Below are 552,412 nucleotides of genomic sequence, written 5' to 3'. Positions count from 1 at the left end.
GCAATATGTGAAACTAGCCCCACTTCCAGTGAAGGAACTTCAGGGTCATTTTACGGGGCAGGGGCCGTTGGTGCATGTCTCCATAGCAGGAACCATCCCCTGAAGGACAATCTCCCAGAACTTTTACAGGGGCTAACCGAGTCCCTGCCTTGGGGTACTCCGTTCGGCCCTGAAAAACCCCAGGGTGGGGCTTTACTCGGTGCTGATTGGGTATACTCAAAGCGGGATGTGGCATCAACAGTAAGCACTAAAAAACCAGCAGAAGACTAACAGTAGTAGAAAGCGTCTACCCCGCTGGAAAATAAGTCCATAGTGTCCACCACCATGTACACGAACACACAAACCAGAAACACGGCAACCACCTCAGCTCCTTCCATGTTCACCTCCTCCATGTTTATCTCCTCATCATTTTCTTTATTTTTTTGGCGAGTCGCTTCTGTGATGTCATGGTGGGTTTTATCTGGGTCCTACTTTGCTATGGAGACACAACAGCTGAGAGGACAGAGTGAGAGGACGTTCCTGTAAAGGTCCCGCCTCCTAAATTTTACCAGGAACTTCCTTAGTGGAAAGGCTACTGTTACTGGGGAGGATATTACCAGTAGTGAGGATTCTGAGAGCCAGGAGGGATCAAAAAGGGCATAAAAACATAAAAAATATGAAAAAACTTTATATGTATGGTTAGGTCTGAAGTTGTTGAAAAGATTTGATGTGGTGAAAGTGAAAAAAAAAGTTCATATATTACATTTTTATCACACTTTTTTGAGAGGGACCGTTTTGGGTCCCTAGGTGAAACAGTGGATGTTTTTTTAAGGGTGCCTCAAGGGTTAAACAGCCTACCTTATTGAACTGTGGATGTTTCATGATTTTGTGGTCAAAGACACAGTAGAAGCTAAGAGCACCAAAGCCCAGGTAAATAAGCTCTGCTCCAAGGCTGGTCACCAGCCACAAGCTGATGATCTGATGCAGAGTCCCATCTTCAGGCCATGAGGCGGGGAGGAACTCTCACTTTCAGTCTGCTTCAGTTTTAAAATATTAGTGTCACATATATATGTGATATGGGAGCAGATCCAGAGGGCGAAGGGAGAGGGAGGTGACTTGCATGTTGTGTGGCTGGACCTTGCCAACGTGTATGGGTCCGTCCCCCACCAACTCATTGAGTTTGTCTTGGACTTCTTCCACGTCCCAGTCTGCATCAGAGCCCTGGTAGACAAGTACTTCAAAGACCGCTAGATGTGCTGCACCCATCAGGACCTCACCACAGGCTGGCAACAGCTGGAAGTGGGTATTGCCATGGGATGCTCGATCTCTCCCATCCTGTTCGTTGCAGCCTTCAAGATCATCCTCATTGGGGCAAGGGAGATGGTCGGAGGAGTGAAACTGCCATCAGGTCAAAGGCTACCACCAGTGAGAGGCTACATGGACGACATCACCACCATTCTCCAGACAGCAGCATGCACATCAAGACTGCTGAAGAGGATTGACGAGCTTGTGGGTTGTGCAAGGATGAAGATCAAACCCTCCAAATCATGTAGTCTGTCCCTCAGGAAAGGGATCAGAAGCGACCACACCATCTTTGTCGCAGTTGGCGAGTCAACCCATCTGTACCCTGGGCCGGACCTATACAGCAGAGCTCTCTGACAGGCAGGTGGGGAAGCAGATCGCAGATGGCCTGGCTAAGATCAACCAGAGCCAGCTCCCCGGCAAGTATAAAGTATGGAGTTACCAGTTCATACTGTACCGAAGGGTGATGTGGCCTCTGAAGATGAGCGACCTCCCCTCCCCAGTGGCAAGCAAGATGGACGGGCTGGCAAACTCGTTCATCAGGAAGTGGCTGGGGCTGCCGAGATGCCTCTCAGATGTAGGCCTTTTCGGCAGGACCATGCTGCAATTGCCACTGCAATCCATCAGCTTGGGATACAAGCAGGAGAAGGCTCGGATGGTGCTGGAGCTGAGGGAATCCTCTGACCAGCTGGTGAGAGCAGCGGGCACCCAGGTAAGAACGGGAAGGAAGTGAAAAGCCCAGGAAGAGGTCGACTGGGCAATCGGCAGGCTGAAGCACCTAGAGGTAGTCGGCAGAGTCCAGGAGGGTCGAGCAGGAATTGGGAGGGGCGAGACATCCTTGTTCTGGTCGAAGGCCTCCGAGGAAGAGCGGAAAGCCATGGTGGTGGCAGAAGTGGCAAAGACTGAGCAGGAACGCATCAACATCAAGGCGGTGTCTGAGAGCCGGCAGGGAGGTTGGACGTCATGGGAAGGACTCACAGACAGGCTTATGTCCTGGTCTGACCTGTGGAAAATCAACCCCCCCCCCCCCCCCCCCCCCCCCGGCAGAGATATACAGAAAAACTCCTCTCACCCGGCAGTGAGTGGACCATGAGGGTCGACCTGGGGAAACAGTTTCCAGTTCCCCATGGAGACTGTTGAAACATCGCTCCGGCCGGACCTAGTTATGTGGTCAGAGGCTCGCAGGACGGTCCTGCTGGTGGAGCTCACTGTCCCGTTGGAGGAGGGTATAGAGGCTGCCAATGAGCGGAAGCGGTCCAAGTATGCTGACCTGGCGGCGGAGTGCAGGGAGGCGGGCTGGGAGGCCATCATGTCTCCTGTCGAAGTGGGGTTTGTCGGCTCCTCAACTGCTCGCCTACTCTGTGACATGGGATGCATAGGAGGGGAACATTGGAAAGCCGTCAAAGAACTGGCAGAGGAGGCAGAGAGAGGCAGCTTCTGGCTGTGGCTAAGGAGGAAGCATAGGAGTTGGGGGCCGAACAACACCTAGGGCGTCAGCAGGGGGTGGCAGGGAGAGATCCCTGCCATTGCTCCGCCACCAGGAGATGTACTGGGGTTAAAGGAGCGAAACATCCATGACTGGTGGTCCCCAGCTGATGACCCGCTTAGGCCCTCAGAGGTGTTCTTAGGAGCACACATGCAGAAAAGGCACCGGAGGAGGTGCATCAGGCAGCAATGCCCAGCAGGTAGACCATCAACCTGTATCATGATGAGTTTATTCAACTAGAGACACTGAATTTATTAACTATAGATGAATGCCCAATTAAAGGACAGGTTCACAATTTTTCAGGTGTGTTTTTTTCTTTTTATCTCACAGCCCCCATAATTCACTAGATGATTAATAAACCCATTTTAGGAAAACTCATGAACTGAAAGATGTAGGAGTTTTAATTTACCAGAGTTACGCCAGGGGGGTAAACATGACCCCTTGGCGGTTCTAGTGTTAAAACAACAGTTTCTCGCTGTAATAATTTCTCCTGTTACTGACTATTAAAAGATCCTCTTTAAATGTGCTTTCAATGTAAAGTGACTAAATCCACAGTGTGTCCACACAGTGATTTAAAAGTAGATGATCAGCTTCTATTCAGCTTCAGCAGTCTGAGTTAGTCATATCAAGTGATATCTGACACATTTACAGTCTTTTTACCATCAAATTTAGTTCTTAGTGTTTCCCTGTTGAGCTGATGAGATGGTTTTATACTCTTTTGCTAATTAACTTTAATCAGACAACATAATACCAACAAACATTTGCTTGTCTCATCAAAAATGTAGAGTCAGACAAAGGTCAGTGTGGTTTGGAGAGATGCTATGTGTTGCTGACTCTAGAAGTTCATCAAGTTTAAGATCTCTTGTTCAACTCAAGAATATAGAAGTGAAAACCATGTATTCTATTCCAAGCTAAGCACTAAAGGCCACATGCTGCTGATGATATAGAGGAAGGAGGAAAACAATGCGAGCCAGCAGCTAGACAATTTACCCATCTCCTTCGCACCTCTTTAGGATTTATGGTTCCTGTGGGGTGATGAAAGGAGAAGCTGAAACTGAACACATGCTCTAAAACTGATAACTGCCAGTCATCAATTGATAAAAAAAATGTCACGTACACATACTGTATGGAAAGTCCCACATGTAAATCAATAGCAACAAGTGTGAATCAATGAGATAGTGGCACATAGCATCACCCCAAACTATAAGGTAAAAAGGAAATTAATATTGCGTATGGCTTCTTCTGCAGATCTCTCGAGTGAAGTAGATCAAGTCCGCAGCTGCGTATAATCCTTTGTTTTGTTAAATAAACACATTGTCTTTTGTAACACTGTAACGTTGAAAGATATCTACTTGATTTGACTCATTTGCACGCTTTTAAATCCATGTTTACACAGAAGGAGGACTGTGGATTTAGTCCTCCATCACTTCTATTGTAAGTGTATTATGAAGGGATCTTCTAATGGTCAGTGTGAACAGGAGGAATCATTACAGCAAGAAAAACAGCTTTTACTGAAAGAGAAAAGATATATCTTAATTGGTCCAGTCTACGTCTGGCTAGACTCATGTGATAGACTGAAGTCAGATGTAACTGGCTATGTTGTATTTGAGTGTGTATCTAAAGTGATGATGGGACTATATTTTAACCTATTTTATTTGTGTCTTTTGTCACCAAAATGATATGAACAGAAAAAAAGAGGAGAATTTGCAAAGCCTAGCCCAACTGAGCGAGAAGGAAAGGCGGATCATCCGGAGCGAAAGACAAAAGACAAAGCTCTGGAGGCTCAGTCGAGGTCAGAGTCACTTCAGCTGATCATTCTCATTTTAAGCAATTGTTGTTTATTAAAGCTTGTTTCAGATCTGCCTTAAACTGAAAGAATACAGGATGTTGTTCTATATTCATGTGCGTGCCAAAAAGTCACAAACAGAGAGCAAAGAACAATAATAAAAAAAAAGGAAAGGAAAGGAAGGCAATGAAGGAGGCAGAGGGGGAAATGAGAGGAAGGAGGTGAGCTTGAGGTGAGAAAGGAGACGAGGGGAGAGATACAAAAAAGGACAAAGGAGAGAAACAAATGAAATGTAGGGAAAGACGAGGAGGAAGTAGAAGAAAAGAAAAACGAAGCCTTTCACATTGTAAATAACTAACAATGCAAAAAAGTTTAAGTTTAGTCTTATCTGCATGTTTCTGTTTACTGCTCATAAGTGGATAGGTTTAACTCTTAAACCCTAATCCATCAGTGAAAAGCTTAATGGTTGATCCATATCATTTTTATAGTGTCTCTTATCTCTGCCTTTAAGACACACAGCACCCGGCTCTAATTTTCACTCGGTCCATTATATGGTTTGCATTGGTCACTTAATGACTCAGCTCATTACACACTGACATTATTGTCAATGAGGTGTAGAAACGCTGCGTGGCGAGTGCAAAAAAAAGGAGTGTTGCCTTCAAGCTCCTTCCACAACAGCTGACTCCCAAGTATCACAATATCCTCATAAAGTTGTCAATACATGTCAAAATATGTGGAAATATGTGCAGGCTAAATATATAAAACGACAATATGAACACTCACTTATTCAAGCGTGCTTTGTCGACATGAGCTAAAAGTTTTGACTATGTCCACAGAATTGCGAACAACAGTAAAACAGGCTGTCCTACAACCGTTAATGTCCTAATTTCAGTGTAAACTCTGAGTAATGCTTTAGGTTGTTTAATAAGGCGTACTGTACGCTGCCCTGAATCATCGTCCAAAAACATGAAGGCTTTTCGGTCGTGTGCACCCGACTCGTCGTGAATTGGGGTTTTTCCGACAGCACACGGCACAAGAAGATATCACTATTACAATAGGCTGTTTAGTTTTGCTCTCGAGCGCGAGTGATGAAAAAAGGAGAGAAAAACATGTGACGAGTCAATTAATAATGCCTAGAGCTGATTACACGTCTGCATCTATATTGTAGACCTCAAACTCATCATGACACTGACATTTCTTGTATCTAGTCAAGCAAACCATTAATTAATATTTATTTAATAAGCTTTTAAATTAATAATAGAAGGAATACATAATTCTGTTTTTAAAGTGATGTAATGCAGTATTTAATTAAGGGTAGATGGTATTAAAAAGCTATAATGTGAATCTACTGTGATATCCTGCAACTGGTTAATTGTGAGTGCATGAATTACATATGACAATGCCTATAGGCCTAGACTTTTTTATTTATTTATAGAATTGTATGAATTGATTTGTATTATTTTGCTCCCATATAACCACACAGGGCTCCATATAAGATCAATAGCAACCACACAAATTAAAGAGGATGTTTGATAGAAGACACTTCCACTTTAAAAACACATTTTTATTGAGGGTTTCATATTGTCTTTAAACATGAATATACAGATAGTTTCAAATGAATCACAATTTTGAGTTTCTAAAAAGTCTATGTAAGGATTCCACAAATGACTAAAGTCCTTTTCTTTCTTTCTTTCTTTCTTTCTTTCTTTTCTTTTCTTTTTAGTTGATCCTTTCCAATAGCCTATCATCTCTCCAGAGCTAGACAGGCCAACAGCTGACAGCTCCTTAAACACATTTCCATTTACTTAAAAATTAACATATATTTTTATTATTATCATTAGGCTATTATTATTATGAACCTTAAAATACCTCGAAAGACCATCGAAGAGGAATCTTCATTTACAATATTGTAGAGAAACAACAGCAACTATGTGTTCTACTCTGTAACCCACTTTATTATTAATAATAATGATGATGTTGTTGTTTTCCTACATGTAAACATAGGTTATAAATGATTCCGGGGTGTACGGGCCCCACATTCAGGGAGCACACGGGGTAAAGTGTTCTTAGGTAATTGTCAGAGCACGCGCCACCTCGTCGCTTGGGAATCTGCAGAGTAGTTAAGGTCGTGTGCACAAACCTCTTTGTAATGATGAACTACGTGCCTGCGTACAGCGTGATATGACAGATTTGCACCCGGTCTTGTTGTCACCGGGACGGTATAAAAGCGCCGCTTCCTCTTCTCTCAGTCACAACACCACTTCCAACGAGAAGAGACATCACTGCTCCACACTCTGAACAAGAGAACTACAACTACTGAGAAAAATGGACCCTTGTGAATGCAACAAGAGTAAGTTAAATAGAAAGATGTCGTTGGTTTTAATGTTTGGTTTGGTGTTTTGAGACCAGCTGTGGTAGGTTATATATTCCTAAAGCTTGACCTGTTCTCTTATTTTTAGCTGGAACCTGCAGCTGTGCTGGATCCTGCTCCTGCACAAACTGCTCCTGCACCACCTGCAAGAAGAGTAAGTCAAATTACGTCTATACTCAGACCACGTTTATACGTACCCGGTTATCTTTAAGAACGGAGTCATTACCATTGTTTGCACCCTCAGTTTAGACGCAAACTGAGTTTTCTCCCCTGAAAACGATGCTTTTTAAAAACTCCGGCCAGAGTGGAGATTTTGGAAAACTCTGTTTGCATGTAAACAGAGAAACGGAGATTTGGGGAGCCGGAAACTGCTCCTGGGTTAAATGCGACATTGTTTACAATTTACAATCTGTTTATGATCTATGGTGATCATGGATGCATGCAGAATAGCAGTCACATGTATGCTGGTACAATCCCTTTTGTATTAGTTTGCATTTGCAAATACAAGTGTTTTTATGTGGAGGAATGAAGTGACGTTGTTGCTATGCGGGATTCTGACTGGCTAACGTGGGTTTGAGCTGCTCTTGACGGCATACACGGGTTAGTGTAAACGGAAACTTGTAGATGTAGAAAACCAGGTGGCTGTAATTGGCTACATCAGGGGGTCTTGTCTAATAAACCTCACCACTAGTTGTGTATTATCATCCTGGACTTAAAGGGTTGCTTCAACTGCTGCTTGTTTTGGTAACAGATTAGTTATCATAGGATTTTCTAACTTTTTCCTGTTGCAGGCTGCTGCCCATGCTGCCCATCTGACTGCAGCAAGTGCGCCTCTGGCTGCGCGTGCAAAGGAAAGAGCTGTGATACCAGCTGCTGTCAGTGAAGAGCCTGCATCAGCAGCAGTCCATGTTCATGTGATGGAACCTGTGTGAACACTGAATCTGATTTGTTGCAACAACTGAAAATTGTCATCACTGTTTTTGATTTTGTAATTATTTCAATAAAAAGTCTTTAACATGGATATGTATGTTGTACTCATTTTGCTTAAAGTGGGTTAATGAGGTCATGAAACTATGGTCACAATATGTAGGCAGTGTATAAAGCTGAAGCAGTAAGTCAAGGCCTTTTTGAAAGACCTGACTAGCTTTTTAGTTCCTTTAAACATTGACTTCAGCTCAAGTGCATTACAGTGAACCAGCATGCATAATACACCAGGGGGTATTCCAGAAAGTGGGTTATATGGAAGACTCAGAGTATGTTAACCCTGAGATGAGGAAACTCTGTTATCCGTTCCAGAAAGAGAGGTAACTGAAACTCTGAGTCAGTCACCATGGTAACTGACTCTGTGAACATAACCTGCTCGCTGGCAAGTTTTCTTTAAGAAACTGAGTTTCTACCCGTCTCCTCCTAACTGAAGCAAGCTGCCAGACATGGATGGTCTGTTTCTTCACAATCTGATATTGAGGCAGAATTAATTCTCAATGCCTTATGTCTGGAGATGCAGTATCACTGTTCATTACACTCAGTCATTTCTTAACATTCTCCGGCCATATCTGCCGTACTTTATTGTACATCGTCACATTTTAGTCTTAAAATCAATGACTCCAATATGTATAATAAGTAAAATAGTGTAAAATGTGAATCTACTAAGCAGGATATTAGATGAGAGGACATATGTGTTAAATAGCTTTCTGTTGGGGGTTTAAATTACTACATGTTGAAATAGCCACTGTATAAACTATTACTTTGTTTAATAGCCTACGTCAACTATGAATACAATCAAAGCGAGGTACAATCATAGCCCAGCAAAAAGTGCCTTACTTTTCTGAATTATTTGCTAGTATAAATTCTATTTTATACATAAGACAGCTGGGTCTTTGACAGTGTCATCTGTCATATAGGTATGACATCTACATCTGCTCAGTAGTAGCATTGAAAAGCCACCCCAGTGGCTATTCTATTTTATATCTTAAGATAGTGTAGATATCTGGGTCTTTTTTCTTTTTCTTACAGTTCAATTACAGGTTTCATCCTGGGCAACAAAGTGTGCTTTGTAAACATATGAAACTGTATTTTATTTGTTTTTATTGATGAAATGGTCAAACATACCCTGCAAAAATGCAGCTAAATCCCTACTCTTATAGTGATGTGCTTAATATATTTACATAAAAGCAAAATAATACATTTCACATTGTATATGATTGGTATTTTGTACCCTTTGAACAGTGCTATATACTCAAAGCTTAATTCATAGTGACTTCTAAAGCCAGTTTATCAGTAGGGGTGGGAATCATAACATGATATATTGCAATTCATTACATTTTTTCAACTGCAAATTATGTCCCCAAAGGAAAACTACATCCTGCATGCTGACTGTCACCTCTGCTGGCCTCACCAGAAAACAAACTATAGCCATCTAGTGGACTGAAAAAGCAGTTGATTTTATTATTCTAGTACCAAAAACTTACATTTTCATTTGCAATTCATATAATAAAAGATCAATACTTGGCGTCATTGTATCGATACAATATTGTTATGACAATGCCTATAGGCCTAGACTTTTTTATTTATTTATAGAATTGTATGAATTGATTTGTATTATTTTGCTCCCATATAACCACACAGGGCTCCATATAAGATCAATAGCAACCACACAAATTAAAGAGGATGTTTGATAGAAGACACTTCCACTTTAAAAACACATTTTTATTGAGGGTTTCATATTGTCTTTAAACATGAAGATTTTAACAAATGAAGTGAATAAATTATCCCCCAATCTGGCAGAAACAAACAGATAGTTTCAAATTAATCACAATCTTGAGTTTCTAAAAAGTCTATGTAAGGATTCCACAAATGACCAAAGTCCTTTTCTTTCTTTCTTTCTTTCTTTCTTTCTTTCTTTCTTTCTTTCTTTCTTTTCTTTTCTTTTTAGTTGATCCATTCCAATAGCCTATCATCTCTCCAGAGCTAGACATGCCAACAGCCGACAGCTCCTTAGACACATTTCCATTTACTTAAAAATGAACATATATTCCGGGGTGTACGGGCCCCACATTCAGGGAGCACACGGGGTACAGTGTTCTTAGGTAATTGTCAGAGCACGCGCCACCTCGTCGCTTGGGAATCTGCAGAGTAGTTAAGGTCGTGTGCACAAACCTCTTTGTAATGATGAACTACGTGCCTGCGTACAGCGTGACATGCCAGATTTGCACCCGGTCTTGTTTTCACCGGGACGGTATAAAAGCGCCGCTTCCTCTTCTCCCAGTCACAACACCACTTCCAACGAGAAGAGACGTCACTGCTCCACACTCTGAACAAGAGAACTACAACTACTGAGAAAAATGGACCCTTGTGAATGCAACAAGAGTAAGTTAAATAGAAAGATGTCGTTGGTTTTAATGTTTGGTTTGGTGTTTTGAGACCAGCTGTGGTAGGTTATATATTCCTAAAGTTTGACCTGTTCTCTTATTTTCAGCTGGAACCTGCAGCTGTGCTGGATCCTGCACCTGCACAAACTGCTCCTGCACCACCTGCAAGAAGAGTAAGTCAAATTACATCTATACTCAGACATCTAACTGTCAGCTGGTGATTGAATCTAGTCAAGGTGACTCTTCATGCAATTTTAGTTTTTTTTTTTTTTTTTTTTTCTTTTAAGACTGAGTCATCCAAATGTATAGTTGGCCATGCTTTTAATGCTGCCTCTCTGCTAAGGATGTAGAAACCAGGTGGCTGTAATTGGCTACATCAGGGGGTCTTGTCTAATAAACCTCACCACTAGTTGTGTATTATCCTCATCCTGGACTTAAAGGGTTGCTTCAACTGCTGCTTGTTTTGGCAACAGATTATTGATCATAGATTTTTTAACTGTTTTTCCTGTTGCAGGCTGCTGCTCATGCTGCCCATCTGACTGCAGCAAGTGTGCCTCTGGCTGCGTGTGCAAAGGGAAGTCCTGTGATACCAGCTGCTGTCAGTGAAGAGCCTGCATCAGCAGCAGTCCATGTCCATGTGATGGAGCCTGTGTGAACACTGACTCTGATTTGTTGCAACAACTGAAAATTGTCATCACTTTGTTTTTGATTTTGTAATTTTCTTTCAATAATGAAAAATCTTTAACATGGATATGTATGTTGTAGTCACTTTGCTTAAAGTGGGTTAATGAGGTCATGAAACTAAGGTCACAATATGTAGGCAGTAAGTCAAGGCCTTTTTGAAAGACCTGACTAGCTTTTTAGTTCCTTAAACATAAATTGCTTTCAGCTCAGTGCATTACAGTACAGTGAACCAGCATGCATAATACACCAGGGGGGTATTCCAGAAAGCGGGTTATATGGAAAACTCAGTAAGTTTTCCCTGAGATGAGGAAACTCTTATCTGTTCCAGAAAGAGAGGTAACTGAAACTGAGTCAGTCACCATGGTAACTGACTCTGTGAACATTTTCTTGAAGAAACTGAGTTTCTACCTGAAGTAAGCTACCAGACATCGATGGTCTGTTTCTTCACAATCTGATATCGAGGCAGAATTAATTCTCAATGCCTTATGTCTGGAGATGCAGTATCACTGTTCATTACATTCTCTGGCCATATCTGCCTTCTTGTTAATCTTATTTTTAATAAGTATTTTATTGTACACCGTCACATTTTAGTCTTAAAATCAATGACTCCAATATGTATAATAAGTAAAATAGTGTCAAATGTGAATCTACTAAGCAGGATATTAGATGAGAGGACATATGTGTTAAACAGCTTTCTGTTGGGGGTTTAAATTACTACATGTTGAAATAGCCACTGAATTAATATTTACTTTAATAGCCTACATCAACTATGAAAATAATCAAAGCGAGGTACAATCATAGCCCAGCAAAAAGTGCCTTACTTTTCTGATTTATTTGCTAGTATAAATTCTACTTTATACATAAGACAGCTGGGTCTTTGACAGTGTGTCATCTGTCATATAGGTATGACATCTACATCTGCTCAGTAGTAGCATTGAGAAGCCGCCCCACTCTTCTTTCCAAGCACTATTTTATATCTTAAGATAGTGTAGATATCTGGGTCTTTTTTCTTCTTGCAGTTCAATTACAGGTTTCATCCTGGGCAACAAAGTGTGCTTTGTAAACATATGAAACTGTGTATTTTATTTGTTTTTATTGATGAAATGGTCAAACATATCCTGCATAAATGCAGGTAAATCCCTACTCTTATAGTGATGTGCTTAATATATTTACATAAAATCAAAATGTTATATTTCACATTGTATATGATTGGTATTTTGTACCCTTTGAACAGTCTATATACTCAAAGCTTAATTCATAGTGACTTCTAAAGCCAGTTTATCAGTAGGGGTGGGAATCACAATACTTGTGTCACAATACGATAATATTGTGATTTTAAATATATTGTGATATGCTGCGATTATATATTGCAATTCATTACATTTTTTCAACTGCAAATTATGTCTGCAAAGGAAAACTACATCCTGCATGCTGACTGTCACCTCTGCTGGCCTCACCAGAAAACAAACTATAGCCATCTAGTGGACTGAAAAAGCAGTTGATTTTATTATTCTAGTACCAAAATATTGCAATACTATGCTGTATCAATTAGACACATTTCCATTTACTTAAAAATGAACATATATTTTTATTATTATCATTATCATTATTATGAACCTTTATTATACCTCGAAAGACCATTGAAGAGGAATCTTCATTTACAATATTGTAGAGAAACAACAGCAACTATGTGTTCTACTCTGTAACCCACTTTATTATTAATAATAATAATATTAATGTTGTTTTCCTACATGTAAACATAGGTTATACATGATTCCGGGGTGTACGGGCCCCACATTCAGGGAGCACACGGGGTACAGTGTTTTTAGGTAATTGTCAGAGCACGCGCCACCTCGTCGCTTGGGAATCTGCAGAGTAGTTAAGGTCGTGTGCACAAACCTCTTTGTAATGATGAACTACGTGCCTGCGTACAGCGTGACATGACAGTTTTGCACCCGGTCTTGTTGTCACCGGGACGGTATAAAAGCGCCGCTTCCTCTTCTCCCAGTCACAACACCACTTCCAACGAGAAGAGACGTCACTGCTCCACACTCTGAACAAGAGAACTACAACTACTGAGAAAAATGGACCCTTGTGAATGCAACAAGAGTAAGTTAAATAGAAAGATGTCGTTGGTTTGGTGTTTTGAGACCAGCTGTGGTAGGTTATATATTCCTAAAGTTTGACCTGTTCTCTTATTTTCAGCTGGAACCTGCAGCTGTGCTGGATCCTGCACCTGCACAAACTGCTCCTGCACCACCTGCAAGAAGAGTAAGTCAAATTACATCTATACTCAGACCACGTTTATACGTACCCGGTTATCTTTAAAAATGGAGACTTTAACCATCGTTTGCACTCTCAGTTTAGACGCAAACGGAGAATTCTCCCCTGAAAACGATGCTTTTTAAAAACTCCGGCCAGAGTGGAGATTTTGGAAAACTTTTTGTTTTTTGTAAACAGAGGATGAAATGTCCGTTTATGAAAATAGCCGGGCACATGTAAACGTAGTCTTAGACATCGGTCAGCTGGTGATTGAATCTAGTCAAGGTGACTCTTCATGCATTTTCTTTTTTTTTTTTTTTTTTTTTTTTTTTTCTTCTTTAAGACTGAGTCATCTAAATGTATAGTTGGCCATGCTTTTAATGCTGCCTCTCTGCTAAAGATGTAGAAACCAGGTGGCTGTAATTGGCTTAATTGGCTACATCAGGGGGTCTTGTCCAATCCACCTCACCACTAGTTGTGTATTATCCTCACCCTGGACTTACAGGGTAGCTTCAACTGCTTATTTTTTTCAGGAACAGATTGATTTTAGGATTTTCTAACTGTTTTTCCTGTTGCAGGCTGCTGCTCATGCTGCCCATCTGACTGCAGCAAGTGTGCCTCTGGCTGTGTGTGCAAAGGGAAGACCTGTGATACCAGCTGCTGTCAGTGAAGAGCCTGCATCAGCAGCAGTCCATGTTCATGTGATGGAGCCTGTGTGAACACTGAATCTGAATTGTCATCACTTTGTTTTTGATTTTGTAATTTTCTTTCAATAATGAAAAATCTTTAATATGGTTGTTTGTACTCATTTTGCTTAAAGTGGGCTAACGAGGTCATGAAACTATGCTCACAATATGTAAGCAGTGTATAAAGCTGAAGCAGTAAGTCAAGGCCTTTTTGAAAGACCTGACTAGCTTTTTAGTTAAACATAAATTGCTTTCAGCTCAAGTGCATCACAGTACAGTGAACCAGCATGCATAATACACCAAGGGGTATTCCAGAAAGTGGGTTATATGGAAAACTCTAAGTTAACCCTGAGATGAGGAAACTGAAACTGAGTCAGTCACCATAGTAACTGACTCTATGAACATTTTCTTTAAGAAACCCTGAGTTTCTACCGGAAGCAAACTACCAGACATGGATGCTCTGTTTCTCTGCAATCTGATAGATATTGAGGCAGAATTAATTCTCAATGCTTTGTCTGGAGATGCAGTATCACTGTTCATTACTCAATCATTTAACATTCTCTGGCCATATCTGCCTTAATCTTATTTTTAGGAAGTATTTTATTATACAGTCACATTTTAGTCTTAATCAATGACTCCAATATGTATAATAAAATAGTGTCAAATGTGAATCTACGAAGTAAGATATTAGATGAGAGGACGTGTTAAACTGCTTTCTGTTGGAGGTTTAAATTACATGTTGAAATAACCACTGTATAAACTATTTAATAGCCTATGTCAACTATGAATACAATCATAGCCCAGCAAAATGTGCCTTACTTTTCTGAATTATTTGCTAGTATAAATTCTACTTTATACATAAGACAGCTGGGTCTTTGACAGAGTGTCATCTGTCATATAGGTATGACATCTACATCTGCTCAGTAGTAGCATTGAGAAGCCGCCCCACTCTTCTTTACCAGCACTATTTTATATCTTAAGATAGTGTAGATATCTGGGTCTTTTTTCTTCTTCTTACAGTTCAATTACAGGTTTCATCCTGGGCAACAAAGTGTGCTTTGTAAACATATGAAACTGTATTTTATTTGTTTTTATTGATGAAATGGTCAAACATACCCTGCATAAATGCAGGTAAATCCCTACTCTTATAGTGATGTGCTTAATATATTTACATAAAATCAAAATAATATATTTCACATTGTATATGATTGGTATTTTGTACCCTTTGAACAGTCTATATACTCAAAGCTTAATTCATAGTGACTTCTAAAGCCAGTTTATCAGTAGGGGTGGGAATCACAACATGATATATTGCAATTCATTACGTTTTTTCAACTGCAAATTATGTCCCCAAAGGAAAACTACATCCTGCATGCTGACTGTCACCTCTGCTGGCCTCACCAGAAGACAAACTATAGCCATCTAGTGGACTAAAAAGCAGTTTAATTTTATTATTCTAGTACCAAAATATTGCAATACTATGCTGTATCGATCCCCCCCCCCCCCCCCCCCCACCCCTATTGATCAGTGCCATTGTAGGCATAATTAAAGAATCCTTCAGCTGATAAGTGCACTTCACATAATAAATATATCCAGTTATACAGCTGTTGGAATTCACATTATTGGCAAACTTTAAACCGTGTTACCTGTTACCAAGACTGTGATGTCTTCACAATTTTACATTATATGATTTCACATTTAATTAAGTCTCTCCAACTTTATAAAAACAGTTATTGTTTTCTTCAAAGGCTCCTCCTGAGGCAGCGTGTCTTCAAACTCTAATCCACATAATGCACTTCTGCTTGGAGCTCCTTAGTGATATACCCAAGTAGAGCGGCTGTAAGTTGCTGCTTCAGTGCGGCATTGCCCATCACTAGAGCTGTTAGCTGGGCCACATCTGTCCACTGAATGTCTCCCAGGATGGCCAAGAGGTCACTGTAAAGCTTCTCCTGCTGCTGAGGGCTGAGCTCCATGATGATCTGAGGCAGCGGTTTAAACTGTCCACTGGTCAGCCAGCAGCCAAGAAGGCCTCCTACAGCACCACCTACATGGGGGGAAGGTTTAGAACTTTTGAAATGAAGTAACTGTATTGATCCGTCCTACACACAAACAGATGTTAACAATAAATCATTTGCTTTTATACATTTTGAACAGAATACATACATTTAAATATCATTATACCAGCAGTCACAAATGAGATGACTATTCTTAAACAAGATATACAAATAATTGTTGCCATTTTTCCACTCACCCACTGCAATACCTAGAGGACCTCCAACCAACCCTCCAGCGAAGGCCAGACCACCAGCTGCTGCTGCTCCCTTCCCTGAGCCCTTCACTGTGGTCTGGATTTGCTGATTGGCAGATAACTCACAACACAGCTTCATAACATCATCGATCCGATGACACATACTGTGAATCATATTTACAATGTTCATGAGATGTGACAGAAAATAGCCTAAGTGTCAGCTATGTAACAATCCAGCACAAACAATAAGGATAGAATAAGAAATCAGGAAAATATTGTTACAATGCTGGTTAATAGTAAGCTTAATTTCAATTAACTAACTGAGCTCAATTAACTAACTGTTATTGAACACAGTGGCACATTTTCTTATATTTGGCAATTCAATGATCTACACACGACACTATTTAATGGTGTTATAGCCCTGATTGCATCAGAAAGCAGTACAGGACATGGGCTACAGTGTCATCTTTAGCCCCTTTATACAAATGACTATAGGAGGCTAGTCCTGCTGTGATAAGACACATCAATGTAAACATACCTTGCTGTTATGAAATCCACATCAATATTAGCTGAGCTGATTTTACACTGTTATTTTAAACTGTGCTCTATCCCGTCGGCTACTCTTGATTTCTGAGGTTGACTATTATAGTCAATAGACTAACCGCAAAGCGTGATGGGAGCATAGGAGCGACAGCAATGATACGTTCAGGGACCATCGACAACCCCGAATTCTACCATTGTTACTTAGTGTTACAGGAATTTCATTGACAATATTGATATTGATATATGTTGATAACTTTATTCTAATAGTAAACAACAGCAAATGTGTAAATTGTGGAGACGTTCACATACCCCTGTAACTTTTTCATTTTTTTTTTTTTTTTTAAAGTGTGTCTTTCTGGTGCACATATGAACACTGAAAGAGGGTTTCCTGTTTATAATTGTTGTTAAAAAAAAATCCCGTTCAGTGTAAATGAGGGGATGTGTCCACACCGTCATTTTGTACAAAAAATATATTTAACAGTTGATATGAAAGCTTGTATGAGGCTTCAGCAGTCTGAGTCATATAAAGTGGATTCTGCCACATTTAGTCTTTTTAGCATCAAATTCCCTCTTTGTGTTTCCTCAGACTGTGTTCCCCTGTTGAGCTGCATTGGAAGTAGGCCTATGGTCACAAAAAGAGGAACGTTGCACTAAAAAAGACTCTAACTTTGAATTATATCTATTTGATTTGACTCATTTCGATGTTTTAGTTTCAGATAGACATTTAAATACATTTCTGCACAGAAGGAGGTATGTGGAAGAAAACATATTTTAATGTTTTTTGGGCACCTTTTGTTTTAAGAGAGACTTGAAAATGGTGTACTCGTCCTTTAATTTGTTAAGTAAGCGCTTTTCAGCTTGTTCCAAAATCTTCTATCTTCTGTGTGTTTTAAGGAGCAAATTAAGGGTCGTTTGATGTTTTTAGGGGACTCTTGATTCTTGGGCCTCTTTTCTATTGCGTTAATTTATTTCTGACATTTCCGACAACCCTTAAAAGCAACAACATCAGCCAATGAGCGTCATGCTAGAAGGGGGCTGGAAGCATTAGAGATTATTTATATTCTGAATCCATACTTGTTCTTCAGTTCACAGCAACACTGTCTGATCTCATTAATCCCTACAGATAGCTGCATGCTCTATTATGTGCATGTGTGTGTGTGTGTGTGAATAAAGGTTGGAACTATGATATTTGTGCAAAAGGACAAACCCACCGAGTCCCATGGGGAGGAAACCCAGTGGTAGTTTTCAAATAGACTGATATCTGAAGATGACTCTGTTTGTCACTGTGTTACTGCGTCTGTGCAGCTGCAGCAGTATTTTAACTGCTTTAAGTGTGTCAATTGTTTACATTTCTGCAATCGTCCACATTTACCCAGAGTACATCGGGAGACAGTTGCGTCAAGACCGTTTGTTATGGCTACAAAACGGAAGTTGTAATATTTCGTCTTCAAAATAAGAGTGGGAGAGATAGCGTGTGTAATATTATATGTGTTTTCTGAACTGCTTTGGAAATATAGGTTTCTGATCTATATTCTGGGAGGAATGCGAGTTAATAGGGACCCAACCATACTTTTTGTTCCCCACTCCAGACATGTATTAAGACAGTATTCTAGTTGGAACAATATTGTGTGTCTTAGTTTTTCCTTTGGTCAGCTTTCAGTGTTTGTGCACTGGCTCTTTCCACTTCACACTTGTGTAAATTGAATGGACCAAGATATGCCCCTAACTAGTTGTGTCACATATGTCACATATTCTGTAGCAGATTCATATGAAAGCCTCATAAAGTTCTGTAGCCCAGGGGCCTCCAGTGATGTTAATGCGCCCCTGTGCACACATAGCCTATCATCCTACACAGCTAAACTCCAACATCCGTGTGTACAAAGTGTACAAACAAGCAAATGAAGCATATTTTTGAGTGGAGGGAGACAAATACAAATTTGAATGTGTTACACCCTGAAAAAGGGGAAATATCAAGAAACTACTTGGACGTAAGGCTTCCTCTCTGGCAGCTTCATCAGGAGTGAAGCAGAGTGGCCTCGGCAGGCAAAACTAATCAACCTTGATTAAGAGTTCAACATATTCATAACCGTAACCTAGTTTTTAACCATTTTAACCTCTTTCTCATAACATAACATAAGTATTTTAACCCTTTATGAAACATGAAAAGTATATTTACATTTATAGCATATCTATTTATAAATGGATTCTCTTTTAACTTTTTCTGATGACTGATTTTATTAGGCTACTATTTTTAATGACTGTTTTCACTGCCTTATGAATATGGTACAAACACTTAACACTTTTTATAAAATCAACAGCAACACAAATGCAGACTTTTTTTTACTTAGGATCATTTTGTTTTGTTATTGTATTGTGATTCTGGTACTGGCTTACAACACACCCCTTATATGCTATTTGTTTTATGGTTTATGTTAATATTTTACTAATTGCCGGACAGGCTGGACAAATGAGTGAAGACCACGCATGAGCTGTTACTAAAAAAATACGTTTATTTTACATAACCAAAAGGGAAATGAAAGTAACCTCACACATAGCCTACTGACTACAGACCTGCCACTGAGCTGTTTTATGTCGAATAACCCGACCGGATGTAATGCAGTCATTTCCAGAAGCTTGATGTGGGGGTCTGGTGTGCATGGCGCAGCGAGAGTGACGAGGAATATTTGCCTTGGGATTATTAAAACCGTGGATATTTTTGGAAATAATGCAGAAATCCTGAAATGAGAGTGTGAGATGCTATCACTTCCGAAAGTGTGGATATCAACCACTGCCACACTGATGAATAACACCGGAACGGGTCTCAGGAATAGCTGCTGCTGCATTCATAAACATTTCTTTAGGACTCACAACAAATCCTGAGCTCTTGTTTTGGGGTTTAAAAAAAAAAAAGAGACAACACATATTCCTGCTGTGCAAGTGGGTTGACAATGGCTGAAAAAAGTACAATGGATTTAGAGCATCTCGGTGGAGTTGTCAGGCTTCGAGAGGAGCACGAAAAGGTAATTTAACCAGATGATACTGAACACTTTGCTGGCTATCAACCAACGTCTCGTTTAGCCCAGCCACGCGGTCTTTGAGCCACGAGTGGGTCTGCCCAACTGCTTTTTACACCAACTGTAAACACTCCTGCACTAATTGTATCATGTAGCAAATATATAAGTTGTGACCTTTTCGTTTGACTGCTCATTTTTTTCTAGAAGCTTCCTCCCAGTCCCTTGCAGCCACTTAACCCAGTGGTTTTCAAAGTAGGGTGCGGGGGCCCACAGAGAGTCCTTGAGGTGCTTTCAGAGGGTCCCACAGACAAAAGGGAATCATTTATACTTTAATTTCATCCATAAACAACAGAATGTGTGGCTGTGTTGTTTTTGGGTTTCATACACTTCCTGTCATAAAACATTTTAAAAGCAACAGTCTTATCAGATGGGAGTCCATGGTCTAAGTTGTGTCAGTTTAGGCTTGACCTACATTACATATTCAAGTTCCTGTTTAATAAATGTTGCATAAAGTTAGTTATGTTGACTTTCATTTGACTTCTATACTCCAAACATTACTATTAGTTTGACTTGTAGGTTTGTTGGCCTCCATGCTTTCACTTAACACTACCAGGAAATCACACAAATCTGACTTAAAAGGTTTTACTTTTGGTTAAGAATTCAGTGTTGACTATAGAGAGAGTGGAAATCTTTCATACAGTCATACAGTACACTCTTACAGTGCAGTATTTAAATAATATGAGTAGGTATGTGTGGGGGTGCCTGTGCTGCCCTCCTAAATATTTGAATGTAGTTTTTACAGCTGTGGCATTTGTCATGACATCCTGCTTCCTTGTTTTGCTTTGGTGTGTTGTATGTTTCTCAGTGCATGACTTTTAACCTTGAAATTATACTCTCAATATGTGTGTTTGTAGTTTTCGGTCCAATAATGGTACTAACCAAAAGATTTTTATGATAAGAGAATCTGCTTGCGGTGATTATCACTGTTGTCCTCTAACTTTTTTTAGGCTATTAAATATTCAATGTTTAAATTATTTGTCCTAAAAACAGGTGGTGAAAGACTGCGAAAGTCGGATACAGCACTGGTAAGCATGGCTTTTTCAGCAGTTGCACAGTGTCGGTTTTATCTTGCTTGCATTTGACTGCACTGTTTAAAATCTCGAATTTACATCTAAAAGCAGAATGGTCGATAAGTTCTGACATTTCTTTGTGCAAAGAAATTCACTCAAAAGCTCAATATTATTTTACCAATTCCTGCCATGTAAAGTAATGTGTGTTTGGGAAGTCAGAGTCAAGATTTTTCAATTTTTTTTGTCAGGAAAAGCAACCTCATGTACTCGTCTTTCTTCCATTTCTATGAATACAACCAATTGTAAAATGAAATCAGATAATGCGCTTCTGTCATTATCAACTGTTCTTTCTGTCAGTTAGGTTGTACATTAGGTTAAAACACTGTTGGTGTAGCTCCATGTTTCAACTGCACAATCTGTTTTATTATAATAATTGTGAGTTTTGCCTCCACGATTCTGTGGAGTATTGATGCTTTGCATTGAGAGTGCAGGCTCTGGTCAAAATCAACAAATGAACCACTCCCCGACTAATCAGAAGCATTTGTTGTGAACAGGCTTTGATTAGGTGGTTCATCCCTGCTTCCCAAATACAGTTGTTGTGGCGAGAAGGAGAATTTCAGTATACAGCAGCAACCTCAGGAGCCACGGTGGGAGTTGGGAGACATCATTAACTTTTTGTTTGGTCTATTTTCATGTTTGACTAAAAACTACTTGAATATAACGTTATGTTATACCATTTTCCACAAGTTAACACAGTTCCCTGTAGTTTTAATCAAATGTATCTGATATACTTTGGTTAAAATACCACAAAGATCAAGCACCACAGCAGCCTTCTCATCCCAAATACATACACATAAGCATTGAAACATAATAATAGCCCCTTTTTAAATTTGCAGCCAGTGAGGAAAACTGATGAAATGAAGTCTTTAATAAGGGGCTTTTGGGAAGAACAGTACATTCTTCTGTCACTAGTATACTTGTGAATGTTGGAAAACTCATTGAAAGTTATGAATAATTGCAGCATTTCATTTATGTTACATCAAATCTACTGTCTCCCCTGACGGGGGAAACTGGAACTTCCCCATCACCCCCCTTGCTGTGGGTTGCTCTCCATTGTTCTAAAATAAGTCAAACAACTGTAACTAGATAACAATGGCTTCAGACACAGATGTGACCACAAATGAAAAAAACAGTTTATTTGAGTTGTTCGCCTTACGTCATTCTGAATCCCTGATTTTTCAGGAAAAAGGTGTCGGGTGATTATGAAGCCCTGAAGGACCGCCTTACAACACTTCCAGATCAACTGTCCTATGACATCATGGTGAGCGCTAAATTTATTTACAACACACAGGAGAGGAAACACACATATTGTTACACAACATGTTTATAATGGATTGGTTTTAGGTTAAATTCCAGTGTCATGAGCTGGACTGTTATTCTTAACTTTGCAGAAGCAGATGCTAAATATATATTCTTCACTACTGTCACACATTGTTCATGTCTTTTCTCACTTATATGTCCACATTCTGCTTTGTTTCAATGGGTTTTTCTGTCTGCTCTTTTTCCATCCGCTGTGCTATAAACAGGTGCCATTTGGCCCTTTGGCCTTCATGCCTGGGAAGCTGGTGCACACAAACGAGGTCACGGTGTTGCTCGGTGACAACTGGTTCTCCAAGTGCTCGGCCAAGCAGGCTCAGAAGATAGTCGATCACAGGATGAACTGTGAGTCTGTTTGGAAGAGATTGTTACCTGCTCTCTATGAAAACAAGACACCGTCATTTTATTTTTAAATATAGTAGCTCGACACTGCTCTCCTTTATCCAGCAGAGGGTGCTGTTGCATTAATTGAGGTAGCTTGTTTGAACACTTGTCTGACAGAGTTTGCATGATTCACCACTTAAGAAGAAACTTTTTTTAATATCTGCGCCATGCAAAATTATCCCTTCACTGAACTGTAATGCTGCTTGTAATAACTGTAGCGACGTGTTGGAGCATGTGTGATTTTTGACACTTTTGCAGCACTGGTTTCACCATTGTCTTGTGTTGTAAATCCTGTTGTGATAGTAGTTCATAGCCTTTGTCTTCCATGTGGTCAGATCAGATCCTGCTTTAGGTAACATTATTGTTCATATAAGTGCAAGAACGTATACAGGAAATGATGTGTTTATTATAATACAGGCTATGTGTCGCTATACTGCCCTGTATGTTTTCCTTCCTGCTCGTTCCAGGTCTGAAATATCTTGTATGAAGTCAAATAGGCCCAAGTAATGATCTCTGATGTGAACATTATTAGAGTGTTTAGTGAAGCAGAAATGTGCTGCCACAGCCTATCCACAGCCGTCTGCCCCCCCCCACCCCCCCATCACCACCAGCGCCACCTCCTCCCCACTCCACCCCACCAATCTTCTGACCCTGCCCACCCCGCCATTATAGAGCTAAATGCTGTAATACCAACATAGCTAGCTGAAATGTGTCAGACAGTGGCTGAGTTGTCAGGCCTTCTGTGTTTAACCTTTCCTCACTTCCAGTTGATGCACTGACTGGAGGGGCTCCCAATCGCCATGGAAACAAGGGCCCTCTGCTGCTATTAGTAAAAGGGCTTAATTGTTGTGAAGATTTAATGATCCAGAGTAGTATTCAGGGCAGAAGATATTATGAACTGTTTGTGTCATCATTTTTCAATTTTTTACCCCCCCAACTTGTTTAGGATTTTAACTCTTTAGCTGCACATTGTCAGTGTTATGTCGAATGTTTTATTGGAATCTATGTTGATCTGCAGCCTGTTTTTTTTCTCTGCTAGTTTTGTCAGTCTGTCTCCCCCTCCCAGAATGCACAACATGATGATCTTTCACCTTTTTCTGCAGATGTAACGAGTGAAATTGATGATCTGTCCAAGACGATGAAAAACTTTGAAGCCAGAGTTGGGCTGGCAAAGGATTTGGAAACCATGTCAACTGTATGTAGCATTCTGTCAAAGTCAAATAAGATGCTCAGAAGAAATAAATGTGTGAATAGTGAATGAAACAAATGTATTGACTTTGCTTCTGCTTTAGACTAAAGGGGAGTATGTTGAAATCAGAGAAGACACCGGAAACAATGACACTTCTGCCACCAAAGGTAGGTGACAGCTTTTAATGGATTCTACATCAAACTCAAGACAATATGTAAAAAGTTCTGTCTCATGGTTTATTTGCTTCAACAGGAAAGCAAAGAGTAGCCCACAAACCAAATTCTAAGCCTAAATTGGATGCCGTGTTGGATCTTGAAGAGGAGGATGAGGAGAATGAAGAAAACACAAATGGAGGGAGCAGAAAAGGCATCATGAGCAAGGAGGAGTTGTGGGCTCGACTGGATGAACTGGAGAAACTGGAGGAGCTCCAGGATGAGCGGGACAGGTACATGAACATGCTCTGTGAAACTGTTCAAAGTTACACCTGAACGTTCAAATTTGGTGAGTAATTCACATGTATGTATTTGTTTTTTATCTTCAGGTTATCTGATAACGCAGACATAAATGGTGAGGACACGTCATCCTCTTCCTCAGAGGAGGAGAAAGAGGGAGATGCTGCTCCTCCTGTAAATGGACTGAGTCTGAAGCCAAGTTGGTCCTCCGTACCCCACAGTAAAGCGTCACCCAGCGGAGACATGAAAGAAGATGACGAAGAAGAGGAAGGCAGCTGTTTGCCCACCATTTATTTCTCTCACACAGTTGAACCCAAGAAGGTCAGTGACAAATATCTTCATCATTTTACAGATTTAATGTTAAAGATATTGTATCTTTCCCCCTCTCTTCTCTCCTTTTACGTTTTGTTTCGTCAACTTTCTCATTATCCTTTTCCTGCTTTCCTTGTTTCACTTCAAACCTGTCTTTGTCATTTGTTTAAGGTGAGGATAAACACGGGAAAAAACACCACATTGAAGTTCAGTGAAAGGAAAGAACAGAAAGAACATTCAAAGAGGAAAAAGAAAAACGGCCACAACGGACACTCGCATCACGAACTTCACAAAATCACAACACCAGCAGACATTTATAGGTAACAGCAATATGTTAGAGCAGTACACCAAAGTTAATGAATTACTGACATTCACATGGAATAAATTCAGTCGTATCATACTTTGTCAAAACAGAAACTGGTCTTTGTTTAGTGACACCGGCCGGTTGTTGTTGTTTCTGTCAGGTTGTTTGTGGATGTGAAAAACGGGGAGCCCATCCCCAGGAAGTCCATCCTAAAGTCACGTAGCCGAGAGAACAGCGTGTGCAGTGACACGAGCGAGAGCAGCGCGGCAGACTTTGAAGAACGCCGGATGGTCGGTCGCAGCTTCAGCCATGATGAGGCAACGCACAGCGACACCAGTGACGGCATCACGGAAGAGGACAGTCCAACAACAGTGCCGCTACACCCTGCCAGCCGGTTTGAGGTAGAGGACACATGCTTTGTCTTTTAGCTTTTGTTGTCTTGTCATGTCTCTACAGTGCAGTTACAGTATGAGAGACTCTGCATTTTATGAAGCAGTTAAATAAAATGACACTTTTGAATCTCAGGCCCCTTAATGAGTACATCAAAATAGTTAAAATTGGAGAATAATGTGTCTGAACAACTATTAAATGATAGTCAGAAGAGGCGTAATGAACAAAATAACCAGCATGACAACAGTTCAACACTTTTGTGGATGTCCTTATCTGGCATGGACCATCAGGTCTAACACGATAACTATGTTCAAGTGCACCACCAAGGTCATCATAGGACTGACATCCAGAGCAACCAATTGTCACCTCGGGGGAGGTGGAGGATTTAATGCTTTCTCTAGCCTGATAATCAATGACCCTACACTTTTGCCATCTCTGTGAGGTGAAGGTTATTAGTCATCAAAGTTAACATCAGTGTTGTTTCTTTCTTCTGCAGGCCTTTTCAGGCACAGTGGTAGAAAAGGACCCAATGCCTTCGACTGTCCCCCATCTGACCATTGCACCACCAGCTCTGCCAACCATACTGGAGAGGAAACAGGAGGAGGTGACGTCCGACGCCCCGCCTCAGCAGCCTGCGAAAAGAGTGTCGAAGTTCAAAGCTGCCAGGTTGCAGCAGAAGTGACTGTCGGCGAGCAAATATTCATGGTTCACAATAACTTCTTACTACTTTTTTTTCTACAACTGGACAAACCTTTCTCTCCACTCCTTTCTTTCACTCGTCTTTGATTGATCACCATTCAGTCTTTCCGGCTTGTGTTAGCTGATTGCTATCTGCCATGTTTTTTTAAGAAGTCCTGTTAACCTGTCAACTGCTTTTCTGTTGATCCATGCTATTGCCAGTTTAGGTAAGACTGTAGGCTTTCCCACTTAGGATGAGTTGCCTTTTTTTTGTTTCTTTTCAAGTATTGATAATTAAACAGAATCAGGTGTCAGTTAGATATCATTTTACCTTGTCCTGACCTGCCTAATGAATGTATGTATTCCTTTGTGACAAGCTTTATGTAAAGAAAAAAAAAGACTATTGATGGAAACTAAAAGGAAAATAAATGATTTTGGCTACAATCCTTGTTTCATCTTCCTTTCTTGAAAGAAAATATCTTGTTCTGTACCTGAAAGGATGGATCCTGAATATTTAAGTCAGAAAGTGTTTTGAAAGGTTTTTCTCAAGTTGTCATTACACTGCATAGCAATAGCGTGTAATAGTCAAACATTTTAGCTTTTGATACCTAGTGTAAATTGTGTTGGTCCTTAAACAGCTATTAAATGACACTGACTGAGCTAATATGGTCTTTAAGGAATCACTGTTACCCCATTTGTAGATTAGAATTTGAAGAGCTAAGTAAAGCACCACTCTTGAATCAAATTTCAGCCAAACATTTAGGGGAGCAATAAAATCTCATCAATGCTGTAACATCAACTGAACACAAAAATACTCACTCCAGTTAGTAAAAGTGCAGTCATAGTTCAGCCTTAATGGGAGAGAAGACATTTCCAAGCCAACCTCTCTGGCAACAAGTCAACTGGACCCAAAAACATCCAAATTAAATTGCTGAGGATGTGAAGAAGAAATCATTTAAAGGTGAAAGTCAAAAGTTAATGGCTGTAGTCAGTGAGTGAGGAGAATCCCCACTGAAACACATTAAACTTCTGCCCTGCTCTATGAAAGGATATGTGAATGATGGGGAAATCCCCTCCATGACATCACTGATCGAGATGAAAAACACTTCAAATTTGAGTCCATAGACAGCAGCGTAGAAAAGAATTTGTTTCCCAGCATGATGTAATGTGGATAGCCTTGCCTTGAACTGCAACAGTGGGAAAGAAAAAAACAAGACAATGTGGTGGTTTGATGACATGGACAAAAATACCACTTTAAGTTGGAATAAAAAGTGACAGGTCATCCAGTCTGTGTTTAAGTTATGTTGAAGATATTTGTATAACTATTTATGCACTTAAATATGCACTGAAACTTTGCTAATGCAGGAAAAGGAAATGCAAAAAGTGTTGACTTGCATGGCTATACACACTATACATATCACTGTAACATCACAGGACACAGTGGGATGCCCTAACATGATTCTGATTAAGTATATATTCTTTATTCAGATACAATAATGTAAAAAGACAACAAGCCAACATACTTACATTTAACTCCGCATCATATCACTTTATGACTTGGAAGAATATATTTCCTTCTTCTTCTTCTTCTTCTTCTTCTTCTCATTATCATCATCATTATTATTATTATTATTATTATTATTATTATTATAGTTATCATTATTATTATTATTATCATCATTATTATCATTATTATTATTAGAATTACTATTATTATTATCATTATTATTATTATTATTAGGGTTATAATGATGATAATTTTGCTGATTCTAAGCAGATGTACCACTTTAAGAAGATCTTCAAAGTTGACTTGGGTTCATTTAAGTGTGATTAATTATTCATTTTACAGCTCATTGACAGTTTGGAATTGTCTCTGACTCTTTGCTTACAACAATCCTTTTAAACCAGATGAATATGCTTTGAGTCCTTTTGGGACTTTTGGGTTTGCTTTTATAGTGAACTGAAAAAGATCACTTTGTGGACTGAACTGTCTTGTTTTGGACATGATTTTGATTTTGAGTCGGGGGCCACTGATAGACACCACTGTACTTTGTCCCCCCCGCCCCTAGCTGCTTTAATTAAAGTTGCGTCTTGTGAGCTGAAAGGCTATCACTCCCCTTTTAGTTAAATGGTGGGAGTGCAGGTCTCTGATAAGAAGCTTTTAAACAGGTCCTGAGGTGACTCTGCCCCCTCGCCCCCCCCCCTTCATCAGGATTATTACTCCAATATGAAAATCCAGGTAGCATGAGACAGATTAGGCAATGCTTAACATGCTAGCGTTGTGTTGCTAAGACACAGATCAGTGGACTTAATGTGGGTTAAGCTGTGAAGGTATATGCCAGAACATAGCAGAACTACATTTCAAAGAAATCTAACATGCAAACTATGTAATGGGCTGGAACAAGCACACACTCGAGATCTACATTTCAGGGATTAAGAGGGATTTTAAGAGTTGTATGATGAAGGTTTCAAGTAGGTATTGTTGTCCAGACAGGTGCTCAGGCCTGAGAGAGAGCGAGGTGGGGGGAGGGGAGGGGGGGATTAAACAGCAGACAGTATACCTGCTTAACTGCTGTTTTAACATATGATGTGAAAGATCCAGCTGCAAGGTATCTACATCATTTACACTCACGGCCTATAAGAGGAAATGTTTCTTTGTTCCTCCGCTAATGAAACTCAGGTGGGAATCACAAGTGTTCAGGTGATCCATGGTGATATCTCAAGTCTGATTATTACACTGCTGCTTCTGTCCTCAAGCTCTATACACATTTCTGCCACTGTTAAAATATGTTTTCTTGCTGTTTGTTATGTTTATTGTGTGTTTGGCTGGATTAAAAACTCAATATTCATCAATCAAAAAGTATTTTCATTTGCTTTAACTTTTACCTCATGTTGTCATTTTTAATTGCAAAGCAAGAGCACAGAATTTAAAAAACCCAACATTTTCTCTTTAAACCAACATTAAATATACACCCCAAAACCAAGGACCTGTTGCTGTGTCGATGTCCTCCATATTTATTTGCTCTAAAAAAAAAGAATTAGCCAATGTGTAAGAATTTCTCAGAGAAACATTTTTACAATACATTCACATTTTTGTAGTAAGATAACTCCTCACTTACTTGGAGGGTGAACAGTGAAGGTCATATAAGTGGCAGAAATGTGATAGATGTTACAAGCATCCAATTCAACTTCCATTCCATTCCATTAATAGAGCCATTTACAACTAAAACGCTGAATCGCGGAGGGAGTCATCCTTTATTCCCTTGTTTACCAACAAACAGTTTTGGATACAGCTGTTGCCTTTTTCAATACACGACAACATATTACACACAGCCAGCATGTGTAAAATGATTTTTTTCTATATAGAGAACACATTTAAAGACCATAAATCCATCGTGCTTAAAGGGGAAGTTTTCAAAGAACATAAAAGTGCTCTTGCAGGTAATCACCTTATCTAATTTGACATGCATAATACCACGTAAGACGTTCAAATGCATTGGGCTCAGAGGAAGGATTGACAATGTCTGCGTCTTGTGTCTCAGTGCACATTTACGCACGGTGCCAGGCTGTTACACTTACACACCAGCGGCCAGATGAGGGAGACATACGGCTTCCGGACATATCGAAGTATCCCGAGTAATTTTATAAGATTTCATTACCTCTTTCTTCAACTGGAAATACAACACAGCAAAGCGCACTGCTGCCTTCGTCTGGTGAAAGCGTAACAAGGTTTCAGAGGAAGCGGCAGTTCAAGAGGAAATCTGGGTCTGACTGTGAGCTGGGCGGTTATGATAAAGCGTGTGAAGCGTTCAGTCCGTCAGTCAGCAGTCAGTCATCCAGTTGAACATCACTCTCCTCTGAACTCCAGCTGTCACCTCGTGTCCTCCGCGACTCGAGCCGGCCAGGTAAGACATCTCACTGCTGCTTTTTTTTTTTTTTTTTTTTTTTTTTAAGATTTACTCAAGTTATTTGTGAAAAGTGAGTGAGTTTTAGTTTCTGACGGGTTGGATTTGTGATAAACATGCGTTTGCCAAAGCTGTTATAGACGGCTTTTTTTTAATCGTAAAAGTAAGTAATGGCGAGAGCTTAAAGGTGACTGTAGAATTCAATTATTGTAAAAATGAAGCGAGATATATTTATGTGTTGAGTGTAGAAGACAGCAAGTGTGTGTTTCCGGGGTGTTTATTTGTGCGTATGTTTTATATACAGTAGACCATGCACATATCCCACAGTGTTTATACGACCTTCCATCGCAGCACAGCACATTAGTTGTTGGGTTTTTTTTAATTCAGTGCATATTAACGTCTCGTTGCAAAAGATAAAAATGACAAAATGACACATGCCATTCAAACCAGGATAAAGAAGTTATGTGGTTGTAATCATAAGAATCATGATGTAAGATTTCTGCACATTTAAATGCGCCCATGCTTATCAAAAAATGAGTTGCCTAAAATCAGTGACACCATTTACAGGTTTTTAAAGTTGCAGCCCGCTTAAACAGTTTTTGAGAGGCTGTGCTTTAGATATTGAAAAATCTTTTTTTTTTTTTTTAATGTCACCTGTACAGAGTGGCACAGCCACTTTCAAAGCCTCCATCACCCTCTGCCCCCCTTCCTCCTGTTTCCAAATGCTCTCCTTTGAAGCGATGATGCCCCATCTGTCATATGTGAGCAAAGAGAGACCATGCTCTGCTCTTCTCAATTACTGAATTCTCCTCATGCCAGCTCCGGTGGGACAGGAGGAGGAGCAGGTGGGTGGCAGTCAGTACAATCAATCAACATGAAATATTCAGCTTTGAATATACACATCATTTACAACTACTGCCGCTGTCCTTGTTAGAAACACCCCAAAAAGAGTTGGGGTGTTTGTCTGAGATGTTTTGCAAGTGGGACCATGTGCTTGCTGTGACACAGTTCCTGATTTATATAAGGAAAAAAAAGGTGATGGTGGGGGGTCGGGGGCTGTATTCAGGTGACACCATCTTTTTAAATGTAAAACTATAGCCTGTATGAAGACCGGAGGGGAAATTATCATCATAATTGAGAGGAAATTAGGCAGAGGGAGGGTGAGTAGATGAAACTGTATTAAATGTATCGCCACAGCCGTTTTCAGCCGCTGCAATATATTCATACAGCTTACATGACAAAGCTCAGCTTGGCAACTTTCTCCCCTGATAGAGGCACTTGTTTGAACACGAGGCACATGATTTGAATATCTTTAATCCACACTGAAATCAACAGGCCAGATGAACTTTTTGGCACCCTCCTACCACCACATTGAGTAGGATTTTCTTTCCCCCTAAAATGCCTAAGCTATTTAGACTTAGGCTTAAAATCACTTGAAAGAAAAAAAAGTGAGGCAAAAGTTATTTGATTTGTCTTTCCCACGCGGGCTGCAGAAATCCTGGATCTTTGAGATCATATTGGAGAAAATCTGAACCTTTCCAATCATTCAAACTCTTCAGGAAACTTTGAATCTCCTAAGTGTCTGCCTTGTGATAATAATATCTCTGTGATGTTGCCTCATGAAATTTGCCCGAGTACCATGGCCCTAAGTATTTGAGCTATGAGGCAATACAGTGAAAAGCATAGCCCCCTCGTATGAGAACACAACAGTGAATAATTAATAACCTTGCTCCCAATTCCAGGAAAACAATAGCATATTGTAGGAACACTGCACTAATTTAACTAGAGGAAAGGAAAAAAAAAAACACTCAACAACTTCGACAAAATGTGGAATGTATTGCCATTGTTATAGAGCATGTCTGCATGAGTTTTGATCTAGTTTTTATAGCAGCAATCTTTTCTTGCTGCTGTGTTATAGGCTATGTGTATGTACAGTACTTTACTTTAGTATTGCATGCTGTATAATATTGTAGTGTAATGCCATTTGCGTTTGAGATTAATCAGAACCCATTAAATACCCCTCTCTCACCTGCTGGCAGTATGTGAGGTGGAAGTGCACATGCAGGAAGCTATTTTCCACAGGCCTCCTCTCTTGGCTGTCAACTCCCATTAAGGGGGAAGGTGTCATATCTGTAACACAGCTGAGTGCAGATGGCAGAGTGGAGGGGATGGCTCACCGATTTAAACAATGATTAATGAACAGAGATGGAAAACAAATTACATTGGACTATTGGAAGCAGGGAATTGTTTTTATGAAAATGTTAATTGTGTCTGCCAGGCTGATACCAAGAATGGGGGAAGGGTGGAGTGAGGGCAAGGCAGCGAGGCAACCAAGGGGCTACTGATAGGACGTCTACTACTCCCCTGGCTCAGATTATCAGCGTGTCTCAGCATGCAATGTTTAATACCGTACCTTGGCTTTAAGACCTCAAATGTGCCATAACTTTCAAGGTTTGGCTTTTTATGATGAACCCCATGAAGAATTGTCGCCCACCACTGCACCAATTAGCGTTATCTCTAATAATAAGTGGTTGTAAGTGACGAGAGAAGGCGCCCTGTTCTAGTTGTAATTATTGCGGGCGGGTGCAGCTGCACTACTTAGGGAGATGATGATAATTATTTTTCTTTTTTTTTTTCATTGCGGGTTGATTATTTAAGAGCATCATACACTCATCAGAGTAATCAGGAGAGAGTGATTAGTGAAAATCCACGAGGCTAACAGCTGCCACATTAAACACTTGCCTCTGTTGCCAACACACAGAGGCAGAGCCCTTCCACAGGACAGAGACGAACGAAAGCACTTCACCTTCAACTCCAGGACCACATGTGTTTGTTAGAAAGTCAGGGCTCAGGGCACACAGAGAATTAGAGTAAACAGAGCTCCCAATGAAAAGGCATGTTGTCGTGCACCCAAGGTCAATCTTCAATGCTTCAATTCAGGAGCAAGCTGAAAGGGAGTAAAAGTATGCTGTGGCGTTTTTTGGAAGTGTGGGAAATAGAGATAGTTAGTGTGCACTGACCTTGTCCTCCTCCTGAATTCTCTCCTGTTGTACTGAAATGTGTCAATTTCTACTGCACCGGTTTAACGAGGGCCGTTTGATAAAACGCCCAATCTGATACACAACCCGAAAGCAGTCTCAATTAGGAATGTGTCTGTGTGTGTGTGTATAGGTGTGTGTGTTAGGTGTTCATGCTGCACTGCTTGCTACTGTGTAAAGGCCTATGGATGTATTATGGTAAGGCCCGCTAAACTAAGGGCTAATTCTCTTAGCCCAGATGTTGCCTGAGCACAGTCCTGGGATCCCACTGGGTTGATGAGCTCAATCAGTGAAATGATGAAAAGATGATTTTGTCCCTGTAATTACAGTGTGTAAACTACTTAGCTAGGATTGCAAAGGAAGTCATTTTCTAATTACGCTGGTACCCCGTTGTCTAATGGTGGATGTTTTGTTGTTTTAGAGAGCGCGGGAGAGAGAGAGATTGAGAGAGAGAGAGGGATTGAGAGAAAGATTGTATGTGTGTGTGTGAGCAAGAAAGAGAGAGAGAGAGAGTGAGAAAGAGAGAGAGAGAGAGAGAGAGAGAGAGCTGGGGGCGAGAGAGAGACAGGAACTTCATGAGGGGTCTGTGCTGCGCTGCTGTGGCTCAAAAAAGACCATCACAAGGGCAAGATGGCTGCCAAATGAGAGTTCATTGAATTATCAGCCCAGTTAATGTGCCTTGGATTATGCTCTTTGTTTGTCAGTTTTTTTCTTTTTTTTGCTGTAGATGTCATAGCTTAATGAGATACTGTAAGTGGCATTACCAGGCTCCTGCTGTGATTTTGTGATGACTCGTTTAATGACTTTTGTTTTAGTGCCTCCAAGTGCTTTAGCAATTGAAAGTAGTTTCTTCTCTGTTTTTGCCATCTCTTTGCAGCTCTGCAAATATTGAGGATTGTTACAGACGAATGTAAAAAGAAAATCATCCAGACTCGGGCAGAAATGCTGTTTAGTTGAGTTATATAGTGACAAGAGTCTACATTGGCAATCCCGCCTTTCTTCCCCACCAGGCGAAGTTGTACTTCTAGAGAAAGCAAAACATGTCAGTATGTTGCGGACTGAAGAAGCTCCATTCTTTGAGATCTGTGTGAGTTCTGTTGGAGCTGGCTGCTGTCCTGCAGGGCCCAACCATCTGATGCAGCCTACACCATGTGGATAGGTTTCTCTTGTGCAAGGCATCCCCTACGCACCCCACACTGTTAACACACCCCATTGCACGCCAAAGCTTTGTTTGTGTCCAGAAAGAACAGGTGGTCTGTGCAAACAAGAGCAACTGTTTACACATTAGTGATTTAAAATACATTCTATATGCACGTGCCTGTGTGTGTATGTGTGCGCTTGTGCATGGGTGTGTGTATTTTGAGGGGCGCAGCATGTGAGAACGGGTGTCTGTGCATGTGTATGATGAGGAGAGAGTGTGTGTATTTACTTGGTCTTCAGGCACAGTGTGTGAGCGCTATTGAAAGCATCAGAGGAGCCTTATTAATGCAATGTTTCTATATGAAAAACAAGCATGCACACTCTGTAATATGGTTATGATACTGCAACTTTACTTTTCACACTTTAGTTTTTGCACAAATGTGTAATTTAAGAGTGAATTAGAAGTATTGACATTTAAAAAGTTTTTTTTAAAAGGTTTGAAGAAAATGAAGAGAAAGGTATACACAGCTGGACACCACTGAGCAATCCTGCTGTTTTCAGTCTGTCTTGCAAACATTACACGTTGTAGCTTTTAGGACAGTATGTTGCCAGAGGAACTTATTTTTCCTCCTGTTGTATTCAAGGCCACTAATCTGTATTACTGAGTGAGACAAACAAAATTAATCGAAAGCCTCCTTTCACTTAACATGTGGACTAGCTGACTCCCAAATAACCGCACATCACCACTGCACCACATGCATGCCAGATTTATTTTTACAGGGACCAAGCCAGATTTCTGATAGTTGTGAAAGGAGTGGCATAGATTTACTGCAGCCGCAACAAATGTGTATGTATTCCTTTATGAGTTCTTTAGCTATTACTCACAAGGAGCTAGTTTGTCAGTGCTGTGTATGCTCTTTCTGTGCTCTGTACTCCTGCAGTAATGAATGGTGCTGGTTAGACTATTCTGTCTCCGTCAGGCTTTTGGGGGGGCCTACAGAGAAGCTCCTATAGGGTTTCATTAATCTGCCTGTCAGAAAGTATATGGGTGCTATCTTTTGTACGGGTCATGGTGGGCAGCTGTGTAACCACTGCCCTCTTCCTTGTATAGATTCGTCCTTTGACAGGGCAGTCCACAGGATAGTTGGCTGCCTGATTTGGTGGGTGGGTGAAGTGAGGCTCAGGGAGGGTGCATGGCACTTGGCAACTTGCTCTGTAATAATGAGTAAGTTGTAAAATGCACACTGGACAGTCAGGGAATTCCAGGAATTTGGAAAGTCATGCTCTTGTATCATCTCAGGTGATTTTGAAGTATTTACATATATTCCTGTAGTATATAGGTTGCATCAGAGGGATAACTATGGTGCATTCATAGCATTTTTCTACTCTACCAACCAAACAGATTATTAATGCTTTGCCACTGCTGTTAAAAAGAAATATGCACTTCTGGTCTATAAATTTGATTCATGTCTTTCATTCCAGTGTCACCTCACTATAGATTTACAATATTGTCCATCCATCCTAGCTGACAATACGCAGCAGCTACAAAGTAAAAAGATTACATCTCCACCCTCTTGGAGATTAAATACTTTACAGAATCCATAACCTGATGGCGGTAAAAATAAATTTGACAATGTTTGATATTGTCAGATGTGAAATCATTCAGAATGCACAGCTCTAATGGCTGGTTTAAATGTGTATGTGTTAATTTTTTCCCCCTTTTATTGCCTGTGCTACATCACACCTGCTCCTTCGTTGTCTACGTGCGGCCACACCAAAGAGGCGCTACTGTGACACGATGCTTAATAACACTCAAGCACTCTCTCAGTCTGCACCAAAATAGCCTAATCCACTCTGACAGAGAAAACACCTGATGGCCCTGTACACTGCTCCCATCTCCACCAGTTCCTACATAACCAGAGTCCACACACACGAGCAATAAAGGTTTTATGCCTTTTTGCTATGCTTAGTTAATCAGAGCAATACCAGTATAATAAGTATGAAATGGATCAAGTGTATGTTAATATCATTCACTCACTTTCTTCCTGTCAGATATGATTAGGTCAGGTCTGTATCCTTATATTCATCTCAGCTCAGAGCAGACATGCTGTTCACACCAGCAATAGTTGCAGACATGCCATCCTCTTTATCTCTGTGGTTTTGTGTACAGCATTTTCATGACCTATAGACCAGCAGCAACAACAGCAGCAGCAGCAGCAGCAGGTGGCTGAGACTCACTGTCAGACATTTTGTTTGGGAGCTCTACACTTAAATTAAGCAGTGTGCTGAGTGTCTTTTATGAGATTTTAAAATAACATTTTGTTTTGGTTACTCTCTTCACAGCTGGAAGTGACAAGCAGGTAGAAAAGAGAGCCTGTGAATTGCTCACAGTTAAGCAGTAGTCAGTTATTTCATGAGAAGCTGCAGACACAAAGCCAGTTGAACTTGAGTTTGATCAATCATTATTGATTGGATGCAGCCTTCAGACTGAATACAGTGTACCACATTACACAGCCAAGGCTACAGCAGTACAGTAATGACATTAATAGAGGCAAATGCAATAATAGTTCAAATTACCGTAATCCTTGAAAGTGGGTGGGAGGTGGGCTGAACAACCCGGCCCCCCCCCCCCAATGTTCTGGCATGACCACAAAGGAATACCAACTTAAGAAATATGAAGTGGATCTGGTGCATTTTCATATAATTTACTCCCTTTTGTTTCTTGTCAGATATGATTAGGTCAGGTCCATATGGTTACATTGATTTTGAGAGCAGACATGCTGCTCACACCAACCACTGCTCCTGGCCTGCCAGCTCTTTATCTGTGTGGTTTTGTGTACATCATTTTCATGACTGACTGAGGCTGCAGTCCAGGATGATGTAAGCCTGTGTTAATTCAGTGTGGACAGTGCCGGCTTTGTTCTGTGCCCTTTGGTGCTGCTCTAGAGCTGTGCAGGGCTCGCTTATGTGACCTCTATCATTGTAGCACAATGTGAATTTGAAGCTTTGTTTTGCTGCTACAGTTGAATTAAAAAAAGAAGGCAGGGGAAAAGTGAAGCATATTTTAGCTTTCCATTTGGATATTTTCCTTTAACTTTAGTTTGCATTTTTGCATCATTAAGTTGTTTATTTTCCTTAGTACTCCTGTGACATAATTATTCTGGTAAAGGTTTTATTCAAATATGCAATAGACCTGCTGAAAAAGCTTAACTCTCATACTTTAATCTTTTTTTTTTAAGCGTTTCAGAGATTTGCGAAATGCAAAAGAAGGGCAAGTAGAAGCAGACAGTCTTTGATGTTTGTGCTGCCTTAGTATTGTGTCAGTACAAAATGAGATCAAGAAAAAGATTTTCACCTTACCCTTTAGTAAAGATGAGATATTTGTTGAGGAAGCCTTTGTGGTTAGACTTAATCAGCGTTTTCACAGTCTCCAACAATAATCTAAAACCACAGGTATACTTAAGACAGGATGAAGAGTCAGAACCTACTTTGCACTATTTCCTGACCTATTTGTGGTGCATCACTGGCATTATACAACAGTTGCAAAAGTACAGATTTACACTTTTAATTGACAGCACATAACCATTCTGACATTTTACTCACCTATTCTAGAGATTTTCTAACTAACTAGATATTAATGTATTTGAATACTTTCTTTGTTTTGGGAGAATTTGAATGCATTTAATGTTCTCTTTGTTCTTTCTCTAGGTCTGAGCTACAACAAACAGACATTTCATCAGAACAGCGTGAATCTACATCCTGTTTCAACTGAATAAGTGTAAACAGTCAGCATACAGTTCACTGCTAACCTCCGGACTGTCCCGGATAGACACCCCTGACCACCATACTGTAACAACAGCCAGTCCCTGAAAGGACAGCTTCATTACCCCATCCACCCACCCAATTAGGAGCCAGATGGCGCTTCTGGCCAATCAAATCATGGATCCAAGGATTCTCAGCAGTATGAATGGGAGAGTAGAGTTATCCCAGTTCTTGAGGGTTACCAATCAAAGCATCGTATCCCAGGTAAATTCTTCCCAGGATGACAACCGCAAGAACAGGAAGTATCCTTGTCCATTGTGTGGAAAGCGTTTCCGCTTCAATAGCATTCTTTCCCTTCACATGCGCACACACACTGGCGAGAAGCCCTTCAAGTGCCCATACTGCGACCACAGGGCTGCACAGAAAGGTAACCTGAAGATACACCTCCGTACTCACAAGCAAGGCATTCTGGGCAAAGGCCGTGGGCGGATCAGGGAAGAGAACAGGTTGCTTCATGAGCTTGAGGAGAGGGCAATTCTAAGGGACAGGCACATGCGTGCCGGTCACGTTGGCCTTCAGCAAACATCTAATATCACCCAGCTTCAAAAGCCGCAACTGCCCCAGACACACAAGCAGTTCTTAGACAACTCTGTTGCTGCAGAGAGCCAGCCACAAACATCCTTATCCCCTGAAGTGACTACCATCCATGATGAGCCCATCCAGCCCCAACCCACAGGTTTCAGGTGTTCATTCTGTAAGGGGAAGTTCAGGAAGCAGCAGGAGCTTGAGCGCCACATCCGAATTCTGCACAAACCTTACAAGTGCACCTTGTGTGAGTTTGCCGCTTCACAAGAAGAAGAGCTCATTGGCCATGTTGAAATGTCACATATAACTGCTGATTCAGGCCCAGGGCAGAAGCCTATGTTGGGAGCCAGTGACAAGGGGAAGCCTGCCGGTGAATTCCCCTGTGAGGTGTGTGGACAGACCTTTAGCCAGGCCTGGTTCCTCAAGGGCCACATGAGAAAACACAAGGACTCTTTTGAGCACTGCTGTCAAATCTGTGGCCGTCGTTTTAAAGAGCCGTGGTTTCTCAAGAACCACATGAAGGTCCACCTCAACAAGCTGGCTTCTAAGAGTAATCTCCCCGCTGAGCACAACACCTCTGTTAACATGAGTAATCTAACACAAGATCATCAGAACAATCTCTACTCGCAGTACATTTCCCGCATTCACAACCGGTTTCTATCGGCTGAGAGAGCTGACCAGACAGATTATCACCAGATACTCGCCTCAGCAGGTGTCGACATGAAGGTTAGGGAGATGTTAGGGAGGATGATTACCTCAGGTTCGGGCCATCTGAATGATGCGGAGAGCTCATCTTTGTTGGGCTTAAATCATCTCCACCCTCCGCTGAGTTCCACTAGTCTGGAATACCTGCAGAAAATCATTTCATCATCTAACAGAGATACATTAAACAGCAGCAGCTACCCAGGCTGGCAGATCATGACACCAGGACTGCATGTTGAACAGCCAATGTTCAATCCTAAAGACCAGCAGCAGCTGTGCCCCTCCTTCCTGCCTGAGAGGTGCATCCCTGTAGACGACGGGAAAGTGCGTCTTGGTGACCCGGACACCAACACCATCAGCAGACCCAGCAGCCCAGGGAGCTTGAGTCATCCTGGGACAGAGATCATCACAGAGACAGGGAGCTCCCAGTCTGGCAGTGCACTGGAACGTCAACCACAGTCCTCTTCCCCAGCTACAGGTAACTCAGTCAAGGAAAGCTAATTTTCTAAAGGCTATTGTAAGATTTTGTACTACTCGGCCAGTTGAAAACAGCTTTATAATGCCTTTTGTGGCTCCGGAGAGATGCTTTGAAAGGTCTAATGAATGACACCATTCAGTTGGGGGGGTTGTTTTGGGTTTTGGAGCTTAAGCCTATTCAAGAGTCAGAACATTTTGGCCTCTGCAGCTTTGATTTTGACCATTCTTTTTAAAAACATTTTTTGGGCAGACCAGGGATGTTGCAGTTTCCGTGGCAAGTGTCTTATCTGTGATGCTCTTACCATTCTTTATCTAACATCTTGGGCAAGTCTCTTTACTTTATAGAACTGAGTAGTGAATAGCTGGAGTACCCCTTTAATATTTTGTCTGTTTAATCAGCAGAATTGCATGTTTCTAGTATGATAATATATGTGAGTTCAGGCTATTGCAGAACCACAAACAGAAGTAATTGCAGCCCATTAAAAAGCTTCACATATCACATGTTGATGTAACAAAGGATCAAATGAATGCATCTCATAATCTTTTATATATGTTTTCTTTTTTCAAAATATAATAGCTACAGTAAGTGACAGCTGTGGCTTCATCTTTCTTCCCACTTAGTGTAGGTGGACATATAGAGCGGGGTCAGCAACACCACCACAGATATTACTGTCATCCACAAGGACTTTGTCTTCCTTTTAAAGATAATGGCATCATGTTGAATTGTAGGGATAATTAGTACCCTCTATTTTATATCCGTCACATCCCCACCCCTTGCCTACGGGGGCACAAGATGTTAATGCATGCCATCTGGTGTTTTTAATGATTTGATATATACCACCCAGTGATTTTTATGATTTGATCTACCACCTGGTATTTTTATTGATAGTCTTCTGTTCCACCTGGTGATTTGGATGATTTGGCTCTCTGGGTAAATGCCTCTCTTGTCATGGCATCCTGCTAACATGTTATCATGAGCCTAAATTACTGCTATAACAGCAATGTTAAGAGAACAGAGGAAAAATAAATCCAAACTTTGTCCTCCTTCCTCCTAGCTTGTGACTATGGTTATTTTCCTCGAGCGCTGCTGTTATGTACATCTTAGTCTGATGCGCTCTTGCGGGATTTGATCCAGTATCCTCTTAAATGATGGCCGTATAGCAGAGATAAATGGATCAGGTCTAATCTCATTAGATGTTTTGTTTCCATATTGTACACACATACTGGTATCTGCATATTTACATGTAAATGCTTGCGTTTTATGGCCAAATCCCTCTCTGGTTGCTCTTTAAGAAACATATTCAAGCTCTGTTGTTTTTACTTTCCCTCTTCTCCCCTATCTCCAAGACCATACGGTGTCACTTCCAGAAACATTTATGATAGCTGGCTAGCTTAGGATTTGAGTGCACACAGTTCTGGGATGGCACATTCAGTATCAGACTCTAATTTCAGTCAATATTAAGCATGGAAACTAATTCATTGTAAAGGTCAGGCGTCATTGCTTTAGTCAATGATGGATCCGGCAGGCTCTCTCTCCCCCTCTCCTCCTCTCTTCTCTGTTCTTAGTCCTGTGTAATGGTAGACTCACTCTGGGGGCTTAGCACCGCATTGTTTAGCTCTGACAATATATCCCAGAGACCTCTGCAGCTGCTCCCTGCGCTCACAATGACAGATTAATTAACACAATCACACACTGCTGGCCCTGGCTCAACACACAGGTCTGCTACGGGACAGATAGGTAAATCCTACACATATGGAGAACACGCACCACTTGATGAGGGTTTAATAACAGGGATAAGTTTTTTCGGAGGTTGGGGGTTGTAACTGATCAAGTCTGTCTGTCTCAATGGTTGGACGTGGAAGGATAGAGAGAGGGAGAGGGGGAGAGTGTTTTCTAATTCAGGAGAGCGGAGATGCTGAGGAAGAATTACCACTGCCAGATGTTCAGCTTGAGGAACATTGATTAGTCCAGAATTACTGGCTGCATTATTCATAGTCAGCCTATGGTGGTCATGAAGTTATTGATGTTCTCAATATGGATAGCAAATATAGTACAGTCATGGCTGTCAGAGTGAGAGACGGCTCCTTTGCTTGATACATTCAGATACAGTGCCGGATTTAGATTTTTAACTACAAAGACCCAGCATCTTAAATTAGAGATCACGCTCTGGTTTTAAATGGGAGGCGTGTGTTACGAATTACTTCTCTCAATATCTAATCAGGACAGATTTGAAAATGCACTTTGACTTTAATTATAATCTGAGATTAAGAATAACGACTCCTCTTAAAATGATAAACTAATGAAGGGTGCATGCTTCAGGCCTCTGACCTACATAGGACCAGTTACATTCCAGCTCTGAATAAATACATGCCTAACAAACATAAAATGCCCTGACAGTTATTAATTAGGCCCATTCAATACTCTTAACCTCAAGGTCAATGAGCAGACACCATGTAATGATGTTGTCCCCATATGCGTTATGTATCTTTTGCATTACTTTTACTGTAACAGCCAAGAGAGCCTGTCTGTGTTTGAGCAGTGGTTTACCCAGAAACACAGATAAAACAGACTGATGTACAGAATATTACTGTCATTCGGCTGTTCTTGTTACATCAGTCTATTCTTTGTGATTGCTGACAGTAAAAGTATCTTTTAACTACATGGATCCTTATCTAACTCGTTGCTATGTCGAAAAAAAAAACAGATTTTAGCTCTTATTCAGAGATTAGAGTTGGTCTGACTGGTTTGTCTAAACTGATTACCTGTTGGCTTTCCTGTCTCACTCACACTTCTGTCTTTTAATCCTCTTTTTAATTATTATTGCAGATATGAGGCTCAAATTAAGCTCAAAATGCTTGTTTTCCTAGCATGCAGATAAAAAGATTTACCCAGGGAGTTCTGAACACCTGCCTTGAAATATTGTTCCACTGTCTCCTGAATGCCATTTGGCTTAATTGACTTGGAAACGTCCCAAATGCGTCATTGACTATGTGGTCTAATTAATATTAATAATATATGCTATTATAAACATCAAAGAACATCTGGTGCCCCTGTTTTTCTCACCAGTCTTGTGTGTGACTCTCGCTCTCACTCTGTTTCATCTTAAACCAAACCAGCCACCATGTATCACTGTTTTGCATTTCAGGTGCTTGATTGCATATATAGAAAGAGCCAAAGCTCCACTGTATATAGACTTTGATATCTACAATACAACTGCCAAATGCCTGTGTAAGCATATAGTATGTGAGTCCGTGATTGCATTGACGGTGATGTATGGTTGTAAATCTTAAAGCCTATTTCCATATGAAATGAATCACTTGTCCAAGCCCAGCTGCATGCTTTTCCCATAGACACGGCTCACTTGAGGCATTTATTTATTTATTTACCTTTTTCCTCCGCCTTGCACATAGAGTAAGGGCGGATAACTCATACGCATCACTTCATTAGATGCTCTGTGTTAGGTGAGAGAGGCTGGGGTTTGTAATGATGCAGTAATTGGAGTTTTGGTTGATAAATCTAAGCTCTAAAATTACTCCCCTCACATAATGTGAGCCTCGGCACTGTAAGTAAATCTTAAACTGATTAAGTTAGCATGAACCAGGCAATCACAAAGATGGCACCCGTCCAAAGGAAGAGAAAAAGGCAGAGTCTTCAGTCTTTGTGTTGTTTTACCGCTCTCATGTAGGCTTACAAATGGGTTTAGGAAGGTCCATGCTGAAAGATGAGGTCAGATATATGTGTTTTCTGCATTTGGAGCTGACCGGTAATGTCATCGTAATTTAAGCCACAGAATTATTGAGATATATAGTGTGTCTGAAAGAGTTCCATTAAGCTGTTTAGATTTTTTTTTTTTGTCCGTTACTGGAGACAAGGGTGTGGCACTGTTGAAATCTCTTTCCCGTTCTTGCACACCCACGCACATCGCTGCGCACATGTAATGTACGCCGACATTAAATCAAACATACTGTACACACTGTATCCACACACACACACACGCACACACGCACGCACGCACGCACGCACGCACGCACGCACGCACAAACACACACACACACGCACACACACACACACACACAAATAATATATACATAGTACAAACAGGGATGATTGTCTTCAAGGACACAAATTTGTCATTTCCGCTGTGATTTTCCAATTTCATTAGGTTCAATTCTATCTAAATAATACGTGGGTGTTATTTTATGGTTTTGTACATTTGAAATATTAATAAACAGCCATCTTTTTACTACCATTCAGTGCACAATTGTGGATTTTTCTATTAAAGTTGGAAACAAAGTAAAGTATCAACTACAGATCATTACATTTGGATTTACCTTCGAGAATTACCTCAGGGTCAGATCTTGAGGTGTATGAAATTGATATTTCTCTGGCGGGGATAAATCACTGTTGTAACTCAGATATTAGTCCATTAAAGAAGAACAATAAGGCATCAATATGCATAGAATTAAATTAATGGTGGTGGGTTTATCTCCCTATCCCAGACGCATCCCTAAAAGACACAGTATAATGTATGACCTGACCTTCAAATGCCAGGAGAGTGTTGGGCAATAAACTGCCAATATTTGTGGCTTAATGGCGTCGGATGACTTTTACTGTAATTGGAATGGCAGCGAAACAGCTGGGCTGTTTAAAGACAGTGCAAGGCTGAGGTCTCAGACAATCACTAACTCAAAATGGTCACAGGGAGTGTGTTTAACCCTGGAGGGTGTTTCTGTGATAGCTATAAGGATTAAACTGTAGGTAAACAGAGGGAAGAAGACATTATATATTACCTGCAATTAAAAGTGATGGTGAGCAGGATCAAGTCTTGTATCCAGATGGATTTTTTTGCACTGGCTAAAAGGAGAAAAATTATCCTTTGTCATTCTCCACAATAATACACTTTGTACTTTTTGAATTATGTTCCCGGCATGCCATTTTTCAAGTATGAAGCAAAAATAAACTCAGCTACAGTACATGGTGCGGTTAATCAGAACTGCTCACATGTTGGACCTTGTTATTTTTGACTGGGAAACCCACTTAGTAGTTTTGATGGAATGAGGTTCTTGTCTGCGACATCTGCCTTGTTCTAGTTGCTTTACAATTTCACTGTTTATTATTTCTGGAAGAATCTTGTTTGGTGTTAACATCTTTGGGTGTATTTATTGCACATGGTGGTGGCGTCCATACTGTAAAATGATGGATCACTGGAGCTGAAAGCTGATTACAAGCTTGATTTACTGCAGGGCAGCGCTTAAATCATTCAACTCAGCCTGGTGTGGGATTGCAACATTTTTCATGTGTAAACAACGGTTGTTGGTACATATTTTCCTCAGAACAAAATGCTCAGTATGCCTCATATACGCATAGTTTCCTAATTTCATTTGGATTGTATTATGTTTTTCTTTTTGTTATTGTCTGTATTAGGTGAGAAGGTCTACAGGTGTCCACTCTCCAGTGACTACACTGCTGCACAGACTGCCTCCCTTAGTTTCCATCTGGATCGCTACCACTTCCCCCACTGGCAGAGCAGCAGGGATCTCTCCTCTCCACTGCAGCCCACCAGCAGCAGCAGCTCCAGCCCCAACGCCAAGCTTAGACCCAGGTCCAGGGAAGACTGGAGCCCAGTTACAGGTCATTATATTGCTCTGGAGAACCACAATGATAATGCCCTGCTCAGCAACAAGCAGTCCGACCTCACTGACAAAGATCCAGCTGTGGACAGCTCTTTATCTGGTCAAACCAGGAAGTCCCAGTATGAGCCTCTAGATTTGTCTGTCAGGCCAGAGTCTGTCACGTCTCACTCAGCCATGTCTCCTGCTGTACTGGTGCAAATGTCTGGCACTTTCACTAATGGACTCTCCTCTTCCATCACCCGCCAGCTACAAAGTTACTCCAGTGCTGCAGCTGAACTCAGTGTGAAACCTGCATATCAGTGTGACCTTTTGGCAAAGGAAACAGCAGAAGAAGAGATGAATAGACCGAATGCAGGCTCCACAGGTCACAATGATGAAGGTGAATTTGAGAAGTCCGAGCAAGGGAGGGAGGACGCAAATGATGATGCGGCCAAGTGGAAGAGGCTGAAAAACAGTGTCCTCGAGCCAGAGGAGGCTGGACAGGCCAACGCTGATTTCCAGGGTCCTGACGAGAAGCACGACAAGGTGGGACAGTGGGGCAGAGCTGTGGCAGATTCTCCTATCTCCTCTCTGGAGAACTTGACTCCAGGACAGGCCAATCCCCTCCAGCACCAGGGCGGCCTGCTCTCCTTCCTCAGATCCCAGGGGAGCCTGAGTAGCATACCTACAGATGCACAAAAAGCTGCCCTGAATGGAAACTTGGAGAAAGATGGTTCATCAGGTAATCATGAGCTTACATACCATATATGTTAAATGGTGCCATCACTATTATCAATATGTAGTGTCAGTGCTGTCTTTAGTTTTGAAAGTAAATATTGCCACCTAGTGGACAAAGAGTGTCTGTTCTTCATCTTGTTACCTTCTTTCAGATGCTTTGTACTGTTCCATAGCATCTTAATATGATCACTGCAAACGATTTGATGGGGAATATAACAATATTACAGCTGGTTAACTTAATGCTTTATATAGGTGGCTGACTGAATGTTTTGTTTTGTGTGACATTGTCAGCCACAAGGATGCTGTTATAGAAATCCAAAAAAAGTTTTTGGCAGTATCTCAGCCCTCATCACCTGACAACGGAAGTGTGAGAAGTGAGTGTGAGTGTGCGAATGAATCATGCCAATTATGAACAACACACTTCCCTTATACTTATAGCACTTAAGTTTTTTTCCCTTGCCAGATCTTATCACTGATTTCAAATAAGGACTAAAGAAGACACAGGTGTGTGGCACTGATTACCCCTACACTTTAAAGGATGATATAATCTCCTTGTATGATAGGTTACAAATCGCCCAAACCAATGGAGCCCAGTGATGGAGAGGCTTAAGCTCTTGTGCTGGTGTGATATGCTTGCTGAGTGCAGATTTAATAATGCTGTCTCTCAGGAGAGGGAATCCAACAGCTGGGGTCTTTGATATGCATGTATTATGAGTGCAACATGATACACCTTCCCTCTGATCCCCCTCTTATTCAGAAACTCAATATGTTCATGTGAAAGACAGGAAAGTGCCTGTCAACTCCATTAGGGATTAACATCTGTTCCCTTTCTTTATGATTCTAACAGCAAGATGTAGTTTTCTATTTGATTGTACAGATGGTTATTATAATATGCCGAAAAGCACCCCTCCCCTTCAACTCCTGTCGTAGCTGTCACACTGTTAATTTTTCTTTTTCGCTTTTATTGCATTTAATGCCATTTGGATTTAAAAAATGGATAGGATAGGATTTAGAAAATCTGGCAGCTTTGATTTGTCTTTGAGCAAACCTCATGTTACAAATTCCTTCAAAAATATTAGAACAATGGCAGCAATCCATTGACTATTTCTTTCCAAAAACAACTTATCATAGCCATAGCTTTTTTTTTTGGTTTGGTCATCAATGCTCCATTTGCTGCAATGAGTTATTTCAAGCATCTCCTGTCTTCTGTTTGCCGCAGATTGATAGTCCATACTGGGTTTTTTTCTATCCCAGAGGAAGTAGATGTCAAAGACACAATAAACACCTGTCAGTCAAACGTGACACTGAGACGGGTTGCTGACATTGAGAGTACGTTGAGTGTCCTCTAAAACTGAGCTAAGCAGGTGGCCCAGCAGCCTGTCCTGTCTGCAGTGCTGACCAGGTGGCTTTGTCATGGGGCTGTCTCCAGTTGCCCCCATCCTCTCCATACTGTATGGCACGTCGAGTGGCATGGTGACATATTGCCGGGCAGTTTGGACATGGAGTGATGTGTTTGTGATGACAGTTCAGGTCGGCTCCAATGTGCCAGCAGTGGTAATTGGCCAGATGGTGACCTCTGGTTGAACCTGTCTGCATGCTCATTAGTCTCACTGAGCCCTCCCTTGTGTTTTAAACAGAATCTTCCATCGCTGCACTGCTTAGATGAAACCACAAGATGGCAACATTTACCACTCTAAGATGCCATGACTCTTCTTAATGTTTGCACCAGGTATTATGGCATGCATTCGTATTTCACAGGCACAAGTAGGACAACTGTTTGGTAACAGTCATGTAACACCATGAAGTTTAGAGTATTATTTAACTTTAAATCAGTTTACTAGTTAACCAAACTATTATGATTTGACATGAGATTAGGCCTTTCAGACGTATGAGAACAAGTGAATATGAGAAGATCCATAAAGAAAGGATTATGAATGAAAGAACACGGATGACAGAGAGAAAGAAAAGGCACTGATTTGAAAGGTTGAAAAGGGTGAGTCATTATCTCATTGTCTGACCTCTGTATACCCTCCGCGGAGAGGGTGACAGAGAGCGAGAGAAAAAGGAGAGAAAAGGAGAGAGAGAAAGATCACCATAGATGGAGATGGATGGAGCGACAGCGAGGTGAAAGAGGAGCGGTAGTGCGGATGTCTCCATGAGCAGATGTCGTTTGAGGGCAGCGAGAGGGCAGCGCGGCCTGCCTTTGTGCCGTGCTTCTCCCCATAGAGATAATGAAGGGTGGAGCACTGGGAAAGATGTGCAGTCATCACTCACTGTCTGTGTGCCATCAGAGCTCAGCCCTGTGTCATCCGTCACCATTCAGCTCCTCTGGCCCCCGTCGGCCCTGCCACTGTCATCATGGTCATTATCTCACACAACACACTCTCTCCATACACACACACAAACACACATGAATTCAGGCATGCAGGTGCAAACATACACAAATATTCACTTATTGCTTTTTTATACTTCTATACTACTATAATACTTGAGTGTCAATACCAATAACAGGAGAAAACAAAAATACAAACAAAAGAAGCCAGAGTTCTCGGTTTTAACTGTTGACGCAAACTGTGCAGGAAAAAGACACAAAAGCACAAAATTGTCAAAATCGTGATTTAAATAAGTAAATCACTTACTAAAGTAACATAACTTCTACTACAAATATATGTCTAATGTTAACATATACTGAGGTTTACACCCTAGAAAGGAATAAAATGTTTGGAAATCTGCTTATGCTATTTTCTGTATTTGCCCTTAAATATTAAGCTACAGCCAGCTTCTATAAAGCCCACTTAACACATGACATTTTGTTTCGTACAAAAAGAACAGTATAAAAGAGGAAAAATGATTTTAAAGGGAGTTAACGTGTATACGTCTTAGGAGGTAAACACACATTTTAAATGATCATTCAGGTTTTAAACAAACCCTCAGATTAGCTCAACTTTTTTGAAAGACAAGTTTTCCTGTGCAATGACTGTCTGTTTCACACTCAAATAAAGTGGTTTAGATGATCTTGATAAAGTGTTGCTTGTTTATAATGTGTTGTATCATATGACCGCACATCGTTCTTGCCCTGTTAGTTAATGTTGACATTTTCACAGAATTCATTAATTATTTGGTGATAATTGTTATAAGAACAACCATAATGATGGCTACAACTGTAGAAAGAAGACCTAAGTTTTTATAAATTGAAGTTCACCTTTAATACATTCCAATGTTAGTATTCAACAGAGTCAGAGTCAGTAATCACTCACTCTGTTTTTATTTTACTATTGGCATGCCATTTCTGTGTCTCTCAACACCACACAATCCCTCCCCTCTCATTTCCTGTCCAGCCTATTTGTGTATCTGTGCATGTGTACGTGTACAGGAGTGTATGTACCATGTGTGTATTTGTGCGAGTGTGGGGCTGGTCTGAATCTGTGGCTAGAGCAGCCTATGAATGGGGGATCATGTGGTGAAGAGATGGATGGCTCTGAGCCCACTGCTGTCTCCTCTAATTGTAAAATATTAGTTACATTAGACTCTGGCCTGTGATTAATGGAACTTATTTGGAGGTTGCCCTCTCTTGGACCTCCCCTCTCCTCTGGTGGGAGGGAAGAAAGAACGGCAGACCCAGGAAAACGAGGAGGGAGAGAAAGAAAGGCGATAGAGGCAGTGAAGGGAAGACAAGCAGGGCAACAACTGCCTGATGTAGACGAGAGACCTTTTGGCTTATTATTAACTCACTTTATGAAAGTATAATAAGCTACAGGGTTGTTCACATCATCTCACTGCATTTGCAAGATTTTAACAAGATTGAAGGAAATCTGTTCCGTCACTCAAGTCACAGTGGATATGTGAAATATGTTGAAGTGGGATGACATTTTTACAGTTCTGTACAAGCAAGATTTCCACTTTAAAAACTTTGATTTTAAAAGAAAGCAGAAGCAGCATTAAAGTTTCAACAAGTGACTTTAAGATGTTTTATTGTTGTTTTTGTCTTTTGCCGTCTACCCCCATTTCCTGTTTTTCCACTTCCATTGATTGAGGCTTGGATAAGTTGAAGTGAGTCAGGTGGAGTTGAATACACACCACAAACTGCTCTGTACCTGGATTTTGACAAAGCTTTTCTTTTACTATTGTTCCTTCCAGACAGCTTCCCCCTCCTCCTCTTCATGCACATACACACAAAACCCTCTGTGCCATTCTGATGATATTCAGATGTGTCAGGCCTTATCCTCTCGCTGACTAGTGTGTGAGTGTGTGTGTGTGTGTGTGTCTGTGTGTGCGTGTGTGTGTGTGTGTGTGTGTGTGTGTGTGTGTCCTTTACGGCCATCAGGTTATTATACACCAACAGATGGAGCATTACCTTTTATTGCTCACACCTTCTGTGAGTTTTCCCACTTTCCCCCCCAAAAAACACCTTTTTTATGTAGATGTGAAAGTGAGTGTTCAGCTCTGTGCAGCTGTCTCGGCTCTGATGAGGAGCATGATAGAGAGGAAGAGGCGAGGGCGGGGTGAAAAGGCTGAGACAGCCCTCAGTTTTTGGGAAGTGATGTCAAATGACATCAGCACATAATGGTTTACTGTAACTATGAATCACAGAAAAACACATTGAAGTGTTAGACAGAGGGGAAAAGAGAAAGTCATTATATGAGGTAACATCTCAAAAATAGCACAGCAGTGAACAAGGTCACATGGCTGTCTAGGTAGAAAGGTAAATGAGTCACCCAGCACAGTTTTTGTTTTGATCTTAGCAACACCTTAAGGCTTTGGTGTCATACTGATTTTTTTATTGAGGTCAGATAAACTTCTGGAAGCTATTAACTCTATGCTTTGTTGTTTGTATCTTAAAGGTACACTGTGTGCTGTGTCATGTAGGTTCACAGCATTTGTTGTGGAGTTATGTAGCGGCCGCTACATAAGAGGGGGACAGACAGGAAGTTTTGGCATGCCTCGCCTCCCAGCTGCAGACGTCTGTCATTCCTCAACTCAACACTTGTGCATGTGTTTATTTGTCTGTGTGTGTGTGTGTGTGCGTGTGTTTGTGTTGTGAGCAGGAAATGTGTTACAATGATTTAGAACTTGCTGCCCTTTTTTGTAAAAAAGCGGTCAGCCCATGAGGTGTCACAGGGTTTTGGTAAAGTTGAGGAGTTAAAAAGTGCTAATTATTATTGTCAGGCTAAATCAAACTCACAATTTAGACTGTTATTTTATTTTTTTACATTTTTCTGTAAATCCACAGTGACACGGCATGTTATTACTAATTGCAAACTTGTTTGAACCCTGTTTAAACTCTAAATGTATGTGTGATTTGATTTCACCCTCTGGCATGTCAGAGGCTCAGTGTCAAAACTGTATCTTCTCACCTGCCAACATCTGGTCCAAAATACTAGAGAAATGACCTGCCAAGAATTATATTTAGTGTCCAGAAGTATAAACATACATTTTTCACAGAAATCAATCACATCATTTTCACAAACCTTATTTCATAAACAAGAACCCGTGCTGTGTGAAATATTCAGAGAAGTTTTGTCTAGAGCCAGATCCCCTCGTTTGCTTTGATATGATTGGCTCACAAAGTAGACTTGGGACTAGTTTGAGTGCAGGCAAGCAGTATAAACTATCAAATATTATAATCTCATAAGCCATCCAATGGAAGCTGATGCTCATTGATTTACTTTAGAATTCAATTGCCAAATTTGACATTCACCGATTGGTCATTCCATATCCTACAGAGGTTAAGTTACAAACTGTATCAGCATTCATGTTAAGTTTGGCTTCTCAATCTGGATTTTTGTTTTTCTTTTCATTTCCAGCTCGAAAACCATTCCAGTGCAGATACTGCCCCTACAGCGCCTCCCAGAAGGGCAACCTGAAGACCCATGTTCTCTGTGTCCACCGTAAGCCCTTTGACAACAGCCTTTACCCAGACCGCCGTCTCCGGCGCTCACACACGCCCCAGAGGCCCTCGAGATTGCCCCCGAGCATCACGGGAGACAATCGTGCACCAGTGAGAGACCAGATTGGCATGGCATCACTGTGTGGGACTTGATGTTGTCATGGCAACAGCAGATACAGACAGTTATGATTATTGTTTTAGCTTCACCTCGGAGGGGTTAGGATGATTGAGATTGTTTAAAAAAAAAGTTAACAACAAACCTTGATGTACATTCCAGTGTTTACTTGAAGAGCCACAGTATGTATTTATCTGTAGCAATGAAGCTGCCTATAATAATAAAGTCCATTGTGATGTGAAAGTGTAGCAAGGGTATTTTAGAGCCATTCATTTTGTCAAAAGTGTCCAAACAGTTTACTTGTGTTTACATGCATCTATCAGTTCAACACTTGTCTGATAGGGAGAATGTACCGTGCCTGCCCGAAGCTCTTGTTCTTTCATCCAGTAAATACCCTGTGTTACATTTTTGTAAATATCGCTCGATTTCCCTTCCAGTCCAGAAGTCTTGTCTATCTGTCAGGATATGGTGCCAGATGTTCGGGCTTTAATCGCGGCAGATGTAATGAAGTAGAATGTTGCACATCGGAGCTTCCATTTGTTCTGGATTCCACTCCAGGGAGAAAGACTCTCTCACATATAATTATTGCCCATTAACTCCTATGCTTCATGCTCTTGTGCTGGAACAATGCTCAATTAAGGGGAACCAAGGAAATGGAAAAAAACTGCACAGATTCATTGATAGTACATTCAAATCCGTTTTTTTCTCCTACATTTTTGAAATTTAGTGGAACCACTCGTGTGTATGAACCAGATTTGTCCACTAGTGTAAAATAGGCCCAATCAACACTGCTATTGTGTGCTGATACTGCCATACGTGGTAATTTTAGCATGATCCGGGCTGCCTCAGCCTCCCGTGCCAACAGTCTGCCTGTACACCCAGAGATCACCTTGGGCAGCTGTGTGCCTGTTCAGCCGGGGCCTTGTAGCCACAGCGATGTGACTTTGACTGACAGTCAACCTGACAACTCCATTCATGCGCCACCTGCTAGCTGTCAATCAGGGCGGCCATCCTGGGGCTATTGACGGAGCTGTCAGCCTGTGTGAGATGTGTCTGTCAAAGCCCACCCACTCTGCCACTCTGTCTCCCTGCCTGGGCAGTCTGACATTCGTTTACTGTCCTCCTTCCGCCCTTCCCTTCCCTTCCATCTCTTTCTTTTTCTTCCGCTCTCTGTCCGTCTGTCTCCTGCCTGTTTCCCTTCAGAGACACGGCAGCCCCTTAATCCCCGATCCAATCACAGATTCTTTAGGTACACATTTGTCATCCTCAAACCCTCTGGTTTTTGCGAAAGGAGTGCTTCACAAACACTTCTGCAGGTGACTCGGGCCTGATATGCATGTAGTTTTTATCGCACCTTCTTGTATTTGTGCGTACCCCGTCAGCACCGAACACCACTGTCACCAATCTACCAACCTCGTCTTGTTTCCCCTCAAGTTTCTCTCTCCTCCCTCCTCCACTTCCTCTGCTCAGTCACCCTTCATCTCTCTACCTGACAGGTGACAAGGTCTGGGCCTCCAGCTGACTGGCTAATCGTAAGCCTGTCATACCTGTCAATACTTTTCCAGAGCCATGTCAAGCCAGATCAGACCAGACCAGACCAAGTTCTGAGTTGACCAAGGGCACACAGAGTTTTGTGGGGAGATGAGGAAATGCTCCAAAAACTCAAAGCTTTGGAGAATTTCTGTCATTTGTACCCCTCCTACAACCCTCTGGATATGGATCATCCCTAAGGCCTCATCCTGTCAAACCTCCTAATTAAGCACAGTTTCCCTTAAAGCAGGGCCCTTTAATTAATGCTGGGGAAGTTTGTTAATTACTCCTAATGGTGATGAATGTTTTAGTTAACGTCTCACAACCATAGTCAATGTCATACTCAGGCTTTTTGCTGGTTTGTAAGGGCTCATCTTTTCAGTGTGCATCCCTGTTCTTTCATATCTGTTCATTCTTGCAGTGTTTTTTATTTGATCAAGGACCTCTTGTGCCATCATATACAGCTTTATCTACAGAGGCAGTTCACATGCTATCAAGTTCTGCCTACGCAATCTGATTGGCTTGACAGACAATTGAAATACAGAGATGCCAAATTCCTGTATTTTGTCCGCCTGAGCTTTGGCTCACCTTGACCTTTTGAGTAGAATGACATCCTGTTTACCTGCAGTAAATCAATCCTCATTCTCTGACACCTATAAATAACCCTTCTCTGGAGAAAAGGCAGACATGTTATCTCACAGACTGTTTATGTGGGGTTTATCTATGACCTAAGATCAGAATTTTGTCATCTTTAATTGGTATTACATGAAATTTTGATGTGAATGTAAACCTTTAAAACACGCTAATTGGCTACAAACACAGTTCAAGTCCAACAAGTCTTTGTATCTTTTCTTTTTCTTTATTTCCATCATAAAAAAAGATCACCTGCTTCTTCATTTACCTTTCCTTCACTCTCATCCCCTCATCTTCATCCCCTCGTCATTATCACTATTTACAGTTGCTTATCTGCAGACCGTGTTTGAGGTCTCTTTCTCAGCCTCATTGAGAGAGGCGGGCCATGTTCAGCTAATCAGCCTGAATAAGTAAAGGAAACAGTTTGACAGGCCAGGTAATGAGAAGTAATGAATCACTAATCACAGTCTCTTACAACCCTTGGAGCACAGATGAAAAATTAAAGGTAATTAGCTTGCACAGTTGTGAAAACAATATTTAAGACTGTTGGCATCACATGGCACAGACTTAACAGATTTTCTTCGCAGACAACATACATCAACACTGCGCTGAAGTCCTAATATCAAGCTGTTATTGGAAAAGCTTTCTTGATGTAATTTTAGTGACTGATCTGATCAGGGTACACAAGTCCCCCTTTTTTCTCTCACAGGCAATCTTGCCAAAACGCAAGCATGAAAAATGTTTAGCTTATTTTTTTTCCCCCTTAGGATTTTCGCTGCTGAGGAAATGAAGGAACATGCCAGCAACATGCATCCGAGACTCAGCTTGGGTAAAAGTAATACACACTCACACAGATATACAGAAAGTAAGGCAATTAAGAAACATGTGGTCAGAGCGGTGAAACCTCTGCAGCTCTCCATGGCTCCTGTTCTTGACAGCAGAGTGAGGGATGCTTTGACAGATCCCATGTTTGACAAGTCTGCGTGAGACTCAAAGTACAGGATCCAGACATGGGCTGTCAGTCAAAGCCGGCACATCTCCCAGCTGAGACGTGCCAGTTTAGTCACAGTTACAAAGGAACTAATATGCGTTAACTGGAGCAAGGCACACATATGGGCCTGGTAGAGCCCTGTGTCCCGAGGCTGGGATTGAACGGATGCCAAAGAACATAAGCCCAAGATATAAAAAGAATTACAAGGGGACAAATAAAACATGGGGATTATGTCAGTGTGAGAAATGGAGGTGTTGTAATTCTGCATGTGTGCCTGCTCGCCTCTCCTGTTTCAGCATCCAGGGCCTGTGGGCTGTAGCCCTGCAGTCCTGCACCTGTGCTCGAAAGATCCAGGAGCTTTAGAGGCAGAATGGAGAGGAGACTGATATACTGTATGTGTCAGAGAGGGAGAAAAACAGAGAGGGAGAGTTGGAGGAGAAAACTGGGACAGGACAGACTGGGGCAGCAATCAGGGTCCAGAATGTTGTATCTGCCAAATCAGCTGCCATGTTTGAGTTTTAGGCGTACATGCGGGAGAGTAGCCCTCCCCTCATATTGTACAATACACATGTTCAGTTAAATACCAGCGACAGGAAGTGACTAGATTTAAGCCCACAGCTACTCCTCTGCTCAGCCGCTTGTGTCGTGTTATCGCCCAAAGTTCATTTGAGTTTTGAGCCTCCTCTTTTCTCTCTCTCTCTCTCTCCCTCTCTCTCTCTTTCTGCTGAAAAGACCTGTCTCACATAACAAACAATTGCACCAAACTCCATTAAAATCACTTCATGGGGATGTGATAGTGCCTCAAGTTAAAGGCTATAATTGAAAAGCATTTGACAAACCACGCACCGCAAAGCGACAATAGACAAGCTGTGATTCTCACTTGAGTTATTCAGTGGAAATGATTATCATCATTTCATTCTGTGCCCTACACAACTTGGTTGAATAGTACGTCTCTAAAACAGTGATTCTCTGATTTGTTCATGCTAACGATCTTCAGATGGATACATGCTCAGATAATGATTTTCTTTTTCACTACATTGCTCAGCATATAATAGCCACTGGAACCTATACAAAGTTTTCTACTTAAATAAAACTAAAATGAGCTACTTTGATTTCTTTTTAATCTGATGACACCTAAGCAAGGCTCACTGACTGCTACTTTGACAACTTACTGTTCTCCAACCTGCACTGAAGCGCAGTGTAACCAGTCAAACCCCGAGAAGTGGAAAGTCTCCCCGGGAAGATGCTCCCGTCCATTGATTTGAAGTGACAGCCACATCCTTGACAAACACACCTGTCATTGTTCAAGTCACATCACATTTTCAGTTTCATAGACAGGAGACAGTAGAGGTGTGCAGGTGTGTGTGTGTTTGTATGTGTGTTCATGCACATGTGAGCATTAGTACCCATGAGAAAGTTTTTCCATCCTTTTTTTAAAACGTTTTTTTTTGTTTTTTATGTTTTCGTGGACAGATATGTCCACTCTGCTCCAGCTGTTGTACAGGAACACAGCCAGATTCTTTCATTGGCTTCTTCAGCCGATGTTTATGAAACAAGACATCTGGGGTATTTATTTTCAAACACGCATCAGAAATGGATTTAATGTGCCAGAACCTGCTGACCATCACTCTGTGTGGGTAAGTTAGTGTTGCTGGGCTGGTCAGTGAATCCTTTTCTCTGTGTCTGTGTCTGTGTCTGCGTGTGTGTTTGTGTGTGTGTGTCCCTGCAGTGGTGTGGCAAGTTTTGGTGGGGGGATGGGGCTGGTTATGGGGACTGAGGGAGGGGGAGGGTGATGAGCTGCTGCAATAATAAGCAGATTTTAATGATTTACTATAAATCAGCAGCCGAGGCCTCTGCTTGGGGAGACTGAGGGGGATGACAGCTCCTGACTCACACACCTCGCAAATGCCTTGCTGATGATGTGTGCGCGCTTCAGATCATCAATCACTGAGCGCATACACACTCTCTCACACACACACGCCCACATACCACACTTTTACAAAAACATGCTTTCAACACACGTACGCAGGTGCACAGACACACACACACACACACATGTGCAGCAACACACATGTTTCTTGTCTCTAATGTCTCCTCTGCTGTGGCAGGGGACAAATCAATCATGGGGTACAGAAGTTCAAGGGGGTAAGAGATTGTCTGGTCCGTTTTTCCCTATGCTATTGATCCCATTTTACTGGCATCATCGCCAAGCTGTCTCACAAACCCCGGGACGGGGATGGATTGAAAGTGGATGATTGAGAGAGGAGGTAGGGTGACATTCACTGTAATCTCAGCCCCCACCCACACCTCCACAGCACCCCGCCCTCCTTCTAACACACAGACAAATCCAATGACATTGAAAGTTAGCTATGTACCAGGAGTTTTTAGAGCATAGAATCGGGCCCATCAGCTTAAATCTGCGCTATCTGACTCAGAAGGAAACGCACTTGGCAGCGATTAACAGTACTTTTTTTGTTTTCCTGTCTTTTTGCATTCCTTCTCCAGCTGTCATACTGTACGTCGGACTGTCTGAAGGTGTTGTGCCATCTCCTGCTTCCTGAATTTGATGAAAAAGACAATGGAGAGTACACCTCCTGACAGCACATCCCAGAGTGTGTGGGAGATGCACAAGAGTGACACAGAACATTTCTCTGAAATTTCAAAATGAGGCTCATGTGGAAAATATTGATACATGCTCAATTTCCTCATAAGTACTTGCAGTATTTCCTTATCTCTTGTGTATAAACAAATGAGGGGAATTTTCCCAGTAAATGATGGAGAGCCGTCTGGTTTGTGAGTATGCACGGAGTACTGAAAGAAACACTGTTCAAGGCGTCAGAGGGATCACAAGATAAACATATTGCAGACAGATTTTCCAAGAGGCAACTGTTTGTGCTGAATCCTAGGACAGTTTTATGACGCTGTCTCCCAGTGAAGTATTGATTCATACTGGTCAGATGATGAGATGACGATCTATTCTTTAACAGGAATAAACAATATGGACCAGACATTTCAACATCTCAAATTTTAAATCTCTGCTAATGTCCTTCCAAATAATTAAGAGTGTATTTACAGTAAAGATAAATGTATCTATCCTATTTATAGGAGCTATTTCCTTGGGCTTCATCAGTGAGTTCATTTTGTAATGATAATTAAAATCATCCACCCTACACCACTAAATTATACCAAAGTGAAGATATACAGTGGTTCATATAATTCAGTACACACTTTTACAATATAAACCCATAATGACAATATAGCTCAAATTATTTACCTTCAGCATCACAATGCAAACTTCAAGCAATGATGAAGCTCAAATCATTCACCGCACTATTAGTATCAGTATATCACCGTCAGGCTGTTTATCACATTATATCTACATTATGATGATGCACAAGTTTAATTACAGATAGATGGATGCTTCATTCATCTTTCCTGTTGCTGACGTCTTGATTAAAATGTTTAAAGGATTATCTATGAGACTCCTATTTGTGTCCTTGTGTTTGTCTTTTCAACTTTCATCCACTCGCCTGATTTATTCCCCTTGTCTATAAATAAGTAGACAGGGTCCATGTGATGGATTAGTCTGTTGACATTGTACCAACTGCAGGTAAACAATTACTATTCATGCTTCATCGTCACAGAATCTATACCAGGATACTGCCACTTAGCAAGGGACAAAAGGTTAGATTGCATGCTATTGTTCTGCAGTTGGTCAAAATGTCATTTGTTTCTGCAATAACAGAAAATTTGGAGTTTCAGGAGATGTAAAAGATTGAAATGAGACTGTCCAGATTTTTTTTTATGGAATTTGTTACGTTTTCTAATCCAAGGCAGACCTGCTTTTTACATCAGTGACCAGTGTGGACTATGAGTATCCCTTTATGTTGTTAAACCCACACTAGTTTACGACCACATCCAGACACTCCACATACGTCATTCATTGTTTATTCAAAATCCAGTGTTGCTCCAACCCCTTAGACCCCGTGGGCTGGATCAGTCTGCGGTCATTATGTTGATATGAACAGTGAGTCACTGAGAAAAGAAGAAAGAGGGGGTTAAATCTACGTGTGTGTATGCATGTGTGTGTGTGTGTGTGTGTGTGTGTGTGTGTATGTAGGTTTGTGTGTGTGTGTGTGTGTGTGTGTGTGTGTGTGTGTGTGTGTGTGTGTGTGTGTGTGTGTGTGTGTGTGTGTGTGTGTGTGTGTGTGTGTGTGTTTGTGTGTGTGTTATTATATATAGTATGCCTACATCTGTCAGAGTATGATTACAGTGTTAGGAGTTTATGAAACAGCCTTTGTATCCACAATTATTCATGTCCCTTAGGCCACAAGAGTGAAAGGCCTTTTTCAGACAAGACTGTGGAAAAGAGGATTAGGGAGAATACTATGAAGATGTGTGGCAGAGGAAAACATGTCATACAATACCAGCTTTCAAGCATTATTCAACCAGTCTTTTCTCTAAAAGATGATTTTTTTTTTTGGCTTAATCAGATTTGACTAGTTTGCTATTGTTTTCTTTTGTTATAACTGTGAAAATCAAAGGAAAACATTATTGTTCATAGTATCACTCACCAAAGTTATTGCTGAGATCTGGGAACATGGCTCCATTAAACATAAAATAAATCAACAACACAAAACTTTCAAATTAAAAGTTAGGGTAACCATGTTTTTTAGTTGTTTTTTTTTGGTTGACTCATCTGATTCTCAGGTCACAGCTATTAACTTAGTTTGTACAATATTATTGTTAAGTATCTGAGCTATAAAAATAATGTCTAAATTATATTACACTGGATTTACCAACCTGTTTCATCATTTGACAAAAAATTAAAATTATTCCACAACATGATTTGTCAAATTTAAAATTACACTCGAAACAGTGTTGGATGGTCTCATTAACACTGATGAGTAAAACATCCAAAATCAGAAACTAAAGTGAGCAGAAACAATACAACAACGATAACAGTTCACATGAAAGAGATGCATTGATGTGGTTAAGGCAGGTGTTTATGTGGAGACACATTAACAGACTGTGACAGCAGCAGGCTGCTGTTTGGACTCAGCGGTGATGGAGGGACAAAGCTGCGGCCCGTGGTTCATCGGCTGAGACATTACTGGGCCATTTCTGTCTGAGGCAGCGTGATGCCTTGTCACCTGACACTGGGCTGCTTTGACAAGCTGTAGCACCTTGCTGAAGTGTTCTGAAGACCTCGTGTACACACACCATCAGTTTCTTTTACTGATGTTTTCTCGATTACTTGCCTCATGTAGAGTGTGTCACTGAGATTGTGTGTGTATCATGGAAAATTACACTTTGTAAAGTGAAGTAATTGAGCCAGCGATGGGTAGTGGAAGCAGGGGAGCATCGTAACTGTAAATATCAATTATTTCAATATTAGAATGTGACATATCAACTGTAAAAAACATTTAATGGGAAGACATTTTGATATGTCACAGTAGGAATCACATGGTTGTAAATAATAAAAATAATGAAGGCAGATTTCCATTTAGCAGGTTCAGTTTCCTGCATTGTTGACAGTGGCTCACTGTCACACTGGTGTGACTTTCTTAAACACTAAAATAAAACAGAACCATCATTATTGTCATCAGTAACTCCTGTGCTTTTCTTTCTAAGTCAAAATACCTGCAGTAAAAATGATCAATGATCATGTATGGTCTAATTTTATTAAGAGAAATAAGAGTGATTAAGATTCTTTTCAGGTTGCCAACTCATAACGATTTACAAGGGGTACACAAAATAAAAATGAACACCTGACAATATTATAGCCTGAATATAAACACTCGCACTCTGAATATTATGTTCATAGAGCTCCTGCTTCAACATTATTGCTGCCTCTGTGAGGCTTTATTGAGAATCAATCAGCATTATGGAAATGGTAACTGGGATGATTTTCAAGATGAAGCTTAATTGTATTATTTGAATTTGTATGTAGTTATTTGATCTTTTACCATCTAGTTAATATTATGTACTGTGGAACTTATACAGACTTCTTTTACCATGAAAACGTACATGAATTGAGTTAAGTCTTTCTGTCTTGCCAAGAGGACATGAGAAGATACAGCTATCAAATCTATTAAATATAGAGCTACTACAACAACAGACTATTAGCCTAGCATAGCATATAGACTGGAAACTAGCTAGCCTGGATCTGACCAAACTTAAAAATCCCCCTACCAGCACCCCTACAGCTCACTAATGAACACACTATAACCCATCATTTAATCTGCAACAAACAGAAGCTTTAAAACAACAACTTGTGATTTTTCAGGGAAGTTCTGTGCTATTTCCCTGTCCAGGAAGACACTGTCCTGCCAAGAGAAAGTCCACTACTTAACCCCCACCCCCTTCATAAAAAAAACAACTTGTCGTTAGAACACAAAGATACAACGAGTTTATTAATGAGTGTCAGAGATGTTGGCTGATTTTTTCACCTATGGATAAAACCACAACAGCTGTTTCCCCCTCTTTCCTGTTGCTATGCTGACGTAAGCCGACTGTCTCCTGTAGCTTCATAATTAACTAAGATATGAGAGTGATATTGATTTTGCCATTAACTCTCAACATGAAAGCATTTTCCCTCCAAAAAAGGTTGTAATATTCCTTCAATGGGTTAAAACAACATTAATTACATGTAAAACACTATATATGACTTGTCACCCAAAACCAGTCAACTACTGTTAATGTTGTCCCATCTTCATTGTGTACAACATACTTGCTTGTAAATTGACTGACAGGGTAACATGAAAACAGGATTTGGGAGACAGCTGCTCATGTTGTAGGCCTAAATATTGATTGAACTGTAGTGGACCATAGGGAAAACATGCAAATTGTCAAAGTGAGCTGTAAAATGCTTTAGTGGTGTGTTTGCTTTAAACATTAACTTGTAACCGCCCGCTGAATGCATAGTTTGTTGCTTCCAGGTATTGTACACCTGCTTCCTTTCTTTATTATTAATGAATTACATTTACTGTATATCTATTGTTACATTTTATGAGCTTATGAATTCTCTGTGTGTTTTTGTGTGCCACAGTGCAGTATGAAATGTGTGTGTATGTATCGACATGTGTCTATAAACACAACACATTGTCCAGTAAAGTCTCAGAGGGGATCAGTCTCATACTCCTCCCCTTCCTTGTCCTCTAACCCTCAGGAATGGAAGATATTTCTTGTAAGAACAGACCTTTAATTGTCTGGCCTGTCGACATGTAAAGGAAGTGATGCGTTATATTATATCATCACTCTCCCTGACGTCCCCCGAATGACCCCAGAATCAACGATTCAGCTAAATGGACCTATTGTTGAACACATTTTAATCTTAACCTTTCAGTCATCAGATGAAGTATGTGTTTGACTTTAAAGAAAACAGTCAGTTTAAATCACTTCCTGTGTCTATTTAACTGACATCACAGATATCTGATCGGGATTGACGCCGGCCTCGGCTCCTAAGGGCCATGGTCGATGGAAAACATCCACCATACTGGTCAAGCCTTAAACTGTTACTGCTCTGTCTCTTTTGTTCTTCCCTCTTTGCAGCAGCACCAGAGGGGAGAGCTTAAAAGGGACTGCAGCTGAGTGACAACAGTGACTGAATTACCCTTCACCCCGTGAGGGTGCAAGTTTGGGTCAGTTACTATCGACAAGCCTCTGCCAAGCTATGGAGTAGCTGGAGGGAAGAAGGGAGGTATTGTTGTCTTTTCTGTGCTGCTATTATTGGAGTAAATGTTACTGCAGTTAGACAAAACACACAAAACTCCAACTCAAAGCCAAGGGAAGTAAAGTGAGCATACAAATTTCCCCAAACACAATGTCTGCATTAGCCTGTTCTCTGGCAGTGGGGGGGGGGGGGGGGGGGGGGGGGGGGCACACATTCTTTCCAGTGACTGACAACTAAATCAGCTGTGGAATTACGATGCTATTGCTCCCTTTGTACATGTTTCCTTACACAAGCTGGGCCCATATTGGATAACTAATTAGGCAAAGAAAGTAAAGTGCGAAATCCTGTAACGTTGAAAGGTTTGAGAGTGGGAAAACGGCAATGCATTTTCAGACAAGAGACTGTTTGGTGGACCTTATTGATTCGGAGGCAGAGGCAGAGATCAATGAAAAGAAACAGACTGAGACAAAGAGTGGCATTTAAGGGTGGAAAAAGCTGACATTTTCTCCATCACTGTCACAGCCGCGGCCATAAAGCAGCAGCAAATATTAAAACATTCCTCATCTGCGCGGGAGTATTGGCAGCAGAAATTGTTTTCTCCGTGGTGTGATACTCAGGCTGAACTCCCAGTAGGATCCCCGGGGACTGCAGATTGGTGCCTGTGACATATCGGCACCAGCATTTACACACACCTGCCACTCATTCCCAAACAGCCCAGGAGCAGGGCTGTAGAGGGCAGATAGCAGCCGAGGAGGCTGACGGTTGGACTGCTGTCAAGGTGGGTAGGTGTTGTGGAATTCATCACTGATAACACGCTTATGTTTGCAGGCCGCATAGAGTGCTTCTATTAGTCAGCAATGCCCTCACAACTGTATGCTGGTTATGCATGTGTAATGAGCATGTGTGTATATGTGTGAATGGCGTTTCTTATCTGTGTCTATGTGCGCTTGTGTTCATGCAGTACCATTAGTGCAGAACACAGGCATGTGCGTACAATGTAATGTATGCTTATGCGTGTGCACTAACCACATTGTGTGTAATTATCAGTGTGTGTCCTGTTCTTCGAGTGCACTCCCTCAGTCTTGAACTCTGAGTGACACGGGTACTGTAGGGTCATATGTCTATTTGTGGGATAAATGATATTATGCTACACTAAGAGAATTACATAGAGGATGTCCCTTGGAGTCACCAGGCTTAGCAATCATTCATAGTTACTTTGTGTGTCTCTTTTAAGCCCCCCTATCTGTGCTCATCCACTGGTCTGGAACGGGTGTTAAATGGATCCTAGACCACATCCCGTCATTATGAGCTTATGATTTGAGTCTTATGACTGAGAGAGAAAGAGGAGGAGAACAACACAGAGTAGAAATTAAGAAAAAAGTGATTACTGAAAGAATACAGCATGTTTTTTTTGCTCTATTCCTTCTGCACCTTCTTCTTTTGTGTCACCTTCATCCCTTTTTCCTAACTCATCATCTCTTCTTCTCATCTCCCTCTAATCATCTTTTCTTTACCCATCTAGATCTTGTTCTATATCTTGCTCTTTCTTTCAACAAGCTGTTCTCCCTTACCTAGCTTGCAACTTTTCCTTTCCATCCCTCTCTCTCTCCCTCCCCACCACACCTTCCCTTGCTCCTCCTCGCTCTCCCTTGGTGGTATTTGATAGCAGTAAAACAGGAAGCAGGAGAGCAAACAGCAGGTGAACCCACTCTAATACTCAGCTGTGCCATCTGCTGCGGTCACATGACTGTGCTGCACGCCCGCTCTAACGCCATGATGCCCCATCATACCTGACACATCAATCAATCATGACCAATGAGCAGAAGAGAGAGAGAGGGAAAGAGAGAGTGAGACATCAAGAAAACAGTAAACACTATCAATATGAACAGATACATCTCTTTGTTTTGTAATTTCAGTTTTTTCCTTGGAATAGCAGTTAAAACATCATTTCATAGACAACACTGTTTTGTATGGTTTTCTATAAATTTTGTCAAAATCTTATTTATGGAAAGAGCTGCAAACAAAACATGGGAAATTAACGAAATAAATTAGCATCCTTGATTAATTTGTGTTATTTTATGTCCTATAATCCAAATATCCATCAAAATCTTATCTCTAAAGTCTGATTACTGCATGCCCACGTGACAAATGATGACAACAACAATAAAAATTAAACCGTAAGGCCTATTATTTCTCTCTCTTTCTCTCTCTCTCTCTCTTTCTCTCTCTCTCTCTCTCTCTCACACACACACACACACACACACACACCCCAAATGAAAACCAACAAAACCTCTGCTTCAACCCAAAGTTCTTGATTGGGTGTGAAGAACACATTCAATTACAGCAACAGTGGCTACAGGAAATGATTTCAGTCAAAACTGTCCCTACCACAATTAAGCTGTGTTAATTATGTATTTCATTAAGTAAGTGGATTAGAAGCAGTGCTGATGAAATCATAGCAGGGTTTGCCGGAGGCCAGGCTGCAGAGAACAGACAGGAAACGACTGATATCTCTCTCTCTTACTTATACTTCTCCGTTATACCCTGAAATAACCCTATAAATACTTAACACCTTTACAGGCCTATCTAGGTTGTCTTCATTCGCACACAATCACCTGGCCTCTCTATCTGCATACCGGTTTTGTGTAGGATCATATAGTGTAACTGTGCCATAGATACTGTTGACATCCACATGCTGTTTGCGAGTCCTCTGGAAACGATCAAGTCTCTCCATTTCATCTAAGCCAGTTCATTACCATTCAGGTGCAAAAAGGAGATAAAGCAAAATGCAGATTGCTCTTTCTGTCTCCCTCCTCTTTCACACCCATACTCTCTCACTCACTCACATGCACTCTTTCACTCTATCTCTCTCTCCCGTTCTCTGTGTTCTCTGATGTTTTATTTGATATCCCACAATAAAGCCTCTCTTTGAACTGCCATCAATTGTGTATGGATTTTTCCTCTGAGGAGAAACAGAGAGCTGTCTGAAAGGGCTCCAGTCCCGCAGGCTGCCTTCATATTGATGCAGAGGAGTATTGCCATCTTCATTGCTGGATCAATCACTCACGTCACTGTTGTTTTATGGCTGGGGCCACTTCACAGAAAGAAGCCTGACAACATCACCGCAGAGGTTTGCAAAACGATACAGCTCTGATAGTTGAGGAGGGTGGAAGGGGCGGTGGAGGGCTGCAGGAGGCTTTCAGAGGCAAGAGGGGATGAATTTAGATTCTGTAACTGTCACACACACATGCGCCCGCAGATATCTCTCTTCTCTACAGCTGCGGAAGCCTCTGGTTTATCACTTGGTGTGGTTAAACCTGAAAACACTGAGAAGACCACCGGATTGTGTCAAAGCTTGATCTGATCTGGGTCACCTTGTGGATGCAAAATCTCTGCAGTGTTCCTCCACTTCCGCTTTTTGTCCAGGTGTCCACTTTCAGCAGCCTACATTTTGTGCGTGGTACAGAACATCCTGATTCATTCTCTTGTAGCAATAAAGCCTTCACTTGTAAAAAATTTGGTAAAAATGCTTACTAAAAAGAGTGTGGTTTAAAGGGAAATTCTAGGATTATTCAACATAGGTGTAACATTTTATCATCTCACCATGTTGTAAAGATTTTGGGAAATGCAGATTCAAATTACAGTAATAGCAATCCTCTCAAACTGTTTGAATCGAACTAGAAAGTAGTCCCCTGAAAATGATTGTAGCAGACTGCTTGGCATAGCTCCCGCACTAGATCTCCCATCTCTAGGAACAGCTGTAGATTTCAAGTTGGGGTGTTTTTGAGCTGGTGTGGTAGTCATCCCTTTTAAACATTTTGCTGCAAACATAGTACACCACCATACTCGTATCCGGGTCAGTTTGAAGAGCAATTAGTCACAACTGTGGCCACTGAAGATAAAAATTACATGGCACATACTTGCCTTGTCTTTGAATTCTTCAAAAAGAATGTTCTTGTGTTCACTACTACTAGTAGTATGTACACAAGCAAAATAGAAAGTAAGTCACAGCTAGCTTCACACTAATGTAAACAAACCTGCATGTGACCATGAATATGAATAGACACATGTACATGAATAGAGATTCATTCTTTATTGTCCACTATAGAGAAGAAATGCAGGATATGAACAAACAAAAGCATCACAGGTCTGTTACAGAGTGCCCAGGCCTTTATGGCAGTGATTGCAGAGGGCACAAAACTCCTCTGAATGAATGTTTTTTTAGTTTTTTAGTTTTTTTGCAGAGTAGTTGTCTGTATCTGTGTCAGCTATCTCATTCATGCGCAATACCATATGCCATCTTTTCGGCTACCAGCTGAGTGGTAACGTCCAATCACAATCACATGAGTGTACCAGGCATAGATTATAACCTGTCAGTTCTCATTACTACTGTAGAGGTGCAAATTACAAATCACTTTGCTGATTCGGATCACTTTGTGATTTGTTGTCACTATTCATATGCTCTTCATTATGTATGTCATTAAGTGAGTACCTCACTATTCAAATATACTTTAGTACATAAATAGTAAATAAATGTATCATTGTTCACGTGGCCTGATGTTCAGTGTTGATTCTGTCTTCAGTTCAGCAGTGCATTCAGTCTGTTACTTGCCCAGGCTGTCACATTCATTCCAGTTCAAAACTAGCCTATACAAGCACTGCACATACATTTGGTACCTCAGCTGTCATGGCCCCATGGTTTTGGAACTCTGTGTTTTGTTCTTTTGGTTTCGCTATGTTACTCTGGTGTTGCCTAGGGTTTTGGATCATTTGGATCATGTTTTTCTTGTTTTTTGTTATTTTTTTTTGATTATTATTGTTCCTGTAGCTTTTGCAGTCCTGTTTTACCTAGGAAGTAAGTACTTTGAATCACAGCTGTGTTGACTCATTGATTACTGACAATGATGATTCAGTGAGGCCACTTAACTTGTAAGTTTAATAAATAAAAATGTGTTGGTACATGTACTGATCACTTCAATATCCCTTTGCTAATGTCCTTGTGGAACGTTGCTCGCTTTGGTTACTCCCTCCGAAACCCCAAACTCCTCCACCAAAGATGTCATGTTCAGCAACTATTTCTGACTGTGTCGAGGAGTTATGTTTTCTCAGCAGAATCTTTTCTGCTTCCCACATTCTTTGAGAACAAAGCAATTTTTTTTTGCTAAATCTAGCTGTGTAATTGCCCGTAAATAGTCAACGCCTTGAGAAAAAGTGAATTAGCTATGCTATTCTGTTCACGACAACAGGTGCAGGAGTTACTAGGGGAACTGTTTTTTTGAAAACAGTATGAACCTTGCTCTATTTTCCTCAATCAGCAAGTGTGTATTCCTGTTATAATAAAATGTTCTATGATTCATATGAGCCATTTCTTGAGAAATTTAATTTACCTAACTGTCATCTCTTTGGCTGAAAATAACAACAGGTGAAAGCTATCTGGCTGTTGACACCCAGTGTTTTCCACAAGTTCATCTTTGGTCAACTTTTTACATCTGACAAGCTAACTGATGGCTATAATATCATTTTTCACTTTAATGCCTCAGCAGAGAAAGAAGAGCTGTTGATGCAGTTAACGGCAGTCTGAATGCACTACGCCTTAAGTTCAGCCCTGCTTGTTCTTGGTCTGGTCCCAGCTCAGCCTGGCCTGCTCACAACCAGTGAAGCCTGGTCTTTGAGAGGTGCAGCAGTAGACACCAGAGTCCCTCTAAAGCCATCAGTCATCGCTTCACTCTGAACTCTATATGACCTTCCCCTCTGCTCTGGAAGACTAGTTGGCTGTGTTCACTCTGGCATCTCCATATTCACCTTAAAGAGACAGGACCAGCGTTTTTCTGAATTACCCTAAATGGTCAGCTTCCTGTTTCAGCACCTATTAGTTATGGGAACTGATCTAAAAGGAGTAAAAGTGCGTAAGAAGGAATGCAGAGGGCCTGGTCAGAAAAGAAGTGGAAGTCCTCACGTCTGGTGAATGGCCCTTTAATTCCCTCTCCTGACAGAAGGCAATGGCAGCCTGGAGGAGGGTCAGGACACCAGTTGGCATGAATAGACACATTTTTGTCTCGTCTCCAACTTTCTCTGCTCTGTGCCTCCGTGGACTGTAACATCTCATTTTTTTCCCCCAAGCTGGAAGTCTCAACAGCCATTCTCTTGTCATTGGAAGGCGGGCAGGCAGCTCTCTGTCTCCTCACTCACAGATGAATAGAAAACATTGTGCCAAAAGCTTCGGAATCGCCAAGCTGTTTTCGATTGCATATAAAACACAGAATTTGAGAACATGTTTGAAAATGACAGCCTGATTGGCTGTGGTCATTTCAGGCTGTGTGGGCCTCATTTTTTCCTGCGTTTCATCAGTGGGTGCATTCATCCATTCAGGATAGATTGAAGCAGTAGCCTTTAATAAAGTCACTAGGCTTGAAAATATATGAATAAAATGACATCCACTGCCTTGGATGGATCAAATTGACTTATCCTGGTAATAGCCCAAGGATAATGTGTGCATGTGTGTGAGTGAGTGTGTGTGTGTGTGTGTGTGTGTGTGTCAGTGTGGAGAGAAACACAGAAGAAGAAAAAAAAGAGCAGTAACAGAGATGGATATAGTGGTAAGACAAAGGCAGGAAAGACAGGAATATCAGTGAAATAAAACAAACTTGACCTAAGGGGACAGAATTCAATGAAAACCTGGAGCTGGACACATGACTTTGAATCTTATTTGTATTGGTGAAAGTGACCCATCTCTGGCGCGTTGTGTTATTAGGGATGCTGGAAAGGAGAAAAACAAAGCCATTAAAGGAGAGAGCAGAGGAGGAAGAGTGACAAACTTGATCCTAACAAAGTTAAAGGGTTATTCAACACAAAACATCAAAATTATGAGTCCAATTTCTTCAATTCTACAGCAATTTGATCGCGCCTAGCCACCAAGGACTCCCAAATCCAATGATACACCAGAGGAGGCATAAAGACTTGGAACAAAGGCAACAGTGATGACAAAGAAAGTTTCATATTTCAGTCAATTACAAGGAAAAAAACACAGAAACTCATATCTTGACCCATCGTGCTGCTTTCCTCCCTTTTTCCTTATTTTCCTGTCCTTGTTTGGCAGATGGATGTTGGAGTGTGATGTTGACGGAGTGGTCGTGAACCACAATAATGACAGTCAGAAGCGATGGCTGTACAAGGAGACACATGTCTGTTCTCTGCTCTTCAAATGTCCAACTTAAACTCCTGCTATGTGTGAATAAAGGGGACAGGAAGTGGCAGTTTGGCAGCTCCAACCAGGAGTGTCACTCTCAATTGCGTCCCCTGCCAGCTCCAGACACATTGCACGGCCAAAGAGGTCACGGGTCTGACTCCTCTTTTTCTCTCTGCCTCTCTCTCTCCCCTTTTGTCTGTTTTACAGGACATTCCATTTCAATGCCACCTACGCAATTCATAACAGTCAAGGAGAAGACAGAATGATGTACAGAAGACACGAGCTAGAGCGACGGCGGCACATTTTTTGAACATTCCCATAAAACATGAGGCCTGTCTTGTCAGATTACCCTGACACCCTGTGTCAAAATCCCTGCCATGTCTCCGTAAAGCAGAGAAGCAGATGTCCTGAGTTTGCCTTCCTCCTCTGGACAGACCTGTCAAGATTTTCTCGTGAAGGACACTGAAGACAGTGCAGATGGAAAGAATGAGAAGTCTGAGGTTTAGCTTGTTTCTCTGTCAGGAATAAGTTTTACGATCAGAAACACTGAGCACTGTGTTGAAATTGGTGTTGGATGTTCTGTTACAGAGTTTATCCAGTTTAACAAATCACACAGCAGTCACATGGCTGACATTAAAAATATTTATATAAAGAAATCTGCCAAAGAGAACTTTTTTGTATTAGGTATCACTTTCTTAATGAAGTCAAATATCTGCCTTACTCTATGTTCATTGAAAATGTGTTGCAAATGATGTACAGGCAGTAGCGTGAATGACACTATTCGCTCAAGTTCAGTGTGATTGTATTCTATAGTATTCTAATTTCAGGTTACTTTATAGATATTTCTCCACTACATTTATGTCACAGCTATAGTTACTTTTTTTCAAACTGAGAATTTACATTTAAACCACATGATCAGCTTACAAAATATAAACTATAACTTAGCTCCTCATTAACAACATTTTTCTGACACTTCTGTTCTTTAACTAAAGAAAGATTTGAATGCAGAACTTTTACTTGTCATTGAGTATTTTACACTGAGGTTCTGCTACATTTACTTAGGTGAACTATTTCAGTGTTTCTCCCACCATTACTTAAAGGACATTAAAGATGTTTGAGTTGCAGGTCTGTGTAATCCCTCACAGGAAGTCATACTACTTTTTCTTTGCTTCAAATGTCAGTTTCTACACTAGCTGCTGATAAAACAAAGCTCCACTGTTATAGCATTATATGTATTAAATTCAGGAATCTAGATTAAAAAGCACTCATAAATGTCATTTGTATCTGATAAGAAATGGTTCTTGATGATAATAAGCCCTTGCCAAACAGAAGGGAAGTCAAATGGATTTTGATTCCACTCCAAATCATTCAGTAGCTTCCCGCTAATGTAACTTGATCAGGGCACTCTCAAACTCGAGCTCTGTGCAATGACAGTTGAGATTAATTTTGTCAGCCTTGTAATCGCGCCTTATTGATGTGTTTCCTGTGAAACGGCACATCGGAAAGAGCAGCTTCAGCCACGGGGCAACTGTGTTTCATATAGTAGTCATGGATGGACATTTGATGTTGACCTCCCTGTCGCACACCTTCATACTGTCGGGCAGGCAGGCACGCACATACACTCAGGTAATGTTCTGTTATGCTGATTTATTGAAGGTTAATTTAATCACTCTTGTAATACCTGACCAGAGGGTGTTTTTACCCGTGAAAAACCCAAGTAGCAGGCAAAAAAAGGGAGAAAAACATGACAACAAATCAAAAAGTGATTTCATGAAGGTGGCACCAGAGACAGGCCAATCCATCAGAAGGGCGGCAGAGTGTGGACGTGTTGCCACGCGTGGTGCCAGGCGAGGTGCCAGGCGGTCCAAGGCACATCCTCCATGCCAGCGCCCTGAGGCTGTGTGTCCTCGTCACAAGGACAGAGAGGTCGTTAGGACCAACTGCACTAAATCACATACCTCCTCCCACCCACTGTCATGGCCGACAAAGCAGGTTGATGCAGAAATACTGGGAGAAGCAGAGCGGTTACTGGTCAAATCTACTGGTTTGTTAAAAGTAACATACACCACATCCTCTTATTCCAATTGATACTGTGATATACGATGTTGTTATGACACTTCCTCTGCTTTTGAGTGCACCCCAATGTCAACAAGGCTTTACACGGAGTGACTGATTCCTCCTAAATGCATTTTAGAGTTTTGCACAAATACATTTTCAGAGCTAAGTAAACAAAGCAGGCCATTATCTAGATGTATTGTTTATGCATTTTGTGCTCCGTGGCTGGGATGAGCAAGTGAGCGAGAGATCAGGCAGAGAGAGGGAGAAAGACAAAGAAGGAGGAGAGGAGAGAGAGAGAGAGAGAGAGAGAGAGAGAGAGAGAGAGAGAGAGAGAGAGAGAGAGAGAGAGAGAGAGAGAGATACAGTCTCCTTCTCCAAAAGACATCAGCTCTGTGAACAGCACAGGCAGATTTTCCATTCTGTCAGCATTTTTCTTTAGGTGCCGAACAGATAGCTAAAGGTAGCTACCACTTAATGTGATGGGAGACAGGATCTAATGGATTGATACACAGGTTTTGACATGCTATTTGAGCATGGAGCTCGCTATAATTGGTCATGTCATTGTGCATTAAACTAACGATATATAGAGCAGTGCCCTGAGACGAGTGTCTTTAGCAAATCTGTCAGATATCACACCAAAATACCTCTGACAGCTATCTCAGGCAGCAGCAGCAGCACACTGCAACACAGCAACATGAAAACCTGCACCCACTAGTGAAGGCACATTTGGAAATCAGACTACCTTCAAGTCTTAAACCTCTCTGTCCCTTTTCTCTTCAGGTCTCTGTGTTCATCTCTTTCCCATTTGGCTTGCTCTCCCACAAATCATTGTGTCTTGTTAACTGAAAGGATAGGTTGTATCTTAATACAGTAGTCACATGCTCACAGCTACATCAAAACGATGTTGGTAGTTTTTTTTCTGCTCCTCCTCACCATACTAACCAAGAAAGCACTTTTAATATAAAGGGGAACCAAATTTACAGCTTTGCACAAAAAAAGTCTAATGTTTAGTTGAAGCCAATATGAGGCTTCAGTGGTATAAATTAAACAAATCAAATAGGTATCTGACAAAGTCTTTTTAGTTAAACATTCTCTTTGGTTGTGTTTTGAATTTTTCTTCACTGAGCTGCAGTGAAGGGGTTAGTAATTGCATTTTGCTGGTTAATTTGTCTTAGTGTCTTTGTCTTCTATCATTTACACTAGAATTGATTTGTTGATGGACGCTATAAACAAAAGGAATGATTATATAACCAATAACTGCCTCAATGTACATATGGGTATATGAGCTGGAAAAAATGTGAACTTATCCTTTAAACTTTTGTTAAATTTTGGTAAATTATATTATGGTCGATTTCTTTAGTGCTGTGGAAACCAAAGGCAATATTTCCTTTCTGGCAGAAATGGTAACTGGCCAATGGCCTTCATATTGGTTTGACAAGATGCGTGTGGCCCCTCCCATGCAATATACTGTAGAGACATGGGTCAGAGGTCCAAGGTGAAGCTAACTTAGCTCTACCCATGACTCCTTCTCTGCTGTCAGAAGACATCATGTCACCTTTGGTATGGAGGCTGCGTGAACGGACAACATGAATTGTCTTCCATCTTGGCACGCAAGGATTTAGGGAGACTTGAATGCTATTTGTAGGTAGCAACATGGTTGTTTATCAATTTATGATGTGATGCTCCTTTTTAATAGCAGTTACCCCATTTTATCCTCCTTACCTGTTGATATTTTTAAGACTTTCTCTGATTAACGTTAGGTATTAAAACACAAGAGAGAGCGAGCGTCTATAAATCTTACTGAAATGGCAATTTATAGATTTTCAGAACCTCGTATGCGTGCGTCACACAACAGCCTGTATCAGTTAACAAAAGATGGGGCTAAGACAGGAGCAATATATTTCAATGTGCTCTAAAGACATCCACCACTATTTTGGCAGCCATTTTGTTTTCCTAAATACATAGCCTCTCCTCCTCAGCTGTCTGTCTGTCGTTGCTGTCAGCCACTCTTGTGTGATTGGTCTGATGGGCTTGATGCTCATCACTCTGTCAGGCTAGACTCGCCTTTCATTAGTCTGGGCCCCTCCATCCGCCACACTCACACAAATCACATTGACATCCAAACTCCTCAGATCCACAGAGCAATTTAACTGATATTCATTAGAGGGATGACAAGAGCTGATGGGAGATCTGTGGAGTGGAGGAGTGGGGGGACTCATTCTCCTCCTATCCTATCCCTGTCCTGTCCGCCTCCTGTCTTCCCCCTTCACTGCTGACTTTGTTTTAGGAGCATTGAGGCGCATCGGCGTCTATAACTACCCAGCCCTCAAGGATAGTCAAGACAAAAGAACAATGGATAACACATCTAATCTCCTCTTTATTATCACAAAAAAATACAATTGAGAGGAGTTTTGTGTTTTTCATGCTAAATAATTGGCTACAGCAGATCCACAGCTTCTACAATGCTCTCTCCTCTTGCAGCTACTATAATGTTCATCCAAGCAGAAGTCCAATCATTTAGCCCTCTCCCTCCAGCCCCTCATTAACCCCCAAAGTGTCAACTATCTCATTAACGCCCCCAACCATCTTCACCTCGACTCCATCGCTTAGCCTAAAGCATTCATCAACACATACAGTGTTGAAATAAAAAACATTGATCATGTCTGAGAGATAATTTTGTACCTGCAAAGACTCTGTAAGCTTAGAAAACTCACAAGATATTCAACAAGGCAGCTCAGTCTTTTTCATTTGCATTATCAATGGCTACCGGTCTGAATCCCATCTTTCAATTATCATCCTTTGTTAAGGGCTTTATTCTGCTTGTCAGATGTGAGTCATCACTGGGTTCTCCCACAACGTTAGACCAATGTATCCTAAACGTCGGAGGGCCGGGAGCAAGTCTGAGGCGGTAATGAGTTTGTGTGAGAAGACGGGGTCAGGACACAGTGTGTGTGTGTTAATTAATCTGTTCCCGGGTGGGAGGAACTGAAGCGAGATGATGAGATTTAAGAGAGTAAATGGGTGTGCTGCACTCGAGCTGTCCTCTGTTGAGTGAGCGAGCAGGGCCAGAGGCTGGGCAAATGGCCGTCACCATAGTAACCAGATAACTTCCCTGGCCCAAGTCACTCAGTCAGTCAGTCATGACAAGCAAAGCCTGGGAACATCAAACAGAAAGAACATGGTGTCCCCAGGCATCTTCAAATGAGACAAAGGTAGATGATAGAGAATCTGAGGAGTAAATGTGTGTGCACGTGGTTTTTTTTCCTTCATTGTGCATACTGAAAGACATTAAAAAAAACAAAAAACTTTCTCATTACATGGCACTGAGCCTGAATTGTGACTACTCTGATAGCATCAACACCTGCCAGTAATATTGTTAGATCCAAAAGCCTGCTTTGAGGGAATAGCACCTGTCTGTGCATTCTGCACCACTGTCAGCTTGTCTCAACGCGCGTATATAGGATGTGCTTTATTTTTTCCAAGGGACAGTCTTGGAGTCCAGGTGTGAATCAGATCTGCTGTCTGTGCCCAGGGCTCCTGATGGCATCCAAGCCCCCGTGGTAATCAGCCCACTCTGCCTGCTGTTGCAGCCCGCCTGCCTCCTCCTCCTCCAGTGGCTCGTTTCAGAAACATCTGGTGGTTTACATGCAGCACACACCACCTGCCAGACGCCTTGCAGGCAGTGGCACCACTCGCACCTCTTGAGTCCGCCCCACAACAATGCAGCGACACAGAAATCACCAGGAATATCTAGTCAAACTGTGGCTGGGAGGACAACTGCACAGAAAAACGCTGGCCATTTTTAAACTGTGTTTGGTGTTTCTGCAGATGTAGTCTTACAAGCAATCTGTCAGCTGATTTGCAAATGCTTAGTCACTGTGTAACAACAATTGTGTTTTTTTATCAGATGCATGATTTTCCAGTAAGCCAGATGAAAACGTTGCCTATCATCAGTCAAGTGTGTCAATTATCTCTCTTATTTAAATATTGCTTTTTAAATCATAAATTCATATTCACCTTGATCCACACATTTCTCTAATTGGTAAATATGAAAGGAAACAAAGGTTTTATGCAGCAGTTAATTCAATTTAATCATAGAAGCACAAGGCATTAACATATTTGTATTTTTTTTTATCAAATAACATTTATAAAACTATTGTGCAAAACAATGTCCTTTTAATCTTCTTCAAAGGCTCTGCACCAGTGGATAGTCATAGTCCTCTTAAATTAGGAAATATAACAAGTATGCATAATTTAAACAGCAAGTTGTAAGCTTATACACTATATTTACATTTTTACACAGACCTGGATTTCACATGCCCCTCACTCAATGATAAAGAACAAGGCAGCTTTTACAATCAGCAAGAAACTCAATAGGCTGTACAGAGAAAACTATAAAAACAAGCAATGAAGTTTTGCTGTTTGGCAGATTCTTTTAAAAAGGAGCTTACCCAGGCATTTGGCTGTTTTAAGGTGTTAAAAAATTACCAGCTCGAAAGGGCAATTTCCAATCTGGACAGGACAGGACAGGACTGTACAAATGTAACAGTGAAACTTGTTGAACATGCAGTCTACCAGCAAAGCAAAACCAAACTCACAAAAATACAAAATAAATACAATAAAGTTAATACATTTCAAGTTATCAGATGACCTTCTTGTCAAGAGATTCACCATGATTATGAAATAATCTGTTCTCTGTTGTCTGTCCTCATCAAAATGTGTACATACTGTATAGTGAGGGAGACAACAAATTGGGCTGAATATCTTTGACCTACAGTATATTTTGACATGTGAAATAAATGTCTTTTGAAATAGAGAGAAATCAGAAATGTGTATCGGCCGAATAGATGTAAACACTTTGTGCTGACATTTTTAACAGTAGTTCGTGGCATCTTTGTGCATTACCACACTTTTCAAATATTCAGTTTTACATTTTTTTGTTTTTAACAGTCATTCTATATAAATGTATATAGATGTCTTCCAGTTTTTCTACTGCTGAGAGTACTCTAGTGTTTCTCGAGTTCACACACATATAGCAGATGGTCCTCTGGAGACTTCCCATGGCTCTTGCTGAGGTGAAGCTTGATGGCGTGCTTAGTGGCAAATTTACGGACACAGAGCTGGCAGCGGTACACTACCCCATTACTACTGCAGTCATCTTGTGATTGTGGGGAAAGGAAGGACTCCAGGGGTACAAGTTTCTCATTGAGAGTGTGGGAGTCCCTGACAGTCTGTTTTGGGGACAGCTTGGCCACGTCCCTGATTCTGAACCCCAGGTGGGCTTCCAGGTGGCATACATACGCTGCTGGGGTTCGGATCTGTGAGGCACAGTCACTACAGAAGAATATAGGCTGACCAGAGTCCAAGTTCTTGAGGAACTTGGTTCTGCCGGTTCTCCTTAGCTGGTACTTGACGTTAGCCAGCCAGTGGCTGATGGTGGTCATAGAGAGACCTGTGAAACGAGACACGTGCATTCTGTCCTGTGGGCTGAGGTCATTGATGATGTACTTCCCCTCTGATGTCTGCCTCAGAGTTGATGCAAACTGGGCCTGAAGAAGGAGGAGGTGCTGGGGGTTCCAGTTGGAGTGACGACCCTTGCGTTTGTGGCCATGCAGGGACGCGTCGTCATCATCTTGCGTAGACACCACAACCTCTGCTTTGTCTGTAACCCGGGACCGTGAGGGAGGCTTTGGGACATGGTGGGACTGTGTTAGGTTCCTCAGCATGTCTGAGATATCCGACAAGGCGTTTTCATGTAGAGGGCTGCTGGATGTGTAGGGAGAGACCACAGCTAGCTTTGCAGGAGTAACAAGGGAGGAGGGGGAGATGGATGAGGCTGTGGATGATGGTGTTAAGGGGGCTGAACCTATAGAGCCTCCTCTTTCACTTTTCCCTTTTGTGAGATCCATAGGCTGATCATCACTGGGCTGGCAAAAGCTATTATCAACTACACTTTCTGGCTTTTTGGTCTGTGAGGGAGGAGCAGCCACAGCAGCCCTCTCAGCCATGCTCTGGCTGAGCCTAGAGAGCAGACTCAGGGGATCTTGGTTTGGCAAGGAGGGTTTGGCTGCTTTCCCCAAATGAATGTTCATTACTGACTGAAGAGCACTTAGAGGATTGACAAAGGGCTGCTCTGGAGGAGTATGGCCAGTGATAATGGCAGTGCTGCATCTCAATGTAGAGGCGAGTGGGGATTTGACTGCTGCCTCTCTCTTGGGTTCTGTTGCCGGGGATGCTCGGTCGCTATGGCTTCCCCTGTCACTATTGGCTGGGGTGACTGCCCTCCATTCCCGAGGTGAGTCAACTTCTCCTGCCTTGTGTGATTCTCCAGCTTCACTACTACAAGGAGAGAGACGGTTCTCCCTCTTAGGAGACAACTGCTTCACCCTTTGCTCTACTTTTGCTACTTTCTCAGTCACTTTTTTCACTAAATCCTCCATTGCCTGGAAGTTGTTGCTGGGGAAGGGGGAGGACTGGGTAAGTGGTGGGGAAATAAGGGGCTGGTTCTTGGCCAGGGAGGACAGCGCTCCATCCCCTCCGTTGTACAAGAACTTCATGGGGGAATTCTTTTCCATGCTACCCTGCTGGAGCTTGAGGGCACTGGGGAATTGATAGGCTGCATGAATGCTAGGGTAGCCCCCCCAGCTTGGATTTCCACTCTGGGCCTTGTTGATGGCCGATGTCACAGTGTTTTCCAGTGATTTGAGAATATCAAAGCCTCCTTTAGGGCTCTCCTTTAGGTCCTCTTCAGTAAGATAGTTATACTTTGAGATGTCATATTTTTCCTCCTTCTCTGCATCCTCCTCCTTCCCAACTAAATCTGCAACTTGTTGCTCGTCTTCAGCTGCCTCTTGCTTAGTGCACTCCTCCTCAACCTCCTCCTTTTTAATCTCTTTGAGAGGAGGGGAGGCAGCAGGGGGAGTCGTGGTAGTTTGAAGAGGTGGAGGAGAGAAGGTGGAGGGTGCGAGCGGGACAGACTGGACCCTCTGTTCAGTAGGTGTGGTTACCCGCACTGGGTTGGGGGAGGTGGCCTCAGGAAGTGTTTTGATTCTCTTTCCCACAGAGCTCGTCACCCTCAGGAAGTGTCCTGTCACCATCATGTGGGTTCTCAGCTCTTGCAGTGTATTATGGGAACTCCCACACTCCATACACTTAAGGATTTGAAATTTGTTGGATTCAAACTGCCAAGCATAGCTAGCACCGTTCTGGTGGCCATAGCGGTTGTTTGGGGTAGTGTAGGGGCTGGAGGAAGTTTTCTGTGAGGATTCACTCAAGTCTGCATGTAGGTGCTTAGCTTTGGGGGTTCCTTCTCTAGAACGTGGTGAGGCAGTGAGGTCCAACCCCACAAGCCCCCTTTTTTTAGAGGACATGATTTTGGCTGCCACAGGGGCCATGGGCTCCTTGAGAGGCACTTTCTGGTAGTGTTTGGTCTTGATCATATGGACACTGAGGTCCTGGAGGGATTCAAAGGAGTGGCCACAATACATGCACTTTAAAACTTTCTGGGCATCCTCCTTCCCCTCCATTTCCAACAGGGACCTCTTTCGTGGTTTGGACCAGCGCTTTGAACCACTGCCTGCCCTGTCCTGGTTGTCATCACGGTAGTGGCCTGTATCATTCATATGAACTGTCAGCTCCACCAGGGTGTCATAAGCAGCACTGCAGCCCTTACAACGGAATTTACTGGCCCCAGTGAAGATTGAGCCAAACAGCTTTGGGTTTTGCCTGTGGAGCTGGACTGTACTAAAGAGGCTGGACTCAGAATGAGTAGGGTGACGACTCTGGGGAGGATGCTGTTGAAGTGTCTTTGCCACTGCAGACTGGTGCCAGTCATAGCTACTGCTGCTGCAGCTACTACTGCTGCTAGTGCTGTTGCTGCGAGTCGGCTTCTCTGTAGAGGCAGAGGACTGTGCCTGTGGTGGTGTGGAATTAAAGTTCAGTGGTGACCAGAGGGGACTGGTCAGGAAGCTAGAGTAGACAGCCTTCATATGTTCCAAGGTGTCCATACCTATGGGGGGTGTCTTAGTGCCACCATTCGGAGGTGCTGTGACCAAGCTGCCCTCAGTTTTTCTAGAGGGGCTCTCAAAGTCTGAGAGACGATCACTGGTCTCACTCACATGCGACTCACTGTCCATCTCTTGTCCAGAAAGCTCTGCGCCCCCTGCTGATTCCTGGTCATATGCCTGATCATTGGAAGGCCCCACAATTTGCTCCACATCTTTCATGGGAAGGTCATCCTGAGGGGCTGGTGGTAGGTCATCTGCTTCCACCTCCTCATCCCCCACAGTTTGCTCTGCCAGCTCCTCAGGAGTATAGGCTACAAGGAAAATGGAGACAAAGAGAGAAAGAAAGAGATGAGTTAAATTGCAGGGAGTGAACACACTATGTTAGAATAACTGGAGAAAAAGTTTCCCTGCTATGTGTGCCTGAGGACTCCCAGGGATAAATGAGCCATCTGTGTGGGAGCCTTTAAAGCTGAGCTGAGAAATTACAGTCATCCCATTTCACCTCATCAACCGTTGAGGTGTTATTTTCCTCTAGGCGAGCCTGTATTTATATACTACCCCAGCCACACGGAACTTATGCCTCCCCTCTTTTCACTCTTTCTATTGGAGGAAAACAAAAAAGAAATATCTTGGCAAAAACATAATGCGCCATTTTATTTATCTCAGGGCGCAACAGCTTGAAATGAAAACTAAATCTGAAATTAATGAAGCCCAATCTCACTGTGGCATTCTCCTCTGGGGTAATAAATGAGTTGGATCAACCTCCATCTGTCAGTTAATATGTCTGACGCCTCTTCATCTGCCTCTTCTCTGATTACACACACATACATACAGACACACACACATGCACACAGACAAAGCATATCTTGAAGAGTTTCAAGAAAGGGATGTCAGAATTTTGTCGATGAAATTTCAACATGTTAGATAGACATCCCACAGTGTCATCTTGATTGAAGTGAGTTCATTAGTGTCTTAATATGTTGAAAACAGTCAATACTCTGGGTTCATGCTGCAAATCTCAACAATCCAAACAGGTGTTAAATGTCATGCAAATGTAATACAGAGACATTTCACACATCATAAGACAGAAAGAGACAGACAAAATAAAGGTAGGAATAGAGTGAAACGGAGGGAAGAGAGGGATTTAGAGGATGAGGTGAGAGTGAGGATTGTTAACATGATGGCGATGCATAAGCGACCTGTCACTATGCATGTAGGCGCCCACTGCTCATACGGAGAGAAATGGTAAGTGTGTGTGTACATGTGTGATTCGTAAGAGAAAGATATGAGTACTGCAGGGCTACACACACACACACAGACACAGACACACACACACACAATTTCCCATGTCCTCTGTGGCTGTGAGCCTACTCACCCAGCGCCAACTCACACACCACTCACCCCGTCTTCTGCAGTGTCACCATGCCCCCCTCCCTCATTTCCTGTCCACCTCACTCACTAAACCGCTCAACTTAAGGAAAAACAAATAATCTCTGGACAGGTCTGAGGCCATTTGGACAATATTGTAAACTAAGACAAATGCTACAGAAGGAAGCTGTAGGTATGGCCTTTAATGGTTCGGGCACTCATACAGTCAAACTTGTGCATGTGGACACAAACAAACACACACACGCACGCGCGCACACACACACACACACAAACACACGCGCTGTGACTAAATCCTTCATTCCCCCCACCGCCCAACACACACACACACACACACACACACACACGTCCAGTCTAAACAAAAATGTCATAGCTGAAATAACTCTCATTTCCAGTGCTAACAGCCAATCTCTAGGCAGCCATGCGGCTGGCGCTGGTCTGATTTGGGCCCTGGGGGCACAGTCAGCAGGCAGCCCCACTGAGAGGCCAGCCTAATGGAGACCTGGCAGGTGCGGCCCACTCTCCGTCCTCCCAGAGATTTGGTTTGTCACTAGATATCCATTACCTGCCATTCTCCGCTGATAGGCCCCGACAGCCCTGATCAAAAGATGTCGTCGGGCCCCAGTCCGCTTGGCAGTCAGTGGCATGTCGTTTGTAAAAAGGGCCAAGCAGGGTGTAAATAAAATGACATGATCACTTCCCTGGCCCCTCATGTTCTGGACACAATTATGATAATGTGGAGGTGGAGGGGAGGGAGGGGTCTGGGAGGATGGAGGAAGGGGGCGAGGAGGTAAATCGCTTACGCTCGGGCAAACCTGCGAGGGAGATATCTCACTGCTACCAATGCTCAAGCAACTGCCCGTACCCCCTCTCCCTTTTCGCTGTACTTTCTCTTTTGCCTCTCCTCGGAAAGGTATTAATGTCAGATTCCTATTTGAAAGAGGAAATACAGCCAGGATGAGGTAGTTAATGTGTTTGTCTCCTGACTAGCCGGTCACACTTGTCAGCTTACATCAGGCGAGTCTGGCACGCCGCTTGACCAAGTTGTCAGGTCACCTTTCTCTCCCACAACAAGGAAACATTCCACGTATTTCTCCACATTGTCTGGTTATTTCAATTGCAATTGCTATATCCAAATTCACGTCATGCTATCCCATTCATATGCCTTCCCGGGCCTCTCTGTGTGCTTTAACTTAGTTGTAAATGTTTTACATTTCATACTAATAGAGCTGCAGCCCTTTAGGTTATTGTTCATTTGTCATTAAGCCGAGATAGCACACAGAGGGGGAGAGAAGTCCAAAAGGACCAGCTATAAAAACCTACAGAGTCTAGCCGTGCTCCCAGGCAATTTAAAATGCAAAACAAAAACCATTATGTCTGAGCACTATCTGTTAATTTAATCCCCAATGACTGATAATCCATCACACAGGGTGACAACCACATCCAATTATTCTCCCTGGCTTGACTGACAACAGAGGTTATTTATCAAGCTAATAAAAGGTGATGGGAGTATAGAGGCTCCCTTAGAATAAAAAAAAAAGAAGAGGATTATAAATGCAACAATACTCTTGGATGCAGTCTTAACTAATATCAAAACATATGGTGTAGGGCCAGTGTGTGAGTTTTCTTAATGTTTGTTTGAGAGAGAAAAAGGGGAAAGAGTGTGCGTGCGTTCTTGTAATGATAAAGTGAGCTGATGCCATGTGGGGAAAAGACAAGAATCATTAGGTTCCTTGAATGATTCCTTTGGGGTGGGTGGGGGGGTGGGGGGTGAATAAGAAGGGTAGGAGGTACACTTTCACACAATCAACATCTCAGTCAGGGCTCACACAAAAATAGCAATAACACGTTCACACAAACACACGAGCTGCAGAAAATATAAAGTCTCACATGCGGAAACACACATTTCACCTTAAGATAATACACAGCCTCAAATATACCCTGTGTAATTATAAATAAAGCAAGTCAGTCAGTTATGACACCAGCAACACCCCCCCCCCCACCCACCACCACCACCTCTCCTTCACACACAAACACACTCGTACACGCACGTAGATGCAAGAGATGAGGAAAGACAGTGACATCTTGGCATGCAGGAGGCATTCCTGTGGAGTATCATTTTCATAAACATAAGGGCCGCAGACGAGGAGGGAGAGATCATCTGATAGAAATACTGCAGTGCTGCTCTGACGATCAGGAACAACAGACAGGGCAGGGACAGGGGGTGATTAAGCAGGAAGGTGCTGTGGCTGCCTGTAAAGCAGAGCCTTTCAGTGTCTCTCACTGCCTCCTTCTCTCTGTCCCATGGGTTATTTCTCCTTCAGTGCTGCTCAAAGTACTGCCTGTTTTTAATGCTGTGTTTTAAACAGGAGAGATTATATACATACCTCAAACAAACAACAACAATAAAATCAATCCTGGGTTTCTCAAGTAGTAACCATTGCACTGCTATATTTAAAAATCGACGCTTGAGTTAAATCTTTTAATACATATGAGTTTGTGAATACGTCTATATCAAGCTACAATGAAATCCTGTGCTTTTTTTTTTTTTTTTTTTTTTTAATCAGTCCCTTGATGACTAGAGAGCATGTTCCTGGTCTGGCCTCCACAGCTGGGGAAACAGTTTGGGAGCCAGATCACACCCAACAGCAGCACAGTAAACAGGATGTATCATTAAAACCCTCTACCTGTGTCTGACCCTCAAACTCTGATGACTGTTTGGTCTCTGAAAAAAAAAAAAGAAAGTACAACCTTGCCACAGGCGTTGTGATATAAAAAAAGGTGAGTCTTTTGTGTGGCCATTATGAGTACAATATTTCATCTGTGCTTTTTTTACACTAAAAAGGTGATGCATAGATAGAAGACGTCTGTATATTGTAGAAAACATTTACAACGCCTCGGTTTCTTTTTCTGAAATCTCTATACTTTGTAAATAGATATGATGTATGATGTAAATTCAGTGTTTTCATTATAGTATATTATGCAGATAGGAGAGAAGAAGAAGAATGCTTGGTGAACATCCTCAGGGGATTTTTAAAGGAACTAAAAAACTGAAATACATGCTATTGTAAAAGTAATGCTTATATGGGTGTCATAGCTCGATTACATCTTTATTTATCACTCTATCACTGTACGCAACCAGAACTATACTGTGCACAATGAGATGCAGCTGGGGTCCAGGGAGGGGAGAGGAAGTTGTCTACATGGGTGGTCTCGTATAGTTTACTGTGAAGATTACCAAAAAATCGTTTATGAATCTGTATAATGACAAAAAAAAAAAAAAAAAGCACAGATTGCTGTCTATTGCTACTAGTTTAATACATTCTACAACTATGTATAATTATAGGATTTTGCCTTGCTGACATTAAAGAAGTGAAACACATTGAGCTGCATTTCTTGCATAAATATGCTATCTAAATAAAGTCTATCATGTTTTATTATTATCCAGTTGAACAATAGAGGAAAAAGGAGGTTAGACATAGTTGTTAAGACCTTTGATCACAAGTCAAGATGGTGACTAGAAAGCTGGAGAGTTAAACTGTGTCACAACATGAGTCTTTCTTGACATGTGTACAGTATTTTAACTGGACCTTGACGCCCTTAAACCAACACGGCCCCTCAGCGGGGGGCTCTTACCGACAGGAAACAGCTCCAGAACACTACAGGACAGGAAGTCACCTCAGTCACAATCAAAAAAAAAAAAAAAAAAAAAAAAAAAGCAACCCACCAACCACCGACATCCACATCACTGTCTCAAGTTTCCCAGCCGCCCTAAAACTCTTTAAATAGATTAGAATAATTTAGTCCAAAACAGCCCCATTCTGTCAAAATAGCAGAGCAGATCAGTAACATACCTAAAATGCCTTTCTGTTGTACACATTTGTCAAAGTAACGCACTCAATCTAACTTAGTTCTCTCTCTGGTCCCTTTGATCCTCACAGTCTGGCTCAAAGTCCCACGAGAAAATATGTAACAGGTGATCAGTAGCCATTTGAAAAATTAACAAGTCCTGACATAAGTCCTTTTTTTCATGACCAGATCAGGCTATCTAACGCTGCACACATTCAGGGTTTTTTTTTTTTTTTAACACATATCTCTGTCACTACGTATGCTCATACAAGCTATCATGTTGCAAGCGATCAGGGATGTCTTTGTCAGATTTTATTTGTGTGTGTGTTCTCTACCCCCTGATGGCATTGTGAATACATTGTGTCCGCCGATTGTAGTGCAGGATGTGTGATATGGGAGATGGGAAAAACAGAGAGATCATTCTGGCCCCAGGCAAAGCTTAGGGCTGAACCTTGTCAATGCACATAGTAAGAAGAGAGTGGGAGGGAGAGATAAAGAGAGAGTGCAGCTGAGAGAGACAGAGAAAATGAAAGAAAAACAGGGAAAGAGACTGACACAGAGTAGATTCAACCGTCGGCTTCTCCTCGTGTTATGACTGGACCTCAGAGCTGCCAGCTGCACATACAGACCTTCAAGACCTGAACATTAACCTTGTTTGTCTGACATGAAGCGAGCTGCGAACACATAAATGCCTCCAGTTAGAAACGCCAATATAGAAGAGAAAACGAGGTGACCAAACCCTGAAATCAAGGTTTTTTTTTTTTACAATTTGAAACTCGGCTGCAATAAGTGATGAAACACAAAAAGGTTAATCAGGTGCAGAACCGAGGGAGGTAATACCGATGGGAGATTTCACGGGAAGACGATGTTCCGCTCCGACATGCACGTGGAGCCTTGTCCCACAACGATCCTGCATCTGTGCCTCCATCCTTCCATCACCTGTTCTCTACGCCTCACTCAAGAAGTTCAGACGCAGAGCTCAATGAAGAAGAACTGCTGTTTATGTCACCATTCCTTCAATTGTTTAGGTCTCATATAACAATGTTGTTAAAGGTCATCAGGCTGTGTGAAAGGAGCTAGACAGTGAGGGAAGAGATAAGCTGAAAGTTGGCTTAGGATTCTCACAGTCACACTGCGTAATGATGAGTTTAGTTAATATCATTTTAAGGTTCATATTTCTTTTCACTTCCAGTAGAGTGTTTTCATAACTGGATTAAACAGGACCTGTTTAAAACCTGTCTGGTCTGCTCGTGTTGTCTTTGTCCATTAACTTTATTGTAAAACTGTCTCAGTTCTATCATGCCTGTGTCAGGGCAGGGTGTACAGATGTCAGACCTGCCCTTTGAAGGCTTTTATGTGCATTATTGTAGCTAAATCGGTGAGTCTAACTTGGGTATCTGTCAGGGCTGAAGGTATGGCGGTGGAGTAAAATACAACAGCAGGGGCTCAAACTGAAATGGAAGTTGAACCAAAAGGATGGGTTCAAGACTAAAACTGGGATTAAGTTTGCAGTTTGTGGATAAGGCTACAACTGGGACTCTGTTGAAAGTTGAATCTCAGGGTAAGTGTGTGTGTGTGTGTGTGTTGGGGTGTGGGGGTGTGTGGGGGGGTGAAGCTGGGAACAAAGTCTGGGCTGGGAGTGGGATGACCAAACCCTTCTTACAACGCACAGCTGCTGCCATGATCGCCTAGCAACGAGGAGGTGATGGACGCAGCCTGAAGATGGATGGCTACCATAAATCACAGTAGTGTGTAGGAGGAGGAGGAGGTAGGAGACAGAGAGAGGGAGCAAGCACAGGACAAAAAAAAGAAAAAAGAAAAAAGAGAAACAACAAAAAAACACAACAACAGTTTTTGTGCAGCAGCAGAGCTGGCCTTGCCTCGACCTCTCACTGTACTCTTTTATTCATGATTGTTGGGGAATGACGTGGGGCTGGGGACTCTTCTGGGCAAAGCTAAATGGAAACTTCTAGTAGTCATTACAGTCGGTTCGATTGGATCCAATGGATCATTTTAATGTATAATTGCAATAAACTCCTTTGAGGCTTCTGCAGAATTTTTTTCATGATTCTGCTAACGAAAGATGATAATAATGACAGACTATACCTTTCATAAAGCAACTCTCCAGGCAAGGCAATCTGGGTAGTGAAGTTGCGGGATAAACATCCCTGGGCTATCTGATTATGGCCTACTGCTGCGGCACTGGTGTCTAGTAACACTCAGAGAGAGCGCTCAGCCATCCATCACACAGTGAGTGTCTGTCTAAGCCTTTCCACCCTGCTTCTTCTCGTCCTGGCTCTCCAGTTACAGCAATACACGGCCGGCCTAAATAATATTCTTCATGATAAATGGCACTATAAGCCTGGTATCCATCATTAATCTGATTTTTAAAGAAGCATCCATCTTGGAGAGAGCCTGTTAGGGCCACGGGAGAGCAGAGCAGCTCGGGTTCATTTAAAGGCCAGGCTGCTGCATGAGTGATACCTGTCAGCCCAGCTCATCAGGGAGCAGCACACACACACACACACACACACACTCGTAAGGCATTAAACATTGACGCCATATGGTCACACGTGCGTGCACACACACACACGTACCTCTACAGTACCTCGACGTGTACTCAGCTTGCATATATTATGAGTACACGACAACAATCACACACTTGACGGACTTGTATACTCACAAAGCATATTTCTCCCCTTCATACAGACATCCAGAGACGTGTCATGGAAGAACATTCTGTCACTCATCAAAACACTACTCAGTGTAACTCAATCCTCCCTGTCATCTCGAAAAAATCTCCCCTCCCAAACGCTTCTCCTCAAGGGTTTCAGGAAAACTCACTCTTCCCTGGAAAAAGTCTCTCACACACAAACGACAGTCTCTTTTCTCTCTTTTTCTGTCTCTCTCCACTGACTCTGCACCTCATTCCCCATTCCTCTCTTTCTCCTTCTCTTTGTTTCTCTCAGTCCACTCTCTGTCTTGTTTTATCCTCTTTCACTCTCTCTTTCTCTTCCTCTCTGCCCCCTATCCACCTCCCTCCTCTGTGTGTCTGGTAAAGCCTGTTTGATAAATGACACACGTCACCGTGTCAGAAGCGAAGGGTGGGTCAGTGATAAATGACTCTGTTGAAAAGGAAATCGGCTCTCTGGCATGGCTGGGCTATTCTCCTCCTGGATTGGGTTTCAGGACCCCTGAAGACCGGAGCGGCTCAGTTTCCCCGAAAAGAGCACACATCCCATCAGGCTCTAACACTCTTTACCTCTGGGAGGGGTGGAAGACTGAGAGAGGGTGGGTGGGTGTTTAGTGGGGTTGGAGGGATCCAGTCTGTCCCAATTGTCGCCACAGTGCAGCTGCATCTATCACAACAGCGGTGGGACTATTTTTACAAAGCCTCAGACTCAGTGCCCAGACAGCAGTCCCGGCTGAAAACCTCGGCTGAAAGCACACTGAAAGCTGAAAGGAAAGACTGGATGGCTAACGGTTTTTCTATTTGTGACACTACTACAGCACTTACACTTCTCTTTCTCTCCTGGAGCCCAACCCTATGGCCTGACATCTGCCAAGTGTGTGTTAAAAAGGAGAGGAGGCCCATTTCACCGCCCCCGCTCCTCTTCTTCTCATCATCCCTACCACCAGCACCTCCTCCTCTTCTTCCTCCCCCTCTGCCCTCTTTCTCTCTTCTCTTACACTCCCTCTTTCACTCACTTGCTGGCAGGGTGGCACTGTTATCATTACACAGACAGGATTTATGGAGTCAGGGCCTATGGCAAAAACAAAAAGGCATCTGTCAATACCTGTGGGAAACACTCTGTCAGCCCTCCTCCTCCTCTATCCACTGGTGTTCACAGCCTCATTAGGTATGCACTTATCAGACACATAGATCACAGACGTGACTCAACCTCACCGGAATCCAGCAACAGGACTTTCATTAGCAACGGGGCCTGCAAGGCCAAAACATTCGTCGCGCTCACACCTGCAAACAACGCCAGCGGAGGCGTATTGTTGTTAAAGCTCCCTAACACTGTCAGTCCGTATGTTGGCCGAACAATTAAAGTCCCAACTCGAGCTCCCCTGCTGCTTCCGTAAAGGCATGCTTTTCACACATAAACAACAGGAAAGGAGACATTTAGAAACAACGTACTTCATTTCACTTGCTGCTTTTACAACCCAGCCACAACATGTGTGCATGTGTCTGCAATGTGTGCTATAAAAGCTTGTGTCTTTACCAGCGTCAACACTGCATGTCTGTGTACTACGTCTTGTGTTTCTAAGTTGGCATATAGGCTGCAAGGATGGGAAAATATAGAAGAGAAGAAACCGGGTGACGTATAAGGCCTACAGGGTTCAGAGAATTATGGCCAGAACCCAGCAGGTAGTGTACAGTTACAATTCCTTTCATCACCATCATAAGCCAAACCACACACACACACACACACACATACACACACACACTATCAAACCTAACAAATCAGAAAGTGGATGCCCACTGATTTGAGCGTGCACACAGACACACTCACAGACAGACATGAGTGATGGCTGCCAGTCTGGCAGCTATAATCCTGACCCTGCAGAAAGAAGAGACTGTTGCTGTAGAGCTTGGCCCAAACCAGCCCAGCTCCCCCACCCCTCTCCTTCTGTCTAAGACTCTCTCACATACACAGTCATACACAAATGACCAGAGCACAGGTAATGGCGTGAAAAAGGGAAGGCGGCTTTCTCTACGGTGGCCTGACAGTGCAGTGACACATGCAACACTCTGGATATTGTAAATACATTGACACCATCCTGTAGACATACTGTACAGGTTCGACATTCCACTCAAATAGCCGCAACTTTGCCCACATGTTGTAAATCTGATGTTGACTTCCCGTTAAGTTGATGGAGCATTTCAACTTTCTGCAGCCGTTTGAACAGCTTCAGGCCCCGGGGATTGCGGCAAAGCTAATCACCAGCCACAAAGGAAGGAGGTCTGTATAACCACAGCTGGGAGAGTCTCTTTCTCATGTTTGCTAGGCTGTTTACGTGGCCAGATGCCCTCGGTTGTTAAGAGCACTCAGACCTGACCCAGGTACGCAGGCCCATTTGTCACCTGCAGCAGAAAATTGAGTTACAGCACAACCAAAGGCGAGCGGCTCTGTGTAATATCAAGTTGATTACATCAAAGTGGTGGCAAACCTCATTGGGCTGGGCACCCCGAGCTTGTCATCTCCAATCACAGAGCCTGTCAGGACTCCATCAGCCTCACGGCTAATTGGACCAACGCTAATGAAGCAGGCAAAACAAGTTTTCTACTATGGAGAGAGAAAGCCTCTCAGACAGAGGAAGGAAAAAGAGAGAGAGAGAGAAGCAGAAGCTGAGAGAGTGTGTGTTTGAGAGACAATGAGAGAGTAAAGCAGAGAGTGTGTGTGTGTGTGTATGTGTGTGTATATGGGGGGAGGGAGGGAGGTAGATTTTTCATGCAAGTCTCAAGGTTGCAGTGGGCTGACTCTCCCCCTAAGTCCCTAATCAGGGCCCATCATCTGTCATCCTTTTCTTTGCTCTCTCTATCACCATGCTCTGTGCTGCAATCAATTCATCATCACCCTTTGTGTGCCACTGAACAGTTGACAACTTTATAACTTGCAGCTGCACGGGCTGACTGACAGGGGTGGAAGGGGAGCATGAAAAAATGAAGAAATGAATAGATGAATGAATGAACAAAGAAGCATGGTTTCAGGGAGAAAAAGTTGTTTTCTAAAAACACAAAACGATCTATATTACAGCCTTTTATTCCCTTTCGTCAACAGAGAAACAGCAGTGTGTAGCAGGGAGGAGAGAGTAGAGAGGAGGAGAGGAGGAGATGAAAAAAAAAAGCATCCTTCTCACTGATCTGAAATCAGAAAGCTTTCAGTCATTCTTTATGTGCTCCCCGCGGCCACTCTGAGCCAGTGAGCATGTACATTAGGCTGGGGCATTTTGATGAAATAAAAGCCCAGGCCAGCTTATGGCTAAACAGAATGGGAGCACTCACTCAGCCTGTCTCTGATTGACCATTAAAGCCATTGATGAATGGGCCTGTCAGGGGAGAGACAATTATATCAAACATGAAACAAAGCCGTTGTGACGGCCGGTCTGACAGAGCAAACCCATTCCTCCCCTCCATTACATAGCACACGGCTCCTTTTACAACCCCTAACCCACTCCTCCCGCCTCCTCTACCCACTGTGTGTGTGTGTGTAACTGTGTGTGACTGTGTGTGTTCAAAGTGAACAAGTGAGCATGTGCACATGAGTGTGATGTTCTCTGCTGGAAGTGTGTGTTTATGTGTATGTGTATGTGTGTGTGTGTGTGTGTGTGTGTGTGTGTGTGTGTGTGATGTCTCACTGTGAAACCACTTTGTCCCCCCTTCTTTCACTTTTTCGTGAGTCACTTGACCATCAGAGTGAGAGAGTGAGAAAGAGTGTGTGTGTGTGTGTGTGTGTGACTGTGTGAGAGAGAGGCTAAAAAGTACACAGGGCCTTTCAAAGTGGTTTAAACGTGACGTCAGGGGCCTGCAGCACATGGTGGGAAGTGATTTTCTGATGCAAATCGGGAAGGATCAGATCAAAGCCGCATGACAGCCAATCAATCAACCGTCAAATCAGACATGGCAACTGTCGATTATGGCTCCTTCCAGCCCACGAAACCCCATTGTCTACTCTCAAATTGTTTATCTTATCCCAAGAAAAGAGAAAAAAAAAAGCTCAGAGGTAGGGCTTTTTCTTTCTCGCTTGTGCAAAGAAGTTATGCGCTCGGATCAAATGCGCACAAAGCCCTTATGTCCACTTTATGGCACGCCTCGGGCAATCGCCTTCACCGGGAAAACACTGTTTATTTCCAGAGTTACTATTACTGATCACATTTAGGTGGCAGTTGAGATCGGGAAACTATCAGTGATTCAAGTTGGGAACAATGGGAAGCGAAAGTTTACAGCAGCCAACTCACCCGATGGGACTACAGTAGCTGCTCAGCGTGGAGAGCGAAAACGCAGAATCACATATAATTCAAAGTGTATATCCGCTTTATTAAAGGGTAACAGTTTCTATGAGGTCTCGCAAGAGTAGCCAAGAGTGACAAAGCGCATCGTTAGTGAGCCAAAAAAACACAAAGTGGAAACGGAAATGCAGTGACTGTAAAGTGAGCTTTACAAAACAAAGGTGACATCCACAGCTTTATCATCCTAAACCTTTTTTTCCCCGCACATTATAGTTGGATCTACGTACCTGCTGCGCGCTTGGGCGCTTCTTGTTTCCTCCGTGGCATTTTTTATTTGCGGGGATTTCCGTGAAACTCCTCTTTTTTTTCTTATTCAATATACCCCCTCGCTGTATCCGGGAAGATCCACCTCTACTCAAAAAAGATTCACGCCTTCGTGTAGTAGACTGCACAACATCGGGGAGTCCGATGGAAAGCAAAACTAAAAATCATCGTTACGGAATAGCAGCCTGCGGGGTAAATAAATAAACGAAGCGGGGTTCAAATAAAAATGTTGGTGTGGCCGCGTTGAGAATGTCAGCGGTGATAAGCCAGCGTCCACCTCGGCTGCCTGGTCTGGCAACAGGCGAAGTTGAGGGATAAGAGAGATGATCGCGTCACTCACAGCAGGAGAATGGGCAAACCCACCGCTCCGTTAACTCTTTACATCTCAGAGAGGGGCGGACACCACACACACCACCAGTGTCCTCCTACCTCTGCTTTCCATATGAATCACAGCTCACGAGATGTTAGTTTATTATTACACGTCTCAGACTGATCATCACCAACCACAAAACCACACGTTTCTCAAGAACACCCTGAACGGACATGTGTCAGGTATAGGTTACTAATCATGAGAGTATTAAATATAACATCATAACATTTGAGTTTGCCATGGAGATTTTTTTTCATGGAAATGTATGAATTTGCTGCATTCATATCTAATTATTATTATTATTATTATTATTATTATTATTATTATGATTACTGACACCTTTTCAAAGCTTTTTATTTATTTTTGTGCCATTTAAACTGTATATTACAATGTATAACAGTAGTTATTACCATTTTTTAAAAACATAATATAATGTCATAAATGAAAAAAGTAATAATCAAAATAACTTGTTTACAATATAATTAGCACACAGTAAGATCAGGTATAATGGAATGTAGTTAAGCATCTAACCAACTATACAAGCAGTAGCAATAGTACACAAACAGATGTGTTTGTAAAGATAAACTAATGTCTAGAATGAGCACGAGATAAGCAAGGTGGTGATAGTGGAATAGATGAATCTGGGATTAATAGAAAACGAGAAAAAACAATATACAAAATGTACAATACCATGCTAGGATGTACTGACAGGAACCAATAAAGCGTTACCAATACCATATATTACATTGTGTTACATACTGTATAAACAGTAAGCAGTGTGTATATAATATGTACAACATGAAAGAGGAAAATATGCAGTTGATAACAGGAAGGGTAAATGGAGAAGGAAATGAGGCCTAGCAGATGTGGTTTTTATATGTTGCTTAATCTATTTTTGTAATGGTGTTTACTGTAAAACAAATAAACAAAGTAAAAACTCACATTTATAGACTATATCTTATAAATGCAAAAAAAAAACAAAAAAAAACACTGCCTCCCTCACTTCCCCAAAATGCAAACATGCCTGATGCCTTTTCCTCGCTAATTTAATGTGAACCGTTAAATGTTAGCTTTCATCACAGTAAAAGCATCAGTTCTCCCATATATCCGCGTTAGGTAGAGATCAAAGCCAGTTCAAGGAAGCAGCGTTAAGTCTTAGTGCCAAGGTAATGAGTTTTTTTCACCGCTCGTCGCTCTTTTTTCTCGAGCCAGCAGTATCTCTGCAGAATGGGATGGTCCTAGATCTCCCTCTGTGCCTCTGATGTGAGCTGACCCCTGCCAGCAAAAAGACACATACAAATACCAAAACATGCTGCGTGTGGGTGCTCAATGCAGCCGCACATATTATACACACACACACACACACACACACACACGCATTAAGTAGAGAGTGCTCAGACTCGAGAATCTGCTCATGTTCTTACAGTAGATAAAAATCTCACAATACAAATGTTAACACACACACACACACACACACACACACACACACACACACACACAACCTGTTTATGTGGCTCTCACTGTCTCATGCACACATACTTGCGCACACACAGGAATCCTCACTCAGGGAACAAGAATTACAGGCCTTCCTGATCAGGACTTGCCCCTGCCTCCCCGTCTCTAAGAGCACAGAGGCTGGGTCCCTGTCACTTTAACAACATAAAATTACAACCCAAATGGGATGTCAGGGGTTAGCAGTGTCTCTAAGAGAACTATGTGAATATATTTCCTCCTATGGACTTGCCCCCATCATGACCTCCCCCAGGAACAAGAAGTAACCCGGTGATTGGCGTTTTTACAGCCAAATTAAAGTGTCTCGGAGCCAGCTGAAGGCAGGAGGAGAAAGCAGCCTATCCAAAATTAGTGAGCCATCATCATGACAGAAAGTAGCAGGGACATGGTGTCATCCAGCTACTGTATCGATTAACCCATAAATAGTATATGGCCTCTACACTGTGGCTCTCCAGGCTTACACTGTAAATGGAAGTTATCTCAGCTGTGCATCTGTCTTGCTTTGCACTGTGTGTTAAAACGCTGATATCTTCACTGCAGCCTGGTTTAGTGGTTTAGTGTATATAGCACATTATGAAAAAAGGACATTATGCATTCAATTAATAAAACACAAACAGTGTCTTGGATGCTTTTAGTGCTTTAAGATTGTTTTTCTGATGAAAGTGTAAAAACAAAACGTGTAGAATTAAATTTTCGTAAATTTAACTACACAATTTATAAAGGTGAGGATTACTCCACAGTTTTAAGACATGCAGTGTGATACAGTGTGTATATCACATTTTTCCAGTGTGTGAGCACCTTTCTAAGAATATTCAGATTTTTTTCCCTCTACACAGCACTGTGTGTGATTCGCTCTTGTGTCAGGTAGCCCAGCTGCATTATTCTCCTCTTCTTGCTCTTGACACCAGGATTATCATAAAAGAAGAACGTCTGTCAAGCCGGCATTGATTTGCACACAAGTTCACCCAATCAATCTCAAAGTTGCGATTAAAAAGCACGAGCTGCTTCTATTTTTCTATTGAAATCTTTTGGCAAAAAAGGGAGAAGGCTTTCAATTTCATAGCCTCCAGAACACTCAAGTATTCATTGCGCTCTACTTTTCGCTTTCAACCTCTCTGCGGGAGGCAGGACTCATGACATCTCTGTATGCTGCTCCTATTCATGATGCTATTCAGCCTTCAGATGTGTGCTGCAAGTGATCCCTCAATACCATCAGATCGCTCTTATTGGCATACACCCAATTATGGGCCTGTCCAGAAAGGAAGCATGGCGCAGTGTCAGAGTGCAAACTGACAGCTCTGTTCACATAAGGAGTCCTATTCAACACAGATTTGTCCAAGCTAAGGACCAATCATTTCTCCATAATGGGCCAAAGTTTTGCTACAATTCTTTAAAATGATTCTTATAAAACTTTAAAGGTCACAAAATGATACTGAATGTGGTTTTCATGCATTTCCTGCCACATGTCCTGATACATGTGCTTTGTGGGCTTATCTGTGTATTCATGTGGGTATGTTCATGTGTGGGTGTGGGTACGTAATGCATAGCCCTGTTGAGAAGAGTGATTGCTTTATTCCTGCCTTGTAGGTGCTATGGGGGCCAGGGCCGTGTCTTTGGGCAGCTGTATGGATGGCTTGAGGAGGTCTCCATCATTCATAAAGCACACTCCTACATGTAGAATTGATCTTGCAAAGAAACAGGGTGGCAATAGCAGTTCATCAGTCTTCCCCAACCACAAATCACTCGGAGGTGTCCCCCCAGGGAAGAGGTGACACCATTGTCAGTGCAGCGGTCCCCTCGGACAACAGAAGGGGCAGGGCAGGAACTCTCACTCATACGGTGGCCCCAAAGTGTCCGGTGAAATATGAACAGCATTTTGGTTCACGTATTGGCGCCTGTGCAAATAATAACATGGTAAAAGTTCATAAAATAAATACATTATAATATAACAACATGAAGCAATGCAGCTACACTCTTTCTATTATTTGTTTGAACACTTTCTAACTCTCATTTTTCTGATTCATTTTGAAAATGCACCTACACGCCAGGTGCTGAAGTCAGACAGGTTTTATACAGGATGCATAATTAAAGCTACCTTTACTCATAGTGTTTAATATATGCATCTCTGCCTATTAATAACCCCAGTCATTAATTTGTGTAAATCAACTATGTATGGCACCGAGTAATTTCCACTCCTGTAAAGAGAATTGGTGAGATGAAGCTCTTGCCTTTGGCCTGGGGTTGCACATTACACTCGTCTTACATTAGGGCACATGCTTCTCCTGTTCCTGTTCCTCCTCCTCCTCCTCCTCCTCCTCCTCCTCCTCCTCCTCCTCCCCTTGCTGCTGCTCCTCCTCATACCGTTTGGACTTTGTCATTGATCTTCATTCTAAAATAATCTCTTATCATTTCTCATTGTAAGCCTGCAGAGAAACCTTTTCCAGATCCCAATTCATTAGCTTCACACTGAAAATAGAAAAGCTCAGGGAAAAAGGTGGACATGCGATGAAGGCTCAGAGTAAGCACCTTTAAAATATGTCCACCTATCCACCTTAAATACTCATGATCTTTCTTTAAGCTTTTGACATGCTGCATATTTCTCTTCTGGGACCACTTGTGACCCCCAAGCATGAACTACTCACTATAAAGAATTGCTCTTCACCCATGATGTTGTCACTCTCTGGTTTTTCCCCTGTTATCAAGCTGTATAGTTCAGTTTTCAGTTCATGTCTTCATTAAAAACATTAACATTCACAAACTGAGTGGGTCAGGCATTGAAAAGGTCTCCTTAACATTTCTCAGTGCTTCTCCCCAGAGCGCCGACACGCAACTCTTTCTCAATCATCGTCCAGACAGGAGAGGAGAGGAGAAGAGAGGCATATGTGAGACGAAAGTAGATTTTATTATTTTGTGGTGAATTATTATAAAAAAGTCTGCTAAGTTTCATCCTTTAGGGATGGTAGATGACTCCACACCATTTCAATTAGCGCACCTCTGATTGTAGAGGCAGAACTCAGACAATTGATCAAATCTCTCTCTCTTCTTTTCGTTCCCTGCCTCATTGCCCAAAAGACCCTTTTAAAATATTCAGGTAGATTATGAATGGTTACACCCCCTATCTATTTATATCTCCTTTATTGACAGTATTACATTTATATGGAGTCAAGGTGAGGGATTTAATTTAAGACTCTCACAGAACTGCTCAGAATATTTTAGAAAAAGACTGATTAAGGAACAATGATTTATATGATTAACACTTTTTCAGAGAGAAAGTTTAACATCAGTTGTGACTCTAAAATGGATTTGCTGGTTTGGACAATTCTGAGCAAAGTCGGGAATATTTCCATAAGTTTTTTTGAGCTATGGTTTCACTGAGTGACTAATAATTGTGGTGTTACCTTGTTATGGAAATTTGAAGCTACGTCTGGCACATTGCTCCTCTGATGTCACGTCAGTCTGCTTAGTGCTGTCAGCTTGTGTTTGAGAGAGGGCTGATTTCTCTCTTTCCCCTTCCTTCTCAGGCGGGGAACATAAAAGGGAGGATGTTTATGATGGACAGGCAGCTTTTTAAAGAGAGGCATCACAGGGTGTTGGATGGGAGGGATCCGAATCAGGACGGCTGTGATGTGACGAGACAGACAGGAACATCCTTCTCCTCGTGTCGAGATGTCAAGCAGGGGGAGTCTTAGCGGAGTAGACAGTATCATCACTCTCCCGAGTGAAGCAAGAATTCGCAGGGGAGGAGAGAAGTGGAGGGACAGTGGTGCAGAGCGGGCGTCGTCTCAGCCATGTTGGCCTGACTTTTGTGCCAGGTTGTGCTTTTTTTTTCTTTGTTATCTTACTCTCTGTCTCAATTCCACATGTATTCTTCACTATTTATGTCCAACAGTAATGCAGTAAGTAAAACAGGTGCTGGTGCATATGTGTTATCTTAAGGATATACTTTAATAACAGGTGATTTCATATGATACAGCAATTTTCCCTTGTTATACTCATTCCCAACATGTGATAAACCAAAAGCAAACGCTAAAGCAGGCATGCTGTTAAACTTTGAATGGACGTGTCTATGGACGCACTTTATGAGGTGCCTCTTCCTCTACAATTACAGCTGAAAGACATTCCAGTCTCAGAAATAATCTGCATAAATTTACACCTTTTAAAAATGTGAATGCTCTGTCTTTCTCCTCCTATGCCTCTTATCCTGTTTGGTAATTAGCCTTTGACCCCCCTGGGCTCATGCAGGCGTGAAGATTGAAGGACGGAGATAGTTTAAGAGATGGATTTGTCATAGAAATTTCTCATCAGTCTGAAATCTTGAGGGCAGAGCTCCCAATTTATTACATTATAGAGCACATCTTGTAGCACTATCACTTAGGGAGGAAGTGTCAAACGGAATCTGGCTTTGACTGTCGTGCCAACTCCATTTGCCTGGGTTTTACAGCATGCCCCTTGACTTTACCATGTGTGGAGAATCACTAGACGCTGGTGATGGGCAGTAATTCCCTTGCCTATATGAGTGAGTGATCAGAATTCATATTAGCATCTTTACACGCTGATGGCAGCCTGTCACTCCAGGTGCCAAGTGGTCTCCTTGGACTGCAGTCAGTCACTCACAGGGAGGGAGCAGCGTCCCATTTTTATCCTGCTGGAGAGAACAACATGGTGAGTTCCATTAGTTCCATCTGGAGCACAGAAAATGATATTCAGTGGAGTCATATCAGATTCTAACACAGAAAAAAAGAGTCTTCTCCTGTGATATAAAAATCACTATTTTATGGAAATGTGTCTCAGATCATATGATGTATATGCTGGCAGCTTGTGAATGTACATTTTCACAGAATATCCACAGAGCAAAAAGTGTGTCTTTCTATGTACATTTTCTGTTACCAGCCTGAGATTCTGTTGTATTGGTTTCTCTGTCTGTAATTTCATGAGATTAATGACACTGTCACACACTTGTGAAGCGTCCTTAACTAAGATTCAGCAGCATAATGTCCACTCCATCTTTGTTTCATTTTTTCCCATTCAAAAGGCATTCCAATCAGCATTAGGCCATCTTGAATCCCTCCTCGTTCTGGCTACTGCGCAGCGATCGTGCCAGTGTTGGAGGGAGAATGTTTTTGCCAAACAGATGGAAAAGCGTCACTGTGTTGAACACACATACAGACACACATATTTCCCTCTTGGTGATTTCACGGCCTGCATTGACATTCAGTCATTCATTACAAAGTGAATTAATGTGCCAGAGTTGCAGTTTCCCCTTAAAAACAGATGTCGCCGGAACATCTAATTAAGCAACACACCAAATCATTGCCTCTCGGTCATCTTCAGCCATTTTTGCTTCTGCACTGCATAAGAAAGTCTCACTTGGAAATGTACAGTAAAGCTGTATCTCATCTGAATCAGGCTAGGTGTTGTGCCTGTGACCTCAGTGCCCAATAACCTAAATCACCATTTAAATTATTCACACAATAACGACATCGGAGCACTCCATTATGAACATTATTGCTGAGAAATGGGCTCGGCTGAAGTGAAGGATGAGTCTTATCTTTCGCTGTCAGTCGGGGCATTAGTCATGGTAACGGGTCCCTCAGACCTGTGTTCGGGGTTTTCATTGAGCTTTACATAGCAGATTTATCACAGATCACTAGCTGATGTCAGCATCCTAACAACGAGATGAGATGACCGTCTAAAGCTGTTTGCCTTCAGTATTGTAATTTAAGGTCTGGGTGATGCAGTATGTGGATGTAGGCATGTGATCTGTGAGATGGTGTCAGTTTAGTGTACGTGATAAGGTGTAAAAGTTGGTGTCAAAATTACACGTTGGGAGTCTTACAGATAGCAATCTCCCACAGCACTGCTTTGACATTAACATCTACATTTACTGTGGCTCAGGAGTAAATGAAACTTCACAGACATAAAAACTTTCTATTTCAACCAAACAAGACAGAAGAACGAAAGTGTTTTCTCTGTCATTGCTCTTTTTTCCCCCGTCAAGAAGCCAAACTCAATTTATGTCAAACAAGGTTTAAAGGACCTTGGGATTAAAGCCATAAACTGGCTGCTGTCAGACCTGAAGCCCTGCTAACAATTTAGTGCCAAACCGGCGTTGTTCAATATCATTTCATATTATATCATGTCACGACACAGTGACAGCTACACATCAGCCCAGTCACAGCTGGTTTGCCCTGAAGAACTCCTCCGATGTCGGCTCCAATCGAAGCTGACTCCACTTTGCTCTGATCTAAATTGGGAAATCTATCTGAAGTACTCTGCGGGGAGCAGGTCCAGCTTTTGGTAACGAATGCTAACAGGTCGATCAGGTAATGAGAAGAGATATTTGGGTGTGTGGGTGTGGAGTGGGGTGGACTGGTGCTGTAATGGGCCTGCCAAAAGCCTTCACTGGCTCCATTATAACAACTAGAGACAGCGCTAATGGAGTACTCACCTATACAGAGAAACAAAATAACTACAGTAGTAATCTGGAATGTTCCTTTTTGCTGCAAATATGTTTGCAATGCTAATTAAGCTTAGTCCTTTTTAAAGGTGTCAAAGGCCACGGCCACACTAATGTGGATACATTTGAAAACACTGTTGATGTGTCAAAAGTTTTCTGTTCTTGCATTTTCAAAATTGCTATCTAGAATTCTATCAAAATGCAGACACATCAGACAAATGATTGAATCTCTTCTGTTGGACACTCACAAGCTGCTTGAGTGAGACGCTTTAGGCAATTAATGATGCAAACAATTTCCCACTTTTTACAAAAAGTGTTTTGTAATGAGAATGAGGAAAAAAGTGTGCCAACAAGATTGTCAAAAACAGATCACATGGCAATCAAATCTCTGAGATCATATGACAACCATGCCTAAACCTTTTAAAATCTGTTTTTCTGATCCCCACTGCAGTACAGGACTGGGTTTCTCAGTTTATCCATAGTTTTAAAATGTTTTTTCATTTCAAAATCATTATTACAAAATATCTCAAAATGTGTGTTCACATATTCTTAAAGACATACATACTGTATGTCAACATGAGGGCATGCATATGGTGATTGTGTGACCTTACATAGTTTTACAGGCACCACTGAGATCGAGGCCTGTAAGTTTTACAATTTTATATGTTTTTTTAAATAGAATTGAATGGCTTAATACAAGAGTTTTACAATCATATCATGTGTATCTCTTTCATGTCTTGTGTCCTTTTTCCCTTTAAAAGAATTTGGCTCAGGAAATTGAATTGATTGGTTCTACACACAATAAACAGTGACCTGATTCAGTTATGATTAAATAAAAGCACTTTTGTTGTTGGTGTTGTCCTACAAACATTTTTTAAGACAACAACAAAACACCATTATTATTAGACTGCCTCTTACTTGAGTTTGAGATCAAATATTGGATTATCAATAGATGCAGGAATGTAACATTGTAATGTTTTTTAATGATCAGTCACTCTTGTGACAATTTTCTTGATAAATACATTTTCTGCCTATAAAATGTCACAAGTCCTGAAAAACTGTAACAATTGCTCATTGTTGTATCCCACAAACTCAAGGTGACGTCTTCAATTCCAATGTCTTATTTTCTCCAAGATGTTAAATTTACAACAATAAAAAAAGAGAAGCAGCAAATCCTCACCCTGAAGATGCTGGAACCAGAGGATGGTTGGAGTTTTCACTTGAAAAATGACAAATGATTAATCAATAATGAAAAGATAGTTGCAGATGAATTTTCTGGCAATCGACCAATCAATGAATTGTTTAGGCTCTAATTTAATGAAACAAGGTCACATTTACTGGGATTTACATAAACCTTGTATTCACACTGTTATATTATATCTTCATAAAATAAGATATACAATAAAACCTAAAACATAAGCTTTTATTTTTGTTGGAGGCTCAGATTTGGCCCACTGGCTATAACTTGCCAATGATTGGTGTGCACAGTATGTCACTGCATATATAAATATGTATGCATATTGTTATATCTGGTTATTTTGTTATTATGTGCATATATTATGAGTCATATTATGAGTCATATGCACAGTTTAGCTGTCATATATATTGCATACATACATAAATGTGGAAATGTTCCTGCACATTTAATATGTACTTGACTGATATGCTATATGTCAACATATGTGTGCCCAAAATCAAAGAACAAATAATAAATGCTCAGATTTCCTTACATGTCTGTACATAAACAATATATGTTCATACAAGGAATTACTTTTATATTATTTCTATACATGTGGTCTTACATGCAACCCATATACAGAGTTATTATTACACATATCAAAATATAGAGTAGCGTATGTTTTAGGATGCTATTATGCAGCCTGAGAGTGATGTAACAGCAGTGTTTGAATGTGATCATTTCTGTGTGGAGTTTATTCACCTGAGTTTCATCACATAGTTTAAAAACATGAGTTGGACTTTATGTGTGAATGTACTTGTCTGTCATGGTAAATATGTTGACTTATTGAATGAACACAATGAACTGTATGCCTTTCGCTTCATATCTCCTCCCTTTTTTACAGGCCTCGCAGTAGACACATCCTAGGTGTTAATTGGTGAGTAAACCATACAAATGAAAGGGATCTGTGTCTTGCACTTCATGTGTATCTATTGCTATCTGTGAGTCTCTTAAAGTAAAATCTCTTGAGCAGAGAGTGAGAGAAGAGAGGGGAACTGCAGGAACAGAAGGACAATGGGACAATTTGTGCAATCGGAGAAGCAGGCATAGAAGGAGAGTGACAGAGGGAGGGTGAAACCTCCACGTGTCTGATGGTGATTGGAGACATCACTTACACAAACAATGAGGCGGAGGATGACAACATCTTCTGCATGACGAGTGTGTTTGTGAAGGCTGTCCTCACACAACGAAATGGCACTTTGAATCATCCTCACGTCCCAGACCTACGATGACACGCACAAACGCATCTAAACACACATGCACGCACAAAGACATTTCACTTCACATTTTCCAGCCTGATGTCCAAGTATGCAGCTACTAGCGAGGTGGGGAGGAGACATGGGGTCACTTTGTAAGACTGGAATGGACATGCCTTGTTTGTCAATCAATGTGCAAGTGCAAAAAAGGGGGAAATGGACACACATGCTGGGAACATGGAGACATCTGTAGCACAGAAAAAACACCACATTGTTTGAAAGAAACTCACCCTGCTGCTCTCCCTCCTCTCTCTGTCTTCGCTTACCCTTTCTGTCTTTCTTGCCCAAACGTAAATGGCTTTGACAACTCACTGGTCTATGGCCATTCCACAGCACTATCCTTTCATTCGCCTTCCCTTTAGGGTAATGTGATTTTACACAGTGGAAGTGGAGGCTCTCACACATGCAGGACACGGGGATCAGTGAGCTGTGCAGACAGGCCAGCATGCTCCAACAGTGGGGTCCAACTATGCAATGCAAGAAATGAAACACAATGTAGTGACTCCTGTTCTCACTGAGGTCCTCAAACAGGAGTCAATGGGCCATGCTCAAGTGCAATCTAGCCAAAGATGAAGTTCAGGGGCTCTTAAGTAAAAAACAATTCTTCTTTTTCCTCTTTTTTGGACAGTTTCTCACAAATCTTTACTGTTTTCTTGTTTTCTTTACACCCATTTCTTTATTTTCTCTTTTAGGGGGCAGCTCATGTGTTATATCAAACCTTTCAACTAACTGTTTGTTATTGGGTTTTTTTTACAGCCAAAAAATACTTAGAAACATTACCACTTATTCAGTGTAAGCTCTGTTTTAGTCTCCACCAACTCCAGAGGGTTAAGCTAAATGCTCCACTGCAATCAGTTAGTCTCCTCTGTCTGTCGAGTGGTGCTGCTGGGCAAGTAAGGTACAGCAGGTTTATCAGAGCTATTTCACAGAAAAGCAAAGAAATTGAGCTGATGAGACCGATGAAACTAACCCAAACAGAAAGGTGTGAGCCAAAAAAATCGACAGAGATGGAACTAAAACAAAGATCTAAAAGGTGCTATAAATAACCTCTGAAGAGCTGAGGGGGGCTGCAGAGACTTTCCCCATCACATTCACATCAGTCATACACATAATATTAATATGAACGTTTTGATTAGTGAAGCTTGCTTGGGTAAAATCCTAACAAAACAGTCACAACTTTACCAGAACAAAATTTTCAGTAATTTGGATAAAAATAACCCTGAATGCATCCTGATATCTCTGCTGTCTAGTATGTAGGAAACAATTTTAGATACATATGATGATGGCTATCTATATGGTTTATTTGAATTTATTTGAATGTTTTAATGCTATAAGTACATACTGTCTGTTGCTTAATGGCTTCTAATACAAGTTTTTAAGTGGCAAGAAAATTATATTGTAATAATATAGTAAGAAATACATCAATACATTGAAATGTCTAGTTAGTCTTTTCAAATGTTAGTTCAAAATAGAAATGTGTCAGCTCATGTTGTCTTTTCCCCCCAACATTTTTACCTAAAATCATTTAAAAAAATGTATTTGTATTTTTGTTTTCATTATTTGTGCTCATTTTTCTCTGTTTTCCACACATGGCAGAATAGCTTTGAAATTGATGTGGCCACTGGAGAAAAAGGCCCTGTTTTTTGTTGCCCTTTCCACTGGGAGGTCAAAGTGCAGAGTCACACACGCAAGAGCACCATTGGAGGTGATCATTTTTCAGTGCTCAGTGAAGCAGATGATGCAAACATGGAGCTTGAACAAAGCCCTTCATGTCAGACTATAATGCATCATGATGTCTAGCAATATAGATTTTCCTGTAGATCTGAAATGATGTGTTATTCTCATTTAACAAATATCATATGCAGTGTGTTTGTGCCGTAAATTTCACACTTTTAGTTGTTAATACACAAGCCAGTTTTATCACACACACAAGCTGTCCCCCTACAACACATATCCTCCTCAGGTGTGGTCCTCCCAGATACAGACCATCAGCTGTGCAATCCACCATATTCTGCTGCCAGGCTAATAAATGGCTTGTGTCAGAGGCAGTGTCAGTCTATTGGTTGCTCATTTTGAGTTTGTCTAGGGGTTGGAGAAGAGCTTTGCATTCTCCGCCACTCTGCTCAGTGACTGGCAAAGTCCTGACTTTATTGATTTCTTTCTTCAGTGCTCTTTGTCAAAATATCCAACTGCAGACCTTAAAGACCTCCGCCATTGCTCGACATCTGCAGCCACACACGACTCCTCTTATAATGTTCGACTTCAGCACTTTGTTTTTGAAGGGGGAGGAAGGGATGATAGGCTGTGTGAGTGGAAGATGATTGGAGAACACAATCTAAACCCTCAGCAGCTCGTTCTCCCTCTCTCTGTTTTTTCTCCGTATCTCACTCTCTCTCTTTCCAGTCTGACACAGAGAAAATATTGTACACTGACTGGCTCCCATTGAATCCACGTTGTGATTCATCGCCCAATTTCAAACTGCCAAGCAGCTAAATTGCACCAGGTCTGCCAAAATTCATCCCAGGAACACGCAGGAGATGTGAAAAATTAAATGTCATCGTGGCACAGTGGAAAACTTTCACCTCTCATCGAGCAGAATATGCTTGCTTCATTCTGTACTGATGGATGATGGCCCGGGGCTATACTTAACCTACTTAGTAATGTCATGTACCGCAGAATGTGTTTACTTTTGAAAAATAGTGAGAAAACATAAACTCTATCAGAGCTTGACATCTACGCATTCTTCCTCCAAATAAAGTGGCTTTTTATGTTGATGCAGGAATGAATTTTCCCCCTCATCAGACTTGTTTGCTGTATATCATGTACTAACGCTAGAGGTGTAAAATAATGCAGGCGAGATGAAAGGACAGATACTGTTGCTAAATATTAATAGATATCTGTTAGACATCACTGCTTAAATATCTGGATAAGCTGGGAGTGATTTTATTTTATTTTTTCACATGGCTACACTTTTGGTGCCAATTTGAAGTTTTATGAAGGAGAGCTACGAACAGACATCTGAAGAGATAAAGGTACATTATTGAGCGTGAATGAGAGAGAGGGTGAGAGACAATGGGCTGAAAAGCAGAGAAAGGATGAGGCTGGGCGGCAGGGAGAGGGTAGGAGGGCTGAGCGATGACTGGCTACTTTAGCAATTAAAATGTGGGGCAAAGACACAGAGGCTTGGTTTGACCGAGAGACTGCACCATTCATCATCCCAGCTGCCATAAAGCAGCAGTAGATGGAATCTTTGATTTGAGCTTCACAGGAACATAAATCAAAATCCAAACCATGGCCTGTCAGGGCCATCGCCAGAATAACCCATTTGAGAGCGAGAGAAAGAGGAAGAGAGGGGAGGTAAGGTTGGAGAGAGTAAAGGTAGTTACTTTTCTGGTTTTGCACTCCATCCCACATGCACACACACACACACACACACACACACACACACATAGACAGATACAGTTTACAGACATACACCTTCATCCCTCCATATGTATTTGAAGTTCAGACGCAGCTGCCTCACACCCCGGCGCAATATCGAATCCAGGGATCATTGATCAAGTGGCTGGGTCCTGTCAGTGGCCAGTGGTTTGCCTGACCCGCCCCTCCCTGCCAACATCTCCCCGTCCACCCCCCTCCTCTCCTCATACCCTCGAATACAAGGCAGAGAACAAGGAAGTGAGGTCATGCCGCGTGTACACCCATCCATCTAAATAGCATGACAACGACAGCTAATAAATCATTCATTCATTGTTTAATCTATTGTCTGCCCGGGCAAAAGTCATGTGGCTGATATGAAGACAGATTTACCCCATGCAGGTGGGGCCCGTTGGAGAGAGATTTTTACTGGTTTCCTTATCAATTAGTAATGTGTTCATTATACCTTGGAGCAATTAAAAGCTCTAATGATTGAAATAACATGGAGGGTCTTTTATCAAGTCAGTGCCAAAGTAATTTAAGCCAATTTAGTCGTACATTTTATTTTTGCTGGAGGCCTCAGGGTTTCAAACATTGTGATTTACTGGTGTGTGGTTGACTGAAAGATGAATGGTTGCTCATCTACAAGGTATTTCAACATTACATTCACCTGCACAGGAACGACTCTTGTAATATATTCATTTGGGAAGGAGAGGAGGGGTCAGGGGGATGTTGGTGAGGTTCTCGACTCACTAGCAAGGTCACATCAGGTTCACTTTAAATGCAACGTACAATCCCAGAAGGATGAATATTTAGGTTCATCATCTCCACTGTGAGCCATGTTTAATTTATTATAATTACAGAAAGTCTGAGTGAAGGCAGCGTGTTATGAGCAGAGGTAACAACCCTAACATAACCCTATTATGGAGGGGATTACGTTTCCCTAGTGCGGAATCAATGTAAAACATGTGACCTGAAACAGCTCAGGACAGGTTAATGAGGCTACATTTGGGATATGCATCTCATTACAGCAGCCAGAGGGAAGGTCACTAAACACCACTGTTTACCTTAGCTCAGCTCACCTTAGACTCATCCTTGAAAACCAGGGCAAAATGTACCAAAACACCAGCAAATCATCACGTTGTTATGGTATGACTTGTATACAAAGCTCACATTCCATTTGGGAGGGATCTTGTATGCGTGTCCCACGTTGAACACAACAGCCATGTTTGACCTGTTGTAAAAGCAACAATAGTAATTGTTTTACGCCAGATGAGTCTGATACACAATATGATTTAGAAGCCATAAAAAGCGATGAGGTAGTGTTGATCTCTCAGACAGCTATCATCGCTGATGAATGATTGAGCTTGGGACAGGCTCGAAGCCGGCGATGGGAGGCCATGAGAAGGCGTGTGTTCATTTATGTGGCGGCGTACAGCAGCCAAAAAGCGGTGTGTGGCACTCCTGTCTGTGCCCGCATGCGGAGCGTGGCATTAGTCAGAGTGTGTAAAGCCCTACCAGTCAGACGGGAGATGGGTTGAGGGAGATGAATGGGAGGCAGGTTCACTTTATTACTGTCACTCTGCTCTCTCCCAGTCTGCCTCAACCTCCCGACTACCACCCATCCATTAATCACATGTTACTGCCTCCTCCCTCCCTCTCTCACTGTCTATTTCTCCTCCCTCCACCTTGCTACTCCTCCTCCATCGCTCCAACTATCCATCTATCCCTCTATCATCCACAATTGCATCACTTTTACCAAACTCTCACTTACTTTCCCTTCCTCACACCCCCTTTTCTATTATACTATCAAATCCTGCCTGTCTCTCCATCCCTAATCTTGAGGGCCACACACACACAGCTTATGATCAAATTGTGTCCATTATGTAAGAAAAATGAACCTCGGATGTGATATAAATCAGCATGAATGCAAGAATCCTCTTCTGTTGTTCCATAAACATGCAGACTGTTATAGTTGAGACACTAGAGATCAGTTTGGAGCAGCAGCATTACCCCTGCAGTGATGCCACCATCTTCTCCCTCTGTCCCAGCAGCTATCAGCCTCTCTGCAGCTCCCATGGGCCACACGTCAGACAGTAGTGCTGTGTTGATGCTTTTGCTACATACTGTATATATATATATATAGCCAGCTAGCTCTGCCTCTCTGGGGTACCTGGATGAGCTGTGTGCTACGTGGATACCAAGGTGGAAGGGGAGGAGGAGGGAGGGAGCGAAGAGAGGCCCCAATAGGCTGGCCATGCCGCTGCTCCCCGGTTCCTATCGGCTAATGGGTCGGCAGGGATTTGGGGAGGGGGGTGGAGGTGGACAGAGACGGATGGCTCCTGACAAACTCACACTGACAGCCAGTGAATACAGGGCAGCCTAGCAGAAAGGTCAGAGCAGGGATGGATAAAGGACCGCTTGACTTTCAAAGTTTCACCCTGCTTGGTGCCACCACACTGTCAGCGCAGAGAGAAAAGTGTTTACAGCTCGTCAGTTGGTTCTCTGTCAAGTTAGCTGTGCGTCTTTGCTAACTGCCAGACCCAAAGTTTTAGATTCCTCCAAACATTTACATCCTATGCAGAACACAAACAGATTTATACAAACAGGCAAACAAAATGACAACAATTTCTAAAAATGACTGTGCCTGTTAAATGTCCAATTCCAACTGTGATGCATATATGCAACAACACTGGCATTCTCATTAAGCCCCCAGTAAGCTGTGTACCTTCAAGGAGAAAGAATCAAACCTTCTCTAAATGAACTAATCTGGTGTTCACCCTAGAGGCTTAGTTACTGTGTGTGTGCGTATGTGTTTGTGCGTAGGTGATGTGTTTATTGACTCCAGTAGAGGAGTGGATAAGAGGAGAGCCTCTGACTGAACAACACTGATCCAGTCAGATGTCACAGGCCCTCAGAACTGCCTCTAATGGGGCCCCAGGGATGCTCTATCTCTCTTTCACCCTCTTCTTCTTCCTCTGTCTGCTTCACTAGCTCTCTATAGCCTATCTCTTTGTGTCTACATTATCTGGCCGCAGGCATTCTGCTCCTCTTGCACTTTCTGAAACTACTATTAGGCTACATGTGTACATTTCAAAACTGGTAAATCTACATGGAATGCAAAGACCACCATCAAAGGTGGGACTGAGACAACACTAGTACCTGGGAGTAAACCTTTCCATTGGTGTATATCTGTGTAAAGTCAGATTTATATAATTTAAAAGAATTTGACATTTTGAGATGTATACCGTTTTCTTGCTGAAAGTAAGATGAGATTGATACAACTCTCCTTGCTGTATGCAAAACATGGACTCACCACCACACGTCAGTTAGCTTAGCACAAGGAGACGCAGGTGGCCTGACTACAATTTGATGTTACTTTACCATTCTTGTACAGATTAAAATACAGTAAATAGAAATATAAAATGCTCATATATGAGCTTTAGGGTGCTTTTACTGGTTTATTACTATTATTATTATTACTATTCCTATATCCTATATCGACTTTAGTAAAAAAACAAAACAAAACTTTATGTTAAAAAGTTTCATGGAAGTTTATAAAATAGTCATGCAATTGAATCTATAGATATGTGTACATTTTCACATTTTTTCTTTTTTTTTGACACAATTTTTCTTTTTTTTGGAAGTCATGCTGGGTGTCACATGTACATGAATCTATAGATTAAACGTTGTGTACGGTGGCCGAGACCCGCCATAGCTGCAAATAAAAGTAACAAACGCCGCTGCAAATAAAAGAAACACCGCAGCAAACAAAAAAAAACACCGCAGCATATAATAAAACGATGCAAATAAAAAAAGACACAACAGAAGTGGATTACCGGGGACTGTTTTTGCCGAAACACCGGAAGAAGAAACAACAACAACAGGACTACGAATTGGAAAACGAACTAGAAAGTAAGTGAAAATGGTCGTGTTTGAGGGTGACTTGTCTGTTTCAGCCAACATGGGGATGAGGATCGGAACTGCAGACACTTACACGCTGTTCCGCCTACGGGACGGGTCGTAGGTTGGGAGGTAGCCACAAGTCCTTCTGAATGTTTTAAACACCAACCCTTAAACATATTTATTCATGCCGTACATTGTTAGAAAGCATAGGTTGCCCTGATTCATTCAAGACCACTCACGAATTATATTGGTTGCTCACAGCCGTAATAGTATTCAGCCACTCAGCTAAAGTAAAAACAGCTATAATCTCTACAGACCCTTTCCAAAAAATTAGAATATCATGGAAAAGTTGTTTAATTTCCATAATTCCATTCAAAAAGTTAAACTTTCATAGATTATAGATTCAGGGCCCACAATTTAAACAATTTCAAGTATTTATTTGTTTATTTTTACATAATTTGGGCTTCCAGCTCATAAAACCCACGAAAACAGGAATTCAAAAAATTAGAATACTGTGAAGAAATCAGCCCAAATTTTGCAGGGCATGAATGTTTTAAACTGAGTGTCACACACTAATCATCTACTAAACTCAAAGCACCTGCACAGGTTTCCCCAGGTGTCAATAAATTGCTTCAGTTTGGTTCAGTTGTCTCAGTTCGGTTCAATATGGGTAAGACTGCAGACATGACAACTGGCCAGAAGACCATCATTGATACCATCCATAGGCTGGGTAAGCCACAAAAGTTCATAGCTAAGGAGGCTGGCTGTTCGCAGAGTGCTGTGTCCAAACATATCAATGGAAAGTCTAGTGGAAGGGCAAAATGTGGCAGGAGAAGATGCACCAGCAAAAGAGATGACCGTGGGCTTCAGCAGATTATCAAACAGGGAAGATTCAAGAATCTGGCAGAGATCCAGAAAGAGTGGAATGAGGCTGGAGTCACAGCTTCAAAAACCACCACATTCAGACGCATCCGGGAGATGGGCTACAACTGTCGGGTTCCTCGGGTCAAGCCACTTCTGAACCTGAGGCAACGTAGGAAGCGTCTCAACTGGGCCAAGGAGAAGAAGGACTGGACTGTTGGCCAGTGGTCCAAGGTCCTCTTTTCTGATGAAAGTAAAGTGTGCCTTTCATTCGGGAATCAAGGTCCAAGGGTTTGGAGGACGACTGGTGAGGAACAGAACCCAAGCTGCTTGAAGTCCAGTGTGAAATATCCACAGTCAGTCATGATTTGGGGTGCAATGTCCAGTGCAGGTGTTGGTAAACTCTGCTTTCTTAAATGCAAGGTCACCGCAACAGTCTACCAGCATGTTTTAGAGGACTTCATGATTCCTTCTGCTGAGGATCTGTATGGAGATGCAGATTTCATCTTCCAGCAGGACCTGGCCCCTGCCCATACTGCCAGAAGCACCAAAACCTGGTTTGATGCCCATGCCATCACAGTGCTTGACTGGCCAGCCAACTCGCCAGACCTAAACCCCATTGAGAATCTATGGGGTATTCTCAAGAGGAAAATGAGGAGCACCAGACCCAACAACAAAGAAGAGCTGACAGCAAGCATCAAGGAAATCTGGGCTTCCATAACTCCCAGGCAATGCCACAGGCTGATTGCCTCAATGCCACGTCGCATCGAGGCAGTGATTAAGGCAAAGGGATTCCCAACCAAGTATTGAAGATTGACATATCGTTTTGAAAGTACCATATTTTGATTGATTTGATGTGATCCTAATTTCTTTCTTTTTTTTTCTACAAAAAACTGATAAGTAAATAGTGATTTGTTCACAGTATTCTAATTTTTTGAATTCCTGTTTTCGTGGGTTTTATGAGCTGGAAGGCCAAATCATGTAAAAATGAACAAATAAATACTTGAAATTGTTTAAATTGTGGGCCCTGAATCTATAATCTATGAAAGTTTAACTTTTTGAATGGAATTATGGAAATTAAACAACTTTTCCATGATATTCTAATTTTTTGGAAAGGGTCTGTACATACCTTCAAAGTCTTCCCTTTATCCACAACGATCATCTTATGACTCAGGACTTTCTGTACAGCTCGCCAAGTATCCATTCTTGTGAAATATGAAATCCGTTTCCATAACATCGAAATACTTTCCTCGATATGTCCATGTATTTAGTCCAACACGTAACGTAATAACACAAATAACAAACCATATACCAGGGTGTATACAGGTATAAACAAGTTAAATTTAAGACTTTTTAAGACCTTTTAATACCACTTCTAAATGAAATTTAAGACCAAACGTACGATGGAAATACAGTAATATTTCCAAGTAAACACACTGACAGTATGGTAAAATGACAAATGACGGTTGAGTTTAAGAACATCGGCTATGTGTGTCATGCAAAAAGATCACAAAAATGTCATCACTGTCCTAAATTAAATTACTGCGGCTGTACTAAGTGGTGGTGGTGTGACTCCTCATGTATGTTAATGGAGTGGACAAAATATTAGGAACACCTTTCAATATAATGCACCCTAATCTCTCAATAATGAACATAAAGCTGAATTTTCACCTTCTTGTCAAAAAATGTATAAACTTCATAAATGTAGAATTTATAGCAGAGCTGCTGTATTGGATTAAATTAGATTGGAAGCCAGTGAGTCTATTTTATGTAGTTAACTTATTCTCTGAACTATATTTTATAGTAATTAGCCTACTTATCTAGTATTATACAGTTAAGTAGTTATATTCAGCTTCAGTAGCGTCATGTTTTTTGTTGAATGCCTCACTCTCTCTCTTAAGGTCTGTTGAATGAGAAACCTCTGAGTGACTTAAAATTGATGTTGTGTAACATCAGCTGATAAAACGCGCAGCACCACAGCATAGTGTATAGTAACGTCACAGTTACCTGTCTGAGGATTAACGTTGTTAATGGTGACATCACATGGAGCTGTTTTCATTAGTTTTGCGGGCTCCGCTGTTTTTTTCTGAGCAGGTTCTTCCTCAGATGATGTAGATTTATGTTTTAACCAGCGGTCGGTGTTTGTTCCTTAAACTTAATATCACTGTTAGCTTGTCTGTGTTATGCTAGCGGGAGGTGCAGAGAGCTACAGGTGTGTTCAGGGTCGCAGTCAGACAGTCGGACACAGCGGTTCCGGCCCGCTGCAGACGTTGGTTGAACATTAATACATCGCTGTAAATGTGTGCGGGAATTTCCCGCATTATAAGTGTTGGATTTGCGGGAATCAATTAAATTGTGCGCAATACCCGCAATCCCGCGCTGAAATTCAGGCCCTGAATACACACTGCCAGGCACCGATCGTAACCAAGAGTATTCATTCCTGTCTAGCCATTTGTGATTGAACTTGCATTTCCCCATGTTTAAGTCGAGTGGCTATCAGTGCTGAATTAGGCCCACCTGTAGATGCTTTACCCTACGCCATCAAGAGCTGCGCAATACGAGCTGCGCAGTAGACTACGCTCTGACCTAACCATAGACAACGCAGCACCGGAGAAAAAATATTCGACCTAACAAAACAGATTGCCCGCATTTTCGCGGCGACGAGACTCAAATATTTAAGACCCAAGCAATCTGAATTTAAGACAATTTAATACTTTTTAAGGCCTTATTTTCATGAAAATTGATTTACGACTTTTTAAGACTTTTTAAGGACCCGCGGCCACCCTGATATACGGTCCCTTTTACGTCTTTTCCTGACCTACACGTACAAGCAACGACAACAACGACAGTAATAAGCTGTCGGAACTATGTAGCCGTCAGTTGTTTCCACTCTCATTAGTGGTCTCCCCGTGTTAGCCGAAGCTAACAATACACCGGCATTCTCCAGTTCAACTTCAAACCTGGGGCTACATCGCCTGACCAAATAACACATTGAAAAGTACATGTAGCGACATTAAACACTGCCATTTTCACTTACTTTCTAGTTCGTTTTCCAATTCGTAGTCCTGTTGTTGTTGTTTCTTCTTCCGGTGTTTCGGCAAAAACAGTCCCCGGTAATCCACTTCCGTTGTGTCTTTTTTTTATTTGCATCGTTTTTTTTATTATATGCTGCGGTGTTTTTTTTTGTTTGCTGCTGTGTTTCTTTTATTTGCAGCGGCGTTTGTTTTTATTTGCAGCGTTTTTTTTGTTTGCTGCGGTGTGTCTTTTTATTTGCAGCGTTTCTTTTATATGCAGCAGCGTTTGTTTTTATTTGCAGCAGCGTTTGTTTTTGTTTGCAGCGTTACTTTTATTTGCAGCTATGGCGGGTCTCGGCCACCGTAGTTGTGACTATATCATGAACTCCTGCAAGACTGGGTTGGTATGTTTAACAATAGCTTTTCATATATTTTCATTTCATATTTGTCTCCCTCTGCTTCCTTTACTTTAACCAGCTAGATGTCTCACTAAGATTAAAATCTGACCAACATAAAATGGTGTAACAACATTAAATAAACATAAACAAGCAAAGAAAGCAGCACAATCAATACATTTTACATTTGAATTTTCAAAAATCATCATTTGCTAGCTAAACCAAAAGGCTTCTTCAGTGTCATGTACATGGCAATACATGTGACTTAATCCTACACATCATCTAATATTTTAGATAAATACACACAGTTAAACAGTGTTTAAGCAGTGATTCTTAAAGTTAGCAACAATACGAATATCTTAAAGGAAAAAAAACTTTTGCAAGCACTGACAACAGTCATGCCTGCTCTGATTACATGTGAAAGTGACCGCACTTAACCACATTTGATTTGCCTACTTAGCGTGAGCCTCATCATGTGAGATCAGCGAGGACACTACTCGTCAGTGGGCCGGAGGAACCAGAAGGGACAGTTCCCGGCAGGATATCCACTCCTCCCACCGCTCCCAGAAGGCCATGCTTCAGCCATGTGTCCATCAACGCCGTCGGGAGGCGTCCATTTTTGAGTCCTCATGTCCTCCATCTGAGGCACCCCTGTCTCTTTGACGAGTCGTGTGACCTTTTCCCCACGTCAGGTGTCGTGCTTGGTTACGTCAGGACGGCGGCTGAGTGTCAAAATGTGGTCCTGTTTGTGTCTGTTGACTCTGTTAATGGTTTTATCCAAAGAGCACTGCTTTGGAGTGAAACAGGATCTGATATGAGATGACGGGGTGACACAGACGGGGCTGGCCTGGCTGTGTTCAACGAGGTGGCCCCGGCTCGGTGGGGAACATCCTATTAAGACGGGACACACACTGTTCATTATCAACATGGTGGAGAACAAATTCCTGGATGAATGCAAAAGAAAAAGTGTTGTTTTACATGTGTGGATGTTTGTGTGTGTGCTTGTGACATCCAAGAATAAAGAAGGGTGCTGAGAAGGTAACAAGGTCATCTTTGCATACAGAGTCCTTTGGCTCGCTCTCTTATGAACTTGAATGACCCGAATGACACCTTTGATTAATATGTAAATAAATCTGATTGGCAGTTTCAAACATAATAATATAAAATGAGCTAATTTTCCATGTGCTATAGCCTGCCGTTCCTTTCATCTGATTTCATCAAGATGTTAACAAAACAAATTCAGAAAGTATGCCACCCCATGGCCCTGCCCCCACACTCAACACACATCCCGTTTCCTTTCTCATCACTTCCCTTTAGCAGGTTCATTATGATGTTTTATTAGTCTCAAAACCCGAATGCATAAAAAAACAGGTGCATACATGTGATATGAGTGCACAGAACAGTACCCACAAGCAGAAAACCATCCTCGTGAGGGAGTATTTCTACTCTGCAGAAGAACAGAACAGTACAGTATATGAGTGGAAAATGCCTTTTTTGTGTTTTCATAAATAGGATATAGGTTTCATAAATTGTTAGAAATGAAACTGTGTTTTAATGACTCTCTGAAGTCTCCTTGGTAATATTGTCCAGATTTGAAGAAGTCTAAGTATAGTGGGTTTCTATTTAGATCTGGTTTAATGTTGTCAGTGAAATGGTCATTTTTATGTTTTCATTAGAAAAATAAAGGTTTCACAATTCTGAGAGTTGGTTTAAACAGACTTTTGCTACAATGCCTTTCACTTACACACTTCTATATATAAGTGTACATGTTAACAAGAATCAGCCACTATATATCATTCTTCCGTTTGTTCTCTCGGGCAAAAGTCAGTATTCAAAGTGACTGATCAAAGGAATGGTCTTTTTTATCCCCACCTCCAAAGTATCAAAAATCAACTTCATGAGTGAGCGAGTGTTGAACAGTTGCAAGTGCGTAGGGAGGGTTGAGTTTGCACTTGTCACAGCAGAAGTGAGCAGATATGCTTTCTTGCAAGGATACTTTTCCACTAGAGGATACTGTTCTGTCTGCTTGTAATACATACATGTGCCTGGTTTTTATGTGTGCAGGTTTTGAGACTAATTAAACACCATAGCATGCTACCTACAGAAGGTGAGCAAGCCTAAATGGTGGCTAATTTTCAAACAGAACACAACAAATACCACCAAACACACAAGCTGTTTCATGTGCGACTTGACTATCTGAATTGCAAGCTACCAGTACGGTAGCAGACACCGTGACTGACATTGAAAGTAGCAATGGCCAGGGAAATAGCCATGGCACACTTATCACATTGCTGGTGATGACTATCAGGAATCCCCTACATGGCCCTCCTCCCCTGGTCTGTCAGCAGGCAGGGGGGTGATTTTAGCTATGCCACATTGGTTCCACTGCTAGTATGACGAGCATAAAGTGTCTTCAAATTGTGATAAGTATTTCCCAATTAGAGAGCACATTATTAACGTTAATGTTTGATAATGATAAAATTTAAAGCTTGCATAAGGAATGTCATTCATTTTTGATTTTTATAAAATCAGACAGTGGATAAGTAGGCCTACATGATGTGTTGTTGAAGTTAATTCAAATGCAACACAGCCCAGAGTAGCTGCAGCAGCAGATATCCTGTCCACAAAGAAAGCAATTACAGAGCTCACGGTACAAATACATTTACAGTTATTTTCAATGAGGTGGGTCATTTTTCCACAATGCTACAGCGGAGGGTTCCCCCACTTGCCAAATCTCACTTTAACCCCTGTGCATGCATGTTCATGTGAGCGTTTCTAAAGGCACAATGGTGTACACGTTGACCTTACACCCCCCAAGAGGTTTAATATAATGCCAGACAGACAGTGTATGTCTCTCCACTGTGTCATAACCCCTTTTCTTCTCCCTCATTACTTTTCTTAGGGTGGACAAAACACATCGTGCTCACACACCATTGCCTGATCATGTTAGAGTTGACTGGGACACCAGAGCCAGCATCCACTGGCCTCCCCTGAGGCTTCTTTACCCCCTGCTGCTTCTGTACAATCACTGGAACAAGGGTCAGTCCAACAAACCCTCTGACTTTGCCTAACACACCAGATTTTCCTTTACATTAACAATGGAAATGTTACAATGCTACAAACTGGAGTGCTCTGTATCGTTATCAATATGTCATGGTTACCTGGGAAGTGCATTTAAAAAGGGTGTAACACATCAGTGTTTGTTTCAGTGCATAGCCAATCTGCAGTTTATTTGGACAGATATTTGCTCCAGTAAAACAAGTCTTAAGTGATGGTTCTGTTCCAGCATTCTGTACCTTGAAAGACCTGTTTGAAGCCTCGAACATTTGGTGTTAATAGGGCAGAACGGCAGGGTGTATTTGATAACCACAGCAGCTACAGTATGACATCCACAGCCAAACGATGGCTACCAGCTCTGCAAACAACCACCACACCCTCGATCCATTTTTATTGTATTTGAGCAGCAGTGTTATATTTCCTGGCCTCCCCTTAGCACCACACACACAGGGCACTCCAAACAAAAAATCCATAGTATCGACCCGCCAGTGTCACCACAATTACTCTTCCCAAACAGCCATTGAGGACAAATTACATCTGCACTGCCTTTTCACCCGGTCACTATGGCTGAGCAGTAGCCCCCTCACACCTCCTCCTCCTCCTCATCCTCCTCCTCCTCCTCCTCCTACTCTTCAGCCTCCCGTCTCCGTCCCTCCATTTGCCCCCTAACTGAAGTCTGTATGGAGATATTGAGAGAAGGGTCACAATGGGGGACAGGACAGCAAAGCAAAAGAGCCAGCAGCTTAGACTAAGCACAACAGAGACACTTGATGAAACATGGCTTTAACTTATCATTGATCAAACCATCTGAAGCCTTCGAGGCAGCTGCCACTAAATGTGCAACAGTTATTCTGCATGAACACTCAGTTATCAAAGCAGAGATTTTTGTTTCCCCCTACACTGACATGTAGCGTGGGCAACCAGAAAAAATTGCCTGATATTTGCATATGTCGTATTGAAATAGGTGATGTTCAAATATCATCTTCCTGCCGTCGGTGGCAGACTCAAGCTGAGAGACGCATCTTCCTCTGCACACGGGCAGGCCTCCAGTGGTGAGAGGTAATCTTGCTCTGAGGTGTGAAGAAAACCACTTCCCATGTTTACATGAATACAGAAGCCCAACGCCACAGAAAACCCTCTGGTATTGATTTTCCTGTCTGTATACACTGCCAAAATCATTTATTCACTATTGGCAGCGGCACTAGCAACAACCAGCATTTAATGCTCTTAGCTATTAGTTTCTTTGCAAGTAATCTCAGTGAACGTTGTCCCCCCTCCAACAGCAGACAGGGTGATTGAATTTTCCTGATGTTACGATGGCCCAGGAGAACATTTAAATGACTTCTGGTGCAGGTGGTGTAGACCTATACCTGGGTGTCTAAGTTTGATTCTGTTTCAGACGGTGTGTAGGTCCCTTTACTGAATCAGGATCATCAGTCACCACCCACACGCACGCACACTGCCTTTCACCTTCATCTTAAACAATGAAAAGGTCTACACTGTTTTAGCTGTCATAGCTCCAATGCCATCTACTCAGTATTTCTCCTCACAGGAGCATTTGTGTAGAACTCTTACCTCTGAGGCACATCGGTAGCTTCAGTGATATTTTCAAGTGCTGAATGACTGACTTACACACCAGATTTAAGAAATGATATTCACAAACAACCCCCCCCCCCCCCCCCCCCCCCCAAAAAAAAAGATATTTTATTTCTCCATTGGGAATAGGAATATGAAAGACATTAAAGAGCTAATAAAAAAAAGAAAGAAATACATCCTTGTTTTGGTTGGAAAACTTGGAAGCATCAAGTCATACATCAACAAAACCTCATATTCTTGAACTTGAATGATTCAAACGACAGACAATATTTTTACTATCTTAATTTTTAGAAATGGCTCATGTACATCATATTACTGGGAGACTCATATATCAAAAGGTGAATTTCAAAATTGCGTTTGCACTCCTGCTGCGTTTCAGGGGTTTTAATAAAAAAAAGAGATGACAGAAGCAAAGCGGACATTTTAAACTATTTCACAACAAAATTGTATCCAAATAAATCCAACCGCCTCCAATTCATATGACAAGCTATTATGCTCCTTCTCTAGGCCCTGCATTAATGCACAAATCTGCATTATAACACTAAAGCTCCAGCCATCAAGACTGTGTGTGTGTGTGTGTGTGTGTGTGTGTGTGTGTGTGTGTGTGTGTGTGTGTGTGTGTGTGTGTGTGTGTGTGTGTGTGTGTGTGTGAATCATTCATGCATCTGTAAGTGTGTACTTGTATGATATATGGTGATCAGTCACAGGAGGGGTTTTTACTGCGTGATTATTTCTGCTGTGACACTAACGAGCTTCGGCTGCAGATCCACTGCAGACCAATTACACTGGAGAAGAGGCTGCTTGCTTATTACAGTCAGATAATCAGCAGGTTTTACCCTCCATGTTACAGCTCCTGCTACACACATGAACATTTGATTTTTGCAGGATGTGCATGGCTGAGGGTTTGCTGCATTTATACATGTATGTGTGTAAGTCTGAGTGTATATTACAACCCTGCTATTCAGATGGACAGTGGGCTATTGTCTGTGATGCTGTGCTGTCTATATTGGGGGGCTCTAGCTTGTTGATTTATCACTCCTGCATTGTGTTGCCAGAGCTCTCCACTCGATTGTATCATTGGTGCACCAATATGCCACCTCTGCATGTGTCAAATTGCGGCCGGGCTCTGTATGAGGGATTTGTGACTGCAGGGGAACCTTGCAAACAGGAGACCTATGAGGAAGGAGAAGATGAGGGAAGAAAGAGGGATCAAAATCTCTCTGTATTCAGTGATTGGGTTATTCTAGACAGCACTGTCAGCACTTTCCACAAAGAGTTGCAGAAAACCAGGGAGGGCGGTAGGGGAGATCTTTTGATGTATACTGTACGTGTGTCTGTGAGTGTGTGTGTGTGTGTGTGTATGTGTCTGTTTGTATGTGTGTGTGTGTGCACGCAACGCACTCTAATCACCTTAATTATTTCCTCTAATTACCTGCAAACAGCTAATGAATTCCTCAGGAATCCTATCATGTTGTGTATGTGCTCACATCATCATCCGTTTTGCACGGCTGCCATTAATTTGCTCATAAACAAATACAATTAGCATAAAATGTTTCATTACAGGCTCATATATCTGGTTTAGTCTCTGGTAAGGATATGAAACAGCTGAACAACACAGAGCAAAAAAAAGGCATCATTTTGTGGCGTTCCGTGTCTCGCTTTATAAATGGTGATGAAACGAACATGGTTTAGAAAAATATTTCATGGTGTGTATGTTTGTTGTCCTTGGAGATGTTTATGTGTGCACTAGTATGCATGTTTGTGCACGTCTGTGTTTGTATTTGTATGTGGTTGTTATTTTCTTTTCGCTTTATAAATTTTCCATCCAAGGTCGAACGCAGAAGAGGGACAATGGACTTGGTCCTGGGTGGACTGATGATGAATGTGTACATTTCATGACAACAAAAGCATAATGACCTTATTCTATAATGAATGGATTCATCATTAAAAATCTCTGGCCTGCGGCAAAGTCTTTTTTGCATATTCTGATGTCACCTCCTCTCTGAGCATCACATGCATTTGTAGTCTATGCCTCTGGTGTACTCTGTGTGTGTGTGTGTGTGTCTGTGTGTGCATGTCCAAGTGTTTTTTGTATTGTTTGCGCAGTTCTGCCTGTGTGTATCCACATATGTCTGTGTGTGTGTGTGTGTGTGTGTGTGTGTGCTCTGTGCCTCTGTGGTGCACCACCAGTCCAGACATAGCAAACTACACTGCCCATTAACACAGTCAGACATGCTAGCTCCATAGACCCTGCGCCACAAGGGGTATTAAGTGGGCTGAGCCCCCTGAGTTGTATTTGTTGACCCTTCTTTTAAAGCTTTATGTATCTATAGAAAAATAACAGATACATGTGACTATTGCTTTGCTGATGTTTCAGAACCATGGACAGCGCTGTTTAATGTGTGTATTGAGTGCGTGTGCTTCACGCAACATTATAAAAAAAGTAGTGGAGACCAAAGCTAACTTGTTTACACGTTCATTACTTGGCTTGTCTGCTTAGCTGCATCTCAGGAAAGAGGATTGATAGCAGAAAGTGGTTTTGCAAGAAAAAATAAAACAGTGAAGGCCAGTAGCCCCAACAGCAGAAATGATAGCCGAGACTGAGCTACTCCAGTAGCAATGTGAATTAATATATATATATCCTCATGCTTTTGTTATTTAGGCTTTCTGAGGTTTTTGCCTGGTGAAATCAATTCATTTTATTTAATTTTTTCAAAATGTTTTAACAGCCCTCTTAGTCCTGGCACAAGGCCTGTAGCTCCGACGGACTGGTGTTCAGGCTTGTCACAGACATGTTTTAGAAATTAGTTTGTTTATGTAATTAATTACATTATGATTACAGAGTGTTTATATAGCCTCTTTTCGTCAGATAATTCGAGATGAAATCTTCTGAATGACTACACAATGTCACCAAAGCCAGTTGTGAGAAACCATGTTATTATCAAATGATATGTAACTGTATTGTGTAAGTTCATTAAAAGTCTGATTTTATGAATAACTTCTTTGTTTTGTCTGAATTCTTATATCAGCTGTGCTAATGATATTTCATGGCAGCTCTTTCACAGCTCTTGTCTGGACAGTGATATTTCTTTGATGGCCACAAAAGGCCAAAGTCTGCTGTAGCCTATTTTAAAACTCAATTGTATCAGATTTAAACAATTTAAATGGTGAGAGATATGTATTACACAAGAAAGCCATTTATTATCCAACAACAATTCACTCCCACTCCATCTTTGACCCTCTACTTTGACTTCTCACAAAGATATGTTTAATGACTCCACAAACGCAGTGATTGATTGACAGTGGTCAATTATCAGTGCCTCTCTGTGCTGTATTGATCCACAGACGAGATCAGTATCTTTCTCTAGCTCGCTGTCCTGCAGGTCATGTAACATGCTCTGACCCTGCCATGGATACAAATGGCACATACATCTCCTGAACCACTCCAAATGTCACCTGTCAGACTGGAACAGAGGGAACAGGGGGGCAGAGAATGGTTTGGGGTAAACACGCACTTAAGTATACACTACCGTCAGGGTAAAAGATCACAAAGCTGAAGAGTTATCTCTTGTTATAAAATGGCGATTATGTCATTTGACAGGATTGCTGTTTGCATCTTGCTCCTCTTGTTGGGGGAACTGACTTGTCCGCTCCACTAGGTCTACCCTGCAGGCATAAAAGCACTTGACCTGAATAACCCTGTCACAAAGTAAAAAACTAAATTAGAATATTTAACACTTAGCATCACTATTAGTGAGCCAGCCACTGCATTCGGTATTTCACAGATAAAGAAGCCCTCTGAATTTAGAAGCCACAACAAGCACTGTACAGCAATGAGCGAGGAAGCAGTGGAGTCCAGGTGCCAAGATGAGAATTCAGAGCTTCCCCTCTGTCTATAGTCAGGTGGGATGACAGGGGCGAGTGCTGGTTGGTGGCTCTCCGGCAGCTCTGACAGCCTGTCACAGGGAGATCACTGCCACATGCCTGTCTGTCCACAACGCTGACGGCTGACCCGTCCAACACGGCCCGGCCCGCTGGTCATGCCATCCCTGTCTGCTGTTGGACGTCTCTGACAGCTGACAAGACACCTGGGACTCAGCAGGCAGGGGCCAGAGCACTGCTACCTGTATAGACATCAGGATTTACTGCTGCCAAAGAAAAGAGTGTGGAGGAGGAGGAGGCGGAGGACAGGAGAGCATGCATACATTTTCAAAAGGATCACATACTGTAGTTGCTAAAGTCTATTATCATTAAAACAATAGGGACTTATCTCCAATTAGTAAGTCTTTGTCGTCAGTTGTTGTGTAAACATAGATGCACAGCACTGTTAATACAGGATATCCTGTCTTTTGACAAAAAGCTGGTGTGCGTGTGTGTATGTGTCTAAATGTGCTTTGTTTGTGTGTGCGCGCGTTACATTTCTCACAGCACAACTCCCTTTAGATGTGGAGACAAAGGAGGCTGGCGGCTAGAGTCTCGGCTGCTGAAACATATGGGCCATGTCATTTATCACGTCTGCTGGTGAAGGAATGAGAGCCCATCAGTGGCCTGGCATTGATCCCTGTACGGGCCAGCCATTGTTTCCAGCAGCACCTGGTGGAGTTCTGTCTGCAGTAATGGGGAGAGGAAAAGGAGACACACAACAAGAGGAGAGGATTAGTTTGGAAAGAGAGGCGTTAATATTTTTTGCTACTACTTTTTTTAGAAGCAGTATTTGAAACAATCAATGCTGATGTGAGTCTGTTTTTGGAGTTATGGCTTCTCTGTTTTTTTCCTGTGTGGTTATGTTTTGGTAAAGTGAATGAAATAAGTGGTTCCATTTCAATATGAAAAGTTGAAGATACATGCTGAACTCTCTTCCTCTTCTCCTTCTATGACATGCATGGGTGCTAGAACTGTGAAATCCATGACTTATACAGAAAAGATTATGTAATGCCATTAAATAATCTTTTTCTGCATAAGTCATTGTGTGCACACTTTCCAGTTTGTTTTTTGTTCCCATTAAAAGACCTCAGAGTACATCTTTTTGATACCACTTTGTGTCAAATCCTTTTGACTTATACATCAGCTTTCAAGCAAAAAGATGTGTAAAAAGAAAAAGAAATACAATAATTAAAAAAACACATTTAAAGGTTTAGTTTTGTGCAGTGCAATAAGGAATAGTTATTAAATCAAGAGTAAATAATGAAGTAGCACATTCAAAAAAGAAAGAAAAATATATGATATAAGAATTAAAATGCTTTGCTAGGCTGTTTGCCCTCCTGTACCAAAAAAAATATGAAGCCCACATGAATAGAAGTTATATACTAATGTCTGGAGCTCTAAAGAGAAGCTGTTATATTTTCACCTGGCTTTGTTAAAAACACATTTGCTTACTCAGCATTGTTTGTCTGCAGTAATTCATCACACAGGCTTTGAGCTATTGATGGAGCCAGCATCCGTTAGCAGGCCCCTGTCAATGATTCACTCACTAAGCCCATCTGTCAGGCGCTCTCTGCTTTCCTCTCTTCCTCGCCACTGCTGCTGTTCACAGCTCAACCATCCTCTTCCTCAATGATGGATGGATGGAGTCCTTGACATCCTCAAATGGCCACATTCAACACAAGAACGCCTCACAGATTCACTTGCTGTTATGTAATCCCCACAAATATTCCATCAATTATAGTCTCAAAGTCACCTGTAGCGCAGAAAGGAAAACCCATTTACAACTTTTGAAAAGAAAGGCTGAGTGGGAAGGTGATTTTTGGAGGTGATTGGTAACTATTTGAGTATTCACAGCTTAGCAGTGGGCAGTGATCAATAAATCAACTGCTCACAGTATCCATCACCATTGTGCCTTTAAATGCTCCCAATACAGTCAATGATAAAGTGTGGCCAGCACATTTCTGGGAGGTTGTGTGGTGCATCCTTGCACAGTGTAGAGCACTGAGGCACACAGGGAGGGGATGAAGTATCTAACTGTCTGCAGTCTAAAAGGAAACCTGAGGATCTTGATGTGAGCACAGTTCAACAGCGTGAGTCAGTGCTCAGGTGTGGCAAAGAGTGCCATCTGTGGGTGGATGGGAAGAACTGCATGATGGGATTGTGTGAAACAAAACAGACTACCATAGTTCTGATATGCAAAAAACTAAATCACCCTACATCTTACCATAAAGTATATTTACTAACATTTAATAACATAGAGCTTTCGATTATATTACATGATCTTCATCAACAAAAGGAGTTTTTCCATTTGTTGTGGAACGGTACATGTTCAAATTTCACAGTTGTCTTGAACACTTAAATAATAGTAATACATTTAATTTGTACCACAATTTAAATTCAAAGCAAATCTTTGTGTCCATGTTGGCTTGAAAATCTTTCAAAGTTAGGGTTAGGGTTAGGGTTAGTTTATTTTTGACCCTTGGAAACAACATTTCAGAAAACAATCTCCCCACAAGGTCCATTTATTTGTTGACTTATTTGCCATCTATCACCTCACAGGTATCCAGCTTGAGGGGAAAATGTTTGCTTTTTTATATCTGATTTAAAATGTGTGTGATTTCAGCTGTTTATCTCCCGCACAAATCCTTAAAAATAAGTTTGTTTAACCCCTTTTTTAATGTCTCTCCTTACATTCTTCTGTCTTTTACCTGTTAGTTCTAGAATACTCTATCCTAAAATAATAACCATACACAAAAGCTTCTGCTTCCTGTTGCAGAGACAACATCCTGAGAAGGGTATCCATGTTGGAATTGATTTTTCATTTGCCCCATCCCTCCATCTACCATCTGTCACCTGCCCTTGTGAGAATCTGTGAAAGTGTGAATTCCCATTACATGAAAAGAACAGGGGTCCTCTTCCAGTTTTGTGCAGTAAACCACACAGACTTGCTCTGTAAAGCAATCCCACATTCAGCACAATGTTAAATACAGTAAAGGCAGGTAGGGGCAGCCAATCCTCTCAGTGGTGGTCTTATTTTGTTAACAGTGTCCCAGAACCAGTGGGATAATGATTTATTGATGTTAACATGCTCCACGTGACACATTTAAGAACCATGTCAGACTGTCTTGAACAAAAACAGGTTTCTCTTACATCCATTTAGGAACAAAAGGCTGTAAGTGAGGTGTAGCATAGTCGCTGCATCTCCAGCTGTGTAGAAATCACGGCAGCTTTCAGTCACCCTCCGAGAGGCCGGGCCCTCAGTGGTGACCCCCTCACATCAAAGTTGACTGCTCATGTCCTGTCTGCACGCCAAGTTGTCGGGCGAGCTGTGTCGCTCTGTCACAAGACATGTCCCACATTTGCAGCGGCCATCGTTGGCCAGCAGGATGAGAGCGTCTGTCAGGAGAGCTGACACGCATGCCACTTTACTGGGCGACTGACAGAGGGCTACGCCACACTGTCACTTCTCCCAGATCTATGGCCTCAGGATAAACACACACAGAGTCACGCACACACATACACATACACACATACATACACACACACACGTTAATAACACAAGAGTAAACAGAGCTGGAATCTGTGACTGACTGACTGACAGTCTGACTGGATGACCGGCCAGAGCTGAGGAAGCTGGAGCTCTGTGTCAGCCCTCATTCTTACAATCTCCAGCTGTCACATCAAACACTCTGCTCCTGTGTTGCTCCGCCTCTAGATTCAGCCCCACCACCACCACCACCACCACCAACAACAACTCTCCCCCCACAATCCCGCCATCTTCACTGAGACCTTATCAGAAATGTATCCTGTGGTTGAAAAGGACACACAGACACACTGTATCATCCATTCTGGTAGTGCCTGAATAAATAATGCTGCTGCCACTCTGTTGAAGGTGTACTTTAGTAATTTGTTATTAAGTGATCACAAACTTGATGTCATACTTTATTTAGACCCTTTTTTTACAGTGTAGGGTGTTTGTGGGGACATTTATGCAATCTAACATGACTAACTGAAGATGCCTGAGGAACAACATCTAGTGTCTTTGAGTTCAGACACTTATTCCCCATGTGGTGTTTTTTGCAGTGGTGGAAGTAAGACTATATTTCTTTATACTTCTGTTTGACTACACGTCAGAGAGAAACTGTATATTTGTCTCTGTTATATTCATCTGAGAGCTGTAATTAATAGTTATTTTTCAGTTTAAGATTTAACATTAAAAACAACACAGAGGAGTCTTTAAAATAGTCTCTTGTTGGGGCCCCTTGTGATGTTTGTGAAGTCTATGAGTTATTATCAATACTACCATAAAGAATGATCTCCCCTTTAAACCTCTCAGAAAAATGAATACTATTTTGTGTAGCAGGAATTTTTTTTCTTATTTCCTACCACATTAATCATCTCACGATCCCCCCACCATTTATTTTGTTGTAATCCTTTGGAGGGAGTTCGACCCCTAGATTAGGAACAACAAAAAGAAACCTAACTGTCTATAAAGTATTTATAACTAGCTCTGCCTCAAATACAACAGTAAAATGTTACACATTCATCAATGCATACATAGTAACAATCTAATATTGTAATATATATTAATGTTAGTCACAAAGATCATTTTTCTGAATTATTTACTTTTACTTTTCATATTTTAAGTACATTCTGATGACAATACATCTATACTACTTTTTGAATACATGACATTTATTTGTAATGGGATATCTTTACTGTGTTGCACTGGTGCTTTTAATAAAAGTCTCCCTCCACTCAAAAGTGTGTTTTCTTCTTGCTCTGCCAGTTGGGGTGTTTGAGCTTCACTGTGCAGAATGATGTATGTGCAGAGTTTGACACTATAGAGCTGTTTGCATTCATCTGCTGAAAGTGGAAAGTTTCTTTGTTTATTGAAAATCTTATTTTAAGGAGCAGCCCCATGAATATGATATGTGAGAGCACAATATTTTGCCAATCCAGGTCCAATATTCATCTTACACAAGTGTGATGTGGAAACTTAAAGCCTCCAGTGTACGAACACTAAGAATGGACTTATAGAATGGACAGTGAAGTAGGGGATATCTTTTGTCCAACTGTTAAACATTTAAAATGAAAAATATCATTATATTGATAGATTCTGAAATTTATAATTTTAAGGATTTTAATATGTTAATATATTTTTTTTATGGAAAAATCTTATCATACACACATCATTGTTCCCAACGGAGTATTTTTATATGTCTTAATACATCCCCTACATGTCTGAAGGGGATTTTGATGTAAAAGATCCAGACACTTGTATTTTGATGATAATAGACACATTGGTCCAACTGAGTTGAGATATGATGACTATAAAGCTCAAAGTACATGATGAACATCTTTTTTTATTCAGTAGTGTTTGTTTCACTCATTAATTCAGATTTTGTCTATCTCACCTCTTCTCTTTATCCTGAACACCTCTCTTTCTGTACTACTCAGAGTCATCTGCAGAAGTTTTCAGATGGCTCTGCAGTTGTGGGGTATGTCAGTGGTGGACAGGAGGCAAAGTACAGAGCCATGTGGCATGGTGTGGGAATAACCACCTGATCCTGAATGTGGCCAAGAGCAAGGAGATGATTGTGGATTGTAAGAGGACCAGGTCAAGGATAAACACCATCATTAAAATTCTTGGAGGGGAAGTGGAGGTGGTCGAGAGATAGACATCCTGAAGTCCACCTTGAATGCACTGGAAGTGCAACACAGAGGCTGTCTGCATGAATGGAAAGAGCAGAGTCTACTTATTGAGGAAGCCTAAAGTTCTTTAATGTGTGTAGTAAGATGCTGTAAATCTTCTACTTGTCTGTTGCAAGTGCCTTATTCTTTGATGCTATCTGCTGGGGCAGCAGTATCAGAGAGAAGGACCCAACAAACCGAACAAACTAAGGAGGAAGGCTGGCTCTGTGCTGGGGACTCCTCTGGGTTCACTGGAGCTGGTTGTGGAGAGGAAGAGGCTGCATCAATGCTTATACATCATGGAGAACATCACACATTTCCTCCATGACCTGCTGATCAAACTGCAGTCATTCCTGCCAGCTGCCGTCAGACTGTACAATGCCTCTGACTGCTCACCTGGACTTCTGTTTTGTTGCATTATCCATCACATCTGTCATATTCACAATATTTTTATATTTTCTATTTGAGTCCTTTTCTTAGCCTTTTTTGCCTCTTTGTTTTTGTATTTTGATGTGATTTATGCTGGGTGGCTGTGATGGCACTTTGATTTTCCTTTGTGATAAATAAAGTACTTATCTGTCTTATTTATCCATCTGTCAATCCTGTGAAAATGCCCCTCCGGTACTTTTGCAGTTTGCTGTTGTCTACCATGCGGCTGCATATAGACTTACAGTGTCCTCCAGAGGCTGAAACGTGAATTACATCCACTGAAAAAGATCAATAATGGCAGGATGTTTCAAGGTAATTTTGCTGAGAGCAATGTTAACATGCTCTCATATAGAAGGAAGCTGTAAAATGTGTTGGCCGGCTACACTTGGAGTCTAAGACCTTGCTCGGAGCTGCTGATAATGAGGGAAAGGTGAGAATGTTTCACTTTTCCCATTCAGATTTATCCTGGTGTTTCCTGGAATTCTGTCTTGGAATTTAAAATAAAATTGTATTTATCTAAAGCTAACAGCTATGCACTCATACAGTGTAGATGGTACCTAACTATGTGTTCTATGTAGGTAGAAAATTCTGCAGTGAGTGAAATGTGTGATCAAGTAGCTCAGGCATTTTAATTTATACTAATCATGCCTACAGTAGGTGTGCTACTTTTAATAACTGGAATGATTTTTAGAACTAAACTGTAATTTATACCATGCGATAGCCATGAACTCGTTCAAGGATCCTTAGATCCCGTTGTGGGAAATCCCACTTGTGCACTGCAGAGATAAACTGTACATCTTAAGTAATGAACAATTGTTGGCATCAAATGTGGTGCCAGAAGCTTGCCAATAGGTGGCAGTATGCATTCATGCAACACATATTGAGCATGAGCCTGAATCAAAGGCAGATAATTTAGTAATAATATTAATAACCACATAGAGAAGCAGATGTACTTTGGCATGAATATAGTGATGATCTTTGTGCTAACACAGAGAAAGCTGCTATTTCTTATGTATACTACACCAAGATTCATGAATACCAAATGGCTAAATGTGAAGGTTCTTAAAAATCTACAGAGAGTTGAAACCATCCTCTTAGCCGCCCATGTCTCTTTGTATGATACATTATGTAGGTGTGTAGAAAGACTAGATGCAGACATCAAGAACATCAGCTGCGTGCAGCAGCTCTGTCTGCTTCCCCAGCGGCTGGCTCCAGTGTCACAGCTGTTTAACTCCAGTAATACTGGCCAATTAAGTATGGTGTAGGGCAGCCTGTTGGGACCCCCCATGCTTTTGAGTTCACGCTGGAGACTCCCAGAAGCTCAGGTCAGAAGGCTACAGGCTCTGGACATAAATGATTAATCCTGAAATTGACTTTGTTCTTCCCATCAGAGCCTCTTGTTGCTGGTAATACTTGACTGAACAAGACACGAACAGCTGTTTCAGTTTATTTCTGTCATGAATTCTGTCCTTCTAATCACTGCCAGAATGAAGGTAGACACATAAAGTGGAAAAACACAGTATTATCCATATGTAGATAATACAAAAGACATCTTGCTTTGCTTTGTGTCTGCTGAGAATTTTGACTGAAAAAAGAACAACAAAACCCCAGCCTGACCGACATTTGATGATGAAAGTTGGCTTGAACTTCAAAAACGGGAGATTTGATGATTACTAATGTGAACTTGTGTTTGAACAAGATCAAGCTCGAACTATTATCAAAGATATTCATTTATTTTAAAAGGAAATAGATAATACAAATGAAACAAAATCATTTTGTCACATAAACGATCTGATGAATCATTAAAAGCAAAAAGAATCCCGGCCCGTTCTCTCATAGGAAATTCATTTGCCTTCTTACTTGCAGACATTACTCTTATGAGTTTTATGACATGAATAGTTTTGACACAGGGAGCTTTCAAAAGTGCTTTCTGTGGAGTAAATACTGTACAGTGCAATGCCAAGTAAACAATACATCACATCTGTTCATTCATTTTATATCAAAGAACTTAAATGTTCAAAGTTTCATCAATACAGTACATTTATAGCAGACTTCACATAGACCCTGGGCAGCCTCCCAGTCTCAAAGTATTTCACATTTAATTATCTCCCTTTGGAATTCCACCACCACCCTCTGATTAGTGTTGCTTTTTCGCAACCTTCAGTTCTGTTTCTCCGAGTGCCTCACCCACTCTTCTCACAGTTCAGCTGCCCTCTGCTCTCCTTCAGTTTGTCTCTCTGGCCCTCCGGGGTCTTGGAGTCTCCTCTCAAATCGCTAAGCACAGCTCGGAGGGTTTTGAACCTGTCCAGTCGGCTGCTCTGGCCCCCCTGAAGCCTGACCTCTGAACCCTGAGATGCACTGAGGGAGCTTAGGGAGCGCACCGCTGCCAGGCCACGTTCCTTTCCAGAGGGACGACGTGGTGTGGTCATGGTACCGAGATCCCCTGGGTGCTCCATGTCCCTGATGACCTCACACAGGTAGCGGGCCAAGTCCTGGCTGGAGAAGGACAGGGTTTTCTGGGAGCGGCGGAAGGTCAGAGGGGATGGCAGGGTTTCGGTCTCTGAGGGTGGGATGGCCAGACGCAGGGCGATAGCTGCACTGCCGTTCCCATTAGACATCCCCTTCTTGTTGTTGTCCTGGGGAAGCTTAGTCTGCGGGTAGGAGATGATGCTTTGTGGATAGCTGTATCGAAGTGACTGTGCCGGGCTAGGCTGGAGGGAGCGCTGCAGCTCCACCATATTAAAGGCATTCTGAGAAAAAGGCCAACACAGAGAAAGGCAAGGAATGAAATGGGGAGGGAGGACAGTAAAGACGAAAAGAGAACATTTTTTCTACCTCCCATGTTATCTTATCTTTTTTGGAATTTAAGAGATAATTAGAAAACAACATTGCCTCATGACACCAATCTGTGCCTAGAGCAGTGTAGCTCAGCTAATGCGTCTGCTAGCAAATGGAAAAATTTCCTCAGACGAAGATCCAACATGTAGGAAGAGATGTTGGCAACAACAGCACCATTGATTAGCCAAGTAATTAATTATCTGATTGCAAAAGGAGGCAAACTGCTATTACCAGCCCTATTAAAATAGAGGCATTAATGGCTATTGCTGTCTACTTGCTTAATTTCAGTTAATTGACTAACATTCCCACATCTCCAGGGAACTACAATGGTGTTTGTTTGTGCCTTGAAATGAAAACCAAATAGGCCAATCAAATGCTACTCCTTATTGTCCTTTCTTAGGTTTATTATTTTACCTACATCTTGTTTTATAGGTCCTGTTTATAGTATGTATACTGTATAATATTTAAAATACATAACCATGTGTTTAGAGCTCCATTTACTTTCCCTGCCTGTCTAAATATGAGCATGTGTGTTTTGTCCTCTGATGTCATACCTGGTCCTGCTCCCCTCCACCCTCCTCGTCGTAGTTGAGCACATTTTCTCGGATGTCCTCCCACTCGCCATGGTGCGCAGACACATGGTACACACCCTCCTTTAGGCCCTTGTGTCTCCGCCAGCAGGAGTATAGGAACAGGCCCAGCATCAACACTGAGGGGTGCCAGAGAGCAGGTTAACACAGCAGGAGCCCTCTCACATAATTAAACTGAGACTCTGAGCAGAAAACATATCTTGGGGTGTAAATGTAATTGACATTGTGAGCGGAAAGTAATGATAGAAACACTGGAATACCAGTAAATACTACACTGGTTATGTGAATACATGTATTTTTCATAAAACACCCAGCATCCTTCTACATAAGCAGGTAAAGAAGACAAATCATATTTGACTATCAGTTGATTTTGAATTTCATTGATTTATGCTGTAAAGTCTATGAATTCCAGTGAATGTACAGTGAAGACATACTAATAGAACATACATGAAAGTGGAGGCACCACCTTTCCAAATATTCTCTTTGATGTTGCCTCTCTGTTTCCTGTCTTATCAAAGACCGCAGTTCCTTGGAAACCTATTAACTGAATTTGTACTCCTCCCAGCTTAAACTCAAAGCCTCAGTGGTTCGTCTGAATGTGGAGAGAGGAATGCTGCTGGAGCCAAAAGCAAAGGTCCTAAAGCATACACATCAATCACAGCTATTGTGCGCTGAATTATACAACATGCTGGACTGACCTTTAAAGTCCATTAATCTCAACCAATATTTTTCTCCCATCTGCCATCCCTCTTTCTCTTTTCCCCATCTTTGCTATCTGTTTTTACTAGTTCACACTTTGACTCTCTTTCTTTTTTATCTCTATTATTCTTTTTTTTTTTTTTGTCTTTCCTCATTGGAGCTTCCCTTTGTCTCCCCTCCCTCGTTAAGTCTCTCAGTGTTCCTATTTTTCAGTCCCTCTCTGGCCTCTGTCTGGCCTCAGCTTTTATCTCACACACTAGATGGAATCCATTTCAACTGGAATAGTTTATATGGTGCGTGCTAAGTATCAGTTTAATTGGAAATCTTCTGAGAAATGCGGCATAATCACATTAGTCTGAATTTTTAAAGTAATTGCTTCGAAAGAGAATAATGCACCAACAGCTCTTTGGGGTCACACTAACAGGCAGGTATTCTTAAACAAAGACAGAACAACAACTCCCCAAGAGCTAATCTTCACCAAAACAAAGTGTTATCTCAATTAAAAATCATCATCATCTCTATTTATTCACTACCTGGAATATCATCTTTATATTCTGCTCTCATATCAGATAGAAAAAAAGGGATTGGAAGCTTCCCCCCTAAATCTGTAGCCGGCCACCCCTCAGTATGGACTGGAGAAAGAGAGAGCTGTATTGATCGACTGACCCAACTCCTTCACTGCTGTGCTGGAGAATCTCACTGAAAACACCAGAATCTTGATGAGGCCTGGCGCCAATGAGATGCCAGCCCTCCCTCTCACCTCCAGAATTACCTGCAGGCCTACACTCACCTCAACCCTCAACATGACCTGAGCTAATATTAAATACATCTCTGTGGGGTGGCAGTTCAATACACACAGTGCAGAGGGGCCAAAGCACAACTCCTTGACCACAAATGCACACAATTAGACACAGGTTCATACACAACATATACACACAGGTTGCCTGTGCCTTGCACCAACTCAAGCTGTTAGTGGCTGCAGGGGTGTGTGTATGTGTGTGTGTGTGTGTGTGCGTGGGTGTGCAGTGGAGTGAAGCTACACTCCGGTGAGATCAATATCACTCAGGGTAGAGAACAAACATCACAGTCATTCATCAATCCATAATGCTGCTGCCTCTTTGGCCTCTAAGCGTTACTATGAACAGGGTATTATGATGTTAGCCTGGGCTGAACTGTGCATTATGAATGAGTGTTGAGTAAACAGCTAGGTAAAACACAGCTTGATCAAAACACTTAACTCTTTTGCTGTGGTTCCAGTTTGAGGTTAATGAGGAGAAATGAACAGTGAGACAGAATGAATTAGCAATGGAAAGTTGGGGAAGAGAAAACTGACCAATGAGAAGAAGGGAATGAGACAGGTGAGAGATGGTGAAGAGTTGGAAAAAAATGATTTATTTATAAATCCGTCAGGGAATAAAAAATACAGGCACTTTACATGATCACTTGGCATCCAAATCCCACATGAGAAGCTATTTTCTTCTGTTGTTGAAAAAAAATGTCAGATTTGATGCTGGACTAATGAGGCTTGGTTTGACATCAGCTCATCTGGCACTGTCAATATAGCACACACTGAACTCACATTCTGATTGGTCTGTGGTGGCTTATGTAAAGCTTAATAATGGATGATCATTTTAAGTTTTAATGATGCTCTGCCTCAACAATAATAGATTGAGGCAGAGCAGGAGTCCCCCTTTAATTTAACACTCAGCTAGCAGTCTTTCCTAGTGCAGAGTGTGAGTTTGTATTTATGGTAGTGGTTCCTGTGGTGATGAGGGTCATCATTAAACAAGTATACTGTATAACCAGCTGTTCATTAAATTCGGCCACTGGATTCATTTTATGTTTAGATCTATCCAGGAGGACTGATCATAAGGTAAGACCAGTTCTTCATTAGTTCAAGACAATATTTTGAATTTTTTTTAAACTTTATTACATTTTATTCCTTAAGATGTGACCTCTATTCTAAATTATATTAACAAACAGTATATGATTCTTGTAGAGGTGAAAAGTTTGAGCCTTGGATATACATGCCTCATCAGCAACAGTGGGCAAGCTACTTCAAACTGCATCTTTATTTTGCATGTGAGCAACACATTAATTTTTATGATTGATTCCAAGGCCACACTTTGCCATCTTTGAATTCATTATCAAATATTGAAGACCCGCTTTATACATTTCACTCTCAAGTGTCAGAATAACTGATGTGCCAATACAAGCCACATACCCTGGAGGGAATGTTGAGTCAGTTATAGAGGTAGGGACAGTGTATTGAATTGCCCAAGCGTTTTATAAGCCTTTCTCTGACAGAAAGACTCATAAACAGCAATGTGGCCCTACAGAGGGTAGTGAGTAACAACATGCAAGCCATTCATGCACTCACACACATACACATCTGTCTCTCTGTCTTTGTGAGGAACAGAAAAAAACACATTTCCTTAGCTACAATCTCTAAAATTAACTTGAATTAAAGGGATAGTTGGTTATTCTTTTCTTGTTTTGACACAAGTGTGGTGTGTTGTGTAGAGAAACCAGTGCATACATATTTAAAAAGCCCCTGCTGGGAGCAGATGTGGTTAGTTATTGAATCTTGAACCTACTAGAATTTAACGAGCTTATGACACCATCAACCATGCATTTTTATTAGACTGTTTACATGAATGGGTTGGTGTTATTTGACTGGTTTAGGTCTAGAGCTGAAACACTTCAATTAATCGATTTGCTGGTCAGAAGAAAATGAATCTGCAACTATTTAAGCCGTATAACAGATGAATCATTTCAGCCATTTTTCAAGCAAACGCTTATCAAATGTAAGTATTTGCAGCTGTTTAAAAAAACATTACACTGTTAATTGAATAGTTTTATATTTGGACAGCTATTAGATTGAGAACATAACTGGAACAGATAAAATAGTAATTAGTTGACGCTCTATTCAATTCTTATCTTTAAAACATACGTTGTTCAGTTGGTCCTGACAATTTACTTCTTAACCTAGAAATATTGCATGTGGTGTTCCTCGAGGTTCAACTATTGACCTTTTTGGCCCAGTTTGCAACTTTTTAGACCCCTGAACTCTCCCAATATGTCAAATCATCTTGGCATTTTGACTCTGAATCAAAATTTAATTTATTTCTTGTTTTTATAAAAAGGAAAGGTTCAGGTGTGCTTTTTTCAACTAAGAAATATATCCAAAATATTTTCCAAGTACTGCATACCTGGTAAATATCATAATTCAACAGCTCAGCTCTCATCAGGTAATAGAAAAGACCACATAACCCTTATCTTATACTTATTGATTTTTAGATTCTTCTCCTCACCTAAAAAGCAGTCAGTGGTTGGGCTCCGGTATACTTTTCTAAACTTCTGACCCTTTATGTGTCAGAAGACAGCCTTAGATCATCTGGTAAGTTAAATTCTTCAAAGGGAGACCAAGCTTTCAGCAAAAACCCTCAAACTTTGCAACAGTTTCCAACACCCAGGGCATGCCAGTTCAGTCACAACTTTTAAGTATTTTTCTCTGAAAATCTTTGTCTACACTAAACAAGCAAGTAAACATCAATCATATAATTGTATGAACTAACCCTTAATCTGGTGTTCTAATTAATAATTTATAGTCTGAATTGTTAAATGACAGCCTTACAACCTATAACAGAATAAAAACACGATAAACCCATAACAGTTTGAGCCTGACACAATGAATAAAGTATGAGTGAATTAATTAATTTGCTGTTCAAATTTGACCTGATTTGATAAACACTTGAACAATTAGATTAAAAAACAAGATATTTTGATTAACATATCTACTATTCATCACATCTCTGTGGCCCACTTGTAATTTCATATTTTCTCCAGTGTCAGGATTTATCATTTGTAAAGTGCCAATGTGCAGGCTACACCCACATCACCTCCTGCTGACTCTTTAATCTGCTGACTGCATGTTTTCCAAATCTGAACTGTGACAGAGTGAGACTGTAGTTAACTTTAAATTTAGACACTATATAAATAATTAATGATTGTTAATTTATTCTTCAAGTATCTCAACAAAAAAAATGATTTAATAGAGGATCCTGAGTGAGTTTGAAAGAAAAGAACTATATGCATAACAATAAAGGGTAGGCAAGAGGCTCTTCAATGATAGACTAAAATGCTATCACAATATGGACTGACGATTTAGTGAGCTTGCTGGATATGTATTATATTATGAGATTTGTTCACATTTAATTTGATTACATTAACCCCTTTCAGAAGGAGAAGAAGAAGAAGTTTTCTTTAGTTAACCAATTTGATGAATTTTGAAGTTATCTAACAAACTGAACCTACCTTAAAACAAAGTTGTTCCATGTGACATGATAATAATAAAAACAAGTTGATGATAAACAAGTTTAAATGTGTAATTTAGGTTGTGAATATAGACCATTATAAAGGAGTATTTTATAATAAGCATTATGAATGAATGAAAGCATGCCAACTGGAGAACAACATTATTCTTCAGCTGGCATGCTTTCACACCTTTAAATTTATACTAGTGGTGTCCAACAAACACAATATTGTTAAGTTTTGAGAGCATGCACATAAAAGACTGTTTGCTGTTGTGAGTGGTCATAATGGTTTTGCATGCTGTATTGTGGCAAAAAATGTTTTTGTGACTCACCAACCTTGTTTTTTTTTCTTTCATGCTGCTAGCTACCAGATCTCTGAACATTGGAATGTTGGCCCATATATTTCCATTTATGAATATTACTATCAAAGAGTAACTCACAACACGTGCCAAATCCAAACTATACCCAAAGTCTAAGATGGGTCTGATTCTGATGACTAACCATAATACAGGAACTAACCGTAACGCTCTAAATGAGTCAGCACTCATCCCAGAATGAACCTTTATTGAACTAGGAAAGTAAAGGAGAACAAAACAGTTTTAACTTGGGAGTGTTTTCCTGGTGTGTGTGATTACTGATTAAGGCTTCAAACACTGTACACCACACTTGTGCACAATATGGGCACATTTAGGTTGGCTTGGGGAAAAAGAAATGTACAAAGAAATGTAGAAGGAATGAAAAAAATACACCGGGGGAGTAAAATGAGTGGATGGTGGGATATAAAATAAGTTGGGCAGATAAAAAGTAAGGCTGAGAGTGAAATTGACTTTGGAAGTCAGAGCGTAACATTGGAATAGACAGGGGAGACAGAAGTGATGAGAAATATAGAAAAACCCATAAAGTTTCCAGAATCTCTAGGGACTTTTACAGCTTCCATGTGAATCACAAATTAAGACATACAATGTTTCCCTTCCATTGCAGATATTTGTTTCATGTTTCTTCCAACCTTCCATGGAGGAATCACATCCTGGCATAACTCAAGAGATCAATACAGCTACAAGATATGTGTATGAATAGATTTCACAGAACCAAACAGGGATGGCAAACAAATAAAACAGAGGATGTTACAGATAACACCAAACATAATGCAATAATTACACCATGAAGATGAGAACAGAGACACAAACAGATACACAGCAAGATGAAAAGCAATGCATCCAACATAAAAAAGAATGAAACTGGCAAACAAAAACATACAACAGACATTATGAGACATCAGAGGAGAGGATGATGTTGTGTTACCACAAATAATAAATCACATATTCCATATAGCTACCTAGAAAGGCCATGACACAGATGCTGATGGCAAACATGGAGCTGAGGCTGAGGCTGTTGCTGTCCTGGAACATGGCGAGTGACACCTCGCAGTGCCGTCCCCGGTAGCCCTCGCTGCAGTGGCACGAGTACCGGGAAGGAGAGTGAGCCACACATGTGCCATGGCGGCACGGCCGGCTTGCACACAGTGTGTAGACACACACTTTGCCCAAGGAGCTCTCTTTGGTCATGTGGCCTGGAGGGCACCTGAGCAGAGAAAAGACAGGTGACTATAGTGTGAAGCACAGACAAGAAACACTTGGGAACCTGTCAGATAAAAAGAACACGGAATTCTGTAGAGGCATGAGACTTAAGCTGACAGTGTAAAAATAAATCCTTCTGGAGTTGCACCCCTTATATCAGATACGAAAATATGCTCCTTGACGGTTACACAGTGTCGACTGTACTATAACTGCAAAAAAAAAAAAAAAGACAGACAAAGGATCCAAGAAGCTAAGACTGGCTTTGCAATAGTAGTCCCTTAGTATATTTGTACAAAATATCCCTTCTATATCGTATCAATCAACCCTGCTCCTTGCTTTTCTCAATGCTTTGTATCCTCAGGCATGCTGCAATCACAGAATATGGATATCCAACAGCAGTGAAAAGTCCCACACTGTTTCTGAGTCTTAAAATCACAGCCAGAAGACATAGTGGTCCTGCAGAGTTTAAAGGGGCAGCAGATCCTCTGACAGTCACTGCTGTTATGCACTGTTCTCTCAGGTTGACATACTATTAGACATACTGTGTAACAGGGCTTAACTCAGCCTAGCTGCCATCTGGTGGACACTTTCATTCCAAGTGTGTTACAGGAAGCTCTGACACTATATTTGCTATGCAGATAGTATGATATCTGTTATGATAGCAGGGTCTTCATGTGCATCTATTTTAGACATGATGAGGGCAAACTTTTTTTAAAGGGTTTATACATCGTGACTAATCACTACATTCGTCAATAAACTGTCCTTTATAGACTAGTTAGAGGTGTTGAAGAATCATTAATGAAGATCCATGGGTTTCTTGATGAGCTAAAAACCAAGGTGGAGGATAAAATACTGACCACATGGCCTTTTCAGAACTTGGCAACCCAGAAGTTGTTCACATTAATGGCTTATAACCAATCTAAAAAGCATTACACTGTATTAACCATTAATAAAGCCATTATTTACAGCTTATAATAAACCCTTTATAATGTGTCTTTTTAGGAACTAGAAAAATTACTGACTTTAAAATGTAATCATTGCAAACACTGCAATGGTGGACCAAAGAATGTTTTCTCTCCTGTGTTAAAGACTTAAGAACAGATGAAATTATTTTTTTCAAACAGGAGAAAAAAACAAACATTTTAACAAGATCATTTTTTGAAGTTTCTTTTTTCACTGTCATGTCTGTTATTTGGCTAGAAATGTATTTTAATTGGCACTATTTTGCCATTAGTGTTAGCTGCAGTGACGTTAACTATTAGCTGGCTAGCTAGAAGCTAATTAACCAACAGCTACAACTAAGGTTAAGTTGACTGCATAGTTAACGTTAGTTTACTGTAATGTTAGCTATGGTAACAGGGACACCTCACACCTAAGAGTTGGATGTTACCAATAAAGATAAAAAACCACAATGAGTGGGACATTTGGACATTTGTTAAAGGAATGGATAATTTTGTCCATTTAATGATAGCTATACACAATATTATATGCTCTTTGGACACATTTTAATTTTGGAAATTTAAATTAGAATAGTTATTATTCATATTCAGACATTGAATTGGTGCTGTATTATTGAATGTTGTAATTTATTGCTTTTAAAAATATATATCCTTCAGTTGACATTTGGTACTTAGTCAATTGGTTCTAAAACTTTTTCATGTTAAAGACATTAAATTGAACCAAATTTATAACAAGTTGTGGACCCCCATTTGTTAAGATTTTTATACCAAGGACCCCCATCTGAGAAGAAAGTTGTTAGACAGGATTTAGCAGAGAATTTCATCACTCTCTATATGTACATGGGAAGATAACCATGGTGAGTCATTCTTAGTGCTAACTTCTAGTAAATAGAATATTAGTCAAATTGAACCACTCCTCATTTTTATGGGGAGCCCTTGGAAACCCCCCAAGGACCCCTGGGGGTGCCCAAACACTACTTCAAGAACCAATGACTAAGACTAATCTAAATCACCCTTGAGGCCAGTCAGCTCCTTTTTGTCAATATTCCAGAGGGAAGTTCAACATCTCACTTTTCCATCCTTAAGATGTATGTTACGTTATCAGTGAAGGAGGAGGGCATGCTAGGTTAATAAGCATTGTTTATTTATTTAAAAAACAGCAACTATGACTCTGTATGATGCTGTCTTGTTTCATAGGGGACAGAATAAGACCTCAACACTGTAGGGGAGAAATCAGACCTCCACACTGTATGGGACAAATTAGACCCTGATCAGCTGTGTGTAAGTTATTATATAATATGGCCCAAGCTATCCAAGCATATTAGAGCAGTGAGCGAAACTTGATATTGTTGGTGGGTGAAAGTGCTCAGAGAGAAAATAAGAATGTATTGTTCTTATTATATTGCCTCATGAATAATTTCATGCAAAATACTGTAATGATTCGACGATGTGCAGTGCATTAAAAAGACCCAATTTCAGCTCACTTTTTCAATACATTATAATTATGAGTCTCCCTTTAAGTAGTGGACCCCCCTGCCTCATGTTTTACTTTTAGACCCTTCCCTTTGTTTGCCATGATATACGATATAAGATTATTGTAGATTGGAGTAGTCATTTCATTTGAATAAATTATTCTTTCTCTTTAAAATATCTATAGGAAAAATACAGAGTGCACAATTCGAGGGCCAAAGCACACATGAAGGTTCCATTGTTGGCTGAATACCTGAACTTGATAAGATGAGGACGTGACAAGTTTCCACCTATTCAATATTGTGTCAGAGTTGTACCATTATTTTGATATAATCAGGCAATTACACATCCTGACTAATTTCACTGTCTGCAATCTCCTGTAGATAAGATATTACACAATTTATGCCACTCCATGACTTAACACAGGGATGTCTTCAGTATACAAGAGTTTATCTGAAATGTCTGTTGCTCAACAAAGGTTTCTCATGGTCAAATACTTTGCAGCATATACTATCACCATTGTCTTATGCTACCAATAAAGACGCTATTGTCTGCTTTCAGACTGAGACACTGACATTTTTACTGTTTTACTTTTAATTAATAATAATCAAATATACAGTCCTTAAAGACTTAGTATAATGAATTCAGTTAATTATTAATTGATAATTCAGAGGAAAAGCTTATATTGGATTGCTAATGTCAGGGCTGTCACATTTTTCATCATTTAATTTGTTAACTGTTTTTCACATTTCACATTTTCACAACAACAGTTCTAAAATTGTTTGCTATTTTACATCGACATAGTTTCTGTTAAACACATGCAATGAGACTGAAAAACACTATTTTCATTGTACTGATTTTTTACACTAACTTGTTAGCAGCCTCCTCCTTCACTGACAATGCTCATACCTCTAGGATGGAAAAGCCAAATGTTGGACTTCCCTCTGGAATATTAAACAAAAAAATGAGCTGACTGGCCTAAAGGGTCTTGGGACCCTAGGGGTCCTTGAGGGAGTTCAAATGGGTCCCCATAAAAAGAGTAATAGTAAAATTACGTATTCCATGGTTAACTCCCCACCGAAAATTCAGTGATGGAATTCTCTACTCAATCAACTATTTCCTCAGACAAAGTTCCTTAGGACAAAAATCTTATCAAACAGGGGTCCATGGCTTACTTGGTACATATACATTTTGTGGATCTTAATATGAAAAGGTTTGAGAACCAATTGTATAAGTAATTATCAATGGCTCAACTGTCAACTAAAGGACTCATTAAAAATAAGCATCATCATTCTCCTTACTTTCAAAGCTCTTAATGGTCAGGCTCCATCATATCTTAAAGAACTGATAGTACCTTATGTACTTACTAGAACACTGCGCTCCCAGCATGCAGGTCTACTTGTGGTTCCTAGTATCTCTAAAAGTAGAACAGGAGGCAGAGCCTTCAGTTATCAGACTCCTCTCCTGTGGAACTATCTTCCAGGTTTGGTCTGGGGGGCAGACACACTCTCTACGTTTAAAACTAGGCTTAAAACTTTCCTTTTTGATAAAGCTTATAGTTAGGGCTGACCAGGCTTGTCCTGGACCAGCTCCTAGTTTATACTGCTATAGGCTTAGACTGCCGCGGGACTCCCGTAATGCACTGACTCTCCTCCTCCTTCTCTCTCTCTATCCATCCATCTATATCCATTAACATTCATGTACTATTAATGCATTCAATAACCTCAACTTCTTCCCCGGAGTTGCCTGTGCTTTCTCTTTTCACAGGTAATCTGGGATGACAGATTAACAGTCCCGGACCTTCTAACTTCATTGTTGATTTTCATTATGCTTCTCTCTCCTATCCCTTCTCTCTCTCCACTCTATCCCAACCAGTCGAGGCAGATGGCCGCCCACTTTGAGCCTGGTTCTGCCTGAGGTTTCTTCGCGTAACCTGAGTATAAATATCTCGGGATTGTGCTTGATAATAAACTCAAGTGGGACATGTGGACTGATCAAATTTGCACCAAGTCTCAACAGAGAATGTTCCACCATAAGAAACTGTTGACCTTTCATGTCAGTAGCAGTGTGCAGCGTTGTTTGATGTATTGTTATTTATGTTGTTTAATGTTTGTGGGAATGTTGGGTCTCTTTAAAATTAAACCTGAAGAGTATGGTTTAGACCTGCTCTATGTGTAAAGTGCCTTGAGATGACTTTGTTGTGATTTGGTGCTATACAAATAAAGATTGATTGAGATTGATTGACCATAATGGCAATAGTCAATAACCAACATCAAATGATATATTATAAATATGAATTATGATCACACTAATGTAAATGGTCAAAATCTAAATATATCCAAAGTGCCAAATCTTATTCTGTTGTATGTACTTATCAATGTATTAAATGTACAAAAAACGATCCTATTCCTTTAGCAAATGTCTAAATGTCCCACTCATAAGGGGATGAGACAAAATAACTTAAAAAAATAATACTATACATTTTTTCCACAATTTAAAAAAAAGGTTTTAAAGTCATTAAGACATGAGAGAAAATGGATCACAATAATAGTTTTTTCTTGTTCTGTAAAAAACTCAGAAGCCCACAGCGGTTTAAATCATAGTATACTTCACATTTATATTATTTTATCCATCTGCTGTAGTAAATCCATACCAGGTGGTTGTGTGGGTCCTGACATCACCTGTCAATTTGCGAGTTGAGCTCTGGTGTTACTAATTTTACTATGAACAAGGCTGTGGTATGCACCGCTTATCCCTGAATGTATCCAAGTAAATATGTACAGAACGTGTCTGCATACTGTAAGGCCTTAATAACATCATGGGGTATTTATTCTTCATATTTACTGCACCTGCACTCGTGGTGTCTCCAGACGTCTACGCAGACCAGAGGAGGGGAGCAGTGATGTTTCTTGCAGGCCTCTGAAGAGCAGCCGACGGAGACGCCCTGGGAGGAGACCACCTGAAGCCCCTCTGATGACTGCTCCCAATCCAGGGGAATGGTGCGGCCATAAAACCTCAGATCTCGCAAACAGCCTGTAGAGAGAAAGAGAGGAGAAAAGAAAAACAGAGACTTTACAATGCTAAAAGACACACAAAGACAACAGTCCTAGGGCAAAATCTTTTGTGGACACACATTTTACACTGCGGTAGAGGTGTAAACTCAAATGAACACCTGCAGACCAACGTACAATCGCACAAACACACAAACAGCCTCAGGCTAAGCTGTCAGCATGGACTTCTTTTTTTGCAGAATATTTTCTCTGCTGGTTAGTTGGCTCACTCTGTGTGAAGCAAGAGGTTTAACACATCATTTAAATACAGATCAGTCCCACTGACTCACTTTCACACATCTGCTTGAAACTAGTGGTTAAAAACACTTTGGGCCATGTTGTGAAATAAGTACCAATAAGTGTCAAAGATCATTACTGAATCCTGCATGTGTCCACTCATTTGAAAATGTATACAAGTTAACTGTGATGTTCACTCTTGTAAGAACTATATGTTTGCATATGGCCAAATGTTGTTCAAATATTAGTCATCCATTGATTTGACAGATTTTTCAACACAGTCTCATTCCTCTAAAAATAGGTAAACACCTACCAGTGAAGCTCCGGTTGTGTCCTGAGGGAAAAGAGTTTCCAAGCATCACCACAGAAGGGTCAATAATAATCTCCTGACTCTGCCCAGGTGATGCCGTAATTTCCCGTCGTCCTCCACCTCCGTCCAGTCGCAGGGTGAACTCTTTGCCGTAGCGATCCACCTCCACCTCGTGCCACTCTCCATCATCCAGGCGTTGGAACGGCAGCGTCAGGTTGTACTCTCCATCTCCAAGGTTGTAGAAAACAGCCAGCAGACCCTGAATAACCTGAGATATACAACAGAGCTTTGCCAAATTGAAATACACACATCAAAACAGACAATTTATTTTTATGGAATAAATAAATAAATAAAGATGTCTTCTTTTTTTAGTTGTTTTGTTTGGATGGGCTTTACATTTGAGGCATCAAGACTGTTCCTCTGGACTGCATTCAGAAGACTTTTGTATAGCTCCAACAGAATCAGCTGGTAACACTATTTCTTTTAGAGTGGATTTCATGGCTTGGAACGGCTGTATGAAATTGTAAAATGGGGTGACACAAATTCTAAGCTGACAGAGCTGGACCCCTGCCATATTATGCTGTGTTGATGGGCAAAAACAGATCTTGAGCATAACAACATTATGAGAAGTAGGCCAGCTCCCATGGTGAAGTAAAGGAAGCAAAGGTTGGACCAGGCAAGGGTTGAGAAATTTAAGTACCCAGGAAAGGCTCTCTGTGGTGAACCTGCCAGAAAAATGGCATGAAAATTTCAGTAGTAAAAATTAATTTGGCAATTTTGCAGCCATGATGCCTTGCAAAGCTGCCGCACACATCACTGCATGGCAGAAACCGGAGTCATCCCGAAGGGAAGGTATACAAGAAACAACAATTATCTTCAGCAGTTATGGATGAGCGAATACAATGAACTCAACCAATGAGGGGCTCCAATAACTGGAGCTTGTACATGTCCAAAGCTTAATTGGAAACAGTGGGGCACGATAATTCACATTCAGCCCAGCCTGCATTAACTATCGCTCCCTCAGCATGGGCATCTCAAATGCATCTCCCCACTAGACACACACATTTACACACACAGTAAAAGCTGACTCTCACCACTGTCTCATCCTGCCCTCAAGTCCACAACAAAAAATGAGCAAAGGACAAAGGACTCAATCAATAGGAAAAAATCTGATTATACAAACTTGGGGGCTGCAGTGCCCCCAGAGATCTTTGCAATCACCATTAGGCACAAAATGTCCAAGCGAATTTTAAGTCTGAATTTCTATTTTTACTTTTCAAAGTGAAATCACATTGAAATGCAAAAAAGACAAGCTATGATTTTCGAGTTTTACACTTCTTAAAGGTTTCTGGTCTTTGAGAAAGACGTGCATGGCAGTTGCTCCTAAAAAACTGCTTCACAGCTTGTGTTAGATAAATGTTTTCTTCACAGAGACACCATGCTCCTTGGAGAGACACACGCTGTTTATACCCAGCTAGCCCCTTGTAACCTTTGTGTGTAAGTGTGATTATTTATTCAGTGTGCACTCTATCCCATATCTACTCTTAAGAAAAAAAGGCTAGAGAGACAACCCTTTAAATTAGGGCTTGTTGTTGGCAACTAAACCAGGCTTGTGCTCAAGTGCTTCTAAGAGCTTAGAGACAACCAGGCTGAAAATGCTTCAGTGTGTTGCTGCAGACAGACATCAGATGTTTTATACAGCTCACCAATTCAGTTTCAGAAAGGGTTTCACAGAGATCTCTCATCCAACATACAGTAAGGGCTACAGCCTTTTCCTTTTCCTGTTACTGTGGGACTGCTGCATGGAGAAAGGAACACTGTTTTTCCTCATGTAGTGTAAATATCCACAGAAGAACAAGAGATAAGGCAGATGCTTTAAACTGTGCTGTCTAACAAAAAAGAAACACAAACGCAAAGACAGGATGTTTTCAAAGACAGACCAGTGATGTTGAATATACCATAAGACAGGTTCAGTGCAAAAAGCTGACCTGTGAGTTAGCCAAAGTCCTAACTGAGCCATTCACATCCAGCTGCTGCTCACACTCGACATGTCAGTCAATGAGATGAAAGGCTTTGACAGGAAACACGGGCTTCACATTCACTCAGTGATGTGTCAGGCAGGAGAGGAGTGCTAGCATAGAGGTTTGGCAAAGTGAAGTAGACTAGTCTCATGGAGAAGTATATAAGTAAGTGAAGGTCATTTAATATAGCACCTTTCACTTAGCTTAAGGTCATAAAGTGCTTCATAAGAGTAAAATATAAAGAAACGCCCCGTGAAGTTGCTCTGAGAAATACTCTGTGTGAGCACCACTCCAGCCCTGGTTGTGGCAAAGAGAACAGCATGCATGCAGACATGACTTTGAGCTCACCACTTGAAGCAAGCTGTGTCAAAATCCTCCAGCACAGAGCAGGGAATCTTACCATCACTTAAGAGCACTCTGCCCTCAAATTACAGTGCACATAGTTGCTTTCTTGCCATAGTGAATTGGGCTAAAACATTAACCAGACGCAGAAATAACCTTGAATAAAGGAGGGCTAAATTTTTAAAGCAGTCTCTCAATAGCAGCATTCAGCAGACTTACTGAAAGACCTTCTGGAGAACATACATATGTCAATCCCCAGCCCCCTCAGTATCCACCCATATGTCTCCAACCCTGATATTACTCACTCTCAGCCTGACAGGCATTTGTGGCAATCACTGTTCGGGTCCTACTCATAATTTTAGAGGCTTACAAACAAGACAATCAGAGCTGTGAAGGTTTAGGGGAGTGACGAGTTGTGACTCACCTCTAAGCGTAAATATTCATTCTGCTCCTGGGAAAGCAGGCTGAGGATCACACCGGTGACAGCACGTGTTCGTAGTCCAACCTGGACTCTTGTCTGCCGTGCTGGAAGGGACCATAAGAGCTGGAACTGAATGTGGCTCCGTCCATCAAAGGAGAACTCTGGAGCAACTTGTCGATCAAAAACACATAAAGCATGTCCAATTAATTCAGCTGTCAACTGGGAAATATGCGAGCATATCACGGTGATGGCACGCTGTTCTGCTAAAAATCACTTTATGTAAGGTGGGGTTATCTTCCTATAGCAGCAAAGTGACGCTTTAGAGCACAGAATTTCCCACATCTCCCATTTGGATTGTATACTTTGTGAGGCTTAAAATCCGTAATTCCTTTGAGAACTAAAACACACTATACTTTCCCAGAAAGGCTTACGGATAATTAAAAGCAATTTAATATATTTACCTTGGTCACACTGTGGCCCTGTAAACCCCGGTTCACACAAGCAGTTGAAAGAATCCCATTCACCATGACAGTGCCCCCTCTTGCCACAGGGACGAAGTTGCTCCACGTTGGTGCAGTGGTCATCAATAAGAGAACAGCCTGGCACAGTGTTGGAGGATTCAGCTGGGGAACCAAGGTCATATAGCTGAATGGAAGAAGAACAGCAAAAAGATGAAAAAAAAAAAATATGAGAACTCAGTGAACTCAGTGAAGGAAGAAAATGAAAGGGTGGATGTCCTTGTAATCATAGTAGATGAGTAAAAGGAAATGTGATTACAGAGAGAAAGAGAGAAATGAAGGTTACAATATTGTAACCCTATTTTCATTAGCACAGGGGGAGCTCTCCACTGGACTTCATGGGTGATACTCCACTCCAATCACTCACTGAACTTTATATTAATGTAACTGACCAATAGGGAGGTGCCTACCAGAATATGTATGGAGCCAACAGTATATAATGCAGTGTGCCCACCATCCAACATTCCCGAACCTCTTCAGTGAGTGGTGTAAAGTGGAGGATTCCACCTGTGCTAATAGAACGAGGGTTCCAATATTGTAGCCTTCATTCAATCTCACACCTGCTGCTCCCTCCACTGGACTCTATGGATATGGTGGGTGGAACCCGATGAATGAATGTTTTGCCACAATGTATTATCCGACCCAGCCCCACTGATCCTGGCTGGAAGCTAGAGGTTAGCCACAGCGGCCCATCTAACGTTTATAGCCTAGGCTGCCACAGCAAAGTAGGGGGGCCCAGCCAACCCAGATAATACACCGCTGAACTGGATGAGGCTATGGCCTAACCTTGCAGGGGTCTACTACCAAGCAACAGACCTTCTGCACACCTCATTCCCTGGGTCATCAAGGAACATAGGAAAAATGCAGGTGTATCATGCCCAGATGGGGGTTAGGTGAAACAGGTGACACACACATGCCCTTTTATTCAGTCTTAGGTCAATCCAGCAAGCATGAAACCATGAAAGGGAGCCTGACATATCCAAGAGATAGAACCATATGAAAGGCTGGCAAAAGCCATACCATCCCTGTAGCAATGAACAGTGCATCTGACAGGGGCCATGCATTCAACAAAACATGCCAACACAGGAACTGGGAAAAGCCAATGCAGTTTTCACCTCCCTATCACACACATGGGGTGGAGGGCAAGAAGCATTCAGCTGAACAACCCTTGACCTGAAAGAACGCTGTATGTTTTTGGGAACAAAGGAAGAATTTGATCTGAAAAGCAATGGGCAAACTCGATATTTGCTTAAGAGAAAAGGATTGAATAACAGGCATGCTTCCTTTTATACTGTGACTCTGAACATATTGTGGTAGGCATGCACTGATTGACTTTATGCAGAGTTCAGAGAGCAAATACATGTGTGTGACTGAAGAATAGTAGCCATGGAGTCCAGTGGAGTATGTAAGGTAGAACTGTCTTATTAAATATGAGACATTACAAATTGTTGTCTGATTGCTGATTGTTTAATGATATATTGTTGCTTGATTAATCTATTCTTGAAAATATATATATATACATGCACAGGAAAATGTAAGTGTCACTGCCGCAAAAAGAAGTACAAAAGCAATCCACAACAAAATCTCTATTTCTCTGTATTATATAATCATATAATATTGACAGGAGCTTTAGATACTTAAGCATATTATGGTGATCATACTGAACTGTTTAATACTGCAATGCTATATTTTTACTTAAATGTGATTCTGAATGCAGGACTTCCACCTGTAATACATTATGGTTTTACTGTCCACTATTGTTCTTTTTGATAAACAACTGCACTCAAGTATACTTATTGCTTGTCTGCTTTCAAGGTATTGAAACAGCAGGAATAGAATAATTCCACTCTGCAAACTCTCTATAGCTGCATACTGACTAGACAGACAGACAGACACAGTGAGGGGGAATTTGACCAGAGGAGAAAGTGATGACTGAGCGACATTAGCATTCATCAGGTTTTCCAGCGTAGCCTTGAGACCACATTTGCATTCCTATTGAAGTTGACTCCTTCAGCACCTTTACTGCTGGTTATCCAAACTTAAAGAATAAAAGGGAACAATATACCAATCTATTCATCTGTCTGTGTATATTGTAATAATCCCAGCTTGTTCCATACCATACCTTGCTGTCCACAAGCAGGTTCCTTATACATCCAGTATAATGTTTGTGCTGCAGCTGTGGGTATTCGTATGATGTGTTCTCATTGACCCCCCCGAGCTGCAACACAAGACTTCTGTTCAGATACCTGGGAAAGAAAAAGCAAATCTCAACATACAAGTAAACGTTGAAGAAGATTGTGAACAGAAGAAAAGGAAACAGGCACTGTGTAAGTTCTCAAGGTTACAATTCAAAACTCTTAAATGTAAAGAATCACACAACACAAGCAGATAGACATACAACATAAGCTGTCAAGGTTAAAATTCATGGTTTCATTCTTTTCTGGCTCAGGCTGTCATCACTGTTTCTACTTTCTGACAAAAAATGTGACATCTTATTATTGTGGGTTTTTTTTTGGTAAATAAATGCATGATGGGTAAATTACCTTGGCTGGAAACCATCAAAACACAAACTGATTTTGCACAGCAAGATAGATGGATACTTTATTGATCCTTAAAAGGAAATTACTTTGTTGCTGCTATAAATTCACAGTCAAGAAAACAACAGAAGACATCTAATACTGAACATCAGACATCCAAAACTAAGCACACATATACTAAAATAAATGACCATGATACCAGATTGTACTAATAAAGCAATACAAATATATTTTACATATAATCACATACACAGTGTGCAATATGCAATGTGTTTGTTATCTAAAAATATATTAAAAAAACCCTCTTTGGTATTCTCAAAACTGGCTACACAAAAGAGATAAAACACATACAGGATGTTCTTCGATGCTAATTTAAGCATGTTAATTAGAGTATACCCTGTTTGATGACAATTTCTGTTACCCAATCAGTTAAAACTCAAACTTAACATTTTTTAAAAGTAATCAAAATCAATAGCAAGTACATTGCTCAATATTCTAATTACACAACAAAACAATGAGTACAGTAGCAGGCCAACCTCACGATGGCAGAAAACAAACTCAGCTTTGGCAAAGCAACATTTGTATATCAGTCAGATAAGATTTGTTGGCATTTTAAGGATTATATTTGAGGATTTTATCAAGTTGTCTTTCCTCCAGAGAGAATGGCTAAGTACATGGATAAACTGAACATGGTGAGCTAAAAACAGTCTGGGTCACAAAGTGAAGTTTGTTTATGAACACCATTTTAGATGTTCTGTTAATCAACTATCCACAGAAAAGTAATCTTTAACAAATGTTTGTAATATACATTACATACACACAAACACACTCACACACACACACACATACGCACTCACACACACACACACACACACACACACACACACACACACACTCACACACACACACACACACATACGCACTCACACACACACACACACACACACACACACACACACACACACACACACACACACACACACTCACACTCACACTATCTCTCTCTCTGTCTGTCTGTCTGTCTGTCTGTCTGTGTAGACATTTAGACTGAGCAACTGAAATTAACTGCCAACACTTTGATGAGTCAAACAGGAGAGGAACTTATTTCCAGTGAAACCTGTAGATATGTTACGTCATGTTCTTGTAATTCGTTGATGATCTAAACTTTGACAGCAATATCAGTGAAATAGTTGACAGACTGCACAGATATCTAAAAACATAATAATACAGTCAATAAACTAGAACTACAAACACAAAACAGAGACACCTTTTCCTCATCAGTTTTCTCCACTGGGTGGTACACTAAGACCACAAATGAATCTGGATGACTGCAGAGCACAAATGAGCCAGCTGCACACACACACACACACACACACACACACACACACACACACACACACACACAGTCATGGTAGTTAATGAGGGGGCAGCATGAGGACAGAGCATGTACAGACAGCGTGGAGATTTAGGGTTGAATGAGAGAGGAACAAGGTGCACATGTGGGTCGGCAGATCAAAAAGAATAAAACATAGCCAGACCAAATTACACACATCTATAGATGAGACTTGTGGCTACATTTTGACGTTTGAATGCAGTCTGTAGCTGAAAGTATGCAGGAATAATGTATGTATTTTGGAAAGCCTGAAAAATAGTCAAAAATCACACATTTAAGGGCAAAATGTGCACTTCCTGTTGGATTTAGGTCAGGGGTGTGAGTGCGTGATTTGTAGGTCTTGATAAGACAAACAATTGAGTTTTAGTTTGATCTTTCTACGACATTCCTATCAGATGTAGTGGCCATTTTAGTGTTTCTAGGTGGCGCTAGAGAGTACATTTTGGCACTTTTGGGGTTAATTTTTCCATTTTATCAAATTAATGGCCAGCCCTGATGTGCTTGGTGAATTCAGTCCGTCCTGGAGCATGTTTAGATGGTCAAATTTAGGGTCAAAGTGGCATTAGACTCTCCTCCCATTCATTGTCTCATTGACCTTTGAGGGCTTCTAAAATCCAAAACGGACGAGTAATTAAAAAATTGTTCAGAACTTTTGTGCAGCAGGGTGTGCTAAGTCAGCTATTAAAGTTTGAAGCCGTCACGATGAACGCCCTCAGACAAGATAACGTTTGTAGGAGGCCAAAATTCCCACAAATTGTACATTTCCTGTTGGATTTAGGTCAGGGGTGTCAGCGCGCGATTTGTAGGTCTTGATAAGACAAAAAATTGAGTTTTGGTTTGATCTTTCTACGACATTCCTATTCCCTCTTCCTATTCCCTCCCTCTTGCCTTTCGGCTCGGTCCCTAATAATCAAGTAACAGGAGCATTAAAGTGACAACAGGTAGTCTATGCTTGGAAACAATGGTCCATGAGGGCTGAAATACTATACATGCAATAATATTCCTTATTGACAGTATTTAAATATAATATAAACCTAGGTATTGCATGTCTGTACCTAGAAAATCGTATTCCTTTTTCTATATTTTCCAACCTTGCAAACTGCTGCTACTTTGACTGCTGATGTTCTGCTGTATGATGTATTGTTTACCTCTGTGAGGCCATGGGGCATTTAGACATGGTAAAAACAAACAGAATACAGGCATTCACAGATCAATAGTCTTCTAGTTATTGTGGCCAAAAAGGAATGTGTTTAGAAAAAGGTGAGGTCCAAACGCCAGTCGACAAAGAGAATACATAATTACATAATAGGATCCATCTGTGAATGGACCCCCTCAGACACAGCTTCTCCTAATGGAGGAGGGCTCTCACTGTGTGGAAACAATAGTCAGAGGAATAATGACTACTGTTACAAGCTGAAAGATAATGACTATATAAGTGAATGCCCTATACTGGAAACATATGGCAAGAGAATATATAAGAGCCATATTATCCAGTTCAATTAATAAAGATGTGTGTACTGTATGTCAAAACATTATAGAGAAATTTCCATACATTGATACTGTATGTGTCATTGATTGAGTAAAATTAACAATGCCATAATCAAAATGCACTAATAACTGCTATATGTAAATGGAGGGCTCAAACTACTCAGTTAATAGAAAAATAAATATCCAAAACAGGAGTTGTCTATAACAGGGATGAAATTAATGAAGAGCTATATTAAACCCTCTTAAATAGTGTGAAGTTTTTCAAAATAGCATGGCAAAATGTAAGTCAAGAATAAATATATTTACACAATCTAAATGTAGAATCTAAATATAGTAAAGAACCTAAATGATTATAAGAAGCAACCAAACATCAAGGAAAAGGAAAAGGAGAGGAAAAGGATGTAGAGCTTCTATACCCTGAAATTTAAGGGAACATACATGATCTAAGTGTCAAAGAAATTTTTCATCTTTATTCTTTAAACCCCCTTTATGTTTAGAAATCCTCGTTTTTCAACTCACATTTAGTTTTACTCACATTTCAAGAGATAGACCGCATATTTGTATTTTTTAACTGATCTTGAAGTGATACTTTTTTCCATATGGGGATTTAGAAAAACTATCTCCTCTAATCCTATAACTATAGCACAGCTCAAAATGGGGAATTATTACCTAGTAGGTTAGGCAAAAAATGTTGAGGATTACATACCTGTGTGGTAGCCAATACAATTTTTCGAGAAGTTAAAGGTCTAATAACTGTGTCACTTTATCCTAACTATAACACAATCATTCTAGCATCTACTTCTAAAATGACACATATTACACACATGATTACACATATCAATAGCTTGTTCTTAAAACACGCTGTCCATATATAACAGAATTTAGGTGTATACTGTCTCAAATTCATCAACAGTGCCAGAGAATATGTGAAATATGTAATCTATAAAACAAAACCAATAGAAAAAAGGGTTATTATACACATATCCATCCTCAAACTTTCCCATGAATAAATTGGGGGAACATGAACTGCCCGTACTGCTTCCCTGCAGTTAGAAATAATCTTCAAATGTAAAACATGGGTTAGAGTTTCTTCTGTGAGGAACATTTGTGTAGAGGCTTACAATGTTCATAGTGAAATGTCTCTCTTTAAGATCCTGAACAGAAAACATTTTAGGAAGTCAGGGGTGTCTTTCAGATGAGAAGGAAGCTGATACACTAATTGTTTCATATACAGATCTGCACATTGTGATATGGGTTCCAAGAGACACTGGTTGCCCCAAACTATAGTGCAACCAAGGGACTGATTCAATATATGAGTTGTGAATTTTGGGAAGTGTATAGAAAGCGGATTATCTTTAGCTTTACTAAGAAATGTTTAATCTGGTGTGCAGATTGATGAATGGGGTAACAATCTAGTCTGTAAAACTAATATTTATATTCTATAAGCTTCCTTATTGTGAACTACTGAATCTCCTTTGTCAGAACTTGTTATAGCAAAAGGATCATTGGACAAGCTATCATGTTCTGTACGCTCTATGAAGGATAAATTGGAGAAGGAGCCTTTATTCTAGTCAGTTTTGAACAAAAATGAAATCTCCTGGTCTACTATTCTATAGAAAATGGTTACAGAGGGATTGCTGACTCGGGAAATAAAGTTACTTTTATGGTTTGACACATTGTTGTTCCTCAGACGAGGACCTGCTACTACCCTAGAGCTTTAGAGTCCAATATTGATGCCAGGATTCCTAATCTTCTACAGAAATATTCTTCTGCTGAAGCAGCCTTTTTCCATTTCAGAGTGAATGATCTTAAACTTCAAAGCTCCGAGAAGCTCAAACAGGATTTTAAAATACTCATAAACAATTTACTGGACTCTAGCTACAAGCATTGTTTTACATCTGCAAACAGAGAAATAAGGGTTTCATTTCTGTACCTAAAGGTACTTTAGGTACTTTAGGTACACCTAATTGGTCTGTGTGGCCTAGGGATCATTTCCATTTCTAATGTGTGTGTGCATTTTTGTTCATTTAGCTTTATATTGCATTGTTATTATGCAAATGCTAATTGGATAGTTTTAAAAAATAATGTTATAGGATCATGATATGTTTTTTCTATTTAAATGCCAAGAGGCTATCACCCCCATGTCATTATTTCAAAACAACAGCAATGGTCAGTGTTCTGAGTTCATCCTCCACTGTGTTGCTGGGCATGAAGTTGTCCTGCTTTGTTAAACTTGTCCATGCATTAACTAATAATTTTTTAAAAAGCTGGAAATACATATTAACAAAGAAGCAAGGAAATTCAGGTGTAAGTACTGAACCTTAACATCTCTGTTCATGCTACTGTTACCTAACTAGCTAGAATGATTTTGATCTTTTAATTAAGTAACTTTGTACTTTGTGACAGGATACTTTTTATTTCAAAGTGACTTTGTTCATTGTATCAATTAACTGTGAGTGCAGCAAAGTGAAATGCTTCTACTTGCCATCACTTGATTTTATTTTATTCTAATCTCACTTTTTCAATTATGAGTTTACTGCCACTTATTTTAACTTTAGACAGCATGTGTGTAGACAAACACATAACGGTGGTAATACATTGGACCTTGTGTTTACCCTGGGTGTAAAAATATCCTCTGTAGAATTACTGGATATGAATATTACTGGATTACATCATCTGATCATAAATCAACACCTTTTAACAGCAAATCATCAGTTATTAACACTCTGTCACCCTGTTCCTTGTGTTCTTGAATAAGCAAAGTGTCCCAAAGTTCTGCACATCAAACCACTTTAGTACACTATGGGGATATACAGTCTTGTCATGCTGCCTCATCAACACTTCATACCACACCTCATATTCTGTATCACACGACAGGATGGACTTCCAGACACACAAGAAGAAATAACCATGTGTTTTATTAATCTATTAAGCTCTATTTTTGTGAAGCTACTATACCTCACATCTCTTCTCTCATTTAAATATAGTTCTTCAAACTTTCCTTGTTTACTGTATAGTTATGTTGTGTCTGTTGGCTGATTGCGTTCTTGACTTGATTTATTCTTGTTGACAGGTCGCTCATGGAAAAGAGACCTCAATGAAACTACCTAATTAAATAAATAAAATAAATAAATCTGCTTGTATTCATTAAATGTCATTGAACCTCTTAAGGTTGGGTCTGCAACCTCAGAAAGAAAGCAGCCTTGGATAAACAACAGTATTCACAGCCGTAAAAGGGAATGAAAGAAAGGACTTCTAATTTGAATTATGACCAAAGATATTGTCCATACTGTTGGGTCCTGTTTGCCTTCGGGTTTTAACGGTTCCTTGTATAATGGTTGTGTCCCTGCTTGTGTGAAACCACTGTTGAAAAAAATTGTGCTTTCCCCCTCTCAAATACTCTATATACTTACTTCCAAGTTGCCTTTTATATCAATTTTTTTTAGAAAAAAAGTGTCCATGCAATTTCTCTTTTTCGTTTTGAAGTTTCAATCTGGTAGTCTTGAAGTATCACAGCACTCAGACTGCCCTAATGGCTGCTGATGATGGCATGTGCTCTGTCCTGGTACTCCTGGACCTTAGTGCAGCCTTTGACACAATTGATTACGGCATCCTGTGAGAGAGACTAAGGCACTGGGTAGGGATATTTGGTACAGCTTTACAGTGGTTTTCATCTTACCTGTCAAATAGAAAGTTCTGTTTCTCTGTGATCAACAACTTCTCTTGATTTTCTTCAGTTCAACTATGGTGTGCCTCAGGGGTCGATTTTGGCACCAATCTTATTTTCTTTATACATGCTTTCCCTTGGGCACATTATTCATGGACATTGTGTCTCTTTCCATTGTTATGCTGATGTTATGCACACAGACCCTGTAATACTGGGTGCACGACTTCCTTTGTAATGTCAAAAACTGGATGTGAAGACATTTTCCTGGTCATTGTATCCCAGCACATGGAAAAACACACCCAGCCATCTGCTAGTACCACCGTTGAACACATTAAGCCTGTTGCAAAGAATCTTGGCATCTAGTTTGATAGTAATTTAAGTTTTGAGCAGTGCAACACTAAGCTCTTTGAAATATTTAAAAAATAGTCTTAAAGACACAGAAACTATTTTAGATGATTTCGTCTCATCACGCCTGGAATATTGCATCAGCTTGTTTACTTGCCTGAACCAAAAATATATTGATCGACTCCAAACTTTACAGAACTCAGCTGCCAGACATTTAACCAGAGCCAAGAGAGCTGATCGCATCACAGCAGTTTTACAGTCTCATTCTGGCTCACAGTATGTTTTAGAATTGATTTTAAGATCTTACTGATTACTTTTAAGGCTCTTCATGGCCTCTCTCCCTGGTATATTTCTAATCTCTTATTACCAGTACATACTTTGAGATCCTCAGGCAGAGGTCTTTTTTTATCTGTTCCAGAGCTGCAGATGAAAACTAAAGGGGACAGAGCCTTTTACAGTCAGGCCACAAGGCTCTAGAATGAGCTGCCTAGCTGAGTCAGTGATCTCTTTTAAGTCCCTTCTTAAAACATACTCAAAATGTTTTAATCAGTAATCAAGGCATTTTCGGGGGGGGAGTTTTGCATGACGGGTTAATGCAGTTCGTCCCAGTAAAATGAAAACAGAGAATAGTTGATAATGCATCTCAGTGTTTACAGATAAGTGTCGATATGATTGTTGTTTGCAGGAGGACTGAACCGTCATGATAGCAGGTATGCTGAGCTTCAGCAACATCACCACGTTGGCTCCTATTGTCAGGGTGGGGACCAGTCAGTGCCTGGCTGTTTGGTCAAGCTTGCACGAATAAGGCAAGGAAAAAATGACTTTGTATGTAAAAAAGATGTGGCCTGAATCCAGCAGATGAGCCCTTGTTTCCTGAGCCCTCCATCGACAGATGAATGAAAATAAAGAAAGTTCTTGTCTGTATATACACCAGTGTGTGCCTGACAGCCATGTGAAGGCACTGTTTTTGTTGTCCAGAGTATCTCTCAGAGTATCTCTCCTTCGTTTCATTTCAGAAAATTTCTTTCTCCTATGCAGAGATCATCCATCATCCATCCTTCAATGTCATGGAGTTGTTTGGTGCTAAATTATGTTTATTTATTTCTTTATATCAATGATTTCAGATTACATTTTGGATAGCTTATCTGTGGTGAAATGAATGACCAGCAGTGTTAAGCCCAAAGAACACTTCTTTGTATTTAGACATTGTCCATATGGGCCATGTATGTTTTAGATTAAAAATGAACAGAAGAAAACCTTGGCAGATTAGTTTCCAACCACAGGACAATCCAAGAGGGATTTCTGGAGAATTGATCAACTCTACTATGGTACCATATGGGGGTTTATTAAATCCTGTGCCAGACTATTTATTCATCTATTTACATATGTCCATTTGCTGGTTCAAAATGTAATAAAAACTATTTATAACTGATGATTTAGTGCTGGCAGCCTGAGGTGCTTATTGGCTCCCTTTAGAATTCAGAGGAAGTGCTTGTTTTGAAATTGTGCAGTGTTGGTTGTTTTGTTGAGCTGTTGATCTTACTTGTCCCTGTTGGGTGTGACCCCTCGGATTTCACAGGATGAACGGTCCTCTGTCATTGCCCATGAGTCCACGCCTTCTGTCTCCATGACAATTGCACTGGAACATCGATCGAGAGTGAAGCGCACCTCCTTTAAATTGGGGAAGAGTGAAGAGAGGTCAACACTGCTGCATGTGTGGATGTGAGAGTATGCTGTAACTAGACATGCTCTACAAATTACAGCATCAATTTTAATGGGATGTATTGTCCCTATCTGGAGAGAAAGAAAGAATACGATGCAATAAGGCTTGCATGAATATAATTCCCTTACTTTACTGTTGCTCCTGACATCAAGTCGATGCCAGCGTCTGTCTGCGACCCCAGCGTTATTTGTTAACTGGAGGACCAGGGTCCCAGAACCATGGTTAATTTTCAGACTGGGAGTCCCACCAATCAGCTCTAAGAGAAAAGAAAGAGTTCAGAATTTAACACTAACTACTCTAAAGTAAATGAAGCATCTGGACCACATATGAGAACTACATATTCTTAAAATAAAAAGAAAACAGACAAAATGTAGACACAGGATCAATGATAGCATTAAGAGCATTGCAAAAAAAACAACAACAAAAAAAAAACAAAAAACAGGCAAGATGCAAATATCTAGTTTGTGCAGACACAGGAAAAAAACAAAAGACTTATGAAAGCATCTTACCTCAAAACAAAAACACAGTGTGAACAAAAAAAAAGGCTGACAATATAATACAGCTAGATTACACAAAGGAATCTGAATGGCACCAGAAGCAAGGTGATGGTGATGGCTACAGTTGGTGTGTTGTGAAACAGGAAAAGAAACGTGTAAGAGTATGTCCATCCAAACTAATGAGGGTGAGCTCTTAGTGTGATCCTAAGTAAAGATGACATACGAGGTAAGGATGAGTAAGGATGATGTTTCTGGGATGTGATGTTGCTGCACATATATTTTTTTTAATCTTATTTTTAAATCATGTTGGACCCACAAATGAAATTGAAGTAACCTCTGATGTGTGGGGTGAACGGATATATTTAAGAGACTAAAAAACAGCAAGGAAAACAACAACAACAACAACAACAACAACAACTGTATTGTTCGATACAATCAATTGAATGTAGATTAACAAACCTGTAGTCACAAAATACAGTAACTAACAGAATGATATTTGTAAACTGTTTCTATATATGTATGAATGTGTGTGTCTGTGTGTGTGTGTGTGTGTGTGTGTGTGTGTGTGTGAGAGAGAGAGTGAGCAACTAACTAAGCAAGACAATTAGGCCACAGCACAAGCCAAATCTCAACTATCTTCAGCTATTAATAACCAGTGTTTTACAGCACTGTATTGTGTCCTTTTTCAGCTATGACGCTCTTTCCAAGTTTGGTTTGCGATTGGTTTTTGCATTTGGTAATATTATGCTTATGACATTGCAACCTTATATATAAACATATGGTAAGCATTAAGCCTTACATCCAGCCATTACTTATACCCAATCACCTATTCCATTTTATTTTTACTACTGTCCTTCCCCTGGAGGATTCAGGTTGGAGCCTTTTTGTCAGCAGGAATAAACCCCGCTGACGTGTCCTTGAGTAAGACACTGAATGTCTACCAGGCTCTGAGTCAGAACTACTGCTCTGACGGTGAGGCAAAGGGGATAAGAAAAAACAGAATTTCTCATAGCACATGGCAAATAATTACATTCACATTAAACAGTAAAACTGGCTTGCCCGTGCAGCAACACATTAAGTACTTACAGTATAACTCTGTAGAATGAGTGCTCATATCCCTCAGCAGTACTCTAACGAACAAAATTTGCCTCATATATCTGATTAGCTGCCACCCAGTAATTAAACACACAAAATTAAGCCCCAAGTTTTATTGCAATAATGGCCCAAAGGCCCCTTGGCACACATCTAATCATCCAGACTCACTCTTTACCTATGGCCATGTAGTCCTCAGCGTCCCCAGGCAGCAGAGTGGCCAATGGGCCAGTGTACAGTAGCAGTCCGTCGTCTTCCTCTGTCATAAACTCCAGTGAAAGATGGTTATCAAAGCATGGCCTTATGGGAGGAAACCAGGCATAGCCGTTGCCAAGGAAACTAATTCTCGTCTGCTGACAGTCTGGCCCCTCAAACTGTGGGGGGCAGTGGCACCTGTAGCACCGTGGAGGAAGAAAAAACAGGAAAATCAAGGCAGGATAGAAACAATCACTGTCCCTGTTCTCTGCTCTGTTAAATCTTTACACTGTGCAATCTCTGGATCTGAGCATGGTGACTTTCCTTCAGTGAACGTGACAGTCCCGTTGATTCATACAGGCAGGGGTTTTGACTTTGCTCCAACACGCACAGCTAAGAAAACGCTTCTATCAATCAATTGTTTGCATAGGCCACAAAGCCCTGAATATTCAACCAGACATTAAATCAATTATCTATGAATGTAACATTATTCCGGTCTGTTCTTTATCTATCACAGCTGCTCAAGCTGAACCCTCTGGAGATTGTTCCTGCATGGCACGTCATGTCTCCTTTGTTAGGAGATAATTAATTCTATTTCTCTCACTTTTATATGCACCGTACCACCACTGATTTCCTGGACTTTTTTCTCGCTTATCCCCCCCCCCCCCTCCTTCTCATTTTTAAGGTATTACACACGTTGCATCTTCTTGTGCTTGTCTACTTTGATTAGCGTGTAAGTGTTAAGGATCACCGCTCTTGCAGGAACATTAACTAGAAATGAATGTTTCCCTGCCTGTCTTGAATGTGTTGGTGTGTAAGAGCGTAATGGTAAATATTAATAATCATGCACAAACATAAACATTACTTAAGAGATACATGCAGTGATGGAAAGAGAGCCCATTCAATCACTGGATGGAAGAGACCGGTTGATCTCATCCTGTCCCCTCCACTGCAAGCATGTGAGACAAGCTGGCTTTGCTGATAATGTCAAAGCCATCTATTTTCATGCAGTGTCTGAGGAAGGCTGTGTGTACTGAGGCTGTTAGGGGCTGTTTCTCCCCATCGCTGTTTATTCTGCAGAGGGGCAACACATGTCAGGAATACTGATCTATACGCAGCAAAAGGGACGGCTTAGGAAGAGTGTAGCCTTATGCATACATATTGCACATGCCAAAGCACAGCACCTCACTCTTTTCACTGCACTTTCATGTGACTCAAGAGAGCAATGCCAATCCAAATCAAGAAGTGTAGGGCATGTTTTTCTCACTTCTGACTGACAATATCTGATCAGTTGCTGTCTGAGGTTGCCTGTTAAGCTCCTTCGACAAAGGATAGAACTAAAAATTGGATTCTTTATGGTTGTACTACATTCACATGAGGGCACATATAGCACATACGGGGAGATATTCCTCTCAAAGAACAAGGGCTTCTCGCAGCAGTGTGCGGATCAACTGCAGCAGAGATAATTTAAAAGATAAAAGTGAGAAAAAAGGGTTCTGTACATTTTCCCTCTTTAGACTTATCCTTTGACAAACTTACATGTTCATGTAAATGGCATTAAATGAGCTTTTGAGAAGTTGCGAGCATAGAGGGGGGCCAGTTGTACTAATCCTCTTGCCCTATATTTATTTAATCTGGGCATTAGTGTGTGCATGAAATGAACCGCGTGCTGTTTCTTCTGACTCCCACAGAGACCCACACAGTTGAAGGTGAAGACCTCCATATTGATATCTGGCATTTTGTCAATATTTAAGGTGAATGAGGTTAGGGTTACTGGCTAATGACTTTGATACAAAAGCTATATTTGTTATTATTATTATTTATTACGCAAAACGCAGTGCAGAAGATCTTTTAAAACTCAATATTAAGCTACAAATACAGACATCTCATTATCAGAATGACATGCACATACAGTACATGTACATTACCTCAGTGGCAAAGAGACCAAAGCCCTTTATGAAATCCTGCTACTCTATATTCAGCCGACGACACTGCAAAGCAGCTCCAAGTTAGGTCAAGTTACAGGTGAAGGAGAGTTTTCTCACAAGGCGCTGTTAGTAATTCTGGGCTCATTTTCCAGGATGTCACTCATACAGTAAGCCTAACAGGACTAGAGAGGAGACTGCAGCGCATTAGAAAATGTTATTCCTTGTTTTCTATCTTTTAAAGAGCTTCTTCAAACTGTAGTCCTCCAGAACCACTGCGGACCTGCCTCTCACCTGTATCCATTCTGGGTGTCGACACAGGTTCCTCCATTAAGGCATGGGTTACTGGGGTATGAGAAGCAGGGTTGGTGGGTCATTTCACGGGCAGCGCAGCCACACACAGCCGTGGAGATCACCTTTACTGAGACCAGGGACAAAGCACCTGCATCCACCAGGGTGGGCGAGTCACTGATGCTTAACTGTGTAGAGCAGCCGCCAGATGCCTTACAGTCTATGCCCACACACTCATCTACCTGCACTTGGCTCACATTCACACGCAGCAGTGACTGAAGCTGCAAAGGGTGAGAGAGGAGGGGAGACAAATAGGAGACAAATATGGGAATTACAATAACTGTCAATAAAGATACAAGATGTGAATTTTCAGTGTTTTATGTTGACACAGTAATCAAATGTGGAATGATAAAATGATTTCACAAGCGATGCAAAATAAGAATGAAAAGCACACAACACTAATCTACATAAATGCTTTCCAATATTCATATAAACAGTGGTTGCAAAAGCAGCAAGGCATGTAGTTAGACATGCCAGAGGAAATAAAATGACGCAGAATCAAAACACGGATGAAAAGATGTGCAACAAAAGGAAAGGAGACATAGACAAGAAATGAATGGGAGAGACAAAGAGACATGACAGAGCCAGGCAGTAAACAGACAGAAAGTTGGCGTAATATAAAAGGGCAGATAAAAACCTGTTATCTTTCCCCACAAGCTCCCAAGTATATCACTTGATATATGAGCACTGATCTCTATCTATCAGACAAGACAGTATATGTACCTTCTTTTTATGTGCCGCGAGGACACCATGTAATTTCTCTGAGTGCAGGTAGCCAGTATCGGTTAGCACATAGAAGTAGATGTCCACAGTTTTTTCATCTCTGTCTGTTATGCTGAAAATGTTGATACTCCCCAGTCTGACGGACAGGGTTTCAGACAGGAAGTCCCAGAACATCTCCAGCCGACTCATCCCCTCGACGTGAGAGTCGATAAAATCTTTCGCTGTAATGCCTTTAGGAGACAAAGAGAGTGGGGGTTCATGCAATAAGAACTACTGACTTGTCAATGACAACTACAGAGTTGATCAAAGCCTGGTGAGTTCCTGATTCCATTAGCACAAGAGCTAGCGTAACATCTCTGTCTATTGATCAATTTCCTCACTGAATCATCCGGAAGGTGAAGGAGGCGTGATGCAATCGAGTAAAATTCTTTATTTCTTTACTGAAAATAAACAGGGTTCTCAGGAACTGCCTTGTACAAAATATTTGAATGTCCAGAAAAATCAATCACATTTGTGCTGCCACCTTTCAATAATATCTGGAGAATGTGGGCAGTCATCTTTAATCTCTAAAAAATGATAATGACTTGGAGTCAGAGGCATCCATAATAGCCTTCGACTCTGTTTGCCGAATGGCTTTTTAAATGTCAAGGACTTTACCTGACACTTTCAAATTGACCTTTATAACTCCGATTTGCTCTGAGAGACTGACAGAAAAATGAACACTCTAACATAAACTTCAGAGTTTTCAAATAGTAAGAAGAATAAGGAAACTATTACCAACAGGCAATGTGAATGGTTGCTTTACAATGCTTAGAAATGTTAAATAATGCAGTATAAAAACTCCTGACAGCCTATTATTTCAGTGTTAACTGGATTGACAACCTGATAATCATTCAATGGAAAGTACCAATTTATTCATGCCTGTGGCAGATGCTGTCTCTTTCAACATCAGCTTCAAAAAGGAATTTAACAACAATGGCGGCAACAAAGAGCAAGCTTTCTACTTTGAGGCAAGTGACGGATATGGTGGAATCCAACTGAAAAACTGTTACACTCAATATTTTCTTGACTCTGTTCTCGGGGTCATGTAAAGACATGACAGGTAAACTGATGCCTGTTGCTGTGTGTTGAATCACATCCACATACACAGCCGAGCTGCAGGAACCCCATGGGTAAAAATTAACACAGTGTTTATGCCATCAGATGAGTCAGCTAACATTACCAGTCAAGCGCAGTGAGGCAGATGACAGGACGGCCTTTTCCTCCAGATCTCTGACATGAACTCTGACCCCAGACATCACATCGGGCCACACCCCATCAGACACCCCGATTCTCAACCAATAGCTCCCTGCTGGAGGGCTCTGTCGAATGGTCAGCACTCCTGAGCTCTGATTCAGGCTGAAGTATCTGAGAACAGAAGAGGATCTATTAAGTAGGGGAGAACAGTTTCAGTGGGAGATAAGAGAAAAAGAAAAAAAAGGCAAGTGGCTTCTTTTGTTTCTGAGCTCTTGTACAGAAGAAAATACCTGACAGATGGAAGACAGACAAGTAGAGAATTGATCAGCAGTACTTGGGTTTACTCCAGCAGGAAGTGAATGGAAATTCATTTTCAAAAAACACAAAGAGACAGTGAGAGAAAAACCGCCAAGAAGAATAAAAACAAAACAGAAATTCCTTGGCTCCAAAAGCTCGTAAAAGAGCTTGATAGTTGTCATGGTAACTGTCAGAATTTGTTATATGAATAAAACAAATGTGCAATTGGTATTTCTAATCTGATCTTGAGGGTATGAATACTGAATAGCTGCACAAGGTCCCTGATGGAGTCAGACTGTGCTTATATGGCTGTTTCATCTCAGAACATCATACAGGTGCACCAAGATTGCTTAGTTTGTTTGAATCTGATTGCGTTTTCCATGGCATGGCAATCATTGTTGACGGTTATGATTAAAGCTCCTTTGGAGGATGTTCCTTATATTAGAGACTTGGGAATTGGATCTAAGATTAGGAGGAGTACCGGTTGGGTATGTTTCAAGTCAAGCAATATCACTGAAAGGCATTATGAGAGAAATACAACCTGAACGCTAGTCTACATCCTCTTTATTTTTTCAAATTCTTCACAACAGGCAGTTCCTCTGGTATTGTATTGCTTTAGCACTTGTACTTGTGCTGCACATTTGGAGATTGGGATGTTTTTGGAAAAATGATATGCATTTAACAGAGAGTTCCTACTTGGCTGCACTTGTCTCCAGAGTGTAGGTCTTGTTGTCCCACTCATCAGGATCTGGGGCATATACCTTTCCCATTGCCGCATTTGCCATCCTTCCTGTACAAGGTAAACACACACACACACACACACACACACACACACACACACACACACACACACACACACACACACATATACACACACACACACACACACACATTGATTCAGTTTGGACAGAATCTGCTGATGCCAACACTTATCTTTTCGTCCCCCTCTTCTCCTTATCTTGCATTCTTGTGTTCTGTTCTACTTATTATGCTCATAACTGTGGAGCCCCACTGCTGGAATGAATAGGCTCTCAGTGCTCCACTTCAGAGAGCGTGGAGCTTAAGGAAGCGGGGCTATCTCGGTATGGATTATGTTATTATCGACCTGCAGTGCCAGAGTACTGCAGCTGGGTAAACAACGGCAGTCTGGATGAGTCACGGCGCTCCTGTTTTTCACAATTACCAAAACTGACATGTAGCTGAGTGTGCAATCAAATCACTAACAAGCCGACATACTTTACCAACGTACCTGGAGGGTAACAAAAAAAACACACAAAAAAAGAAAAGATTCATGATCTTTATCATAAGGTGATGTTCAGATGAGCTTTAAGCGAAGAGTTTGCAAGGATAGAATGTGCTGAGGGCTCAAGAAAGGATTTGATGCTGATATTACCATAACAAAACACTGTTGGAATGTAAAAGGAAGAGCACAATTATGAATTCCAGACTACACCGAGCAGGTATGGGTATAAAAACTTTTCCCTTCAGCTGTAGTCTCAGTTCCCCCTCTTCACTCAAGCTCTGCCTGCAGTGCAACACTCTGTAGTGAAAACAAGGTGCAAGGAGAAAGAATTGAGCACTCACCCTTGCGGCTTTGCACATAGACATCTTTCTCTCCTTCCTGATGGGCATTATCATTCTGGTCACCAATGGTGATGGTGAGTGTGCTTGTGGCCGTCATTGGCGGATTGCCGCTGTCAATCATAATCACTGGTAAATAGAACTGTCTTTGTCTTTCTCTGTCGAATCTCCGGAGGGCTGTGAGTGTGGCAGAGCCGTTCCCATGATCCTGTAGGTTGAAGTCGATGGAGTAGAGTGAGGGCAGGGAGAGAAAGAAAGGAGGCCCATGCTCTGGGGAGTCTCTGTCTACAACATGAAGCAGAGTTGAGCTCCTGTTAAGCCAGACCACCTGAGGTGCTGGACTGTTCTCCCATAGCACAGGAGTGTAGACTGTCTCCAGCTCTGGCCCGTTGTCATTCATGTCCAGCAGCGGCAAGTGGACCGTGACACTGCCAGTCCGTGCTGGGGTACCCTGGTCTGTCGCCATGACGACCAACTCATAACCTGCCACTGTCTCCCTATCCAGTGGTTTGGCGACTGTGATCGTACCGCCTCGGCTAACTATAAAATGTCCATATGGATCAGACTGAGGAAGAATGCTGTATAAAATGTCTCCATTCAACCCCGAGTCAGAGTCAGTGGCCACGACCTGAATGACACTGCTTCCTACGGTTACGTCCTCAGGCAAAGGGGAGAGAAAGTGGGAGCTCGGGACAAACACAGGGCCATTATCATTCTCATCCTCCACTAAAATCAGACAGTGAATAAGGCTGGAGAAGTCAGAGTCTTCCACCCTTACAGTAAGGTTAAACCGCTGCTCCCCTGGCTTTTCAAAGTCCAGCTTTTTCTTCAGTCTCAGAGTGCCCGTCTGCTCTAGTCTGTGGCTTACCATGTAGAATCTCTGCTCCGGGTCTCCTGCCACCACACTGAAGGCCAACTGTCCATACGTGCCAGCGTCAGGATCCACAGCGCTCAACTCCAAAATGGAGGCATCTACATCAATGCTCTCAGGCACACGAGCACCACACCAGTCCTCTCTAAACTTTGGCAAGTGGTCGTTGATGTCTGTTACAACTATAGTGGCAGTCGCTGTACCTGTCATACCACCACCATCCCGGGCCTCAACTACCAGCCGGTGGCTGTCAGTAATCTCCCGGTCCAGACCCTCTGCTGCCACAGAAATGGTTCCAGTGCTGGAATCAATAGTAAAAAGTTCTGCGTTGTTTGTATTGTGTGCATTTTCAGTAATCCGGTAAGTGAGGATTGCATTCTGACCTACTGCTGCATCATCAAGGTCCACTGCTGTCATTTCCACTACAAACGTTCCAGGAGGTGAGTTTTCCGCCACGCTACTGTGACAATTATCAGGCGCACACGAGAAGGTGGGTGCATTGTCATTGATGTCCCACACGTTGATAATAACATCAGTGAAGCCAGTAAGTCCCTCGCCCTCCTCATCTGTTGCCATAACAACAAAGCGCCAGACAGCACGTTCTTCTCGGTCCATAGTGCGCTGGGCATACATCTCCCCCGTGATGTCGTTGATCATGAAGTGAGACTCTGCTCCTTGGCCATGAATGGAATACCGTATGGCACCCTGGTCTGCATCTTTGTCTGGGTCAGTGGCGGTCACCTGCAGAGATAAAAACAACTTAAGAAAATGGATACTCATTCATACAGCCAAACCCAAATTACATGTTCCTTTTATCTCTTTTCAGACTTCACCCAAAAGCAAAGAAGACTTTCTTTACTTTTGGATTTTTTAGACAGCCCATTTAAGTGTTTGCACTTCTTCCTGGCCACCTAAATTAAAGCAATGAGCTCTGATCTGACATGTTTCTCACATCTGGCCCCAGTGTGGGTTTGACAGCCTGACTGCTGAATTTTTCCACATAAAATCCATCTATACTGTAACTCTAATTTAATGGAATAATAATTCTACAAGATTTCAAGCCACGGGAGAGTATAAACACTGAAAAAGTCACAGTAACTACACTGGAATAATATGTTGCATTCTAAAATTGCCATTCTGAAATATTGAGAGGCTGTTGATTTAAAAAGAGAGCACTCTAAACATAATTACAGATGTAAGGATTGCAGTTATTATGGAAAAACCACAAGGTAAAATCTCTTAGCATGATTATCTTAGACTCTCACCTGCAGTACAAACACAGGTGACCCGTCAAGCTCCTCTGTGACGGATCCATAGTATTCATTCATGGAGAACACAGGTGTCTCATCATTCTTATTAACTACAGTAACCACCACGGCTGCATAGTCTTCCCATTTCCCATCAGAGGCGAGGACCAGTAGCTTGTACCTCTTCTGCTGCTCATAGTCCAGTGGCTGTGCAATAAAGATTGTCCCCACCTCTGGCTCTATGTCAAAAACACCACCCTTGTTGCCAGATGTTATCTGGTACCGTAGCTTGGCATTGGCCCCTGTGAGAGAAATCACAAAATGCATGATTAACCAGGGATTATTACTGAAATCTAAAGGTTAGTGTGCATCAACATATTAGAGGATAGAATTTACAGCAGGCTACTGCAGCCATCACTATTCCTTTATTTTCTGCATGATGTATACGTCAGCCTTTTTCTTACTTTTAGTGGAATCACAAGAGCAACAACACAAGGGTGTAACCACAAGGGTATTACACCTCATTCCCTCAGAGACCTCAGCATTAGTAGGTTTTCTTTCTTGTTTTGATTACTTAATTAAATGGAAAGTTTAGTCTACTCGGCTTTAATCGTATTCAGATTTTTAAAAAAGAGTGCTGAAAAAGTGAAAAGGAGCATGAGAGTGAAAAGTAGCGTAATGCGGTCTGATAGTAGCCTCTGGGGAATGATTTTGGGGCCCAAGAGAGGATGAGGGGATGTAGTAAAGAGGAAGTCAATATCTGAACTTATCTTCTGTGTCTCCATGGAGAGTATCCTATCTAGTGGTTTAACATTGAAATAGATAAGATAATCTCCTGAAATGTCTTCACTTTCAATCATCCTGTTGGGTTAAAGTAGCTACAATCCCATGTAAATACACTAATCTGCACTATTAACACAACCCTGGCTGACAAAGTGCTCCCTGCCTCCCACTGGGATCCGGCAGGCTTATTGCAGTCAAGCCCAGGGTGGAGTTTTTAAACAAGACAGATTGAGCATAGCCTCTCAGAGACAAGTGCAACAGTATTGTAACTTTAATGTTGGGGGTTGGTGTTATTCCACAGTTATTAATCATTAGTGCTGCAGCCCGGCCTAAGCTGCACCCCCGCTCACCATAAATACTTGATTAACGGACCTAAACATGCCTGATAAAGGGATCTTAGTCTACTGCTGTACGGAGGATGAGCAACTGCTTTATTGCTTAAATCTCGCCCACCTACTGTGTGGGAGCGTGTCACTCTTTTTGGAACATATGTGCCATAGTGCATTACCAAGCACTTAAATGACTAAATCTAGCACATCGCATGATTCCAGCTCAGTCCAGATTGCTCATTGGGTCATTCTATGCATGTTTCAAACACAAATAGAGTTCACTGCCAATAATATTTGTATTTCAAGAAAGAGAGTCTGGTGAAATTGAAAAACATGAACTCAGAAAACTTGTGTAAAGTTTCAAAGAGGCACATAAACACTTTTATATTGATTCCGGTTGGCTAGCTTCTTTAACCTTTATTTTTAAGAAATGGCATCAGTAAAATCTCTGTGGGACCTCTCCAGTCTTCTGCCTCATCAAGCATACCTTCATCCTCGTCATTAGCACTAACTGTGACAACAGCCAGGCCCACATCTGCATTCTCGTCGACACCAACTTCATACAGTCGCTGAGCAAAGACTGGTTTGTTGTCGTTGACGTCGCTGATGAAAACCCGCACATATGCTGTGTCTGCATGAATGACAGAATGGCAGCAGATTAAACGACAGCACACAAACTCACACACACAGTTCAACAAACACTGTGCACATTCTCCCTCCATCTGTTTATTGATTCTACAAATGTTTAGTGGGAAAGTGGCACTTAACCCGACGCAATATGCCTCATTGACATGGAAATCAGACAAAACATTATTCACAAAGATTTGAAGTAAATTACATAAATAATTCATTTTGTTATGAGTTTATTGTTTTAACAGAGGTAACTGTTTTCAACAGAAAAAGACAACAGTATTAAGGCTAAACCTTTTTTGCAGTGAGTTGATAATAAAATGTCTCTACTGGGAAGGTTAAATATTTATAAGATGACAAGTGCTTGTGTCTTATCGGTGCTCTACTCATTACACTGTTTATTTCTTTAGTTAGAAAGAGTAAATTATCTGCTCACAAAACACATGGCTGACATGTTAATGTGGAGATGTAGCGGTAAGAGATGATAGTGGTGGAGTGTGGCTCTATTTTCTCTGCTTGTTTTTACATTTCCCTCCTCCTCTTGGTGTATCCCAGGGGTGACGCAGAGAGACAGGTAATGTTTGCAGAGGAGATGAGCCCTTCTGGGTGTGGGAGATACATAGCACAAGACAGAGCTAAGGCTCATTGCAAATGCTAAGCAGCCCTGGCAACCCTGGAGAAAGAGCTTTGCTGCTCCAAAACATCACCCTTTGCCCCTAATACCTCTCTCGCAAACATTTGCAAAGACCCACTTCTGAATACAAACGTCATATTACGTCAGTCTAGATACAGACAGAGGTTTTATGACTGCCAAAATGTCACAAAGAGAACATGGTAAACAAACAGAGGTTGTACTTGTTAAATATTGAGCGTCGAAAATTAAAAAAAAGGTTCATAACAAAGAGACATCGCAGGAAACCTCTGAGCTATTTTCACATGGAAGAGAGTGAAGCTGTCTGGTCATGGTAGAGGAATGAATCAAATTAAGATTCACTTTTCAAAGTCAATCCCTAGGTATAAATGAATGTAATGTAATACCAAACACAGTGCAGCACAGAGGAAGAACTCAACTCATAAGTTTTCAGTAATGCCCTGCAGGCTTATTGGGAAAGAACAATGCTGCTTTTTATGAATAGGACATTGCACCAGAGCAGAGGTCGGTCCAAAGTTAACTCCTAAAGTTTCTTAGAATTTAATAATGATGAAACAAATTGTATGACTAAAAAGACAGAGGATATGGGGATATGATAACTGAACAGTGATGAGCCTAACTTGGGGTACGAATTATCTGAATTAAATGAAGCAAAATATACATTCATAGAGAGTTTCATGCTCTGATGTCATTATTAAAATTGTCAGTTTCTAACCTGTGTTGGGCTGTTTGTTCTTGCCAGGCCGAGCTGATTCCTGGCCATCTTCTGACTGCACCTCCAGCAAATAGGAGCTGCGAGCCTCACGATCAAACACAGCTTCTGTGTAGATGATTCCAAGTTTTGGATCTATTCTGAACAGATGGTGGTCACCACTGCTATCACTCAGCAGAGAGTAAGTGATCTGTGGAGTACAGGGACATTTTGGGAATCCTAACAGATTCTTCAAAAACTGCAGAAATTAGAGGCTTTCTGGCTGAAAATGAAATGTCAAGAGGTTTCTATCATATTCCCAGAGTTTGTCTTTCCATTGCAGGCAAAACCAGATCAATACTCCTCCCCACTGATATTTTCAATCTCAGTCACCCAGTTGCAATGGCATAGTTCCCAACACCACCACCACAACACTTTGACAACTCTGGAACAAAAGCCTCTGCACTGGAGGGATTGAGGTGTGATGTTACAGAATGCTCTTTGTAGCGTAACACTGGTGGCTTAACAAGGGAAATGTAGTCTGTGGATGTTTTTTTTTTGTACTGGCATATGAACACAAAATAGATAACCACAAACCTCTCCGTTAAGACCCAGATCTTTGTCATGAGCAGACACTTGGAGAACCGAGGTCCCTATCTGGGCTCCTTCTGTTACAGAGGTCTCGTAGATGGAAGAAGTGAAAAACGGCACGTTGTCATTGACGTCTTAGGAAAGAGGAGAGATTAAGTTGCAAATTGATAATGTGTTAATTTCCACATAGAATTAAGCAATGAATTAACCAGTGTCCAAAGCCGTAGCTTTTGTAACTGCATACATTAAAGATTTAGAGGTCTAATTTTTTGAGAAAAGCTAAAGCATGAGCACAACACTGTCCAGCTGCTAATTTAAATATTCTGGGTGCTGGACTTGCACATGAACTCAATACCTAAAGGCTAAAAATGTCAGCTGAACCTTTAGCTGAGGACAGTTGCTTTGTCATATCTCAGTCAAATCAATTAGTTTTATGTTTAGCATATCGTATCAATTGATACTGTTAATTTTATTCCATTCATAAATGTAATAAAAACTTAAAATTGTAAAATATATATATATATGAACAGACAGTTCAGATATATACATAAAATAAAACTAATAAAGCTAATTCACTGATTAAGTCTGACAATCCCAACTTCATATAAAAGAGAAATGACAGTTAAAGTGAGAAAATACAAGTCATACCTGTAATATTGACATAAACAGTGGTGAAAGCTGCAAGAGGCACTGCAGCCACATTCTGTGCTCGCACCCTGAGAGAGAAAAAGGGGGTGGTCTCGTAGTCCAGCGGCTCAGACACCAGGATGGACGCAGAGCCATCTTCCCGGTTGGGGGAGAGGTAGAAACGAACTGGCATGTTGGTTTCGGGGACCATCCCATCCTCTAGGTTGTAGGTCACCCTTGGGTCTCCCAGGTGAGAAGTTGCCCTGATTGTCTGAATAGAATGAAAAGTAGAGTATTTTCTTTGCATAATGTCTGAATTTCAGAAAATTAGGGTAGACTGATACAATTAGTCTCTCTTGCTGAGAGTGAGATGAAAAGGTTATTATTACTCTCATGTCTGTCAAGTAAGTGTGGAGTAAGCTGGAGCCAGGGGATGATTAACTTAGCTTAGCATAAGGACTGAAAAACACTACCCAGACTCTCTACATCACACTGCTTCCACTTCTTCATGCTAGATATGCTAACCTGGCTCTAACATCATAAAAGGAACTTTTTACTAACCCCCAAAAAAGGAAATTACTACTCTGAGTTTAAAGGAACTTTTTGGGAAATGCTCTTACTCGTTTTCTTGCTGAGAGTTAGATGAGAAGATCGCTCCTGTTTGTACCTCTAGAGGTATATAATACGTATATAGGCATATGATATAGGTATATGGTATGTATATATGTATGTATATGTATGTAAATGTGTGTACCTAATCTCACATGTATAAACCTACATAGTAATATACATTTACACTAGTATACACATTCATATGTGGATATAAATGTACATCCACCATGTGTAATGCCAGATATAACCTACATATCAACAAAAGTAATCCCACAGAAAAACTTTTTTGTTAAACTCATCTGATCTTTTACAAGAAAGACAGAAAGCAAATATGTGTATTTCCCAAATTGTCAAACTATATCTTTAACAAAGATTCTCTTTGACATTGGTCAGACAGCGTGTTAACATGTGACAGGGGTTACATTAGAAGTGGACCAGTCTGCTCTGCATTAATTCCATGTAGTCTAAAAGTCAAAATATTGATTACAATTATTGTGATGATTGATTATGTGAATAAGAAATAGAGTAGGAAAAGAGTCAAGCTTGTCTGGGCTCTGAAACAACCTTTTATCTCTAAGTGGATCCCCTTGTGAGGACCTTGGAGAAAAAAAGGGATTTTTGTGATGTCCAGATTGACAGACATTTTTCACATCAAAGACATTTCACATCAGATACATTTTGAATGGATTTAATTAGCCTGGAGCCATGAAACTTGCTTGGCACATGCAATCCAATGTCAGCTTTAACCCATGGCGTCAAACTAAAACACATTTACAGTTTTTTTCAGCATACTGACAAGCTTTCAAAGGTGTATTTTGAGCACAAATAGAACACTGTGTTTCAGTAACGTACAGATTGTACACTAATCCAGGGGAGTAAGCAAACAAACATTCAGCTGATTCAATTATAGAAACCCAAAATGGAAAGACTTGAAGAAACCAGCTTAACAACATGTCCTAATATAAATAATATGCCTGCAATCAAAGTTACACACACACACCCACACACACACACAGTACCACTATAGGTGTGTCCCTGGCAGTGTTCTCAGGGATGACCACACTGTAGCTGTCCTCTTCCCACTGTGGAGGCTGGTTTTTCACATCGGTGATGGTGACTGCCAGCTCCACAGAAGTGCTCCGGTTCCCTCCATCGGTTGCTATGATGTCCCTTGTAATATAGCTCCTCTGTGGACACAACAGTTCAGTCAGAAAATTATCATGATGGTATTTAGACCTGAAATGATTATTTAATTCATTAGTTAGTTGGTGACTATTTTGATGATCAAATAATCATTTAAAATGAGTTTCAAAGCAAAAAAGGCAAACATTTCATGGTTCCAGCTTCTTAAATAGGATGTTACTTTTGCTTGCCTTACCTAAATTATATGAAATTGTTGTATTGTAATGTATTGTATTGTATAGGACGAAATATTTTTGCATTTAGGACATCTGGTCAGACAAAAAAAGACTCAGGAATTTGCCATTTTCACTATTTTCCAATGTTTTATAGACCAAAAGATTAAACTACAACTCTCAACTACTCATCAACTACTCAAAAAAATATTGAAAATCATCACTATTGCAGCCCTATAATTAGGATGGTTTGATGAACATCAATACTTTTTGATTACTGGCCAATTTGTGTCTATCAAGCTTTGGTTACTTAGTATTTGATCAGATACGTCCTGACCTAAATATTAAATTTTGTTATTTATTTAGAATTTTGAGTATTTGTTTAGAGATACTTGTACAGTTTTGTGAGTTAAGACATCATTAAACAGTGATACACTTAGAAGTTTGGAGCATTTTGCTGCTGGAAAAAAAGTTTTGTAGAAAAACACATGTTTTAATTTGAATTGGCACTGGTATAAAAAATGTCAAATGTACTGATCACTAATTACACTACAAAAAAGTAAAGTAGCTTTCCTGCCAAAACACACAATCATCTCATACAATAACACCCAGGAAGTGTAAAAGATACTGTATAGTAAAATGCCTGATGTACCATAGAAATACTAACAAAATTAACTAATAGCCCATAAATCATCTCAGCATAATTAGAGTATAATTTGAGCCGTTTTCAGCTTACACTGTGGCAGTGGGCTGTTGGAAACCAGCCAGTGAAAAGCAGAAAGCAGCAGCAGTCACTGTTGTAGATGTATGGAGCCGGGTTTTAAATAGACCTCTGTGTTATTAGAACAGGTGTGTATTTGACGCTTGCATTTGAGTGATCAGCTCATGATCAGATAATTGTAGTAATGACTTTATGTTTCTGTCTGCACCTTAAACCTTTATGAACTCCACTGAGGAAATCATTTAATTAGATTAAGAACAACAGAGGCTGCAATATGAGCTTTACAAAAATGTATTAAGCTATAACTCAAGACTGCACAAAAGCTCCTCTACCTTTGTTATTGTGCTATAATTGAACCGCTCAGAAATAAGGGGGTAAATTTGACTGGGAAAGTGCATTTAATTAAAGTGGACACTAAAAGGGAAAGCTGGAAATTTCCATAAGAGGTCATTAGTGTGTTTGATTCTTTTTATCTAAATTAGACGTTGTGTAACATCAACATTGCACTCACACCAGAGTGAGGAATACAATCCTCTAAAAAAACCCACTAAAAGGCCCTTCTTTGCCCACACAGGGTTACTTTATTTTATTCTATCTGCTCACAGTCAAAACACAGATAATACAATTCATAGTTGCGCCACTTTGTTAATGAAAAATTGCTCAGAATTCAATTGTTAAGATGTAACATGTTCACCCATCAGCTGCATTATTCTATCTGTATAAATCACTGCCTAGCAACTCTATTATTGTGCTGCAGCACTAGCCAGATAAAAAGAAATCTCGCTTAACTTCAAAATTACATTTCCTATTCTGGGACAATCCAATTAGTATTTGTGAACAAGTACAACTCTTTTCCAAAGCTTGAAACCAGAGAACAGAGATTGCAATCAGCGATGTCCAGTGTGGACCCAGCAGCTGCTGCTTTAACAATGACTGAATGACTGACTTCTGACTCTCTGCTAACAACTGAGGTTTGAAATGAAATTTGCAGTAAAAGTGTCAGATCTGACCCAGAAAATATCCATAAAATATTCTGGATATGGTCACAGCAACCTTTTTTTAAATCTTTTTTTATCTTCACTTAATTCTGTGTGAGATGTGTGATCTCTACTGTACCGTGTGTTGACATTGCATGAATTTGGCTCTAGCTGTACTGTCTTAGGGCAAAAGAACAAGCACTGTCATTTATTTTCTACTAAAATGCTGCAAGTGAAACAGGAAATGTGAAGTGTGGTGTGAAAATGTGGCCTTAAAACTTGTGCATTGCAATCAGAAACTGTGATGGAAAAAGCAAAATGGAACCATGTCTCAGACCATACCTGAGATGTTTAACATTTAATGAAGTGCATTTATAACGTTAGTTAAAGCATAAAGCTTGTTGGATTGACTCACATTGTTTCCTTAAACCTTTCTGAAATATGCAACAGCTTTGTTCAGTGAGGTTTTGGGCTTAACAATGTCATGATTGCATGAAGTCAGTGGCAAAATTGCCTGAGATTTCTAACACCAGTGGGCTAAAAAGTACAGCATGTTAAATAAAACACAGCTCAATAGTGCTGCTGAACAGCTCTTACAATGAATAAATGAAAGAGGAAAGCAAGAATTACAGAGATGATAGACCACTGTCAACAAGAAAGTTGCACACACCTATGAAAAATGTAATGAAACTGTACATCACCAGCACTGACACAGTAATGCACTTAGTTGACATACGTCAACCACTGAAAGACAGCATGCTGATCCTCCTTTTATATAACTAAAATAATTCATATTTTAAAAAGAAATGTTTAATTTATTTTAACCCTCCTGTTATCCTCTAGTCAAGGATGGAAGGGAAGAACAAGGAAGGAAAGGAGGAAGGGAGGGAGGAAGAAGGAAAGAAGGAGGGAGGAAGGAAGGGAGGAAGAAGGAACGATGGAAGGGAGGAAGAAAGAAGGAAGGGAGGAAGAAGGAAGGAAGGAAGGAAGGAAAGGAGGAAGGAAGGAAGGAAGGAAGGAAATGAGGGAGGGAGGAAGGAAGAAGGACCGAAGGAGTGAAGGAAGGGAGGAAGGGAATGAAGGAAGGAAGAAGGACCGAAGGAGTGAAGGAAGGGAGGAAGGGAATGAAGGAAGGATGAAGGAAAGAAGGCAGGAAGGAAGGTAGGAGGGAGGGAAGAAAGAAGGAAGGAGAGAGGGAGGGAGAAAGGAAAAGAGGAAGGGAGGAAGGAATGAAAGAAGGACAGAGGAAAGAAGGAAGGGAGGAAGGTAGGGGGTGGAAAGAAAGAGAGAAGGAGGGAGGGAGGAAAGAAGGAAGGGAGGAAGGAAAGCAAGGAAAGGAAGGAAGGAAGGAAGGAAGGAAGGAAGGAAGGAAGGAAGGAAGGATAGGTGGAAGTAAGGAAGGGAGGAAAGAAGGAACAGTCAAAACAGACGGGGTCAATTTGACCTGGGAGGACGACACAAAGGTTAACTCTGCTTCACCTTTCCCATGCACATGGCTTAGCATTTAGTTTTTGAGAGGCCGTTAGCATTGAGGTTACTGTGCTTTGCAAGTCAAATCACGTGCATAATATTCCAGCTTCCAAATTGTTACAGTTAATAGCCTCAAAATACACAATTCGTCTTAAGCCGCGGCATGCCGTCGGTCTCCTTATCAAACTCCCAGATTATAAATTAAAATTAAAAAGTCCTGAATCCAATATATCAAAGCCAGTACATTTAAAAAGAACACAGAGAGTTTTAGTTTTTGATAATTAGCTTCTTAAAAAAAACCTTGTGCCACACACTGAAAAGGAGCAGGTCTCTTTTAATGAGCGCCATCACTAGGTTAGGATATTTCTGCATATTTAAATGATTTTTTGCATCAAACTAAACTGTATTCATCAAATATAACAACAGTAATCACATACTTTTAAGATCTATTTTTAATCATTTGTTGAGCCTGAATTAGTCTGCCTCTTCTTTCTGTGTGGTCTTTGCACATGCAGCACCTCTGGGACTATGTACCCAAGTAGCAGACACAGGCACTTTGAGGTAGCTCATTCATTAACTTTGTTGACATGGATCCACAGGCCGCCATGTGATGCAGGCTGTGTGTGTGTGTGTGTGTGTGTGTGTGTGTGTGTGTGTGTGTGTGTGTGTGTGTGTGTGTGTGTGTGTGTGTGTGTGTGTGTGCGTGTGTGTGTTTGTGTTAGTGTGTGTGTGTGTGTGTGCCTGTGTGTCTGTGTGTGTGTATGCCTGTGTGTCTGTGTGTGTGTGTTTACTGGCTGCTGACAAAGAGCCTGCTGCTAACTGCTGACTGACCTGCGATATGGGCTGGTTAACATAGACCCATCCAGTGACAGGGTTCACCCTCAGGTACTCAGGCTGCTCCACGGACATAGAGTAAGTGATAGCTGCATTCGTGCCAAAGTCGTCATCGTGAGCTGCCACACGCAGGAAACTGGTGCCGACCAAAGTGTCTTCTCTCAGGAAGTCTACAGGGGAAACAAATAATGTATGTTCACTGTTAATCCAAGAGTAGAAATATATGAAGTTTCAGACACACGCTGGTAAAGGTAAAGCTTTTGGAATGTTATGGACATTGGATGGATGTGATTAGGCAAAACTAATTAAGGTTATTACCATGAGGGACTGAAGGTATTTTTTCATAACCATTTTCCATTTTTCATACAGAGATGCATTTTTTTCAGAGGAGGATTAGTAGTAATATTTTCTCAATATAGAATCCAATCTAGATGCCAATTCACAGCATTCACAGTCTTAAAACAGCAGTGCCCAATCTGGACGTTGGGACCACTGTGAGTCACAAATTGAAGCTCATGTCTCTTATTGATCCTCAAAAATCCAATTTTTTTTTTTTTTTTCATTTTGAGACAATTTTTAATAATCTTGAGATATGTTAAAATGAGATATTATGACATACAATAATGCTCAAGTATGGGTTAGTAGTGTGGAAAATGTATAAGGAGTATATCTTAATTAGGACTTAATAATTCTGTTTTAATCAAGTTGTAATTGTGAGAAAAACACTAATTTTGCTTATTTTATAACAGAAATAGTTAATGGTTGTTTTCTTCATGCGGCAGTAATGAATGGGTTTCTAAATTAACAGGAAAGCAAAGTGAAATATTTCTGCTGTGCAAAATGATGTCCTTTTTAGACTTGGCTGCACTGTTTGCTTTCTTTCCTTGTGAATTACTGAATTACTGAATAAATGTATGTGTTTAAGATTCTAAAAATGATTCATATTAAAAGGAAGAACATTTCTCTGGTAGACCTATGACCTGTGACAAGCGGTCCTTTGTTTTAACGGGTTACAAGCTAAAAATGTTGGGAACCACCACTCTGAAAGAAGCTCAGTTAAATTCACTACTAAATTAAAGTACAGGCCTACAGGACACACTCATGCATATAGCATGTATTATCCGACACTTACACTCATAGCGTAAATTCTCAAACTTGGGGCTATTATCATTCTGGTCCAGTATTTGAATGGTGAGCTGGCAGATGCCGATGAGGGGCTCCTCCGCCCAATCAGTGGCCGTTACTGTAATTGAATACTCTCTCTGCCGCTCCCTGTCGAACCGCCGGGCTGTCACAATCGCTCCTGTAAATACAGAACAATAATCAGCCCATTACCCAACTCCACCAAACATACACACATGAATACATATATATCCCTCCATCCATTCAGCAATTCACCCATGTACACATCTATGCATACACTCAACCAACCATCCATCAACCTATCCACTCATCTGTCTATCTATCCATCTAATGTCTAGTCATCCACCCTTACATCAAAAAAATACGTAAACAGAAATGTATTCTGAGTAAATGGAGCATTCCTTTCAAGTGGAGTGACTTTGTTATTAAATCTGGAGATGAAGAAGACAGAACACAGGCGTGAAAGAAAATGACTGACAGAAAAACATGTGGAATCCACGTGTTAGGACTTCAGCACAGTCTCTTTATTTGCCTTTCCCTCATTATATGTATATACAATCATTTTTATATACTGCACTGAGTCACACTGAGCTTGTCCAGATTAAAAGAAATGACAGTCAGTAGATAGGTTTTGGAATTTGACTCACATTCTTGAGAGCAGCAATTTAAATGATGGGAAAATTTCTTGTCAGTCTGCATGCCTCCTCTCTGATCACACACAACTGCATGACCCTTAGAGATGTCAATTACCATTAAAATGATGCCCTGTCTGTCTGCAGTAAACTCTATGCACTTTGTCTAATTGAGACCTATTTAGCCCAGACAAACTGAGACCACTGTACCTGTGTCTGGATGAATTCTGAACGCAGGCATCGCACTGTCTCTGTGCATTAAGCCATATTTGACTTTTCCATTTGCTCCCTCATCTGCATCCACAGCATGCACTTGCAACACAAAAGTCCCCGTTGGCTGGTTCTCCAGCACTGAAGCCTGCTCACGATATTGCTGGCACTGCGAGGGAGAGAAAAGAAGGTGAGTAGAGCAGTGGCGAGACAAAGAAGGAGAGAAACGCAAATACAAGAAAAAATTCTCATTTATGAAAATAATTGGTCAGAATGTGCTACATTAATGAGAATAAAAGGATCAAAGAAGATAAACTCATTACGTCGAAGGTCAATACACACACACATACACACATACACACACACACACAGGGTGGTACTGTACATGAAACACAATATAAAAGTTATAGCTACAATAGCCTGCATCTATGGAATTGAAAACACTTGAGCTGATTTCTTTTGAAGAGCCAGCAATGAACTGCTCTGTCTTAGCCAGGAATTCAATCCATTCCCCCTAATGAACATATGCCCCAGATAAAGAGCTGCTCTCTGGAGTCTTTCTTTTGTGTAATCAGATATAAATGCTAGCAACTCTTTCAACAGAATGGCCGTGAAAAAAAGGAAAAACACTAGGCAAGGAGGAGCAGATGAGTATGAACGTGAAACAGAGGGTGGGAGAGATGAATCAAAGGATGTGAGAGCGATAGAAAGAAGAATAATGTTAGGGTTCATGGGATGTGACGGCACAGACAGTGCAGCCTTTAGTTAGTTGTTCATAAAAATCACATAATATCAAGCATAAGGTTGTGCTAGCACAGATGGTTCTGAGGCGTCACTTGATATTTAAACACATCAAGTTGCCAAGACTTTCAGCCCACCCGGAAGACCTCAGAAGCTGCAGCTCTGTGTGAGTATGTCTTTTGCTGAAGTTCAAGTCATTCCTAATTAAGGAGAGAGTTAATTAAACAGGTATAGTATATTGTGATGATATTGCAATTTTTTTTCATCATAAATTAATTGAAATCCCAATGGAGCGCCTAAAGATAGAGTGGGTGTGCAGGCTAATCAGAACTCATGGGAAAACAGAGCAGAGAGAGACGGAGGCCAGGGAAATGAGAAAGTCAGGGCAAAAAATAAGAAAGAGCTAGAGAGTGGGATGAAGAGATTGAGGAAAGAGTGATAGACAGAGGAGTAACTGAAGTGAACTGAGAGGATGAAGCAGATGAGAGTGAGATTTAACAATATTGTAAAACCAAAATAAATGACTTGAGAAGGTTTGTTAAGCAAATAGCAAATAATAAAATGATTTTAGATTTACTGAGCATTCATTAGAGATGTCTTTAAACTGGGTCTAATTCTCATATTTTTGGTTTCTCTGACACACTAACTTTGCACTTGGAGCAGCCACTGTAGATTTTTGAAAAATGTGAATTCAGAAAAACAACATATATTGGGGCAACCAGGCAAAGCTTTCCAAATTGAAATTCCACATGAATGATTTCAAACACTGACTTGAAATGAAAGTAAACACAGCAAGTAGTCCTCAGGATTAGCCAACTGCATAGGGATCTTCTTCCAGGGCAATTTGCCAACTAGCCAAACACTAGCCTGAATTTCAGAGGCAGGGTGTTTGCATGCAAAGTTGAAGGAAAGGTGTGAGTAGGAGCGATTAGGTGCAAAATCACCTAGGGTGGTGCAAACTCAAGTAAAGATGCGTCTATGTGAGTTGAAAATATTCCAATTTATGAGTTCTAAGATCAGTCTGAGCAGCCTGTCTATACAGTCATTGGATGTTAGGGGCGAATCAACACAAACAACACAAATGATCCTGCAGTCAAATTCGAGAGAATGATGCAAGGCGAAAATTCACTTTGCTTTCTGCCTGAACACATCTTGGGCCTGTGGGTTGCTATCAATTTAACATGTGTGTGTACAGAAGTAGTAGCAAACAACAGAGGATTTGAGCTTTTGTTTTGATTCAGAGACAAAATGTTTGAAATGATTTATGTCAAATTTCAGGTTTTGTGTTCAGGCTTGCACTGCTTGCCCTGACATAAGCTGTTTCACTGCAGTCACATTTCTATAGTCTATAAAGCAGATGTGGCTCCTGCAAAATTAGCAAGACCTATAGTCAGAATGGACACAATTATAAAATATGTTAAATAAGAGTTTTTCTTTAAAATAAAATTAAAGAAATTAAAAAACCTCACCTCTTCAAATACAGGTTTGTTGTTGTTGACATCATCAACCCCAACTATGACGCAGGCAGTGGAGGAGAGGGGGTGTGGCCCGCCTGATGCATTGTCATCTGTGGCCGTTACATTCAAGACGTACTCCAGGCCTTGAAGCTTGGGCAGGGGAGTGGAGCGGAGACGAATCAACCCTACAAAGACCACAGACCCATTAAACTACACATAATAAAACATGGTCCCACCTAACACAGCAGGTAACCATTCCATTAGTCATTAAGCAGGACATTATGGCTACTGTGGCCTTCCATGGTGAAGGATGCACTATCAATAAAAACACAGCGGAAAGTGCTTTCTGCATGTTGTTGTCCTAACATTTGGGAATGAGGTAGAGTGGCGGAAATTCACCTCTGAAGTCCACACAAAGGTAAAAATCTGATATGCAGACTAAATCCAAAAACCAATTTCACAGTGGTGACTTTGTCACATTTCTAATCTAATAACTGCACGCCCTCCTCTAAAGATGCCCATCCAGCTCAGCCATTTGAGCAAAAACATAAAGTAGTAAGTGACTCGGGTTAGAAGTTAACCAGGCTCAGCAGATGCCTATTAGCTATTCCTCTCCCCCCCTTTGTCTACTCTCATGTAACAGTCAAGATAAAAGGTGGGATAAAAGGATGCAGCATCTGAGTCAACATCTTTCTCGTTAACAGTAATACAAAAACATCAGAGGTTGCAGGACGAGCAGGCAGCCTGTGATGTGGGGGAAACTCATTTAAGTGAGAGCATGGGGAGTTTTTTTATTCTCTTGTTGTGTTTCTATTCATCTCTTTCACTGTTCTTGATTAAAGACAACACAGCATGCTGATACACACAGATGCAAGTGCCTGACTTTCCTCTCTCCCAATTTACTTCCGACTCCGGCTGCCCACAGAACAGAGCGGGGTCGTGGATCCTAATGACAATGTGTGACGTTGAAAGCACTGCAGCACAACATTAAAATAAGTGAACTGTGGGATGTACACAGTAATTCTACCAGCTTAAATGTCATCCTTGTTTACAAATGCAACATGAGCTGTAGCAGCTATTCAATGAGCCAGCACTCTCCGTATATACAGTACAGTAAGTGGGAAGCTGTATAGTGGTTTTCCCTGCACCCAAAGGATATCAGCCTTAGCATTTTCTTGCTCTGAGGATACACAGAAAGGGTGGAAAGGAATATAAAAAGATGACACAAAGGAAAGGGGAGCTGGTGGAGCGCAGCCTGAAGATTGTGAGCTATGATAGAGCAGTTGTTGTGAAATTGAATTGAAAGGGTTGGGTGACAAATGTCACAGCGATTGCCACTGGTTTCGGATCAAAGGGTAAATAAAAAAGATAAACTGTACTGTCACTAATGCTAGAAAGCTCAGAAACACAGGAAACATTCCTCTCAGCACCTGCAAAAAGAAAAACCATCTGTGGAAATTTCCTAAATAATGTCATTGTCTTTATTTATGACCCCAATAATAGAAAGAGCGGCACTCATATTGAAATTACGGCTTCTAATATCAACTTTCAATATCTTTCCACATTGACTTTGAAAGTAGAGGGCGTTCATTGCATACTACTGTAGCGGGAATGTATTAGAGAAAATTGAATGTGTGACTTGATAGAAAGCCTGTCAATTAGAGTGAGGGCAGCAAATGTGAAGCCTGGCCGGAAAATTAAGAAGTATCACCTTTCTGGCTGTCAATGACGAAGTTTCCCTCCTCATTGCCGGCTGTTATCGAGTAGATTATGCTATCACCATCTGGGTCTTTGGCCAGGACTGTGGCAACGAGGGTGTTGGGGCCCGCATCCTCTGAAACAAACGTTCGATATCTGTAAAGAAGAAGTTTAACAAGTGCAAAGAAAGTGAGAATACACACACACACACACACACACACACACATAGAAGTCACAAGCCAATGATGGAAACACACATAGACAGGAGATACGAATCATTTACACAGACCAAGGCATCAGCAGGCTGATTAGACTTATAGTTGTGGCTTTTCCTTGTCACTGTGATTTAACCTGTCCTCTTAGCTGGCCAGACCGGAGACAAATGATAATGTCTGCTGGGATGTTGAAGTCATCGAACAAATGGTGCCTCCACATACCCAGCCCACAGTGGGCCATTTGATCCAGTGCTTTTTAAAATGTCAACAGTGATTTGCTTGCTCTGTGGTGCTGGGCAGTGAGATGCCCAGAGAGACACAAGAGACTGATATACCACTGTGGTGCAAAGCACAATGGGGAGGGGATGAACTACGTGACTTGGAGGATGCAAAGATGAAGAGAAATGGAAAACAGAGCAAAGGCAAAATGGAGAGAAGAGCAGTTGACAAAAAAGAAGGCTGGCACTGACATGACAGGTAAAGTGATATGTGGGAGTGAGAGAGACGAGAGGAGCGGGAGGAGAGAGGGAGGCTGATAGACAGTGAGGAGCAGGATATAAGAGGGGGCGGTGTTCTCGCAGACTTTGAGTTGATTTGTCAGCAGAACTCATCCCCTGTGAGATTTTGTGCAGTATCCTGTTCTAATATGTGTGTGTAAGTATGTGTGGATGGTGGCGGTGGGTGTGGTGGTGGAGGGAGTGGGTGGGGAGGGTGGGTTTGTCGGTGTCTGTGGTGAGAAGTCAGAGGTGATTGATGGTTTACAGAAGAACGCTGATGGGTGATTCATCTCCGCCAGCCGTGGCAGTCTCCGTGGCAACATGAGTGACCTGTAATCTGTCACCCGGCTCAGAGGCCACCTCTCCGCAGCACTGTGAGGATGAGACATATACACTCCCTCTGCTTTTCTTCCTGAAGCATCCCCCTACATCTCACTGGACTGTGAAGTTGTACTCAGTATGCCTATCTATCTGCCAGCCTGCATGTCTGACTATACTCAGTTCCCTTTTTTTTCTCTGACTGTCCATCCCTTACTTCAATCACTTGTTGCCACTCTACAGCTCATTTAGATGTGAACTGAGAGGACATGCCAGGAAAATTTGCCTGATCAATTGCTTGTCAAAGTATCTTAATTAGTCTCAGTCAAAGATTCATTTTATAAATCCCATAGCACACAGCTGTCTTACTCTACGTGTCTTTGTGCTTTTTTGGCCACTCTGTCCTCTTTACGCACAAAGCACTTATCTACACCTCTGTATGCCACAGTATGACGAAGTGCTCAACATGCCCTACCTGGCAAAATGCCTGCATTTCTAAATATCTGTCTGCTGGTCTGGCATCTGTATTTTTCTCACTGCCAAACAGGCTTCTCTGTTTATCTGCATATCTGACTGGCTGTCTCCTGTCTACTCTCTGTGTATGTTTTGGTATTCCCTGCTCGCTTGCCCTGCAACCATGTTTCAGTGTTTTTCTCCTTTCTTTTATGTTTGTCTGTCTATATATCCACCTTTCTGCCCACCTGTTTGTTTGCCTCTGTGTGTTGCCAACCACAGAGACTGACATCTGACAATGCAACAAAAGCATGTAACAGAGGTCCACAACAGTCTTTATGTGAAGGTCATTGAAACATGACTGACAGGACAAGCAGCTTACTCGTATGGGGGAATAAATGTAGTGACAGTTGCTGCCCATCCCCTTACACTACTTTTGCCAAAAAAAAGGTAGTCTACGACACACCGGATTGCTGCATACCTTTGGAGAATTCCAAAAAATAAACCCAAGAGATTGATGTGTTAATTCTCAGTTTTACTGCAGTATTCAACAAAAGACCTACTTTAGTGAATCCCTGAAATCTAAGAAAGTAGCAATGTCAAACTGTGTTGGTGGTTACAGATAGTTTTGATGCCAGATGGCTGTGATTAACACCCCAAATAAACTCTAATGAGTTTGTCTTTGTGGTAGTGGTTTTACTACAGCAGCATTGATGCAAGTTGGCCAATATTCATGGCAGGACTCCCAGCATCAAATATTATAGTGATGAATAGCCTGAAGGAAGGCAGGTCTGCTGTGTGATGTAACGACCCATAAATATGTGATGCAACTACTTTGTCTGCTCAAAGAGCAAAGCTGCACTGCAATGAAAAGAGATCAGCTGGTGGATCAGAGATGCACCAGTGCCAGCAGTAGGTATTTGAACTTGTCATCTTGGTGACTAACTTTGATCTTTGCAGCTGAACTCTGTCCATGGTTAAGACTTAAATTTTAGCTTTTATGTGTTGAGCCACAGTAACAGAATCTAGATTTATGTGTGAAAGGTGCTTTACAAATACATGTTTTTGTGTTATTTAAAGCAGCAATCACAGTGACACACACAGACACACACTGAATACTTTTTGTAATAGCTTATTGATCTACTCATAGCTCCTCTGTGTCTTGGGCTCTCTCTTTATATTCCAATATATTATTTTTCAGAAGCTACGATTTGAGTCCTCGATAAGTAGATATCATCATCAATAAGTACGTTAATATCAACTTTCTCTTAAAGGTCACATCTTGGCTACTATTTTATGTTAAGAAAGCAATATTTATAAAGTACATGTGGTGGTAAACCAATGGTGTCTGGTGTGAGATAAATGGGAGAAAGATTTAGGATGAAGTGCAAATAAGAAGGGCTAAAATAAAATAAATAAATCAAGGAATGGGGATTTAGAGGAAAGATGGGGAGGCATTTGGTTGGAAGATTTTTGTTTGCTCACACAGGCTGGGAGAACTCTGGGGCTTCATCGTTGACATTTGCCATCCTTACACGGACCGTGGCAGTGCCAGAGTGCGGCTCATCTCCGCTGTCCACTGCCATCACCACAAATTCATACAGATGGTTAGGTCTCTCATAGTCCAGTCGGCCTGCAGGGAATATGGTCCCATGGGGTGAAATGCTGAAGTCTGGGCTCAGGGTGTAATAGGTGAGCTCAGCATTTAACCCGGAGTCACAGTCCGTGGCCAGCACTGACAGGAGGGAAGACATCACACAAGGACCATCAATTAGCAGTTAATCGAAACAAGCTGATGGGATTGCATTGGTTGATGAATACGCTGACATCTGTGTAGATCATTATCTCTTCATGGCCTTCCTAAACATGTAATAGATCATAAGCCCTGACAGCTACAATTACTAGCACATAAACTGCACTATTCCCTGAAGACTTACTGTATCACAATCATTTGGAAAAATGAGCTTAAAAAGCAGCAAAAAGAAACTGTGAAGTGAACTGGTGTTTTCTGAGAGTTTTTTTTAAATCAGTTTATTCCGAGGTAATTACACAGAAAAACAATAGATTTGTTTCTAATGGGAGATGAGATTTTTTCATAAGACTACAGTCAAAAATATTGACACCCTTGGTTGCAAAGCTAATTTAAGTTGGGTGAATTTCACTTAAACTCAATGTTTCATGCACAGCCCCTCCAGCTCATAATACTTGCATATTGCATATTCTTTTGATGTGTTTATTTCCTCTGTGTCAAGTATCAGCATGAGCAGCCTGTGCATCTCAATTCTTCATTCTCCTTCTCCTTCCATCTCAATGTCTTGTGATATAGTTCAAGGCCGACAATTACTTGTCTTTGTATAGTCTGCATAATGTGACTGACTCATTAAATGTTCAAGAATTTAAGGAGTGAATTTTAACTTCACTGTCACTCAGTGGGTAAAGGTGAAATGATAGCCTCTTTGTGAAGTGTTCAATTTGTGTCTATAGAAGAAGTGGGTGATGGGGTAATGGGGATTTCACCCCCTCTGTACCTCAAAACTTTGACATTGCATTAGTTAAATGTGCAGTCCACCAGATTAAGAAATGAACTCCTTTTTCCAGAGTTATCGTTATATTTGAATCGTTGGGGCATTCTGGGCTTTTGTCAGGAGGAAATGTATTTAACTATAAAGTTTCTTTGCATTGTGTATCAGCTACAGTCTATTTGTAGCATAAAGATCTATCTTCCCCATGGGCAAGTCTTTCAGAGGACTCCCTATTCTCACTCCCTCTACCTTTGATCCATCCACTGCTGAGTTCTTCCTACAGTACCATACTGGTTGTTTTATTTTTTGTGGAAGCATTGGATTGTATTGGTCTCCATTTTCTCCTTCCGCTCACTCTGCAGTGCCAACAGTTTCCACCACTCCAGGCTATGTTATACGAATGTTTTCAAATTAAATTTGCTCCATTTTTCTTACCCAGAATGCACTAGAAACAATTGCACAGTCAGATATTCTCACGTATCAGCTATGGTGGCCCATGGGGGACCGACGTCCTACAGGCTTAGGAGCATTTGACAAGAACTAGACAGTGAACAAGGTGAAAAGAATACTTCTGAAGTAAGGGGCATTTTTTTGCATTAAATGTGCATTTTCTTAACTGTCAAGATTTTTTGGGCCCTTTTCATTATTGAGTAAAATTGTGGCACTGTGGAACATTCTCAAATCTTGTTGATGTAGTTTTCTAAGGCGATCCTTTGGAACATAGGTTATTATATTATAACATAGGTTGTGCATTATGCAATAAGCGATTACATCTAATTTAAAGGTGTACTGTATTTCTACACTTTTGGTTTATATTTGTACATTTAAACTCAAGTTTAGCAATTGCAATGGCAATACATACACCTTCAGCCTCATAATTAACAATTATAAGGTGGATTCATGTAGTAATAGACAAATTGGCATGCCATTATTCATACAGCACATAATAAATCAGAATAATATGGTGTCTTTGTCGTAGTTAGTTTAGTAGATTATAATTGAGATTGTGATCACAGATCTGAAAGATCTAATTGTTTCTTTCATTATGCAAAAATGGAAGCCTTATGGTCCTTTAAGTTGAAACAATGATTCAAGATTCAAGGTGTGAATTGCAGGTTTGGTTTTCTCACAAAGTACATCTTCTGTTTTCCTGTAGAAAAAGTGACTTTTTGCATAGTTTTTTTCTCCACTTCAAAAAGAAACAGATGGATTTGAAATATGGGGTGAGAAGAGTCTCACCCTGCAGCAGGGATGTTGCCGTGGTTACAGTCTCAGGGACTCCATCCACACTGTAGATGGATTGGAGAAACTCCGGGACACAATCATTCTCATCCGTTATCAACACCTGAACCTGATTAGTGCCAGAATGAGGGGATAAGAGGAGGAGGAGAGGAGAGAAGAGGAGAGGAAGAAGGAGAGGAGACAAAATTAGAGTAGAAGAACACAAAATTAGCCTCCCTTTAATAACCCTCAAATCCAGGAGACAACCATAGGAAATTCTCTGAACAGGACTCTGACCCACAACGTAATCTAAATTGCATTTTATAGTTTCTCAAGTTGCCAGTTCAACACATCCTTTATCTTCCACTGCATGATTTTCCTGAGTCAAAAATAGAAATGTTCTGAGAAAGAACATGTTCTCACTGTGTGTGTTTTTTCGACAAAGGCCCTTAGCTGCCCTCCGCCCTACAAGCTCCCTGTCACCACTGTGTGTAAAGTGTGAAGTGACAGCTGAGTAATAGTCCTGAAATAGCTGGGATAGGTTTTCCCATTCCCATACTCCTTCTCCACAACATGCAGTTGAGCAGATGGGGATTTTCCTGCTACATCTTTGGTATGTAAGTGCCTGACATGATAATTGGGTGGCGAAACCTTTGAATTCATTATTTAAAAGATACCGAATCCATGAATAGTTTATCTAGAAATATTCATTTGTGAATGAAGTTTTAGGGTTTTGAGTTCTCATGCCAAGTGCCTCAGAGTGTGTTCTATATTTTACACAGTTCATTCCCAGATCACACACTTGACAAAAAGCACTTACTGAGAGACAGAAACAAAAGAGTGAAACAAATCACAAAAAAAAAAAAAAATCACTTGGGCCTCTCGTCTACCTACTAACATTTCAAAACCATTCAGCCATGCTATTCATGTAGACAGCCACAAACTCAGCCACTTCTCCTTTGTGGTTATCACCTTGTGTTGTGGTCAATAGGTCAGGGCTGAGATCAGATCATTGCTGTTAATGCAGACTTGTCAGCCAATATGAGCCACATAACATTTAGGTGTAAACTGGACAGTCTGAGAGCTTTGCAGAATCCCAGTGGGAGCCCATAGCGCGGCAAATCTCGGCAACAAAGCAAATTTTCCTTTTAGTTTATTTCAGCACAGTAAGTGTAAATGCTTGTGTGACAAATGCAATAATAAAACATTGCAGCAGATCTTGGCTTTGGACTCGGTTGACCTGAGTGTATGAACTCTTATGTGACTCATGTTTGCTGTCTGCATTACTCCATAATGAAACTAACCTCTGTGGCAGTGCTCAGGCTGCCGGGCTCCTCGCTGGCTCGCACCATCAGCAGGTAGCGCCGCTGGTCACTCTCATAATCTAGCGTCCGGGTCAGACTGATCTCCCCTGTCTCCTGCTGTATGCTGAAAAGGCTACTGGGATTGATCAGTAGACTGTAGCTGATTGGCTGCTTTTGGAAGGAAATGGCAAACACCACCAAGAAGCTACAGAACAAAGAAAAAGCGATCAAAAGAGGAAGGAAACACCAACTTTAATATTCGATTTCAGTGGCACACATGTTGAATTAAAATCGAAATCCTCTTCAACTGCATCAGCACTGCGCTATAATGAAATCAATGACTGTATGGCCCATTGAGTACGTGCTATAAACACGCTCAATCAGTACTTGTCAGTTCTGTGTAATAATGTAATTCTATTATGCAGATATCAATGTTTGTTTTTACGGTTAAGCAAGTTTGTGTTCCCCTAATGGTGTGCGATGATGATATGTCAATTTATGCCTGAGTACGCTAGTGTGACCAAATGAATATTCATCAGCACAAGTCTTAACAGGTAGCGTTTAGAAATCGACACTTCAAATGAGTGTGTCTTTGTGCAGGTCTGCACAGGCTTGTTTTTGGAGAGATACACACTGTTGTGTGCCTTGTGGTTTTAATTGTTACAAATGTAGGTTATTAGACAGTGCTGTGTGTAATACTGAATCAGTGACTAACAGTATGCTTTCATGGCCATTTACAGATATGAGGCATTCTCCTTTCATAATCCTGCTGCAGTATTATTGCATTTTAATACTGTCTTTCATTATATTATACTTTTATGCAGCAATTAGACAGTTATAAATATTGAGCCAGTACTAAAGAATCTGACAAAGAGTGTCTGGTGTAACCACATGAGAATAGACTACATTTGAATAAAAGCTGTGGGAAGGTTATTACATTGTTTTCCTGCATCAACCCTAATTCATCCCTGCTTATGAATGCATGTAAGAGTGGATGTTAACACGTGGTACTCACGGCTGTCCTTCAGGTGTGTTCTCTGGTATGGAGATGGCAAAGCTCGTATTGGTGAACTGTGGTGCTCTGGCTCCTGCCACCACAGACAGCATGGCAGGAGCACTGCGGGTGCCCAGGCCGTCTAGGGCTACCACACTTAACAGGTACTCTCTGTCCCGCTGGAGCACCAGCCCCGTGGTCATCACCTGGCCTGTCTTCTTGTCCACTGCAAAGCAGCCATCACCGCCTTCAGAGAAATATAATGACATTATTTTTTAGCACCAGATCCAAACCAATCCAACACCCCTGGCATGAATACTAACTCAGAAATATAACTCAAACGGCATTTAGAAATTCTGTTTTTAGGTCTGCTCAGTTACTATACATACAGAATTCATGCTCAACTTAACATTTAAATACAATTTGAAGACATTATCAAAGGGTTTAAATAATCTTACTCAAAGACACACTTGGTAAGTTTAATTTAAATGTTCTGTTTTGTACCACAAGGAAAAGGCATTGACTTGGACAACACTCCAACATTTTATGTTAAACCCTCTTGACAGCTTCAAGTTTCAAAGTTCACCATATCATCGCTCTAACAGTGAAATCAACCACGATATAACACCCAGTGGATTAAAAGATTCAAAGCAGCTTTATTACAATTGCTGTTTAATACCTTTTTTGTATTCAAGCAGTATGTTATATATTCAACTGCAACTTTCAGCCTTGGTCTGGAGTAGCTTGCTTGTTTCAAAGGCAAACAATGACTAACCAGTGAAACTTTGAAAATCATTTTTACCTGTTGGACAAATATTCTAAGTTACAAAGACACAATTTCATTTTCAAACTGACAGAACATATTTTCTATAGAGTGTGGGTAAGAAAGTGACTCTGGCTGCTGATGTTTTATTAATTTTACAATGCATGCTCTTAGGTTCATAAACTATAATACATTTTATTCACTATACAAAGCCTGCAGGGAAAATGTAGGTTTTCTGAGGTCAAATGCAAAAGGATTATACTTTAACCAACCAATCATAAACTCTCAGACGAGACAGAAATGGTTGAATTGTGCCTGTGAATGGCTCTGACCTCTGACACAGTCACTTCTGTTACAGTTATCTTTCTGTATCTATATTATACACTGGTACAAATTTGTAAAATATACAAAATGTGAACAGAATGAGGTTAACTGTTAGACACCTGCTCTACCTTTGAACTAGAGAACAGTTGCTGCGCACTAAATCCCTGTCACTGTTTGCACCTGTGACACATGGCAACATGGATGATTTATTCAACTTGCTACCGTTCTGCCAGTTTGCATCAGGTGACAGGTACATGAAACGGTGGCAAATAGACTTTGATCATGATCGGCCTACTGCTAGGTTACTGTAACTCCAGTTCAGGTTGAGATTGAATACATTTGTACCTTTTGTTATCAGAGGCTACATTTCACTTTTATTGCAGATTAAAAAGGTACACATCTGGGTTGCCCTGTTGGCCTAGTGGTTTAAGGTGCCAACTGGGAGTAACAATGTCTCTGGGTTGAATCCAGCCTTTATTGCATTTCATCTTCCATATCTGCCCCCTCATTCCTTGTCATCTGTCTACTGTTAGGTCTCCAATAAAAGCAGAAAAACACCTTACATAGTTATTGAATGACTTATTTCACTTTATCTATTTCCTGTAGTAGGCCTACAGTCATGTGCCCAAATGAACAATGAAATCATTCCTTCTATTCATACTGACCATTAGAAGATCCAATCCAAATGCTCTTAGTATGTAAATGATGAGGGAAAAAATCCACAGTGCTTGTTTAAGAGAAAATGTTTTTAAAGGTTTAAGATAATGTGAGGCGTCAGCTGTGTGAGTTAATCAAATAAAGTGGGTATCTTTCACAGTTATAGTCTTTTTAGTAATAAACTCCCCTACAGAAAGTGTTTTCCTGTTAAGCTGCAGTGGAAAGATAGTAACAAAAAGAGGGAATTTGGCACTAAAAATGCAGTAACTTTGAAAGATATTGAGTTTAATTTAGTAATTTGGATGGCTGAAGCCTCATATTAGCTTCAAATAAACTTCTAAATACATTTTAGTATGTAAGGAGGACTGTGGATTTGATGGAAAACAAAACATTTCAATGTGAGTTTGGGCACCTGACTGTTGTTTTAGGACAGACTTGAAAAATTGAAAATTGTAAAGCTATCCTTAAAAAATGTTTTAATTTTTTACATAAATCATCAATCTCACTAAAAGGTCTATTTTGTAGCCTTTCTGCAGCTTTCAATTATATCAGCAGATGGAGATCCCAAATGTCAAGGAATGCCAATTGTCCAAATGAACACAAATGATCATTTTAACATCCACTACTAAACAACTACACTTCCATGACTCCATCTGCTGATGAACATTCTATGATGTGAGCAGAAACACCAGTATAAATACTAAGGGTGAGATTATTTTCTCATTCTGTCAACCTTTTTAAATTGTATTACTCCTACTTGAACTTAAGTAAATGATCTCAATACTTTCTGCCACTCATAAAACTGATAATGGGGTCAGACTGACTGACCTCGCTTATCAAAAGGCCAGCTATTCTCATTCTCTTGAGGTCTTCATGGTTAAGCACAGAATAAGAGGGTTAAATGTGAAATCATCATATTATAGTTTAGATAACTTTGAAGAGAAACTTGTAGTAATAGCTGTACAAGGTAAACCTTACTGCTTACAGCAGGGGTTCTTTGCATGGTCATATGGACCACGGCTATCTTGTAGTAATTGTGGTTTAACTCGCATCAGGGAGCTGTGCAATGGAATAATGCAAGTCAGAAGGAAGTCAGTAGTGTTTTGTAAAGCCACACTGGCAAGATTAGCACATCCCCCCATCTCTGACATGCCAACAAACTCTATCCCCTCAACCACCAGGGGGTCTACCACTCTGGCAGACTTCCAACAGCCCACTGTGGTAGTCTGTGAGTGTGCTTGCATGATGCTGTGTGTGTGTGTGTATGAAACAGAGAGAAGCAGACAGATAGACAAGAGTGCATGGTAAGTGCATAAACAAATGTGTGAAGGCCTCTGGCTGTGTGTGCCATTATGTGTGTGTGTGTGTGTGAGAGAGAGAGAGAGACAGAGAGAGAGAGAGAGAGAGAGAGAGAGAGAGAGAAATAGAGAGAGAGACAGGTAGAGAGAGAGAAAGAGGGAGAGAGAGAAAGGGAGAGAGGGAGAGAAGGAGAGAGAAAGAGGGAGAGAGAGAGAGAGAGAGAGAGAGAGAGAGAGAGAGAGAGAGAGAGAGAGAGAGAGAGAGAGAGAGAGAGAGAGAAAGAAAGATATAGAGGTAGAGAGAGACAGGATGACAGAGACAGACAACTAATGGACACCTAAAGAGAGTATGAACGCATGAATGAATGTGTGAATGCCTGTGGCTATCTGTCTGAGTGACTGTGCTAGTGTCTGACTAGTTGTATTTATTTCTGAGGCTCTATAGCCTGTCAACCTATTTTAACAACAGCACAATCTACTTTAATTTTTTTTTTGTGTGTGTAAGTGTGTGCGAAACAGCAAAAAACTTACCATCCGACAAAAAGTACTCCACCTCTCCGCTTTTGTCCTCATCCCCATCGTGAGCCTGGAGCTGGTAGACAAACGTTCCAGCGGGTGCCTCAGGGGACACTACGGCGAGGTAAGGATACGGCTTCATATTCCACTCAGGGACGTTGTCATTGACATCAGTGATCTTCAGCTTCACCTTGTTCAGGTACCAGTCTGGGCCTGGGGGATAGTGCAGAGATAGTGACGGAGCTATAGTTACTGAAAGTGACAGCTGTCATGTAACTGTGTGTGTAGAGGGGAGACAAGCAGCCAGGGGAATCCAAAGAACAGACAAGCAGCAAGTCAACTGAGGGCACAGGTATATGAGATATGAATCCTCTTCAGAAGATGGCAAAACATTAAGCTTCAGGATTAGAATAATTCTCAATGATTCCTAAGTCTGCAGTATTGACAGGTTCTCGTTTCAGCTCAGCATTTTGGTGAAAGACAATTACCACAATATCTTTTCACGTGGCAATTTGCCAGCTATCTATCCATATCCCTTTGCTTCTCCATAGCTGCCGGGCTTGGGAGATTATTGGAAGTGTATATCAGGAGGGCTGCATGGGCCTATGGTGGACATTGGTGGACGTGACATCAGCCATCCATTATCCTTCAGGACTTCCATCCAGGCATCCTGACACCCAGGTTCCCATGGGAGAGAGCCTCAGCCACAGTCTCATCTACCAAGTCTGTGTAAAGCTACCTTGATCTTCCCACAGGGGCCTAGGCATGATGCCTCATGGCTGCAGGCATTTTGTCGCCTGCACACTGCCTCACTGGAGTGAATAAGAAGATTCCAGGAATCCAATTACCAACTCGCTCACCCTGAGCCAGGGAAAACAGTAAGAGTGCACAGTAGCGCCCAAGGAGAAGTGGTGTAAAACTGCACTGCAATCTCTATTACAGGAGTGTAGCATGCCTTTTGCTGAAAATGATATGTCGGTGATCGTTATCCACATTAAATACAATGACACAATCTGGAGACAATGTGCATAAAATACTCCTGACACTGTCACGGACATGATCTAGGGCACATTTTGTGTAGATTCTATTCCTGCAAAGTGGAGCCAGTCACAGCATTGTGAGCTAAGACACTATTTCAGCAAATATTGGCTATGATCGTGTGTCAACATGGCAGGAAGGAATGCCAGAAGAGCTGCTAACCAGTTCAGCAGGCTGCAATCCACAGAGGCCATCTGCCTCACCTCAGAGATGAAGAACCCCCTGCAAGGACAAACACACAAACACACAGATACCAATACAAGCACAAAGACTTGACATACGGGCAAGTTGTGCCGTCACACCCAGACACACATTTGCACACTTGACATAGATGACATTAGCATGTCTTTTTCTGTCTTCCTGTCTCTCTCTCTCACACACATACACACCACTACACACTTAAGCACAGAGGTGAGTTACCTAAGGGCTAAAAGTAACTATGGATTTCAAATCCCATTATGTAAAAGGTCTCCTGCGTGTGACCAGAGGCTATAAATGTACTTTTTAATCCAAGACAAAAGCAGCAGGAGTTTGTAATGCATCCTTTCACTACCTGAGGGTTGACTCAACAGATGTGCTGTCGCTGTACAAAACAGTTCTACTTTGCTGGTTTCTCTAACATTGTGTAATGTAATGTCCCCCCAAAGTCGATTATAGCCGATAATAGAAAACTATACGTTGGTAATGAGCAGTACATGCATGCAGCAAATGATATAGAGTCTTCAAACTGTATGAATTGCTATAATAAATCTTTTACAGCACCTGGTGTTCGCTCAAATGAGTTGGAAAACAGAAAACAGATGCTGAGATCACAATTTCTATTTCTTTTTTAACGGGCTTACAGTTAAGATGCATTTTGATGGGAAATACAATGTCTTGCACTCCGGACTAGCCTGGGAGTGTTCACAACTGAAACACAATAACTATAAAGTGTGTGACAGCTCCTAAAAGGATTGTTAAAGGGATAATAACAGAGGAAGGAAGGAGCAAGAGGAGAGAATTAATCTAGCTTTCTGCTCAGGCTTTAAAGTTGCTCTGTGGAGAGAAAAGTTCTGACTCGGATCTGACGATAGTTCGTTTTGGATAAATAGCCACCATATCGTGGGGGCAGAGAAACTAATCAATGTTCAGATGCTATCTCCTAAAATGTCGACAGCGGCAGCTTGTGCACTTAAAGCCAGATCATCCTGCTCCGTAGGACCGAACAATCCTTTCGTGATGAATAATGAGAAAGGATAAAGATTCTATTGCAAAGTAGAAGGGTTTAAAAGGCACTTAATCAAAAAGAAATCAGAGCTCTGGCACTTAACATTTAGTTGACTATCAAATCTTTGCGGGGAGTAGTGCAAGGCACATTCTTTGCCTCCTGCTTGTTGGTATCTTTCCCAGCCATGTCTCTGTGGTAATGGTGGTGATGATTTTACAAGGCTCCATCTAATTAGCTTGTTACAGAGAGACTAATCAGAGCCAAGGCAGATAATTAGAGCCTATCAGCTCTGGAATGATAATGAAGAATGTACTTGTGTGAGCGTACATGTGCGTATGTGTTTGTATGCGTGTTTATGAAGTGAGCGACCATTTGCGTGCACTGTAAGAGTAACACTACTTTTAGAACTTTAATCTCGCACTCGTTGATAGGGCGCCACCCTTCTTTAAGGGAAATAAGTTAATCAAATTTAATCAGTCTCATTACCAAGAACTGGAGTTCTAACCAATACATTGACCTCTGTCCTCAGCCTCCAAAGAACACAGACGAGTTCTTGCTGATAAATGAAGCCATTTATTTATAGCTAAATGCCTACTAATAACTGAATAAAAGACGCATTAATAAGTATGATATGTGTATGAGATATAGTAAGTATGTGATAAAGGAAGCAATTAAACAAATGAATGACATAAATTCTGCTATAGGGGGAAAAAACGCTCTGGCTTGTTAATATATCTTGAAACCAATCGTTGTTGTCTTGGCTGGTCCTAAGCCTAGGATACAACAATGCTGTCCTTGCCAAATAGTGTTGAAGAACTTGTTTAAGCTCTGGCATTAAAATGGCTAAATCCCCACAAAAGAAATCCCCATCTAAAACATTAAGAGATCTATCTTTGAAATATAAAAAAGACAAATATAACTTTTCATTCTCAATGTGTAGTTTGCTAGCTTGGAGGTAGTTGTTATTTCACGTAGTGACTGGGATTTTGAAAATGGTAACATGCAGATATCAGAAGGGGAGGTGAATGTCGACTGAAATAGTTGGCCTAAGGCAGGATTAAAACCCACAGTCTACATCTGGTGAGTCAGACTATGTAGTATGTGACTCGAGAGTTATAAAGGAATGGGAGGACATTTAGGAAAGTTCTTTGAAGGAATTAATTTATTTCTTATTCAACATCAACTCTTAATCACAGAGAGCCATGACTTATCCATATGTTGTTGGAGCATTGTGGTAGAGATGAGACCATTTCAGATGAATCTGGAGTTGCTGCAGTGTTAAGTTACCAGAAAGTTACAGGACAGTCTGCCTGGAAGGCTACACTGTGAAGGAGCCTTCGCTGCTAGTTATACTCCCAATCGACTCTGGATGCACTTTGCTTCAGGACCAACAGTATAGGTCCTGGATGACACATGATTTCTAAAAATGAATCGTGCTAAACTTCTTCTTTAACTAGACTCTTTGGGTAGTAGTGGTCAAGTTGACTGGTTGACAAAAAACTGCCAAAAGGAAATAGTACAAAAACCTCAATGCTTAACGTTACAAAAATATATAAACAAGTCTTCAGTCAATACTGTGGCACTCCGAGGCTTGCTCAGAAAAGGGTTAAATTGTGCATGTACTTTAGGTGAGGAACAAAAGAAAAGCTTTGGGCATGGATAAGGCGCTTCCTGCTGAAATCTCTAATGCATATTTAATTCCTTTGTGCTCAATTTTCCTACATTTTCCCCAACATTCCTCACTATTTTAACCACTAAAATAATTTCCACTTTAACTAGCAAAATAATTCATACGGCTGCTAGTAGATGTCAAAAGGTTAAAGCAGCAATTAGTGGTTCACACAATATGAAAAAAGACAGAATACAGTCTTACATTTTTTGTTCAAAGACTTTCCATAGTATCCATAGTCAATAGACGACATTGTTGCCATGTGGTAAAGAACGTAAGATAGATAGATAGATGGACGGACGGACGGACGGACGGACGGACGGACGGACGGACAGACAGACAGACAGACAGACAGACAGACAGACAGACAGACAGACAGACAGACAGACAGACAGACAGACAGATAGACAGACAGACAGATAGACAGATAGATAGATAGATAGAAGGTCCATGGTCTCTCAGGAGAGCACCAGTGCTTGATCTGGCCAGCCCCACTGAGAAAGGTGAAAGGCCAGCTTTGCAGATTCTGGGAAGTCCCTGAGACAGTCTATTCAACCCACTGTTATCTCCTTGGTGAAATTCAAAAGAGAGAGAGTTATCCTCCCTGCAGCACAGGCAAGTGGGATAGCAGCATGTTCTGAGGCTGTGAATGTATGCAATTTCTTTCTAAACTGGTGAGTTAAGTGCGAAGCAGCTGTGAGCAATACACCGTGAGCGCCAAACTGACACAACCTGCCTCACCTGGCCGAGACAAAAGATGCAATCAAATAAGCGGGTGTGGGAGAGGTTTGCAGGCGTCACTGGATTTTTCAAAGTCAAATATGCTTTCCACGCGCTCTGTGTGATGAAAAGCTGGTCCATACTGTACATTACAATCCCATAAGGATAAGAGCATCTGCTGGATGACTAACATAATAATGTATCATAAAAAGGTGGATGACAGGGTGCAGTGTGTGGTTGGCCATGGCTCAGTGAGTACAATGAGTGTGGTGTGTTTGCATGTGTGTGTGTGTGTGCATGTGAGAGTGTGTGTTCTATATCACTGGAAGCCATTCTGTAGATGTTTCCTGCTGTTAATCCTCTCCTTGGGTAGTTGCTATATAAAGCTGCTAAGTGGCCTGCCGCTATGAAAAAAAAAAGTTGTCTCAAGTGCTTCTGTGCACATATACACTGCCCACAGTACAAGGACAGTGAGTGTGTGTGGGAAGAGGATGAGAGGGAAATAGAGTGAAGGAGAGAGGCACAGATACAGAAACACAAATATCTACACAGGAAAAGAAAGAGACAGAGAGGAGGAAGAGGCAGGCAGCGGGGAGGAAGGAGTATTGTGTGATGCTTAGCAGAGAACGTAAAATAACATTACAGAGACAAGAGCACACCAAACACTGGAGTACAACAATTAATGCTGGGAGCATCCATGTTTGGAAAGAAAACATTAGAGACAGTAGAGCACAGACCACAAGAGGAGAAAATGAAGACAGAACATAGAGTGTAATTAATATCACAGGGTTTTTCTTATGGATCCCTTGTTCCTCCTCTGTCCAGTGAGGGAGGAAATTAAGACACAAATATTTGTGAGTGGAATTAAACAAATTGCGTCTGCAAGCATAAATATCAATGGCCTGTGCAAGACGTGGAATTTCAGAGGTGCTTTTTTGGAAGCGAGTGAGTGGAAAGTGAAAGTCAGCTCAATGGGGGAGTAATAAGGTACATTAACTAAATGTTTGCGGTGTTAAGGAAGCTCTATTCTAAGCCGCCCAACACCCCCACCCCCCACCCCCCCCCCACACTCAACTTAGCTCTTCTTAAAGCAGAGTGTGAAGCCGTCAGCAGGAGATCAACACACTAAAAGCACTGGAGACAGAAATCTATTAACTCGGCACCACACACCCTGGACTCTATGGCTCAGAATGGCTGACACACTAACCATGTAAACACACATGCAGGCATTTTCATCCCAGAATTACAAATGGTGGACGTGTTCAAGTTCTGCACATTCTTTCCACTCCAAATCTGCATCTGTGCAGTAAAATTACATGAAAGTGTTTGATATAGGCAGGAAAAATGTATCGTTTAGCAACCACATCTTGCAACAATATCGACAAGGCTATGGAACAGCTTACAGTTGCATGAAAAGTTTTTTTTTATTTTTTATAGAGATCACATATGCATCATTTACAACATATGATCCTAGTATATTTGCCATGGGCATAGATAACTGTGGGGATATTTAGAGTTTACCACCCGCTACACTCTTGACAGGCCTCCACCAGTTCTGATATCTCTTGAAATCTTGCAGAAGAACAAGAATTTTCTAAATCACTAATTGACTCGTGTTTGGAGAGAGAATTTCTGTTTTATTTCAGCATAACTGGAAGCAATATACCGTGGTCTGGAGAATGAATCACACATTCAGACATGGTAGATGCTGCTTGATTCATGAGAGATGAGTGATGACAGCTCAATCAGAAATATCTGTTAAATTAACACATCACAATAAGCGGTCAAGATGGTGTCAATGGCTACTTGCTGCAAGCTACTCTCCCTTGTTTATGTGTGTATTGTGACGTCCCTCGTAACAATTTGCATATACATAGGCAAAAGTGTGTCTGCAGCTGTTCTGTGTACATACAGTATGTGTTGATATGTTTCTGTATATTTCTTGTTTTTAATTACACATCTATTGTGACTTGTGGGAGGTAAACAGAACAATTATGTCATTGCACTGAAATGCACTTCCGCTGATGCATATGCCAGTGGCAATACGCTTACACAATATTTGAGTGCACCATTTTCATATGCAGTACTATTTATGATAGGTCTGTATCCACGAAGGAGCATGAGGAGCTATTGCCTCCTCAGATACCTCAGATATCGTGTTTGCAATTCAACCTGACAAAAGGTATCTTGGTGTAGGTAAATGCTTTCTGCATAAGGAGGTTTAGAATGTATTTTTTCCAGTCTTCATATACAGATTTAAAACACACCAAAAGAGACAGATATTTAAATAGAGCAGCTCAAAACAGATAACAATAACACAATAACCCAACTTCAATGTTTTTTTTGGTTGTTTGTTTGTTTGTTTTTCTGCAGTGCGAAAAAAATAAATGATAATGCTACCGTTTTAGCACATTTTACCTTGTTTACACTTGAAAGGTAACTTCAACTGACAAAAACACAACAAGCAAAAACATCACAAAGCAATGAAAACTAACAAAAACTAAACAATCAGCAATAAGCAATTTCTTAACCTCTTATCCACACAGGACCCTTCAGTGTATATTGAGACCCACAACCCTCACAAGTGACTCACCAACTATTATACTTTTACAGCAGAAGGGGGAGAAGAAATGGAGGTAAATCCATTTACATGCTTGACTTACTTATCTATTGACTGCAAAAACTACAATTATCAAAAAATTGACATATTCTCACAGCAGTAACTATCATCATTATTATATACGTTTCTTTTATGAGAGATATTCAGTTTCTCCTCCTAATCCATAATGCTGACTGTGGTCAGGTCCAACCTGCACCACCATGAACAGGATAAGAGGGTTTGGATGGATGAATGGATGGATAGATGGATGGATGGATGGATTGATGGATGCATGGATGGATGGATGGATTGATGGATGCATGGATGGATGAATGGATAGATGAATGGATGGATGGATGGATGGATGGATGGATGGATGGATGCATGGATGGATGGATGAATGGATGATGGATGGATGAATGGATGGATGCATGGATGGATGGATGAATGGATGGATGGATGGATGGATGGATGTATGGATGGATGGATGGATGCATGGATAGATGCATGGATGGATGGATGGATGGATGGATGGATGGATGCATGGATGGATGGATGGATGGATGGATGGATGGATGGATGAATGGATGGATGGATGGATGGATGGATGGATGGATGGATGGATGGATGAATGGATGGATGCATGGATGGATGAATGGATGAATGGATGGATGGATGGATGGATGGATGAATGGATGGATGGATGGATGGATGGATCTCTCTCATTAGACCCAGACAGCTCTTTACTGATGGGCTCATATGATTTGTAGTTCAGCCAAAAGAATCACAAAACTCATTCAATTCCTTTTGTTTTGTTGCTTTGAGCAGAGAAAAATGTGCCATATTCACGTCTATTCACTCGCATAACAAAGGAGGATTTAGAGAGCAGCAAGTGTTGAACAGAGATATACTGGTGCTGTATATTATATGCCCTTCAGAGAAAGGGCATATAATATAATTTTGTTGAAATATTTTAAATTCTATTTAAAACAACTATGCCTTAAACTATAGTTGAAATAATAACACAACAATATTTACTACACTGAAATATTCAAAATTGCTTGGAAACATTTTCATTTCTGCAGACCATTTTCATCTCACTACATTTTTTTAACCCACACAGTAGTGCTCATTAAATAATTGATGCACCGACTTTGGTCTCTGGTGAATCATGAGTCTTAACCTATGTTAATCAATTAGTGAAAATAAAAAAAAACAAACATGTTATTTATTGACTGAAAAATGAAAGCAGACCAATGGTTAATAACTGATTTAGTGTCCATTTGAACAGGAGAGGTAGATATAGTACCACACTACCTCCACCTCCACTCATATTTCCTCTGTCATACTAGAGTTGTGTATGTGACTCTGACGAGTCGCACACAAGGCCGCATAAGTCACTGCACATACTGTATGCTTCTCCCTCCACTCTGAAGGATCCTCCATAACTCCAGAGCCCAAGGCCTCAATCCCACTAAGAGTGTGCACTGCAGGAACAGCCCGAATGTATGCGTAACCTCAAAAATGAGAAAACTCTCAGGAAGAAGGATTTCATCCAATAGTAAGCGGTTAGCATTGAATAGAATGCTTGAGCACCCCTGTGGTGTAGGGTGCATACTGTGTAATCGCAACATAGCCAATTCAATTCCAACCTTCACTGCATGTCATCCCCTTCACTCTCTCCATGTTCCTGTCTATATGGTCAACAACCAAATAGAGATGAAATGTCTATCTTATGACTAACCCTGACCCCTGTAGATTTGTAGATGGTAAATGGATCCACTGTACTTATATAGCGCTTTTCTAGTCATTATGACCACTCAAAGCGCTTTTACACTACATCTCATTCACCCATTCACACACATTCATACACTGATGGCAGGAGATACCACGCAGGGTACCAACCTGCTCATCAGAGGGAAACTAGCCATTCATACACATTCTAACCCTAACCCTAACCCATCTCTACAGTTTCATCAGTTTGGTTAAAGAATATTTTAGTTTATATTTTTAATAATGTTCCCTTTAATTATGTAAGTTTAGCTATGACATTTCTCACTCATGCACAGCATAAGCAAATGTAGTCAAGTGTGATGTAAATGTAAACAGCTACCCGTGCTAGCAAAAAAAAAGAAAAAAAAGAAAGCTCTAATATGCTTCCTCCATATAAATATAAGCTTGTAACATGCTGAAGCAACAACACCAGACATTATTTAAACGTGAACCGACAGAGGAGAAGCAAAAATACATCCATGACAGGAACGTTAGTCACTTTCAAAATGACTCATCAGACCCCTTCTAGCCATAAAGATGAGGATACAAATTTCCCCATCTTAGATGATCAAAATGTCAAATCTGGACTGAAAAAGAGGTCTTCTTACATTGTGAGGGAACTTTTCAGGTTTTAAGTCAATAAACCCCCTCAGCAGGATTTTGTGATCTGCGCACAGATACCATATAAAGGCAAAGAGAACTGCCAAGGAGTAAACCCTCCACCATACTATTAAGGATGGAAACAAAGAAGCATGGATTTGACATTCAGAAGCCAACTGTATGACATGTGAGGATTGTAATGGATTAATATTAGATTATATAATATGAAACTGTTATTTTTCTCTGACTGAATACTGACTACATTTTATCTGAAATTCTTTTATATATATGAAAAAAGTTCATCATATTTTTTAGTTTGCTTGGTGTAAAGTCTGAATGTGTTTATTTTTTGACTGAATCAGTTCAGTGACTCTTAAAAATACACTGTATATTTTGCAAGTATCAAATTAATAAAGATGGAAACAAATAAAACCAAAACATGGGTATAATATCAGATGATCCTTATGATCCCTTGAAACTTTGCTCAAAGCATTAGAATCACAGTTTGTTTGCATACAGTAATTATAATCCTACTGCCGCACTCCCACACACACATCCTATGCTTGTTCTAAATAACAGATTGGTGTAAGACTATTTATAGTTGTTTGCAGTTCAGAGAAAAACTAGATAACCTGTTTTGTTATAAAAGGTTAATATCTAAGTAAATAGTTCAATTACAATATATATTTTTGTAATTTATTTTTTATTATCATCATTATTATTATTATTATTATTATCATTATTATTATTATTATTGTTTTATTACCTATTGCCTGCTCTGTAAAATAATAAAGATAATACAGCTCCTGTATTTTTAATGTTGTCAGTCGAGGACTCTTAATCTATAATTATTGAGTCCTGTCCTTGAGCAGTTGGCAGGCAGGTCTGTTGACAAGTAAAGGCAGAAAGTGAATTCTGACAGCTTGAGACTTTTGGAAGTAATAACTGGTAAACATTAAGATTGATCAGAAATCCTACTGACCCCCTTTAGATAAGGGTATTTTGTGCTGTGAGGCACCTTTGTACCTTTGAGATAAAAATTTCACACCATCTCCATGTTTTTGAAGTACAGTCTTCAAATAGATTATTAAAGGTAGAATATGTAGAATGAGCAGAACAACGCCATCTAATGTCTCGAGATCGTAGTCGCAACAACCAAAAAGTAATTCCAGCAGTCGGGTTGCCAGGTCCGGTGCCGGATTTTATTTTAGCTCTAACTCTGTAAATATACCACTTTATCCACATGTCTAACCTTTTTAGGCGAGAAAGTAGCCCTTTAGATCCACAATGTGACGCTAATTTGTCCAAATAACATCTGCTTAAAGTTTTGTTCCTGCAAATTCGGAGCAACTCAAGTTAGCCGTAGCGAGTAACGCACTTCCGGTCATTTTCACAAAATAAAACACCCGTTGCCTTTTATTATTAAGAAAACCATAACGATAGAGTTGGTGCTTTTATTTTGAAAACAGGAAGCGAACATACCCTCGCTGTAACTGACTTGAAACCACCGAGGTACATTACATTGTAACGCCAGTGGGAGTAGCAGCAATGTCTCTGCATGTACTGCCTAATCCTAAGCACCGATTGGCTTGTGTGTGGTGTCGTCAGAAGCAGGAGAGGCTCACGGTCGTAAACATCTAGTCACATGTACTCTGAGATGGACGCGCAGGTCAGGAAATGACGTAAACGGACCGTATATGGTTTGTTATTTGTGTTATTACATTACGTGTTGGACTAAATACATGGACATATTAAGGAAAATATTCCGGTTTTATGGAAACGGATTTCATATTTCACAAGAATGGATACTTGGTGAGCTGTACAGAAAGTCCTGAGTCATAAGATGATCGTTGTGGATAAAGGGAAGACTTTGAAGGTATGTAGGCATTATAGCTTTTCTCACTTAGCTGAGTGGCTAGCCGAGCTAATCGCTAATACTATTACGGCTGTGAGCAACCATATAAGTCGTGAGTGGTCTTGAATGAATCAGAACAATCTAAGCTTTCCAACAATGTACGGCATGAGTATATATGTTTAAGGGTTGGTGTTTAAAACATTCAGAAGAACGTGTGGCTACCTCCTAACATCCGTCCTGTCCCGTGAACGGAACAGCGTGCGTTAAGAGGTTAATGATCAAATATCAAAATCCGAATAGCGTCAGAAAGTCAACCCACTCTCCACATTTCCATTGCTACCGTTTTGATACTTCATGGTACACAAACAAATAGCATCTCATATGAAAGCTAAGACCCTGGCGAGTTCAACAGTACCACTGTTATTGAGCTAAAAACTCAGTGAACCAGCAGCCAAACCATACAAAGGTCAATAACCACTTATCTACAGCTACTAACAGATATTCTGTCTTACCTTCGAAGTTTTGTGATGAAAAGTTGTACTTGAGAGCAAAAAACGCTGGGAAGTCCAACACGGCTCTGCTTGTTTACAACTCCATTTCACCCAGTGCCAGCCTACAGTCAGTGTTGCAAACTCCTCAGTAAGGAAAGTAGCTATTGGCTGTCCTAAAAGTCGCTAGTCGCTAAATGACGTCATCGTCTAATTTGCATAATTATCATGTGCATGTTATTGTAATGGACGATGTAGGAGAGAGGAATAACGTCTTGGGAGAGACAAAAAGTGAGTTAAAAAACCCTAAATATGTTAAAAACTACAAATGAGCTTTCTTATTTTGATTCTTGGTTTGTTTGTTTTTTAAAATGTAAATACATTTTGATATTTATTGTTAAATGTTAGAATATCAAATTGAATCAAAAGACTGTTATGCAGGATGGATGTGGAGTGGTGTGGGTCTCCTCTCTGCTCTGACTGCAGCTGTGTGAGGCTACAGTGAACCTGACCGCCTGTGAGTGCTTTGGGACAGGGGAGGGTCTCAGGGCAGCACCCACTACTCGTTGAGGACAGTAACGATACGTGCTTTCACTTCAAAGTCTCCAATAGGCTAACACCAGAAAAAGTCGCTAGATTTGTCGCTAGTCGCTTTTGAGGAAAAAAGTCGCTATGAGGGTTTGGAAAGTCGCCAGATTTAGCGAGAAAGTCGCCAAGTTGGCAACACTGCCTACAGTAGCTGCACCGGAACAACAGACAACCCTGGCAACCCGCAATTCCGGCCGCTAACTGGCTGGTACAATGTACACAGAACGTGTCAGAACGTCATTGTCGAACCCGTCAAAAAATTTTAAAAATATAAATTCAGACTAAATTTTTTTTTTTATGGAAAAGCAATACTTTCATTCTGTACCCCTCAAAACGCCCCGTGGCTGTATTATTTAAAAAAAATATATAGCTTTTAATAAATATTCTAGGGGGGAATTATTTTAAAGTCAACAGCTGTCAATGGAACCAGTTCCAATTTCCATCCCACTCAAATATTTGGATTACTGTTAAAAGGAATGTGAGTCACACTGCTGTCATGTTATGTTTGTATTACGGCAAAATTAAAGACACAATGGACCTTGGTGTCATGAAAAGATACATGTTTACGTTTGTTGTTATGGTTGGTTATTTGTTGACAGAATTCAGATAGTGTCTTATCTATATAATATTGTTTTGTTCTTGATGTCACTCACCATGTTGAGAAATATTGCTTCAGCAAATAACATCAACTGTTTTCACACATCAACTGAGAAAACATTCTGTATTTTTGCTCAACCAAGAAACAGTTTCTTTCATTCCATCCTCATGTCCTTGATAGACAAAGGACACTATATTGATCCTTGACTTTGACCTTAAATAATCAATATGAAGCAGAATAGAATGCATGATTTTGTGAGATTTAAAGCCAACAATGGCAATAACAGTTTTTCCACAAACACTTATGTACTGTGTTGAGCTGCCAAACAAAGGTCTGTTGATCATGCTCACAGCGTGTTTGCTCTCCTACAAGTGATCACACTTTTGTAAAAACACTAAGCTTAATATACACTAGGTCATTTAACTCTCTTGACATTTGTCTTTTAGATACTTTGTACACCTCTTCCCACAGCATGTTGAAATGATTAATCACACAGTTTGAGCCTCTTCCACCATGCACATTCAATACTGTCATTTTTATTCATGGATCAACAAAAGAAATGAACAGAAATAAAACAGTCCTTTATGTTACCCATGACAAAATTCCTTGACACCAAATGTGTCCATGGGGGACTGAGATACATATTTCTACTATCTTTGAGCAAGATCAATCTAAAAGCATAGCTGCTATTAACCAAAATGTCTTTGCAGAGGGTGAGACTTAGCAATTATTGGCCATAATTGATCAACCATTTGTCCTATCATCATAAATCTTGGTACTTAACTTCAGTCTATGGTTGGGAAGAGGTCTTCCAAAGCATTTTGAGCCAAAAAATGTCACAAATGCACATCTAAAAACCTGTTGGACAGAATTTCACCAAAATTGGCACGCATGCTCTGGGGACAAGTATTAACCAAAATCTGAGGTATCATATTGATTGATGCAAGTGAGCGTGGCCTGGCTGTCACATATTTGCTCATAACTCAAGATGCCTTTGACAAATCCTGATTAAACTCACAGCAGATACCTTGTGCTATCTCCTGAACATATACACCAACTTGTTCAAATTTGATGAAAGGGGAATGAATGGCAGAACTTTGAGTGCACAATTACTGAAATGCTGTAGGGTTTCTGCTTTTCAAACCTGAATTTTTAGACCTTAATTACAGCGCCCCCATCTAGCCGATTGGGTACATATTTCTTGAGAAGTACATGCACATTATTCCCAGTCATTGGGTCAAGTTTCATGGTGTTCACTCGTTCCAGCTCATGGCAATTGGATCCACAGGACAAATATTAATAAACCAACACAGACACAGGGTTAGACCCCTTCTTATTATCTTATTTAGATGTTGAATCTTTTTAGCACGCAAGCTAGCCACCAATATCTCCAAGACCAATCTTATTTTTGTTTGTGCAGACATTTAAATTAATATTGATATTTCCGTCTGACCCTGGGTAGACAACAATGCACACTGGTAATTCTCCAAGTGCAGCAGTGCTCATTTCACTGTAATAAGTTTCAAAATTAAACTTAACAAAAACAACAACAAAACAAAAACAAAACTGACTGAACAAACTATCAATAGTGCTTGAATACTTTTGAAGCCCACACCTTTCAATTAAGACCCTGAGAATACCACCAACACACACATTAACAACTTTGCAAATGCTAAATACACCATCAAAGCCAGCAGGACCCAGTGCTCCCAAAAAATCAATATTAGTCCTGCAGCATAATGAGGGTAGTAACAGGTTTACTGTTGAATGCAAGATAATTAGCTTTTCAGTTGTGTCTTAAAGAATATACAATGTTGTTGTTAGCATTTCTTGAGGGAAGTGTTTTCAAAGTTTAAAGGTCCTGATTGAAAATACTTATCCACACTTTGAAACAGTCTGAACAAAAGAGCTTTCTGTATAGATATTTTGTAAGATTGGGAGTTAAAAGCTCCCTAACAGAGGCTGTAGACACCCAATTTGTTTTGTAAGCATAAGATCTTAAGGCCTAAAATTGATCAGAAGGCAGCACAATAAGCTAAAACTGGCATGCAGCAGCTCCTCTTTTATTTCTGCTTTCTTGGAGCTTTTGATTGGCAGGAGGAGAAAAATAAACAAATGGATGTAAATTTTAAAATTAAAGTGAACACAAATGATTGACAGTGTAGGAGTCATTTCTTCATCTCAAATAAACTCGGGAGAAATAACTATTATTCCAGATATGAGGTTGAATCTACATAAGCACTACATTAGCAGTCAAGTATCTTCACAACTATGTGTGATATCATGCATAATTAGATCTGGTTGTGAAGTGCGTTTTCTCTTCTCAAATTTGTGATAGAAAAATGTTGCTGCTATACTAATAGACACTTGTGTGTAGAAATAATATGCACTCAAGCATTTACACAGTACTGTGCACGGTGCTCTAACCTACCTTTCCACCCACCAACCCACTACACTACAGATGACATGGATGCACAACAGCACATGTGCACGCCCTGTTGCACAGTTCACAGGAGATACCAGTCATTTGGAAAGGTGGCGAGAAGATTTTATCTAAATGACACTGCAAGATGGAATATTCCCATCCTAACTCTCAAGAGGATGTAAGGTATACCAATATAAATTGTTATTTGGCTTCTCCCTGCACTGCTTTGCATCTCGCTCTATGCTTTCATTTTCCTGCCTAAAGCTGGGAACATGTGATGTCTGTGTTTTCCCTACTTGCATATACCATGTGTGTGCATGTGTGTGCAAGCATTTGTTTGGTATTGAAGTTTTATTGAATTGTGTCTTGCTTGTGCATCCAAGTGCACTTGTTGGCTTTCATGTGTGATGTCAGTGCGGCATACTTTTGTTTTACGTGTGTGTGTGTGTGTGTGTGTGTGTGCTTCCAAAGCAGATGAGTGAGATGAGTGAGACGCACCCTTCAGCTCACACTTGCCTGGGGTTAAGAAGAAAGTGCAGCTCGAAGAAACCTAATGCAGCTCCAGAAAAAGAAAAAAGTAAAAAAATCCTTGAGGAATAGTGAGCAGAGTAAGGTTTGATGTTCATGAAGGTAGAGAAGAGTAAAGGAAATAGCAGTTGATACCATGCTGCTCTCTTCCATTCCAGCCAGGAAGGTGCACTGCTCATACAGAGGCTTTCATTTGGTCATTAGTCTCTATCAGCACCCGTCTGTTACTGTTAGTGTGTGTCAGAGAACTATCTTTCTCTCTCCTCCCTGGTTTGATGATGGAGAGGTAATTTCAGCTTTATGACGGTGTGACTCTAATGATTAGGATGGGAGAGCTGAGAGCATGTGAAGGCAGAAAACAGTGAAAAATACTTTGTGTGTTTCTGTGCGTGGAAAGGCATGTGTGTGTGTGTGTGTGTGTGTGTGTGTGTGTGTGTGTGTTTGTTTGTGTGTGTGTGTGTGTGGTAGAGCACAATCATGTGTGTGCTTGGACACAAGCGGGATAGGGTCCAACTCCTACTGCTGTTCCCATCACTGAATGGGCTGTTAATGGAGAGTAATGAGGGAGTACTTTCATGGCAGATGTGCCCTCTCTACAACTCTGTTTTACCCCGAGACTGTAAAACTGACCCAAGCGAGACATCAGCAGGCAAGCAGCCGCTCCCTGCTCTGATTAATCTTTGTACGTGTTGCGGGAATGTGAATGGTTTGTTCGCTAACTTTGCCTCACGCTGCTGTACCCCAGGAAGTAAGAGTAAGTATCATTTCGACATAGCACCTAGAGTCACATTAAATGACAAAAGCCCTGGCAGTGTCAGCCAGGCCCAAAATCTGTTAGGGGTCCATCTTCTTCACTGGAGTGTGAAATTATTTTAGCTCTCTGCTCATTATAGGATTTTAAAATGCATTATAGTTAGGGCTTTTATGGTGTGCCGCGGCATTAATTCAATTTGCCCCATTCACACTTTCTTATTATCAAGCTCAGTTCAAGCTACAGGGGGAGGAAGCTGCTGAGCAGTGCTCCCCGGCCTTATCTCTAAAGGATATAAACTACACTACCCAGCTCAATCAGAGCCAGCCCGGACTGCTCCATCCATTCATCCACTATTCCTCTGTCTCTCCCTCTTCTCTTTTCTCCAGATGCTGCTTCCTGTGGCGAACTCTATCTCTCTTTCCATCCTCCATCCCTCTCTCCATTTCCTTCTGAGTTGGTGATTGATGGCAGTTGTCCTCACAGCCCTTTCGATATCTTCTCTATAGAAGCGCGTTTATAGGCAAACAAACATAAACACACAGCCCATACACATTCAGAGATGCGCGCGCAAACAAACACATACACACACACACACACACACACACACACACACACACACACCAAGACCAGGGCCAGGCAGAAGCAACAGAGGGAGCCGCACAGGTTTAATGGGAAAACAAGCCACAGTGTATGGGTGAGACAGCATTAATCTATCACTGAAACCAGAACCTGGGTCTTTGTTTGTTTAGTATACCAGAGAGGGAGGCATTCTGGGAACACCCCATCATTGTCTATTATTGTGCAAAAGTACAATAATATGTTGAACATTATAAATGTTTTGCTGTGGAAGTACAGGAAGATTAGGATGGAACAGCATTGTGAGCGACTCCAGCTCTGACAGTGTCCCTTCCATGTAAATGCCACATGCTTGCATGAATGCACACTGACTAACCACACATGGACATGGTTTGTCCATTGTCAGCATCACATGTACACATACACAAAGCATGCCACACACTGCACTAGTCACATGCATAATGGTGTAAATCAGCATGTGACTGTGGTTTGGCTTATTGGTAATGGGGAAGAGGAAGAGAGGATGAGGATAAAGTCCTCATTTAGATGTCTAATCCAGTGAGCAGTCTGTCCTGTGTGGACCATCATCTCCCGTCATTAGCAGCAGGCCAGCAAGATTAAACAAGATCAATGTTTATCACCCACTGTGTGTGAAAGAAAGCAAGCTCCCCTACCTCATCATGATTTATCACAATATCTGGTATCAGAGCTGCCTTAACAATGAATCGATGATTATATATACCATATGTAGGTAAGAACGACTGTAATCGACTGTAATGCCGTCCGATGGGAATGTATAATATGTATGTAATATGTATGAATATGATCATGAACAAGTAATCTCAATCCGTAAGATTTAGTATAAATATATGGTGATCTCAAACTCAGTCTAAATATTAGGACATGCTGAGTGACTCATTTGTAACTTTGAATGCATGATTATTCATAGGCTAACTGAATATTTAGGGACAGATCTTCAATTTCGTGTTTGAAAGACGCAGTCATTTCTCAGCCAGAGATATCCATCAAATCAAGTTAACGCACATTCACACAATTAATTATTGAAATTACTCGATTAAATAGCAGCTGCAGCGTTGTGGCAGAAAGGGCAGCAGTAATTATGAGTCGATAACTTGTGAAAAATGGCATGCAAAACTGGGGTCTAAACAGAAACAGATATACAGTCCACACTGTGTAGAAGACACAAACATTCTCACTGTCCCTGCATCATTTTTCTTTTATTTCCTTTGTTTCAGTTTGAGTAAAAAGAGCTAATGAGGGCTGCAGCAAACTCTGTGCTCACAGTTCCAGGTCTTGATCCTTAATGTGTGGCAGTAGTGCGTATCTATGTGTTTCCACGGCAAGGCTGGCACTGTTAACGACACAGTAGCATCCCCATCCTACCCTTCGCAGCACATCATAAGACTGTAGAGACCATATGGTCTGATTAGTCCACGGAATTAAGCCCTACACTGTTGAGGCAGAGTGAAAGATAGAAAGAAAGCCATGCACATTCACTGGTTCCACTGAGAACAGACACAAATTGGTAGCTGGAACGTGGTTAAAGCAAGAAACGCTCACACACGTGCTCCATATGCACACACAGATATCAGCCAAGTTTGGAACACGCATAACAGAAATGTCCAAATACAGATGGGAAGAACATAACAAAAGCATACGATCAAGAGTCCAAAGCCAGCTCACAAAACAAACAAAAATGGTCTTTTGTACATCGTCCTTTGTGGAGATTAGATCCTCTGTTTGCATATCTGTCTCTTCATCAGCCGCTCTCCCACACACACATTGAAAGTAACATTTGGAAATATCCATACAATAGCCCATGTAGCCCATGGTCTCTCATAGATGCTGCTCATCAGGCCTAAGAGGCACTACATTTTCTCTGCATCAAAGACACCTGCTACTGTAATCAGCCCTCCTCTGGTAGTGATGGAGTGGTAGACTTTCTATCTGTTTCCTGCAAGTGATTGAATAACTGAACTAAGAGATGGACATCATCTTCAAACACATTTTCTGATCTGAGCTACAATTCCCTTGCCTTCTACATAGTCCTTTTGATCGCCAGTCAGACTAAAATTTAGCAAAAGTCCTTTTCTTTATTCTACCATCTCTTTTTGCAATGGCAGTTATTTTCATCTTTTCAACAAAAGCCACACCCTCTCTGTGCAAATTGGTGTCATGCAATTACTACAATTTCTACAAATTGTGCACTTTATTCAGAAGCAAAGTTCGTGACATGTCAAAACATCTAACTAGGCAACTTCGACAATCATGTGATCTATTTCCCTGCATTAAAAATCTCCTTGTTCACAGTTCACCCGGCAAAGATTTCAAAGTTGTCTGTGTCCTGGGTGTTTATCAGTGCCTCCTTGGGCCACCGACAGCAGAGCTGCAACCATTGTTATGCTCAGTTAATTGGACCTTTGGGTGCACAAAGGTTGGGAAATTCAAGCACAAATAGACAAATAAGGACAAGCACTGAATTCCCACAGCACATCCCGGTGTAGGCTCCAATCTTCCCTTACTCATTCCAGCCTATAGGCAGGCTTGTCTGAAAGCCTGATTCATTAGAGTGCTTCAGGACAGTTCTATCAGCCCCTCAACTCAATCACACACCTACCTCTCCGTGAGTTTGTAAACTATCAGCAATAGTCTGTCACAGCCTATTCTGCGACATATAAATTGTTGTTTAAAGTGATGTTTTGTGACTAGGAGCAAAACAGCTCCTGGTTAATCAATAGCACAAAATCAATTCAGCTCTCTGGGGAAATGCCACAGAGAGGCTGTCCAGCATGCAAAGGTGGAGCAAAAACAAAAGTTTTAGATGAACAGGGTAAATGGCAGGAGTGAAGGGGACATTCATCCAATGAAATAAACTCTGCCACTGTGTTCATTACAAAGCATTCCAAATTGAAGCAATCACAGCACAAACACTGGCAGAAAACGAAATTCATATCAACAAAACATTCAAACTCAAAACATTTGTCTCCCACTGTGCTGGTGGCAGCGCATCATGGATTAGATTTAATAAAACAGAACCTCAGTTGGTGATAAGCTCCTCGTACAATGTGCAAGTGCAAGCTCATTTATCACACAGATAGATACCAGGTTGCACGGTGGCATTCTGGGAATCTGTGCCGTTTGAGGTCAGCAAGACATTTACCTGACAGCAACTGCCTCTGTGCAATGTCTGGAGTTGACAATGTCTGTGGTAATGGGCATCAATAATGCAGACCCTTGGCCAGATAAAAACTCCCTGTCCTCCCTGTCCTCTCAGCAATGTGTTATGTGCAGCACTCAAAGCTCTCCCTACACCTCATACACAAAGTTGCAAAATTGTTTATGTGAATCTGATGTTGAAGATTCTGCAGTAATGAGATCACTGCTCATGCAAACAGAGCAGCATATATGTACTCTCTCATTCCACGTCTACAGTTCTATAATTATGTTTTTTGACACTGAACTCAACTTATTGTGCTCTAACATAAGCACGCACACACACGCACACACACGCACACACATGCACACAAATACTTTCTCTTCCTTCGTCTTCTCTAGTTATTCTGAAAGTATACCGATCGGATCCACCAAGTGGTATCAGGTCAATACTGACCTAATTAAGCGGACGTGAACATTAAGTGCAATTTATGTCATTGTCATAATACAATCTAGTGTTTCTTCTTTTGTCATTAATGACACTCAGACACAAGACTCAGTTTTCAGCCAGCTGCCACACCTGGACACAAAAAAACAGACATAATGATGTTTTCAAGCCACAAATTCCATGCAGGTAAGTAGTCATGGTGAATGAACAGGTCAATAAAATGTCAGACTCTGACACTGAAGACTGCTGTTTGCTCTTTGATTCCTACCAACAAGAGTCACCATTGGTTTTTGTGCCTTGACTGTTTTATGGTGATTTTTTTTATGTTTTGAAGGCAAAGACAAGTGAGTGGGCGTCAAACCAGAAGAAGCACATGTGCATTATTGTGAAGGTCAATTGTTATTTTGTCGTTCAATTTGGAGGACTAGTTTGAGAGTGTCTGGCCTGATTAGTACCTCACATAAAAAATGAAGAAAAGATCCAAGTAAGCTCAGCCAGCGAGCCATATTGACTTCAAATTTGGGAAAAAGAGAGCAGAGCAACACATAATATTCTGCCTCTGTATCTCTCTATCTGTTGTTTCTCTCTTCACGCCATTCCAAAGGGCAGGTCACACTTTTCTTCACGTCTTCCCTCCATTTGCCCCCGAACAATTTTCAGACAAATACAAGCACACACTGCCCTTTTTGATGCAGTACAGTACTATATTTTTTCCCATCCCCTGTGCCCTGTAGCCAACCACTCTTCACTACAGGCTAGAGTACATGCACACCTCATTCCACTCCTGCCACCCCAACAGTTTCTCACTTCAGCCCTCTAACCATCTGACAATTATGTTTTGCCAAGCTGACCTCTCATCAGCAGTATACAACTGCCTCCCTCTGATCTGGCTGCCCTTTCCTTATCTTCAGCAAAGCTTATAGGCACGCAGAAAAATACAATCATGCGCAAACATGCTTTTCCACACCCCTTCCAACTCTTTCTCCCTCTATTCCTCCTTCCTCCTCAGATTTCCCACCTTTGCCTCACTTCTTCACCTTTTTGATCTTAAAGTCACGTTCTGTGACTATGCCTTCAGCAGTACAGCTAATCCTGACCTTTTTGTGCCCCTAATAGTAGTGAGTTGCATCCACTTCAAATATCTCTCCTACATGTACAAGAGCTTTCCTTTTTCCTCCCTGCCCGTGTAGTCTGCTTAATCTCAAGTTTAAAAAAATAACACTGTGACACGAACACCTCCCTTCCCTCCTGCATGGCGTCAAATACATGCTATGACTGTAGAGAAGAGAGGACTGCAGGGATGTTGCTTAGACACATCAATTGATATCTGAGAGACCACAGAGTAGAAATCAAATGCTGCAGGCATGTTAGAGCTTCACAGCATGTCGTCAGAAGCAACAAATCTGAGAATCTTTGCTGCAGGGGAATCTGGATACTGAAAGGACAATCATAACATTTGCCACACACACAGACTGGTGTACAAATTTGCACAATTAGACGTGGATAAAAGAACATAACATCATGTATATGCACTTGCAAGTGCACGCGTGCTCACAATCACACAGAAAATATTATATTATACTGGTAGCATTATTACCACAGGCATTTTTTTTTTACTTAATTGAATAAATGCAGACAGCTTTTTGTGAAATTGTTTTCTACTTAAACAAACAGCCCCACAGTCACAAATTACAAACAAAAATGAGATCCGGTCTCTTTCTCAATTCATTTCACATCACAAGGGGAATATGCAAATATAGTGGGGAGAAAAAAAAATGAGTAGGAAAGGAGAAATTGGATTAAAGACAGCATGAGGCGAGATGCTGACTATGAGACAGAAAAGGGAAGAAGGAGAGGGACAGAGAGAGAGAGAGCTGAAGAAGGTTCTGACAAAACAGGCAGAGTCGAGGTGATTACCACGAGCTGAATGCCATCCTGCCCACAGATACCTAAAGGAGAGGGAGAAACCACTCCAATAACCCCCACTCCAACTCACAAAGGAATGCAGCACTTGTTCAATACTCCTCCAACCCGTCAAATACCATTAACAGATTCCTACTCAGGTGCAAAGAAAAGGATTCTTCGGGTGGGACAACAAAAAGCAAAAATTCCCCACCAATACAAATCTAAACTGACGTCCTCTGTGGGCCAGTAACATCCTTTACAGGAAGAAATGTAGAGGTCCCTCACTCCCTCTCCTCAAAACACCACATAACCAGTTTCTGTGAGTCATGAGTCATGGCCTACTTCTATTGCTTTTACCTTTTTTTTCTTATGCTGCTGGTTTTATACACAAAGAGGCTATGTCAGAAAAATATAACTTCTTTGTTTTCTCCAGGGATTTTTGGTGTACTGAATATATTTCAGAACTTAAATATTTCCCCAACGTTAGCAGGGGATCGAGATAAGGAGAACTGAGGAATGCTTTCATGGGGCCTTGAGCAAGAACAGGCTCTTTAGACAAACAAGCTACAGTAATGCTGTACTAAATCTGATGCATCACAGTAGGAGGACTAGTGTCACAGCTTGTCAGGGGATCCAGAAATCCTGCCACTGAAACAATTATGCTTATGCAGTGAAGTGCTCATCAGATCTTAACCCCTCAAAAATGTATCATGATCTCTAAATAAGTACAATTCTTTAAAAATACCCTGATCCTGAGTTATACAACCTAATGTTCTTATTAAGTTAAAGTTTCGAACAAAGTATAATTACGAAGAAGAGGAATAAAGTAGTTTGTTATTGCAAAAAACAAAATAATTCCTTATTTTGAACGTGTAATTAAAAAGTAAGCAGACTAATGAATCAGAGCACCGTGATAATAATATGTAATATAAGAATATTACTTCAGAAATGAGCAAGAGTATGCCATTATTCTCTCCAGGAATTCTTGTGCTGGTTAAACACTGTAATCGCTCCCACTGAGCAGTCATGTATGTTGCATGTGTGCGTTAACGGAAACATTTCAACAGAAAATGCCAATCACAAGGATGACTAATTGAATCAGATCTGGAAATCAGGAGGAGCAGCAGCAGCAGAAATGAGAGTCATGGTGAATTATTTTAATCATATTCTGAGAGCAACCATATTTTGGTTTATGTGTTTTTATGGATGGATGACAAACATTTAGTGGTTCAAATCTGTCCCATTTCATGTTGGTAAAACATTTTAATGTAGTGCAACACTGAAATAGAACCTTGTAACATTTTTTTGATTAATGCAACAGAATACAACGGCAGCTCAGTGTTCAAACATGTCACGTCTCAGAGCCATGGGGAGGACGGAGGATGAGTTTCTGGTAAGTACATTTGCTCCCAGGTAAGTATGTCAATGAGGATGGGCCCCATGCTGAGAGTAATCCAGAGCTGCTGTTCCATCTCCCCCTTATCTGCAGTGTGCCACAATAATTTATCTTACATATCTAAGTGTCAAACTAGACTTTTTAATCTTCATTTGAACAGAACAAATAACAGCTCTTCTGATGGCTCTAATCATAATACTGAACCCACAGAAAACGTATTAACATAAGAAAGCCATGCACCACTATGAATAGCATTTCATGCCCACATTAACCAGTTAATGAACATATTCGCCACGTGTTCGGAAAATCTGTATTCACCAGTTAATAACCCCATATACTTTTGTCAACACAGACACTGTGGCAGATGTGTCTGCATTCCTGGAATCATCCAGGAGAGCAAACATCAAGCAGCGATGCCCGTTAACAGAAAAACAATCACAAATGCACACATTTACGTGCAGGCTAGAAGAGCTGGCATTAGGCTAATGATAGTAATAGAGGTAGCAGAATTAACAATGTAGTTTAAGTAACATCTCTTCAGTAATGGTACATCTGTGTTAGAATGAAAATTAAAGGCTTGCTATGTGTAATGTGGACAAAATAAAAGGAAAACTAAATGAATAGAACCTGTACCTGTACCTTTTATAAATGTTTACAAAGGTTAATTCTGTACCTTTATTACATTCGTAGAGGCTTCACGTCAGCTCTGGCACAGCTTTTTGAGGTCATGGCTTTTTCATACTGCTGCACTGGATTGTGTTCGAGTGTACCTGTTATTTTGTCCACCCCTTTTATGTGAGTAATGTTGTAAATATTTGTAAGGTTGTTATGTATGAAATGTTGCTGACAGGAACATTCTTTGAGCTGTTGAAAAACTGGTGCCTGGCAATGATTTCTGTTTAACATTCAGCAGATGATTGTCAGCACCACGGACAGCTCTACTGAGAGTTCAGTGGTAAAATAAGTTGAGATGAAGCAACACATGGGGCCTTATTAAAACAGTTGTTATTATACCTGGAGTCAGTTTGAGCATGACTGCATACTCACACAAACAAACAAACAAACACCTACAAAGATAAATGCAAGTGCACAAAGCACATGTCTGTGAGTTCCCTCCTCCTTCATCTATAAGACAGACCAAGCTAAAATGCAACGATAGGGAGAGAATTCACGTGGGGGATTAGGTTAAATCTCTAAAAATAAAAAATATATTTTTTTAAACTGCTAAAATGGACTCCTTCGCTCAGAGAGCTGTATATGCAAGGATTGGGAATGAGACAGGCAGAAGAAAGGCCTTTCCTCCTAGACTCCTGTCAGGATTCTGTCTGGAAAGCTGTAGTCACAGGATAAAGGACATGCCATGGCTTTGATCAGTAGAGGAGAGTTTCACAGGTGAGAGAGGTAAAATGGATGAAGGTATCTGAATATCTGTCAGGCTAGAGCGGCTTATTTCTGTTACACATCTGTGAAGACAAAAAGTCAGGAATCTGATTATTTTTGCTCTGTCTCTGAAAAACTTAAAGACACCCCTTTTATAAGCATGTGTCCCAATCAGGCATGCGATTACAATCTAGATCATGCTGTGCTATGAAACAGCATGGCTATTCAAATGAAAGCACCACACACTGTGTAGCTCTATGATAAATCATTTTGATTCCTTGTTTTTGTTTTATTGTTTTATTTTTTTTAATTCTTGTTTTTCAGCTTAAGATCCAACTCTTCCAGCATCAAAACAAAACTTGAATAACGGCTACATATGAGTTTCACCTTTCCTGCAAGAATTCGAGAGGTTGCCTGACTGTGGCAGCGGTACCTCAAATCCCTGGGACTAGAGAGTGAATGAGAGGAGGATTAGAGGGGTAATGCCAGCAGATGAGAGGGAGAGGGTCGCAGTGGTTTGCCACTCTGCAAGGATTAGCTCTGAAAACAACTTCACAGTCACAAACTATGTCAATCAAGGACATAATTCATCCAGTTCACAAAGACTCATACATAAATACTCCAACATATAGTGAAAAACCCATCCTCTACCTGCTACAGATGAATGCGTAGCATCCATAATTGAAACAAATCACACACATCATTAATACACCGGACAAATATCAGAGTACATGGAAATAATTCCACTGGGTGTTGCATTGTAAAAGCTCATATGTCAGGTATGTGGATGGATGGTATGAAGCACACCTGTGGAATGAGTCTATGCTGCAGCTATATTGACAGCCCTGTATGGCTGTGATGGATATGACAGGCCTGTCAGGCCAGCTCCACTGATGAAGGGTGAGGTGTCCAGATGGTGGCACAGTTTTACCATGTGCATGTAATGTGCAGCACTCCATTAAAATAGGGCATTAACATCACAATGCAAATAATTCCCAGGGAAAGGATGGTGAGGGGGAAGTGGAGGGGGTGGAGGAAGGGGGGTGGGCATGACCTAACTTAAGTGTGGAATAATAGTGGAATACTGAACACACCTCGTTTATCCTGAATCTTAACAGTGAGCTCCAGGAAAGGCTCTGTCTCCCTATCCAGCCTCCTGGTTATCGTGATATCTCCACTGTCGCGCCCCACGGTGACTGGAGAGCTTTCTGACTCCGGGTAAATCAACTCGTAGGCGGCCGACTGAAACCTAGTGGGACTCAGGCTCGTTATGACCGAGCCAATGCTGGCATCTTCAGACACGTTGAGGGAGACCGGGGTGCCAGGGTCAAGGAGTGACCTCGGCGACCGACCTGCCCTTCCTGACCCCGCTGATTCAGCAGGACGCGTTGCCCACCGCTGTGGAGCAATAGTAACCACTACACCTTTACTGGTAAGAGGGGGCCACCCGTGGTCTCTAGCAAAAATACAGAATGTGACTTCAGACGGGAGCCCCAGGATAGAGTCAACCAGCAAAACTTCGCCTGTTTTCGGGACAACATAGAAACTGCCATTTTTGGGGAGCGAAATGTATGTCAACTCTGCGTTCTTGCCGCTATCTGCGTCAACAGCCTCCAGCCTGTAAACCACACTACGGAGAGCTGTGGTGTCATCTAAAGTTATGTGGACGGTGTCTGCACTGCGAAAAGTGGGTTCGTGATCGTTGGTGTCCAAAACGTCCACTTTTACAAACGCAACCTCGAAAACGACGGACTCCGACAGGAGGGGCTGGCAACACAGACCGACGCTCAGCAGGTATTCTGAGCGAGCTTCTCTGTCTAAAACCCTGGAAGTTTTTAGCAATATATTCCCCCGCTTGTGGTGGAAGCAAACGTGGAAATCTTCGCTGGCGTTTCCGTACAGTTTGAAGCGCATCCCAGAGACTGGGCACCATTTTTGCGCGTTGATGCGCCTCACCGGAATGCTCAGTCCGTTTACTTTGGAAGCCGTCGGCGAGTTCTCAAAAACATGCCCGTGAAAAAAAGGCAATCGCTCCTGTGTTTGATATCCAGCAGCCGGTTTGAGAAGGCAGCATAACAAAACACCCCAAATCATGTTGGTGGCAAGTTATGTACCTCCAAGCGACTCAGGGGGTTTGATAGAAAATCATTAAAAAAGAAAAGAGAAACACTTGAGAAACATTTCCCTCATAGTTATCCACGATATGATCCTTCTAGGAGACACCTCTGAACTTTAAGCTTTTTCATCCTGTGAGATCCGTCTCTTGGCTCCATGCAGCACGGCTGCGTGCAGGCAGTCCACAGCGCTGCAGGCAGTTGGATGTATTCGTACCCAGCGTTCAGCACCACAGCACCGGACAGCGCCAAGCGTGGGGGCGTGGCGGCGCACGGGGACAAAGCTCCTCGGTGAACCCCACCCTGTGTGATGGTCAGGAAGGGTCCCCGCCTCAAACCTCTCCACGCCAGCTGAGCCTGTGCAAACGCAGCAAGAGCCTTTCCAGCTGTATGACACCGTCTGCAACAAATCCGCTCTCAGCATTAAGAAGTGTTGGTGGAAAGAAAATCACTCATCCCTTCTGTCTAGAGAAAGTCGAGTGAGCACATATGTTCCTTTTTCCCCCAGCGCCGCTCTGTTTGAAAACCAACCAACCTAGTATCCTAATACTGGCTCAAGCAGTTATAGGCTCAAGAATACAGTATAGTTGAGGGGGGCGTTACAAATTCACTCTGTCCACTCACTATCTCCCAGCCTGAACTGAACCTCGACCTTCTGTTCACAAAAACTTTGGGTTACAGTTCCTATAATGACCCTTTTTTGCAATGACGTTCAAACAATCACAGGTTTAATCTAAAGCTAAAAAACTCAAAACAAATATATATAAATATATATATATATATGTAAATGCATCAATATAAGTCCTATGAGCTGGGCTGTTAAGCTGTGTAAAGAGGATAGTTTGAGACAGCCTCCACTGAGTAGTTCCATATGTCTGTGCAGCTAGTGTTACATGCATATGCACACCGGAGTTTAGAATTAACATCGTCACCCTGATTGCTCTTCCTCTCCCTTCCCACTCTGCAGGCGTGCCAAGCAACCAGAGCACTCTAAACTTAATCTGTAGGTGGCTACTGCTAATTCCCACGGACTGCACACTTTCAATTCCCCTCACCTATTCCTATGTGACAAGTCAGGAGACTGAATATTACATGGACTGGAGGGCTCTGAACTGTCAAAAAGATAAGGAAATAATGGGATAAGATAGCAAGGCTATAGGCTCTATTGAGCTTGTCTCCCTTATCATGTCAACCTTTACTTTAGACTAGCACGGATCAATATTCATATGCCCTGGGGGTGTGATGTTATGCTGGATATGTGCTCTAATTCAATGCCACGATAGCCCTCTGCTCATATAGGCTACATCTGTATTCAGTTTGAAAATTCATCAAAGCTCCAGCTGAAAGATCCTTATCAATTTTAAGCCACAATCCATCACTGCAATTTTAGTCGAATCCACTCTCTGCAGTAAACTGTTCTTTTAAGGCAATAACTCTGGTAACTGTTACTGAGCCCCCAGACAATTTTGAATCGCAGCCTGCAGCTGGAGCACAAAGCTCATATTGGTTGCTCACTGTATTCTTTTACGTGGCACAAGCTGTGGGCTGTGTCACCAGAGCCATCCCACACTCACTGGTGTTCTTACATCTCTGACCTGAGGCGGGAAAGATATTTAAAAAATATGTGAACTAGAATAACCTTGGAACAAATTATGACAGGGTGCCTACAGATGGGAAATGACCTCGTGTAGCATCACTGGTGTTGTCATTTGGGTTGAAATTGTGACATAAAAAAAGGACACTGTCTGAACCATCTCTGTTCTCTGTTCCGCTCTGCAACATCTCTTTGAACTACCTAAGTGCTTCATGAATGCAACTCAAATCCTGTCTTTTATCATGTTGTCTCACATGGTGAAAATCGCCATGACTGCCAGCATGGGAGATAGCTGTAGCAAAGGCTAATTCAATCGCTGGGGCCATGCCAGAGTATGAGGGATAGTTTACTTGAGGGTGGCAGAAGTTATCTCCTGAGATGAAAACACCAGCATTCTCTAAAAATAACAAAGATGTGATGCATTAAAAAAATAAATAATCTAATCATGAGACAGTTTCATCATCCCTCTTCTCCAATAGATAACCGAGAGCTGCGGGGCATTGAGAAAAAAAAAATCTCACTGTAGACAGTAACATTAGAAAGCTTCATGTTTACTTAATGAATAATTGAGCAAATCCATTCCCTTCACTCAAACACAAGCGGACGTAGCTTCTAAAGTCAAAGGTTGTTGCCTTCTAGTGCTTTAAATGCTTATCCTTTGCTTCAGTGCTCTCAGTGACAAGGGATCATGAGATTGAGGAGGTCAAGGTCCCACAATGTTACTTGTATGTTCTGATGTTGCATGAGTTGCATGTTGACCATTATTTTTACAGGCAAAGCAGGTTTAAAAAATAGGAAATGTGCGTTAATGGAAGAGTTTTAAGAGGATTTAGCACTACCACAGAGTAAGTAGAGTCTTTAAAATAGACTGTTCAGCACAAGTCAATGAAATAATTGTCTGAAGCAGGCAGGTTTATTAAAGAATGACAGGACAATTAAAATGGATGACTAAGCATCCCGCTCTGTGGTTACTATTCATCTGTGAACATTTAAAGTGAACATTTATGGCAACCCTACCCCACATGTTCCCCTGGAAGATCTGCAAAGAGCCATTTCTGGAAGCTACGTGACATCGACTGAAGTAGCAGCTCTGTAGTGTCATTTATTGTAGTGTTCCTGTGCATACGGGCCCCTCGGGACATTTCCCCTCATCAAAACCCGAAGGCAAAAAGCAGTTAGAGGAGCTGGATAAATATAAAGACATTTCCCTCATGTATTAGGTACGGCTAATTAGATTTGATCTGTGATCCCCTTAAGGCTCCTACCACCTACTGTAGTATTTAAGCTGAGCTGTAGCAACCATAACAGTATATTAATAGAGATATTAATTATGGAGCAACGTGTGCAACCAGGTTCAAAATTTACCTTCACCAGTAATCATGTGGTGGAGCTTGTAAGTGGTTTTTAAAATGTCCATTTTGCACAGAACAGCAACAAAACAAAACCATCTCATTACAGAGTGTCTCTTTAGCCTTCTTACTTGGGTTGTCACATCTAATAAAGCTAAGCTTTGTTCATGGAAAGACTCACTAACTATATAAAATGAGAACAACAGCAACCACTTTGAAGGAAAAAGCCAAAAATAATTTCATGATTAATGCATGGCCTGTTGTTTTGATAGAAACAAAATGTGCAACTTCAGGGCCACATCTTGTCTAAGGAGCTCTTTTATTATATCTACATTCTGATTAGAGGGGCCTGGGGTTGTCTGAGTGATTAGTGCACTAAGAAATGATCATTGATTTAAACAGTAACTGGTTCTAGCCCTGAATAATCGCTACTTGCTTTTAGCACATTAAAAGATTTCTCACATCATCAAAAGACACAGGGGATAGTCATTGAAAAATAAAAGAAAATGAAAATTATCACGGCTCAGTGTCCCTCTCGCTTTGAGAGATGAGATTTTTGAAAGAGGCAGTGATGATGATTCTCTTTGAAACACAGTTTAGAGAGTGAGAGCATTACCTTGGATGCACAATGAAACTCAACTCAATTCTTTTCTCAGTTAATTATCCCAGCAAGACCCAGACATTAGGCAGGTTTCCATTACTCGACCAGTTGTGCTATTTATGAGCCTGGGAGGATTATAAGGGAACCATTCAGTGGGAATATGAATATGCCGAAGGCTTCCTGAAACAAGCAAACTCATCATTTTTTCTGACATGGTGGTCCTGCATCATCCACTATATAATGTACATATGGGACCAAACCCAAAGACAGTCCTACCCCTCATTAGCCATGTTTCAACCAAAGATCCAGTTGTCTGTTCTTCATAATCTTGTCTTATTCAGGTCTTCTGAGTCTCCATTTTCTTTGCAAATCACTGAGAATTGTCAGTGATGAGTCAGTGTCACAGCAATGAAAATAGATCTGTCTACTTCGATTTCCATACAATTTTATAGCTTCTGTAAACTCCATTGGTATTTTTTTCCAGGGTGCAATGTTAAGTGGCCTCTTAATAAGAGCAGCTTTAAATTGACTTTATACTCCTATATCATATAGTGCCTTCCAGTAGAGGACCCTCATTCAAGCAAAGGGGCCCTGCAGTTCATCATTGCTGTGCATGTCCAGGGGGGAAAGCTTTATACTCTCAGTTTAGGAGCTCTTTCCAGCAGGACCAATCATTCAGAGTAATGGTCTCTATGTGCCGGTGGTTGTTTTACAAAATATACAGACTACAGGCCAAAATGAAATTGTACACATATAGTTTCTTCTTCATATATTTAGCTGAAAACCTTCAACAGCTTACACTAGCTATATTTTGGTCATTCACATTAAAATAATACAGTTGTGGTAAAATCTGTGGCAGCCTGATCTGAAATGTGTACAGACCAGCATACTCGTTTTCATGGTTTTCCTGCACTGATTTTTCATTGCAGCTGAGCCTTATATGTTCCCTTTTTGTGACACTGCTTATCATCCATTTTACTCACCTGCCAATTACTGAAGCAGTCATGTTAAGAGCATCCTCCATCACCGCTCCTTTTGGCGCCACCAGCCACAGTGAGTTAAGGGTCTCTTACGCCCTCACCTGTCTCTTTAGAGGACTGCAGCGATGCAAATCAAACTTAATGTGACTGTGGGCCAAGTTAAAATGGAGCAAGCATAAAATTATAGAGGAAAAGAATGACAGACAGTTGAAGAGTTTGAAATTGAATTTCTGATAAATCTACAGCACACAGACGCCTGGATAATGAAGATTACTGAACTAATATTAAAGTACTGATACTTTCAACTGCAGTGCAAAACCTGAGATCTGGAGGAAATTAAATTCTAATAAGAACATGTCCAAAAAAGTGGGGCAGTAAAACTTAGAATAAAACTAGAAATAAAACTTCAAAAGGTTGGATGACGCCTGGTTTTAGATGCTGTTAATTATATTGTTAATTGTTAATGATATCTGTTAATACTGCACTGCAAAGTACACTATATGTCAGCATTATCAGACAAACAGATATGAATGTAGAATTTTCCAGTTAAATATAAAGATGAGGCATTTTGTGACAAAGACAATCAAACTACTTAACAGTAAAAAGCCTGTTTAATTGCAGAATATATTGACAGCACAGTACAGCAATAAAAACACTGCCATATTGCTTCTATTTTACATGACTTACACAGCTGCTGCTCAGCTTATGAAACAAAATGGTAATACGTTACTTTTACAGTAATGATGAGAAACACAACATACAAACAGGCTCACAGAGCACTTTCCACACCCATTACGTTCCACTGACAGGTGGCTTGTTAATTAAGAAATGCACAATATTATAATAATCATAAGAGCGAGAACAGAGACACAGAGCAATTAATCCCTACAGGAGTGATTTGTAATCACTGGGTCTAAAAAGGGACAAACTGGGCTGAAACAACTGGTCACAAAGGGAGCAGAGATGCACAGCCACTAAGCCCACAGACAAAAACAAAACAAAAAAGAAGAATTAAAAACCAAAAATATGGATTACTTTTTACGTACGCAATACATACATGGCATGAAATGACTTGACATTGTCCATAGTCACTCATTACTCTGTCAACTGGCCTTCATTCTCCACATGTTACATCCTCTTAGTTACTTGTGCCTTAGTTCATGTATTACATGAGTGCTGTTGCATTTGTCTACAAAGCTTCGGTTTGTAAATAAGGGCACCACAGCTGCTTCTTCACAGCCTACTCCTCCCTCAGCTACCGCAGGATCCTGGGAGCCGACCTGTCGTCAGTCAGTGTCTTGCGGAGCCTCACCCCCCGGCGTATAGACACCAGCATATCCACTCCCTCCTGGGTCGCAGAAGACAGCTCCTGGGGCACGTATTGAGCTGTATCCCCTGGTAGCGAGCTGGGGAAGGGGAACTGACCCTCGCCGAGGGCATGAGCACTGGCTGCCAGCTCTCCTATCTTCTCCACCAAGCTGTGGCGGTTGGCAGCCAGCAGCGGGTCCTCCTCCGCACTGTGGGCGGCCATGCCGGGGGCCTGCTGGGCATAAATAGTCCTGTCAGCCACTCCTTCTCCACAGCCCCAAGCTGTGTCAGGGAGACTCATTCGCTTTGGAGAAGCCCTCATGTAGTCACTAGCAGATGGGTCATCACCATACAGAAACTCCTCGCTGCCCACACGATACTGGGACGGGCTGGCGTACCCTGGAGAGTCCGGCACTGTGGGGGTTTTAACTGGCACAATGGGAGGGCGAATGGGGATGGGGCCAGATGTCGATGGCGTGCGTCTCACCCCAGTTTTAGAGGATGGTGTTCGGCGAATGGTGGCCGTCCCCGAGGTAATTGCTCCCGAGCTGCTTCCCCCGGCACCGTTCTGAGTTTTACCTGCTGGCAGGCCTGCTGTGCTGGCAGGCCTCTTGGTTTGGATCATGCGCCGGTAGCTCTGAGCAATGTTACTGTGGCGTGGAATGGTGGAGGACTTATCAAAGTCTGCCTGCCCTTCACTGTCAGCATCCCCATTGAGAGAGTAGCACTCATAATCAGAACCTGAGAAGACAACACCACATCATGAGTACTGAATACTGAAAACAGCAATGTTTTTTTGGAGCTGTTCATCTTGATTACATAATTCACAGTAATCACAGACGACAATGAGTAATGCACTTTCCAAATCACAGTGCAGAGATTATCATAAAAAGTACATGGAAATACAACAGAGGCCACACATTCATAATTCATAATTCATAATTAACATGTCATGTGTTATTAGGGCAGTGTTACCTTGTGAGGGTATGGTGTCCTCAGAGCAGGAGGGTGTGTTGGTCTGGGTGCTGTAGCCGCTGGAGTACTGCAGGGAGTCTCTGCTGCTCTTCTGCTGCTCCATACTGAGGCCTCTGGTCAGAACCATAGCCAGAGTGCTGGCTGCTGGAGAGAGTGGCTCGCCATGCTGAAGCATGCACACACATAGAGATATAATCAGATAGCAAATACATAAAGATTAGCACACATTTACAAATGTAATTCACATCACCACAACTCCCAATTCATACAAATTTATGTACTGTCATCTACATTTTTTCTCCCGGAGGACTCCTTACCTTGGCTCCAATGATTCCTGGGCCAATTCTTCCTCGGTGTGGATCATCTGGCTGCATCCCAGAATACCCAAGTGGACTGGGTGGAGCTTCCAGTTCTCTCATCTTATCCACAGACTCCCTCCTACGCTGCAGAGTGCTCGCCAACGACGGCTCACAGGAACTTGATTTGGCCCAGTCCTGCAGCAGGAGACGCAACAATGAGACCATTTTCCAATACTGTATCTCCAGCTCTGCCATCCGACAGTCACACCATCTTCCGTTAATATGTGGAAGCTGCCAATTTGGCTCATAAACTGGTTAGATGTTGAGGTAGAAATGGACTACAATAAACTATGTCAGTCCTGTTAAATGATTGAGCCATCTCAGTTTGGCACATCTTTTGTGAGGAAAGATTGGAAAAACTGAGCTTGATGAGCAACAGCGTGGTGATTGTGAGGTTAATCTAAAGACTGATTAATGTGCAACGCAAGAACAAAAGGAGCAAAGAAGCAACAACAGAGAAAACCCAAAAGTAAAATTGCAAATGAAAACAAACCTTCCAGCTAGGAACCTTTGATGTGGGTGAGGGGGTGTTGGATCCAGGGGAGTGGTTAAATGTAGGGGACGCAGGAAGTATGACAGAGAGAGGCCTGATGGTGCCAGTGTGAGAGAAAGCAGGGCGGAAGGTGCCGAAGGATGAGCATGAGCCAAACTGCGGAGCGGACAGACAAGTCTGAGTCAGAGTGCTCAACATCTATGAATAGCAGTCCAAACCGTACTGCGGCTGTCAAGAAGGATCCATAGGCCTTTTTAAGCTATAGATAACAATGAGTGAAATGCACTGCACATCATCTTTGTGGGTGTGCATGTCTATGGGTGAATGTTTGCCCAGCTAACCAAGTAGATTGGTGCATGCAGTACTAACCGCTGTGGGAGAGTTGCACTCGCTGACAGACTGGCAGGTTTCTGAAGCCTCAGAGGAGGCTGAGCTTGTTGATTTCTGGGAAAGGGAAGAATGAATAAAACAGTGGAGGGGAAGAGGAAATTGAAAGAGAAGGAGAAACAGAAGGTAGGTGTGAAATATGAGAGTTGCATAGGAAGAGTTGGAGAAGAGTGTTGATGAGCTTTAGGAAGAGGTATTTTCCTCTTTGAGGGCATGTATAGACCACCAGATTGAAAATAAAATGGCGTGTAAGGTCATGTCTTCAGAAAAGAACATCAGTTGGTAAGCTGGTGTGCTGCTCAGTGTGTTTTTATGCAGACTGTGAGAGTCTGAATAACAGTCCGGTGAGATAAAAATTCAACATTCACAACCCATAAAGCGCTATTGCAGGAAGAGTTTCTGTCTGAGGTTTGCAATTGGGCTTTTATAGAGACTATGGGTTTATGTTTGAAATGTGAAAAGAATCCTTCCCAGATTGGGGGTGCCAGATGGAATAGAATTGTTGTTGAAAAGAGAGAATTATTGTAGATCTGCTGTGACAATAAAGTGGTACTGCTGCTGTGTCCTTCTGCCCTGCAGCAGAACATCTGGAGCTAACAAAGCTGCTTTGTCCCTGTTTTTCCTGGATAAAGTCACAAAGATTAGACTTGAGTATTATAGTTGAGACTACTACCTGGCTGGTGATGTCAGAGGGCATGGGCGATGGAGGCTTAGAGTGAGTGTTGGCGTCCTGGGAGACAAAGCCAGAGTCGTGGGAGGAGACGCTGCTGAGCCGATGGGCTCCTGCAGAGGGCATCTGAAGAAGGCTGATGACAGGATATCACATCAGTATATAACTCAACATAAGCATGTAAAACACAGTTTAGGATTGTGATCATTAACAGTTTTATTCCCTTATTTTGTTCTGAAGATTGTTTTGGGAGGAGCGAATGTGGGCCAAGGCAAAACAGAAAAAGCTAAATTAAAAATTGATCACAAAGGCTGTGAACATGACAGCAGTGTTGTGTGAAAATTCTAAATGATGCCATTCTTCTAATTTTGGTGCCTGAAAGAGCATTGACTTTTCCTTCCCTCTGTGCATCAGTTGTCTTTGTGCTTTTTGACTCTTTTTTTATGTTTTTACATCTCCTGTTCTGTCATCCTCATTCAACATTGCTTTGTCACCCACGCACTTATGCAAAATGTGCAACTTGGGCTTCTCACCTTCCCTCTGTACTGCTCTCCCACTCCTCCTCCTCCTCCTCCTCTTCTCCCTCTCCCTCTGGAATATATCTGAAGTTATCACTTCTCCTTAATCCTCATCCTCTAGTGTAAGAGTTATGGAGGAGTACCAAATTAAATAGGACAAATTAAATAAACTTAAATGATTTATAACTAGACGCTATCCTTTTAGAAGCACTCAATAAGACCAATGTCTCTTTAACACATTTTTCTTTGCATCGACAAAAACCATCAACACTGACACAGCACACAATACCCATCACATCTTAATGTACATTCAGCACATTGCAGTACTGCAGACGCTAAAAAGTGTAATGAGTGCAGATGTGCAGAGTGTGTGTATGTGTGTATGTGTGTGTGTGTGTGTGTGTGTGTGTGTGTGTGTGTGTGTGTGTGTGTGTGTGTGTAGGCCATACCTGCACATGCTGCTCTTCCTGGAGCCAGTGCTGCTGGGGGAAGAGGGAGGTGTCTGGTAGGACCAGCTGTAATCAGAGCCTTTCAAGTCCCGAATCACCTATGGCAACACAGTGGCAACACGAAACATGGGCAACAATGCTTTTAAACATGATCAGGACTGAAAAGTGGGGGAAAAAAACATCTCGTGGAATAAATTACAATAAATAATATTACACATTTCTCAAGCTGTGCTGGCAGACACATGAAGGGATAATTCATTTGTTTTGAAATTTATCAAGTTCATGTTGTGTTGATTGTAACTGGTTATAAGAAGGATAATATGAGAAGAAAAAAAAGACTTTCATTTGTGGAAAAGGATAAAAAAATGTACTAAAACAACAGGGCACTGTAGTTTGTAGCAAGCAGGAATGAACAATATATTTGTTGGGGACTATTTTCAGCCAATACAAATTTGGTTGTAGGATCTATTCTCTATTATCTATTTAGACTTTTATGGGATTTCTTGATAAATAATGAAAAATATATCGCTTACAACCTGACTTACATATTAACAGTTTTGGACTGTAGTCACTCAGGGTAGATTTGCTTATGATCCAAACAACCTGACCAGTTTTGGGCATCTCATATAATAAGTTAACCAAGAGAACAGCAGAACTAATTTAAGTATTACATCTCTGTTACCTGCTCACTGGCTGGTGGAAGTTTGTGAGGGTCTTCAGTCAGCACAGTGAGGTCATCAACAATGGCCTGTAAATGTGTTACCTCTCCCAGCATGGCGATCTCTACATTCTGGCAGGAACAAAAAATAGAAGAACTGAACCATCACATGAAGGAGAGAAAGCAAGTTCAAACTACTTTTTCCCTTCATTAATATTTCTACAAAATCTTTTCTCTTTGGTTAAACAAAGGCTAAATTTTCCTCACCACCACTGGCTGCAGCAAGTTGATGAATGAACAATAACGTCCCCTCTCTTCCAAGAGGGCTCTGCGTACTGCCTGTTTCTCTGTCTCCTCCATCAGCAAGTACAAATCGCTGACATCTTGCATGGCACTGTCCAGCTGGGGGCGCAGGTTCCCCCGGCCTGAATGAGGTATGAAGCAAGAGTGTAGAGACATAGAGGAGACAAGGAAGGATGGAATGAGGGAGGATAGAGATGAGGAAGGTTGAGTGGAGAGGGACAAGAGAAGAGGAGAGGAGAACAAATGAAAAGAGATTGGATAATTGTGGATAGAGATAAAGTGAGGGAAGAAAAGTGATCACGGTGTAGCGGAGAAGGAGAGAGAGTAAAAAAAAATGAGTGATAATAAACTGCTTGTCTAGTAAAGGTCAACGCACTGACAAACGTTACACTCAAATGGTTCATGTACATGGAAATGAGAGGACAATGAAGTTGATGCAAAACAACTGGTGGTGACTTGAAGACCCTGAAATGGATGTGATTAGACAAACACTTGTGTACAGAGCCATTAAAGACTGTGTTTCACAGTGACACAATGATAGATGAACGATGCCAAAAAAAAGAATAAAGAATGAAAAAAGCATGCGATGAGGATTTCCCTTTTACTGGTATTCAATGATTTACATAGACAAACTGCCAGTTTCATGTTTTTAAACACAGTACAGTATATCATAGCATTTTTGGTTTAGTCCTGTAAGTACCTCACAACTTGAATATATAAGAAGGAGAAAAAAAACACTCTAATATCACAACAGTTGTCTGTAGCAGATAACACACTGTACATTTGACTTAACACTGTCTACATGTTTGTCCTATGTTATTTTAATTGGATGGTCTTTCAGCGCACCTGCATACAATGAGGTACTAATTAAATGAGGGGTCCCATAAGGATCTTACAGCTTTCCAATTACTATGTCCTTAATACTTAGTAGTCATCATGGAGCCACATGTCACTTGTGATGGAGAAAAGCTATTATCATTTAAAAGAATGAGAGATTGCCGTGCAGAGAAATTGCCGAAGACTGACACTAATTTACATAAATGAATGGCATTCATAAAACAGCAACAGACTGACAGTACCTAGTACAGCAAGAGCATCACTTGAAGTCTGAATTTAACCAAAAATACTAAGACAATACATGTTTTCTTTGACTGGCAGTATGACAGACGCACAGCAGACGTACCTAGAAGCTCTACAGCCAGAAGAAATAGCCAGAAAGAAATAAGAGGGGAGGTTGCAGGAACAGATGGGGAGGAGAGAGACAGAACAAGCAATGTTAGCTGTATCAAATCAGAGCACATTGCATGTTTGACTAGCCTGTGCCACTGGTGTGCAGTACATCCTGTGAGAAAATAGGAGTTTAATTACAACCAGCAGCAGGGGTTAATGCATGCAGAGTCAGGAAAGAAGATCATTTCTTTGATTTATAAGGTAGAAGCCGACAAATCATCCAAAGCTGGAAGGGAACCTTTGAAATTGTGCCAGGCATTTAAATTAATTGAGTTTTCATTTGTGACTCTACACTGTAGATGGCGCCATTTCCATCTGAGTCATTGGTACAGACTAGGGACCAGCAGCCAAGAGCACTTCATAAACCCTGACATCTCAATAAAGATATGTGCTGTGTTTCATAGCAGATTGATTAATCAATGAGTTCTTCTTACTGAAGAAAGTTTTCCTCACCTTTTCTTGCTTTTTTCTGAAGCTTTATGGTATCTAACGACTTCCTTTTGATCTCCTGGCGAGACCGCTTGTATTCTGTGGAGAACAAGTCAGAAGCAAAGATGCATCAGTTTCTATCCGATATATACAATGCTCACATACTGGTATTTAAAGCTTGTGTTTTTTCGTTGTTCACCTTTGGCATGGTCTTTGTCCAGCTGATTAGCTGTCTTCTTCCATTCCTCTATCCTGTCTTGGAGTGGCGTTACCAAGCCTTCCATGAGAACACTAGAGACAAGGAGAGAGTCAGAGAATGAGAGGCATAACAAGTAAAATAGCTTTATTTCCTCAGCACAAAAACAATCAGTAAAGAGCAGCAGGATGAGAGGAAGGTCAGATGAGATAGGATGGGACCTGCAAACACAATAATCCCCTCAAGGCAAGAGGAGAGAGAGAAAATTGCAGTGAGGTGGTGGTGGTGGGGTGGTTGGTAGGTGACACTTACTTGGTGAAGTGGCGTAATTTTGTCTCAATGCTGCGGTGACGCATACACATCCTTGTCAGAGCTGAGCCGATGTCCCTGGTGGCACCTTGAGAAGACAAACAGAGAAAAACAAACAAATTGTCAAATTGCCACCTGCGATATAAAAGCGTGACATCATAAATCACAAACATGCCTCTTAGCCTAGAAAATTTTGATTTTCTAAAAGGATATATAACACATCAGGAGAGCATTTTCAATGATCTAATTCCCTCCTGATCTTTTTTTCCCTGATGGAGTTTCCTGCTGCAGCCACTAGGTGGACAAGTGGAACCTTTAAAACCAGAGCCCATAAATGTCAGATTTGTTTGGGGTAAAGCAAATGTGACACAGTTCCTAAGAACTAAACCCTGCACTCCCTCCCCCTTGACAAACGTGAATTTTTCCCTTTGATATTTCAAGATTGCATGTATGATCCCCACAGTAGTGTAAAAAACAGCTCGTGTAAATTGGTTACTGTACTTTTCCTCTCTGCCGAAGTGTAATTAAATGGGGTCTTAAGCTCTAAAGCCCAGGCTGGCCCACTGTCTCATTGATGGTTCACAGGCCTGTGTAATATGTGGCAGCACTGATCCTGTTGTAATCTGGGCCACATAGGGCTAATCTGAGGGTCCCTTGCACAAACACACACACACACACACACACAAACTCAAACACAGGGGTAGAGACAGAAAAAGAGAGAGGACATCTTTCAGCAGCAAAGAGGCCTCAGAGTCGAGACATGCGTGTTCATGAATGATTGTTGGAACGGGTGTGCACAGGTCCCGTACAAACGAGCATGTGTGTGTGTGTGTGTGTGTGTGTGTGGACAGGTGGTGTGATTTACCAACCCCCCAGCTTTTCCAAAGTTCTCACCCCCTCTATCCTGGAGGAAAAAGGAGGGAACCCTGTAAGGGGATATCCCTCTATTCTTCCCTGCCGGCTCTGCCTTTCCTGTTCTCTCTGTTTCCTAAACACCATTCATGTAGGGCGGACAGAGAGACACAGAAAAAGAGAAAAACTGGCGGTAACCTTCACTGCAAAAAACAGGCAGAAAGAAACACACGACTAATATAGCAGGCCTGAAATCAGACACGGTGTAAGGAATGCTCCAGATGGCTGTCCACTGAGATCTGTGCTCCTTTCCAGTTATCACAAAAAGAAACTGGGTTATTGTCTCCAGTCAATATCATGTCACACTTTGAGACAAGGATTGTCTAACTATATGGTGTTCCCTTGGCTGTCAACTTCATTGACTCCTGCACTGGTTCAAAGACAAATCTGGGCTCCATCTCACATTTTTGTCAGACAGATGTGGGAAACCTTGAGTGTTGTGTGTTGGGGAGAGGAAGTGTCTGCATTGCTTTTCTAGGTGACAGAGAAAGAGAGGGGAGGGTTAGAGGTGAAAGGTCATCCAGCTGTATCGCACACAGGCGTTAAAAACACCAGCAGGAAGTGATTGAGCTAACATGTGGAACCTATGTGCTGTATTTGTGCTATTTATAGCAAAAAAGGCGTCATTAAAGCTCTGGTGTTGAGTATCTGTCTTATAAAGCCCTTTTCTCACAGTGGTTCAGTGCTTCATAAAGCCAAGTGCAAAGACCTCGGAGAAATGCAGAATCAAACATGGAAAAATACAAACAGACAAGCAGGACACGTTCGCAGAATTCTGCATCTCTCCGTTCTGCCTTTCTCCTCTTAAAAGCATTACAGGAGGCGCCCACAGCTGTGAATCAGCTCTGGCACGGTGAACGTCCAGGGTGGAGGGAGACTGAAGAAGAGATGAAGAGAGAGAGGGAGTAATGTGGGCCCTTTTATCTCTTTAGCAGACCTTCTCAATGTCACTGTCAGCCAGCTAGAGTCCCCGACCCCCACCCCAATGTCCCATCCACACCTGCCAATTTCCTTTCCTTTCCCTCCTATCCCCTCCTCTCCCCTCTTGTCTCCTACTCTCCTCCTTCCCCTCCCAGAGGGGGATCAGCTGACAGCTACATCCTGGGGAGGTCCAGAGGCTTCCTGCCCATGTCCAACAGCCCTGCTGGCCTCTGGCCTTGACCGGATGGACAGGGACATAATGAATCACACAGCACCCTGTATGCACACAGGCATGTGACTAACACAGATAAACAGGGAGAAGGGTTTTGGTTAAGAAGAGATAGGTATATTTAAAAATCAATCCAGTCATATAGTGCTCAATCTCTCTAGATCCATTGATACTTTGTTGCAGCTTGGAACGTGTCTACAAGTGTGTAGGACCTGGAAAAGTTATTATACTGCAGAGCTGGACCCCTGGGGTTTGAGGGGGAGCAGGGTCACCCTCATAGCAGACACCCACACGTGCATGCATGAAGCAAAACACAGACCAGAGTAGAAGAGAGGCATTATGCAACTAGTCATATATCTTAGGACATGGAGCAAACAATTTGAAGCAAGTTGGCAGCACAGCAATGTATGGTTCATAAGAACACTGCTGCCGTGCATGTATTTTGCTGACGTTGATGGCGCCTGGTTTATAGATATATATATACACACATATATGTATATATATATACATATATGTGTGTGTGTCTGTGCCTAACATAAACAAAAATTGCCACCAGATCTGCTCTCCATGTTGAGGAGTACATGGGACTGTTGGTGGGAAGGTCGAGCCCCCTCGGTTAGGTTTTGGTGGGAACCTTAAGCTCCAGTATCCTGGACCAGCACAGTGTGGTCTAAGCGTTCAGTGAGTGGTTCCATCCAGAGCTCTGGTTCTGATTAACTCCCCTGACTCCTCAGGGAAGGCGGAGCGTTTTAATAGGCCTGCTTTATAGGGGGCTCTCCTGCCAGGAGCCGGGAGCCAGGAGCTAAACTGCCACGGGCCTCATTCCCTGATGTCTTCAACATGGGAGCTTAGCTTAACTATCTCTGATGCTGCAAGAGTTCAGCATCTAAATCCTGCTGCTCCACTCAGGTTTCATTTGCACCCAGACTATCGACGAGTAAGATCCAGCTGGAGTTAGACCAGTGCACAGCAACCAGTTTCCAGGCTGAATTCAGTTCTGCCGCTAAAATTGCTGAGTTGAGTGGGTGCTCCTTCTCTCTCTGCTTCCTGTGTCAATAAAGCATGTTTATGTGGGCTGTAGAGCAAAAAGGTACAGAACATCCTCATGGTTACACTTCCAGGAATACGAAGTCCCTTTTTTCTTTTGCTAAGCTCTCACACAGCCGCTGCTGAGCTGAGAAAATTCCATCATCCGTGAGACAACAGCGATTCCTCACGTTGGCACCTTGGCCATGGAGCTGACTGCGGCTGGCACAGACAGTTAAGCCTCCTGCCTTTACCTTCCCTCACCCCTTTTAAGTGCTACAGAATGTGAACTGGCAGGGACATAGCAGAGGCCACTGATGGATGAAAGGAGCTGTGGGATGAGAAGGGAGGAGAGGGGAGGATGAAAGAGGGTACACACTGCCGAGGTGCTGGCTGGATTTGACCAGTCAGGGAGCACTGGAAGTGTTAGCTGGCTGCTGCAGGTGCAACAGGCACTGCCTGGACAAAACCTCTCACATAAGGCCCAGGAAATAAATGTGTGCGTGTCAGTTCATGTAATCTTCTCCATCATTAAAATCCTCATGCAGGGTGTGTTCATCTTCTCTAAGGAAGCAAAAAACATCATGTAAAGAGGAAAAGAAAGAAAAAATGAGATTGAAGACGAACTCCTTTGATTTGGTGAGATTCACTGGTCCAGTTGAGCAAATACACGGCTCAGTTTCAAAACCTGACGAAACACTGTACATGCGTACATCATCAAACATTGGCTTCAAAGCACAGCTTTAAAGCCAATGGGGTTCTGATGGTTAAGCTCAGTTGTAGCAGTCAGTGGTATAAATAAAGCAGCATCCCTTGTGTCTGCTGGTTAGAGAGCACTAGCTTGTGATGGAGGAAAGAATTGCGAATAAAACAGCCGCGTGCGGACATTGTGGAGCAAGACTTGCAACAGTGCTGTACGCCTGCAGCAAGAAAGTTACAGATCTGACAGATGCAGACAGTCTTTCAAGACACTCTCCAGAACCTCTCTAATCTAAAATGTGGGGAAACTCACATTTTTAAAGAGACCAATTTGAAAAAAGAAACACTTCATAAGACTCTGTTCATGATTGTAAGTAAAAATCTGTTTCAATCACTTTAGATGTAAATATTTTATGAGCTGAACATATATGCAAAATTATAGATCATAGATAGATACATAGATAGATAGATATATTATAGATTTAATTTATTGAACAAAGCCCAATATTGTGACACCAAGGGAGGTTTATAATGACATTACTTTGTTTGAATCAACCAGACCATCAAAGCTGTCAGAGTTTGTATCCTGTGTCTTCAATGAGATTTATAAAACATTTTTCCAGTCCTACATGAAGTGTATTTTTTGACAAATTCACTTAATGCAGCACTGGAAATTACTTTTAATCAGGTTGTACAGGAAATTCTGGCTCAAAAATCTAATTTGTTGATACTGGCTTTACTTTCTTTGTTGTTTTGAGTCCCACATAATAATTGTAACAACAGCCTTTTTTCATTTTAAATATTTTTCTCATTTAATGTATTAAAACCTGCTTTGAATAGCTGTATTGAAGCTGCAACCCTTACCTTTTGCAAAATCTGGACTTTGATTAAATTACTATAACAAATTATTACTCCACTAAAAATTTAAATATAACATTTTGAAATAAATATTGAGTGTTTTCTGTGTTATATGGGCTATGCATAAACTAATTATTAATACAAATTAATAAATGTAGCTTTTGTTTGCAAGAAAAGTCATAAAGAGAGGTTTAAGTCCCTGGTAGACCCCTTATGAACAAAGTGTTATATGTTATAAAACTCCAAGTACAGAAATATAAGACTTATCTTGGACTGAGGAAGGACAGTGCTGCATAAAGTAGTGCCAATACCAATCACAGCTATTGAATTATGCATTTGTTGTCATATTTAGCAAAGTTTTACTGCTCTCTGTGACCCCTACGGAGCCCCTCTGGTGACATCTGAAAAAAATAAAATAATGCAAGGCCACAGGATACTAATGCGTGGCCACAAGTTAATTATTGTTGTCATTTCCATGAAGATACTGTTGATTGTTGCTGAGGCTCCGTAAACATGGACAACTTTGAATTGATTTCCTTTTATTTTAATACGGGAATGAATTACAATGGCATACTCAAGTCACTTGCGGTCAAACATGGAGTAGTTCTTAGCAAGAGACACTTCATTCAGCTGCTCAAAATGCATCGGCTTAAACACAAAGAATATGCTGATCTAGGGGATGTCATAGATTTCATCATTCACCAGCTGAAGTGATACCATAACAAATAGGTCCCTGAGCACGTTTACATTATTCCAACACACTTGTAAATATGAATTGTTATGAGGGACTTGTACCAGAAATGGAGTTTTTCAGTGAAAGACGAAATAAGACAAACTTCATTCAATCGGTCAGGCTAATGAATGATCCCTCAGGTATTACACTCGCATGCAGCCATGCAGTTTACCACTAACGCGTGGCCACGCATTAGTATCTCCTGGCCACCAAATACATAATGCATGGCCATGCATTTTTTTTTCCAAATATCACCAGAGGGGCTCCGTACACCCCAAATAAAAGTTGTGTAATTTTGTGCAGCAAACATACTTGCCAGTTCAAAATGTTATTCACGAACAACTCTCTTAAAATAACAAAAGTCATGAAGTATCATGGTGATAAAGACATGTACAATTAATGAATACACACATATGTAGAGCTGCCACTTCTTGATAAATCATTCATTCTGCCAAATGTCCAAATACAGTGAGAACTGCAAATCACAATGTCCAGCACCTAAGGCATAAATATTGAATTACTTGTGATACAAAGTGGAACAAAGTGACTACTCGCATCTTAAAGGCTGAAAGCTGAAAATGAGATGTTTATGCTTGATAAATGTCAATGTCGACCCATGCCGATTTTCATTTTTCTCTTGATTGGCTAAATAATAAATCCAGCACCAAAAGAGTGTGAGTGAGTACGTTTATGAGTGATCTTTTGCTATATGCTCTGTGTGTCTATGGTAGACATCAAAACAGCATTCAAAACCATGTATGTCACTTCCTTACATGTGGAATGTCTCTTCTTACCAGCGGCAACATTAATGAAAGGCAGAGGAAACAGCCTCGAGAGCAATTGTTTTAGCCACACACACACACAGATTCAAACACACTCATCCCATTGTTGTCTGGCCAGACAGCACGCACACCAAGTTTCACCTCACGACCAGAGACACCCTCAGACACAGACAAGCCTCAGTGTGTCCTAATGTGGTGTAAACATGTTCTGGAGCGCATTAGGACGAGACTGAAGGAGGAGGAGAACATTGAGGAAGTGATATTTACTGCTGGAGGAGCCTCCTGTTCAGGGACATGAATGCTGCTAAAAATAAACGCCGCCCCTTGTCCAGATGTGCTTCTCATTGGAGATTTTTTTTAAAAGGTGGACCAGGGGGAAAAAAATGCGAAGGACAAAAGTATTGTGCAATAAATGGATAGAGCAGAGTATCCACAAGGAATTATCACTTCATCCAGAGACATTAAAAGCTAAGAAGTGGAGCCTTTATGAAATTGAAAGGACCCCAGATGTATCCAAACTCCCAAAACAAGGAGAAGGAGACAGACAATGAGCCAGCAGTCTGTAAAGATCTCAGAGCCAGTTCCATCGGATGACTTAAGTTGTCCTGCTTTACACCCTGCAATAAGGCTGCCTTTATCTCAGCTGACAATGCTCTTCCCACTCTTTTACTCTGCCACTGCACTGCTCATTTGCAAACAATGCTGACACCACTGCTGGAGCTGCTGCTGCTATATAGCATTTCATCCCCGCCTCCACTTAGAGCCTCTGAGTCTTAAGTTACCTCAGGGGAATGTGTATCATCTTCACTCCCTGTTCTCCTAGACCCATAGCTTAGACATTAAATATAATAGTCTGTATATACTTTATATTTATATAATAATAGATGTGATCCATGTGAGCTGGCTGACTGATATTTTTCAACACATTGCAAAAGATTTCTCCTTAACCCTCATTAAGTCTCCATAAAATACCACCAAATCTGAGTAGGCCTACTGACCTGTCAGTCACTCACCTCAATTTTAAACAATTAACAGTAATGATTTTTTGTCCATACTTGATTCTGACTACAATACCTTCTATACAGAACCAGATTTAAAAGGTATTGGTGTCCATTTGGCCTTAAAAGTCTATACTGCAGAATGTCTGTTAACCCAAACATTAGCAGGGGAAGTTGAAGGGTCACCAACATTATTACAGACATTTCACAAAAAAACAAAAATGTCAACCTTGGTTGTGGAAAGTCAGTGAATCACTAAAGTCAGTAGGATTCATCCTGTAGATAATAATTGTCTGTGAAAAAACCCTATCACATTACATTAATGTGTTCCACCAAAGTGGGTGGACCAACCAACACACAGACCCAGACAGACAGACAGACAGAGCAAAATAGCTAAAAATAGAAGATTTTGGTCACAATCCACCAGTACAACAGAAACACACGCAAATAAAAACAAATTAGAGTTATCCTTTGAATAATCATGAGCCATGTAAGCAGTGAACTTCCATTCTCAGCACATCTCTCCAACTGTTTTCAATCAGTTGACTGAAACTATGCATGTATTCCTTTCTTCCCCCCTTTTTAATGTCCTCCCTTACATTCCTCTATCAGAGTCTCTCTCGTGTGTATTTTCCCTCCCTTCTCCAGCTCCCTTCCACACAGAGTTCGTGTTCAGGATATAGCTGAACACAGTGTTCCTCTCAAGTCTCATGTTTGTCTTCTTAGTTTGGTATTTGCCCTCAGAATGAAAATTAGGCTGAGCCAAAAGATTTATTTTCGCTCCTATTATTATTCCCCCCTTTCGCCTGTTCCTCACATCGTTCTTCCAGCCCCTTCACCATTTGCTTTATGTGTATAGTCATTATGATGGCTGGAAAACATTCATTTGGAGGGTAACCACGTTGGGTTTGGTGGTTGAAACCCATAAACCCCAGAGACACACAAGGGGAAGGTAGGTTAGACAGGAGAAGGAGAAATAAGAGGCTCTTGTCAATACCTGATGTGACCTTATGGCTGGAGGTCACGAGATACCTGAAGAGCCAAACATACAATCAGCAGTAATGGTGCAGCAGAGGGGGCACTAACACATCAGCTACTGAGTTCATTAAAGTAACAGCATGTACATGTCCAGGCTAAAACATTCAAAATCCATAAGCTCATTTTATGAAGTCGGACATGCATAAGATGCAGATCTAACCTCCCTGTTCTGGTACAATACAGGCTCATATTAAGCTTGAACATTACATGCCAAGCTTGATGGATGTCGGTGTTGGTCACATGGCCACACTCTCATTACTTGACATGTCCATAAAAATAGCTGCGGTGCTGGGATAGTGTGGAGGACAGTAATCCCCTGATCTCGCTCTGCACTAGGCCATGGCCGCATCTCGTCCATGCCAGGCTGTCCAGATGGCGGGTAGGGATATCCGTCCCATCTGCCAACCCAGAGAAGCACAGCGGCCAAGCAGATTACTGCTTCGCTGACACACTGATCTACTAGCATACCTCCACTGGATCTGGACTGTATGAGTGAGTGAGAAAGAAAAAAACATAGCGGGAGAGTGAGCGTCGGCTTGTAGTGACCCACTGGAACATTTTGTCTGCGTGTGTGTAATGGTGTGTGCACTCCACTGGCTCTGGCACACAGACGTAAAAATGGAGTCTGAGGGCTTTGTCAGTGTTGAACACAAACTTGCAGTGCCTCGCTGTCTGGCCGGTGATCCCAGAGTGTGAATTTTTTAAAGCTGGGGGTGGCTGATCAGGAAGGGAAGAGAAGGCAGTCTGTGTCTGTGTGTTACAGAGTGGGGCTAAGAGGATTAGCTAAACGCCTCTGCCTAGCCTGGATACCCAGAGCTGTGGAAATCCCACTGAAACCACAACCCCCACCCTAGCCACCCCACCCCTCTGCTAGGCTCACCTCACTCTCCGAAAAATATGGAGCCTGTATCTCATACCCTGATGGACCATTAGCCTTGGACTACCGGCCCTTTGACCTCCATCTAATTCAACCATGTCCAAAAATGGAAAAAATGAAGTCAACTCTTCCCAGAAGGACGTCATCCAACCTAGCAACAACAAAAAAACTCCAAACACAGTGACCACTATTCTCCAGATCTGTTCTCCAGATCAATCTGGCCCTCTTACACCACACAACAATTTAATATAAACGACAAAAATGGCCTAGACAACACACCAAAAACCATTAGATTGACCAATCTAACAATAAAACTTTCAGGAAAGCTGCAGGGCCTCAGACTAAACATCGGGAAAGATGGGTGTTAAAACATGAAAATAGTTATCTTACAAAAAAAGATTAAATTCTCCAAATACATTCATCCAATATTGACTTTGTGGTTTTGAACTTTTATTGAACCCAGATGCACGCAGGCAATTCATAGAGTCAGACGTGCCTTTAGACATAGATCCATCAACAAAACGTAGAACAGCTTAAAGAAACAGCACTGTGCCAAAACGCCTGGCAGCCAACTCCTCCAGCTGCTTCATAAAACACGGACGCTGACGCCATGACCGTGACCATAAACTAAAAACGGACTACACAGGCAAGAGGAAGCATTGAACATGAATGTAGACCGAGGCAGTTTGACACATGACCACACCGAGACAAGGAGGAGTTTGTATGGAGGCGCAAATGTTATGAAATAGGTATGACGTTAACCCCCCACCACCACCACCAAAAAAATAATAATACAGAGAGTCAACAGACAGGAAATCATAAAATCCTCCTTCACACATTGTCCTCTCTCCCTGGATTGTTGAATCTGTCAAGAAGCTCTGAATGAGGGGAAATGTTGCTTTCCTTGGCAGGCAAACGTGTGCAGTCTGGATATAATGTGTGTGAGAGTTAAAGGGGTGATGGGGCAAGTGTGTCAAAGGTAGATTAAAGGAGGTAGAAGAGGAATGCGATGAAAACTCCAGCTGTGCCAGCAGCTGCAGCTCGTCCCCGAACATGAGAGGGGAATCGGGGTGACAGCGACGACAGGCAACAGTTCATTGCCGAGGGCCTGCCCCCCTGTGGTGCAATCAGCCCTATATGGCTGTGCAGACGCTGAGACAAACATTCCCCGTGCAGACAGACAGACCCACTCACACATTTGAAGTCAGACAGACAGAAGGAGGAGAGAAACAGCCACAGACAGAAAAAGGGACTTACTGTACAAGTTGTTGTGCAAGTATTCCTTGAATTCTGCTTCCTGTGAGTTAGTAAGTCTGCGACCCAGCAGCTGCCAATATATATTACTCTATTGCAGCTGCCAGAAGGCAAAGATTTTCCTAAACTATGACCAAGGAGTCTGCAGCCTGGGGTTCATAGGTTATCCCAGTCCACCAAGAGCCAGCTCCAGTAAATATCGACATTCCACCAGCCAAATTAATTGCTGGGTTTCAGAGCACACAAGAACTAACACCACTCCCCGAGGACAAAGGAGATGGAAATAGCCCGCTGGTGAAGTGCACATAAAAATTGTGCAATCTCTTTTAGATGCCCTGAAATAATTGCTGACTGGAGTTTAGTAAACAAATCCAACTAAGAGGAAATATGTTGCTTATTCTGGGCCATTAAATTTGTGTCAGATTAAGGTAGGCTAAACCGTTATGTCATCAGATAATTTTCTACTACAACACTCAACAACCAGAGTGATACACAAAGTCATTCTGTACAGCTTAATTTGCAACAATGCTTTAAGAGAATTAGGTTTACTTAACAGATCATAGCAATTTAACTTCTAGTGTTGACCTCTAATTGCTTATTGTGTATCACCATCAATAAAATAAGAATCTACAGCCATGCTAACGACACTTTAAGGCCTTGCTTTAAGCAAAATGCTAATGCTAGTATGGCAACATGGTCACTTAATACAATGATTTTTAGCAGGCTTAATGTATATGGTCAACAGGGCCCAACCGATACTGGATTTTTGGGGTATTTGATTGATATGTTGGCCAATAGTCTTATATACACATAAACACATATACAAAAACACAATATATGGATATCCATAATATAATCATAAACAATAAAGAAATATGGTGCATATTGGACAACACGTACCCCAGTACCAATATATCTGTGACAGGTCAATATCGGTCAACCAACATTTGCTAATCAACACTAAACACAGAGTAGCTGAGGCTGAAGAGAATATCATTTGTTTTTGCATTTGGTCATACACCAAAAGAATTGCACAAAATGTTTGATTGTGATGATGGCACTATAGGAAAATCATTTAGCTTTATCATCTGGGGACCTTAGACATCTGCACTAGAGACTATATACTGTGGTTAAAAATTCTGATGGTAACAATACCACCAACCATATTCATAACTGTCTTTACCATGATTACTGCTGTTTTCAGGACTTTTTGGTTCTTTCACAGCTATTAACACCCAGAACATGTATACAATGTAAGAGAAAGAGGCAATGTCCAGTCATCTAACCTTTAAACAACTAATCAAGAAGCTACATTAATTGTAGCATAAAAATGAGATACTAGCGCATCCCTAATCTTACCACATTTCATGGCAATCCATTTAGTAATTGTTAAGATTTTTCAGTCTGGACCAAAGAGGTTGACCAACCAACCAACAGACCAACATTACCATCCACAGAGCCATGCCACTAGTGTGGCAGTTTTCAATTTACCATCTTCTAGGTAGATAAAAGCAGAAAAACTTCACATTTGAGATGTTGAAACCATCAAATGTTTGACATTTTCATATGATAAAAACATAATTTAATTTCCTGCTCTTCAATTTCCCAGCACAAGTCTAAACCATGTTTCATTTGTTCCTCTTCAATTGCTACAAAGTCTCTCATCATGTAGCATTTCCTGCATCACTCACACAGTCTCTGGCCTGAGAACGAGGGCAGTAATCCCAAAGTTAATGTCCATAGGAGAGGAGCATTAGAACGACTTACAGGAATTTTATGAATCCATAGCTGTAAAACTCAACTTGCCCTTCTCTCTCAACTCCTTCTCTGCTCCATCTATCATTCTTTTACTGCAGATACAGGTTTTCTTTGAAGTCTTGCCCTGCCATGGTCTATACCTCTGCTTTATTGAAACAGGCTGCCAGCTGCTAGCAGGTTGACCCTAGTGTACCTTGCTTCATCTTGCAAAACTCCTGTGCATTCACATCGGGAATCATTTAAGGTAACTGGGTGTACTTCACATAGCAATAAACTCTACTGTTAGAGTGACTACAGAGTGGTGACAATGTGTGAACACAGTTGAAGAAATGTCTCTTTACTTTCTGCAGCAGCAAGTGGACAGTAAGGGGCTGCTACTGCAAACAGTTTAAAAGCATGCTGGCATGTGGCCTGTGAGGTCAGGTGTCCGGCTACCAGCTGTCGCTCTTCGAATATGTATGTGGGCGAGCACGCATGCTTATACTCTTGTGCGATTGTGTTTGTGCGTGTGTCAGGAGCCTTTGCACGCTGTGATCTTTTTTTTTTTTTGACCTACATACTGCTGTCGACAATCAACTCCAAAGAAATCAGTGTGTGTTAATCAGCTGCCTCTCCGGCCAGCCTGTCTGCTGCCGCTAGCAGGGTGACAAAGCAGATCAGCAGACCTCATTAAGACCAAAGAAACAATAAGCTCAGATTTTCACTTCTCTGAGCTGCCTCCCCCCACAGCTACCCCCACTTTGGTCATCTTAAGAGGGTCAGAGAGTTATGTCTTGAAGGGGCCAAGGGAAGCATTGTGACATCGCTTGTTTTCTTTTGATTCAATTTGTGTGGCAAAATCCATTTCTAATATAAATGTCTAATGTTATAATAGTTTTATTTATTCATTCTCTACAGATTGGTGTAGTAGCCAACAGAAAAACAACACTAACCGGTCTTTCAATATATGCTGCGACCTCACGTTCCATACAAACTCCAAGCCCAAGCAATAATGTATGTGTGGCTGCAGTGGGTATGAAACCACTGTTCTTTTATGATGCTATAGATCAACCATACAAACACCTGAAAGTAAGTGATTTTTAGGACAAATGTACTTGCAGCAGCCCATGAAGACAACAAGTCAATCTGCTCAAAAATATAAGGTGGCAAATGTTATCTTTCTGCTTTTTTACACCAGTTCTTTCAGAGAACAAAACCTCAGCGAGTGGATTTGAGTTAACTGGGGGGAAAAAACGTACCTCTTGAGTTGGTCGCCATATCTGCCACCTTCTGAAAGGCATCTAGAAAGGCCACTGCTGCCAGAATTGTGGTCCTGAAAACATATTGGCACGCATGTTAACTGCACAAAAGAATCTGCAAATATTGCACAAGAATTTATTCATGCAGGTTTACCATTCACTGGAACCAGTCCTCACCTGAGTTGAGAGTGCAGTTTTGTGGCCTTGGCACTGAAATCTTCCCACACTGGGTAAGAGCTCTGATAAAGAAAGGAAAAGAAATTAGCCAAATAAACATCTTACCAAGGACATTTAAGTGAACAGACCTCTTAAATACACACCCACATGTGTATGCGTAGGCATGTGAGAATGTTCTCACTGACAGGTACAACTTGATACAATTTTGTTTGGAGTACATGCATGAACACCTTACTTCATATTAATGAGATAGAGAATGAATGGTTGCTTCTTTCCCCGGGGTTAAAAACAGGTAGGTGTACATGCTCTGACTTGTCTTGAATAAAGGTCAATGTCATTTCTCAGGATACAATTATGTTGTTATTGTCCTTGATCTTTTCTCATGCCTTGCTATGAGGCAGTATCTGCATGCATGTTGTGTACATGCATGAGCTACGTAAGCTCTCATATCATGTGTGTTTATGTGCACTGGGCAGGTAGTATGGCTGGTCTTTGAAAAATCTGGACTAGATTTAACCCAGGATCATCACACACTGCCTTGAGCTATAAGAGCAGAAGCTAAACATAAAACACATTCAAGGCTAGATCCCATTAGAGCAAGAGCTTGAGCCCCAGAGAAAGAAGAGGAAGGGCATAACCCCTCTGTGGCTCTTTGGTGGAGAGGAGCCAAAAGAGGCCACACATTTTGACTATATATAGTCTGAATGCAATCTGGAAATAGTCTTGCTCTTCATCACTTTTCGTGTAACCTTAATTCTGGCAATGAGAGTGTTTAAGCTGCCAACTTCAGGGTCTTTTGTCAGAAAGAGCCTTCCAAAGTGATTTAGGAGCTATCATCCCTCACGAAAATGTTTGCTGAGAACCTCCCAGCCTCGCTGTCTGCACTTGACTCCAACAGGTGCCTAATTAGCTTGTGTGTCCTGTGACTCCCAGGAGCAGGAGGGATGCGCTGCCAAGACAGCTGAAGGAGGAGGGTGAGGAAGCGGGCAAATGGGGGGGGGGGGGGGCTACATGCAGAGCAGCAGGGGAGGACACACTTTTCTCTCTTCATCCACACCCAGCAGCTCCAGGGGAGGTGAGGAGAGGCAGAGAGAGGCAGGGAATAAGTAAAGAAAGGCTCTTTCTCCCACGCTTCGGTATTCAAAGGAGGGTGAGGTCAAAGCTACCATCCTTGGAACTGGTAGGCAGTGTTGCTCGAGGACATTTTTAGGGGTAGTTACTTTCCCATATGCACAAGCTTGCAATCACACCCCCCATCTCTCTGTGTTTTCCAAAATCCATTGCTGATCTAATTCCTGACTGCTGATCTAATCCAGCTGAATCATTTAATGTCTTCTCACCCTCTACCTCCTCCTCTACCACCTCCTACTCTTTTTTCTTTTTCTGTAGCTGCATCAGACAGTTATATAACCAACAGGTGCTGCTAGTATGAAGACAATTTGTCTGGACAGTCTATTACAAGGTTTTACCTTCTCTAAATTCACTATATGTTTATGCTGTAGGTAAGTGTAACATTATTCCCTTATGTGAACACAATCAGCGAGATCAGCACAGGAGGGGGGGGGGGGGGGGGGTAAAGCTGGTCTGACAGGCTTGCATGGCCCAGCCAGGCGGCAGGAATGAGGTCAGATGTCTGTCTCAGACAGTGGACATCGACACTGTGCTGACTAAGGGCTTCAGCCTCATTCATCTGCGCTGCTTATCAATACACAGACTGCCTCTTTCTGAGAGCCCCTGTCTCTCTCTCTCTGGGTTTGGCATGAGCCCAGCACAAAAGGAAATGTATGAAACCAAACCGCCACTGCCAATAGCTTAGAGCTGATTTCACTGGAGCCTGACAAACGAAGGTCCATAAATAGTCTGTCCAAAGGCACCATGGCCCTGACGAGTCAGAGATCAATAAGAAATCAGTTAGGGTGAAAGTGGAAACCAATGCTTGACTTATTCCCTCGCTGTTATTAACACTTTGTAGCATGAGTGTCACAGACAATAGGAAGACTGGAAGCCTCCTCCAAGCCTGATGAATACGTTCACACTTTCCATCTGTTGTCGTGAACAACAACAGACCACCCTGGTTCAACTTCCTTGACTTGACCCCTCCCCCATCACACACACACACACACACACACACACACACACACACTTGCAACAGTGTGATAGATAATAGGAGGCAAGAAATGTCCTGCTTAAGAACATATTTAAAACTAATATATGAGAGGTGAAGGTTGTGTGTTTGTTCATGCTTCATACAGGCATGATGGAACACAGTCAAGTCAATTACTAAGGTTCTAATGTGTATTGAACTATATCATATATTGTTAAAGAAGAGAAGAGATTTGGTGCCATAAGCCCAAACATCAGGAAGCAAAATCAATAACCTTTCATGCCTGTTTCTGTCCAGGAGGCTGAAATGATGGAGGCAGTCATTTTCTTTCAGAGCATCCTTTCATGCCTGACATTTAATCTAGAAAACCTCTGAGGCTGGGATAAAGGGGAAACAGTTGTTTGGGGTCAATGGGCACCCAATAACATGTGTAGCCTACTGTGATAACAGCACAAAATCTAAATTATCATACTGATAATTATAATAATATCATACTACATCACTGAATAGCCTACTTCACTGAACTGACTGTTGCAGTCTAATGATGATGGGGTTAGGTTTTGACCCCTGGACCAAACAGATTAGTCACACCAGTGTAACAAAATAAACATTGCTCTGCTTATACCTACATGCAAGTAGTTATTGTAGGACACACAGATAGACAAATTGGCTAAAGTATTGTTAAACGTAACCGGTGTCTGACAGACCTGCTGCACATTATGCAAATAACACAAAGGGAAACATGTTTCATCTCTCAATTTGTCCTGCAGCGGTGTTTCCAGTGGGGGAGGACCCGGTGAAAGAGACAAAGGCAGTAAAAAAATGTGTGTGATCAGCCACCATGCAGCCACAAAGGTCAAATAAAATCCCTGTCTACTTTAATTCACATGTTACCTTCATGTCGTTCACGATGGCCTGGAATAATCCACCCAGCGCTCCACACTCCTTCTCCACCGACTCCATGGTGCCAAAAACAAAATTAAAAAAAGACTCGTGGTAAGACAAAAATCAGATAAAAAAAATATCCGACTGTTGAAGCCTTTTCACACATCAGACATCTGAGATCCTTGTTTTGTTCATCCGCCCTTCGTTGTCCTCTCCTAAAACAACGTAGCCAGCAGCAGCGGGGAGGACGCGAAGCCACACAGCCCACAGCCAACAGCCTGCAGAGCGCACAGACAAAAAGAAATGTGCTGGTCGATGGCACCGGGGGCTGCTGCTGCTGCTGCTGCCGCTGCTGCTGCTCCACTACTCGCCTCTCGGACGCACAAGAGGGATGGAGCCGAGACGCGCTTTGGCCGGGTGAACTACAGCCGGAAAACGTGTATGGCACATGCACTGTGGGTCCTCATGATCACCGCGTTGAGTCAAACACAAATAAATGAGAGATCACAATTCTTGAGAGGAGGGCAAAGGGAGAAGGAGGAGGATGAGGAGGAGGGGGCACCACGGGTGACGGGATCGGTCGCAGGTCTCAGGCACGGGGACGCGCTCCGTTGTTAGCGGTGGAGCAGATGTCTCGGAGCTGGAGTCTCTCGTAATACGATCCATGGGAATGGAAAAGGGGCTGGTCAAGGCTTCTGTTTTTTTCTTCACACGTAGTGGGTGAGGAGGAGGGGACAAGAAGGAACACCCTCCTCCTCCCTTCCCTTCCCCTCCTCTCTTTCAAACCCCCCCGTGCATACAAAAGTGAAGCCCCTCCAATTGAACAGTTCACAAATACGCAAAGGAGGATTTCCTCAGTTTCTTACGTGTATTCAAACACGCGTCTGTTAATGACCATTTGCACCTCCTCGGGCGGATCTCATTGTTTACAGGAAACAGTACTATGAGGGCTATGAGCACCTCACTTTGCATTAGTTAATCTCTTGACTCAACATGACAAAAGACACAAGATGTCAGCTAATTCAAATCTAAATGTCCCTGATACGTAAATGAATTGTTAGACATTTTGGGAAATACACTTTCTACATTCATATAAAAGGTCATGAGATCAAGTTTTGCACTAATCTTTGCTTTATTTACTGAAAATATAATAGGCTACTATTTTATCTCTGCACACTCAAAAGTTACAAGTCCTTTTTCATTTAACTGGTTAGGGTTATGAGTGAGGGGTCCCATAGCATTTTTTAAGGGGTCACGCCACTGGTTTAAATTAAGCTTTAAGGGGTTATTTTAGCTTAGCATAAAGGCTGAACATGGAAAAATAGATGTTAAAGTTCAGAAAATACACCTACCAGCATCTCTAAAAGCTCACTGCATAAATAATTATGAATTAATTATTATTAAAAAAAATACAATTATCAGTTGCGATCTTTATTGGCTGGGTGCAGTGACTTTATGGAGTTTGCCAGGCAACCAAGAGACTCTCCTTGAAGTCACTGCATTCAGCTAGTCATACCTGTCACTAGTCATTACCCTCTGTAAAGACATACACATTATGGTTTTTGCAAATATCAAACTTATTGAATATAACATTTTGATTAGTATGCTTTGTACTGTAGGCAGATTATGTCCCCTTGTCTTTATGCTAAATTAAATTAACTGGCTGCTGGGTATAGCTTCATATTCACTACAGGCCTATAGGTAATCAAGGGTTTTTTTCTCAAAATGTCAAATGTCAGACTATTGGAGAGTAAGCTAAATCATATTTGAAACAATTAATCTTACTTTGCATTTTATTGAAGTTCAGTTTGAATAAAATTGTCTATGTGTACATTTATATTAGAATAATTACATTATTAGTATTCTACAATAATCCGCTATGTTAAGCATTCAGTGTTCAGTGTCAGGTAGTTTAGAGGCCACCAGAGTGTAATGTATTATAACTAAATCATCACTGGTCTGTTATAGCGAAGTGGGACTGGGGTCACCCTCAGCATTCCTGATAAACATCCTGTCAATCTATAACCCTGCATATCTGTCACACACACCTTCCTCTCTCATCAGACTGCTTTTTGTCTTCCTAAAAGAGCATCTACCCAGCAGACAGACTCAGTGCAGCCAAAAACTGCAGCCCACGTCAGTAGACAGACCCACCCAAGAGAGGAAAATGGATTTTTTGCTGTTATTCAGAAATTATTTTTATCAATCATGCCTCTCTTCCACCACATCATTTCCTTTACTTCCACTCCATGTAGGTCATGTCATAAAGTTTGCTTACAAAGCAATTACACAATCAGTGTTGTTCCATGTAATAATATCCTTTATACTTATTATACTGTTAAAAAAAAGTTTTTAAAAACATGTCTTTTACTGTGGTTATTTTTAGAGGAACCAGATACCCAGCATCCTGTCATGAGACGGGACTTATAAATAAGAACAGAGTCATAAAGATGAATACTGAAAGAACACAAAAACACAAAGAAAATATAATCATACTGTCATTTTTTATTAACTTGTGGTGACTAGATTTAGAAACTATGTCTGGTTTGATATCTTACGTCTTACGCCCATGTGGACAGACATGAGGTAGGAAGGCTGGACTGCATCCCGGTCCCTTTCACCATAGCACTCACTGGCATCCCTGAGAAAACAACTATAAAACAGAAAATATCCCAAACACAGATGCGGACATTCCTCACCACCACCATCATCAGCCCCCCTTTTCTGTTCTCTGCCATACCACTGATGCATGTGAGTCTGCAAGAGTTTCCTTAATTCAGCAAGGATGGGTTTTAGTAAGGAAAAAATGTGATGGTTTCTGTTTCGTCTCGTACTCCTGGTAAGGCTATACAACTGAAAGCAATCATTCGCCCTTAACACATTAAGCTTTGAAGACTCAGAAGATTTTGAAGGCTTATATAACCAACTTAACAGGCTTTGACTTCTGAGCACGTTTTCATACACCGTTGTGCGATAATACCTGTTTACTTTTGAGCTTTCACCAAGGTCTCATGTTCCACCTCATTCAAACAAAAGACTGGAGGAAAACAATTCATTATTTCATTAGCAGAGGAAACACAATAGATGCAATCTGGCATTTATTCCAACTGCTACAATCTGGATAACACAAGGTGTTATATTGTAACACTCTGTTACATAAGCTTATGAGGTAGGAACATCAAAGCGAATTTTTCTAATCTAATCCTTCTATCACACAATCTTATTTTCAGCCTCCCTCTGGATGGCATTTCAGGGCATTAACTGTTCCTTCTAACCTTGACCCAGCCACAGAAGCGACTCCCCCCTTGATACAAAAAGAGAAACACAGGCCTTGTGATGTACGGTGACCTTTCACCTTTGAGTCAGGTCCTACCCATGATTCAACTGGACCCCTTTATCAACCGTTGTGAGGGATAACATTCGGAAAGCTGTGACCCGCACAGAAGTCAAAGACGAGGTCAACAGGTCTTGCGGGCCACTTGACCATAAAATCAGTCAGGATTTATCATCTGAAGTTCAATCTGGTCAGACTGTTACGTAAATCATCTTTCATAACACTTACTTTAAACATTACAGAGCTCACCTGTAAAGCATCAGAGAGATACATAGATGATGCTACGCAGGCTTGTGGTTTTCCTTAAGATACAATAAGATAAGATAATATAAGATAAGATGAACTTTATTAATCCCTTGCAGGGAAAGTGAACATTATCCAGCCAAGATCATTCATGCTGAGTATACGGCTGGACAGCACACAAGTGGATTATACAACATGCACAGTTTGAGAAATTCCAGTGGGTGTTTTGCAATCTTGTCACTGTTGGAATTCATTCTAATAGAATGAATTCAAGTTGCTGTTCAGTGTCAGGAAGCCACAAACCATTAATAGCCACCTTTCAAGTCTACAGGGGGTAAGAATTTGATACTTTAAAGATTTTAGGTCAAGCAGTCCTTTAAATGCCTTCCAAACCTTTAATGTTCTACTTTTGGTATCATATTTATGTGCTGCTTTCCATTGATTATGCCTATCATAAAGGCTTATGCCAAAAGAAAAATCTTGATAGCAAGTAAACTGATCAGTTCACATAGAGTGCAAAAACTTTTAGTAGCCCGTTATCTAAGAGTGAATAGAAATAAGCACTTTTTTAGCTTTGAGAGCTTCTTATTTTCCTGCACAATCTGAAAATCAGCTTTCATAATTAGATATTTATGGAATATTTTCATATGAATATTTTTGTTTTGAGAAGGCTGGGTTGTTCTTAAGCCCTGACATTTGTTATCTGACTGCTGCCAAACAGCAGTTTATTAGGCAGCAATGTGCACAGAAAATCAAATCCAGGCACAAAGCAGTTAGCAAATACGGATAACATTGACGATCATGTGAATTTTGTAGGCCCTTGCATTAAAAACTTTGTGGTTCAGCAGCCAAAAATATCTCAAATAATGAAGCTTATCCCAGCAGTTCCTAAAAACAATAAAAGAAGGCTTGTGAAAACAGTATACTTTTAACTGCATTACCACGAGATGATGATTGTAATGAAGGCTGGACTGTAACTGTAGCTGGTTGGGAGTATGTGACCACTGTGGTGCATTGGCAAGAATGCAAGGATGTTGGGATGTTATGCACTGATTGGTTAATCCCTGCCACCCAACCAATAGCAATGCTGCTGCTTGGTTGATCCTTGCCACCCAAGCCAGTGACTGATGTACTACACAAATGAACAAGTCCTTCATCACAGTGATTTTAACTAAATATGAGCAAAATTTCATACACTGCTGGTTAGCTGTACTGGACCCAACAGCTCTTAATAATCAGAGCTGCATTTGACACATGAACACGTTTAGTCTCCAATTTAGGAACAAACTACAGTAATTTGTCTCGGTTCAGCAGCTGGCTCTCATCGCTCTTGTGGGTCAGAGGGGCTTGAGTGCTCTCCAACAATGTAGTGCCTCTTCTAAACGTGACACACCACAACCCCATACGTCAACACATCACAGATGGACAGAAAGTTGTCCTGGGAGAGGGATCACAGTCTGTGGTATGCACTCTTTGCATTGCATATTACTCAGACATCTTCAAACAGGAGTGGATGGCTAATGAATGAGCAATGTAAACAAAACGGCTCCATTCTATCTTAGATAGGCTCTCCCTCGGGCCCTCTCTTACCGTCTCTGTCTCCGTACCCTTCCTTTCCTTTCATCCACCCCTCTTTCCCTGGCTGTCATCCTCTTCTAATCTCACATCTCTTAGTTCTTCCCTTTGTTCAAATACCATCTTTTTCCTCTAGTCTTATTATTACTTCCTAAACCTCCCATATTTTCTTCCTTTTCTTAGACACGGTGCCCCCTTAGAGCTCAGAGACTTGGAGTGATTCCCCTTCAGTGTTTATCAGTTGGCTCCCCAGCACCATGTGAGCTTGTGGAATTTCCTCTATAGCTCGCCCGGCAGGTCCAGCTCACCTCCTGATGGATCTCACACAGACACGTGTGCCTCTGTATACATCTCACAAAGATCAGGGCAGAGATAGAATCACAGGCACGTGTAAAGAGAGAAGAGGTTTGAGGAGAGAAGGGTGAACGAGTTAGACAGAAATGTAGAATGAAAACCTTCAGCTACAGTGCGTCAGGCCTCGTGACTCACTTTATTGGGAGTTCTACTCGACCTCCACACACACCCGCTGAGCTGTGCATACACACAAATAAATACTGTTCCAGATACACAAACAAAATAATACTGAAGCTGTAAACCTATGAACACAAGTATTCATATATCATATAAAGATGCCAAGCTTGAGAAAGCATTAAAGATCAGTTTGTCTTTTTTAATTAGGAAAAGATTTTTAAACATAAGCTCAACAATAAGACTAAATCACCATTTTAATCATGTAATTAAACAGCTTATTCTTGCTGTATAACTGTACAGGGGGGAGTTCTAAAAAATGTCTCCGCTCTCATGCAGAATATCTGTCTTTTTAACATTGTCTGTGACATATGTAGTCATGTATGAGGAAACGCAGACTTCTGTAAACTTGCCGCAGAGCAGCAGGAGCAACAAAGATCCAAACCGACATCTGGAAACAGTCACATGGTGAAGAACACATACACAAAATACCCTACTTTGTCGAAATATAAATCTGCGTAAAGCCCACTGATAGACACAGACAAGGACATTAAGTGAGCTGACAGATTTTCATTTCACCTCCTGGTAAAACTTCAATCAATTTTATCTTAGCAGAGCCCTTGAAGCTGTTTATTAGATCTCCAGCAAGGACATGACAACCCAAAAAACTATTTGGAAAATAAACACTGTCACTGATGATTCTCTGTTGCTGTTGTTCATTTCAATTAAAACTGATGATCTAGGGTGGAATTAAAGAGCTTTTTCTGCTGGTACAGTGACAGCTTTGGCTCTCATTTATCCAATCATTAGCTATCAGAGTTCCTACTGTGAGACAAATGAAACAAACGGAAACATTTCCAAGCTCGTTAGTGTTATTATGTTCAATCTGAGATGCACATGCAGGATGAAGAATCCCAGCAAACGTACTGAGATACTCCCCCAGACACATAAAATAAACTAATTTATAACTGGCTTAAGAAAAGAGAGTGACCCAGGTCAAACCAGTGTTTGGGCATCACTGCCATTCCATGTGTACGCTCAGTCAGTGTCAGTTTGAGTGTGTATATATGTATATATATATACATTATATATATAGATATGTATCCCACAGTGCATGCCAGGCGTATCTGTGTATACGAGTGCACACATGTGAACTCCATGTGTGTCTCAAGAAATATGCTGCTTGAATCCAACACACTCTGAAAATAAACCCTGGGGTCAACAAACAAGACCAAGAGAGGGGAGTCCATCCATGTGCTGCTGTGTGTTCGAGAGGAGGGGTTGTAGGGTAAAAAAATGTGCTTTGCCCTCTGTTTTCCTGTCTGCAGCAGGAACAGAACTCTCTGACTTCTGAGTGAACTATCCTCGGTCTGTGCGATTAGGAGGACACAACAAGCACCCAGAGTTTGGTTTGGAGGAGCTCAGGCACAGGAAGGAAGCTTGTCCTCTGGGGGAGTCACCCTTTGGGAGTCAAGGATCTGGAGGTCACTGAAGACAAGCTTGTAAAATTCAACACCCACAATTGGAGAATGTGTGCAGAGGAATGAGCAGAATCCAAAAGCAAACAGGCATTCTGCAAGAATGTTCAAACATTTGTTATTTAAAGTCATCAATCATATTAAATACAAAAATAAAGTGGTCAATGTTGAGGGCAATCCAGATAAATCAGCGCAACAACTACCATGACAACCCATCTTAGACAGGTTTAAACTTCCAGAAAGGAATAATAACACTAATTTGAGGAACCATGATTCTGAGTTATATGCTAACACCAGCATGCTCACAATGGCAATGTTAGCATGCTGATGTTTAGTATAATGTTGTCATAGTGACCATCTCAGCTTGCCAACATTTGTGAATTAGCACTAAACATAAAGTGTAGCTTAGGCTGATGTGAATGTCATTAGTTTTTGTCATTAGCATTTGGCCATAAACCAAACTATTGGACAATAAAACATTTTTACCGGATGATGTTTCCTGATGAAAAGTCAGGTTGTCACTGAAGTTAGGATACAGTATGTTGTACAGAAAGAATATATGTCTGCACCAAATTTCATAGCAATCCATCCAATATATGTGGTAATATTTCAGTCTAGAACAAACTAGTGAATTGACAGACTGACATAATGCAGGCCAGTCATAATGGCTTGTTTTATGTGCTGCCACCACCTAGTGGTAAATCTACATGTGAAACATAAAAAGTGAAATGCTTGACACCTATTTGGATAGTAAAATGGACCATGCAATGTTGTTGAACAAGGAGGATACTTTTGATTACTGTTGGATTCACAGCTGAATTATTGTAGAACTGTGAATAATTATCATTAAGACAAATAAAATACTAAAGAATAATATACTGATACAATAATACTACAACTTTCAATATACTGTGTATGATGGGATACAATTCATGTATTTCAAGAGAAAACAAACAGTATACGCAGACATAATTTTCAAAGAGAATATTTAATAATAAAAATGTGTGGTGGTCTTACAAACATGAATTCAACAAATTAACACAGAAAATGTGTTTTTGCATTTTGATGCTTTAAAAAAAGTCCCAACATCAGATGTTATTAACATCTGTTTTTGGTGTGAGATCAAAATACGAATTTGCATAACCTGTAGCAGAATTGGTATTTGTCATTATCATTAAGGCCACTGGGAGGAAGGAGGTCACAGCATGCATGTAGAAACACACTCACACACACAAACACACACATGCTTAGGTTACTTTAAGGGAAACTACATTCATTTCCTGGAGGCTTACCCTAACCATAACTACTACGTGCCAAGCCCAAACCCTAACTCTAACTTTGACCATAGACCCCGAGCCACTGTCCCTGAAAGTAGGACACACACACACACACACACACACACACACACACACACACACACACACACGCACAATGACGTCCCAATAACTCCAGTCAAATGTCTCTCGAAGACATGCAGTCACTAACAAGGAATTTGCTTAACAAAATGATACATTACAATGCAGTAATCCTCAATCACAGTGATTCTCAACAATCAAACTATTAATTCGATTTTAATCTGTTGAGAAATGTCAGGATTAGTGTGACTAAAAGTAAAGTAAGTAAAATATGTTTTCCCACAGTCACGCTGTCATTTCTTGATTTGTATTTCATACAGGCTGGTTGGGAGTAATGTTTTTAGTAAAGAACTCACACTGCACGTACCACTCTTAACAAAATTGCATTGTAAATTAAACTGCACTTGGATAAGTAACTCAAGTAATAACGTAATGACTTGAATACTTAGTTACTTATCAAAGTATAGTATACCATCCGCCGCACAGAGAGAAGAGATGAAAAGGTCTAATACTAACTAGACTGTGGAAGCAAACTACTGGACCGACATGACATTGAAAGAGTCAAGTGGGAAGTCAAAAAGATGTCAGCTCCCACTTCTAAGAGAATTGTGAACAGGTCCCACAGGCAAAAAGATAAAATGTTAGTTTGTTCTGGTCCCAGTTTGCACAGCCAATTCTTTGTGTCTTACAGAGAGGTTTCCTTGGATTCTGGCAATACAGGCCTGAAGGTTAAGATCTCTGTGAAGGTGTGACCTACAAAAAGAAGCATAGAGGAGAAAGACAACTGATTAATAAAACATTGGAGTCCATACTGTCTTCCTCCTTTCCCCTCTGTCCTTCATCCTCCTGACATTACATCGTTCACCCCTTATTGATCTTATCTTTTTTTCTGTTTCCTTGCACCATGATTAGTCTAACAGCTCCTTCCCTTCGTCCTTACGTTTCCACTGGTCCAGGGGGAGGTCTGTGTTGTCTAGCGAGTGGTCGTACAGCTGTGCTTCTGTTTCCTCATCAGGTTCTCTGAACTCCGTGAAGTAAGGCAGCGAGAGAGCTTCTGAAGCCGTAACCCTGTTATCTGGATCCAGCAATAACATACGCTCCAGCACAGACACAGCTGAGGGAAGAGGGGAAACCATTAAATTGAATCAGAGTTTGACTGTCAGATGGAAAATGAATGGAATTAAAAGACTGAGCATGCCCTACCTTGTTGGTTAGTTGTGGAAAAGACATTTTGTAGGTCTTTCTTTTCCACTTTTGGAAGACTTTTTATGTAGCCTTTGGCCTAAAAGAAGACATTAATACATCATTCTTAAACAAATCAATATGCTCATAGTTACATGTGAGGCGTGTGGATTTGGATTTAGAGATCTGCCCATTTGTGCCTCCTATTTCTAAAATTTGGAAGATATGGCGACACAATTGAGCATCATAACAAAGTCAGGGAGAGCATGTTTAACATGTATGTGTCACACAATCTGAACTCACATCCTCAGATTCTAGTTTTGATACAAATTCCTGAGTTGGTGTTCCTGTAATCTTCATGATCTCGGTCAGCTGATCAAGGTCTGAGGAACAGGGGTCAAGGATCAAATACGATGTCAAGGGATACTTTCTAAAAGGTTAAGAAAAACATCAAAAGGGTAAGAGTGGTAAAAGGATACGGTCGCTGCCTTTGAAGAGAGGTTTTCCTTGCAGCATCTCCGCCATAATGCAGCCCACAGACCAAATATCCACTGAAGAAGAGAAAACATAGTTCTTAAACCCCATTCATTTCATACTTCATAAGATCCCAAAGGTTTTACAGCTACAGGACACTGTAGACCAGTGTTAAGCAGCATAGGGTGCATGCATTCCCAAATAAAGTGCTTGCAATTAAAGGTAAAGTGCTCCACCTAGTGGTCAATACTTATTGTTACCCACCAACTCCATTGAACAAATGTGTTTGTTACACCTCTCTACTACATGTCCTACTGTACCACAGTGACACAAGCCCATCTTAACCTTTTTATTCATATATTGCTTTGCCTTAAAGGGTCTTTTACACCATATTCACAATCATACAGAAAAATCTGTCAATGGAAAAAATAATAAATACTCCCACAGTACACTTAAATAACTGATACATTTCACATTTTAAAATAACACAGTAATTCAGTGCTAATTGGCATTAATGGAGAACACATTGATGAAAGATGACAGTACAAGATTGGATTTGTTCTTTTAATCCACATTACCAGTTTGAGTGTAGTGCATCCAGCTCAGGATGACCTCTGGGGCTCTGTACCATCGAGTCACCACATACCCGGTCATCTCACTGTCTGCCTGCCGCGCCAAACCGAAGTCCAAGATCTAACAGAACATGGAAGGAAATACAGTAGAGTGAAATACAACAAAATTGACATGCAATAAGGAACTACTGTCAGAAACACAATTAACAATTAAACCTTGTAAACATTCCTTAAAATGAGAGGTTTGGTATTGTGGTAAAGAGCACATGCTGTTTAAAAATTACCACAAATTAAATATTTTCAAATGTTGTGTTTGTTTGTGTTATCAGGGCGTGTACAGCTGTACCTTGAGCTCACAGTCTTGATTGATGGCAAGATTTCCTGGTTTGAGGTCCTGCAAAAGTTGATATGAAAACAATGATCAACAGTGACTGTGAAATTATTGTGAGTCTGCAGCAAACAATCAAGAGAAAAGTTACAGTTATAACAGTTGTTGGCCCAAAAAACAGAAGAAAACTATTCATTGGGAGCTTAACAGTGTCTTGACCTTGCTCCTTTGGACCATACAATGAAACATTTTTTAAATAATTTGCCTTGATGTGCACACACATGGTCCCTCTTCTACTGTCAGCTGTGTCACACATACATAGTGGACATACAAACAATATAAAAGCCAACTTACCCTATGAATTATACCAGCAGAATGAATATACTGTAATAAAAGAATATAACAGAAATTTAACAAACACAATTAAACCCAGGTAATAAAATACACACATTATAAAGTCAAAATGTTCTCCACCTTAAGCCCTTTGAGCATCTGATAAACCAAATACTGAATTTTTTCTTCTGACAGCCTCTGTAGCTTCATCAGCTTCCCCAGATCTGTCCCCATGAACGGCATCACCAGATAACTTGAGGAAGAAGGAGACATTACAAGAGCTACATTCTCTTCAGCAAGTTTCCAATTTAAAATTATTTTGGCCAAACTTGATCAAATAAATGCAGAAGAGTGCAGCAGAAGGAGCATTTAAATGCACTTACAAATCATGGAATCTGTCCAGAGAGAGGTCAGCTGTGAACACATCTAATAGGCCAATCACCTGCACCAAGCAAAAATGACAATATCACACTACTTGAATACAACTGTCAAGTCTTAATTGAATCAGCATTATAAAAGAGTGCAGAAATACAAAAGAAATACTGCAGTCTTAAGAGCTTGGAGCCTTTAAGTATGATAATGTTGTGTCTCACATTTTCATGTTTTATGTGTTTAAGTAGCCTCAGTTCCCTGTAGGAACGCTTGGCAAAGAGCTCAGACTGGAAAGGCCGGTACAGCTTCTTGATGGCTACTTTGGTCCCTGTTCTGGCGTCCACTGCTGAGCTGAAAGTATAAATATAACAAAAGGTTGTGAGACAACATATCTTCCAAAAAAGACCAGCTGATCTATACTATCACCAGTATGAGGAAATGTTAATTACTAAGTTAACTGAGATCAGCATGTCAGTTAAGATCATTAAGGTCATTTGATATCTTCTGATCAGGAATGTCCCCTATATGCCAAAACCTGTATTTACAGACAACCCCCCCCCCTCCCTCCCCCCTCATCTGCTAGCCCATTGAAGCATTCCTGCTATAGCAGGGGGCTCCATATACAGCATTTATAATCAAACTACAATTTTCAGAGTTGTTCATGTGTTATTAAATTGCATTCAGCCAGTCAGAGCAGTTCCACCCGCCCACACAGTTAATCATTTACAACAATGGGGGCCGCTTGCTGTGAGACGCACAAAGGTGCCTGAAAAGCTGCTTCATTGTTGTGAATCAGCAAACTTGGCTGAGCGCACCTCAATCACCCTCCCAGCTCATGCTGGCTTCATAACTTAATCATCTTTTATTTGACTAAAGACGTCAGGGCGTTTGGGGTGAATCCACAGCGGAGGTATCGGTGCAAGTGTCTCCATCATATAAGGAAATGAAGCAGCATGTGTTCAGCGGAGCGCAGATACTTTGTCTTTTGTTTGGCGATGGCACAGTGCGGCCGCCTGTATATCACCATCTGCTCCGTCGTTCTCTTTTGTTAACATGCTCCATTTACACCAGCAGTCTGATCTGTAGTGCTTCATCCAGTTTCGCAGGTTTCACTTACCAGACCGTCCCGTACGCTCCGGTTCCCACCTGCTTCAGATCTCGGTATCGCTCCGGTACTTCCCATGAGGTTTTGTTGACTTCTTGGCGATAATAGCCGGGTCTGACGCGCCTAGACATTGTTATTCTTAAAAAATAAAATCAAAGAAGTCTAGGATTTGCTTTTCTTTAACTGTTCGTTTCTCCTCGGTCGCTACACACCCATTGTTCCAGATCGGGCTTACAAGCTCACCCTCGATCATTGCGCAGCTCTGCGTTACAGCAGCTCAGGGCGCACCCTGAGGTCACCAAGCCACTCCCGAGTCCTGTACTAGACCTACAATTAAAGGTGAGAAGACTGGAATGTGAGTGAGACTAGGCTAAAAGTACACGCGTCGGTAGGTGCACACAAATTTGGAAGTCGATGATAAACTATCCTGCAGCTGTAGTTGTGGTATATACCTCAGCGCCTCTATGCTTTGTGCATGCAGGTGGGGTGAGTAAATGTTTGGGGCTTGCTGGGGCATGAACACCCAGAAGTGTACACGAAGAGAGAGAGAGAGAGAGAGAGAGAGAGAGAGAGAGAGAGAGAGAGAGAGAGAGAGAGAGAGAGAGAGAGAGATCTAACCACTATGTGGTTATGAAACTACTAGAATGATGGTTATATAAAGAAACATCAGATTATGTGATCTATATCTGTATTATATTTCTATGAAGAGGAAAATATGAATGGCTAATATTGATGTAGAGCAGTCTAGTGGCTGCCTGGAAACATAACATAAACATAAACATATAACACAACGGACATTCAGTTCCTAAAATGCAAATAACAGCTATGGTTGTTATACATTACACACAAAATATAAACACACAGCGTCTACTGACTGCTCAGTTTATTAGAATATGTTACGGCTACAGGTGAGGAACATATATCAGGAAATATTTCAAATGTATTAAGGAAAAATAAAAACTCTTAGACATAATCTCATTTTTATCAAATTCTGCTCTACTTGTGGATTCATTTTGACAAAAGGAATGAATTCATTTACCAAACCGACTCGTTCAAGAAGCAGAGGCAATACAGTTAAAACTAATTTGTGAATGAGGACAAGTGTGTTTCCCTTTCTACAAATAATTGTGATGGTTGAGGAACAGTCTGTAATAAACTTCCCCTGACACGTTTGCATGTGTAATCACAACAAAAGTCAGATTTAAAACATAGTTCCCATTTTTTTTACTTGCCTGGCTCTGACTTAGTGGTAGTTTTGATCCTTGGTGAACATTGTGGATAACACAAAACTGTATCATTTGATGTTTTGGACTCAGTGCCTATAAAGTGATGTTATGACTATGGTAAATGTTTTCTGTTACAGGAGAATATATTGTGTGCGTTTTTTTTCTAGTGCGGCTTTATGATTAAGTGCAATCACTCCCTGTCACTCACGAAACATGGCTGAAACATCATCTACTGTTTCAAACATCATAATATTTGGTATAAATTGAGATGACACCCTGCAGTTTGTCAGAGTCAGACAGGCCACTGTAGGACTTGTTGTCTGAGTCGTCATTACTCGCTAGTTAACACAAAGCAGACAGGGAATAGGCAGAGGGGCTTCTTTGTAAAGCGGCATAGTCACAAGAAATGAAAAATACTTTGTTTTCTTCTTTCAATTAATGCCAATGGAATTGAGGGGCATCCACAAAGGGTTAAATCCTTGAAATTGTCCCTTCTGATGTTAAATCCTCTTTAAATGTCTTGTTTTAAGCATAAACCTCAAGACATGGAAGAAAATGATAATTAGAAGACTGTTTCCTGGCACGTCACACATGGTAAAAAGCTTTTGACCAACAATAGCCATAGCCATGTCATATTTGTAATAATGTATGTGTAGCACCAAATTCAACTCATTCCCTGACTGCCTTGTATCATCTAGGATGCCTGTGGGGTGTCTCATGCTAACTTCCCTAACACTGCCTGCCAAAGCCATAGAGAGTTGGTACAGTGAATGGAGAGGAGAGGAGTCTCATAAAAAGTAAAAAAAAAACCAACAACTCTCTTTTCACTTTAGGCAGGCAAGCTAATGCTAAGGGAAGTTATTACGAAGATCATGTGACACAGATTTCATGAGCCCAAGCTGGAGGCTTGCTGTCATAGGGAACAGGGTTTCGGGCAGAGGATGTTGATGCCTCCCCCTCTTGCTGGTGCTCATCCCCTTCGTCCCTCTCTCCCTGTTCGGTTGTTCCACCTCGTCCCTTCCACGCAGGAAGCTCCAGACCTGGCTGGGAGGAGAAAGGCTTCTCCAGAACCTTGAGGACCTGCTGAACCTGTGGCACAGGGAAGTGAGAGTAGGTAAAAACCCCAAAAGTGAAACGCTAAAGCTGAAGAGAGCAAAAAGGGAATTGAGTGTAATCTTCACTTTGGTACTGTATGCAAAAATGTGTGCTGTTGGAACACAATTTTTTATGGTAAGTATTAATTCTTTTTCTAGCTCAGATGCACTTAAATGTGTTGTTAAAGATCAACACATTAGATGCTGACCTCAGAGAAGTCCCCACTCTCAGCGGCCTCAATTGCATTCTGGGCAATGTAGTTCCTGAGGACCACACGTGGGTTGGTGCTGTCCATCACCTTCACCCGCTCCTCCTGCACGGCCTGCACATCACTCTGTCCCTCCAGCTCTCGAGCCAGACGCTTCCTGCAGCAGTGATAACACAAAGCGCTCAGTCAGAGTTACAGTAATAGAACAATGCCAGACTCAACAGCCCATTTCCTCCTTTTTCCCTCTATCCGCCCCTTTTATCAGTCACACTTCACTCATCACCATCCACACAGATATCTCTCATCCGGCTCATGCAGTTTTCATGCTGACTGTCCCCCCACCCCCCTCATTATTTCCTGCAGATATCTCACCTATAGCGTGTGATCCAGTGGGTCCACTCCTTGGCGTGTTTGATTTTGAGCTCATCCTCGTTGGTCTCCATCAGGTCTTTCAGTTTGCTGAGCCTTTCTAGCTGCCTCGCTATTGTCATCCTGTCTGAGATCATCTGGAACAGCGCTGGGTTGCTCTGAGCCATAGAGAGCAGCATCGCCAGCTCACTGTCAACAGCGGGCAGAAAGCATAACACTTATAAATGTGTAAAGAGGAACAGCTCTGCCAATGCATTCAGTCCAGACCTGTTGTTAGATACTTCATGGGGAATATGAGGTAATGAGATAAAGAAAAGACAGACATTATCTTTATGGCACATTCTGCTATGCTGGTTATGTTTACATGCACAAGATGCCAATTTGGTAAGACCAGCTAACATGATTAAAGGTTACCCCAGTTACTCTTAACCTCATGTTTACATCTGGTTTTGTGATCGGTTGCCCCTCTATGGCTTCCAAAATATAACCCAACTTAATCTACACTGTTCTGTACACAACGCTGGACTGTATTAGAACAGGAAAGGTTGTATTTTCTCTAACATTGTTTGACTTCTGACTGCAGATCGTGGCTGTTTCCATGATGTTACAAATGGGCTGTTGCAGATACAAGATTGCACAAGCCATTCCCATACAAAGTTAGTTTCTATTTGTCAGAGTACAGGTAGCAACTTCCAAAAAGTAGCTCCACTATGGTTGAGTTTCAGTAACAGAAATGTATCTGAGTGAGCAAACAGCAAGTGAATACTAGAGGTTTCAGTGGAGGAAAACTTTAAAGCTGCATTAATTAAAACTTTTGTAACAATAGAGCAATTGTAGTAATCCAATAATAGTAATCTGAAAAAGGTTGCTAATTATGACAAACACAATTCTATTCTATTCTAATCCAACTTTGCAGTATCCTTCAGCTCCAAGGAGCTTTTTAGCGTCTTTCAGCTCATTGTTTTAGTTTTATGCCCCAAACTTCATGGTTTTGGTTCAGTTCCACTCCAAACCCCATTCTGCTTTCAGTTGCACCACGGCTGTTTTCTATGATAAAGCACTGGTGAACCCTGCTGTCCACTAACTGCACAGCACCAAATAACACACAGACAAAGATAGTGATGAGCTTGTGAATATACTCGAGTGTATAGCAGCTAAAGAGCCAGATGGTTCCCCATAAGGGTATGTGGAGCTAAAACAAGAATAAATATTGGATCAAGTGAGCAGAAAATATGATGCTAAATGAATGATAATAATGCTTCTCGCCTAGAGGATGTGTTACTAGGCAACTATTTGATAACACTTCCACCATAACAACTTTATACACTGATAATATATCAAATTGATGCTCTGGGATGCATTTTTTAAGTTTTTAAAAGTTTATTTTCCAGGTATGTTTGAAACCCAAACAGATAATGTTAGTATGAAATGAGTCAAAACCTGAAAGTGCACAGTGTGTGGCAACCTTAATTAGCTCACCGTGGATCCATAGTGGGTTTGTTGGCAGCCTTGAGCTCCTCTAAAGACGCACACTGCTCCAGCAGGAGGTTTGCAGCCTCTTTGACACGTTCCTCCTCTCCCCCGCTCTCTCCTTCGGTGGGACAGGAGATCTGACTCAAGCTGCGGAAGGTGTTGGTGAAGTCAGCACCTATGCAGGAGCCAGACAAGGTAGTGATCAAGAAGGAAACTGAAATTGACACCCATATGTGGTTTTTAAGAGCAGCGGGGCTTTTTGCAGTGCTTCATAGGACTTCTCACAGACCCAATACTCTCATCAGAGTATTGGGTCCTTTTGTCTCACCCTTTTGTCTCACCTGTGTCGTGCATGATCTGCAGCAGCTCAGTGATCAGGATCTCGTCCTCAGGTTCCTGCTTCTTCAATAACCCCAGCTTCTTTCTCATGTTCTCTAGATAGAAGCCATTATACAAATCCAGGTACTCTTCCATGATGGCCTCTGCCCGGTCAGGTGGCAGCTCTGGGTTGAGAGCCTCTGCTAGCTTCACCAGGTTCCACCTGCAGATAGCAGGCTGGGCCTGGTAGGAGTAGCGTCCAGAGTTGTCTGAGGCATTGCAAATGAAGTCTGGATCAAACCTAAGAGAGACAAGGGAACTTCATATCCTGAACTTGTGCATTACGATTACATTTACCAGTTCATTATCGTTTCAACGTACTACTGTATGATGTTGTTTAGTATGTTTTTCTGCAGCAAATGCAAAGGCTTTTTAAAAACCTTGAACCTAGATCACTAAACCATCAACACTCTGTAAATATCAGACCTGTCCATGAAGCCATATGGACCGTAGTCCAGTGTGAGTCCCAGGATGCTCATGTTGTCGGTGTTCAGGACTCCATGGCAAAATCCTACACATTGCCACTGAGCTACGAGCCGAGCTGTACGAAGCATCACCTACAAACAGGAAGAGAACAGACGTTTTGTAAATGACCAGGAGAAAATGATTTTTCTGCATCCTGAAGAACAAACCCTGGGTACATAGATGATATGATTGCTTACTAATTTAATTAGCAAAATGTCAAAAGTCTCTATCCAGACTTTAATTCTTTGTTAATATCTTAATCTTGTATTGAGCAGAGGGCACAGTGACCCAGTACATGCAGTCACGATGTCTACAGCAGCTTAACCGGATAAGAGGATCCAAATGTTCCTGGCTTCAAACATTAATGTCAGGCCTTGAATCGATTAGATGCTGATCTGAGTGAATGCTGTAAAACTTATAAATCATTGACTGAAACTTGGATGTGGACGGCTGGGAGAGAAAGTGCCAGTCGGGTGCTCTGACCTCTCTGAAGAAAGCCACGTTCCTCTCCACCCGGTCGGGGAAATTCTGCTGGATCTCGGGGTAGAACATCTCAATGACATAATCCAACATCTGTCCTCGGATCTCATCACGTCCGTAGCTGGGACCCTGGCGGCCTGTGTGTTCATCTGCGCGTTTAAATATCTCAAAGGATCCAAACCTGCTCGGGTAGTGCACAACCATGACAAACAACTCCTGTGTATACACACCCAGAAGCTTGCACATCTGTGATAGATGACAGAGGCGCAATGTCTACTCACCTGAGAAAAGTGGGAGCGATGCGGAGGACCACGGAACATCTCTCATGGCGAGGGTTTCCGCTGTAGTACACATCTCGTACCACTTTGCTGTCAGAGGTCACTACGGAGCCCGCTCTGGTGGTGGGAACACCCAAGAAGTGCATCGCCTCGCTGCACAGGAACTCTCTTATACTGGAGCGAAGGACTTTACGGCCATCAGCTTGTCTATGGAGGAGAGAGAGAGAGACAGCATACACATGACATCAAAATGCATATTCAATTTCTGCTGTTTTATCCTTTCCTTATACTGTCCCAAAGAACTGATTGTAGACATAATGTGCTGTTTGTGTTGCAATTTTCTGCAATTCACCTTTTTATGTTAAATATCACACTTAGAATGGTAAATGGTAAATGGACTATACTTATATAGCGCCTTTCTAGTCTTTGCGACCACTCAAAGCACTTTACATTACATGTCATTCACCCATTCATACACTGATAGCAGGATGCCTACTCATCAGGGGGAATTTAACCATTCATTCACATTCACCAGCAACGGGAGCAATTTGGGGTTAAGTGTCTTGCCCAAGGACACATCGACATGTGGACTGGAGGAGCCGCCAATCTTCCAATTGGAGGACGACCGCTCTACCTCCTGAGCCACAGCCGCCACTTAGAAGAAAATTATATCCATTATACTGCATCTTATGTTCATTTAAATTCCTTTGAATTTAAAAAAAAATATTAATAAAGTTAAATTACCTGTATTTACCTTTTGAGTTATTTTTACTTATCAAAACACCCCAACTGCAGTTTGATTGATATTACCTGGAATGCACAATAAAAAACATGATTCAAGAAAGTTAATAAAAAATTGAGATATTTGATTTTTGTTTTTTTCCTCCTTATTTATTACTGGTTATCAGTCATCTATAAAGCACTTTTAAAAATACTTTAAACTGCACTAAAGTTAGAGGGAAGCTGCGACAACTAAAGTTTACTGATTATTTTTGGGAGATTCTTCAACTTCTCCAATTCTACCTCATCAAGATTTCATCAGTTTTTTGCGGAGCAACATGCGGTGACACCTGCATCTCATAAATCCAATATAAGCATGGCAAAAAAAACATCTTGATGTAAGGTTTGCTCTGCGTGTAACAATTAAAAACAGCTCGTACCTGGAATAAGGAGTCAGTCCTGCTCCCTTCACCTGCATCTCCCACCGGCCGCTCGGATTTTCCCGCAGCAGCTCTGGCTTCTGGCCGGGAGGCACCTTTACCTCGCCCAGGTAGCAGGCCGCCCCGTCGCCCAGCTGTCCGGCGAACTGGCCGAATTGATGGCCGCAGTAGCAGTGTGCAGCGGGCTCGGATCCAGGCATCACTGTTGAGCCGCTGAGATACTCTGGCCCGAGAGGATCTTCCTCGACCTCCTTTCCATCAAGCCCCAGCAGCGCCAGGGCTTCATACGACACGGTCACGAACCGGGGCTTTGTAAGCGGCTGCGGTTTGACCCGAGAGAAACACGCTCCTTTCACCTGTCGCACACCCGGCTCCTCGGAGGGGTCCAGAGGAAGTTTCTTCAGGGCTACGTTGTCGAAGTCGAGCCGCTCTAGAGGCGAACGACTCATGGCCAGACCCATTTCATCCATCCCGACTTCACCGGTACCGAAGAGTCTAAAGGCGGACACACCTGGGAGGAAAAAACGACACCGTCCCAACTGCGGTCCTAGATAAGCCATCCAACTGCACCCATCTGACCGCTTATATAGTCGCTTGCGCACTTATAAAGTACTTGCTAGTCATGCTTTCATAATCCTGCAAGCAACAGCGGATGTTTGCGAGACAAGTGGTGCTACATTATTATTTGTCCGACTGGAAACACGCAGTTCGGACGGAACGACACATTACCAAAAATCCAAATAAACATAAAAACAAGCTAATAAAACGGTTCACATAATTATATTGTAGTCATTGTATAAATAGCGCTAACATACACGGCTACATATATCATTTAAATAAGATGAAATTACAGAATTCTTACCCAAAATGTGCATTCATATCTTTTCAGCTATTGTGCAACCGGGTGGAAAAAAATTAACGATTTTGAGGCAAATATAATTCATCTTTACTTAAAATGTTTTATAATTCATTACAGAATTTAGGATTCAATGTTTGGTTTCTTAACAATGACAATACCACATAAGGATGTGGGGAAACAAAACTGACAACAAATTATAGGCATTCATACACTTTTCTCTTGGCAAACACACAGTAGATGTAACCTTAAGGAATTACAGGAGAGGGAGACAGACATATGTTTGACTGGATTACTGATGAGGGACCATCATAAAGTAGAGGATAAATGTATCGATTGGAAGACGGATTATCTGAGTTACTTTAATGTGTGAACACCTTGTGAGTGGCCTAATTATATCTGTAAGATTAAATCACACAGCTTCAATTACTCAGGGTCCAATATTAATTAATTGGACCATTTAACAAATTCAAGAGTAATTGAACTCCTTTTATACATCTTGTAAATGTCAAAAATAATGTGAGCACTGTATATACAATTACTTAAATCCAAGATCAGGAATATCTGGAAATTGATGTGGGTTTATAGCCTTGCAACCATGCAAGCCTTGTTCAGACTGTAAAATATAATGGGACATCTCCCACAAAACAAAGATCCAGGTATATCATCTATAGCCACATTTTACAAGTGCAACAAGAGGCTCTGTATTATGGATACACATCAGTGTTGGTGGTAATGAGCCTCAGCAGAAGAGGCAATCTGAGGGTCAAAGGCAGCAGTGATAGCAGTGTAAGGCTTTATCTCAACCGTCATTTTCCTTCGTACCAGTCAAGTTCAATCCAATTTGAGAGAAACAAACCCATTTCATTTTCTATCATCTTCCTGTCTCCATTTTACAGTCAGACTAGGAAGTGATAATGCATATATCATAATAGTACAAACAGCTGGTGCACTGAATGTCAGAAGCTCTCATGAAGGTTTTCTGAGATGGCTTTCTGTACAAGATGCATAATTTTCTATGTCAAGTATGAACCTTTACTCAGATTGAGCCAGTTGTGTTGAAACTCAAAACATGAAGGTGCCTCATATTGGAGGTACAATCAAATACACAAATCACAAGTAGGGCTGGGCGATATGGACAAAATCAAATATGATATTTTGACCAAATATCCATATTGTGACAGAATTGTAGGGATGACTTTCACTAAACATTTATGTAATGACATGTTTAATATAATCATCAGTAATGTGGGTATACTGACTAAGTGGGTAAAGGCAAATAATAGAGTAGCTAGAACAATCTGGTCATTTCAGAAAGTTGCATCATCATTTTTACTGTAATGCAGCCTTTTAAAGCAGGAAAAGACAACACTTATGCTACATCACAATATCATTATCCAAAGTCTAAGATTATATCTAGTCTATTATCACAATATCAATAGAATATCAATATATTGCCCAGCCCTAATGACAAGGTCAATGCATTTCTTGTCCTGAGCCACATTTAAGCCTGTTCTGTCTCTGTTCAACACAGAGGTGTTTGTGTTAATATAAGGGCCAGTTTGGTCAAAACCAAGACAACACAAGCTGAATGTCTGTATTTAGGGCAACAGTATTTCCAAAATATGCCTACAGGAACTTAAATTGAAAAAAGGACAGAATCTCAGAAAGTTGCATTGACTGTTGTCGTTTGTGTAAGATGCATATAACCCACATTTTTGCCATTCCCTTTAGTACACTGTTAGCCCTTACAGCTGCATTATGAGGCACTTGTCTGTTGATGTAGGCAGGACCCTGCACATGGAACATATGTCAGTTTTGTGTTATCCTAATCCTGTATGTGACTTTTTCAATAATTAAGAAAATGATGATCAACCTTCCAATTTAAACATTTGTTTGACATTTACCTCACACCCTCATGGTGTTAATACATGCACCAACTATAATATGTAATCATATATAATTTGTTTATATTAGTTATGACTAACTTGATATTTTACTTTTGTTTCCCTCCCATAGGCTGCATGTACAGTACAAGACTTGACCAGTCTCTTATAAAGTGCTGGACTTGAAATGAGCCAATTACCAAAACATGCTAATTGGCACCAGAATGGAGGAAGGAACAAGGAGGAGACAGCTTTACAAAAGTGTCTCTCAGAAAATGGCTCAGTCGAACCGGGGTAGGTGACTGAAGATGATACTGTCAAATAAAAACTTTGTAAGTCATCAAAAGGAATGACATGGAGATTGGAAATCTATTCAGAAGGAATTATTGGCCTTTGTAAACCTTACAAAATGCAGGATCTGCACAAAATATGAAAGCGAATAAAGAGTACTGTCACGGTTTCTTTGGCAGTACGGCCCTGCTGCGTCTACAGGGACATCAGTACTAGGCGGGAGGCTCTTGACCCCCTGACGTCCTTGTAAGTTCATAGTTTGGGGCTGATGAACCCTCTCCTCCAGCCTCACCTCCTGTTTTAAGGCCATTGGTGAATGATGCATTGTTTTCGTAAATCAAAGGTCGTGTCACTGATGGCTTTGAGGAGACCAGTGGGGTCAAGCAGGGGGTGGCCGCAGATTCTCCAGTAATGATTGGACAGAACGTAAAGACAGCAGAGCTCGTCCTAAAGTCCCTCCAGCACGGTAACATGCGTATCCCAGCATTCCCATCATGACGCCTTTAATGACCGCGCGTACCACCCAGCCGAAGCGTGATGGAGGTGCAACACTGAGGAAGAGAAAGACAGACAGAGCAGCTGTAAACTCAATTACAGGAAGTCTTCTACTCTATTCTATTACTGAATACAAAGACAAGTATACCTCATGATTTCATTAATGTTGAGTTGTTTCTCCCAGTTTCTTTCTATGCCAGGGACATGACCCATTCCCACAACTCCCACCACTACAGCAGGCACTACAAAAGAAAGAGGAAATGTTCTGTCACATAAACAATCTACACCTGTACAGCTATCAGTCCATATAAAACCACGTTATTCCTACATAAAACATTGCCACTTTACTTTTTCAAAATGAATTATCCAATATACTAGGGATAGAAAAACAAGCATTGAACATCGACATCCTCAGTTGGACATAACAGAAATTACAGAATCTAGAACAAATTAACTGCTGACAAACTACATTGAGGCATGAATGTTTTTGGTTTCACAGTGAATACAAGCAAACAGGTTTAAAAAAAAAAAAAAAGAAGCAAAGTTTGATATTAAATTCAAATGAGAAATCTATAACATGTACGGAATGAAAAGAAAACATTTTATAATAAATTTGTGAATGAAAACATCAAGTATAGTAAAAAAAAAAAAGTATATCTTCAGTCTAACAGTGTGATACCCACTCTGGGCATCGGAGGGGGCCTCCACACAGCGGGTAGCCTGGCGGAGCGTGTGTGTGAGGTAGATGTCTCTCTCGGCCACGATGGTCTGGTGGAGAGCAGGAAACTCGCCGATCATCTCTGACATAGTCTGCTCCAGCAGGTCCTTCTGTTTGCACTTCTCTACATCCTCTTTACTGAAACATGACACACAGGACAACACTGTGAAATGGAGGTCAAGCAGAGAAGAAGAAGACAGTTTTTGGTTTTTGTTCTTCTTTCCGTTCTCACGCACTATTCTGGTTAGTATACGGTGAAGAAAGAGGAACCAATAGAAATGTGCCAAACTTGATAAAATCTGCATGATTTTTCAGCATTACGTTGCATTTTGGAAACATTTTTTCAAACATTTTAAACCTGCAGTATTTAAAACCTCTTGAAGTATCATACAACCCTTAACTTTAAATATTTATTATTTTTGAAGGAAAATTTCATAGTTTTTACTGTTCCATAGTAGAAAATGAGCACAACATATCTGCATGCGTTTGATAGGATTTTTAAACAATATCAATAATGACTGTAATAATGACAGTGAATCCGCTACAATCCAGTCTGGATTAGTGGGAGATCCCACACATAAACAATTCAAAGATTTCTGATTCAGTAATTGAAGCCCACACGCATTGAGCCTTGACCAAACAGACTGACATTTGTCAGCTTCAGATGTAGCTGACAAATGAGAACACATTCCTCCCAAGAACGAGTTATGACATGTTGAATTTTTGACTGTCTTGCATAACACTGTGGTTTACCTATCTGTCTACTGTAGTTAAGGCAATACATGATAGATCAACTGTGGCTGATGAAATCTCAAACAGTAATATCTAAGAAAAACTACATGGTCACATAATATTTCCCAAGGTTTGAAGTTGAAAGCAATAGTTGTGTACTTCCAAACTTGAGCAGAAGACTACATTTGGAGGACTTTTTAAACTGGTCTGTCAGCCGTAATGGTTTCAGGCTACAAAGTCTCTGAATCTGGATACAATCATTGGGAGTAATTGCTAAGCTCATAATGAGTTTGTCATTATAGAAAATCGGCATAAAAACCTTATTTTCATGCATTCACTCCGTGTAAGTCCCTTAAGCAAGCTGTTTCATACTTCAGAAAATGCAACAGCCATTTTAGGGAGGATGAGCATAATATCAGTTAATCCAGAAAGCTGCCAGTCAGATCTGACAGACACTAGCAGTTAAACAAATTGGCAGAGTTACATGTACTCAGGGAAATATGTGTGGGCGCACATTGCTTTGTTTTCAATGGAACACACAGATAAGTGGATAGTCACTGTGCTTACACTTACACTGTAATGCATTTTGTATTGCTCAATGCAAAATGTTTGATATCGCTACCATAGTTTCCCCAAATTTCACAATTTTTTGTTATCTAGCATTTACATTAAACTCATTGTAAAACCACACTTATGTGCCTCATTTCCACAAAATGAATCCTCTGAAGAGAGACCAGTGAACAGCATTGAGTAGTTGGCACAAGAACCAGTCCTGTTAAAAACACTGAAGGAAATACTTTAAACTCTCCAAATTACAAACATTTCCCCCCTAAAATAAATTTGTATTACATTTTAGAATTTTTTTTCTAATATTATGAAGCTGCACAGTCCATCTTATTTTTCCTGGGATGACAAAGGCATGATCTGCTCCACTATGCCTTTGACTGGCTAGGACTTGTTGTCTTTGATGGTTAGGATGTTTAGGTTGGTTAGGTTAGGCATGAGGAGTGAGATTAGTTAGGGTTAGGGTACCTGCAGTGGTTGTATTGATAAAATCCTAACAATATGCACACCTACTAATAACCCTGTGTGTTATGACAAAAAGTTATTCATTGGAGTTTCTACCTGATTGGGTCTGACAAAAAGCAAAGACCCCAGGCGAGACGGGCCTTTTGCCACAGACTCAGAGCAGCAATGGCTCTCTTGAACGTCACAGGGATGGGCCTGTCCCCAAGGTGAAATTTACAGAAAGGCACCCGTCCAGCCTGTGCAGAAAGAAGAAATCCAATTAGGAAGCTGATAAAATCAACACAACTTTAAAAACTTTAAAAAAAAATGTTTTACCTCTTTAAAGGCCTCCCTAAACTCTCCTCCAGGAGCCATGCCCAGTTGCTCTGTGATGTGAGCTGAAACTTTGAGCAGGAGGATCTGCATCAGGCCAGACATCAACCCATTCTGATAAACACAGAGGGCAGAAATGAGCATTCACAGATAGTGTTTGTATTTAAGCTGTAAGCAGTTGTACCACTTCATTAACATTGACATAGTTTTGGAAAACAAAGAAGACAAAATTCAAGACTAAAAGCTCTTTACTCATAATTAATCCTGAATGTGCATCGTTTTGATTTATTTCTTCATCAACAATGAGTGCATGCAGCAATTCCGCAAGAGCCGTTTCAAATACCAGAACATCATTACTGCTTTGTTTAAAATATTCAATACCCTCACTGTCTTTGTTTCACTCCCTCTTGCTCTTTTTCACACTACAACCATTATTAATTCCCATTTTTCTGAAAGCCTGACCTGTTTGATGGCCTGCTGAACCTTGTCCAGGTTGATGTCTTTGGCTTCCCTCAGCAGTGTACTCTCATCCATCTTCAACATAGACACCCTGTATTGGCACAGCTCCACCACAACCACATCTGGCTGCACAGCACGGATCGTCTGTGTGAGGGAGAAAAAGAGAAGTGAGTATGTAAGACAAGAGACAGAAACAGAATGTGAGAGCAACACATGGCATATGCGCAGTGAGGGAGCAAGTAAAGACTGCGCTATACTAATTTTGTTGTGAATTCTCATTGGCTCACCGTGGCCACATCCTTTTTGCTGCTGTCACTGAAGTGGGCAGTGCCCACCAGGTATAGGAGGCTGCCATCAGGGGCAGTAAGACGGGTCACTGTCTCTGGGAGGTCAGGAGACGACTGGCGGCGCTGGGATCGCAACTGCCAAAGCAGCTCCGTTGCTTCACGATCCGCTAGACAAAAACAACAGGGACGGTATTAAAGGGACAGAAAAATAAGGTTTAAGGTCTAACCTTCTACAAAATGTTCAAGGGAAGACAGTTCCTTTTTTCCAGTAATTGTCGATTATTTTAGATTTTCTTAGACACATCAGCAATAGTTAAAACTATTTAAATCTCAGTGCTTTTAACACTAACAGTAATGAGTGATTGTGAGTTTCACACAGTCAGGTTCACTGCTAATGATGTAGAAGATTTAAACTACAGCTGCTTACTAATATTCAAACAAGTCTAAGGATGAAAAGCACTCCACAATACACAAAGTGTACAAGAGATTTCTTTGTCCAGTTATTAGTGACTACAGTAACAAAACTATTGGCAAATGCATTTTGTATCAGGAAAAACTGCATTCTTGGTAGAGTATGACGTGTTTATCTGGAGTTGATCTATGACTGCTGCAGACAGTAGCACAATGTGATAATTAGATAGAATTAGTAAGGCTTTCATTATCGTACCATGCAGATTGACTATTTAACTGAGAAATTACAATAAAAAGGCTGCTGCAGTAATCTGTTAGGCTGATAAATAATCCAGTTTAAATTTAGTAGCATTGAGTGTTAATGTTGCGTAGTAGAGACAATGACATAACAAAGTCTTTTTTTTTTTTAAAGGACAAAAAACAGGCACTATGTGATCTTTCTTGTGAAATACAGCATGTACACATTGCAGTTGGTAAAAAAGACAAACAACAAGCACTTACAGAGCCCTGGAGGTAGACACGGCAGTTCCTCTTCTGAAGGATCCTCTGATGGGTGAACTGACTCATCCTGTGAGATTATTAAAACAGAAATTTTTTAAGAGACTGGGCACGTTTGCATCAGCACAAACTTACAATTTTTTGCTCACCGAGAGAGATTGCAAATTACATTTACAATGACTGGAAAACTAATGAAACAAGATGGCATTACAATTGTAATTTTTTGCAAACACACACGCATAAGGCCATGGTCACTTCTGGGGATATTACATAATTACATTCATTTTCTGGAGACTTACCCTAACAGTCACCACTACTTGCCTAACCCTTACCTACATCACTGACCCAAAAATCTACCTTTTCCCAATTGGCGGCACAGCTTTTGTCCCCAATTGCACAAGCCGTCCCCAATTAACTAAGTCTGAAATTTGTCCCCGAAAGTAGCCTGTGACAGAGCACACAAACTGCCCAGTGTGTCCTCTTACCCCAGTGTGAGCGGGACATCTGTCAAAATATCAGTCATAACCATCTCCTTTCTCTCTCTCTCTCTCTCTCTCTCTCGCTCGCTCATACCGTATACACACGTTATGCACATATAGTGTATATACATATGTACATGTACAAACCTCTGAATTGTTGTCTTGGTCCATGTTTGAAGGACTGAAAGCTGCGTGTGACAGAGAGCAGAATGAAGGCACCGTGAGGCGTTCAATGACCATAGGGACGTTACAGACTGCTGACGTCGCTTTATGTGTAAACGCAGCTAACAGTAGTAAATGCTATAATGTTACTGAGAAAAAAGTGGTATCAGTCTTTGATTTATGAGAATAAAACCGCTTAGGGAATACGTGACTTGCTGTTGGTAGCTATATAAACTAGTTAGCTGATGTTATTTCCCAGTTCGGGACTGCTAAACATTGAGCATTTGCTGACGATTCGTCGGTTTGGTTAGCTAACTTACCGGATGATGACAGCTAACGCAAGCTAATGTATGTTAGCAAGTCCAGCAAAATAGTCAAAACACACACGTGGTAAAAGGGACTAATTTTACACCAGATTCTGTCATTCTTAAATATATAATGTTCACTCTTTTACACGATAGCTGTCAAGTAGCTGCAACTTACTGTGCAAGCCAGCCCGTCTGTGTGCTCTTCGCCACTACAGCAGCAGCAGCGTTACAGCACTACTGGACTGCAAATGACAGCCGCGCTGCACCTTGGTACATGTAGTCATTGAATGACAGATCATGCAGCGTTCCTTTTTTATTAAAGAAAATGGTTTTAATTTATTTTCATTATAACATTTTACACCCTACAATCAGAGTCTGGACTCTCCTCTCCACGTTTTTACCAGCATTAAGACCTGTCAAGAGATTTATCTCAACACAACAGTCTCAACATGAAAATTACACAAAATCAGTTTAAGCAGAGCTGTGTTTCAACATAACATGCTCTCACACACACTCGTGCTACAAGTCTTAAAGTGCTTTTGGATGCATTTAGTGTGCTTGAGTAGTCCATCAAGGGGATTTTGAATCAACCTTTTTCATAACAGTATAACAGTAAGACTGATTATCTGTTATTACCACCAAAACTGAGGATAACCGGAAGCTGAAGTTGGAAAATTGCTATCTCCCATCACAAGTCAGTAGTCAAAGTGTGTTTGTATAAGAAGATATGAGTATAATATGCATAGGTCTACCCTATAAGTAGCCCCTCACAAAAGTAGTAATCTCTTCTACAGTTGATGTCATATTGGTATGTCAGTGCAGAAAGGTTATTGGCGTTCCTGTAATGTGTGCAGCTGCAAGAAATGCATATGGAGAGGTTGTGGAGGCACCCATCCCCTTGTCCACACTTGTTCCCTGTGAAAAGTGCTAGTATATCTTATATTAGATTTACTACAAATAACAGACCAACTATTCTAACTATTCATTTATTTATGTTTTTTGTTTGTTTTTTTTTGGTGATCAAACGGATATTAGCACAAGTGTGAGACAGGGCAGAGTCACTAAAAGAAATTTAGATTGCGTCAGACCAGCAAATGACAATCAAAAGCTTATACTATAGCTATCATGTGAAAAACCTTTTTACTCATCGTTCACTTCACATCACAGCACTCCCACAAGAAGCCAGCAGAACACACAAGTCATATACTTTACCAGTGAGTCTAACTCCAATCATCATATTGGAGCTGCTACTAAAAGTCAAAAACACCCACATTGCACTAGACGTCTTGGCTATCTGCATTTCTGAGCTTATTAAAGTTTTACTTTGTCCCTCAAAGCCACCATTTCATTTCAGAGTTTGTTCTTTTGCTGTTCCTTAATATAATTTGCCAATTTACCTATTATTAATGACGTGTAACTATAGTTGAGTGATACACGTTCCTAATCAATGATGAAATGGTAATGATAATGCCAGGAAATGTGTCTCATTTTATAAACACCCCACAAACACTGGGTCATATACAGTGTCTTTATGTGTATAGCATTCTGTGAAATATGATGCTGTAAGCGCAAACATTATTGCCACAAATATATTGTGATCTTTTGCATATTAATTGTGCAGATCTCAACATCCGTATTGCGTGAGCTACCTGTCTACTTGGCTATTGGGATAAAGGGACTAAAGCGTTATCATATGTGTTTAAAATACTTTTTTAAGCCATAATGCAGTCCTCTTTGCAGATATGCATATGGTGTATCTTTTTTTTTTGTTTTTTAGAAAGCTCGCTCATCCCTCATAGTCGTTCATTTAAGTAATTTGTTTCATTATTCGATATAGCTGTTTGACCTTGCACTGTAGCACCCTGTTGAATTATATCACTGCTGGTTTCATTGAAGGGTGATAAGCTTCAGTCATCCTGAGATGTGAATATGACAGAATTTCCTACAGTACACTCTGGTCATCACAATTCACTACACAAACATCTGTCTGTTTTTTTTCTTCTCTGAATAATTTTCCCATCTAAAAGTTCAGTTCACGACTTGAGTTTTCCATATCATCTTCTCGCTATCTCATCACAGAAATTTGTGAGTTCATTCAGAGAGTAGAGGTGGCTGTTGATAGGAGGTGATTGACATGGTGGTCATGTGTGCAGAGTGTAGTGTTTGTGGGAGGGGGGATTAGGAGAGGAATCTCAGTCAGCACTCCTCTTTGTCTCCGTCTTCAACATTCCCCAGCGGCGATGAGCTCTCCAGGTCTCTCTGCCAGTCTGCCTCTACGTTGTTCTTCATCCTCTTCTTCCTCAAAGAGAGTGTGATGAATGTTCAGCAGCTGGTGTGTTGGGGCTCTGGCCAGAGGGGGTGGTGGAGCCTCAGGGTTTTCCGCCTGGGTGAGAGCATCCCTTGGAGGAGGAGAGGACTTAGGACTGAGGGGATCCTCACTGGATGGAGGGTTGGGGCTAACACCATTTACGTATGTAGTGGTGGGCAGGGTCACTGTAGAAAACACAGTGTCCGTTGATTGTGGAGAGCAAACCTTAGTCTCTGGAAAGGTAAGCATAACATACAATAAGGTGGTAAGGAAGAGAAACTCAAAGTCAAATGATGATGCTCAGTGAATTGTAAGTAAGTAAGTAACGTTTATTTGTATAGCACCTTTCACAGAAACAAAATCACAAAGTGCTTTACATATTGAAAAATACACTATTAAAGGCAATATTAAAAATAGCAATCACAACAGGCGGCACAGAGCTAACAAGTTAAAATCACAGCAACAACAAACAAATGACGACAGACACATAAACAAATACAAAAAAATGTGTTGTATTCTGCCCTGAACCAGGAAAAGCAATAGTGGTGACAGATTAGACTTACCTGTAATGGCGGCACCAGACACATGAACAATAGTGTGTGTGCCTTCAAGATATACTGTATCCAAGTTGTGCTCTGTGGGTAGGGGTTCTGTGATTATGGCCTCCACCTTGGGCTTACGAATGGTCAGCATATACGGGTGGACATCCAGAGAGAAGTTGCGAGTGTGCTTTTTCTCCATCCCACTTAAATCTACAATTAAAAATGATAAAAACTTGGCATAACATTAGCATTCATTTAGAATTGTGCTTCTGGCCACCTGATGAATGTAAGTCTAATATTCACTCTCCGTTTAGCTCTGTTTTGGTCTTCACCAACTCCTGAGGGAAATGTTTGGCTATTGAGCAACTAAATGCTCCATTCAGTTCACCAGCTAGCTGTATACAATTTACAAGTTTTTTCACTAAAAGTGAACCAAACAGTAAGATTGTGGAGCATAAAACCAAAACAATAAGCTGAAAGGAGGTAACAATCTCTAAAGAGCTGAAGGGAACAGAGTTAGAATTATAGTGATAATTCTCTGTGGGATTGTTACTACAACATTTCACATTACACACTACTGTAATGTGATTAATCAGTATTAAAATATTAATAAAAGCACCCTTAAAGCAAATTTGTATTTCTTAGCATGACATAGACTTCCATTGTATTGGGTACCTTTTGTTGCAGGATGTTGTGTCCCCTTGCTATCCACAAGTGGTGCAATGAAGCCGTCTGCTACTGTCTTTCGTCTGAGCGGTTTGGGTTTTTCAAGCTTTGTGTTGTTTTCTAAACGTGTCGTGGTAAGGGGTTCCTTTGCAATGGAAAAAAATAGGTAATTATATAACATCTTCAACAAAAAGGTTTTTAAAGCAGCACTTTAGAGTTGTTAAATATAATTTGGAAATTCTACATGAAGACCACATCCACAGAAAAAGCCTCTTAGCAAAAGCTGATAGGGCTCAGTTGGACAAAACTTATTCAGACTCTTCAGTTCATATTGATATGAACTGCTGTGCTCCAGTGAATATGATATAGTTAATATTATTCTGTTTGCAGAGAAGAGTACATTTAGAGTGTTTCCACTGCTGTCATTGGTGCAGTTGAATAAATGCTGATGAATTACAACTAGAGACAAGAATATTATTCCGAGACAACTGACTGCCTTACCTTGAATGACTGAGGAAGAGGATTTGAGCTCGGGATCCATTTAATCTTCTTGCGGGGCCGTTTGATGACCAGAGGCTCAGTGACCATATCTCCCACTGCGAGATCAGAAGGATCCATGTTAGGATCTATTGTTTGTATTCCAGAATCCCTTACAGTGGGTGTAGCATCATGATTGGACTGTGCAAGCGCAGCCAACAGCTGCCTGACTACATTGTCATACATGAGGTCGCTCTCATTGGTGATGAAGTCCAGTCGGTTAAGAGACTTGATGTGGTCCCTGTTCTCATTGCAGAACATGGCCAGGATGTTGATATCGCAGAACTGAGACTTCTGCCAACGTCGTCGTGTCTTGATACCAACTTTATGCAGTTTGTCAAATACAAAGTTGGACTTTCGCACCACAAACAAATGCAGCAAATTAATCAGGATGATGAGGTTCATGGTGCATAGTAGACTAATGTCTACTGCTGCCATGATGCGTTGTAGCTGCACAGCAGGCAGCTTACAGTTGACCCTGATCTTCAGCTCTGAATAGCTGCTAATGTCTGGCGGCTCACCTAGGGCACAGGTAAATTCATTCTGCCTTTGGCGGGCATAGTAGGCGCTAAGGTAGGAAATGGGGATGGAACTGAGGCAGATAATAGCCAGATGGCGTCCCAGGTAAAGCTTCGCTAGAAAGTTACTTTGGCCTCGTCTCTCCAAATACTTCTCAAACAGGTTTTGCTCAGGGCTTTTCTCTTTCTCTGCATTCTCTATAATCTCCCTCCTCTCTCGCTCAGTTATGCCAGGTCCTTTAGATTGGATCTGCTTCTCGATCTTTGGGGCTCGTCCCTCAGCAGCTCGATGATAGCAGTTATCAATCTCTTGAAGCAGGAAATTGAGCTCTGAAGTGAGCCGCGTGGAGGCAAGGAACTCCCAGCCCAACGCAGGAATGTACATGATTCCAGCGAAGGCCAGAAGAGCATAGGGCAGGAACTTGTGTTCAAATAGTGAAGGCCAGAGGTGAGATTCCACACCAGGTACAGCATCACGCAGGTCTGTCCAGCAGTAGCCTCTTGCATACAGTGCCTGGTCTCTGGTGAAGTTGTGTGGTGTGTAACAGTATATGGACTCCTCTAAAGAGAGTAGGAAAACACCAGTTCAAAAATTGCTTTAACAAGATGGAGGATTACATTCATAACATAATTTAATTTTGTATTAGCTGAAAGACACATTTTTCACTGCTACATCCTGAACTTTTTCATAATCTCAGTCCTCATTCCTGTCATGTGACTTTGCTAGACACACCAAAATGCAAACAACTAGAGGCCAGACAGTTTTTTTGAACAATTTATTAACTTGTTATTCAAATGTGAAAAAAGTAAACATACCTGAAACCTTTGTTGAAAGCATCCATTGTACTGTGCATATGTACATAACAATGAGTACTGTAAGTCAATATTGAGAGCTGCAAAATGCATCACATACTTAAAGCAGACACAGGTAATAACTTTATCATGGTTCGATTTCACTTTTCAAATAGTGGTTATGGTTAAACTGGGGATACTGGGCTTGATATTTCCTGAGATGTATTTCAGTGATGCCACTTGCAAAGCTCTTTTCAAATTTTATTGCTGATCTCTTCAATCAGTTTATTTTTAATTAGTGCTGTATCTCAGAGAATCCTTAAGAATCACTCTATCTGATCAGCATAAAGTGTTGTGCCTCTCTAACAATACACACACAGCTTCTTTGAAATAGATAAAAGTGTCTTCATGGCTCAGATAGAGTGGGAACACTTCCTGTAGAAAATGTTCTGTATCACTTAAATACATATACCATATTTATATGCTTGTTAAGTACAAGTCTAAGAGTCTAAGTCAGAATTTACACTTTTATGCTGCAGATGATGAGGTCAATATATGCAATAACCTCACACCAGGCTGTCCTTGTGCTGACTCATCTACAAATTCTTTGACAATATGATAACACAAACACATAACTGTGTGAGAGAAGTTGCTTGGATACCCATATTTCTTCTGCTACTCAAGTTAAATGCTCCTTCCCAGCTGGATAATGCTGCTATGCAGAGAGCCTGACTCAGCGATGAACTAAAATCTCACCCATCCATCGCTTCCACTCTTCCTCTTAATCGTCCTCCTCCCCTTCCCAACAATCCACCATACCCCCCTATCTCCAATCTGCCTTATTCGCTCTATAACTTTTCTAGAGTTCTCCTTTTCCTTGCCTGCCTGATCTCTGACTATCACTTCCTCTTATCACTGTGTCACAGGAGACACAAAAGTACTGCATGGCTAATTGTACATAATGCTAGTTATAACTAAATTTCATTCTTCCAACTGTCCTAATATTTTTGTGGTGAGACACAAGGTATGTACAGTGCACTGTATAAACACACCTGTTTAGTGGCTGAACATCTCACCTGCAAAGTTCCTTGTGAAGACGAGAGTGACCAGCAGGATGGGGATGATGACCGTCCCTATAGTAACGACACGATCAAAGGGCAGCTCCAGTTTAAGTTGCACCATCAGGCTGGCCAGTGCCCCGCCTCTCTCATCCTGAGAGGAGCCTGGCAGGATCAGCTCCTTTAGCTTCTCGCCGGCGAGTAGAGCTGTAGCCATGTCTAAGTTTTGATCAAGGATGTTCTGCATCTGGGACACAAAGGACACACACTACAACCCCCCTCTGGGCTGGAGAGGACACCACACTCTCCCTGCTGTAGTTAAACACTTCTTGCCACTGTCTGATACACACCCACACACAACTTCAGCCCCTGTCACCACACGTGGGAAAGAAGTGGGTCATACTGTGTGGTCTGTTTTCTCCTGAGCTTAGATTCTTCTGCTGTTGCTCACAGCTGTTCTCTGTTAGAGACACACATAATGTTCAGGAGCATGCTCCTCACTAGACCTCTTCTGTGTGCATCTCTGCGTTTTGCCCCGTCTCTACAGTGCCTGGCCTCTGTCCTCACCCTCTGTGTGGCAGGTTGAAGAATGAGCTCAGTTTAGGAGACGTCCTTGCGATCCCCAAGGAGGGTGATTGTTGGCTGATGAGTTGTTACGTGAGCTTTGGTCAAGAGGTGCTCTGACCAATCCTTTCCTGCAAGATAGAGAACCAGTTATGGAGGTTATGCAAATGTTTTTATATAAAAAAAGCATGTACAAGGTATTATTACTGTGTGCTACAAGGTGCTGACATGGCATATGCAATTAGCGCCACCATTTTTAAATGAGCCATAGAGTGGATTTATATTTGTTCACACATTCCTTAGAAAAGCTCCCTGGTCTCATCCTTCGTCCTCTATGGTGCAGTCTTGTGGCCAAGGACGACTAATCCTCACTCTCTGACCAGTAGAGTGTGTTAATGTTGTTACATCTGAGAGGGTTTTTTGCTTTTGATCGAACAAGGACACTAAAGGGCATATGTATTCTCTGGAGAGTGAGCTAATCTTTAGTTAAAAACTCAATTTACTCTGAGATTGTTTAGTTATGTTGACCAATTATGAATTGTCTGTAAATATTAGCAATCTTATTTCTGGACATCTGCTATTTCAAACGTTCTCCCCTACCTCTTTCTGGACACCTGGTGGTCATGATCTTTGTGGAACAGCATGTTCACCCTGGGATGTCAGGTGAACTCAGACACTTGCCAGTGGGATGTCTTGTCCTGTGCATACATGCATATATAATGTGTATGCATGTGCTGTAATTGTGCGGCTATTGCACGGCACACTGATTTCACAGTTATGTGAATGTCCCTTGCGAGAAGTGTGAATACATGGCCCCTTCCCATCAACAATCCTCAACCTCTTGCTCTTGCTCTCCCCCTATGTCTCTTTCCTCTCCCCATTTCCTCTCATTACGCAAAAACATAGCTCATCTATGAAATCCTTAAAAGCCAAGCCCTTTAGTCCAGGGATGGGAAGTGTAATTAATATCTCAGAGTGGAACCTTTGGGACTGCAGTTTCACAAGTACAGAGAACAATTAGCGCACTCGTATTAGCACTCTCATCGTCATGGTGAGAAAGATCATAAGGGGAGGATTCATTTGAAATATTATCAGAAAACACTATTCAAGGCTGTTGTTTATGCTGACTTCATGCAAGTAATTATTGTTACACCAAAAAAAGGGAGAGAACAAGATGTCCTGTGAGATATGGCGACATACAGTACTGATTTTACTCTGCTCTGTCCACATATTGCCTTTTTAATCAAGGCAACTTTGCCTACATCCTCACCGACTGTCTGAAGAAAGCTCAGAGGAGATATGAACTTTGTATAATTTAAATTTAAAGGGGCAGCATGACATTTTAGAGGCTGTACTCCTGTCTGCAAGCCACTGGCACTGTTCCAGTCCAACAGATTATGCCCTACAGTTGGGCGATGCTGCCAGTGTTTAGACAGGGAATCCCACATTCCCTGGCTACTACAGCATCCCACTTGGCTATGATCAGTACAGCCAATTACAAAGATATAGAGCTAGGATCCAAGACAGCTCTGTTCATTCATTATAAATTAGATGATGGCTGAAGAGGGAAGAACTTTCAGCCCGCTTGACTATTACTTGTTGTCAGACATCCAGACATCTGACCGGATAGCAGCCCCACTAATTTTTTATGAAGATGTAAAGGGATACTATTTTACACTAATATTACATAGGACATAGAACAAAAGTGTCCACATAGTGCCCACACTTTTAACTATGCAGAAGTGCCTGTGGGAACACTGCAGGAACATCTCATAGGGTGGGAAGATCACTATGTCCTAGTTAGCTCATGTTTGGCTGGGATGCTCCTCACTGCTGTCTCCTTACAGATATGTGAGTCCAGCACACGGACACTGAATCGCATCCGGAAGGATCACACTTCCATTAGAGACATTTGCATTGCAGTGAACTGCAGCTGCATGCGGGTTACGAGCCGTTTCAGCACCGGAGTCGCGGATAGCTCCCGACCAGCCAGGCAAGAGACGAGGCTCAAACATCAAGTGTAGCGTTCTTGTGTGTGTGTGTGTGTGTGTGTGTGTGTGTGTGTGTGTGTGTGTGTGTGTGTGTGTGTGTGTGTGTGTGCATGAGAGAAGAGGAGATCTTGCTGTCGGACTCTCTAAAGATGCTGGATGCTGGACCTGCATCAGCTGTCTACCTGTCCACATCCGTGACTGTCACCGGAGAAATACCAAACTAACGATAACAAACGAGCCATGTGCACGCAGAGAGAAAACAATAAAAATGAACTCACCATGTCTCGCTGCATCTCCCGGCACGGTAAGAGTTAATCTGCAGTGCGGGCGAGCCGCTACAGCATGTATCCGAGCACACCGGTTTGTTCCGCCTTTCCCCCCAGCTCCCCTCCTTCTCCTCTCTTCTCCTCCTCCCTCCCTCTCCTCCTGCCCGCCCTGACTCTTCCTCAGAAACAAGGGATGATAACACATTAAGATTCTACAGTTCATCACATCACCTCGCTTTTTATAGCCCCGCGATCAGCCGTGATTCACTGGGTGTGTTAGAAGAGATGCTGACAAACTACTTAAAAGATCATCCTGCCAATCACACATGATGCAGTCATCTGCACAGGTTTACTATCAACAGTATACAGATCTAGACTCCCATGTGAACATTACTGGGCTGTTAGTGACATAATAGGTGATAACATAAATGATCTTTGAATACTAAACACTATCTGCGTATCAGAATTATCTACTATTTGTGGATCGGTTTCAAGTCTCAGATCTTGGATCTTCCGTCCGCCCTGTTCACAACCTAACTACAAGGCAGAGACAATCGTTCACTTTTCTATTGATAGGTTTGCCCTGACTGCCTATCATCGGAAAATGTGGGACTGGCCACAGACTCATGCAAACAGCTAATGGGCAAGATGACTGTCATTCAGAGTCACTGGGTGGGGCCAGCATCTGCATCCGGACTTTATTTTTTAAATTGCTTTTTATTTCGTGTCTTTTTAAGCACACAAGGCAGCAGCATCAATTGGGGACTACACAGATGAGAGTAAACGAAAAACTCAGTTTCAGAACAGAGAGAGAAAGAGAGAGTCAGTGCTGTGAGGGTCAGTCACATCATTCATCATCATTTAATTGCATAGACAACTTGTGGTTGTAAAGGCTAAATGTTGAAAAAATTGTTAAAATATAATTGTAAATAGTGCTCTTTTCTAATGACACATATTTCCACTACATCACTATTGGACAGGGACCATCTTATGATGACGTTGGATCTTGGGCAATCTGCTGGATTCTAGTTAAAAGGCGCTGTGAACGCGCAAAAGTGGCGCGCCCCCGGTGGTCGTCAGCTGGATAGAGCCACAAGTCAGTTTTCCCCAAGCCGGTTTCTGCCGGTTAGGGAAGCCGGAAGCTCTCTCTCTCTCTGTCTCTCTCTCTGTCTCTCCCTCTCTCTCTCTCTCTCTCTCTCTCTCTCTCTCTCTCTCTCTCTCACACACACACACACACACACACACATACACACACACACACACACACAGCTTCCTTGCAGAGATCTTGCTTCCTATGAAGAATATAAAAGAAGACAACAGTGTTCTGTCTCTTTGAATGATGCCTTTCTTATGTTTGTGCCATGTTGGTACATGCATTTCACATACAGTACACATAAGCATAATACTACCAGTTATGGGTAGCTGCAAAGTTCCTTGTGAAAACGAGAGTGACCAGCTGGTCCTGCAGCAGCTATTGAGGTGTTGTAAACATGCCCATATTATATAAGAAAGACAGATGACTAAGTGTTTTTAATAGTATGTGTTGTGCAGTTCATATTACAGACTACAGCAAAGGGAGGAGAGTGCATTAACATAAGGAAGGAAATGAAGTTAATTAACACATTGCTGATAACTCACAGTACAACAATAATGAGGACACAACACTATTCTCATTTCCAAGTAAGGAATCAAGAATGTGAAGATTTTACATCACAGCCTATGAAGATAACTTTTAAGTTATTTTAGTATCCAGGTCATGATACAATATCTGTAGATTGATTAAGTGAGACACATGAAAACATTTAGGAATTATAACAATAACAAACACACACATGTTTTACAATGAATAAAAATCACTTTATTTCTCTAAACAAGTCAGAAGACGTCTTGCATATTCTCAGTTAATCTATCTGCAGTAATGAACCAGCTCTCTCTGCAATAAACTACTGTGACCACTACTGACACACTGCGACGTTTGTACATGAGGAGACATACAGAGGCCTATTTCTAAATAACAAAAGCTTATAGCAGAAGAACTAACACCGTTTAATAAGGGGATACACTTGGTGATATATTTGAATAAAATAAAATCAGCTGCTTCTTCCAACAGACACACATTTATGGCTGCAGAAAAACATGACTGTCTGAAACCATCATCAGGCCATGACCGGCTAATACCTGCTGGGAGTATACTGAGTCAGTGCTAAGGCCAAGTTGAGCCACCATGTATTTAAAGATGTGCCAAACATGCATACATCTCATCTCACATACTTCAACACATACACATTAACAACAGGAAGCTAATACTCTTTATCCAGTAATTATTGATTGACTCATGATTGTTTATTGTACACAGGCTATATAGTGTCAATAACATAACCCTGTTTGTGCTTTTGCAAATAGTTCAAACTCCAGGTCAAATAAAAACCCTCCTCAAAGCAGGTAAAAGTGCATAAAGCATTTTCTATACAAATATCAAAAAAACAAAAAAAAATCCCCTTCTGCTCCATTTATTCATTTTCTCCATCTTCCTCTCCTTTTCTCTGCCTCCACATGTCTCTCTAAATAAATCCGCCTTTTCAGGTTGTACCCCTCTTCGTACAGCTTAGAGAGATTTATGGCATTTTTTTCATCCTTTTCACTTTCCCTTTTTTCACTCCTCATCAAACTTCTCTGTGTACTGTAGGACTGTTCATTGGGCCATTTGGACCACAACTGCCTTCCAGGCTCTGTCTTTGTCGAAATCCTGCAGTGTTCCATTGGATGCCTGCTGCTGAGGGAGCAAAACAGGAAGAGGTAGCGAGGAGAAAGAGAAGGGTAAAGGTGACAAAAAAAAGCAATGATGTGTGAACGATGAGCTGCACAATACCGTTTTTAGATTATTCTAATAGTGTGCCCAGCTTCTACATTTTAATTTGATTATGCCATTTACATTCGCTTTAGCTGGTGAGTCTAACAGCTGGGACAGAAGTAAACGTGGCATATTACAACATTCATTTGTTATTGGAAGTGGCAAGACAGACAAGGAGAGACAAGGCCAGACAGATTAATTTGTTTGGTTGTGATCATAAGTCTTGTGTGTATTTGATGCGTACATCACAGTATTGGGCTGGGGTGTGCATACTGTCGTGGCATTCTACAGCACCCATGCGGAGCTGACTCTTATAGGTGGCACAGTGCACCACAGTGGCTGAAGTAAGAATTGCTTGCACCAGTAGCAGCACCATCAGAATCAGCAGCAGGATGTCATAGGACTGCTGGACACAAACACAGATGATTCTTAATGAAATTTCACATGAATCAGTTTCACAGTTTCACTTAAATCTGTTGCAGTATCCCTCATTTAAAGGTTAAAGGTTTAAAGGTTAGGAGGTTAAGGCTGAATAGACAGAGTTAAACAAAAAACCTGCACATTGCACACACCAAACCATTAAACTTACTTTGGCTGTTGGCACATCTTGCAGGAAAATTTCAACAAAGCTGATCACACTGCAAGAGAGGAAGCCAGAGGCTGAAAAGAGCAGGGGAGATGTCACGCTGCTGATGGCAATTAGTACCTCCACCTGAGAGATGCCAGGAGAGGAGAGAAAAGGAGGAAGTGAGAGAAAAAAAGCATGTAGACCCAAAAGAGAGTGGCAGACACAGCACAAGGAAGTGTGAAATGTATTTAAGAACAATAAGGATTATCCTTCCTCTGCAGACATATCCTAATTAATTGTCCATAAGGCAGCATGGGGAAAAATAAATAAGTATTTGACAAGGACAGTTCAAAATATATTAATTTAGTTGATTGCAATCACCCTTTGTGTAGTAAATATTGACAGGCTAACACAGGCTAACACTCTAATTAGAATATTGTCTTGTACTCACCAGACATTTGTTTGGATATTCTGATACAACATGACTGGCAATAGCACTCGGAAAACACTGAAAACGATTACAGATCAGATACAAAGTATGTTAATTATCACTCTGACATGCAATTTGTGTCATAATGTTAAATCAGCTTAAGTAAGCAAAACTCACAGCCACAAGGATCCAGAAAAATGTGACAGACAAGTAGGGGCCAGGTACCAAAGCATCCATGTTGAGCGCAATAATGCCTCCAAACACAGCAGAGATTCCAACAATCACTTCAATCACCTGTTGCAGACATTTGTCAGTGATGGAGAGCCACTGATCGCACAAAGCAAGGCCATATGCATTGAGATTGACAACTACTCACAGAATATGCTTTGAGGAGTCGAGTGGGGAACACAGCAGGGGTCATGACCACAGCTCTGTCATATGTCACCGACTGGAAGATGGACAGAAAGATTGAGTTAGGCTAGAAGAGTGGAAGCTATAGGGGAGAGACATCATATAGGAGAAAAAAAGCAATCAATCACACAAACACACACCTTCCTGTGGCAGCAGCAGTCCTCTGCAGAGCGAGCTGACAGGATAACAGTACTGGCCATCAACACCTCCAGCAAAATCATCAAAATGAGGTTAAAGTTGATCTGAGAACAGACAGTAGGAGGGAGACCAGAGACACAGTAGCAGAGGGAATATTGAAGAAAAAAAATAGATTAAATGCTTTATTTTGAATATTACCTCAATATGCTCATATGTGACCAAACAGCTGTTTTCATTATATGATTACTATGATCTGTGATTGATTTACATTAATAGCAGAGGGGTTCAGGACCAGTTTGCAACCAAACCAAACCAGACAGGTTGTCGTCACTGCAAATGTTGACACATAGACCACCTGGAAATCTGACACCTTAAAAAAACAAGAAAACATTAGACCTGTATTAGTATTTAGCCTTAGTTCCCTGAAGGATCTTCAATTTAAAATCTATTAAAACATAATCATCTCTTTTGCTTCAGGTGTGTTTGTTTACTCACTGCAACATATCTGTTCTTAGCAATGGCAAAACTAGCTATCGCTGCAGGGAGGCCCTGTGAAAAATAGTAACAAATATGTTAACAGCTGCAGATACTGTGTGAAAATACTAACAATGTGTATACACTCATTAAGGTAGAACCAGATAATATCACCATGAGCACTGCTGTGAATACACATGCATGATGGCCACTTACAGAGCCTGCAGCACAGCGCAGGTAATCCATAGCAACAGGAAACAGATTTCCCAAGTACAGGGAGAAACCAGATGTGATGAGCAGACTACCCTGAGGACACACACACACAGGTATGCACACACAAATACAGACTTTCATAATAGCATTCAACAGGTAAGACCGCATGGGAACAGCAGCCAAATTTTCTCTCTCCCAAGTACCCAAAAATTATTGTGATACAACATGACTGGCAATAGCACTCGGAAAACACTGAAAACGATTACAGATCAGATACAAAGTATGTTAATTATCACTCTGACATGCAATTTGTGTCATAATGCTAAATCAGCTTAAGTAAGCAAAACTCACAGCTACAAGGATGCAAAAAAATGTGACAGACAAGTAGGGGCCAGGTAGCAAAGCATCCATGTTGAGCGCAATAATGCCTCCAAACACAAAAAAATACATCATTCTGAAGTGCTCAGTCAAACTGATATAACACAATACACAAGCTCATAAATAGAAACAGGAGAGAGAGAGTAAACCCATCAATTCATATCCACTTTCATCTGTCACCTATAGAGTAAATGTGCATTCAATATCGATTGTAAACAAGAAATAAGAGCATGACCACCTCAAAGCTGATTTAAAATCTGAAAAATATGATGATATGTCACCCCTCACTTACATATGGAGGCACAAAATAAGATTTCTTGTCAACATCCCACTCAAATTTTCAAGACTGGGACTAAAACACCCCAACCTTTTAAATTTGTGTGTCATGGAGTAAATACATAAATCCTAGTGTGCCTCCTTTCTAACGCCCTTTATCTCTCCTCTCACCCCTATGAGGACACTGTAGAGCCAGGCCCTGTAGCTGAAGCAGGGGTGCTTTAGATGCTCCGGCTGGGCCAGCTGCAGGTCACTGGCCCTCACGTCCACTGTGTAGTTGTCCCGCTCTGGCCTATCCCTTCCCCTGTCGCTTCGCCGTCCCAGCGTCCCACTACCCCTCTCCAGAGTGGACATGTGGCTGTAGGTGAACTCCTCTCTGGCTGATAGCTCGTCACGCTGCATCACTGAAACAGCTGCTGGATAACTGCACACTTCAAGGATGGGATGGGAAACGACGAGTGAGAGTTGCAACCTCTGAAAAAGTGGAAGGAATAAAGGAATTTCAAAAAGGAAAAGGAGCTACAGAGGAGTGAATGAATTAATCAGTGATTATTAAAAGAGCTTATGTCTTCACTTTAATCTATGTCAAACACGTGTCTTCAAAGCTGTTCTCATCAACAAGAAGTCCAATTAGTTTATTTCAAAACTGAGACTGAAAAATTAAGATTAATTTAGTTAAAGAAAAAAAAATCTACAAAAGGAAATGAGCCATTAGGCCACTAATCATGCAGTATCACAAACCCCTTCCCCCTTTTTTTGCCACTCATCCTCCTTTGCCTCTTCCTCACACATTACTCTCTCCACACTCACCTGTTGTTAAAACTCTTGCAGAATCTCTCCAAATGTTTTCCAACAAAGATATCCTCCAACAACTGAAATCAAATCCCCACATGGAAGACAGTTTGTTTTTGTGGGCAGCTCCTTCTGCTCCCCATGTCTCTCCCTCACATTTTCACTCTCTTTCACCCCTCCTCTTTTCTCTCTTTCTCTCTCCCTCTCTCCCCTACACGACGCCTCTCAGAAACAGTTCTGAAAAGTTTTTTTTTTTTTTTTTTTTTTTTGAGTCCTTCAAAGCGTGGAGCTAAAACACATGGCTCTTGTGCTGCCAGCCTACTTTGTGCCAAAGGGAGACTGCCTGTGCATGACAACAAGGGGAGGACGAAGGGGCTCGCGCTGGGGGCAGAGTTACTGGGGCAAACACCCCTTTTTATCCCCCCACCCCCCCACCCCCCACCCCCCATTTGCTCACACTCATGCACACATCAACCCGCACACAAAACTGAACAATAGACACTCTGAACTGAGAACATGGTAACACAAAAAGTTATGTGTTGAGGAATTCCAGTTTGTAGCAAGAGAAATGAAGCAGCCACAAACAGGGCAAAACACACAAACCCCCATCATATACAGTGTCAAACAGTTGGTTATTGGTTACATAGCTGAATGTGTCCTCCTGTGGAGTTCCCCACATGACTTCCCTTGGTGTTACTTAGCGCTCTACTTGCAGTTCACAGCCCAGTAAATTAAGATGCCCAGCAGTGCTTTAGAAAAGAGGCAACAGAGACATTTCCATGGCTTAATCACACGGTCTCTTGTCTGACACAGCTAATCTGTTGATGGGTAATTTCTGCTTCGAATAACAATCTCATCATTCAGGAGGAAATCATTTTGGGTGACTACATTCCGAATATGTGTGAAGGTGTGCTGATTGTGTCAGTGTATAAACATGTACACATACAGTATGTGCACCTTCAGTCTTTTGAGCATTCTCCACTCAACATTGTTCATGGACATCGGTAACCATAGCGACTCCTTAACAACTGCTGTCACAGAACAAACACACAGAGAGAGAGAGAGAGAGAGAGAGAGAGAGAGAGAGAGAGAGAGAGAGAGAGAGAGAGAGAGAGAGAGAGAAGTAGACTGCAACAGTTTTCTTGAGATATTGTATGGGATATGAGGAACAAAGATTAGATGTGATGTAATTCAATACCCATTGCTACAAAAAAAGACAAAACTAGATTGTTTCCTCCCAGTAATTTGATTGTGAAAATGTATCATGTGTCATCTACGAAAGCATGCAGCCAAACAAACCCTGACTATCCTGCTGCCCCATGACGTTTGTCTCATAAAGAGAGAAATAGTGAAAGAGTATCATGTTTGGCACTTGTTGTTTTGCACTGTTGCAGACCAGCACAAGGCAGGGAGAAATAAATAAATAAAAATTAAAACATTAAAAAAAATAATCTCATGGTAGCACAAATCTCTTCACAGTCATTTTAAATTGATATATATTGCATATCTGCCTGAGAAGAAGGAGCGAATTTCTCCACAGCAGGAGTACAGTGACCACACAGAACGGACCGGTGCAGAACAAGGGCACGTCTGTTCTCTGTGCACAGTTTTGATGTTTTCTTTCTTCTTCTCTTTCTCTTTATAGGTGTATACTTTGCCTGATTGATTTTCCTCTCTCTGACTTCCATTGCGCCTGTTTGTCTACCTCCTTGACCGCAATACCTCCTCTGCACTACCACTCCTTTGAATTTTCAGTCACAACACACTGCTTCAATCCTTGCAAACTATAATCTGACACATACACTTGCACATGTTATAATATGTTATCAGTCAAAACTATAGTTAAATATATCATATTATTGTTAGTTGAATAATAAAAATAGATAAAACTCTTTAATTGCATCAAAAGAGTAATCAACCGATTTAGGCAGTTAAAAAATGATTATGATGATGATTATTCACACCTGTGCTTTAATGTGAGATGTTTACTGTGTGTGACTTAGTTAGCTTAACTGAAGACACTGGTGGCTAAACACTAATTATAGTTGAGCTGTATCATCTTAGATTTGGTGATCATAATATTGTGTATTGCATTAGTGTTGTCTTTTCCTGATTTTAAAGGCTGCATTTTATTAAAGTGATGTACATTTCTGAACATACCAGACCATTCTGGCTATTATATTATTTGCCTTTACACATTCAATCATTATATCCACCTAATTGATGATTATTTATCAGAAATTTCATATCATGGTATTTAGGGCTGCTGCAGAGTACAATAGCCGCATTGTATAAACTTTGTAACAATAGGCAAAGCAATTTTAGTTGGCAAGAAAACACCAACAAAGTTAGCTAGCCTACGCTTTTTAGGAGTTTTTAGTTAAGTTTGTTCGACATTAGGAGCAAAGATACACTAAAATCCCATAGATCTCCAAGTTGTCAAGGACAACACAATAAAGGCCTGTTTTTATTGTGGTCATTGATATGCATACACTTGAGGATGAAGATAAATTATGGAAGCATGGTGCCAGTGACCTTCCATGTAGGGTTAGCATGCTAGCTTTGGCGACTTAATAGTTTTCGGATGTATTTAATTATATTTTTACTTGTCTGATACCCTTTAATTACATTTTGTTGGTTTTTAGGCCTTCATAATTGAGCATGGTGTGACTTGTTCAAGCACTTTTTTGTTATCATTTAAACTATCCAAGACTGCATAAGTTTGTAAGCAGTTCAGTGCCACATTAAACCACTTTCCAACTGAGATCTAACCTTTTAGCTGTTGATAGCAAAATAATAGCAAGATGGCCTTCATAATTTTATATCAAACTAAATTTTAGACAATCCTTAAGGGTGTTTTAGAGCAAGAGACTGAACCAGAGGAATTTTTAAGAGCAGATTCATTGTATTCTTTAAACTAATCTTGATCAAGTCACAAAAAACAGGCAAAAGCTCTATTTTTCAGTTGAGGATTAAACAGGCCTGAAGCCTCTCACACACACAAAATGAAGACACCATTTGACTGCTACACATTTAGTGACCCATGCTGATGACAAAACAATTTCTCACCCAATGTTCAGTCATATAAGAGTAAAAGCTGCTTAATCTTTTCCAACAGTTCAAACAGAAAATCCAAAACGCAATCATCCCTCTGACATGCAACATTTAAACATAGACATTTATAAGATAAGCTTTTTTTACAGCAATATCCAACAGTAAGACACATGAGAAAACATCTGTGGATATATAAATTAACTTACATTATCTATAGATCTGTTTTTTATCAACAATATTTACACAGTAGTGGAGGAAAAAAAGTCCTCTTTCCAATCCAGTTGCCAAAGTCAAAGGATGAATGTCCCTCTTTTGCATCAGTCACATTACATGTAGCCTACGTGTCAGTTTGGCTTAAATGAGTAATCAGCATGAATACCGCTAAGTGACTGACAGATATACAAATTAAAAACTCTATGCAGGCTGAGATGTTTAAGCAAATAATCACAAAATGTGGCGGCAGTTTTTCCTCACAACTAGGTAAGGATGGCTTATCACATTAGACTGAGGTTGTTGTTTTGCTCTGACTGCTGTGGTGGGTTGCTGCTCTTCATCTGAGCTTCTGTAGTCCCACCTCATCGCTTCAGTTCAACATGTAACACACATTTTGTACTACTGTACTTACCTTGGAATTTTTTGCTCAACAAGGGACATTGTTACAGTCATGGATGTTATTGGCAAACTGTGGCATAATACAGCTATTTTATGACAGTCATGTTAACTCATAGTAGACAGATATCAACAAGGCAGACAGACAGACTTGTAATCATCTGTGCTAAGATAACAAGAAGCATAACAGCAACTGATGAGCTTCACAGAGATGACAGTCCAGTCTTATTTATCACACTTTCTTATTTGTCTCTTTTGCTTGAGATGATCTGTTGCTCAGATACATCTCAATGGAGAGCCATGTCTCTACTGCTCTCTGTTCATGAGCACAGTAAGGTCAGGAATTCAGACGATGGATCCCTTAGAGGAGGACAGGTGGATGGACTGGATGCGGATGGCCAGGGTTTTCTCCAAGTCCTGCAGGATGTCACAGCCAGGGCTATCTGGAGGTGCATCATACAGCAGCTGTTTGAATGGCTCCAAGTCAATCAGCATTACCATGTTCTTTAGGAAGTAGCCCTCTATATAGGATGCCAAGTCTGGAGCGTCAAGAAACTGAAACCAAAAGAAAAAAGATTGTTTGTGTGCAATGAAAATGCAAACTTTCTGTGTATCAATGAGAATTTCTAATTCTGTTTGCACCTTGGTGTGGTTGTAGATCTCCACACAAGTTTCTGTGTTGATGTTCTTCGTGCAGATGATCTCACAGTGCCTCTGGAGCGCCTCCAGCTGGAAGAATTTGGACGCCGACAAAAGCTGCAAAAAACCACAAGTGAATAATATGAATGAATATTAAAGTTTAGCACTTAATCAAAGACATTATCTTCTTCTACATTGTCTTCGGTGTGAGCTTCATATATTCAGCAGTATATAATACAACTTTGAGAGTTACAATGAAAGCTGGAATAACAAGCTAACCTCCATAATATCAGTGTTCCTAATATGCAGAGCTTCTGTTCCTCCACAGTAGAGATACTGCATCACCAGCTGGAAGAAAAAAATACATATTACACAGCTCCCAGAATAAATATAGTATGAATTCATCATAGATGGGATATGATTATGTGGTTAAAAGGTCATTCAAATGTCTCTCTTGTACATTACCTGGAAAATGTGATATTTCACATTGCTGATTTCAATGCAGGTATTTTCACCACATGGCCTGTTGGCTAGCAGAGTTTTAAACCTTGAGAGAGAAAAAAAGAAACACGGATGTAAGAAGGGAGAAATCACTCGAATGTAGCATGATTTTAGAGTACAAGAGGCCTTCAATTAATAGGTGAAAAATAGTTTTCTTGAGTTGTTTGACATTTGTTCTGAGGGCATAATGTCAATAGGAGATCAACAGCATGTTTAGTGAGTTATGCATAACGTCCCTGCAGTCATTTGATGAGGGGACTTATTGGTTATCATAAATGTAACATGACATGGGAGTGAAATGGACATCCTGTCAAGATCCCAGGGGTGGTAAAAAAAAATGACTTCATGGATCAGTCGGAAGGAATGCACAGTACTGACAATACACCTCATCAACATATCCATATTTTACTTCTGACATGTAACAAATAAGTGACAGATGAATCTACTGTAGTTCTCTGTAGACCAGTGAAAGCAATCAGCTATTACTACATAAATGAATTTAACCCTAACCCTAACCCTTTTCAGAGTGACACAATATGTATATTTTATGCTTTCTATTCTAGTTAGAGCCTTAATAGAAAAATCCTTGTGTATAAAAGTGGTTGCATACATAGATTTCGTATACTTATGTATTTTGCAAGCAAAACCTTGTAAGCAATTTACCTGGTGGAAGCTGTGAAGAGCAGGACTTTGTGGGCATAAAAAGGTTTCCCCTCCACCAAAAAGGTCACATCGGACATCTCCTTATTGTTCAGAAAGTGAGGATCTAAAAGACACATGGCCAGAAAAACTTGATGTTCTTCTGTTATTATAAAAACAAAAAAAACCAAGGTGTGCAACTTAGCCTTACTAACCATTCTAGGCACATTTCAACTACTTTGAGTCAGGTTATATATATATTTCAGTTCAAATGTCTGAGCACTAGATGGCGTTCTGAGCACTTGCCATTCATTCAGCATTTAGAGCTAGTTGGCTCACAACAATACATTGAAATGATTTGTGCTGTATACATTCTGCTTTTTTCCCCTCCTTTTTTAACATTATCCTGCACTATTTCAACAAAAGAAAAATGATACAGTTTCTTTTTAAATGATAAAAACAGGCTCCCACCCAGGCGTGACGACTGTTTCCTCTTGATCTCTGCCAGTTTGGGAATGGGGTATGGGCCGTAACACTGGGTGAAGATTGCAGACAGTTGCTGGCTGATCACCTCATTCTGAGGAAACACGGAAAGAATAACAAAACTTCAGAGGGTGAGGTAACTTGCTTTGGCAGACTGCGCTCAGACACAACCAGGAGTCCATATTATGCAAGAACACAAATAAACATCCCCAACACAAATACCAGCACAATGAGAGACATTCAACTTTTTAAACCTTGTATCAAGCTAGCATTCATTTTATTCAAGCACATTTTCCAATATGCTATATGTCATCGCTATCTGACACCTTTGAAAGGGGATTAGATGAATATCACACTTTGGCACACCCTCAGCTCCTAAGAGATTACTGTAATGGGGAACACTATGACAGGCCAAACTACTGCAGGAGGGTAAGAAGGAGAAAGTGATCAGAGAGCAAGATCTTCTTGCCCTTACTCGAAACTTTTGCATTTGTATGTATGTGTATATGGTGCTAAAGCTCAGGGAGGGCAGTGTCATTTAGCTGCAGCATCGGTGCACAACACTATAAGCCCCACGTGTGTAGTCAAGCTTCTACTCTTACTGAAGAGTGACGCCAACAAATACCTATTAACAACCCATATTCCACCAAGGACAAATATGCTTTTCTACATTTACTGGATTCAGCCAAACACAACATGTCATTCATAGATAGATAGATAGATAGATAGATAGATAGATAGATAGATAGATAGATAGATGGATAGATAGATAGATAGATAGATAGATAGATAGATAGATAGATAGATAGATAGATAGATAGATAGATAGATAGATAGATAGATAGATAGATAGATAGATAGATAGATAGATAGATAGATAGATAGATAGTGAAATGAAATTATATAAAAAGAAAAACAAATCAAATCATATTGAATTTAATTTAACTAAATTTTGAATGAACATTTGTAGTGAGCTGAGGAAGCAGACTGTCTGGCTGGGGAAAGATAAACGGCCTCTACCTTGATGTCTCTGGTCCTCATGGTGGGGCAGAGAATGCCAGCGGTCCCTGAGGCCCTCATAGAAATGAGGGTCAGTGGCCCCACCGTACATCAGAGACAAGGACACTTCAGCAAGCCACTGAAGGCTGGGCATGGCCTGAATGTATGAGTGTGGGTGTATGTAAATATTGTTGGTATGGGATTGTACATGCATGTGTGTCTTTGCAGGTCCACTTGTATGTATTATTTATATGAATGTTTGTGTGTCTGCATGTTTGTGTTTTTTTTTTTTATCTCAGCAATAACAACAAAACTCTCATCACACCTACGGTGCAGTAATAAGTCAAGGCCCAGGAGACAAAACAAACAGAGGTGCCTGACGTGATGATGATGTGCTGTTTTAGATCTACTAGCATATCAAAGGGATCATGAGCTTAAGTAATGAGACAGGGACCTGATCTGATGAGCAGCAGCAGAGAGGAGTGAGGGGGTATATCATAAATCATTATGATTTTAGGTAATTGATATTGAGTAGGCCTCTGGGGTTCTGTCAGTCTCTGTGAAGCTGATGACCTGACTACCTAATGACAATCATACAAGAAGAGAGGGAACTGCAGCTGTGGCTTTGTAAACAGAACAAGCATTATGAAAAGTATAGGAGGGTGAGACATGAGAAATATTGAAAAAAATAATGTCAATGTAGTTTTATAAAAAGCTCTATTAATTTTACAATACCTATCACATATAAATAATTGAAACCAAAATGATTTGACAGGTGACACAGGCAAAGTTGTATTGTACCTTGCTGGCTCTGAGGATCTGGAACATGAGAGGAAGGCCATGTGTGATGAGCTCCTCGGTGTACTCTTCTTCCTCAATGCAGCTGAACTCTTTCAGAAGGCCCTGGATCAGAGGCCGGCGGTGCTGATGGAAACATGTGCGCAAAGACTCCAGCCAATTGTGCAAAGTCCATGGGACCCCTAAGAAATAGATATAGAAGTAAACACACATTAAACACTAAATAAAATACACAAACATACTAAATACACACATAGATACAGTAGAAATGACATGGCTACGTGTTAAGAGTGGACTAACCGAGGCTCCGTATGTCTATGGTAATGTCTACATGCCCATGCTCTGCACTGTGGTACATGGCTTCTTTCAGGGCTTTAAGTTTGGCTTTCCCAGTCCGGATCAGGTCCAGCTCAGACAAACTTCTCCCCTCCAGCTCTGAACCCTCTGCCAGAATCTCTTCCAATGACAAAACATCCCCTTTCCCTTTTTCCGTATGAGACAACAACTTACGAAACACATTTCTAGAAGAAAAAAAGAGCACAAAACAATTAAAAAAGGAATTACATTTGATTGGTCTACACAGATTTGTGGACAATATTTAGTTACTTTTTACTCTATAATGAGCTTGAGTCTTGCCCAATATCACAGGAAGTGGCAATATAATAAGAAATCATTTTTAGTATTTTGAAAGTGAAATGGCAGTCACTGAGTTTTGCTCATTAATGTGATGGCCCCACAAACAATCTCAAATGAACTGTCTCACGGCTTTGATTGTTATTTTAGCATAAAGCCTGTTTAATTAACAAACACTGTTGTGGGGAAAATGTTTGTATTTCCTTCTCTGAGCATTTTCTATCCTGGGAGCTGTAGGTCATGACCTGTCTCTTTCAGAGCGGATAATCTCTCTGTCTACTGAGGTTGGCATGGATATGCAGTCATCGTTATAAGGCTGGCTGTATGCTATAGTAACCAAGGTCAGGTGGAAATATGCTGTGCTTTGTGCAGAAAGTCAGACTGATTTAGACTTATGGAATGGATAACAAGTAACCTGTGTACAGACTGTGTGACCTCACTTAACCTTAGTCAGAAAAGTGTTCAATCTAGATAAAGTAATGCTATATGTGCATATAAGCAAAAAAAACATCCTTTGGGGAAAACTGAAATATCTCATTTCATGCAAATAGACAGATGTTATTTTTTTTTAAAGATTTTTCGGCCTTTATTTAACAGTAGACAGACATGAAACAGGAGAGAGGGGGGTGTGTGACATGTAGCAAAGGACCTCTGGCCAGGATTTGAACTGGGTTCAGCTGTGTATGTGGCATGCGCTCTAACCACTCGACCACCTGCACGCCCCGGTATATAAAAACTTGTGTGTGGAATGGAAAATATATGATATAGACTGTGAAATGTGACTCCAGTCACAAGTAAAAAACGAAACCTGCCTATAAATAAAGAGGAGCCTGAATTATGTTGTGTAATCTATGGAGCAATTATACAGTATATTAGAACACAATTCTAATGTATTTGTTTGGTGCCCCTGAGTGGACCACATATGATGTGTTCCTCTTGTCACCAATATTTTATTGTTTTTAGCTGGTTTACTGTCACAAATAGAGTTAGACACACTGATAATCTGCACCAGGTTTGGTGGAAATTGCACAATAAACAAAACATCTTAAGGAATAACCATTTTACATGCAGTGCTATGGATTATAAACATTAAAACAGTTAAATAATGCACTTGCATGATCTTAGCACACATTAAATGATAAAACATGTAACAAATCAAATGTCAACTGGACAAATTATGAGCAAATTGTGGATTTGTGTAAAAGTTTGACTTTAGTTTTAGAAACCTAAAGTGGCATACAGAGACCACACTGATATTTTCTTTTAGTATTTATTTTCATACATTTCAGATGAGTGTGCAGAGTTTCCGGACTGCACAGTGCCGAATACAACAACAGCAAAAATGCAGGCAAACAAGAGGAATTTAGTCACACAATGTTAAACATTTAATGACACAAACGAATTCAACAGCTGAGGTGTCAGTTTCCTGGATGTGCTCTATTGAGTTTGTGTTTGTGCATAAACAAGATTATATGCTGAATACACAGAATGAACTGAGTGGGTATATGTGTGTTTATTCAGTGTGTAATGATGGTTTAACATAAATGTGTGAATTACCTACCTGTGACCATGAGCTGCAGCCAGGCTATAGGAGTTCATGTCTCCCTGCGGTGCAGTGGAGATGCCATTGCGGTACATGGTTCCCACCATGGGATCCGCCCCCCGCTCCAGCAGCAAACTCACTAGCTCAAAGTTACCTGTGCATGAAAAATGATTGGCAGAGTTAATGTGCACCTAACAAGATTAAACAAGAATGAGGGACAGAGAAAAATGAGAGTGAGGAAAAGGTTTGTTCATTTGTTCTGCATGCATGCCTCTATTTGTTTTTTTTTTCCAGCCCCCAGGAAAAAATATTCCTCTGAAGCTCTGAAGTTACAACTTAGCCAATGATCACGCTGACAGCCAGGTGTGGTTATCAGCTGGTTATAGATGGCCAGCTGGTGGTCTCAGCATGGTACAATATAGTCAAACAGGAGGCAGCTCTGTACCTGCAGCAGCAGCCAGCTGCAGCGGGGTCTCTGTGTAGTTCTCCATCCCGTCCTGCAGGGACCCCTCCACATTGGCTTTGGCATCCAGCAGCAGCTGCAGAGGTCAGGTAGGGACACAAAGGGGCATGATGGAAGAGAAAGAAGCAGACAGAGAGAAGAGGCATAGGAGAAGAGGAAGGGTCAATTTACTTGAACAGTCAGATTTGAAGTCAGGCTGGTACAATAGAGCTTCTCTCACCTAATGACTGATTAATATGTAAATACATTTGAATAGTGACTGTATAAGAGACTGTTACACTGCTACTTTACAACACAGCTAACCACTATTTTATTAATTTAAATAATTTAAAATGACATTTTGAAAGATCAATAACATTTGCATATTTGTTTGTTAAATATAAAGTTACAGGACAGGTAGCTTGACTCTGTCCAAAAGTAACAAAATCTGCCCACTAACAACTGTGAAGCTCACTGTGTGTCTTGTTTGTTTAATGCGTATTAAACCTGTAAAACCAGTACGTTTCTGTTTTATTTCTGGGTTGGGTGTAGTAACTTCTTGGAGTTTACACTGGAGGTCACTACACCCGATCAAGAAATAGTCCCCTTCCCAACCCTATATAAATTACCACTTGATGTATTTACACTTCTGATATTTAATGAGCTTTCAAGGTGCTGGTAGGTAGATTTTCTTACCTTTGTATGAACGCAGGATGCATTAATCCAATCTTACGCTAAGCTAATCATCTTCTATTGCAATTTGTTATTATTATTATTTAAACTGTAATGTGCTGCTTATTTTATGAGTCTTCTTTTAAGTACATAACACTGAAGAATACACATGAAATGATTTCAACAAGCTCCTGAATCTCTTTATATCATCTTACACATTTACAAGTTGAAAAGTGACTTGAAATTAAAAGCAATAGCTTGGGAACTGTTAAATGACATAATCACATATTTAACAGCGATTCACTTAATGATTTTACTCTGAGTGGAATATTTTAACTGTGTTCTTTCTTGTTTCTGATGTGTTCAGAGGTCAAATTGCTTTCCCATTAGAATTTAATGATTTAAAATCCAATGGGCAGATCATTTAGAGGACAAATGGAATTAGTTAAATGAGTTCAATAACAATTAGGCTGCTGTTTTTGTACTTTGCACTCGCTAAATGGAGTCTGATCCATTTGCTCACAAAACCAAATTGACAGGAGGAAGCCATGTTCAATACAGCTGTTCAGACCTAAAGATTGCCTGGATGAATTCCCTGCCTTTAAATACACAGATTGAATTCTACATGAGACAAATATGATCGCAATCATTCTGAGAAATGCAAGTGACATAGAGAGACAAGAGAAAACTTGTACTGGAAATCCGTTATCATTGTCACCACCAAGAAACATTGATGACAAAAATGACAATGATGACCAACCATGAGCTGAAGCACAACGAGAGGTCATGAGAGAATCACAGGTGAGAAAGGATGTCACTACCTGCACCACAGGCACATGTCCGTGTAACACAGCGAAAGTGAGGGGCGTCGCCTGCCGTGTTTCGGGAAAGACTGAGGGGTGCTTGTGTACTGAGTTTGGCACCTGGGGAAGGGACACATGTAGGTTGGGTAGGTAGGAGGGGAAGGAGGGGGGGACAAATGTGAGAGGGAGGTGAGGGAGAGAGATACGAAGCTATTAAAACTACTACATGGCCTATGGAACACAAGACAAGCAGCCGCAGGGAGGAGACGGGAGACAGGAAGCTCTACAGGAGAAACAAGAGTAATTAACTAGGAACCCTGGGGCTGCAGAGGACATCCTGTCACTGAGTTTGCCTTCTAATGAACACGATGGATTGATCGGTCTAGTTAGGCCTCGTCCTAATGGTTTCACTCTGATCTTTCCATCGTCCTCTGTGCTTTCTTTGACAGGGGCTCTGACCTGACTGACCTCTCTAAGGTTCATTTCTCTGGTCTAGGAAACCGCACTGAATAACTATGAGCCAAATAAAAGTATGACATACATGAGACACAGTCACATGAACAAAGCACAAAGGCACATATTTTTCTCTGGCTGCTTTAGAAAAAATGATGTTTGAGGCAGAAGAGATATGTTGATAAAATGATTCTAACTTTGAGTGAATGTATGGAACATCAGTATTTTTGAAAGCTACCCAGCATGTGAAAGAAACAAAACTTGTCTTTCAATCAAATTTCAAGCCAAATTGAAAGACGCGTTTAAAAAGTACATGTGAAAGTAGGTCTCAATATTTCAGTTGACAGTGCTTTGTGTTTTGGCCAGGGGTCATGAAGGCAGTGGACTGCAAATCAACTCTGACACAATGGCTGATGGGACATGTTGCTGAGGTGACTAATAAAGAGCAGGATCATGAGGCCTTAACTGAGCATCCTCTCTAATGTCTGCACAGAGTCAAAGGATACCATTTCCAGTCTCTGCAGATACTGTGAGAGCTTTGCTATCACATTTTCTTTCAAAAAATGCTCTAAACATTGAAATGCAATTGAGTTTCATTGCACAGTCAACAGTCAATGCTTCATCATCCTCTGCTCTTATACATTTAGCAGCATGGCACAAATAGAGGACGAAGATGGGAAGATGAGGGACAACACATTTGGATTTCTCCTATTCAGTACCACACAAATAATTCTATCATTATTTACACACATTGTTACATCTTTCATGTAGACTTTCAAGACTATAAATACTGAATACAAAATTTCAAACACCTGAATAGGTTTTTCTTCTGTCATGTATCTTGATGTATATATTGCTGATGTACCCCACTAAAATATAATTTCATAAACAGCAGATGAATAAAAATTAAAAGTTATTTATTTTTTTCTGGTAAGGGCAATGTGGACTCCATTCTGGCACTTAAGATTTTAACTTTCTTCATTTGGCTTTGAACTACCCAATGTCAAAACCAGAATAGCAGTAGAAACTCCATCATCACTAACCTCGCTGTTTATATCAGCTCCCGCATCCAGTAGCATCTGCACCATGGCCTCGTCTCCACGGACACAAGCATACATCAGCGGGGTCATCCCCTTCACAAGCACAGGTACAGAGAACAACCAGATCATTTAAGAAGTTAAAGAGACACTATCTCATTTTATCATAGCACCATATAGCATAACAAAAATAGATTACAATAAAGTAGCACAAAACAAGGCTGAACTCTTGGTCTCAAACATTGCATTCATTGCTAAACATTGCATCCTTGACCGTTCCGCTTGCAGGTACCTTCAGTTTCATAACACTCTAACACTATTTGTCTCATATACATACAATACTAGACTCTGCATTTGAAAGTTTCTGCTTAGATCAGCCCAAACTAAATGTTGATATTCCCATGGAAACGTGTTTGAGTTACACTTTTAGTGGTATTTAGTATTCCCCTATATTGAGCTACAGTAGTAGTCATAATACAGAGCTCCTGGGCAGAAAAGCTGCTGCAGAAAATATATGAGAATAAGTCTTAATATGTATAACTGCCTTCCTGCATACAAGTCTGCACAGCGTTTAAAGGTGAAGGAGCCACAGTTTACCAAGCAAACAATATCCTCTCTTCTACAAGCTGTGTATGTGTATCTGCATTGGAGTGTAAATGTGCATTCATATGCATTATTTAATGTGTTGACTGTGTTTCTGACCTGCTCACTCATGCTGTTGATACCATCCGGACCCAGCAGGTTGACAGCCTGCTTCACCAGGTCTGTGCGTCCACAACTGAGCATACGGAAGCCCAGGTCCTGCAGGAACTTTGCCTCAGTAGAGGCAGCATCCAGCTTCCTCGAGGCACAGAAGCAGTCATCCGTTCTGAAGGGCAAAGCACACAAAGTGATTCATAGTCCATGCTGACTGTTTTGACTGTTTACAATGCGCCATATTTTCCCTCAACACCTGACAAGCTTGATTTTTTTTTTTTTTGCCATGAAGATAAGTGTATGAAAAATATAATTATTTCCTGAATCACTGAGGTGTGTATTTGTATGTGAGTTAGCATGTGTGCCTGCAGTGTTTATGGTGTGTAGATGAAGTGCTTGGGTGCACACACTCTCAAGCCTACAGGCTTACAGCCGTACCGGAGTTGGCGGGGCTCGCAGTCCACTCCAGGCAGCAGTAGTCTGGCAGCCTGCCGAACATCATCACTGTCCACAGAGAAGCTGCGTCTGTGTTCAGTGTGGGCCACAGCCACACGCACCCACTCCATCAGAGGCGGCAGAACCATAAATGGCCTGTAGGGGGAGATAGAGTCATATGTTCTCACCAGCAGAGGGACACATGCACACACATACTGAACTACAGTTATACTCAGTACTTAGTGTACCCAGGCACTTGCAAGGAAGATTCACCTAAGACAGAATTTGCATGTTATTTTTGAGATTTTGCCCAGTAAAGTAGATGTTTGAGAACAGGATGAACTCCATCAATAAGATCACATCAAATACCCAAAACTGGTATGTCACAGAGAGGCACTTTAATGTGAGAAAATCTGAGCAAGATCACACCATAGATAATAAAGCATTGATCATAGCGATGAAAAGAATCTCATCTATTCACCAACTTTTCCGTTCTATTCCAGACCTAAACCTTGACAGAGCAATATTATAATACTGTGCTGATGCTTTTATAGTCTCACCTGATAACACTGCATAAATACACTATTTAAAAAATAAAATAATGCATTGTAACACATAGATGATGCATTACTAGAGTTTAACATACATTAAGCTGTTGTAAACAATCACATGGCCTTACAAGCATCACCACAATTCTTTAAAAGGTCAAGTACTGCAATTGCTCTGCTTGTAATCTATTTTGAATGATGTAAACAAACATATACTGTAGATGGAGTGTATGATTATAGCATACCAACATACATTATTTATGATAGCTCCGTATCTGGTTGGAGAAAAGGTGTATTGGTCAGTATTTTGCAAACATACTGTTGACACAGGAAACAACCATCATCTGATTGATCCAGACACCAGCTCTCAAACCCAAAAGCCTGAGGGAGCGTGGCAGACATTCAAAATGTAACTGTACTTGTGCAGAGGAAACAGAACCACACACTTATGCAGAAAAAATCTCTAAGTGGAGAACTACCACAGAGCCCATGCACGTTCTTGGATATAAATACAATAACCATCGGCATGAAGGAACCACTGAACTTCCTTTTCTTACTTCCTGCCTACCTCCCTCCTCTTCTCATCCTGCATCAGTGTTTACTGCAGGCACATGGGATCCATATGCATGAGGATACATATGCATGATGATATTATATTTTGACCTTCTTTATTGTTCTGACAGCATGCTATGATATAAAAACACTTTGTTCACTTGAGCAAAAGAAGAGCTGTCATAAACACATTATGCAAAACACACTCCTTCCCTTATGGATACAAAACAACATAATATAAATCACTTAATTCATGCAAAATGGACAGATTGATTACAAATCATTGTGATGTTGGACATTTTAATGTATTGTTAGACATGTTAATAGTATACCAATTACTGCAGTTATATTGTATATTATTACACGTGTTAATATGAATACAGAAAACAAATGATGTATTTAGATTTTATAGAAAGCATTACTATTGATTTGACTAGTGTGTGAGTGATATATGACCATTTCATTATTTGTTATAGTATGCATCTTTTTCAACATTCATATCAAAGAATTGCTGAGTCTGAAGAAATTAGCTAATCATTGATCATGTGTTTTGTATGAGCTGTCATATCTATGCAGTGTTGTCTGTCCTCTGAGATTTACTGTTCAATACATCACTGCATAAAGGATGTCTCAATGCCTGGACTGTCCTTGACGTGTGCTTGGACCATATCTGTCAGTCATTGTTAATTACTTGCTCACCAATGCTTCTTGGACTTTATGGGAGGATCTTTTAATAGTCGTTTGAGCTGAAAAAAACCCTGTTTTACTCACTTCAAAAGAGCCTGACATACAGCCATGTGATGTTACTGGTTCCACACACCTAATTAAAGCAGCACACAACACCTAATCAAGAGGCAAGGAACGTATAATGGCAATGCATTCCCTCACGAGCCCAACGGAAACACAAGTTCACAAGCAGTTCAAGGTCTTACTTTTTCCATGCAGAGCTCTTTCAAGAACTGTAATGAAGTGAAGGCATTATTGTTGCAGTCTCAGGTCTTTCCCTAATTTTGGAATCTCTTAGTGTGCTTAAGTATGACTAAAATAAACACGCGCAATTATGATTTTTGTTTCTAATGTTGATCAGAGCTAAAACAGATGTCAGTTGGACACCTGGGACACACATTAGCTGATAACTTGCTCCACTGCAGGCAATAAAGTCTGGAGCCCCAGAGAGAACTGCTCATACTCAACTGTCAGCCCTGAATCCCACCTCTGCTGCAGGCTGACAGGGGTTTCCACCAAACTGTAGGAAATATTGAACAGCTCAAGGTATAAATGATACAGTGGAATATGACGAGTAATAGCTCATAAACTCAGCAGAAACTGCAAAAATTGTGAGGAGTGTTTTGTGCTTTCCTGTGCTCTGACGACATACAGGCTAAATTGTGGGAAAACGACGAAGAGTCCAAAAACTACAGAACGAAGGATCAAGGGAGTTAACACCATGGAAACATTGCCTAATCATTATGTCATTCTCACATAAGTCACCAACACAGCTCCACAACTGCCGGCTGAGAACGCACCACTACGTCATTAACAGTAATTATCAATACTGACTGGGCACATGTCTCTGCATGCCAGCTCCAACGGCCCCTTCCTGTTGCTCCTCAGGTCAACCAAAGGGCTCATTCTACTAGCACATAATTTGACAATTGACATATACAACTGTACAGAGGAAAACATCTGGTGTGCCATTTTGGGGGTGTGCAGACTGCCAGTAATATATTAAAAGAACAGTCTGCAGAGGTGTACAATTACAGCAGAGTGATCTGCACAGTTCCCTGCAGAAGGTGCATTACCGGTGGATTGTGTCTATAAAGTGCTATGCTGAGGTGAAAAGGAGGACAGATACAGGAGTGTAAATTGTGGTTAACTGAAGGGTGTTTCCACTTTGTCGCACTGTGGTCTTATATATTCCTTTTATTATTGTACTGATGAACATTAAAGGTGCAATATTTTTTGTCCCACATGGTACAAAATGAGGAGCAGGGGTCTGATTAATCAATACCAGACTTTTCTATGACTTTGCCCTGCGCTGCACAGTGTGGTTTTTATAAAACCTCTACTGTTCAGAAACATGCTATTTTATATTCTTCACTACTGAAACATAGAGGGTGGTCTTACATGTTGAAATCTGAATAAAGCAACTTACTACTTTCTTTTCTTGATGAAAACCAGAAAGTGAAGACTCATTAATATTTCTGTTGCCTGTGCCCCAGCTGGCCCACCTGGCATTAACATGCATCTTGGGTGATATGAACACAAATGGACAGCTACAAGTAAATCAGTTCACACCTAGTTTCGAGTGACCACTTGTGATCAGATCTCACTTCCTTGCTCCATATGCAAATAAACATAAACATTTTTGTCATTTACAAAGACTAAATGTGGTGTTAAGGAAAGCAAAACTCAGGAAAAACTCAGCAACCACTTCATTTCAGCAACTCTAAGTACAGGAGCATTCACATCTGTACTTAGAGCTGTCCACTTGTGATCGGATCAGACAAAAATGGAGGTCTATGGCACAGAAGAATGAAGAACAGATCACTCAGATAACTATCTATTAGTGGAATCAATTCCTTGTTGGTTTTGCTCTTTTCATGGGATTTGCTGACTATAACAAAAATACAGAATGCAAAAATGCTGGTTTTATCCTTCATATAAAGCTTTGTCAAGAGATTTACTGTAGCTCCTGTTAACCTCAGGGTTGTCTTTGTTTCTGTAGGTTTAGTGTTGAGGAACAATCCCATACTCCTCTCTGCTAGACAATAAATGTGTTTGCTTCTCACCTCTCTGTTTGTAAGGTAACTTTGGAGGGCTCAACATTGGGGTTCTCCCACTCCATCTGAGGGCAGTGCATGAAGTAACACAGCGTGTAGATAGCCTCAGGCGCCCACTGAATCACAGTGTTCTTCTGGTGGATCGGTGTCCCATTGTTGTGGTTCTTCATGTACAGTGGCTGTAGGTTGTGCATGGCCCGGGACACCAGGTCACCTACACACACACACACACACAAACACACATATAGACCATAAAGGGAGGCACAAAAGTAACACGAGTAGCAAGAGAATATTTAATGTATTGGCATATTCAAGGATGAGCGAGAAAAGACAGGAATATTTTAAGCATGCAGCCTTTAAAATGACGCCAGGGAATCATCCTCATTCCTTCCAGCCCCCTTAGAGCTCACTCTGTCAGGGGAAATAGAGTTTCCGTACACCACAGTCAGGAAAAAAGAGAGGGTTCATACCAGTCCTTTCTGTGCAGCTAACAGAGGGGAGAGCCGGAGAATAAGTACACTCAGGACTGCACTGTGTGAAGAATGAATATTTATGGGTAAACATTAGCTACTCCAAGCTATTTCCTTTGCATAATTTGTCAGTACTTTAAGGTCATCCAGTTGGGCTTGAAAAATCAAAGCTTGAGAAGACTCTGCAAATAAAAATTTGAATATTCTCGAGGAAGGTTCGAAAGAAAGTAAACAGTTCTTGGAAAAGCATGGTCTGCTTTTTTTATACATAAGGAACAAGTCAAATAGCCTTTTAGTACGGCAAATTCAAGATATGTTGTTTTTTTGTAATTTTTGTATTTTGTAAGTTTCTTTCATATCTACTACAGCTTCTTTTTTTTTTAAAAATCGTGATTGTGACACCTTGGTTATTGAGTGGCAGAGTATCCTTACTTGAAAAACCAGCCTTCTATTATTACAGCAAGGACTCAAATCCCATTTCACTGAATGCTGTCAGATTTTTGTCACTTCTCCTTCCTGCCTAGACCCACTACACTATGAGAAAATGTAATGAAATTCTGAAGCAGGGTTGATCTAAAAAAAAAAAAAAAAAAGCACATCTCTATCATTTTGTTCATGTCAATCTGATCCCATTCAAGACTAAAGAAAAAAAAACAAATAATAGAGCATGATGGTTCCCTGGTCTGAATGAACTATGCTGTATGTATGCCTAGACAATAGAGAGCAGGAACAAATAGTCATTCCCATGGACAAAGGGTTTGTTTAGCATCAAAATTGCACTATTTGGCGCTTGCCAAGATTCCATTTAGCCTCAACAATGTGAGAGGCGAGTATGAAAAGAACGTCTGAATGAAGGAAGAGCATTCATGGAGTGAAACAGTCAATCTCTCAGCTGTCCTTTGGGAGAAGTAGTGCTGTGCTGATAGAGAAATACTCTGGACATTACCTCATGATGCAATAAGCAGGAAATATGATGATGGGAATGACCACGTCTTGTACAAACTTTAAGTTAAGCCCTTGCAGTTTCTTTCTGTTGCTATCTGCTCCCGCTCCCTCATCTGTCTTTTAATTGTACTAACGGGAATACAGATAAGCTTGTAACAGTGCCCTCTTAAGCTTGGTAAGTGGAGCTGAGGTGGTCAGCGACAGCCAGTTCTCATGTCTTAGTAATGCTGGCCTGTGACATTTCCTCTACTGGCTGAGAAGGCAGGCAGGCAGGCAGGCCGTCGCCGGGCTGAGGAGGAAGATTATTTCTAAGCCTGTGGAGCAACACTGAAAGAGTGCAACAGCAGTGAAGTACCAGCAGCTTAACACATAAAGTGAGATTATTGCTGCTACTTCAGCAGGTGTACGGAAAAATAACTGCTGAAAAAGGGTTGACTCATTGTTTCCAGTGACCAAATAACAGCACAGAGCTATGAGAGATCCTTGTTTTGACTAAAAGGAGGAAGACAAAGTGCTGTACCAGACTGTGGTACAGCACTTTAATAAGCTAAAACGTCAATAGCCTTTTCATTATAAGATTCAAGCCTTTAATCAATACCTCATCCTGGGTAATTAATTCTTTATGCTAACAAGAAGAGGAGAGGTGGAAGCCTCACACAGCAGTTCCTGCTCCTCAGGTGTCTCAGTGATTACCTTTTAGCAGTAGGGGAAGGCTCTCTTTGTTTTCAAAGCTTTACAATCCCCTTAGAAATGCAAAATCAACAAATATGCCAGTTTTCCAGAGTATAATCACACTGCTTTGATTTACGAGGGATTTTATGAGAGTTGGCACCTTTAAGGTCAGTAACCGGTGATGCATTACCTACAAAATTCATTATTTCAAAGAGTATAAAGCCTATTTGATGTTTAGTGGTGAAACAGAAAGGATATTCTTTAGAAATGTAGAAATTAAATAATTTCTGATGGAGCAATTATATTCAGGCCTACAGGTAAACAGGTACACAATAACCAGTGTTCCTTTGTGTATTGATGAAGGGGTCCTAAAGCTGCACTGCTGCCATCATCACAATTTCTGTGTTTCAATTACATTATTTGCTGCTATGCTGCTGTGATTATGTTTAATGGTCGCCTGCAGCCATCCTGACTCAACAAGATGCTAAACTATTCTTGCTGCAAATAGATTGACCCAGTACTTTTAGCCACCAGCTATCACACATATCAGATACTGTAACATGAAGGGCACAAACAAATATTTATGAAGACTCACTTAGAATGAGAGAAAAAAATATCATTTTTATGTCATCATCATATCTAACTAGGTCTTTCATCATCATTACTCATTTCTAATTTCAGTAAGCTATGACTTCACATCATAAGGGCTTACAGTTAGAGTTATACATTACAATCTGTGAAAGGAACAAGCACACAGCATCCCTGCAGCAACCACCAGGTTAGTTGGCATAAGAAGAAGGAAGTAAGAAGTGAGTGAGGTTGCTGTGCTGTTAAATAAATGGGCATTATTGTTAAAACAGAGCAAAATAATCATATATCATATGAAAATTTGTACTAATCCAGTTTGTCCCAAAACTGACTGCATAATGCATATTTGTCACATGAAAGCCTTGTAACTTAATCTTTTATAAACCTCAGACTCAATTTTAGCTTTTAGCATCCCACCTTTGAGTTTATTAAATTCACAGTGCAGAACATTAAGTTGACATGTTCTACCAGTAGGCACTAACATTGTTCAATTTCCTATGAGATTCTGCTGCTTTCATCAGCCACATGGTCTTTTTGTGGTATTAAAAGTTTGCACTGTCTTCAGTATAGATATACAAAAAAAACATCTACACACTCTTATTGCTGCCATGACAAAATTATCTTTGAGAGGTATTACTGAGAATACTGATGGCCATTAGCAGTGTCTTCTGAGCAGCAGTGTCTCCTGTTAATACTCTGAAACACTTAGAGGAAAACAGCACATCATACGAGACCTGGAAATAAAGCAAATAATGAAAGCATCAAATGAGACAAAAGGAGAAAGAAAATTGACTCCAAATCATACTCCTTGCTGTAGGAAATGTGCTTTTAGGATTTTAAATGTATTCATGTTATGTGTCCAGTAGTGAATAATGAGTGTTTTTTAATCAGTTTTAATAACTAATAGCTTATCCATTAGGAAAGTATATCCCTAAACATGAATTATTAATACAGGCATTGTTATTTTAGTGCCATATAAAGTTGCAGTTAATAACATTTGTGAACAAGTTAAAAGGCCAAAATTAATGTAACAAAGAATTCAACTCTATAATGCAGTTGTAAGTACCAGAGTAAACCAGAGGTAATCTGATACAGAAAAGTCTTGATTAAATAGGGAACGTCACGGTGTGATCATAAATGTATTACATTTTATATACAAACGTTCTGTCCATGTTCTATATATTAAAATTGTTTCATAAATCAAAATGCTCCTAAATAGCCATGATGTAGACAACTGAAATGACTCTGTCTCTGTCATTAAAACAGCTGCATTCTATCCCAGCAATTCTGTTTGCACAGTTGCCACACTGAATAGTACATATTACCAAACCAGTGCAGATAGCAGGATATGACTACAAACAGCAGCAACAGCAGAGCAAAAGTCAGTAATTTTCAAAAACTCTACCCGGTCTCTGTCTCTGTAGGCACTTGATTGAAGGATGCTGTCACTGGAAAAAGATAAAAATGATGATTGGATTCTATTTTTTGTTTCTATCCCCCGCTTGTAAGCAAGGAAATAAGACTATTTCCCCAAATGTTCAAGTGTTCCTTTAAGCTGCCAAGATTTAAGGTAACCTCTGACAGACTGTCTGAATCAGAACATTTGACAACCTTGGAATCTCAGAACCTATTGGATCAGAGCGTCACTCTGTTTTATGGGAGAGAGAAGTGTAAAATTCATTCTTCTGGAATGAAAAAATGGCCTCACAAAATCATCAATCAAAAATTAACCTTCACAGTCCTCCATCAGGATGTTTCTACCCAAGACACCTTGCAGATTAAAGTTCAGTGTTTTGGGAAATATACTTAATCTCTTTCCTATCAAGAGTTAGCTGAGAAGACTGATAACTCATGTTTGTACTGTCAATATGAAGTTAGAGCCAGTAGATAGCTAACTTAGCTTAGCATAAAGAATGAAAACAAGGAGAAACAGCTAGCTTTGCTCTGTCTAAGGACACAATATCCACCTACCAGAACTTCTAAAACTCATTAATGTTATATATTATATTATACATGAATCCATAAAAAACAAGACATTTAAAGGACAAGTTGTGTTTTTACAAGGGACTATTTCTCAGCCATGTACAGTGTCTTTTCTGAGTCTTAGCAACCAGTGGGAGCTCCAGTCACAGCCAAAAAATAAACAAACAAAAAAACATGTGCATTTTGGTGTTAGTACAAATTGAATACATTTGATTTAACATGTACATTTATGAACTGTTAGGTGAACCTTTGGACAGAACCAGACTATTGGGTTCTCCTACTTTCTTTATGCTAAGCTAAACTAACCATCTCCTTGCTGTAGCTTTATATTTAATGGAAGGACAAGAGAGTGGTGTCTCCACCAGAAAATGAATAAGTCTCAAAATGTCAAACATTAGTTAAGGAGGGTGTCTCAGTGTATGCTGATGGTGGATGTGCAGCCTGAAGCCCACAGAGGTATTGTTCAGCACTCTGAGGTCACTGCTATTTGACCTTGTTTCACTTTGCGATGGTGATATTTTCCCACTGTATAGATTTATGAAAGGAGAAAGCCTGCATTAAGTGTATTTTGTATCTTCAAGCCATCAGCGCTTCTAAGAATAGACTGACCGAGTTCAGTAACATACTAAGTTACACAGACAACACTAAAGCAGGATGACAGCAGTGATGATGACACCTCAACTTTCCTAATAACTGCAATATTTGTGGGACTGTCATTTCAAATATGTTAATTTGGCATTTTGGCAGAGAGAACATGAGAAAACACAAGTGGCAAACCTCTCAAATTGAGTTTAAATGCCAGTGAAAAAGACTGTCCCTACGTAGGATGCAAATTTAACTGTGCTTGAGCAGACAGTGTAATTTTATATTAGATGAAGTGTATTTTAGAAAATCAAACTCATCTCTCTTTATTTCCTAACATTCACATCTTTTATTCTGTTTTTGTTCCCAATTCTGCTCTTTTCAAAAACAGTTTGTGACAGTCTGATGCAGTGCAATCATTTCCAGCTTTTCCACCTTTTACCAATTCTTCTTTTTTTCAGCTTGCATGTGTGTGTCTGTTTGCAAATCTTAGTCATTTACGGAATTGTTCTCCTAAGCTGACAAAATTACCACCGGTAATAATAGCTCTGCTATTATTCATTGGCCGCTCTGTTGTCTCAGAGCGTGTTTGCACTGTCAACATAACAGAACGAATACTTGCTTGACCTCATCAATACAACATGGACAGAGGACCAGCAATTCGCCCCTGCTTTGCACCCCACCCTTCTCATGTTGGCTCTGAGAAAACATACAGTGAGGAGAATTGGCTCTGTGTTTATTCTGATGATCACTGTTTACACTTGATATACAGAAAATATTTTCCAACGCCTTGTCTTGACATGCTGATGCCATGGCAACAGAAATAGACCTTTTACGACCCATTCATTTCACCATTACTTCCTGTATTTATACATTGGTGATGTCAGTGGGTTGAGCTAAGCATGGGGAATTTATTTTACTCAGTTAAAGGGCTGATTTCATGTCTTTGATTCATTCTTGTTTTGGCTTATGGAAATGTTGGGAACGATGGGTGGTAAACAGTGTTGACTGATACAAGTAGCATTGTTGACTGCCAATTGGTATGGGGAGAGAACACCCCTGTAGTAATGGTTCTGCCTAATTGAGTGAAGGGCCTATTTAATGGCAGAGATGTAGGTTTAGAGGAGGTAGGAATATGAGGGTGTAGCTGTGTGCACTTGTTCATGCCTTAGCTGAGTATCTTGAGTTAAGCTAGTCCATTTTTGATTGTTTGGATTCTTTCCATTTTTGGACACACGTTCTTTTGTGTTGTTACGCCTGACTGAATAAATCAGTTTTCACTCATTCAAATGACAGCCTGACTCTGCCTGCCTACCACCTTCCTTGTCACTTGAGCTACACTACTTCACAGTTCTGTAGAGTTGCACGTAGCTAAGACTCACTTCCCATGAGCATCTGGCTCACCCTTAGAGGCAAGTTATGATTATATCTGATTACATCACATCAGAAAACATGAAGTTGTGGTTTACAGCAAAACTTACTGCTCTATAAAAGTTTGTACATAAAATATTTCCCGAAAACAGAAAACAAGGTGAAAACTATAATGATTGCCTTGTGCAGAACTTTGCTTTTTTCAACTTCTGCATGTTTTAAGTCTTGTGTGTGAGGATGAGAGGGTACATAATCTGTATGTAATTTGTCAAATGATGCAGAAAAGCTATTATTATTTTTATTATAATTATGATATACTAAAGCCTATGTAAATGACTTCATAATGCATAAATGTTTTCAGTAGGAATTCTGATGCCCATTATTCTTTGAATAATGGGCACATTGTGAAACAGACATTCAATTAACATTTGGAGGGCTTGTCAAACAAACATCAAGCTGAAATCATTTTTTAATAAATGGAGTGCTGTAGAATTGCAACTCCCACTGAATTACATTGACATTCTCACACACACACACACACACACACACACACACACACACACAGCAGGATTATAATACAGTGATTTACTGAAACAGCAGCAGCAATACTTGTGCTTTTAATCGTTGTTTATGTGTATTAATCGTTGTTTATGTGTATTGTAAGGTGACCTTGAGTGCCCTGAAAGGCGCCTTAAATAAAATGTATTATTATTATTGTGTGGTAATAAGCATCACATTATCATCATATCTGCAAGTTACTCAAATGTGAAGGAGACTTAAAACTCTCCAGAGCTGCACATCATCAATAAAACCTGCAATGAAAATACCCTTTGGTTGTGGTTTTATAAAAGATTTACATAGCACTCTCTACCACTGAATGTTTGGTCACTCTGGCCTTGGGGTAGTTTTGTATCAGTTGATTTAAATAGTGTTTAAAAGGACTGTCGCACCACCAACATCCTACCTCACCTCATACTCACACAATCACATACAATCAAAATGTATGTTGGACACCATAACATATCACTCATATTTGATTATTAAACATCTCATTCTAAAGTTATGGCCATTAACATGCTGTTTTCACTTTGATGGAGAGGATTTCCACAAGATTTTAGGAGCCTGGCTGCAGGGACTTTCTCCCATTCAGCCTCAAGAGTATTAGCAAGACCATTGATACTGGGTAATGTGGCCTGGCTCACAGTCAGTGTTCCAGTTCATTCAAAAAAATGTTGGATGGAGTTGAGGTCAGAGCTCTGTGCAGGCTATTCATGTTCTTCCACACCAAATCCAGGAAACAATTACTCTCTGGATTTATGCCTGTGCATCGTCATGTTGAAACAGGAAAGAGGCTTCATCAAACAGTTGCCACAAAGTTGGCAGCTCACTACTTTCTCGAATAGCTTTAATGTAATTATTAAACACTGGGGACCACTCAGTAGCTCCATTAAACCAGGTGGGTGGTTAACTGCCTTGCTCAAGGGCATACTGACTTGATAGAGGAGTCAGTGACAGTCCTTCACTTCTCTGTACAGACTTTTCCCATCACACCCACACACAGACACAAACATGCGACTCACTGAGTTCAGAGATGCTGCCCACTCGTGTGGCCAGTAAGCACTGCTCAACGGAGCGCAGCTCAGACTGACTGTAGGCGTTTCCCTCTCCGCTCTTCCCTGCTCGCTGCTGTTGCTGCTGTTGCTGGTCCCTGTGAAGAGTCAGACCCTCAGGTAGGCTGAGCACACCTGAGAGAGAGAGAGAGAGAGAGAGAGAGAGAGAGAGAGAGAGAGAGAGAGAGAATTAGAATTATGTTCATAGTCATAAGAGAGACCCATTAGGAATAAAAGACAAGCAGTCCCTGCTTCACATCACCATCTCATTATCTTTGTCTTTGTCATAATAATAAAAAATAATGGAAATATTCAACACATGAGATTATTAAAAAGCTGTACATGGAGAGTCAGAATCTAATTGAGAAAACAGCCATACAAGGTTGTAATTATGCGTCCTACTTGCACCTGTCAGAGAATTCCCCCATAGGCAATAATGTGTAATGTTTCAAATGTGTTTTCATTATTCACTTGTCTGTGTGTTAGTTACTCTTCATCGCTCTGATGGTGACGAATCAGACTGGTCTCTGCTGACAGTTTCATATTCTTGTGTAGCTTCATGCTGTGTCCTTCTTACTGTTTGCAGGGTGTCAGCTTATGAAATGGCTTAGAGCATTGACTCTCTGCTTTGCCCCTAATCACTGCAAAAAAGTAGCTTTTGTCTTAATGGATTCTCTCTCATGATATGCTACCTATTTATGCACATGCCGCTGGTGGCAAAGGTGATATTCTTCATTCATTCCGTGTAAGAAGACAGTTCCTTTAAAAGTGATTCTTTTTCAGGCCCCCTCCCAAATGAGTCAATAGTTAAGAACATGTAGCGATGTTATCTATGATATATTTTTTGAAAATCTAACAACTAAATTTGCAGTGTTTCAAATGTGCTCATTTTAAAAGGCATGCTTCTGAATTACACTCTGCTTTTTCACCACCACACAGGTAATCATAAATTATGTGGAAAATCGGATGGAAATCGATTTTTTTGTATAAGTCACAGTTATTTAGCTCATAAACCTACAGAGCAGCTGCTTACAGAGCAGCAGCGATGGCACCATCTCATCCACATCCTTGGTCGTGTTAGTCCAGAGAGCTACTGACAACCTGCATGACTCTGGAGCAAGGAGCAGGAGACACCGCCATCTGCTACGCCAGTGTCAGGTGTCCTGAACAGCTTAAGCCCTCAGACATCCAACAAGATCAATTATGAAGGAAAGAAACATTCTTTCTGTTTTTGCAAGAAATCATTATTGCTTTTATAGTTCACAATGTGCCCTCTTTGGCAGGCAATTGAGCAAAGCTCAGGAAATCCATCTTAAACCGTTTAAAGCAGCAGGGGGGATACCCTCGCACTTTCCTCCCTGTACTTTCTTCTCAAACAATTACATACTAGCGTAAATAGCCCACTCAAAGTGTGACCACGGGGTTGATAATGCCTCATTTGATGTGCACAGAGTACAGGCACCCAGCTGCAATTTGCTAGAATATTGAGCTGCAGAAGTGATCATTTTCATAATTGGCTTTGGGTGGAAACACCTGTTGCTTGATTTGTAAATTCATAAAGGTAGTCTCTTTCAATTTTACCCTCGACCTATCATCGTCTTCTGTAATGTTTTTTTAATTTATTTGTTTATTTGGCTGGATTTGATTACCTATTGGAGGTCCCTCCTGTCACAGCATCATATAACCAGCATGTATTTGAGCTGCATGAGCGGACCATGGACCTAATACTTGCTGAAAAGAGACTAAATAAATAATGAGGGCAAGTTTGGTGCCAAACAGTAACGCAAAATGTAGTTGGGGAAGCTTTCCTCCCTCCACTTTCCAAAAAAGTTATGTCAAAGATTTACTTTTTTTTAACCAATTGCAAGACAAGTATTTACAAATTGCATAATTCATAAAGATCACAGTGGTTCTGAGGGAGTCTGAAAGTCTCACAGGTTTGCTTGGTGTTTACTGTTTACCCCGTTCATAATTCTAGTTTCAACTGCTAGTGAACATAACATTCACAAATAAACTTAAAGTTGAGGCTGAAGAAACACTGAGGCAAACACCATCTGGCAAATGAATGTGGAGGACTGACAAACCAACTGACAGACTTAAGTTATCCATAGAGCCATGCTGCTACAGTGGCTAAAAATATCATGGTCTAAATGCATATCAAAGCTCTGTATTGTATGTGGTCATTTCAAAAATGTTATGGTCAAATAGGTCACTTAACAACAGCTTTATCGATGATGAAAATAATTCTCATTAAAGAATGTGAGAAATAATACCATCAAAACATGATCTTTAATATAAATGATAATTATAATAATGAACAACTTTATGTATATGCTGTAGCACACTTCAAACACAAAATGTAGCTCAAAGTGAAAGGAGGAGCAATAGAAGTCACAGTAAGCACATGAATAAAATAATGATGGCTGAATTACCCTGAGCTGCTTCAGTTTCAGATCCTGGCATTGTGTATAGTGGCTATTTGTCACACTGACATGTCTTAAATGGTGCACTTGAATATAAAGGAATGATTGTTAATGTGATTGGGGTGACTATGGCTCAGGAGGTAGAGCAGGTTACCCACTAATCAGGTCAGTGGTTCAATCCCCAGCCTTTCCAGTCCACAATGATGAAGTGACCTTGGGTAAGATACTGAATGCTGAATTGCTACTGAAGGCTGTGCCATGGGTGTGTGAGTCTGTGTGTGAATGATTAGAAACTCCTCCTGAAGGGCAGGTTAGCACCTTGCAAGGCCTCTGCCATCAGTGCATGGATATGTGTGTGAATGGGTGAATGTGACATGTATTGTAAGTGCTTTGAATGGTCAGTGGACTAGAAAGGCACCTAAATACAGCCCATTTACCATTAATCAGTGATACCTGTGCTTTTCCAATGAAAAGTCAAAATGTCTGCAGTGAAAAAGGCTTCATTGAAATGATTGAATAAATGCACTTCAAAACAAAAACAAGCAGACAAAACACCTGTAAAACACCTTACTGTTACACTTTTAAGCTTTTAACTGTCCAGCTCCTTAACCTTGGTGCTGGGGAATAACAGGGAGAGCAGGACCAGCTGACAGTGAAGTGCTGAATGCTCTCAGAATGGACTGAGGCAAGGTGACTCACTGGCTCTCTGCGTCCTAATGCAAGGCACTGTCTACCCTCAGGGAGGAACTGATGGAGCTCTTACATGCCAGCCAGCCAGCGATTGTAGCCGTTCTTTCTGTCTGTGTGTGCTTATGTGATAAAAACTCTTGTCAGTGTCTTCTTCCTGATTGTCACTGCACCAGAAATCTCCCTGGAAATTTAATTTAAGGTTTTCATGTTAAACTGCATAAGATAAGGATGCATAATGGTGAGAAATGATTGCCATATGGCAACTATTCAGTGTCAAAGAGGAGAGGAGAGGAGAAGTGGTTGTAAGATGCTCTAGGCAACATGCTGTCACTGGAGAAGAAGTAATACAGGAGTTCCCATTAGGGTGTCACTGAATGCTGTATATAGGCAGCCACACAAAAAAGATGCAGTGCATGGTCAATCAATCAATCAATCAATCACTCAATCAATCTTTTTTTGTATAGCGCCAAATCACAACAAAGTTATCTCAAAGCACTTTACACATAGAGCAGGTTCTAAACTGTACTCTTCAGGTTTTAATTTTAAAGAGACCCAACATTCCCAACACCTATTCACACAAACACTGCTGGAAACACAAATCCAAAATGAACTTCTTTCTGACAGTCTTCCATCTTTTACACTTACACTTAAAAATAAATCACAATGCATTGAGTTTAAAGCTGAAACTGCTCAGACAACAGACCCCATTCAAACTTTAAATTGTTCACAAGACTTAAAATTGTTAAAATTGTAAGTGATGTCTTTTGTGCGTCTAGAGCCATTTAAGTCTACAGTGAGAGTTTTCACAGCAGGTTTCAAACCTCATCAGTGTGTCATGTGATCAGACAGAGGGCAACAACCAGGCGCCTACTATCATGTATGAGGATGCATAAAAATAAATATAATTAATCTTGCATAACGAGTCGTAGAATAACTAATTAGTAGAACTTTCACATGTTACTACTGCTATCATAATATAAAGATCTTTATCATATTTACAGTCATTTTTTAAAATCATCTATGGATCTGTCTGTTAGACTACTGTAGTTTGGACCCACTCTAACTTGTCTCAGGGTTAAGTAGAGCAGTGGGGCAGGAACGCTGATCTTGATGTGGTTCCTACCCTGCACTTAAATCTATTTTGGAGGGACATGCGGAGAAGTCCCTAAACACATTGCAACTCTGCAGGGACTATAGCTTTAGGTTTCACACACAGAGATAAGATATAAAAACAGCAGAGTTGAGCTTTGATTTGGAAAATTGTAAATTGGCAAACGCAGCGCTGTAGAAGGAGGCACACTAAAGCGGTACTTGGATGAATGAGATGTGACTCAGATATGTAGTATTTGATTTGTAAAAACAAGCAAGCAGAGTGACAGAAGGGAAAAAAAGCAGAAAAGGTGAAGTAGTAATACAAATACAGACAGCAGGATGCAAAAAACACTTAACGTGATAGCAGAAAGCATACAATAAATATATATTTAGTGCACCATTATGACTCTAAAGGGTTAATCGTGTTGTTACTGTACATGGATCACAGTAGGCTCACTCTAGTCTCTGGCTCTGTTCTGCCAGGCCAGATGGCTACCATATGTATGCTGAGCGAGTGATCATAGAGGGAGACAGAGCGAGACGGAAAGCGGGAAACAGCAGTGACGTGTGTTAAGATGTGTTAGAATGCCTTTCCTGCTTCAAATGTTGCTGTTACTCATTCTTAATCATCTTTACCGTTGTTGGAATAGAGGTGTGAATATGAAAGGTGTGTTTTTTTAGAAGGAAAATGGTAAGCACGGCTAGACTGTAAATCTCCAGAGGTACGGTCACGGTCTGGGTTCTCAGGTGACCACAGCATGGTCTGAGGTAGCCGCAAGTCTTTAATGGGTTAGTCCTGTGCCAGCCACAGGGGTATAAAGTAGGACTGTGCAACCACTAGGCCTATGAGAAAATACATGTACACATGCAAATGTCGACTTAAATTAGGGAACTGGCAGTAGGAGATGTCATGTGAACACAGGATGAACCACAAACACATTCACACAAACAAAAGCTAATACTGTATGCTGTCAGTAACCACAAACACGTTAATAACACCCCATGCACACAAAGCCCAGAGTGAACACATACAATAGAAGACACACAAATCATTATTAGTAATTTAACAACCCTAATGTCTGGCACTTCATGTGTAGTTGAAGTGGGATGTGCTCTGTCAACAGAACAATATGTTCAGCTAAAACCAAACTGAATATTTCCGACTGCTGGGCAACCACATTCAGGATACAGTCTGCTGAGGATCGCTCGCTGTCATCCAGTGCAGAAAGCTGAAAAAGCTGAGCATCATCATCATGTATCGCTCTGAAAGAAACATACAAACCTCCGGATGTGTTCTTACACAAGTATGAGTAAACTGCCAAAGGAAATACATTGTGACTGTGGGTTTAGGGGTTATTTTTGTTTTCAGTGAGGAGAGCTCTCTGTGAGCACATCAAACCACTTTTGTTCCTTTTTTTATATAGAGAATGATAATCAATGCAAAAATAAACCTGATACTTTATTGATCCTTGGTGAAGGTCAGAGGTCAGGCTCGATGCCTCTCAAAGATGCTAAGAGCTCACTATCTTGTTCAAGGACACTTCAGTCACTGAGGCTTACACAATCCAGTTTTTTTGTCATCCTACTGCCCTCCACTGTGTTACTGTTTCACTTATGTGTGTATAGTACGCACACAGTCTTGTTTTAGATTAGATTCTCTTGATTAAAGTAACACCTCGTCATTGACAGTCCTTGAGGTAAGTACAATAGAGGCCATCAGTAAGTGAACAGTCTGATTCAGTCCATTCTGTCTTTAATATGGAGCCTAGCCTCTGAAGGCATCTCTTTAATTAGAGAGCTGTTCTCTTCCAGGTAAGTACCTCTGAAGGACTATATATCTAATTTGTAAAATCAATTCCTAGAGATGCACTACTAGCAATGGATGAATGGTGCTTTTGCATTAACAGGTCAGTCATTCAGAGTGCTAGTTTGATAGTGGTAGAGCTGAAACATCTAACTGATTCATCGATTTGTCAGCCAACAGAAAATTGATTGAGAATTATTTTGATAATGGATAAATCATATAAGTTATTTTTTTTCTAGTAAAAATGACAAACATTAATTTCTCTCAACTTCTTTCTTATGAATATTTGCAGCTTTTAATAGTAGTAAACTGAACGTCTTTGGGTTTTAGACTATTGGACAGAAAAACAAGCAATTAGAAAACATCATTCTTGCCTTTAGGAAATTGTGTTGGAAATGTTTTAACCAAAATACAAACTGATTTATTGAAAACAATAATCAAGAAATGAAATGATAATAAAAATAATCATTAGTTGCAGCCCTATAGTTGTGGTGCTACTCTTTTTTTTACATTGTAATTATGGATTGGGTCTTTAATTCTACATACCAAAGTGATTGTTTTGCTTCAGCATTAAGACCTGATGCAGACGTTATTAGTTGGCATTAGTTAGCTAATGCTGAGAGGAAGTTTTAAAAAAAGAGTAAAAAGGAGATGGAGATGTCAGTCTGAGGCCTCAGTATGAGTTTGAATCATTGCAGGCAGCCTGGAAAAAGCAACACACAGGAACCGAAAAGGAGATGTGAAAAACACAACAAAATCACATACTATACACTTACTACTAGAAACACACAATAGACTATGCACTTACACACACACCCACACACACACAGGCGGGGGGACTTGTGACGGGTGACCGACGCACAACAAGGGCACAACTAGAATTATGCAATCTTCTCCAATCAGAGGGAAACCAGCCTCCCTGTAGGCTGTGTGTTATTCCACCCTGAGGTAGCAGCTCTTTCGCTATTATTTCTGTCTTTTCATCTCATTTCTTCTGTCAAGGGTAATAAGTCTGTGTGTAATATCCATGAGTTGCACGCTTCCCGCAGGATGCTTTCCAGACAATACTGGCAATCAGCAGCAGCAGGGAAAAATCTGAAGTCACTGAGCCGTAATCCCTCTGCTCACTCTGTACCACCTTTCTATGAGCTTTCAGGAGAGTCTTAAAGAGAAACAGTATGGTATGTTCTTCTTTAAAAAGATCTCATATAATCTGATATGTAAGAAAAAAAGGGGGCTGGTGTGGTCTGTTGCATTAAAGATAAATCAAGGATGGAGTCAGTGAGAATCATGACTGAAAATATGAAAAACCTCTGAACGTTTGACAAACTGTAAGTGCAATCCTGGTAAATGCAACAAGATTCTGAAGTAATTGCTCATTTAGCACTGAGGGCACCAGAATAATTAAGGATATGACTAATGTCATAAAACAAGATTTGCTGCAGGGGGATATTTTTCCTCTGGGCCATTTTAAAGGGATGACATCATATCGCGCTGCTTGTAAACACTAGGAGCTTTTAAGTGAAGACGCTCTTGGACATGAAAACTCAGCAGCATAAATATGTAGCAAAGTGCAAAGCAGATAAGACGGTAAATCCTTAAGGCAGGAAATGTACAGTCACTGCCTGTGTGCAACGTGCCCACTTTTGAATGTTTGTTCCTGAGTCTGTGTGTTTCTGTGTCACTTTATCTGTGTCTCACTGTGACTTTGTGCCTCTCACTATGGCACTGTGCAATAACCCAGGAACACTGCAATACCCACTGTAGCTACAAATTATATTTATTTTAGTCTAAAATACAAAATGTGCAATGCATTTCATTCACTACAGTGTATCTGAACAGGCTATATTGTACATAAATACCTACTATACTGTATGTATATAAAGTAACATCTTTCTTTTTTTAAATATTTATCTCATCATCACTCCCTGCACCCTTTACTTCTTTGCACTACTTGTATCCTGTTTATAGTTCACAGAAGAGTTTCACCTGCATAGTTATTCCTTGTGTATATTTCTAAAGATTGATGAGTTGTTATTCTGTATAAGTACACTGAGAGCCACTAAACCAGAGTCAAATTACATGTAAAAGACATACTTCACTAATGGTGAAGGTGATTCTGATTATCGTGTGTGTGAGATGAAACGAGGAAATGTGTGGTGTGAATTTGAATTGCTAGTCACAAAAGAAATCTCATTCACTATTAATGCTGTTTCCCAACATTTTTTCTGTTCTAGAGTAGCTTAATCAACACTTCTACATTACATGTTTTTGCCAACCTGAACCTGCATTTTTTAGATTCACAGCTGCAGTTACTCCCACTCTTCTTCTGTAGATTGAGACTACATACCTGACCACGAAAGATTGACAATAACAGAGCAAATATGCAGAGAATAAGAAATTTGCAAAGAGGGGAAGAAAGGATGACTCATTCTGAGCAAAGCATCACAGAAAGTACTGGATGTAAGGAGCGATGACGAATGGTGACACCAGGCTTTGTAATCCCCAGTGATGCATCATCAGTGGAGTACATACAGGGTGAAGGATATGCAAGATGTCATGCCCTCATAATGACGCAATTAAGGGATAATTCTGGTGATTTTCTTTTCTTTCCTTTATTGTTAACAAATCCCATCAAAATACCAAAAACAATAATTAATTGATCCTACTAACAAATATTTACTGTGATGTAGAGCTTTATTTGTTTCCAGTAAAAATGAATGTATGCACAATGTTGCACTGTGTGACATGTTCCCTCATTACAATAAACATGGGTACTGTCGTTTATGTAAATGGTAAATAGACTGTACTTATATAGTGCCTTTCTAGTCTTTACAACCGCTCAAAGCTCTTTACATTTCATGTAATTACATGGCTACCATGCAGGGTGCCAACCTGCTCATCAGGGGGAATTTAACCATTCATTCTCATTCATACACCGTTGGCGCAGCAACGGGAGCAATTTGGGGTTAAGTGTCTTGCCCAAGGACACATCGACATGTGGACTGGAGGAGCCGGGAATCAAACCGCCAATGGACGACCGCTCTACCTCCTGAGCCACAGCCACCCGTCAAGTCAATCACAAGCCTGTGGATAATCACTACATACCAAGTGTATTATTGTGTATTAATCCATGATTGAAAGTAGTCCTCCCGAAATGCTCCATTTGCCCCTGTTTGAGTAACATTTGCTAAAAAAAAAAAACTACAGTACCCAGCTGTTTTGGGGAATTAGTGTGCTTTTTTTTTTTTTTTAACTGAAGCAATTTATTTGTGACCCACATTTTTTTATGATGTATTTATTCAGCAGGAACGGATAGGCTTAATGAGAGCCACAGACAGGGAAGGAAGTTAGAAAGTATTGAGAGACGGACTAACAGATTGGTGGTTTTGGTGATGTCAGGAGTTCTGTTTATAATACAAATAATATAGAATAACAGCCTTATCCTTTAAAATGTGGTCAGACTTTAGGTTCATCTCTGTTTCATTCCAGTGGCTCATGTGGTGCACATAAGCACTCACACTGACCACAATCTCTATTAAAAATAGCGATTTTCTCTTTTCCAAATACTGTTTGGTTGGTTTCTTTTTGTGTGTCTCTCTCTATGACTATTTTTTAATTATGTTCTAAATGGTACACATACATATTCTTACACATAAGCAATGCCTAATATCTATCCACCTAACTGCCAGTTACAAAAATTGTCACCATCTTCCCCTTGCTCCTCACAGGAGTCCCATGTCTGCAAACTGGCAGAAATAATCTGATAACTGCTGCCATCCCAGCAGACAGGACAGACCCCCGTCGTCTTGTGCGTCACTACAGGGTCATGTGTGGCACATGGCCTGCTCTCTCGTTCCTCATTTACTTTCTCAGTGCTGGTTTGTTGAATTCGCAGCAGGCAGACGAGTCAGTTATCAATCACCTACATGATAATGCTTTGTACAGTGTGAATCTATGACATGCTGTTCATACAAAGATCAAAGCACAATGTCACAGTGCTGTATGTTTGCACACTCAATTGCAATTTTCCTACATGTGGATGTTTGACTTTCTCTCATGTGGTATGTGTGCATAACTGTGTATATTTCAATACACTTACAGTAGATATGACAACAGGTGACTTTTTGATAATGAAGGAAAAAATAACATCAAAGAATTACTTGAGCTTCTTCTGACTTTCTTTTCAGAATATTGATTCATTACTCTTCCTTGAGTTGTTTTGGGATGTGAGACCAGCGGGTTATGAGGCATTGAGCTCCAAATTTCTCTGTAATTGTTTAACTCACCTAGCGTAATCTATCATTCTGACTCTGCAAAGTGGCTCTATGTAGCACAGACACTGACTGGAGGTGGGGCATGCCTGGCAGAGAGTGATGAGGCCTGGGGCTGTGTGCTGCTCCCTGTTGCTTCCCTCTACCCCAACACCTCCTCTGAGGGATGACCCTCGCTGTTCAGGAACTCCATTAGCAAATATCCCTGACACTTTGACAATATATAAGCACTGTTATTGGAAATGTTATCATTCAGTCTGAACAAAACTCCAAACCTCAGGGGAGTAGTCTCAGTGACCTCAACTCAATTGCTTATTATGGAAAATGTTGAAAGCTTGACAACAAAACAATGTCCTCTTTGTTAAATTGTGTATGTGAATGATTACACTCATACTCAGGGGTTAACGCCGGCCAAGCTGTAATTGAGCAATTGCAATATCACCCACTAAATCAGCCGTGCAAGCTCATCTTTCAAGAAAACATGTTCTCCTACACTTGTAACACATAAAACTAAAGAGGCAGACACAGTGCTGCTATCTTGTGCATCATGAACAGAAATGAGCAATAAGTATACAACACTCATCAGTTGTCCCTGAAGGGATTCAAACCAGGATGTATTCCCAAACCAAGATTGTTATTGCAGGTTAAAACTGTCACAGCCCATGCCAACAGCACATCCTTAACAAAACACACAAATGAAGCCAAAGCAAATATTTAAGGTATCGTATTTTGGGATTCTGCCCTGCACCAACTGGCTCTGCTCTGCTGCAGGCAGCAGGTAGGTTGGGTCTCCCTCCTGCTCCTCCGGGTTCTCCCCCACATGTTTTCCCAGCCTCTCCCCGAGGCACACTGGCTCTGCTGTAAGAAGCACAGAGGGTGGAGGAGACTGGCTGGCAGCAAGCAGCCACTTCAAATCCAAATACACAGGCATGGAGCTGGAACGTGCATGCACGCTTACACACGCATCCCTGCACACACGCCCAGATCCATGGTGCATGCACAGATGCATATGTGCATAAATTCACAAATAACACACAGAATCTCTCTTTTCTCGTTTCTGCTTTACTCTGCAGAGATGTGAGATTCATACACACTCCGTGCCAGGAATATAAATGCAAAAAGGGAGTCATTGTTGAAACGGCCAAGCTTAGTGTTTAACTCTCTGCTCAGTTCCTGAGGTGGGGCTTGCTTAAAAGTTTAAAACAGCAAAACATGAATACTGAAGTCTTTCAAAGTCACAAATGGTGCACTATTCAAATTGTGTGGTGAAGAGATTACTAACCTCACACTCGGGGTTTGTTCTAAAATTATGAAAGAGTCTTGAGAAATGAATGACAGGTTTGATCCCACTTCATACACCATCACAAACCAGGAAACTAACACTTCTATGTTTATATTCCACTGAATACTCAACTCCCTTCGATGCTTTTTCTTTTTCAGCATCAAAATGCATCTTTGCTGCCACAGTCCTCTAACCAGCACAGCCACATTTGTCCTATCACAGTGTTATATCTCATATCTCTCCCTGCTCTATAAAGGAGATGTACAGTCCTTCATCATCATCAGGTCACTCATGCTCAACTCATTAGTGGTAATTAATGGTGGCCTAGGCCCAGGCTGCCTCAGGCACTATAGAGTCCAAATCTAACCCGGGCCTGCACCATCCAGCCCAGGCAGGCACAAGTTATTTTTCTGCTTGGTTGGCTGTGGCACTTCATCTGTGCAGTCTAATTCACTTGGCTGCATAGCCAGAGCTGGAAATTGGCCAACCTTAGAGCTTGAGATTCAAAGAAACTGACCTTTCTAAAAAGGGAAGTCAAATCTTCTGTGAATATTCTTCATGGAGAATGATAGTCTGACTTTGAAGTTTGGCGGCCTTTGAGAGAGCCACATATGTGATGTTTTGCTTTGAAAATCATGAGTGTTCGTGCAAAAGTCTGTGAAGTGTGTCCACATACATTAATACCTCAACAGTATCAACAGACGCTGCTCTTATTAAACAGTCTCGCTCATCCTTCTCAAGATTCTTCTGTGCCGCGCAGAGAAGCTATGAATGAAGGCTATGCATGAAGGACATCAACACATGATCCCAAATGGGTGTACTGTTAACTCATTTTCCAAATGTTCTGCTTGCCTCATTTCTTAACTTGAGGCCAACTTGTATAGTCCCAAAATCCAGTGAGCCATTAATGCCTGTCAAGTTCAAAGAGTTTCAGTAAAGATTAGCACAAAGATGCCAATCACTGGCATTATTCAATGCATGACTGGTTGACTGCTATTGCACAAAACATCTTTTTAGGCAGTCATTACTAATTGCACCAAGCAGGCCAATGACATGAGAATTCATAGACTTATAAGCCTTGTGCCAGACTTATGAGTCCTGTGTCTTGTTCGGCAAAATGAAAGCAGTAATATTCGCAGGCCTGTCACAATTTAATATCATGCTGTCAACAGTCTTGTAGTAAAAAGTCTCCACACTCGTATTAATAGTTCTGTGACTTTGGCTCAAACCTCCTTCCATTTTTCATTTTACATCTTGTATTGCTGTGTTTGCAAGTAATGAACTCAGTAATTGATTTTCTCTGTTTGCATTACTTAGTGCCCTTAAGCCATTAAGAGCAATCTCTTCTGTTTTCACAATAGACACTCATATGCATTATATAATGCTGACTTGGCTGCTAGGGCTATTACAGCCAAGGTCTTGATGGAGGGTATGAGTATGAATAGAAGGCCAACGCCTAAAACTTAAATCTACCCTCCAGAGTTTTCTGAAACACTCAGCTGCCTGTTCCAATCAGAGAGTAGATCAAAGTTAAACCCTTAGATTTGTGGCCTTCACTTAATTCTCTCCAACAATGAACTCTCTTGGATACTACCCATCAGTGACCCTTGTGTGTATATTTGGTATCCGTGCATGTTTGTGTTTGCATGTGCACAATGACAGTAAAGCGTGCCACAGTGTTCAAGTGCCTCAGAGCATGTGAGCTGCTTCTATAAGGTTGAATGTGTTTTCTGCTTTACAGCTAAGCCTGCATGTTTGCACACAAGGTCGCTAATCGTCCTTTGACTCCTTTCATGTAATATGATTTGGAAGTGTGGTCTATACCAATCACGTCATGCCATGTCACATTAGCTACCTTTATGTTATCCATGCAGGGTTGTGCCATCCTCTTGCTCCTGCAGCCATGTCAAAGTGAGGGATGAATGACAGAGACACATCCTTTAAATATGTCAGAGGCCATCAACCAGAAGTTTCCATTATATAGATGGACAACACTGAACGATATAGGCTATATAAAAAGTCTTTCACTCTGAGTCACTGCGACTTTCACAAAGCAGCCAACAGAGCTGAACTGTAAGCGAAGCCTTGAAATTCTCTGACAGTGTAATCTGAAGGGCAGAGTGAAGCTGAGATAGAAGTATATAGTGCTGCAGTGTCTTTAAAGACGTACTGGGCTATAAAGGTCTCTGTTTAGCATTCTGGCCCTAAAGGTGAATAACCAGACTATACTAATGGGGTACATTAGTATAGTACATTTGCATTTGTTTTGATCATGTCTTCAGTTTTGTTTGGTATACTTCAGTTCATTTCTGGAGGCAGAAAACACAGCAGTTCTCATTCTGTCCATTACATTTGATAACAATCTTTGTTTTAGTAACTGTGCCCACTATTACCATCAACCCACTCATGCAAATGCAGGTTTTTCAGTGTTGTTACTCTTAAAAGTCTTCCTACATACTGCTGCTTCACTTTATTTCTTCTCTTTGTTTTTTTTTTATTTTATTTGTGTTTTAACATTCTTCAAGGCTCATCTTGAATTTCAGCAGGGACACGTCTGGGCCAAGCTGATTGATGTGGAAACAAAACGCACAAGACTGAGAGACACATTTGTGCTGCACACTGATAACTTGACAAATTGACATTGCGATGCAGTCCCTCAACGGGCATTACAGAGTATAATTTATCACTTCACCTATTTTGGTTTGATTTCAGTGGCAGGTACAGTGGAAGTGGAGAGAAGAGAGAGGGATGAAGGGGTTTCTGGGATATAGAGGCAATTTGAAAGATTAATTATAGATGTGAAGTATGATGTGCTAGCTTTTCATACTAACCTCAAAATCCCAGTGAAAAGGAACAGTCGGCGAGGACTACATTTAGGCTGTCCCAACAGCATAACCATGAGTGGCAGCAACTGAGAGGAAACTGCTAAAAATTAATTTTCTAGCACACAGGAAGAAAGATATTACTTGTCTCATAAAGGTGGCGGAAAGAGGAAGTGAATTTTTGGGAAGGTACTGTAGGTGTTCAGGGAAATGGGAATATGTGAGAGCTGCCAGTCTTGGAGAAACTTTAAAGTCAGACTTGGTGTTGTGGTCAGCAGGTTGTGTATACTGAGGAGCTCGCAGTGTGATGGGAGGATGCAGCAGATGAGGCGTATGAAAGGAAAATGCTTAGTGAGTTGGCACCAGAAGTGAAGCAGCAGTGCTTGAAACTTTGTGAGTGTAAGCTGAATGGCAAAAATTTGTTGCAAAGTCAACTTATAACACTAACTCGTCGCTAACTTCGAAAATCTTAGATGGCAGTCGAAGTAGATGATGGGGGATGTGAGGAAGCAGTGGGAGTCTTTGATCACTTGTTGCTGGAGGGAGAACACTAAACTACGAGGTATTACTGTAAGAACTGCCTGTTTGATGGGGAAAAAATTGTTTATTAATTATTCACAAAAGCGTGAAATTCGAACCATGTGCCTTTGCATTGACTCCTGGTATTAATAACATCTTCACCTCCTTATCCAGATATGGATTCCATATAGAGATTGCATATCAATGCAAGGGGTAAATGAGGTCTACATGTTTAATTCACTTTGGTTACAAGGTTCCGTACTTGGTCCCCTCCTCTTTACCATCTGCATGCTCCCGCTCGGCCAGATCATCCGCCACCACAGTTTGAATTTCCATTGCTACGCTGACGATACCCAACTCTATCTCAGCATATCACCTTCCACCCAACTCCCTCCGCAATCCCTCATCCACTGCCTGCATGACATAAAAGTCTGGATGATCACCAACCTGCTCAAACTCAACAGTCAGAAAACAGAACTCATGGTTGTTGCTCCCAAGACTCTGCTCCGCAAAGTAGTAGATCTTGTCCTCCTGGTTGATGGCTCCTGCATCCCGCTGTCCTCTGAGGTTCGCAATCTGGGTGTTATTTTGGACTCCACACTCTCATATGACACACACATTAAATCTGTCATCAAATCCGCCTTCTTCCACCTAAGGAACATTTCCAGACTCCGTCCTTCACTCTCTGACTCAGTTGCTAAGACTCTCATACATGCATTCATCACCTCACGTCTGGACTATTGTAATGCCATCATGTATGGGGTCCCCAATAAAACGCTGGACAGGCTCAGCTGCCAGGGTTCTCACTCGAACCAAACCCTGGCAGCACTTCACCCCCACACTCAAACAGCTGCACTGGCTTCCTGTTAAGTTCTGTATCACTTTTAAACTTCTTCTTGCACCCCAGTACTTAACAGACCTCCTCCATGTTTACCACCCTTCACGGGACCTGCACTCCACCGACTTGGGCCTCCTGTCCATCCCCCGCACCAGAAGGCAAACCATTGGGAGCAGGGCCTTCAATGTGGTAGCTCCTACACTGTGGAACTCGCTCCCTCCTTACATTCGCCAGGCACCAACTCTGGACAATTTTAAATCTCTGTTGAAAAGGCACTTGTTCCTGCAGGCTTTTGCAGGCTAAATGTGTGTTTTTGTCTGTGTTTCCTGTTATTGTGAAGTGACCTTGGGTTTCATAAAAGGCGCTATACAAAATAAAGTTATTGTTATTATTATTATTATTATTATTATTATTATTATTAATTCACTGACACACCTGCGCTCACACACTCAAACCATTTCCATGTAGATTCATAATTAGCGGTTGATGTCCTCTTGCCATCTGAAACATTTTTTTTAGCACTAACAAGAAATTATGGCACAAGTAAAGGGATGGCTACATCTTGCATTTCTGTAAAATGCAACATTATGAGCATCATTATTAGTATCATGTACTGTGTCCAGTCTGACATTCTTTTTACAACATGATGAATACATCTGCTCAGCTGAAATTAAGAGCTATGTTTTGTGGATCCTCTCTTTCCAGTTTTCCAGTCTCCTCTACCCACTTCCAACAAAAACAGATAATGCTGCTCTACAGCAATGACAAACAGGCAGGCACCATGACAAAAGAAACAAATGAAAACCTATTGATTTACAGCACACAGTGACATCTAAGACAAGAAGGAGCACCTGGAATTAACAGTGAGTGATTGGAGGAATTCATAAGGAATTACTGGTGGAAACTGACTCGACACCTCATATTTTTACCTTGATATTTTATAGAAAAAGCACCTGAGAGCAAATGATTTGATGTAAAAGTCAACAGTCAACTCATTTCCTCCAGGAAATGCTTGGATAGGGACAAAAATTATGCTCAACTTTATTTAAATTATAAATAATATGCGTCATTTTTAAATAATTTCATACTTTCTCATTAATTCTTAAAGCTAAAACTTTTTTCAAGCACATTGAGATTCCAACATTTCAGTGCTTTTAGCTCAAGTTATCACACCCCACTCACTCGCATGTGCCTTCCCATATCACCATAAACACACTGATGATAATCAAATCTAATCGAATGCTAATCTCATATTCATCAGAGCAATTAAGGATACGTGTTTTATGGCGTCCCACAAATGGTGTATAAATGCATTCCATTTCACTAATCAAGAAAAAAAAACAATGTGCCATTTTAATTACAGTTCCATTTTGGTGACACAAGAGTGACAACTATCTATAAACACATATCTGTACACTCTTTGTGAGACAAACGAATATGACAAAATATGCAATAAAATGCAAGAATTACACTGTGAGCCATCCAGCTGTGTGACAAAACAGCATCAAGGGCAGTGCTGATGTGTAACGATGCCCGACTAATATCTCTCTGATTGCTGTCTGCCTTGAATGATAAATAAAGTTTAGATGAAGTGAGACTACGCTGCTGCTTTTCATTTGTACCCTAAATTAGTACAAGAACACTGTGCCAGCGTCTAATCTTCAAAGCATTAGTTTAAGAGCAAACATGTAGCATCAATATTGTGAGCAGCGGAGACCTCAGCAGAGTAATTACAGGCGAATGGTTTACTGTAATGAAGAGGAACTTCAGTTGATGTGTGAATGGAAAGGAAGTCGGTGGACTTTTGTCAAAATAGCAGCTTGTGCAACACCGGTGCTTCTCGTCTCCTGCAGGGAGGTTTATATGTGCCAGAGAATTTTTGTTTGCCAGTGAATGACTGGCAAGCCATTCATATCCTCCCTGAGGGGGAGGTGGTGTTGGTGATCCATTTATTTACTGTAGGTCATGACAGAAAAAAAATCCCAGATAGAATGACCATAGCACTGTTAGACTGGGGAAATGAGGGGATTTTATTTGTTTTATCTGTTCCATGCAAGCTGCACCTTGAGCTAACGAGCAGAAAATAACACACAGGCTATATTTTGTGTTTGCTCGTGAAGCAGGATTTAGCTTCTCATTAGAAATAGCAACATCCTGAACGGCAGGTAATTTGACCCCTGAGAAGACGCCTATGCAACAGATGGCAGCCATGCTCAATGAGGGGATTCCTGTGTGTGAGCACCCATGATACACACAAGCAGAAACAAACAGAGATCTCTGTATTTTTTCTCTCCCGTAGCCTTGGTGAAACTCCAGTTGTTGAATAATTCAGACTAACTGGATGAAAGTGACTTGACTTCTAAGGGACTTTACAACACCCTATACTACTTAATATACTTTATTTCTGCCCTTACATTTAAAGGAATTGTTCAACATTCAAGGAAGTACTTATATTTGCTTTCTAGTCAGGAGTTAGATGAGAAGATCAATATTATTCTTCAACTATGTACAGTAAATAGAGCCCTCCAACCAGTTAGATTAGTTCAGCATACTGGGAACAATGGAAACAGCAAACCTTAAGTTGTATCTTTGGGAACAGTAAATGATATGCTTCATCATTGTCTGACATTTCATACATTAAACGACTAATTAATTAATTGAGAAAATAATAACCAGATTAGGAGAGTGTGAGCATATTTCCCAAAATAGTGAACTATTCCTTTAAACATACACAGGCACTTTTTCTACAAGCTTAATTTCAGTCTTATGCTTCAGTCATATCCTTTGTGGTTGCACAAACATGGCATTAAGTCAGGGTCAAAGGCTCACATACATACAATACATTAATTCATTCTGCTTGTCTACGTGTATAAAATGCGAGAGCAGACGATATGCTGAATGCTAATATTGCACTTGTACTTCTGCTTTTTGCTTTTTCTGCTTCTGGCCAAAAAGTGTTTAAAATGAGTTAATCATCCTTCCCGCTCACTCTAGACAGTGACTCATATTTACCTCCAGAGAAACCAATTGGGACCTAGATGACCAAAGGACAGATGTACACTGTTGACAAAAAGACAGTGAGGAGTGATGAGTGGAGTGTGGGAAGAGTGGGGAGTGAAAATCAAAAGAGAAAATCAATGAAAACAGGGAGACAGTGATGGACGGTCAATAAACTTGAGAGGATTTGGAGGCAGCAGGGCCAACTACTGACAGTCACTTCCTCTGTCATCAGATATTATGGAGATACAACTTGCCAAGATGTGTCAATAAATCAGCTGAAAAAAGGCTACTGTTATCTCCTGTGATGACCTTGTGACAGCTGAGCCCAGATGCAGAAGGGACAAAAATGAAATGTGAAGGTTGTTGGAGCACAGTATTCGAACCCTTTGGTGGAAAATGTGATAGTGTGTCTACCTCTGGGCTGTGTGAGCAGGACAGAACAGCCTGCAGGAGCATGTGAAACACGATCATTCCCCCCTTCAGCTTCAGGTCAGCAACTTTTACAGCACAAAAAGAGCCATTACAGCTCATCTCGCTTTTGTCTCCCGTTTAGTTTCACTTATGTTTAGCAAGCAGCAACTGGAAGTGGGCTGAAATAAGGGCACAGGAACAAAGGAAGCCTTGAAAAGATGCTTCGATGGCATCGTGACTTGCTGTTGCCCTACAGGAACAAACAACCATGGCTGAGCAGCACATATCCTGAGGGTGTTGATACCAGAAAAGCCGCAATGACATCAGTAGCTGGAGGCCATCCTAGCCACTGGCCTGCAGCCATCCTGTTAAGGGCTCCTAGATGAAGAGCTCCACCCACCCTCATGTTGCCTCAAGGAACTGTAAGGCCTCAACCAGAGGGCTGACAGACCGCTGGCTCACCCATCCAGAACATTGAGCTGATTGACCAGAAACGTCCATAGACATAACAGTCGTACATGAAACTGACAGAGGAGAGGGAGCGAGGGTAGTAGAGTAAATTGTTGGATTGACTTAACACGAGTGGGAAGCAATAAAGCTCCCCACCACACAATCTAATGACTACAGCATGCGGACTGCAGGGCGCAGTCGTCTCACTGTCCCTCCCTCTTCTTCTCTTTTTCCTCCACTCTTTCATTCTGTCTCTCTGCAAAGACCTTGCGAAAAACATCATCTCTCATCCGAAACAGAGGACAAAGTTGTCATTTCATCTAACTAACAGGGAACACAAAGTAATTCAGTTTGCACTATTTTGAAATCGATCCAACCTTTGCAGAAGTCAATGCCCCCGTTATGCCAAAGACAACAGAATTATGCAAATGCAGATTGAACAGCTACTGTGGCTCATTAATGGAGATGCCCTTTCTCTGGCCGTCCATTTTTCATCTGTGAAATTAATTGAGTGGTTTGCCTAAACTCTTAGGTAGTGAAAGTAAAATCTGATACCAGCCATTACACCTGCCAGGCTGCATTTTGTCTGTGCAGACTGGTAAAGACAGAAAGCAATAACACTGTCAGAGGAATGTAGCGGACGGCCAGAGGGGAGAGTAAACTAGTTCAAAGGGTTACGCACTGACTCTCAGTCCTCTTTGTAGGTGTGTTTGGTTTCTGACCCGCAGGTGTCCGAGGCCATAAAAAGCAGCTCTTGCCCTAAATCAAACATAAAAGGGAAAATGTCCTCCAGGCCGTGGCTGTGAGAGAGGGTGAGATAATGCAACAAGTGTTTAAAACAGGTGGGAGCTTTCACCTGCTCTTTTTATACTTCATCATCATCACATAATTAGGGGTGATGGTGGTGTGGCTATCCCGCTTGTCCAATTTTTTGTTTTTTAAATGGAGCAATCAGTTGAAATATGAATAGAAACTTTGTATGTTTGGAATATAAATTAATTTAGCAGTTTCACTTCACTGTGAATAGGTGAATGTGTAGCCATAGCCAGCCTATTGTTAGCTTAGCATGAGCCAGGCACAGTAACTTCCCACCATTTTTTGTCCAAATTAAGCAGCTTTGTGTTACATTTGGACAGCTCGGCTAGTTGTTCCCCCGAGTCATAACATTAAGCTAAGCTAACAGGTTGCTGCTTTACATTTAATGTACAGACATGAGAGTGGGACTGACCCTGTATTCTTTGGTAATTTTGGTAATATGTTTTTGTTTTGTTTTTTAATGTTGATGAAAAGGCAGACCTACTGAAGTAGTGTTTGTATGGTTTCTGTGACATTCGCCTCATTTCACCCATTCTCTTTTCTCCACTTTATATCACTGATGACAGTTATACAAGTAAACAGAGTTGCCTCCACAGGGAGTCAACCCAAAAACAACCATACAATATAGGGCAATGGAATAAAATAGCTCTGCAATAAACAGAAATGTTGAGTCAACTTTGTACATTTTTGAATTGTATTATATTATATGATGTTTGTACTGTGCCGCAGTGTTGAGTCAGTTTGAGAGACACATGGCCTGTCTGCTGTCATCATTGTGCAGATCACAGGACTATCCCTCACTGATATCACACATGCTGATCAAACATGGCTGTGCAGCCATTTGAATGGATGGATGTTTCATTCTATTGAACATGGATTTATATCTTTTTTATGAGTTCAGAGGTGTTTTGGCTGGCATCCAGCTGTGTGAGTGGTTTAAGGAGATGACAGTTCACAATTGCAGGAGAGGCACAGAGAGCCATTAGCCATCTGGATGGTGTGGAGCGGACTCAGAAAGCATATATCTTCCTGCACTGTGGAGGCATGTGGCTCCCAGAAGTCCCATCTTCTCTTTTTTTTCTCCTTCTTCTTGTGGAATAATAGATTCCCAACCAAACAAACTATGGTTTTCATTGATTCTACTTTTATCCTTTACTGCTCCCTGATGCTTCAGGCAAATTATTCCCTCATGGGACCCAAAAAAGAAGACTGTCAGTATGAATGACATTTTTTAACTTTAAAGTAACAGTATTATATTTTATGTTAGATATTTTTTGTACTGTTACTTCGGTGCTGTTCAATGCTTGCTGAGTTCAGTCAAAAGCTGGATCATAGCAAGGATGTGGGCAAAGGCAACATAGTGGAGATTGTAATGAGTACACACAGGGTAAAGGATCAGAGACACAGTGTGACATATTAATCTCTTGCCCCCTGGGGAACCTGACACCACCATAACACCACAGGTAAGAACGGAAATTCAGTTTGCAGTTATCAGTGTGTGGTTTGATGCCAGATCTCTGATTAAAACAGACCTCTTTCATTTAATGTATTTTCTTTACCATTATTTTTAAACATTACATAAGCCACCCGAACACACAGTACTATCACTCACATATCTAATTAGCTTTAACTGAAATATATATATGTCATACAAATACATTTCCCTCTGTTACCATTAGGTCAACAGAAGTTCAAGATTTTGAGATGATGCTTATTTGCTTTCTTTCCAAGACTGAGATGAATTGATCAAAATCCATCACATATTTTTGGGTGTATTTAACCTAGCTCAGCATAAATTCTGGAGGCAGGTCAGAAAGGCACTGGACAGCCTGTCCCATGTTAAAAAATGCAGCTACCAAAATGTCTCACTGATTAACACATTTGTTACTCATATCTCATTCATTAAAACCATACACAAATAGAAATGTAAACACAAAAATGTGTGGTTTTAGAGGGAGTTATTTTCTGGAACTATTTCTTGGCAAAAGATCCCTGCATTATAGCAGGAGATGCTACACAGCTGTACTGTGAGGATGGATAATCAGTTGTGCCGACAGCACTGAGGCTTATAGAAAAGTAAAATGAAGAGCAGTATCAGTCCAGGCATATTCCCAAAGCTCTGTTTTCTGTTCTGAAGTTATATGTTTACAAAGACATCACAGCAACAGTCTTACTAGTGGCTTACAGCAGACACGGCAGACGCAGCAACAAAGGCAATGGAACAGTTGAGAGAATGAGAAGACACTACCAGCAGACACACTAACAACAGCTCTATCTACATAATGTTTCATTAAACCATGTTGCTTATGGTGACAGGTTAGGCCAAAAATGTTGTTTGGGTTTACTATCACAAAGAAATAAAGAAACTAGAAAATATTCTGCAACTCAAAACAATTAATTGATAATCACAACAATTTCTGGTGGTTTTCTAAATGATTAATTGATTAATCTTTGCAGTTCTAAAATCACAGCTCACTCTCACACCCCTGCCTCAAGGGTTCAAACTATAGGCTAACATGCCTTCTGTCTCCTACTATGAATTAATGCACACACACACAAGTGTATTTTATCACAACTATTCCCTTAAGAAAAAAATATTTTCTATATTTCCTGTTCTGTATCTGTTTGTTTACATGCCTCACTGGCCCACTAAAATGAAAGAAATAAAACACCCCAAACTTTCAGTTCTTTGATATTACTATTGTCTGCCATCAGTAAACTGAATGTTGTCATCACAAAGTGCGCTCGGGGGCTTCTTGCTTGTGGATCAGAGAATGTTGTTCTCATAATAGACCTTTCTTCATGTGGCTCTCAGCCATCTTTCCTTCATTACACCATGGGCCTAAAACCCCCAAAACCAGTGTAACCACAACCCAAGCATGTGGGTCCCCTCTGTGCAGTATGCTGTCTCATCCAAATAGGCCTGGCTCAGCGTTGTGTGGTGTGATGTCATGGGGCAATTTTCATTACCAAAGCTCTCTGTGAACATGTGAAATGTGTACAAGTTGAGACATAGATGAGCAATTAACAATTATAAATGGACACTGTCCCCTGCAGCCAACAGTGATACAGTGAAGGAGCAGATGAGTGTGTATGTTGCTGCATTTGCAAGAACAGAAATGGCTAATTAAGAGGAGTTCATTTCATAATCAGAAAATCTGATGTGACACACAAAAGTGAGGGTGCTTAAACCTCCCTTCCTCTTGAACTGCGTGAACAGTGATATCACTACAGTGGTTTGGGCCTCGAGAGATGAGCTGTTATACGCTGTTAAAGACCCATCATTGTGGGCTGCAGAGCCATCCACTAGAAAATCAAAAGCACATTCAATGAATCTGTAAATCCACATACATCTCTCAAAGCATGGCTAACATTTCCAATGAGAAAAAAACCTGTGTTTGATTCGTTTTTAAGATATCAACTGCAGAATTTAGAGCTTTCAAGGTAACGGAGCATGATTTTCACAACTGGAGTTTATAGTAATCCCCCCATCCAGCTGTGTTGGTAAACAATGTTGAGTAATTAAAATAATTAGACCACACTTGAACAAGAAACATAATAATTTCTGTCAGAGCAATGCCAGGTCAACATATGCTTCGGTGTTACAAAGCAGAGCCCGAGATCCAGCTAGATTATGTAGTTTCCATGTGTAGAGAAATAAAGTGGGTTGGATTTTCAAGTTAAGCATATCTTAATGGTTCCTTAATGATTCTTAAATTCCACTGTGGCCCTGCCAGTAGTTCAGAGTGACTCCAAGAAAAAATAAACAGCTTCATTGATCCAACACATACTGTATATCTGGAGATATTTCTCCGTGATGTTTTTAAAGTCGGTTAGAGATATTCTGTTTGTGATTTAAGAGACAAACTGCATCCAGATCTTTCTAATTTACACACACAGCGTTACTCAGAAATACAAAACATGGTGCAGCTTCTTAGAAAAAAAATGCATGGGTGGTGCAGGGATGAATGAAATCAGGAGAAAAAAGAAGGGTAGTGGAGCCTGACGAATGTACAGTATAGGCTTCATTTTTTAACTCTGTCCTGACAGTTTGCAGCTGTCCACAACCTTCAGTCCAACACTGCAGAATGAAAGCCAAATGAACAAGACATGACATCTTTCATGTGTACGTTACAGAATATCAAAACAAAAGAGACCATTCTTCTGAGACAAGGAGAGGTGAAAGGAGCTGTCTCGTTCTCTTGAAAACAACAGTAGTGCAATTTATATGAATATGTATAAACTCTGAGGCTGAAAAATGCAAATGTAAACACACCCTCATAATTAAATAACCTCATAAGGTGATTGTACCATGCACTATAGAATGACCTATATGTGCCGTTTTCTAATATATATACATATTCATACATATTCTATTCACCTTTATCAATGCTTTTCAAAACCACTTACAGCGATCACTCTTTTGCATGTCAAATTGATCACTATAAACCAGTGATAATAATAACTGTTTTCCTTCTCATGCAGATTACCATCTAATTGAAACATACAGATTCAATATTTACTGTATATTATTGACTGTTTCAAAATACTACACAGCTGTTTCAAACGTTTGTTATTTCACTGCTGTATCTTGGTTAATTTTTGGCAAATTTTCATAAGCAGATGGGCCACCACAAGGCTATAATGATGTCAAAGCTGCTAAGTACATATCAAACATGTATCATTGGACAAAAAGTTTTTCACAATCTAATTACCATATTTTCATTTTTTATTTCATATCTTGTCATGTAAGCTTTTTTTAGCAGTTAATCACTATAACTATGATCACTATAAGTAGTTTAAACTCTAATTGAAAAAGCTGTGATTAAAGTCTGTTTAAATTTCAGGCTTTCAGGTTATAGTTTGGGAACAGGGGTGGATTGGCCATTGGGAGTACCGGGATTTTTCCCGATCAATAATGGGCCGATGGCTGCTTGTTTTTTATTTTTTTATTTATTTTTTGCTGCACCTTGCCATGGTAACTGTCCCAGCCCAGGGGCAGAGACATGCACCGGCCCACAGAGCTCCTCAGAGCTGCAGCCTGCAGACACAGCAGAGGCCCATTGGTTTGTCTGTCTAAAGAATACCTGGCCCAGTGGCCCTATGATAGGCTACAGAGACCCAGGAGTCCCACCCACGCATGTTCTAGACCCCCCCCCTCGTCCAATCACCTTTAATGACAAGCAGTCATGATGAGAGAGAGAGTGAGAGAAACAACAACACTGGAGCTAGCAGCAGCAACTCATGTTGCAATGTGATGTGGTTTGAGGATGTAGATCTGCTATTTTCACAATTTTTGATCATTTCTACCTATAATGACTTCCCCCAAATCAGGTCACCAGAGATAAAGCCTATAGTTGCACTTTGTATTGTATTATGATATACTCTTGAATCTTAAATCCTTTCTCCAGTATCCTTCTTAAGAGCAAGCGAGCAACATACTGTGTAGATATCATTTATTTTATTGAAGGCTCCAGAATATAAGGGATATTGTTCAGTATACTACTGTTATCAAGGACTTGTGTGTTTATATGTAGGTCAACGGGGTGAGTTGGCACAGTATCTGCGTGTGGATTGTAGTGGGCCGGTCTGGACCAAAATGTCCAGGGCTGAATTTTTTTCCCAGTCCAGGCCTGTTTGGGAAAGATCATAATTTGGATTGAAATGATCACTTGAAACGTAGCGTGAGTTAAAGTTACTACTTCCATAAATGTAGGCATCCTTCGTCGTTATGGAAACAGTTAACACTATTGTAACGTGAGGGTTCGATAGGTGGTATTTGGACACTCTTCATGAGAGAAAACAGCAGCATGGAGACAGATGACTTTTAGACAGAACTTTACTGTAGCTTCCGGCATGAGAATTCAACAACAAGCCCACTTCCTTGTCTCTCACCCCCATGTGACTAACCCAACCAATCAGAGGCCAGGAACAACTTAGACCTAGACAAATGTAACTGTAACGAGGTAAAACCACAGAAACAGATTCAAGAGACTATTTTAACTGTTTCAAAAGATGCTGGTGTAACTATCTGAATCTGTAAATATGTAAATATTAAAGCACAAATATATAACTACTTAACTGCATACACATTGTAAATATATTGCTGGTAAATTAACTCAAATTAAATCTTACACTATGACAATCACAGTTACTGTTTAAAAAAATTGTCCTTGCAGATGGAAATGGGAAGCAAATAGTGATCTCCTGCAGGTAAGTCCACTTTTTGCTATCTAACTAATCAGCCAACCAACCCACCACCTCTGATTATGGATATCTGTCACCTTATATTTAGGTCATAACTACTGGAGCTGCTAGATGCCATCTGTTACTCACATGTAATTATACAAATATATAGAGCATTGTTTTTGCCGGCTGAATTTTTGGCTTATACTGTCGTTTTTGTCTTGAGGACGGGCAAGCAAATGGGATCCTCCTTATCATGAAATTATAACAATTTGCAGAAGATATTTTTAATTACTCTGCACTTGAGATTCTTTAAAAAAAATAAATTAAGGAGGACTAAGCTAATCACATCTGACTACTTGAGCTGCTTTTCAAATGTCAACATTTTCCAGCAATAAAAAAAATGTAAATCTTGAAAATATGACTTTGTCAGCTAGAGGTAACTGAATGATTTATCTGTCCTGGGTCTCTGAGCAGATCAAAATCATCCTTGCTATGTTCTCATTTTTCTCCTGCTGACAATCAGGCCTTGAGAGGCATGCCTGGTGTGATAAGTCGGACATGATTTATTTGCTTGAGTCTGCATCACAAAGAGGAGATATTTCAAATCTCCACACACGAATTTCACAGCTCATGGTTCCCCCAACTTCGATTATACATAAAATGACCCTCTCTGTCAAGCATCAATTTCCTTACATTCACTCATAACCTTCACAATGTCTGCCCTAAATAAAAATCTGGGTACAAGCAATTCTGTTATCCCGCAAATCAGAAATGCAATATGCCTTTTGATGGAAATAGATTAGATGGGGCAGGTCAACTCTCAGCCCGCCAGAATGAATATGCAAATGACTTGTGTCTGTTGTGAATCTCGAGTGGTAATCCCTGTTCATGGAGAAAATCAAATCCCACAGCATCTTCAAACACCCTATCTCCTTGGCTGATCCAAGTATATATGACATTAGAGCAATAGTGAGGATGAGTCTCTTGAGAACATGCTGTGTTATCATCTATATCAGTCGTAGAGGCAGGGATTAGCCAGTCTTGGCCCAGCAAACAATATAACAGATTCAGAGACATTCCACCTCTAAATAGTGGATGTATTTATTATTGAGTATCTATTGTCTAAATGAGTAAATGCACAGTATCGCTCTTTCTCTTTCTTCTAGCTATTTAACTTTCCAGAGGTGACACAAGGGAAGCAGCCAGCCTCTTATCAGGCTGAATCTGACCTCATCATTTCATCCATTAAAGCTGAAATCAGTCTGAAAATCAATGCTCGTTTTATATTGTCTGCTCTGCACTTTGGATGACAGGATAGCAAAGAGCAATGAGGAGGAAGAGCGGAGCACTGCCTGTGAAGCTCTGGATGAAAAGATGAATCTTTGTCTGTATGAATTTAGTCATTTCCGGGGGCTCCCTCTGTTACTCAACACCCCCTTCAGCTCCCCTCCCCTCCCCTATGCAGTGGGTGAAACGGACACTGTGATGTCTACGTGATAATCTTTTTGCCCCCACAGGGGATAACACTTGGGTCAACATCACTCATCAGCCCTGAGGAGCTCTCGTTCTGCCTCTGTTCTTGTTATCACACAGCCAGAAGTGGTGGGAGAGGGTAAAGGTTAGGTCTCTATCTCAGCGCCCCTCCAACCTAATCTTTAAAGAGGAATCTGCCTTAAAACATCACCCAGCGGAGACCTGCAGTAAGACTGCCAGAAGGCATAATCAGACTGAATATAAAAGGGCAACGCTTGTGCTTAAAGAAAAGGGACATTAAGTTTATCTGTGAATCTGTGCAGTGACAATGTGAGGCCTGATCAGCAGTATGAACACAGTGGAGGTTAGTGTGCAGCATATGCTACAGGTAATGCATGTTGATGCGTTAAAGGGTAGTGCCACTGTTTACTGTCTGCATTTTCACAAAGTCATTTCACTATTGCCACTTCTTCGTCTTCCTAACAAGATTGTTAAAGGTGACGTTTTCATCCATCAAGGGTTGCCCTAAGGTGACATCATGGAAAGCTGTCATTGAAAGGGCACCAGTGGCCTAAAGGTTAGAGAAGCAAACTTAAAGGTCATATGTTCAATCCCTACACCGGGACCACTGAGGTTCCCTCGAACAAGACTTAACCCTAACTGCTCCAGTGGAAGAGACTGCGGTTGTACTGGGCAGCTTTCAGGTACGAGTGTACAGTATGAACCTGTTTGATCAAGATGTTTCATGGTCTCAGTGAGACTTCACACAAATGTTAATAGTCCCCGTCCACTCAAAAAATGTGTTTTTCTTTTTTATCCTTAATTTGGATGTTGGAGCTTCATTGTGCAGATTGATGAATGTACATAGTTTAACACTAGAAGACTGTTTTCACATCTACCAGCTAAAAGAGGAAAACATCTTTGCGTTCACCTTAAATCTGAGTTTAAGGGGCACACCTACAAGTATAATTTGTCATCATAACCAGTTTGGAGTCAATCAGGGCCAACTTATACAAATGTGATGTAGAAGCTTGAAGCCTTAACTGCACATACTCTGAAAATGGACTTTTCAGTGTAGGAAAGGAAACATCTTGTGTCAAACAGTTAAACTTAAAAGATAAAAGATATTTGCATAGTCACATAATCTGTACTCTTAATGAGGTCGAGGGGGTCATTTAGAGGTCATTTAAATTATTTTTAACATTGTAACTGAATACTCTGTTATGGGAAAACATATCACACCCAATTTATTATTATTAGGATTTTTATTTGTCTATATAGTCTTATAGTATTGGTCATTTATTAAGATGATGATATATTTTGTATGAACCATTAGCTTTCAAATAACTTTTATTTTAAAAAGTTACACCCACACACACCCCATCAGTGGTTCAGTGTACAGCTGCACCTTCTGCCTTCTTTTGTCATCCATCTTTTCAAGTACTGGACCTGTACAGTCACTGTGCCAGTGCTGCTTTTAGGTGCTGCTTAGCCTACGTGGTTCGAGACTTTAACAGGCAAACAAATAGACCAAACTGAATGGATGCAGCTCCCCCTGCCAGCAGTGCCAACCCTAATGGTTCACTTCAGATCTTTGCTCAGCATGCACGCACGCACACACACACAATACACAGTGTGTTGTTTTCAAGCTCACGCTCCGAGTGTTATCCACCTCGTTTTCATATCCTGCCTTCCACATGCTTCTCCTTCTCTAGATAACTCTATCAGTGTGTGATTGCTCACAGCCCACCACATGTGCTTTAACACAAAATACATCATAGATGTCTGTGGGTGTGCAGTTAAGGTTGAATTTATCATTTCATTCACTCTGTAAGATATGCAAGTGTGCAAAAAGTTACTAAAGCAGAAATGAGTTTTGTAATCAGTCATCATCGCCTGGAGACCATCAATACTTCATTTCCTGGATGAAAAATTAGCCCAAATTTGACATTTTCAGAGACGGGACTTTGTGTGTTCATTTCAACACTCTCTGGTGTCTCGTTCCCCTTCTCCAAAATATTTGGTAAGCAAAGTTCATTAATATCATGGGACACTGAAACAAGAGGATCTAACCAAAAGTACAAATTGTGGATGAGTCTCCCTCTATCCCAGAGATAAAGATGTGATCTTTATCAAATTAAAACATCAACAACGCAGCATTTAGTATCTTAGGCCTTACATTTCTTCCTCCAGGAAGTAGGAGAACGTAATAACATGACCAAGAATTGTATTAATCTGTTTGGAAAGCTGTAACTAAAACACAATTCAGTTCCATATGCCTGCATAAATAATATTCATGCTAGGTATAAAATTCATTAAAAACCATTTGCTTCATGTATTTTCCAGATTTCCTGCCAGATGAACTGAACTGGCCCTTCATCACAGCATACTGTACCTCATCCTTCCAGTGCTTCCTCTCTCTATCTGTACCTAATTTTACAAAGGAGAGACTTCCAGCTGTGAGAGGGACTGTGTGGATCAGAACTGTGTGGCCAAGCTGACGCAACATCATGCCAGATATGAAACTGACCAACACACCTGCCTCACCAGAAGTGTGTCATCCTCTCAACTCCTCTCTAGCCTTTGAGTCAGAGAGCGCTCTCAATTTATGTCTGTCCAACGAGAGACGTGACTGAGCAAAAGGAGTACAGAGTGCATAATGACAAGGCTGAGTCATCTATAGTGCCTATTAATTACTATTGTACCATGGTAGTGATGTGGGTGCTTCCCAGAAAGAGAAAACTGTAGAAATTGTGTTGTAAACAAACACAGCTTTGTAAAATTAATAATTTCTCACTCAAATGCACTGTGTGCAAACATGCAATATAAGGCCTGTTTACTTGTCGTGGTTATTTCTATTCTGCCTGTGAAACCTGTTATATGATTTCTGTGGATCTGGAGGGAGCTTTCAAAAAACATAACCCTGATGATGTCATCACATTTGTCTCAGATTGGATTTGAGACCTCAAATGTTGTTACAGAAAAAAAATAATAAACTGGGGTGAAGATTGAAGGACATGGGGATTTACTTGAGAGGAAGGGCCAATCCAATGCACTGTTTATTTGCCTTATGGGAAATGTAGGATTAAATGTTTTTGGAGCGTGACCCCTACCAGGTATTAAAAAAGTACCAATTCAGCATTAACTCCTAACATTATTGGACTTGCAATGGAGAGTTAAACTGGAGATATTGTCTTTTTTATTCCAAACATTCTTTTTCCTTGTCAACACCTGGTACCACTTACACTACTCACAATGCCGTTTGACTGCCAACAGGTCATAGACACAGGTGTGTTTTGTTAGTGGCAGCTAATGTAGCCTTAAAGCCACTAGTCTTAAGTGGAGATGAGGAGTGAGATACAAAGGTCTGTCCACCTCTTTCTGACTGCACACTCCTAAATCTTTTTTCATTTTTTGTATTGTTAAGCTTCAACCAATGTTTCTATTTGGAGCCACAAAAGGCTTTGTACAACTTTTCTCCCATATGTAGCAGCAGCCTACTCTCCTACACCCGTAAACATGATTTTTACCACCATTCTTTTTAAAAGTCCGTCTCTTTTAAGTTCCCCAATTTTTGGAAGTGCTATACAAAGTCTTTAATTACATTGCTTATTTATATATCCAGATAATAACCAACATTTGCATGAATTTGGAATCATCTACAACTACTAAAAATAGCTGCACAAATGACAACAGGTGCAGACATCAGTATTTAAATGAGGGTTTTGTGTGTCTTAATGGAGAGTTTGAACGAGCAGAAAGCCTGCGAGCACAAAATGAAATTTGATCCCTTACATGGAATTAGAGCTTCTAATGGAAGAGGTGAACGAACATATTGAGTTAGAGCAAGAAACCAGAAAAAACACTATATGTGTATTTGTGACAAAGTCAATGTTGTTAGTAAAACCAAAAATATTCCACTCCAAAAATATTAATATTGTGCCTCAGTTTCCTCCTCACCATAGCAACAGCAGTCATCTGTGTGCAGTGTGCACCCAGTTAATACCTGCCCTTCAAATGTATTATTCATTGATGCAGTTACCATCAGAAAAATTAACTCCAGGTTTGGTAAATCACAATGTGTACATATTTGCATTTTCTCCTCCCTGTATTTTTCACACTGGGGTAAAAACGCCGCATACTGCATATTCATTATGGTAAAAGTACTAAATGGACAGCGCGTACTATCTTGCACATTTGAAAGTTGTAAGCTTCAGTGCGCCATGTTAGTAGATCAGCTTGCACATTTTTTTACGGTTGATGTCAAGTTTGCACATGTTTTTACACAGTAAATCAAGAGTACAGTTCAATTTTAGAGCTTTTTCCCAGAAAATTATGATAATGAACAGTAAGGCCGATCAAAACAGTAGAATTTAAAGCTGTAAAATTAATACAACGAGCTAAAACATGCTGAAAAGTGCAGTAGAGTGCAGAGTTGAGTATTAATTCTCTATGGGCTTGTCCTCAAGCAACCCATTTCACACACAAGATGTCATTACATCCACTCTTAATATAAAAACATTAAACATTGTAGCAGCTTTACGTTTTATGAAGTGTATTTAAAGGTGCAGTGTGCAAGATATTGCCCTCTAGTGGTGAAATTGTACACTGCAACCAAATGAATACTCACTCATTCTCCCCTTCCAATTCTGTAGAGGAACCTATGGTACCCTCTCTACAGTAAATTCTAAATTCTAATTCTAAAGTCCCTCTATTGTGCCACTGTTTGGTTTGATTGTTCTGGGCTACTGGTGGGCTCCATGGAATTATATCTACTGCCTAAGTAGATATAAGAGCTGATTCTAAGGCAACAAAAACACAACAATTGGGCTTATACACTAACTAAAACATACTTTTGAAAATTATATTCTATTTCTGCCATGTCTGTCCCGCTAGATGCCACTAAATTTTACACACCGCACCTTTAACTTACAGTCTATTAACTCAGCCTTTCTCTAAATCTCAATTAAATTATTTTGGAAAGATCTGCTTCATTACATAACTGTGTCATTAGTTAATGATCCCATTGAAAGGCTTAAATCCTAACAATGTATTTAAAAGTGGGACAGCAGATTTAGCAGAGCATATGTCCCAAATAAGGATAATTACCTTGAAAGTCAGAGAAATGAAGGGCACAGTGTACTCTGAACTTAATACATTTTAGCAAGACAGTATTTATCTTTTAGGTTAAATGTACTGCACACTGCTAATGTCTGTTTTGATAAAATATACAGTGAAATGTCTCATTATTTTTTCTAAGTGAGGGGCAGAAGTTACAGTTGCTGCTTGCATCTGTCTTTTCACAGTGAGGTTGTTATTCTGCCAGCCTCTGATCCACTTAGAGAATGAAATGGGAGAAAAGCAGGAACCAGCATGTGTTAGTAATAAAACATGTCTTAGGCAAAATAGACATATACCTTCTCCTGTGGTAATGTGTACCACATGCCACCAGTTCAGCTGGGGGTTGAGCAAACTCACTCAGTTGGAGTGAAGGATTGAGAAGACGTCCAATGTGCAGATTTAGAAAAAAGCTTCTTTGGTGATAAATGTATGGAGCTGTACAATGTTAATTTTCAGACTGACAACAACGATTTACTCGAGCAAAGACTTGTTGTTTGACACTTTTCTTATTGACTTTCTCTCACATATCCCACACACAGCCCCACCCCCCTCTGCAGTACAAACTGCAGTTACAGATTGTAGTTCGATCTGCAGGAGATCTGTCATTGTTCAGACACATGTGTCTGTCTGCAGCATTTGCTGGACTGAGGCTCACCAGCAGGGCATTCCATGTCTGGATTGACAGAACTATTACAGCCCTGCCAGACATGTAGGACGGGACAAGGTTACCTCAACTCAGCACTTCACTCTCCATCAAAGCAGTGGCAGAATGTGCACTCATTATATCTGCACTGAATAAGAAAGCTGAACAGAAACAGAGGAGAGAAAATGAAAAAGCAAGACAGAGAGAGTGAAAACACAGTAGCCAAAATGAGACAGAAGGGTAAAGAGAAACAGTAAAGAGAAACAAAGACTTATCTGGCTCCATTTGTCAAATCAAAGTCTTTCATTGAAGTGACTGCACGTTTCAAAGTAGAAAAAGAAATTCACATTTACTCACATGCATACATGTGTTGACGCAGTCTGAAGGTCAGTATTGTAAGCTCTCATGGGAGGTAATGAGATACTGGTCCAGTGGATCAGAATCAGTAGTGCATCAGCATATTCACCACCTCCTATAGAGCTCCACTAAGCCCCAGTGTGTATACCTTTCTGTCTCTTTGGATTGCTCAGAAGAAAATGTTCATACTTCAACGGACTTAATTCAAATAAAGAATCAAATAAGCAATGAAGAAAATGATTTAAACACTACAAATTTTAGATTATGCATCTCAAAGAGGAAGTTGATCTTTTTAAACTCATTACTTACCAAAGTTTACAAATCACACATAGTGAAATACGCTGTGGTCAACACCAATGTTTTTCAACCTGCTAACACCAACACACCAAAATATGCTTTCTTCACAGTACACATTTTGATTTGTCAAAGTAGGGAAATCACAGGTGTTACTGATAACATCAACAATGGCTCTGGTCTATTCAAGTGTCCCACAGTGTGGCAGTGAGCCAACATACAAAATACCAGCACTAGGGAGTTGTTATCATGGAAAAGTTCTGTGTCCTATAACCACAAGACAGGTTCTGGATCGCTGGAAGTTTTTCTCAACTTGAAAAACCCGCTCTTTAATTGTCTCTGTCACCTTCACAGGTGGGACTTCCACCTGCAAGTAGTGAATAAAACAAGTACAGACACACCACAAGGACTGACGGCTGAAAGGAATTCTGGGAAATGTGGGAAAACAGTAACTGAAGTTAGCCTACTCTATGAGGGAAAGCGGTTGATGATATGTGATAGTTCTTCTTTTAAAACTTATCTAACTTATCTTAGGTTTTAAGGGTCTTCACTTCATTATGGCTTCATTCCAAACCACTGAACAGCTTGTGATTCAGGAATGACACAACAGACGGCAGCAATAATCAGTGCAAACCAGCATATATATCCTTTTATTCAAGGATAATTATGTCCTCCGGTTAAAGTATATGTTTATTCCAGGGGAATAATGGCATGTTAAATGCAGAGATTGTTTATTTCTTCTGCATGAACTGCTGTGTGTTTATACAGCTGATTTCTGTATTTGTCATGTGTCAAGGCAAACACGCAAGTGGTTTACAGAAGACTGAAATAATAGATGTTCAGCTCCCCACGATCACCTCAGAAATCCCAGACATGTTCGCACCCCTATGGCTTAGTGTGCTATAGCCATGGATTAGTGAAAACTGCAGGGGAGTTAAACACTGGCAGCTTAGAGCCTATAAAGGATAACATTTTCTTCACCTTGACTAATCCACATTAAAATGTTCAGGATACTTGAGGATTCAGAGACAGAAAATTATTAATGAACCTTAAAGGAATAGTTTGACATATATATATATTGTGTCCATTAAATATGAAGATGGAGCGATGCATGTTTGCATATCTTTATACTTCAAGTCTCTTTTACTCTGTTCCATGCAAATAACTACAAAGATTGTGTATTGGACTTTGACTGTAGCCAAAAGGTGGGCCGACCTGCACTCAATACTGTGCCCGAACGCATCCTGTGCAGACACAGACGGAGGACTACTTCTGCTGTTCTGCTAAGATGCCGCTTTTCCTACACACGCTGTGCAGACATGGTGTAAAGCTCACAAATGAACATGTTATGTCTGGTTTGTTTCCTGGTGTCTCTGCTGTTGCCAGACTCATGGTGATGACAAGCTTCTAGAAAGTCACTATCCACTGAGTGGGAGACAGTCCAGGGGCTAACCTGCCAAAAAGCCTGGGGAAGCTGCTGTGCACTGCCCTTTAACAAAGATTTGGGCGGTTAACCAGATGTGCATTTGTCAAACCAACCACTTAGTCCTCATCCTTCTTCCTTCTTTTCTTGTCTTTCCTCATCTTTTCTCTACTAAAACATAAAAGTACAGTTTGGAAATACTTCTGGTGAAGCATAGCTCTCAACATTGTTTCACCTGTACAAAATAGGTTACTGAATGCAGTTAATTTCTGATCCTCATTCTGGGGTGTCAAGCCAAAATGGGCTCATTATTGTCCCCTAAGGCCGGTGGGCAGAAAACACCCTTCTGTACTTGACCGTTGTTGAGCACCGCAGTCGTAGTGGGTGTTCCAGTGAGGAATGAGCTCATTCCTCACTGGAAATCAAATTTGGATAAGCAACACAAAGGTGAGATTTATTGGTTGGTTTGTAAAATGCACATCTGGTTAGCTGCCCAATCTCTGTTGAAAGCACAACGCACAGCAGTTTTCCCAGGCTTTTTGGCAGGTTAGCCCCTGAACGGGACTAGCTGCTAGTTGTATTCATCTTTTCATCTTACTCTTGGCATGACAGTAGAAGAGTGTATTTCCAAAAATGTCAAACTTCATTGATTAAGAGATACTGCAGCTGAAGTCAGCTGACAAAAAGTAAAGAAAACTGTGACCTCTCACATGGATGTCTCCATCCATCCCAAAGAAATCATCTAAGCTATTCTCATATAGGACTCAATGGGTGCTCTGGGCAGATAAGAGCTCCTCTTCATACTTATTCACTGACTGACTGGCTCTGTGTGGTGCTGGGCTGCTGGTAGATTTGGGAAGTGATGATGTGCTGATATGACAGTATTACCACAAACACCCAGAGGAGGCTAACTGTCACTACAGATGGTTTTCTCACTGTTAATGAAGTTATCAGTGATGTTGCTGCTGGCAGGTCCTCTGACTGTCACCTTGTGTTACTGTGATTACACAACAGCAGGTGAGATGATGTGGGCCTAACTGGATTAACATAATGTTTGTTACTGGTGCAGGCCATCAAATCAGACAGCACTCCAACATTTATGGATATTTGTGTTATCTGCTATAAATTAGTGGAAGAACAGTATGGGCCCCATCTTGCGGTCGGCACACAGCGGATGGCGGGCGTGGTGCATGTGTGTTTGTTAGTTTCCCCTGGCGCAGTCATTTTCTCGCCCTGCGCAAATGCACTTGCACCAGTCTGTGCGCCTATGGGCGTGTTGGTCTCAAAATGAGGTGTGGTCAGGCACATTGGTGATGCTTTGCTATTTTGAGGCAGAGGAAAGCGATTGTGCTACTGACCAAAAAATAACAAGTCTAAAGTCACTGGCACTGTTATTAAAGGGCACATCATCAAGAGTCCAAGACAGGTGGTGCGCAGCGCACAGACACTGTGCCTGTTACGCACACACGGGGGCACAGCAGCACACAAACATGCAAAACATCACAAATAAAAGGAGCACACATTCCTATTATGATGTACATCAACATATTAAAAAAAGTCACAATGACATGCCACTATGTATCAGAATCAGTCAATGGCAGTAATGAGCAATGACACTGTCAATGTAGTCATGTGACCAACCCTGGTAAATCAGCCATCAAACTAACAATCCACCAAGGTGACAGCACACCTGGATATTAAAGGGATTGGTAGATGACACTTTGATTGGTTTACCACGAGCAAAAGTGGATTTGGACACGCCCCAAAGGCACTTGCACGCTTCACGCCATAGATCATTAAAACAGGGCCCTTTGTGTGTGTTTGTGTGTGATATGTAAATACCTTGGCTTGATTCAAACGTCATCAACTGGGAATCCAAAAGCATCATAACATGTCCTGACGTGCAGCTTTGCTATCAAGCTTTGCTAATAGTGACAAGACAGCTTTGATTTTGATGTGGCACTCCCTTCACATCAAAGAGGGAGGACAATTTAAAAGCTTGTTTTCTATTTCCTCTTTATAATTTTTCAGCCAGAGTGGCTGTTATTTAGTGGATTATTTCCCTCTACACTACAATAGGAAAAAGCTGAACCCCCCTCCCGAAGAAAAAACAATAAAAATCAAAAACAAAACAACAACAACTGTGTGGTAGATGCTGATGTTTCATCCAACTAATGCACTTGCTGGTACTTGTTTGCTCAGAGTCTTCTTCCAGCTATAATAAGAAGACACTGCTTGTCTGGGTCTCATCTGTCACCCACAGCTTCTCTTATGGATTTTCCTGTTTTGATCCTTGCCATCTGTGCCTCCTCCTCTCCCTCTGCTTTTCATCCAAAGTCGACATCATGAACAATTCATTCTTAACCACAGCTTTAGTGGATTTGACTCTATGCAGAGTATTGTTAAACAATTCTGGTCCAGCCTACATATAGTGTCACTGTCTAAAAAATAAAACAAATATATTAACTGAAGAGCTAATTGAGAATATCGAGAAAGGTGAAAGTGCAAACTTTGTTTACCTGTGTACTAACGAAATCATCTATAAAATCATTGTCATCCCAGAAGATATAACTCTATCTGTTTGAGAGGAAAATAAATCTCTTCTGATGTCAGGAATAAAGCAGCAAAATCTCCCACTGACAATGAATAATAAGCTAAGCACGTTATGTAGAATGATTTTAATGCAGTGCACACATTCTGAGTTGACACAGTCAGGGCCATATGTAATGGAGTACATCTAATTTTAGTGTAAAAGGTCAAGCATGAAAATTTGAAAAATATGCAAAATGAGTCTTGGGCATGATTTCTCAAACGACACCACAGAAGGGAGGCTGTGGTTTTTAGCCTTGGAGAGATTGTATATTCCATTATCTTCTTTTGTTGTTGTTGTTGTTATTATTGTTGTTGTTAAAAACAAGGTACGACAATAGGGTACTCAATTTCATTTTGTGTAATAATGGGTGCAGTCACACTCGTAAAGATAATGACTAATACTACACTTGACAGTCAGTCAGCTACATGTATCAACACACACAGTAGAGAAGTAAAGTGCAACTGAAACACATTCCTCTGAGGTGCTTAAGAAAAAAATGATGGCTGCAGATGAACAAAAGACACCTGATGTGTAGGCACTGCCAGTTGGGCGCAGAATTAACTGTATTTTATCACCTGTCTTCTCTTAATCAACTGAAGTAAACTTGGCTAGAGTTCCCCCTCCCCATACCAGAGTCAATGTCACATCAGCATTCTTCATTCCCTTTCCAACTTTGCAATTAATGCCAGATCTTGCTCCTGGGCCATGTGTGACTCTGTGAGTGTGTGTCCCTCTCTGTGTGCATGACTTTGTAAAATGTCTGATGCTGCCTGTTATTTCTGTATCTGCTGCTATGTAAGGGTTTCCCCACCACAGTTAAGCTATATCTCTCTCCCAGACATAATGGGGACTGGTCTCCACTGGTACAGAGAGGTACCACTGCAGACCGCAGTCATTCCTGTCTGCTTGCCTTCCCCACAGCATGTGTGCACCAGGCACCGACCTCACAACAGCAACACGGGCTATTGGATAAGGAACAAAAGACATGTGAATAGAATGGGTCCTGCACTCGTTCACCCATGTGAAGCTTTACTAAAAACAGCACAAAACTACATAGTAGAAAAACAGTAAAGAGTCCATGTTTTCCAGTGAGATTTCCAATGTCCATCTGAGCATACACATCATACCCTCAACAAGTGCTCCTTTGCACAACATAGTACTGGTTTTAACACGATATCTGTTTCTGGGAAGATTATTATTATTATTATTATTATACTGCTGACTGTAGATCAACATCTTAAAGCATTGTTTAAAAGGAAGGCCTCACCTTGGTTACACACTGTTAGATATCATCAATCCGTACTGGTTCAGTGATTTCCATGGGGATGTGCCACAGTGCTATAATTGACTATTTTGGTGTGCCCAGTTTTACCAGTTCAGTTATGCTTGTCTACATTTCGCAGAGTGCCTTTTGAAAAGACTCAGAAAGGTGTGCTCTTTGTGCTGGAAGGAGGGTGTACTATCCAAGGTGATAGCAAAGAATGTTTTTCAACTGAGAAAACGTGAGAGTGAAGGGAGAAGAATGCAACACAGCTGCATGCCCAGTTGTTCAAATTTCTTCAAATTACCCTTCAAAAGGGTTATATTCCATATGCCTGTGACAGCAGCTCCGCACAGATATACATTGCATTGAATTTCTATTGAGGCTGTGTATAATGTTGAATTTAGTATCTCTGTCCAAGCCTTTCTCCTAGATATTACATTTATATGACTGCTCTATGACAATAGGACTGTAATTCTGTGGAACTGACTCTAAAAATACATTAACATTTGTTTCAGCATATCTTTAGAAAAGTGACAGGTGCAAGCATATTGACAATTTTCAATTTTGAAAAGTAAATAGACTATACTCTAACCCTAACCCTGTCCCCTAGGGGAAGTTTGTCATGGACTCAAAGTGTGTAGTGCATGGTAGTAGCTGCCCTTACAGACGATAAATACACATAAAATACATATGACAGCTAAAGACGTACACGTAGGCTACATACACATCCAATGAAAGATTAAAGCAAATAAAAAACAAAACAAACTACCCAGGTCTCAGCATACCGATCTATTTAACATTTTGATGGAGGTGGCTCAATTTGCATTTTGGGTTTCTATACCCTCTGCTAGAAGGCAAGAGCTCGTATTCCGTTTGAAGGATGTGGGACGAGTCCGACAATACCCTCCACACCTGCCTGAGTACAGACTGCTCATAGATGAACTCAAGGGAGAGCTTTTCAGTCCTCCCCATCACCTGAATAGTTGTCTGTACCAGGCTCTGCAACTTAGATTTAGACTGGTATGCTGTCATCCCATACCTGATGACACTCTCCATCACTGCCTGATCAAATAAAAACATGATGTTCTGGCTGACACCAAACACCCTCAGTCTGCGTACAAAATACAGCCTTTGCTATAAACAGGAACATACATAAAGAAAACTAGAAAATATGATATATACAATAAAGCTTCACTATTTTAGTAAAAATTCAATATTATTAAACATTATTATATACCTAGATTACAAACTAATACATTTCTTTGTATATCTATTGGATATCTTTGCAAAGATTTTTTTTAAACCTGCATTAATTGATTTTTGGCTTTTTCTTAAGAAGCTGATCATGTAGTTTGTGGTGGGAGTGTGTTCCAAATGTTTAGTGCATCAAAACAGGAGGCTGCTTTACCAAAACTGTATGGTTAATTTTTGGAACATTTAGCAAACCTGCACAACATGACCTGAGGCGATCGTTTGGAACACACAGATAACAAATCTGAATGAAGTGAATGTATCAAGGTGTTTAACCATTTAAAATACTTACTAAGAATTTTTAAAAATGTTTAAATCTCAGCAACACTGGCAGCAATATGATGATGTTAAAACTGGAGGGATGTGATCTCTTTTCCTGTTTCTTATTAAAAGGCTTCTGAACTCTGTGTGAGAACTCATTGTTTTTCTCTGAAATCTTGAATAAATTGCAGGCAAGAAAACACTAAAGCATGAGTCATCTTTTTGAAAACTTCAAGTGTAAGGTAGGGTCTAAATCTAGCAATATTTCTTAGGTTATTAAAGATAAACTTGTTTATGCATAGTTTAAAAGGTAACAGACCATCTATTACACCATGCTTTTTACTTCTGACTTGTTCTGTAGTGCCAGACTTCCAAATTTGATAAAAGTCTCTTCTTTGTTCACAATCACAAGAATTTCTGTTTAGTCTTAATTTCATTTAAGAAAACTTTTGGTCATCTACTGTTTGACGCTGGAGAGAGTCAGTGCAGCTACAGCTAAATACAACTGAGTGTCATCAGCATAACAATGATAATTCTCACCATGATCACAAACTTTACAAAGTGGTAGCATATTTAAATAATATGATAAAGGATCAAGAATTGAACCCTGCAGGACACTAAAAAGGCTAATATGCTTTCCAGAGACATGGTCTCCAAGGCTAATAAATGATCCTCTCCCAGTGAGATATATGTTAAACAAATCTAGTGTTGTACCTTTAACACCAAACCAATTTTAAAGTCTGTCTAGAAGAATCTTGTTGAATGCAACAGTTAAGTCAAGAAGCTGCCTACACTCTATGGTCATAAGTTATTTTTATCAACGCTGTTTCAGTGCTGTGTTCCCTTTTAAAGCAAAACTGAAATTAATCATGAATTTTATCCCAGGAGAATTCATCCAATTGTTTAAACATTGCCTTCCTGCATTTTAATTAGGAAACGCGATTGGAAATAGTTCCACAGTTGCTAGACACAGAAGTGTCAAGGTTGTGTTTTAAGTAGGTGCTTTACTAGAGCTGTATTAAGTGCATCTGGGAAAATGCCTGTCTCTAGAGATCAATTAATGATGTCTAATAGATCGAGAATGAAACGATCTAAAACCTTTGTTAAAAAAAGCATTGGGAATTGCATTCAGGGAACAAGTGGAAGACTTAGTTGCATAACAATTTTACAAGGTTCCCATTCACAAATTTTACAAAATAATTTAGACTTCCCCAAGAGGAATTAATTGTCAGATATTAATACAAGCTCAGATATCTTATTCACACATAATTTTCAAACTCATCACATTTTGACTGTGAAGCAGGACATGTCTGTTCATGAAACTGGGAAGGGTTTAAAAGGCAATAGATAGTGGAAAATAAAATTCTGGCATTGTTCCCACTTTTATTGATAAACTAAGTATTCCTCTGTCTCACTGCGTACTGCCTTGTTGCAGACATGTAGTGATCTTGAAAGGATCTCTCGGTGGATTGTCAATTATTTTTCCTTCGCATACGTTCAACTCTATGGCACTCCCTCTTAAGCAGATGTGTTCACTCATTTTCCCAAGGCATTACCTTAATCTATGATTTACTTTTAGTTTTCTCAGGTGCAACTATGTCGAGAGCTGACCTTAATTTAGAGTTGAAGTGATTTACTTCTTCATGAATCAATATAATTACAGTAGAGAGCGGCTGACTATGCATGTGGTTAGAGAACTCAACGGCTGAAAACAGCACAAAAATGCATTTTTTAATCAAACCCTCTGTATCATTTTTTGTTGTATCAGCAATAATCACATTAAACAATAGACAGCAGTGATCTGATATACTTATATCAAAAATCTTGTCAACAACTATATTCAAACCTCTAGAGATCACTAGATATCTAATATGTTGCCACTGACTTCAGACCCTCAGACTTTGAGGTTCTATTTTTGACAGAGCTGTTTCTAAATCGCGTCAAGCACAACAGAGCAGATCACACCAAGACAGGAAGTGAGACACAGAATCGGCATAATAAAACTTCTGTCTTTCAAAATAAAACCTGTGCAGCCTCCCGATTGTATTTCAGCAACAAACACAAATAAAACAGACAGATAAAGACACCATCTAGCTACGTAGCCTACTAACACATGGTATAAGCACAAAAATCTAATAAAATTACCAAATCAACTGAATTTGAGCAAGTTAACAAAATCGGGCCCTTTAGTTGTGCTGCTAATACAGTAATTAGGGTAGCCTAAATCGTCCAGATTTGATTAGGCTGCTGTACTTAATTTTAAAAGGCAGATTTCTCTCCCAGAGCTCCACTCTGCTGCCGTGACTCGCCCGGTGTGAGTTGAACTCACACCGGGCAGAGGATGGAGCAAAACCGTGGCGCAGCTGCTTCGCGCCGCTGACGAACTGCGCTGTGCTCAGTGTGCTGTGTGAGAGGGGGAGTGGCCAGCAGCTAGAGCGCCAGCAGCTAGAGCGCCAGCAGTGAATGTCTGCTTCTTTTACAAATATATTTATCTATATATTTTACATTTCTTATCCAAACAACGTCAAACTTGGCACTGCACTTACTCATGCCCGTAGCAAGACACCTGTCACGTTTTAAATGAATCGGATGAACGGTTCAAGAGATATGCGAATAATAGACAGACAGACGTTCCTGTCATTTATAGTATAGTCACCTCTGTAATGTAAGTAAAGAACGTTTATTTTTGATGTTGTAGTTTGCTAAAGGATTTTCAGTTTCAGTTTTCAGCAGTGTTGTAATTACATCAACATCAGTTTATGGTCACCTGTCCATGTGAATAAAATAAATACAATTATTAAACAAAATTGGCTTGGAATTGCAAGGTACATTGCCTACACTTATTTTGAATGACTTTAGTGTGAAATTTTTCCTTCAAATCTTTCAACCAAACCAGGTCTGCATGGACTTGAAAGCCCCATCACCAAGTCATCTCTCACCTAGAGTGTGATTAGAAAACTCGTCCTCAGGGTACATATCCCTGAGCAATGGATATCATGTTCCACTAGACATTTTCTGTGACATGCAAACATCGTTAAGAAAATCAAAGAGTCAGTGTATTGCTGGGTCTAGCTGGAGCTATAAGAAATATTCCACCATATAGAGTAGTTTCCTGTTCTGACAGGATACCACAGCTGAAGAAGGGAAACCCAACACCCACCTGCAAATAACACTCAGTCAGACATGGCGAGAGGAGCCCCTGACATCTTTATGTAAGTGTGTGTTGGGCTTGTGTGTGGGAGGCCTGCCATATGCTAAATGTGCCAATGCGCAAGTGTAAGCTGCAGTAGGTGAGAAAAGACATTATAGCGTAGGGTAATTATGAATCCTGTATTGAGGCTGGTCATGGGAATTCATGAAACAAACACGAACAAGTTTTTCTTTCTTTCTGATTAATAATAAGGGCATGCAGTAATTCTACACCCAATATAACTCTAAGCCTGTATATTATAGTATGTACAGTACAGATAGACCCAAGACTACAGACTACAGACTACACTTTTATTTGTTGGATTGCGCTGCTCTTTGACTCATAATCAAGGTAGTGCAAAAAGAAAAACATCCAGTCCAGTGACTACTGAATTCATAACAGCACAAAAGGAAATAAGCATTGGTTGAAAGAGATGCAATAAAGATATTCATAAAAGCCTCTTCACAAAGCTGGGTCACCAGCATTAGTATAGAAAAATCACCTCAATTACTCCACCTGGCAGAGAGAGACAGAGCAAACGGATGGAGTGATATAGAGGTTCAATTTGGCAGGCAGTGGCTCAGTTAAGTCAACTCTCCCTCGAATTGACTTGCTATGGTTTGACTTGGAAGACAACACATGATGCAACTGTGTCTTGGCCCTATCTCTCACTGCAGATGCACAAGGTTTAGCAGTCCTGCTGTGTCAGTGTAAGAAATGTGGTGGAGAACAAAAGCTCCTACAACATGGAACATCTTATATTAACTTGATCAGTCATCCTGAGATGTGCTGACAGACGCACACCTCCACTATCTGTAAACCTACCAGACTTCAGGTTTTTTAATTGATGAACCACACAATACTGCAACATAGAATTCAGGCCACTTGGACTGAGAGATTACATCAATATTCCACATGCTCTAGATGTTTTTCTTCCATCTCCACCTATTCATCAGTCCAATGCACCACTGAACACTCACCACACCTCTTCTACAGTTGCTGGACCCTTGCTTGCATGCCAAGTGGCCTCAAAGTGCAGAGCGAATTAATATTTACATTCAATACTGTATGGTATGTGATCATACACTACACTCTGATGTTTATTGCTGTCTCTTGAAACCAGTAGGCAATTTGAGGGGGATAAGGGGGATGCCATCCTCCTTGTTAGCAAAATTATGACAATAAATCCACCTTGTTAACCTGCCGTTCCCCCTCGTGGCAGACAGTGCAGGGGCAGAGGGATTGTTTAGTTGAATATGTTACTCTATTCTGCCTGACTCATTGATTCTTTATCTGACTAAAGCTTGTGAAACTTAGAATCTATGGCCGTGACCAAGGCCCCGAATATCAGTAGCCTAACTGTGTTGTGTATTGATAAATTCATGGCGCTGTCCGAAGTGCTGAAGTAGAAGACAGAACTGTAATTGTGCTTTTTTCAGTCTTGTCCTTCCGTCAGTTACGTCTTAGATCTATATTATCCTCTACATTATAAACTATAAACACTCAGTTTCATTGTAGCACATACTCTATAGGGTAGAGTCACCTTGATGATCAAAGTGACAGGTAGCAAGTAGTAGTCGAGGGGGGGGGGGGGGGTTCTATGTAAGCAGTGTTGGCATTTTTGTACTTTGCCAATATTTACTGTAAATCTGTATTATAATTGGTGCAAAAGAAGAAATTAGCCAGGCAATCACATACTGTGATGATAATGCTGTTACACTGTGCCGTTAAAGCAAACAGGTACAGTGAAATAAAGTGATCTTCAAGTGTTGTTGGTCATTTATCAATACAGTATCTCAAACTTCCTCTCTCTGTGTTTGTCGCTCTTTCTCTCTCTCACTCTATAACTCAGTTTTATTCACATCACTCTGCATAATGCATGATAGCACATAGACCCCCAAGGCCTTTCATTACGTAAACCTGTTGCAAGAGGAGCCACAGCAGCACTTTTACAGCATCGTTCCAAACAGGGGCAAGCATTTAGAGTGGTTTGTGATATATTGCTAGTTAAGCAGCAGCTAAGCCTGAATACAATTACACTTTTACTTTCAAAGTGCACACCAAAAAGTATTTGTGAACACTTGGAAATCCAATAGGAAAATTACAGGGGATGTATTATAAGGATCAGAATCAGCAAATGTAGTCCGGAATGAAAGACATCCCTCCTCTGTGGGTGAAAAGAATAAAACTCACATCAGCAGGGCATCATTGTAGGAAACTGGCAGGGAGAGACCCTTTCAATGAAAGCTCTCAGAGTGAAGAATTAAGCCTGGGGATATTATTTTGTGCATTAACAAAACAGCTATATGCAGTATAAGAAGGATATCAGACAATAATGTAAATTATGAGACACGAGGGGCTGGTTGCCCCTGGTCTCTACTCAGTTATCACCTGCATGCAACCCTGCAGTTCCTGTACTCTGGGAAGAAAAGGCACAATTCCAGCTGCATAAATGCTCTTTCACCAGTGTGTTTTAGTTAAAGTTATTCAACCAAGGAGATGTTGTGGTGTTCCCTTCATTATGAGGCACTCTAATATAAATCAAAATTGTCCTCATAATGGTGCTATTATGTTGCAGGTGAGACTCACTATCTGCCTTGCTCCATCAATTAGGGGTAAATCCAGAGAAGATGCGTTTACCTTGTTTTTTCGGCTGTAAGCATGTGTGAGATGAGAGAGGGAACCCTTCAAGTGACATTAACGCACAGGACCGTTTCAAATGTGTGCGTGTGTGCTTCGGGATATGGAGTGCACGGACCCTGTTGCTTTGACTTACAGTGCTCACAACTCACCGCTTGCATTCTTCCCACAGATCAGGTGTTGCCAGGACTGCAGACACCCCCATAGCTCTGCATCGACGTTGACGGCCTGCTCCAGGATCTCCACGGTGAACTTGGGGATCCCGTTATCCGTCTCCAGCAGCGCACTGCGCAGCACCCGCGCGTATACCTCACGGAAAAGGCTCTCCATGCAAGCAGCCAAGTAGATTGCCGCGTGTTCGTGGATCCTGACAGCAACCCTGCTGTCGACCATCCACCTGAAGAACTTCCCCACGTTGAAGATGAGTCCGCAGCGCACCGACTTGCCGCGGCTGAACTTGTCCTCCTCCGTGCTCATGTTGTATAGGGACAAGGCACTGAGGGCCGCGCTGATGCAGTTCATCGAGACGCTCCAAGACAGGATGATCTTTATGGCACTTTGGATCTCATATTTGGTGCATTTGGCGTAACGCAAACTCAGGCGCTGCGCCTCCTTGGCGACCCTGACCAGGGCCCGGTTGACCAGCACCGAGAGCCTGAGCAGGACGTCCTGTGGGGGGGTCGGTAGGCTCATCTCCTCGTCCCTGCTCAGTGCGCTCACCACTTCCCCGAGACTCCACGGCACATCCTCAAGCTCGGGTAGTTTAGCGCACTGCCCGGTGCACTCCAGGATCTCGGCGTCTTCGACCAGGACCGTGTTAACAGTGTCCAGACTGTTGTGTCGACTGTGCATCGAGTCGGTTAAATGCCAATTATTCCCCCCATGTGCCTCTGAACCGCACAGCGACGCACTTGAAGATCTGAAGGAGTCGGCGGCTCCACCATAACCCGAGTCTAGCGTCAAATCCTCCAGGGTCCTCGTTACTGACTTGCTACTCCTTGCCATAACTGCACTTCATGCTGTAAAAGAGGGCTTGGGAAAACAAAAGTGCAAGAAAATATTCAATACGCTGGAGTATGGATACGCACGCGCCTTGCACGACGTTTGGTGACTTTGCGTAATTATTCTTATTTTCGGAAAAGTCCATTCAAAGGTTGTGATACAAAGTTATAGTATACTATCTCACTAAAGCACATTAACAGTCACACAGTGTTTTACCAGCGCAGTGCCTGACAGATGGAGGCGGGGCTGTGGAGCTCCGAGAAGAGCTGTCAGCCAATGGATTCTCAGGATGAAGCAGCAAAGAGTTTTAATTGGATCACTTTGCAGGATCAATACAAAGTCATCAATGTAGCTCATGATAAAGCCTATTAATAAAAAAGTCAATGTAAAAAGTAAAAGTTGTTATTTTATTGTCTCTACTCTTGGGAAAAAGAGTATTTCCAAAAAACGCTATCATGGTATAAATGTAGAAATCTTACCAAATGTTATAGCAGGTAAAGTGACAGAAACATACACATTGCAGTAAATAATAAATCACACAATATTGACTGCTTTTATATAACCATGTTTAGAGGAAAAAGCCTCAAGATGATCAGGCTTTTGAGATATTTTCTGAGGGCCCATGTCTGATCGTAACATGACTCAAGACCATTAATAATAGATTGCATGCATAATGTATCCTTCTCTGTTGCTCTGGAGGAGAACTCATTGAAAAGATCTGAATTACTTCCAAGGTCACTTGATGGGATCACTGACAGGTTCTAACCTTTTTGTTCCCCACTAAACCCATAGGATCTGGCTTTTGGTCTGCATGAACTCTAATGCACATTTGTAGTATTAAATGAAAGCCACGACTACACCTACAAATGAACAAGGGAAGACAAATTTAAAAGATGATAGGGTTGTACTTTATTCTCAAACAAGAGTGTTGTGAGGTGAATGTACAAAAAAAAAGACTAATACTTACAAGACCAGTTCACTGCAATTACCATATAGGCTACGATTTCCAGGACCAATCTTGAAATAGTCTGATTGGTGGAAATAATCTAATTGGTGGTAAAAAAAATAATAAGTTCATGAGCTGGAGTTTGCACGCTGTCTAATCTTTGGGACTGAAGCTGAGTCTACATTTGAGATGCAGTGAGACTGGAGCATCTGCATTTGACATTAGGTTGGTCTTTCTGGAGCAACAGTGAACCCTAGTGTTTAGCAGTCAAACTTCAATTTATTTGTCAGGGCAAAGGGCTCCAATAGTTTTTCCTATCAATTACACAGAACTAACACAGGTAACAAATATAACACACATTGAAGTTGAATCATAATTGCAATTATTACTGTACTCTCTATTAGTTAGTTTGGAAATTATATGGAAAAAGGGCTTCTTCCCAACTATGTTTTTAAGCCATTTAAATTACACAAACACAAACATATGCCACAGTTATGACAAACAATGCAATAGATTTCGGTTTGTCATACTGTATGTTCACAATGTTATTTAATGAAATTCAGCTTAGATTTGAATTAAAAGTTGAATTCTCAATTCTCTCGTAAACTGAACAGCACCGAGACACTCACTGGCCACTTCATCGGGTACACCTGTGCAATGTAATGCAATTCAATACAACAGCTATATCATAAATTCTACATTTGCCAATACATTTTCAGTTTTTGTTGACACTGTCAGAGAGGTGATAATTTTACTTTATGTTTATTATTGAGGTCCTGTTAGGTGGTGGTGTACTGGACTGCATTATATTATACAAAAATTATTATATTATATTATGTTATTTGGAAATTGTAGAATAAACAATCAAGTATAAGTGATGGTAAACAACATCAATATAGAAAGAGTATATGAAAATACATTTCTTGGTGTGATAGTAGACCATAAAACCTCATATAAAATACATGCAAGCGAAAGAACATTGCAATTCTGGGAAAACAAGGCACATTCTGGATCACAAAATATGTATTCATGAGAAATTGTAAGAAATTACACAGATAGTCAGTGGTGACATAGCTGACTTGGATAGGATGGGATGGGATATGTCTACTTCCAAGTCTTTGTCATCTGGTATTGTCACACAATTTACGTGTAATGAAGAGGAGAGGACAGGGAAAAGGGGACATTGTTGAGAGTAGACAACATAGTGGCTAATGAACAGAGAAAGTGAGTGAGACCTTGCTTCAGAACATTGGTGTCCTCCTCCAGCAGTTTCAAAGAGGATAAAAAGAAAAGAGAATTGAGAGATATAGATGAGATGAAATCAAGTTAATTTATCTCAGTAACCTCAGATGACTTCATCATTTCTCTGCCCTTTGTATCCTTTGAGGAGAGTGGCTATGATGTTGGGCACCAAGGGATTTGAGAAGAATCAATGGCTTTAAAATTATAGTACTTAAATTAGGTTTTGAAACTACCCTTGAAGGGTTTTTTGTAGTTGTAGAGGATAATTTAATATCACAGTTCCATGATTATGGTGGGTGCAAATGAGCTTCTCCAGCTGAGGGACTCCTTCAATTAAACTCAATTTAGAGGGAGCAGCATGTCAGAAGGAGCAGAGCTTAGAATGAGGTAATAAAAAAAGATGTGAATAACCCATCAGGTGCCTAAACTCAAATGAGGTTATTTGATTTTTCGTTTGATAACCGATGTTGTATTACAATAGATAATATTCTGCTAAATTACAACTTATTTATACATAATGTGCAGTATCTTAAAGCACAGTCATGATGAGTCCATCACCTCAGGACAATGACTGAACACATGTTGGTCAATAAACTGTGGCCTACTTTCTGTGTAATTTTTGGTCATCATTCAAAGCTGTGATGTCCTCTGATCACAGTGTGTAAAATCCATAGGTAAAATCCTTCAAAAATGTTGTGGTTAACACTGCCATCTAGTGACCTTTCTGCTTGGGCTAAACAGAATTGCTCGCTTTTTTCTCCGTAGATTACAGAGAAACTGGATTAATTAGGCAGTAGTTGGCTGTGATCATAATAAACTACATCAGCTTTGCAGCCTGATTCAATTACATATTAATGGTGTAGTGTAGGTGTAGGTGTAGGTGCTTGAGCAATTAAAATAAACCAATCACTGTAATTCTTTGGCACAAAAATTAATGACCTAGAATAACCTTTTTCCTTTCTGTAGAAGGAAAAAGTAAGGAAAGGTTGGTAGTGAAGTGGCATACCGACCAGCTAAAAGTTTGGACATAAAAATGTGTATGTTTGAAAAAATGTCACTGGATATTCGTCACTAATTCACAATTCTACAAAAACCTGATAGCTGATCCACTGCATTGTTGTGGTCCATGTCACATCTATTCTTTCTCATACTGTAAGATATCCTATGTTAACCACTTGAATTGCATGATGCTGGAAAGCCAGGGTATGCCCTGTGTTTTGGGTTTGGCACATTCATTATCATTTATTTGGAAATTGAGGAATGTGTATTCAGGGAATACTAGGCCACAAAGGCAGTTTCTGAAGCTGCTGGTTTGTGTCAGACAGCTGCAGATACACCTCATGACAAAGGAGTTATTATGAAATGGCCACAGAACAGACTTCAATGTCTTATTTTAAGCACTTTAGCTGTTATGCCCTTGGTTTCTGAATCATTGAAAAGGCTGCTTCAGACTGAGCAGATCAGTTTTCTCATTAATATAGATGACCACAACAGAAATAGAAATCAGGTATAATATTCTGAATGTGATGGAAAACTCTGTAGGTAGAAATTTAATAAAATAATGGATATATTGTGTACTTTAACAGGCCTGGATCCATGGCAATAATATATGTTGACATCCTGCTGCAGGGGGATACAGCATGTTCTTGGTTCACTACAGTATGTTCTTTGTTTTGTGTGACATTACCGTGTGCTATGAGGTAGCAGGAGCAGAAAGTGAAATTTTACACAAAAGTCATTGTATTAGAAAATAGCTGAGTAGGCCTAATTAAATCAAACTATGATTTTGAAGAGGGAACAAGTTTGGTCAACTATGTTTTTAAGCCATTTAAGTTACACAAACATATGCCACAGTTATGACAAACAATGCAATAGATTTCTGACTGGTTTGTCATACTGTATGTTTACAATGTTGAATTAAATGTTGAATTCTCAATGTTTTCTAAATCCTAAATCTCTCTTAAACTGAACAGCAGCGAGACACTCACTGGCCACTTCATTGGTGCAATGTAATGCAATTCAATACAACAGCCAATGTATTTGCCAATACATTTTCAGTTATTATTGTTAGGTGGTGGGGTACTGGAGTGCATTATATTAAACAAATATTATATTATATTATATTATATTATGTTATTTGGAAATTGTAGAATAAACAATCAAGTATAAGTGATGGCAAACAACATCAATATAGAAAGAGTATATGAAAATACATTTCTTGGTGTGATAGTAGACCACAAAACCTCATATAAGATACGTGCAAGTGAAAGAACATTGCAATTCTGGGAAAACAAGGCACATTCTGGATCACAAAATGTTGTACAGTACTGTACTGTTCTTAAAGTCATGGATCTAGTAGAATTGAACACAACACACACACACAAAATCTGATATCAGGTAATAGGGCCTATACAAAATGTTCGTAGACATAGAGGGGGGGTTATAATCTGAGAGAAGTTAAATCTAAAGAAATTCGGTGTTTGTAGGCTACCACTTTAGAAGATATGTCATTTCAATTCATGGGGTGAATTTTTGGAATAGTCTGGATGTGGAGCTAAAACAAAGTACAAAAAAATCAGTTCAACAAATACAAATAATATGTATATCTTTAAGAGGGATATGAACGAAGAAGGGTTGTGTTAACTGTTAAAAAAAACAATATTTGGGGTATAATTGTCTATAAAATTGTAAATTTATGGATGAGTGGTTGAGAATAAATAAGTGTATGCTTCTTCTTGCTCTTTTTCGAAAATTCTTAAAAACAACACTAATTTTATTAGCCTGTTTAGTTTCATTGCATCGTTATTCTTAGTTTATCTGTTATTTATTTTTACATGTTTGAAATAAAAATTTACTAAATTTATTTGTCATAACTAATTGTTGCAGAGAACACTTAATCGTATACGGTTACATGCTTGCTAAAGTAGAATTAATATCGCAGTTTACTGTTTTATGTAATTTAAATTGCATCAGATTGGTTACAGATTATCTTTGCTAGAAGCGGGCGGGATAGGATAAATGCGAACAAATGCGTAGTGGCAGTGTGACCCGGGCGGACTGTGTAGTAAATCGAACACACCTGATGCTCGCCGTGCTGCATGTGCTCATCCGGGTACTTCTGGCTTTTACTATATAACTCAATCCAAAGCTTCTGATTAGCTGCCTTTACAGTACACGTTTAGATGTTGTTTTTACTATTCCGAGTTCCAATAGTGGACCCTGTCACAAATATCGAGTGAAGTTGGCCGAAAATCAACGCTTGAATGATTTAAAATGACTTAAAACTACCGTAGATGACGTGTCAGCGGGGTTTGGAGAGCACGCTATGGAAACGTGACACAGAAACGCTTTCGTAACAGTTTATTCTGACCAATCAGAGCTCTCCATTCATGCCCGTGTATTCCTGTGGGAGGAGATATGTTGATAGAGAAAGGACGCCTTGCATGGTTGACACGGTATTACTATCAATTTATAGTCCATGTTTAACGTTTTGTTGAGTATTTTTTAACTTTAACTAGTCTAACGTTGCGCTTGGAGACTACTCTGAAAGCTTTACGCGTTTCTGCTTTTGAGGAGCTTGTAATTGTGTTACACTGCGCCTCATGTGATATAGCAAAATATCGCTGATGCACAGAAACTTATTTTTTTCCGGGACATATCTTCGAGTAATGTGTTCACTTAGTCGTTGCTATTAATCAAGCGAACTGCCGTGTTGCTATTTTTTGTTGTTTTTTGCGTTTGCTGTGGATATCTGCAGTCCACACATGCGGCCGCTGCTGGTCAGGAGACCCAACTTTGTGGATACGTTCATGGAGCAAGGTTAAGGCTCCACCAACCCTATAAATCCAGTCACCTGCAGAAAAACCGCTCGACTATTCAGCTGCCAAAACAACGCAAGTGGGCGCCTTCTTGATTTTTGTGGGAACCCCTTCCCTCTTTTTCACCCCACCTGGGATAATAATTACCAGATTGAGGCCGGCGACATGGTGGTCAACACCATCCACTGGTTTAGGAAGGGACTGCGGCTGCACGACAACCCCTCCCTGAGGGACTCCATCCCGGGGTCGGATACCCTGCGCTGCATCTACATCCTGGACCCCTGGTTCGCTGGGTCCTCCAACGTGGGCATCAACAGGTGGAGGTAAGGGGGGGGTGGGTCCAAGATATCAGGATGTTGAAAGATGCGATTGACAAGTGGGTGGAAATTTTGTCCCGAACATCAAAATCTAATGAAGCCACAATTAAACTCTGTGATCTTTCTAATCATATCCCACATCAAATCCTACGTGCAGAGTTCTGATGTGCCATATGTTAGCATTTTAATTAAATTCTCTTCAGTTGCTTTACACATTAATAACTTGTAAATACTGTAAAATTAGAAAGAAGTCACCTGTAAAAGACAACTCAGTATGTGGTCACTACTCACTATATGGGAAAATAGTTGAAACATGCATATGATGTGTTTCCAGCTGTCAAAAAACTATGCACCTAATTCATCCACAATGCATGATTGCACTTGTTTAATAGCAGTTGCTTTATTCATGCTTTATCATGTTGTATTATTGCAGAGTCATATCCATGAATGTGTTGTAGATTAGGGATATCACCATGTTGTAGTTGCCATGGTCACGGTTTGTTTTCCTCCACCAATCATCAATCTCCTTATTTATTGCAGCAAGAACATGCTTGTTTTGCTACTCACTTGTGGTGTGGGAGGTTGCATCTTGAGAAAAACTGGCATCATTTCATCTTTGTATCAATATACAGTAGGGTGTAACCGGCCAGTGTGTAATTAGAAGGTAACCTAGGCTTTAATGGATAGTACTATAGTATGTTAAAAAAAGCATGACAGGTAGTGTTGTCTCTTTTCTTCTTTCTCGTTGTTGTTTTGCCAGTACTTGTACTCTATTTGATTTTGCAATGCAGGTTTAGGATTGATCAGTTTTCTGGTGTTATTATCAGCTCTGATATGTGATGGTGAATCTGTAGACCTTGATAAGCATGCTGTCTTCATTTCTCTCTCTGTCAGTTCTATCTTTGGTATGATTGTATCAGCTGGCAATTTAGTAGCTCTGGGAAATTGTTGCTGACAAGGATGCAAGCTACTCTGTATGCTCAAATAACATTAACTAAATGAACATAAATGATAATGATGATGTTCAAATGGCTCATATCATTTGGCACATATGGGAACATTATATATAATATTTGAAGACTGCAATCCACTTTTTTTATTTTATTTGGACATGAAGTTATTTTCCAAAGACTTTTTTTTTGTTTGCTTAAAGGGAAGACAGAATTAAATGGCAATCACTATTCATGTTTATACTACAGAGACCCCTCTCCTCGAATAGCACTGTTAGTTACAGGTGCTGTGGTCGATTGTGTTGTAGACTGTTGTGATCACTTGCACATCAACATCCCAGTTTTTAGGAATCTAGCTTTGTTATGGTGTTGACCTTTTTAGTTTATTAAGTGTAAATTATAGTTTGGAAATGAATCAGCAGATTTATTGGGAACCAAATCTTCATACCCGACAACAAAAATGGCAGTTTAAAAATGTGAACATAAATATTGATAGGATTGTAAGTATGGATAATGAGATAAATTAAAGTCCAGTAAAATTAGAGTTCATTAAGATGGTTTGTGTGGGGTGCTTTGTTTGACTGTTTCTGGTTTTGAGTTCACGTTTGTGCAAATGATGATGTGCACCTTTTTTCTGTTTTCAAAGTAATACCATAAAAACTGGCAAATAAGATTGACCTGTGATAAGGTTTTTTTTTCATTTAGAAGTGGTGTTCGTCTTATAAACCAGTAAAATCCAAAGGGAAGTTGGATCTGGATCTGATTATAGGTCTGTAAAGGGTAAAACTATAGTGATGTGATTATCCACGATTGTGAACGATAACGTCCTGTAAACAACAGTGTCAGCTGTGTCAGCAGCTTATGAAAATGAATATTGATGACCTGTTACTGCTGTATGTTGTACAGAGAAATAAAAAGAAATCCAGAAGGGTCCACAGGCAGGTGCTGATTCAGTGTGTTGATCAGAAGTATTTCAGGACACTAGTTGATGTGACGTTTCAGTATTTACAGACCAAGCTCATAAATCTGAACCCGGTCTGAAGGAATATACTGTGCCATTACTTTCTCTACACTCCTGAAGCTGCTCTTGGAGATATGAGCTTGACCGAGTTGAGGAGGAAGTGGGAGGGGGCTGTGTGTGTGAGCAGTGATTGACAGCTGTCAGACACTCCACCAGACACAATCCTGGCTCTGATTGGTTCTTTTTGTCCGGTCACAGTGGATTCTGGCAATGTGCAGTAGGAGCAGTAGGCGGGGCTAAATGAGCCTGTTTTTTTTTGTTTTTTTGTTTTTTTACAGATTACTAGTTTCATGTAATGCTGTCTTTACATAGTGACAGTCTTAGCAAATATGACAAAAAGTTACTTTTGTAAGACTTACCAACTGCAGCTTTAAAGGTTTTTATGGTAAGTGATAAGAAGTTATTGCACTTACAGAGGACACATCCTCCAGGTTTCTCTACTGCATTAAGTGTAGTTTTTTGTCCATTAATAAAGAAAGTAAAGTTAATTTAATATAGCACCTTACACAGAGCAGGACACAAGAGGGGAACCATCAAATTTGTACAATAAAAGATACAATAAAACCTAAGCATCAACATACTTCAACACATAAAGTGCAAACACTAGACACTATGAGACAAGACAATAGTCACTTTTAATAAACGATTCTTTTGCTGTTTTTTTAAGGCGTGAACAGAGACCTCTTCAAAGGCACGATCACTTTTTGTTCTCAGTCGTGCGTGAGGGAAACCAGTAGAAGGAACCAGTAAGATCTGGTCTAAAAACCCAAGTGACCTCTTAGTGATATCAGGATGGAGAAGATCAGAGGTGTATACAGATTTCTGACCATGCTGGGCTGTTATTTAGGCAAGTTAGGAAGAGCAGCACATTGTGGTGTGTTTCTTAAAAAAACGACAACCAAAAATATCAGATTTTTTCTCACATGCACGTATCATTCTGTCTGTTGGTTTCAGGTTTTTGCTGCAGTGTTTAGAGGACTTGGATGCCAGCCTGCGCAAACTCAACTCCCGCCTGTTTGTCATTCGAGGTCAACCGACAGATGTCTTCCCTCGTCTTTTTAAGGTATGAGAAATGGAACAAAGCAGAAGGTGTACTTACACTTGGTTTTGCTGGCTTTGAAATAAATGCTTCTTGTGACTTTTCACATAATGCAGTCACTTTAAATTAAAGATCATTACCTCTCTTAGAAATCTCTTTTGATTCACGTGGTCCTGAACTAAATTTGTAAGTTAATTACTTGGTTTCAAATTGGTTTAGGATATTCAAATAGAACATTTATTAAAAAGACTCACCATAAACATTGCAGTATCTATCTTTGTCTCTGTCCGTCAATCTTTGGCTTGAATTTCAGTGTGTTTGTGCATACATTGTTTCTCAGGAATGGCAGATCACTCGTCTATCATATGAGTATGACTCTGAGCCTTTCGGCAAAGAACGTGATTCTACTATCAAAAAACTAGCCAGTGAGGCCGGAGTTGAAGTCATAGTGCGAATATCACACACTCTCTATGATCTGGACAAGTGAGTGACTGTTTTGAATATGTAAACGTGTTTCAAACATTGTGTGTTAAGGTTTGTGCTTAAAAATTTTAATTCCTGTTTTTCTTTCATAAAAGGATCATAGAAGTGAATGGTGGTCAGCCTCCTCTCACGTACAAGCGCTTCCAGTCTGTAATCAACTGTATGCGTGCTGTGGACCTGCCTGCAGAGACCATCACATCTGAGGTCATTGAAACATGTGCCACATCCATCGGTGAAGACCATGACAATAAGTTTGGAGTCCCCTCCCTGGAAGAGCTTGGTGAGTTTTTTTTTCTTCTTTATTTTGTAAGTATGCAAATGTTGTTTTTATGTGCACACTGGGATTAGTGTATATACACAAATTGTATCCAGCATGTGTCAGTGTCTCAGTCACTTCACTAAAAGTGGTTTTGACACTTGTTGTGGTTCTTCAGGTTTTGAGACAGAGGACCTGACCACAGCAGTTTGGCCAGGTGGAGAAACAGAAGCCCTCTTGAGACTAGAGAGACACCTGGAGAGGAAGGTACGGAGACGTTACTACACAGTATATGCACAAAATAAAAACACTGATTTTGTTTTAGAGGTATACTTGTCATAAAGCTGTAGCTGGTTGACCAAAATTCTAGCTCAAGTCCGACTTACAGGTGTGGATGATCAATTAGATGTTTTCATTCAATTTTGTCAAACTTTGTGTTGCAGTAATTTGAACTCTAGCAGAAAATGTGAACAGTAGCCAAGTACACGTTTCATTACAAGGGGCATGATGATAGTCTGTATTCATACAGTAGTGACCATATTGAGTTAAGCAGATTGATATTTACATGTTGCTCCAACTTTTTCAGCTTTTATTGCTATTAGATGGAGAGAGAGAGAGACATTGATATGTTAACAACACTTAACATTAGCGGTGGGCCGTTATCGGTGTTAACGTGCTGCATTAACATGAGACCCTTATCGGGCAATTAAAAAAAATATCGCCATTAATCTACTCTCAAAGTTGGGTCGGGAGCTGGGTCTATACTACGCCAGCTATGATGACTTTCACCTTGATATTGTAACGTCCCTCAATAACCACACGCCGAGACGTTAGCCGGTTTAGCTAGCTTTTTATTCTTGATTGTTACACAGGCTACTATGGGCCATAGCCAACGCCAAAACAACAAAAACCTAACATCAGTAGCTCACTAGCCACACACGTGCTGCCGTCTTCTTATGCAGAGGCTAACAACAACAAACACACCTACACACTAGCTGCAAGTCTCACTCTCAAGACGCGTTCACAGACACTCTGAAAAACCAACACTTTAACTGAACAGAACAGAATCTGGCTTAAACTCTCAAATTTATAAAACACAAAACAGTAACATGCCCAGTTCATTACAATATTTTAGCACGGATGTAGTGGTAGCGCGGAGATCTAGTTTGTCACCAGGAAATGTGAATAAGCTGATCTGCCTGAGTGACTGGTGGAAGAAAGGAGAAATAAAGCTTGGACTGATTGACACAAAGCTACTGACTGTAAACAGTTCATCACGACCTCTTATGTAGGCCTACAGTTCAAAATTCATGTTTAACTGAATAAACAGTTAGTAAACACAAGTACATCTTATTGAACATGATTTATTTTCATCACCAATTATCATAGTAGAACATTGTGATGCATTTGGAAACAGGAGATGAGCCCCTGGTCTAATGCGCCACCTGGCTTGAGAAACCCGTTGTCAAAGACTTATTTTTAGTCATTATTTGGGTAGCACATATATTCCGAATGCCTTCGGCAGAATTCAGATGAGCCATTTTAATCTAGATTAATTCCAAGATTACAGTGAGATTAATCTAGATTAAAAAATTAATCTATGCCCACCACTACTTAACATGCATTCCGCCAAAGGTTTAGACACACTTTCTCATTCAAGAGAATGGGAACCTCTGCCAAACATTGGATTTTAACACTGCAGGTTTCAGGTTTCCATATCACATCTGTCTAAATTGCATATTGGACCCCGACTGGCTTCCAGACTAGTTGTGATGTCACAAATCATAATTGTTAAACTTATATTGAAGGAGAGCACAGAAACTTTCCCCCTTCAGTGGATGAATGTGAAAACCTATTTCTAGTGTCAACTTTACAGCTGACAGGTTATTGTTTTACAGGCATGGGTGGCCAACTTTGAGCGCCCACGTATGAACGCCAACTCCCTGCTGGCCAGTCCAACAGGCCTCGGCCCCTACCTGCGCTTCGGATGTCTCTCTTGTCGGCTCTTCTATCTCAAGCTCACAGACCTGTACAGGAAGGTATGAACGACCACACATAAGTCTTAGTCCCTTTTCTGACATTTTAATCTTACAGTAATATTGGATGACATGGTGACATTTTGTTTGATAAGCAGCCAAACACAATCAATCCTGCAGATCATTTCTGAACCTTTTGTGTGCTTTATCTTGTCAGGTCAAGAAGGACAGCACCCCACCGCTTCCCTTGTATGGCCAGCTGTTGTGGAGAGAGTTCTTCTACACGGCCGCAACCAACAACTCCTGCTTTGACAAGATGGAGGGTAACCCTATATGTGTCCAGATCCCCTGGGACCGAAACCAAGAGGCACTGGCCAAGTGGGTAGAGGGACGGACAGGCTTTCCTTGGATAGACGCTATTATGATCCAGCTGAGGGAGGAGGGCTGGATCCATCCTTTGGCACGGCATGCTGTGGCCTGCTTCCTCACCAGGGGAGACCTCTGGATCCGCTGGGAGGAAGGCATGAAGGTAAGCACAGAGAAAAGGGATACAGTTAAAGACTAAATGTAGGTGGATGGTCTGGATGCTTTCCTGAGGCTTTTTGCTGTTGAATATTACTACCATGCATTATCTCATATATCCACTGTCTGTGTCTTGTACAGGTGTTTGAAGAGTTGCTGTTAGATGCAGACTGGAGTGTCAATGCTGGCAGCTGGATGTGGCTCTCTTGCAGTTCTTTTTTCCAGAATTTCTTCCACTGCTACTGCCCTGTGGGATTTGGACGACGCACAGACCCCAGCGGTGACTACATACGGTCAGTCGGTACTTTTTTTATAGTAACTGGACTGCACTGATAGAGGACAAAGAGCTTTACATTTTAGTTTTCATACTCACCAGCAGCTTGACCATCACAAGCAGCTCAGGGTTGAATTGCTCAAGGACAGCGTAGCATGTTGAAAGGAAGAGCTGGAGATACAATAATAAATAATATGTCATGCTTAACTTGTGCTCTCTTCCTCGCATGAAGAAACAGTGTATCATGGTTGCAACATGCATTCATACAATCATGTGATATTATTGATAGATAACAATCAAGTTCTGTGACTTTATTCCCCATGTCAGTATTAATGAGGGAAAAAAAGCTCAATATTAGTGGTGGTTTGTCATGGTAACATCTCAGACAAGCCTGCCCTGTGTAGTGAGTCACATTACTCTACTTTACCATCCATCATGTTCCACTTCGTTTTTTTTTTTATTATGCACATGACACTATTTTCTTTTGTTTCTGCATTCCAGGCGTTATTTGCCCATATTGAAGGGTTTTCCAGCCAAATACATCTATGATCCGTGGAATGCCCCAGAAGAAGTACAGAAGAAAGCCAAGTGTATCATTGGAGTTCACTACCCCAAGCCCATGGTGAACCACGCTGAGGCTAGCCGTGTCAATATTGAGCGGATGAAGCAAATTTACCAGCAGCTATCCTGCTACAAAGGATTGGGTAGGGATATGACCCAGTTACACAAATGACTTTTTATGCCCTTATTTGGTATAGAATTGTATTTGTATTGTATTTTTATTTATATTTTTATTTGGCATAAAAACTTTTTGTAATTTCGATTGCTTTATGTATTTAGAGCTGTTTGACACTCAAAGAACTGTGGGTAAATTATATTGCTTTGCTTACCTTGCAGGCCTACTGGCAACAGTACCAGCTAACTCCAACAATGGGGCAAGTGGAAGTAATGCCAGAGAAGTAATCTCTGGGACTAGTCAAGGTTGGGGGAAGTCCACTGAAGACCCCTCAGTGCAGATGGCAACGTCTCAGACAGGTATGTGGGGTGCATGGTTGACATCTTTGCCATTTCAGACACTTTAACAGACACAGACATTATATATAAGTACAGTTCAGACAAGATAGTGACATGTTATTTAAAGTCGTCAAAGGGACCTAATAGCTTCACAAGTATATTCACACCACTTACTACATAAATTGTAAGACAAGACTGGATTAGTTTGAAATCATCTGTTGAAGTATGCCCTGTGTGTTGTTTTAATGCAGACAGAGGACCAACCACGCACAAGCGGCGGTGTGAAGAAGCCCCACCCGAGAGCAACTTTAAATCCTGGAAGCAGAGCACGTAGTTACCAAAGGCAGACTAAAGGGGTTCCTCAGTCAGTCTGTATCATCTGGATAGCATCTTCTCCTGCAGTGCCTTCAGCTAACATGCAGTAATAACTGTAACTAACAGCCATAGAGGAAACAAATTGGGGGGTGTGTACCCAGCTGTTACTACTGACTGTTTGTCTGAAGGACCCCCCTTAGTACATGATATTTGTAATTAGTTAAGTCAGTCAGCTGTTAACATCGCTTGACGACCTGATAAAACACAGTACACATCTCAGGAACGAAAGAAGTAACCTTGCTGTAAAACCAGGATAAAACAGGCAAAAATATTTCTGAGGACAAGGTCTTCACATCAAGGTGTTGTCTTCCACTACAGTAATGTTAAAGAGATGAAACCACAAATGTCAATAAAAATGGCTGGTTTCTACCCCGCCCCCTTCAAACAGTAAGTCAGGTCAGGACATTATGAGGTTGGTTGATAAATGTTAATAATACACTGTCCAGTAGTGTGTAATTCAGTCAGCTGGGTGTATAGCAAAGCATCGGTTATTGTACATAGAAGGTGAGCTGAAAGACGGGGCTGACCCTAACCCTTCAACCCTCATACCCACTGTCAACACACTGGCATCAGAAGACCAGGGGGGTTTTCCAGGTAGGAGGTTCAACAAACTCTGAGTCTAACCCTGAACTCTGAGTTGACTTACTCTGAGATGGGAAACTCTGAGGATCCGGTTCCAGAACAGCTGATCTGAATTAGTTCAATCAATTCTGAGTATGCTCACCTTGAGTTTGGCGTGTGTGTGACCACTATAAAAAGCCATCATCAATGGAGCCCCGATACCTTGATTCACCATGGTAACTACTAAGAAAACAAGCTCAAGTTAGGTCACCTCACTGTAACTGGAGCTCCCCCTGCAGGCCTGTGGCGAATATGAACATATATTTCACAAAAAGTAACACAGCTGCAGATGTTAAGGAGAGAGAAGCGGCATGGGAGAAAATTGAATACACCACTCCACTGACTTAACTTACCTCACTTAAAATTGTAGCATACAGGTGAACAAGTGGTGTACGGTATTTGGAAGCAGGTAAAAATGAAATAAAAAAACATAAATCAGAAAAGTAAGCCACTTTTTGCTGGGCCATGATTGTACCTCGCTTTGATTTTATTCATAGTTGACGTAGGCTATTAAACAAAGTAATAGTTTATACAGTGGTTATTTCAACATGTAGTAATTTAAACCCCCAACAGAAAGCTGTTTAACACATATGTCCTCTCATCTAATATCCTGCTTAGTAGATTCACATTTTACACTATTTTACTTATTATACATATTGGAGTCATTGATTTTAAGACTAAAATGTGACTGTACAATAAAATACTTATTAAAAATAAGATTAACAAGAAGGCAGATATGGCCGGAGAATGTTAAGAAATGATTTAGTGTAATGAACAGTGATACTGCATCTCCAGACATAAGGCATTGAGAATTAATTCTACCTCAATATCTATCACATTGTGAAGAACCGGACCATCCATGATTGGCAGCTTGCTTCAGGTAGGAGGAGACAGGTAGAAACTCAGGGTTTCTTAAAGAAAATGTTCACAGAGTCAGTTACCATGGTGACTGACTCAGAGTTTCCTCATCTCAGGGTTAACATACCACCCGCTTTCTGGAATACCCCCCTGCTTAACACACTTTCTCAAAAACAAGCCTCAAAATGCTTCATATCAAAACGATGAAGGCAATCATACATTTTGTAAATATGTATTGTTTTTGATTTCTAGATTTTGTATATTTGGCCATGGGGTTTCTTGACTCCTTTTGTAAATATTGTGTTACCAAAACTCAAAAGTTCAACTGTGACTGCGTGTGCTTTTGTCTCCCATGTGATCGTAAATCTTATTTTTGTATAAACAATGACCAAATTTGAATTGTGCTGAAATGGCAATAAAAGGAACTTTGTTGTATTCACTTGTTTTATGTTTTTATATATGCATCATAATACCATCAGATTGTTGTTGCACATCTTTCTCTTTACAAGAATACTTACAGTGTAAGTATGGTCTTTTAAAAAATGTGTAATGGCTGCAGAGAGAGAGAGAGAGAGAGAGAGAGAGAGAGAGAGAGAGAGAGAGAGAGAGAGAGAGAGAGAGAGAGAGAGAGAGAGAGAGAGAGAGAGAGAGAGAGAGAGAGAGAGAGAGAGAGAGAGAGAGAGAGAGAGAGAGAGAGAGAGAGAGAGAGAGAGAGAGAGAGAGAGAGAGAGAGAGAGAGAGAGAGAGAGAGAGCTATAATCAAACCTACATTATTTGTATTTTAAAGGTCATAAATCCCTAGTAGTACACATGTTGTCTGTCATATGTTTATTAGGCAACCAAGCAAATTTGAGTCAATAATGTGACAGCCTTTAATTGATAAACTTCACACAAATATAACAGCCAACATGAAATTGGTCATAGACAGTCTGCAAAAAGATGTCATCTCAAAGCAGTCTGCACCACTAGGCCTAAAGACTATTATCCACACCTGTGAGTACAGCTTGATGAGTCTTCATTTAACACACCATGTTGTGCCACAGGCAAAATAACACATGAGCTACACTGCCTATGAAATGTATTGATCATCTATGAACTTGTCAGGTCTTATTGCCACTTTGAATAAAAGCTTATTTACACTCTGATGTAAGAGTCCATTCCCTACAAGTTGATTTAATTACATTTGAATATAAAATACAAATGATTGTTTAAAACTTTACATTAAAGTCATAGTCTAGAGCTCAGTCCAAACCAGAACTTGTGGCAGCTGTCAAAATATACCATACTGGTCCAACTACAGTAAAGACTGCTGGCTTCTCTATAAATATTGAGCTGAAGAAGCAAATTAATATTTCATGTCATGATTTGAAGAGAAATTCATGATTTGAAATTGAAATCTATGTTTTCTTTACTTTGCTTTTTGTTCTTCTGTGTGTTCTTCAGTTTTAAAAAGTGTAATTATTCACATTCAAAGCTGGAAAATAAAACATGGCAAATACTTTATCTAGGCACTGTCCATGTGGACTTTGAGCCAACCATTCTACCCATCATACTATTATCCACGCTCTGACCTTTGAGCAAAATCTGGTGTAGATAAAAGCCCCACATGAACTTATTTTAACTTCCACATTGTCCAAATTACAAACCTTGTTGACCTATAGCCAATTTTTAACTAGTCAAAGTTAGTATTAACTAACACATATAGAAAGTTAACACAGCTAAGACCTTTACTTAATAAGTCATGGATTATACAGTTTACTAAATACTATACTTCTCTGAATGCTTGAGAGGTCCTTAAGGCTTTTTTTCCTCAAACACTGTATTGATTAAAATAACTATGCAAATGAAGTAATTACACGTGTGAGTCACGTTGCCAACAGACTACAGTGTTACGGATATTCTAGGAGGGGGGGCGGGGTTTGGGTGTGTTGGAGTGGTTTTGAGACTCCACAGTTTAATCATTTTAGGATGCGCTGAGAGTAAAACTTCACCGTGTCTAATAACAGCTGCCGGTCGGTAGGCGGTGACAGCTGATATCAGTCCTCATAGACATAGACTCAGTTCCTGTGTTGCGGGATCGGGATTCTGAGCTGCTGGTTGGTGTGTTTGGAAGGCTGTGTGTGAGAGATGAACATGAGCCGGGACAAAGTGCAGGAGAAACCAGTTCGCCTTATAGCTGCAGTTTGCAATGGCATGGGAATCGGGAAAGATGGAAAACTGCCCTGGAATTTACCGTAAGGCTGAAATTTGGTTTGTAGGTCCTATATATGTTTGATTCAGTGAAGATATGTCATCACATACAGCTTCTAGGCCTGATGTGTATAAATTTGGGATTACATAACACCAAAAATGTTGAGAACCGCTGGTTTAGACAGTTTAGGCAGCTGGTGTGCAGGAAGTCTCCAGAGTGATCACAATTCTTATTCTGTTGGATCAAAACTCAAATCCAAACATATAAATAAAATAAATTGAAATTCTTGATCATCTTAATTTTGATTATCATGACCATGATGGAAAGAAGTGTTTTGAGTTACTTTTGATTTTGTATTTGTGTCTGTCATCTATGAATAAATCATATCATATCACAGCAAAAATGAAATGTTAGGTATTCCTACTTGATAAATTACCTTGATGATTAATTGCACCAAAACTGAGAGTGGTTGGTTTAAAATGAACACAATAAAGTAGTAAGGAAGGAAATCACAGTTGTGGGGAAACAGCTAATGTGGTGGTAATAGTAGTAACAGTGTCTCCATGAATATAACATAATTTATATATATATATATTTATATAAATATGATGTGCTTTTTTAATGTCGTTATGTATTCCTTCTTTATTGGGACATTCTTTGTACTGTAGAATCTGTAAGCAGCAGTACTTAGAATTAATGAGCTTAGTAACAGCTGACTATTTTCTGCTTGATCTAATGTTGAAAATGTGACATTTTCAGGTCTGAATTCCAGTACTTTCTCAGCACCGTCACAAGAGTGTCACGACCAGGTACTCCTCAACATCACATTATGTCATATTATAGCTACCACATTTACAGCTGGGTATCATTCAAAACATGTTCAGCCCTTTAAAAATGTATGAAACTAGAAAAAAAAGAAAAATTGTGTCAAAAATGTTTCACTAAAATCAGATCATACTGAGGCTGTGGGAAGTAAAGGTGGAGAGGGTGCTGCAGCACAACATTAAACCCTCCAAAACCTGCAGGGCCCTATACAAGACTGTAGCGGGGTTCATTTAAAAGCTACAGTGAAGAGATTCTGGTATCACATGACACCAAATGATCTAAAGCATCCATTGGTACCATGTCATGCAAGCTTGTCAGAAAGTGGGGTAAAGTAATGTTCCAGAGTCAGGTTCAATTTTGGCAAAGGAGCATCTACATTTTCAAAGGGATCCATTGACCTTTCACCTCAAGATATCTGAAAGAAAATTTGTTCAATGGGTACCCACTAGTCTCCCCTTTACAGAAATGTCTACTTGATTATATTATTGGGCAAAAACCATGCAGTATAAATGTGTTATTTTTGCCTATTCTATAAATGGTCCCAGTCTAGGAACATAAATTTGGTATGACTAGAAAGCTGAGACTCTTGTGCATTCAATTTTATTAATGTGTGATTATGTTAGTCCCCATAGTAACCATTTCACTGTAGTGAGACCATTTTTTGAAATTTGACCCCACTGTATAAAACAAATGATTGTTTCCTCCAGGATATTCACAGCCTCATGAAACTTCATAATCACAAACTATAGACCTAGAGCATCCAGAGGATGTATGGCTTTCCTGGTTATATTAACAATAAACAGGTTTCTGAGGAAAGGGAAGGGGTCAACATCAGAAGGCTAACAAATGGACTGATCGATTGGGTGATACATAAAAACAACACAGTATATAATATGAGACAATACAAATTTGTAAGCATTCAGATTATTTTGACAAAGAGGTATTAAGCCATTGATGGCAATGTTGCAAATAACTGAGCAGGAGTGATTCATGGCAGTATTGTATTTACAGGAGTTTTGCTTTAGCTGAATGAAGTACCTTGATGTTCCAGGTTTTTTTTTTATTTGCTGGATTATTTCTAATATGTTCTATATCCTGCGCCATATACGGAATTAATTTGACACTCAAATTCTTACTTTTTGATACCCAGAACTTTAATATGATGCCATCAACAGTGTCAAATCTTCTGTTCTATCTTCTACAGGAAAGATGAATATGATGGTCTGGGGCAAACTGTGCTGGAACTCCCGCCCCGAAAATATGTTCCCAATGGCCAATGTTCTGCATGTGGTGCTGAGTGAGACACTGACGTGAGTATTATCCCTTTCGCATGCATGCAAACATCTGCAGCAACAAGGACAGCAGGAAATTTGTTGAGTTGCCACTCTCAGTCTATTGTCCCCCTCCACCTCTTACAGCACAGTTCCAGATCACGCACACTTCTTGTGTCAAGACTTTGGGAGTGCTGTCCGCCTTGCTGCACAGTATCCGCTCGCTGACCTGGTAGAGACCATCTGGATTGTTGGTGGGACTCGGGTCTACCAGGTAAACTGGTCTAAACAGCTCACAGCCAACTCAATATTTCCACACTCTCTCTCTTCCCATCAAAACACCTGCTGTGACATCACTCATTAGGTAGTTCAATAAATTTGATTTAATAGGTTTGTTTCTGTGTGAACAGTACAACATAACATTTCGACAAGTCAGGAAACAGTGTAATTAAAAATAATCATGGCTGACTTCTTTGGTTACAAGGAAGTCGTTTCACTTAGTTAAGTTGGAAGAGTAAACAGCTGTTCTTCAGATCCTCAAGGGATTCCGCATGACTGGTTGTTTCCAGGTTATCACTCCCTCATCTTCGCAGAAAGTTTAACCTTTTTCATCTGCTACAGGTAAAGCTGCATGAGCCTTGAATCATGGGTGGTTGTGCCAGGTGCCATGTACCATCTCTCGTCCTATATGTTTGTGTCATTATGTGTGAACTTGGCATTATTTGGCTAAACCACAGCTTCTTAGATCATAGCAATCCGGTTTAGTTTACACACACTTGGTACACACCCACAGGTGCAATAATTCCAGAACTGTGTGGGTGTGTACAGATGGTTGTTGACTGACATGTCCCTAACTGTCCCTTCTAGTTTTCCCGTACCTGTCATATCATCAGTTGGACAGGCCTTTTTCACAGGAGGCACTCTGATATGTCCCAGTAGGAAAGGCACAGATATAAATAATGACATGAATGATTTCATGATTTCTACTGCTTCAGTTTTAAGGTTTTTGTATTGTGTATGCTGGCTCACTGTCAAACTGTCAGGGCTTAGTGGGTGACTTGAATACAAAGGAGCCATCGTTAATGTTATGGACTACTCCTGTGTTTTCATACTATAGCAAGTCAAAATGTCTATGAAAACAGCTTATTAGTACTAGCAGTAGGTAGTCTCAAGTGATTCCCTACCAGACTTCAAGAAGAGATCTAATCAGCCAGAAGAATTAAACCACCATTTGTTTTAGTGCAGAGTTTTTACAAGACCTTATGGTCTTAAAGACTGCAGAGATACACCAATTTTAAACTGCAGCCAATCTAATGTTGATTTGGCCCCATTAACAGGGTTAGTTAACAGAAAAATACAGTGTCATTTGTAACTACTAACACAAAAAGTTATCTCATACAGCTTAAATTCTCTCTGCTGTATAACCCATAATAAAGTCTAGACATAGCATTTGTTGTTAATATTTTAACGTGATCAGAATCTCTGTTGCTTTTTGTTTATGACCAGGATGCACTGAAGCACCCCTGGTGTGACTTGGTTTACTTGACAGACGTCATGGCTGACTTTGACTGTGATGTCTTCTTCCCTGAATTTGACAGAGGACTCTTTAAATTACAAGAAAGGTTTGTGTTTATCTCATGCCCAGACGGTTAGTGCAGGCTGTCCTGGCCTGGAGGCTGTGACCCTACATCTGAATCTGCTGACAGTGTTAGCTTGTTTAAGCAACTTTACAGTGTATTAAACAGTGACAAAGGAGTGATTTCATTTGATGCCTTCCTAAAGTCCCGCGAGACAGTGATTCTTTCTTTTTGTTACAAAGTAAACAAAGACAGTATCTATCAGACTGTGTTGTTATTGGTTCGACTAGTTAAGCTCAGAGGGATTTTCAGACTATGTCTTGTTTTTATACCTCTTCTATCCATTGTAATGCATTTTGAGAGAATGCCCTAGCCTCAGAAGATGTTTTCTATCATTAGAAGGAGTCAGCAATCATGAAATAAAGTAAACCGGCTAAATTACTGACTTTATATAAGAAACTGTTTTTTTCTTTTTTCCTGAACTCACAAAACTTTTTTTTTCCATCTCCAAATAAGATTTCCTGATGTACCAAGCGGAATCCAAGAGGAGAACGGCATCAAATACAAATTCCAGGTATTCAAGAAAGAAAGAGGTGATGCCGTGTAAAGAAACAGAAGAAATGAAGAGATTATCAGGAAACATGTTGCAAAAAACTCTTCAACCTTTACTGTAGAGACATGCTTCTAAAACCAAACCAAAGCGTGTTATCAGACTTTTATAAATTCAAAGTGTCTTGTTAACACACTTTGTATAATAAAGCATTGAGCATTTCAGTGTAAATATAACCTTTTATTCTTTGCAATAATGAAATACTTTGAGCACAGACACTTTAACAGCAGTCCAAGTCTTAATGATATTCCTTAGATTTATTTTTTCCATTGCTACAGTTTGCTTGGATATTATAAAAATACCTTGCCACCCTCTGCTGTCACCTTATCACTTGTCAGCGTTCCCATCTCGTCCTCCTCCTCAATCATATTGCAGCTGCAAAGAAAATATGCTTGTCAGTGAGTCAGTCAGCGGCCTACGTCAGCCTGTGCTCTGAGAATCACAGCAGATCTGATCCTGTCTGAGCCAACACGACAGATGCCAGTTTAGAAAGTGGGGAGTGAATTCTAAAGCTGTTTTGCTTCAACACTATGACTACATCATTCTTTAGAATAAATATGGAAAAATGTTACATCTTGGAATTTGTTATGTTTAGAAATGGTAAGATGCATATTTATTGATGAGAATTTTTAACTGTATAGTTTTTTTGTGAATCTGGAAGCTTGTTCATAAAAAGTAGATAAACTGTATACTTTTCATGAAGAGATCATTTAAATGTTGTGATTTTTTTTCATTTTGAATAAAACTACACTTATGAATATGGCTGTAGGAGTTCTTTTTTGCCACTAGATGGAGGCATACCATTAAGACAATGCACAGTCAATTCTCTTTTGCGCTGCTGGTGAGTAATGAGTGTATTGTACATTTTACCACCAGCTTCCAGCCAAATATATCTTCAGTTTTTAGCTTGATGCTTTCATGGCCTTGAAATGGTCAGGTTATAATAAAGGTCACCACCAGTTTACTAAGGAATCCATTTAAATGATATATATGACTAATAGTAAAAAGAGAAATGTACAGTATGCATACAGATGCGTACACAAGGGAACAACTTTGACTTGCTTTTCAAGTGCATCAAGTTTCTCCTGAATTTGATCGTTTTCTGGGAGTGTAAATAGACCTTTGAGAACTGGATCGACAACTTTTTTTCACACCTGGCTACATGGAAAACTGCTCGAAATGTCAAATCAACCAAAATGATGTGACACGACTGTCGCAAAAATATCTCCATGGGCCGCACTGTGGAGTCATCTGATGACAGACTCTACAGTATGTTTCAAAGCTATGAATCTCAGATGCAATGTCCAATATAGACAGTCATTTACCTTTTGTGCTTTGAACGTCAATGTGACATTGATTTTCTTCCTGCAGCGCATACAATATGTTTGTGATATCTCATCAGGGTGCAGTGACTGCAGGAGAGACAAGTCATGACAGAAAACAAATTTCTTAGTGCAGCAGAGGAGAGAAAAGCTGAGCTGAGTGCACACTGAAGTACCTGTCTGTTATGCAAATGTTAATATAGGAGAAAACGCAACACAACTATTCCCAACAATGAGGTTTGCAGGGCTGAAAATGCTGATAGACTAACATTAGTATGCACAGAAACGAAACATCTTGTGTTTCCTTTGTGAACACAATATATATAGAGAGTTATAGTACAATATCTGAGGAGCAAAAAGGTTATTTTTAACCAACATTTGCTGCATTAGAGGAATATATCTCAAATAAAAAAATCACAGACATTGATATTAACCTACACTTCAAATAAGGAATATTTATTACAGTAGTGGTTGTACGTGCTGTTGCTTCAGCTGGAAATCATAGCTTTTAATTGCAGATGTCATCTATTTCTGCTGAGATATGACTCATAAAAGCAATATGTTAAGTGTGGCTATTATCAACCAGTGTCATGTTCGAAATGAAAAAGGACAATTTATACTCCCTCTTATTAACCTCTCTGGCTTTCCTGTGTAATTCAAGAGCTCGGTGCAGGGCGGCATGACAGTCTACAGAGGACAAGAGAACACCGACTGAGAAATAGAGGTGACTTGCATTTATACACCTGAGGCATTGTCTCATCTGCCTCGCCTCAATACGTTCTGATTAACTCCAGGTATTTATTACATATTACCATTTCAAGGCTCATGTTGTAACCCTGCAACATGATAAATGAAAGGAAATGCTGCTGATGTCCAGCTTAAAATAAGAAACCTTCAGTATATGAGCTGCAGTGTACTTGAGGTAGTGTTGGAGCCCCTCGGGGGGGGGTTCTATGTTGTGAATGGTTTCAAAATGAGTCAAGCATCCATCTGCTGAGCTCAGATTCATTACCAGATGCACTCACTTTTGCATCATCTGCCCAGTGGCTATCACCATGACTACGGAGCCATGCTGAGTGATGCAGACGGCAGCAGATGGGAAGTGGAAGTTGTTAACGTATATATCCTCCCCTCCCTCATCCCCCCTCTGGACACACAAGTCCTGTTTCTCTTTGTTGTGACCCCCATCGTCCACATTAAGAAGAGAAGGGAAGCTTGAGGCTAAAAGTCGAGGCTTCATTAGCTGTGAAGCTCACTCCCATTAAAAAGTACTCTTAGGCATGTTTCAAGGGCTTCTGCTGGCTATCCAACATTTAGACACATTCAAAATCAGACAGGGGAACATTTTACAATGCCTTCTCTTGGTTTGGACAATGCTCAGTAAGATTGCGTATCGATTTTGTGGCCTTCACTAAAATAAATGCGGGTACTAACCCAGAAGCTGTCATTTTACCTCTATAGTATATGAGGCACAGAGGCATGAAAACCTTATTTATAAAAAACAAACATAATGTAAAATCAATTTTACATGAACGAACAAAAGCTTTTTGAACAGTGGTTGCAAAGTGCGTTCAAATAAACCACTTCCAACTGAAATGAAAGGAAGTTTCTTTTTTTATCTCATCGTGTGGGTGCATTTGAATTCATTTGAAATGATAATGAAGTGATATTTCAGTGGCGAAATAGCTCATAAAAAAAGTGTCTCCATCTGTAAAGTAACAATAAAAAATCTGAAGCACAGTTAGACTGCATCCCTGAGGGGAACAGTTGTGCTGCCAAGAATAGTGTGTGAAAATGAGACACTTGCACAGACCGTAAATAAAATGGTTTGACAAGCCTTGTTTGTTTTCATTTATACTCAGTAATAAATTTGATAGACATGTCAGCACGTCTGTCGTTATACACTTATGCCATGCAGCGTTTTATGTCAGGTTATTGTGATGAGGTAATAAGCTGTAATAAATTCTTCAAAAAGTATGACATGTTAAAATGCCATTGCCTTTGCTTCACTATCTGACCATACTCATCGTCATTACATAACCATCGTTATCTTCTCCAACATGAATGCAATACAACCTGTAAGAAAAGTACCCTGCTTTTCATCTGATGTAATACTTGCACTTTGACACATGTTAAGCATTTAGTGTTATGATTCACACAAGCCAGTTAGAGGAAGTCACATGATTCTTTAGTGTCTTTCAATTACCTGTAAAGCTATCGATTCATCTGCTGATTACTTTGTGCATTAATTATTAAGTGTCAGGTAATTGTAAAAAAAAAAAAAAAAAAAGAAAAGAAAAAAAAGAAAAGGCTGTTGTAACTCCCAACAACTGTGTATTTAAATATCTTGTTTTGTCCGATCAACTGTCCAAATCCCAAAGATATTCAGTTTACTATCATGTGTGACACAGAAAGGCTTAAAATCAGTTGAGAAGCTGCAACTGGCTAATTTTGGGCACTTTTGCTTGAAACAATTTTAATAATCAAAATAGTTGCACATTAAATTTTATGTCGGTCTGCTAATCAGCTGCTGATCAACTTATTGTAATAGGATATTCTATATTGATGGCAGCAGGAAGAGCGTTATAATGTAAAAGTGATGCACACCAATGATTAGAGTGAAGAGCTTGGAAAGTAAAAAAAACACAAAAAAACATTTGCACACTCAAGATGTCATCTAAATAAAAAGAGAAAAGCATATGGAGCCAGCGTGTGCAACCTTTTTTTCAGTGTGAGTGACATTTACCTAATAACATTCCTAATCTCATCAAAAAAACTGAAATTTAGTCAACCCATTTAATTATGTTTTGAGATTATTTTCTGAACTTTCATGCATTTTCACAGACAATATTTAGTGTAAATGGCATCCTTGTAATTTGTTCAAACACACTGAATTAGAGGAGTTAGAGTTATCTTGAAATTAATCCACCCTTAAAACTTATGAACTTTCATCTGATCATGACATAGAATAAATAGAATTGAGCACAAGTTACAGTTGTAATTCACTTGCATTTATTCACGTCAGTCATCCACTTTTAAAGGGGCGACAGGGTTAAAAATAGGTCTCTCTCTACGTAGTTGCAGTTTTCCATAGCTCATCTCAAAGTCCTTCTTAGTGCCATTAAGGACGTCCAGACTACCTGTCCTTACATCATAACCATGTGCTTTAAGTCTCTGCAAGCGATAATTGATTATCTGCGTGGTCAGCTCTATAACAGTCGGAGTCTCTATGATTTGAGACATGCTGATCCCGGCACTGAGGAGGCCCTGAAAGCGCTCAGCCAGAATAACTTCAGGGTAATAAAGTAGAGCTGGGCAGTTGAGGATGATGTCCCGCAGCTCTGCCTCGGAGCAGCCCATGGTGTTGTGAGAGTATGCCAGAGTGCGACGCATGCTGTCCGGGTTGAGCTCAGTGACAAATCCCCTGAGCTTGGAGAGGAGTTTGAGGAGCTCCGCTGTGCTGAAGCCCTTGTCTCTCAGGAACAGCATGTTCTGTCTCAGCACCTCAGGGGGCTTGAGGAGAACAAAGGGGTTCTGGCTCAGAAGCTTCTGAAGCCAAATCTTCATGTTGGCCTCCTCTCCACCGAGCTCCTGGTAGGCCTGCTGGAGGGTGCAGACCATAACCTTGTTCTGCTCCACTGGCCGGCTGAAGCTCTGTGGAGCACTGGCCATGAGCTTGGTGATGATACGCTTGTTGAGGTTTAAGCTCTGGAAGAAAGCAATGTTGTCGCGCTGGTTATGGTGGTGGCTGGAGGAGGTGAAGAAGGAGGCCGGGAATTTCTCAATAATACCAACCAGCTCTTTCTGGTTAGGGCACACAGATACCCACAGCTCCCTCTGAGTCTGCATCTGCTCCGGGTTACAGAGTACTGCCTCAGGGTGAACTGCTAAGATCCGGGCGATGATGGACCCCGAAGCCCCCATGTCCTTCAGCAGACCTGCTACCTCTTTAGTGTAGGCTGGGCTCTGATGCAAGACCCAGCCTTTAAGTTTTCGGACCTTCTGGATGTCCACAGAGAGATCATAGAGAGCCTCCACGGTCTGCTGGTTCTCTGCTGGGCTCAGTGTCACACATGGTCTGCAGTTTAAAGGTAGAGCTATGACAGGCTGGCACCGGAGGCACAGGGATGTTGCAATCATGCGCAACATTGATGCAAAGTCCTCAGGCTGATCACCTAAGGTGTAGGCAGAGAAGAAACAGCAGTGGGTGACAGCCAAGAAGACAGCTAACATGACTATTGACTAAACTATACTAGCTTCAGCCTCTAAAGGAAGCAGAGGAAACAAAAAATGATAGCTTGAGTAGTGATACACAGCCACAAACCCAGTTATATCATACAATTATAGTTACTCTAGTGATGCTCGGTAATGCCGGAGGTCCGGTCCTGATGTTGTTTTAAGACTGGAGACTGTCAGTCATTATTCTTATTATAAGGTTTATTCTATCCACACAAAAAAGCAGTACAAACACCTCCTTCCTGACAGTATGCTGAGAGAGGTAATATTTTTGAAGCTTTCAGCAGACATGTCACTGAGCCACACACACACACACACACACACACAGAGGCAAAGACAAAACAAACACAGCTGTGCAAGTCATATGAAGTTCCTCTTTTTAAAACAACTGATTGACAGAAATGTGTCTTCCGTTGTGTATCTCCTGCCAGAAACTCTTATGAGTGCCACCTGTGTTATTTCAAACAGTTTATCTAAAGAAGTGACACAGTTCTCCTAAAAGCATTTTGTAACTTAATCCCCCTGCTTTCATTGATGCTGTCTTGTCTTATGCTGTTTTGGATCACGTCACTCATCACGTCACAGCCTCACCCACCTATTGACCACACAGCTGGTGCCAGATGTATCAGAAAGTGGAAAGGCATGAGGCAACTCCAATGTTTGACACTATCTCTGGATGCTGGAAACATCAGTCAAAAAATAGAATAATTCATCACAAAAATGGCACGTTTCCATTCATAAATAATAATAGATAACATTATTAAAAGCCTGGGAAGGACACTTTAATGCCACACCGGGCGGAGTTAATAACATTTTTGCAGAGGTTGCCCAGGCAACTGAATACATATATTCACCTACATCCAAATACTCTTGTATTTTTAAATGAGAAAACCTGCAGAGTAGCCTATTTCAGTGGCTACCCATTGAAAGAGACAATCCCACTACAATGGCATTACAGGACAACACGTGATTCAACCTCGTGATTAATCCAAACTATTATGAATTATTGCTGGATAGAAAAACACGTGTAGATTAAAATTGGTATACGTCCAGATAAAACAAGTTAAGTGTTACCTTTAGTAGCGGTCAGAGGATATGACGTTTTGTTATGAAACAGATTTCTTCTTCTCTGAGTTAAATAAAGGTTGGGAAAGTAGTTTATTGGTGCATTACCGCCACCTACTGGACCAGAGTGTGAAACAGCAGGGGAAAATCAAGTTTTCCCTGTTACACCTGTTAATCTTAAGTAAGTAATAAGATGATTGCGTACTTTCCATGATTTATTTCCTAGGAGATAACTCAATATTGCATTTTCACCATGAAGCACTGACATTAATTCCCTTATTTCTTCATCGGTCTTTAGCAATCTGTCAGTGCTGATTTCTGCTTCTACTGTTGTCTTGTTTACCACAGCACCATGCAGACACGTCTTGATTTTTGTTTGTTTTGTTTTGTTGTGTTTCTTTTTTATTTATAAAAATGTGTTTTACTCACAGAATGTGGGAAAGTCAATGCAGACATGTGAGTGTTATTTGTTTGTATGCTCCCAGTGCCCCATTTTCTCCCTTCTCTTCAAAGCTCTGCTCTTTTATTGCAGGCCATATGTCCAGTAATGAAATAATTTTGGCAAAAATCTGTATCTCAAACAGCAGTTGGTGCGCCTCCAAACCCTGCAGCATACGAGTCCCCGATGAGCGTAATCAGTGCAGGGCTGAATTGGACTGAACACACGGAGAGTTTCTCGCAGTTGGTGCTTAATCATGATGCTTGATCACCAGCTCTGCAAGCTGTTCCCTCAGCAGCACGAGAGCTGCTGCTGCTGAGTGGGAAGCTGGGTTCATTAAAGTTTATGTACTAGTAAACAGATGATCTGCCTCAAAGGGAAAACAGGTTGGCACCCTTTCTCCTTTTTAATGCCCAATATGTTGACAGGAATGAGCTGGTCATCAGAGTGCACTGATAGTTTTGTTATTAACGGTTGGTGTCACCCAGACACATCAGTGTATGAAAGCACAAACACAGAGCAGAGAGACTTTGATTAGACTTTTAAACCAACTTCACTTCGTTGCTTGTGTTTCATGGGAAACACCTTTCATTATGGTAGAGGCCAAGGTAAAAAAAAACAACATGCGGGCCTACAGAGTAAACAGTGTCAGTCACTCTTCCCCTATTTGCAGTCAACCTGTTAAAAGTTTCCCTGGTGTTTATCAAGGCTTTGAGCAAAGTCACGCAATCAATATCTACCCTCCCTTGCTACAATGGTTCTCTGTTTTCTGAAGTTAAAACATAAACAGGGATGATTATAAAAAAGTGTGCTCTTTTTTTTTTCAAGCATAAGCACTTAGAAACAGTGTCATTGGCAAAGTAAAATGGACAGACACTTAACCAATGTGTGGAAAAATGCTCAGATTAGCTTGGCATGATATAAGGAACCCTACAATCCAAGTCCCTCTTGGTCCCACTTGGCCACATGATCTGTTTGGAACAGCGCTCCAGTATGATCCCCTATGTGATGGAGACATTGAGTGTATGGGCTAGTGATAAGCCTTACTGATAAATAAATGTGTAGCTGATGTCACACTTGCCTAAACTTGAAGCAGACTGTAGCAAGTTTGTGGTTAACACTCAACGCTGTGGGGGGTGTACGGAAACTAAAGAGGGAACTGTAACCAGGTTACAACACAACCACTAAAAGTCAGAGACAATAGCATCAACAAATAAGCAAGAGAAAAAATTGACAGCTCGAGAGTGGATGTTGGCACAAAGATGTATCCAAAGGCAGAGAACTGGAAGAGGAAAGGAGATGCTTTTCCAAATTGCCACTGGATAACACTAACAAAAAGCTGATATGGGCTCTCAGACCTCTTGCAGATGCTCACACAATGCATACTAATTAGTTTTGTTGCAGTAAGAGATAACATATTTGTCATTTTGTTAAGAGGAAAACAACAATGTGCTTTTTTTGTCCAACTACTTGGCCTGGATGGTATCTTCCACACATTGGCCACATTGAGGGATTTTTTACCAACTTTCCCTAATCTTGCTTGGCATCTTTGTGTCTGTGTGATTTCCCCACAAAATGCTCAAGCCTCCACCTGACCCTCTTCCCCCACAGTTGGATAAAGTGCAGGGTTTTCCAGACATTGTCCTCTGTCACCAAAACACCCAAGCAAGCTCTACTTGCGAAATGAGAAACTGAAAGAGACAAACAGGTTGGACTAACAATATCAGAAATGATTGTTTCACTCTTTAGCAAACAATTGTTATGTGTGCTGCAGTGAGAAAAGAAAAGAAAAGAAAAGAAAAGAGAAAGAAAAAGAAAAAGAAAGAAAGAAAGAAAGAAAGAAAGAAAGAAAGAAAGAAAGAAATGCTTTACAATGTAAAATACAGATTTAATTTTGTGTTTTTCCTATTGTGATTTCCTTGTTGCAATTTAGAAGCAAGTTTTTAACCTTGAATGCAACAGCATTGAGAAAAGTATTGATTTTTAGAGTAGTACACTTATCTTATGCTATTCATCAGCTGGAAATAGCTGTTACTTTAGTGCTTCATATTGTTAAGGAGTCAGGTAATATGACAGGGAACATAATAGCTGTGCCCTGTTTTACAATAAATCAAAGTCAATTTGCCCTTGTGGTGACATATTAACTTTCTGAGTCAATCTTCTGCCAAGCAAAAGAGCAGTTAAGTATTAAAAGATTATACAGTCCCACTGTGTTGAAACGCATTTTTTATGCTACAAAGTGTATTTATATTTTACAGTTTGCCAAGTTGTTCAACTGCTACACTATACAAAACCAGAAGACACAGATTTCCCCAAGTGATAAATAGCACAAGATTGAATGACCGTGCACTGCCAGGCAACAGATACAGATTACCTGATGCTCCCAGATTTAGTTCTGATTAGTGTGTTCCTTGAATAAGAGCATGATGGTACATCAAACATGCACGGCATGCATTTGCAAAGGTGCGATCATGCTTGCACGGCTGGAATTTCCACAATAACACATGTGCACATACACTCCCTCTAACTGCTGGCTAACGACCTTGAGTGGCTGCTGACCACACCCACAGCTGAGTAAAACCTGTCCAACTACACATCAGCTCTGGTAATGTTAAACCGTGAACATACTTAATTTTAATTCTCTTAGTCTCTTGGCTTTTGTTTAGCCTTATTGGTTGTCTCAGACTTGTCAAAATGTAATATATTACTTTAATGACTTAAGCTTTTCTGCTGACTCCTGTCACTCATGGACTAACATGACGTGTGTGTCTGTATGCCAGTGTGGATGTGTTTGCGTGTGTGTGTGTGTGTGTGTGTGTGTATTCCTACGTCTGAGGCTGACAGTGTGTTTGTAGGTCTGTGGAGGAATGTGGAAGAGGAGGAAACTGAGATATTAGCTGGAGGCGGAACCTAAGTGACAAACCAAAGTGGCTACATCAAAACAGGCTTAGTGTAAGCACACCTCACAGAGTGTGGCAAACATAAGGCCCAGGACACCCAGGCATAATGATCTCCTTCAGGTTTCTAGAGTTTCTGTTTTTCTTCCTCCTCTGCCAGGTGCACAGTGAGGAAGTAGACATTGGAATGAGAGCAGAGGGCAACGTCATCGAGATGGGCTATTGTTTTGGAGTGGATTATATTGTTGTTTATAGACATTCTCCGGAGGGATACCAGCTGCTTGGCAACTCTTCAGCCAATAGCACAGCCATCATACCTCCTGCCGACCTCCAGGGTCGCATCCACACCAACAGACAGCAGGACCTGCTTGGGCTACAGATCAGTAACCTCACACACATGGACTCAGGGATTTACAGGAGAGAATGTTGGCAGAACCAGACTCTAGTCAGCCATCACACACAGCAGCTCTCTGTGTGTGGAGAAGAGATTGAATCACAGGAGATTGTGAAGCCGGAGGTTGGAGCGGCTGAGCTAAGGTGCAACAGTACTTCCATAGGTCTGGAGGGAACCTTTGTACACTGGTATTATGAAATGTATCCGACTTATAAGCTCACACTCTTCCTGGATAGCAATGTGTCACTGGATCCATTGGTGAAGGAGCTGGATGGTGTCGTGGAAGTCAGAGAAAGTGGCGCGTTGCTTTTGCTTAACAACAACATGTTAAAGAATAACCAACACTTTTACTGTCTTGTGTTGAAAGATAAGAACTGTCTCAGTTATCAAGATATGTTCCTACCTGACCAAAGTGAGAGCAGGGACATTTTTGCCTCACATGGGGACAGACTGTCACTATATTGCTCCTCTGATGGTGATTTCCAGGAATGGGACACACCACTGGGGAAGATTAATGGCACCAACCCGAGGAACAATCAAATGTACATATCTTTCAGTGACACACCTGAAGACTACACGCTGGTGATTCCTGCTTTCTCTGATGAACTTATTGGGAAATATTCATGCATCTCCCCCTCAATTGAGCTGGAGTACTCGCTTTTTCTTTGCCCAGGAAAGGATATCCCACAAAAAAGGTGGGGTTTTGAAGGTGGGAATGTCTCGCTGGAATGTGATGTTGGCCATGTTAATGCTGAAAAGGTGCAGTGGTACCGCAAGGATACTTCAGGGGGACATGAACTTATTCATGATTCAAATGATGAGACCACGCCTGGCCCAGAGGATCTGAGGGGCAGAATGACTCTGTCTAAGAATGGCTCCTGTCTGACACTCTCCGACCTGAAGATGGAAGATAGAAAGATGTACTGGTGTGTTGTTTTTGGCCCTGAGTTTCTGGAAGGTTATGATGGTTACCAAGATGAAAATGATGATGAGGAAGATACTGAGGAAGATGAGTACAATGATGTTCCATACTTTTATGACACACATACGTGCATCTTCAAACAGGAGCATTTGGTTTTAATGAAGACCACTGTAGGACGCTCGGATGTAGAGCCTGTGACTCCTGTGACTCCCACGGCTGACCCACCAGACACTGCAGGACGCTCGGATGTAGAGCCTGTGACTCCTGGGACTCCCACGGCTGACCCACCAGACACTAAGGTTACTGTGTATGCTCTGGTTGGAGGACTGGCTGTAATACTGCTGGCTGCAGTGATTGCTGCAGTGATTGTAATAAAGAAGAGGTCAAAAGCCTCTGGACTAAATACAAACAAGGACATAAAGATGACTGAGGATCCTGGTTGTACTGAGAGGTTAACTAGCAATGTAGAGTAGTGCAAGGCATTTTACATCCAACGAACATGCACTGTACTATGAAACTTGTATGTAAAATTTCAGTTTCATGTTCATGCTGTCTTTCTATTTCTTCCACTTAGGTAGTAATGACTAATGCTGGATTTCATACAATGGAATTTTTTTTCTTTCAAAATCCTTTTTTGCTTGTGACTGAGAATACACAAACTCCTCTGTGTCTAAAACAAAAGAAAAAGTATCTTTCTCACAATGTTTCTCTCTAACCACTAAAAGTAAGGGTTTTTTAAGCTTAGTGCAAAAATTGCACACCCTGTACAATGTAAAAAGTTAATACTAAGTTTTGAACTTATCTGATGGAAAATGTGGCATGGTTGTAATGTGACATTAAATGATGACTAAAAACCAGTCAGGCTGCTCTCCTGTCAACAGATTGTTTGGTGCCATGAAAGATGAGCCTAACAGCTAAAAAGTCCCTGACACTCTGCTGTCAAAAGAATCATAACAATAGAAAATGATTTCATCGTGACACCATTACTCTGCAGTACATGAAAGTCAGGAATATAGCAGACTGTCCACATTTTCTCTCTTGTCGCTTGTTGAATTTACAGCTTCATAACTTTGCAATCTTTGTGCTAAGCACTTCTTTTGATTTGTCTTAAAGTTGCATTAAATGGTGAATTTGGCCACTTGGGGGCTACAAGCTGTAAACAGTATTCATATATTATCCTCTTTGAAAGTTCATATGACTTACTAAACCATAAATTTACATTTTAAAAACCAAAACTGTCAATGTTGGGAGTGGGAGACAGGCTGAATCAAATAGTTCATGGTTTACAGTGATATACCGTATAAACATTTCACAGTGTATTACTGCGCAAATTAAAGTAAAATTACAAAAAAATGCTTACACTGCAGGCTAGCACAAGTGTCCATTGACACAATCAGCAGATATGCAACATTGGCATCCTTGTTGAGCCTGGACACAAAGTAAATCTAAGTACAGTATATATTCTTATTTTAGCTCTGTTTAAGTGTCCACCAACTCTTAAGCAAAATAAATGTCTCTTTACCTTCTACTCTCTTCACTATGTTAACCGATTAGTTACTAATGTTTTTGTCTGTCTGCTGTTTGGTGCTGGGCATGAAGCATCCCAGATAGCAAAATTCTTTTGGCCCATATCTGGCCCACACCTGACATGTTCATCTGGCCCACATACAGCATGGAATGATGGCACTTGGGCGGTCCGCTCATGTTTGCCAAAAGTGGGCCATAACCAAGCCATCACAATGCCAGATGTCAACCAAAAACACACCAAATAAACCAGTTCGGCCAAGACTGGCCCAAATATGTTTCAACAAAGGTGGGCCAAGTATGTTTCCTTATATGTGGGCCTCTTTAGGCTCACATCCGGATTAGTCATTGCCATACTTGCCATATTTCGGCCAAAGATGGGCCATATTCGTTTTATGATATTTGGCCCAAATGTATGGGCCAGTTTAGGTTCACGTCTGTTTTGTCCGGGCCAGAAGAATGCCTACAGTGCCGGATCATTGCCTCAAGTGGCCCACATTCGCATGCTATCTGGGATACAATGAGTTTTAAAGTTTTTTATGGAGAACAGCTGCCTGCCTGAGCTGTTAATGAGAGTGGTGAGACTGAAACAAACAATACATTTGTGTGTCACAATTCCAAAACAATTAGCTGAAAGATGCTAAAATGCTCTGTCGAAATATTACTCATATTACACATTGTAATTTGATCAATGGTGACTATTAATGCAGTTTGAAACAAGAAGATTTAATTGGAGGAAAGATAGATTATTTTTTTGATATTTTTTGTACAAGATTTACCTTCACTTTCAAATCATCTCTGGTATCAGGAGTCATAAAAATGGTTTGCGTTGCAATGCATTGCACAAGTCATTAGGATGAATCGGCCTTACTACATATAATTTTCTTTGAGTGCAAGAAAATCGGAAGGAAAGACACAAAGAAACAGATTTACCTGCATGTGTTATTATATTATTTCTTAAGAAATATGTAAGAAGCAAACAGTGCACTTGATAAATGCATATGTAACTTGCATTTTAAGTTATCTATACCTTTGACTGAAAATATACCTTAGGCTATCTAATCAAACACCACACACACATAAATTGCAATACTGAATCAATATCTGCTGTAGCCCCTGACTACTGACCAAGTTTAGCAGCACACTGCTGCAGAGTGAACATCAGTATTGATCCAATAGTGCAGTTTATGTTTGCGAGACATAAATGAGGTACAATATATAATGTGATTATATGCATTATTGACTAGCTGACAGCATCCATATTGATTCAGTTGTGCATTTTATTACACATGATAATGTACACTGGACCGTGCTGTTAGTGCAGGTGTGCTCAACCAGCTGCACGCTCACAAGAATTTAAATAAATAATTTTAGGCCAGGATCATGAAAATAAATCATCATCACTGTGTTTCAGTTAGAAGAACATAACAAAGTGAGATCAGTGAGAAACTGAGATCAGTGTATTGACATAAATATGCAGCCGTTGACAGGTTTTTCAACAGCAGAAGGTGAACCATCAGGTAATCAGTGACACCAGGGCCAGCGAAGGCTCCTGTTCTGCGATCACTGCCTGACCAGACTTCACAACAAGCATCTATAATGTATGAACCATTGTGTGCTGCACTCACTATTGTCAGAGACAAGCCTATTCTACATATGGAAAATCTAAGATTGCAAACTTGTCCAGGAAATCATAAGTAAAGTTCAAGAACTTGTTGTATCACGCATAATATTACAGACTGTGGAGCTGTCTCCAGCATTACTGTCCTTACCTTTTACATATAAAGTGAATCTAGCTGCTGTCTCATTTATAGCTGCATGTTGTTAAACTGATCAATAAATCTTGCAGTTATACATGAACATAACGTTTTAAATTTTTGTAGCCGCAAGTGTTTCATTCAGTGAACCTTGATTAATGAATCTTGACTGTGGTGTAAAGTAGAAGGAGAATTTATAAAAAGATTTTTATGAAGTGTTTAAAGTATTTCTTCAGCATTTAAACAGTCAATCAATTTCAGCAGCTGACACAGTTTTAATGTCAGTATTATTTGTTTCACTACCTGGAAGAAGATGTTACCTCGATGGAATGACAACACTAGAAGATAAAACAATGTTTTAATCAATGATTTGATCCACCTGGACATTTGTTTGATTCCCTCAACAAATAATCATCTTTCAAACTGTTTGTCATTTTGAGTAGTAAGAGAAGAAAACTGATACAACTCTCATGTCTGTACAGTAGAAATCACTGCCTGCAGCCACTTAGTTTATTTTAGCTTCAACACAAAGACATAACACACAACTCCCCCACAAAACCACAACTTGTTGTTTTCACATTTTGTTTTTTTTGTGTGACTTACAAAAAACAAGGTACACAGTGTTAATTAGTGTTTTCAGTAGTTGTTCTATGCTAATCTTACTGGCTACTGACTGTAGCCTCATAGTGACAGTGGTCTTAATCTTGTCATTTTAGGGTTTCAAACCTGTGTTCTTTAGTCTTGTTGAGTTGGACTTGTTTCTCTACTTGGTGCAATTCCTTCGTGCAGATTTGAACACAGCAATCACTCAGATGCAGACAACTGTAAAGAGTCTCAATCTGAGGCCTGTGCTATGAAGCAGGATTTGGAGTTAGCAAGGTTACCTCAAGTCTAACCCTGGGTTTTCAGGTTCTTTACGGGGGATACATTGCCATGGTAACTTATGTTGCATACCTAACCTGCTGTGGAGCAAGTTAAGTTTGAGATAACAGATCAACGCACATAAAAGCATTGCACTCTGACCAATCAATTATCTTGGAAAATGGCATCACCCATCAACATGTGGATCGTAAGAGGGTCAACAGTTGCTAGCAGCCAAAGAGTGAATTGTGATCCATGCTAGACTAGCGCAACACATTAATTGGGCAGATAGGGCCATCTTTAGGATTTTTTTTCCTGTGCTTACATTCTTGCTCCTGGCCAAGACACAACTAGCCAATGAGGGAGTGATGTTCTTACCTAACGTTTAGTTTCGGTTTACTGGAATTTACTTCTGTGTGAAAAGTCACTGAACCAATGGTGAAAGGCAACAGGTCCATCGCCTTATTCACTGATTCAGACCAAAGCAAATAAAGTATAGGTTTTTTTTTAAATCAAAATGTTGAACTATTCCTTTATAAAAGTAAACATTACTTGCACTTCCACTAACTTCAATCAACAATATTTCTAACTGCTACATTACGTTTGACATGCAGAAGTCCAATCACAGCCTGCACACACCCAAAACAAAAACAGCTGGGCAACAACAGCTACAATATTCATAACCAGAATGTCCCAGAATGTTTATTTGTAATGCATATAAGTAATCATTTTCTGTAGCTTCACATTTTGCCTTTGGGAGTTGGCTCATCCCCAAACTAAACAGTTTAGTTTCACTTCTGAAACTTTTAAATATGGTAAAACTCTGCCACCTTGAGCAGCTTCAGTGCACTCTGGCATAGTGTCTGACATTACCATGAAACACTATAGCACTGTATGTCAATATAAATTCACCCTTTCTGTGTTGTTTTCAGTATCACACAGCAGCATCATGCTTTAAATAGACTTGCTTTAAATTCCACATTTACCAAGGCCTCCTTATGTTAATTGTGCTAAACATTTCCACACAGTGAGCCAAAACAAAAATATTTTCTGATATTTGGTAATGCATGCATTATTAGATTTCATTACTGGTGTGATTTATCTATTCTTCCACTCTTTAAGCTCTCCATCTTGCAAAATAATCTGGAGATGTTGTGCTTCGGCAATATTTTCAGCTGCCAGATTCTATTACTCCCACACACTTAACCTTTTAGTGCCCTGATAAATATTTATGTTCCACAGCAGTGCCAATATGTCCAAAGAGGGAAAAAAAATTGTTAGGAAATATTTGTTCATCTGGTACATATAAAGCACTAAATATTTTCCCATATTTCTTATTGCTGTCTAATAATGCAACTACAATGAAGAGCAATAAAAAAAATCCAAACCAATTATTTACCTGTTTATAATAGTATCTCCTTTTTGAATATTATTTCTATAAAAATTAAATAAAATGTTGATATCTTTGAGAAACTTTTTATTTTCCTAACGTTGCCCTGCCCACAAGGTTATCCATTGTTTACATTTTTGAAAAATTATTATGACATTCATTCTTGATCATGAATACTCTCAGAACAAAGTCAATTTCTGTTGACAGAGCAGAAAACAGTCAGCTTGAATATCAAAGTGTTAGCTGACAACCTGACACAAAATCAAGGATTTTCACAGGCGGCTTTGTTTCTAGTGGTGAGGGAAGCACTGAGGAATCTGATGAGAGAAATACAGAAGGAGGGATGGGAAGGTCTTCTGTATTTGCCGGTTTGCTTTACATACGCTCCTTCACAAGCCTGATTGATGGAGACACAGATGTGGAAGCGGAGCAGCTGTTCGGTGCTCTCAGGTGTAATTAAGAAAAGGGCTCGGTCACACAGAAAGGCCCCAGGAGGCCTGACGGAGTGGCGAGGAATCAGCACGCCTCACAGAACAGCTAGATCCAGCTTCAGACTTCCTTCAGCTCGTTACAGTGAGAGAGTTTAAATGGATCAGCTTAATTGTCGAGGCATCTCTCAGACCATCTGTGTGTGTAGGAGGGCGTGTTTGAGCTGCAAGTGCTCGTCTGTCTCGTTTTGCACTGCATGTGTGTTCAAGTTCAAGCAAACCATGAGCGATCACAGTGACAGAGTAGAACTTATGATAGAAAAATAATCAATGAAATCATCCAGGAAATTGTGTTTAGACAAGTTGTTACTCAGAGTCTCTTGTGCTCACTTGGGCTGATAAAACTTCTGCAGTGCGCACCGAAACGTGTGACTAGACTTCCAATTTAAAGATTATCCAAAGTTTTCTCTGCCACACACACACATGCAGAGGTCCATTTCTCTCACCAACGCAACAATCAAAACCACAGCCGGCGGATGTTAACATAATACCTCCCAGGGCACCTCTTTCTGTCCGATCAGGAGGGCATGTTCTGTAGAATCAGCACGTCTGCTCGGTGTTCCCTGGTGACTGCCGGGCTGAGCCCACTGAGGCCCGAACTGCTGTAATTTGCCAGGCCCATTACTCCCACAAATGTGATGGCTGTGAGCCCTGTGAGTGTGAAACAGTTGGTGGGATAAAGAGCAAGAGGGATAGAAAGAGAGAGAGAAACAGAGAGAAGCATGGTAACTCGCTTTTGCTGCTGTCTAGCCACAGTGCCTGAGAGTGTGTGATGCGTCATGCTAATGGCAGCAATTATGCACCAGAGAGCACTGCTGATGGGCTGGTTTTACAGAGAAAGTGCTGGGGGGGAAATGGTTGCAGAGGGAGGCCTCTGGGTCTAAAAATGAACAAAAAAAAGATGTTAGAGACAGAAGGGAGACAATCCACTTGGGGCTTTTCTTTCCTAATAGTGGTCTGCTCGGTACCCAGACATGTGGAGGTGTCTGGTTGGATCGCAGCCACGCAGGAATTTATGTCTGTTATTTTCAGAGGGGCAATCCAAGCGAGACCAGGACCAATCAAACGCTCTCAATAAAACTGACTTCCCTCTGGAAGTCTCAAAGGCTTTCAGTAGATTTGATTTGAAGTCTATAACCTAGAAACTGGTGGGTGTGAGGCTGAGATGCAGTGATACTCACTCTGTCAGACTGTAAAACTTCAACTCCCCTGTGAGATTGAACTGTCGGAGAGCAGAAGGTGCATCACACGTAATCATTCTGTCTCCTAATCCCCTGGCATGATTGCGTTGATGTTTACAAGTTGCATTGCGTGATGCAGAAATTATTTGATCCATTTTTTTTTCTTTTATCGCTGTGATTCATCGTAAGGGAATATTTTGTGAAGAGAATGTTCTTGCAAGCTACCAGTTAGACTAGAAAATTCTTAGTCATGTAATTGGCTCCTCTGGCATGTAAGTGTCTTCCATGAATGTGTTGATGGGTGTCAGGAGAAAACTTTAAAGCCAGGAAAAAGTTTCTAATTTCATTGAATGGTGTTTAGCTACTTGCATACATACAGTACAGCGATAATTACAAGTCTTTGCTTAGAAGCAGGATTTTTTTGCACACAGCAGGGTTCAACAACACAACAGTAGAGCCGACTTGTTCACTCATGTGCAAATTCTGTTAGATTAAAGAAGTTTTAAAAAAGAGATCTCAGAAGACAATGAAAATGAGACCATCTATATTCAAGAGATCTCCCGTTCAAAAACAATCACACAGACGTGCATCATGAACGCAGTACAGCCACACCTTTGATGCACAGATGGTGTGTGTAAACTTTCTTGTTCTCTCTCTCTCTGTAATCTCTCTCTCTCTCTCTCTCTCTCTCTCTCTATCTGTCTATCTCATCCCTCATGTCCCACATTCTTCCTTCCTCTCATCATCCTGTGTGTTACTCAACAGATTTCTCTCTCTCTACCAGCAGTGAGGCATCCCGCCCTGCCTAAATTTAATAAATGAAGCTTTTGCAAAATTGGCAAACTGGGTGGGGACACTGCGGCTGGGTAAATGTTAGCTGAAAGCTCGGGTTTATAAAGACAGCATGCTCCTTCTGTAATTTGCAGTTGTCATAGGAAACAGCCAGTGATGGGATGAGTGAGACAATTTTATGCCTGATGACCCTTGTTTCTGTAAGTGGCTCACTGAACAGGACAGCAGAGAGCCGGGTCAGGAGTTCTGTGGGCTTCAGGATAAAAAGCAATCAAATGGACTCAGACACTAAGTCTGATTGGGGTCAGCATTGTTGAATTCAATCATGACCTCCCACAAACAGTCAAGAAATATCTGGCAAGAAAAAAAAACAACCCTTCAGCAGCTTTGAAAATGTTGATCAGATCAAAATATATATATTTATGATTACATTATTAAATGAAATTGTTTTGGGTAAGCATTTTGAAAAGAGTTAGATGAGAATCTTAATACCACACTTGGGTAGTTTTTTGTGAATATGAAGCTTAGTTTAAGCACAAAAACTGGAAACAGACAGCCAGACTCTGTCCAAAGGTGTTGGTAGGTAATCCACCTACCAACACCTTTCTATGAAATGGTCTCCCTTTTCACTAGACCCTGTTCCCAAAATCAGTTTTTCTTTCTTTGTGTGTGTGTTAAGTCATCTATTTCAGACCAACGTTTCTATTAATTCATCATTTATGTTACATGTTATTTTTCCCTTTAGAGCTTCACTCCTGCTGTGACACGTTTCATATTTGAAGTGTTTTGTGATGTCAGGGCAGATTGCTTAATCAGTCAAAGTGACAACAGGTGTGCATCATTAGCTGCACTAAGAGGCACTGTCAAGTTGAGGTAGGTATGTGATAAAACAGTTTTGTAGTGTAGATGATAGTCAGCGTAATTTAGAGCACTCACCGCTGTGCTTGTGAACGTAGAATATTGTGACTGTCAGCACTAACACAGAAACTCTACATCAGTGTTAATCTAATATTATTCTCTATGTTCACCCTGTGGTAACCTGAGCAGATGGTTCCCGTTAGGTGAGGCTGAGAGGCTAAAAGACCCTCTGACCTGCTTCCTGTACATCCCCTTTAAAGTTTCCCATTGCCAAACATGATCCTCTGCCCTGTCTGTGAGGTGTTGGCACTACATTCTTTAAAGGACAAAAAAAAAACCACAGCAAAAAAAAACATTTCATCATTACAGAATGTTCCACATGTTATTATGTATCCCACTGCTTTTCTTGGTAAGACACAGCCTACTCTGCTTCTGATTGGTTTACCCTAATATTCTTACCCTAACCAATCCAACCAACAAAGGCAACAAGTACTGGCCAATCAGAGGCAGAATAGGCCATGTCTTACTAAAAAAAAAGCAGTGGGATCCATAATAACGCATGTGCAACACTCTTCTTACCCGGGACCAGTAATTTCCCGTACTTTGAGTGGTTGCCTGGCAACTGGTCCGAGCTAAGAAACAACATAACAAATGAGATGTAACTTGTTCATTAGTGAGCTTTTGAGATGCTGGTAGGTGGACTTTATTGCCTCTAGATAGAGCAGGCTAGTTATTTCCCTATGTTACCAGTCTTTATGCTAAGCTAAGCAGGGTGCTGCCTGTAGCTTCACATTGAAGTGATGTAAATCTTCTCTTCTATCTCCCTGCCATGACACAAATCAGTCACACTATTCCTTTAAATAAAAATTGTTGTGTGTTTGCATATCATTATGACTGTCCAAGGGACAATATAACTGTGAAGAATTTCTCAGATATTGTTGTGCCAGTAAGAAATAGAGAAAGCGTGATGGTGTGCCCTGCTTCTGGTTGTTTGCTGAATTAAATTTAGCTGTCTCTGCTGGCACACTAGTGGGTGAAATGAGATTTCTTTTCACCTGCTTATTGCACTTATAGAGAGGGGGATTGAATAAAGGGGTTGCTCTTCACTCCCTCAAATGAGTGTAGTAAGAAACACTAGCTTTCCTCCACAGGCAAAACTCCTCCCTAAGATAACTTTTGCAAGACCTGCTTTCCCTTGTGACAAGCTGACTAACAGATCTCGTCTTTAAAAGAAAGTGGAGCACAAGTTGCCAAGCAAGCCCAGACACAGAAAAAGTAAGTCAGCTGAGAAGAACAGGTTATCCTGAACTGTGGAGAGGTTTCAGCTGAACACTTCCATCCACTTTATGATGAAAGACTGTTGTCATGTTAAAGATCAGATAAGAGGTGGATCACAGAGATATAGGAAACCCAGATTGGTGAGGTGTGATAGTTAAGAGCCTTGCAGTCCTGGAAAAGAAAAATGAAAGGTAGCCTACTCCAATTCTCTAATGTATATGTACACATCTCATTTTGCGCTCTTTGGAAGTGTCTGTGCCGGAGAACAAATGTGGGTAAAGCTAAACACAGAGTTCCGTGGAGGATTCAGCTTCCGCTCACAGAAAATTCAACTTTTTCTTATTGTCTGTTTTAGATCTCACCAAGAAGGTGTGGGGGCGGTTTGCTGCTCAGAGCCGGGGAATCGATGCTGTACTGTAGGCAGGCAGAGCGAGGGATCAGCGAAGAGAGGTGTGGAGGACAGGACACTCTTGTATCACTCACTGGGCGTTCTTGGCAGTTTGTTGTCCTTTATGTGTGCTTGTACAATAAAACCTTTGGTCGGTAATGTGCTACAGCCTCATAACACCAGAAAAAACTTGTTCTTTATCTATGTGTAGGTAGACTTTCAGCCCCTGGTTCCCATTTCTGAGGTGATTTCTGCCTACCTTTGCTTTGGTGTATCCACTGCCTGAAAGGTTTAAGCAGAGGTTAGATGAGGGCAGAAAAGTTGGAACAACTAATCCCCCACAGGGACAAAGTTTAAGGCTTTTTATGCTTTGGCATCTTATCCAGTAGTATAAAATCCAAAGACAGCCATTATTTCACCAATTTTCTCTGTGAATTTCAGTAAAAACACACTTTTTAGCCAGCATGACACTGCCACAGCAGGACATAAATCTGAAAGACTGCAAACAGAATCGACCCCATTCCCAGGAGTAATGGAGCTGTCACTGGCTAAATCTGACCCCACAGTAAGCCCCAGGGGGCAATGATATGGCACCCATCCCTCCACAGCAGGGAGTCAGCAGCACACATCTGATGATAACAGTCATCCTCACTGGAATGAGGAAAAATAGAGGTCATTGTGTCACTATAATCTCAGGGGAGACGTGTGTGTGTGTGTGTGTGTGTGTGTGTGTGTGTGTGTGTGTGTGTGTGTGTGTGTGTGTGTGTGTGTGTGTGTGTGTGTGTGTGTGTGTGTGTGTGTGTGTGTGTAAGAGAGAGAGAGAGAGATCCATTTGATGGTATAGTGAGAATCCCTGCAAAGGAGCATGACAGTGACTGAGAGGGAGGAATGACACTGGTGGTCATGGTGGGATGCTGAAGTGATTGTTGATGCCTGCCAGGAGTTGATGAAACCTGCCTTCATGAAATATGAGATATATCCGGTCCTTTTACACCTGCCAACATTTCAAGTTGACAGTTAAAGGCAGGATCATATTGTAGTTGGACTTACAAGATCTCACTGTTTACTGCCTGCTGAGATCACATGTGTCCAACACATAAGCCCACGTAATGAAACGTACCCTGCAGCATGAAAGGGTAATGCACGGCAAGGCAATCTTGCATCCAATCTAGACACGGCTCCAGTAGCATGTGTGGTCTCTGGAGGGGAGAGACATACCTCCCCACTCAGCATCTCGCTGCTTTCCATCCATGGCGCATCTCCAGCATTGAATCCAGTTCGACTCTTGACACCGGCTGCAGCACACAGCGCTCCCTCCGCCTCTCACAGACACACACATACACACACTTTTACAAATGCATCGTAGAAGACTGGATTGGCCGGGAAAACATCTGATCGAGTACATCCATGGTAAGGTAACATTTTTTGGGGGGTCAAAGCATTCATCTTTTGTGCATTTTTACGCGCAGCGAGCTGCAACCTGACCGCTTATCTAACAAACAAGATGCGATTATCTTGCCATCATGCATATCGTAGTGAGGATGTATGGAGATAAAACAATAAAGGTGTGAATGATTTTTTTCCATACAGCCACGTAAAGTGTGTCCGTAGTACTATGGTGTGTTTATAGTGACCTCTTTACTTTATCGGCTGCTGTTCCACTGTAATACTCAACACGGACTCAGTTTTGTTGTTCTAATATTTATTATTACAATATTACAGATAATTATAAGTAATAACTCGAGTTTACAGTGTTTCAGATACTGTACATTAATTTCCAATGCACTCCCATGCAGCTTTATATCCCTTATGTATGGTCTATATGATCATGAAGATGTAATAGATGTGGGATGAATTCAGAAGTTGAAGCTTTCTTATTCCTAATCCGTCCATCTTCTCATCTATTCACCAGTTTTAGCATCACTAAACTTTACGTCGTTTTCTTAGTTCAGTTCACATCTTTCATTTACGCACTGTCCGCTCGCTTTTTGCGCTGATTGAGAACAATGCGCCTATCAGGGATATATAATCACGGAGAAGACCAGATGGAGAGTTGACCTTTTTCTTCATTGTTCATTCCTCTCCTCTCCCTATGTGTGTGTACTGGGGAAATCATGTAGGACAAGATTCATCTTCTCTCCTATCACAGGAGCTCTCTGTAGCCCGGGGTCAGATGCAGCTCCTCTGTGCGCTGCAGCGCTTTGCTCTCCGCCTGTGGCACTCTTTCTGCGTGTGTGTGTGTGTGTGTGTGTGTGCTCCTGGAAGATTAGAAGATTGGAAAACATAGATTCATAGATGGAGTAGAAAAGGTGGATGAAGTTAGTCAAACTGAGACTGGAAACACCTCCTCTTGTTGCCACTGTTGCTCAACTCTCGGGACTGATCACTAGGCTTTGCACAAAGGTGCCTTAATAGAAAAATCTTTGGCACTGTCACTTCCTTCAATCACTTGCATCCCAAATCCCTCAGTCCCACCCTCATCACTAACTTCTAACCTCATTTGTTGCATGCATTTTCCACAGAGGCAATTGCCTCTACTGCACCATGCACTAATGTCATTATTTCCAACACTTTAGCTGCCAGCCTACGTTATCTCGGCAGCAATGCCTGTGCTCACTGAATTTACAACTGAAACCTGCCAGAGGAACGTGCACTGCACAGGGTAATCTGTGGCTGATCCTATCCCCGAGGCTTTTATCCTTGTCTAAGCACTGAGGAATACAAAAGCAGAGACCACCTGAAGCCTGCAGTCCCCTTCCAGCTGTTGACAGAGTGTCTATTATTCCTGGTGTGAGTCCCAGTGTGGGAGCAGTTATAAGCCAGGGAGAAAGGAGGACTTTCAAATCAAATTGCTTTAATCCATCGAAGCATCTGTCTTCATTCTCCAGAGGGCAGCAGGGTGTGTAGTGGTGGAGCTCTGATCATGACTGAAGGAAAACAAAACCTGTCGTTGTAGAATCTCTATGATGTGCCTCGGTCAGCCAGCTGTGAAATATCCTATGTAGGGTATGGATGGCATGACAGTCTAATTGACCAAAGTGTCAAAGATGGTAAGAAGTTTGGGCTAAGTTTCTCATTATCTGCAGTCATTCATGCTTATATTTCTCTGCCCTTTCCTCTCCCTCATGTCTGTCAATAAATACACAAACAGGAAAAGCTGCTCTAAAGTAGTTCTGGAACAAGAGACAAGAGACCTTGTTTCTATCACTACCAGTCTAAGAAAGTTTTTCTCCCACTGATGAGCTCATTCTGTGATTGCTGTTTTTAGCAGTATTCAAACAGAATGGCTCATGATGTCAGCTCGATTTCTCTTCCCCTCACCCACAGAGTAAATGTCTGGTTTTGCACTGTTTGTGATTAATGGAACATCAAAAGCCGATCTCAGCTCAGTGTGATACATTCCTGAGGATATGAGTCTGCTAGGGACACATAAACATCATTAATGAACAAGAAGCAGACTGGAAAGACAGAGTGACAGAAAGAGGGTAAGGAAGCAAACAGGAAAGCAATATTTATTTTTGTCAGTAATATGATGTATATATACCTGTGGCTTTGATGGTGATTGCCTCCGAGCAGCCACTCTGAGTGATGGAGAGACAGTTTGCACCCGGATCTCATGTGATTACCTACCATCAGTTTGGAGCAGAGGGACAAATGGATGGCAGCACCTTTTTTTTTTAATCCATTTGGAAAATCACATCTCCCTTCGCTCTTTCATGCCCAGTGGCAAAGAATTCGGAAGTGTACAAAGGAAACTTCCCCACTCATCTATGTGAAGACAGCTATATTTATATGGGTATGTAGCTCTCTGCTCGGCTTAGAGGCTTAATTACCCAGAAGAGAGGAAAGCAAAAATGAAATGCAATTATGCAACCGTGAGCAGGGCATGTTGAATAGTGGAGCTATTGTAGATGGGCACATTACAGATCCCATTTTCCAGTGAAGGTCTAACCTTTAAGTTGTGTTTTTCTGCTGAAGAAAATCAATGGATCCTTTAGGAAACAAATCCACAACCATTAAACTGTTCAAGGCGTCTAACACTTAAACTACCGGAATGCCATAGCTACCAGAACTACCACAGAATGGTCATATATATATATGTATATATATATATATATATTAGGGTGGAGAACGTATTTTTTTTCACACTCAAAGCCTCTGAATGAAGCTTCACGTGTCTGTTGCCATATGTCACCTCCTACCCCCACCCTCCACACACACACACGCACACACACGCACACACACAATCCTTGAATATAATGACTCACAGGATTCACTGCAATATAGCTTACAGTAGAGCCAAAACATATTATTTTTAATATTTATTGAGATTAGAATATATAAATATAGGCCTACTTGGTGTGGCTATTAGATTTCTCTTTGCGTGCCTCACTTTGTGTTCAGCAAGCAGGAGAAAAAAGCTTTTTGAGAAGTGAAAAAGTTGAGTTAAAAAGGCTAAATACCAACAAATATGGATTGAAGGAAACCATTTTGTTAGGTAAAAACATATTCAAAAAACATATACATGTTTTATAGAAATTATTGCTTTTACTTTTGTATGTATGAATTCTGCCTCTAATTTGAAAGAATTTGAGATTGAGGAACTGGGAATGACCTACAGCAAAGGTCCCTTGCCGGAATTGAACCAGGGATGCTGCCATTATGTGGCATGCACGGTAACCACTCAAACTACCAAGACACTCCTAACAAAGTATATTTGCATGGAGACTGCTAGCCTGGCTCTTTCCAAAGGAAACAAATACATACAAATCTGTCTACCAGTCTAAAGCATTTGTTTAATTGATAAATAAAACCACATTTCTATACTTCTGGTTTTGCACAGTAAGAATGGGACATGACATACTAAAACAAATTGTGCTAGATGAATTATATGGTAAAATATTCTGAATTGTGTGTGTGTGTGTGTGTGTGTGTGTGTGTGTGTGTGTGTGTGTGTGTGTGTGTGTGTGTGTGTGTGTGTGTGTGTGTGTGTGTGTGTGTGTGTGTGTGTGTGTGTCCCTGGTGGCGCCAGAGTGAAGGATGTAGAGCCAGAGGGGGGGGCAGGATGGAGTGCTCCTGGAAGACGGTACTGCTGCTGGTGTGTGCATCTCTGGGGGTCCAGTACACAGCAATCCGTACCCTGAGGGACTCACTGTCTGGACCATGTCAGGGAGCATACCACTGCCAGACCAGACATCACCGAGGTACAAATTGACAGCAGGTCCAGACTGTCTCACTTACTATACTTTCTGTCTACAAGAATACAACTAAAATCTGGAGAGCATTATGTGTAGATGATAGTATTTAATGCAAAGATGATGTGTGTTCTTATACAATTTGAATGAGCAGCACCAGCTGAGGGCACTTTATTAGTAATATTACTAATGTTATATTGTCTTTAATGTTTGGATGAAAGCCTCATGTAAAGAGATTCAGCAAAGACACAATATCTAAGCTGCAGAATCAAGCTGTGGCACCACACTGTGACTACAGCAAAAGAAAAAAGGAAAGTGGATCATTAAACGAGGGAATTCCCAACAAGTGGGCAGGATGGAGAAATGAAATATGTGTGATTCCTTTTACAATTATCCTCCAATTTATCTCCATTAATCCCCCTCTCATAGTGCAGCTGTAGCTTGCTGGTGCTCAGCTCCTGTGTACAAAAGTGTGTACATCCCCTTTGCAATCAACTCCTCATCAGCCGTAATTACACGTTAGCTACTTGTGCTATATTTATAGATCCACCATTTCATAAACCCCCTCAGTAACCACCGGCAGACAAGAAACTTACTTGTGCATGTTTACCCTCTAAATTATTTAAGCTTTATTGGCTTGATGGAGTTTACTTTCTCTTGGGTTGAAGTTATGATGAAAATGGTCTCACTCTCACTTTTATGAGTTGAAATAACTCTTTTGAAATGAGTGAAATAAATTCTCTTCTGTCAGAACTTGAAACAGGTCACAATAGGTTTTGTTTTGTTTTCTTAAAAACATATTGAAAGAAGTTGTGGTTGAATTGATGCCACAACTTTTCTTTCCTCAAGATTCCAGGTGGAGAGCCTCGTGCGATGATGGTTGGATGCCCATTGAATCACCTCGGAAGCACATCTTGCTGTTTGCCACCACACGCAGCGGCTCATCCTTCACTGGGCAGCTCCTCAACCAGCACCCCGAGATCTTCTATGTGTTTGAACCTCTCTATCACGTCCAGCAGGCCTTCACCAACTCCAGCAGCAGGCTACGTCGAACTTTGGACCGCCGGGCCCTACTGGGAGCATACAGGGACCTCCTCCTCAATCTGTACACCTGTGACCTTCACTTTATGGAGAGCTACATCCGTCCTGAACCCCAGGACCACATCACAAGTTCTTTTTTCCGCCGAAGCTCTAGCCACGCCCTTTGTTCCCCTCCTGTGTGCCAGGAAGGAGGGGATGGAACAGCCTCTGATCTACCTGATGAAACCTGGTGTCCTAAGAAGTGTGGGGCCCTGAACCTCACCTCTGCCTCTATGTCATGTCTGTCAAGGGAATACGTAGCCATTAAGACAGTTCGGGTCCCTGAGGTGGGAGACCTACGCACCCTGACTGAAGATCCACGTCTGGACCTGAAAATCATCCACTTGGTGAGGGACCCCAGAGCCATCCTTGCCTCACGCATGATGGCGTTTTCAGATCAGTTTCGCCCTTGGAAAATATGGAATGCAACAGGACGGCAGCCACGATATGTGGACTTGACACAGATCACCAGCACCTGTAAGGACATGGCAGCTTCTGCAGAAACAGGCCTCCAAATGCCGGCCTGGCTGCGGGGACGCTACCTGTTGGTGCGGTATGAGGACCTGGCTTTCAACCCAAAGGACAAGACTGCTGAGATCTACAAATTTGTCGGGCTGGAGATGGAGGACAAGGTGCAGATGTGGATCACAAAGAACACCAACAGTAACACGTCATCTCCGTCTGAGTGGAACTACAGGTACTCCACCACCAGAGACTCTAGAGCGACAGCAGAAAGCTGGAGGCTTCGTCTCGGCTTTGATATTGTGAGGACTGTGCAGAATTTGTGTAATGATACTCTGGCTCTGCTGGGATACAGGCAGGTGCACTCCGCAGCGGGACTTAAAAACCTGTCCCATAGTTTAGTGGAACCCAGGACATTTCAACCACTTACGTGGTAGATGTTTTTATGTTATGTTATTTATTTATTACTGCTTACACACTGTCAAGATGCTGAAACAATGAATGTATTTCATCTTATTTTTTAATAATTTAAAATATAATTATTATCACTTGTATCCTCACTTTTTATGATTTTGTTAAACATATATAAAGTGCCAAATTTAAAAAGCGTGTGATGCTGGAAAAGGTATTCATCTTATAAGTATATACTGCTGTTTGTGTTGACTGAATACTCCTCTTCACTTGTATAGAAAAACCTTGAGGTGTTATTTTTTCCATTATTTAATTTTCTTATCATATCAGTGTTTAAAAGAGGAAAAAAGGACACTTCAAAGAATCCAGGTACCATTTCAGAGTAAATCTGACCTTAAGTCTTACAAAAGGTGATGTTCTTGAAGGTGAAACACACTGGAAGCGAGGGGGTTTATTTGTGAAAAGGGAAAAGTGAAGAGAGAAATTATAGGGCTTGTCTCCTGAATGTCTCTAATGCATTCTGGGAAAGGATTAAAATGTCACATGTTGTAGGTAGAAATTCTCTGCCAGTGCAATCTTCTCCAGCACACAGCAGCTCTGTTTCTTAAGTGAATATGTTGAGAATATATGAAAATATGTTTGTTTTTTTCCTTCACTGTAAAGGCTTAAATACTACAAATACTGGTTAATTGTTGCAATGCAAGTGTGCAAATGTTGTGTACTGAACATATTTGTCAGTGTAACTATAATGTTTATATTTTTTAACAATTTTTTTTAACAATAAATTATTCATATGTAAGTAATACATATCCACACTGCTGAAATCTTTATGCAACCACATTTGTTTGATGCCTTTTTTATTTCTTTAATCCTGCAAGGATAAGTGCTCGAGTTTTAGGACTGAAAACAGAGAAAATTCTTTGTCTTTTATCTTGTAATCCTGCTGTATTTCTGTCTGTCTTTCAGCCAAATTTCAGTCTAGTGACGTGTCTGCAGCAACAGATATGTGCTTCATTTAGAGCTATCTTTGAACACTAAGAAGAATAATACCAGGATCACTTAGTGGTACTAGCTGTCTGTAGCAGAGTACAGTCACAGATTAGACAGCTGCAGGTTCTCTTGCAGTCCCACCATTTGAAATTGGTCTTTGTGTCTAAACAGAGAAAGAAAGCGTGTCATCTCCAGACACAAGCCCATTTATTTCCACACAGAGCTGCTCTCTTGAGATAAATGCTAGAAGTAGTTTCTGAGGAAGGGTTCATTGCATGAATCATAACTAAACCACTGATTGACTGTGATTTTCCTCTGTGTTAAATGCGAGGATTGCATCTTCCTTTGGAGGCTGCAATTGTAGCCCACTGGGAGCCATGAGTTTTAATACTTATGCCGCCAAAGAAAGCCACTCCAGAGTGAAGAAAAGTATGCAATTTGAGTGGAACGGTCAAGCCACTCTATGAGGACTATTAAATCTGAGGTGAAATTGTCCCTTTAATAATGTATTTTTAGACACCCAGGCCTCCCTATCCTTCCTGTAGCTGCCCTATAGCTGCTGACACCAGGGATATCACAGCACAGCCCAAAGAATTGATCTACAGATCCAGCGGAGGAGAAACAGGATTTAAGATGCATGGAGAAGAGAGCGGCCGTCTTTCTTTGAACTTAATCTGCAAGGCTACACAAACTGGTCATAAAGAAAAGCTTTATGACACCCTGGGAGATGCACTTCATCGGTTTTTCCATCCCCTCCCTGACACACAAAGCTGCGAGCGGCCTGAGTCAGCTGTCAGCTAATTACCCATTTCTTTGCACCCAATACAGGCAACCCCTTTCTGTCTCCTTAACTGTGTTGACAAATTTAGGTCTTATCAATACTGGTAGCAAATATGCGGTGCATGCTGACATTGGCAAATGCAAAATAGCATATGGTTAATCTATGCTTTCTTGGGTGGACATCCAAAACAGACTATGGCTAGCTCAAACACATTTATGGTATAAAACACTAAAACTAGAGTGTTAAAATATGAAGGTACAATTTTATATCTTTTACTTACTTTTTTGGAATCAGAGGTAAAGTCATTTTTCGATGTTAAGTTGTTTTTTACATGTGTTTTTCCCTTTTATATGTATGCGTATGCTTCGCTTGCCTCAGCTCATTCTGGATGGTTTAAATGTGAAGTCAGCTGGGTAGTGATGTGTGATTTGCATATGTGTGGATAAGAGAAAAAGGGTAATAGAGACTCTGACTCTCTTTATTTTTTTCCAACCAGCATAATCAATTAAAAAAGCAGCAACATATACTAAATATTCTGTGAACATACAGGCTTGTCAGGATCATGAGGGGTAAGACATTCAAACTGAGAGGTCTATGGTTCAAAGCCTGAGTAGGTAACAATCTCCACTGCTGCGTTCCCATCTTCACCGTGAGCAGTAGCGCAAGGATCAATAGAGAAGCAATTTAACACAGTAAGTGTTACTTTCTTCATTAGACTCAAACACAACAGAACTGATTTGTTCTAAATGTTTCCTTTGTTTCACACCAGGAGAATCATGAAATTGCTAAAACAAAAAAAACAAAAAAAAAGTCAGTGATTCATCTGAACCAAACATTATCTGCTATTAAAAACATTGATGAATATCACAATGTCATTGCCAGTTTAACAACTCCAGGTCACAGACAGTGTTAACCAGCTTCCAACGGTGTTTTGATAAGCACCCTCTTGACCTTCCAGCCCCACTGTTGAGTCCGTGTCAGTGGAATCAGCTGTAGCTATCACGTAATTCCCCCTTCTGCTTTGCCTCAACACCGTCTGTAATCACCATCCCTAACCATTCACTGGTCATAATGAGATGTGGGAGAGGAGGAGGTCGTGAGACGTCCTTGGCTTAGCCCCTCCAGCTGCAGGTGTGTCATCCAGGTTCATTATCCCACAGTCGATTCTTTATGGTTCTTATGGGCAAGCAGCCAGAAAGATGGAAAATGATGAGCTCTCTCGCTGCCACGCTGACACATGAGCACATGCTTTGATCCAAATCACTGTCATTGTGTGTCTATAGGTAAACATACATGTGCCTTCATGCTCATATGCTATGATGAGGATGTGGTGGCTGCTAGAGGATTGACAGAGGTGAAACCCAGCATTGGAGAGGCTGATAACCACAAATTGCCCTCTTATAGGATAGCATTGATTTAAGAAAGGTCAGAGACTGGTGAGAGCACAACACACAGCATATTGACAATCCAGTTAAAGTGACTTGTGAAAAGTGCTGTTGAAGACCAGAGAAACATCACCGGGAAATAGCCATTCCTATTTTGTGTCAGACTTACATCAGCACTTGTAGCTTTTCACAGCACACAATATTTATCATTTCTTTTGCTGAGAGCTACTGTATGTAGTAAATTCAAGAATATAAATACATGGACTGTATCATACATGAATATCTTAATTTTTAAAAAAAATTAAAATAGTGTACATCAAGTTTTCCTCACAATAAAGCTCAGCAGCATTTTCCCTATTGACACAGCTGTTAAAATCCCAGTAGCAGTGGCACAAACACGTTGCATTTTTCACTCTCCTTACAGGAAGCCAAATACACTTACAGAGAGATTAAGGGGCATTTAAGACAGAATGAAACCACTTTGCGCCACCATATCTTTATTACTGGAGCCACACAGGCCCTGAGCAGACATCAGCCTCTGTCACACCCATCATTCAAATACTGTTATTTCCCCCCATGCGTACAGTCCACACACACACATACACAAATGCCCTCTGTATGCAACCCTGCCGTTCATCGGTCATCTTTACCTCTCAGTCTTGCTGCCCTCTCTCTTTTCACAGCGTGAGAGCATTTTGCCTAAAAAAATTCCTTCTGCACGCCTGTGATATCTTCTGTGGGGAAAGTTACATTTTTATGACATCTCTCCCCAGTGTTTGTTCCAGCGCAAGTCCACTCACAGATTATTTATTGTGTTTTCCATTGATCCTAATAAGGGGCTTTCATAGCGAACATCAAAAGGCCAGCTGGCGGAGCAGCATCATGGGAAGAACTCCTCAAAAATAAATGCAAGCCGGCCCCTGTCAAACTTTGCACTGTCAGCAGTCTCATACAGTGCAGTTTAAAAAGACACCAAGGAATCTCAACAGTACCTTACAGTACTTCATGTATCAGTGAATACAATAAAAGGCTCATTAACAGCAATCCATTTAAAGCTTCGTATGAACATATTATTGGGGTTGCAGTCCTCACTTAACTGCCAGCAAGATCTAAATCATGGGTTTACATATTTACAATAATGAAATGCTCAATTGATCTCCTCATCCTTTATTGCTCTGTTGGGTAGAAAACACACTCCATGAGGGCATACAGTTATTGCTAAACTGCTGTGATAGTGCAGAGGGTAATTAGGCATATTACAACCTGAGGTAACAGGCAATGGAAATTTTGAATTTAAGAAGTGTCTATAGCTTGTAATAAGCCGGGGCTATTTTGAGCTTTTTCATGGTGCACAATGAAGCCATCACAGGAGCTCTGGCAACAGACAACTCATCTCAAGGGAGAAATTGAGAAATAACATGGCATCAAGCATGAGCTACTTCTGAGGCTCCTTGCTGTGTAAATAGATGAATATTCACAGTCAGAATGTTTGTCATATAATTTGTCTCTGTGAGAGCCATATGAACGGTCACATTGAGACAGCTGCACAGGCTTAGTTTTGGGTAAAAAGGCTCAGGATTCCAAAAAATGGAAATGCATATGAAGACCATGCGAGTGTTGGTGTTTTAGCTCGGAGCAAAGCTTTTGCTTTTTGTTCTCCTGGCCTCTTCAGTATGCTCTCAGTAGAATAGAGTAGATCAGTGTATCTACTGGCGTTCAATCACACACCCCACCGACACCCCTCACCAGCCAGAGCCAGGCTTCTCTGAAGGATCTTACCCTGAGGAGAGTCTTTCTTCCGGAAGTCCAAATCTTTTTCTTGTGAGCAACACTCAGATGTTTTAGATGTGGGTATTGGTCTACTGCCCCGTCTCTTCCTCCCCCACAGCTCTCCACCCCCTCCTCATCCCTGTTTGGCATCTCTTTCTTCCTTTCATTCCCAGCTCCACTTTCAGAAAACTGTAGGCGTAAAACTGTCTGTGGGATTTTTTTTTATTTTATTTTCTGCGCTCCCTTATGGTAGTCTTTTACAAAACTAAAGCACAGCGTGAGGCGTGGGCTGCAGTATCACAGAGGCAGTAGGAGGAAGGTGTGATCACAACCCTGCAGGCTCAGATCTGATCACACGTCATCATTTTCAGCCCTGATCTGTGAGTTTGGTTTGGCCTTCGTTTTTGCCAGCCCACTCACTGCAGTTTACAGCAGCTCAAGATTTAGGGAGCAAGTTTTAAACACAGAGATTCATGCAGTTTCTTCTTTTCTTCTCTCTGTTTTCTTTACCTGCCCCCCACCCTAACACTGTCAGCAGTTCCTCAATGAATTCCAACTAGTTTTAATTTTCAGACTCATCCATAATTCACCAACAGAGGGCACCGAACAGAGCGGCATCAAGTTGGATTAAAGGCCCAAGTACTGTATCTTTTCCTTTTGGTTTAATTTGAATTGATTTCGTATTCATTGAAACGGCATATGAGACATCCAATTTCAATATGTTGAAAAGGAAAAAGAAACAGACAGATGGAGTAGAGGCAGCGGGGAAATGGACCCTGACTACAAAAAGATCAGCAGGGATGGCTGTCAGCTGTTTTTTTGGGTGTCCTGAGACTACGACTTATCTTATGAGAAATTGTCTTTTGCATATATTGTCCACTTCTGTTGTTTTTAGTCCGTTTAGATAGAACAACTCACAAAATAATTCATCTTAAATTATTGGCATATGAAATTGTTTCTTACAGTTTGACATTTTAAAACTACTTTTTTGCCTGGAGTTGGAGGAGAAGATCAGTAATAATCTTATCTGTGTTAAATAGAGCCAGCAGCCATTTAGCTTAACTTAGCACAAAGACTGTAAACAAGAGAAAACTGTCTTTTCTTCACAAATTACACCTACAAGCTCACTAATCCTTGAAATATAATATTTCTTTATGAATTTTGAGAACAATGGTTAGGGCACGTATAGGCACGAGTCGGCCCGGGTATGGCCTTGCACCACCAAATTATAGTACTTCTCAACTTACTTGATGATTTGAAGCTAATATGAGGCTTAAGTTGTGTAGTGATAAATTCCCTCTATTTGTTACCATCCTTACACTGTAGCTGAACAGGAAAAACACTGAAGGTGCATTTTAAGTGATAAACTCAGATGTCTGAAAAATAAATACATTCATTATTATATTTACTTATTATACATAAATATATATCTGCTCTGAACGAGGACTAGATCTTCAAATGGTCAGTATGAACAGGAGAATTGATTACAGCAAGCAACACCTGTTTCAGTATTCATTTAGGATCCATGACTATTGTTTTAATACAGAAAGTTTATCTGTTATGGTTAAGGACGGACCCTGAAAATGGCCATATGGTTATGGTTAGGTGACAGTAGGTTATGGTGAGGGAAAGATTGATGTTATGGTCAATAAGGCAAATGTTACATGCAGGATGGGAACTCCAGTCAATGAATGGCACATGCAACGTGCCATTCATTGCAATGACCTCCATACCTTTATTTGCAGCCTCACTACATATGGGCATAATTTAGAGACTACTGTGTCTGGGCTCCAAATATTCAAGCCCAGTATATTTGGAGATACATGCTCTATTTCCCCATCACCAAATAAGTAAACGAATGGCTACTAATTCAGGCTAAAAATACATCAGTTCCTGTTTCCATCTGTGGGGGATGTAGGACATATACTTCATTTTAATTATTTGTTAAAGTACTGGACATCTATCCCATTGTATCAACAAATGAATAGTCTATCACAACGGCAGCACAGTGATCACTGTTCTTAACTATCAGTCAGATAAACACTGGAATCAGGGCCTCAGTGGGGGACACACAGATTGAACTCCGTTAATACATCCCTAGAAAGAAAACTGCCGGAATAATTTGACCATTGTGAGATATTTTTATTGGCTGACATGTAATCATAAAAATTGGTGTAGCTGGATTTTATGCTGCAGTTTCCATACCTGTGAGTAGTCTACAGTTTGGTGCCTGTAATTCCAACATTAGATGTAAATAACACATTTGATTTAACTCACAGTAGAGCCAGGCTAACTGTTTCCCCTGTTTCCAGTCTTTATGCTATGCTAGGCTATACAAACACCATGATTCCAACTCAGTACTCAACTCACAGACATAAGATTGATATTGATCTTCTCATCTCAAGCTCACTCCTCATACTTCACAAACTAGTCATTTAAGTGACTACAGGCTTCAGGGCTACAGTGTGTCAGCCTGCTTGAAAGCCTTCTCTACCTCCCCTTCATCTTTCTTTTGCTCTCGTTCTTTCCCTCCCTTCTTTTGTTTCCAGTCACACAGCTTCGGTCCCATCAGTACCTCAGGGCTGACACGTCCGCTGATGCTAACAAATGACGAGCGTCCCCACTGACAGCAAGTCCATCTGTCTGTGTCAGAGTAATTGAATTTCATAAATATAATCAGATGGGTCTGTTATGAAGGGACCTGTAGTCTGGTCTCCTCTGCGTTATGGCTGTGTATTATTCCACACACAACAGAAACTGTCTGCAGCCAGATTAACAAGAGGGAGCATGATTACCGCAAAACACAGATAGACATTAGTTTGTTATCTGACAAATAATGAACAGAGAACTGGTTCTGCTGCACCATTTGTCTTGAAATCTAATAGGAAGAGGAAGTTGCCAGTGGCATGCTGGCTTAATTGATCAGGTAATGGAGGGACAATTGATGCTCCACTCCAGCGTCATGATTATTTGAACTGGCTTGAAAAGGAATTGTGCTTAAAAACTCCACCAGACAATTTGAGATTACTCAAGTGAATGAATATACTGCAGGCAATCTGCCACTATTGATCAAATCAAAATAAAACAGAGATCTCTGAAGTCACTGAAGGAAAATTTGCTTGAAAATCGTACAAATACCAGAGTATTCCCACTGACCAGCATGTGCAAATTCAGCCTTAATTGTATGTTCTGTTTAAACAGATGCTTCACAAGAAACATATGCTCAATAAAACGCATCTAATTAGCTGTTAAATGAGTCAAGCTTTGACCTGAGAAGCTCCCTCAGAGGGGTAGTTAATCCCTGTTGATGCAGTTTGAGGAATTATTGATCCACGGGTCCATCAAGCTTTGCTCCATGAGGATGCTATCGACCCAGGCACCCAGATAGTCCTTCCACTCTGCAAACTTACGACAGAGAAGTTCTTTTTTTTTTTTTTTTTTTTTTTAACTCCATATGAAGATGATCGCAACAAAAAGTCAACTGACAGGGCCTTTAGGGGTTCTCAAACACAGCGATCTAATTAGCGGCAATAAAGACTTCGAAAACTCCTTTGACGAGCTGCCTTTGACGAGATTATCTTTCTCCCAGGCTGAGGAGAGCAGAGCAGCAGGCCCAGATCAGGACTCTCTTGATGCCGCTGTAAAGATCTTCAGTGAGAAAAACATTGTGTGATATAACTGCATACACAAACCAAGAATTTAATCTTGTAAAGATCCATCTGATGTTATCTCTCTATCTCTATCTGATTCATCCAAAGCAATTGTAGCTCCAATTAACACCCAAAATGAAAAACAATAATTCAAACTTTAGAATATTTGTACTTACAACAGTATTTTAATGGAGAGGTCAAAGCACAAAATAACAAGATAGATGACCACATGTTCCTGGCTCCCTTTGGCAAGCATTCAGACAGAAAACTGTGATGTCCACTGAGCTGCAAAACCTGCCTGGATGAGGACCGAAGCAGCAATTGGCTGATTCACTCGCTCTCTCATGTTCAAGTCCTGATAGATTTAATTTCCAAAACAATTGATAGTTTGTCGCATCTGCTGTGCTATGGGACATGCAGCCTGGGATGTGGACAGAGTGCCAACATATGGCGGATTTAATTAATGTGAACTATCTCATCTGCCTCTCTGTAGACTGCTTAGGCCTGGTAGACCCTGCAGACCTCCTGTGTTTCCAGACCAATTCACTCTGTTGGGTTTACCTCACTGAATTAATTAGTTTGCCCTCTGCCCACCTGAGCCAGAGTTTCACATGCTTCCACTCAGTGTCACAAACTCTTCCTGAAGTTTCAAGGAAAAAATGTAACATTTGTTTGTTGCTTCTGTGATATATTCCCCAACTTGCAGAAAAACAGCTTGAAATTTGATTTGAGATTCAGAAAGAAGAAGCTTATTTCTCGGATCCCCCACACCAATGAGCATCTTTTGAGACGCTGTTTTTACTCAGTCATCTTTCCTCTGTATTGCTACGGAGAGTGCTCCTTTAATGGATTTGAACACTAAACTGATGAAGGAGCATTAATTGGCTTATCAGTGCAAATCACATTTTTGCGCAAGCTCTCAGAATCAGAGCTCCTGTCTGTAATGGGATAAACAAAATGGCCTTGTCTCAAATGAGAGAGAGTGTGAATGCACCGTTGCCAATAGAAAAAATATATTCCAGAAGAGATACCAAGAAGTATTCGCTCCAGCTCACGCTTTTGTGAAAATTTGATATAAATGATTGAGCCCCATGCCTGCTGGCAAATTTAATCCCTCATTGGATGTTAACCCTTTATTTACATACAAAAAAATTCTGTTTTGTTTTCGTAAATTAAGGAAAAAAGCCAGGCTCATAATCTGAGCCAACACGTTCAAAGCATGAAACTCTGCCTTAGGTGAGAACTAAACTGAACTGTCTAAGTGCCAAATATACAAAGTACCCAAAATAGAAAAGCAATGCAATATTAAGATTTTATGGAAAAAGTTTAATATAATTTAGTTCTTCCTTCTGGTGCTCCAGTGTTTCATTTGTGCACCGTGTCAGTCCACAAATTTTAAAGAGGCAAGTCGATATAGTGAGCAAAATTAAATAAATATCATCACTCAATATCTGACAACATGACAGCTATATTTAACAGCATAATCTAATATGCAAGATCTCCAAGTTATCAAATCAGCTCACCCTGAGGAAATGTAAGAAAGACAGCATTGATTGGGGGGGCAACACTCCATCATTATTGTCTGACCCTGCTGTCAGGAAACAATCTGACAATCTATTCACTCTGGAAACACAAAGAACAAAACTGGATAATCTAGCCATCAAAAGGATGGCAGTTGGAAATCATGCATGGGCGATTTTCAAACAGATAATACAAATACATTTCAAAGAGATAATATCCATTCTATATTCACATTCACATTCATTTGCAATCCTGCATCAACAACAGAAGAAATAAATAGGAGTACAGTAACCTATATATATTTTATTTGTCCAGTGTGAAGTTCACTCTCTGCTTTCTCGGTAAGGAAATAATCAATTCACAGACATGAGATAAACAGAATCCAGGATGGTTCGGCTGGCTTTGACCGTTTCCGTAGCAATATAATAATATAAATAGTTTTTCGAAAGATGGATAAAGCCATAAAAATCTCTTGTTCATTGGCCCTGAAAGACGAATACGGACTGTGTCAGCCATGCAGCACATGAAAGACTTTCTATTATTGTGATAAACACCAAAACCCACAAGAATGTGACCAAATGGGAAGCTCATGTTGACTGGAGCATGCGGCTCAAAGTTTCTTAGGCATGGTGTGAAATATGTTTTTTAAAGAATTTTCATGAATAGACGTAGCCTGGGTCTAAAAGAAAATCCCACAAATTATGGAAAATAATCGGGTGCAGAAATAATGTGATTCTGATCATGCTTTTTGAAAAACGAGAGGGCAATGTTTGTAGAGGAAAAATGTTGTGTGTCACTCTCCCACACACACAAACCCACCCTTTGGGTTACTTGGGTTACTTACTTACATAGACTTCTTTTCCTGGAGACTTAACCTAACCTCAACCGTAACTACCTCAGGCCTAACCCTAACACTTAGCCTAAACTTAATACAATCCTAAACTTACCTTAACTTTAAACCAGCCTTCCACATAAGGGGGATGACATCCCTCTCATCCCCCCTCAAATCTGCTACTGACTACAACTGAGCAAACATTATCATTCATTTGGAGATGTGCTTCACCCTATGAATATGTCAGACTCTGTATTTTATGTTGTGTTGTACACTTCCTGTTTTATTTTTAAAGTATAGTCTTCCCCTGTGCTGTCAGTTTTACTTCCCCTCTTTGTTCTTTTTCCCGCCTTAGTTGATTACCTATTTGTTTCACCTGTGTTTTGCCTCCCCGTGTATATAACCCCCGCCCCACCATGTCTTCCTTGCCAGATTGTCTTTGTTACCCTGTGTACTTGCTTTCTTGCGTTATTCCTGTTTGTTTTTTATTTGTAATACCGGTTTGTTTTTTTGACCTCAGATTTTCTGCCTGCTCCTTTCCTGTTTTGATTGCATGACTCCCGCTAGCCTTTTTGTGTATGACCACCTGCCTCCTCTTGGATTAAAGAACTTGCCTTACTAAACTTTGTACCTCTGCTTCGCTTCCCCTTCTTGCAACTGGGTCCACACTCACCAGCCGTTACAGTATATTCACTCTCCTTTTAACTATGTTTTTGCCCTCTAGCTCTTTAGCCGCTAAATGCTCCCCCAAGTTAATCAACTAGTCGTAAACTGTGTCTGTCTGCCATTTTGATATTGAGCAGGTAGTGTACAGTGTGACCTATTTCTCTCAAAACAGCTGCCTGCTGTAGCCATAAATACTATGAGAGCGCTGAGAGTGAATCAAATCAGTGAAGTTGCAAATGGAAAGTTAAAAAATGAGCTAAAACTAATTATAAAGCTCAGAAAATCCAGGAGGAACTGCAGAATCAGGTGATAATTCTCTGTAGTATGAGCAACACCTCTGACATTACATGAGGTAATTTGATATATTTCTTCTTTTTTTAATATTATTAATTATAGCTGCTTTAAAGACAATGGGTGCATAAATGTGAAACTAAAATATAATTGGGTCTCATCAGACTCTTGTTACTACTGCCTCCCTGTCTTCCCTTGGTCTGATATTTGTTCATCAGAGAGCCTCCTGTTCCTGTTCAGGGTTTGGCTTTGGTTTGTTCAGGGTAATGGACACCATGCCAGTGTTCAGCCAACCACAAGGGAAGGCCATGACTGTGCAGGAGGGGGAATCCTGCTGCTCTCTCCCAATTACAGCCACCTGGTCAGTCCGGCCACCTGCTGGTCTACAGAGAAACCTCATGATTGCAGCAGTTTGTACCTAATCCAGTCTACTGAGGAGAAAACAGGAAGAAGGGCAGACAGCACGTCCTGAATTTGGCATGTTGAAGCCTGATGTAACAAACAAGAATGGTGATTATCTCTCTCCATATCCTCACTTTCCAAGTTTCTAGATAGGAACCTGGCTACAGACAACATGGCAGACCAGACCTCAACTATGGAAGACATGTCCTCCAAAGCAGATTTGGTTCTTTTTTCTGGTTTTCATTAAATGCACCTGTTAGTTACAGCCTGACATTAAATTGGGAAACTGAAGAAACTGGAAGACTTTCAGAGCAAATGACCTTGTTCTAGAGTTTCCTCAAACAGCAAACAGTTTTGACCTATTATAGCAGTGAGTGCTTGTCAGACTCTATGCAATTATTTTTAGCTTTTAATCTGATAAATATGAACAGGTTATAGCTCTCAAGTTCAATAACACTGAGTAATATATCCATGTTCATGCAAGGAATACATTAGACTCTGATTTAACTTAATTTATAGATTTAAATGAACAGTGATTTCTGTAAACCTGGTATTGCTGCTGTTTGTGGTCATTCTAAAAAAGTAAATGTGGAATGTTTTATGTTTAAGAATATTGATTGTGGGATAAATGTGGAGGAATTTGTAGTAAATAATGTAATTTTATTGGAGAAGTATTTAATAAATAAAAACAAATGTACAAAATCACCCCCTTCATGAAATATATATATGTAAAAATGAGCTATAGATTAGATTGAGATTAACAGTGCCCAAGCTCTTACACTTGATCCTACTACATGCAAGCAAAACTTTTGCTTTCTATTAGTTATATTTATTTATATTTGATTTATGTTTATATGTAAGGATAAAGAAATTAAAGTGAAGAAAGTTTTATTTTTATGTTGTCATTTTTTAATTTGGTCAGTAACGAAAAGATGTAGTATATAAATATGAAAAATGAAATCAGAATAATATAAAAGTTTCAAAAGACAAATTTGTAAAAATGATGATCCTACTTTATTTATTTAACTCACCAATGCTGCGTACTACATGATTTATATCCTAAGCTTTTAATAAACTAACAAAACACCACATTCACAAATGTATAAAGTAAAAATTGTTTATTTTCATTATTCAATAGAGAAACGAGACAAATCTACATTGATACAAACCTATGAAAATGGCTGAAATGGGAAAAACTATTGGTTGTTTTTTTTTTTTAAAAAAGATGAATTAAGGGGAATAGGAACAAATACTTCTTTCATCATCACACCAAAGACATCTGCCACCCTTTTCTCAGAGCGGAGAACTTTTCATTTGCAGGGTCCAACAACATGGCTAATGGGATCTGATCATTCAAGAGCTCCTGGGCTCTATTCACAATCAGGAAGCTCTTCACATTGCCAGTTCTTTACATTATAGGAGCTGAGGCACTTTCAGGAAAGAGACATAATTCAAAAGACATGTTTGGTTTGTGCTTCTGTAGGGTTAGAGAGTTGTATAATACGTGGGGAAAAATACAGAAGAGTACAAAATTAAAACAACATTAAGACACTAATGCTCTAATTTTGAACATTCCTAACATTTTAGGAAACAAATTCATTCATTCTGTTTTTAAATTCATTTTTCATAGTCATTGCCTTTATTATTAGTTATTATTAGTGAGACAAGAAATATCTCCTGCCAAAAGTCACATGAGGAGATTGATACTACTCTGATCAATAGCATACATAACTGGAACCAGGAGGTTCAATTCAATTCAAAACTTTATTAAGGACACAGCTCATGGGCGATCCATATCACAATAATATGCAAAATTATATAAAAGGGAGAGAATAAAGACATAATATCTAAGAAAGACATTCCACAACCATTAGACATGATCAGATACATTCAGGCAATAAGCTTCAGATCCATGCCTCTGGTTATTATGCTGAGCTAAGCTGATCACCTGCAGTAACTCCACACTCGGCTGCATGGATTGGCATTAGTCAGAAGCAATGTGTATTTCCTCAGTGATCACTATCAGAGGTGTCACACTGTCAATTTTACTGAATGGGCATATTTTCTCAATGCATACATTAATGTTCACACCAAAGCAAGTTGCTGTTATTATCTGACTGCCCCTCTAGCAGTAACTAGCTAGAATTAATGACACGTATTAACTCTATAGTATATTTACAAAAACTTAGCCAGCATTGTTGATAATTAGCTACTTATAAATAAGAATAAAGTCAGTCTGTTTTATTTCTAACTCTGGTAACCAAGTATATAGCAGGAAAAGTTCAATATTAATAAAAAAAAATACAGAAAGTGACTTTAGTTTTGTATACAACATAATTAAGGCTAGGCTAATTAAAAACACATTGTGAAAATAGAAGTTATATATAATTTCTAAAGTCCTCCAATCTCAAATATTTGAATGGGCACAACGCCTGTGGTCACTGCTTTCAAGTTTAGATAGATTACTGGAATTAGATATTTAGGCATAATAATGACACTAAAGCTAATGGAAAACATGGAAATTAAAATAAACACAAGATGAGCATGGTAGGATATCTGAGCTAACCATTAGCAAGCAAACAGCACATTCCCCATAATGTCAATTTAAGCCCAGAATAATAACCTTCCTTTTTAGTGTGTTGGCAGCTTAAAGCAGTTGGCTCATCCTGCTTTGTATATAAAACAAGTTAAGCAGTCTGATGGTTTAATTTAGCTCATGAATGCAGTCAAGAAGAGAGGGGAAAAAAGAGTATGCAAACAAGTGTGGCTCCATCAATCTCTGTCTATCTCTGTATCTTTGGGCAGATGGCTCTTTCTTAAACCAGCTTACACACACAGATGGAATACACAAAGACTGCATGTGGTCAAGGGTAAAGAGGGTTTTACCATTATACATTTCATCACTTCATGTCTCTCTATGGTGCGTTTATATTTGACAACTGCTCCTTCTTTACCAGCCTGAAGACCAGATATCCTTGGATCCTTCAACCTTTAATCCCCACGTGTCCTTTCCACATTGACCTTGTGCATATTTTTATATTCACATTATTATTACATACGTGACCTACATTTCTGTGCAGAAAGAAAGAACAAATACAGTGTCGGTGCCCTTAAGGGCTTAGTGTGAATAAATTTGGTACTTAAATGTGGAAAAGGAAATTTATTTTAATTCTCTAATTCTGTTTGATATGGATTTGACAGATCAGTGTGAATAATTAAGTAAAACAGTAACTAATCATTTTTTTTCAGCTCATGGATGATGGTGCTGGCCTGTGTTTGAGGCATTTTACAGTTTCTTTGGTAAAAGTATTTCCAATTGCAGTGATTGACATGGAGGCATGCAGATTAGTCAGAGTGACTGGAAAGACACGCTGCTCTAGAGTGTTTCCAATGTAATTTTCCAATGCTTTGATCACCACAAATGAAATTCCTTTCAGCTCCATTGTATCGAGATAGCAGTAAAAACCTCAGAGAAGCATATCTCTGAAACCTTGGCCCAATTAACCAGTGATTTTATGAACTAAAACTTCATTTTACACACATTTATTTGTAAGTATGGGTACAATTAAACTACAGTACAGCACAGATGGCAGAAAAATTAATGCTTATATTAGCTTATATCAGCCTATTGAAAACAGCCACTTGGAGACAGAAAAGACCAATGCCTGAATTATATGAAAACTTCAGGATCTATACAACATACAAAAGTGCTTGACTGATTGCTTTTGGCTTCACAATTGTGTCACTGTGGTTCGGTGTACATTCTCGTGGTCATTTGGCTGACTCTAAGTCATTGGGCTAAAGAAAGATAAAGTAGTGGTGTAGCACATAACCTCCTATAAAATGTAATTTTTAGACTTCAGTTTTTGAACTTATTTTGCACATATCCCTGTTTCCATTGCCATGCTAAACTAACCTGCTCTCCGCCAGATCTGACCTCTGAGTGTTTGTATACATACATACATATGATTTGTGTTAAATCTAATGGCAGCGTTTCTTTAGATTCATACATTTTATTGTAGAGGAAATTGGTTCAAAGTCGCTCCTTAATCTCTAAAGTAGTTCAGCTTGGTTGAAGGAGTCACAGCCAGGTCACATCACTGCTTGCATATAATGTTGTTGTGATGTTGATGTCTTGACTTTTAAGTCATAAACTTCTATCATGAGTGGAGACATCTGGTGTCAGAATTGGGACTGAATATCCTGTCCTGGCAGAGCTCAGACCCTGGGCAAGGGGTCACTGGTCAATTGGTGATGTAATTCAATGATCAAAGGACCTGAGGATCTGCCGCAGCATTTCAAGTAAGACTGTTTTATAGTTGGGGTTCAGAGGTGGGGATCTGTTTCCTTGATCAGGATCTCTGATTGCTATGGTAATGTGCTCTGCTCTCACACCCTGACCACCGCTGTCCTCATTGAGATCCCCTACATAAAGTGTATTTTTTCCATAAAAAATCATATAATCTGCTCATGCTCTTGAATCCTTTCTCTGCTACAACAGAGACTGGTTGATACCATCATGTTAAATGTCATTCACAGATTGGCTGCTTGTTAAACCTGCTTGTGTGTTGACTTTTTGAGAGTTTCACCACTTCACTGAATACATTACATTCATTTGGAAACACCCAACCTACTGTAAACCTTAATATATTATCACATCATCATCATTATCAGGAATTGCCTAACTACCTGACCTTGAAAACATGATCTATATAAATCTGCTCTGTTTAATGCTGCGTGAGAGATGCAGTGGGAATATATGAATGTTTTTGACCCCAGCTATAATGAATGTAAAATAGAAACAGAGAAAGAGGCTGAAGAATTTCAAATCTTGTAAATTTGAGCATTTTATGTATTTAGCTTACATGTCTGAATGTCTATGGTGTAGTCAGAGCCAGGTATTTTTCTAAATTAGAAGCAATTCAAACTGTACATAAAGTATATGGCTTCAGTGCATTTATTTTACAAAGGGCTGCATAGTTCTAGACACCATTATTGATTAATGAAGCATAGCGTTAGTTCATGCAGGACACGGAAGTCATAGGCCCCAGCTGTGATCAGCTGACAGCCACTGATTGAATCAGCACACCTTATCAGTCACACACCAATCACAGCCATTCTCACCACTATGCGGCCCCTTTAAATATTACTCCCACCTACACTGACTGTTCTAGCTTCACTATTGCTCACACTGCTGCTGGCAAAGCTTGCCTCCACCACCCCAGCCTCCACCTTTCTGGTTCAGGGTCCCATCATGACTCTAGGGTCAATCTGCAATTCATGTCTTTCTTTCAGCCCACTCCAAGTGGGTCTTGCATTGCGCTCCCTGTTTTTAGTTCAGCATGCTGCTGGCTAAGCCAGGGAGCATCTTAGCCTTCTACGCCAAGTAAAACTGTATTACCATTTGTTGCAATAAATGGTGTAATCTATGATCAGAGTGCTCCTGGCTGAAGTGCATATGTTGAGGTTTCTATTCTTCTACACCACAAATAAAATGAATCCAAGAAAAAGGGAACTATCTTATCTCACTAGAGCACTAATTTGGTAAAACGCTAATATCTCAGAAATTAATTGGTGTAAGGACAAGTACATGAAAATCCACTGATGTGGGTGCATCCTGGTGATTAATTAGAAACTTAATGGTTTATGTTATTATAAACCATTAAGAACTAAATCTGGGTGAGGAGCAAGAGGGATAAATCAAAGGATGTTTAAATTGTGAGGAAAAGTCACAAAGATCAATGCAGACTGGGAAGCCCCAAATATAAATTATAGTCTTCACATTGTACAAGGTCTGTTTAGTCAAGCGATAATTATACAGAGACAGATTTGGTGTAGTTATATAAATTATATTCATAGATTATATTATGACTTTGTAATGACTGATCAGCAACGAAACCAACAGATAAGGTTCTGATACATTAAGAAATTACATCTATTATTGGTTCAGAGCTCAAGATCAGCATCAAAAACTGAAAGAAAGAAAGAAGTGCTTTGTGTGTCCTCTGATGGTGAAATAGGGAGAGACATTCAGCTGTTAAATCTCTTCAGTTCTCATGTATGGATGAAAGGTCAAATGTCGAAGTCATCAATTGAGCATAATAGAGATCCTTTCCTTTCCTTTCCTTTGTATCCTCTAGCCTTCTGGTAAAGGAGGATCCCTTAGTCACTGTGTGCTTGGGAGGGGTAATATGCAAAGAGGTCTCACTGAAGTAAAAGAAACACCATCCCCTGCCATCATCTCTACAGCATATGAGTTTCAAAATGTGCCACTAAAGATAGGAAACAGCATATTGCCTCATCGCTGAGAAGGGCTAGCCATTCTTTAGTAAAAGCCTGTGTGTTATAAAAACTGAACAGCTCCTCAGTTACAATTAGAGTAAATTAGATTTTTCAGATTGTGTTTAAAACCTAAATAAAGGCCTGTGTCTGTCTGTGTGTATGTGTGTATCACTCAGATTAATGATTTCTTAAAGCGTATCTTATTCATGAGTTTCTGTTTACAATGTCAACATTCTCCCAACTTTCTGAGCTGCTCACATTTCATGTCAAAAGAAGACAACAGACGGCGGTGTCCTCCAGTCACATCTCTGCATGTTGTCTGCACAAGTCGCTGCTGAGCTGCTGAGTGTTCTGCTTTAACCTTGAACTACCTGGGAATCCTCCCCACTGCGCTCCATCTATTTCCCTTCTCACTACAAACAATCCTTTCAGATCGAGAAGCACACAGAGCGGTGACCCATTCTCCAAAAGCTCTCCTGGGATGTTAAACATGGTCGCCTGCTGATGATTCAAGCTAGTTGACAGAGAGGAGGGGAGGGGGGCTGACACAGAGACTATTTAGAGAGATGAGTCTGTTGCCTGCATGTGCACTCTGTCTCCTGCCCTCCCCCTTCCCTTATCTTCTGTAAGTGTTATCCACCGGGGAGTCCTGCTGCCTCCTCCTGCTTCACATCTTACAACTACCTTTGAAAAACAAGTCTTTTCAGGGGAAACGGCCTATTTTGTTCTGTTTTTTAGGGACACTTTTATGAGTGTGCAAATCTCAGGGGGAAAGCAGCTTCAGCTCAGTGTATTGTGCCAAAACTTTCTAATAGAGGTGGGCTTTCATATCACAGATGAGAACCAAATACACTGTGTGTGTGTGTGTGTGTCTCTCTCTCTCAGTAACTCTTAAACTATGCCCTTTTTCTCTGCCTGTCATCTCCACTCTGACCGTGTCTGTTTAGTCTCATTTCTCTCCATTTCCCTGCAAGCTGTGTGTCACTGTGGCTTTATAAAGCGTGCACCACACACAAACACAAACACAAACACACACACATACACACACACTGCTCCAGTGGGACTCTGCTTCCATCTGACAACTTAAATAACGTCTGGTCACCATCTGTAAATGGTTTCAAGTCAGCCTAAGGCTCTGACTGAAAAATGTAAAAAAAACTGCACTTCTGTTATAAATATCTGATTCAATATTTGGTGATAAAACATGAAGAGAGACATGAAGAGCAGCTCATTTTTTTTGCCAGCACAAAGAAATCTGATTTAACAGATAATGGGTTTTATCAGTGAATCTTTCCTCTTTCAACTGGGCTTTTTTTCTGTGTGTTTTTATAGACAAGTGCAAAAATGTATCCTGTTGACCTCATTATGAATTGCATCACAGGTTTTAGTGCTTCACCAGTGTAGCCTCTTCCTCGGGAGGTCCGCTTCTTGGTACAGCCATGCAATGAGACTGAAGCACCCAAGGGACTCACACTGTCTGCAGCCTATTTGCCAGTATTATCCAAACACCATCTGGATACTTAACATTACATAGCTCCCTCCTGTGGCAGTTTACCACAAAAGTGTTATCATGTTCCTCTTGAATAAAGTTTTCTTTCATATATTCATAGGATCTCGTAATGTTGTCCGCTGTGAGGACATACTCAGACATGTACTATCACTATCACTGCACTGCTCCCAAAGCAGTGACTTTGTTTACATGTATATAGTCATGCGGCCATTAGACATGATCATTCTGGTGGAATTCATTTCTCAGCTCTCACTACTAGATGTCAGAATTCATAAACAATTCAGTTGATATAACTACATAGAAATCTTAAATTAAAGCAGATATAAATGAAGTCTGATGGCTCACAAATTGAGTGGTTCAGCAGGTAAAGCAGCTCCTCCTTCCACTGCAGGCTTGGTAGTTCAATCAAAGGTTCCTCCTGTCCTTATGAGCCCCATTTTAGAGCTGTAGTGATTAATTGAATTAATAATTTATTGATTGATTGAATCCTTTATTTATTCAGAGAAAGGTCAATTGAGAGCAAACTCTCTTTCCAAATGATGCCCTGATTACAAAACACATGAATAAACATATACAATATGATCATAATTCACAATTACATTCAGAATGCAGAACATTGAACAATAGGCATTTGAAACTAAAGACATAAGACGATCTAGTTCAAGAACAAGCTGTAAGTCATTCCACTTGTGAGGGGCATGTACCTGAAAAGCAGTCTTCCCCAGTTTGGTCCGTACATTGGGAACGAGTGTGGAGGTTACAAGTTCTAAATGAGATTAAACTGGTAAGATAGACAGGTAAAACATGCAGCAAGGCCTTGTAGATAAAAACCATGCAGTGCTGTTCCCTCCTTACAGATAAAGATGGGCATCCAACTTTGTCATAAAGAACACAGTGATGAATTCTAAAGCCATCACCTGTAATAAAATGGAGTTCAGAATGATACACTGCATCAAGAGGCTTCAATGTTGAGAGAGCAGCAAGCATGTAGATCACATTACCATAATCATGGCCTGAACAAGTTGTTTTCTACAATTTAATGTAAAACAAGCTCTGTTACGATAAAAGAATGATACTCATTTACTAGTTTTATAAGTTAGCTCGGAGATATGAATTTTAATAGACAGTTTATCTTCTATCCAGATGCCCAGATACTTGTAATTTAGTCAATTGACAGAAAATCATAGTGATTTGTTAAGCGAAAATATAAAAGATTTCCTTATTCTAGTATCAATTTGTGTGATACATGATAGTGAACCTGAAAATCTTTAGGATTTGGACTGTCAGTCAAAACAAGCAGTTTGAAGGTGTTGACTTGGGTTTTCGAAAATTTAAAAAACAAAAAACAATTTTCAGTCATTATAAACCAAAGAAGCAATCTAGAAAATAATTAATAGATTAACTGGTAATACAAATAATTATGTATTTATATATTGCGCCCTACTCCAAATTCTTCCTGACCAGCCCAATTCCTTGCAGAGCTGTTGGTATATGTGTGAAAATGATTTGGTAGTGTACAAACACCCATTTACCATTTAAATGGCATGAGAAGTGCTTTAGTGGTGTAGCTGAAATGACTGAGGATATTAAACAGCAGCTGTTATTTATTTTTACATTAAATACTGTATATGAATGCCTAAAATGTACTTTGTGCTTTAGTGACTGCACCTGAAATCCAGTGTATCTGAGTTGGGTTAGAGCACTGCCTTGTAGTGAACACAGCATCAGGACGACTCAGAACATCCTCTGGTCAGAGTCACCTTTGACCCTCAGATGAGGAAATTGAACCAGGTCTGATATAGAGACAGACAGGGTCCTTCTCTTGGACAAACAAAGATCCATTATCATTCCATGGGACAGAATCAGTCGAATGGAAGGCTTTGAGCTAATGGCAGGGGGGACCATTAAGTGATAATTCACTTTGTAAGAATGCGCGGGTTTGTCCCATCTTCCCATTCTTCCGGTCATAAGGTTTAACCCGAGGCATGAAAAATGACCTTTTTCCACCCCAGACCCGGAGTGGGGGTCTTCTGACTACTCACGTGTAGCCATTCTGTCCTTCTCATCAGAGAAGAGCCACACAGACAACGGTCGTAAACTAAAAGACACATTCCTGACTTCCCCCTCTCTCTGTCTCCTGAAACCACACAGAGCATGAAAATGAGAAAATTAGTGTTAAATACTCAAGTAAGAACATCTTAGTGAAAAGTATGGTTTAAACAATACCAATTACTTATATGATTATCAATTACCTAAAGAGACCTCCACTGTAACAGCTATTACAGCGATCATAGATAAATGTGTATTTGGAGAACTGTGATTATACTTTCTTACTTACTTTAATTTACTTACTGACTAAATTTTGGTATGAAAATGTTTGTTTAATGTGAGAAAGTGTTACACTGATGTTATGCTTACATTTTTGTGATAATCAATTTTCTATCATGGAATAAGTAGAATAACTATGTGTTATGCTTGATCATATTAATCCTCTTCAGGTATTAATGAATGGCAGCTTGATGAATCAAGCTGAGGTCATATCAAAGCCAGAATAATACATCCTGTGTTCTGTGTTAATAGATTATAGTATGCATTTTATAATCAGGATTAAATACTGAATGAATGATGATGATGAAAAGTTTCATGATAAAAAGCTGGAAATTAGATCCTCAGAGTAGCTGTGATGAATCTGATTGGCTGACACACAAACCCTCCTCAGGGACAAAAACCAGCTGCACCCATGAACACCTCCTCTTACCTCTTCTTCTCTCCTCTTCTTGGTCTTTGGTCTTAGCATGACCTGAACAGGGCTCTCCGACCCGAACAGGGCTCTGCTCTGTCCATCTTTTCTTTTCTTCACCTCACACATTCTTAGCTTAATCTTTAGTTATTCTTTATCTAAGTTTTCTTAAGTTTTGTAATCTTGTAACTTTCACCAGCAACGTCCAGAGAAAAGGCTCTTTAAGTAAACACGTCATTAAGTTTTGCATTCAGCCGGTTTTTGACATTTTTGATGATTTTGACGCTGAGATCTCTCCAGAAAGAGAACTAGTTAAATTAGACTTTTCCTCCATCTTTCATCAACCTGAGAGAACCTTTTGGGCAGACAAACGCCTGTCAACCCTACGACTCATCATAACTGAGAGGAACAAAGTCTTCCAGTGGACAACGACCGGAACAAGGCAGTCTGACGAAGGCCAGCCGACCCGGACCATCCTCACCCCGCCCGGACCACGACGCTCTCTGAGATCTTCCACTTGGTGTGCGTACGCGTGGTGCTGAAGGACGGACAGCTGAGACCCTCCATGGATGAAAGTAGGATCCAAATATTGCATTAATCAAGGGTTGATGTCAGATCGAGTAATTCAAATTTCCTTTAAAAGTAAGGCTCAGTAAAACTTATAGGCTAAGTTTTCTTAGTTTCCACATAATTACATATCCTTCATTTAAATTCATCATTCACCATCATCTTTCATTCATGTCGCTATATCAAGTAATCTCTTGAATTCATATTGCATTGTATCATCACATTCATTTATCCATCATTTATTAGTAGTGTGTAGTTAATAAAATCCATAAAACCCAATCAATTGTGTATGTCTATTCTTTGAAGTGATACAGGGGATCTATTGAACCGTAGAGCCACGAACTTTAGATATTTGACTGATTCAGAAATGTATTGATTTATTAATTATCATGATTTAATGATTTATTAATTGGCTAATCAAACAACCAATTAAGAAAAATCTTTTCCTTCATACGAAGGTGGTGCCCCTTATTACGAGAGCTATTTTCAATATCTTTAAGATACCTATTCCCCTACAGCCTGGATGCATTTCCTTCTTATGTTCGATGTGTGATTTAGTGCTGATAATAATGTGTTATTATTATTAAGTGTGATGTCCATAAGGTCCACTTATAATATGATAACTTGTCTCTCAGCAGTTAATCAGTTTGTGTGCTTCATTTTTTTAAACTTCCTCAATCCATTTACCTTTAATCACATTGTTTAACCCATTACATTGGAGAAGAAGGATACCTGATGCATTTATTTGATATAATTGATTACATAGTTCAAATGTAACCATTCACCATTGGTATGTTCAAAATGTCACATCACGCAGGATAAGCTGAACAAGTTTTTTTTAAAGGCCTTGTTCATGTATACAAATGAGTCTTAATATCTATTAGATCACATTATATTATTTCCATAAACCGAATATTGACCGTTTTTATTCATAATCTCATCCTCTTTAAACTGTTTTTCTCTGCTTTAGTCTAGAATATGACCCCATACACATATGACATATCAGTCCACAGTATGCTCTGGTCTGAAGTAACAGCACATGCAGTTAAATAAGCTGAGCTGTGGACGGCAAATAATATAAATCCCTCTGGTGGCTGATCTCAAACATTGACTGTATGGACCTGAGTTTGAGTTGATCTCAGTTGGAAAAGGAGGTTAGATAGACCAGAGATTCTGCTTTCTAAAAGAAAAGGTATCAAATTGGACACACTCTTTAATGTCTGTTTCAATGTATTCGCTATTATTATCATGCAGATAACTTAATCTACAAATGTTAATATGAAAGTGGTATATAAAATAAATTACAACAGAATTTGATCAACAGTTTCAGATAATACTTGTGTCATTTGAGAGGTTTAATTACACTGCTTACTTAGACATTTTTCAGTGTCTACAGACAGGTCATTGAACAGTGCTTTAGTCCAAAGTGGTTTGCACAAGGTAAAGAGTCTTACATTTATTAAAGTTAGTAGTCAACACTCTTAAAGGACTTTATGTGAGATGAAATATCTATTTTATCTTCAAAAATGCTCTCCCAAGGGTTTACGGTTAGTTACTTTTATCTTAATGATGTCTGACATTGTTTTAACCAAGCTGTCTCCAGACAGCAGTAGTGTTTAGACTAACTGGGAAGACCACATATGTTCACATGTTTGAGAATCCACTGCTGTGGTGAATAAACCAAAGTAATATCTCTCCCACTGTGAGCTATAATACATCTTATGTTATACCTCAATAGTAATTTTAACAGAACCCCTTGCTGTTGCATTACAATACATGATGGCAGCCTGGGGCCCTAACATATCTAGTCAACACAAGTCAAGACAAGTTATTTATAGAGCACATTTAAAAAGCAACAGATGTTGAACAAAGTGCTACAGAGACATTATCATTTGATTGATGGTAACAATCAAGTAAAACCACAGGATCAAGAATAACAGTCACAAATAAGATAGAAAACCTGATAAAATCACAACACAAACAGCTGTGCATACACAAGTACAATCAAATACAAGCAAGAGTGTGCTTAAGAATTCCATCTTTTGACAGGTTTTAAAGATATCAATGAAGGAGGATGATCAAATCAGACTATTTCACTATTAAGGGCAATCACCATTGCTTTTTAATTGGGTGCGTGGGATGGAGAGTAGTGATTGGTCAGCAGATCTGAGGGGTCTGGAAGTAGATTAAGGGATGAGCAATTCAGAGATGTAACTCGAGAGACCTCACATTCAATGACAGAGGCTCAAGGGAATTGGTTGCAGAATTGTCCACTGGGTAAAAGATTAGGACCTCAGCTTTATTCTGGTTTAGCCAGAGGATGCTTTTTCCAGGACTTTATATCTTCAATGCAATTTAGGAGAGCGCCAACACTGCATGGGTCACATGGATTCAACAGGAGGTAGAGAAGGGTATTGTCAGTGTAACAATGGTGGGAGATATTATGTTTTCTGAAAATAGATCCCAAAGGAATCATATATAGAGAGAAAACAAAATAGGGCTTGATATGGAGCCTTGTGGTACTCCACATTAGATATGTGCAATGGAGGAAACATTGTCAATTCTAACATAGGCTGATGGTCTTGGAGGTAGGAGGCAAACCACCGAAGGGCCAGTTTCTGGATGCCAACAGCATGCTTAAGGTGATCTAAGAGGATGAAGTGATCGGCTACACTGAAGGCAGCAATCAGGAGAGTGGACTCTGTGCTATGGAGTGTTCCAAAATGTGACTGAAATTTGTCCAGTATGTTGAATTTGTTCAAAAAAGAGATGAATTGAGAGAAAAACACTTTTTCAAGAACACTGGATTAAAAAAACAAGAGGTGCAAGATTGGTTAGTAATTGTGAGGAACAGACAGATCTAAGTTTATATATATATATATATATATATATATACAGTGTTGTGCATGAACGCGTTCATTGAACGAAAGTTCATGAACTCGTTCATAATTTTGGTGAACTTGAACGATCGAACGGTATTCCTGCCTGATGAACGATACTATGAACGCGTTCATTCTGGTGTCTGTGAACGTCACGTTCACTCTTTTTTAATTTCGTTCAATAAGGTTCAGGCAAAAAACACACCGCACTAAAGTGTTGCCCAACCGTTGCGTGTGCTTCTTTGTCTGTGCCAGATTCTAACAAGTGCGAGAGCGCCACAGTTGAGTAGAGCTCAACTTGAGTGGATCTGGCAACCAAAGGCAACGGCAGCCAGTGTCGCACTGCCTGTTGTGCCGTATTAAGCACCCCTGCCGTGAAAAGCACCCCCTCGTCGCGGGAACGCGCATGTGGAGAGGACGCTATAAACTACTACCAAACGGACATATATTACCCACAGATCTCTTATTCACGAGTAAATGTCAAAAAGGACTAAATGCTCATGTTTAATTTACTACAAATGACAACGTACACACAATGACAAAAATGATATTCTCATTCCATGTCACGTTCTGTTTAGCGTCCAATTTTGTGTTAATGATTCATGTTTAACTGCGCTCATGGATTCCACAATAGTCATACTTTCCCACAATCACAGTCACAGATAACAAAAATCGGGTAAATGGTTACTGATGTCATTAATTAACCTCTTAACGCACGCTGTTCCGTCTACGGAACGGGACGGATGTTAGGAGGTAGCCACAAGTTCTTCTGAATGTTTTAAACACCAACCCTTAAACATATATATTCATGCCATACATCGTTGGAAAGCTTAAATTGTCCTGATTCATTCAAGACCACTCACGACTTATATGGTTGCTCACAGCCGTAACAGTATTAGCGGTTAGCTCGGCTAGCCACTCAGCTAAAGTAAAAACAGCTATAATGCTACATACCTTCAAAGTCTTCCCTTTATCCACAACGATCATCTTATGACTCAGGACTTTCTGTACAGCTCGCCAAGTATCCATTCTTGTGAAATATGAAATCCGTTTCCATAAAACCGGAATACTTTCCTCAATATGTCAACATGTATTTAGTCCAACACGTAACATAATACACAAGGAACAAACCATATACGGTCCGTTTACGTCATTTCCTGACCTGCGCGTCCATCTCAGAGTACACGTGACTAGATGTTTCGACCGTGAGCCTCTCCTGCTTCTGACGACACCACACACAAGCCAATCGGTGTTTAGGTTTAGGCAGTACATGTCTCCAAAGCCAAGGAGGACATGTGACCGACAACAATGACGACATGGCTTTGATTGACTGCTGTTCTAGCCTATGGAAATATTCGGTGAAATGAAGTTGATAACCTTTTAGCCAATAGTCAGAGGTTTCCAACGGTGTATGACACTAAGCATTTAAGTTTGGCTGTCCATAAACAAACTCCAAGCGTAACCGGCGTGCGCCCTGTGCGTAAAAGAGTTGAACCATATATCATTACGCACACGGCATTTTGGTACACGGTTGGTTCTTCTTCGACTTGACATATGACTTATAGCAAAATAAACAGATAGATAGATAGATAGATAGATAGATAGATAGATAGATAGATATGGCCAAACAAAAAAATATGGTTATATGTAATAATAATAATAATAATAATAATAATAATATGGCGTCAGCTTTCATTAGAGACCAAGATTTTGATTGTAGGCAAAAGGGATGTGAAGTTATAGGTGTTTGATTGTGGTTATACAGCTTTGGTAACCAAGTGTCCATTTGGAGTGTCCAAAAAGGACCTGAGGAAAACGCATGGACATACCTGTTGAAAAATAATTCTGAAAAATTCATCTTTTGGTCTTTTGACTCCAAATTTGGACTGCATGAAGCCAAGACCTGTGGCTGTGGCCTCATTGTGTCTATATCCTGCTGAGAGGTCCCTGAATGTCTGTACTTATGTCATTGTAAAGGCAAACCTATGGGCGAGTAAACAACCCCATCATTGTAACCTCTGTCACTCTTTGTCAGTAAGTCACAGCATCACACAGACACTTTTACAAGAATCCTGAGAGTGTTTCCTTTCCAATGATACCAGACACATCTCTGAGTCTCAAACTATGTGGGATCTGTGCTGCTCACAACTTGGGCATGTCGTTTAGGCTAACAGCATAAAAAACAGGGGCGTGTGTTAAGTGGTTAATAGCCTGCTTACTGTGTTGTCTTCCATAATATTTGTAAATATATATAATATAAACTCCTAAGTATGTGTTTGTGTGAGTGTGTATATGTATATATATATATATATATATATATATATATATATATATATATATATATATATATATATATATATATATATTGAAGTGTCAGTGTGTTGTTTTTTTTCTTGGTCTACTTATCATTGAATATAAACTCCTAAGTATGTGTTTATGTGAGTGTGTGTGTATATATATATACACATATATATAAAACTAGCTTATATAAACTAGCATATATATGACATTCAAGCTAGTTTTTCCTCATGTTTTTGAGAATATAATGTTGGGGTGAAAGCTGCAACTGCTACAAGTGTGGACTGAATGGAGTTTAAACAACAATGGGGGAAGGCCCTTCGATGCTAATGTAAATCCTGGTTGGATAAGGATTCAAAACTGGATGAAATCTGACACATAGTTTCAGTGTTAAACTAATGAAATAATTGCTGGCTGTGGCAACAATTTTAAAAGAGTATAGTTTGCAACGTATTGAAAAAAAGAACTGAACTAGTTCATTTTTTGGAGCTGTGAACTTAGTTCATAATTTGGAATTATGAACTATGAACTGAACTAGTTCATTTTAAAATGTGTGAACTATGAATTGAACTAGTTCATGTAGAACATGAACTTTACCAACACTGTATATATATATATATATATATCAGAAGGTGAATGACAGCATGTTTTAAAGCATGCACTCTAGGTTTATGGACATATTTGGAGATGATACCAGGAAAATATTTGGATCTCTGCGTTGACAAACTGTTGATATTTGGCCAGAGAGTATCTCAGAGTGCTGGTAAGACTGCACAAGTAAGGAGTTTAACTAGGACTAAGCTTTGATTTTTGTTTTTCTAACTTTGTAGGGAGCAATAGAATCGAGAATATTGCTGCAAGTGCAATTGAATAATATGACCAGTTCCTCCTCACCTAGAACCGACTCGACTGTTTATGATAGCAGAGGAGAATGCTTTTGAAAACTGCCTGGCAGTAAGAGGGGTAATGGACCTGGAATTGTTAATTCCCAGGCTGGGTTTAGGAATCCAGGAGGGGTGTAAGATGGAAAAGCTTTTCTGTAACTATTTATTCTTCAGGCCTGTCATTTCCTTAACTTCCCTAATTTATTATAGTGTTTTTTTATAATGTTAATATGGCATGAAAAAAGAAAAAAAAACATTTCTTTGAAAAACAATTTCCTCAAAAGAAAAACTTTATTTAAACCTAAGTCAATATTTATTACTCGTGTATCAGTTCTATATGGGAAACTTTATTTGTACACTGCAAAAAGAGATGTGTTAAAAATTACATGTGTATAATTTTAACACATGCACAACACAGTGTACTCAGGGACTATACATTTTAACACATAAATTGTGTCAAGTAAATTTACACTCAAATGTGTAATTTTATGTGTTGATTATGTGTAACTGAAAATGATCAGAAATGACTAATTAATGTGTTATTACAACTTAATGTGCTAAACATTACCAGGGATTTGTCATTCCTAAGATTCAAAAACAAACAAACAAACAAAGACAAGGGAGAAACAGACAGATGTAAAAATGTTAGCCATTCAGCTGTGGAGTGGACACATACAGTGAGAGAGAGAGAGAGAGAGAGAGAGAGAGAGAGGGAGGGAGAGAGAGAGAGAGACGCAGACAGAGAGGCAAAGACACACAGAGAGGGAGAGTATTAATGATTAATAATGGTAATACTAATAGGAGTAATAATTATTATTATATAATCATATTAAGAGTATGGATCATCATGAGGATACAGAATACAGGGACACATGTTAAAGGTAAATATTTAAAAAAGTTATTTAAAGTGAGTTAATCATTAAATTATAGAGAAGATAAATAGATTCATGATTATCTGGCTGACCTGGCAGCTATATGACAACTGTACAGATTTCCAGTATCATTTATAACAAATGATAAACATGCAAAATCATTACAAACTTAATATAATAATTGATTAGAACTATGCATTTAACAGTTGCTTATGAACACTAACATGTACTGCAAAACATAATAATTACCATTAAATGCACAATATGTCATTTCTGTCACCAGAAATCAATCAACAATATCAACAATAAAAAAGACATAGTGTGATGATGTGTAGTAACGTGGGATCATGGGAGATATTGTCTCAATTGTTAAACAACCAGCTTCTCAAAGTTAGGATTTCTTCAGTGTTCATTATTCAGGAGAAGGGACATATTTGTCTGCAGAGACCTCTTCCTCTGCTCCTCCTCTCCAAAACAAATGAACACCAGGAGTAAAACCAGTCAAAACAATGAATAAGCAATTTCATGTTAACAAAGCAGTGTTTCTTTGACACTGTTCTGCGGACACAGGATGTCTGGAGTGACTACAAGCCGTGCGGCTGCTAACATTTGCTCAGATTGTTTCTCTGATGATTTCATGGATAATGAAAATAATTGTTAGTTGCAGCACTAAATGTGACATTGAGGTCATACATACAATATCAATATTGTTTGCAAAGTATTATGTCTGGGGCCATTTAATGAGGATTCTCCCATGTTCTCCCAGGGCCTGCATGGGTTCTCTCTGGGTGCTGAGGCTTCCTTCCACAGACCAAAAACATGTAGGTTAGGTTGAACGGTGACTCTGAATGGTGAATGGTTGTCTGTCTGTAAATATGTTAGCCTTGTGATTGACTGGCAGCCTGTCTAGGGTGTACACCACCTCTCACTTTATGTCAACTGAGATTGGCTACAGGTCCCCTGTGACCCTAGACAATAAGTGGGGAAAAAAAGAATGGATGGATGGATAAAAAGTACTGTTGATTCATATTTGACATTGTTAAAATATACTGTACTCATTCTTACTTTAAATGCTGATATTTAAATAAAATATTACAGTTTGTGTGACATGTTGTTTTTAGTTTTGACTATATTTATGTATGCTTTTGAAGGCTGACTTGTACATAAAGAGCAACACTACTGGTAACAAAACTTGGATGATGTAAAAGCAAAGGTATCGAAAAATCTTATTGTCTTTCTGCTCCAAAGCAGAGGAGCAGCTCTGTTGTCAATCAGCATGTGTGTGACCTGATTTAATGAGATTTACACACTATGCAGTAGAATACTTAATGCTGTGATCCGCCTGTCAGTCAGCCACAGCCCTCTCTGGTAAATACACATGCAAACAAACGCACATAGTCTGTCATGCACTGCACATGCAGCTGTGCACGTGTCAAGTATCGATTGTTTTGTGCTGTTCCCATGGTTCCCCTCTTTACAAAGAAAATAATGTGCTGTTTCAGAGAATTGTTGACACTTGGCATCATTTGCTTCTTTGAATGGGTGCCATGATATAGATAGATTTCTATTAATTGAATAATAAAATATAGATGTTTACTGTTATGAGCAGATTGTGTTATTACTTCACCATGTGTCGCTTAGCTTAGACATTGCAAAAACATACTGTATTTATCTTTTGCACCTCATAACGTATGTGACAGCTCATCCACACATGTATTTCACCACAGATGGACATCATCTATCTTTCATAAATGTGTTCCCATGCTACATGCTGCTTTCATGCTGACATTTCAGTGCAACAAAGCATCACTCATTTTCACAATTTCTGAAAATTGCTTCATTCTGACTTCACACAGCAAATGGTAGAAGTAATTTTAAAACACGAAGAAAAGAACAAACAAAATACAGGAAAAAGAAATCAGTGAGCATCAGAAGTAATGGTTTCTTGTTGCTGTGAGTCTTTGTCAACAAAATCATGAGCGTGAGAAAACATTATGCACATTATGCCCTCCCCACACACACACACACACACACACACACACTTATATGAAAACAGAAGTACCACTCGTTCTTCAGAGGATATTACTGAGCTCACTCATGCACAAAGCTTTATTCCTCAGAAGCATATTAATTGGGGCATTTGCATAACTGCAGAAATTAGTTGTTAGTAGTACAAGAATAGCTTAGATAATATTGTGTTATTTTATCCATCTCCTTTGACAGTGAAGCATATCGTTCTGTTAACATGATCAGTCCTGTGGCAACGCCTGCGAAAGCCTTTCAACTCAAGCATATCGTTTGATTATTTCCCTGTTCCCCCAATCACATGCAGTTATAATTCAAAGGAGAAAAAATCAATTCAGTGCAACTCATTGTTTTGATCTGTATTAATCAAAAAGTAAGCTCTCTAAATAAACAATGCTTTTTGAATTTCCTGGCAAGTGTTTCTGCTGGCGGCCTGCTGAACGTTTATCAGCTGAGCCGAACATGAAACCAAGTGAGAAAACCATGTGATGTGGATATAGGATTGGGTGACTTTATAAGTGGTTTGCAGGATACTTTATGTATTTATGTGGCATTTCTTGGTGTCATCAGTTGCCTGTATGTTTTATTTAATCTGCAGCCTGCTTGGTGTTAAGTCAGCAGAAAAATGGCAGGTGCTCATACTGAATCCACGCTGCATTACATGCAATATTTTCATCCTTCATCCAGGGCCATAACATGGACACTGAGGATGACCTGGGTGAGTGGATGAGTGTTCTGGGTATTTTCTCTGGGAATTGTTTTTTATCTAGCAGCCTTAGTGGAATTAGTTTCAGTATTTTGCAGACTTTTTTATTGTTAGTGTCTTTGCTTTCCAAAGACCAGTGTGTAGGATTTAGTGGCATCTAGCGGTGAGGTTGCAGATTGCAACAAACTGAATACCCTTGGCCTCACTCCTCCATGCTGCATGCTGAGGAATAAGTAGTTACCCTCAGGTGAATGAGTCTCGATCTGAACAAGGAGTTGATCACCGTAGGCCAGAATGATTGATTTGGATACAGTTCTACCACCCCCTGTAACCTCTCTCTCCCCATAAACCAAGCAGCAGTTGATCTCCAGAAGACATTCTTGAATCTTGGAGTGTTCTTCTAATGAAGTGAAATTAAATAAATTGTGGTTTTACCTTTGACCGTGAGGTCAGAAAATATAAATCAGTCTTTTCTTTGACCTGAAGTTTAACTCAGCTTGACCGTTAGAGGAAACAACTTTGTTGATCTGCTTTGAGAAATATCAACATAAATTAAACATGAGCAATATTGTGAAGAGTAAAAAACATTGGGATAAAGACATTTTATTTAATATTTGTAAATCACAAAGTCCAAACTAATTCCAATGGAAGAAAACAGAGAAAGGCAGCAGTAGTTTGTTGATTTAACCCATTTACGCTTGCTCTTAACACAAGATGTAGCCACAGCTTTCTATAGGACTTAAAATTGCACCTTTTCTTATTTCTCAGCATGTGGCTGCAAACAGTATCTCATCACTGTGTCTTTGATGAAAAAAAATACTGCTCACAGACTTCTTTTGGACACGCAGTAGTTTGCTGACCTCGTTGCTGTACTGTTCTGAGTCTACACTTTGAACTGCAGAATACAAGCTGAAGGATAATTTTTATTATGAAAAGGCATAATATTCATATTATCACATCTGCCAAGAGGATATAAAATCATGACTTTGCTTCACACCTCACTTCCATTCCTTTTGTCATTCTTTAGAAATAAACAGATTGACCAACAGAGGGCGCTGCAGTATTTGTTTATTTACTTGTAAATCCACTTGGAGTATTTTAGACCCTGAGTATAAACAGTTTCTGTAGGAGTTAAGTGTCAATGTAGCCACTGTATCGCTTACCTTTTTTTCATATTTGAATTTAGGAAATACATGTCACTGTCTCTGTATTTTGCTAAAACTGTGTAGCTTAAGTTATCTTAATGTGGCTGTTTATTCTGTAGGTCAGTGTACAAACTTTTTTTGCTATATAAAGGACCATCCAAACTGAATTTCCAACACACTACTGACTCCCTTTTTACAAAAGATTCATAGTGCTGACCAGAAAACATTACTGGGCAAAATTTAAAGTGTAAAATTAAACTTCCTCGGGTCTCTGGAAATATTTTAGGAATCACTGTTACTTCTATTTTTTTTATGAGAACAAAAAATGAGTTCAAGCTCTATAGGAGGTCAAGGGCCTTTCATGTCTTTTTTCCTGTGTCTTGCATTCCTGTAAACTACTGGGATGTGGAGAAGGAGGACACAGAGAAAATGTATTTTATTGAGAAGGAGAGCTGGTGGACTGTTTCACTCAGCTGTTAATGCTGATGGATGGTTTGTTGGGCCGGTTTGGGTAAAATGTTGCTTTTACCAGGGACGTTCATCATGTAGGAATGACACTTTTATCTCCAAATGGAATACCAGAAGATTAGGCCCAATAACTTTAAACCACCAAGGGCCTAACATACAACGGGGTATTAGGGCCATATAGGTAAAATGAATAAATACTGAGCTGGAGGAGGGGGGGGTAATATTTCGAGAAAAAAATCATAAATTTGCAAGAAAAACTCACAAATTAGCCAGTAATAAACTCACAAATTTGAAAAAGCCTCGGAAAAAAAGGTAGACGGGTATGCTCCCATTATCTATATAAAATAAAATACCCATTTCATAAGAACGGTTATGGAAATTATCCATGAGGCCTGTTATGGAAATGATCGTGTTTATCTTACTTATTTCAACCGTGTACTTGTGACAGTGAGATGACTATCAACTGATAGGATATGTGCACGTTTAAAAGCCACAGAATTACATTTACCCGAGAGAAAGAACTGACAGTACAACACTTTAACGTTTTAAGATTGTCACAGATAGACACTATGTGCTACGACATGAGCTGTACATGAGCCGTGCATGAGCTGTGCATGAGCTGATAACCTCATCATCACACTGAGTGCATGAACACAGCATATGGGTTTCAGCCGCCTTCCTTAATTCAGAGGAGACCTGCGGTCCTGACGCGCTCCAATAAAACAATCACTATCTGGTTTGGATTGAACAGAGATTTTATTCCATTTAGGATGGTGCAGTGTCCACAACAAAAACATGGGGTTAATAACGAAAAAAAAGAGAGCGGTCCAAAAACAATACAGCTCTCCCCTGTCTCATCAGCAACACCTGTCACCCGCTCCTCTATATGTCATTTCCTGGGAGGAGGACCTCATCATATAAACATTTTAGACAGTTAAACTACTCGCTGGTTGTGCGATAGAGGGCTGAAAACAGAGGTAGCCTAAAGTCAATGGTGCAATTAACACCAAGGAGCCATCAGCTGATTCGTCGCAGCTACAGAACTCACTTTTGATTTTTCCCCATGCCTTATATGTTTCAGTGTTCATGTGTGCCATATGATTATGTCAAGTCCATATATAAGTGAAATGTGAAAACAGCAAGAAAGGCGAAAGGTCAATAGTTGGACCAGTTTTGGGATGTCGTAACAAGCCTTGTAAGGAGTTGTTTTTACCATATTGATACCCCTAAAGGAGATCAGGACGTCAACACTTATGAGAAAGTTGTTTAGAATTCCAGGAAACTGAATCTTGGCTGGACCACACCGGGTCAGGTTGACCTGATACGCACACAATAACAAATGACACCCACACGGCAATAGTAGTATAAAGAGTCTGAAGGGGTGTGAGTCAGGCTGTTTTTTGCTGTTTTTACTATTCTGCTGTTGATGTTTCATTGATGTCTGCAGTGTTTGGCTGTGTCATCAATAAAGATCCCAGTTGGCTGTTCGACGACTTCTGTTCTCAGTCTCTTACTTTAAATATTACTGAAGTTAAGTAATCCAGTATTTAGTCTACAACATAAACTTAGAGCCATTAATTATTTCATTGTCCATAATGCCATATTATTAACCATAACAATAATCAAACTAAATATGCAAAAATGGCTCTACTATATCAGCCCCTAATTGTTTAGCATATAACAATTACCCAAATAATAAGCAATAGAGCCATTACATATTCATGCAGAATATTTGTCTCTGCCAATCAAGTTCATGTTATCAACAGTCCATGTTCTGCTCTCCAAAGGAAAAAGACCCTTTGCTGGGTTAAACAGTTCATAGAGTCCCCTTCTTCCAGCAGTCAGAGGTGCAGATCACAAAAAAGGGGCAAACAAAGTCATTCTGCTGTCTCTAGAAGCAGACAGGGCTTGGTGATGGGTCTTTGAATGATGCTGGTCTTGGTCTTTACCAAAACACATTGAATAAGTCCTTTTGATCCTGGAAGAGCTTTGACCACTCTTCCTAGAAGCCAGGAGTGTCTTGGGGCATTGTCATCAACGATAACTACAAGATCCCCAGGAGTGAAGTTCCTTTTGATGTCATTCCATTTGTGTCGCTCCTGTACCAGTGGAATGTATTCTCTGGTCCATCTTCTCCAGAATAAGTCTGCTATATACTGCACCTGCCTCCATCTTTTCCTTGAGTAGATGTCCTTTTTCTCAAAGAGTCCGGGGGGCATGACAGGATTTGATTTTAAGAGAAGCAGATGATTCGGAGTTAGGGGCTCAAGGTCATTTCGGTCACTGGATACAGTTGTAATTGGTCTATCATTCATAATTGCTTCCACTTCACATAAAGCTGTATGTAGACCTTCGTCATCCAGAGTTTGCTCCTTTAGGACAGAGTAAAGAATCCTTTTCACCAGTCTAATTAACCTTTCCCATACTCCACCATGATGAGCTGCTGATGGGGGATTGAATGTCCACTCAATTCTTCTTTTTAGACGTGTTTTTTGGATTTTGTCAATATCCAGTTGTTTTACAGAGTTCTTCAATTCCTTCTGTGCACCTATGAAGCTGGTGCCTTGATCCGATCTGATGCTTTTAACTGAACCCCGACGACAGATGTATCAACGAATAGCATGCATCTGTATCCAGCTGACTGGCAACCTCCAGGTGAACAGCATGGCTTACAAGGCAAGTAAATATTACTCCCCATCTCTTGACCAGAGCATGACCACGTCTCACCTCAATAGGTCCAAAGTAGTCTACACCAACATGAGTGAAAGGTGGAAGATCTGGTGTAACTCTATCTAGAGGGAGATCAGCCATTTTCTGCTCCCCAGCTCTTGCCTGTTGTCGTCTGCAAATTACACAGCTCTTGATAATCTTCCTTGCCAAGGAGTTGGCACCAGATAGCCAATAGCGCTGGTGAAGTTTGGAGAGCATGTGACTTCGTCAAGAGTGACCAATTTGTCTGTGAATATGGCTCAATATTACTTTTGACACATGGGAATGTTTAGGTAGGATCATTGGGTGTTTATTCTCTGTTGGCATAGCCATCCTCCTTGTCCTTCCTCCCACTCTCAGGATATCAGCGTCAATGACAGGGTCCAGTTTATACAGGGAGCTTCCTCTTCTGCATGGTTTTCCCTATTTGAGAGAGGCCATTTCCTCTTTATAGTGCTGTCTCTGCTCATAGCAAATAATGGCCTCCACTGAAAGATCTGTGGCTGCAGTTATTTTGAGAAGGAGCATTCGAACTTTAAGTGATTTTTCTCTATCTTGACTAATCAATGTACATTTCTCTTTCCTCTTCCTGTTCATCTGCATAAGGAGATCCTTTAGTTTCATTATCCAAGCTACAGCTCTTTTTAGATCATTCCAGGATGAATAATATTCAATCAGCTTGCTTGTTGGAGTTTTTTCTGCAGCTATGGTGACAGTGCTACTTACAATAGCTTCCTTCCTCACCTCTGGATCATCAGGCAGGATTGAGTCAAGCTCTTCAGGCCTTTTTGGCCATTCTGTTTCAGGTTTCTCCAGAAACGCAGGTCTTTGAAGCCATGTCTTAGATCTGAGGAAGGGTTCGTTGCTCAGTCCTCGAGATGTTTCATCAGCTGGGTTGTGTTTCGAGTTTACAAACCTCCACTGACTCACTTTTGACAAGTTATGGATCACTGAAATCCTGTTAGCTACAAAAGTTTGAAACCTTCTTGTCTTATTACCAAGATATTTCAGTACAGACTGTCTGTCAGTCCAGAAGATGGATTTTAGGAGCTGTATTTTAAGTTCTGAGCTAAGCATCCTGTCTATTCGTGAAGCCAGTGTGGCAGCAGTGAGTTCCAGTCTTGGGATTGTTATTGTTTTGAGTGGAGTGACTCTTGATTTTCCCATCACAAATGCAACATGTACTTCTTCAGAGTCATTTGTGAGCCTAAAGTAACTTGCAGTTCCATAACCTTGTTCACTTGCGTCACAAAAGTTGTCCAGTTGTGCAGTTTTTACTTGGCCGAAGTTTTTCGGTTTCATACACCAGTTGATCTGGAATCTGTCAAACTTCTCCAGATCTTTGAGCCACTGCTGCCATGGATTGAGCAGTTCCACCGCAACCACTTCATCCCACCCATGCTTAGCCTTACAGAGTTCTTGGAGGATTTGCTTGGCTTTTAACATAAAAGGGGCAAGGATACCAAGAGGATTGTACACAGAGCTAATAATGGAAAGTACATTTCTTCTGGTGGGTGTTTTGTTGGTAACAGTGACATGAAAGCTAAATACATCTGTAACCCACTTGTAGGAAACACATTCAATGACTAGGTTCGAAAAGAGCTCATTTGTCATAGACCTAAATAACCAGAATGAACACCACCAAACACCCAGAATTTGCAAAAGTAAACTCTTTAGTGAGTATTATGAGGTAAAAGTTTACAACATTTGAATAAACAGCAATATGAAAAATAATAAAGAAAATAAAATGGCGCCTTTCAAATATTAAAGTCTTATTCCCCTTTTAGTTAAGTACCGGTACTGTTTTGTGTTTCAAGATGTTTCTCTGGTCAATCCATGTGTGTTGTCCCTTTATGTATCACTGTTGTGTGACAGTCACCAACTGTAGTTAATAGAACTTCTCAAGGATCTATGGATCATCGAATCACTCCATCCAAGCTCTGGATCCTCTTCATATGCAGGGACTTCTATGAAGACCAGGGGTCTCCAAAAAACCTGACCTGTTTATTTAAGTAAACAGGACCTTTAAGTTAAATCTAATTGTTGTACAACATAACTAAAGCATAATGACAGTTTCCTTTAACTTTTAATCTACATTACACTAAAGTTCAAATATTTTCAAGTTATAAATCAAGTGCTTATAAATGAATCATTGAATAATAATTCAAACATTTAAACAATAATTTTAAATCATAAGAAAATGTACTCATGAGTTTCACTTTTAGAGATCATGAGATTAACTTTTTAACTCACAACTGAGGTTTTAAGTGCAATTCTTAACACTATAATTCTTATAACAAAATAAATTCCCTTTTTTTAAAGTTAGAAAAATAAATCCTTCAAACATTTCCTTTAAACACATATTGACACAAGTGCTAATCGCATAAACACGTACTTTGTGCTGCCTGCAGTCACATGTACTAACAATTATACTGTTAACTAATTAGCAATGTTCATTTTAGTGCATTAAATACAGACTAAAGAATGAAATAATTACACCATGGAACATAATGCAACAATTCACTAAAGTATCTCCACATAGCTAACCCGTTCAGACATAAACAGCAGCAGCAGCAGCAGCGGCTAACATATCACTCTCACCGATGCGTTTTCTTCCAATGCCGAGTGTCGTCGGCTCTCAACTCTCAAGAAGGGAAAAGCGGTTCGTCTGCGTTACCGCTGAATCACAGTGCTAAACTGTAAACAAAGAGACTAATTGAATCTAACAATAACTTTAATAATTTGCGGTAGCTTTACTACAATCAACATCTTACCGCTTTTGCTCAGTAGATAGCTGTCTGTTCGCTGCTGCGGCTGGAGTCAAAAGGAAGTGGAAACATGCTGCTCACTGACTTATTTCCTACAAAATAGGTTGAACGTGCTCGCTATTTGGCTAATCAACGGTTAGCTGCATTTGTTTGGTCAGACCGTGAACCTGAGTGCCGCCTTCAAGTGCGGTTGAAAACCAGTGTTGCATTCAAGTGCGACTAGGAAAAACATGTTACATTCGAGTGCAACTCGGAAAAAACATTAAAGATGTTTTAACACATAACAGTAAATTAAACATTAATTTCATTTTCAGGATAACTATATGGTTTAGTTAACCGGGTTTTACACCTGGGTTACACATCCTTCTCCATGTCCCTGTACAGTCCTACTGCTCTGTCAGTAGGCAGTGTCTCCCTGTCCAGATCCAAGTTTTTCATTTGTTTTGCTCTGTCATCTTCAGGGATCTACAGTACGATTATTACTAACCCACTTGGTCATATTGAATCCTCCACGAGAGCACATGTCTTTGAGGTTCTTAACAAGATTTATTGCTTGCTTCTCTGTTAGAACTGACTTCAGACAATCATCGACATAATAATTGGATTTGATTGTGCCAGCCACTTCTCCATGAAAGATGTTACTGCTATCCTCTGCAGTCTTTTGCAGTGCAAAGTTTGCACAGGTTGGAGAAGAGACAGCGCCAAACAGATGGACGGTCATCCTGTATTCTTCCAAGGCTTTGTTTGTGTCCCCCTCTGGCCACCATAGAAATCTGAGAAAGTTTCTGTCCTCTTCATTGACTCTCACCTGGTGAAACATACTCTCAATATCTGCCATAATTGCAACTGGCTCTTGTCAGAATCTGAGCAGAACACCAATAAGTGAGTTAGCCAAGTCTGGGCCTTGTATGAGTGCATTGTTGAGTGACAGTCAAATACTACACAGAGGGTTTTTTTCGTTTGTGATACGCACCATGGTGGGGTATGTACCACAATCTGCCACTTTCTGGTGTTAAATCTTCTGATGGTACCTTCTCAACATAGCCTTTTCTTATGATGTCACTCAGGAAGTTTCTGTACTCACTTGCATAAACCGGATCCTTTTGAAATGTTCTTTTCAGCTGTAACGTTCGCTGTTCTGCCATCTGATAGTTGTTTGGCATGCTGATGTTCCTGTCACGAAGAGGTAATGAGAAGTAGTAGTGTGGCCATCCTTGAAAGTAACAGAACTTGAGGCAATTTGCATGAACTGTCGGTCATCAGCCAACATCTCCACTTTCTCCGCGTAGTCTTTCTCTGGGAAGTCATGTGCATATTGTCTTTCCAGGAGCCTTTCAATGTGCACAATGGAGATTCTGTTCACAGATGCCACTGTGCATCCCTCCTCCATAGCAGTAGCAACATTGAGTGGACCATTAACCACCCATCCTAGCAGTCTTTTAACTGCATATGGTCCATTTCCTTGGCTATTAAAGACTCTCCATGGTTCCATAGCCTTTGGTAAGTTCACACCAATAAGAAGATCCACATCAACATCTATCTCCTTTACCTCGATCACCTGCAGATAGGGCCACTTATTTAAATCTGCCTGGGTGAGAATGTTTCTCCTTGTCACAGGAATCTTGTCTTGGGTATACAACTTTGGCAGTGGCAGGTAGGTATCATCCACTATATGACTCACCTCTAGACCAGTCAGCTCATAGCTCTTAACTGTTTTCTCTGTTCCCATAGTCTGCAAAAGAACTTCAGTTCTGCGGCCTCTAGCATTGGGCTTCCTCATGAGTTTCTCCGTACAGAACGTGTCGGTGCTGCCTGGATCCAGGAAGGCATAGGTAAGTACATCTTTATTTCCATTACAAACTTTAACCCTCACTGGAACTATAGCGAGTATACAGTCTTTATCAGCCCCAGTTCCTTCTCCCTCGCCAGGTGACACAAGGGCACTGCTGATCGATGTTTCCTCTGGTTTAGCTGCAAAAGTGTTCAGCTCCGCCTTGTGAGCATCGGTCTCAAATTTGGGAGATCTCTTTATGTGCAGAATAGTGGGGTGTCTGCCCTGACAACTCTGACATTTCATTCTTCTTTTACACTATTTGCTCAAATGTCCCACTTCACAATCCATTGTCTCTGAGAAACTCAATTTTAGCTTCATGAGACTCTGCATATATCTTCTGACAGTCAGCCAAAGTGTTTTGCCAGCACAAAAGGTGATTTCTCTTGTGTGTGTGCTTTGCTGTCAGATACCATTGCCACTGTGGTAGCACAGCTGCTTCCTTTGCGTTTAAATGTGTTTGGTTTTGTGTCTGTGATGGTTTTGGCTTTTAAAGTCCTAATATGTGTAAGAGGACCCTGGATATCACCAAAGAGAGGATCTTGTAGTATGTTAGCTTGCCTCTCTGTGAAAGCCACAAAGTCCTGCAGTCTTGCTCTTGTGTTTCTCTGCTCCAAAATGTCACAAGCTGCAGTTCCCCATCTCTCCCTTAGTTTATAAGGAAGTTTTGACACAATGAATTGGTCAAGATCCTCCATGTCCTGCAGACCTCTCATGGCAGTACAACAGCCTCTTAAGAAAAGTGCATAACTTTGCAGTGCTTTTCCATCCTTTGCTTTTATGTTGTTCCAGGTCAGAGCTTTTGTACGGTGGCCGAGAAGGGTCATAACACATGCAAATGCCAAAACACCTGTATATTCAGAAAACACTTTGCTGCAAATGCCAAAACACCTGCAAATTCAGAAAAAACCTGCAAACTCAGAAAACACCTGCAAACTCAGAAAACACCTGCAAATTCAGGATCATTTTGTTTCAAATATTATCACTTATTTGGTCTTTGTCTATGCATCCAAACTTTGTAAGCCATGAAATGTGTTCTATGGAACCTTTTTAAAAATACAATGTTAGTGCTTGTCTTCCACTTTGAACACTGCCAGTTAAATGTCCCATGCTGCAGCTAGAGGTGAAACCGTTCTAATACACGTAATCAGATTGGGTGAGATTTATATTTTCAAACTCATCCGGAGTCACTTTAGGAGAGAGAGATCACAGAGAGATCAGCTAAAAAAAACAAACAGATGTTTTAATTTTTAAAACAAACAAACAACAATAAAGATTTTAATCTTTTTTTTTTTAAACTGATTTTTTTTTTTTTTTTTGAAAAATTAAATAAAATAATATTTGACTTACCACGAGACAGATGCGTCTCCCCATCCTGGATTGAGATGTCTTGCATTTTGACAAATTTTCACTCCTGCGTGTGTGTCCCTCAGTCTAAACTGATCTAAATGTATAAAAAACCTATCCACATTTACGAAACCGTCTGTAAACGTGCCTGCAGAAATTGAATGCTTATTAACACGAAGAGACATGTCACCAACGGTGTGATTTAATGATAATAAGGAACTAAACAACTCATGAATGCTTCAATATGGGTGTCTATGTGAAGCAGCCCTGTTTGCCTCTGTGGCTGTCTTTCACTCTGGAAACAGCTGTTCCCGATGAGGTGATTTAATGAATGACAACTGATCACTATTACTATATGTGTGTATGTGCTTCTGTGTTGGGATGGGCATGCTGCGCCCCACCTTGATTGACAGCTCAGCCTTCCTACAACTTACTCAGGTTACTTTCTAAAGCGACCTGAGGGAATTCACCCATCCCTCTTCTCATTGTCTCAAACTTATAACCATTCAACCCCTCCCTCTAAGGGGCGGGCAGGCGGGACATAACAACTCTATAGGGAGGGACTTCCTCCTCTTCCTCCTTTGACAGGTTAGACAGCATGTCTTGTAAAACACATTGTACGAATCGAGGAGCCATTCTTGTTTTTTTTGTTCTTTTAAAAAAAAAAGTAAAAAAAAAAAAAACTTATAACCATTCAACCCCTCTAATGGTTCTTCTTCTAAAAACTCTATAAGACATCATAACAGGAAGTCACCGAGCATGGGAAAATAGAGCGGGGCTTCCTGACGTGGCAACATATCATTGGCTCAAATAAATAAGGGTTGGGGTTACGACCACCTATGACGTGACAACATCTCATTGGGACCTGTCAAAATTTGACGAGTAGTATATCTATATCTCTCTAAGACAAGCTGACATTTTTAGCTGCTATACAACAAAACACCAGGTCTACCTGGTCATTCAGTCCATGTGGTGATAGTATGTAGTAGTAGTTTCAGTTTACCGTATAGATCCAGATCACCAGCTCGCTTATTGCAATTCACTTTCTCTCCAACAAAATAGTGTGTTTTTATTTGGTTCAGGTGGTCCCTAATTTACATAGTGTTGCTGCTCTAAAGGGTGGGGGTCACAAGTCTGTCACACACACTTCAAAGATTTCCTGATCAGGGTCACAAGTTGATCAAAGGTGGTCACACACACTTCAAGGATTTCCTGAGCAGGGTCACAAGTTGGTCAAAGGTCCTGAAAACTTTAAAACGGCATGTTTGTAGACTATAAAGGTTAATGATTATAGAAAGGGGTAAATATGAGATAACTATGTACAATAATTCCAACAGTGCTGGTACAGGCCACAGGGTTCTGGGCAGCTTCAATGCCAGGAGGAAAACTATCCATTAGGACTCCCCCACCTCCTCCATCAAAAAGCAACATTACACAAGATGAGAACATATGGGGTGGCTGTATACAGCCTCAAGCTGCCCCACCCCCCCATTCACTGGATAAACAGTATGTAGTGTATGGCCATCTGCGCATAGACACAGAAACCTACAGTGGACTCAGAATGTCATTATTAACCGGTGTCATGCTTTAGTTAATAAAATAAAATAACTGAAATTAAATAAAGTAATTTAGGTCATTTCGAGTCATATACTGTCATTATTAGTTATTTTACACTACTATGACATAGGGAGGAGGATGTCTCTTCTTCTCATCATCATTTTGTAGTTTCAGTGAAATTTACATGTACGTTATTATGTCTGTATTATATCTTTACTAGGCTATATAAACTGTGTTAATAGCTCCCGTTAATCATTTAAATAGCTGAAAAGTCCAAGTGGCAGATAGGAAACAACACAATATCATATCTACTATTCTCTATATTGTTAATCTACACTATGTTATAGATAAACACTAAAAATGCTATATTCATTAATTTATAAGAGGAAAAATCATCCATTCAACATATTCTCTGTAGGAATCTTTCCAAGCGGAACGTAGATCGTATTCTTGTTTCAGGCGGTAGACGGAACTTTGGTCCGACACTATTTTGCAATCGTGTGGATAACTAGTTGGAAATGGACCAACATGGCTAGCACTGGAGTTTTAAACTAACTTCGTAATCATGATGCGACTTTTATCCTCTCACAGATTAAGTCGTTATGTGAAGGATTGTTTTGAATCATACAGATGCATCTCAAACAGCTGTCAGTCCGATGACTACATCAGGAGGTTTATTTCAGACAACACGGAGATAGTTAGAGGGCAGAGTTTGACTCCAGACATCAAACTGAGACTCTTCACCCCCAGCTGCAGATTCTGGTATGAGAGACCAGAGCTGTGGCCTTTTGATGACCCTTACTGGGCCATATACTGGCCGGGAGGACAGGCATTGTCAAGGTACGGGTTTAAGCTTCATTATAAACAACTCCAGCAGTTTTATGTGTATGAGTTACAGCCTCGTCTGATGCCTCCACCTCCCTGCAGGTACCTGCTGGATAACCCTGCAGTGTGTCAGGGTAACACAGTCCTGGATCTGGGGAGCGGCTGTGGAGCTTCAGCCATCGCGGCAAAACTATGTGGTGCTGCTCATGTAGTCGCCAATGACATTGACGATGGTATGCATCTATGTGTGTTTGGGCTTTTTCTGCTATTATTGAACTTTTCAGGCGATATTATTTTATTGTATTTATTTCTTGCTGACCATTGACTGTAAAGATCAATGAATAAACATGAAAGAGACACAGTCAGTACTCATATGCTGGATTTACCTGTCAGAGGGACAACTGTTGTTGTTGTGGGGCCCCTAATAAACTGGGATTTGTCCTCAAATATATACATCACAAGTCAGGCCCGACCGATAGGATTTTAGGGGCCGATGTCGATACCGATATTAGGGAGCAAAAACATTCAGATATCACTGCAGGGGCCAGATATTTTGGCTGATAACATTATATGTACAGAATATAGCCTATAGAGAAACAAGCTTTTTTCAGAGATCCCTCAAATGTGGTTATTAATCACATGTGACAAAGATATGTAATGCTTATTGATATGTTACAGTCAATAAACTTGACATCAGTGCTCTGAAACAGTAAAAACACTGCTGGGAATTTAATCATTATAATTAGCTATGCATTAGAAAACACAGTGAACAAACATCAAACTTGAATTAAGAAGGAGGATCAAACATACTAATAAAAAAGTTGCTTCTTTAACTTTAAAAATACCACATATCAGACAACATCTTTGCCGATACAGTTATATCTGTGATAGATCAATATCAGCCGATAATATTGGCTGACTGATATATTGGTCAGGCTGTAATCACAAGTATCTAGACGACATAGTGAGTAAACCCACACATTCACTTTGTCCCTAAATATGTCAAATGGGGTGTCCAAAATGTCTCCATCTTGATTTGAGATTTCAGCGTAGTTAACAACAACAACAATAATCCTATTTCATAATATTTGTTTTATTTATTCATTTATTATTATTATTATTATGATTATTATTATTATTATTATGATTATTATTATTATTATTATTATTATTATTATTATTATTATTATTATTATTATTATTATAGTAATAATGGATGTAATTTGTACTGCACTTTCTATTCACAGTGAATCTCAAATTGCTATAGTGTTAAAAACATGACATATATAAAATAAGAGTTTAAGAGAGGCCTTCTTGAAAAGAAATGTTTTTAGGCCTTTTTGAAAGAGTCTGGGTCTATGCTTTCCTCAGATGGTTTAGGAAAGCTGTTCAACTGCTGCGTGGTTCAGCAGAGCAGAAGGCTCGATTCCCCCATGGTGCAGAGCTTATATTAGTACTGTTGGCTCAGAGGAGCAAGCTGTGGGCAGATCTGAGGATTTGGGTGGAGGTTTTTGGTATGATCAGTTCCTGTTGGTAGTAATAGGGAGGTTCATGTCTCTTGATAGCTTTGTAAGTGAGTAGCAGGATTTTGTAGTCATTCCTGAAGGAGACAGGGAGAATGAAAACAGCATCAGTGTTATATATCTGTGTTTTCACAATCTCATCAGGATCCTGGCAGTGTTGTTTTCAATGTGCTGGAGCTTCTGGAGGTTCCTGCCAGGGATCCCTTTGACGAGCACACTGCAGTCTTTGGGAGATAAAGGGAGGACACGTTTCAATGCATCTGACAGGCTTAGAGAGGGGTGGAGTTTAGAGATGTCAAACTTAATAACCAGATTAGTCACTGAGAAGAACGTTTTTCTATGCATATAAATCATACCAGTGTATGAAAATATATAGTTTCAAATGATTGTCAGTTTACAGCTGTGCACCAATTCCAGTATGTGCTGTTGAAACATAACTCTGGAAATGTGACAAAATTAAGAAGGTACAAAAAAGTCAGTATGGATACTTAAAAACGTTTTGAGAGTTCTGTTGAGATACACGATCACGTCACAGTGCACAAAGACAATGTAGGAGGAGAAGCTGAAAAATGAAGTAATAAGTAGTCAAATTAGAAATGAATTGCAGGTGAGACAGCTGCTAAAAATATCAGAGAAAAGAAGTTGCATTGGAAGAGATGTTCCATAGTTGCAGAGTGATTTATGTCTGTCAGCGTATATATTGTATCATTTACTCTCAGTGCAAAACAGTGAAGTTTTTGTTTGTACATTTACTGCAATAACTGTATACTATTATATTAGTATATTGTTCATACTGTGTAAAATGGACACAGATCTAGTATTTGGTGAGCTTGTGTACTCAACATGCCTCTTTATGTGACAGTTGCAGCCATTGCGACCTGCATTAACTGTGAGCTGAACGGCCTGGAGCCGCCTGTTTGTGTTACTGCCAACATGATCGATTCAGAGCCCGAGAACTTTGACCTGATCCTCCTGGGTGACATGTTCTACGACGAGGCTCTTGCCACCACCCTTCACAGCTGGTTGGACCGCTGCATTAAAACCCACGGCACCCAAGTTCTGATTGGAGATCCTGGACGAGCCCAGTTTGAGGAGCATGGCATTCGAAGGCTCCTGCATCGGCTGGCTCAATTTGAGCTGCCTGAGTCTGTTCGAGAGGAGAACTATGGTCTGACCTGCAGCAGTGTGTGGTGCTACCGTCCTGAACTGTGAGGACTAGATGTGGTCCTCTATTCTGTGTATTTGTGTATTTAATATAATTTATATATCACATAAAGACTGACTATACAGGGTCACTGAGATTTCACTTGCTGCCTTTCCTAGAGAGAAAATACCAACAACTATTTTTTTTACATGATATTCACATGGATAATATAAGAAGAAGAATTTTGCCATGCTGCAACCAAATGTCCTACTGGGGATAATAAAGACTGAACTGAACTGGTAAAGCAATACAGTTTAAAAATGATTCAACAATTTGTTTGTGTCATCCAATTTCATCTTTAATTTCCTATCATTTAGTCTATGGCTGCAACTAACAATAATTTTCTTTATCTATTAATCTTTTGATTATTTTCTTTATTAATCAGTCCATTTGTAAAGTGGCACAAAATATTGAACAATGTCCATCACAAGTTCTGAGTGCCCAAGATGATCACTGGTCTTTGCACACTCATGAAAATACAGATGATGTAATGAATATGTGAAACACATTGCAGTGGAGACTGTGTCAGCTGAAGAAAGACAAAGTCAGTACACAATCTTTGAGTCAGAAAGTAATCAAAGTATTACTATACTAGAAAAAAATTCATTCAAACATTTTTTCCATATCAATATGAATCTGCTTGTGTTATGTCCTGTCTCAGCCACTTCATCACCACCATCTGATGCTTCTCTTTAATGTTCATCATCATCATCATTAGTAATCATAGTCTGCAAAACTCTTGTATTTGAAATGTTCTTCAAGAAGTCCTGTTTACAACATTTGAGATCATTCAGATTCAAAGCTGATGTTTGCAATTGATTCAGATTTAGAGACAGAAAACTTCACCTAGAAGAAGTGAGGATGTTGACAGTAGGTCAATATTTGAGCTAAATTAGGAAATGTGTGCACAGAGTTTCGCTGGAGGAGTGTAAACCCTTCAGCAAATCCTGTCAGCTTAAAGAGCAAACTGTGATTAATTCAGACTCTGATATGTGGAGAATTATAACAAAGGCAGTTCAGATCATGAATGATCAAATAATACAAGATGTAAATAGACTGTTTTAGTAACACACATGTTAGTTACATATGCTTTTTAGTCTACTGACACAGTGTCAGACTTTATTCTGTAGACAAGAAAGCAAATGCTAGAAGATTGTCAACTCTAACTGCATCCCACAACACTTTCTGTTGAATTACAGCAGTAGTAACTTTCATGTGACTGTGACTAACCTGAAACTATTCAGAATATAAATTAAACCTGAGTGTTGAGACAAAAAGACAGATGGCTTCGTGGGGTCACAGGTGACTGGAGATATGCATTTAGAGGATTACTTTAGAGGAGTACTCACTCCTACAGAGCAGGGGAAGTGAAAAGAGAGAAATGCGTGGGAGACTACTGATGCTCAGTTCTTTTTGTGTCTGGTATGCAGACACACACAGCACAATATTCTTAACCCTCATCCAACCAACATATTTAACATAGAAAATAACTAACTGAAGAATAATCTACAGTAAAGCAACCGTAATAACAAAATGTTTGTTTTCCAACTGCTGGGTGTGCAGTTTGTAATAGGCACAATGTGTTTGGCCAGTAGAAACTTTCAAATAATAAAGAAATGGAACTTCAAAAGTCAAAAAGACGCTGAGTCAAGGAGAGTTCTGTGCAATACTTTTTGCTGATTCATGTTTGTTAAGTTGTTATGTTCTGCATTATGGTCATTGACATTTGTGACTTACCCTGACTGGTTGATTAATTATCTCACAACAATCACTGTAGATATAACGAAACTTACAAGTAGCCAAACAGCTTCACAACGAAACTCAAATATCAACAAAATCAGTTGGTAAAACTGAACAAATCAAAGCAGTTATACCAAACTTATAACATGTCACATCATGTTTTTCTATTAAACTGATCCTGTTCCCACGGAGAAGCTCATCAAGTAACCAACAAGCAACAGCCCCAACAAGTCTGACAAGCAGACCTGAGTAGGTGAGACAAAGCAGGAAATTTACTTAGACACAAAAGAGTTTTCTCCACCCTAAAATAACAGGAGCTATTTATACCAACCACAGTGATGCTTGCAAAGCTATTAAGGAACATAAAAAAGCAGTATGAAGAACATGACTTAAGTCTGTTTTACTGGCTTCAACACTGGCCTGTTACTATGAAGGCATAGTGCATCATCAAAAACACACATCGCTTTTACTCTTTTCTTCTTCTGTGTACATACAAAGTTTTAGGTGGTATTCTTCAGGAGGTTGGAGGAGAACAAAGTAGGATGAAGCTCAGTTCAAACAGTTTAATGATCACATGTGTGTAGTCAGATTCATACACAGCATTTGCAAAGAGTTCACTGCAGTTCACCACATGATATACAGTGTGTTATAGCACATGCTATACTGTCTATGTTAGTCAACCTTTCAATAATGGAACCCCAGAAGACCTTCACCTTAGTTTTAACAACTTTAGCAGATTTTACTCATCGACCTCATCTATAAAATGATGCAGAGACAGTGTGGATTCCCTCAGAAGCTTCCTTTCTTTATATGGATGGTTTTCCTAATACAAATTCAAAACTTCAGAGCTCTTCTGAGTTCAATGAATCCATATTTTTATAGTCTCTAATTCAGGACACACAATATGATTACATGATATGTAATATGATTGATATGACATACAAGCTAAATCTACGATGATATTGTTAAATATAAAAAGAAAAAAATCTATCACAAAGAAAACATGACTTCAGCAACAGAAGGCTTCTGACAGAATGTGCCCTGTATGCTAGGCGGAGCTGGTTTATATACACCTCACAGTACACAATGATGTTAACATATGTAGTTCATACATTACTATGTGTGTGACAGGTTGACCTCATTCCGCACCAAGCTAAGTTAAGGGTAAACAAAACATTCACAGGAGAGGCTGGGTACACATCATAAACCATTTGCCTGCCCCCCAACACAACTGTATAACCCTCAACAGAAAAGCAAAGAATGCATGTATTTTTCCTTATATAGTTTTTAAATGTTTTTTTTACTTTCACTTTTAAGCTTCATCAGCTTCTTATCAATGTATGACGCATGTAAGTCATGTGAAAGTCATGTGATTTGTGGCCTTTCAAATCAGGAAAAGACAACATGATAGAGTGCTATCCAAAATCTATGATATCTAGTCCATGACCAAACTTGTACTTCAGATCAGTCTATACTTTGGTGAATAAAGGAATAACTCTTGGTGCAGCATGTATGCATGGACACAGTCAGATACCAAAAGCTTAACTCAACACAGCATAACTCACATCTTTTTATGGCAGCCCAGCTCCTACCAGATCACACCACAAGGGAGAGAAAAACATGGAGGCATGCCTGGGTCAAAGTTGTTAATCCTTCATTATTATCAGTAGAGTCTGGTACTCCTCCAAGTCCCATCTCATCTTCACCTCCTGGCACTTAGGACAATAAAACAAAGTTTAAAGGACTGTGGAGGACCTAGAGGCCCCCTGATTGACTATTACGTCAATTAACAAAACATTCCTTTATGATCATACATTTTCTATACAGGAAGAGAAGTAAGTTAACATCATAGCGTCCTCTTAGCAGTGAGGGACTGGGCAATTTAAGAGGTGGGAAGGTACTGTATGTAAGACTGTTCTGTAGTAAATGACGTGATTGAACGGTGCATGAATAATTTGTGTACTTTTATATATTGTGATTGTCAGCAGTAACATAAAGTGTTCAGTCCAGTGTGTGTTTTTCTGCATTCTTTGAAAGTCTAGTATCTGTGTAACTCACCTGCACCGCATACTCACCTGAGCAGGTGGTATGAGGCTGTTTGTTGCTCTGGCTTTAGTCATTTTTGTCAAATTTCCCTGTGTTCATTTTTGCCTTTGTTTTTGTTAATAAACATCACTTTTTGTGCATGTACTCCAGCCTGCCAACATCCCCTTACAGGATTCCAGTGGTCAAATACCATCATCTGCCCTACATATGGGGTGGTGACACTACAATGGGGGTTATTAAGTCAGTCAAATGCTATCCTTGTAAGGTAAAAGACACATTTCCATTGATAAGACGGTTATGTAACTGCTCATATCTTGTTGTAAGTTGTTATTATATTAATTACCACCTGCAGACTTAACTGTGAAACCATTTCAATTAAATCAATACAGACTTCACGTGTATTTTATTTAAATCCAGGTCACAATATCATTAGCATAATAAAATGGCCCATAGTAAATTATAGTGATTAGATTCATAATAATTTATATTTTTGATAAAGTTATCATCAAAAACTATTGCAGCACTAACTCTCTATAGCCTTCTTACTGACTTAGAATCCACAAAATCCATTTGTTTTACATTATTAATCTTAGAAAGTCCAGCGCTGGAACATGTCTGACACCAGAACATGATCCACTGACCATACCAGGTATCCAATATGGATATCCAATATAGATATAAAAATATAAACTAACATGTAAAGCTTTTTTAATGTGTGGTCGTTTCTTTTTAATGTGTTTTCTACTTTTCAGTTGCACTTTTGTTGTTGTTTCATTTTTGTCTACCTCACCTTGGGTCAGAGAGAAACACAATTTTAATCCGCTATATGTCCTGTACATGTAGTCATAATTGACCATAAAATGACTTTGACTTGACTATCCTATGATGAAACATTTCATCCTCCAGGATGACAACGACCCCATCCATAGGGTACGAGTCATCACTGAATGGTTTGATGAGTATGACAGTGATATGAATCATATGCTATGGCCTTCACAGTCATCAAATCTCAACCCAGTTGAACACCTATAAGAAGAAAAAACCTCCACCACCATCATCAAAACACCAAAAACGGGAATATGTTTTGTAAGAGCTGTGTTTATCTCTCCAGTAGACTTCAGAGACTGTAAGATCAGTGTCAGGGAGCACTGAAACCAGTCTTGCTGCATGAGGTTGCAGTAATAACGCCCTTGGGGCAGAGCTGTTACGCAGTCAAATTCCTTACTACCATAGAAGTGTCATAATAGCATGCATTCTTTTTGCTTTGCACTGTCTCATGTGGTATCTGTTCTGTCTTTGTCCTTTGTTCTGTTATATCCTGCGGCATCTTTTGGTGTCCTCTAGCATTCGAACACATGCTGTGCTTAGGTTAAAGGTGAAAAATCAAGTCAGAGGCAGTTTTTTTCTGACTGACCCAATTGTTCAGAACGTTGAGTTTTTTAGAGATAGGAAACTATATATAGTGTTTCCAAAACTTGGGAGTAGGGAGAGAGACTCAGACACTGTTCTCTTCTGTAATAAAATATTTTAAATATACAAGTGAGACGTGTCAGTCACATCAATAGACAACCATTTTATACTACACTCACAGTGTTTAACTTTTTGGCTGCTCAAAACACAAAGAACACTGTATATGATCAAGAGAACAGAATAGTTGTTGGAATTATTGTATAGAAGTTATCTCATATTTACCCTTTCTATGATCATTAACCTTTATAGTCTACAAGCATGCTGTTTTAAAGTTGCTTTTCAGGACCTGTGACCATGCTCAGGAAGTCGTTGAAGTGTGTGTGTGACCGATCTGTGACCAATCTGTGACCCTGCTCAGGACTTCTTTGAAGTGTGTGTCCACTTGTGACTGATTTGTGACCAATTTGTGACCCCCACCCTTTAGAGCAGTAATGACTATGTAAATTAGGGAAATCCTGAAGCCAATAAAAAGAAAGGGTTCGGCAAGTTTTGCTAAGAACGGGTTGGAGATTGAAACTGAGCAGATCCCTGTCCGTTCTCCTTGCAAGTAGAAACTCTAATCCTGTTGTCTTGTCTTCCTTTGTCTGATATTTTAAGTGTTTTAGGTTGCCTGAACCTGACAATAGTCTAGAAACATAAGTATGTTCCCACACTCTTTTATTTAAATAAAACTTAAAACTTTTCCAGACTGCAAGGAAGACCTGTCATCACTCAGAAGTGTTTCTACCTGGAGGAATACAGCCTTCACGTCCATCTGATGGGAAATGGGAAGTTTAAGGTTGAATCAATCAGCTTTGCTCCTGATAACATTTCTGCTCTTTGTCACACAAGGGTTATATGAGTATAATTGTCCATTATGTAACATAAAAGAAATACAATGTATGAATTTCAGCTTGCAGATCATTGTTGGTTAAAATGGAACAAAAACATATTGTTAGTACCCTGATGAAAGTGACAGCCTCAAATATCTGTACTTTTCTCTGTTCATTTTTAGCTTCTTTTCATTTGTATTTTGAGTTTCCGCTTACTTAATATAATTATATTGGAAATAATCTCATTTAAGGCATCTGTAAATTACATCACCATCAAAGTTGGGTGTCAACATGATAGTGGTTGGTTAACATCAGCTTTATACGCTGGACTTTTCTGTCTTTTCTCTGAGTCAAACGTTACACCTAGTAGGACAACATCGACATTTAAGCTGCTGGTTTCATTCTCTAGTGAAAGTAAAACTGTCCTCAATCCATTCATGTGCTCAGGTACCAACAACACCATACACCACACCCCAATAACTGCACAGAGAGGAATTTATTTACACATCACTTAAACAGTTGTAAATAGTAACATTCAATGACTCATACTGAACAGTTATTGCATTTAATGATTTAAAAGCAACATTTCTCAAAGTATATAAAAAACACATCACATTTTGTATAAAAAATAGATATAAAAAATGCAAATGCTGTCTAAAAATGTAGAAAAAAATAAATATGTAGCTGCAATATATATTGCAAACCCTTTTTCTCAGAAAATCTCTTTGCCAAACTTAACAAATTCTACCTGAAGTGGATAACTTATAAGCTATTTCAGGCATAAAAACTGACTGTGCACGCATCAGAACATATGACCAGTATCTTAAACAGTGGCAAGTTGTTGACTAACTCTTAAGGTCCGATATTTACAAATGTGCCTCAAATTCAATTTATACAATATAAAAATACAATATAAAACACAATGTGATCATTTCTGTAACAATTTGGAAGAAGACTCAATTGCCAGCAACACGTTTGACTGTGTTGTTATTTGTCCATGGACGGCTGCATCTTCTTTGTGTATTTCTTCTGATACTCATTGAAGATGCTTGATGTCTTGGGGACAGGAGACGCATGTAAAGGATTATATTGCTTCTGGACGGGAGATGTACGTAGAGAATTAAACTGCTTCTCAAGATTTGGATACCATGCACCTATGGGAAATTTGATTAATAATAGTTAGGAAAACCTGGCGCCAAATAATGACTGGAATAGCCAAAAACTGAGAATTAATAGACCATATGTTTTAGTTGTGTTTGTTACCTCTTGGTCTCTTGGATGGTACACTGACGCTCTTGTCATCTGCTCTCACAAGGTCAGCTTTATCTGAGAAAAAAAAAAAAAAAAAAAAAAAGGTAAAGCATTTTTTTTTTTTTTTTTTAAGAATAAGACAATATAGAGAAAACATGCAAAATTCTTGGGTTAGATTATCTGGACAGCTGCCGGAGCATCTTAACTTGTGATGTTAAAACGTGAAAGAAATACATTACAGGAACAGACATGCTTTTATTTTCAAAAAAAATGTGGGATATGTGAGGTGGGTTTCAGCAGCACAACCCAAGAACAGAAACTATATTTCCCTTCTAAATGGTTGTCATGAATCTTAAACTTATTTACTATAGATAAGACACTATGCTGATTAGAGTGAACTTAAGTCATGTAGTCTATACACAGGTTACCCTGAAACAAGTTTGACCGTCTCCACAAAGCACAGCATAATTCTGCCTGACCTTGGTTCCCATAGGAGACATCCAGTCTAATCAAGACAGCTGCACATCACAAATATTTCCCACTCATCAAGTTCAATTCAACTCTGGAGAAGCTTTTTAAAGTCTGACAAAATGACACTGATGACATCATCTGGGATTTGGAGACACTATCCAGCTGCATTAGTGTAGAATCCAGTGTGTTTTGGACTTGATCAATACCAACAATTCAAAGTCAGTAAATCTGCTGCATCTATCAGGACTTACCTGAAACATTATCAGTGGCTTCTTTTAGACCATTGGATGCCTCTTTGAAGCTGAAGGTATTGGGCAGCACGCTGAACTTCAACACAAGGTTCTCCTGGAGAGGCACAACAGCCTGGCTTTCGTTTTCAGCTTTACTTCTCTCATTAACAGCTGAGTTGAATGTGACTGCATCTTTCTTTGTCTTCTTCTCTCCTAATTTGAGACCATAGGAGAGGGACCTTCTCTTCTTTTGACTCCTGTAGTGCCTGTGGTTCCCATTCCTGGTCTTCATCTCAGAGGAAGTTGGCAGCTCCTCTGTGTTGGTGGGGCCACTTCTTTCAGCTTTCTTGAGCCTAGCTTCAGATAAAGCATACTTCTGTGTTTTCAGTTTGCTTCTGGGCCTAATTCTAGTTGGTGGAAAACATTTCCTCCATTTTTCATGGATCCATCGTTTGACTGAGTATTCCCTTGCGGGGACAGTTTCACTGTCCTTTCTCTTGAAGGGGCTGAGCTTCAAAGTGAGAACCTGTGGAGGCTTTGATTCTTTATCCGATACAGCTTGTGGAGATGACTTATGGCTCTTGGGGCGGCAAGCAGAGCCATTTGCTTGTGATACTGAACCAAAGAGGACCAGTTCAACAGTTCTGACATTTGAGACAAAAGGTTTAAAATCAGCCGCAACAGCAGAAATCTTCCTACGTTTTGAAATGCCCTCAGGAGGTGAATCTGGATCAACAGTTTCATGTTCGAGGCGCAAAGTTTGAGAGGCAGCCATTACACTAGTTTGCATTTGTTGTTTTGTCAGTGATGACTCTGCCTCATTTGTAGATGTCAGCTGAGATTGTCCACAGTTATCTACAAGGTTTGTGGTTGCAACGTCACTTCCACTGCTGAGGACTTTCTCACTACTGTGTGAACCAGTTGACGGGCTACCTTCTGTAGGTTTCTGGTGACCTTGTACATGGGTCTCTTCTGGGATCTGGTTGGGAATTTCATCTTCACTGCTTGAGAGAGTTTCATCTTTGTCGTCACTTATAAAAATAATGCTTGATGAGCTACTACTAGTGCTTAGAAGGGAAGTGATATTTGAGTCTTTGACAGAATCTGAGTAAGGGTTGTCACTACTCTCAGTTAAGTCAATGGTTTGACTGACTTCATTGTATAGTTCAGGCCAACTAAACTTCTGAATTTGATTGACGGTGTTCTCACAACCCTTCGTTTGATTCTCTCCTACAACCGCAGAGTGAAAGTTTCTGTCTTCCTCTTCCTCATCAGGGGTCTTTTCAGTACAGTCTTTATAGCTTTGCTGCATCTTGCACTGGCAGCAACTTGAAGAGGTCATGTTGGCCCCCAAAATGTTTTGCTTCCATCTTTCAATGCAGCAAATCTGTTCAAGTGGAGTGATGGCCCTATTCTCCAGTTTTGAGTGACTTTTTGGGACATCTATACTCACAGTTAAGTCATCCTCAACAGGACTGTCTGTGACTGTACTTTGTGGTGTCTCGCTTTGTATTTGCTCAAAGATCTTTTTCGCCTCTTCTGGTGGCAACACATGGATTTTAAAGGACAAAACTGAGTCACAGTCACTGGAATCTGCACAGTCTGTTTTCTCTGGAGAGGCGGTTTCTGTTGGAGGCATTTCAACAGTGGAATGTTTTCCTGCGTCTGCTTCGACAGGTGTGACTTTTGTTTGCGACATAGTCCTGTTTTGCATGCTGTTGATTGCCTCATCTGTCTCAAACCTATCTGGCTGGCTGTCGCTGTCAATGGTGAGATGACTATGTGTTAAAGACCACGGGAAGCCAAACTCTTTATCAATGTCATCTAGCTGCTCATTGGTATTCAACCATGATGACGTGTAAGGCTGTTCTGAACACACTAAATTATCTGCCATCACATGGAAGCTTTCCAGTTGCTTTACAAAGCGTTGCTTTACTTGTGCCAGTATAACAGTCTCTACTGTTATATTTTTTGAACAGAATTCATGAACTTCATTGATTAAATCTTTGTACCAGCCTTCCCTGAGTTTACTGCCCAACATTTTACAGCTGCCATCCCAATACATGCTTAATAACTTTGCTGCATTATCAACCTCTGGAGGAACTTCTGACTTCTTCTCAGTTTGTTCAATCCTCTGTAACCACTTAAATAATGGTTTAACTCTCCATAGGTTTGTTGGTAGTGATGAAAGATCACAAAGACCGCCCTCTACATCTGATGGCATCTCACTTCTGTTCTTTGCCCCATGTTGGCTTTCAGGCATTTCAGAGGTTAATGACTGTTGAGCAGTTGGAGGAACAGTCTGGTCTAATTGCATCTTAATAGCCACTTCAGATCCTGTATTAACTGCACATAAACGTTGAGGAGGGTATGGTGGCGGAGCCGAATCTAAATATGACACAAAAGCACTGTTGTTGGAAGTTGCTGAATTCTTCATCGGAGATTTGATGGATCTCACTTGATTTGGGTTTTGTGGGGGAAACCCAAAAGCACTGTTGTTGGAAGTTGCTGAATTCTTCATCGGAGATTTGATGGATCTCACTTGATTTGGGTTTTGTGGGGGAAACCTATAATCATCTTTTAAAAGATTAGACACTTCCGATTTGTTGTTTGCCACTTCTGGTGAAGTAATTAATTTCTCAGGGTTGCCTAGAGATTCACATGTTGTGATGTGTTCACGCTCTTGATTATTTGTCTTAGAGGATGAATGCTTACCAGCAACTTGGTAGCATTCCTGCGCCAATGGTTGCACGACAGCAACAGCTCTTGGTCCTGTGCGACCAGGAGATGAATGAATGGAGCTGTTGTTTGGATTGCCAGATGTGAGCATTTCAATTATTTCAAGCATTTCTAAGTTCTTTTGAAGTGAGGAGTAGCTGGTTTTTCTTTGTGGTGAAATGCCCTCAGGCTGTTGCTTCGGTTTATGTAGCTCATCTACGACGTGCTGAGTTGCTGGTGTAAGACTGTGGGTGGTTTTAGGTGAAGAATGTCCAGAAAGGAGTGATAAAGATTGGGGGGTATTAGAGTTATAGTGTGTTGGATAACACTCCATCATCCTGCCAAACTGCATCCCGTTTTGCGTTGAACTAGTATACACTAGAGGACGACCATCTGAGCTAGCAGTGACTGACTTAACGTGACTGTCAGTGAAATTTGCGCTCATCTGGGGGCCGGGCATTTGCTGTTTTGTATCTGCAGCAAGTTTCATGTTCATTTTATACTGGTTGCTATGGTAGTAATTTGAGATAATGGAGGAGGTGGCCACTTGCCCACTGTTGGGCGCTAAGTTGGGCGCTAAGTTGGGCTGCGCTGAGTAATGCTGAGTGTTCTGACTCGTGCTGGAAATGTGCAAACTCTGTCCACTTGATGGCAAGTTTGTTGAAATGTTTCCGTTATGTTTCTGGAGTCCATGCTGAGTGTGTTTTTTTCTGTGGTGTTGGTTCTGAGCAGTCTGTAGGTTTTGTGCAGAGGGCAACACTGATGTGCTGTTGCTAACCACCTGTGCAGGTGGACGCCAGGTAGTTGTTGGAGTGAGTACTAGGTTTCCCTGATCCCTGCATTGTTGGAAAAGAGACACAACATTTCCATTCTGTAGTCGTACTGATGGGAATGACTGTTTCCAATTTGCTGACATGTCATGCTGAATGTTTGTAGTGTTTGCCTTCATCGTGTCAGGAGGACGATGGGTTGATGAATTCTGAGCAATGTTCTGGAGGGCAAGCTGAAATCCATAAATCAGCTGAGGGTTTCCACTTTGCGTACTAGGAGATGAGTTTTGAAGATTACCATGCATATAACCGTTATTCATCCCCCCAGTCAGCTGCTGAGAAGAAACGGGCTGATGAGGAACAGCTGAGGTCTGCCTGCTTGACGTCTGTCTGTTAGAAGCTACATTGCCATGGATGAAATTAGCAATTTGTGGTGGCTGGACTCCTGTGTTTGCTGCTCTAAGTTGATACACAGTATGTGCAGTTCCAGCTTGCTGATTCCTCACTGTGTCCTGGGTAATTTGAGTGGCTGCTTGTGAGGACTGTGGAGATGGTCCAGACTGGTAATACGGTCCAACCCATTGAAGAGACTGCATATTGGTCCTCTGTTAAGCCTTGAAGGAAGTTGAAGAAGAAACGTTCCTGAAAGAAGAATTCAGAAATAAAACAGTTTTAATAAACTAATTAATGCAGTGACAAAGTTCTCTCTCTCTCTCAAAATCTTCACAACAAACTGACTGCAAACTCCATCACCAATATGTAGGTCAAAGCTACTACAGTCAAGAACAAAGTCATGAAAGTCATGCGTGAAAACTGCAGGGAGAATTGTGCTTTGCCCAGTTACAGTAGTTACAGTAAGTACACACTACGGGTCGACCGATACATCGGCCAGCCGATATATCGGGCCGATATTCGCGTTTTTTTACTGGTATCGGCATCGGCCGATGCGCGGGCGCCGATATATATATATATATTTTTTTTTCCCGGCCGGATTTACGGACAGGCGCGTTTACCGGCAGCCCTGTGTTGTTGGAGGTGCTGGAGAGCACGTGAAGCGCACGCCCCTCCCTCACTGGCAGCGTGCAGCTGGAAGACTGCCAACAACAACAACAACAACAACAACTCCCATGAAAGATCGGTAAGTTTTCACAGTTTAAAATATTTTTAACCATCTAACCTACTGCCTTACACTTTGAAAGTGAAAACACGAATGCCAAATGCATGTGTGTTTGTCTCTCTCTCACTCCAACTGAGAGCAGGACGTAAAGAATACTCAGGTACTTGATGTGGGTTAATGTTAATGCAGATTATGCACATTTCTTTTTAAATTGTTGTTGTTTTTTTGTATTTCTGGTTATACATTTTCCTTACACTCTTGTGTCATTACAAGATTACCTCGTGCACTTAACTTAAAAAGATTATGGTGCTTGTTGCTAGTGTGTGCAATATTGTAATTATTTTATTTATGCTTACATATTTATGTTCTTATTTTTATTTATTTATGTTCTGCAATACAATTGATAATTTTTTAATATTGTAAATAAATGTTTATTTTTTTGGTTAAATTGAGACTTGTGTAACATTTGTTGTCATTATGTCATTGTTATCATGTAAATGGAGGAAGAAAAGGCAATATCGGCTTCAAATATCGGCTCAAAAAAATAGGCAGCACATATCGGCCATCGGCTAAGGCTGATGTAAAAAAATCTGCATCGACCTTAAAAAACCCGTATCGGTCAACCTCTAGTACACACACACACACACACACACACACACACAAACACACACACCTCATAAATCAGCATAATCATTGTAGACTTTCACGGTTCAATGTCCACTGTATTCAGCAAGATACAAGTAAACCGAGACAGATCCATGGACAGACACTGAAGCTTCAATCAGAAAATACTTGCTTTCATATCCCATTCAGTTCCACCTGTTGTGGAGCTTATTTTCTAGGGGACCTCCTCATTTCCAACAAAGAAATTTAGGTACTTTCCACTTTTATAAATTTTCCATGGATGTGGCAATCCACCCATAATGTCCTCATAGGTTAAGAATGTTCAACATCAACATCAATTAGCCCTTGTAACCCAAAACCTGTCAAAACACTTCTAAGTTATTTCTACCCTCTCCCTCATCCATCATTATTATCAGCACTCACTGATTGCACAGCTGCTCCAAATCAGTTTGGTTCGGGAGCCAGCTCAGGTTAATAACTTGTTGAAGAATTATCAGTATTGCATCGAACTCTGATAATCTCCAGTTAATTCCTTTTGACATTTTTGGGACTCTAATAACTATTTAAGCAGTGTTTTTGGTCAATAATTCAGACTCATATCCTGGTTCTGATATGGACTCCTGATATCCAACACTGTATGCTCATATCCTATTTTCTTGAAGTGGGATTTTTGCAGGAATAACATGTCCTTGTCCTCATTGCTGCCCCTTTATTTTCTCTCCTGGGCAGAATACACACACACACACACACACACACACACACACATACTCCTGCCACTCTCTCCTTACACCCCTTGGCAGTTTTGGTGTTAAGAAAATGCTTCCATCCAGGTGAACCCTTTCTAAGCTCAGAAAAGTCATTAAATTAATTTCTGCCAAAGTTGATTGCAGTCAGTTCTTTTGTTATTTTACCTGAATGAAAGAACAATGGCACTTATCTCCATCAGTTAATAAAGCGCCAACGGAAATCTACTGATTGTGAGGGCAATAAATTCAGGCAGTAAAGATATCTGAATGACACCCTAAATGTTTGAGAGTGTATCTAGCCAGCAGTTTGAACCAGGTCACTTTATGAATAAACTGTAGCTATTTCAGCAGGAAGCGTTTCAGTTGTCTACATTATGGTATAAATAGGCATCCTAAAGAAGCTGAGCAGAGAACAATAGACACTGTTTTGTGTTCTCACTCCACTGGTAGATCTGAATGTACCAGTGGAGAGACAGTTTTGTTGAGCAACAAGCTTTAACTCTCTCAAACACCCACTATTTGTTTGCATTACTGTAATCAGTCATTGTATTTGTTAATGATAATCAAATGACTTCATGTTTGGTTCAAATATAGACATTGTGCATCATGAGCAATGCTGTGTAGTGGTGTATATTACAAAGGATGCCTTGTGTGGACTATGTTTTGGATTGCTGATCGCTCTTTCTTTATGAGTGTGTATGAGTTAGTACATCTTCTTAGCGTGTGCATCTATTATCATGCATGTAAAGTTTTGCGCACGCTGCAAGTCAATTTCCCCTCTGTTAATTAATCTAATCTGATCAGAGAGTGATTCTCTATTCATAGGTTTGTTTAGTTTGATCATTCTGAGCAACATCTGCTTGTTTACTTGCTGCTCAGTAATAATAAGATGAGTACTTACAAGGAAGAGGTCAGTGTGCAAAATCTTATGAGTTCAGACTGTCAGTAAAGAAGGGCTGCAACAAACTATTATTTTTATATTTGATTAGACGTCGATTGTTTTTTCGATTAATCGTAAAACAAAAAATAATTTCAACCCCTTTTATTCAATAACATTATTTCAAATTGACAATGGAAAAAGTGCACAGACAACAGGTTACTGTTTGAATGTCCCTGAACTGTAAAAAGGTAATAGTAAGTATACATTTTATTTTTTTTTAAAACAAGTAAATGTTGATGCCATGTATTTGTATCCAATGCATAAGCACATTGTCCAGTCATCTTAGAAACTGAGTGTTAGACCATACTATGTACCAAATATAGAGGAGATACCAAAAGCATAATAACACTGATATCCTATATTATAGAATTGCCTTTTTTATAGATGTAATACATTTACTGCATTTGGAGCCTTTTTAAATCCATCTCCTGTGTTTAGTTAAAGAGGGGCGTCAAATGTCCAGAGATAACACACAGAAACATCTGTCCTAAAAAACTTTGGCTATTCAATCAACTGTACTCATAACTTCAGCAGTGCTCATTTCCCTGATGACTATGTTGCTTTCTAAGAAGAGTACTCCTAATTTTCTCAGGGCATCTGCTCTCCTTCAGACACAGAAGTTCTCATCTTCTCAACTGTAACTTCATATATAGGATGATTCAACTTAAAAGATTATATTAGTGTCACATCAACACAGTAGGAAAAAAAATCAGAGGATGCTTCAGGTTTGCTGAAAGACTAACATTTCAATGAAGAAGTAAAAGAGTCTCACTACATCGTTGGCATGTTGGATCATATATAGAGGGGTATGTGGAAGATATCACAGTATGTATTGTCAAATGTGTGAAAAGAAATGCCAGTGGAGCCCCAGAATGAAAACGTTTGTGATGTGACCCCTTTAAGCCCTGAATCCTTCAAAATACTAATAATACCTCCACAACTTTAACATAATGAACTTAAAATAAAATAATGACTCCTTGAAGGACAGTTCCTTTGTTATTCTTCTTCTTCCTTGTTCATGTCCAAATAAAAAAGGTAGATGTTCTGAGATTTTATATATACGCAAAACACTTAAGAGTCACATCTGGCTTGGTGTCCTTGGTTTATTGTGTCTTGGGGATGTTGTGAGTGCAAATGTACAGACAGGGGACAAATTAAAAGGAAACACCTAGATAAAAAAAGTGAGGAAATATATCAAACACTGATGCTTCTGTGCACCTGGGCTCACTGAGTGTTTTAGTGAGTATGAAAATGATGGGAGTAAAATGCAAAGGCCTTTACAATCGCCTGATCTCAGCCCTGATAAACACTGATGGATGATTTTGGACCAACATGTGAGACGATACTCTCCACCACCATCTCCATAACAGATATAAACAATATAAACTTTCATCTTCAAATCTATTTAGTGATCTCTGTGATTGTCTCATATACTATACATCGTTTTGTTGCCTCTTGTAACCCTAACATTCTTTATTTAAGAGCATGTGTACTCTTTGAGAGAAAGGTTAGCCTGAGGCCACGATAACGTTACAGGGAAAGGTTAAAGGGGTGTAAACCAGCCTGTCTCAGCTCAACTCAGATTGGCTGGTGGCGCCATTTGCCACTAAGCTTGTCAAGTTGTCATTGGCTGGTTTTAGAAAACCCGTCTTAACAGCCAATCAGCTTGTAGCAAGTCAGTTAGTGAAGTCAATTCCAAACCATCAGGATTTCAGACTTCCTTCATTTGATTAAGGAACAGGTGTGTCATTACATCATAAAGCTGTAACATTTGCAAAATGAAAATTTGCATCAAAAGTGCACTCCAACTGCTTGACTGTCTCATTGTGTGGATGAACGCAACTTTGGTGCCAGTTTTTTTAATGGCAGTATCTTTATTCTGCTGTAGCTGAAATTGCTGTGAACTGGAATGATGCGGAAACATGATCGCAATTGGCCAGATGGTGGCGCTGTAAATCACATTTCCAAAAAAATAAAAAGTCTGAAATTTGACACACATATCCAGCTTAATATACTCTGCAAGAAAGCCAGTTAGTAAATGAGTTTAAAAAGAGAAAATTGACAATTGACTCCTGAGCCAGGGAACCAACCTAAGAGGAACTTCCATTACAATAATACTTAGCTAATTCACACTCTTGTGTTACGAGTTGTGTTCAGGAAGATTAACGCCTTTTCAAAACAAAGAGCAGGAAGGATAGGCGACAGTTTTCACTTCCCCATACTAGAGAACATTTAACACACAATACACTCCACCCTTCCCCCCTCCAACAAACTACATCAATTGAAAGCAGAGTGCTTTAGGGAAATAAAGCACATTTCTAACACCACCTGTGAGTGTCCTAAAATTCTGTTGAGGTGACAGTCACATAGCTTAAGTTGTTTACACAGCTGATTTTGTGCACACTCATCCTTCTGTCTATTCTTAACTTGACTTAGTGCCATATAACGTAGGCAAGTCACGAGTAGTGATGTGTATACTGCACGTGTCCACAGTGTTGGGCAAGCTACTTGTAGAAAATGTAGTGAGCTAAGCTTCCAGTTACTCTACATTAAACTGAAGCTACCCACCAGAGAAATGTAGCAAGCTAAGCTACTATAAAATGACAAAAGTAGCTTAACAACATCAAATCTTTTTTTATGACATTGAACCAACTTCATTCCAAGTCATTACTATCTAGTGATCAATAAAACTGTAAGTTCAATATGTTCAGTGCAATAGTTTATTCAACTGTTCTCTCTCTGCTTTTACTGCTACAAAACCATGGCAACAAGAAACATAAATCACAAAAAACAGCTGAGGTGTATATTAAGGCTGCTAAATTAATCGAAATTTGATCGTGATTACGATTTTGGGGCCAGGCGATCTCAAAACTAATAAAATCAGGGGGAAACGATTTTTTATCATTTTCCTGCAAAAAGCCCCACATGCGTATTTCCGTCCCTCCTCCATAGCATGCACTGTAGGCTATACCATAGTGTGCTGATAATAATAAAGCAGCACAGTTATCACTGACAGATCAGCAGTGTTTTCTCTCTGCAGAACTCGACAATAATCTAATGATAGACTAAAACTGAGTCAAAATGTGCTGTCAAAATTAACAGTTATATTGAGGGTTGTGTCATGCTGATTTAATAGGCGTTAATCTAAACTGGGTTGGAAAAATGATAGACACGGCAAGACCTCACATCTCCAAAAACATGGCAGCAAATTTTCAATTAAATTCTATCTTGATAAACCAATTACAGATCCTTGGTTTCAACTACTAACTTCTCTCCTAAAACATCTACTAACTATACTCCATGACAGAACAACAGTTGAATGAATCTTTCAACTCTGCCACTGCTTCAAATGTGTTTCAAAACTAGTCAATGTTACAGCTAATGAGCATGCAGGTCCAACCCACTGGCAAAATGATGTAATGCAATAAACTATTACCCAACAAGCTATGTTACTGTGAAAATAAGGAAGATGAAACTATGATATAATATTTCAGAATAATTGATAAAAGTACTTCATAAAATAAAAGTATTACCTAATAATTGGATTGAATTTCATAATAATGATACATATTTTATAATAATCAAGATGTATCTTGATTAATCATTTTAGGGAGAAATTAAATTTCAAACTAACACGAGCAGTATAGAGGGAAAAAAGTAGCAACAGAAGGGTGAAAGTGTAAAGTATTTCATAATAATTAACTTATACATGTTATAATTATTTATTTATTGCATTTTGAATCAATTGGTGCTCCCTATAATAATGCTTCAATTGACAGTCCATGAATGTGTTCTGTAAATAAACCATAAAGTCTACTTCTATCAGAATAAGAAACATGTGACTACATTTACATGCACCAACCACTGTGCTAAGCTGTTTACATGGCTAATAAAAATGATTACTCCCACTAATATTCCTGTTTACATGCATCCTGCACATTCCCATCCAAACAAGATATTTTCAAAGTTTTCTACGGGTGGGGGGGCTTGCTCGTCCACGTGAACACAGCCTCCCTCTTTCATTCATTCATTCTTCCATTCTATCACCTTCATGAAAAGATCGTCTTTCGAGTTTTTGTACATTTTCAGAAATCTGTTACCTGTTAGGTCTTTCATATATATATAAAAGTAGGGGTCTTTCTCCTTCCGACCAGATATGTGGGCGTTACTTGTAAGTGTGCATCTGTATCACAGCCTTGCAAACTGCTGTGTTCACCACTCACAGAGCTGCTAGTGGGATGCAAACTGCGATCAAACCCCTGATTGAGACCAGACCCGATTTCCCGAAAGCACTCTCTAACTTACATATCCAAAGTTTGCTCCTAAAACCCGAATAATGACAGCATATCACACGTCTTAAAGGGAAAAATTCCACATTTGGTATAACTTAAAGTCTAATTTGGAATATCCAAACGGAATATGATAGTTACATGTACCATATTAAATTAATTTAATGTCTCAATAATAGTGTGTATATGCATCAGTTAGCTCTTTAGCTAGCGAATACCGTCAGATGAACAATAACCACACTTAAGTCTTACTCAAACAACGTGAACTAAACTTTATCAGTAAATTACCCACATTAATGACATTAACACAAAGACATGTCTGACATCTGAACTTAGCTCATTTCATGTAAACTCAGAGATGACACGTGACCCGTTTAGCTAGCTATGTTATGAGCTCGCAAATAACTTTTTACATTAAATTAAAGTTAGGCTGATGCATCGACTCAACATCAATATTATAATATCCTACACAACATTATCAGTCAGAGCAATCAGACATTTTAATTGCAAACGTTTCTTTTTTTTTCCTGCGCCATGAAATCGTAAATTCACAAACATTAACAAGCTTTATCTCGCTAAGTTATAAACTACTTTAGGGGAAGGCAACGTGAACGGGGCTGATTTCATTTCAACCATTTCGCGGTTTAATATTCAAACAAGTTTGCAAAATCGGAGAAAAAATTAGAAGGCTAAAAACATTTCATGATAATAGTAATAATAATAATTATTATTGTTATTCATATTTTGGGGTTGCTGAGATATTTTCACCCCTAAAAAGAGTCTAAAATCGCCATTAAACTTAACAGTACTTACTCCTTTTTTTCTCCAACTAAATCCAACTTCAGTCCTTACGACAACATCCGCAGTCCGGATACCAGGCTAAGTGAAGCTCGAAGTTAAGTCCATGCATTGAAATCATGTCTGTTCTCATCCAGCGTGCCGCCAGAGGGTGGAGACTTTCTTAAAGTTTGTGGTGGAGACGGGCTTCAGTCGCGGAAAAGCTGGTCCAATGAAAATTTATCACACGAAGAAAAGTAATCCAACAAGCAGTGAGAAAGGCACAGTTCAATGCAAAAATAGACTGTGTATTAATTTAACACAAATAAACCGAGGCTAGTCCGCCGAGCAGACACTGAAAAAGAAAACTGAAACTGTGGGTATTGTATTTACACCCAGTTTAGCTCCTCCCTTTGTTGAGCTGACCCACCGCAACAATGACGTCTGTGATCAATTGTTATAATGGCTGTGATTCTGGGGCTGGGACTGGGGGGGGGGGGGGGGGGGGGGGTCCTGCAGGAAAATTGATTACCTTGCCAAAATAAATAGCTTCTCAAATATGACAACAGGTGATCATTATATGACTAATTCTGCACATTTTATGTCAGAGGTCACTGTAAGAACAAGAAAGAGCAGGGGCGGATTTAGGAGTTGTTAGGATCCGGGACTAAACCCAGAGCACCCAGAGCACCCAGAGCCAGATGCACAGAATTTAGTGTTATTGCATTTAGGGTTGCTAACTCCCTGAAAAATAAATAAGTGACTAAGTGACATTTGACTAGAACTAGTGATCTAGTTGGCAGGGCCAGCCGACCTGATTGCACTCACCCCTCCCTGCTTGGTGAAATTTGTTGCCTTTTTATGTGTGTGTGAAACGATTTTTAAATTATTTGACTCGAACCTGAATTTAATTCGATGCATGTTTTTCAGTGATATGAATACATGGAAAACAAATTATTATTCAACAATTTATTTTGTAGTGCAAAATAACATCTTTTTAAGCTGTCCTGTTCAACTTAACAAAATAAAATAAATCTCTTTCTTCTAACATAACTTAGTTCTGCCTAACTTAACAGAATAAAATAAATCTTTCTTTTAACACATGAGGGATTTTGTGTCATGATCATGGGACTCATTGTGTCAGGTGGGCTGTAACAACTGGTAACATTAGATAAGACTTCAAAAGAAAATCTGACCATCTGCTGATCAAGTAGGGGGTCAGCATATGATATCAGTAGTCTTTGAAGGGTTTCTGTTTTTTATTACTTTACGACTTCATTTGTTGTACTTACTTAATTACTTTATCACCCTGTCTTATTCAAATTTCCACTGGGTTACAGTATAAAAGCTGAAACTGTGTGTTGCTTGGCAGAAAGACTGTGTGTCTTTCTCCATGCTAGCATGTACTGAGTAAAAGAGAAAGATTTGTCTGTGCCTTTCTTCAGAGAAATTTGTATTACAAAAATTCTACTACAAAAAGAACTGTCCTGCTTAACTTAAAGTTTACAATATAAAATAACAGAAAACAATAGAAAGCAGACATGCTACATCATGTGGAGACAGCCTATGTTTTCCATTTGTATTTCTTTTGAGCTTTTGCTGCAGTAAGGAGTTGTTTGCCTCTTGGCTATAAGGTTACTGTAAATTGTCATACAACGCCCTGTCATTCATGGATTCTATTGACATTGTAGTGTATTTTCTGCTACAGATCTATGTATTATGTATTTCTAATATTGTATTTCTAGCTAAAGTTCTGTGTCTGTATAGGCCTTAGGTCTGAATCTTTTTTTATATAACAGTTAGAGTCTTCATATGAAAACTGGTCCCTTCCTGTATAATGGTCATTAATAATCTGAAGGTTGTCAAACAGTAAAGGCATTGGAGCTGGGAATATAAAGAGACAGAAAGTATAGATTGTGTCCTTTTAAGGATGGAAAGCAGGGTGCTCATGCTTGGGGTACATACATTTGTGGGGTGTAACTTCAGTATAAAAAGATTGTACACGTAAGAGAACGGGAGAGACAGAAAGCATTGGACAAGGGACACTTTAACAGCCTCAAATTGATAAGGTTCTGTCTCCATTGATTGGTAATAAAGAAAACTCAAAGAACTTCGACTTGGTCTTTAATTCATTCTCATTCACTCGGAGGGGTGACATAAGTTAAAGGTCACCACAACATTTTACACACTATTTTGATCCTCATGGAAATACGTCCCATTTCAGCTCAATATGAGGCGCGTAATTTTGTTTCTAAATACGGGATGATTGCGTTTTTCAAGGGACGGTTGGCAACCCTAACTGCATTGTATGACTAGACTACTGAAAACAGTAGTATTAATAGTTTGTTGGGGTCTTTATGACAATTTTCCAAAAACAATGCACATACAAATAAATAACAATAAGGAATTAGATTTTAAATAAAATAAAAATAGTGTTCGTTTAATTTCACTCTGTAACACTGCCTCAACTAAAACAAGTTTTCTTCAGAAGTTTCATTCTTAATAACATTTGTTACAAACTCACTCAGATTCAGTCAGCAGCTGGTTGAAATCACTGTTCATAAAAAGTGACTTTAACAAGTATTTCTGTTGTTGTTGTTGTTGTTGTTGGGTTTTTTTTGAGAAAACATTCAGGGCTGCAGCCTCAAAAGTCACCTCCTAACTAATTTGCTGCTGAAAATAATACTTCCACACAGAAATTGAATGGAACCCATGTAGGAAGTGTTATGGAGATATCTGCTCAACAATGGTCAACTCATCAGTGGAGAAGCCCAGGAGATCTTAAAACAATCAATCTCAATCTATCTTTATTTGTATAGCGCCAAATCACAACAAAGTTATCTCAAGGCACTTTACACATAGAGCAGGTTCTAAACCGAACTCTTCAGGTTTTAACTTCAAAGAGACCCAACATTCCCACATGAGCAACAGTGGCGAGAAAAAACTCCCTTTTAACAGGAAGGAACCTCAGGCAGAACCAGACTCAGAAGTGGGCGGAGATCTGCCTCGACCGGTTGGGGGTTGAGAGGAGAGAAAGGAAGGATAGAGGTTAGAAGCACAATGAAAATCAACAATGAAGCTAGAAGGTCCGGGACTGGGATCCGTCGTCCGGGACTGGGATCCGTCATCCGGACGTCTACAGGCCCAGATTATCTGTGAGACGAGAAAGCACAGACAACTCCGGGGAAGAAGTTTAGGTTATTGAATGCATTAATAGAACATGAATGTTAATGGATATAGATGGATGGATAGAGAGAGAGAGAGGGAGAAGGAGAGAGGAGTTCAGTGCATCATGGGGGTCCCCCGGCAATCTAAGCCTATGGCAGCATAAGTCAAGAGCTCAAAGAGCCCTAACTATAAGCTTTATCAAAAAGGGAAAGTTTTAAGCCTACTCTTAAATGTAGAGAGGGTGTCTGCCCCCCTGGCCAAATCTGGAAGATGGTTCCACAGGAGAGGAGTCTGATAACTGAAGGCTCTGCCTCCTGTTCTACTTTTAGAGATACTAGGAACCACAAGTAGACCTGCATGCTGGGAGTGCAGTGTTCTAGTAGGTACATAAGGTACTATCAGTTCTTTAAGATATGATGGAGCCTGACCATTGAGAGCTTTGAAGGTGAGGAGGAGGATTTTGAATTCTATTCTGAATTTTACGGGAAGCCAATGCAGTGAAGCCAAGATGGGAGTAATATGATCTCTCTTTCTAGTTTTTGTCAGAACACGAGCAGCTGCATTCTGGACCAGCTGGAGAGTCTTTAGAGATTTATTAGGACAGCCTGATAATAATGAGTTACAGTAGTCCAGCCTAGAAGTAACAAATGCATGGACAAGTTTTTCAGCATCATTTTGAGACAGGATGTGTCTAATTCTTTCAATATTACGCAGATGAAAGAAGGCAGTCCTTGAAATATGTTTTATGTGGGAATTAAAGGACAGATCCTGATCAAATATAACTCCTAGGTTCCTGTTAGTATGTATTTTCTCTTAACATACCCCACTCAGCATGGCACCACAAAGTCTGACGAAACATGTCAAAGAATGATTGATAGAGTCCAGAATAACTTCCGGTGCCTTACATGGACGTTGCATTCTGCTCAAACTGCATACTGACGATATTTGACCCTGTCTGTGACAGTATAAGACCCCTGTGTTCTGGAGTGAATCTTTGTCAGTGTCTCAGGCATGCAGACTTGAACCGAGCTCGTATTAAAACATGTATTAAGACAGAACTTCTGACTTGATTCATCTTTGCCGTCTATCTACACAGTTTCCGAATAACAGTTCCTTACAGTGGAGCTGGAGGCCAGAGTAATGCCATCCAGAGTAGTTATATCATTTGTTAATGAATTTCTAAGGTGTTTAGGGCCAAGCACAATAACTTCAGTTTTTTCTGAGTTTAATAACAGGAAGTTGCAGGTCATCCAGGCCTTTATGTCCTTAATGCATGTTTGTAGTTTAGATAATTGGTTAGTTTCATTTGGCTTTATTGATAGATATAATTGAGTATCATCTGCATAACAATGAAAATTTATTGAGTGATTCCAGATAATGTTTCCTAAAGGAAGCATCTATAAGGAGAATAGTATTGGTCCAAGCACTGAACCCTGAGGAACACCATGTCTAACTTTTGTTTGCATGGAGGATTTATCATTAACATTTACAAACTGAAATCTATCAGATAAATATGATTTAAACCATTTAAATGCTTTTTCTTTATTGCCAATTAAATGTTCAAGTCTCTGCAACAGGATTTGATGACCAATAGTGTCAAAGGCAGCACTAAGGTCTAACAGGATGAGGACAGAGAGAAGTCCATTGTGTGATGAAGTTAAAAGGTCATTTGTAACTTTTACCAGTGCAGTTTCTGTGCTATGATGAGCTCTAAATCCAGACTGAAAATCCTCAAATAAACTGTTACTATGTAGAAAGTTACACAGCTGATTAGCAACTGCTTTCTCAAGGATCTTAGAGAGAAAGGGAAGGTTTGATATCGGCCTATAGTTGGCTAGAACCTCTGAATCAAGAGTTGGCTTTTTCAGAAGTGGTTTAATTACAGCTACCTTAAAGGACTGTGGTACATAACCTGTCACCAAAGACAGATTAATCATATCTAATTAGGAAGTGCTAACTGAGGGGAATACTTCCTTGAGCAGCCTAGTTGGAATCGGGTCTAAGAGACAAGTTGATGGTTTGGATGAAGTAATCATTGAAGTTAATTCTATAAGGTCGACTGGAGAGAAACAGTCTAAAGTATCAGGTTTAACAGCGATTTCTAGGTATTCAGTGTTACAGGATGCATCAGTGCTTACTGAGGGCAGGAGGTGATTGATTTTTTCCCTAATGGTTAAAATTTAACCATGAAGAAACTCATGAAGTCATTACTACTGAGAGTTAAAGGAATACATGGATCAGTAGTATTGTGGCTCTTTGTCAGTTTAGCCAAAGTACTGAAAAGAAACCTTAAAACTGAAAATGTTTATTGAAGCTGGGCTGAGAAGAATGGAGAAATCATCAGAACAATCTTCGTTGCATAATGCTGCCTCAATTCTGAGGAAATTGTCCTCTGTGGATAGTCTTTAAGTCCTTGTGGAGTAAAATGAAGATAAGGAGTTAGTGATAATGATTGTTGTATTTACTAGATGATAATCAAATGTGAAGGGATCATGATAGTGGTTGGAAATGCATTGTATGTGATGGTAGGTGCTACATCCCCATTGACTCACTCTGGATGTTTTTGTCCTTCTTTCCATATCATATGTGATCATGCTTTAAGTTTATTGCTGTCTCAGGTCTGTGATCTGTCAAAATAGATGATGTATCTGGCACCATTTCCTCTAATTAGTCCCACAACAGCCCTAAATCCAGCTGTAAAACAGTTTAGGTTTAGGCTTATTGAGAAAGGAAGATATACTCTCACCTTTTTCTCTTAGGGTTGAATTAAAGGTCTTAGCCTTCTAGTGAACTTTTGAATCAGCAACACACAGCATCACTTCAAACTACAATAACCACTCTGTCTGGCTCTACATTATTTGAAGAAATAAACAAAAACTTATTGGTGTTACATTATGTCTGATTAAAATTGATTAACAGATTCAAATACAGATTTTATCCCACAGCTATTAGTACACTCAACACTGCTAATTAATACTGTTTACAACTGACTGAAATAGGGCTGTGCAATGACAAGATGTAACCGTATGTGGGTATACTTAGGCTGTTTTTATGTATAGTATTGTTAGTATGTATTTTCTCTTAACATACTCAACTCAGCAGGGCACCATAAAGTCTGAAGAAACATGTTAAAGAATGATTGATAGAGTCCAGAATAACTTGAGGTGTCTCACAAAGGATATCACATTCTGCTCAAACTGTGTACTGAAGATATTTGACCCATTCTGTGACTGTATAAGACTCCTGTGTTCTGGTGTGAATCTTTGTCAGTGTCTCAGGCATGCAGACATGAACCGAGCTCGTATTAAAACATGTATTAAGACAGAACTTCTGATTTGATTCATCTTTGCCGATCATCTAAACAGTTCCTTACTATCAAGTATTTATTGATTATCTTTTTCTTTCATTTTTATTTATTTCTATTTTTGTTATTTTTTATGAATAATGACTATTGAGCACTTCAAAATGTTGTTGTACTTGTGACGACAATAAAGATCTATTTTAATCTATTAAGAAAAGGATACAAAACCTCACACCGCCCCTACCTACTCATTCAATCCAAAACATGTCATTAACTCACATTTTACATTTTACATTACAATAGAACATTACTGGAGGGTCGCTACACTGCCCCCTCTTACAAAGTCCTTTGCCCCGAAGGGTCACATGAAAAATCTGACTTTTCCCGAGGGCCTTCTCTTGGAGTGAACACAAGCCCCCCACATCATTGCAAATGACCTACGGTTACAAGCTTTGGGTTGTGACTGAAAGAATGACATTGTGGATCCAAGCAGCTGGAATGAGTTTCCTCTAGAGAATGTCTGTATTCAGCTTTAGAGATAGGGTCATGAGTTCAGACATCCAGGGGAGGCTAAGAGTACAGCCACTGGTCCAAAATGAGTCAGCCAAGAAGGTTTGGGCACCTGGCCTGGACGCCCTCCCACAAGGTGTTATGGGCATGTCAATCTGGTAGGAAACCACAGGGCAGACCCAGAAGATGCTGGAGGTATTATATCTCTCCTGGTCTGGTAACACCTTGGGATCCCCCAGGAGGAGCTGCTGGGCATTGCTGGCGAGAAGCCCGCCTTGAGTGACAGAAAAGGGATGTATGAATGGATGGATAGCATTCTGATGTAGAATTTCAGAATTAAAGCTATATTTCCTCTGAATTAACATATATATTAATTGTAAACGTCCTGTTTCAATTTATATACACTGCCTCAGGGTGTCACTCAGAAAATATCAGGATATTCTGATGTAGAATTTCTGAGCAATATTTCCTCAGACTGGTTTTCCCATGACAGACGAAGGCCAGTGCCAGTAGTATTGTTTCTACACAAGTCCATATTGTGTTTCTCTTTAATAAATAATCTAATTTACAGAGATTAACCTTGTAATTGCTTTTCATGTATTTGGACATAATACATCTGTTCTCCTGTGGTTTGATGCACATTTGTCTACAATAATATAGTGTTATAGTGTAATTTTGTTAATTTTGACTATAATACTTGCTCTATATTTTTTATGAATTAATCATTTCATGATTTCATGTAATTTTGTGTTATAGTCAATTATTGTAATTTTACAGTATCTGTCTGGAGTCTTTGCTGCCAGACTTTTACTTTAAACTTTTTTTATTTACAGTTTTCTTTTAGTCTATTTTAAACTTCAGGACCTTAAAAAGACAGAGTCAAGCAAAGTTCAATGCAATAATAGAGTTATTTTGTATTACACAAGTAAAACAAGGCTGGTCCATGGCTTCATCTAAGGGTGGAACTCATTTTCTCTATCTCCTCCTTGTTTTTACAAACTCAGGGTTTTTTCCCAATTATTTCTTGATATTTCTCTCTGACATGGCCTCATAAGTGTCGCAATGGCAGCTTGGCAGCGCTCCAATCATTAGTAATTATGCTTTACCATTATTTTTGATTCTTCATTCACAATAAAAAAATAAAGTGGCACACAGCCATTATTGGCATTGGTTAATGATTACTTTATGTTCATTTGTAATCACACAAACATTTTGGGTGCAAGAGGCCACTATATGACACAATATGTCTTAACTTAACATTGAGTCTGAAAAACATGCCCTAACATCCTGTCTCTTGCGCAAGGTGAGGTGCACAAATACAGGAAGTGCTGATAACCGGGTCAGAGCATGTGCTACTTCCTATTTCTCCACAGTGGGTAGTCTCCAACTAACACAGAGAAATTGTTAAGCAAACATTTCTAAAAGATCTTGTAATCGAAAGCAGAAAAAAATAAATTATCGTAAGCAGTGAAAAAAAGTGATTATGCGAGAAAAAAGGGTTATCTAATACACTATTTTGAAACACACATTCCTCAAAACAGTACTTAAAAAAGAGAAGAGTGATAATACTTGACTATATATGAAAGGGGAAATATATAATCATTTCAATTTCAGTGACACAACAGTATAAGACAATATAACACAATATAAATGAAACAGTAATTTTCCTGTACCAAAGGACTCAGGTACATATTACATTATAACCTCACTAGGTGTTGTTTTTTTTTAAACTTATGTAAAATCTTATCTAATCTTTTTAAACCTTTCGGAGAGCCTTGTTGTCCACTATAAATCTTTGAAGCCCCGACACTTTCTTCACAGTGTTATCAGACTCTTAAGATTTATTGGCGTCTCATTGTTGTTTTTACTTTATTAAAAAGGCGCCACCTCAGATCAGCTCAATTATGTTGAAGAACATCCTGGTTGTGGAATTAATTATGGTGAAACAAGTATCTTTCATGTCATCAGTAAACAGACTTTTTGATTTACACCACTCAAAAAATAGTGTCCATCTCACTTTCAGGGTTTGCCAGCTGGTTGATTCATTCCGCGTCATGTCAAAAGCAAATAAAAACACTCCTGTGATTTACGACACTTATGAATACATCAAGCATGTAAAATATGTAAAGCACTTAAAACAGACACAACATAATGAGAGGCCTCTGATTTGTTTTACCCCATGCAGGTCAGGATATAAAATCATGATGTTTTTCTTCTTCTTTTTTTTTACCTTTAACACATTTCTTAAGCCCAAAACTTGATCTGGTCCCCAAAGTGTTTGCAAAGGAAAATTAGTAAATATTGACAGAAATATTAACTGCCATGTGATCTGATTGTAGTATTACTGTTGAACCCCACTTGATCCAAGAAGACTGTTGTTTCTGTTGTTCAGTAATTTACATGTGAAGAACTAGCAAAAAACATTGGTAAGCTGGTAAGTACACAGACATTTTATGTAAATCTCCACAGTATGAGCTTTTGACTGATAAAGGGCTATCTCATTTGAAAACAGCAATCATGAGTAAAACGAATCGTTTGAAATAGGTCCAAAGGGCGTTGCCTCTTATCTGGTACTTGTAAACCCATTTTCACATACTTCTATCAAGGATTTTCACATTCACACCTCTATTCATGTCATCTAAATGACCCTCCTGCAACTCTCCTTTTAGGTTACATGTTGGGTAATTATCACTGCAAAAAAATAGACTGCATACATTATTTGACACTAGTGTGGCCAGCTGACAAATACAGGCTAATCCTTTGCACTGCAATCACAGACAGACAAGAAAAGAGTAGCATAGGGACCATTGGCCATGACACACGTTGGACTAAACTCCCTCTGAAATACTACTAAAGGCTGATTTCTGCTTCTATGTAACCTCCACGCCGTAACTACGCCGGTGCCCCGACGCCGTTGTACACCTTTGCCTCTCTCTATTGCGTTGCGTTTTGTCATGGTGCAATTCACCGCCAGAGCAGTAGGGGGATGTGCTCCTTTCCTGAATGGTTAACGATTATTTCCCTCCACAAATAGTTTGCCATCTGGCAGTCCTTGTAATGGGGCAATGACAAATTGTACAAGTGCTCATACTTCCTAACTTCTTTGATTAGACGCTCTTCGACATGGTCCATGGTGTTTGTGTTTATCTGGATAAAAATGGTGGGGCAGAGGCAGGCGATGCCACGATGCCAAAATATGTTGCTACCAAGCAAACCACTGACGCGTAGTTACATTTCTGGGGAGGTGCATGTCAGGGGACAGCGTATTTTTCTGGCCCAGTCATCATATTAGAGCTGTAGGCCTATATGTGCCTGTACAGGAGAGGGAACAGGGTCTGGTGGACCTTCAGAGCAGCCTGGCTCAGGTGGCTAAAAGACTATACCACACTGATATTGGTTGACATATTTCAGCATTTGATAGGCAATATCGACTTCCACAGTTCAGTTCTACTTGGAATTGGATTGGAATTCCACTGCAATGCCTGACTTGGTGTGACTGAGGGGGATGGTCTGGTATGAGAAAGTTTAGGAGAGGATGTTAGGCCTTGTATGCAGCTGCACTCTCTGGTTGTCATATCTTGGACCATTTTACTCTGTGAAAGACAAAACAAAGGGGGCACTGATGGATTTTCTGTTTGTTCAAGCAATCTTGCTACTTGGCTCACAAAGAGGAACAATAATAATAATAATAAAGTGAAGGACTGCCGGCTGATAGACCTGAGGCCTGTACTACGAAGCTGGATTAACCTTCCTCTTGTGTTAACTTTCTGGTGCCATCGCTTATGTTAACGGGTCGGTTTTGACCTGTGTCTTAAATCAGCCATAAAATACCCTAAAAACAATTATTTATCATCAAATGTGTTTCTTACCCCTTGTTTACCTTGTTAGGCTTCCTTAACCATGAAAAGATTGCTTTTAATATATTTTTAGTGAGCCCCTTGGCCTTTCTCTTGACAGCATACCCCTCGTTTTCAATATTAAAAAAATGTTAAATTAACCTCAAGAGAATTATATAAATAAATAAAAGGTTGTTATGTTACCTGACCATTACAGAGGGGTATTAGAACACATCTCTTAAATGTTCAAAAAAGAAAACAAATAATTTTTAATTTTATTGACCATAGTCACATCTATGGTGTTGACCCATATACATTTACTTCAAGAAAAAAGCAAAAACAAGTCTTTTTTTTTCAAAATTGTGATTGTGATTGATGTTGAGGCAGGGCTGGCTGAGAAGGATACTAGTGCTAATGCTCTTCATGTTGCTGTGGGCATGGACGTAGTGCTTGGTGAGCTCTGCTGCTGCCTGACCAAGTAACACTAGAGGAAGGTTAACATACCCGGGATATCTCTCCGTTACCTGGGTTGACTTACCCAGACATTCGCAATCCTGATAACCGGTACTACAAAGCTGGTTATCAACTCAGTAATTGAACCCAGGGTTTTCCAATCTTGATCACTGCATGCTCACATAAAAGGGGAGGTGTTTGCAGCATCTGACCAATCGCAAACATGGAGAAACTCTGCAGAGCAGACTACTTTACCATGGAGGAGCAGACAATTATTCTTAAAAAATATGAAGAATTCAAACACATCATCCAGGCCAAAAGCAACACTGTTGCTGCAGGAAAAGCCAGGAAGGAATGCTGGCAGAAAATTACACTCTGTTAATGTGTAAATTCGAGATTATACAATAATAATTTATCGGACACGTTTCGGGCAGAGCGCTTCCTCAGTGCCCTTCATTTCATTTATAATTTCCATTGAGTTCTTTTGAGGCTCAGCATCCTCCGTGTGAGCGTGTTTTGTGTTGGAATATTAATTCCTCACCTTTGTGCGTTCCATAAATTCATGTTTCTGCAGTTATGCCATGTGTGACCATTATTAACCTCATTATTTCACTACTGGAGTTAAACAGACTTGGGAACAAGTCAAGAACAAGTAAAAAAACACACTTCAAAGCATTCAGTGACAAGGCTTTATTTATTCACATTGTCTCTGTTGTATGGATGAAATCAACTGAATTTATTTGATATTGTTTGCAGCCCACAGGAAAAAATGCAGTTTATAAAAAAGGGGGTGGGTCTCCTTCTCAGGAGTATACTCCTGCAGAGGAGCTTGCCCTCTCCAGCAAGCCTGTGTTCTGTCAGGATATATCTTGTTCCGGCGCCAAGAGAAACGTCTGCCTTGGATAGTCAACAACAGATGTCCTCCACCATTACACCCACCACCTCCGTCTGTGTTGTGGCTCTGCCTGGCTCCGGTGAGTAGCGGGAGCCGTGAGGACCCACGTATCCAGATAGCAAAATTCTTCTGGTCCATATCCGGCCCACACCTGACACATTCATCCAGCCCACATACCGCATGGAATGATGGCACTTGGGCGCTCCGCTCCTGTTTGCCAGAACTTGGCCACAGCCAAGCCATCACAATACCAGATGTCAGCCAAGAACAGAACAAATAAACCAGCACTGGCCCAAATGCGGGCCACTGTGCATTGTTATTCTGGCCCATATTTGGCATACACTCCATGTTCTTGGCCCATATACTGTGTGTAATGGTGGCCCACACCTGTTTGCCAGAACATAACCAAACCAATGCACTTCCAGCCTGTTGTCAGCCTGCACCACAACCAAGACATTACAATGTTGTATGTCAATCAAGAACAAATAGAATAAACCAGAACTGGTCCATAATTTTGGGTACATTTCACAATGTCATACCCAGATACTGTGTTGAATGGTGGCATGTCAGTGGTCCAGTCCTGTTTGGCACATCTGGGCCTCTAACATAGCAATGCTGCATCCACCACAAAGAAACTTAACTTAACTGAAGACAGATCATCAGATATTAGAAACATTTTTACAGGAGAGGATTGTGATTTTTACTTTTCTTAACCTGTGATAATGCACAGTGCAAGCTGGCATATTCAAATATAAGCGGGGAAACCCTGAGAAATAATAATGTAACGAGAGAGTTGTTTTTAAGCCAAATAAATGCATAGCCAAAACTACTTTCCAGACATACCTGCTGGGTGGAGTGATTTCAAACAGCACATGTTTAGTGCAGCTATTCCCGTTATCAAAACAAGTTACATTATTATTTCATAGGGTGGTGAATGTGCAGAGCGTTAACCTCCATTTTGTGTGCTGAGCAGCGTTTCTGCGCCACCGCTCTCAAAACAGTCACTGATAATTAAAGGGAATGTACTCATATAGGGATTAGGGTTGGGCATCGTTTGGATTTTAACGATTCCGATTCTCTATTTTGATTCCTGTTCTAAACAATTCTCGATTCCGATTCTTTGAGGTGCAGGTCAACAGGTCACAACTTATTTCACAGGAACAAACACTGGAGCAGTCATGATGACAAATCAAAAACAGTTCTTGTTCAAGAAGATAATCATGTCTGCCATGTCAGGCTGCAAGCGTGACCGTTCGGTGCAGATTGTGTTCCCTGCCGTGGAGAACACGTGCTCACTGGGTGTTAGTATGTATTTTCTCTTAACATACCCCACTCAGTAAGGCACCATAAAGTCTGAAGAAACATGTCAAAGAATGATTGATAGAGTCCAGAATAACTTCCGGTGCCTTACATGGACGTCGCATTCTGCTCAAACTGCATACTGACGATATTTGACACTCTCTGTGACAGTATAAGACCCCTGTGTTCTGGAGTGAATCTTTGTCAGTGTCTCAGGCATGCAGACTTGAACCGAGCTCGTATTAAAACATGTATTAAGACAGAACTTCTGACTTGATTCATCTTTGCCGTCTATCTACACAGTTTCCGAATAACACTGGGTGTTGAGGAGGCCTGTACACATAAATAGGAGAAGGCCAGACATGAGAGCAAAGGATAAGTTTGTTGCTGGGCCCAGAACCAGGCAGCGGGGTCAGAAGATGTGATGGTTGGTGGCAATTCCCGGTACATCTGGATCTCCCTTTCGGCACACTCTTTCATCGACATCAACCGCTCCTGTGAGGTCCTCTTCAGAGCATCCTCCTCAGCAAAAAACTCCTCCAATGGATACCTTTTGGGGTGTTTGAAAGGAGGAGGCTGCTAAACAAACAGAACAGTTTTCAGTTAAAAAAAAAACAACAACAAAAAAAACATTAAAAACATATTTCATCATGGCTGAGAAGAACATACCAAACATAATTTCAGTAATGTACTTAGATTCTCCTCTTCCTCCTCGCTCACAGCAGTCTCCACACCTTCCTCCTGGTTTCCCTCACCCTGCATAACTTCACTCTCTTCCGCATGGTCATCAGCTGCTGATCGGTAGATATAGAATAATAATAATGATGATGGATGGAATAAGAATAAAATTAAACAGCAGTGAACTGTCTTAGTCAGCAGTACAGAGTTGTCACAGTCTATATTAGAATATGTGTAAATAAAGGCATTTGTGAATGTGATTTACAGTAGAGTTGTTGTAATAAGGTGATTAAAAAAGTATGAACAGTACAGTGTTACTGTGTGGATAATGTAAAATGTAAATGAAATATAAAATGTTAAGGACTGATGGATAGACTGTATATATTTGTGTATAAATGACATTTCACCTGCCCAGAGTTTGCTAGCAACTTCCCCTTGATCCGTTCCCAGACTGCAGTGTTGTCTTCCATCTTATTCTTGAAGCGGGGATCTAAGGCAGTGGTTTCTACCAAAAAGAACCTGATGTCCTCATTCTTTAAAACAAAAAAAACAAAAATACTATTGTGTCAAGCCACAGGAACAGAAGTATTTAAAGCATTTTTAATCTTCATTTATTTGATAGCCTGTGTCATCATTACCTTGTACCGGGTAGACAGGTTTCCCCAGACCCTATTCTTCAAGTCAGCTAGAAATGCTGTGTCTCCATTTTCAGCAGCGAAGTGTCTCTCGAGCTTTTGGATGATCGGCGGGATCTGTCCGACTGTTGGGCTTTTTTCAGTGGAAACACAGAGTGTGCAGGTGTAGAGCACTCGCATCAGCCTGATGAAGTCCTCTGCTTTGGTGAAGTCACCATCGGCCAGCCGATCAAGCCTGTGAGCCAAAGAACACATTTTCTGAGTTCAAAATATTTATTTCGCTCTCTCTCTTTAAACAAAGACAGTGCTATTTGATAAGTGAGTTTGAATTAATTCCATTACATAATTCAGCAAACCAGTGTGCTAACTTCTTTCTTAGTACCTTATGAACATTCTTAACTTGTTCATATATTTATATTACATTTAATCATGATTACTTTATTTTAGCCATTAGCACATAGATGACAGGTCGTTGTACTGGTGGCTCAGACTATCACTTCAATTCACTGCTGTCTAATTTCATTCTTATATTCTATCCATCTTTCTATCTCTACCTGTCCCTCTCCATATTCTTTCTGAGCCGCTGATCCAAGCTGGCTGCTTGTATTGCAGGGTATTGCTCAAGGAATCTCTCCACCATTAAGAAGAGAGAATTCCACCTGGTTCTCACATCAAGAATGAGTGAATGTCGAGGAAGGTCTGACACGAACAAGAAAATCACAAATACATAGAGAATTAACATATGACATGCAACTTTTATATTGTGTAATTAGACAGATTTACGTATTATGCTGCATTGTTTTACTAATACATGCAAAATGTACATTACAGTATGTGCAGTGCACTACTAAAAGAGAGGATTTGCTTTAATTTGATCATTGTGGTATCTAATTAAACTCAAACATTGATTCTTACTTAGGACATCCTGCTTCTCTCTTAGAACGAGCTTTGACACCTCTTCATCCACACAACGATGGCACGTATCTTCGTAGTCCATTGAGCCACTAGGCTACTGGAGTAGAGGCTTTGTCAGGGCCGGCTCTAGGCATAGGCAATATAGGCGGTCGCCTAGAGCGCCATCTGCTGGAGGGGCGCCGCGAGGGAGAAAAAAAATCAAAACAATAAAAATAAAAATAATTTTCTATGACCAGTCGCCCTCCTTTGTGTGTTCTCTTTTGAAAATAATAAATATTAACAAATGAATAAACAATGATGTTCCTAAAATGTGGTGCTGCTGCAGCTGCTGAATCACATGACGGGTGCGCACTGCGCACCTCAGGGTCAGAGCTGGGCTCAGACGTCAGGTCACAGACAGGTGATGCTTTTGTTATTTACGAGATGAAAAGGCCGTCTAAGCCCTCGGGTGCGCAGAACCGAAAAAGAAGAAAAGAAGAGGAGAAGAGGAAGTCGCAATATAAAGGTAACATTAGCCTGTAGGCCTACCATTTTTTTTTTAATTATGCCGTTTTGTAAAACGTCTCTACGTTTTATTTGTGGTAGCTCGTTAGCACATATTTCTGCTTGCTAGCTTGTTTAATGTGAAATGCGCACTACACCGGCGCTGTTTATGTTTGTGAGGAGTTTTAATTAGTTTTCTACACAGTTATCATCTCTGCCTGCCTGGATGTCCAGTCTGATTTGGTATTTTATTTCAGTTTCATCTAGTCATTATGTTTGGTCGAGTTGAAAATTAACTTTACCATAGTCATCACTAGTATAATAACACCTGTGTGCCCACTGACACAGTTGCTGCTGCTGGTGCATAGTTCTACTACTGTCTTATCACGTTTGATATTGTGCTGAAAATCAGTAGCCAAGTGATGAAAATGCAAGCTGCAGCAGTTTTTATTATTATTATTATTATTATTATTACTTGTTTTTTCTTGTAATTTAATACATTTACTCTGTCTGTCTAGATGCACTCAGAAAATATTTGACACCTCAAACAGCTTCTGGAGAGGGGCCTTCTGATCACACATCCACAGGAACACCACTCTCTGAAGCATGTAAGTTTATCCAATTGTTTGTGGTCTCTGACACATTACTATGTTATTGTTGTTGTTACTGAATGGTACAACCTTGTTAGTAATGCCAATAAATATAATTTTTAGTCAATTAAAATCAAGTGATTTATTAAGTGAGATTGACACAACAAACTTAATGCAGTGTTGTGACAGTATGGATGTGCTCTGTTTGAATACAGCTACAAGTCAGGCATCATGCAGCAGCAGCAGCAGCACTACTACGTCAACCATACCACCCACCTCTGCAAGTCAGCATGAAGCAGGTGAGTTCTGTAATTAAATGTTGTAGTCACATCACTGAACAATATAATTGTTATTCCTAATTCATGCTTAAGATGTGTTTTTTGCCTGATGTCTTGTAATTTGTAAATCATTGTGACTTTACTAATACTGAAGGATTAATATTTATATTTGCATGTGTGTTTGATTTTCTTGCAGGTGAAGGGACATGTCTCAAGAGAGGTTAAATGGACTTGCACTGATAAGCATCAACTGTGAAGTGTCTAGGCAGGTGTCATTTGATGATACCATAGATGCTTTTGCTGCAAGGAAGTCCAGACGTGTACAGTTTTAGTTTAAGTGAAAGACACTGTGGAAAGAGTTACCTGAAAGTTTGCTGTCAAATTAAACTGTTGTGATTGTTCTTTTGGCTGCTGTCATTCAATACTTGCAGTTTGCTGTTGTTGTTCAAATTAAACTGTTGTGATTGTTCATTTGGCTGGTGTAATTTAATTGTGTGTGTGTGGAGAGGCGGGGGGGGGGGGGCGGGGGGCGCCGGAGAGCAATCTTGCCTAGGGCACTAAATTAGGTAGAGCCGGCCCTGGGCTTTGTGCTGCTAAGTTAAGGGAATGGGCGAAGCAGCTGATTTTCACAAACTGCAGCCGTTTTATTGCTACGTCCATATTGGCCGCATTATCGACTGCACTGACTATCTTTTCACACACGCCAAACTCTTTTAGGATGTCGCTGATTCCCTCAGCTACCACAATTCCTGTTTGGGCTGTGTAGACGGCCTTTGTTGTCAGGACTTTTTGCCTCATGCTGCCTTCCACTAAATAGTGTACTGTGACAGTTAAGTTGTGGTCTTGCGTGAGGCTAGTCCAGCCATCACAAGTTAGAGAGCTATGTTGCTGACCTCACTCAGCTCTAAGATAATATTGGATTTTTCTACCTGATACCAAGATGGTATTAGTGTATTAGCTAAGTAGTCCCTTGTAGGGGGTGTGTATGTAGGGTTCAAGGCATGGATCATATCCCTGCAAACACAAAAACAAACATAAGTTATAATAAATACATTTAACTTAGCATTTAACTTTTACACAGAGCATAGAGCAAGACAAGGAAACTTTAGTATAGCCCCTTTTTCTTTCTTTCTTTCTTTTTTTTTTTTTTTTTTTTACAAACACTTCAGCACACAAACGCTTAAGCACATGTCCATATGTTGTGATGTTCACTGTGCCAAAGACAAATTTGTCTAAATAAACGTTTGAAAATAGAGTGCTAGCTTCTTCTAACATTACAAACTGATGTGTGAAGTAAATTTCAACTATGATAACTAAATATTTTCGACAGATAGATTTATTAATTTATCGTTCATTTCATTATAGACTCACCATGACTTCTCTTTCCTCCGGCAACGGGCCGTTGACCGCGCTTTCTGCTCCGTGACGTTGCGTCTTTTGAATATGCTGCGTTCAAAGGACCCAGTAAATTGAGAAACTCCAACTTGAAGCAATAGATATAACCCCTCAATAGATATTTTTCACAGCAGCCATTTTGACATAGTAGGTGAAACACGTGTTACCAATTAATTAATATTCTGTTCTATTCATGCACATTCTGGAGGGTCGCAGCCTCAGTGGGTGGAGACCACCTTGGGCATACTGTCTTTAGTGTTGGAATGTCCAGCTCCATGACATAGGATTCATTTATTTTGAATCCAAAGCAAAAAATAAAATGTACCTTGTATCTTTATATCTTATTAGGAAAGTTCCACATCCATTAACCTAAATTTCGGAGTTCAACTCCATCATTTAAGTTATTTTTGATCAAAGTTGATATTTTAAGTCTCTTAAATTAATAATATGGTAGAAATACTGGATTACTTAACTTCAGTAACCTTTAAAGTATGAGACTGAGAACAGAAGTTGTCGAACAGCCAACTGGGATCTTTATTGATGACACAGCCAAATACTGCACACATCAATGAAACATCATCACTCAGAATGGTAACACAGCAAAACAGCACCGCCGCCAACCTCACGCCTCTCCAGACTCTTACTGTCATTAACGTGCGGGTGTCATTCGTCATTGTGTGCGTATCAGGTCAACTTGACCTGGCACGTTCCGGCTAAGATTTGCTTTCCTGGAATTCTACTCATAAGTGTTGGCGACCTGATCTTCTTTGGGAATATTAAACATGGTAAAAACAACTCCTTACAAGGATTTGGTGAAATCAACATGGTAAAAACAACTCCTTATAAAGCCTGTTGCGACATCCCCAAACTGACCTTTTGCCTTTTCTTGTTGTTTTCACATTTCACTTATGATACACACATATCTGCCTCTACAATAAATAAGATTAATTCAGATCAATAATCTGTCTCGAATCCATTTTTATTTTATGCAGAATATTATTATGAAGTCACACCAGGGTCTTTTTTTTTCATTGTCTCTCTTTCGTACTATTACTGGTATTTATCCTTTTTATGGGTCATTCCAGAATTGGAAGACATTTTCTGTCCCCCCCCATGAAATTTCAAATAATACATGTACAAAATACAGAAACATGCATTTGTTGTGTAAATTATAGTTGTTCTAAGACAAAATGTAACTGTAGCTGTAGTAAAAGTGGTTCCAAAATATTATTTAAAATACCAAATACCTCTTGACTACCCCCTAAAATAGCTTTTTTCTCTTATCCCTATGTCCTGATGACCAACTTACAAATCAAATATAACAGATAAAATAAGTTTTAAATCTGCTTTTTGTGGTATGATTTTGTTGATAGGTATTCCTTGTAATCAGAAAAATACAAAAAACGGCTCCAACGAATAAAGAAGGTCCATCCATCTCTAAGATCAAAAGTTAACAATTTGCTACGGCACATCTCCACCACCTTGTTGTTCCATACAGCAGTAACTGAAGAAGTGCGTACCAAATATGCAAACTCAAAGAAAGAGAGTGACAGACAAGTAATTGCAAGAATAGTCACCAGCAAAATTCTAAAGAAGTACAGGCTACAGAGATTGGCAGAGGAGGTATTTGGATTTTCCAGAAGGAGGTGGACAAAACTGGGAAATGAAAATGTCTGCAGGTACCAGAGGAAGGAACACAAGGGAAGTGCTGCCATGCTGAGATCGAAGGTGAAATCCTTCTTTCTTCGTGATGATGTCAGCAGGATGACAACTGGGAAAAAACAAACTCTGACAAAGGAAAAAAAGAAAATGCAGAAAAGATTCCTGGTGGATTCAATGAAGAACCTCCATCTTAAATTTCTGGCTGAGCACACCAACCTCCAGCTATCATATTCACTGTTTTGCACACTTCGCCCCTACTGGGTGGTGCATCCTACACTGGCTGATCGTGACTCCTGCATGTGTAAACAACATGAAAATCTAGCTTTTATTGCTAAAAAACTTCACCATATGCACATCATCAACACTTCAAATTTAGACATCCTAACAGAAGCCATCACATGTAACACCAAAAACAAAAAATGCATGTATGGAGAATGTGATAAATGCAGCAACAACACCTATACACTTACAGACCACTACAGAGCCACAGATCGCATCTCCTACCTTCAGTGGACTACTGTGAACAAAGAGCACAGTAATGATCCTGGAAAAACCTCAAAGATAACTGTAAAAAAAGAATTTGAATCTTCCCAAGACGAGTTGGTTGAAAAGTTTGCCATTTTGCTCCGGAAGTTCAGGTGCCATCTCTATAACATCAGGCAGCAATATGCTTTCTCACGGGCCCTGAAGCTGAACCTCTCTGCAAATGAATGCACAGTCCATATTGACTTCTCAGAGAACTATGTCTGCAAGTACAGCAATGAAGTGCAAGCTGTCCACTTTGGTGCATCACACCAACAGACCACATTACACACTGGGGTTTACTATGTGGGTGGAGTATCTGCTCCTACGTCCTTCTGCACTGTATCGGCATCCAGACTGAAGGGACCACCTGCCATATGGCAACATCTGGAGCCCATCCTGAATGAAATTCAAAAGCAACACCCACATGTGACAACCATCCATTTTTTAAGCGATGGTCCCTGCACACAGTACAAGCAACGGGGTAATTTTTATCTCTTTTGTAAGAAATATTCAAGACGGGGTTCACAGGAGGAATCTGGAATTTCTTTGAAGCCAGCCATGGGAAAGGTGCCCCAGATGGTGTGGGTGGCACATTGAAGAGGACCGCTGACAGGCTTATCAGCCAAGGAATTGATATTCCCACAGCTTCATCCCTGTACCAAGCTCTGAGGGAGGAACAATCAAAGGTGAAATTGTTCTACATACAGGAGCAAGCTGGGGAGGATGCAGTGAAAGAAATGCCAGCTGATCTTCCAGCTATACCATCCGCAATGAGGCTCCACCAGGTGGTCACTCTATCTCCTGGTGAAATACTATATCGTGATATCAGCTGCATGTGTTCTGCAACAGGAAATCTGGAGTGTGACTGCCAAAGGACCAAGTACTTCAGCTTTAACCCCCCAGATGACCAATCACACAGCATAACCAAAGTACAGTGGCACGGTCAAGAGATTGTGGGGAGATGGTGTGCCTTGCTGTACGATCACACTATCTACCCAGGGATCATCCAAGACAAGAATGAAACCCACTGCCAGGTGAAATGTATGCATAGAGTGGGGGTAAACAGATTTTTCTGGCCGATAAGGGATGATCTCCATTGGTATCCCTTTAAGGATATTCTGACCCTGATTCCTCCACCAGAGAATGTTACCTCACGCCACGTGGCTATTACAAGAGAGGTATGGGATACTCTTGTCAACCATGAAAATTAAATCTGTTATAACATCAGGTTTCTCAGTTCATGACTGTTATTGATATGCCAAGTCATTTTATGGCAGTTTTTTGGCCAAATGTTATTTGACTATTTTTAAGTTTGTCCATTGACTATTTGACCAGATCCAGGTTGTGGTCCTTTTGACATGTTCACTTTTTTTGTCAGAGCCATCCTGTTTATCCTTCATGAAGAAAGATATATTAAATATGTTAAACAACATTACTGTGATCCTGAGTATTTATTTGTCCCATTTATGTCTTGATCCACAATCAAAAGTAATGTGTCCCTTCAACCCTGTTACTTTGTGCAACCCTGTTACTCTAGTTTCAACCCTGTTACCGTATCATTTTTATTAAAATAATCTTTAATGACTGACAAAGATTTAACTTATTGTCCTTCTAATAGTTTAAATAGTTTCATTTCAGTTGCATTTCAGGAAATATTGAAAAATAAATGTTGAAATTAGTAAAATAACAAATGACAAATGAAAAGTTGGGTAAGCTAGATTTCAAAAGTTGCTTAAATTGATATAAGTCAACAATTATCTGGAATTAAATTAGTATTTGAATACAATTTTACTTTTTTTATTTAATTGTAAATGATTTATTCAATAATATTTTTGAAATATATATTTTTCAGGTGCCTATCTGTAACAGGGTTGCACCAAACACAGCACATAACAAATAAAATATCTCATAAAAAGTGTACAGTTGATGGTTGAGCTGGACGAATCAAATTATATGATGGTTTATTACCTGTTTTTCTTGAACACATAATAAAAAATAACAAAATAAATGTTCAGTTTTTCAAAAATGTTGATGCCTAAATTGTCCTCCAATTCTGGAATGACCCTTATGTTTTTATGTAGTTGTGAACTCTGTTGCTGCTGTTACACAAGCTTTATGAACTGGAATTTTGTACCTTAATTGTCAACTTTAAATACAGTATAAAAAAACACACTTTTATCCAAAATGACATACAACTGATGTGACACAGTGCTTGTGCTGGCTGTGGTGTAAAGAACAGTGAATTAAATTCTGTCTTTTGGAGTGAAGAGGGCTTTCTTCACCCTGTGGTGGCATCAGCCATTTTCTATATGAGTGGTCTGCTGGAGCAGCAGAATCTCAGCCGTGGACAGGAAGAGACTGGACAAACTGGTCAAGAAGGCCAGCTTTGTTCTAAGATGTTCACTTGACCTGGAAGAAGAGAAAAGAGAATGATGGACGAGCAGTCTCTGATGGAAAGCAATTGCCACTATCCTGGCTGGACTGTAGAGCTCCTTCAATGTCAGGATCCTTCACCCAAAATGAGTGAATTTTGCAGCAGCAGTAGTGAAAGGAATACAGAGCTATAATATATTATGTATAGTTTTGACATACTATCTCTATATTCCTTTCACTGTTGTCTGCTGCTATGCACTGTAAATTTCCCCATGGCACAAATAAAGGAATTTATCTTATCTTATCTTATCTATAGTGGCTCAAATGTGTTTGACAATGTATACACTACTCACAAAAAGTTAGGGATATTCGACTTTTGGATGAAATTAATCTAAAATGTAAAACGTTGATGCTACAGTGATATTATATCATGAAAGTAGGGCGTCTAAGTAGAAGCATGCAATAGTAATTTCCTCATCTCACACAATTTATTGAAACAAAAGCCACAGTGGTGGGTATACCACACCAAAAAATGTCAATGTCTCAATATGTCATTTGTCCTTGAGCATCAATTACAGCTTGACAACAACGCGCCTCATGCTGTTCACAAGTTGAATTCTTGTCTGCTGAGGCATGGCATTCCGCTCTTCTTGAAGGGCTGCCCTCAGGTCTTTGAGGTCTCTCTGTGTCTCTGTTACAATCTGCTAATGACTGTGACTCTTTCAGTCTATGTGTTTGTTACAACCTGCTGATGACTCACGCTCTAAACTCAGTGGAAACTTCCCTCTGAGAACATCTCATCTGTTTGAAGCCTTGCAATTGCTGTGTAATCCTGTTGATCGATTGTTGTCATCTTGGTCTCATGATGTCAAAATGTGAAGACGACAGTTTAAATACAAATTGTCTTTGAATGAGAACATTTAGTGGTCACTTCATGGATCACTGATAGACACTTTGTGATTTTTGCAGTTAATTTTGAGATAGCTGGGCCAAATGTGCTATCTCATATGTGGGCCTCTTTAGGCTCACATCCAGATAAGCCAGAAACAATTATGCCATAACTTTGCTAAAAGTGGCTCGATTGTGCTTCACAACCTATGGACCACATCTACTTTAACATATGTGGGCCACTTTTGGCTCACATCCAGATTAGTCCATGCTAACTTGCCATATTTCAACCAAGACTGGTCCAAATATGTTTTAAGATAGCTGGGCCACGTTTGATACCTTTTATGTGGGCCACTTTTGGTACACATCCAGATTAGTCGATGCTAACTTGCCATAATTTAGCCAAAACTGGCCCAAGATAGCTTGCCCGCATTTGCTTCATCATATGTGGGCCAGTTTTGGTTCACTTACAGACTGACCGTTGTCACTCTGCCAAATATTTGCCAATTGTGGGTCATATTTGTTTTGTGATATTCGGGCCAAATTCAGCATTTACCACATGGGCCACATTAGGCTCACATCTGTTTCGTCCGGGCCAGAAGAATGCCCAAAGTGCCGGATCGTTGCCTGATGTGGCCAACATCCGTATGCTATCTAGGGCCCTATAAAATCCTTTTTATTTTTTCCGAAATTCCGTTTTTTCCGTTTTAATGTTTGTGAATCCTGTTTTTTAACCTTTTACTTTTATTTTACTAACAAAAACAGTGTGTTTTTGCAAAACAACATTTCACCTGACACATAGAAGTCCTTTGGGAACTGCTCGGCTCTGTACTGAGGGGTTAGTGTCGAGTTTTCAAAGTTTTGCGCCGACGAAGACAGAGCCATGGCCAGCCGCTTCGCCTTGCTTACATTGTTTTGAAGTGGGATGGACTCAGTGTGCTTCCCTCCATGCAGTTTTCCCCAGACATACGTTCCTCTTCCACACGAAAACAGCATTTCAGTCAAATTATTGCGTTAAAAATAAATTTCTTTTTAATCGGCCAATTCCGCGATTGCGGATATCATAGGGCCCTACCGACGAGATCTCATGGATAATCGTGCGGGATGTACTTTCTATATAGAAAACCACAAAACCAACACATCCATTGGGAGGAGTAGTAGGGGTGCTGACCTGTTGATCTGCCGTGTCGTTTTCAAGGTATAGTGCTGGGAAATATGATCTGCTGTGAACATGGTGTATTTTATTTTGAAAATCAGACGTCTTTATTTTGTATTTGTGCTCGACTTCCTGTCCCGCACAATCTGCTCTGTGCTGAATTGCTGCGCAGTGATCCAGCATCCGGCAAAAATAGAAGCTCTGCGTATGTCCTCCGGACGGTCGAGCCGTTCCGCAGCCATGACGGAGCCGTTCTGCAGCCGGTGGGAGTACACACTGTGGCTGTGTTCGAAACCGCATACTACATACTACCATACTACACACTTCTATACTACATACTTCCATCCTACACACTACACACTAAACGACCAGATAGTAAGCAGACCTTTACACTGTAGTAAAGTACACGATAACCCACAAGGCATTTCGTTCCTACCCGAGCTGAAATCAGCAGACTGAAGCGGATTTCATTTTAGCTCTAACTCTGTAAATATACCACTTTATCGACCCTTCTAACCTTTTTAGGCGAGTAAGTAGCCCTTTAAATCCACAATGTGACGCTAATTTGTCCAAATAACACCTGTTTAAAGTTTTGGTCTTGCGAATTCGGAGCTAGCCGTAGCGAGTAAAGCACTTCCGGTTATTTTCACAAAATAAAACACCCGTTACCTTTTATTATTAACAAAACCATAACGATGGAATTGGTGCTTTTATTTTGAAAACAGGAAGCGAACATACCCTCGCTGTAGCTAACTTGAAACCACCGAGGTGGTGATCTGTGACGTTTGTATTTCGGGGTTTTTTCAGAAGTTGTGTTGCATCTTGGGTAATGTGAGTGTGAGTAGTCAGCTCTTGATGCATACTCCGCATTTCTGGTGAATCTAGTAAACCATCCAGGAACTTCTCACATACTCTAAATCACATACTACGCAGTTGAAACACACTACATACTTCAAATGACGTCCGAGTTAGTACAAGTAGTAGGAAAGTATGCGGTTTCGAACATTGACTAGAATGGAAACGGATCGGATCCGCTGCCGTGCCGGAGCGGAGACGGACCACAGACGCATGCGGTGGAATTTAGGGTAATAAAGATCACTTAAAACTGGTCACTGGTGTTCTGTGCTGCAACTGGGTCCTACCACCTCCACCAGTTACAGGCATCATGGTGTGGTATGCCGGCTGCTCAGCCAAAGACAGAAAAGCCCTGCAGGGGGTCATTAAGTCTGCACAATAAAATCATTGGCTGTCCCCTGCCCTCCCTGGAGGACATTGCAGACTCTCAGGGGCTAAATCATGTTGGACTTGAGCTCTCTTTACTAGCTAATCTTACACTATGTGTGAGCTGAGTCCACATGTTCGTTTAATAAAGCAATAGGAGAAGATATTCGGTCTCAATACGCCATTTTATTTAGCAGTAAATGAAAAAAGCATACAGAGCTCTGGGTCAAGATCTTCCTATCCCTGACGAACAACAAAGTTGACTGACTATGCTCTCCCTGACCCAGTCTTAAATACTATACAGAATGTTTATGCAATGTGTGGTGTGTTGTCTTCTTCTGATTGGCTGTTGATCTGACTCCATCGTCCGCCTTCTCACATTCCAGAGGGGTTTTCCAGGTAGGAGGTTTGACATACTCTGAGTCTAACCCTGAACTCCAGTTCCAGAACAGCTGATCTGAATTAGTTCAATCAACTCTGAGTATGTTCACCTTGAGTTTAGCATGTGCATGACCACTATAAAAAGCCATCATCAATGGAGCCCCAATCTCTTGATTCACCATAGCATGGAGGAAAAAAAGATAGTTATGTCACCTCACTGGAGCTCCCCCTGCAGGCCTGTGGTTAATATGAACATATATTTCACAGCTGTCTCCTTTACCTCGATCTCCTGCAGTTAGGGCCACTTATTTAAATCTGCCTGGGTGAGAATGTTTCTCCTTGTCACAGGAATCTTGTCTTGGGTATATAACTTTGGCAGTGGCAGGTAGGTATCATCCACTATATGACTCACCTCTAGACCAGTCAGCTCATAGCTCTTAACTGTTTTCTCTGTTCCCATAGTCTACAAAAGAACTTCAGTTCTGCAGCCTCTATTATTGAGCTTCCTCATGAGGTTCTCCGTACAGAACGTGTCAGTGCTGCCCGGATCCAGGAAGGCATAGGTAAGTACATCTTTATTTCCATTACGAACTTTAACCCTCACTGGAACTATGGCGAGTATACAGTCTTTACCAGCCCCAGTTCCTTCTCCAAGTGACACAAGAGCACTGCTGATCGATGTTTCCTCGGGTTTAGCTGCAAAACTGTTCAGCTCCGCCTTGTGAGCATCTGTCTCAAATTTGGGAGATCTCTTTATGTGCAGAATAGTGGGGTGTCTGTGAGACTGTGCATATATCTTCTGACAGTCAGCCAAAGTGTTTTGCCAGCACCAAAGGAACATGAGGTGTCCATATGTGTGCTGGGGTCCAAATGACTTTAATGGGTGTTTTCTCAGGTGTGTGTGTGCTTTGCTGCAGAGAGGAGGAGAAAAAAAAGCATCTCCCAGACTGTGCTCTGTGTGGGAGTACAGTGTAGGAACGGGAAAAAAACCCCCAGCAACATAAGCACATATGAGCACATTTTACAACATAAGAATTCAAAAACAACTTGCAACAGGGGAGGGGGAAAGGGAGGAGGAGGTGTTCCAGCTCAGACAGGCAGCCAGCTGCAGCCTTTCAGCGCCACCAGCGGACCCCGCCTATCGCACTGGGGGGTGAAAGCGGCAAAGGTGTGGGATGGGGGGGGGGGGGGGGGGTAGGGAGATGTTGCATATGTGCACGTGTGTAAGTGTCCATGGATGCGTGTGTGTACATAAGCCTGGAGAGTAGCTTTGTCTAGCTTCACATTGAGTGCCTCAGTTCGTAGGGTGTCATCGCCATAACACAGCAGGTTGCCATGGAGACGTCCTTGATCGTGTCTCAGACCGAGTCAACAATCAACAGGTGTCCGTGTAGAAGGGAGAAAGGAATAGGAATACAGGGCGTCTCACTGCAGCGATCTCATGGGGAGTTGTTCCAGCAGTGGCCTTGGCCAAGGCCGGTGCTGTGGAGGGCCGGAATGCAGATTAGATTTATTGTTTGGTTTAGGGCGAGTAGTTGCATTTCAATAGACACGACTTACTCTGTATGTCCATTCTGGTCTTCAAATCGATCCATTCGCCTTTGCAAAGCCGAAAGCTTCTCCAAGATATTTCCCATGTTGCGGTTAATGACCACAATCTGAGCACTAACAGCTCTGTCCAAGATGTTTTCCATATTGTGGTTAATTACCACATTCAGAGTGTTGACAGCTCTTTCCAAGGTATTTTCCATATTGCGGCTTATAATCACAGTCTGAGTGCTAACAGCTAGGCTCACTCCATCAATCATGTCGGGCAGCTTCATGGGGTTTTGGGTCACCGTCCCCCCGAATTTTTCGATACACCAGGGCAATGCCTAATCCAATCAGCAGATAGCCTGTTATCATGGTTCCGAATATGTAGAGATTCTCAACGTTCTCAACGGAAAGAATCATGTAGCCAGCAGCGAAAGTTCCGTCAGGGCAGACAGGTTACCCCAAACCCGAGCTTCTCGTCGAGAAAATTCTGTCAATTGCGTTGAGAGACCAGTTGACCAATTCCATGATTTTAGATTTTGAGAGCAATGCAGAGAGAGGCTCCCAAAGTTTGAGACAAGACAGGACGAGACATAAGAGAGGGAGAGGTGCGTCTGCCTTCGTTGAGAGCAGTTGAGCCTTCTCCATTTCCAGTGCATGTTTCCTTTTTAAAGCTGCTGCTCAGGCTAGCAGTGTAGCCTTTTCTGTGGCAACTTTAAGATGGGCTGAGTGGTTGATCCTGCCTTTAAGACTTGTGAACTCTTTGAAACATTGGAAATACTGTCCTTGGGTTCAATGAGTGACTGAGGATCTGTTTGAGAACTTTTCCGGTTTCCAACATCCTTCAGGAAATTTTCAAATGTGGATATTTTTGGCTCATACCAATCAATTCTCTCTTTTTCCTTTATTTCCTCAGACAAAAACATTTGGACTACATCATGAACCTGCTTAAAGTCATTCAGTGATTTTCGAAAAAAGGCTACAGATTCATCCACTTTCTCAATATACCCTCCAGTTTCCATTAAGGCTTTTATTTCATTCATTTTGCGCGTGCACGCTCTGAGTAATTTAAATCTCTCCTCAGCGTCAGCAGCATCAACCGGCATCTTATCAGCATCCATTATTCTTTCCGTCTTTATTTCCAGATCAGATCAAATTATTTATCAACACTGTTCCTTTACTTGTTTGCAGAACTCATTCATATTCCTTGTCCATTCACAAACATTTGATAAGCATCTGATCCCGTGAAGCACGTTGCATGTCATTCATAATTTCGAGTGCAAGTTTTACTCACGAGTCCACTGAGGCCGATGCATGTGTTTGGGTCAATAAAAGTCCTGCGCTTGTTCCGTTGAGTTTGATAATCCCACATATCCACAGGTTGCAGTGTTTTTGGACAAAATGTGGCGGTCTTTCTATGGGTTTCGGCTGCCTTCCTTAATTCAGAGGAGACCTGCGGTCCTGACGCGCTCCAATAAAACAATCACTGTCTGGTTTGGATTGAACAGAGATTTTATTCCATTTAGGATGGTGCAGTGTCCACAACAAAAACATGGGATAACAAAAAAAGAGAGCGGTCCAAAAACAATACGGCTCTCCCCTGTCTCATCAACAACACCTGTCACCCGCTCCTCTATATGTCATTTCCTGGGAGGAGGACCTCATCATATAAACATTTTAGACAGTTAAACTAAACATAAACTTAGAGCCATTAATTATTTCATTGTCCATAATGCCGTATTATTAAACATAACAATAATCAAACTAAATATGCAGAAATGGCTCTAATAGCACCACTCCACTGACTTAGCTTACCTCACTTTGTAGCATACAGGTGAAAAAGTGGTGTAACGTATTTGGAAGCAGGTAAAAATGAAATAAAAAACATAAATCAGAAAAGTAAGGCACATTTTGCTGGGCCATAATTGTACCTCGCTTTGATTTTATTCATAGTTGACGTAGGCTATTAAACAAAGTAAATATTAATTCAGTGGCTATTTCAACATGTAGTAATTTAAACCCCCAACAGAAAGCTGTTTAACACATATGTCCTCTCATCTAATATCCTGCTTAGTAGATTCACATTTGACACTATTTTAATTATACATATTGGAGTCATTGATTTTAAGACTAAAATGTGACGATGTGTACAATAAAATAATTAAAAATAAGATTAACAAGAAGGCAGATATGGCCGGAGAATGTTAAGAAATGATTGAGTGTAATGAAAGGTGATACCGTTCTTCCTTCTTTTATACAGTCTATGGTTCTAACAGATATTCATCTCTGAATGAAAGCACATCCAATTGAGCTCTGAATACATCTCCAGACATAAGGCATTGAGAATTAATTCTGCCTCGATATCTATCAGATTGCGAAGAAATGGACCATCCATGTCTGGCAGCTTGCTTCAGGTAGGAGGAGACAGGTAGAAACTCAGGGTTTCTTAAAGAAAATGTTCACAGAGTCAGTTACCATGGTGACTGCCTCAGTGTTTCAGTTACTTTTCTTCCTGGAACTGATCATTTAGAGTTTCCTTCATCTCAGGGTTAACATACTCTGAGTTTTCACATAACCCGCTCTCTGGAATACCCCCCTGGATATGTGACTTCATGTGACTTCATGTGACCCCCTTAAACAACGTCTGGTGTAATGAGATTGTTCCTTTTTCTGAAACTAGAGAACACAAGACATCCTGTATCCATGCCTACACGGCAGTAGCCCCCCCCTTGTTGTTTTAATGTCTTCTTTGCCTTCAGAGATAACTACTTCTTCTCATCGTTAGTACATACTAATATATGTTCACAGACCTTGATATTGCTAGACATGTTCTGTTCTGCCTTTAAGGGTTCCTCCTGCTAAATGATAACTCACATGTTTTGCAAAAGGTCAACTGTCTTCAATACTTTTCCACTGTCAACAACACACTTAATGCTTTCAAACTGTCACACATAGCACCACATTATCATATGAAACAAACAATAAGGTAATTAATCCCATTAGCTGATACTTTAGCATTTGTCAATTCATAGCATAGTCTAACTTTAGACATGTGAGACCATACTTGACTACAGAGACTGCCATCTTTTTATGCATGCTATGATCTCTCACATCTCATACTGTTACACAAGCTGGTCTCAAGCAAGTACAACTCTGAAACCAATAGAGACCCTCTACAAGCAGACCTTAAAAACACTAGACCAGAAACCTATCAACTATCACTACTGCCATATATTAACAAAATATAACTTATTTAATTTGACAGCTTCTTACAGTTTTTGGATGCCTGTCTCATATTTAGTATGTTTGGACAGACAGTCACCTCAGTACGCGCCTCAAACTTCTGGAATAGTCTCCCTACTGATGTAATAGAGTGCTTCAAAAACAAACTGAAGAGATGGATTATAAATAACCAAAACTTTAATCATAACTAGACTACTATATAACCTGCACTGTAATTTCTCTGTATGTCTAACATCTTGTATGTCTGTCTGTTTTAAACAACTTGTTGTTCTAACTGTGCTGATTTGTCACTCTGTTGTTGTAAGATAATTACTGGATTACTTAACTTCAGTAATATTTAAAGTAAGAGACTGAGAACAGAAGTCGTCGAACAGCCAACTGGGATCTTTATTGATGACACAGCCAAACACTGCAGACATCAATGAAACATCAACAGCAGAATAGTAAAAACAGAAAAAAACAGCCCGACTCACGCCCCTTCAGACTCTTTATACTACTATTGGCGTGTGGGTGTCATTTGTTATTGTGTGTGCGTATCAGGTCAACCTAACCCGGTGTGTTCCAGCCAAGATTCAGTTTCCTGGAATTCTAAACAACTTTCTCCTAAGTGTTGATGTCCTGAACTCCTTATAAGGCTTGTTACGACATCCCCAAACTGGTCCAACTATTGACCTTTCGCCTCTGCTGTTGTTCTCACATTTTACTATGACTTTTTTTCAAATTTAATTTAATTTATTTTTCTTTCTTTCTGTCCTGACCTGCCAAGGGACAACGGATGAAAACTAGCTATTTTAACTAATTCCAGTGCATTTGCATTTTAATTTGAAATGTTCATGAATGTACACTGTCCCTTTCTAAATAAATAAACTAAACTAAACTAAACAGGGCTAGGAAGATCCTATCTGACCCATCCCACCCCGTCCAAGACCTCTTCAAACTTCTGCCCTCCGGCAGAAGATACAGGGTCTTGAGGAGCTGAATACACCAGCTCAGAAACACTTTTTATCCTTGGGCTCCTATCAGGCTCCTGAACAATTAACCCCCCACCCCTCAGCACCTTGTAAACCATCGCACAACGAAGGAAACTAACAGTATCCAACATCTATGTCATGTAACTTATGCAATATGTGGGACATGTGCAATAGACTTTGTGTGTGTGTGTGTGTGTTTGTTGTTTTTATGTATAATATTTATTTTGACTTTTTATTGCACCAAGGGAAGAGAATCCCGAACCAATCTCGTTGTGACACCTGTTGTACAATGACAATAAAGGATATTCTATTCTATTCTATGAACAAGCCTCAGTTTACTGTATTTTGCTCCACATTAAATCTAAGAAAAACTCCAACAGTCTCTGCCTGCTTGTTTTTATTTTTTTTCATAGTTCTACCACAGGACTATTTGAGTTTTGTCCAACTGTGTGAAAGTTGCTGATTGCTGTGTGGATACTAGAAGCTATTGTGCAACATTTGGAATTCCTTCAAATTTAGGCAAGAATTAAAAAGATGTAGTGAGTGTGTTTTTTGTTGTACAGAATTCACAATATACAGACTGTGCATGTTTTTACTGATAGATCAAATTAATTTGAAACTAATGGAAACTAATTCCAAGTCACAAGGTTGAAATGTGCAAACTTAAGATTTCTTAACTGTATACAGTCTTATATCAGGTGTGTCCAGTGATTGTCAGGACCTACTAGTCAAAATACAGTAATTGAAATACCTTCAAGAGTAATAAACAAAGCACTGAGATCACATTCATTCAGGTTCCTGCTCATATAGGACTCAGAGTGGAAAAACTAGCCAAACAAGCAGTTTGAAAAGGAAACAGACATTCATATTAAACTCTCAAAGTCAGAGAGGAAGGGCATTCTGTGGAAATTATCATTAAAGGGTGGCAACAGCACTGGGATCAGTAGATAAGGGGAAGAGATTTGCATTTGATTCAAAATAGACTAGCCATAGTGATAAACAGGGGAGCAGGCATAAGAGAGGAGGTAATAATAACTAGATTAAATATAGGACTGTTAAGGCTAGACTATTGAACCCAAGTGCAGAACACAGACAGTGCACAGTGAGTAAAATTGAAATATTGTTTATTGCTGCGCAGGTAGCTGGAAATTTGGGGGCTCAGGCATAGGCGTAAAGCTGGGCCAAGCAGGGGAAGGGGATGCTGAGAGGAGCCAGGTAGTGTGGTATCCAGACAGGAGGGAGTTATGCAGAGCCCATGAGGGAGACAGACAAGGCAGGAGGTCTGGAGACAGCGCCTGGAGTCAGATGGAGGTTAACTGAAGCCACAGGGAAACAGGTATTAGATAAATGCAGATTACTGGCAGAACAGTAACAATATTCAAAAGGTTGGAGGCGTGACAAACTGCATGGACAAAGTCCACGATCTGGGAAAGTGGAGTCTGAACTGAGTCTTTATGGAAGGACTAGTGATAATGGGTAGCAGCTGGTTGCCTGACTGGCAGAGAGAGAATGTGAAGTTAGGAATTTACGATCAGTCAATCCTAGGTAATCTTCTAATCTTCTTATCTACCTTCGGGATTAGAGCCACATCTGATTGTAAACGTTTATGACTGATATGGGATGCTCTTTGATGAAGATAATAACATGATAGAGAGTGGAAATGTTAAAGTTGACATTCCAGATGTTGGTCAGTAGAGTATTTGTGTTTGAGGAGAATAGCATATGTAGTGTATTTTCTGCTACAGATCTATATATAATGTATTTCTAATATTGTATTTCTAAGCATTTCTAAGCTAAAAGTTCTGTGTCTGTGGAGGCCTTAAAGTATAGTTTATATAACAGTCAGAGTCTTCATATGGGCCTTAATCTGTGTAAACTTGATATGAACCTTGGTTCATAATAGCCATAAGTCTGGGGAGGACAGCTGGTACCATCCTGTATAATGGTCATTAATATCTGGAGGAAAAAGGAACTTCGACTTGTTCTTTGATTCAGTCTCCTTCACTCGGGGTGACATAAGTTAAAGGTCACCACAATCTGTATGCTCTTCTCCTCAGCTGATTATTCAACCAGCATAATTGAAGCTTGACTTGTGGTTTGTGTATGTTCCAGATTTACAAATGTCTCATTTAGCAGACTAGACCATCAACACAACAGCCTGTGAACATCAAAGATGAAGATTAGGATTTCCTCAACTGAGACAGCCCCGGAATTCACACCCTGAGGTGAGTGGCAAGCATAATGTAAACAGACATCACCTCACCACTTGATATCACAACTCTTCAATGGGATGAGTCAGTCACAAGGAATTTAAAGATACATATGGACATACAGAAATGCAGAAATCTTCAAACTATACATACATATGTATATAGCAGAATAGTACAGTATAGAAGTGCAGAAGTCTCTGAAGTTACTTGAATTATTTGAGGTTTGCATTGATAGTTGCATTATTCTTTCTCAGTGGTATAAGAGCAACATTAAACTTAAGCATCAAAAATGATCACAAATGACCTCTTAATTATAGGGGCATTTGCCTTATCCGCAAATGTATCCATTGCTCTTTAATCAGATACTTTTAGATGATTTAGAAAGGAAAGATTTGCTGGTATATGAGCAAGATAGCTTCAGAAAAGCTTGAGCATGTTTGATTTAATATTAATACTTACACTGTTACATCAGTCGTCAGAGCAAGAATTGAGGAAAATTTGTCAACATTCATATGTTTCATTGACTCTCAGTAGCCGTTTGATCGGGTAAATAGAGACCTTCTTCACAGTTGATTTCTAAATTGAGCAGCTGGTGGATGATTTTACAACGCCATTAAGTCTAAAAAACATATAGACAGTTTACTCTCATAAAACATGCACAGGTGTGTGTTTGCGTGCTGTGCACCGGTAAAACACAACACAGCCGATCAATTAACACAATGCACTATGATTCAAAAGTGCAAGCTTGTTCTTCTGAGTCATGCCTGTGTAGTATGCAGTACTACTACTACTACTACAGCAGATAGGTTTTATACTGTTCTTTACTTGAGCTTGTCTCAGCCACCTTCCATAACTGGCAGACATATTCCATAGATAGCATCATAACGGTTTCTCAAATCCCTTAATCAGTAGACAAGCAGAAGTTTACTCCTCGACCTGTATCTGACCCTCCATCACACATAGAGTTGAACTCTCTTTCTGCCAGCAAAGCATCGAAACAGGAAGTATCAAAACAGTCATGTAAAAATAGGAACACACACATTGTATGACTTAAGACATCTGAATCACAGTATAATCCTAATTAACAATAACCAAAAAATGGTCGGATTGGGAACCCATATATGCATAATGTGTCAGCGTTGCATTTAGTGTTGCTTGAAATGACCAGGGCTCAGCTAGTGTTACCTTTTAAAAATCATCGATTTCCTGGGATTCCCTGGAAAATTGGCTTCTTTTCCCAGGATTTAAAATGTCTTATTTTCAGGAAAAATATTAATCCCTAGTGCGCATGCGTGACCAAGTGTACCGTGCTCAAGCACACCTCTTAAGTTAATGATTTAGCTTTTCCAATGAAATGGAACCTATAGGAGAAGAGATTTCATTGTCTGAGTACTACTTTATGCTGATGATACAATTTTATTGGTGGAACATGAAAAAGATCTACGGAAAGTTCTGGATGAATGTTGCTGATAGTTGGGACTAATTATCAACGAAGATCAATCAAAAATAGTACATTTCAGGCAGTCATATGCTGACCAGTATTTAGTTTTCATTTTGCAATCTCATTCATAATGAGCATATCAGTGTTTTTATTCATTGAGCAGGAAGGGAGCTGGGATCAGTGTTGAGCAAAATAAACCATAGAAAGATCTTGGATTTTTGTGTATGCTATGTTTCTGATAATGCATCTGGAATTTGGGGATTGTATGAAGATGTGAATTGTAATACCAAATGTTACACAGCTATTCAATGGGTTTTGGGAGTTCAGAAAGTTACAATAGTTTTGTCCATCAGTGATGATAAATTTAGGACACCACATGTGAGTGTCCTAAAATTCTGTTTAGGTGACAGTCACATAGTTTGAGGTGATTACACAGCTGATTTTGTGCACACTCATCCTTCTTAACTTGACTTAGTGTCATATAAGGTAAGCATGTGAGTGGTGATGTGTGTGCTACCGGCGCAACTGGCAGGTTTATTCTAAAAGGTGCAGACTCTGGAGGAAGAGCCACAGGGGATGCAGGAAGAAGATAACTAGCCTTTATGGGAAATTTGGAACCAGGCAAACTTGTAAGCCAAAATAAACTGCTAAACAGGAACCCCATGACTTTGGGGAGGAGGGACAGGACTGTTGCAGCTGAGAGACAGGCGACTGCTGCAACAGGGGATGGTTTCACATCAGCAAACAGGGGATGGTTTCACATCAGCAGGGACAGAAGATGGTTGCATGTCATCCAGGACAGGAAGTTGGTGTGGATGTTTAACTGACAACTGGGAACCAGAGGCTGAGCCATTGGAACAGGGAATGACTGCATGTCAGCCGTAACACTATATAACACCAGAAACCAAGAGAACAAACAGAAAGAGTAAAAAAAAAAACATGGCCATGACGGTGTGACTATAGAGTAAACACAACTATCATACACAATGTCCCTTGAGTTACTTCATCTTTTCTGGCACATGTGCAAAATCAATATGTCCTCAGTCCCTGCCATTTTTACAAAACTGCATTCACTAAGACCCTACACTCAACACTCACTCTTGGTTAGAAAGGCAGACAATATGCCCACTAGGATTTTACATATGCCCACTACAATATAAACTAAATAAACTAAAAGGACCACTTTCTGGTTGTTAGTGTAGTATAAAATGGTTGTCTCTTGATGTGTTGATGAAAAAGAAGGAGACCACCACTGACACATCTCACTTGTATATTTAAAATAGTTTATTACAAAAGAGAACAGTGTCAAACATCCAATCTTGAGAGAGTCCCTGGTGCTGATCTGAGTCTCTCTCCCTACTCCAGTTTTGGCACCACTATATATAGTTTCATATATCTCTAAAAACTCAACAACAATTGATCTGTCAGGAAAAAACAAACAACCTCTGGCCCATAAACTATACCAGACTTTTAACTTTTCACCTAAGAAATACCTAACCTTTAACCTAAGAAAAACTTAAGAAAAACATGTTGGAATGTCAAAGGAATGTCAATGTAAAATGTGACAAAAACGCGGCCTTACAGCAAGAGGCATGCAATATTAAATGTATGAGGATAGATCTTTAGCTGTGTGTATTTGTGCCTCTAATAAATTGTCATGAAACAGAAGAGTGTTCAGTGTGTGAGTTAAACATCCAGTAATACAGAAAACTGTGCTGTTTGGTAATAAAGATGTGGCTTCACCTGTGGAGAAAATGGAAACCTCTGACACAATAATGACAGGAAATCAGAAGAATAAACTAGACGGAGCAGCTAGTAATGTCTAGCCTCTGGCCTCTCTACTCCTAAGCCATTCAAGATGACTGCCAGATGGTAGGGTTCCTGTTTCCATAGAAAAAGGGTTCAATCTAATGACCTGACCTGGCCTCTTTGCGCAAAGATAATAAAGACTCACAAAGGTGTCTTAACTTTACTTGAATTTATTTCAAAATCTCATCAAGTAAGGTTTTTTCCATGACAATGTAAAAGTAAAGTAGGATCAAATGGTTGGTTTTATCATTTTAAAACATGATTATGAAGTAACTCCATTGTTTTTGCAGGAACCCTCCAAAAACTGTGCGTCTTGTGCGAATTTGTGTATATAAATGTATGTCTTCTGGCTATTTACCATTGGCTGTAATCAGATCACCTGATATGTTTGACCAATCACAGATAATTTCTTTGTTCCTTCATAGACTATTGTAAAAAAAAAAAAAAAAAAAAAAAAAAAATGTGGAGAGGGAATGGATGACTCTGGTGAACATTCAGTTTTTTTGTCTTTCTATTTTTTATTTTGAGATTTCTGATATTTGATTGTGTTTGTTCTTCCTCTTCAAATATGCTATGAATCTATATACTGCCTGAGTCACCAATGCACCACAGCAGGAAAAAGGCAAGAGAGAGGAGAGCAGTCCCCAGTAGGTCTCCGAGGGCTGTGAGGTAGGGTATTGAGTAACTGTCAGGGTCTTTTCCCCTCCGCCACAGACAGTGGATCATACAGTCAGCTGTACACAGCAGGAAGAGGACCTGAGAGACAAAGACATGAGAGAAGTTGTCGAGCAGCAATAAAGTCTGCAGAAGGCAAAATTACCATGACAACTTACTCACCTGAATCAGGGATGCAGACAAGAAAGCGACAATGAAGAGAGGACTTGGCAAAGTGTGGCCTCCTTTCATCAGGTGAATGGTGTATAAGAAGATAAGCTGACCGGGAATGACCAGAAAAAGCAGAATCTGGGCAGATCGATGGTTTGCTCCTGCATGACAAAGCTGAACATTAGAGTATGTATGACCCTTATTTAAATGATAAAAACTTTTGACACTTACCTGAACCAAAGAAAGTGCGAAAAGGGTTGTAGCAGGTCTTACGGTCCTCTGGAACTTCTCCAGTTGAGTAGTTCAAATGCAAATTGGTAGAAATACGACTAGACTGAATGGAGACAAGGTTTCCTCCAATACCTGATTATAGAAGAAGAGACGGGGGTAGGTCAACAACTAGGCCATATTTACAAGTGCGATTTTGGCTAATCTGGTGGTTAAAGGTGCTAAAAACCTTCTGAACCCCCGCCCCCCCAGTGTGTTTCTGCTTTTTACCTTGCGATTGTTGAGACAAAATATAAAATAGTTAGAGTCATGTTAACTTTCCAGAGTTGTAACAAAGTAAGAAACAGGGGAGGGGAGTTTCCGACCCTTTAAGGTCAACGTCTGAACATAAACATGTACCAGTTGGAGCTTGTTTTCTTTAGTTATGTCTTCTTTTTCTATGAGCTTAGACACAGACATCTGATGAACTTGCCATAAACAGACAGCCTCTATTCCAAAGGCACATGCAGGTTATGTAAAGGATGGGTTTGATGTGATTTAAAGTGCAAAGTTTAACAGAAATGGAAAGGTTGCTTTTGTTGGTATAGGATTTCGTATTTAAGTCAGATAATTTAGGTGTATAGCGACTATATAATGTGTATAGCCACATTCACCATCTTAGTTTAGGGTGTGTAATGGGAATTCTTATTATTCATCTTCTCTGATACTCAATCGTAAGCATTCACTGTCTTAAAGATTACCTTGTTCCAAATGAGTAATTATGTCATATGATTAGATGTGTGTGTGTCATAATCTGCTGACCATGACACCACTTATGTTACTTGAAATGCTGATTGAGTAAACATCATGTATATTAAAATCTACTGCTTAACCATTGTCCTGATTGTACACACATTATGACGTGCCTTTTGTGCTGACATTATTCTGATGGTGGAACAAGGTCATCCTTTTTACAAGAATGTATTGTATGTACATTCTGTACATACAATACATATATCTGACAACTTCGCCTGCTCTGGACTCCTTCTTGCCATCATACACTCGAGACTGCAAGGACTGCAGGTCTGCAGGCGCCAGAATCAACTCTCAGAAAGACAACGAACCACTTTGTGTTTTTAAATAAAAAAATTGCCAGAACTAAGATGGTAAACATGTTACATTATGCAGGCATTATTGTGTCCATAAATGTACTTTTAAAACTCTAAAAGCAAAAAAAATGTTGGACAAAAAGAGCAACTCACCATTTATGACTGGAGCATAAACTATAATTCCTCCCAGGTTTGGATCTGACACAGTTTTGTCCAGAATAAGTCCTCCAATACTGAAAGAAAGACACCAAAAACATGTTTTTATGAGTTCTACATAAACATAAACTTTACATTAACATGCTCATCCAAAGAAAAGGGACTAATTGTGAGAACTATTTTTCTTTGAAACATTTTGTTTGACTTGCCAGTTCTTTAATAAAAAAATTGCTCCTGCTTAAATCTTCATGGTATTTAATGCATGTTAGCATTTAGGCTAGACTGGATACAGTAACAGTGATGAAATAAAATTCATAAAGTTGCTAAATAAACATGGAGGTAAACAACAGCACATGGCATGCACTGTGTACTCATGATTTGTGATTCAATCTGTTCACTGTCCTCTTTCCTTTGGCAAAACTGTGGAAGGGAAGTGAACACACGGATGCACACCCTTTCCTTAGGAGTTATATTTACACAAATGTGTCCTGTTTTCACCATTTCTCACTGATCACATAATTAACCAGAAAAAGGCTAGAGTGAGTGTTGTGAAATGTTATTAGAGTGGGGGAAAATGCCCAGGGGTGTAAACATCCTATATAAGCTCTTGTACGTCTCTGTGTTATCAGAACTTTGTTTGATGCTAATATGTTTTTCTGCAGGCCTGTCCTCAATAACTGACTGTGACATTTCAAGGTCTTCTCTGATTCGTGCTCGATGCAGACGGATGGAGACTAAATTCTGTTTATATCTATCATTTGCTCAATATATCAACATTAAATATTTCATGACAATATGAAGGAAATTTGTCTTTGTTATGGCTGTAGAATAAAGACATACAAACAAAATATACACTAGCATTAAAAAATACACACACATATATTGTATATATACTGTGGTATGAACTCTTTGCCTGTAAAGAGCACATCATATTATGATGTAATATGTAGTGCAATTCCTTAATAGCATATACATGACATTGTAACATTGTAAAAACCTGTGGTAGGTTACAAAACAGTTAAAGCTTACTAATATTATACATTTCAAAATTTATAACACAGCTTAATGTACAAAAAAGGAAGTACTCTGAATGTGTATGAGTAAGAAGAAGAAGAAAAGGACAGTTATAAGGCTGAGATGAGTACCTGCTGATGAACATTGCTGTTATGATTGGTTCCCAACCTGTGTACAGCAGGATGTGACTACCTGGGTGTTTAGAGGACATGACCACCCAAAGAGGGACCAGGCACAACAATAACAGATCCACCAGGTATAACACATAGGGATACAGGTCTGTCAAGAGGAAAGGTCATTATTTATTGCTTCATTTTAAACGAGGATTCACTCTAAAACTTCTCTGGATCTCTGATCTTTATGGAGGAGTTATATCAATGGTCACAAGTGCCATCTGTTGGACAAAAGTGACAATTACATGACTTCTGGCTCTTGAAACGACTTGTTTATCACTGTTCCTGTGTGTTACATAATCAGATAGTCCAGCCAACACATCTGGTTCTCATCGTTGTTTACCTATGAAGGAGTAAAACCACTGACTGAAGCCAGCCAGCAAGGCAAGAGTGATGAGATCACCAAAGCTGGCTGCCATGGGTGTGGCCACATTGTCAGGGTTGATTCCCATCCGCTTGGAGCCAATAATCACTCCCACCATGATAATACCTGGGAGACATAAAAGTGAGACAAAGATCATGATCTTTGAGGTGACATGGAGTCAGTCCTGATGGGGATCATTTTATCAAAAACTGATTAAACAGAGAAATGGTCTGTATCTTATTTCCATTTCAACTTAAGTGAAACTAAAACATTCTTCAGTTCTCCATTTACAATTGTCGTCTTGTCAGTTAAAAAGGAAAGTAAAAATGATAAACATTATACAGAACTGATTTGAATGCCTGTTGCCAAAATCCAGTGGTACATCTTTACATTTCTCAAATAAGAATGTGTTTTAGCTTCTTTGCAAGGAAAACACATTGAAGAGGAAGCTTTAGGGGGCATAAATGAAAGAATGAATTGGTCGTAAAGGCTTATACAGAGTCATCAATGAAGAATAATGTAGCGTGGAAGGCTGCCTCTGAACAAAAAAAGAGAATTAGAACAGATTTCACAGGATCCCAGAGTTACCCAGTGCCTGTGTCATAAGTGATTAAACTTTTTATGTAACCAATTTTTTATTTCATTTTTCAAGTGGAAGCAAAGTACAAAGTAATTAGACAGTACATTTGCAGCAGGCATAAACAATATAATCAATGATGCACACATGTACATGTGACTTGAACACAACTAATTAAACTTAATGAGGATTCCTGAGATCACAGGCAAAAAAAAAAGGGTAAGATGTGGGATGTCAAAAAGATTGAATAGATGTGATGGTGGAATGTGTAGAGATGTTTTGCATCTGTCTCAACTTGTTCACATTCAAGGAGAGGTGAAGGAAAAAAGACAAAGGTGATGGCAGGTTGTGTTGTTACCTTGCAACAATGAAGCCACAAAGGCAGTAGAGACACTGGTTGAACAGAGAAGAATTGCGTGATTATAGGGCATCTTTCCCTCTGCCATCCAACCCAACAAGATCGCCAGCAGGGAGGCTAAAAGGCCAAGCACGGTGGCTTGTAGCTGTAAGATGAGGGAGGTAGTAAAAAACATCCACAGTCTAGCCTGGTATTTTAGAGTATAATGTTGCAGATAAACTGTTAATGATACAGATGTGTCACTGGTGGGTGACGTATATTATTAGTTTTCATAGATGACATTAATGTACCTGCTTGAGTGCCAAATTCCCAACGATCAACATCCACTTTTCTCTGGCAAGCTCCATTTTTCCTGCATTCACCTGATGACATTAGATAAAAATTGTTCACATTGTGAATTAATATCAATTTATATTATACATAGATGGCCTCCAAAGTAGTGTTGTTTGTTACTTTATACTCTATGCAGAACATCAGTATATGTCAGCTGTCTCTTAGGAACTCTGTGACCATAACACAGTAAACAATATATGTAGATGACTGATTAACATGTTAATGGATGATTATCATGACAACATCTGAGTATTATAGTATCTACTTTTACAGGAGAACGTGACTTCATAATTGTTGGACTAATGTGTCCTGCAGGGTATTGTGCTGCAAGTTGATCCACTGCTGCAGTTTTCACAGGTCCGTGAGGAGTTTCACATGAGGACAGAAAACCCATGATGCAACAGGGCAAAAATATAATTCTGAGAAAGAGACCGTAGTTAAAACCTATTATTATTATTCACTTTCACTGTAACTCTTTTGCGTATTTTCCATTTATTTTGCACCCATTTTTATTGTGTGTGTGTGTGTGTGTGTGTGTGTGTGTGTGTGTGTGTGTGTGTGTGTTCACGTGCCCACACTCACAGCAGTTGAGAGTCTGGAGGCCAGAGTCATTTCCAGGTTCCCCTTCATGCCTAACACAGCAGGAACCAGAATGAAGATCTCTGTGATTTCCTGGAACACGTCCCAGCTCTGCCATGAAAATACACACAGGGTGCAAAAAATAGTCGGCACCAACACACAATAAATTACCTTTTTTAAAGTGAAGGTGATTTAAACTAAATGCACACATGTTGAAATTTAGACAAGTTTTAGTTTATTTCATGATTTGCTTATTTCTCCAGCAGTTAGTTATTTCTGCAGCACAATCTCATCTTTCTGTCCCATGTATTTGTTTCCCCTCTCTTCATCTCTCTATTTACTTCCAAAAACAGAAAGTTTTCTGAGCATAAACTTCTTAATTTAGCTCCCATGCTCTTGTAAAGACTAGAAATGATGACCTAACCAAACATTTAATCTCATTTAGTCTCACTTAGTCTTCTTCAGCTTTCTCTCATTCCCTCACCTGAACCACCTCAAGCAGCATCCCAGCAGAGACTGTTCCAAGTCCAGCCAGCAGAAATGGCACCAGTATCTGCAGCACCATGGAGCAGACTGTCTCGGCAGGTGCACCGTCACCATTTGGATCCTTTGCTTTTATGGATTCACTGAACCTTGACCCACTGTAAAGTTCATTTGGGAGCAGAGAGTCTGTCTCAGTGTACGTCCCGAGAGTGGTGTTGACTGGTGAAATGGTCTCATCAGAGTTAAATTGTCGTGGACTTGCCGAGTGTTGTGGTATGGACTGATTTGATCTGTGTTGTTGGCCGGGGCTTTTTCCCACAGAGCCACCTGGGGACATCTGCTCATCCTTTGACTCTGGCACAACCATGGTGTTAAATTGGGTCTTGGCAGAATATTATTCCTGCTGCTCCAGCTCCTGAGAAACAGCAGCAGGTACACTGGTGACAAATAGTTGACCTAAAGAAAAATTGATACCAATATTGAACTAACAGCACTGACCACCTAAACAGTATGACCCTGAACCAGTAATTATCCGCATACACCACCACACACCAGAAATGTCCCCAAATACAGGCTGTGTTTCTGACAGCAAAGACAACAATAACTGCACAGAAGCACAAATTAAGCAGAAATGTGGGATGTATAACAGTAGTAATAGCTGGAAAATGCTACATTTAAACATCTCAGCATTAAATAGTTACAAAAAACTATATCAGAGAAATGAAAACTGACTCTTTGGCATGTAGAAAACTTTGCTGTTGCATAAGGCTGTTTCAGAGTCATCTGATGGCACAGATTGCTTGCATTATCATTCTTCATGCCTGCTTCCCATCAGCAGTACTGAGGTCATGTTGTCCGACAGAGACAATGGTCTTAAGAGAGAAGACCTGGTATGAAACAGCTGAGGTTACAGTTATAAGAGTAAATGAATTGGGCACAAAAAACAGACTTGTCAACATTGTGTGTTAAAATGTATCTAAACTAAGGAAGCTAAATTCATCCTTGCAAGCTTGTGTTATATTGTCTGATGCTAAATTGAGGAACGGTAGAAGATCTGGATACCCGAACCACTAACAATACATGGAGGGTAATTCTTATTAAGATTTACAGCAGTTCCATATTTGTTAAACATCTGCTTATACAATTTAAGATTGTACACAGACTGCCCAAACCAATCCCAGCACAAATAAACTGACTCATATACCTCTAGCTATTTGATGTGAGGTGATAAGGTTCTGTTCATGCTGCATTATATTCGCATATCTTAGGAATAACAATTGTTGTCAATGCTTGTTTTTTTGTCTTTACTGTCTATTTAAACTAAAAATGCAAATATGAATAGTTTAATTGTAAGGCAATGGTCTGCAAAGTCACAGCTAACTGTTGCGAATAAAAACTTATCAAATCCTTCAAGAGTGAGTGTTTAGTGTTTTCTCTAAGGGGAACCTATACTGCTGGACCCACAGATGTGTGAAAAAGTCACCACTGTAACATGTTCTACAATATCTAATGGAAGCAAGATACTTCAAACAAAAACGGTATAATGAAAAGCTTTCTTCAGTTAGGCACTAATGGATCAAGATCACAGGGTTGAAGCTAAAACAAGAACCAGAGAGAAAGTTTTAATTCACATTTCAAACTAATTTGCAATGCTAAGTTTCTTCTGGTATGTATCCGTAACTCAGGCGTTTCTGCCAACGCAGACTCTAAATGATCAAACAAAGTGCCAGAATTTTTTAATTCTATAATTTGGGCAATGTTTGCTCTGTAGTTTGGAGTCAAATAGTGGAATAAAGAAGTGCCTTACCCTCAATGTGAAACCATAGGAGAAGAAGAGACGTCTATTCTCACCCTCTACTGCTGACCGTGACTCTCCCTCGTGGCCACTGTCATCCTCTGAATGATGTGCTGAGTCTCCACAGTCTCCACACAAACACACACACACACTTGCTCTCACACACACCACATACCTCTCACTGTCTCACCGCCTCTGTCACGTCTAAAGCCTGCATTGCATATTCTATAGCCTGGATAACACACACACACACGCACACACACACACACACACACACACACACACACACACACACACACACACACACACACACACACACACACACACACACACACACACACTCAGTTTGACAGTCAGTTGTTAAGAGCAGTGTAATACTTGCCTGTGTTGGTAGTATTATAGCCTATAGTCACTCTCTCTAAATACTAGGGACCAAGTCCGAAACCTTGGCGTGCTGATAGACACCTTCTATCAGCTTAAGACCATATCCAGAGTGAAGGGTTTTATGTCCCAAACAGACCAGTAGAAGCTGATATATACTTTCATCTCCAGCAGACTTGACTACTCTAACAGTCTTCTGCTCATTCGCTGCAGCTTGAGTTTTAACCAGAACAAAGAGAACAAACTACATTACTCCAGTTCTAAAGTCTTTTACACTGGCTCCTAGTCAGCTCAAGTTCTGCAAATCACTAAATGGTTTAGGTCCAGAATACATGAATGACATGTTAGTAGAATATAAACCCAGTTGGGCTCTGAGATCTATTGACTCAGATAGTGGAGCCCAGAGTTCAAACTAAACATGGCCAAGCAGCTTTTAGTTGTTATGCTGCACATAACTGGAACAAACTACCAGCAGAAATGAAATCAGCCCCAAAATGTGAACATTTTTAAATCCAGGTTAAAAACACTCCCTATCCTATCCCAGTGACAGCTCTTCTTCTGGACTCCGTTTCCCATGAGCACTAGCGACCATTCACAACATCATGAGACACATCATGGGACTATGTAGCTTCACTTTGTAGCAGCAGTGTTTTGGGTCTCCTATGCTGGCATTATGGCGGTAGAAACCATCGCACCTGACTGGGAGTTTGACCGTTTTGACGACGGCTCTCAGAGTAAGTCCTGACGCGCAGAGACTCCCAGCGACGTGTTAAAGTTAATAACTGCATTAGCCTACAGTGCTAACAAGCGTTGCTAGCCACCGGGATCCGTGTATTTGCTGGAATGAAGCAACTCTTAAACTGTTTACTGCAAATATATATTCGCCTGTAAAGTTAACTCGCATACTGTACACTTAAAATGGACATTCAGTATACTGGGGCCAGTTAATGTGAATGGTGAATACATTAAAGTAAGTGACAGTGACAATTTAGCCAGCGCTGTTTACCTCCATCTATCACACACAGCTGATCGGTTTGACAGGCTAACGACCCTCCGGTAGCTTTACCGGGTAAGACAGCAAATGTCAACCTGTCGCCAACTGTAACGATGGGATTGGTTCATTAAATATAAATATTTAGTGAAAAGCCTTGGGTAGACAGTTTAAGGACTATGTGTCTGCTTTAGAGGGCTTCAGAAATATAAGATTGGCTACATGCAGGTGAAACTGTTTCTGTGAACTGTAAACAGCAAATAATGTAAAGAAATGAAGAGTGCAAGTACTGATGAGATAAGTATTAAAGTAAAGCATTCGTTACTTTAGAGTATATAAGCTTCAAATCATCTTTTAAATACATTTTTGCACATAATGATTGTATGGATTTGAAAGGGATCTTCAAATGCACTTGTATTAACAATTTGTTTTAGAAGAAGAACTTATTCTGAAAAAGAAACTAGTAATAAATGGCTGTTAAGTAGATTTGAACAATGTTTGTTTCTAATATGTGGTGGAATACTAATGACAGAAGAAAATGTCAGTTGTCTGGGAATAGTTCAGATATTGTGAAGACTGCTTATTTTACTGTCCTTCTGAGAGTTAGATAATAAGATAGATGCAACATGTCTCCTATCTGTTGAATATGTAGCTGCACCCAACCGGTGCTTAGCTAAGAATAGCACAAAGACTGAAAACAACTGGTTGCTTGGATCTGTCCAAAGATAAAGAGATAAAGAAAACTGGATCCAGGAAGAGTGCCGGGCTTTGAAGCCAATTTCACATAGTGGCCACACTCTGTAGTAACAATATCACGTGACGCTATTGGCACAGACTTGAAGAGAGACGTCTGTAAATTAGAATAGATTTTTTTGAGCCGCACAACTGCAGCAAAATGACTCATTTCACTATCAGAATGTGATCCACTGGATCTGATCACAGTTTAAAAGTCACATGGTTGAATGGCTTTATTCCCATTTAATTCAGGAAGTGATTTTTTGGTTTCATGCGCCACTGAGCAACTTTCATAGGAATGAACAGGCCCCCACCTTGTACACTGAATCCAGTTCCTTTTATACATTCATTATCCAAAGGTTAACGTAATCAGCAGATTTCTTTATTTCAGTCTTCTCATGTAACATGTTTCTCAAAATATGTATTCCTTTGAGTACAATAAGTAAATTTTTGTTTCAACACCTGTTCTTTATCCAACCCCTCCACCACCAACACCACAGAAATACACACAGAGGTTCAACTGAAGAACTACAGCAAGTTTCTGGAAGAGTATACCTCTCAGCTGAAGGGCATTGAGGAGGCTCTGGATGACTCCATTGGAGATGTGTGGGACTTCACCCTGGACCCAATCGCTCTGAAGGTATTACACTTATAATCAGTCACTGTACATCAATTTGAAAACACTCAGTTTGACACAATTCAAACTTATGTCATTTCCTTCCCAATATTTCGTGACCTCTTACAGCTTCTGCCATATGAGCAGTCTTCTATATTGGAGTTAATTAAAACAGAAAACAAGGTCAGTAACGTTTCTGTTCTAAGTTTCATATCCACAGAGTTGGTTTGTTTTTGTTTTTTGTTCTTTTGATGATCACTATCAGTATGTCGACTGTCCAGGTCCTAAACAAAGTCATCACAGTGTATGCTGCACTCTGTAGTGAAGTGAAGAAGCTCAAGTATGAGGTAATAATGGGTCACGCTGCACTCTGTTTTATTTGTTTGCAGTATTTTATCATAAATGTATTCTCTTGCTCAAACATCATCTCCCCACAGGGATGCTTGTACTTTTTGTAACTTTTGTGCAATGAGGTACATATTCTGACTGTTTAATATTTACTTTACCTTGCAGGCAGAAACTAAATTCTATAATGGCTTATTGTACTATGGAGAAGGAGGTAATCTTTCAGCAATGACTAATTGCTTTTATCCTGAATTTGTTTCCCAATAAAATGCAAAAAATAACGCCTACATGTGCATTTATGTTACAGTGTCTGACACCAGTGTTGTTGAAGGAGAGTCCCAGATTCAGATGGGCAGATTCATCTCCTTCCTACAGGTAGGCAGTGACTAATCATAACAGTCATAATGTCGTTTACGGTAGTTTAAGTCCAAAAACACTGATAGCTTCTCTCATTGTCTTTTAATAGGAACTGTCCTGTTTTGTGTCAAGATGTTATGAAGTGGTCGTCAACATTATTCATCAGCTGGCTGCCCTCTACAACAGCAACAAGTAAGATCCATCAACAGAAGCAGCAGTGTTACACAGTGAATGCAGTGTTCTTGTTAAATTGGCTTAAATGCCCACATTGTGCAATGAGCCTGTATGCAAGTAATGTGTAGTGAAAACTACAATTTACAGACTGCTGGTCTGGTCACTTAGGCTAGTGCCAATGTAAAAACACTCACCATTATTCCTCTCTCATCTTAGGGGTGCAACAAAAATCATTGAGTCATCAGGTGTCCATTTCCAGGCAAGTTTTTACATTTGATGAGTTCTATTTATGTCCTTAGACTTTATCCTCTATGTTTCTAAATAAATCTTACCATATCTGCTTTTCTCTCCCTTTTGCAGATAGTGTATGAACATCTCGGGGAGTTGTTGGTGGTACTGCTCACACTTGATGAGATCATGGAAAATCACGGTACACTAAAAGATCACTGGAAGATGTATAAAAGGTGAAAACATATGCACACACATACAAATATTACAACCTGTAAGATGAAGGAAAAGTAAATTGTTCTTACATTTGTCTGTGGTAGAAATTCAATATATTATTTGTTTATGATGTCAAACACACATCATATTAAAAGTGTCAAATTATCTGGGTTGCTAGTAAATGGCAAAAGCCTGGAAAAACTCAAACCTGTGATTCAAATCAAAAAAGGACATTTTTCAGTGGCATAGCAAACAGAGCAAAACATTAATAATATTTACTAATATGCATCCCAGTTACTATATTTAGGTATTACATCCTCCTTAATTAATATATGTGCATAAGTTGGATCAAGAAATATATTTATTATTTTCTACCTGCATGTATACCTAATTTCCTCCTTTTAAGAAATATATTGTGTAAAGTTTATGATGTTTCAACAAACAGCATACTTTAATAGATAATCAATATATTATATACTCTGTCTTCTTTAACTGTATACTTCTGTCCTAGGTTATTGAAGTCTGTACATCATAACCCTGGGAAATTCTCCATCCCTGAAGAGAAACTGAAACCATTCGAGAAGCTCCTGCTCAAGCTTGAGGGACAGCTGCTGGACGGCATGATCTTGCAGGTGACTTCTATCAGGCCTTTGTTATGCTGCAGTATTCATCTTCTTAGCTGCAAGTCTTTTTGCAAACAGAGATAAAATTCTACAGTGAACATGTGGCTTTTTGAGGCTGAGTGCTTAATTGAGTAAATTCTGTTCACATCCTCTGAGCACAAACAACCCATCATATCTGTGACTGTGTGACAGGCCTGTGTGGAGCAGAGGTTCGATGATCCTGGGGAAGGAGTAGCTGTTGCCAAAAACAGTGCCTTCGCTGAGGAGTTTGCTGTCAACATACGCACCATCTTCACCAATATTGAGTCTAAGATTGGTAAGTTTCACTTCTGAGGATAGATTGGTTTCACAATTGACCACTCTGCGTCAACTTTAAAGTGATTTATGCCTGTGTGGTTTTCAGGTGAACCGTCAGAGATTGACCAGAGAGATAAATATGCCGGCGTCTGTGGTCTGTTTGTGCTTCACTTTCACATCTTCAGAAGTGTCGACAAAAAGTTCTACAAAGCACTACTAGATGTCTGTAAAAAGGTGGTGTTATGTTCTTGGTTTGCCCCTTATTTATTTCTAATTGATCTCAAAGCGGAGTAAACATGTTGCTCATGTATGTTCACGTCTGACCTTTCCTCCAGGTTCCAGCTGTCACTCTGACCGCTAACATCATCTGGTTTCCCGACGCTTTCCTCATCGCTAAGGTCCCAGCTGCGGCCAAACTAATGGATAAGAAAAGCCTTCAGGGCATCAGAGCACAAAGAGACACCTACCTGCAGCAAAGAGCTCAGACACTAACAAAGTCAGTAGGTTAACAAATCAGTCACAGTTTCTTTGCATGAGTTTTACATTTTTAAATTTGAGGGTCTGATTGTTTCTCCTCAGGGATGTTCAGTCATACTATGTGTTTGTGACTTCCTGGATGATGAAGATGGAATCCATCTTGTCTAAGGAGCATAAAAGTGACAAGTTGGCAGAAGACCTTAACAGCAGGTGTAATGTGTTTGTACAGGTAAGAACTGACAGTATTTGCCCTCTAATAAGGCTTGGCAGGCAGGACTGCAGAGCACAAAATGAAACTGCAAAGAACACCACATCACATAGCCATAACATTTTCATTAAATCCTTAAATCCAGGTGTAAATGCACCAAAGAAAATGATCAATATCTGCTTCTTGAATCCACATATAGCTGCTACATAAACAGACGTGCAATATGTTTGCAGATTTGTACCCACTGGGATCATGTTAAATAGCAATATACTTACCAAAAGTGGATTGTCACAATATCTGTGGTTTGAAAACCTGTTTTAAATACATGGCTGTATACCACCAGTTGAAACTTGTCAGGACACTTGTCAACTTTCACTGTTGAGTTCTCTTACAGCCCACTCTTGTGCTTTCTGTCCCTCAAAGGGCATCCTGTATGCATACAGCATCAGCACCATCATCAAGACCACCATGAACATGTACATGTCAATGCAGCGGCCCATGACCAAGACCTCCGTCAAAGCTCTGTGTCGACTGGTTGAATTGCTAAAGGTGTGTTTCCATGCATATTACCGGTACCCGTTTGAGTCCATGAAGCTAATGAAGTACAACATGTGATGTGAATGTAACTCTCCCCTCAGGCTGTGGAGCACACATTTCACAGGAGGTCCATGGTCGTGGCAGACTCCGTTTCTCACATCACTCAGCAGCTGCAGTCACAGGCCCTCAACGCCATCGGCATGGCCAAGGTACACACAACCACACAGATAATAAATCACAGTATTTGAAGGGGACTCACTGTAGTCATCGTGCTTGATATGATGTTTCTCTTCTCGCAGAAAAGGGTGATTTCTGACAAGAAGTACAGCGAGCAGCGACTGGACGTGCTGTCATCTCTGGTGCTGGCAGAAAATGCTCTGAATGGACCCAGCACAAAGGAGCGACGTCTGGTGGTCTCTCTGGCTCTCTGTGTCGGCACTCAGCTGGTACGTTAGGAGAAGTCGCTGGTTAACGTAATACTGACTCTTTTTTTTTTGTTTCCCTGTTTTATTTGGCTTTGAAAATCTGTTGCTTTCTTCTAGAAAACTTTCAAAGATGAGGAGCTGCTTCCACTGCAGCTTGTGCTGAAGAAGTTGGATCTGATAAGTGAACTGAGTGAGAGGTAGGACAGCTCATGATCACATTGAACAAAATCTCTAGTCGCTGCATAACACAATACTTTTTTTTGCTTTTTTTGCTTTATCTGCCAGAGAGCTAAGAATGTAATTAACTATCCACGCAGAAAACTTCAAGTTGTTGCTACTCTTTGATGCTGAGCCAGTGTAAAAGGTAGCTGTCAACATCTTGCAAAATAGAAAGTGAGTGATTTGCAGTCTCAAAACTGTAATTGGCAGCTGCAGGGTTTGAGATCAGGTTCTACCACTGTATACAACCAAATAGGGCGGCATCTCAAACACCCACTCCTCACTTTGACAGGTGATTGATTGAACTTGTAGAGCTCTCTGGCACTTTCTCTGACCTACTTAAAGATACTTTAGGATTCTTGAGACATATTTTTAAGGATTATTTTCCTTTGCTTCTCAGGGTCAAGCTTCAGTGTGACTGCAGTTTCCTTTATTGGCACCGAGCTGTGTTTCCCATCTACCTAGATGATGTATACGACAACGCTGTGGACGCAGCACGCATTCACGTAAGCAGAATGGCCACTGTTATACATGATACCACATTAATTCTTACTTGAGATGACACAGGGCAAGTTTATTTATATTGTACACTTCAGCAACAGGGCAATTCAAGGTGCTTTAAATAAAACATTAAAAGCATTGAGACAAAGTCCAAATGCAACACACCATAAAAGGACACTTGAATACATTTTAAAATGGTCATGAAACAGTAGAGACAATATAACATAAAAACAAGCTAAAACTGAATGAGACAGAAACATAAGAATAAAAGTGTAATGTAAGAAATGAACAATTATGTGGTTTACTTAAAGGCAACAGCAAACAAAAAGGTCTTCAGCCTTGATTTAAAAGAACTGAGAGTTGCAGACCTGCAGTTTTCTGGGAGTTTGTTCCAGATATGTTGAACATAAAAACTGAACACTGCTGCTCCATGTTTAGTTTTCTGTCACATGAAGTAGGCACAGTGGTTCATTAGATCATTTATATAAGCTGTTGTCTCTTTGTTTTAATTTATTTTAATTAATACTTCATCCTTCTACTTGTTGATCGGCTATCCTGTTGTTCTGCCATCCTGGATTGATGCCCTGGGATTGGTCGAAGCAGTACATGTTTAGTGCACTAAGGGACAGTGTGCCATCCATGTTGCATGCCAAACACATGGAATCAGGTGACCAGCTACTGGGGAGCTACGACAAGGAGATCATGGATGTTTTTAATGAGGTGAGAAGGTTTGACACATAAGTCCAATCACACAGGCAAAATCACGGGATCCTCAACCTCTTTGTATCCAGTGTACATTTGCTAGCCTGTTTAATTTTCTGTATTCCTGTACATCTCTTGTAGCACCTGCTGGACAAGCTGTGTAAGGAGATTGAGAAGGACCTGCGTCTCTCTGTCCACACTCACCTAAAGCTGGATGACAGGAACCCCTTCAAAGTTGGCATGAAGGACCTGGCCCACTTCTTCTCCCTCAGACCTATCCGGTTCTTCAACCGTTTCATTCATATCAAAGGTGCTCAAAATACATCATCATCAGTACAGTTTCCTTAAGCCAGGGCACAACTCGGCAGTATTTGTTGTGGATACAGGATCTTTTTAAAAGTTGTTCTTATCTAAAATAGATTTGATGTTTTTTGGGTTTTTTTAAATAAAGAGCTGCTGCCTTAATTTGAATGAGTATGTTCTAATTGAAAGATGTCCTGTATAATGTTGCCACCTGCTGGAAATGTCTAACATTTTCTATGATTTCAAATGTCTTTTCAGCCTATGTGACCCACTATCTGGATAAAACATTCTACAACCTTACTACCGTTGCCCTGCACGACTGGGCCACCTACAGCGAGATGAGAAACCTTGCCACGCAGCGCTATGGACTTACCATGACAGAGGCACACCTGCCCAGCCAGACCCTGGAGCAGGTCTGTGCGGTTGCACCTGACACATCACAGTTGGAAGTTTTAATGATGAGTGATAAACGGTGGATTAACTGTATGTCCTGTGTGTTTTGATCAGGGTTTGGACGTGTTGGAGATCATGAGGAACATTCACGTTTTTGTTTCACGCTACCTTTATAACCTCAACAACCAGGTAGCCTGAATGTTAATCTTTTTTCTATTAAACCAAGCTCCTGTGCATTGTGTGCAGATTTTAGTAAAATTGTAAAACTTTTAACAGATCTTCATTGAGAAGGCGAGTAACAACAAGCATTTGAACACCATCAACATCCGTCATATCGCCAACTCTATCCGCACCCACGGCACAGGCATCATGAACACCACAGTGAGTTTACAGGAATGGCAGCGGCATGTTTAGGGTTTTTTTTGTGCGCCTCTATTTGTACTTGTTTACTGAACTTCTTCCTTCTTTCTGCTTTCATCAGGTGAATTTCACCTACCAGTTCCTGCGTAAGAAGTTTTACATCTTCAGTCAGTTTATGTATGATGAACATATCAAATCCAGACTCATCAAGGACATCCGCTTCTTCAGAGAAACAAAGGACCAGTCTGATCAGAAGGTGAGGAAATACTCTGTCTTTGCATGGTTTAATTTGATCACATCACATAGACAAAGTGAATTAGACAAATGGTTCATTTTGCAGAAAATGTTTTGTTTTAGAAACATTATTTCTAAAACCATTTAACTTTCAGTCTTTTATCATTCAGCTGTCCATGTTTTTGTTGTAGTATCCATTCGAGCGAGCGGAGAAGTTTAACCGTGGCATCAGAAAGCTAGGCATCACTCCTGATGGACAGAGCTACCTGGACCAGTTCAGACAGCTCATCAGCCAGATTGGTGAGAGAAACACATAAATGTTGTTGCTCTGTGCTTGGTGTACCATCCATGTGTGGGCAAATGTAAGCCAGCACCTCTTTTTTACCTTGTTTTCTTTCAGGTAATGCTATGGGCTATGTACGTATGATCCGCTCTGGAGGCCTCCACTGTTGCAGCAGTGCTATCAGGTAAAAGAGTTGTTTCAGTGCTGTGTGTTTATAGATTTTACTCCCTGCATTGTCAATTTAAGCTCTCATACATCATTGAGATTTTAACCCCAAGTGTTATTTTAAAATAAAATAAATGACCTAATATGTGAGATTGTCCACCTCATTGTTGAGTATGTGCTCACTGAAATCCTTAATGTTGCATCTCTTTAATGTTTTTTGTGTCTTCTGCAGGTTTGTTCCAGACCTGGAGGATATAGTCAACTTTGAGGAGCTGGTGAAAGAGGAGGGGCTGTCAGAAGAGACCCAGAGAGCTTCTAGGTACTATAAACCTGCTTTGTAACTCTAAAATATCACTTGCATGTCAATCTTTGCCTAGCATGTCTTGTTTCTCTGTTTTCTGTGGATCACTACACATTTTTTAGTGGGTATAGATTAAAGGGTTATTTAAATCCAATGTCAGGTCCACAGGTGCTTCAGTTATGTCTAAGTTAGAATAATGTTGAAATTCTCACTATATTTCTGTTTTTTCACCCATAGGTGGCACCACAGCTTGACAAATGTAAATGAAACATCTCCCGTTAATTGCACAGTACCCCTCTAACATTGTCTGTCATTCACAGCGTGCTGGATTCAGTGTTGGGAGATCTGACCAGCAACTCTGCCGAGGGGACGGAGTACTTCAAGATGCTGGTGGCAGTGTTTGCACTCGAGTTTCGCAGTGCAAAAAACATGCATCTGAGAAACTTCTACATGATTGTACCCCCTCTGGTCAGTGTTACTACCTGTCACACTCATTTTAATATTTATTTGTGTTTACCCTTTCTGAGATGATGATGATTTTTATCTTGACTGTTTTTGTCTCTTAGACTGTGAATTTTGTGGAGCATTCCATCAGCTGTAAAGAGAAACTCAACAAGAAGAACAAATCCGGAGCGGCTTTCACAGACGATGGCTTTGCTATGGGTAAGTTGACTTAAGTCCTAAATTGCAGATAGCTGGCTGGAAACTCTGCAAGTTTTGCACCACTGCTCAGCTGTTGACTGTCTCTCTCTCGCTCTCTCACGCTCTCTCTCAGGTGTGGCATACATTCTGAAGCTCCTGGACCAGTATCTGGAGTTTGACTCGCTGCACTGGTTCCAGGCTGTCAGAGACAAGTACAAGAAAGAGATGAATGCTGTGGTGAAGGAGCAAAATGTGCAGTCCGCCAGCCAGGATGAAAAGCTGCTGCAAACTATGAATCTCACTCAGAAGAGGCTGGATATCTACCTGCAGGTACAGTCTCAGTTTTCAAGAGGATCCATCCATCCATGTTGATTTTCATTTGATTGTTAATTATTGTAGGCTGTTTTTGTTTTTTTTAATGATGGGCTCTATTTGGAAGCAGATAACTGTTGTGGGTGCTGTGGAAGATGGAAAATAATTAACTATTTTGGTCCTCCTTTCACTGCAGGAGTTTGAGCTGCTTCACTTCTCTTTAAGCAGCGCCCGAATCTTCTTCAGAGCGGACAAGACTGCAGCCGAGGAGACTCAGGAGAAGAAGGATAAAGGTAAGGCCGTGTTGTGATGATTAATTAGTCTTAAATTATGCAAATCCAAGGTTTTTTGTACAGGATTTTTCATAGATAAAAATATCCGTCTGATAAATTAATGATGAAGTCTGCATGCAAATAACTTAAATGCCATTTTTCTCCACCAGAAGAAGCTGCCAAAGGAGGTACCCCAGATGGTTCCACCCCCACTGATCCTGCCTCAAAGTGATGTTCACATGTCCGAGTACAACTCTTGACAGTGCTTTAAAACAAGCGAAGGAGATGCCTGAAGAGATGTGAAGGTCTCAAGCAGCGAGACGTGCATTTCAATGATAAAAAGATTGGAAACTGGATAAAACAACAGACGAGGGAGGGGGAATGTAGGATTTTTATGTCCCATGACAACGATCATCTTCATCAGAGAAAGAATGTGTACTCAAAGTGCTACTGCAGGAAGTGTCTTTTTTTTGTTTCCATTCAACAGAAACATCAATGTAACATCCCGTCACTTTTCAATTTGTAGTATTTACGCAAGTGACTGCAATTTGAAAAGGTCAGTTGGCATAACGAGTGTAAGGTAAAAATGAGTCCTTTCATTTGCCAAACAGCCTTTTAATACTTTTACACTCAGTCTGAACAGACTGGATTATTTTTCTACAGTCTGTCAGCGGCATGTGTGTTCTCTGCTGAGTTCAATCTTTGACTGATTTGCATTTGTGTTCTGATATCAGTGGAGTGTCAAATGTACTAATTGTGATAACATGATTGTTCATAGCCTTAAATGGCAGCTGTTTTTAATGCCTCTGTAGAGTAGCACACTATTGAGGACTCATCAGAATGTTTTTCGATGTAAAATCATCTCCTTTGTGTGCCATATTTGTGTACTGCTAATTTTTGTTTTGTCCATTTTATACATTGTATAGGTCAAGGTGTATGTGCCTTTCTGCACTGTGGATATGTGTTTCAGTAACCTAATGAATTAAGAAATGCATCAAAACACACAATCCAGTGAGTGTTGCACAATACTGAAGAGTCATTATTTCTCTGCAGCACTGGAGGTAAATCATTAAAGTTTTAACATGCCTCTTGATTTTATAATCAATCAACATGTGGTACATGTGGCAATAAGGCCATAATTTGGTCAAAATTACATTCCATGAATTAACTTGCTTGAAGAGAAAATCTTTGAAGTCTAATAAAAGTTGCACTTTTAACTTAGAATTTAGTGTCTGTCAATCTTGAAGATACTTAATGCCTTTAAGCTGAACGTTCCAATATTAACAGAGTTAAGGCTACATGCCTTACGAAAAGCTCAACTCTTCCCTGTGGATGTTTCCACCTGTGCATTATGCAAGTCTATAAAACTTTGTTCATCTGAAATAAACCTAACATGGTTTAAATCCATCATAGCAATAAACAAGAGACACACAGTGATTCAGGAAAGCCTTTTCTGCTTTAATACAAAGAAAAGAAGCTTTTTACTTCAGAAAATACAAGATTGGTCTGGATTTTTTTTCTCCACAAATTGTCTGTTTTCCTTTTCCTATGAAATGCTGCTGGTCACTGCTGTCCCAACAGCTTGAACTGAAATACATCCCTTCTTTTTTGCCTTGGACTCCAAACTCAAGGGATGATCTCCATGTTTATTTTTGTGTTTGTTTGTTTTTTGGGCTGAGAATCAGGCCTTTCCTTAAATGATATTTTAATTTTGTTTTGTTTTGATGTAAGTGCCCACAGTGCCATGTGACACCCTGTCCAGCAGATCCAGAAATGTCCTGTTACGTCCACATATTGCATCCATGCTCACCTCATAAAAACGAGATGCAAGGCAGGGCAAAAATTCTTCCAAAATAGATGTCATATATATATATATACATACATATATATATATATAGCAATCATATATACACATTCGTACATACATATACTAATTTATGTGATGCAAAGAAACAAAAAATGTACACATTTCTTACAAA

The 552,412-nt window shown here is 40.4% G+C and overlaps 22 protein-coding genes across 25 annotated transcripts; 10 read left to right on the top strand and 12 right to left on the bottom strand.

The window, feature by feature from the left end:
* Window positions 1–6,813: 6,813 nt before the first annotated feature.
* LOC128358813 (metallothionein) lies at window positions 6,814–7,939 on the top strand. Its single transcript, XM_053319207.1, has 3 exons — window positions 6,814–6,903; window positions 7,013–7,078; window positions 7,716–7,939. The coding sequence occupies exons 1-3, from the start codon at window positions 6,879–6,881 to the stop codon at window positions 7,805–7,807; spliced, it is 183 nt and encodes a 60-aa protein (XP_053175182.1). The 5' UTR covers window positions 6,814–6,878; the 3' UTR covers window positions 7,808–7,939.
* A 2,256-nt stretch (window positions 7,940–10,195) lies between these two features.
* LOC128358812 (metallothionein-like) lies at window positions 10,196–11,010 on the top strand. Its single transcript, XM_053319205.1, has 3 exons — window positions 10,196–10,290; window positions 10,400–10,465; window positions 10,807–11,010. The coding sequence occupies exons 1-3, from the start codon at window positions 10,266–10,268 to the stop codon at window positions 10,896–10,898; spliced, it is 183 nt and encodes a 60-aa protein (XP_053175180.1). The 5' UTR covers window positions 10,196–10,265; the 3' UTR covers window positions 10,899–11,010.
* Window positions 11,011–13,001: 1,991 nt separating this feature from the next.
* Window positions 13,002–13,969, top strand: LOC128358834 (metallothionein). The gene is made up of 3 exons (XM_053319229.1): window positions 13,002–13,085; window positions 13,182–13,247; window positions 13,817–13,969. The coding sequence occupies exons 1-3, from the start codon at window positions 13,061–13,063 to the stop codon at window positions 13,906–13,908; spliced, it is 183 nt and encodes a 60-aa protein (XP_053175204.1). The 5' UTR covers window positions 13,002–13,060; the 3' UTR covers window positions 13,909–13,969.
* Window positions 13,970–15,442: 1,473 nt separating this feature from the next.
* On the bottom strand, window positions 15,443–16,819 carry zgc:112052 (protein C19orf12 homolog). The gene is made up of 3 exons (XM_053319251.1): window positions 16,711–16,819; window positions 16,176–16,336; window positions 15,443–15,968 (listed from the first exon to the last, which is right to left on the bottom strand). Exons 2-3 carry the CDS (start codon window positions 16,333–16,335, stop codon window positions 15,703–15,705), a joined length of 426 nt encoding a protein of 141 aa, XP_053175226.1. The 5' UTR covers window position 16,336; window positions 16,711–16,819; the 3' UTR covers window positions 15,443–15,702.
* A 2,534-nt stretch (window positions 16,820–19,353) lies between these two features.
* On the top strand, window positions 19,354–26,329 carry uri1 (URI1 prefoldin like chaperone). The gene is made up of 11 exons (XM_053319631.1): window positions 19,354–19,735; window positions 20,780–20,814; window positions 22,042–22,120; window positions 22,386–22,521; window positions 23,664–23,755; window positions 23,853–23,916; window positions 24,002–24,194; window positions 24,291–24,522; window positions 24,685–24,833; window positions 24,978–25,218; window positions 25,704–26,329. The coding sequence occupies exons 1-11, from the start codon at window positions 19,664–19,666 to the stop codon at window positions 25,887–25,889; spliced, it is 1,479 nt and encodes a 492-aa protein (XP_053175606.1). The 5' UTR covers window positions 19,354–19,663; the 3' UTR covers window positions 25,890–26,329.
* A 49,669-nt stretch (window positions 26,330–75,998) lies between these two features.
* tshz3a (teashirt zinc finger homeobox 3a) lies at window positions 75,999–92,706 on the bottom strand. Its single transcript, XM_053318841.1, has 2 exons — window positions 92,406–92,706; window positions 75,999–80,237 (listed from the first exon to the last, which is right to left on the bottom strand). Exons 1-2 carry the CDS (start codon window positions 92,443–92,445, stop codon window positions 76,927–76,929), a joined length of 3,351 nt encoding a protein of 1,116 aa, XP_053174816.1. The 5' UTR covers window positions 92,446–92,706; the 3' UTR covers window positions 75,999–76,926.
* Window positions 92,707–131,750: 39,044 nt separating this feature from the next.
* LOC128358824 (neural-cadherin-like) lies at window positions 131,751–225,133 on the bottom strand. Its single transcript, XM_053319218.1, has 33 exons — window positions 224,134–225,133; window positions 197,334–197,531; window positions 193,782–194,007; window positions 192,767–192,971; window positions 191,481–191,592; window positions 189,205–189,454; window positions 186,250–186,392; window positions 184,551–184,723; window positions 182,341–182,509; window positions 181,488–181,658; window positions 180,353–180,525; window positions 176,018–176,185; window positions 174,408–174,657; window positions 173,766–173,893; window positions 173,193–173,379; window positions 171,683–171,826; window positions 170,102–170,385; window positions 167,969–169,577; window positions 167,081–167,174; window positions 166,074–166,258; window positions 164,852–165,081; window positions 164,072–164,349; window positions 161,836–162,050; window positions 160,197–160,324; window positions 159,889–160,016; window positions 151,038–151,161; window positions 148,859–149,042; window positions 148,401–148,567; window positions 145,617–145,881; window positions 144,866–145,049; window positions 139,347–139,591; window positions 132,960–133,114; window positions 131,751–132,317 (listed from the first exon to the last, which is right to left on the bottom strand). Exons 1-33 carry the CDS (start codon window positions 225,131–225,133, stop codon window positions 131,751–131,753), a joined length of 8,739 nt encoding a protein of 2,912 aa, XP_053175193.1.
* Window positions 225,134–230,275: 5,142 nt separating this feature from the next.
* Window positions 230,276–255,019, bottom strand: mtss1la (MTSS I-BAR domain containing 2a). Its single transcript, XM_053318683.1, has 14 exons — window positions 254,460–255,019; window positions 251,462–251,523; window positions 251,285–251,358; window positions 237,965–238,049; window positions 237,656–237,747; window positions 237,481–237,555; window positions 235,762–235,919; window positions 235,519–235,626; window positions 234,837–234,934; window positions 233,873–234,005; window positions 233,182–233,256; window positions 232,278–232,454; window positions 231,961–232,126; window positions 230,276–231,726 (listed from the first exon to the last, which is right to left on the bottom strand). The coding sequence occupies exons 1-14, from the start codon at window positions 254,526–254,528 to the stop codon at window positions 230,933–230,935; spliced, it is 2,166 nt and encodes a 721-aa protein (XP_053174658.1). The 5' UTR covers window positions 254,529–255,019; the 3' UTR covers window positions 230,276–230,932.
* An 8,151-nt stretch (window positions 255,020–263,170) lies between these two features.
* mapk12a (mitogen-activated protein kinase 12a) lies at window positions 263,171–267,530 on the bottom strand. The gene is made up of 12 exons (XM_053318508.1): window positions 267,282–267,530; window positions 266,386–266,515; window positions 266,176–266,234; window positions 265,934–266,045; window positions 265,814–265,843; window positions 265,478–265,525; window positions 265,138–265,252; window positions 264,565–264,636; window positions 264,389–264,468; window positions 264,107–264,185; window positions 263,844–264,017; window positions 263,171–263,656 (listed from the first exon to the last, which is right to left on the bottom strand). Exons 1-12 carry the CDS (start codon window positions 267,398–267,400, stop codon window positions 263,589–263,591), a joined length of 1,086 nt encoding a protein of 361 aa, XP_053174483.1. The 5' UTR covers window positions 267,401–267,530; the 3' UTR covers window positions 263,171–263,588.
* A 605-nt stretch (window positions 267,531–268,135) lies between these two features.
* On the bottom strand, window positions 268,136–275,049 carry selenoo1 (selenoprotein O1). The gene is made up of 9 exons (XM_053318506.1): window positions 274,402–275,049; window positions 273,245–273,448; window positions 272,967–273,144; window positions 272,445–272,575; window positions 271,982–272,259; window positions 271,647–271,815; window positions 270,171–270,356; window positions 269,799–269,955; window positions 268,136–269,584 (listed from the first exon to the last, which is right to left on the bottom strand). The coding sequence occupies exons 1-9, from the start codon at window positions 274,959–274,961 to the stop codon at window positions 269,357–269,359; spliced, it is 2,091 nt and encodes a 696-aa protein (XP_053174481.1). The 5' UTR covers window positions 274,962–275,049; the 3' UTR covers window positions 268,136–269,356.
* Window positions 275,050–275,323: 274 nt separating this feature from the next.
* trabd (TraB domain containing) lies at window positions 275,324–283,567 on the bottom strand. The gene is made up of 10 exons (XM_053318507.1): window positions 283,500–283,567; window positions 283,002–283,042; window positions 282,379–282,445; window positions 281,467–281,633; window positions 281,183–281,323; window positions 280,724–280,834; window positions 280,505–280,644; window positions 278,613–278,785; window positions 278,078–278,171; window positions 275,324–277,985 (listed from the first exon to the last, which is right to left on the bottom strand). Exons 2-10 carry the CDS (start codon window positions 283,023–283,025, stop codon window positions 277,814–277,816), a joined length of 1,089 nt encoding a protein of 362 aa, XP_053174482.1. The 5' UTR covers window positions 283,026–283,042; window positions 283,500–283,567; the 3' UTR covers window positions 275,324–277,813.
* A 1,978-nt stretch (window positions 283,568–285,545) lies between these two features.
* On the bottom strand, window positions 285,546–289,992 carry panx2 (pannexin 2). Its single transcript, XM_053319531.1, has 5 exons — window positions 289,764–289,992; window positions 287,342–288,456; window positions 286,850–286,985; window positions 286,196–286,384; window positions 285,546–285,865 (listed from the first exon to the last, which is right to left on the bottom strand). Exons 1-5 carry the CDS (start codon window positions 289,990–289,992, stop codon window positions 285,546–285,548), a joined length of 1,989 nt encoding a protein of 662 aa, XP_053175506.1.
* Window positions 289,993–295,258: 5,266 nt separating this feature from the next.
* On the bottom strand, window positions 295,259–298,707 carry mlc1 (modulator of VRAC current 1). The gene is made up of 11 exons (XM_053319396.1): window positions 298,477–298,707; window positions 297,655–297,744; window positions 297,460–297,513; window positions 297,233–297,334; window positions 296,967–297,068; window positions 296,792–296,863; window positions 296,593–296,709; window positions 296,437–296,493; window positions 296,007–296,129; window positions 295,662–295,823; window positions 295,259–295,339 (listed from the first exon to the last, which is right to left on the bottom strand). Exons 1-11 carry the CDS (start codon window positions 298,705–298,707, stop codon window positions 295,259–295,261), a joined length of 1,191 nt encoding a protein of 396 aa, XP_053175371.1.
* A 4,276-nt stretch (window positions 298,708–302,983) lies between these two features.
* Window positions 302,984–373,762, bottom strand: btbd11b (BTB (POZ) domain containing 11b). Its single transcript, XM_053318993.1, has 17 exons — window positions 372,910–373,762; window positions 325,608–325,772; window positions 317,426–317,630; window positions 313,537–313,689; window positions 313,105–313,270; window positions 312,409–312,498; window positions 310,931–311,032; window positions 309,441–309,534; window positions 309,014–309,149; window positions 307,120–307,340; window positions 306,823–307,001; window positions 305,011–305,116; window positions 304,564–304,666; window positions 303,865–303,946; window positions 303,679–303,747; window positions 303,403–303,516; window positions 302,984–303,315 (listed from the first exon to the last, which is right to left on the bottom strand). The coding sequence occupies exons 1-17, from the start codon at window positions 373,760–373,762 to the stop codon at window positions 303,106–303,108; spliced, it is 3,048 nt and encodes a 1,015-aa protein (XP_053174968.1). The 3' UTR covers window positions 302,984–303,105.
* A 5,417-nt stretch (window positions 373,763–379,179) lies between these two features.
* cry1b (cryptochrome circadian regulator 1b) lies at window positions 379,180–523,611 on the top strand. Of its 2 annotated transcripts, XR_008321436.1 has the most exons (12): window positions 379,180–380,088; window positions 383,008–383,116; window positions 383,433–383,575; window positions 383,671–383,855; window positions 384,010–384,098; window positions 385,730–385,870; window positions 386,025–386,336; window positions 386,471–386,622; window positions 387,105–387,307; window positions 387,501–387,638; window positions 387,869–388,990; window positions 523,324–523,611. XR_008321436.1 is itself a non-coding variant. In XM_053320025.1 (11 exons), exons 1-11 carry the CDS (start codon window positions 379,931–379,933, stop codon window positions 387,949–387,951), a joined length of 1,713 nt encoding a protein of 570 aa, XP_053176000.1. In that variant the 5' UTR covers window positions 379,180–379,930; the 3' UTR covers window positions 387,952–389,262. The 2 variants fall into 2 exon arrangements, 1 of the variants encoding a protein (XP_053176000.1); XM_053320025.1 differs by lacking the exon at window positions 523,324–523,611 and having other exon boundaries at window positions 387,869–389,262.
* Window positions 391,462–396,697, top strand: zgc:153031. Its single transcript, XM_053320029.1, has 6 exons — window positions 391,462–391,705; window positions 392,422–392,471; window positions 393,692–393,797; window positions 393,906–394,032; window positions 395,265–395,380; window positions 395,852–396,697. The coding sequence occupies exons 1-6, from the start codon at window positions 391,599–391,601 to the stop codon at window positions 395,940–395,942; spliced, it is 597 nt and encodes a 198-aa protein (XP_053176004.1). The 5' UTR covers window positions 391,462–391,598; the 3' UTR covers window positions 395,943–396,697.
* Window positions 400,289–401,596, bottom strand: mterf2 (mitochondrial transcription termination factor 2). The gene has a single exon (XM_053320027.1). The coding sequence runs from the start codon at window positions 401,498–401,500 to the stop codon at window positions 400,289–400,291; it is 1,212 nt and encodes a 403-aa protein (XP_053176002.1). The 5' UTR covers window positions 401,501–401,596.
* On the top strand, window positions 405,838–408,345 carry LOC128359534 (uncharacterized). Its single transcript, XM_053320026.1, has 2 exons — window positions 405,838–405,959; window positions 406,065–408,345. The coding sequence occupies exon 2, from the start codon at window positions 406,092–406,094 to the stop codon at window positions 407,691–407,693; it is 1,602 nt and encodes a 533-aa protein (XP_053176001.1). The 5' UTR covers window positions 405,838–405,959; window positions 406,065–406,091; the 3' UTR covers window positions 407,694–408,345.
* On the top strand, window positions 422,767–424,911 carry si:ch73-62b13.1 (Carbohydrate sulfotransferase 1-like). The gene is made up of 2 exons (XM_053319953.1): window positions 422,767–422,941; window positions 423,782–424,911. The coding sequence occupies exons 1-2, from the start codon at window positions 422,803–422,805 to the stop codon at window positions 424,909–424,911; spliced, it is 1,269 nt and encodes a 422-aa protein (XP_053175928.1). The 5' UTR covers window positions 422,767–422,802.
* Window positions 470,269–473,579, top strand: etfbkmt (electron transfer flavoprotein subunit beta lysine methyltransferase). Its single transcript, XM_053320028.1, has 3 exons — window positions 470,269–470,601; window positions 470,689–470,819; window positions 472,972–473,579. The coding sequence occupies exons 1-3, from the start codon at window positions 470,327–470,329 to the stop codon at window positions 473,319–473,321; spliced, it is 756 nt and encodes a 251-aa protein (XP_053176003.1). The 5' UTR covers window positions 470,269–470,326; the 3' UTR covers window positions 473,322–473,579.
* An 8,131-nt stretch (window positions 523,612–531,742) lies between the features above and the next one.
* On the bottom strand, window positions 531,743–537,708 carry slc41a2a (solute carrier family 41 member 2a). Its single transcript, XM_053319000.1, has 10 exons — window positions 537,343–537,708; window positions 536,862–536,969; window positions 536,237–536,308; window positions 535,947–536,091; window positions 534,991–535,137; window positions 534,606–534,753; window positions 533,458–533,537; window positions 532,220–532,351; window positions 532,001–532,149; window positions 531,743–531,919 (listed from the first exon to the last, which is right to left on the bottom strand). The coding sequence occupies exons 1-10, from the start codon at window positions 537,706–537,708 to the stop codon at window positions 531,743–531,745; spliced, it is 1,524 nt and encodes a 507-aa protein (XP_053174975.1).
* Window positions 537,709–540,123: 2,415 nt separating this feature from the next.
* On the top strand, window positions 540,124–551,698 carry washc4 (WASH complex subunit 4). Of its 3 annotated transcripts, none has more exons than XM_053318763.1 (33): window positions 540,124–540,251; window positions 541,744–541,883; window positions 541,989–542,042; window positions 542,141–542,206; window positions 542,373–542,418; window positions 542,512–542,579; window positions 542,671–542,753; window positions 542,952–542,994; window positions 543,096–543,199; window positions 543,691–543,811; window positions 543,995–544,118; window positions 544,206–544,333; window positions 544,435–544,595; window positions 544,679–544,805; window positions 545,208–545,333; window positions 545,423–545,530; window positions 545,621–545,767; window positions 545,864–545,943; window positions 546,366–546,471; window positions 547,070–547,186; window positions 547,310–547,478; window positions 547,730–547,884; window positions 547,979–548,053; window positions 548,141–548,245; window positions 548,346–548,480; window positions 548,650–548,758; window positions 548,859–548,925; window positions 549,139–549,225; window positions 549,528–549,675; window positions 549,774–549,870; window positions 549,983–550,179; window positions 550,358–550,454; window positions 550,604–551,698. In XM_053318763.1, exons 1-33 carry the CDS (start codon window positions 540,191–540,193, stop codon window positions 550,663–550,665), a joined length of 3,513 nt encoding a protein of 1,170 aa, XP_053174738.1. In that variant the 5' UTR covers window positions 540,124–540,190; the 3' UTR covers window positions 550,666–551,698. The 3 variants fall into 3 exon arrangements, with proteins under 3 accessions (XP_053174738.1, XP_053174739.1, XP_053174737.1); XM_053318764.1 differs by having other exon boundaries at window positions 542,952–542,998; window positions 543,100–543,199; window positions 550,607–551,698; XM_053318762.1 differs by having other exon boundaries at window positions 542,952–542,998; window positions 543,100–543,199.
* Window positions 551,699–552,412: the final 714 nt, after the last annotated feature.

The sequence above is a fragment of the Scomber japonicus genome, chromosome 5 (genome assembly GCF_027409825.1).
Source record: "Scomber japonicus isolate fScoJap1 chromosome 5, fScoJap1.pri, whole genome shotgun sequence".
NCBI classification, from domain to species: domain Eukaryota; kingdom Metazoa; phylum Chordata; class Actinopteri; order Scombriformes; family Scombridae; genus Scomber; species Scomber japonicus.
Note: the sequence above shows the minus strand (reverse complement) of the source record. Positions and strands in the feature narration are given on the sequence as shown.

What these genes read in the sequence shown, in the direction of transcription:
- slc41a2a (XM_053319000.1), bottom strand. Translation starts at nt 537,708, where the DNA reads ATGGTTGTGCCAGAGTCAAAGGATGAGCAGATGTCCCCAGGTGGCTCT. An exon ending in GGAATTTGGCACTCAAGCAG is followed by an intron (nt 536,092 to 536,236) that starts GTACATTAATGT and finishes CTCATCTTACAG; the next exon opens with CTACAAGCCACCGTGCTTGG. An exon ending in TTATGCTCCAGTCATAAATG is followed by an intron (nt 532,352 to 533,457) that starts GTGAGTTGCTCT and finishes TTCTATAATCAG; the next exon opens with GTATTGGAGGAAACCTTGTC.
- LOC128358834 (XM_053319229.1), top strand. Translation starts at nt 13,061, where the DNA reads ATGGACCCTTGTGAATGCAACAAGA. An exon ending in CCCTTGTGAATGCAACAAGA is followed by an intron (nt 13,086 to 13,181) that starts GTAAGTTAAATA and finishes TCTTATTTTCAG; the next exon opens with CTGGAACCTGCAGCTGTGCT. An exon ending in CTGCACCACCTGCAAGAAGA is followed by an intron (nt 13,248 to 13,816) that starts GTAAGTCAAATT and finishes TTCCTGTTGCAG; the next exon opens with GCTGCTGCTCATGCTGCCCA.
- mtss1la (XM_053318683.1), bottom strand. Translation starts at nt 254,528, where the DNA reads ATGGAGTCGGTGGAGAAGGAGTGTGGAGCGCTGGGTGGATTATTCCAG. An exon ending in TATGGCGACCAACTCAAGAG is followed by an intron (nt 238,050 to 251,284) that starts GTACGTTTTTTC and finishes TGTCTTCTCAAG; the next exon opens with GTGCCACCAGGGACATCGGC. An exon ending in TCAGAAAAAAGCAAGAAAAG is followed by an intron (nt 235,920 to 237,480) that starts GTGAGGAAAACT and finishes TACCTCATTCAG; the next exon opens with GCCGGGGGAACCTGCGCCCC.
- LOC128358812 (XM_053319205.1), top strand. Translation starts at nt 10,266, where the DNA reads ATGGACCCTTGTGAATGCAACAAGA. An exon ending in CCCTTGTGAATGCAACAAGA is followed by an intron (nt 10,291 to 10,399) that starts GTAAGTTAAATA and finishes TCTTATTTTCAG; the next exon opens with CTGGAACCTGCAGCTGTGCT. An exon ending in CTGCACCACCTGCAAGAAGA is followed by an intron (nt 10,466 to 10,806) that starts GTAAGTCAAATT and finishes TTCCTGTTGCAG; the next exon opens with GCTGCTGCTCATGCTGCCCA.
- trabd (XM_053318507.1), bottom strand. Translation starts at nt 283,025, where the DNA reads ATGGACCAAGACAACAATTCAGAG. An exon ending in ACCAAGACAACAATTCAGAG is followed by an intron (nt 282,446 to 283,001) that starts GTTTGTACATGT and finishes ATAATCTCACAG; the next exon opens with GATGAGTCAGTTCACCCATC. An exon ending in GCAAAAAGGATGTGGCCACG is followed by an intron (nt 281,324 to 281,466) that starts GTGAGCCAATGA and finishes TCCCTCACACAG; the next exon opens with ACGATCCGTGCTGTGCAGCC.
- cry1b (XM_053320025.1), top strand. Translation starts at nt 379,931, where the DNA reads ATGGTGGTCAACACCATCCACTGGTTTAGGAAGGGACTGCGGCTGCAC. An exon ending in GTGGGCATCAACAGGTGGAG is followed by an intron (nt 380,089 to 383,007) that starts GTAAGGGGGGGG and finishes TGTTGGTTTCAG; the next exon opens with GTTTTTGCTGCAGTGTTTAG. An exon ending in CCCAGCGGTGACTACATACG is followed by an intron (nt 386,623 to 387,104) that starts GTCAGTCGGTAC and finishes TCTGCATTCCAG; the next exon opens with GCGTTATTTGCCCATATTGA.
- washc4 (XM_053318763.1), top strand. Translation starts at nt 540,191, where the DNA reads ATGGCGGTAGAAACCATCGCACCTGACTGGGAGTTTGACCGTTTTGAC. An exon ending in GACTGGTTGAATTGCTAAAG is followed by an intron (nt 545,334 to 545,422) that starts GTGTGTTTCCAT and finishes CTCTCCCCTCAG; the next exon opens with GCTGTGGAGCACACATTTCA. An exon ending in TCATGGATGTTTTTAATGAG is followed by an intron (nt 547,187 to 547,309) that starts GTGAGAAGGTTT and finishes CATCTCTTGTAG; the next exon opens with CACCTGCTGGACAAGCTGTG.
- si:ch73-62b13.1 (XM_053319953.1), top strand. Translation starts at nt 422,803, where the DNA reads ATGGAGTGCTCCTGGAAGACGGTACTGCTGCTGGTGTGTGCATCTCTG. An exon ending in CCAGACCAGACATCACCGAG is followed by an intron (nt 422,942 to 423,781) that starts GTACAAATTGAC and finishes TCTTTCCTCAAG; the next exon opens with ATTCCAGGTGGAGAGCCTCG.
- panx2 (XM_053319531.1), bottom strand. Translation starts at nt 289,992, where the DNA reads ATGCAGAACATCCTTGATCAAAACTTAGACATGGCTACAGCTCTACTC. An exon ending in CTCTTCCTCAGTCATTCAAG is followed by an intron (nt 286,986 to 287,341) that starts GTAAGGCAGTCA and finishes TCCATTGCAAAG; the next exon opens with GAACCCCTTACCACGACACG. An exon ending in GTCTGGTGCCGCCATTACAG is followed by an intron (nt 285,866 to 286,195) that starts GTAAGTCTAATC and finishes TTACCTTTCCAG; the next exon opens with AGACTAAGGTTTGCTCTCCA.
- btbd11b (XM_053318993.1), bottom strand. Translation starts at nt 373,762, where the DNA reads ATGGCAAGGAGTAGCAAGTCAGTAACGAGGACCCTGGAGGATTTGACG. An exon ending in GGGCAGCATCTCTGAACTCA is followed by an intron (nt 317,631 to 325,607) that starts GTGAGTCGCATG and finishes GTGTGTGTGTAG; the next exon opens with GTGACCTGGTGTCCCGGGCC. An exon ending in GGAACACTGATATTATGGAG is followed by an intron (nt 303,517 to 303,678) that starts GTTAGCTTGTTA and finishes GGTTTTTTGCAG; the next exon opens with CTTTTGTCGGCGTCCAAATT.
- LOC128359534 (XM_053320026.1), top strand. Translation starts at nt 406,092, where the DNA reads ATGAGAGCAGAGGGCAACGTCATCGAGATGGGCTATTGTTTTGGAGTG.
- zgc:112052 (XM_053319251.1), bottom strand. Translation starts at nt 16,335, where the DNA reads ATGTGTCATCGGATCGATGATGTTATGAAGCTGTGTTGTGAGTTATCT. An exon ending in TCCTCTAGGTATTGCAGTGG is followed by an intron (nt 15,969 to 16,175) that starts GTGAGTGGAAAA and finishes CCCCCCATGTAG; the next exon opens with GTGGTGCTGTAGGAGGCCTT.
- tshz3a (XM_053318841.1), bottom strand. Translation starts at nt 92,445, where the DNA reads ATGCCACGGAGGAAACAAGAAGCGCCCAAGCGCGCAGCAG. An exon ending in AGCGCCCAAGCGCGCAGCAG is followed by an intron (nt 80,238 to 92,405) that starts GTACGTAGATCC and finishes TTTTCCTTGTAG; the next exon opens with CCTATACTCCTGAGGAGCTG.
- mterf2 (XM_053320027.1), bottom strand. Translation starts at nt 401,500, where the DNA reads ATGTTAGCTGTCTTCTTGGCTGTCACCCACTGCTGTTTCTTCTCTGCC.
- etfbkmt (XM_053320028.1), top strand. Translation starts at nt 470,327, where the DNA reads ATGATGCGACTTTTATCCTCTCACAGATTAAGTCGTTATGTGAAGGAT. An exon ending in GGAGGACAGGCATTGTCAAG is followed by an intron (nt 470,602 to 470,688) that starts GTACGGGTTTAA and finishes ACCTCCCTGCAG; the next exon opens with GTACCTGCTGGATAACCCTG. An exon ending in CGCCAATGACATTGACGATG is followed by an intron (nt 470,820 to 472,971) that starts GTATGCATCTAT and finishes TTTATGTGACAG; the next exon opens with TTGCAGCCATTGCGACCTGC.
- LOC128358824 (XM_053319218.1), bottom strand. Translation starts at nt 225,133, where the DNA reads ATGATTTGGGGTGTTTTGTTATGCTGCCTTCTCAAACCGGCTGCTGGA. An exon ending in CAGAATTCATCCAGACACAG is followed by an intron (nt 181,659 to 182,340) that starts GTACAGTGGTCT and finishes CTGTATTTACAG; the next exon opens with GAGCGATTGTGACAGCCCGG. An exon ending in AGGGCCACAGTGTGACCAAG is followed by an intron (nt 148,568 to 148,858) that starts GTAAATATATTA and finishes TTGATCGACAAG; the next exon opens with TTGCTCCAGAGTTCTCCTTT.
- mapk12a (XM_053318508.1), bottom strand. Translation starts at nt 267,400, where the DNA reads ATGTCTAGGCGCGTCAGACCCGGCTATTATCGCCAAGAAGTCAACAAA. An exon ending in GGAGCGTACGGGACGGTCTG is followed by an intron (nt 266,516 to 267,281) that starts GTAAGTGAAACC and finishes TTATACTTTCAG; the next exon opens with CTCAGCAGTGGACGCCAGAA. An exon ending in AGATGCTCAAAGGGCTTAAG is followed by an intron (nt 265,844 to 265,933) that starts GTGGAGAACATT and finishes CTTTTATTACAG; the next exon opens with TATATTCATTCTGCTGGTAT.
- LOC128358813 (XM_053319207.1), top strand. Translation starts at nt 6,879, where the DNA reads ATGGACCCTTGTGAATGCAACAAGA. An exon ending in CCCTTGTGAATGCAACAAGA is followed by an intron (nt 6,904 to 7,012) that starts GTAAGTTAAATA and finishes TCTTATTTTTAG; the next exon opens with CTGGAACCTGCAGCTGTGCT. An exon ending in CTGCACCACCTGCAAGAAGA is followed by an intron (nt 7,079 to 7,715) that starts GTAAGTCAAATT and finishes TTCCTGTTGCAG; the next exon opens with GCTGCTGCCCATGCTGCCCA.
- zgc:153031 (XM_053320029.1), top strand. Translation starts at nt 391,599, where the DNA reads ATGAACATGAGCCGGGACAAAGTGCAGGAGAAACCAGTTCGCCTTATA. An exon ending in CACAAGAGTGTCACGACCAG is followed by an intron (nt 392,472 to 393,691) that starts GTACTCCTCAAC and finishes TATCTTCTACAG; the next exon opens with GAAAGATGAATATGATGGTC. An exon ending in CTCTTTAAATTACAAGAAAG is followed by an intron (nt 395,381 to 395,851) that starts GTTTGTGTTTAT and finishes TCTCCAAATAAG; the next exon opens with ATTTCCTGATGTACCAAGCG.
- uri1 (XM_053319631.1), top strand. Translation starts at nt 19,664, where the DNA reads ATGGCTGAAAAAAGTACAATGGATTTAGAGCATCTCGGTGGAGTTGTC. An exon ending in TGACACTTCTGCCACCAAAG is followed by an intron (nt 23,917 to 24,001) that starts GTAGGTGACAGC and finishes TTGCTTCAACAG; the next exon opens with GAAAGCAAAGAGTAGCCCAC. An exon ending in ACACCAGCAGACATTTATAG is followed by an intron (nt 24,834 to 24,977) that starts GTAACAGCAATA and finishes TGTTTCTGTCAG; the next exon opens with GTTGTTTGTGGATGTGAAAA.
- mlc1 (XM_053319396.1), bottom strand. Translation starts at nt 298,707, where the DNA reads ATGCAGCGTGACGAGCTATCAGCCAGAGAGGAGTTCACCTACAGCCAC. An exon ending in TGAACCCCTCTGCTATTAAT is followed by an intron (nt 297,069 to 297,232) that starts GTAAATCAATCA and finishes GTCTGTTCTCAG; the next exon opens with ATCAACTTTAACCTCATTTT. An exon ending in ACTGCTGCTGCCACAGGAAG is followed by an intron (nt 296,864 to 296,966) that starts GTGTGTGTTTGT and finishes TCCATCTTCCAG; the next exon opens with TCGGTGACATATGACAGAGC.